We start from the raw sequence: 576716 nt of genomic DNA, 5'->3' as shown, positions 1-576716 counted from the left end.
TCTGGCTCACTGAGATGGCCGTACATGCTCAATTTCATTTTTTAAATGGTTCTTGAGCTGTGATAGGAAGAAAGCTACAGAAGAAAGACATGCCCCGGAGAAAGGACACACCACTTAAGCTGGCATCTTCAGGGGTTTCTATACCATAAAACACATGTTACAAGCTTAATGAGGCCTCCTACCACCAATATAGCAATTCAGTAAAGGCCAGTAATAGTTCTGTCTACTGTGTAATTTGTGTTTCACAATGCTGGGTCAGAAAATATATTTTTATACTATAAAACACATTGCAAACTAGTATTGTGATAATGTACCCTCGCACCACCAATGCAGGAAAGGCCTGTAGTATTTCTGGCTACAATGTGATTTACATTTAATAGACCCTTTTATAAAAATGGCCTTATTGCTGTGAAATGCTTTCACTATATTGCAAGGAGTTTAATACCACAGATAATATGCACTGAAAAAAATGTGCATTTGCAAAAGAAGCAGAATGCTGTTGGGCAGCTGTGCTGGCAATAAGCCTATGTAGGTTTTGGGGAAAAAACTGCTCTCTGTTCAATTGAAAAAATAAATAAATATTTAGTTCTTGCAGGTGGCTAATTTTGTAACTCGGAATTACTAGAATGATGTTCTGCAGGAGCTGTATTATTAAGCATTGTGCCCCAGCCTCTCACTCCCTCAAAACTTTCCCTGATCAAAGTCCCTAGTATTATACACAATTATTTATTTCTATTATTTCCCTAGACTGTCCCTGTTACACTAAAACAGATGCTTGTGCCTCTGTATACTGTGTAAAATCATTTTCGGTCAAAAATCGATTTCGAGCTTAAGGGATCATTCAGGTGACTGTATTCATTTTATTGGGTCCGCAAAAGATTCGGACAGCACACCATTGTTCCATTCCACAGCCCCGAAAAACAAAAAAAAATAGAGCCTGTCCTATTCTTGTCTGCATTCGCGGACAAGAATAGGCAATTCTATCATAGTGCTGGCCATGTGCAGTCCGCAAAATGGGGAATGCACCCGGCCGGTATCCATGTTTTGCAGATCCGCAATTTGTGGACCGCAAAACACTACGGCCGTCTGAATGTGCCCTAACACAAAATGACTTTTGATCTTTCTGCACAGGCATCTCCGTGCCTGCTGCCGCACCGATTGGTTGATGAGGATGTTTTTCAGCCTCTAGTCCAATCAGGGTAATCCTTCCCTCCCCACATCCTTCTCGGTTCATGGGAGCATCCTTCTTCTTTCTCCCTGGTGGTTTTGCCCGCCAACATGGGCAGTAAAATGGTGCTGCACGCCATTTTAATTGATTCATCTAAAATGAACCTGAAAAGCTTCAGGTTTGTTTGGCAGACACATTTTTGTGAAATTCATAATGAACCTGGTTCAATACGAATCAATTCTCTCATCCTTAGTCTACTTATAATTTATTATATTTTGACAAACAGCATACAGTTAGATGGTCACAAAATGTATTCTCAATGTATATTTATATTTATGATCATGAATAATTAGATATTGTTTGCAGGCCACCCTATATTGAGACCACGCACCACCATAGAGCAAGTGCATTACATGTACAATAGTGCTTCTTGTTACAGATAAAGAATACAAAGCGCTCAGGCATTGTCTATGGCTTCATATAATTACAGAGGGTATTTAAGAGCTTTGAATTTCTGCCAATTAGAACAGACAATTGTCTACTTTTATCAACACCAATCTGTCTGCTTATACTTGGTGATATCAGAACTGGGAGGCCAATTACCATCTACAGCACAAAGCCATCTATCAGCCACTTATCAGAACTGTCTCTTTCAAGCGTGTAATATGAATGTTGGCTACAGCCTCTCCAAGCATTGAGAGCTCCCAAGACAAGAGATGTCATAGGTTTCAGTTTCTTCCACACATGAGGAAAGGCACTGAACACAGATCCTAGTTACAGATACTGCATAGTGAAAGGCAACAGAAAAAAAGTTGCCAAAGTTTGTACAAAGCGGTTGTGTAGTTCTGCTGTTTTAGTGGCTGGTGGGAAAACCTTGTATTATTATCCTATATCTTAATAGTACTAAATGTGATCTTGACAGAAAATTATTAGCAGAAGATTATTGAAAACATATCAAATGCCTAGAATCCATTCAGCCTGGAAGGTCAATTATGGGCATTCTTAGCAAATATCAGCAATGTGTCACCGATATTTTTTTATTTATTTAGTAATAAAATACATTGCCTGATTTTTTCATTTTTTTCTTTGTAATTTTCTTTTTTTTCCAGGGAATATGAAAGATTAAATAGAATGTATCATCAGAAAATAACTTTGTTACTTTTTTTTGTTTTTTTTCCATGTCACTGTCTATATTCAAAAAAGTGTATATAATCCTACAATTTTCACACTGGCCACTAGGCCTAATAATAGATCATATTTTCCTGTTCTGTACAGGTAACTTTTCAGTAGCTATTATCATTATCACAACTGAATTACAATAACAAGTAACACCTCTATATAGATAACACAGGATCCACCATTCAGAATAGGTGATATCACAGATTATCTACTCCCTCCTGAACTCTTCACAGGTCACAGAGCATGGCAATAAAACTCTCACATATATGTCCCCTTTTGTCCATTGTGTCTATGGCCCAGGTATCTGCTCTCAAAAGCCAGGAAACCTGAACATATTTTAGGCCTAGTGGCCAGTGTGAAAATAGCAGGATTATATACAAATTTTAAATATAGATAGTAACATGGAAAATAAAACAAAACCCCTCCAATTCTAAAATAAAAAATGTTACCTAAAAATGTGATTAAAGCAATAGGTCATTTTCGGGTGACACTTTCCAGTATTGTCCACAAGATGGCGCTAATAAAAAGTTGTAAATTCATCCTGGCCCCTCTCCCAACTGATGACCAGACCTCTTTTACCCTAGTGCCTAACCAAACTGCAGGATAACAAGTTGCACTGGATAAACTAGATGTTACTTTGGTACTAGGAGGGTGACTAGCGGGTACTAGGCCTTCCATACCCTGTGATGGAGCCTCTTTTTTTGTGTAGTCCCTCACTAGCACCCCTGATTTTGCGATCAGATTGGGGTTTTCCACTTGTATTACATTCAGTCACACCTCTCTCTGTACTGGGCTTAGCACCATCAGCACATTACAGCAGCCAATTTATTCCTTGCACGGAGGTTCTGATCTTCTTGGTTGACTCCAGTGCAGTGATGGCCACAGTTCTGGAGATGACATCATGCTCATCTGGATGACATGCACAGGTCATTCAACTTCAGTGGTCACTAGCACTCTACCAGATGCCTTTGTGGGTGCCCTTCTTCACACACCCGTCCCAACAACAGCATGCAATAATATTATATTCCAATGAAAGGCAGTACTTGTTGTTTACTGCAGCAATAGATTTCTCATCTATTCATCCAGACATAAAAAATTTGGGTAGGAACGTAGGATAGAATCAACTCACCTCCATAAGTGGTGCGGTGCACGAACACAGGGCTGGGTCCCAGGATAAACACGTTGTCTGAAGTGTAGTCTGCTCAGCACTCGCCTGATAAGCATAGAATGTCTTTATTTCATCTTCGGACATAAATGAGATAAAAACATAGCGCCAACAGGTTTCAGGCAGAGGAGCCATTAGTCATGATATCATACATAAAAGATAAAATGAGTTTAAATGCAGAAAAGCAAGGCATGCATGGAGAACAACACTTTGGAAAAATCTGACATGGAACAGGAGTGTGCCTATAGAGAAAGCACTGAAAAACACAAATAGTAACATAATGTGAACCGACAGATCAGTAAAAAATGGTTATAGAGAATAATGACATAATTAATAAAAAAAAAGTTTCATCCGTTTTGAGGTTTAACGGCTGCCCATAGTCAGTATTCAAAAGGCTTCACATCTGAGGAGAACCCTCCTCCAATCGCCTCCTCGTTTGGGTCGGTGCACTTTTTCAGTTGCTTTCAGCTGGAGTGCACTTGTATCTCCTTGGTGCATATTCACAAAGTGTATTGCATCACCGGACAATGCTGTCCAGCTGTGCTTGGAATAATGGAATGTCTTATTCCTGTATAAATAATGCAGTAAAGACTCAGTGAGGGGCCAAGAGAAGATGTATGACTCTCAGGACAGGTGAGTGTATGGCTGACAAGGAGAAGCTTGCCCCTCCCTGCCCTGACATATTTCTGGACTGCTCTCTCTGACATGGTCAGTGTGGCTGGAGCCAATGCCATTAAGTGGTGCTGAACATAGGTAACCTGATCAGAAGGAGCTGAGTGAGAGACGAGGAAAGAGTTCAGTCATTGAATTTCCACCATAGACAATATTCTGAATCTGTTTCATTATTACTACTAGAAATAACAACACAAGTGGGTCTGTATCTGAACAGGACTATAAAGGTCAAATTTTAAAGAGGTGAGTAGATCATATTTCCATGCAACTGTTCCTTTTTATAATGTCAATTTTTATTATATTTGTTAATTAAAGGGTCACTGTCCTTTCAATAAACTTTTGATATGTTATTGAGTGTTGAGACTCCCACCGATCTCTAGAACGAGGGAAGAAAAGTACGAGCTTTGTGCCTTCTCTCCTTTCACTGAAGGACAGGAAGCGAAACAGACTCAATAGAAAGTGTATGGGATCTAGATGGGGTCTAGAGATTGGTGGGGGTCTCAGTGTCCCTACGATCTAAACTTTTGATATGTCCCTCTAACATATCAATGTATGTACAATGCCACTTTAACGTATCAATATCTGATTTGAAATATTTGCTATTTGTAAACTTTCATATAATGGAATATAATATAAACTAAGAAACAATGCAAAAATAAATATCACTGTAACCTGCTGTCTCATAAATAATGTATTTGACCTTTATATAGGATTACCCACCTGGACCTGAATTCTGTTATGCAAATATCAGAATCTACTATGTCCTGCTAGATGTTTCTATCATTCATCGCGAAGAATGAGGAAATATATAGCTTATTGTAAAATTTAATTTTAACATGGTCAAACTGGTAAAAAACATAGTAATTTTTTTTTACCAGATTAACAGACCTGTGATCAGAGATATATATAATTTTCACAACCGGAGAAAGGTCCTCAAGATACATTAACATAGATGAAGCTAGTATGCTCTGATGTTCTAATACACTATAAGTGACCTGCAAAGTTTGTATATTAGAAAATAGTGCCACAATTGTCCATTGGCTGAGTCTGGTATTGCCAGACCGTACATTGAAACATCATCTGTCCTGTCCATGGATGGCACAAACACTTTTTCCCCCTACGTAACCACAGTCCTGAGATCTGTCCACCTTGAAACAGATGGTTCTGTAAATGGTTAGAGCTCTTCTAATGCTTAGTTCATTCAGCTTTATTTGTACAGTCCTGGAGAACTCATTCTGTCACAAATGTGTACAGGTTTTCATTTCCAATATTTATTGGAAGATGTGCATATTTTTCCTGTGTCTTCTGTTTCACATGCCAAGTTAGTGGAAAGTGTAACTTGAGGACTGAGTGTAAATAATGGTTGTAACTCCAGAAACTGCATAGGTTAGGAAAGTTACTTGTCTTTGATACTCAGGTAACAGATCCTTCATGTCATGTTACAGATCCTGTTTCCAAATGTGCGGATTACACTGAAGATGCCCCTTGGTTTGTAATAAGTCAAAGCTCAGAGATATGAACCTGTATGTCACATAGGACTCCTTCTCTTTTCTCCTCTGGTAGTGGTCCCTGGATATGGCTAAACAACTACTCTTTCTGTGGATTATGCTGATGTTCTTACCACTTAAAAGCCAAGGTAATAATTAATCATTTTCAAATGAATTATTATTTAGTGTTGTATTTGAAGTTTGGGAGAAAATACTATTTTTTCAATGCAACAAGAATTCTCAGGAGATAAATTGATCTCTGATCTGAAAATTCATCTTAGCTTCAATGTAACACTGATATCCAATGGAACAGTTACATGGTAAAGAATTGTACTCGTCATTATAATTTCTTTTTTACTAACCCATAATTGGGTTGGATGGAAAAGACAGTGGATTCTCAGTGCTCCAGAATTTTATTGCCCACCTCTCTTCTCTTGATCCCCCACTATGGTGGACCTTGAAAACAAAGCAACAAAGAAAGCCCTAGTAGATGTTACCCTTCATATATCTTTATATATATGTGTACTGTTTTTTTTTAATGAGGAACAAAAACTAGATTATATTACTATTAGTCATTGCTATTGGCTGGGGTAGGGCACTAATAACCTCCCTTTCATGTAGAAGAGAGTGGTGGCCTCCATTAATAATCAATACAGCATCATTTGTTGTCAGTAAGGTCATCTCCTGTAGACACAATTATTTGCAACAAACAAAATTAAAAAGCAAAATAATTTAAGCATTTTGGATAGTTTGATTTTAATTTTGAACGATTAGGTAGAGCCAGTTACAGTACTATTGTGCTCCTCCATGCATAGTAAGTTTGGCTGTGCTCACATTACCTGAAGTTACAATTTTTCTTCTTTAATGGTATGGATTAAAACAGCATGATCCAGGAAAACACTCTCAAATAACACGTTTAAGACTTTTCCGGTCCTAACTGATGATTATAGATAAGTCTGAAATGCGCTATTTGGGAATTATAGCCTGGATCATGTTTACACCATGTTGCTGTTTTTGACATTTAAACACATACCATTAATGAAGAAACATTTAATTATCAAGTGTTCTTTCCACATTCCAACTTTTCACCGGACCTGTGCACTAACTAGAAATGAGCTTGATCTGCTTCTACATTGTTTGCTCACAACATGCCTTACCCTTCAATGACACATTTGTATTATTTCCTGACGTATACCTCCAAAGAACGCCTGACTTATGCCACTGTAAATATACATCACCTATCAACTTCCATGTAGCAAAATCTATGTCATGCGGTACTGTTGCCTTCGACTCCCATTTTCACAAATCGTATATCATGCCGTTTTTGTTGTTTGCCTTCTAGTCTGTATGTAGTCTTGTATGCTATTCTACAAAGCCTGACAAAGGCCAGAAGGGCACATTTTTGCCCTTTGTCAGCTGAATAATGGCCTGTGGATATGTTTCACATACAGATGTGTCCATCTTTACCTTTCTTCTTGGCTCGAGATACTTTGAGATGAGTGGTCTGAGAGGATTAGCTTTGAAAAGGAAAACTTTTGCATTTCATCAGGCGCTTTGTTGTTCAAATACTTTTAACTAACAATCTAACAATAAATAACAACTTTGAAGTGTATCAAGTTACTGTCATGGTACAGCATTGTATATGTACTAACTTTTCAGAATATATTACATTATGCATATTATACATGAAGGATAAACATAATTATCAAGCAGGAGAGGATTATGAAACATAAGACTATACACTTCATTGTGGGGGAGGGAAGAGAGTGGAAGGGATGGGAAAAAGGGGTATGTACTTCCTGTCGCACTGTAGTTTCCCCCCAAAAAAATGAAAGAAAAATAAAATTAGAGAAAAAATAAAAACAAGAAAACAAAGAAATGGTAAGCTAAAGGACTCACGTCTGGACATCAGCCAGAGTCGACCAGTTGCGAAAGGCTTGTGAGCCTTTAAATAGAATCCAGGGGCCCAAGTCTTAAGGTATTTCTCAGTTACTCCCTCATCCTCCGCTGTGAGTCCCTCCATTCTACGGATCAGCTCAAATGAATCTAGCCACTCTCTAAGGTGTGGTGTATCGGGAGACTTCCAATATCTAGGTACAACCAGGCGAGTGGCTTGCAAAAATAATCTCAGTAGGCCCTTTTTCAGGGTAGAGATGGTCCCAGGAGAATTGATAACACAGTCTCTTTAAGGGTCCATTGCAAGGGGCTGCAGCTCATCTGGTTGTATAAATTATTCAAGGCCGTCCAGAAGGGTGCCACCCAAACACATTGCCACCATATGTGGGACATAGTACTCACCTCCCTGCCGCAGCGCCAGCACAGATTTGGACATGAGGGGTAGACTGAGTGTAGAAGTGCAGGAGTCCTGTACCATTAATTATGATTTTGAAGTTCTTCTCCTGGAGTCTACAGCTAATGGATGACTTGTGTGACAAAATGAATGCCTTCTCCCATTGGTCTCAGGAGAAAGATCTCCCCAACTCTCTCTCCCATGCTGCCACATACTGTAAGGCAGGGAAGATGGTGTTCCCCCGTTCCCCTGGAGCAACCCATAGACCAGAGACACCTGATGCATTGGTGGAGTGGATTGAAGGCAGACAGATTCAAAAGGGGTAAGGTCTCTAAAGAGAGTCAAAAGGGGGCCCAGAGAGGAATTAAAGCTTTGAAGTCTGACATATTGATACCATGCCCCACTACTGCTCCCCCCAGGGAATGAGTCAAGGGGACGCAAGGCTAAGTCCTTGAGAAAGTGATGTACCCGAGGACTGTCCTCTTTCATAAGACCCAATATTGCTGATTGCCTCACTCCGAGGAGGGAAGTCTGGGTTATTAAACACAGGGGTCATGGGTCATGGGTCCTGGGCGGGTATTTAGGCCCAAAGACACCGCATATATACCCCTGATTTGCAATATTCCCATTGTTAGCAAGGGGAGGTGTGGGGGTCTGACCAGAGCAGATCCTGAGCTGGCTGTCCCACTTCCTGCCTTTTAAACTGAGTCCATCTTTTAGATGATCCAAAGTGGAACCAATCTTGGACATATGAAAAGATTGCGGCTTTGTGGTAAAGTTGTAAGTCAGGAAGACCCACCCCTCCCCTATGCTTAGCACGGGTTAAGAAACGTATACCTAGTCTAGGCAATGTGCCTGCCCATACAAAATCCAGGAACATTGAGCAGAAGGCCCTAAAGAATTTAGTTGGTAAGGGGATGGGAATAGTTCTAAAGAAATATAATATTCACTGAAGAATATTCATTTTTAGAGTTTGAATCCTGCCAAAGCAAGATAATGGTATTTTCTTCCAAGACTGGAGATCTTTCTTAATGTCCTCAATAAGGGGGGAGAAGTTGGTAGAGTAAAGATCAGCTAATCGCGAGGGGATAGCCATACCCAGGTGAGTGATATGTCCCTTTGCCCACTGTAAGGGGAATTAAGACTACAACATAGATACAGTAATAGAAGGTATACATATGTTAAGTATTTCAAATTTGTGGAGGTTTACTTTAAAGTTGCTCAGGGCTCCGAAGGACGAGAACTCCCTCAAAATATTGGGGAAACCAATATCCGGGTTAGAACAATAGATAAGGAGATCGTCTGTGTAAATAGCTATCTTGGACTCCAGTTCCCCCAGTTGACTCCTTTGATAGATTAATTGGCCCTTAGGGCCCTGGCCAGGAACTCCATGACCATGATATATAACAGTCGGGAGAGTGGGCACCCCTGCCTGGTACCATTATGGATTAGAAAGGGGGAGGACAAAAAGCCATTGACACGAACCTGGGCTCGAGGGTTGTTGTATAGAGCCAGAATGCGGGTTACCATGCAGGGTCCCAAGCCAAAGGATCTCAGGGCTTCCCTCAAGAAGTTCCAGTTCACTCGGTCAAAGGCTTTTTTAACATCGATCAAGATGCATTCCCTAATTTTCTAGGTCTTAAGGTCTGTGGAAAGATCTGCAAATTTCACTTTCAGGTTAAAGAGACTCTCGTAGTAGGATTGGAATTGCTGCAGAATGTCCTTAGTGGCGTGAATGCGGCCTCCCTCTCTACGGTTAAGAGTGGGGATGAAATAGGTAGCTTGTCTGGGCCTCAACATCCTCACCAACAACCTGCCATCCTTGTTCATGTTCATAAAAAAGTCTCTTGAGCTTGTCTCTAGCTCCAAGATATTTTTGATCTATTAGTTTCCTGAGGGCAGTCCTCGTGTCGCACAGCTCCTGGTAGGCCTCAGAAGAGAGGGAGCCTTTATGTCGCCTCTCCAGCATGGATAGCATTTGAAGAAGAGTTTGAATCTCTGCAGACTGCATTTTCTTAAGTATAGAAACGTGCGATATGAGTCTACCCTGTACCACACACTTCAGGGCTTCCCACTGAATTATGGGGCTAGAGGTATCTACTGCGTGCACCTGCACAAATTCCGAGATAGCTTGCAATTTGTATTTCCAATTGTATGGTTGCAATTGTAGTTTGGTGGAACTGTAAATAAACACATAAATATCTAGTTCCGTATACAGTTCTAAACACAATACTAACAATATGAACATTATATAACAGTTTTAAATACCTATATTGGCCTCTTGTTCCCATAAAACTCAGCTCTCAGTGGAGTGAATGTCTCTTCAGCTCCTGTCTCTGGTGAATAATGATTCTAGCAGCAGAAGCTGGGGGAATTCCCAGACAGGCTGTGTGTGAGGCTGGCTGTGATTGGTGAAAACTCTTGCTGTGTGAGAAGCTGGCTGTGATTGGTCTAGACTTCTGCCCAGCAACAACAGATTAACACTATGCTTTCTGTTGTTTTTGCTGTGTCACTGAGCTTACCTTACACTATAAAATGAATCTTAAAGGCATATTATCTTTTCTGCTTCTGTGAACACAAAATATATAACAGTTATATGACATCTAAAACATGATGTCACAGTAAATAACTCTGCTTTTGTCTTTAACACATAAACATAGGAACTGTATTATTAGCAGGTTTAGCTGTATACACATATAAGCTATACTAGTGACCTAAGACATGCCTTACCTGGCCAGCTACAAGCTGTAAAGGCAGAATTGGAGGGAGAGCTGCAGTTCCACACGTCCTACTCCGCCCCCCTATCAGGCGCTTTGAGTAATGCAAACTTTTTTTTCCCCAAAGTTGGTAATCTTTACTAATCTCAGAATATTTTGAGCCAAGAGTAAAGGTAGGGAAGGACACATTTGTATAAGGCGGGAAGTTCCCATAGGAAAAACATATTGTTTAAACACATTGCGACATTTGTTCTAAGCTAATTATTTTAAATTGTTTTAATTATTTTGAAAGTGACGTTTTTATGATACAGAAGACAAGAAGCAGAAAGTCCTATAGCTATAGTGTGGGCTTTTAGATTCACTTCTAGAACTTACATCATGCTTGTCAAAGTGGTCACTGATATGGGAAAAGGTCCAATGACATGCATATAAGGCTGAATTCATGCCATGACTGTGGTGCATATTCAGCTTATACACTGGAAAAAGTCACAACGTATATGGGCGTACGGTTGCATATGTCTGGGTAATATGTATGTACTGTATATCTTTGATATCTACTATTTAGAATGCGGCTAATGTTCAGTACATTTGTCTTTTTAACTAATATAGAGAGCCAAGTATTAGAACGAAGCAATTTGGAAAAGATCCTTTCTATCTGGAGGTTGAAATTGAGGCATCCTCTGTCCATCATGTCTAATGTAAAGACAAAACTAAATGCTACAGATTTACAAACCTTGCTGGATAAAATGGCGCTTAAGTTTGAATCACTGTGGACTGCACCAGACCAAGCTTCATCATTCTTCATTTCTCCAAAAATCAAAGTAAAACAAAATCGCCTGTCTGAATTCTTACACAATATTTCAACCTATTTGCAGAATCAAGAACCTCATGAGCAAGAAGATGAAAGATGGGACAATCTAGTCACACAGTTTCTTCAGGTTCCCAAAGAAAGGTCTTCAGTACTCCCACTTTTCAAGCTTCAGGATTTTCTTGTCTCGCTGAGAGGAAGTCAAAATTGGAGCGTTCTCCTAAGCTTCATACAGAGCATTTTTAGATCCATTAGCAGCAACCAGAATGCTGCTCAGCTTTTAGGACAGAACTGGGAAATGCTCAGCAGGCTGCTGGACACACTCTTTCAAGCTTTCCTAAGCCGTACTATAACTCAGACCAGCACTACACTTCAAGGAGTGTTATGTGCCCTTATGGGTCACCGTAACTGTGGTTTTCCCCCTGAACAGTTTGCAAGGCTCTTGGTGCCATTTGAGGCCAATAACTGGAAGCCAGTAGTAAATGTGCAGTCTGGGAGTTCTGTTCCACCACATGGGAGTTATAGACCTTTTAGCATGCTAGTTCAATCCTTAAAAGACAAAAATTCCACCTCTAGTAGGCCGAGTCCTGGGTCAGCAAAAGAGGAAGTTCAAAATGTCTTAGAAATATTATATCGTTCCAGGGAAAAGGAAAAAGAAACCAAAACTGCTGATTTAGACAGTGCGGCAGAGGATGTTGTTTGGGAAGTATTAGAAGAACTGCGCTACAGTCTCATGAAGAGGATGGAGAGGTCTGTATATGACAACTTGAATAGGAAAGTGTCCCGAATGGCAGGGACACTGATGCATAGAGTGTCTTCAGTAATTGGGATACCACATGCTGATCAGAATGGAAGATGCTCAGTTGGTGAGTAATTTTTACTAAAATATGCTGTGCATCATTATGACTGGTATTGCTGCTTATCATACACTTAACTTACAGGCAAATATTTTCTTCATTTCAGGGAACCTGCAACAGCTACTCTTGTGGTAAGTATAAAAAACAACATTTCAGCAATGCAATAGAAATTATTGGCAATGTACTGTAGATATGGCTCATACAATTACAATGCCGTGTAGCTGTCAGCTCACCTTCCTCTCAGGGTCTACTAAGGAAACAGGGGACCATCCCATCCTCAAAAAAGTTCAATCAAACCTTTATACACAAAGTAAGTCACAAATATTTTTTGTGCTTTTAAAATGAGCAACAAGAAAAAATTTTAAATACTAAAATTACTGTATAAATTACAACACAGGGTCAGTTGCCTTTTATGGTGTAGTTTCTTTTAAAATTGAGGTCTATGGGTGAAAATCACCCTCAACCTGATCTAAAAGCCATGTGTGATTCAGCTGAAGATCTTATCAGCTGTAATCAGGATCATAATCCCTGACAGACAGAGCAGAGAGGAGAACGAGGCAGCTCTTTACCTCAATGATCTGAAGTAACTTGCCCTTCTGTGTGATTAGGACAGGTTTTGTGTGTACTAATAGGACGTCAGCCATTTTATTTCCCAGTGTCATGAAGTACAATGGATAAGTAAAAGTGTTCCAAAGTTATTGACATGTCAAATTTGTAAAAATTGGTCTGGTCCTTAAGGTGAAAAATGGCCGTGTCCTCAAAGGGTATTTTCAGTAATTTTATTTTCTTAATTCCCGGAGAACCCCTTTAAACCTGTTAATCTTATAGGGTGCCTAAGGGTTCAATTTTAAGAATAGTTAATTGAGCATTTTAATCTCAGCAGTTTGTGGATCACCACCAAAAGGGTTGTGGGAAGACAGGGAGAGCCTTCCCACAGCTGGTATATCAGAAAATTGGCTTAGTCGACCCTAGCAACCAATCAGACTGATAATTTCATTTTATAAAGGAGCACTGAAAAATGAACGGTTCCGATTGGTTTCTATGGGCAACTAAGCTAGATTTCCTTTGCACCAGTTTTAGTAAATCTCCCCTATGTGCCTGGTGTATTCTTTGATCACTTCTATTATCTAGATTCCAGCTCATTTTGGCTAAAAGAAGGGAAGGGAAGGGAATAGGGAAAAATAGCACAGGAAATAATATTATGAATTTAATGGGAAACATATGGGTGGAACTTAAAAAAATTATGGATATAAAGGGCTATCTGCACTATACACCTATTTGGAAAAACATAAACCTAAAGCAAATGCAAAGGATTAAATCCTATATAGATTGGGAAAAAAAGGGGGTAAAATATTTAGCTCAAATATTTGAGGAGGATAAACTGAAGGACTTCTCTACCTTGGCAACGGAGTTTGGGATCCATCAAAAGGATAGCTTTCAATATCTCCAGTTAAAAAATGCTGGTAGGATACCAGCTAATCCAAATAAATATAGAAAAGAACAATCAGATAGAATATATAAATTTATTAATGGAGGGGGAAAAAAAAGGAGGGATTATAATATCAGCTAGAGGAAGCTGGGAAAAAGAGCTCCTATCTTTTACGGAAGAAAAATGGAATGATGCCCTCAGAAGTTATACCAGGGTTTCAGAAAGGGCTTCACATAAAATTTCGCAATTCTTTATACTCCATAGATTACATCGATCTCCCTGGGTGCTAAAGAAAATGGGGGTTAGAACCTCGGATAATTGTCCAAAATGTAGGGGTGAGAGGGCGGATCTTATACATTGTTTTTGGAGATGCCCAAAATTGATAAGGTACTGGAAAGAGATTGTAGAGATTATATCATTATTTTTGGGCATTCAAGTCTTGGAAGACCCCGTAGTTTGTATATTGGGGGCTACTGCACACCTTAAGTTAAACAGAAAGCTACAGTTGGTGTTGAATAAAGTATTGTTTCAGGCTAGACTGTTGATACTTCGGAAATGGATAAATAAAGATCCCCCCACAGTAGGACAGTGGCAGGAAGCTGTGCTTAATCTGATTAGATTGGAACAGGTTTCGGAGAGATTGAGTGATAGACAGGGAAAAATTTATAAAATTTGGAAGAAAAGGTTGAACCAGGGCCGAGGTGTTTGAAAAAAAAATGTTGTTTTTTTTTGGCTCCCTCTCTCTCTCTTCAATGGGGTGGGTGGGTATATGGGGTAAAAGGTTAATGCAAATGTTAATTCAAACGGAAAATGTTAATATATGATAGAGTTTTGTAATATGGACCTTTTGGACGGTCCATTAATGTATTTGTCTTTTTGTATTTTGGAAAAGAAAAAGAAAAAAAAGAAGAGTGCGGACCTGTCTGCCTACTGTGCTGCCCAGCATAGTCTGATAACAGATCCGCTTTAATAAAGGAAGGAAATAAGCACCTCTCTTTCTTTCTTGCACAGGGGCATAAAACACAATATTACTTGGAATACGCAGTATCTCGGATTCACATCAACAAGCTTCCCATCAACTCCTCCAATCCTGACATGCAGTAAGCCTGCTGGGACAATTTTGGCTGCAGCACATAACATTACGAAGCGGTCGCAGACTGAGTTTTGGGAAGAGTCACAATCTTATACTGAAGTATTAGAGGCTGTATGCAATGACACAATCCCCGGGCTACCTGGTGTCTCCAACTTCACAGTGTTTCTGTATTGTAATGTCTATAATGCCACAGGATACTCTGTAGACACATCGTATGATCTACAGGCCGCCTGCTCCGATGCTGCCTGGTACCTAACATTCATGGAAGAAGAATCTTTTTGGGTATGGGTGTGCAAGGAATATTTCCCACTTGAATTTAACATCACTGTTTGCAACAACACATCATTTCCTGCACACAACCAAGAATCGACATTAATGACTGACCTATGCACTAAGGTGTACAACAGCTCCGAGATGATCAGGGAACTGAGGAACACCATCCGGTGTTCAGACGTTTGGCAGGGAATGTCCATAAACTCCAAGGCTTTGAAAACATGTCTATTTGAGAATAAAACTATCTTGATGGAGAAACTATGCAGTAATGATTCCTTATCTGGCATGCCGGAAGACAGCAGAGCATGGTTGTCCAGACTTTGTAATAGACAGATGGTAAAAACAAAGACACTCAATATAACTAGCTCTTCTTGCAATTACAAGACATGGGATAGCAACACTTTCAGCAATGGTACTTTGGTGGAAGAATGTAAGGGGATAAATATTCAAGATTTTTCAGATCTTGTGTGTAGAAACGCCTCTCTGTATTTTGCCTTGAAATCAGTTCATCCTTGGGTTGTTGACCATTGTTGGAAAAACATTTCATTAGATGGCAAATGTTTCCTTCAGAAACTTGCAGATGTTCTCCCACTGTCTTCAAGCTTTGATTCCTCACAGTTATGCAGAAATCCTATTTCCTACATCATCGGCCTGGTTTCTCAACTCTCCCAGTGTGACAGTGAATCCTATGGCTGGGCTTCAAATGTACAGTATCTACTTAAGGTGCTGGATTTTCTCTTCTCTCACTCAGGCTCGGATCAGATAGGTAAGGAAACAAGGGATAGACTTGGAGAAGCCATTCTTCTCTCTAGCCTGCTGGATAATAGCTCTTTCTGGACTTCTTTCAAGATGAACTCCTCAGTGAGCATCCTGCATACTGTGGAATTGTACCTAGAGAAAGAGAGCAGTGGATCTGACAAGGAAGATCTCCTTAGCTGCTTTAGTGTGAGTTATCTTTTTCCATTCAGATGACTGTATTTAAAATGTTGCTTTCAAGTGAGTACTTTCTTATGGTAATTTATGTAATAATTGCTTGTGTATAAAATATTCTAATAACTAATATATAACAATAATTTCAGTTACATGAGGAACTTATGTATAAAACTTGCAAAACATTGGAGATGTTGACTATGTGATTTTCACGCTTGCAGTATGACTACTGGAATGTGTTGCCACCACTATTTATTTTCCCTATTTTTACTAAATAGGCCCCATTGTACAGAGTCGACTACAAAAAGAGACCCGTCTCCATAGTATGACAATATGAACGAGCAAGTGGTTTGTTTGTTTTTTTAATTACCCACAAGTCACAGAGGATGTTGAAAGTGGTCCCTTTTCAGGTCTCTGCATGTTGGGCAGGTCGGATTATGTTGGCTGATACGGCTTGTGATGCTGCGAATAGTACGCCGCACGGGATTTGAACGTGTTGAATTTACACTATGTATATCACCTGCTAGAATAATGAGTATCGCAATTTAAAAAACACCGGTGTATACGTCATCCAAGGTAGGATTTCGCTCTACCACATTAGCTGTGATCCACGAGAACCATCCCCATTGGGAGGAAACGGATGCAGCTTTTTTGACATAGCGAACCTTGGATACGACGTTTTCATATTATTGCAAAATTCAGGTCTTGGATATATTTATACTCCCTTTTTTATATATTTTTATATATTTTTATAATCTCTGGTGAATTTTATTTTATTTAATGTATACATGTTTGACGTAGAGATATATATTTTATGACAATAATAAATCCTTTTTACACTATTCCACGTGATCTCCAATTGTTCTGAGTGCCGGTTCAACTTCTTAACTATTTCACATTCAAGAACTAGGGGTGTTTCTTTGAACCTGAGCACCAATTGTGGTTATCCAGAGTGAGCCATCTGTTCACCATTTGCAATGCTGCGGATGGTGTTTGTGATGTTTTCCTTAAATTCATCCAGGGGATGTGGATTGTTAGCGGACACTTTCTGTTTTAAATTTGCCCACAGATAAAAAAAAATTGCATGTCTACAAGTCTGGGGAATGTGGGGGCAATAACCCCTTACTCACAGTTCGCTCCACCATTAACAGTTAACGTCAACCCGGGCATGTTGTCCCATCTTGTTGGAAAAAGCAGGAAATTTTTTCCTCTGCAGCTTAACTGTTGAAGAGCTGCAAGCAGTGTCATCCAACATAATCGGATGTCCCCAAAGATGCATAAATGTGAACAGGGACCATTTACAGCATCTTTTGTGACTTGTGGGTAATAAAAAAACAATCCACTTGCTTGTTCATCTTGTCATACTATCGCTGGAGGTGGGCTACTTTTTCTTGGGCCACCCTGTATTTATATCTTCTGTCTGACAACAGTGTTACTTGATTGGACCAGATTGCTGTCTGGAAAACCCCACCTGAGACGATAAAAATGTTTTGAATTTTTAACTTTTTATCTTAAAGGAGTATTCCAGTTTTAGAAAATTACCCCCTATCCATAGGATAGGGGAAAACTATAATATGGGTTGGAGTTCTACCACTGGGAGCCCCATGATTATGGGAATGAGGATCCCCAAAATAGATGGAATAGCAGGTCAAACATACACCATTATTCTATATGGGATCTGCTCCATTAATCTCTAGGGAAGTCCCAGAAATAGCAGACTGTACTCAGCTATTTCCAGAACTCACATAGAGATGGCTGGAGTGGCAGTGTGTTGTAATAGTTGTCCTCTATTCTGTGGATAGGAGATAACTTTCTACAACCAGAATACCCCTTTAATAAGATTTCAACTATTTTACAAAAGCCATTATCCATTTCATAACAAGCAATTATTAATAAAGTAGAGCTGCATCTTGGAGACAGTTAACCACCTCAGCCCCCAGTGCTTAAACACCCTGAAAGACCAGGCCACTTTTTACACTTCTGACCTACACTACTTTCACCATTTATTGCTCGGTCATGCAACTTACCACCCAAATGAATTTTACCTCCTTTTCTTCTCACTGATAGAGCTTTCATTTGGTGGTATTTCATTGCTGCTGACATTTTTACTTTTTTTGTTATTAATCGAAATTTAACGATTTTTTTTGCAAAAAAATGACATTTTTCACTTTCAGTTGTAAAATTTTGCAAAAAAAACGACATCCATATAGAAATTTTGCTCTAAATTTATAGTTCTACATGTCTTTGATAAAAAAAAAATGTTTGGGTAAAAAAAAAATGGTTTGGGTAAAAGTTATAGCGTTTACAAACTATGGTACAAAAATGTGAATTTCCGCTTTTTGAAGCAGCTCTGACTTTCTGAGCACCTGTCATGTTTCCTGAGGTTCTACAATGCCCAGACAGTACAAACACCCCACAAATGACCCCATTTCTGAAAGTACACACCCTAAGGTATTCGCTGATGGGCATAGTGAGTTCATAGAACTTTTTATTTTTTGTCACAAGTTAGCGGAAAATGATGATTTTTTTTTTTTTTTTTTTTTTTCTTACAAAGTCTCATATTCCACTAACTTGTGACAAAAAATAAAAAGTTCTATGAACTCACTATGCCCATCAGCGAATACCTTGGGGTCTCTTCTTTCCAAAATGGGGTCACTTGTGGGGTAGTTATACTGCCCTGGCATTCTAGGGGCCCAAATGTGTGGTAAAGAGTTTGAAATCAAATTCAGTAAAAAATGACGAGTGAAATCCGAAAGGTGCTCTTTGGAATATGGGCCCCTTTGCCCACCTAGGCTGCAAAAAAGTGTCACACATCTGGTATCCCCGTACTCAGGAGAAGTTGAGGAATGTGTTTTGGGGTGTCTTTTTACATATACCCATGCTGGGTGAGATAAATATCTTGGTCAAATGACAACTTTGTATAAAAAAATGGGAAAAGTTGTCTTTTGCCAAGATATTTCTCTCACCCAGCATGGGTATATATAAAATGACACCCCAAAACACATTCCCCACCTTCTCCTGAGTACGGAGATACCAGATGTGTGACACTTTTTTGCAGCCTAGGTGGGCAAAGGGGCCCATATTCCAAAGAGCACCTTTCGGATTTCACTCATCATTTTTTACAGAATTTGATTTCTAACTCCTTACCACACATTTGGGCCCCTAGAATGCCAGGGCAGTATAACTACCCCACAAGTGACCCCATTTTGGAAAGAAGACACCCCAAGCTATTCCGTGAGGGGCATGGCGAGTTCCTAGAATTTTTTATTTTTTGTCACAAGTTAGTGGAAAATGATGATTTTTTTTTATTTATTTTTTTTTCATACAAAGTCTCATATTCCACTAACTTGTGACAAAAAATAAAAACTTTCATGAACTCACTATGCCCATCAGCGAATACCTTGGGGTCTCTTCTTTCCAAAATGGGGTCACTTGTGGGGTAGTTATACTGCCCTGGCATTCTAGGGGCCCAAATGTGTGGTAAGGAGTTTGAAATCAAATTCTGTAAAAAATGACGAGTGAAATCCGAAAGGTGCTCTTTGGAATATGGGCCCCTTTGCCCACCTAGGCTGCAAAAAAGTGTCACACATCTGGTATCCCCGTACTCAGGAGAAGTTGAGGAATGTGTTTTGGGGTGTCTTTTTACATATACCCATGCTGGGTGAGATAAATATCTTGGTCAAATGACAACTTTGTATAAAAAAATGGGAAAAGTTGTCTTTTGCCAAGATATTTCTCTCACCCAGCATGGGTATATGTAAAATGACACCCCAAAACACATTCCCCACCTTCTCCTGAGTACGGAGATACCAGATGTGTGACACTTTTTTGCAGCCTAGGTGGGCAAAGGGGCCCATATTCCAAAGAGCACCTTTCGGATTTCACTCGTCATTTTTAACAGAATTTGATTTCAAACTCCTTACCACACATTTGGGCCCCTAGAATGCCAGGGCAGTATAACTACCCCACAAGTGACCCCATTTTGGAAAGAAGACACCCCAAGCTATTCCGTGAGGGGCATGGCGAGTTCCTAGAATTTTTTATTTTTTGTCACAAGTTAGTGGAAAATGATGATTTTTTTTTTTTTTTTTTTTTCATACAAAGTCTCATATTCCACTAACTTGTGACAAAAAATAAAAACTTCCATGAACTCACTATGCCCATCAGCGAATACCTTGGGGTCTCTTCTTTCCAAAATGGGGTCACTTGTGGGGTAGTTATACTGCCCTGGCATTCTAGGGGCCCAAATGTGTGGTAAGGAGTTTGAAATCAAATTCAGTAAAAAATGACGAGTGAAATCCGAAAGGTGCTCTTTGGAATATGGGCCCCTTTGCCCACCTAGGCTGCAAAAAAGTGTCACACATGTGGTATTGCCGTACTCAGGAGAAGTTGAGGAATGTGTTTTGGGGTGTCTTTTTACATATACCCATGCTGGGTGAGATAAATATCTTGGTCAAATGACAACTTTGTATAAAAAAATGGGAAAAGTTGTCTTTTGCCAAGATATTTCTCTCACCCAGCATGGGTATATATAAAATGACACCCCAAAACACATTCCCCACCTTCTCCTGAGTACGGAGATACCAGATGTGTGACACTTTTTTGCAGCCTAGGTGGGCAAAGGGGCCCATATTCCAAAGAGCACCTTTTGGATTTCACAGGTCATTTTTTACTGAATTTGATTTCAAACTCCTTACCACACATTTGGGCCCCTAGAATGCCAGGGCAGTATAACTACCCCACAAGTGACCCCATTTTGGAAAGAAGAGACCCCAAGGTATTCGCTGATGGGCATAGTGAGTTCATGGAAATTTTTTTTTTTTTGTCACAAGTTAGTGGAATAGGAGACTTTGTATGAAAAAAAAAATAAAAAAAAAAATCATCATTTTCCACTAACTTGTGACAAAAAATAAAAAATTCTAGGAACTTGCCATGCCCCTCACGGAATACCTTGGGGTGTCTTCTTTCCAAAATGGGGTCACTTGTGGGGCAGTTATACTGCCCTGGCATTTTCCAGGGGCCCTAATGTCTGGTAAGTAGGTAAATGACCTGTGAAATCTGAAAGGTGCTCTTTGGAATGTGGGCCCCTTTGCCCAGCTAGGCTGCAAAAAAGTGTCACACATCTGGTATCTCCGTACTCAGGAGAAGGTAAGGAATGTGTTTTGGGGTGTCATTTTACATATACCCATGCTGGGTGAGAGAAATATCTTGGCAAAAGACAACTTTTCCCATTTTTTTTATACAAAGTTGGCATTTGACCAAGATATTTATCTCACCCAGCATGGGTATATGTAAAATGACACCCCAAAACATATTCCCCAACTTCTGCTGAATACGGAGATACCACATGTGTGACACTTTTTTGCAGCCTAGGTGGGCAAAGGGGCCCAAATTCCTTTTAGGAGGGCATTTTTAGACATTTGGATACCAGACTTCTTCTCACGCTTTGGGGCCCCTAAAATGCCAGGGCAGTATAAATACCCCACATGTGACCCCATTTTGGGAAGAAGACACCCCAAGGTATTCAATGAGGGGCATGGCGAGTTCATTGAAAAAAAAAAATTTTGGCACAAGTTAGCGGAAATTGATTTTTTGGATTTTGTTCTCACAAAGTCTCCCTTTCCGCTAACTTGGGACAAAAATTTCAATCTTTCATGGACTCAATATGCCCCTCAGCAAATACCTTGGGGTGTCTTCTTTCCAAAATGGTGTTATTTGTGGGGTGTTTGTACTGCCCTGGCATTTGAGGGTCTCCGCAATCATTACATGTATGCCCAGCATTAGGAGTTTCTGCTATTCTCCTTATATTGAGCATACGGGTAATGAGATTTTTTTTTTCCGTTCAGCCTCTGGGCTGAAAGAAAAAAATGAACGGCACAGATTTCTTCATTCGCATCGATCAATGTGGATGAAAAAATCTCTGCCAAAAAAAGAAAAAGGAGGGGAAAGGCGTCTGCCAGGACATAGGAGCTCCGCCCAACATCCATACCCACTTCAGCTCGTATGCCCTGGCAAACCAGATTTCTCCATTCACATCAATCGATGTGGATGAATAAATCATTGCCGGGATTTTTTTTTTTATATATACAAAGTGTTTGCCAAAGTATATGAACACCGCCACCTCCTCAGCTCATATGCCTCGGCAAACATATCTTTTACTGCAGAGGAGAAATCTCGTCTTGCAGCGCCGCATACACCGACTTGCGTGTAATCTGACAGCAGCACAATGCTTCTGTCCGAATGCACATCAGTGCTGCAGCTGGTCGATCGGTTGGTCCACCTGGAAGGTAAAAAAAACAAAACAAAAAAGAAAAAACCAGGCCGCAAAGCAATAACTTTATTAACTTTAGAACAGAACATATTAACTTTTTTAAACTTTTTTAACTTTTTTACTTACCGGTAATTTTTTTTTTGTTTAGTTTTTTTTTACCTTTATAGAACAAACCTCTCCTTCCCCATGGGACAATGTGCAAAGCGCAAATCGCCCAAAGATGTGGCGAAGTACGTTATGCACTTTATCCCAGGTGAAAGGAGAGGTTTGCAGCAGCTGAGAGTAAAAGGGCCCTAATAGCCCTGTGTGCCTGTCCTGTGAGATGCAATCCCTATGCTAGGTGTACCTGTGTGTGGTACTTCCGGAAACACTCTCCATAGCATAGGGCAGGGTGGTCAGCACAGTCAGGACAGAAATAGCGGGTGTCACGCCTTATTCCACTCCTGCTACAGACACGACATCTTTTTCGGGGTGACGGTTGGGTTGAGGTACCAGGAACGACACTGGGGAAATGTCGCTCGTGTAGACGGCTAACTACACTGGGGGATGGGGCCACGGAACCTCCTGGGTAAAGGAGGTTCTCGATGATCTCTTCCTGGAATTTGAGGAAAGATCGTGTTCTCCCAGCCTTACTGTAGAGAACAAAACTATTGTACAGCGCCAATTGAATTAAATATACAGACACCTTCTTATACCAGCGTCTGGTTCTGCGGGAAACTAAATACGGAGACAACATCTGGTCATTGAAGTCCACCCCTCCCATGAGCGCATTATAGTCGTGGACACAGAGGGGCTTTTCAATGACACGGGTTGCTCGCTCAATTTGGATTGTCGTGTCTGCGTGAATGGAGGAGAGCATGTAAACGTCACGCTTGTCTCTCCATTTCACCGCGAGCAGTTCTTCGTTACACAAGGCAGCCCTCTGCCCCCTTGCAAGACGGGTGGTTACAAGCCGTTGGGGGAAGCCCACGCGACTAGTTCGCGCGGTGCCACAGGCGCAAATCCGTTCTAGAAACAAATGCCTAAAGAGGGCCACACTTGTGTAAAAATTGTCCACATAAAGATGGTACCCCTTGCCGAATAAGGGTGACACCAAGTCCCAGACTGTCTTCCCACTGCTCCCCAGGTAGTCAGGGCAACCGACCGGCTCCAGGGTCTGATCTTTTCCCTCATAGACACGAAATTTGTGGGTATAGCCTGTGGCCCTTTCACAGAGCTTATACAATTTGACCCCATACCGGGCACGCTTGCTTGGGATGTACTGTTTGAAGCCAAGGCGCCCGGTAAAATGTATTAGGGACTCGTCTACGCAGATGTTTTGCTCGGGGGTATACAAATCTGCAAATTTCTGGTTGAAATGGTCTATGAGGGGCCGAATTTTGTGGAGCCGGTCAAAAGCTGGGTGGCCTCTGGGACGGGAGGTGGTGTTGTCGCTAAAATGCAGGAAACGGAGGATGGCCTCAAATCGTGCCCTGGACATAGCAGCAGAGAACATGGGCATGTGATGAATCGGGTGCGTTGACCAATATGACCGCAATTCATGCTTTTTTGTCAGGCCCATGTTGAGGAGAAGGCCCAAAAAATTTTTAATTTCGGAAACTTGGACTGGTTTCCACCGGAAAGGCTGGGCATAAAAGCTTCCCGGGTTGGCGGATATAAATTGTGTGGCATACTGGTTGGTCTCTGCCACGACTAAGTCCAAGAGCTCCGCAGTCAAGAACAGCTCAAAAAATCCCAGGGCCGAACCGATTTGAGCCGTCTCAACCCGAACTCCAGACTGGGCGGTGAAAGGGGGAACTACAGGTGCGGCTGAAGTTGGTGACTGCCAATCAGGGTTTGCCAGCACCTCAGGGATTCTAGGGGCTCTACGGGCCTGTCTTTGCGGTGGCTGCGACGGGGTAACTAGTGCACGTGCCACCGTACCAGCTTCAACTGCCCTTCTGGTGCTCGCCACGTCACCATGTTGTACGGCAGTGCTGGTACTAGGTCCAGGGAGGGCTGCGCTGCTGGTGTATGCCTCACCACGTGATCCGGCAGCGACAGCCCCACTCTGCTGCTCTTGAAGCGGATCCTGCATAACCTGTGGTCTAGCGACATGGGGCCGGGTACGCCTGGTGCTGCCAGGGACCTCCACCTCCTCGTCCGAACTTTGGGTCAGAGAGCCACTGCTTTCCACAGGTTCATATTCTGACCCGCTAGATTCATCAGATGAGGGTTCCCACTCCTCATCCGACTGGGTCAGAATCCTGTAGGCCTCTTCAGAAGAATACCCCCTGTTTGACATTTTGGACTACTAAATTTAGGGGTATTCCCTGAGACTACCCAAGAAAAAAAGCAAACCTGTCTTACAAAGGGGAGGCTAGCGAAGTACCGGAGGCCGCTGCGGTTGATAAAAAATATCAAAACTGATTTTTTTATCGCCGCAGTGCGTGTAAAATGAATGTGCAGTGATCAAAAAATATATATTTTTTGTCACTGCGGTGGGGCGGGCGTGGGTGAACGCACGTGTGGGCGACCGATCAGGCCTGATCGGGCAAACACTGCGTTTTGGGTGGAGGGCGAACTAAAGTGACACTAATACTATTATAGATCTGACCGTGATCAGTTTTGATCACTTACAGATACTATAAAAGTACAAATGCTGATTAGCGATACGCTATTCAGCGAATAAAAGTGACTGCGGTGCGGTGGGGTGGGCGCTAACTGACGCTAACTACCTAACCAAGGGGCCTAAACTATCCCTAAAACCTAACAGCCAATACTAGTGAAAAAAAAAAAGTGACAGTTTACACTGATCACTTTTTTTCCTTTCACTGGTGATTGACAGGGGCGATCAAAGGGGTGATCAAAGGGTTAATTGGGGTGCAGGGGGGTGATCAGGGGCTACAGTGAAGTGTTGGTGCTACTCACAGTTCAGTCTGCTCCTGTGCTGGATCCAACCGACGAAAAGGACCAGCACAGGAGCAGAGAAGCCATATAACAGATCATATTTACTAATATGATCTGTTATATGGCTTGTGATTGGATTTTTTAAAAATCGCCAGCCTGCCAGCCAATGATCGTTGCTGGCAGGCTGGTGACTAACTTGTTCTTTAACTTTTGCCGGCCCGCGATGCGCATGCGCGGGCCGGCTTGGAGCGAAATCTCGCGTCTCGCGAGATGACGCGTATATGCGTGACTGTGCGCAGCGCTGCCACCTCCGGAACGCGAATCTGCGTTAGGCGGTCCGGAGGTGGTTAAAAGGCAGTGTGTGAAAGTAAAGTATGGTAATATTAATTTCTCTTTGTCTGACAGCCTGTGCTATGGGACCTCATCCAGAAGGAGGAAAATGGCACAGCATTTGAAATTCTCCTCCAGGTATTGTGCCTGTACAGTTGTCTGTTGTTTTCATGGGAAAAGTAGCAAATCATACATTTTTCTTCCTTGAAATATGATGAAATCTTCAACATAGCCTAAGAGTTTAGAGATAAACTCTGCTTTTAATCTCTTAGAAGGTTTCTACATTATAATAAATATCCAAACATATATCAGTACTCAGTAAAAACTAAAAGTGATGGCTACCTAGCTTTTAATGTACATGGAAACTCTATTGCAATAAACTGAGCCCTATGGAGCTATTCAGAGCTCTGGTATTCTTCTCTAGAAGATGGAGAATGTAATTACCTTAAAGGGGTTCTATGTCAATTAAGAAAATGAAAATACTTAAATATTACTTTATTATAACAACATTCCCAAATACCTTTCATTGGTTATAATGGCTTGTTTTGTCTACGGAGCAATTATTAGGAAAAATAAAGTGGCTACCGTCCCATTAGTACACACAAATCCTGTCCTAATTACACAGCAGGACAAGTTACTTCACAACACTGAGCTGAAGAGCTGACTCAGCCTTCTCACCTAGTTGTCAGGGATTAGGAATGGAGTTCATGAGGAGACACGAAGCACAGAGAGAACGGACAGGACAGACTGTAGTAATGTGGGAATGTGGTAATGGATACTGCATACAAGTGCTGCTGCTCATATCCACATCATCACCTCCTCTCTGTACTTCATGTCTCCTCATGAACTCCATTCCTACAGAAATTCAGCTGAAGATCTTATCAGCTGTTTTCAGGATCATAATCTCTGACAAGTAGAGCAGAGAGGAGGATGAGGCAGCTCTTTAGCTCAGTGTTGTGAAGTAACTTGTCCAGCTGTGTGATTAGGACAGGTTTTGTGTGTACTAATAGGACATGGCCATTTTATTTCCCCTGATGACTGCTCCCTAGACAAAACGAAAGGTATTTGAAAGGTATTTGGGAATAGATTTATAATGTAATATTTAAGCTTTTTTTTTTTTTTCCCGGGGAACCACTTTAATGAACTACAGTACTATACTACACACTGCATGTAGAGGATTGAATTCATGCAATGCGAATTGCAGTACATATGATGTATGATACACCAATCCAGAAAAATGATAGGCGAATAACTTCTTAGGAATTGCTAATCCTGATGGCAAGAATTTATCAGGGGCATCAAAACATTTCCTACCCACTCAAGTCAATACAGATTATTTAAAGGTGAAATGTATGGAGAAAGCAAACAAACCTAAACGCAGGGACAATTACTATTAAAGCAGGAACTATATTGGATAACGACAATTGATAGACACCATGCAGAGAGCCTAAACTTAAAGTGTACATGCACTTTCAAAAAGTGTTCATATCTTATAGTGACAAATCAAAGGTTTTAATTGTTGTATTCTGAAGAGTGAGACCCCCACTGATCCCTAGAACAGGGAGAGAGCGGTGCTTACATTGATCGCTTTCTCCTGGCAGCAGGAGATAAAATCGAGACAGGCTCATAGACATTCTATGGAACCCAGAGAGGAAAAAATTGCATTGTGAGCACTTCTCTTTCCTTGCTCTAGAGTTCGGTGGGGGGCTCAGCATTCAGCACCCCATTGATCAAAACATGAGATATGTCAGTATGATGTACCAAAAGTTTTTTCAAAGTACAGGGACACTTTAAAACAGACCTTACATATATTTATTAATATTTATCTCAATTGGATTATGGATAATCTACTGCAAAAAAATCCTTGTCAATATTATGTTATCACAAATATAAAACTGTAATAAGCTAATGTTGCATGTATTGGAATTTTACCATTCAGTCTGCATGTGCACTTGTAGCTCTCTAACTGCTTGAAATGCGTAAGAAGGAGTATGGATTTTAATAGAGCACCGTGTCTATGAATGAATAAACTACTGATTATTTTATTTGAGTGACAGACTACATTCACTTGTTTTAATACTGTACCAATTGTTCGCTTGGCTCACATTTGTTCAAAAAACAACCTGCTTCAGGTTCCAACGTATAGATATTAATGCATGGCCCGTTTTCATGGCAGGAATATCTGCAGATGCCTAGAGAAGGTTTCCAGAAGGTGCTGTTATCAGCAGAAAATGATGCAGTGGAACGTTTTATCTCATTAATGCACCGATCATGGCCAAGAATTCAGGTGAGTGAGAACAATAGTTGATATTTCATTCTTTCTGTAGCACAAACTGATCTTTTATACTGGCTGAGTACACCATATGATGAACCTACTGAAGGCTATGCAGAATGCTTTTGGCAACCTTTTTTGGTTGTTTGGTTAAATTTTGGATATCTTTGAATTATAATTAAAGTACAATAATCTAGCACAAACCCAATGGTATGGAATTCAAGTGGTATAATCATGTGGAATCACCTGATTGTTCTCCTGAACCTTCAAACACCAAATGTCTAAGGAGAACAGAGGTGATGGTGAATAACAGAAACTATTAAAATGATCAGTTTGGCTTTCTTATGTCTTATTGGTGACTACTAGGGAGGTCATAAATTAGTTACAAGTTCTGCAGTTAATTTTTTTATAAAATTACCTAATCGTTCACAATATGCTAGTATGGGGGGGGGGGGGGGGAGATTATGTTAAATTATTGGGAGGTGAAAGCCTTTTAATAATTTTGCCAGGTTTGTGCAAAAGAATCTGAAATCCAGGCATGACTTGCACCAGAAAACTTGCATATGTAATAGTAAATGTGTTGGGCTGCTTAAAGCAGTTATCCAATTTCTCAAACAGCCCCCCATGTGCCGGGCCCCTCACAGGTAATATACTTACCCCACTCCCTGCGCTGCTCCTGGTCCCCGCACCACCGCTGCTGCTTCTCCGTGCACACCGATGAAAACATCGGCTGTCGGGGGGAGCAGCCAATGGCAGGTGGGGACTGGGACGAGCCTCCCTAGCGTCACCTGCGATGCTAGGGAGGCTCGTCCCAGTCTCCGCCCGCCATTGGCTGCTCCCCCCCTCAACACCGGATGTTTTCATCCGTGTACAGGGAGAAACAGCAGCGTTGCGTGGGCCAGGAGCGGCGCAGGGAGCCGGGAGTGGGGTAAGTATATTACCTGTGAGGGGCCCGGCACATGGGGGGGGGCTGTTTGAGAAATTGGATAACCCCTTTAAGCACCAACCCTCCTGCCCTCGCCCCACGTACTTTTTACAAAAATTACAAGCGTGGTTGAAAAGAGCAGAAAGTTGCAAATCGGGGCTTTTGGGGGGCTACCATTCAGGCACAGGGGTCTTGATAAGTCTTCCTCACTACAGGTTGTAAATGTGCAGCACTGTTGGAAGTTTAACAATAGTCATAACAGGTGTTGCAAAGGCTACCTGTAGAGGTCAATCTGTATATTTTCCTACATTTCTTCTATGAAACTCAGTGCTGTAACTTATAATATATGGTCTGGATATATTCTGACAAAATGCTTCTGTATAAAAAAAAAAAAATATTAGTATTTACCGTATAGGAAAAACAACTAAAATATTGTATATTTCTATTTCTCTAGATAACTCCTGATGAGAAGGGTTTGGAGACCTTAACTTCAATGGTGATTCAGAAGTTACCACTCTTAACACCTCGGATTTTCGTAGACCTTTCCCAGTTCATTCCCTTCATGTCCATATCTGACATTGTGAGCTTCCCAATATCTCTTTTAGCCAACCAGAGTGTGTAAGTAAGAGACAATTTTTTGAGCTGTGTAATCATATTTTGAAGTTTCTTAATATTTAGAGGGCCTTTGTATTACTATACAGTAGTATACTGTATATTTATAGCGTAAGAATATTTGCTACATAAAATATGCTATTTTCTAACTAGGCATTCTTAACACTAAGTCCTAGAATTATTGCTGGATTCTTCACACATTTACACATAATAGTTATTTCTTTCTTTTCCTGAGTATGTTGTCTTAAGGCCCTTCACATGAGCCAAGGATTGGAACAATTATCGGAAACAAAAGGCGGACTTGTATATTGTCGTTTGGCTCTCATTGTTGGCTCACCATCATCACATCTATCAGGACCCTTGGGACCATTTTACTTGGGCTGAAGTTTGGCCCAATTATTGCTAATGAACATTTTGCACAAACTCTCATTCCCTGATAACTGACCAGGGTAAAGTTGCCTCTGATCATCCAACAAAAGAGATTTGTTGGATGATAGCAGCTTTCTTGCAGCACTTGCAGGAAATGTATTACCAAAAATGTTATCTGCAAGTTAAAAACAGATAGTAGCACATCTCCTTTTTTTCTAATCTGATTTTATTTTCTGATTAAAGATTTTTTTATTCTATTGCCTGACATGATTATGGGGGCTGCCATCTTGCCTGAGCTGTTCTTAACAGCATTTACAAAGCATAAAAAAAATTGCTTTACGGCAGCCCCGTGGGCCATAGACACAATGTTCAGGACGGGACCGTATTGACTTCTATGGGAGAATTTTCTAGACATGTTCTGTGACCTATGCAGAGGTCATTGTACAAGGGAAGAATAGATAAGCTCTGACAATCACCTATTGTGAGTGGTGGATCCTGTCTTATCTATACACAGAGGTGATATCTCCTTATCATTACAGGCAGATTTAGAATATCTTATAACTGCAATAAAGTGATCTGTACGGACCAAGGAGTGGCGCCTACTATTAGGCCTATTTCCCAGTGCGAAAACTGCAGGAATTTATGATTTTTGTTTAAATATAGTTATTGACATGGAAAATTTTAAATAACAAAAAGTCTTAAAAAAAAGTTAAACATATTTAAACAATAGGTCATTATTTTAGGACACATTCCCTTTAAAATTGGAGTCTGAAGGCAGCACACCACCCTGTGTAATTTTCCATTGCTTGCTATTGGCCTGGCCTTGGCCCATTGTCGGGCGGTAATAATTCAATTAAGAATCTCCATTATACAATAATACGCAGGTATTATAAAAATACTCAGATTTATTGGTTACAAGATTATAAACATGCATAAGTAAATAAACACAATAATACATGCAAATGAATATATTGGGCGTAGATATAAAGCATTACAAGCTTAACAATACATGTGAGTGGAAATAACTTGTCACATTATGACCAAGCTATTATTAAGTTAGGATATCAAAATAGGAACATAAGTCATATATAACACTTCTGTTCAGAGGAAACCTCATGATATCAAAAAATGGGCATTCCTAATCCTAGACATCAATATGAAATGCTAAATACATTCTGCCCCCTCTAACCAACTACACGTCACATGACTTCCTGAATGGGCAAATCCATTCAAGGATATAACTTAGAAGAGATAACTGTATCCTTCCGCTCCATCCTGGACTATTTTCACACATATAACTTTGGTAAGACTATTAAGACAAATAACAGGGATCTAGAATCTTTGCTAGACCATATCTTAAATGGAAAGGACTTGAAACAAGTCTTTCCTGTGGGAATCCATCCCTTAGCTTGGCGAAGAATATTCTATTAATATATATATATATTTTTTTTTTATAAATTTGTTTATTCATTTTCCAATACAAAATACAAAAATAAACCAATTTGACAGTACAATAATCCGGATTCATTAATACACAATCTGCCAGGGCAATCAGTATAATAAGATACAATAAACAAAAACACTACAAAACTAGCAAGTTGTGTACTATGTTGTGGGAGGTTCCCAGGCTCCCAGTTGAGTTTTAATCTATCCGGATTAATTGTCACCCAAGTTACGTGCAACCCCCCCAGCCCCCCCTCCCCTTTGGTGGTCCTCTCGGTGCACACCGTTAGTGATGGTTGCTCTCGTCTCTCCCTCGCCCCCCCGCCCATCACACCCTCCAGGCAACGACTCCACTCATCCGCTACCGGCAATATGTTCCTCAAACCTCTCGATCCGTTCCAGTAAGTTTTTCCACTCCATAATGTATATACTCCATATATATATATAAGCAATAATTTAATGGTTTGCTAGATTATGAGTCTTGATTCTTCTGCAGGTAGAATGAAGTCTCACAATATCCTAAAAGACTACATCTCAATATGAAGATGATCAATTAATTAATTTATTTATTTATTCGCCAATCTAGATGGTATAATTTCACCCACACTATCAAATTAGTCTTAATAAAATAAAATATCATTCTCTGTGTCTCTTACCAAGTCATAGTAAAAATCTCACTTCTGCTCCTAGGAAAGCTGGGTGGTCCATCATAGCGCATCTCACCATGGCTTTCATCTTTATAGACCCCACTAGAGAACTCAACTTGTCTTTCCTTTTTACTTCTACCCTCGATTTTCTCTCATGTGTGCTTTCTTATCCAAAAACGTATCAAATGATCACATCCTTCCAGATTAGGGTTTTCCAATAACATCGGATGGGTGTGCTCATATGGTAATGATCCTATGAGATCATATTTACCCAGAATGAAATATTGCTGTGTATAGTGTCATGATATCCACCTGTCTCCAGATGGAACTGTTGTGTAACATATTAACATCAGAATTATGCTACACTTTAACCTTTGACCTTTGCAACCTACATCAATGAGGAGGGATGCTTCTTTGACACCCTGAAACTACTTCATAGACATAGTGGGACCATCTTGACTTTCCCAGACTCTTGAATTTATGGGTTTGATAAGAAATTCAATGGGCCTTACATTTGCACCATGGGTTTGTATATCTATCTGTCCAAACTATTGAGTAACGACGCCTGGAATAACATTAGCTTTTCTGAGAAACTTCTATTAGTAGAAAACCTTTGTAAATGCTTTCCATATACCCTAAGAATACATTTTCTTTTAGTGGGATACACATGGCATCAAGTATATAAATATATACAGTACAGACCAAAAGTTTGGACACACCTTCTCATTCAAAGAGTTTTCTTTATTTTCATGACTATGAAGGCATCAAAACTATGAATTAACACATGTGGAATTATATACATAACAAACAAGTGTGAAACAACTGAAAATATGTCATATTCTAGGTTCTTCAAAGTAGCCACCTTTTGCTTTGATTACTGCTTTGCACACTCTTGGCATTCTCTTGATGAGCTTCAAGAGGTAGTCCCCTGAAATGGTCTTCCAACAGTCTTGAAGGAGTTCCCAGAGATGCTTAGTACTTGTTGGCCCTTTTGCCTTGACTCTGCGGTCCAGCTCACCCCAAACCATCTCGATTGGGTTCAGGTCCGGTGACTGTGGAGGCCAGGTCATCTGGCACAGCACCCCATCACTCTCCTTCATGGTCAAATAGCCCTTACTTTCAAAGTTTTCCCAATTTTTCGGCTGACTGACTGACCTTCATTTCTTAAAGTAATGATGGCCACTCGTTTTTCTTTACTTAGTATCACGGTCGGCGTGGCTATCACATACGTGACACAGAGGGAGGGAACGAGGAAGGCCCTGCCCAAGTGAGAGGGAAGATGGTGACCCCTGACTCACCTGGCGGCTGGCACCTGGCTGCCCTGACGTCCCTAGACGGGTTCCTCACCCGTACGCCGATCACGTGCCTAAAGCCCTGGCTTTCCCTGAGCTGAGCCCTAGGTAGTGAACAGGGCGATGGGAACACTAGTCCGCACCACTAACTCTAAGGGAAAACACCAAGGGGAGGACAGACAACACAGACTCAACATATATTCCCAGGTGGGCGACAACAGGAGACAACAATAAGCCAAACAGGGATCCGGAGGGTAGCACACAGGAACAACAACCAGGATTAACCACTCCAGTGGGTCAGTATAGATGTCCAGGCAGGAAGCTCTATAACTGGCAACTAGAGAAGTGTGAGGGGAGAATATAAGGAGGTAGGGAGTGGCAGACAAGAAACAGCTGAGGAGGAGAAGCTACGGATCCCTGAGAGAGACAAAAAGGATAGCAAGGCAAACACAGAAAACAATAACTAAGAAACACCGTGATCTTTAGATATAGAGCGCGCAGCCACCCGCTGCGACTTCCTGACCCCGGGTATAACGGAGTCAGACGTGGCTCTTGATACCCTCGTGACAGTTTTCCCCCCTTTCACGAGGGGCCTCCGGACTCTCAGGACCAGGTCTCTCCAGATGAGAGGCATGGAAAGTCTGAATTAACCTGTTGGCGTTTACCTCTGACGCTGGAACCCACATTCTTTCCTCGGGACCGTAACCCCTCCAATGCACCAGATACTGAAGAGAGCGGCGGACCCGACGAGAATCAACAATTCTGGCTATTTGAAACTCCAGATTACCATCCACAATAACAGGAGGAGGTGGCAGCGGCGATGGTTCTAGAGGTGGAACATACTTCTTGAGTAACGATTTATGGAAGAGGTTATGGATCTTAAAAGTCTGAAGTAGCTCCAGGCGAAAAGCCACAGGGTAATGACGGCTACTATTTTATAGGGACCAATGAACCTAGGACCCAGTTTCCAAGAGGGAACCTTCAACTTAATATTCCTAGTAGACAACCACACATAGTCATTCACTCCTAGGTCCGGACCTGGCGACCGTTTCTTATCGGCCATGCATTTATATTTACCACTCATCTTTTTCAAGTTAACTTGCACCTTCTGCCCTACCGATGAAAGAGATGAAGAAAACCTTTCCTCTTCGGGAACCCCAGAAGACCCCCCATCTTTGAAAGTACAAAATTGGGGATGAAAACCGTATGCACCAAGGAATGGTGACTTGCCAGTGGACTCCTGATAATGATTATTTATGGCAAACTCAGCTAATGGTAAATATGATGACCACAACTCTTGGTTTTCAGACACAAAACACCTTAAATATGTTTCTAGGTTTTGGTTGGTACGCTCAGTCTGTCCATTCGACTGAGGATGGAAAGCTGAGGAAAAGGACAAGTGAACCCCCAAACGGGAACAAAAAGCTTTCCAAAACTTAGAAATAAACTGGGTTCCCCGATCCGAAACCACATCGGAAGGGACCCCGTGAAGCTTCACGATTTCACTGATAAACACCTGAGCGAGAGTTTTAGCATTAGGAAGTGCGGGTAGCGCAATAAAGTGTACCATTTTGCTAAACCTGTCTACTACTACCAAGATAACTGTTTTACCCGCCGACAACGGTAAGTCAGTGATGAAATCCATTGACAGATGTGTCCATGGCCTATTGGGGATGAAAAGTGGCAATAAAGACCCTGCTGGACGTGTATGAGAGACTTTCGCGCGTGCACAAGTAGAACAAGTAGACACGAAATCCATTACATCCTGACGCAACCTTGGCCACAAAAAACGACGAGATAAAAGCTCCAAGGATGCTTTACTACCCGGGTGTCCAGCAAGTGCCGAATTATGATGTTCTTTTAATAATTCAAGACGCAGGTTTAACGGTACAAACAATTTCTCTGAGGGGCAAGAGGCCTGGGCGTCCCCCTGAGCCTCTAACACCTTTCCCTCTAGAACAGAGTGTACAGCAGAGACAACCACTCCTCTTTGTAAAATAGGTACCGGATCACAAACATTACCCCCTCCAGGGAAACTACGAGATAATGCGTCTGCCTTGGTATTTTTTGCCCCAGGACGATAGGTGATTACAAAGTTAAATCTGGTAAAGAATAGCGACCACCTAGCTTGTCTAGGGGTGAGACGTTTAGCCGATTCTAGGTACAGAAGGTTCTTGTGATCCGTAATCACCGTGACGGGGTGGATTGCTCCCTCTAAGAAGTGACGCCACTCTTCAAGCGCCAGTTTAATCGCCAACAGTTCCCTATTTCCAATATCATAATTCTTCTCCGCAGAAGATAATTTTTTGGAAAAGAAAGCGCAAGGACGCCATTTGCCAGGAGACGGACCCTGAGACAATACAGCTCCCACTCCCACCTCTGACGCATCTACCTCGACAATAAAAGGCTGGGAGACATCAGGTTGAATTAGAACAGGTGCCGAGGTAAACCTCTCCTTTAGAGAGGAAAATGCATCTTTAGCGGCGTCAGACCATTTGGAAAAATCCGTCCCCTTCCTAGTCATGTCGGTAAGGGGTTTAACGATCACTGAATAATTTTTAATGAACTTTCTATAGAAATTAGCGAAACCCAAAAACCGTTGTAGGGCTTTAAGGTTCTCTGGAAGATCCCAATCTAAAATTGCCTGGACCTTCCCAGGATCCATGCGGAAACCTGAAGCAGATAATAGATACCCCAGGAACTGTAATTCCTGAACAGCGAAGACACATTTTTCAATTTTCGCATATAATTTATTCGTCCGTAGGACCTGCAGTACTTGCCTGACATGCACCTCATGTGTTTTCAGATCAGCCGAATAAATTAAGATATCATCTAGGTATATGACTACAAACCTGCCGATGAGATGACTAAAAATATCATTAACGAAATGTTGGAAGACAGCAGGGGCATTGGTCAGACCGAAAGGCATAACTAGATTTTCATAATGCCCCTCAGGGGTGTTAAAAGCTGTCTTCCACTCATCCCCTTCCCTGATACGAATCAGATTGTAGGCCCCCCTAAGATCAAGTTTGGAGAACCACTTAGCACCCGCAATCTGATTAAAAAGGTCAGGAATGAGAGGAAGAGGGTATGGGTCACGGATGGTTATCTGGTTTAACTCACGGAAATCTAAGCAAGGACGCAGGCCCCCATCTTTCTTTTTAACAAAGAAAAACCCTGCAGCCACGGGTGAAGAAGAGGGTCTGATGTGTCCCTTAGCCAGACTCTCGGAGATATAATCTTTCATGGCTTGTCTCTCGGGACCCGAAAGATTATACAACCTGGACTTGGGTAATTTTGCCCCGGGAATCAGGTTAACCGGGCAATCATAAGGACGATGAGGTGGTAGTTTCTGACAACCCTTTTCAGAAAAAACGTCCTCAAAGTCCGAAATAAATGTAGGTAGGGAAGCTATGGAGGCGATTAAGCAATTGTTATTTAAGCAATTCACTCTGCAATGCTCACTCCACTCCAATATCTCCCTGGCCTGCCAATCCACCACTGGATTGTGCGCTACCAACCAGGGAAGACCCAATACCACCGGAGAGGGAAGGCCCTCCAGAACGTAACATGCAAGACACTCATTACGGTGGTCCCCTACCCGAAGGTGTAAATTACGAACAATGTGGGTGAGGTTTCTCTGAGACAGAGGAGCAGAATCTATAGCGAATACGGGAATAGGTCTCTGCAGCGTACAGAGAGACAAACCCATAGTGCGGGCAAAATGGGCATCAATCAAGTTTACCCCTGCTCCACTGTCTAGAAAAACAGAAATAGACTCCGTCTTAACACCAAAAACAATGACCGCTGGTAACACAAATTGAGATGTTCGTATGGAGGAAACGTATACCCCCCGGCTGACATCCTCCGCACAGCCCGGGGTTAGTAGTTTTCCGACGGTCTTTTGTTTTTGAGAAAGGAGGGACAGACATTAATGAAATGACCCCTCCCCCCACAGAAAAAACAAGCCCCCCCCCTACGGCGAACCTCGGGAGGACGGACCTGACGAGAAGTTCCGCCTAGCTGCATAGGCTCATCTAAGTCAGTACAGGCTGACTGTTGCTTGGGAGAGGTAACCAATTGCTCCGGAATTTTCGATCTCTCCCTAAGACGTCTATCTATTCTGATAGAGAGGGACATAACAGCATCAAGGGAAAGGGGGGTCTCATACAGCGCCAGTGCATCCTTAACCCTTTCAGATAACCCAGAGCAGAACTGACTCCTGAGAGCCGGGTCGTTCCACTGAGTATCCGTAGCCCACCTACGGAACTCTGAGCAATATTCCTCTGCTGACCGATCTCCCTGTAGGAGTCTCCGTAACTTCGACTCAGCCAGGGCGACTCGGTCAGGGTCATCATATATGAGACCCAAAGCCCCAAAAAATCCCTCCACTGACCGAAGAGCCTGAGAACCAGGGGGTAACGAGAACGCCCAGGATTTCGGATTCCCCTGAAGCAGGGAAATGACAATCCCTACCCGCTGTTCTTCATGACCTGAGGAGTAAGGGCGCAACTTAAAATATAATTTGCAGGCCTCACGGAACGTCGCAAATTTGTCCCTTCCCCCAGAAAATCTGTCGGGAAGAGCAACCTTGGGTTCAGTGACAACCTGGTTACCCATAGCAACCGCTGGGGGTGCGGTCTGCTGCATTTGCTGCTGTTGTTGGAGAACAGACGCCTTCAATCCTGCCACCTCCAAAGACAGGCTTTGAAGATGTTCTGCCAAGGCATCAATAGGATCCATATTGGATTCTAAGTAAAGAGAGGAAAAAAAACAACAATTAAAAAAAAAATTATTATTATTTTTTTTTTCAAAAAGTAAGGGCCAGTTATAATATCACGGTCGGCGTGGCTATCACATACGTGACACAGAGGGAGGGAACGAGGAAGGCCCTGCCCAAGTGAGAGGGAAGATGGTGACCCCTGACTCACCTGGCGGCTGGCACCTGGCTGCCCTGACGTCCCTAGACGGGTTCCTCACCCGTACGCCGATCACGTGCCTAAAGCCCTGGCTTTCCCTGAGCTGAGCCCTAGGTAGTGAACAGGGCGATGGGAACACTAGTCCGCACCACTAACTCTAAGGGAAAACACCAAGGGGAGGACAGACAACACAGACTCAACATATATTCCCAGGTGGGCGACAACAGGAGACAACAATAAGCCAAACAGGGATCCGGAGGGTAGCACACAGGAACAACAACCAGGATTAACCACTCCAGTGGGTCAGTATAGATGTCCAGGCAGGAAGCTCTATAACTGGCAACTAGAGAAGTGTGAGGGGAGAATATAAGGAGGTAGGGAGTGGCAGACAAGAAACAGCTGAGGAGGAGAAGCTACGGATCCCTGAGAGAGACAAAAAGGATAGCAAGGCAAACACAGAAAACAATAACTAAGAAACACCGTGATCTTTAGATATAGAGCGCGCAGCCACCCGCTGCGACTTCCTGACCCCGGGTATAACGGAGTCAGACGTGGCTCTTGATACCCTCGTGACACTTAGCTGCTTTTTTCTTGCCATAATACAAATTCTAACAGTCTATTCAGTAGGACCATCAGCTGTGTATCCACCTGACTTCTCCTCAACGCAACTGATGGTTCCAACCCCATTTATAAGGCAAGAAATCCCACTTATTAAACCTGACAGGGCACACCTGTGAAGTGAAAACCATTTCAGGGGACTACCTCTTGAAGCTCATCAAGAGAATGCCAAGAGTGTGCAAAGCAGTAATCAAAGCAAAAGGTGGCTACTTTGAAGAACCTAGAATATGACATATTTTCATTTGTTTCACACTTGTTTGTTATGTATATAATTCCACATGTTCATAATTCATAGTTTTGATGCCTTCAGTGTGAATCTACAATTTTCATAGTCATGAAAATAAAGAAAACTCTTTGAATGAGAAGGTGTGTCCAAACTTTTGGTCTGTACTGTATATATATCTATCAATACCTTGCTATAACATGTGCCAATATAGAATATGATATATGTGATTTATCAATTAGTTTATGCTAAAACTAAATAAATCCACTATAACTAGGATATATGGATAAATGTTTTGTGTTTAACATAATCTGTAAGCAAGCAAGTACTCCCTCAAACTGGTATAATTATAGAGAAAAATATAAAAATACACTATAGGAACGTGTGGCCTTTCAATAAGCTCACACAAAATGGTGGACATATCATAAAATGGCAGATGCCACACTATTTAACATAGCAATTCATGTTTGATTCATTTCAGTCCTACAAGTATTCCGACACCATGTAGCTAGATGTTTCTTTGACCAAGGAAATTTTTATATGGGCCAACAGGGCAGGCAGTGATCAGGAATAAGGAAATTTATTTATGATCATTTTCTGCTCGTTAGTTGCATTTGCACTCAGCAATGATTGCTGCTGTATGGGTATGAACCATCGTTACTTACCGCGATTGTTTACTCCCTCACAGTTTAATTATTTGTCAGCAACACATCATTTTTTAGACAGGGCAATATGCTGCCAACAAACAAGAATTTTTGGTACCAATTGAAAGATGTGATCACCCAACAAACAAGCTTGTTTGTCAGGTAATTGGCTGCACATTTACGAATGTTTGATCCCGATAATTGGCCCCATCCTTGGACCACATAAAATGGCCTTGACTAAAAACTATTTATACTGCCCATTTGCTCCTTGTTTATCTGATCTTCATCTATCTTGCAATCATTCAATGTACTGTAAATTCTGTGCATATCAACATTTACACAAGGAATTGCTGCCTAGCACACAGATTTCTCAAGGGCCATAACTGTGATGCTCCTCTCCCAGCAGGAAAGATTATTCTTACGGAAATGTTCATCAAATCTTTGGCAATGACTTTTCAAAGCACAGATCACCAGATGATTGCTGGTTTAAAAAATATTTCCTTTAGGCCTCATGACCACAACCGTACGTATTTTGCAGTCTACAAATTGCTGATCCGCAAAATACAGGTACTGTATGTGTTGCATCCGCATTTTTTACGGACCTATTGACTTCAATGGGTCCGTGGTTCACATTTTGTGGCCAAGAATAGGACATGTTCTGTCCTTTTGAGGAACAGACATATAAATGTGGAAAGCACATGGATCTATTGAAGTCAATGGGTCTACACAAAAAATGCGGACTGCAAAACAGACAAGGCCTTAGTTGAACTGTCCATTTTAATTCATTATTATCCAGGAAAATATACTCCATTAAAATATGTCCTATCTGGATGGATGTTGTCTTGAAGATTATTCATTTGTTCTAGATTAGATGCAATAAAAATCCACAGTCAAGAAATGAAAGTTGCTCAGAAGCGCGTTTTTGCTAAACATTTCCTGCAAGCTGACATGTTCGGTGATGTCCCATCATGGCCACCACACTTTCTGCTGTCTACTCAACCACTTCTCCCGTACCTGCCATTTTGCCACTTTGTACAGCTCAGCTCTGATCAGGTTTGTGCGTCTTCACTTACAATGCACACATGCAAATGTTACATTATTTTATGGAATAAGTTGGGTCACATACAATTAGTACTGTAGCCATTTGCTTCTGTGTCAGTTGTTCTCTGACTGGATCACTGTAGAAACATGCACACTGCAATCTAATATTTATAGCGATGGGCAAAGTGCCCTATGATTTGTCATGCTGAAGTCAATCTGACTGTGATTATAATGTGAAAGAAGTCATGGCAGCACATTTGACTACTGCATTATACATAGGATTATTGTGTGAGGGAAGTGTACAAATGCAAAATAATAGACGCTAGGTAGGTACTGACAGTTGCACTAATCATTTCTTTTGTGCCTCTCAGATTAAATTGCTGGCAGATGGCTGGAAAGATGTGAACCTGGGGATGATACAAGGCCGTTTTGTGGCACAGAGCCTTATGAACTCAAGCCAAGATATAGACAAAGTACAGAGGTATAGTATCTATGGCTATAAACAATATATTTATTTAGCATTTGTTTACCTAATGCATTTTATTGTATGCACTATATTCTGCAGCGCTTTACAGACATTAGCATCACGCTGTCCCCAATGGTGCTCTAAATCTAAGTTCCCTATCAGTATGTCTTTGAAGTGTGGGAGGAAACCGGAGTAGTCTGAGAAAACCCACGCAAACATGTATTCGAACCTAGGACCCCAGTGCTGCAAGGCACCAGTGCTAACCACTGAGCCACCGTACTGCCATAAATTTGTGTGTGAACGAGGTTGAAAATTATGAAAGATTGGGATTGTCATTGCTATTCTTCAGACAATTCCATAGCGGCCAATAGTTACTGTACTGCTAACTTTAAAGGAGTTTTCAGAGATAATTAAAAATCTTGGACAAAACTCTAAAATTGGCTAAAATAAAACCATGGTCTACCACTGAGGACAGTGATTGGCTGCAGCGGTCAAGAGCCATATAGCAGCACATCAACAAGCAGCGGCAGTAGGACCCGACTAGTGGTACAGGAGAAAAAGGTAAGTATAACATGATTTTTTTTATTTTAGGCAATTTGAGGGCTTGTCCAAGATTTTTAAATATCTTCGACAACCCATTTAAGTACTTGAAAACTGTACAATTTACAAAAGCAACACGTTTACAGGATATGCAGAAGGATGAGAATCTAGGCTTAACTCAGTGAATGAAATAGAGATTTACAATCTCTGATACCAATCCCCCAGGATAATAATAGATTTACTAATGGGTAGTTTCTGGGTGTCTAGATCAGTGATTCCATTAGAACTATTAAAAGGGTTTTCCAGTAGATAGATATTGATGGCCTATCCTTAAGATAGGTCATCAATTTCAGATTGGTGGTGGTGGTGGGGGGTGGGGTGTCTGATACCTGGCACCCTCACCAATCAGCTGTTTTGGGCAGCTTCTGGTACAGGAAACTTTACAGTGGACAGAACTACAAACACAAAGTTCCATCCCCTGCAAGTGGCTGTACCAGGGTACTGTAGCTCAGCTCACATTCAAGTGAATGGGAACAGAGCATCAGCACACCATTGCCAGAAACTACACAGATGATGAAGCTCAGTGGGGGTTCTGGGTGTCGAACCGCCCCCATCAGTCTGATATTGATGACCTATCCTGAGGATAGGTCATCAATCTCTAAGTCGTAGAAAACCTTTTTAATGGATATTCAGTGGAAGTTGAATCTTGAACGGCATCAAAGATAATGTACCAAATGTTTGTTTAAAACTGTAAGGTAGACACACAGTATATGGAACTGTCCATTCTCTAAGGGCTTTTCATTTGACATGAATGCATTGACTTATAGGACAATGGAAGAGATATTTAAGATTCCATGGGAGATAGCGTGCTTATACTAGTATGTTTCTGGCAGCAGACACACTATGTAAAAAAAAATGGATTTCCTCTCCCGCTCTTTGTTTTCAAAGTCTGAGAGATATTTAAAAAATGGTCAACCCACATAAAGGACTTGGACATGGAACTTTTAATTTTTTTAATTAGTAGGATGATGAGATAACTTTGAGCAGTAGTTAGGACGATGTACAAGTTTTAGTCCATGAATACAAGAGGGTGGTGGGGTAGCAGGTAATCATTTTTTATTTTATTTTTCTGTGTTACAAAATATAATAATTTCCACATGCCACGTATATTAATATGCTGGTTTTATGCAGTTTATCATATTAAATGTTTCACAGGCTTGGTCATCTCATTTGTTACCTGACATATGAAGATATGCAACAGTTTCAGCCCTTCCACTACCCATTAGGAACAGTGGAGAAGAAGCTGCTTGAATGTGTTTCACAGGGGAGACTATCCCACCGTGGACGAGTAAGTTTTCATAGTGTAGCATAATTTTTTTTGGAATTATTGTATTTATGACTAGGGTACTATACAGTGGTGCTTGGAAGTTTATGAACCCTTCAGGATTGTCTATATTTCTTCATAAAATTAACCTTAAACTACATTATATTTTCACACAAGTCCTAAAAGTAGATCAAACAAATGAGTTATAAATATTAGACTTGGTTATTTATTTATTGAGGAAAATGATCCAATATCTCGTGTCCGTGAGTGGCAAAAGTATGTGAACCTTTAGGACTAGCAGATACTTTGAAAGTGAAATTAAAGTTGGGTGTTTTCAATTAATGGGATGATGATCAGGTATGAGTGGTCGACCTGTTTTATTTAAAGAACAGAGATCTATCAAAGACTGATCTTCACAGCATGTTTGTGGAATTGTATCATGGCACGAACAAAGAAGATTTCTAAGGACCTCAAAAGCATCTCTAAAGAGTTTGGATTCCATCAAACCACAGTCAGACAGATTGTTTACAAATTCGACGAAATTCAAGACCAGTATTACCCTCCCAGGAGGGGTCAACTAACAAAGATCACTCCAAGAACAGTGACAGCTCTTTGGATCTCATCTTGAGAGTTGACAGCAACAGATTCCAAATGCAAATAGCACACTTGAAATGAACTCTGGACCTTTTATCTGCTCATTGTAATTGGGATAATAGAAACATAGAAACATAGAATGTGTCGGCAGATAAGAACCATTTGGCCCATCTAGTCTGCCCAATATACTGAATACTATGGATAGCCCCCGGCCCTTATCTTATATGAAATGGCCATGGAACAGCTGAGAAGCCAATTGTCCCATTAGTTTTGGTCCCTTAACAAGTGGGAGGCACATATGCAAACTGTTGTAATTCCTACACCGTTCACCTGATTTGGATGTAAATACCCTCAAATTAAAGCTAACAGTCTGCAGTTAAAGGACATCTTGTTCGTTTCATTTAAAATCTATTGTGGTGGTGTATAAAGCCAAAAATGTTAGAATTGTGTCGATGTCCCAATATTTATGGACCTGACTGTAGTTTTAGAATTTATGCAGAAATATGGAAATTCTGAAGTGTTCACAAACTTTCAAGCACCACTGTCCTACTAACCCCCACCTACATTCTCCCGAAATAGGTCACCATTTTTAGACAGATTCTACGTGACAAATCTGAGACAATTTATGATGCTGTAAAACAAATGCCTACTTAGCAAAGGAAAGAACATCATTTAAAGAGGTATTTTGGTTGCTTGAAGTTATCCCCTATGCACAGGATCAAGGATAACTATTAGACCAGTAGGACCCCCATCAATCACGAGAATGGGAGCCTCGTACCTCTGCAGCACCCCTGAAATGAAAGGAGTAGCTGGTCAGGCATGCATGCGGCCACTTTATTAATTTCTATGGGAATTCTGGAGATAGCCAAGTGCTCTACTAGGCTATCTTTGGAACTCTCATAGAAATGAATAGAACAGCAACACGCATGCTGGACCAGCTGCTTCATTCATTTCAGGTGGGTTGCAGGGGTACAATGTCTCTGTTCTCGTGATCGGTGAGGGTCCTAGCAGTAGGACCCCCACTGATCTAATAGTTACCTCCTATCCTGTGCATAGGGCATTATGTCAAACAACAAGAATACCACTTTAAGGCCCCTTTCACACGGGCGAGTATTCCGCGCGGATGCGATGCGTGAGGTGAACGCATTGCACCCGCACTGAATACCGACCCATTCATTTCTATGGGGCTGTTCACATGAGCGGTGATTTTCACGCATCACTTGTGAGTTGCGTGAAAATCGCAGCATGCTCTATATTCTGCGTTTTTCACGCAACGCATGCCCCATAGAAGTGAATGGGGCTGCGTGAAAATCACAAGCATCCGCAAGCAAGTGCGGATGAGGTGCGATTTTCACGCACGGTTGCTAGGAGATGATCGGGATGGAGACCCGATCATTATTATTTTCCCTTATAACATGGTTATAAGGGAAAATAATAGCATTCTGAATACATAATGCATAGTAAAACAGCGCTAGAGGGGTAAAAAATATAATAATAATAATTTAACTCGCCTTAGTCCACTTGATCGGGGCCCGGCATCTCCTTCTGTCTCCTTTGCTGAACAGGACCTGTGGTGAGCATTAATTACAGGTAAAGGACCTTTGGTGACGTCACTCCGGTCATCACATGATCCATCACATGATCTTTTACCATGGTGATGGATCATGTGATGACCGGAGTGACGTCACCAAAGGTCCTTTACCTGTAATTAATGCTCACCACAGGTCCTGTTCAGCAAAGGAGACAGAAGGAGATGCCGGGCTACGCGATCAAGTGGACTAAGGTGAGTTAAATAATTTTTTTTTTTTTTTAACCCCTCCAGCGCTAGTTTACTATGCAGTCTGTATTCAGAATGCTATTATTTTCCCTTATAACTATATTATAAGGGGAAATAATACAATCTACAGAACACCGATCCCAAGCCCGAACTTCTGTGAAGAAGTTCGGGTTTGGGTACCAAACATGCACGATTTTTCTCACGCGAGTGCAAAACGTATTACAATGTTTTGCAAATCGCGGGTGTTCCCGCAACGCACCCGCACATTTTCCCGCAACGCCCGTGTGAAAGAGGCCTAAGGGTTTTATTCCACCATTACATACGTAAATAATAATAAAAATAACAGAGGGCAATACAATTGAATCTAATGCCTTGCAAGAGCTGAAAGACCTGTGACGACATCACAGGTCATGTGATCAGTGCTAAATGCAGTAGCTGAAAAGGACCTGCAATGATGTCACTATCATGTGACCAGTGCAGGAGAGGACAGCTCAGCAGTGAAGAGAAGTCCTGGGAAGAAGCTGTGGTGAGGTCGGCTACATGAGGAGAGGTAAGTGAAGGGGTAGATTACTCAGAGCAATGTTGGGAGTTGTAGTTATTTAATTGGGACTGTATGTTAGGGCTGAAGGGAGGGAAGTTATTTACATGGGACAGTGGGGTGATGTTATTTACATGTGACTGAAAGTTGAGGGGGTGATGTTATTTACATGGGAATGTATGTTGGAGCTGGCTGGGGCAGGGTTATGTTATTTACATGGGACTATATGTTGAAGGCGGCTTTGGAAGGGAGTGATATTATTTACACGGGACTGAATGTTGAGAGGTAATGTTATTTACATGGGACTGCATGTTGGAGGTGGCTGGGGACAGGGTGATTTTAATTTCATGGGACTGAATATTGAGGGGGTGATGTTATTTACATGGGACTGTATGTTGCAGGTGGCTGGGGAGGGGATTATATTCTTTACATGGGACTGTATGTTGAAAGCAGCTGGGGAGGGGGTAATGTTATTTACGTGGGACTGTATGGTGGAGGGGCTGAGGAATTTTAATTTCTGAGGACAGTAAACGGAGGAATATAACTACAGGGGGCACTGCAGGGAGCATTATAAATACTGGGGGTGCTTCAGGGTGAGCATTATAACAGTAGGGGCAATATAAATACTGGGGGCACTTCAGAGTGAGCATTATAACAGTAGGGGGCGATATAAATACTGGGGGCACTGTCGGGGTATTATAACAGTAGGGGACTATATAAATACTGGGGGCACTGTCGGGGCATTTTAAATCCAGGGGACATTAGGCGTTCTTATTACTACTGGGGGCTCTATAGGAGGGACTTATAGATCTGCATTATTTCTACTAAGAGCACTATGGGGGGCCTTATTACTACTGAGGAGTCAGTAGATAGCTTTATTACAACTGGGGGAACAATAGGGGGCTTTACTTCTACGGGGGGCTCTATAAGGGCATTATCAATACTGGAGGGCTCTACTAATGGGGGCACTCTTGGGAAGCATTATCACTGTTGGGGGCACTGTAGGAGGAAGTATTACTAATGAGGGCATTCCAGAAGGGAATTACTATTGGCAGGACTATGATTAGTACTATTACTATGGGGGTCACTCATTTTTCTTCAGGATAGTATTTGGGGGTACAGAAAAGTGAGGAAGCTAAGATGTCTGTGTGTCGCACTCTGCAGAGACTAGGCGCGGCTGAGAGAAGTTGTCTGGACGGAATGGAGAAGATGATGACAGAGAAGATCTACATCAGAGGAGACGTCACCTAGGAGGGACTGGATGTGAGAGGTATGTGCTGCTGTATAGCTTTATAGAAAGTACAGTAAAATGTCTTCAGTGCTAGTGTTTACGGGGGTGGGGGGTTCGGGGTGTTAGGGGGCGGTTGGTCGACTTAGAGAATTGGGCCATATGCATTGGTCTTTTGAGACCCTAGCAATGCCTCTGGTTAAGGGTTATAAACATTCCAAAAGGAAGAAAAATACCAAACTTAAAAAAAAATCTACATTTAGCCAACTAAGGGTACTTTCACACTAGCGTTTTTGTTTTCCGGTATTGAGTTCTGTCACAGGGGCTCAATACCGGGAAGAAACTGATCAGTTTTATTTTAATGCATTCTGAATGGAGAGCATTCCGTTCAGTATGCATCAGGATGCATCAGTTCAGTCCCTCTTACGTTTTTTGGCCGGAGAAAATAGCGTAGGAAGCTGCTGTTTTCTCTCCGGCCAAAAATCCTGAACACTTGCCGGAATGCCGAATTCGGCATTAATTTCCATTGAAATTCATTAATGACGAATCCAGCCCCAAGTCTTCTTGCAAAACGGATCCGGATTTGCGGTCTGCGCATGCGCAGACCTTTAAAATGAGAATTTTTTTTATACCGGATCAGTTTTTACGGATGACAACCGGAAAGACGGATACAGTATTGCAATACATTTGTGTGAAAGTACCCTAAGAGAGGCCATAGGCAGGGTTGCACCTAGCCTTTCTGCTGCCTGATGCAAAAACTGAAACAGCGCCCGCCTCCCCAATGCCAATTTCTTAACCTAACCCCTTTGCCACAATGAAAGCGCTCATTGCCCATGGCCCTTCTGCTGCCCCCTCTTGTCCCTACCTGGTGCTACCTGGGGCGATCGCCTCACCTGGCCTCATTGGTGGTGCACCCCTGGCCATAGGCATAACTAACTGGGGACAAAGTCCTCAAAAATAAAAATACAGCCACAAAATGGGATACTTTTAGGATCCTAAAATCTAATTGTGAGAGGTACATACCTTATGGGAATAAAAGATTAAGGAACCAGAAAAAAACAATGTGGATAAATAAAAATGTAAATAAAGCAATAAATTACAAAAATAAATCATTTAAATCACTAAAACAGGAGGGTAGCGAGGAAGCATTGAAAAACTATAAGGAAAAAAATAGAATATGTAAAAGACAAATAAAAGCTGCCAAACTAGAGACCGAGAGATTAATTGCCAAAGAGAGTAAAATTAACCCTAAAATGTTGCAGAAAGCAGTGAGGAGAAAGGAAAGCTATTAAATTTTTTTTTCTCCACTGTATTCACTGAAGAAAATAAACTGTCAGATGAAATGCAGAATGTAAAAGTAAATTCCCCATTAAAAGTGCCCTGTCTGACCCAGGAAGAAGTACAGAGGCGTCTTAAAAATATTAAAACAGACAAATCGCCGGGACCAGATGGAATACACCCCGTATCCTAAGAGAATTAAGTAATGTCATAGCCAGACCCTTATTTCTGATATTTAAGGACTCTATACTGACAGGGAGTGTTCCACAGGATTGGCGCATAGCAAATGTGGTGCCAATATTCAAAAAGGGTCCAAAAATAGACCCCGGAAACTATAGGCTGCTAAATTTAACATTTGTTGTGGGTAAACAGTTTGAAGGTTTTCTAAGAGATGCTATCTTGGAGTACCTCAATGAAAAAAGGCAAATAATGCCATATCAGCATGGCTTCATGAGGGATCGGTCATGTCAAACTAGTTTAATCAGTTTCTATGAGGAGGTAAGTTCTAGATTTGACTGTGGCAAATCAATGGATGTCATATATCCTGGCTTCTCCAAAGCATTTGACACTGTTACGCATAAAAGGTTAGTATATAATATGATAATGCTTGGACTGGGGGAAAATGTCTGTATGTGAGTAAGAAACTTGCTCAGTGATAGAAAACAGAGGGTGGTTATGTAATGGTACACAGATTGGCTCACTGTCACTAGTGGGGTACCACAGGGGTCAATATTGGGCCCTATTCTCTTTATATTTATTAATGATCTTGTAGAAGGCTTGCACAGTAAAATAAATATACATTTTTTCAGCTGACACTAAACTGTGTAAAGTAATTAACACGGAAGAGGACAGTATACGGCTGCAGAGGGATCTGGATAGATTGGAGGCTTGGGCAGAGAAGTGGCAGATGAGGTTTAACACTAAAAATGTAAGGTTATGCACATGGGAAAGAATAATGCAAGTCACCCGTACATACTAAATGGTAAAACACTGGGTAACACTGACATGGAAAAGGACCTAGGAATTTTAGTGAACCGCAAACTAAGCTGTAGAAACTAGTGTCAGGCAGCTGCTGCCAATATCCAATAAGATAATGGGTTGCATCAAAAGGGGCATAGATCCCCGTGATGAGAACATAATCCTGCCACTTTACAAATCACTAGTCAGACCACATATCGAGTACTGTGTACAGTTCTGGGCTCCTGTGAACAAGGCAGACATAGTAGAGCTGGAGAGGGTTCAGAGGAGGGCAACTAAAGTAATAACTGGAATGGGTGGACTACAGTACCCTGAAAGATTATCAAAATTAGGGTAATTCACTTTAGAAAAATGACGGGGAGATCTAATTACTATGTATAAATATATCAGGGGTCAGTACAGTGTCTTTTTTCAGCCTTATAAATAAAACTGTAATTGAAGGGGAATTCCTCTCCTTATAATACATATGAAAACTATATTGTGTTATTCTCTAGTCCTAATATTTTCTAGCTTTATATAGTTATACCATATTTCTCAATAAAAATGTTGCATATGATTAAACTTGTATTAAAGTTTGCCTTAAGATGCCTTTATTACATGACTTACTTTGTGTTTTAGCTGGCTTACTCCTTAGTGAGTCTACTGAAAAGGGTGAATTTACAGGCACTGGACTTCAATGAGTTGACCAGATGGAGAAGTCTCCTACCTGAAATGGGAGTCACATTCTTCCAGTCTCTTCCAAGGAATAATGTTGCCTCTCTACTTCCTAAACTACAAGCATCTGACCTTTCTACTGCCCAGGTCTGCATGTTTATTTCTTCTAATTTTACTAATTTTAGGTGTAATTTACTAAATAAATTGACTTTATTTATTATTGGACTGCTGCTCTTCCCACAGACACCAGGGCCCATTTATCAATAGTGGTACAGAATAAAACTTATATTAGACTGGCAGATAATCGTGAAGATCATCGCTAACAAGCTAATTACGCAAACGCTTGTTCGAGCAAACGAGCCTGTTCATTGGGCAATTGGAATCTTACAGCAGGCTTAAAAATCATTGTTTGCCGGTGGCATATTTTCTGCAGGCAAACAATGATTCGGTATGGGGAGGAGCGATGACATTAACGATCGCTCCTACCCATACTATAGTTTTTGTATATACTATAGTTTTAAGAACACTGTCAAGTGTATTGGATATTGACCAACACATACAAAAATATTTATTTAGGGTCCATATTAATGTATATTGGTGGAGTATGGACAAAGAACAATTTGATATAGTGCACTATGTACATCATAACCATACCCTTGTTAGTCAATTAGGGAACCTGTACTCGGCTATCTCCGTAACTCCCATAGAACAGAATGGAGTAGCTGCGTGCATACCCAACCAGCTGTTCTTTCACATAGTTTGGGGTTCCCGTTCTCATTAATGGTTGAGGGCCCAGTAGTAGGACCCCTATCGATTTAATAGTTATAGCTTAACAAAACTAGAATACCCCACTGGGGCTGGCTGGGGGCATGGAGCCTAAAGAGGGATTGCTTAACCACCTCAGCTCCCCTAGCTTAAACCCCCTTAATGACCAGACCACTTTTTACTATTCTGCACTACACTACTTTCACGGTTTATTGCTCGGTCATACAACTTACCACCCAAATGAATTTTACCTCCTTTTCTTCTCACTAATAGAGCTTTCATTTGGTGCTATTTCATTGCTGCTGACATTTTTACTTTTTTTGATATTGATCGAAATTGACCGAAATTTTTGCAAAAAAAATGAAATTTTTCACTTTCTGTTGTAACATTTTTCAAATATAACTACATTTCTATATAAATTTTTCTCTAAATTTATTGTTCTACATGTCTTTGATAAAAAAAATGCAATAAGTGTATATTTATTGGTTTGGGTAAAAGTTATAGCGTTTACAAACTATGGTGCAAAAATGTGAATTTACGCACTTTGACTTTCTGAGCACCTGTCATGTTTCCTGAGGTTCTACAATGCCCAGACAGTAGAAACACCCCACAAATGACCCCATTTCAGAAAGTAGACACCCTAAGGTATTCGCTGATGGGCATAGTGAGTTCATGGAAGTTTTTTTTTTGTAACAAGTTAGCGGAAAATTATTATTATTATTTTTTTTTCTTACAAAGTCTCATATTCCACTAACTTGTGACAAAAAATACAATTTTACATGAACTCACCATACCCCTCACAAAATACCTTGGGGTGTCTTCTTTCCAAAATGAGGTCACTTGTGGGGTATTTATACTGCCCTGGCATTTTAGGGGCCCTAAAGCGTGAGAAGTAGTTTGGAATCCAAATGCGTAAAAAATGCCCTGTGAAATCGTAAAGATTCTCATTGGAATTTGGGCCCCTTTGCGCACCTAGGCTGCAAAAAAGTGTCACACATGTGGTATCGCCGTACTCAGGAGAAGTAGGGCAATGTGTTTTGGGGTATATTTTTACATATACCCATACTGTGTGAGATAAATATCTCTGTAAAAGACAACTTTTCCAATTTTTTTATACAAAGTTGTCATTTTACAGAGATATTTCTCTCACCCAGCATGGGTATATGTAAAAATACACCCCAAAACACATCGCCCTACTTCTCCTGAGTACGGCGATACCACATGTGTGACACTTTTTTGCAGCCTAGGTGCGCAAAGGGGCCCAAATTCCAATGAGTATCTTTTAGGAGGGCATTTTTAGGCATTTGGATTCCAGACTTCTTCTCACGCTTTAGGGCACCTAAAATGCCAGGGCAGTATAAATACCCCACATGTGACCCCATTTTGGAAAGAAGACACCCCAAGGTATTCCGTGAGGGGCATGGCGAGTTCATAGAAGGTTTTTTTTTTTGGCACAAGTTAGCGGAAATTGATTTGTTTTTGTTTTTTCTCACAAAGTCTCCCTTTCCGCTAACTTGTGACAAAAAGTTAAATCTTTCATGGACTCAATATGCCGCTAAGCGAATACCTTGTGGTGTCTACTTTCCGAAATGGGGTCATTTGTGGGGTGTGTTTACTGTTCTGGCATTTTGGGCGGGGCTAAATTGTGAGCAACCCTGTAAAGCCTAAAGGTACTCGTTGGACTTTCGGCCCCTTTACGCACCTAGGCTGCAAAAAAGTGTCACACATGTGGTATTGCCGTACTCAGGAGAAGTAGGGCAATGTGTTTTGGGGTGTATTTTTACATATACCCATGCTGGGTGAGAGAAATATCTCTGTAAATTGACAACTTTGTATAAAAAAAAATTAAAAAGTTGTCATTTACAGAGATATTTCTCACACACAGTATGGGTATATGTAAAAATACACCCCAAAACACATTTCCCTACTTCTCCTGAGTACGGCGATACCACATATGTGACACTTTTTTTCAGCCTAGGTGTGCAAAGGGGCCCAAATTTCAATGAGAATCTTTACGATTTCACAGGGCATTTTTTACGCATTTGGATTTTAACTACTTCTCACGCTTTAGGGCCCCCAAAATACCAGGGCAGTATAAATACCCCACAAGTGACCCCATTTTGGAAAGAAGACACCCCAAGGTATTCCGTGTGACACCCCAAGTTAGCGGAAAAAGTTTATTTTTTATTTATTTTTTCTCTTACAAAGTCTCATATTCCACTAACTTGTGACAAAAAATAAAATTTTACATGAACTCACCATGCCCCTCACGAAATACCTTGGGGTGTCTTCTTTCCAAAATGGGGTCACATGTGGGGTATTTATACTGCCCTGGCATTTTAGGGGCCCTAAAGCGTGAGAAGAAGTCAGGAATATAAATGTCTAAAATTTTTTACGCATTTGGATTCCGTGAGGGGTATGGTGAGTTCATGTGAGATTTTATTTTTTGTCACAAGTTACTGGAATATGAGACTTTGTAAGAAAAAAACAAAAAATCTATTTCCGCTAACTTGTGCCAAAAAAAAAAAATCTTCTATGAACTCGCCATGCCCCTCAAAAGTGATCTTTATAGCGTCGCAGCGATTTTACTGTGTTTTTGCAGTGATCAGAAAAAAAAAATTCTGTCACTGCGGTGGGGCGGACTGAACGCAAGTGTGCGCACAAGATCAGGCCTGATCGGGCGAACACTGCGTTTTTTGTAGAGCCTATAGAACGTCCTATTCTTGTCTGCAATTGCGGACAAGAAAAGGCATTTTTCCGCATATAGCAAAATGCGGAAAGCACATTGCCGGTGTCTGTGTTTTGCGGATCCGCGGTGTCCGTGTTTTGCGGATCCGCAAAACACATACGGACGTCTGAATGTAGCCTTACAGGGGGGTGATCAATGACAGGGGGGTGATCAGGGAGTCTATATGGGGTGATCAGGGGTTAATAAGGGATTAATAAGTATCAGGGGGGGTGTAGTGTAGTGTGGTGATTGGTGCTACTTTACAGAGCTGCCTGTGTCCTCTGGTGGTCGATCCAAGCAAAATGGACCACCAGAGGACCAGGTAGCAGGTATATCAGACGCTGTTAACAAAACAGCGTCTGATATACCTTTCAGGGGTTAATAAAATCGCATCTACAGCCTGCCAGGGAATGATCGCCGCTGGCAGGCTGTAGATCAGCTGTTTACCTTCCGATCCTGTGAACGCGCGCTCCTGTGTGCGCGCGTTCACAGGAAATCTCGTGTCTTGCGAGATGACGCACCGATGCGTCTAGGAGGAACAAACCGACCGCCCGCAGGAGGCATCCCTGCGTTAGGTGGTCGGGAGGAGGTTAAGAAGGATTATTACTGTTGGTTCTTAAGTGGAATCTGCACAGTAATTAGTCCTAATAAAATTCCATTGGGTCTTCTGTGCAGACTCCACTTAGGCCCCCTTGCCAAAGGTGCTTCAACTATGTACTGAGTAAAGGGTCTGAATACTTATGTCAATCCAATATTTTAGTTTTTCCTTTTCAATAAGTTAGCAAAGATTTTGAACATTTTGCATTCACTACGGAGTATTGAGTGCGATGGGAAAAAAAACCAATTTTTAACACAAGGCTGCAACATAACATCATGTGAAAAAAGTCAAAATGTCTAAGGACTTTCTGAAGCATCTGTAACTTTTTTTCTGGGTTTTAAATGTTCCTATAATTGGAATAACTGTTGGCTTTCTCATTCCTTCCAGGCATTGTCAATACTCACTAACATTACCTTAAAATCCAATGTAAGTATTGAACGCTGGCATTCTGCCTGGTGAGGATTTATATTTCCTCCATCATTCCTACCTTCCCTGACATGTAACCTCTTCCTTTCACCAACCTACCGTATGTACATTTTGATCACCAACCATTCAATGTAATATTCTTGTTTGTGTCATTTGTGTTGATTTACTATAATAATACAATAACATTTAATTGTAAATTATTATTGGGTAGTCCCCAATAAAATCTTTTGAACTTATTTTTTTAGGGTAGGGAATGCCAAGTAAAGTTTGGCATTGTTCTATAGACACTGCAGTCAGTGGATGGCTACATTTCATCTCCATGCAGAAGTGTTGGTGGCATATCATAATAATGCACCAAAGCACATGAGCAGTGGAGGCTGGCAGGAGTGTTTTTTTTTATCCTGTTGATGTTTTCTCATAATACATAGTAAAAAGTCCTCAGAACTCCAAAATTCATTCTTTTGAATGTTAAGGGAAGTGTCACAATCGGTGTGGGGGGGAAACTCCACACTGAACACAGGAGGGAAGGGGAACAGTAACTGGGCCTGGAAACTAGGGAAGAAACAGATCACCTTCTAGACAACCCTAATCCAGGCGCTGACTACCTATCAATATGAATAGACCTTGAAGGTAGCAATATTCATATGCAAGATACCTAGGCCCTGATTTCCCTATAAGGCCCTGGAATAAGTTTAGGAACAGAGACAACCCATTCCTTCCCAGATGGACGAATGAAAGTCTCTGTCTCAGGCCCAGATACAACAGGGAATATAACAAATACAAACAAACATGACACTTAACTTCTGTAGAGATGCAAGAACGGGAACAACAGAGACGACCTCACACCAGCTCAGCCGAACCCAAATGAAGCTATCTACCTGTCACGGTGAGGAGTGGGGGAAACCCCCCACCGTGCGATGTTAAAGGGATAAGGGAATTGCTAGACCAGGACTACAGGATCAGGGAGCAGGTCACCTCCTAATACGTCCCTAATTCTGACCCTGATTCCTAACCCTATGAGCCAACCCAGATGGTAGGAGGGCTCATACTCCGGAACCTCGGGTCCCTACTAGCCCTCAGGAAATCCCTGGACTAGGAGCAGGGTAAGACGACCTGTTCTTCCACATCACGGACGAACAGGAGTCTCAACTGGCCAAGCTGCAAGGAGGGAAACATATACAGCATATGGCAATTGCAGGTAAGTGAAACCAGTCCCACACCCACCTGCCACAGACACTCTGACTGGAACCCGTGCACAAATGCTGATGTCCACACCAACATAAAAGGACTCAGCACACACCACAAATCACACAGGAAACCAGAATACCATAGCTGCAATAAGGTGAGACATCACAAGAACATAAACTTAGCATCAAGACATTTACTTATGACCACAAGGGTGGCCCTCACTGGACAGTTGGCATAAGAAGACCAGGAGGATGACTCCAGCAAACAGCATGGCTGGAGTACCCCTCAGCTTCAGGCATCCAGAGGAAGCTAAATAGCCCAAGCAGCCACACCCACTCAGACACACTAGGATGGGAGTTAATCCTTCCAACACCAGACAGGGTAGTGAAGCCACTTAAAGGGAAATGCACACACAACTTAAGCCCCGTGCACACCAAACAGGGAAAGTGCACACATACAAAGACAAGTTGCCAGAGGCAACCGCATGCATTGACAGTGAGCGGCCTAGCAACGAGCTCAGGCTGCTACACTGCCAAACAACAACATGTTGCCAGCGGCAACCACACGTGAGGCAACAAACTCACAGCCCTCACCTGCGGTACACAACCAACCTGGCCGCTGGCAACTGCATGTGGCTCTAGGAGTCACGACCATGACCATAGTCATGACACTACCGCATAGTCAGAAGGGTGGGGTCAGACTATAAAGGGTAGAAGTGATGACCACTGAGCAACAGCTGAGAAAAGGGAAGTGGTCATTAACCCTATCAACACTGAATAAAGAGAAATCAAGGAGGCTGTCAGATTCCTCCACACTCAGCCAGTCTCTCTGATCTCCTGACACCAGTCACCTGAGGGACCGTGACAGGAAGATCATAGAGGGACCGTGACAGGAAGATCATATAATATATATATATAGAGAGAGAGAGATAAAAGGCATCCACTGCAAAAAAAATCTGATGGATTCCTTATCAAATTGGAGGCATACATTGGTGCAGTAGGCCTCTGGGTACCATATCAGGTTCTGCACAATTTAGGGCCTTAATAAACTCATGAGGCCTTAGAATTGATTCTTCACTAGGAACTTAAAGTGGCCCTGGAAAAAAACCTTTAAGTGGCCCTTATTTATAGGTGGGTTCAAATTTACAGGCAGTAGGGCAACACAAGTAATTGGGGCCAATACAAGTTGTTAGTGTCGTCAGAGGCGTTGCTAGGTTAAAACATTCTGGGCCTGGGCCCCTGATTTTTTGTCCCACGCCCCGCATTTACTGCCTGCCAGCTTAGGACGGCAATACAATTGAATCTAATGCACTGGAAGATCTCAAGGACCTGTGATGAGATCAGAGGTCCACGTGACCAGTAGTGGTCGAGAAGGACCTGCGATGATGTCACTATCATGTGACCAGTGCAGGTGAGAATGACAGTGAAGAGGAAAAATGTGGGGAAGAAGCTGTGGTGAAGTCTGCTACATGAGGAAAGGTAAGTGAAGGGAAAGGAATGCTGGGAATTGTGGTTATTTAACTGGGACGGTATGTTAGTGTTACAGTCCCTCCCATGACAGAGGTGAGAAGATCTGAGAGACTGGCGGCACGTGAGGTTATCTGACAGTCTCACTGTTTTCACCTTGCAGTCTTGTTGTTTAGTAATGACCACACCTCTTGTCAGGTGCAGCTCCTGGTCATTACTGAGGTTCTATTTAGTCCTGACTCACACTGCTTACCATGCAATTGATATTTCCTGCTTGGTGTTGGTTGAGCTGGTGTGTTGTTCCTTTGGATCTCCTACTCCTCCATTCTTCTTTAAAAATAAGTGCATTGTTTTGCACTTTGTTGTTTGCTTGTGTGTGTTGTTTTCTAGGCCTCAGGGAGATGCTGGTTCCTTTATCTGGGAAGGAACAAGTAGTCTCATTCCCTGCCACCGTTCCTAGGGCTTCCAGGGTCTCCAGGGCTAAGGTTCCGGTGTATGAGTATTTCCACCTTCAGGGTCTATTCATACTGGCAGGAGTCAGGGAGAGGTCTAGGGATTCCTAGGAGGTTACCATCCCTCTTCCTTAGCTTTGAGGCCTAGACTCTGGTCTATTCCCTTCTGTGTGTAGTCTGGTGTTATCCCCCCCCATTACGTGTGACAGTTAGGGCTGAACGGAGGGATGTTATTTATTTATATGGAACTGTGTGTTGGAGGTGGCTAGGGAGCGTATCATGTTATTTACATGGGAATGTGTGTTGATGGCAGCTGTGGGAGGGAGTGATGTTATTTACATGGGACTGTATGTCGGAGAGGTCTGGGGAGGCAGTGATGTTATTTACATGGGACTGTATGTTGATGGCGGCTGTGGGAGGGTGTGATGTTATTTACATGGGACTGAATGTTAAAGGGGTCTGAGGGAGTGAGGTGTTTTATTTACATGGGACTGAATGTTGAAGGGGTGATGTTATTTACATGGGACTGTATATTGAGGGGATGATGCTTACATGGGATTGCATGTTGGAGGTAGCTCGGGAAAAGGTGATGTTATTTACATGGGACTGTATTTTGGAGGGGGCTGTAGATGGAGGGGGCTGTTATTTACATGGGACTGTATATTGGAGGGAGCTGGAGAGATGGTGTGATGTTATTTACATGGGACTAATATGGCGGAGGGAGGACTATAACTACAGGGGGCATTATAAATAATGAGGGCACTTCAGGGTGAGCATTATAACAGTAGGGGTCAGTATAAATACTGGGGACACTGTAGGGGTATTATAAATCCAGGGGACATTATAGGCATTCATTTTACAAGGGGGGGCTCTATAGGAGGGACTTATAGATCCACCTTATTTCTACTAAGAGCACTATAGGGGACCTTATTACTACTGAGGGGTCTGTAGATAGCTTTATTACCACTGGGGGAACAATAGGGGCCCTATTTCTACTGGGGTCTCTGTGTGGGTATTATTAATACTGGATGGCTCTTCTACTAATAGGGGCATTCTTGGGGAGCATTATCACTGTTGGGGGCACTGTAGGGGGCAGTATTACTAATGAGGGCATTCTAGAAGGGAATTACTATTGGAGGTACTATGAGGAGCACTATTAGAATGGGGGGGGCACTAATTTTTCTTCAGAATAGTATTTTGGGGTATTGGGGGGGGGGGGGGGCACAGTGAGCAGCAGGATAACACTGTGGGGACTCCAAGTTAGGAGATGATGATAGAAATGTGAGGAAGCTAAGATGTAAGAGAAGTTGTACGGACCAAATGGAGAAGATGATGACAGAGAAGAACTACATCAGAGGAGACGTCACTTGGAGGCACTGGATGTGACACGTTTGTGCTGCTGTATAGCAAGTACAGCAAAATGCGGTATGTGTGGGGAGGGAGGGGCGACTTAGAGAACTGGGCCATATTTATTGGGGCTTGAGTCCCAGATCTTTTGAGACTCTAGCAACGCCCCTGAGGGTCACCGATGCCTTAGTACAGCACAGAATGCCATACCACAGAACCAAATACCACAGTTCACCAAAAAATACCTCCGCCGAAGCTGTCCCTCTGTGTTGGCCATCAATAGCTGCCACATTCTTTCCTCCTCCAGTTGTCTCTAATACAGATATGGAGCAGGGGGCTTAGGAGGTGAGATGTGAGTGACAACAACAAGCCAGCCCTAACTTCAGCATGCTGCCTGGACTTCCTCTAATAATGACACCTATAGTGTCCACAGTATTATGTATCCGGCCAGCGGCAGTGAGGTGGGCTCGGTGGCCGTATGGGCATCAGGCCACCGGGAAAATTCCCTGTAAGGTCTATGGCCAGTCCGCCACTGATTTTTCATATATTGACAAATGCACCAGGATGGATCTATAAAAGTAGTATCTCTGACATTATGTCTTTTATAATATGTTAGTAATATCTGATGCTCATGAGGACAGGATTACCGGTAATTTCAATTTCTGTGTGTTTTAATACGATGTTTGCACTCATCTAAAAATGTTGTGTATTATTATTTTGTAGGTTGCAGAGCAGGTGATTTGTGAACTGCACTCCCTGCTTCCTGTCCTCAGCCCAGAGCACTTGCGCTCTCTCTCCACCAGTGTATTGGCCAAAGCTTGCCGATGTCTACATACTTCTTTGTCTCTGTTGACGGCTGCTCAGAAAGCTGCCTTAATGCAGTCATTAAGGGTATGATATTTACCACAGGTCATAAATGCTTTTAGGAAACATAGGGGATATGCATGTTTTCTTTTTTCCACTTAAAGGGAACTGGTCACATTGAAAGTGCAGTACAACCTGCTGAAAGCACTGTATAGAGCAGAAGGAGCTAAGCAGACTGAAAGATATTTATATTTCGCTCCCCCCTCCCCAAGCTCTTGAAAGCAATGACAGTAAAAGTAAATCATGTCTGAGTGGCTCCGACTAACATAGCTATGGGTAAAGATTAACATACAGCGTTAACATACAGCGTGTTTAAAAACACACCGCGCTGTCACATGTTTTATGTATTGGTATAGTAATCATGTATATCCTGTTTTAAATAAATTGAATGACCTCAAAAAAGAAATTGAAACCGTGTGGAGATGGAAATAAATGGAAACAAATTGAGGGCTGCCGCCTAATATCACGTTATCATTCACAGAAAATGTTGTGCACTACCTTGTGTATTGGTGTAGTAATGACTTATATGCAGTGTCCCAGGCAGTGGAATGCAAGATTGATTATGACTTTTGAATGTCCATGACCCCCCCCAAGATCGTTTTCATGGCAGACGCTGTAAGACCCATCCACCCCTATTCACAGCCCAGCACAGAATGATGTTCTACTCATTCTGCTAGGGCACCTTCCTGCCTGCTGCTGCATTGATTGACTTATCCAGGCTATCTGTGAGCCAGGGCAAGCCCCCCCACTTCCTCTCAGGGTCATGTGAGCATAAGTCTTCTTCCTCCCTAGTGCTTTTTTGCCATCGACATGTGCAGAAAAATGGTGCTATGCACCATTTGACTGGATTCATCTGAAGCAAACCTAAAAAGGTTTTGGTTTGTCTTTTATCTGAAAAATTGCAAATTTTATAACAAACCCAGTTTGTTACGAACTGGTCCGCTCATCTTTAACTTACAGCTAGGTATTTATACACACACATACAGAAAAGGCTGTCAATAATTGAAAGTACCGCCTACTGGACTCCTAATCATGGAAAGATAAGGGATAAAAATGACTAAAATATAATTATATTGAATCATTTCCCATAAAACTATATATCAATCTGCTCAGTTCCTCCTGTTCTTTAACATGCTGGCTGCATTTTCAATTTGACAGGTTTACTTTAAGTAAGATTTGCAACAAGGTTCATTGACACCTCATTGAGCAGACCACTAATGTCTTGAGTTCCACAATCCAGGTATTGCTTATTTCAAACATTCATGTATAATGTGTATGACTGGCATGGCATCATCATTACTCACTTTTGAACCATTCCTCCCAAGCATAACTATCAGATAGACTTGACCGCTTTTAAAATGCTTCTCATAATGTGCTCCTATAGCAGTAATGGAAAATCAAAGTGTCCACATCGACACTGCCATCACAGTGCTAGTCAGAGTGTTTGCCAGTGCTGCTATAAGAGTGCTAGCCACAATATAATTGCGGGCAGGGTCCTCTCCCAAAGGGTTTCTATCACTTCATATCACATATTTAGGTGTCAGACACTAGCGATCCGCTAGTGTCTGCTCTAACAAACCATCCTAATATGATAGGTTTTGGGGCAGCCGTTTTGCTAAAATAACAACTTATATCTATATACTAATGAGCCTCTAGGTGATATGGGGGCGTCATTAGCACCTAGAGGCTCCGTCTACCTTCCTAAACTGCCGCCGCCCAGCGCGTCCCTCCAGCCCGCCCATCTCCTGCTGAATGCGATCCTCTCCGTGCGCGTCTCTGTTCTGCGCATGCGCAGTGAATGTCTGACCGCTTCCCTGCTCAGACATCTCCACTGCGCCTGTTCCTCGGAGCACTATGATGTCATCGGCGCAGGCGCAGTGGAGATGTCTGAGCAGGGAAGCGGTCAGACATTCACTGCGCATGCGCAGAACAGAGACGCGCACGGAGAGGATCGCATTCAGCAGGAGATGGGCGGGCTGGAGGGACGCGCTGGGCGGCGGCAGTTTAGGAAGGTAGACGGAGCCTCTAGGTGCTAATGACGCCCCCATAGCACCTAGAGGCTCATTAGCATATAGATATAAGTTGTTATTTTAGCAAAACGGCTGGCCCAAAACCTATTATATTAGGATGGTTTGTTAGAGCAGACACTAGCGGATCACTAGTGTCTGACACCTAAATATGTGATACGAAGTGATAGAAACCCTTTAATAGTTTTGTGTATAGTTTTGCATTTTTTATATTATGTATATGTAACGCCCTCTTGATGTACAGCGCCGTGGAATTAATGGTGCTTTCCAATAAATACCAGTAATAATAATAATAATCAAAGTGCCCTGATAGCAGTACCAGATAACCTATCGCCATGCATAATCCAACCAGCTTCCCCATAACAGTGGTAGCCAGCAACAGAACAGCGTGCTAGGTATTCTACAAATTTCTAGTTCTCCTGAACACAATTTGTAAGTGAAAGACACATGGAAGTATGAACATGAAGAAATAAATGGGGCATGTGAAACCATTTCCCAATTCCTATAGTAGCTATTGTTATTACAAGTCTTTTTGTGCATATTACCATTCAGCAGTGACCTATATACAGGTAGTGTGTTTTAATTTGTGTTATGAACTACATGATTTTTGTCTGGGAAAAGAGCTGTGCATGTCTGCTGTCTAATAGTGCATATTCCAACAGGGAAAAATACAGGCACTTCAGTCAGGTCAGGGAAGATGTCCAGCTACTGTATGCTAATGTCCGCCGCTCCCGGCATTATATTTCTACTGCAGTTATAAATTATGCAAACAATCCGAACTGTTATACTGCCAATTACTAAACGGGGTAAGGATGTCACAAGTGGTTAATTCTATTATGTTATGCAGAAATGTTGTTTTATTCTCATTTACATAGAGACATATCCAAGATGTTGAACTCTGGCCTGAGCAGTTCTCCTGTCTTCTTCCCTTTGCGCCATTGAAGCTCTTGCACTTGGACACACAGATACTACTGCGGAACATGAGCCTGTATGGAGAAGTTGCTTGGATGCCACAGCAGGTAGTAACGGAATCTCAAGTTGAAAGATATCCCTGGTAGTATCTGTTCTGTGTAATTTATTGTAGAAAGCCACAGTGCATGCACATCTCTGTATTCCTGATGCAAATCCAAGCACCAATAACACCACTCAGATAGGGTGTTTTATACTGTATCTCTATACATTATGGAGGTATATCTATCGACATAATAAAACACCTGTCACTGGCTCCTGGGTTTGGATTACAGATGGTAATCTGTGTTACCAACCTCAAAGAACAGTAAAATAATGGTCTTGGAGAAAAGCGGTTCATAAAACGTGTTTGTTCAAGTTTCATTTTTACTGATGGGACCTTCAGTGTCTCAAATGGAGTAGTATTGTATTTTACATTTCTTCTATGCGGTAGTGTATATGCCTATGTAGTAGTATATGATGATATATACTCCTCAACATTGAAATTGCAACACCAAGAAGGAAAAGTCGTGGATTTATGGAATTCACAGGATTGATTTATTCAGTACTAAGTATGAGTGCCATGCACAGAATTACATGCACTTACACTCCTTGACATGCTATCAGTGAGGTTATTAATGGTTGTCAGAGGAATAGTCTACCATGCTGAATGCACTTGTGCACGCAAATCATCAAGATCCGCTGCTGGAAGCTTCTAATGACGTCCCAGATATACTCGATGAGAGACAAGTCCGAAGACACTGCAGGCTATGGTAGCACATTTAGGCCACTTAGGCTTCTCATAGTAGAACGTGCAACATGTCACGTGGCGTTGTCCTGTGTAAACTTTGGAGAAATAGCCATCCTACTAGTTCCATGACTAAATCAATGTAACGGCAAGCTGTTAGTGTACCTAACATGAAGATTAGAGAGGTTCAGCTACTTTACATTATGCCACCCCACACCATAATCCCAGGAAAAGAGCTGGTATGACCAGGGGCATAGCTAAGGGCTCATGTGCCCGGGTGCAAGAGTTCAGCTTGGGACCCCCTTCCCTTCAGCCTTCATGCTGCCTAACGGCACCCACCACCCCCATGCCAAATTCTTTACCTAACCCCTTCCTTCCAGCCAGAGGTGCAACTTGACCAGCATATACTTTGTATAATACCAGTGTCTTCTTATGCGGCACAAGGGTCTTTGGGCCCCCTCAGGCTCCTGGGCCCGATAGCGACTGCTACCTCTGCACCCCCTATAGCTACGCCCCTGGGTATGACATTCCCATGTGAAGGCCTCTTTATAGCATTGCCCAGGTGGTCTTCAGACCAATCTCCAGATATCATTGTGTCCAAGACATAAGCAGGACTCATCACTGAAGAGGACAGGCCTCCATTCCAGCCATGAGGTCAATGGAACATCTGTAGTTGGATATCTAGCTTGTAGCCCAATATTATGCAAATGCCTTCTGATGGTTTGTGTAGACAGTGTTTGCTGCCCTACGCTTGGGATGTGACATCCAATTTTACTTGCAGTATAGGATGGACCACTGTGTGATGCTCTTCTACTCAGATTCGTCCATGAAGACGATCGCCTCTGTACAACTCTTGCTGTCATTCCAGTTTGTTGTTTGTTTGTTCTTCCAAACACCGGGACGTGCAATGTTGAACAGTGCTGACATCTTGACCTAAGCCCGTAGTGATCTGCCAGAGTGAGAAACCAAAGTTTCTTAGTTCAAGGATTCTCTTCCTCTCAGTTTGCAATAACTTGCACATTGATGAACAGGAGGCATCACACAATCATCCCACGTAATTTGATCCAATTTTTGAGGTTGCATGTGACTAAAAAACTTTGTTTTCAATCTGGCTTTTATGCCCCTTCCACGTGCCACAGTTCAGACCTAGGAGCCTCAAAATTTGATCATCTGCAGATCTTAGCGACACTACACCCTCAATGTTCATAACCTTACAGCTTGTCCTTCTTGGTGTTGCAATTTCAATATAGGAGGAGTGTATGTTGTTTGCCCCAATATGTAGGCCTGTAAGGATGATGAGCATGAATGGATGCATTCTTTCCACTGCCAGTGAACATTATTATTTGGCATATTAAAATGTAATATATTACTGTACTGTTATCTTTTGGAACAGACTCAGTTCCTTTGGAGGAAGATTCAGGCTGGTGCAAATCTGACCAAGAATACAATCCTGTAAGTTTATGTCTAATGTTTTAAGACCAGCAGGAGGAGCACTGTATGTCACACTGCGCTGCTTTGTAATGCTAGGACTGAAATCATCAATGTAATATCTTTTCTCTGTTATAGCAGCCTTGGAACCCTGGCTAATGGAATTGAATGTGACAATCTGCAGCAACTAAACACCCTGTCAGAAATCAGAGATGTGGTTAAGATTCTTCAAGGGATCCCTAGTGGACTGCGGAAAAGTCTTGTAAGAAATGAAGTTGGATTATAAATTACATTTACATTTAATATTTCTTTCATTAAGGTTTCTCTATTTATCTGTCATAGAGGAAGTGCATCTTAGAGGAAATTCAAAAGCGTCTTGAACTTTCCTGGGAAGACACGGGCTGGATGGGGCCTGAATTTATCACTGATCTTCCGTAAGTGTGAAATATCAATGCAAGCAGTTAGATATCAGAACCAGTTATTTAGTCAATTTAGAGTATACATTAGCATCATTTATTGCAGCACAAACTTTTTAATGCACTAATTTTAAAAATTTGATTCATGGGCAGAGGTCTCCCTGAGAACAAGGAGATGCTCCATGTACACAGCATGGCCATTCCTGTACACAGCACCTCCAGCAGCAATAGTCCCTGAGATTAAAGATTACTGCCATTTCTTACATCATGCACAATTTTTATTTATTGGGGTTCAGGCGCTGAGAACCCCAGCAATCACTAGAAGGAAGGAGGATGAGAGCTCTGCTGGGCACTGTGCTCGCATCTGACAGGTCTCTGAGGCCAGCTACGAAGCCGTGTATGGACTGTAGAAAGTACATAGTATGTTCAGAGCCCGGACTGGTTCCCTGAATAAAGACAATATATGCTGATTTGTAAACCTTTGTTCTCAGGGACGTAAACTAACACTATAGCAGCCATAGCGGCTGCTAAAGAGCCCACAATGTTGGGGGGGGCACCTGGCACATAATCAATAAAAAGTTTTCTTTCTAAGCTAACTGGACCTTGCAGGTCAGACATTGCTATTTTTTTAAAACAGACTTAGGCCTCCTGCATTTTGGTGTGTAATGTTAATAATCAGTGGAGGGAGAGGCCTATTCAAAACTTTGCTATTGTGTCCAGCCTTTCCTAGTTACGCTCCGGGGTTGTCAGCACATGGATAAAGTATCTGACACTTTACAAATCCAACATGCTTTATCCTCATTTCGCCCCGACATCTGCTGTCGGGTGACTGTCAGAAGGTCCCAATGCACTTTACATTGTCAGCGGATCATTTGAGGTGAAGGCAGGTGGTGTGTAGTAAGCACTGGGGCAGGGATTTCTAGGTAATTCACTGTTGTGATATTTTTACTATGGCAGTTTGGAAGGGGCTCATGGGGATAGTGGTCATTGTCTTCTCCGTCAGACATCTTTAATACGCATGATTTTAATACTTTAAGCAAGTTTTAGAAAATGTGTAATCAGAAACTGACCTATTATTTTAATCAAGTTTTTATATTAAACTTTTTTTTAAAATTTAAGTTTTTAATCTTTTATGTCACTATGTATGTTTGACCAAAAAAAACTGGACCTAAAGTCCTGTTTTTGCTCTGGCCACTAAGCCTAATAATATGTCGAGACTTCCTGTTCTGTAAAGATCACTTTTCAGCAGTCATCTCATTATCATCACAGGCAGGATTACAATGAAATATAACATATATATATATATATATATATATATATATATATACATAACACAGGAGCCATCATTCATAATAGTTGTCTACTCCCTCCCTGTACAGTGACCTCTGCACAGGTCACAAAGCATGTCTACCAAACTCTTTCATAGAGGTCATTCAGTCCCCTCCAGTCTGTTGTGCCTATAAACATACAGTATCGCTAAATGCTATTAAAAACAGATCAGTTATGATGGCCTCCTCCATAATTTTACATAGAAAATAGGATACAAAATCTACAAGCAGGAAATAAAAATTCATTAGAAAAAAGATACATGCCACTATATGGTTTTAATTCGCAGAAAAAAGTGGTTGGTGACACATTCCTTATTAATTACATGAGTAAATGCTGAGTAGCACTTTGTAATATAGTAAGTGTTGTTTCTTGAGTTTATGGTACTGTGGACCTATAACAGTGCTAGCACACTTTTATAAAATCTTTTTTCTCATATTTTTCCAGAGTAAAACTGATTGATATACTTTCTAATGAATCAGTAAAACTGTTCCTGGAACATGCTTATAAGTACCCAAAAAGTTTCATGGAGTTACCATCTCATAAGAAGTCTATACTAGCTTTGAGAGCTCTTCATATCTTGGTAAGAGAGCATTACCACCTGCAATTTATAGGTCTATTAGTATGTGAAGAACTAAAAAAAACATTGCAATTATTCTTTTGGTTGTGATGAAGATCTGAAAATTAAAGAGGTTTTCCAGTATTTTTATATTTATGGCCTATCTTCAGGATAGGCCATAAATATCAAATCGTCTGGGTTCTGATACCCTGCACAGTCACCAATCAGCTGTTCAGAAGTGTCTCTAGCCCCGGTACTACACAGCTCATTTTGTAGGAGATGGAACTGGTTACTGCAGCACAACTCCCATTCAGACCTGATCAGAGGAGGTGCAGTATGTTGAACCCTGTCAATCTGATATTGATCAGATAAATCCCAGCAGGCGTACTTGTTTTGAGGTATGCTTTATTCCACAATATAATAGATATAACAGGACGCGTTTCGGCCCATCAGGCCTTCTTCAACTGCACATTAGTAACTGGCAACATATAGCATTTTATAGGTCTAGTCACATGACACCATCAATCAATTCAAACAGGAAATTACATAATTGTAACAACAAAAGATAAACAATGTGATACCCTTGCGTAATTAGTGTCCAAGTACTACAACAGTAATGGATCTTCCACTCACGATCGTGTTGTAGTCTGCAAGAGAATACACCTACCAAAAAGAGGAGGGGATCTGAAGAAGTTATTACTCAAAAGGGAGGCGTTCTGGATACACACCCTCGATACCTTACACCCTAAGGGTCTTAATAGGGATTACGAAGTGATGTGTTTTTGAATTTTGATTATATATATTCTCTTGCAGACTACGACAACACGATCGTGAGTGGAAGATCCATTACTGTTGCAGTACTTGGAAACTAATTACACAAGGGTATCACATTGTTTATCTTTTGTTGTTACAATTATGTAATTTCCTGTTTGAATTGATTGATGATGTCATGTGACTAGACCTATAAAATGCTATATGTTGCCAGTTACTAATGTGCAGTTGAAGAAGGCTGGATGGGCCGAAACGCGTCCTGTTATATCTATTATATTGTGGAATAAAGCATACCTCGAAACAAGTACGCCTGCTTGGATTTATCAGATTTTTGAGCTGCGGATGGCCCCTTCCCATGCAAGCGTTTTCTAAAGAGTGGTGAGCTGTTTATCTCTTGATTGAATCTGATATTGATGGCCTATCCTGAGTACAACAAAAGGTAACAAAGTCAGTGACAGCTGTACATTTAAGGAAAAGAAATGGAGACATTTTTCATGGTAACAAAAAATTGTAGTCTAAATATTTGCTTTATATTTATTGGGGTTCTCCGGGCCAATACCTAAAATGTCTCTTTCAGCTAACCTATGGAGGGGATACACTTTAAGCAGTACTTATTCTTCCATCTTTCAGCTGATTCTGCAGTCAGGGATCATATGATAGCCTGACTGGCTAGAGGCTCTTCCTCTAATGTCGCAACTGGATGTTCTCCTCTTTATTCCTGTTCAGCTACATAATATATATACAGCTCAACCATGGAAGAGCACATCTGGTTAGGAAGTCAGAGGAAGAGCCTGCAGCCAGTCAGGAAATCATGTGATCCCAGTCGGGATTGCAGAATTGAGTGACGGAAGGGTAAGTACTGCTCAAAGTTTCTTCTCTCCACAGGTTAGCTGAAGTATCCCTTTTAGGTACAGGCTTGGAGAACCCCTTTATCGAAGCAACATAATGTAAGATATTTCCCGTATGGTTTATGAATCTGAAAATGTTTCATGATACCATAAAGCAGCTTTATAGGTAAACCAAGAAAAATAATTGGACAATGTTGTAGTTTGGGTTAAAATGACAGAAAATTTCTTTGTTTCTAGCATATCCCAATATATGGAGAGATAACTTCACAAGACCTGGATCTCTTGGGACCTTTAGTTGGGTTTATTGGAGTAGAGGACATTTCCCGAATCAATAGGAAACATTTACTGTTCCACTTGGAAGAGCTGAAGTCATACTGTCTGTCTGAAGAATTCATTGGACTCCTTGGACAGATATTAATTGAAGACGATCTGCTGGGGTATTTACAACTTTTCACAGTTCCTAGGGACATAGCTGGCTTAGGAGGACACTTTGCCTTGACCCAGATAAATAAAGGCAGAGCTATACCTCTGCTAATCCTCACAGTTTGCTAGTGAAAAAATTGCAGAATGGTGCACAATCCTTGTGATATGACTTATTAGTACTAACTTGTCACCACTTACTGTATATTTGCCAAAGAGACCTGGGCTAGATTTACACAAAAACATGCTGGACATAAATTAGACAGGCATCATGATATGTCATGACTGGGATCATTGCTATAACCAGAAATTTACACTGTACTGTAATATTCTACTAGGTCATCATGCTGGAAAAATGTGCCATATATAGCAAAAAAAATCCCTGGTATTTCCCATTATAATGTTTTCTATTCTGTAATCATATTTAATTTGCCAATTAAAACAATAATTATTGCTATAACACGTTTGGTCAGTTTCTGTGTAAACTCAGCCTTAGGCCTCATGCACACGACCGTTGTTGTGGTCCGCATCCGAGCCGCATTTTTTGCGGCTCGGGTGCGGACCCATTCACTTCAATGGGGCCGTAAAAGATGCGGACAGCCCTCCTTGTGCTGTCCGCATCCGTTGCTCCGTTCCGTGGCCCCGCAAAAAAAATGTAGCATGTCCTATTCTTGCCCGTTTTGCGGACAAGAATAGGCATTTCTCCAATGGGCCGCCCATTCCGTTCCGCAGATTTCGGAAGGCACACGGGCGGCTTCAGTCATGTGCATCAAACAATATTATGACATTTTAATAGTTATGTACCTGTATTTCCAGGCGGCATCAACCCATTGAAAACAATATATGGCAGTGCAGCCCTTCTTTCAGTATTAATAATTACACTATTGCCTTTGGTTTTCAGTGTTGTGTGATTAATAATTTGTGATAGTTGTACATGATAGATATATACACCATTTAATGCTATGCCTATTACTGTCCTTCAGGCACCCAACTCATTGGACACAAACACATATACAACAGCTGGGAAGACTGATCTTCTATTTAACACCAGAAAGCATTCATTTTGTGCCCAAGGTAATAGCCTGATATTTTCAAATGGCAATGTCTGTATGTTTGTGCTACTACTGTATCTTTAATAACTATGCATTTGGAAATCTTTTCATGTCTATTCAAATAAAGTTTTATTGGGCATAAAACTGAAAAATGCTTGTTGCTTGATTCTGATTCTGTGTGATGACGTGATGCCCTCTTCTTCTTGCTAACATACATTTGACAGTCAAAAAGTAGGGCACAGATGGAAGACAGAATGATAGCTGGATTAGACTATATAGGGTTTATTTGTAGTCTGTTACCATGGAGCCATGTGGGTCTGCACATAAGCTGTAGACACTATATGGTAAAGTAAGTTCTTTAGATTTTATTAACATATACAGTGCCTTAAAAAAATTGGAATACTCCTTGAACTTTTCCAACATTTTTTTTAAATTACACCCACAAACTTAAATGTACTGTATTTTATTGGGAATTTATGTGATAGACCAACACAAAGTAGCAAGTATGTGTGAAGTAAAAAGAAAATGATGGTTTTCAAAATGTTTAATAAATAAAAATCTGGAAAGTGTGGCGTGCATTTGTATTTATCCCCCCCCCCCCCCCCCCCCCCCCCCCCCGAGTCAATACTTTGTAGGACCATCTTTCATTGCAATTACAGCTGCAAGTCTTTTGGGGTAGGTCGCTACCAGCTTTGCACATCTAGAGGCTGAAATTTTTGGCCATTCTCCTTTACAAAATAGCTCAAGCTCAGTCAGATTGGATGGAAAGTGTCTGTGAACAGCAATTTTAAAGTCCTGCCACAGATTCTCAATGGGATTTAGGTCTGGACCTTGACTGGTCCATTCTAAAACATGGATATGCTTTGATCTAAACCATTCCATTGTAGCTCTGACTGTATGTTTAGAGTAGTTGTCCTGCTGAAAGGTGAACCTCCGCCCCAGTCTCAAGTCTTTTGCAGCCTCTAACAAGTTTTCATCCAGGATTGCCCTGTATTTAGCTTCAACCATTTTCCCATCAACTCTTACCAGCTTCCCTGTCCCTGCTGAAGAAAAGCATCCCCAAAGCATGATGCTGCGACTATCATGTTTCACTGTGGGGATGGTGTATTCATGGTGATGTGCAGTGAACGTTTTCCGCCACACATAGTATTTTGCATTTAGGCCAAAAAGTTGCTCTGTCCCCAACATGGGTTGTGGCAAACTGCAAATGGGACTTATGGCTTGCTTTCAAAAATGTCTTTCTTCTTGCCATCCTTCAAGGCCAGATTTGTGCAGTACACGACTAATAGTTGTCCTGTGGACAGATACTCCCACCTGAACTGTGGATCTGTGCAGCTTCTCCAGAGTGACCATGGCCCTTTTGAATGCTTCTATAATTAGTGCTCTCCTTGCCTGGGTTGTCAGTTTAGGTGGATGGCCATGTCTTTGTAGGTTTGCAGTTGTGACATACTCCTTCCATTTTCTTATGCTGGATTGAACAGTGCTCTGCGAGATGTTCAGAGCTTGGGATATTTTTTTTTTATAACCTAAGCCTGCTTTACACTTCCCCAAAACGTTATCCCTGACCTGTCTAATGTGTTTCTTGGTTTTCATTATGCTGTTTGATCACTAATGTTCTCTAACAAACCTCTGAGGCCTTCACAGAAAAGCTGTAGTTATACTGAGAATAAATTACACACAGGTGGACTCTATTTACTAATTGGTCACACTGGATTTTATTTAGGGGTATCAGAGTACAAGGGGCTGAATACAAATGCACGCCACACTTTTCAGATTTTTATTTACTAAAGATTTTGAAAACCATGTATAATTTTCTTTTTACTTCACACATACAAGTCACTTTGTGTTGGTCTGTCACATAAAATCCCAATAAAATACATTTAAGTTTGTGGGTGTTACATGGAAAAATGTGGAAAAGTTCAAGGGGTATGAATACTTTTTCAAGGCACTGTATTCAATAATCCAGTAACCCTGATATGGTTTTGTGTATGCTCAGGCCATTTATACATTATAACCCTTTCAGATTTTTGTTTACAATATTAATGTTTCTTAATGGTTTAATAGGATGTGTTGGGAAAAGATACTTTGGAATGGCTGCTGGAGAGTCAGAGAGAATGGGAAGACAGTGAGATTGGAAAGATCTGTACCACAAAAAACTCTTATGTTCAGGGGCAAACAAGGAGGAACAAAATATTCTTGGCCTCTTCTCTGACTAAAAGTGGTTTTAGAGGCATTCGAGGTGAGATACTTTTGGATAAATTCAATAAGTGCCAGTAGAGTCCTTATCACCAATAGCAGTAAATGAGTACACACTTACCAGTCTCATAATCCGATGTCTGAATGTAGAGTTAGAACTTACAACCAGATTTTTAGGCTGTTATGTAGAAATAATAATGTTCTTACTGCCAGACGTCAAAAAGCAATTTTACTTGATAGCTGAGAACTATTATATTAGGCCCTGTTCATACCACCATCATTGGTGCCTGCATCAGCAGTTTGAGCAAATTTGACTTGACAAACAGTGCTGTATGCAGAGCTATTCTTCCTGTCAAAAATGACAAAACCACAATGGAACCTGAGAGGTCTGTCGAACGCCAATGCTATCAGTTGTTCGAAGGATCTGGCAGAGCATTGTGGCTTCTGTAATAAATGGAGGCCACAATAGTAGTGTGAACTTAGCCGTAGAGGTTAAAAAAATGTCAACCAACAAGTGCTATCATTCAAGAAACAAGGAAGTAAAACTAAAATTATCCTATCTATTATTTTTAGCATTCTTATTCATGTGAGTACAAGAACAGGATGAGGTTTAAAAATACTAATTTGATTTTACTAAGCGTTATACGGATAACTGTCTATTTATATTTATATTTACGCTTGTATCTGTCTCCATAGAGCCTATTCCCAAATGTGTTGACATAAGGGTAACGTTCCCATCGGCCTGGAGCCCCTCTCAGATTACTGGCATGTCTTTGTCAGAATTTGAAGGCTGTTTGGGCCTTATCACTCAAGATTTGAGTTTTTCAGTTGATCAAGCAAAAGCTGCTCTAGCAAAAGCAAAACAGGTAACATGTCCTCGATTAGTTTTGCCTTAATCTGAAAAGGCCATATTCTAAAATTGAACTGCACAAAAAAAAAAAACACATCAAAAAATAAATATATGAACACCAAAATAAAGATAAACAAGCCTATGATTAAAACAATTAAAATACCAGATATCTTGCCAAGGACCATTAAAAATAATAATGGACTGTCTGCAGCACCACAAAGATCACAGCATACTGTAGATCACAGAAAAATATAACAATACAAAATGCATATAAATGATTAATATGAAAACGCTTGTTCGTAAGTTTCGATATGCATCCTTCACGTGAATTTTACATATTTACATTTATATTTTTCTCTAATCTATGCTGACCCATGTCTTATTATAAGAGGTGTTTTAAGCGGAAAATCATTATTTTGATTAGTTGAGTCTTTATCTTTTTTTTTATAGTTTTTGACATGTAGACACATAGAGTACCTATAATTGCATAACATGAAATTGTAGGGACTGTGTTGCCATGCAGATTCTAGGTGTGCACAGCTTTGATCCAATCTGTGAATGAAGACTTAATTGTTTTACCACACTGTGGTTCTTGTACTTATGAAACCACTAGAACTTACACACGTAGACAAAATTGTTGATACCCTTCCATTAAAGAAAGAAAAACCCACAATGGCCACTGAAATAACTCGAAACTGACAAAAGTAATAATAAAAATTTACCGAAAATCAGCTAATAAAAATCAGACATTGCTTTTGAATTGTGGTTCAATAGAATAATTTTAAAAAACTAACTCACCTGGGCAAAAATTATAGTACCCCTAGAAAATATTGAACATAGTTTGATCATAGGGACATGTTAAACTAATTAGCATGACAGGTGTCTTCAAACACGGTGTGTATCATGGTGTGTAGCACACTGGACATGGACCAAAGAAAGCTAAGGAGAGAGTTGTCTCCGGAAATTAGAAAGAAAATTATAGACAAACACGTGAAAGGAAAAAGGCCATCTCCAAACAGCTGATGTTCCTGTTACTACAGTTTCACATGTTATTCAGAATTTTAGGCCTATGGGACTGTAGCCAACCTCCCTGGACGTAGTCGCAAGAGGAAAAGTGATAAAAAATTGAAGAGACAGATGATATGAATGGTAACCAAAGAGTCCAGAACAACTTCCAAAGAGATTAGGGGTGAACTCCAATGTCAAGGTACATCAGTGACAGTTCGCACTATCCATTGCTGTCTTAGCCAACGTGGACTTAATGAAAGATGAAGGAAACCACTGTTGAAAGCAAATCATAAAAAAGTGAAACTGAAATTTGCCAAAATGCATATTGACAGGTGCAGAAGTCTCATTGAGAGTTAAAGAAATTGCTTGATTGCAGTGATTGCCTCACAAAGCTGTGAAACAAAATATTAGTTAAGGGTACCTTTATTTTTGTCCAGGCCAGTTTCATTAGTTTGTTTTATAAATTATTCTGTTGAATCACAATTCAAAAGCAATGTCTGATTTTCATTAGTTGATTTTCAGTAAATTTTTATTATTACTTTTGTCATTTTCAAGTTTTTTCAGTGACCATTGTGGATTCTTCTTTCTTTAACGGAAGGGTGTCAACAATTTTGCCCATGTGTGTATAACATAGAGTTTTTGTGGTTTCATGACTTTTCTGGTTGATCCAACCCCTATATCACTAATCGTCTAGTCTAGTTTTTTAATCCAATAAATAGTTCTTAGTCGCAAATGATTGGCTTGAAAAGCAGCCCAAAATGCTTTATTTTTTCTCCTGGACCTTTGGGGTCTTATGGTATCAGAGCCTGGGTCCACTGAAGGACCCTTTGGTTACTCTGGTGGGCCAGTCCAATGCTGTGTCTGGGGAACTTTGATAGTGTAATAATAATAATAATAATAATAATAAAAGTTATATAGCTCCACCATATTCCGCAGTGCTTTACTAATTTATAGGGTTCATGTACAAAACAAAAGTAACTGGCTAATATACAACTGAAACACTAGGAGTCAGGGCGCTGCTCGCAAGAGCTTACAATCAATGAAGAATTGGGGGTGACACATAATGTAGTTGATTGTGATAAGTAGGATTCAAGCCATTATTGAACTGAAAGGAGTGGTGCCGGCCGATCTGCTTCGGGTTTGGGACTGTTAGAGGATCGAGTTCAGGCCAGAGGAGTTGGTGGGGGAGAGGTTTACTCGGGGAATAGTCGTTTTAGGTAGCTTGATAAGCCTGCATGAAAAGATGTGTTTTTAAGGCACGTTTGAAGGTGGAGAAGTTGTGAATTGACCTAATATTCGGGGGCAGAGTATTCCAGAGAGTAGGTGAAGCTCGAGAAAAGTCTTGATGATGGGAGTGAGAGGTATGAATTATGGAGGATGTTAATCTTAGGTCACTAACAGAATGGAGAGCACGAGTAGGGTGGTAGATGGAAATGAGGGAGGAGATGTATGGAGGTCCAACACTGTGGAGAGCTTTGTGGGTGAAGGTGAAAAGTTTGAACTGTATATGTGTGGTGGATGGGGCAACCAGTGAAGTGACTGGCACAGGCTAGTTGCATCAGTGTAGCGGTTGTGGATAGATAGATGAGCCTGGCTGCAGCATTTAGGACAGACTGGAGGGGGGAGAGTTTAGTGAGAGGGAAACCGATTAGTAATGCATTGCAGTAGTCAAGACAAGAGTGAATCAAGGCAACAAGAGTTTTTGCTGTTTCCATCGTAAGAAAAGGGAGGATTCTGGCAATATTCTTGAAGTACAGCTGACAAGGGTGTGTAAGTGATTGTATATGGGGAACAAAGGAAAGATCTGAGTCAAACATGGCCCCAAGACCGCGGGCATGTTGCACAGGAGTTATGAAACTGCTGCAGACCAAAATTGAAATATCAAGTTTAGGTGGGTATGTGGATGGGGAAAAGAAAAGAAGTTCCGTTTTTGAGAGGTTCAGTTTTAGATACAGAGAGGCCATGATGTTAGAGACAGCTGCCAGACAATTACTAATGTTTTGAAGTAAAGCGGGGGTGATGTCAGGGGATAAAGTGTATAGCTGGGTGTCGTCAGCATAGAGATGCTACCGAAAGCCAAATCTACTGATAGTTTATCCAATGGGGGCTGTGTAGAAGAGAAGAGTAGAAAACCTAGTACTGAGCCCTGAGGAATGCCAACATCAAGAGGAAGAGGAGAAGAAGAAGAGCCAGCGAATGATACACTAAAGGAGCGACCAGAGAGATAGGAAGAGAACCAAGAGAGAGCAATGTCCTTAAGGCCAATTGAGTGGAGCATGGTGAGGAGGTGTTTGTGGTCTACTGTATCAAACGCTGCAGAGAGATCTAGAAGAATCAGTAGAGAATAATCACCATTTCTTTTTGCTGTCAGAAGATCGTTAGACACTTTAGTAAGGGCAGTTTCTGTAGAGTGAAGAGGGCGAAAGGCAGATTGTAAGGGGTCAGGAAGAGAGTTTGCAGAGAGATAGCTTATTAAGCGAGAGTAGACGTTCAAGGAGTTTATAGATGAAGGGGAGGTTAGAAACAGGCCGGTAGTTAGCAGCACAGGTCGGGTCAAAAGATAGGTTTTTTAGTAGTGGGGTTATAACAAAGTGTTTTAAAAAGAAGGAAAGATACCAGAAGAGAGAGAGGTTAAAAATTGTAGTTAGGTGAGTAATGACAGCCGGGTTGAGGAGGTGTGATGGAATAGGATCACTGATACAGATCATGGGTTGAGAAGAAGAGAGAAGCCTGGAGACTTTTTCATCTCTTATAGGGTCAAAAGAGGAGAGAGAGCATGTGGAGGAATGGGAGGAAGGAGGATTGAAATTATTTGGGGACTGGGAGATTATTTCCTGCCGGATACTGCCAATCTTGTCTCTGAAGTAAGTGGCCATGTCATCAGCGCAGAGGTCAGTGTCAGGTTCTGGAACTTTAGGGCTTAGAAGGGAATTAAAAGTGTCAAAGAGTCGTTTTGGGTTATTTGAGAGTGAGGAGATGAGAGAGGTGAGGTACATTTGTTTGGCAGTGATGAGGGCTGAATTGTATGTCATTTATAATGGAGGAAGTGTCGGAATATTTATTCTGTCTCCAATTAACAATCTATATTATTTATAAATCTGTAATGAAGGAGATTCTAATCTATTATCATAAATACCAAGCTAAAAGGAGCTCGTGATCAGCGCTAAGTTAGACGACAAAAAGGAGGCGGGGGTAAATCAAAATATATATTTATTAAATAACAATAATACGGTGCAAACTAATATACAAGAAAATTGGTGACAATTGAAATTCAATAAATGATATGCAAAATATTAAGAAAGTCAAAATAATCTAGAGTATATATATATTCACTACTATGCCTTATGACAATACCCTTAAATTATATTTTAAATCAATTTGATACCTGATTTCTCTCCGCCGACAAATGTCTAATTAAATCCAAATCTGGTCTATTTCAGATTTCCTCTTTTATTGATATAAATATATATACATAATTAACCATAACGGCCTAGAACTGAATTCAGTTCTTTGGAGATGATACCGTGTTTCCAACAGTACATATAAATCTCCCTGAATTGGATCAAGTTTTAGGATGATGCTGCAGGTACACCCCAATCTTATTCCAAAATAGATACTATACACAAAGTATGGTTAATTGAATATATATAGATATATATTATATTAATTAATTATCCTATAAAATATATGTAAGGTTATACTATGCCAAAATGTCAGCTAGCAGAAATCAGTTTCAGTGGTTCTAAGATGGCTGCCTCCAATGGCTGAAAAGGTGGTCAAGTGGCTGGATTCGATGGATCAAGATGTCTTTAGGTCTCAAGATGTTTCAAGATGTTTTCTTCCAGATGACCATCCCAAGCTGATTCAAGAAGATCATCCCTCTGTCAGCCCATACCATCTTTTTATCCCATCTAAAATGGGACTGGTCTAGTTTAATCAACAACTAGTGACATCACGAATAACTAATAGGACCTCCCCTAGTGATTTTGCAATACATTCCTTAATTTTTATCCTAACACTAGGTGGCACTAAGGCCATTTTGGGAATTAATTCGGATTTTACTTATTAACTGATTTTAAAAACAGGATTTGGAATGTCTAACAGGGAAACAATAGAATGTTGATTCTCACCAAGCAATCATATATACACCTTGTTAACTTCCAGTCTAGTCACACAATCCAAAGTCCTACGCTATTCATACAAACGCCTTTGTATACAATTCCCCCAGACATCCATTCTATTTCTAAATCTAGGATTAAACCTATCTATTTAAGACAAACACTATAAAGTCCCTTTTCTATTCATTGGGATAGACCACTTTCTGGTGATACTTTGGTCTATTGTCTTAAAGGGGTTCTGCACTTTCATTTAACTGATGATCTATCCTCTGGATAGATCATCAGCTTCTGATCGGCCAGGGTCCGACACCCGGGACCCCCGCCGATCAGCTGTTTGAGAAGGCAGCGGCGTTCCAGCAGCGCCGCGGCCTTCTCACTGTTTACCGCCGGCCCACTGACGTCACGACTAGTATCAACTAGCGTGGGCAGGGCTAAGCTCTGTTCACTTGAATGGAGCTTAGCCCCGCCCACGCTAGTTGATACTAGTCATGACGTCAGTGGGCCGGCGGCCCGGCAGTAAACAGTGAGAAGGCCGCGGCGCTGCTGGAACGCCACTGCCTTCTCAAACAGCTGATCGGTGGGGGTCCCGGGTGTTGGACTCCGGCCGATCAGAAGCTGATGATCTATCCAGAGGATAGATCATCAGTTAAATGAAAGTGCAGAACCCCTTTAAATTAAAGGTACTCTATTTGTTCTTGATCTTTCTCTACAATTCTCCTGAAGTAACACCTAAGACTAAAATAATTAAGTCTCCATAGTGACAAAGTAACAAACATTTTCAAACTATTTGATAAATCCAGCTATTTATATAATAGATACCATGAATATACAAATATATAAGGCACTTATATCATTATACTTTACTTCCTATATCTTAACATAATAACATGTAGGATATAACATTTAATGATGTGAATCACTCTCTTTCTATTCACTGAAGATTATTCACTTCAGTGTCTTATTTAAATAAATACTTTTCATTAGACCTTGTGAAACCTCCTTCTCACAAAAACAGACTTGGGTAAACACTTTGGTACAGATTGTTAATCTAAAGTTAGTAATCCTGAGTTCAAAAATCCTGAACTCATCCTGCCCTTTCAAAATAAGACAAATGGTTGTTATACAGCACCTATATCAGGATATCAAAGTCTATATATATATATATATATATATATATATATATACAGTACAGACCAAAAGTTTGGACACACCTTCTCATTCAAAGAGTTTTCTTTATTTTCATGACTATGAAAATTGTAGATTCACTCACACTCAAGGCATCAAAACTATGAATTAACACGTGGAATTATATACATAACAAACAAGTGTGAAACAACTGAAAATATGTCATATTCTAGGTTCTTCAAAGTAGCCACCTTTTGCTTTGATTACTGCTTTGCACACTCTTGGCATTCTCTTGATGAGCTTCAAGATGTAGTCCCCTGAAATGGTTTTCACTTCACAGGTGTGCCCTGTCAGGTTTAATAAGTGGGATTTCTTGCCTTATAAATGGGGTTGGGACCATCAGTTGCGTTGAGGAGAAGTCAGGTGGATACACAGCTGATAGTCCTATTGAATAGACTGTTAGAATTTGTATTATGGCAAGAAAAAAGCAGCTAAGTAAAGAAAAACGAGTGGCCATCATTACTTTAAGAAATAAAGGTCAGTCAGTCAGCCGAAAAATTGGGAAAACTTTGAAAGTAAGGGCTATTTGACCATGAAGGAGAGTGATGGGGTGCTGCGCCAGATGACCTGGCCTCCACAGTCACCGGACCTGAACATGCCTTCATAGTCATGAAAATTAAGAAAAGTCTTTGAATAAGAAGGTGTGTCCAAACTTTTGGTCTGTACTGTATATATATATATATGATGAATTATTTTATATTCAAAAGTTCTGACAGAAGTCTGCTGATATTTGCGATTTTCTCCATAAGCGTTCTGCACATCTGGAGCAGTGCTGTAGAAAACGTGTTTCAGATGTGTGCCAAGGTTGCCTTGTTCTGTGTTGGGAGGGTCGGATTGATACTGAAGCAACTTCACCTAGGTTGGTTTTGAGGGTATGGTTGTAATGATTGGCAGCCAAGTCTGGACAGGAGAGGGAAGAGATTGGGGTAAGAGCTAACTGTAGGGTGTCAATAAGTTGCTGGCAGTTAATGGTGTGTAGGTTTCTATAAGTGTGAGTATAATAGGAAGGGGGCTATAAACAAAAACATACAAAGTCTCTTTAGGTGGCAATAATTGTAAACGATTATAATGTACAGTATGAACATTTTGCCTTACACATTAAATAACTGTTTGACAAACTGTAAGCCATGTCCTCCAAACTACACCATAAGCATGCTTGTCCTTGTCAGCCAAAGGGCAATGTTATTTCTGTGGTGAGAATGTGATAAAAAAAAGTTCCAGCCACCTTTGTCAATGCAAATCTTGGCTAGAACAATAGGACTGGATTGATGAAATCAAACTTGATACCACAATCTTCTGGTTGTAGTTGGATAAACTATGCCTGACGTCATAAAACTCTACCATTTCTATGAAGAGGGAGACTTCTGTCAACACTATAAGTTGAGTTTTTGTAAACATCTTCAAACATAAATATGGAAATATATTTAAAAAAAATGAGGATGCTGTTAAAGAGCCTGCATAGGGTGTAGACACATGGCACTGTCAAGTTCCTTGATCATTCTAATACTTCTGTGTTCAGTTTTCAAGTCGCTCACTGTTATTTAATGTGTCATAGGTGTTGGGTCCAGTTAAGGCTATGAGTTCGGCTCAGATTCTTCAGCTTGGTCACCTTGTCTCTTACATGACTGAGAAAGACCTGAATGAGATCAATATATCAGACTGGGGAGTTGTCTCTTTTATGGGCAGGATGGAAAAGTGGACTTGGAAACAGGTCTGATGTTAAAGCTGGTTTATAGTAGAAAATTATAGTTTTAGACTTTGTTTTGTTTTTCCAATTTTATAATATATTATTATGTGATATAGAAACATAGAATGTCGGCAGATAAGAACCATTTGGCCCATCTAGTCTGCCCAATATACTGAATACTATGAATAGCCCTTGTCCCTATCTTATATGAAGGATTGCCTTATGCCTATCCCATGCATGCTTAAACTCCTTCACTGTATTTGCAGCTACCACTTCTGCAGGAAGGCTATTCCATGCATCCACTACTCTCTCAGTAAAGTAATACTTCCTGATATTACTTTTAAACCTTTGCCCCTCTAATTTAAAACTATGTCCTCTTGTAGCAGTTTTTCTTCTTTTAAATATTCTCTCCTCTTTTACCTTGTTGATTCCCTTTATGTATTTAGAAGTTTCTATCATATCCCCTCTCTCTCGTCTTTCTTCCAAGCTATACATGTTAAGGTCCTTTAATCTTTCCTGGTAAGTTTTATCCTGCAATCCATGTACTAGTTTAGTAGCTCTTCTCTGAACTCTATCCAAAGTATCAATATCCTTCTGGAGATATGGTCTCCAGTACTGCGCACAATACTCCAAATGAGGTCTCACTAGTGCTCTGTAGAGCGGCATGAGCACCTCCCTCTTTCTACTGGTAATGCCTCTCCCTATACACGCAAGCATTCTGCTAGCATTTCCTGCTGCTCTATGACATCATCTGGCTACCTTTAAGTCTTCTGAAATAATGACCCCTAAATCTCTTTCCTCAGATACTGAAGTTAGGACTGTATCACTGATTTTATATTCTGCTCTTGCGTTTTTACGCCCCAGGTGCATTATCTTGCACTTATCAACATTAAATTTTAGTTGCCAGATTTTTGACCATTCCTCTAGTTTTTTCCTAAATCCTTTTCCATTTGGTGTTTCCCTCCCGGAACATCAACGCTGTTACAAATCTTTGTGTCATCAGCAAAAAGACACACCTTATCATCGAGGCCTCCTGCAATTTCGCTGATAAAGGTATTAAACAATATGGGTCCCAGAACAGGTCCCTGAGGTACCCCACTGGTAACAAGACCATGGTCTGAATATACTCCATTGACTACAACCCTCTATTGCCCGTCCCTCAGCCACTGCCTAATCCATTCAACAATATGGGAGTCTAAGCCCAAAGACTGCAATTTATTGATAAGCCTTCTATGTGGGACGGTATCAAAAGCCTTACTAAAGTCTAGATAAGCGATGTCTACTGCACCTCCGCCATCTATTATTTTAGTCACCCAATCAAAAAAAAATAATAAGATTAGTTTGACATGATCTCACTGAAGTAAACCCATGCTGTTTTTCATCTTTCAATCCATGGGATTTTAGATGTTCCTCAATCCTCTCCTTAAGTATGGCTTCCATTAATTTCCCCACTATTGATGTCAGGCTTACTGGCCTATAGTTGCCCGATTCCTCCCTACTACTTTTCTTGTGAATGGGCAGAACATTGGCTAATTTCCAATCTTTTGGGACGACTCCTGTTACCAGTGATTGGTTAAATAAATCTGTTAACGGTTTTGCTAGTTCACTGCTAAGCTCTTTTAATAGCTTTGGGTGTATCCCATCAGGCCCCTGTGACTTATTTGTATTAATTTTAGACAGCTGAATTAGAACCTTTTCCTCTGTAAAGACACATGCATCAAAAGATTCATTAGTCTTCCTTCCTAACTGAAGTCCTTTTCCTTCATTTTCCTTGGTAAAACTGAACAGAAGTATTCATTGAGGCAGTCAGCTAGTTCTTTATCTTCTTCCATATACCTTCCTTCTTTTGTTTTTAATTTGGTAATTCCTTGTTTTAGTTTCCTTTTTTCATTTATGTATCTGAAGAATGTCTTATCGCCTTTTTTCACTGACTGAGCTAATTTCTCTTCTGCCTGTGCTTTAGAAGCTCTTATAACTTGTTTGGCCTCTCTCTGCCTAATCTTATAAATTTGACTGTCATCCTCGTTTTTTTTATTTTTTATAATTACTAAATGCTATCTTTTTGTTTTTAATGATTTTGGCCACTTCTGCTGAGTACCACAGTGGTCTCTTCCTTTTTTTGCTTTTACTAACCAGCCTAATGCAATTATCTGTTGCCTTCAATAGTTTCACTTTTAAGTAGTCCCATTTCTCCTGGACTCCATTGAAACTGTTCCAATCTGATAGGGACTCGTATACCACTAATCTAATTTTAGAAAAGTCAGTTTTTCTAAAATCTAAAACTTTTGTTTTTGTGTGGTGTGACTCAGTCACTGTACTTATAGTAAACCACACTGACTGGTGATCACTAGATCCCAAGCTTTCCCCTACAGTAATATCAGATACAAAATTCCCATTTGTGAATACTAAATCTAAAATGGCCTCCTTCCGGGTTGGCTCCTCAACTGCTTGCTGTAGAGATAATCCCGCACTGAGAATCACATACTTCGCATATCCGCACTGAGAATCACATACTCCTTGATTTCTTACACAGTAAAAATTCTCTGTATAGCTATCATGGTGACAATCTATACAATATGTTAGCACAAAATTATTTTTGTGTTCTTGATGATCATCGTCTGTTTTCTGCAGATGAAAACATTGGCATTTAGTGTTCTTCGTCAGAACAAGAAAAGCTCATCAGACCTGGATCTTATGGAGCTGACAGCTCTTGGACATCTAATCTGCGGCCTTGGAGTAGAGGAGTTAAAGAAAATAAATCCACAAGAGTTCAGGTTGGATAGTTTCTGTGATAACTTATGGATGTGCAATTAGACTGGAATTTTGTTAAGGCTGTAGAAAAATGCTGGAAAAAGAAGTAAATCCCTACGTAGGACAGTATGCCCCCCCCCCCCCCCCCCAAAAGAAGCTGATAGCAATAGCTCAGGTGCTCACCTGAAAAGGCTGTGCACAGGTACAGATCTTTGAACGTCTACAGAAGTTAAAAATTTTGGTACAAGTGCTATTTTACACTAGAATTTGTTACTTTTTACTGTTTTACACGACTCTCACCATTTTTGAAAAGTGTTGTAAAAAGTAGGGATTGTTTAGTATGTTAATTATTTAGTTTCATACTGGATTTATCATTCCGACTGCAAAATCACTCCAGTAGGGTGGGTGGTGTAGGAAAGGTGGAGTGGCATTTTTAGCCAGTTTTGAGCCAAATTTAACAAATATCAGTTGGACTTTTGATAGTACTTTTCACCAAATCAAATTCAAAGCAAAGCTCACTTCAAAAAGTAACTTGACATAATTCACAGACATTAAGAAACACAGTTGGCGCTACAAATGTCCAAAAGTAGGAGGCGCTACCAATGTCCATGTTTAAATTTAATTCCAAAGGTAAAAGGATTTTCAAAAAAACTTCTTTAACATTCCAGTCCTGCAACTCACTGTTTTGGAAGCACTTTCAGCATGGCTGGGTGAGTTAACAAATTTACTTGCTGTCTAAAGCAGTATTTTGCTTCTTGTTTGCAGCCAGGCAGCCGTGTTCATCGGCACCCTAAAACTGAAATGTAATGAGGCTCAGATGGAGACTTTGGCGGAACTCCTAACATACAATTCAGCATTTGGTTTAGTTAGCAGATGGGGTCCTGAGATCTTCACCGAGATTGGTACTCTTGCAGGTAGTATTAAGTATCTCATTTATAAGAATATCCTGAGTGAAATGATTTCATGATTAAAATGTATCAAGTGCATTTTCAAGTGCATGTGTCAAATGTATACATAATGCCTCATTCCCACTACAGAGGCCAACGACGGAGTGTCCTTTTGGCCACCATATATGTTGGTACACCTTTTTTGCTGTAAGGAAAAATGCAGTCTGATGCTTTATTCCATGCAGAGGCATCCAGTAGAAAACACATACTGCATGGTATATATTAACATCTGGAACCTATGAGCGACCGATGGCACTGTGCTATACAATGAAAACTGTTGGAGGTTTTTGCCAGAGGTATGCCTGGAGAATAAAGAAGTATTCCCAAGATATATCTTCAACAGAGCACCCTTACTAATTATGTCTTCTGCTTTTCTTTGATTTTACTTCTTAGTATGTCAACCTGCTTACTTCTTCTTTAGTGGTGGTAGACAGATTTCTGATTATCTGTGGGCTACTCACTCAAAATCGGCTTTTTCTTTACTTGTTGAAAAATAAGTCGTAATGCCCCAGAAACTGAAGATACATGGAAATAGTTACCGTGCTGGGTGTAGTGATGGATCCTCTAAGCCATAGTCTGACTAACACAGGCTAAACCAGGGTGTTGAATATAAGGTATTATGCCTTCTTCACCCTTAACTCCCACAAGATGGTATGGACTTTCCTGCAGTAAATGCCTAGGTTATGCACACCAGGGAATTGTCAGATTGATGGTGGTGATGTAGAACAGGCAGAATCAAGGATAGGTTGGCAACAGGTAGACAACAAGATAAGCAGGGGCGTTGAGAGAGGCGAACTGCAGAATAAGCCAAAGTGAACCACAAGTGAAGGAGAAACATCAGAGGTATATCTTGGTCAGCAACAGAAGTGAAGTCAATATAGCCAAAGTGCAAATAGTAGAAGCTGAAGAGAACCTACCACTTGCTTAGCAACTGCCTTCATTGAGGAAAGGACAAGGAGGAGAGGCATAACAGCACCGGAGCGGGTGACTAACAGGGACTCTTGCACTTAAAGGGGTTGTCCCATGAAAAATATTCAACAGTTTTTAAACCAGCACCTGGATCTGAATACTTTTGTAATTGCATGGAGTTAAAAACTTAGCATAGCCACTGAGTTATTCAATAAAATGTATCTGTACAGCCCCACCCCACCTCTGCTTGTTTTATTCTTATTTCTTTGACCTGCTCACTGAGAAGGCCGCACATGCTCAGTTTCATCCTTCAACTGCCTCCTGAGCTGTGATAGGGAGAGCTGAGACACGCCTCCTGAACTGTGATAGGGAGAGCTGAGACAGGCCCCTTAGCTGTGATAGGAAGAGCTGAGACACGCCTCCTGATCTGTGATAGGGAGAGCTGAGACACGCCTCCTGAGCTGTGATAGGAAGAGCTGAGAGACACCTCCTGATCTGTGATAGGGAGAGCTGAGACACGCCTCCTGAGCTGTGATAGGGAGAGCTGAGACAGGCCCCTTAGCTGCAGCAGAAAAGACACTCCCCTTGTGCTTTCAGTTTGATAGAAATCTAGCAGAGCAATGAATGGGGAGATCTCTGGATCCATGTGAGGTACAGGGCTGGATCTAGCTTTGTTAGAAAGAGGTTGTCATTTATTATATTATATCAGATTTTTTTTTACATTAGTGATGGGATAGCCCCTTTAAGATGACTTAAGGGAACCTGGACTATGTGATAAAAAGCAAGGGGAGACATGTAGTCTAGCAGTGTTCTGGGCAAGTGGAGGTATATGAGAATTGTAGGAAACCTCAGCAGTCATGTACGCCCACCTAACTTGCTGCCCACAAAAGCACTATCTTGACATGGCACATAGGGGAGCAAGTGAAGCAAAAACCAAGTAAAAGGTACATTTCCAAATGTATATGACATTACATTAGAAAATAAATTAATAAGCATTCTGCAACTTTAGGTGGCAAAAGGAGTTGTGACACAACCCCTTTAAGATGCTGTTGACGCTATAGGATGGCCAACTATTTTAGGCCCTTCATGGCTAGTATATGTGAAATGCTGCAGATACTGATGACAGAAACGTTCGTTGATGTCAAAGGACGGTTGGATCACCTTCCTATTAAAATATATAATGCCAGCATGGAAAAGTCACTCACGTAGATCTAGTCTAATCTGAAATAATAACATCAGGTAGCACTTTTTCAGTATGACACCACTATTTTGTGCTTTGGTTTACTGTATATAAATTTGTGTGACTCAGACCTGGGCATACATACCATAAAGGAAGACTAGGCAGCAGCTCTGGGGCCATTGGAGAAAAGATGCTCACTATGGTTCTCCATCCTCTTTACCAGTGGCTTTACCCCCCCCCCCCCCCCCCAAATACTTTAAAAAATTGTGCCCCCTCACAGTAGTTATGCCCTCTCTTTGCCCCTTTCAGAGTTGTAATGCCCTCTTTGTGCCCCTTCACAGTAATAATCCCCATTGTGTACCCTTTATAGTTATAATCCCCATTGTGCCCCCTTTATAGTAATAATGCCCACTGTGCCCCCTTCATAGTAATAATGTCCATTTTGCCCCTTCACAGTAATAATGCCCATTGTGCCCCCTTAATAGTAGTAATGCCCTCTGTGTAAAACATTACATACAGCGCTACAGAACATGCAAGATCATACAGCCCCACATATGTACCTCTTAGATCCATTGACTTCTCTTCTCTGATGTAGATATTCTCTTTCCTCTTCTTCTCCTGTTAGACCAGACCACCATGGTGACTTCTTTCAGCTGCGCCTCGTCTCTGCAGAGTTTAACAAACAGACATCTTACTTTCCTACTTTTCCATCATCCTCCCACCTTTTCAACACCCCATCCTGCCACCCCCAATACTGTGTCCACTGTGCTCCCCATTACTTTCCTGTAGAAACAGCCCCCTGAAAATACTGGTACCGTAAAGATAGTGCGTCAGTACAAAAACAGACCTTTATACTGTGAGCTAGTACAAAAAAATCCCCCTTTCCTTTCAGATCAGACCCCAATATAAAACCCTAAATGAGATCCCCCATCTCAGATCAAACTCCCTTTAGACCTCTATGTCAGACACCATATAAGACCCCAGTTTTAAACCTCAGATCAGACCCCCATTAGACCTCCATGTAAGAGCCCGACCCAATATCAGACCTCAGATAAGACCCCCATATAAGACCCCCATTAGACCTCCAGACCCCCATATCAGACCTCTAGACCCACATATCAGACCTCAGACCAGACCCCCATTAGACCTTCATACTCCCACTAGATCTCCAGACCCCCATTAGACCTCCAGACCCCCAATCAGACCCCCATTAGACTTCCAGACCACCTAATCAGACCTCCAGACCCCCAATCAGACCCCCATTAGACCTCCAGACCTCCCAGTCAGATCTCCAGACCCTCAATCAGACCCCCATTAGACATCCAGACCCCCAGTCAGACCTCCAGACCCCAAATCAGACCCCCATTAGACCTCCAGACCCCCCATTCATACCTCCAGACCCCCCAGTCAGACCTCCAGACCCCCAATCATACCCCCATTAGACCTCCAGACTCCCCAGTCAGACCCCCCAGTCAGACCTCCAGACCCCTAATCAGACCCCCATTAGACCTCCAGACTCCCCAGTCAGACCTCCAGACCCCCAATCAGACCCCCATTAGACCTCCAGACCCCCAATCAGACCCCCATTAGACCTCCAGACCCCCAATCAGACCCCCCGGTCAGACCTCCAGACCCCCAATCAGACCACCATTAGACCTTCAGACCCCCCCAGTCAGACCTCCAGACCCCCCAGTCCGACCTCCAGACCCCCCATTAGACCACTCCAGACCCCCAGTCAGACCTTCAGACCCCCCAGTCAGATCTCCATACCGCCCAGTTAGACCTGCTGAACCACCCAGTCAGAACTCCAGACCCCCCTAGTTTGACCTCCAGACCCCCCAGTCAGACCTGCAGACACCCCATAGACCCCTAAAGACCCCCTTTAGACCTCTCCAGACCCCCCATTAGACCTCCATATCAGACCTCGGATCAGACTGTAAAATAATAAAGTAACTTACCTCTCCTATCGCCACTCTCCCTGTCCTGGCTGTCTTCTCTTCTCAGGGCCCGCGCTGCACTGCAGTCATCTGACCTCCTGCAGCGTCAGGTCAGAGTGCGCTCTGTACGTCCTGATGCTGCAGGCAGCCAGGACACAGCAGCATGGGCCCTGAGGAGAGCAAGCAGGAGGAGGGGTAAGGACTGTACAGCGCTCCTCCTGCAGACTAGTGAGCGCTTCCATTATGGAAGCGCTCACTAGTATTCCATTTATAAGATGCACTCCATCTTATAAAGGGAAAAGCAATGAGCGCTGCCATCTATATTGATGGAAGCGCTCATTGCTTCTGTTCTGGCACTCCCCTTAGAGCCGGCACCCGGCTGTGTGCAGGACTCCCGTCTTCTCTGCCCAAGAATCATAAAAAGTCTTCTGACCTTGGTGGCAAAATCAGGCATTATAATGGGAGACCTGTTTTTATATTTGCTAATGGGCCCCTTCACTTCTACTGTATAATCGTCACTGACTCAGAACCTTTATCTTTTTTTGTGGAAACTTATTAGCTGGCCTCCCGGACATCGTCCTTTCATCTTTAATAAGAGATCAGATTCAAGGAATAACACCTGATGCAATCTCTCTTACTTCAGCACCCAAGTTTGCTGTAAGTATATGTGTTGTGTATCTATGTTACTATCACATTTGGCGTACTCCTGAATTATGTATAATGTGTAATTTCCACATAGCTGTAAGCTTGTTAATGCTACTTTTCAACCCAAAAAGATTTAAGCTTGAGTGCACACGCCGACTTCAACACACACTATTTGTCCTTGGCTGCACCTGTGTCACGCTATTGCCACTACATGTAGACTCCCTCTAAGGGTACGGCCACATGGTCATGTTTCCTGATGCAATTTGTAAGCAAAAACCAGGAGTGAATTCAAAAAAGAGGAGAAGACATATGCCCTTTATACTTTCTCTCCTTTTATAACCCATCCCTAATTTTGGCTTTCAAAACTGCATCAAGAAACATGACCATGTGGCCATATCCTAAGAAAACATTTTACACAAGACACGTGTGTTTGTTGTGGGTTCTTTGCCTTGATAAAGTATTCATACCAACTTTTTCACAGTTTTTTCACATTACACTTAAAGAGGACCTTTCACCTTGAAAAACATTGTATGCTGCCATGGAGAGCGGCGCCCAGGGATCTCACTGCACTTACTATTACCCCTGGGCGCCACTCCGTTCTCCCGTTATGTCCTCCGGTATCTTCACTCACTAAGTTATAGTAGGCGGTCTCTGCCCTTGTTCTGTGGGCGTCTCCTTCTCCTAGGCTGTAGTTTTTTTCTCCCAGGCTGTGAGCTGTGCGCTGCGATTGGCCAGCGCTACAGCCTAGGAGAAGGAGACGCCCACAGAACAAGGGTAGACACCGCCTACTATAACTTAGTGAGTGAAGATACCGGAGGACATAACGGGAGAACGGAGCGGCGCCCAGGGGTAATAGTAAGTGCAGTGAGATCCCTGGGCGCCGCTCTCCATGGCAGCATACTTAGTTCACAATGTTTTTCAAGGTGAAAGGTCCTCTTTAAATGTATTTTATTGGGATGTTATGTGATATAATATATGGTTTTCAAGATGTTTAGCCCCTTCAGGACCCTGCCATTTTTCACCTTAAAGTCCAGGCCATTTTTTGCAAATCTGACATGTGTCACTTTATGTGGTGATAACATTAAAACGCTTTTACTTATCCAGGCCATTCTGAGATTGTTTTCTTGTCACGTATTGTACTTCACGACAGTGGTAAAATAAAAAAATGCCAAATTTACCAAAAATGTGGAAAAATTAGCAAATTTCAATTTCTCTACTTTTATAATAGATAGTAATACCTCAAAAAATAGTTAATGCTTTATATTCCCCATATGTCTACTTCATGTTTGGATCATTTTGTGAATGCAATGTTATCTTTTGGGGACGTTAGAAGGATTAGAAGTTTAGAAGCAAATCTTGAAATTTTTCTGAAAATTTCTAAAACCTACTTTTTCAGGACCAGTTTAGGTCTTAAGTCACTTTGTGAGGCTTACATAATAGAAACCACCCAAAAATGACCCCATTTTACAAACTACACCCCTCAAGGTATTCAAAACTGATTTTACAAACTTTGTTTACCCTTTAGGTGTTCCAAAAGAATTAATGGAAAATAGTTACAAATCAAGGGTTAACAGCCAAACAAAACTCAATATTTATGGCCCTGATTCTGTAGTTTACAGAAAAATCCCATATGTGGTCGTAAACTGCTGTACGGGCACACGGCATTGCGCAGAAGGAAAGGAACGCCATACGGTTTTTGGAAGGCAGATTTTGATGGACTGTTTTTTTGACACCATGTCCCATTTGAACCCCCCCTTGCCACCCCTAGAGAAGAAACTCCGAAAAAGTGACCCCATTATAAAAACTATACCCCTGAAAGTATACAAAACTGATTTTACAAACTTTGTTAACCCTTTAGGTGTTCCACAAGAAATAATGGAAAATAGAGATGAAATTTCTGAATTTCACTTTTTTGGCAGATTTTCCATTTTAATCAATTTTTTCCAGTTACAAAGCAGGGGTTAACAGCCAAACAAAACTCAATATTTATGTCCCTGATTCTGTAGTTTACAGAAACACCCCATATGTGGTCGTAAACTGCTGTACGGGCACACGGCATTGCGCAGAAGGAAAGGAACGCCATTTGGTTTTTGGAAAGCAGATTTCACTGGGATAATTTTAAGCTGCCATGTCACATTTGAAGACCCCCTGATGCACCCCTAGAGTAGAAACTCCAAAAAAGTGATCCCATTTTAGAAACTACACCCCTCAAGGTATACAAAACTGATTTTACAAACTTTGTTAACCCTTTAGGTGTTCCACAAGAATTAATGGAAAATAAAGATGAAGTTTCAGAGTTTCACTTTTTCGGCAGATTTTCCATTTTAATCCATTTTTTCCAGTTACAAAGCAAGGGTTAACAGCCAAACAAAACTCAATATTTATGTCCCTGATTCTGTAGTTTACAGAAACACCCCATATGTGGTCGTAACCGGCTGTACAGGCACACGGCATTGCGCAGAAGGAAAGGAACGCAATACGTTTTTTGGAAGGCAGATTTTGCTGGACTGTTTTTTTTTACACCATGTCCCATTTGAAGCCCCCCTGATGCACCCCTAGAGTAGAAACTCCAAAAAAGTTGTTACCCCATTTTGGAAACTACGGGATAAGGTGGCAGTTTTGTTGGTACTATTTTAGGGTACATATGATTTTTGGTTGCTCTATATTACACTTTTTGTGAGGCAAGGTAACAAGAAATAGCTGTTTTAACACAGTTTTTATTTTTTGTTATTTACAACATTCATCTGACAGGTTATATCATGTGGTATTTTTATAGAGCAGGTTGTTACGGACACGACAATATCAAATATGACAACTTTTTTGGGTTGTTTGTTTTAGTTTTACATAATAAAGCATTTTTGAAAAAAAAAAGATTTTCTTAGTGTTTCCACATTCTGAAAGTCGTAGTTTTATTTATTTTTTGGGCGACTGTCTTGTTGATTGGTACTATTATAGGGTGCATATGACTTTTTGATCTCCTGCTATTTACACCATTTATTTTTTTACGGTATTCACCTAAGGGGTTAGGTCATATGATATTTTTATAGAGCAGGTTATTACGGATGCAGCGATACCTAATATGTCAACTTTTTTTTATTTATGTAAGTTTTACACAATGATTTCATTTTTGAAACAAAAAAAATCATGTTTTAGTGTCTCCATAGTCTGAGAGCCATAGTTTTTTCAGTTTTTGGGCGATTATCTTAGGTAGGGTACCATTTTTGCGGGATGAGATGACGGTTTGATTGGCACTATTTTAGGGTGCATATGACTTTTTGATCGCTTGCTATTACACTTTTTGTGATGTAAGGTGACAAAAAATAGCTTTTTTTACACCGTTTTTATTTTAAAAAATTACGGTGTTCATCTGAGGGATTAGGTCATGTGATATTTTTATAGAGCAGGTTCTTACGGATGCGGAAATACCTAATATGTATACTTTTTTTATTTACTTAAGTTTTACACAATAACAGCATTTTGGGCGATTGTCTTAGGTAGGGGCTCATATTTTGCAGGATGAGGTGATGGTTAGATTGGTACTATTTTGGCGGGCATACGCCATTTTGATCGCTTGGTGTTGTACTTTTAGTGATGTAAGGTAACAAAAAAATGGCTTATTTAGCACAGTTTTGTTTTTACGGTGTTCATCTGAGGGGTTAAGTCATGTGATATGTTTATAGAGTCGGTCGATACGGACGTGGCGATACCTAATATGTCTACTTTTCTTTTTTTACCTATTTTTTACGAAAAATGTTTTACTTTATTTGGGGGAAATGAAGTTTTCATTTTTTTTACTTGAACCTTTTAATTTTTTGGGGGGGGAAACTTTATTTTTTCAACTTTTTTTTCACTTTATTTTTTGTCCCACTTTGGGACTTTAACTTTTGAGGGTCTGATCCCCTTTACAATGCATTCCAATACTTCTGTATTGGAATGCATTGGCTGTATTTGTAATACAGTGTGTATTACTCATACAACTTACTGCCTGTGAGATCCAGGGGGCTGGCTCTCCACCATCGGAAGGCAGCCCAGATGTCTAGGGAAGGCATAGCACTGCCTTCCATGCCATCGGGTCCCCGTCACAGCAGCACGGGGACCCGATGGCAGCTCTGATCCCCGCCCGATATCGCACGTGCCATGGTCAGTGCTGACCGCGGCACATCAAGGGTTAATGCGCCGGAATCTGTGATTTCACCGATGCCGGCGCATGCAGCAGGGGTCCGGCTATCAATGACTTCCGGACCCCTACCGCTGATTGGGCAGGTGCAGCTCCTACACCCGCCCGATCACCATGAAGTACATGTACGTCACGGGTCTTTAAGTCACAGAAAAAAATGACGTATATGAACGTCAAGGGTCCTTAAGGGGTTAATAAATAAAAATCTGAAAAGTATGGTGTGTATTTGTATTCAGCCCCCATAAGTCAATACTTTGTAGGACTACCTTTTGCTGCAATTACAGCTGCAAGTCTTTTGGGGTATGTCTCTACCAGCTTTGCACATCTAAAGTCTGAAACTTTTGCCCATTCTTCTTTGCAAAATAGCTCAAGCTTACTCAGACTGGATGGAGAGCATCTGTGAACAGCAATTTTGAAGTCTTGCCATTGGGATTTAGGTCTGGACTTTGACTGGGTCAGTCTAACACATGGATATGCTTTGATCTAAACCATTCCATTATAGCTCTGGCTGTATGTTTAGGGTCGTTGTCCTGCTGGAAGGTGAACCTCCGCCCCAGTATTTGCAACCTCTACCATGTTTTCCTCCAGAATTTACCCTGTATTTAGCTCCCATCAACTCTGACCAGCTTTCCTGTCCCAGCTGAAAAAATGGTGTGTTCAGGGTGATGTGCATTGTTAGTTTTCTGCCGCACAAAACGTTTTGCATTTAGGCCAAAAAGTTCTACTTTGGTCTCATCTGACCAGAGAACCTTCTTTCACATGTTTGCTGTGTCTCCTACATGGCTTGTGGCAAACTGCAAAAGGAACTTCTTATGACTTGCTTTCAAAAATGGCTTTCTTCTTTGTGCCATACTCCTTCCATTTTTCGATGATGGATTGAACAGTGCTCTGTAAGATGTTCAGAGCCTGGCATATTTTTTTATAACCTTCTTTACACTTCTCCATAACGTTATCCCTGACCTGCTGTGTGTGTTTCTTGGTTTTCATTATGCTGTTTGATCACTGATGTTCTCTGACAAACCTCTGAGGCCTTCACAGAGCAGCTGTAGTTTCACTTCACACATACTTGTTACTTTTTGTTGGTATATCACATAAAATCCAAATAAAATATATTTTAACTTTTTTGGGTGTAACATGAAAATTTTTTGAAAAGTTCAAGTGGTATGAATACTTTTTCAAGGCACTGTACACCTGTGCATGCTAATGTTCTTTCCTAGAAGCAATGGCAATACATTCACAGTGACTGGATATTGTTTATGCCAGGTTGTCTTCAGTCCAGCTCAGCTCTCCTGCTTTACCAGTGACCAGGCCATAGCAGTCACTACTGAACAGTATGAGCATCTCAGCTATCAACAACGGCAGGCCCTCTTTAGTGCTCAGTATGATGGGGACATTCATCAGGATCCGCGAGGTACTATTCTTATTAATACATATTGGACATAACTGAGGGCATTCCACTCTACAAGAGCATTATAAAATCTTTATTTACTGTAAGTTGATTAGGAGAGAACAGTTTATTCACTGATAGCGAAAATTATCAAAAATGTTGAAATCCAACATGCCTGATCCTTAACCCCCCAATTCTTCTGTCTGTAGGATCCGAGTATGTTAACCAAATGTGTAGAAGGTTTGTCATCAAAGCACTGCATGTGGCACTACCACCAAGGGCTCAGGAACTGTCACCCATAACCCACTGTGCTCTGCAATGTTTAATAGGTTCCTATTAAATATATAATCATTTATCAAATACCAGCATTTGCCACACCGGTCATGATATCTGGGGGATGCGCTTAAAAGGAATCTGTCACCAAGATTCTGGACTATTATCTACAGTAAGACATGAGTAGTACTGTAGATAAGGAGTTTAGATCACCATTATTTATTTAATATTGCTCAAAGCTGAGAAGAAATCCAGACTGCTGTGCTTATATTATGGTGAGGACTCTAGTGCACATGCATATTGTACCTGACAATGTATTTCAGTGCACCTTTAAACACTGTCAGCGGGGGAACCGGGGGGAGTAGTGAAAATATAAAGTAGCATTGTGGGCTCCGTCGGTAGTACTACTCATGTATTACAGCAGATAATAGTCCAAGTTCCTGGTTAGAGATGAGTGAATTTTTAAAAAAATCTATTCGGCCGGTTCGCCAATTTTTAAAAAAAAATTTGCTTCGACCTGAATTTATTTGCAGGGAATTACGTAAAAAAACGGCTATTTCCAGTCTTTCTAGTAGTGTACAACACCGTGCCTTGCAGTAACATGCATAGGAAGTCTGCTGTGGTAGTAAAATAATACTGTGAGTCAGTATGACGTGTAGATGATAGGTGTCGCACTTAGAATCACTGCATACTTCACTTATTTGGGCAGTCACGGGGCCAAAATTGACCAAATAACTGAAGTATCAACTCAACCTCACAGGTCGATGTTAGCGTAAAGAGGAAGCCCAGTCCTTTTACGCCCTCGTCAGCTGATTCCACATAGATGTCTACAGACCTGTTCTATTAAACGCTTATACAAGTAGAGCCCCCCTGACAGAGTGGAGAGGGTTTCAGCAGTAAGTTTGTGTTGACGTCACTGATTAATTTGCCCTTTCTCTGATCTGTCAGAACAATAACCCACAAAAAACGGATCCTGTCTGTGGAACGTACGCCTTCACTCGGTCATCCTTTGCTCAATAATCCATCAGTATTGCTAATGCCCAAAAAAACAGGAGTGGCTCTAAAACAGAGATGACACATGAATGGAATATTTGCATGTCTTCTGTGTTTTGTACCCACTCCTGCTTTTGGCTACCAAATCATAAGCCAATTCTGATGGGACTAAACAGGCCTTACAGCTGCTACACAGACAGGATCCGTTGTGCGTCTCATTTTTCCTTCCTTCTGACAGATCAGAAGAAAGGTCAAATAAATGATGATGTCAGCCAGGCCGAAAGCCAAAATAGTGGACCAGTCATGAAGTGGGGAGGGTGGGAACAGCATGAGAAGTCCACAGAGTGGACCTATGATATAGTGGTGAGGTTCAAGCAGCATCAGGAGACCACAGAGTGGCCCAATGAGAGGGTCTGGAGGTGGATGCAGTATGAGGAGGCCACCAAGTGGCACAATGACAGAGTCTGGATTTAGCAGCAGTATGAGGAGGCCACCGAGTGGCACAATGACAGAGTCTGGAGTTGGCAGCAGTATGAGGAGGCACAATGACAGAGTCTGGAGTTGGAAGCATTAGGAGAAGGCCACCGAGTGGCACAATGACAGAGTCAGGAGTTGGCTGCAGTGTGAGGAGGCCACCGAGTGGCACAATGACCTAGTTTGGAGGTGGCATCAGCAGCATCAGGAGAAGGCCACAGAGTGGCACAATGACCGAGTCTGGAGTTGGCAGCAGTATGAGGAGGCCACCAAGTGGCACAATGACCGGGTCTGGAGGTGGCGACAGCACCATCAGGAGAAGGCTACCGAGTGGCACAATGACCGAGCCTGGAGGTGGAGGCAGCAGCATAAAGGGAAAGCCACCGAATGGCACAATGACTGAGTCTGGAGTTGACAGCAGTATGAGGAGGCCAACGAGTGGCACAATGACCTAGTCTTGAGTTGACAGCAGTAGGAGGAGGCCACCGAGTGGCACAATGACCGAGTCTGGAGGTGGCGGCAGCATCAGGAGAAGGCCTTTGAGTGGCACAATGACAGAGTCTGGAGTTGGCAGCAGCAGCACCAGGAGGATACCACAGAGTGGCAAGGTGACATAGTGTGGATATGGCAGCATCAACAGCATCAGGATACCACAGAGTGGCAAGGTGACATAGTGTGGAGATGGCAGCAGCATCAGGATACCACAGAGTGGCAAGGCGACATAGTGTGGATATGGCAGCAGCACCATCAGGAAACCACAAAGTGACCCGGTGACAGAGTGGGGGCGGTGGGTGGCAATACCAGTACCCGCTGACGAAGGTGTGTGAAAGAATGAGCACTTGACATCAGATATGTGGCATAAGGCGGTTGGCAGCATCAGAGTAGTAGCTGAGGCAGGTAGCCAGAAGAAACCAGTCTCTTTTTTCAAGGTTTGGGTGAGGCGGCATGGATGGTCTAATGAGACGCATCAGGAATTGGTGGGTGGAAATCCTGGCTAATCCACGCCTGAATTATCTTGACAAAGGTCAGTCTCTCCACATTTTGGGTGGACAGGCGAGTTCTCCTCGGGGTAACTATGGCCCCCGCCACACTAAACACCAGGTCTGATGCCACACTACTGGCCGGACAGGCCATCTTTTCCAGGGCAAACTCTGCTAGTTGTGGCCACAAATCCAATTTGGCTGCCCAGTAGTACAGCGGATCTTCAATGTGGGTTGGCAGGGTGCTGTCCAAGTATGCCACCACCTGCTGGTTCAGGTCCTGCTCCAAGTCTACCTGCTGCTGGTGAGTAGTTTCTTCACTATGTGGGTGAAGAAAGTTACTCATCAGCGACTGTAGACTCAGGCTGCTGCTGATGGAGCTGGTACTGCTCCTGCCACCCCTCCTCAGCAACCATGGCAGTGGAAAGTGAGCGCAGAGGGCCCCCCTGGTCAGACCTGCGAGAGGATGGACAATGGCACAGATAGGCAGCGGCCAACTGACTACATAGGATGTCTCTATAGTAGTTCAGTTTGTCCTCCCTCTCAGCAGGTGTAAAAAAGGCCCCCATTTTGGACCGATAGCTAGGGTCCAACAAGATGGAGAGCCAGAAGTCATCCCTCTGCCGAATGGTGACAATTCGGCTGTCACTACCCAAGCAAGTGAGCATGCAGTGGGCCATTTGCGCAAGTGACTCGGAGGGACTCCCTGCCTCCATCTCCACTGCAAATAACTGCAACAGTGGAGTGCGTATATATTTTTATTTTTGTACTAAAATAGGCCAGTAATCGCTTTCACCACAAATAACTGCAACAGTGGAGTGCCTATATATTTTTATTTCTGTACAGAAATAGGCCACTAAATGCTTTTAACCAAAATAACTGCAACAGTGGACTGTGTAGATATTTTTCTTTCTGTACTGAAATAGGCCACTAAATGCTTTCAACAAAAATAACTGCAACAGTGAAGTGCATATATATTATTCTTTTTGTACTGAAATACACCACTAATTGCTTTCACCATATATAACTGCAGAAGTGAACTGCGTATATATTTTTCTTTCTGTACTGAAATAGGCCACTAAACGCTTTCAACAAAAATAACTGCAACAGTGAAGTGCGTATATATTATTATTTTTGTACTGAAATACAGCACTAAACGCTTTCACTACATATAACTGCAGAAGTGAACTGCGCATATATTATTCTTTTTGTACTGAAATAGGCCAGTAATCGCTTATACCGCATATAACTGCAGAAGTGAACTGCGTATATATTTTTCTGTTTGTACTGAAATACGCTTCTAAACTTTTTCACCACATATAACTGCAGAAGTGAACTGCGTTTATATTTTTCTGTTTGTACTGAAATACGTCACTAAATGTTTTTACCGCAAATAACTGCAACAGTGATGTGCGTATATATTATTCTTTTTGTACTGAAATAGGCTAGTAATCGCTTTCACCACAAATAACTGCAACAGAGGAGTGCGTATATATATTTTTTTCTGTACTGAAATAGGCCACTAAACGCTTTCAACAAAAATAACTGCAACAGTGAAGTACGTATATATTTTTCTTTTTGTACTGAAATAGGCCAGTAATCGCTTTCACCACAAATAACTGCAACAGTGGAGTGCGTATATATTTTTCTTTTTGTACTGAAATAGGCCAGTAATCGCTTTCACCACAAATAACTGCAACAGTGGAGTGCCTATATATTTTTATTTCTGTACAGAAATAGGCCACTAAACGCTTTTAACAAAAATAACTGCACCAGTGGACTGTGTACAGTCGTGGCCAAAAGTTTTGAGAATGACACAAATATTAGTTTTCACAAAGTTTGCTGCTAAACTGCTTTTAGATCTTTGTTTCAGTTGTTTTTGTGATGTAGGGAAATATAATTACACGCACTTCATACGTTTCAAAGGCTTTTATCGACAATTACATGACATTTATGCAAAGAGTCAGTATTTGCAGTGTTGGCCCTTCTTTTTCAGGACCTCTGCAATTCGACTGGGCATGCTCTCAATCAACTTCTGGGCCAATTCCTGACTGATAGCAACCCATTCTTTCATAATCACTTCTTGGAGTTTGTCAGAATTTGTGGGTTTTTGTTTGTCCACCCGCCTCTTGAGGATTGACCACAAGTTCTCAATGGGATTAAGATCTGGGGAGTTTCCAGGCCATGGACCCAAAATGTCAAAGTTTTGGTCCCCGAGCCACTTAGTTATCACTTTTGCCTTATGGCACGGTGCTCCATCGTGCTGGAAAATGCATTGTTCTTCACCAAACTGTTGTTGGATTGTTGGAAGAAGTTGCTGTTGGAGGGTGTTTTGGTACCATTCTTTATTCATGGCTGTGTTTTTGGGCAAAATTGTGAGTGAGCCCACTCCCTTGGATGAGAAGCAACCCCACACATGAATGGTCTCAGGATGCTTTACTGTTGGCATGACACAGGACTGATGGTAGCGCTCACCTTTTCTTCTCCGGACAAGCCTTTTTCCAGATGCCACAAACAATCGGAAAGAGGCTTCATCGGAGAATATGACTTTGCCCCAGTCCTCAGCAGGCCATTCACCATACTTTCTGCAGAAGATCAATCTGTCCCTGATGGGTTTTTTTGAGCGAAGTGGCTTCTTTGCTGCCCTACTTGAAACCAGGCCATCTTCCAAAAGTCTTCGCCTCACTGTGCGTGCAGATGCGCTCACACCTGCCTGCTGCCATTCCTGAGCAAGCTCTGCACTGGTGGCACTCCGATCCCGCAGCTGAATCCTCTTTAGGAGACGATCCTGGCGCTTGCTGGACTTTCTTGGACGCCCTGAAGCCTTCTTAACAAGAATTGAACCTCTTTCCTTGAAGTTCTTGATGATCCTATAAATTGTTGATTGAGGTACAATCTTAGTAGCCACAATATCCTTGCCTGTGAAGCCATTTTTATGCAACGCAATGATGGCTGCACGCGTTTCTTTGCAGGTCACCATGGTTAACAATGGAAGAATAATGATTTCAAGCATCACCCTCCTTTTAACATGTCAAGTCTGCCATTTTAACCCAATCAGCCTGACATAATGATCTCCAGCCTTGTGCTCGTCAGCATTCTCATCTGAGTTAACAAGACGATTACTGAAATGATCTCAGCAGGTCCTTTAATGACAGCAATGAAATGCAGTGGAAAGGTTTTTTTTGGATTAAGTTAATTTTCATGGCAAAGAAGGACTATGCAATTTATCTGATCACTCTTCATAACATTCTGGAGTATATGCAAATTACTATTATAAAAACTTAAGCAGCAACTTTTCCAATTTCCAATATTTATGTAATTCTCAAAACTTTTGGCCACGACTGTATATATTGACTGTATATAATTTTCTTTCTGTACTGAAATAGGTCACTAAACGCTTTCAACAAAAATAACTGCAAAAGTGAAATGCGTATATATTATTATTTTTGTACTGACATGCGTCACTAAACGCTTTCACCACATATAACTGCAGAAGTGAACTGCATATATATTATTATTTTTGTAATGAAATAGGCCACTAAACGCCTTAACCACATATAACTGCAGAAGTGAACTGCGTATATATTTTTCTTTTTGTACTGAAATAGGCCAGTAATCGCTTACACCGCATATAACTGCAGAAGTAAACTGCGTTTATATTTTTCTGTTTGTACTGAAATACGTCACTAAATGCTTTTACCGCAAATAACTGCAACAGTGATGTGCGGATATATTATTCTTTTTGTACTGAAATTTACCACTAAACGCTTTCACCACATATAACTGCAGAAGTGAACTGCGTATATATTATTCTTTTTGTAACGAAATAGGCCACTAAACGCTTTCATCACATATACCTGCAGAAGTGAACTGCGTATATATTTTTCTGTTTGTACTGAAATAAGCCACTAAACGCTTTCACCGCATATAACTGCAGAAGTGAACTGCGTATATATATTTTTTTAGTACTAAAAATGCATCACTAAATGCTTTTACCGCAAATAACTGCAACAGTGAAGTGCGTATATATTATTCTTTTTGTACTGAAATACGCCACTAAGCTCTTTCACGACATATAACTGCAGAAGTGAACTGCGTATATATTTTTCTGTTTGTACTGAAATACGCCACTAAACTCTTTCAGCGCATATAACTGCAGAAGTGAACTGCATATATATTTTTATTTTTGTACTGAAATACGTCACTAAACACTTTTACTGCAAATAACTGCAACAGTGACGTGCGTATATATTATTCTTTTTGTACTGAAATACGCCGCTAAATGCTTTCACCACATATAACTGCAGAAGTGAACTGCGTATATATTATTCTTTTTGTAATGAAATAGGCCACTAAAGCTTTCACCACATATAGCTGCAGAAGTAAACTGTGTATATATTTTCTGTTTGTACTGAAATACGCCACTAAACACTTTCACAACATATAACTGCAGAAGTGAACTGAGAATATATTTTTCTTTTTCCACAGATATAAGCCACTAAAGGCTTTTCAACATAACACTTGCACCCCAAGAACAACTTGCTGGAATGACAGAGCTGTATAATGGCTATTTGGATCCCCAAATAATCTTTCCCTGCACTTGTAAATCGCGTTTCTAGCACTGTCCCTAGCGCCTTATGAAGTCTCTCCCTGCACTAAGATGCTGTGCAATGATTCCTCCCTATGCTTTTTCTGCACTTATAAATCGTTTTTTCAGGGTTTTCTTGTGACAATCAGATTTTTCCTATTGCTGTCCCTAGCGCCTTCTCACGTCTATCCCTGCACTCAGAACGCTGGAATGTCTGACTCCAAGATGGCGTATTTATAGGGCTGTGACATCACAGGGCTGGTTGGCTGCTGATTGGCTGCATGCATGCATGCATGGCATTATGGGTGATCCCGCGTTACCAGAGTTTCTTTCTCCATGTCCTCACATGTGCAGCAGCCATTTTAGGAAAAATGCAATTCGTTACCACAAAGCACGAGGAAATTTGTTGCGAATCGAATTTTTCCTGAAATTCGGATCGAATTCCACTTCGTAAGCTTCAATTCGCTCATCTCTAATCCTGGTGACAGATTCCCTTTAATTTATGACAAGGTGCACTCCTCATCATAAATTAAGCATATCCTCCTCAAGTCCATGGGCCGATAATGAAATATACTCCAGTTTATAGCTGGCGTAGAATTAATTCATCATATATACCCCAGAAAAATGGCATAATAGATTATAAATCTCTTAGATCTGATGGACCTGCCCACTCCCCACCCTCACTATGTCTCCTTTTCGGAAAGTGGTCATGGCAGCATAGAAATTACAATTGTGATAAAATTTTGTAACAATGGCATTTAAAAAAGTTGCAAACCAATGGTTTGCAAGTTTTTTATGCCAATTTCTGGCATGTGTGCCACTATAAATGACCACAATTGTGTATAATCTTCCTTAAAGGTCTTGTTTCATCTTGCCATTTCTAAGGCGAGATGCAGGGGTGCACCACCAATGAGGCCAGGTGAGGCGATCGCCTCAGGCAGCACCAAGTAGGGGCAAGAGGGAGGGCAGCGGAAGGGCCATGGGCAATGAGCGCTTTCATTGTGGCAAAGGGTTAGGTTAAAAAACTGGCATTGGGGGGGCGCAATTTCAGTTTTCGCCTCAGGCAACAGAAAGACTAGGTGCACCCCTGGCGAGATGGGACTAAGCCCCAACAAGGTGGCCAGAATACGGGAGCAGCCTGGCATTCTAATGTTTCAATGACTCCCATTGCAGTGCATGGGAGCTATGGAAACAGCATTGGATGCTCCTTTGCAAGCTACAGAAAAACAGCACAGCGCTTGCCCGCTCAGCTGTTTCCTAGCCATCTGGTGGTCAGGGCTTAGTCTCATCTCACCTTAGTAACGGTGAGATGAGACAAATCCCTTTAAGTTCCCCTTCATAGGTGTCCACATATCATAAAAATCCCCTCCCCTATTTCTGATGCATATTAGATGTACATGGAGGGGAACAAGATGGTGCATGAGAGAACAGTGAGGTAGTTCAAGCCAGGGAGGGATCTGGCCATAGAACCTACAGGAAAATTTCCTGGTGGGCCGATGCACAGAGGCCCACCCAAGCCCTCCTCACGGTTGCCAATTGGGTAAATAGTGATGTGATACTCTCAGCATTAATTAATGCTAGGACAATATGTCTATAAATGACGTCTTACATTTTCTCTGTTTATAGGAGAGAACAATGTGTGGCCCCTCACCGCCTGGCATCCTGCTCTTTACATCATGGTGCTGGTTTTATTGCTACACTAAACTGGGTTGGCACTTTAGGAAATGTTTTTGTAAAACATTGTTTATACATCCCACATGGATTTTTAATAAAGTTCTACTGGTGATGCAATTGTAAGAATTATTAATGGTTCTTGGATCTCAAATAAATCAGTTCATTAAAATCACATGAGATGCAGGTCTCAGACCTAGCAGGGGGCAGAACAGGGTTTGTATTTCACTTGAAAATATAGAAGCAGCAATTTCTGCAACAAAATCCACAACGTATAAGTGCACCCTTACAGGAGCTCTGCGGTTGGCACTGTTACACAGGCACATTGGCTAGCACCAGTTAAAGGTACCATGGCTGCCTCTGTCAATGAGACACTGCAATCATCTTGTAAATACTGATATGGACCTGTTTTAATTGCTTGCTAGGTGAACCAACTTAAACTCAAGCTTTTTAAAAAGTACCAGAGACCAAAGGGGCTGTACAAAATAAAGAAGAAATAGGTATTTAGGTGCACTGTGATTGGTTGTGTGAGCAAAAGGCCAGTAAGGGCCCCTTATACTTGAATTTGGTTCTGGTGTTATTTTTACCAGTTAAAAAAACACCACAATAATGCCTTATTCACACATGAGTGTTTTGGTCAGTGATTTCCATCAGTGATTGTGAGCCAAAACCAGGTGGGGCTCTAAACACAGAGCAGGAGCAGATCTCTCCCATATACCTTATGTCTGTGGAGGCTCCAATCTTGGTTTTGGCTCACAATCACTGATGGAAATCACTGACCAAAACACTGACGTGTGAATGAGACATAAGTGCGTTCAAGTGTTGTCTCAATCCAGCAAATGGCATTTATCATGTAGAGAAATTTAATACAAGGCAGTTACTAATGTGTTGTGATTGCCCATATTGCCTCCTTTGCTGGCTTAATTCATTTTTCCATCACATTATACACTGCTCATTTCCATGGTTATGACCACCCTGCAATCCAGCAGTGGTGGTCGTGCTTGCACACTTTAGGAAAAAGTGCCGGCCTATAGGCACCCCCAACCACCAGAAAGGCTGAAGCTTTTTCCTATAGTGTGCAAGCACGGCCACCGCTCCTGGATTCCAGGGTGATTGTAACCATGGAAACGAGCAGTGTATAATGTGATGGAAAAATCAATCCAGCCAGCAAAGGAAGCAATATGGACAATAACAATACATTAGTAACTGCCTTGTATTAACTCTCTCTACATGAAAAATGCCACTAACTGAAGTAACACAACCCCTTTAATAAATTCCGCCTGATAAGTCTAACACCTCTGGTGGCAACTTATCTCCTTTGAGAGTAAAGGGATCAGACATGCCCAGTTCTTCCCTTCCCCTGACATCATTTATCAGGGGAGAGTCGGCACACCCCAACACCATTTTATAAATTGCATATGATCTATATAAAAATTAACTTTGCAAATACTATTTTTTGCTTACCACATGCAGTTACAGCCTTTAGTATAGTCTCAAATCTTCAAAGATTACCGTAAATACCCCAGCATTCCTTGCTGAATACATGTCTACACATAAGCATTCAAGTTTTTACACCATGCACTATTTTAAACGGAAAAGCCAACAGGTCCGTAAAAAATAAACAGATATGTGCATGGCCTCATTGAAATTTATGGGTCAGTTTGTTATCTGTTTTACAGATGGCACACTGGAAAAAAAATGTGTCCGCATGAGCCCTTATAAACCTCCTCCATTCCAGTGCCACTGATCCTCCTCACTACGCTTTGCTTTCCTGACAGCAGTAGTGACTAGCCCATACACTGCACATAACCGCTGCAGCCGATTACTTGGCCTTAGTGGTCGCGTGCTGTATATAATGAGGACAGTGATTGGCTACAGAATTCACATGTTATATACGAACCCGTGATTGCAGCCAAACCATGACATCATAGCTGCAGTGGCTGGGAGGATAGGAGCAGCAGCACTGGAATAAAGGGGATCAGGATGGTTAGTTTTTTTTATTATGGTAATATCTTCCCTTTAAAAAAAAAAAAATTTACTCTGACAACTCCTTTTAGTTTTTATAATAGACACTGTAGACTGTAGGAACAACTCCTCTTGGATGCAGTGTAGCACTGATTTGCAGTGCGGTGATTTAGTTGGAGTTAACATACAATCTGTTGGTTCCTGTGTTATGGACTGGCCATAGACCTCACAGGAAAATTTCCCAGTGGTCCGATTGCCCAGGGAGCCGCCAGAGCCCTTCTCATTGCCGCCGGCCAGATACATAACAATCTGATGGTCTCAGCATTAATTAATGCTAGGAGCATCGGGTACTTATGGACCTGGCCACTAGCCTCAGGTGGCCTTATGAATTCAACTGTGTCACCAACCTCAGGATGGTCATACAGTTGAATACTGTGGCGAGGGTGGCAGTACTTTGTGCTGCACTCTGCTATTTGGTTCTGCTGGGACGGTATTTTGTGCTGCACTACACTATTTCTGCCCCCACCTATATCTATTTGTCCTGCCTACTTATGTTGCCTTTCTTCTGTCAGTTTGGACCTGTCTACAACATGGGGCCACATTTAGCCTTTTTTCCAGGGCCACTTTACATTCCCTGTCCGTCCCTGGAAAGCAGAGCATGATAAGTAATGCAATTTATTGAGGTACATGTCCGTTATACAAATTAATAACATTTAAAAATGTTATATTATTGAAAAATAATTTCTAAAAGGGAATTAAAGATGTGTGGGTGTTACCACTTTACATATCTCTCCTCCTCTGTCTATATACAGTAAATTGATATAGAATGCACCTTCAGACATCATACTATTGAATCTCATACCCATGACCAAAATAGCTATAGACACAGTATGGATTTTAATGTAACTGTCTGAATACCATGCTCCATTATAACCTTAATTCAGCTCACGTTCTCATACCAACCATTTCAGTCATTATCACTTTCTCCAAGCTCAGACAACGTATAGATGCCCTGTTGATTCTTTAGGAAACATATGCGTCCCTTATTACCGGTAATCCCACTCTAGCACAGCTTGCTCGTTCTTTCTGGGTCAGAGGAGTCTTTATCCCACAATGACACATTCATTAAGTATATGATGTCCTGTCTTAAGATATTAGTGCCGATGTGAACCACAACTGAGGCTGAAGTGTACATACTCATTATTTTACAACTGCTATTGGAAACTATTCTTTTTGTGCAGGAGTTCCATGCAGGTTCTCAGCAGGTGCCGCCATATGCTCTTATCCATATGATAAATGTAATGATAAAGGAGATGGCTTGTGAGAATGAACTTAACATATACACTCACCTAAAGAATTATTAGGAACACCTGTTCTATTTCTCATTAATGCAATTATCTAGTCAACCAATCACATGGCAGTTGCTTCAATGCATTTAGGGGGGTGCTCCTGGTCAAGACAATCTCCTGAACTCCAAACTGAATGTCAGAATGGGAAAGAAAGGTGATTTAAGCAATTTTGAGCGTGGCATGGTTGTTGGTGCCAGACGGGCCGGTCTGAGTATTTCACAATCTGCTCAGTTACTGGGATTTTCACGCACAACCATTTCTAGGGTTTACAAAGAATGGTGTGAAAAGGGAGAAACATCCAGTATATGCGGCAGTCCTATGGGCAAAAATGCCTTGTGGATGCTAGAGGTCAGAGGAGAATGGGCCGACTGATTCAAGCTGATAGAAGAGCAACGTTGACTGAAATAACCACTCGTTACAACCGAGGTATGCAGCAAAGCATTTGTGAAGCCACAACATGCACAACCTTGAGGCGGATGGGCTACAACAGCAGAAGACCCCATCGGGTACCACTCATCTCCACTACAAATAGGAAAAAGAGGCTACAATTTGCACGAGCTCACCAAAATTAGACTGTTGAAGACTGGAAAAATGTTGCCTGGTCTGATGAGTCTCGATTTCTGTTGAGACATTCAAATGGTAGAGTCTGAATTTGGTGTAAACAGAATGAGAACATGTATCCATCCTCAGATGGCTACTTCCAGAAGGATAATGCACCATGTCACAAAGCTCAAATCATTTCAAATTGGTTTCTTGAACACGACAATGAGTTCACTGTACTAAAATGGCCCCCACAGTCACCAGATCTCAACCCAATAGAGCATCTTTGGGATGTGGTGGAACGGGAGCTTTGTGCCCTGGATGTGCATCCCTAAAATCTCCATCAACTGCAAGATGCTATCCTATCAATATGGGCCAGCATTTCTAAAGAATGCTATCAGCACCTTGTTGAATCAATGCCACATAGAATTAAGGCAGTTCTGAAGGCAAAAGGGGGTCCAACACCGTATTAGTATGGTGTTCCTAATAATTCTTTAGGTGAGTGTATGTACATTTCATTGCATGAGTTACTTGCCTGGTACAGCGTATACCGTATTAGGGGATATCATGCATTATATATGTGAAGCCAATAAGAATCCCAGGTTTGATAGGACAGCAGTGAGCTTTATTTAGCTGGTGACAATATGCTCTTCATAAGCATCAACATTTACAACATGATAGAGCCGCTGTACATGTAGCCTGCATGTTCCGCTGCAGCCAGGCATAGGATTCAGCCAGTTCCCTCAGGTCCTCCATATCCGGGTGTTAAAATTACAGCGGCAGCTGGAGATGAGCACTTCCATTCCATAGTTTAGCTCCTTAGGCTTTTTAATAGTTGGGTGGTATGTGTGTGTAGTGTATATATGGTGTATTTATGTATGTGTACCATGTATATGGTGTATTTATGTGTGTTTCATATATATGGTGTATGTATATGTAAATATATGTCAAGACACCGCGTGTCTGCCGTTGAGTAGGGAACCTGTTGTTAAAAATTTGAATCCCACCCCTGGCTGCAGCAGCACACTGGGAATACAATGTATCAATGCACAATGCATTATTATTATTATTATTATTATTATTATTGGTGCATTCAGATACTGTAGGCCACATTGCTTAGTGTACAAGAGAACTTTGGATTAATGCTTGAACTGAGCCACAGGTGCAGGAATACGAATGTCTTGACCTTTTTCTAGTCTCTTCTCACAGTCAATAAGATAGTTCACTCCATCAATGACCAGTTGCACCAGTTCCACCTGCAAGGATAACACAGGGATTAGTTAATGGCTTCAAACAGTAAGAAGGTTGGGGAGATACTTTTGGCTTCCAAATCAGCTTTCTGAACAAAGCTTAATCTGACCTGAAGGTGACACTGTAAATATATGAACGATTAAAGTGCTGTCAGGCCTTACGTGTCAGGCATTTTGTGGTAAATCTCATTCAACCCATTCTGTAGCAGTCATGTTCTTAGTTATGCGGGTAGTAGAATGCTTTCTTAAAGGATTTCATGTCAGTGTAAATGTATTCTTATTTGGGGTTATTCTGCTATGTAAACAGCTAAATAATCGTTTGCCCTGCCACAAAATATTATACCTCAGATTTTCCTAAACGGTCCAGGTTTGAGATGTCGAATGTGCTACCAACAGCTGCTGTGTCCACTCCTCCTGTTCCTCTTTTTTGTAGACGGAGATTTTCTAAGATCTTAGAGAAGCGTGAATCCTAAAAATGTACAAATACAGAAAATGTACAATACACACATTAAATATTTATTAACATGTGGTACTCATAGGCTTTGTTAACTTTCATTCCTCATCAAATAAGGAGCAATGTTTATAAAGGCTCTTTTATACAGGCCGGGGATCAGGGCAATTATCGGGGATGAGAATTTGTATGAATGCTCCCTTCTGATAATGGCCCCAAGTAAAGTTACTGCCGATCACCCAACGAAAGAGCAAACATTAGTTAGGTGAGCACATATTCAATATGGCATGCAAAATCATTGTTTCTGGGCAGCACATTGTCCTGTGTAAACAGGGATCTGCTGCCGTCAAACAATGGATCTGTATGGGGACGAACGATCACAGTAGCGATCATTAATCCTCTGTAGATTTGATGATTGTTGCATGTAAATGCAGATATCACCTTAGCTCAACTATCCGCTCAGTATCAAGAAACTTACGCTCTTTCCTAATAATTGTCTGGGCATCAGACTATGTAAAACAACCGAGGATTAATGGGTTCCCAACTGCCAGACTCCCTGTGATCTGACAGTCATCAGAAAATTCTCTTACACACTGCAAGAAATGTGAAACCAACTTACCTTGCTCAGTAGAGGTAGATTGATGTGTACACCAGCACGCAGGCCAGTGCCCAGGTTAGATGGACAGGTGAGGATATATCCCAACCTTTCGTTCCACATGAATTCCCAGCCTTTCTCCTGAATTAATTTCTCAACCTGCAGAGGGATCATTTAGAACATTTTAGAACATATCACCACCCAGGAATAAGTTGTGGCACATGTGTTTGGATGTCTAATGTAAATACACAAAAGCACATCATGAAATGTATTCACCCAAGTAATATCCCTATCGACCGTACCAAATTAATAACATCAAGATGTCAATAGATGCATAAACACCAGATAAACTCCATCATTGACACACAGATTATTGGCGTCTAGTGGCCAGTTAAAGAGTGTCAAGTGAAGAGAGTAGGGAAAAAGCAAAGGTTATTAAATACAAATATATAGTATGAACCATGTAACAGATATAAATGTATTTGTCTTCTTTAGAGTGGGGGCACATATAGGTTTTTTGTGACTTGCTTTTTTTTTTTAAACGCTGCATGTTGAAGCAATGGTATTTTTAGGGCTTTTTTCATCTCTCACCTCTATAGGGAATAAAAGCCCTTAAAAAATAAATGTCATTCAAACGTGCTAACTAAAAACACACACTGTATGGCACAAATATCAAGTGGTTGGCGGTAAAAAAAAAACTGAATAAATTTGTGTGTAAAGGAAATCTTAGGGTATGTGCATTCTGCACCCAAAAACTGTGCCAAAAACATTGCAATTCATCTCAGTTAATTTTGTTAATTAACACAGGTCAGTTTTTTTCAGCTCATGGTTTTAAAAATCGTGGAGTGGAAAAAAGAAGTCACATGTTCATTCTTGTGCGTTTCTACATTGCAACTTCCCATTGAAATGAGAAAGATCAAAAAACCCATCAGAAAACGCGTGAAAAACTACACTGGTATAAAAACCACAATAAAAAAAAAATACAAGGAATTCTGAAGCAGATTCCACATCATTTTTTTTAGCACACAAAAAACTCCACGATAACATACCCTAAGGCCCCTTTCACACGGGCGAGTTGAACGCATTGCACCCGCACTGAATACCGACCCATTCATTTCTATGGGGCTGTTCAGATGAGCGGTGATTTTCACGCATCACTTATGTGTTGCGTGAAAATCGCAGCATGCTCTATATTCTGCGTTTTTCACGCAACGCAGGCCCCATAGAAGTGAATGGGGTTGCGTGAAAATCGCAAGCATCTGCAAGCAAGTGCGGTGTGATTTTCACGCACGGTTGCTAGGAGACAATCGGGATGGAGACCCGATCATTATTATTTTCCCTTATAACATGGTTATAAGGGAAAATAATAGCATTCTGAATACAGAATGCATAGTAAAACAGCGCTGGAGGGGTTAAAAAATAAATAAATAATAATTTAACTCACCTTAGTCCACTTGATCGCGGCCCAGCATCTCCTTCTGTCTCCTTTGTTGAATAGGACCTGTGGTGAGCATTCATTCCATGACCTTTGATGATGTCACTCCGGTCATCACATGGTACGTCAGATGATCTTTTACCATGGTGATGGATCATGTGATGACCGGAGTGACGTCATCAAAGGTCCTGGAATGAATGCTCACCACAGGTCCTATTCAACAAAGGAGACAGAAGGAGATGCCGGGCCGCGATCAAGTGGACTAAGGTGAGTTAAATTTTTTATTTTATTTTTTTTAACCCCTCCAGCCCTATTTTACTTTGCATTCTATATTCAGAATGCTATTATTTTCCCTTATAACCATGTTATAAGGGAAAATAATACAATCTACAGAACATTGATCCCAAGCCCGAACTTCTGTGAAGAAGTTCGGGTTTGGGTACCAAACATGCGCGATATTTCTCACGCGCGTGCAAAACGCATTACAATGTTTTGCACTCACGCTGAAAAATCACGGGTGTTCCCGCAACGCACCCGCACATTTTCCCGAAACGCCCGTGTGAAACCAGCCTTAGGGTAATGTTGAGGTGTTTTTATGCAGTATTTTGAGCCAAAATTAGAAGTGGGTTGGAAAGGAATGAGAAATATAAAAGAAGGACTTATACTTCTGCTTCCTGCTGGATCCACCTCTGGGTCAAATAATTGCATCAAAAACTGCCACAAAAAGCTGTGTATGACACCCCCCTCAGGCTTCCATCACACAGTTTTTTGTCTGCTTTTTTTGTGTTGCCCCAAAAAATCCACCAAAAGTAAAGAAATTGCAACAAACAAAAAGGCAAGTTTTGTAGAGAGGTTTATATTTCAGTACTGGCTTTCTGCTAACATCTGGCCCTAATATTCCAATCCCACCGCAAAAAATGCATGGAACAACAAAAAATTCACAGCTTTTTCTAAAAAACACAATATGTGAAACCACACGAATGTGTAAAATTATCGATTTAATGATGAGCAATCTGTTTTCTCAAATGTTTCTTTATTAAATGGGTTTCCAGTACGTTTATACTAGGAGTCCAATACCTGGAAGTCGGCGGTGGAACTTCATAGTTCTGTCCGTTTAAATGGGAGTACAGCTGCAGTAATCAACTCTTTTAACAACACAATGGACAGAGCTATGTAGTTCCAGCATCAACTTTCAGCGCCAGAACTAGTGCAGAACAACTCATTGTTAGGGGTGTGGGGTGTTGGACCACAGACAGTCAGATATTGGCCTAAGGCCTATTCTGAGGACAGACCATACAAAATAAAACTGGAAATGCCTTTCAAGGAGCAGAATTAGGCCTACTGAACCAGATATACCACCTGATGGGGATTAATCCTGCCAATTAAAACAATACCAGTACCAATACCAAGCCCTTTGGTGCACCTCAGCTCCTCGGCTTTCCAGTAATGGCAACAACCTCAGTGCACTGAAGCCCTCATTTACATTAAGAAAAAAGTCTTTTTTTCAGGTATCAATTTAATCCCCAGGATCAACCATAAAAGGCCGGATGCCTGGTTTAAATGGGTTGATTCTTCTAATGGGTGCTCTTTAACATTTTCCTTTACCTCTTTAAGACCCTTGCAGAAACGTTCAAAGACACTTTTCATGTTACCGCCTTTCTCCATAGAGATGACCCTGGTATGATCTTCTTCATTTATCCAAATAAGGAAGGTCTTCTCGTTATTGTGCCTGTAGATATGGTTAGAAATTGTCTTGTTAATTAAAAATGCATTTACTATTTGTGTATAATGTATATCGATAACCCTATAGTAGACCTCCGGTGAAACTCTAGCATGGCTGTTCTGACTGACAAGCGGAGAATTGGCCGGACACAAACCGCAGCATGCAGCCGATTTTCTGCCTGTCTGCCATAATGCGTACGGATCTCAGCTGGACCACATTATACCATGGTTCTCTGCTGGAACAGCCTGCCAGAATTCAAACTGGAGGTGAGAAAGTAGCCTAAGCCTGGTTTGGTAGAACTGCAGGAGGTGCAGATGTTGCACCTACAATACTAGGTCACGCAGGGCCCTGTTACAGCTCTGTAAAACCTTCAGGCTCGGACTGGCCCACAGAGGTACAGGTGAATCCCTCGGTGGGTCCGTGAGCAAGGTGTGCCCCTTGTCTTCCACCCCCTGCACAAGCGTTACATATAACACAGTGGACTTACTGCATTACATATAGAGAGGCAGCGTACAGCACCTCCACCAGCCTAAGTTCATATTAAAAAAATTGGTAGAATATTCTAAAAAACTACCCAGTTTATTATTATAGAAAGGTTCGTGTGGCTGAGATGACTTCTAGGTACAGAGGCAGGACAGCCAGTATCCTCCTTTCCAATGAACCTGCCTTCTCAAATTTGCTGCAGAGACCCCATAAGCAATCATTTTGTAGCATCTTGATGCAGTCTGCTGCTGTGTAAGCAAGTAATATTTGGATGTATTCCTATGGTGGGCCCCAGACAGCCCAGTCCAACACTGATAACCTTCATTTGTATGGAGCCCTAATAGGGCAGATAAAGACTGTTGTGAAACTCTACTGTACCAACATATGCAGATTTCAATGTGGCATGTTCCATTGGATGCCAAATGCGGATATGCGTGGCAACACACTGCAGCTCCATACTCCTGTGTTATGGACTCTGAGCCGACTTACTGCCTCTTATACTAACAAATAGTGCCTAAGGGTTCAGAAGAGGGATACTCATGCCCCTATACTATCTGAGTGTAGAACAGTGACGCATTATAGTCAATTGACCAATTCTGTGTCCACTATTTTGGTCTGATTTTTGTGCAAGATTCACCCATTCCAGCGAATGGATCGCTTAAAAAAATGTACAGCATATGGACCCCATCCATGTGCGATAAAAAAACAAAACATCATCCTTTTTTTGAACATAGACGAGTTTTACATTTGTCATCTGAATCTCGCCAAGTTTGGATCAGTTGGCTTTCTAATCATAGCTGTTCTCCTTCTGCAGAACATATTTACTGTGCGTGGCTGGGGTGTACAGAAGGCTGCAGCTTACTGCAACAATAAGGATGCAATATACATCTTTATCATACAACTGGAGAGAAATTCTCTAAGACATATGGAAAACTAAAGAGGATCTGTAACAAATATACAAGGTTCTCCTAACATACAGTAATGGTGCATACAGCAGCATCTCACCAGATTCCACGGGCATCAGGCCAGTCACGTGCCATCCCTGAAGCCGTTAGTAGTGGTGATACAGGCTTGTCAAAGAGGAAGTGATCCTAGAAAATAAAAATTGGTTCGTTTTTACTCTGTAAAAACTGGTAATTTTGTCATGAAGCAAGAAAGCTGCATTGTGTCGATAGAAGGTGTATTTCAGCATATTACAAAGAAACTAATATTGTATAATAAAAGCTTCCCATGAGGTCCAGAAAAAAATGTAATTTTCTATATTAACAAACATGAAGTGATTTAATTAATTTGTCTGTAGAAAGAAGAGGTACATCATGTCCTTATGTAGTTTACTTTCCTGTGCAAAAAATGTAATTATTTTTAAAACACTACTATTACAGTAGGTCAACAACTTTGGTAATGTATCGATTAGGTTCGTGTTTTCTGCCATAGAAACGTTGCAAATATTGGTGCAAGGGCTGTTTTGTGCCAAAACCAAAAGTTGTGACATTATACATTTTCTGCCACACTTGGCACTTAAACAAAAAGGGCAAGGGTGGGCGCAGCTGGTGGGTCACTTCCCCATATGTGCATTAAAAAACTGACCCACATTACACCTGAAATCTACACATCTCCTTTGCTGGTATAAATTTCTTCTTCTGCCTCAAAGAACTGCAGATCTGCCAGAACTATTACCTGGATTTGTAGGTGTTGTATAGACATATAGTCATCGATGTAAACAATGGCTGCTTTTATTCTATTTATCTCTATATAAAGTGGTACTTGAAAGTTTGTGAACCCTTCAGAATTTTCTATATTCCCGCATAAATTTGACCTAAAACTACATCAGATTTTCACACATACCCTAAAAGTAGATAAAGATAACCAAATCAAAAGTCAAAAATATTATACTTGGTCATTTATTTATTGAGGTATATGATCCAATATCACATATCCTTGAGTGACAAAAGTATGTGAACCTTTAGGATTAGCAGATAATTTGAAGGTGAAATTAGTGTCAGATGTTTTCAATCAATTGGAAGACAATTAGGTATGAGTAGGTGACCTGTTTTATTTAAAGAAGAGGGATCTATATTTATCTGGTCTTCATTGTTTTTGGAACTGTATCATGGTACAAACAAAGGAGACTTGTGAGGCCCTCAGAAAAAGAGTTGTTGATGCTCATTAGACTGGGAAAGGTTACAAAACCATCTCTAAAGAGTTTGGACTCCACCAATGCACAGTCAGACAGATTGTATAGAAATGGAAGAAATTCAAGAACATTATTACCTCACCAGGATTGGACGACGCCAAAAGCAAGGCGTGTAATAGTTTGTGAGGTCACAAGAAAACCCATTGTAAACTCTAAGCAACTAAAGGCGTTTCTCACATTAGCTAATGTTAATGTCCATGAATCCACTGAACAGCAATGGTGTGCATGACAGGAATGCCAGGAGAAAATCACTGCTGTACATCTGCAATTTGCTAAAGAATACCTGCACAAGCCTGAAGTCTACTGGAACAAGTTTTCATAGACCAGTGAGGACAAAATAGAAGCTTTTAGTTTAACTGAGAAGTGTGCTGTATCTAATTCCTTTTGAACCACGTTAATGGTAGGATCATTGTTTAGGTCTGTTTTGCTGCATCTGCGCCAGGATAGCTTGCCATCATTGATGGAACGATGCATTCTGAATTATATCAGAAAATTCTACAGGAAAATATTAGGACATCTGACCATGAGATGAAAATCAAGAGAATGTGGTCTTGCAGCAAGACAACAACACTAAGCACACAAATCATTCTACTAAAGAATGGTTAAATAAGAATAACGTTTTGGAATGGCCAAGTCAAAGTCCTGACCCTAATCCAATCAAAATGTTGTGGAAGGACCTGAAATGCACAGTTCATGGGAGGAAACGCACCGATATAACATAAGTAAAGTTGTTTTATATGGAGGAATGGGATAAAACTCCTTCAAGACAATGTGCAGAACTAATCATTCCTAGAAACATTTAGTTGCAGTTATTGCTACACAAGGGGTCACATGATACTGAAAGCAAAGGTTCACATACTTTTGCCACTCATAGACATGTGATATTGAATCATTTTCCTTAAAAAATAAATTACCAATTAAAATATTTTTATTTGGTTATCTTATTTTTAGGACTTTAACTTTTAGGAATTTATTATTGGTTTTAGGTCAACTTTATGAACCACTGTATATTGTAATTTGTTTTTTTTTATTTTCATTTTTACTAGTAAAAATATCTGAGTACCCTATGTGTACTTGTACTCGTAGTGTAGACTAGCAAAAAAGTATTGTGTAGAGCGTTAACAAATGGAAGATGCACAGCGTATAGGCAGCTCAAATGTAATTTGGTTCTCTGTAAAAAAAAAGAGGCTCTCCATAAAAAATCATCAGAAATGTGCCATCTTACATCTATTAACTGTTGCTGTTCTTTTTCTGTCATGTCACTCAGTCTGTAGTAGCGTCCAGTCAGGTCTCCAGTAAGACCACTGAGGGCATCAGCTGCCACTCGCTCAACTTCCCTCCTCTCTGCTCGGGTACATGCTGGAGGCAGGCTGAGACCTCTGATACTTCTTCCAGTGCGAACCCGAGATGACAGTACATAACGTTCATCAAAGTGACCAGCTTTAACCTGCCAAGAATGAAAAAACAGTCTTAGGCTACTTTCACATTAGCGTTGTTTTAATCCGGCGTTCAATTCAGACACCGGAACTGCCCGCCGGATCCGGAAAAACGTGTGAAAACGGATTACATTTGAATCCTAATCAGGATTTTGATCACAATGAAAAAATGCATTGGAAAAAACAGATCCGCCATTTATGGACTTTAACCTTTTTTTCACATTTTTCGGGTTTAACATGCAAAAGCCGGATCTGGTTTGACTGAACACACAGTGCCGGATCCGGCATTAATGCAAGTCAATGGGAAAAAGACCGGATCCGGCGTTCAGTCAAAGTGTTCAGGATTTTTGGCCGGAGGTAAAAATACAACATGCTACGTTTTTCTGAAAAGCCTGATCAGTCAAAAAGACTGAACTGAAGACATCCTGATGCATCCTGAACGGATTACTCTCCATTCAGAATGCATTAGGATAAAACTGATCAGTTATTTTCCAGATTTGAGCCCCTAGGACGGAACTCAGCGCCGGAAAAGAAAAACACTAGTGTAAAAGTACCATAAGGGTATTGTTAAAAGTTCACCAATATAATGCTTTCCAAAGCGATTTGATGACATGGAGTGAATAAAGCTTAGTCATGTGTGATTACAGTCATACAACATTATGATATACTATGCGGCACATTTATTAAGACCGACGTTTTAGATTCCAGTCTTAATAAGCCCCCATAGCTGGTGGTGAATCCGCCAGAGTTATGTAGAGGTGCCGGCCTCTTCATAACTTAGGCGGATCCTCCGCCAGGCTTAGAAATTGGTAAATGAGATGGGCCAGCTGGCCTGTCCCCTTCCCCGCCCACGCCACGCCATTTTTTTTAGACCTGGTGTAAGCGGGGAGAAGTCGCAATGTGAGCCTGAAATGCGCCTAATATAGGCGTATTTCAGCTTAAGATTTCTGCTTATTATCAGTGAATGGAAACATGGTTGTTCATAAATGTTTCCATTCAACAAAAACAAGCACAGATCTTGAAAGCTGCAGAATTATTAATCTTTACTTTTAACTGGAAAATCCACAAATCTGCATTTTCTAGATCCACTTACTGTATGATGAATGAATCCACTGTGGTAATATTTAAGAAGGATTTAGCTAATAATACCTTGCTGGCATCTAAATCTGTGGGGTGTTTCATGGTTCTTGGATCATACCCGTTGTGTCGCTCCTTTATAACAGGATCAAAAATATCTGCAAACACCTGAAACATCAAGAGCACAACTTTTAGAACAGTCTTGCAGATGCTGGGTTGCTATCTTAGAGCATATCTGAATATATACCGTAGGTCAACATATCTGCATAATAAATGGTATGCTACATCAAGATATGTCAAGTATACAGCATTCCTATGATGTTTGCTTAGTATATATACTTTGCAGCCTGTTTATTATGAGCAGTAGGATATTTTATGTAATGCGTATTACCAGACATTGGTGACACATCACCAATCACTGTGAGGTGTGAGAAAGAAGGCGGACATGAAATCATTCAGCTACTACTAGAGTATATAGTAGCAGACAGTTCTGAAATGTCATCTCAAAGACATTGAAAGTGAGATGATGGAGGATGAAGCACTGGTACAAGCAGAAGCAAAACTGCTGCACTTGTGAGTTGTTCCAGGGCATAAGACATAAGATGGACTTAATGTTAGGTCTGTTAGGCTTGTTTCACATTTGTGGCACAGGCTTTCGGCAGGCTGTTCTGGCATTGAGTGCCAGGAATCAGCCGGACGAAAAACGTTGCGTGCAGCAGTTTTCTTTCCAGCCGAATTCCGCTGGACCCCAGGTAACAGGGCCGGCGGGAGTTTTGTTATCATCTGGCAATGCTGGATCTGTATAACTCCGGCAGGCTGTTCCGGCAGAGAATGCTGTGCCGCAAATGTGAAACTAGCCTTATGGTATACAGATATTGGAAGCAGGTGCTAAAGAGAGGCAGGTTAGACTTTTAAAGATAGACATTGAATAACATATAATCTGAATCAGGGACCAAGTCAGATCTCAGTTTCTCATGGCACCATACAATCCCAGACAATACAATGAATAGGGGCGACCAAAATGTAACAAAGAAAAGTATTCAATGGGGGATTGAATCCGATTGAAAATCTGTGGGGTGATCTGAAGAGGGCTGTGCATAGGAAATGCCCTCGCAATCTGACAGATTTGGAGTGTTTTTGCAAAGAAGAGTGGGCAAATCTTGCCAAGTCAAAATGTGCCATGCTGATAGACTCATACCCCAAAAGACTGAGTGCTGTAACAAAATCAAAAGGTGCTTCAACAAAGTATTAGTTTAAGGGTGTGCACACTTATGCAACCATATAATTTTATTTTTATATTTTTTCTTCCCTCTACCTAAAAGATTTCAGTTTGTTTTTCAATTGAGTTGTACAGTTTATAGGTCACATTAAGGCCTATTGCACACGACCGTATGGCCTTTTCAGTGTTTTGCGATCCGTTTTTCACGGATCCGTTGTTCCGTTTTTTGTTTCCGTTGTGTTTCCGTTTCTGTTCCGTTTTTCCGTTCCGTTTTTCCGTCTGGCATATACAGTATACAGTAATTACATAGATAAAATTGGGCTGGGCATAACATTTTCAATAGATGGTTCAGCAAAAAACGGAACGGAAACGGAAGACATACGGATGCATTTCCGTATGTGTTCCGTTTTTTTTGCGGACCCATTGAATTGAATGGAGCCACGGACTGTGATTTGCGGGCAATAATAGGACATGTTCTATGTTAAATCGGAACGGAAAAACGGAAATACGGAAATAAAATGCATACGGAGTACATTCCGTTTTTTTTGCGGAACCATTGAAATGAATGGTCCCGTATACGGACCGTATACGGAACGCAAAAAACGGTCAGTAAACGGGAAAAAAAACCGGCCGTGTGCAGGAGGCCTAAAGGTGGAAAAAGTTCTGAAATTATTTATTTTTACTTTTTTTACATCACAGAAACCTGATATTTTACCAGGGGTGTGTAGACTTTTTATATCCACTGTAGATCCTCACCCCCATTCCCCGGCTATGTGCCCACAAACAGCTGTGGAATGAACTTCTGCTAAAGTCCTCTCCTTTCTGCGTGTACGCACAAGAGTCCTCTCAATGCACTCTATGGTTGGTTTGTGGGCGCACAGTAGGGGAATAGGGGTGCGTATCGACATACAAATGACTGATCTGCAGTCAGCGGCAGGTGTCTATACATGTATTACTGTACTTATTAGGACTTGCTGGAGGTTACAGATTCCCTTTAACCTAGAACAGGACTATTGTAGAAGCAGTCAAATATGACATGAAAGTCTCATTTCTTATTAAACCTCTTTGTAAGGGCTCAATCACAAGACCGTATGTATTTTGCTTTATGCGCAAAATACTAATAATGTCGGTATTTTTATTTTTTTATTTTTTGCTGACTCATTGCCCCTAGAATCAAACAAGCTCTATCTTTTGCAGAATTGACATACGGATACGGAAAGCACATTGATATCTTCTGTGTACATCTGTATGTTTGTTCCGCAAAAGATAGAACATGTCCTATACTTGTCAGCAAAATGCAGACCACGGACCCACTGAAGACAATGGGTCAGCAGAAAATAAATAAATAACTAGATACAACACGGATGTCACACGGTGTCATCCGTATTTTGCGAATTGCAAAATACATACAGTCGCGTGAATGGCCCCTTAGGCATCATAAACAGCAATTTTATTCTGTGTCCGATATACATTTTTTGCAGATCGTATGCAGACCTATTGATTTCTATGGGTCCGCAGAAAATGTAAACAGCACACTAATTGTGTTCTGCCCGTATCCGTGTGGCAGTTCCACAAATTATAGAACACGACCTATTCTTGTATGTTTTACAGACCAGAATAGCCATTTCTACTGATGGATGTGAGAAAACTGTGGAATACACATGACCAATATCCGTATTTTGCGGATACGCAGTTTGTGGACCGCAAAATGGATACGGTTGTGTGCTTGAGGCCTTAGTGAATCTTCGAAGCTCTTATACAGTATGTACAGTGTATATAAGTGATGGCTTAACAATTTGTTTTTCATTAACAACACTGAATTGATTAAATGTGCTGTAAATGACGGCTAAGAAGGGCCTCCATGACTTCTGCAGTGATAATGAACTAGACTTCTACAGTATATCAAGCTATTAAGATTCAACACCGTCAGAGAAAGGACTGCTAATAATATTACATTACCGTTGCTTTAAAAAGCAAAATCGCATGTTGCTATGGATATTTCCTAAGAAGAAGAAAATTGTCGACTCAGGCAGCCAGTTACTTAAAGGGTTCTTGTGATTATATCAACTTATTTCCTATACACAAGACAGGGGACAAATAATAGATTGGCGTGGGTCTGACCGATGGGACTCCAATTGATAATGAGAATGGAGGTACCATAACCTGAAATTAATGGAGAGGCAGGTCCATAATGTGCACTGATGCTCCATACATCTCTGTGGGACTGCCAGAAATTGCTGTACTCACCTATCTCTGGCAGCAACATAGAGAATGAAAGGAGTGGCACAGCGCAAGCTCAACCTGCCACTCCATTCATTTCAGGATATGGGGCCTCATGATTCTTGGGCATCCCAGCCTCACTGATTGAATACTTATAACCTCTGCAATGTGACAATGGGATAATTTGATATGACCCAATACCCCTTTAAGATACCGTACACATCAGACTTAATTTGATGCTTCAACCAAAAATGAGTTTGTTGGGAGAAATTTAACAACAAGCAATCATTTTAGCTGACTGATGACAGATGATCATCGTCTGAGAAGACTTTGTCCATAATTGGATCTTTAAAAGAGTGTTCCCAGAAAGAGCAGAACAAAGATCGTTTGTCCAATAATGACCCATATGGACTAAAGTGTGTATGGCTGCATTGGTGTAACGATTGTTCACCAGATGCTCATTCATTCAATGGTTGATCAATCGTAAACCTTCTTCTATCTATTGTGTATGGCTACCTTTAAGGTACTTTCACACATGCCAAAACGAGAAGAACAGAGTCTTTAATTTATACGCCCCATTCCTTTATGATCAGGGCGGACTGGCCATAGACACTACAGGGAAATTGATTGGACTGTGGTATTTGGTTCTGCTGAGCCAGTATATTGTCCTGCACTGTGGTACTTGGTTCTGCTGGGGCGGTATTTTGTGCTGCACTGTGGTACTTGGTTCTGCTGGGGCGGTATTTTGTGCTGCACTACTGTATTGCTGACCTCACTTCTGTTGTCCCTGCCTACTTATGCTGACCCTATCTACTTGTGTTGCCCCATCTTCTGTCAATTTAGACCCACCTACAACATGGGGCCACTTTTTAGTTTTTTCCAGGGCCACTTTAAGTTCCAAGTCCGCCCCTATTTATGATCCACTCCTGACACTGCCTTCATACAGCATCGAAATGGCTTGTTTGAAATCAACCGTATACCATGATCATTTGTCTCCATTTGCTTTTACACTGTATTAGCTGTGAGGTTTCAGTAATTCATATCCTGGCACAAATACCATACTCAAAAAGCTAGGCATTGTACATCAGTCAGCGTTACATCACTGCCTTCACCTTACTCTCTTACCTCATAGCATTCTTCATCTCCGGCTACCATGCCCACAGTTTTAATGAAGGGATGTCCAGGGTTATCTACACCAGTCTGAATACACTCATCCAGGGTGTAGCCATTAGGAGTGGACTTGTTGCAGAGCTTAGCGTAGATGGCAGGAGTCAGGTTACTTGCCATACAGTTATTGTGTTTCCGGAGGTCTGGGTACTCTGCACTATTGAAAAAGAAGAACAAGAAAAACTGAATACAATATGATGGTAGTAATAACCCTATCTATAATACTGTGTTGGTAATTTAACACACAATATATTGCAAAATTGTTTTTTTTGTATTGCTGACCACCTTGTCTATGTATAATATTTGTGACCTCCTATAGTTATTCTGTCAGGAAACCCACTTGAGATCCCTCTCTATGAGGCTTTTGGTAGATCCTGCCCATCCATGTATTAGATGGTTGGTCAGGCCGCAATCGCATCTACAGCAAGCTGATCTGGCTGCCTGATCCGACACATTGCCCGCAAAGTTTTTTGTCCAGGCAAAACCTGGCATTTATGCCGAAAAGCAGCCAAATCACTGCCGGACCTTATTACAGTCATCCGCCTGTGAGCTATAGAATCTGGCACTGCTGGATCTAGCAAATCCAGAAGGCTGCCGTCTGCGGGAACAGCCCGCTAGAGATGTGAACGCGGTCTCACTGCAGGCAAAATGTATGCCTGGCTGCGTTTCCACTGATCATAACAGCCAATTGGTTAGGGGTTTCTGGTTAGGGACCTGAAACAATCAGCTTATTTCGTTGATAGGTGGGAGCTGACCCATTACAATGGACTGTTGCGTCTTCTCATTTGCAGGAAGGTTGGTGCTGCTACCAACTTTCCTGTTGACAACATGAGTCAAGGAAGTGTTTTTGTGCCCCTGACAGGTGACGTTGCCACCTTCGTTTTAATGCTGTACGGAGACCAATCTCCGTACAGCTTCAAAACATATTGCCTCGGTGAAGGCAAAATTCATTTCACCCAGTTGTGTGAGACTTCGTGAATGAATTTGTATTCATTTCTACACCTTAAAAAAACATTTAAAATTTGGAACCCGAAATCTGGTTTGGTCCCGGGTGGTGCGTCGGTACCAAACCTGACTTCAGATTCCGAATTTTAAACGTTTTTAAGGATGCAGAAATAAATACTGAATTCATTCACCAAAGTCTCGTGTGACTTCAGCATTAAAACGAAGTGTTAGAACGAATCGACTGCAGATTTATGATCCGAAGCTCGATTCGCTCAACACTAGTGACTTCACTCCTCATTATAATTCACAAATTACACAAGAAAGTTAGTCGTTTCAATGTGATTTTTGCACACTGAATTGGCGTCGATGATGGCTGTAGTTTCTTTCGTTATTGTGATATCCCTGGGTAATAATGTTTTCAGGCTGCTTTCACACATGTTTTTGTTGTCATTTTTCTGCCCTTTTTTTGTGGCATTTTTGCAGTGGTTTATGTTTTGCACTAAAAAACGCCAGCTCCAGATGTTAGCTATAGGTCTGTAAGAAATATGAAACGCACGACAGACAGGTGTTTGTTTTTTTTCATTACGTGGCTTTTTTGGTCTTTCTGGCTTCTTTTCAAAAATGCAGAGGAGCGGACTGAATCTTGTGGATCGCGGACCTAATCAAGTGAATGGGTCCACATCCGTAAAAAGGCAGTCCGCAGCACGGGCACGGGCGCACACGTTCGTGTGCATGAGCCCTAAGGCTTTATTCTGGCATTTTTTTACTAGCAAAAGAAAACAGCAGACAAAATTCATGTGTAATGACCCTTATTGAGACATGTATGCCCCTCCATTACCTGTGGATAGCTAGGTATGTTCTTTCTTTACTTGATGCATTTTCTATTAAAAAATCATGTAGAATATTGGACGACTGTCATTTCTGAAAGCACAAAAGGGCAGAAACAGAATCCTCTGTTCCTAATCTGCTTATTAATACAATGGTCACAGTGACCTCATTCCTTGGTTGGTGATATTGTAAAAACCCTAGTGCACTGCACCAATCAATACCAGGACACGAAGGGAATGAGACCGAGATCTTATGGGCACTATAAAGTGGTTAATATTGATCAGCAGGAAATATAAAACACCTCCCATCACACAGCAAAAACTGCAAGTCGCACTGTGGAGGAGCCATTGCAGATGGGGATCAAGTATCAAGTGATTAACCTTTTATTTGCACTAACACGTTATCCAGCTCAACAGTCCACCTGGATTGCTGATTAGGGATGAGCGAATCGACTTCAGATGAAACATCCAAAGTCAATTCGCATAAAACTCTGTTTAAATACTAAACGGAGCAAGCGCTCCGTACAGTATTAGAATGTATTGGCTCAGATCATCAGCACCCCATGAATGAGATTGGGTGTGCCAATATCTTGGCATGGTAGCCTAAGGCCTAATGAAGGCCCCCAAGCCTGCCCACAGTGTATTCCTAGCAGGCTGCACCTATCCGGTGGATGTCAATGTAGCACTAACAGAATAATACATTGCATAAGCAATGCAATGTATTATAGAACTGATCAAAAGATCACCTATTAAATTCCCTTGTGGGACTAGAAAATAGTTTAAAAAAAAACATTTTCATTAAATAAATAAAAAATCTAAGTTTAAAAATACACCATTTTCCATTGAAAAAAAAGCTTTTCAATGTAAAAAACTAGTAAAATAAAATCTCCACATATTTGATATTGCCGCATTTGGAATGACCCGCACTACACAATTATCATGTCATTTATTCGGTACAGTGAACCCTATGAAAAAATAAATAAATAAAAAATGCCAGAATTGCTTTTTTTAGCTTATTTGCCAAAAAAAGCAAAAAAGCAAATTAAAAAGCAATTAAAAAGGGTTATGTACCCCAAAATGATACCAATGAAAACGACATGTTGTCCCACAAAAATTAAGTCCTCACAGAGCTCCATAGAAAGAAAAATGAAAAAGTTATGGGTCTTTGGATGCGAAAGTAGTAAAATGTAAAAAAAATAAAAATAAATGTGTGTATTTGGTATCACTGCAATTGTACTGACTCAGAGAATAAAGTTATTTATGCTAGAAAATGAATGCCGCAAAATTTATAACATGAAAACTCAGTGGCAGTAAATTATGTGTACTCCAGAATAAGGCCATTAAAAACTACAACTTGTCCCGCAAAAAAAAAAAAAGCCCTCATACTGCTACATCGATAGAAAAGTTATAGCTCTTGGAAGGGGAGAATAAAAAAATGGAAAAAAAACTACTTGGTCACTAACATACAAAATGCATGCAGTGGAAAGGGGTTAAATAACATGCACATATAACTGACCTGATCGTGCATGTTAATGGAGAAACATGTCATTCGGCCAACAGTCATGCGAAGTCTATGACCAATTTTAGGGGGTGGCAAACAGGTCAATTGCCCAGGGCCTATGTTTATTAGGGGTCACCAAAAGGTTATTTGGGCACCATATAGTGGTATTATTTGGATGTTATATGGCAGTATTATCTTAGCACTATACGACAGTATTTTGTAGGCTGAAATTCTAAAAACAGTAAGTAGAAGAAGACGGCCTACTTTACTTGTTGGCTGGAGCCCCTTTTCTATTAATCGTGCCTGCCTATGTCTATGTCCAACCTAATGTCCAGTTATCTACATCAGACTGTAAATAATGCACCGTTCCTGAATGTTCTGGATTTTCTTCCCTTGGTATGTCACAGCAATAACACATTTTTTCATAAAATTTTCCAATTCTCTCTCACAGGTGTTATTATGCTATTTTATACAGCATGCACTGATACCAGGGGGTATAGCTATAGGGGGTGAAGTGGTAGCACCCGAACCTGGGCCTTGGTGCCTGAGTGAACCTAAAGGCCCCTCTGCCACATAAGATACCAGTATCATACATGAAAGGGAACATAGAAACAGAGATTGAGGGCAGAAAAAGACGCCCCGGTCCATCTAGTCTGCCCTTATATTATTAGTTGTCTTAGTATAGACTTGTGTATATCCCATTAATGTTTAATTTCACTTACTGATGATTTCCCAACCACATTTGCTGGGAGTTTGTTCCGAGCTTCAACTACTCTTATATAAAAAAATATATTTCTTGACATTGGTTCTGATCTTCCCCTCAACTAAGTGGAAAGTTCTTTTACAGATTTTGCATTGGGGTCCAAAACCTTCAGGTTACACCTGGACAGATACTAAAGTTGGTTTTCGTGTGGGAGGGATCAGTCAATAATTTCAATGTGTATTGGGGCATCCCCACTGTTAGAAGGATCAGGTATGTTGGATTATAGCATGCCCGATCCGCTTTTCCCCAGGAGATAAATACCGCCAGAGCTTATCCCCCTCTCCTTATGGCAGGAAACATGCACCGTTGACTAATCCACACAAGAATGTTTCTGGGGGAACACTATGGCAAGTACATCATAGGGAAAATATTAATATCAATGGATGCTGATTATTGATTATAGGATGTAATAAAGCACTCCTTTTCATTTTATGATTACCGTCTCACCAGACATCACTATAGAGTCTACCTCACAAGTTAATGTATGGTATGCTTGTTCTCTCAGGGGGCCTCAATACCTTACCATGTGGCAGAAAATAGGATAAGGTGGTGAACTCCATAAGAAGCTTGCTGGCTCAGCGTTATTAAGCTTTGCCTGCTTAAAGCTTTGTATGAATACAGCCACGGTCACAATGACAATTTCAGGCAGCTTATTGTCAGCATATGTAGAATAATGATCTAGAAACACAGTATAAAGAACAAGGCAGGTTGTTTAATAATGGCGATTAACAATCCTATAGGAGGCAGATCAAACAGTACATGAAATCGCTGATGTGTGCAGTATACATGCGCTTCAAGTGTATAGCTATACGTGCAAAACCCAGTATTCTGCAAACCTGGAAGAAATAACAAGGACCATATCTCTCTGTATTTCCAACAAAAATATAAATTGTGCAAATGCTCATTAATGTAAAAAGGGCAAAATTTGCCAATAGTACCTCTTAGGAAAAACATAGAAGACATTTTATTACTGGTTATGGAGTAAAGGGTATGGATTCCCTTTGCCGTGTCCCTGAGATGCAGCAAGATGCAGAACACAAGAGATGGATAGCTCTTATCTGCAGAGGTACCAGACCGTGTGCACGGCTGCTCAGAATTGACTAAGCATTTCCCTAGGGCTATTACCAGCAATGATACATTATTGTATGTCATCTCGGGCTAAAGGAATGTATTGATCAGCAAACACAGACATAAAACTAATTGAAAAAATAAAATAAAACATTGTGCCTGTTACTATAAGGGCTAAAACACTAGAGCTAAAAGGGATTGCTTGTGCCTCATGGTTTTGGTGGGATTCCGTTTTTAAGGTGCTCGAATTTTTGTATTTGATTTTTGTTAATGAATTCAATAGCTCTTGGCATCCCTTCCCCCAGCGTGTATCAATAAAACCCCCATCCCCCCGCGTTCAGTGGGGCCTCTAGCACTGTGACAGCTAAGTAAACTGAATGCACCTTTCAGATGTGTTGGATCCTAAACAAAAAACATTGTAAAAGAAAGAAATATAAAACAATTCCTAAAATTTGAATTCACCTGTAATTCCATCATGAGTTCTTTTTACGACATGCATTTCTACACCTTTGTATATGTGTTCACCATAGATAATACATAGCTATACAATATACATACATGTTTTTCAAGGTACTACGCCCAAACCAACCCTTGCAGTTACCTTGCTGGATAGAGCCTCCTTTTCTTTTCTGAATCGGCACTGATTACTTCTCTACCCATGAGGTACCCAGCGGCTAGTGACCCAGCACCAGCCATTGCCAGAAGTCCAGCTGAGTGCCTGGATAACAAGACTTTTGTGAAGGTGCTGGCCATTTTTGCAGTCTTGGAGCTCTAGGATAGTGATGGAAGAAGGGATCGGACGATCTGCGGAGACACCAAGAACAAGAGATGGAGAGGACGTGAGAGATGACAGAGAAGAGAGCAGTGGCTGTGGGGGTGGACGTGATGTGAATAGAAACTGCTCCACACAAGAGAAGAGATTACAGCAAGACGCAGTGAGAGCAGACCTGCCTTAGACCATAAAGCTGGCCTGCCCCTCCGCTCTCACAGACTCTAATGCAATAGGGAGATTCCACAATGTGGTGGGACATTTAAAGCATGTAACAGCCATTATACACATCGTGTGGAGAACGCTGCAGTATTTCTATAGTGCATTTAATAATTCATTATAAAATTATATTCCCTGCATCATCGCTTTATAGGTGAGGGTGGCTTAATTTTGTCTCGTAAAGGTAATATGTCATCATGCTGTCCTAACCATGGTTGGCATAAAACAATGTCAGGCTCTTTACAATGGACGCTACACACAGTATAAGGCTAGGTCTACACGACGACATTTGTCGCGCGACAATAAGTCGCGCGACAGATAGGGCACAACTACACTGCAACATTTGTAGCGCAACATTTTGTTGCACCAATGTCGCGCAACAATTTTTATAATGGCAGTCTATGGTGTCGCACTGCAACATGCAACATGCTGCGACTGCGACGCAACAGTCGCAGAAAAATCCATCTCGAATGGATTTTCTGCGACTGTTGCGTCGCAGTCGCAGCATGTTGCATGTTGCAGTGCGACACCATAGGCTGCCATTATAAAAATTGTTGCGCGACATTGGTGCAACAAAATGTTGCGCGACAAATGTCGTTGTGTAGACCTAGCCTTAGGCTGCGTTCACATCTCCATTGTGAACCATATCCACCATAGCCTGATAATGCCTTGAACCACGGAATCGTCATTATAAGGACTATATAAGGATCCAACATGCATTTTTGGCCAGACCAGAAGTCGTGCGTGCAGGACTTTTAGTCTGGCCAAACCCTGGCATTTATGCCGGAAAGCAGTCAGATCTCCATCAGATCCCATTACTGTCAATGGGGATCCAGCGGTTCACCGCATTATCTGGCTATGAGCAATATGATAGTTCACAATAGAGATGAAAACGTAGCCTTAACCACTTCCCATCTGGGCCCTTTGCCCCCTTCCTGACCAGGCCAAATTTAGCAAAACTGACATATCTCACTTTATGTGGTAATAACTTTGGAACGCCTTTATTTATCCAAGTCATTCAGAAACTGTTTTCTCGTGACACATTGTACTTCATGATAGTCATAAATTTGAGTCAAAATATTTCACCTTTATTTATGAAAAAATCCCAAATTTACCCAAAAATTTGAAAAATTCGCAATTTTCAAAATTTCAATTTCTCTGCTTTTAAAACAGAAAGTGATACCTCATAAAATATTTATTATTTAACATTCCCCATATGTCTACTTTATGTTGGCATCATTTTGGAAATGTCATTTAATTTTTTTAGGACGTTAGAAGGCTTAGAAGTTTAGAAGCAATTCTTCAAATTTTTAAGAAAATTGCCAAAACCCACTTTATAAGGACCAGTTCAGGTCTGAAGTCACTTTGTGGGGCCTACATAGTGGATACCCCCATAAATGACCCCATTGTAGAAACTACACCCCTCAAGGTATTCAAAACCGATTTTACAAACTTTGTTAACCCTTTAGGCGTTCCACAAGAATTAAAGGAAAATGGAGATCAAATTTTTAAATTTCACTTTTTTGGCAGATTTTCTATTTTAATCAATTTTTTTCTTTAACACATCGATGGTTAACAGCCAAACAAAACTCAATATTTATTACCCAGATTCTGCGGTTTACAGAAACACCCCACATGTGGTCGTAAACTGCTGTATGGGCACACGGCAGGGCGCAGAAGATAAGGAACTCCACATGGTTTTTAGATGCCATGTCCCATTTGAAGCCCCCTTATGCACCCTTACAGTAGAAACTCCCAAGAAGTGACCCCATTTTGGAAACTAGGGGATAAGGTGCCAGTTTTATTAGTACTATTTTTGGGTACATATGATTTTTTGATCATTCATTATAACACTTTATGGGGCAAGGTGACCAAAAAATTGGTTGTTTTAGCACAGTTTCTATTTATTTATTTTTACAGCGTTCACCTGAGGGGTTCAGTCAAGTGACATTTTTATAGAGCAGATTGTTACGGACGTGGCGATACCTAATATGTATACTTTTTCTCATTTATTAAAGTTTTACACAATAATAGCATTTTTGAAACCAAAAAATTATGTTTTAATGTGTCCATGTTCTGAGAGCTATAGTTTTTTTATTTTTTGAGAGATTTTCTTATGTAGGGGCTAATTTTTTGCGGGATGAGGTGACGGTTTTATTGGTACTATTTTGTGGGACATACGCGTTTTTGATCACTTGGTGTTGCACCTTTTGTGATGCAAGGTGACAAAAATTGCTTGTTTTGACACAGTTTTTTTTTTTTACGGTGTTCACCCGAGGGGTTAGGTCATGTGATATTTTTATAGAGCTGGTTTTTACGGACACGGCAATACCTAATATGTATACTTTTTTTTATTTGTTTCACTTTAACACAATAATAGCATTTTTGAAACCAAAAAAATGATGTTTTAGTGTCTCCATGTTCTAAGAGCTATAGTTTTTTTATTTTTTGAGAGATTTTCTTATGTAGGGGCTCATTTTTTGCGGGATGAGGTGACGGTTTTATTGGTACCATTTTGTGGGACATACGCGTTTTTGATCACTTGGTGTTGCACCTTTTGTGATGCAAGGTGACAAAAATTGCTTGTTTTGACACAGTTTTTTTTATTTTTTTTTTACGGTGTTCACCCGAGGGGTTAGGTCATGTGATATTTTTATAGAGCTGGTTTTTACGGACGCGGCAATACTAAATATGTCTATTTTATTTTATTTTTTCTATTTTTAATTTTTTTTTTTATTCCTTACTTGGGATTTTTTTTTTTTTACATGTGAAACTTTTTTTTATTTTATTTTTTCAACCCTTTATTTTATTTTTATTTTATTTTACACTTTTCGTCCCCCATAAGGTCATACAAGACCTCTGGGGGACATTTACTTCACTTTTTTTTTTTTTTTACACTGTTGATTTCTCCTGTAACTGGGGCTGACATAGTAGCCCCAGTTACAGGACAAATGCACCCCTATAGAGGCTGTACAGCAGCAATCCTGCGCTGTACAGCCTCACAGCAGGGCTGATCGAGGTCTCTGAGAGACCTCACACAGCTCCTGCACTCTCCGGTCACGGCGGTCACATGACTCATCAGACGGATCCGCTCCGATAATGCAGGCGTTCGCATCCGTTCAGAACGGATGCGTCTGCATTAAAACTTAGAAAATTTTCTAAGTGTGAAAGTTGTCTGAGCGGATCCGTTCAGACTTTCCATTGAAAGTCAATGGGGAACGGATCCGCTTGAAGATTGAGCCATATTGTGTCATCTTCAAGCGGATCCGTCCCCATTGACTTACATTGTAAGTCTGGACGGATCCGCTCGCCTCCGCACGGCCAGGCGGACACCCAAACGCTGCAAACAGCGTTCAGGTGTCCGCTCACTGAGCGGAGCGGAGGCTGAACGCTGGCAGGCGGATGCATTCTCAGTGGATCCGCCTCCACTGAGAATGCATTGGGGCCAGACGGATGCGTTCGGGGCCGCTCGTGAGCACCTTCAAACGGTGCGCACGAGCGGACACCCGAACGCTAGTGTGAAAGTAGCCTTAAGCGAATGCATTATGCCAAATTACTGAGGAGTATATCAGTAATGCATATGGCAGGGTTACTCAAGTAATTTTTGAAAATGCAGAGTATGTATGGGGTGCCATGAGGAGAACTGCCATGGTCTGTAAAGTGGAAAAGACATCTTGTGTAAGCTGTTGCTACTTAAAGAGACAGTAAAAGTGTTACAACTGACTACCGTGCCCACACACTTTCAATAGCGGTATCTCCCGACTCCCCCATAAACACTCAGCTCAGCCAAGTGTATATGCGCTGTCAGTGGTGAGAAAGGAGAAAACTGTTTGCCAGGTATCTCTGGCAGGAACCTATCTCCTGGGAAATTGGACATAGTTAAATACTTTCACAGATTTATCATGCAACTTTTTTTTAAAAAAAGTTTCAAAAAAGTTTCAAACTTGCTCCAGTAGTTGGGTGGTTTAAAAAATAAATAAAATAACTGGAGTATCATTTCTAGATAAAAGTGTTAGGTTTAAAGAGGCACTTAATTTAATAAATAATGGGGGGGGGGGAATAATCAAAACCAATGTAAAAGGAAACCTTATATGCCCATAGCAATCAGCTCCTGAAATGAAAGATGTAATTTGGTTATTATGGGCAATTAATCCAGTTTTCCTTTACACCAATTTTGATAAATCTGCCCCTCCTTGTGTGCCATTTGATAACTTTGTCTTTTTATTAGTAAATTTATCCAAACAAAGCAGCATATCTTATTTCAAGGATAATGTGTGCATTATTTCTGTACCTCTATATGGCTCTGCTCTTGTAAAAACACAAAATGCAAAAGGATCCAACACATCAAAGCAAAAAATATGGAATATAAATTTTAGGTGATAACATTAGACATATACAAACTTAATAAGTTAATATTTTATCGTGGTGAAGCCAAGATCTACATATCTGAGGCCTTACTTCAAATGTCGCAATACGTCATTATTGTAGTTGTTATCTTTATAGATTCTGACTCACTCTAATCAATACAGTAAAGAGGTCGTATCTACGTGTGCATCAAAATTCTCATGTTTCCATAAATACAGCCTCACTAGTAACATGGGCAAAGATCATCCAGCTTTTAAGGCTTTTAGTGCTCATTACACGACCGTATGTATTTTGCGGTCTGCAAAAAACAGATCTGCAAAAAATACGGATGACGTCCGTTTGCATTCCAAATTTTGCAAAATGGGACAGCTGGCCCCTAATAGAACAGTACTATCCTTGTCCGTAATTCAAACTATAATATGACATGTGTTACGAACCAGCAGGTGTGCACCCACTGTGCCACGTGTCCTACCTCTTCTAAGGGAATGGTCTAAGTGAACCCCTTGATCTTCACAGTACCCCTGATGGTGGGATAGACTTTCCCGAGGGGAGGGAACACCAGGTCGCTACCTCTTGAGGAGGATAGGCACACGAGGCAGCTGGTCCAGGCGGACCAAGAGGTACCTGAGCAAGGTACCAGAAAAACAGGCGTTGTCAGCAGGCTGAGTTGTAACCAGGAGCAACAGTGCAGGACGGAAGTATGAGGCAGAGGCGAAGTCAAACAGGCAACAGGTCAGGGCAGGCGGCACAGGTACCGGTCAAGCAATCCGGGTCGGCAACAGGAGAGTCAAGGCAAGCAGGCAGAGATCAAACAGGTAGCAGAGTCCAGGAATACAAATACGAGTCAGGAACACAAGCAGATATCAGGAACCTTAGCAGGACACAAGGACCTTGACACTGAGGCATCTGGGAAGGGGGCTGAGCCACTTAAATATGTGAAGGAGGGCTAGGATTGGTCAGCGAGGTCACATGATCCAACCCATAAAGCACAGTAAGTTACACGCGCCGGTCTTTAAGGAAATGCTGCAGGAAACAAGCAGCAAGCATGCTGTGGCCAGGGCTGAAAGGAAACACTGGCAGTAGATCACCACTGAACATGGCGCCCGGGACCGCGGCGGTAAGCAGGGGAACAGTGGCGCACATCAGCTGCTGTTATAACATGTTCAAATTTTTTGCACAACGGATATACGGAAACGAAATGCACACGTAGTATCTTCCGTTTTTTTTGTGGACCCATTGAAATGAATGGTTCTGCATACCATACGCAAGAAAAAAAATATGAACGAACACAGAAAGAAAATACGTTCATGTGCATGAACTCTTAGGAAATGGATCCTGTTAAAATATGCACATCATTTCCTAGATAGATAGATAATAGATTTGTGTTTATACACAGCACCTAATCTGAGGAGGCAGAGCTATAATGGGGAGGGGGGGGGGGGGGGCAATGATTAGACAGGAGGTGTGTCTCAAACTACTTCAGACTCCCTGTAGGCACTGTATGTAGGTTGTAGTCACAGATCACAGTACTGCCCTAATTGGGATAAGCTAAAAAATAGCCAAAGAACTGAGAAAAAATTAAATACTGGTAATCATCCCAACATTTTTAAACCCAATACTGAAAACCTGGATTAATGAATAGGGTATTATGCATACATCCATACTACAATTTCATCTTGCATACTTACCAACATTGCAGTTAGTAAATTGAGAACAAGAAGACCCTGCCCCTGGGAATTCCCCCAAACCATGTAGCAGTCCTGTTTATGGGCATGACTTAAAGGGAACCTGTCATGTGGATATTTGATTATAATCTAACTAATTATATACAATCATTAACTACTAAAAAGTAACTTAGATGTATTCACTTACTGGTGTGACAGATGGTTACCTTATAATATACACACAAAGATGCCGCATGCCGCATGCTAATGAGCTGATTGGAGTCCGGCGTGATGTCATTGAGTCCAGCGTATATTTAATTCAGAGCTATAGCCACTCCCCTGCCCACCTGCTGCTGATTCATATGGAAAAAAACTGTCATTCAGCAGCAGGTAGGCGGGGAGAGTCAGGAGCTCATGAATATTCAGGACTCATCATTATCAGCTGGAGCTTTTCAATAAAGGATGTTGGCAGATTGACTGGGTCAATTAAAGAAAGTAACCCAGCATTTTGCTAAGAGAATCAGTCACTTATTTATGTTGCCCTTAGTTAGGACACCATAAAACTGGTGACAGGTTCCCTTTAAATAAGGGACAGTCACTGCAAATTCAGGAGTGTTGGCAGCTATGAACTTGTAAAGAGCCCAAGGGTATTAAAGTGTATATCCAGAACCAGTTGCCAAAGTACTGTATTTTTCATCAGACACACTTTCCCATAAGATGCACAGAAGTTTTAGAGAAGGAAAATAAGAAAAAGAAAATTAATCAGGCCCCCAATGTTAATCAGAACTCAGAACAGACCGCCAATGATCCAATATCATATGTCTATAAATAGCAAAAGTATGTGAATCTTTAGGTGTCTTCAATCAATGGGATGACAATCAGGTGTGAGTGGGTGACCTGTTTTAATTAAAGAAAAGGAATCTATTAGGCCCCTTTCACACGGGCGAGTATTCCGCGCGGATGCGATGCGTGAGTTGAACGCATTGCACCCGCACTGAATACCAACCCATTCATTTCTATGGGGCTGTTCACATGAGCGGTGATTTTCACGCATCACTTGTGCTTTGCGTGAAAATCGCAGCATGCTCTATATTCTGTGTTTTTCACGCAACGCAGGCCCCATAGAAGTGAATGGGGCTGCGTGAAAATCGCGAGCATCCGCAAGCAAGTGCGGATGCGGTGCGATTTTCACGCATGGTTGCTAGGAGACGATCGGGATGGAGACCCGATCATTATTATTTTCCCTTATAACATGGTTATTAGGGAAAATAATAGCAGCGCTGGAGGGGTTAAAAAAAAATAAAAAATAATTTAACTCACCTTAGTCCACTTGATCGCGATGCCAGCATCTCCTTGTGTCTCCTTTGTTGAACAGGACCTGTGGTGAGCATTCATTATAGGTCAAGGACCTTTGGTGACGTCACTCCGGTCATCACATGGTACGTCACATGATCTTTTACCATGGTGATGGATCATGTGATGACCGGAGTGACGTCATCAAAGGTCCTTTACTCAGGTCCTGAAGAAAGAATACAGAAGGAGATGCCGGGCTGCGCTATCAAGTGGACTAAAGTGAGTTAAATTCTTTATTTATTTTTTTTTAACCCCTCCAGCGCTATTTTACTTTGGATTCTGTATTCAGAATGCTATTATTTTCCCTTATAACCATGTTATAAGGGGAAATAATACAATCTACAGAACACCGATCCCAACCCCGAACTTCTGTGAAGAGGTTCGGGTTTGGGTACCAAACATGCGTGATTTTTCTCACGCGAGTGCAAAACGCATTACAATGTTTTGCACTCGCGCGGAAAAATCGCAGGTGTTCCCGCAACGCACCCGCACATTTTCCCGCAACGCCCGTGTGAAAGAGGCCTCAAAGTCTTCACAAGACATGTTTGTGGAAGAGAATCATGGCACGAGTGAAGGACATTTCTGAGGATCTCAGAAGAAGAGTTAGGGCTGTTTCACACGAGCGGATGCCGTGCGTGACATCCGCTCCGTGAATGACAGCCAAGACCCGATGCAGACTGCAGAAGCACGGAGCATTAACATGATTGATAATGCTCCGTGCCTCTCTGTGATCTCTTTACTACGAAATCACAGTGAGATAAAGTTGTCACTGTGATTTCGTAGTAAAGAGATCACAGAGAGGCACGGAGCATTATCAATCATGTTAATGCTCCGTGCTTCTGCAGTCTGCATCGGGTCTTGGCTGTCATTCACGGAGCGGATGTCACGCACGGCATCCGCTCGTGTGAAACAGCCCTTACTAATCAGATAGATTGAAAAGGTTACAGAACCATCTATAAAGAGTTTGGACTCCACCAATTCACAGTCAGATAGATTGTGCACAAGTGGAGGAAATTCAGGACAGATAGTATCCTTTCCAGGTGTGGTTGACCAAACAAAATCATGCAAAAAGCAAGGTGTGTGATAGTCCACAGGGTCACAAAGGAGTGCATCAGAAGGACACTGAACAACAATGGTATGCATGGCGGGATTGCTAAGAGAAAGCCACTGCTCTACAAAAAGAACATTACTGCCTATCTGCAGTTTGCTAAAGATTACCTTGATAAGCCAGAAAGCTATTCAAACAATGTTTTTGGGATGGATGAGACCAATAGAAGTTTATGGTTTAACCCTTAGGATACCAGAGGTTTTTTCGTTTATGCATTTTCATTTCTTCCTTTGAGCCATAACATTTTTATTTTTCTGTTTAAATAGCTGTATGAGGGCTTATTATTTGCAGGACAAGTTGTACTTTCTAATGCCACCATTTAATATGGCATACAATGTAGTGGGAAGCGGGGAAAAAATTCCAAATGGGGTGGAATTGTAAAAAGAAATGCAATTCCACCACCGTTTTATGGGTTTTGTTCCTACGGTGTTCCGTTTGCGGAAAAACTGACCTATGCCCTTCATTCTCTGGGTCAGTATGATTACAACGATACCACATATGTATAGGTTTTTCATGTTTAACTAGTCTAAAAATAAATGTAAACTTTGAATTTTAATTTTTATTTTATATCACCATATTCTGACTCCCATAACTTTTTAGTTATATCTACTGAGCTGTGTGGGGGCTCATTTTTTGCAGGACGATCTGTAGTTTTTATTGACACCATTTTGGAGTGTGTGTGACTTTTTGATCACATTTTATTACATTTTTTTGGGTAAGAGAAAGGATGAAAAAATAGCAAATTTGGCATTTTGACCCTTTTTCCCGTTACGTTATTTGCCATTTTATATTTTAATAGTACGGGCATTTTCGGTCACGGCGATACCCATGATGTTTATATTTTTTGTTATTTATGTATTTATATTTTTATTCTACAGAAAGGGAGGTGATTAAAACTTTTAGATTTTTTTATTTTTTATATATTTTTAAAGGTTTTTTAACTTTTTGTTATGATTTTGAAGCTCGTATTTGAGCCTACAAAATCGAATTTTTTGTTTTTAATTCTGAACATTCATGGATTTTTTACATACATTTAATGGTCAGAATTTCTTATATTGGCCTGCCACCTGCTGGCCAAAATAAGAATTGCATATTAAATGCCCTGGGTCTTTTCAGTGAGACCTAGCACATTTTAATCAATTACCGGCATCATCCTCATTGGATGCAGAGGATGCCAGTAAGAAACCTTTTTTCACACTTTAGATGCTGTGATCTCACCTGATAGAGATGAGCGAATTTCACAAAAAAATTTGCTTCGTGACAAATTACTCCCTGCAATGACAGGGAGCTGGGATAGCGCCGCCCCTGTCATTGTACCCATCAGATGCCGTGTTCATACATGATTGCGGCATCTGAGTGTAAAATTAACAATAAAAAAAGTATTAAATCAAACTTACTGCTTCCATTTGCTCGCAACGGGCCGGCTGCCGCCATCTTGCTTGAAGATCTTGGCCGAAATCCTGTGCGGCGTGAGATTCCGTCATCACAACGGCTGGCCGAGATCTTCAAGCAAGATGGAGGCTGGCAGCTCGTCGTGAGCAAATGGATGAGGTACTGTAGTAAGTTAGAATTTTTTGGGTTTTTATACTATTTCAGGTTAAATCGATTTGCTGACACGAAGCACGAGGAAATTCGGCTTCTAGGCGAATCGTATTTATCCTGAAATTCGGATCAGATTCCACTTTGTGGGATTCGATTCACTCATCTCTAATCTCGTCTCTGCTGTTTGAAACAGCGGAGACCCACCGGCCATGATGCCTGCTGCACGTGCGAGTAGGCGCCATGTTTGCCCATCACTCCAGTACCATGTACGGCGCTGGTACCGAAGGGGTTGCATGAGAGGTGTTATGTTTGGAGAAAAGAAAACACTGCTTTCCAGCATAAAAACTCATCCCATCTGTGAAACACGGTGGTTGTAGTATCATGGTTTGGGCCTGTTTTGATGGAACAATGAATTTTGAATTATACCAGCAAATTTTAAAGAAAGGTGTCAAGACATCTGTATTTGTGCAGCATCTCAAGGGATCGTGGGTCATGCAGCAAGACAATGACCCTAAGCCCACAAGTCATTGTACCAAAGAGTGGTTAAAGGGGTTCTCCGGGAATTAAGAAAATGAAAATACTTAAATATTACTTTATTATAAATATATTCCCAAATACATTTCATTAGTTATAATGGCCCATTTTGGCTTGGGAGCAAAGATTAGGAGAAAAAAAATGGCCTCTGTCCTATTAGTACACACAAAACCTGTTCAGTGGTGTAAAATTACTGGCAGCTCCCATTCACTACTATAGTTACGGAAACAGCATACCACGGTTGCTTGGCTGTTCACATTACTCTGGATGGTGCTTGCATTGATTATTTTGACCTAAGAGCGGCTGAGATAAAAAAAAAAAACTCTTTTAAGGGGGCTTCCGGGAGTTCCATATTGATTGCCTTATCCTCAGGGACTGAGCTACACATAGGTCATGTGACCAATGAATGTGGCCTCAGAGCAGCCTCTTCAAACAGCTGATTTGTGGGGGTGTTGGGAGTCAGACCCCCACTCTTGACACCCCCACAAATTAGCTGTTTAATAAGGCCACTGTGGCCTCTTCCTAGGCCACTGGTGTCACGTTTATTGGGCACCATGATCTACACTGGTAAAAGGGTAACAATGTTTTGAACTTTTGACTTTTAGGCTCCATATCTCACCATCCACTACAGCTTGGAATGTGAGACTAACATAATTTTATAGACAATCATCTTGGCTATCTCATACATAATTTGGCCTTGCAACTAATTAACATATGGTTAGTTATGCAGATTCTTGGTCATGTAACTGCATTGTTACTGTTTTGCTTGTGGTGGTGGAATTAATTTTTTATTTTTTTATTGTATACTACAAATTACAACCTGTTCTCACATTCCCTAATATCTCAGTGTGTTATTAGGTTGATTCCAAAGCGAAAGGTCATTGGTTCGAACGGAGGTGCAGCCATGAATATTTCCCAATAAAAGAGAAACAACATCATCCAGCTCATTGATAGCGGTATCTCGACCAAGAAAATGGCCAAATTGCAGTTTGGTGGAGGAAGCCTGTTGATACGGGGTTGTTTCACAGCCAAATGCGTTGGATATTTAACAAGGATCGATGGTGGTCTCAATGCTGAGCTATATGTGAGTATCCTACAAGACAAGTTACTTCGTACACTCCAGTACTATGGGTATGAAAAAGACTACATAGTGTTCCAGCAGGACAACGACCCGAAGCATATGTCGAGATTGGTGAAGAAATGGTTCAATGAAAAAATGAAGTAGAGGTTCTGGATTGGTCTCCACAGTCCCCAGACCTGAACCCAATCGAACACTTGTGGGTAGAGTTGAAGAAAAAAATTATCTGGCCCTCTGTATTGACGCGGGAAGTGTTTAACATGACTATCTTTATTATATAACCTTGGACACCCAGATATCATATGGCTGCCCATATATATATATACAGTCATGGCCGTAAATGTTGGCACCCCTGACATTTTTCAAGAAAATGAAGTATTTCTCACAGAAAAGTATTGCAGTAACACATGTTTTGCTATACACATGTTTATTCTCTTTGTGTGTATTGGAACAAGACCAAAAAAGGGAGGAAAAAAAGCTAATTGGACATAATGTCACACCAAACTCCAAAAATGGGCTGGACAAAATTATTGGCACCCTTAACTTAATATTTGGTTGCACACCCTTTGGAAAAAATAACTGACATCAGTTGCTTCCTATAACCATCAATAAGCTTCTGACACCTCTCACCCGGAATTTTGGACCACTCTTAATTAGCAAACTGCTCCAGGTCTCTCTTATTGGAAGGGCGCCTTTTCCCAACAGCAATTTTAAGATTTCTCCACAGGTGTTCAATGGGATTTAGATCTGGACTCATTGCTAGCCACTTCAGAACTCTCCAGCGCTTTGTTGCCATCCATTTCTGGGTGCTTTTTGACTTATGTTTGGGGTCATTGTCCTGCTGGAAGACCCAAGATCTCAGACGCAAACCCAGCTTTCTGACACTGGGCTCTACAGTGCGACCCAAAATCCGTTGGTAATCCTCAGATTTCATGATGCCTTGCACACATTCAAGGCACCCAGTGCCAGAGGCAGCAAAACAACCCCAAAACATCAATGAACCTCCACTATATTTCACTGTAGGTACTGTGTTCTTTTCTTTGTAGGCCTCATTCCGTTTTCGGTAAACAGTAGAATGATGTGCTTTACCAAAAAGCTCTATCTTGGTCTCATCTGTCCACAAGACGTTTTCCAAGAAGGATTTTGGCTTGCTTAAGTTCATTATTGCAAAATGTAGTCTTGCTTTCTTATGTCTCTGTGTCAGCAGTGGGGTCCTCCTGGGTCTCCTGCCATAGCGTTTAATTTCATTTAAATGTCGACGGATAGTTCGCGCTGACACTGATGCTCCCTGAGCCTGCAGGACAGTTTAAATATCTTTGGAACTTGTTTGGGGCTGCTTATCCACCATCCGGACTATCCTGCGTTCACACCTTTCATCAATTTTTCTCTTCCGTCCACGCCCAGGGAGATTAGCTACAGTGCAATGGGTTGCAAACTTCTTGATAATGTTGCGCACTGTGGACAAAGGCAAATCTAGATCTCTGGAGATGGACTTGTAACCTTGAGATTGTTGATATTTTTCCACAATTTTGGTTCTCAAGTCCTCACACAGTTCTCTTCTCCTCTTTCTGTTGTCCATGCTTAGTGTGGCGCACACAGACACACAATGCAAAGACTAAGTGAACTTCTCTCCTTTTTTATCTGCCTTCATGTGTGATTTTTATATTGCCCACACCTGTAACTTGCCCCAGGTGATTTTAAAGGAGCATCATATGCTTGAAACAATCTTATTTATCCACAATTTTAAAAGGATTTTTCCAGCCCATTTTTGGGTTTGGTGTGACATTATGTCCAATTTGCTTCCCCCCCCCCCCCCCTTTTTGGTTTTGTTCCAATACACACAAAGGGAATAAACATGTGTATAGCAAAACATGTGTTACTACAATACTTTTCTGTGAGAAATACTTCATTTTCTTGAAAAATTTCAGGGGTGCCAACATTTACAGCCATGACTGTATCTATATTATCCACTTCTATGATGTTAACTGCACTTCTGTTTGTTATATACTTGGATAGTTAGATATGGAGCCTGAAAGTCAAAAGTTCAAAACATTGTTACCCTTTTGCTCGTCAGTGTATATGCAGCTCAGTCCCATTCAAGTTAATAGGCCTGGGATACAATACCAAGCACAGCCACTATACAATGTATGGCACTGTGCTTGGTTGCATCACTCAAGGGAGCACTGCAGCCTCTTTAAATAACTGATTGGCACGATTGCTGGTAGGTGGACCCTCCGATCAGATATTGAAGACCTATGGAAGCGATGTACCTAAGCAAGCAAACAGTGATAAATGTCAATAAAATAAGGCTATTCTCATGGCGCTGTAATAGGCTCTATTCCAAGTCTCTTTCAGCAGATCATTCATATTTGACACGAAGAATAGTGCAACATGCAGCGCTAATCTTCCTGTCAAAAAGACAGACACCACATTAGGACCCATGATGGATGACTATTAGTTTTGAAATTACATTCCGCAGTAGCAAACATACAGGAGAATACAGCACCACATACCTATTACATCCAGTGACATCTCCTCAACTTCTCTTTTTCCTCAACTTCTCCATTCAGGCCAGACCACCATGATGATTTCTTTCAGCTCATCTCTGCAGAGTGTGCCACACAGACATAGGTTTCTACTTTTCCATCCTCCTCCTCACCTTCTTAACAGCCAATCTTCTCACCCCAAATACTGTGCCTGCTATGCTCATCAATGCTACCAAATTCTATACTGCAGAAACCAATAGCCCCAGATAATGCTTCCATCAATAATTACTTGCACACAGTGCCATGAACAATGCTTACACCAAGCAAATAGTGTCCCTGACAGTAAAAGTGTTGCAAACATAGTATTCCCCAAAAATAATTCTGCTAAACTGATACTGTGTAGGGTGCCCCCCACAGTAATAGTCATTACAAAAGTCCCACCAATGGTAATAATTATTTTCCAGAATGCCCTCATTAGTAATAGTGTCTACAGTTATCCAATAGTAATAATATCGGCCATTGTGCTCCAGGAGTATTAATGTCTACATAACGCATATAGTAGTAATACCATTCCCTATAGTCCCCTAGCAGTAATAACGTCCACCATAATGCCCCCAGTAGTAATACTGCCCCAACAGTGAACTCAGAAGTAATATTTCCTGCCTATAGTATCCCCAGTAGTACTAATTCCGCCCTAGTACACCAAGTTGGAATAAAGCCCACCATAGTGCCCTCAGTAGTAATAAACCCCACCACAGTGCCCTCCAGTAGTAATAAAGCCCATCATAATGCCCCCAGTAGTTTTAAAGCCCCTGTAGTGTGCCCCAGTAGTAAATATGCCCCCTTATAGTGTCTCCAGTAGTACTAATGCTCCATATAGTACCTCCAGTAGTAAAAAAAAGGCCGCAATAATACGCCCCAGGAGTAATAATGCCTGCCTATAGTAACCCGAGTAGTACTAATTCCTCCCTATAGTGCCCCCAGAAGTCATAAAGTCCACCATAGTGGCCCTCAATAGTATTAAAGCCTCATAGTGTGCAAGAGTAGTAAAAAAAATGCCCCCTTATAGTGCTCCCAGTAGTATTAATGCCCCCATAGTGCCCCCAGTAATAATAATAACCCCCTTATAGTGGCCCAGTAGTATTCTCCAGTTGCCAAAGTAAAATAACAAAGACAAATACTCACCAACTCACCCTGCGGTGCATACCCCTTGGGGTACACGTACCACAGGTTGAAAAACACTGATCCAGAGGATAGTTTATCAGTATTCTACTCCTATGAAACCCCTTTAATGTTCCTGTTCCAATCCTTATTGCTCTGATTAAAAGTAGAACTATAAAAACAGATCCCAGACAGGAAAGAAGAATGAAAAGAAGCTTTTCAACTATGTTTTTAACATGAGGATTTGTATCCTGCAGTTTTATCCCCATTGTATTCAACAGAGAGAAAGCAATCTCAATGAAAAAGACATCATGGCCTATTTCTGTGTCGCAGGCAGGAGCTCTGACTGCATACCTGTAGTCAGGAGTCATATTCTTTATGCTCTATTAATTATTAACATGGCACACCCAAGTAGTTACCGTGTTTAACTGCACTGAGTCTTAAGGTGCCTATACTCATTAAATTAACAATGAATTTGCCAAGGCCAGCCAACAATGGGGGTGTATGGGAGCATTGAGACTCTTTCCTAATGTCCAAGGAAAGAAGAATCAGGCATGTTTGATTTACAAATGTCCAATCCAAATGTTCTCATAGGAGACGAGCTGCCCCATATGGCTACTGTTACAGCAGCAGCTCGGTGACCTCGCCACTGCTCTGATTTTCTTTTCCAGCAGTCCAGACCCGCTTTCCGCTGTCTTCTTCATGTTGGGTCTAGCTGTCTGTTTTACTCCCTCCATGCAGACTGCGACCTGCCTATCGGCACAGCCTCTATTACTCAGCTTGTAAGGCATGTGCGCTTCCTCCGTTTCTTAAAGGACCAATGTGCACATAACCTAATCTTCACTAGCCTGGCAACTCTAAGGTTCTTCGCTTGTTAGTTTCTGCAAAGGTGTGCTGTATTCTTTTGTCTGCCCATGTTCTGACTTCTCTCTGTTTACTGGATTTTGACCCTTTGCTGCAGGAGGTATCGGGTTGGTGGTTCCCCTGCAACAAAGTCCAAATCCTTTTACAGGGGTTGAAGGGTTAAAACCAGGGGTCTGCCAGAATAGAAACCTTAGTAATGGCCCAATGTCAAATCTGTTGGTTGACACAGTGGTTCCACACCCAATGTCCTAACAGCTACCTGCACACATTGTGAATGATCCATGGTTGCAGATTTTCATGTGGAAAAACCACAGTGTAATACAGTACCAGCAAAGTGAATGAGATTTGTCAAATCTCATGTACACTGCATATTTTTACGTGTGGGAATTGACCTGCTATGCAGATTTTGACATCTGATGCATGCCAATTGCTTACGTGGATTTTTAGTGTAGATTGCAAAGCAAAGGGTGAGATTGGGGTAAAAGCAGATCAAAATCTTCAACAAAATCAACAAATAACACATGCAGATTTTGGTGCAGAAACGCAGACAAATTTGTACGAAAATCTGCATTAAAATTCTGTTTTGAAACTTGCACCCATGTGCAGGTATCTTAAATGTCTGGCAGCAGCTTACTCTTCTCTCTACTGAGAACACATGTATATTCAGCTGTGTGTGCATGTGTATAGGGGGCCAAGAATAATAGATCTTGGCTGAACACTAGTTTGGCTGACAGAACTCTATGGTGTATGTCCACCCCAGAAAGTTTAAAAAATGATTAGTTTATATTATGAAAAATGCTAAATATCTTTATAACCAAGTAATCAATGGTGGTGTCTACTCTCTGGGAGATATTCATACTGACAAGTCTTTACCAATGTAGTTATATAGAACATAGGTGCTGCGACTGACTGCGGAGAGTGGTAACATGTTACTAGAGCCAGCACCACACCTACCCGATCACTAGCACTACCATTGCAGCCCCGCCAAAATAGTACTTTTCTCTGAATTTTCAAACATATTATTGTAGATGTTTTTAACCCTCAGTGATTTTCACTGAATTCAGTAATGCTTGTAAGTTTAGATGAAGCATGTCACTTGTCTCTGACACTAGTGGTAGAGAGGACACTATATGATATTTAACAGACAACAAGCTCCTTAACTAGAAAATAATACACCACTAGAGCCACCAAATAGAATCAAACCACCTCAAAATAAAATTACGTGTGGAAACAATACTTGGAAACTGTAGTCAAGGTCCCTGAGATGACCTATCATAGTATGAATGAATCCATTATGAAAGTAAATTGTTTCGCAATGCTTATTTACTGCCAACATGCAAAGGTTAGGAGAAAGTCAGCACACAAGCTATATAAACTCCTTAATATATCATAAAACAGCAAAGATAAAGGAAAAAGAATACAAGGAGAAATCATCAGCCAATGCAGTATAACAATTCATACTCCTTGAACTCATGTATTAAGAAGCAGTTTTCAGCCCTGTGCCCCCTACCTGGTGACTGCCCTGTGGTCTGGATGGTGCCTTTCTTCTCGACTGTACAGACTGGCACAATCTGTACACTAGGAAGTGCCTTTAGTATGTGGAGACTTTCCTCCGTGAACTACAGGAGCATTGAAACCCCTCCCATGATAAACATTGTCACATCTTATCTCATATACTACTGCCTGAGCTTTGACCCTTGGACCTTCTAATATTAAGTCGTTGAAGATCAGATTTCTTGCTTACCATCGTCTTTTCCCTATATGTCAGTATTTTCCCTAAATTCACAGGAGTGGGGCAGAGAACACATTTCTTCTCTTCCTTCCTTCATTGCATTCCAAAAAATATAAAAATACTTTATTATGAAATCATAATCAACTGGGCAAAAAATTATGGACAACTAATATTTTTTATAAACTGAAAAACCAGAATAAATAATAAAGATTATGTGATGCATGTATACCTGCCAGGACTCTGCCAGGCAATTACTGTGAAATGTTTAAAGGGGTATTCTTATCTCAGCCTTTCATAGCTGTGATGGGTAGTAGATGAGTGGGCTGTGGGCAGAGGTAGGTGGGGTTACAGAAACATATGAGCCGCCTGCACTCCGCTGATTCCATATCTCAAGTAGCAATGAATGGGAGAAATGCAAACAGCATAGCACAAAGGGATGTGCTGTTTCCAGAACTCGGAAGCTATCCTCTCCATTCATTGCTATGGGAGTTACAGACACAGCAGAGAACAGCCGCCTCGGGTGTTTCCATAACTCCAGCCACCCTCGGCCGGCACTAGTAGAAGTAGGGGAAGCAGTGCTACAGGGCCTGAACTCAGAAGGGGCCCACCCAGGAGGAGGACTAAAAGATTTTATTGTCACGACCCCCTCAACAGTATTATACAATTACATTATAAGCAGTGAAAGTATATATGTATTGTGACATGACATACAGTATATACGTGTAGGAAACGGATGGAGCGGCTGCAGGCCATGGTCTGAAAGAGTGATCTTGGCTAGCCATGGGAGTGGGAGTTGCACAGGAGGAGGGGGTTCATTTCTAGTTATGCCACTGGATGGGAATACTCCTTTAATGATAATTACAATCACAATAATTTATACAAAATATAAATAAATTTTTTGCCAACCCACTGAAATGAATGGGTCCACATCCAATTTCCAAAATATCAGATGTGTTCCAATAATACATGTGAATTGGGCCTTAAGTGCATTTGTATAAAATCATATACACATCGGGATACAGTATGGGGCCACAGCCTGTGGTCTGTGAAGCTGGTCATAGATTTTAGATAGCTATCTCCCGACCCATCTCTTCGCACACTTATAGGGTTGGCCGACTATGCCTGTGTTCTGAACGCAGAGAGGGGAGAAAGACACCTCTGACAGCAGCTTATCTCCTTGCGAACAGGGCAATCAGGCATGTTAAAATTCTACTGCTAGATCCTTCTCTCTCCCACATCTGCTATTAGGAAGAATCTGGAAGTCTTCATACACATTATATGGTCGGCCGGTCCCACCAAATTTGGAGAGTTCAGCCGAGATTAGATTAATTTAATAGGAATGCTGTGGATTTCCATATCCACAGCATACCCTAAAATTGTCCAGAACTATTCATATGTATTGGTGTGCTTTAAGTTGTGGTTGCTGAACTTCTGAATCAAAATTCACCACATCATATCTGGGTAAACTATGCAAGAACGATCAGCCAGGTATATACAAAATACTGCTAAATTATCATATTATCTTATAGCATAAAAATACAACTGACTGCCAATGGCAGATCCTACCCCCAATCTCATATCTATAGAGAGTTGTAGCTGTCAGACCCACAAATGAATTGGACAGTTTTTTTCCCCCTGTCTTTCTAGTTTCCCCAAGACATGGAGCTCTGTTTCCCAATATACTGTATACAAAAGGTTATGGGCATTTTATGGGTTATGGGCATTTTAGACCAGGCCTGGCAATGTGCCCCAAGGGCAGAGTTCCAGCACACCACCTTTCAGGTCACAACGTGGGCCAACCAGCCTGTGCCTATTAAGTCCCAGCAGCTATTAAATATTTTTTTATAGGAGTTGCAGTGAGTCTGGGGTTCAGGGCTGCCCACTCCAGTAATGCACACAGTGCCCATTGTGGGATGTGGATGAGATACCATGCAAGGTCCTGAATACTTCCTCTTGCTGTGCTCCCATTTAGTGTCTTTGTGCTGCTCCATACAGGTCCCCAGGCCACGGATGGTGAATTGTACATTAGGCTCTGTTCCACTATATACTTTGAGGAGCTGGGCATGTTTCCACTGTATACTGTGAGGGGCTGTTACACTACTTATAACATCTAACTACCATTCTGATATTGATCCATTCTTTCCTATTATACAACAATATGTACCAGATTGGACCTCAAATTTACCTTGGTCTACCTTCTGTTCTCCAGACATATCCAGTTTCTCCAGGTACATAAGTTTCTTCATATTTTTATGAAACAATAATGTTGGTCTTTGAGATTTCATCCACCATTTGAAAATGCATTTCTTTGCCACTATTAACATTACATGAATAGGTGTCCCCTTCGTAATTAGATAATGTTTCATTATGGTACAGAAGTAACCATGGGTCTTCTCTGATGTTTATTCCCACACCTCTTAATCATTGAATTCAGTCCCATTGCCAAAGCAGTATAAACTCCAGCACCTAGCCATGCAATCTGCCTTTAAAGGGGTTGTCTCACTAAAGAAAATAACATTTATTATGTATTGTGATTGTCCATATAGCTTCCTTTGTTGGCTGGATTAATTTTTCCATCACATGAAGCACTGCTCGTTTTTATGGTTACGACCACCTTGCAATCCATCAACGGTGGCCGTGCTTGCAAACTATAGGAAAAAGCGCTGACCTCTCTGGTGGCCAAGACTGTGGGACCACACATAGGCTAGTGCTTTTTCCTATAGTGTGCAAGCACGACCACCGCTGCTAGATTACAGGGTGGTCATAACCTGGAAACGAACAGTGTATAATTTGATGAGAAAATTAATCCAGCCAGCAAAGGAAGCAATATGGATAATCACAATAGATTAGTAGGTGCCTTGTATTGATTTTTTCTACATGACAAATGCTATTTGCTGAAGTGAGACAACCCCTTTAACATCAGCACAAAAACTTTCTGCTAGGAGCTTTGTAGCATTGGTTTCCATGGCAGAGCAGCTGCATGCAAGCCTTACATCACTATGTACAATGCCAAGTGTTGGATGGAGTGGTGTAAAACATGTCGCCACTGAACTCTGGAGCAGTGGAAACGTGTTCAGTGGAGTGAAGAATCACACTTTTCTATCTAGGAGTCTGGCTTTGGTGAATGCCAGGAGAATGTTACCTGCCTGACTGCACTGTGCCAAATGTAAAGTTTGGTGGAGAAGGAGAAGTTTGGGGTTATTTTTTAGGGGTTGTCTTAGGCCCCTTAGTTCCAGTGAAGGGAAATCCTTTTGCTTCAACATTTTGAACAACTGTATGACTCCAACTTTGTGGGAATAGTTTTGGGGAAGGCCCTTTTCTGTTCCATAAAGACTGTTACCCAGTGCACAAAGCAAGTGAAGTGCCCCAGAGCAGGGGGTGGACATGGTTTGTTGTTAAATGTATTGTATTATTATCTAATGTGTGCCCATGTTGGCTGTGTGTGGATGGCGTGGCCGGGGTTGGCAGTCCTGACTCGGCCCTTGCGTCTTTTCTCATGATTAACCAGCCGTAGGTCCCCCTCTGGTTTCCAACCAATATTTGTCCCCTGTCCTGTGAACAGGGCATAATGTCTTCTGAACAGAATAACCCTTTAAGAAAATAAATTTAATAATGGATCTGCCACTATTCCCACATGTATTTTTGGCATCAGAACTAGACATATGTTATATAGCAGAGAACTTCATTCAACAGCAAAAGCAAATGTAGATAAGATAAAAATGAGATTTACTGTCCCTTTAACTAAATTCTCACTTTTATAGTGCTTGACTAGACATAAAAAGTAGTAGTTCAAAGTCTACGCAAGTGTAAATCAATTATTTATCTTCTCATATCGCAAAACTGATAAAGAAACATACAATTTGATCATATGTTGTATTGCTATGTAAATGCTGTATTTCTAGAATATTTTACTTTTACCACACCTGTTGGTTAGATTTCCTTGTCTTAAACGTATGTTCTTTATTCTTCTGCTTTGAGTACTTCACTGAGTACTTGCAAGGGTATTTATTACTATGGTAAACCTTTTACTCTCTCTCTCTGTCTCTGTAAAAACATGTTTTTAAAAAGCAACAAATGTTTGTGTGTATACAGTCAGGTCCATAAATATTGGGACATCAACACAATTCTAACATTTTTGGCTCTATACATCACCTCAATGGATTTGAAATGAAACGAACAAGATGTGCTTTAACTGCAGACTGTCAGCTTTAATTTGAGGGTATTTACATCCAAATCAGGTGAACGGTGTAGGAAATACAACAGCTTGCATATGTGCCTCCCACTTGTTAAGGAACCAAAAGTAATGGGACATAATAATAATCATAAATCAAACTTTCACTTTTTAATACTTGGTTGCAAATCCTTTGCAGTCAATTACAGCCTGAAGTCTGGAACGCATAGACATCACCAGACGCTGGGTTTCATCCCTGGTGATACTCTGCCAGGCCTCTACTGCAACTGTCTGTAGTTCCTGCTTGTTCTTGGGGCATTTTCCCTTCAGTTTTGTCTTCAGCAAGTGAAATGCATGCTCAATCGGATTCAGGTCAGGTGATTGACTTGGCCATTGCATAACATTCCACTTCTTTCCCTTAAAAAACTCTTTGGTTGCTTTTGCAGTATGCTTGGGTCATTGTCCATCTGCACTGTGAAGCGCCGTCCAATGAGTTCTGAAGCATTTGGCTGAATATGAGCATATAATATTGCCGAAAACACTTCAGAATTCATCCTGCTGCTTTTGTCAGCAGTTACATCATCAATAAATACAAAAGAACCAGTTCCATTGGCAGACATACATGCCCACGCCATGACACTACCACCACCATGCTTCACTGATGAGGTGGTATGCTTAGGATCATGAGCAGTTCCTTTTCTTCTCCATACTCGTCTCTTCCCATCACTCTGGTACAAGTTGATCTTGGTCTCATCTGTCCATAGGATGTTGTTCCAGAACTGTGAAGGCTTTTTTTAGATGTCATTTGGCAAACTCTAATCTGGCCTTCCTGTTTTTGAGGCTCACCAATGGTTTACATCTTGTGGTGAACCTTCTGTATTCACTCTGGTGAAGTCTTCTCTTGATTGTTTACTTTGACCAGTTTTCTTCACCAGGGAAAGAATTCTTCGGTCATCCACCACAGTTTATTTCCGTGGTCTTCCGGGTCTTTTGGTGTTGCTGAGCTCACCGGTGCGTTCGTTCTTTTTAACCCCTTAAGGACCGGGCTCATTTTCACCTTCAGGACCAGGCCATTTTTTGCAAATCGGACCAGTGTCACTTTATGTGGTGATAACTTTAAAACGCTTTGACTTATCCAGGCAATTCTGAGATTGTTTTTTCGTCACATATTGTACTTCATGACACTGGTAAAATGGAGTAAAAAAAATTCATTTTTATTTTTTTTAAAATACCAAATTTGCCAAAATTTGGGAAAAATTTGCAAATTTCCAAGTTTCAATTTCTCTACTTCTATAATACATATTAATACCTACAAAAATAGTTATTACTTTACATTTCCCATATGTCTTCTTCATGTTAGGATCATTTTGGGAATGACATTTTATTTTTGGGGGACGTTACAAGGCTTAGAAGTTTAGAAGTAAATCTTGAAATTTCTCAGAATTTTTCAAAAACCAACTTAACCACCTCAGCCCCCCTAGCTTAAACCCCCTTAATGACCAGACCACTTTTTACAATTCTGCACTACACAACTTTCACGGTTTATCGCTCGGTCATACAACTTACCACCCAAATGAATTTTACCTCCTTTTCTTCTCACAAATACAGCTTTCTTTTGGTGGTATTTGATTGCTGCTAAGATCTTTCGTTTTTCCGATATTAATCAAAATAGGCCGCAATTTTCTCAAAAAAAGTGTATTTTTAACTTTCTCTGGTTAAATTGTTCAAATATAATTACATTTCTATACAAGTTTGTGTCAGAATTTATTGTGCTACATGTCTTTGATAAAAAAAATCCAATAAGTGTACATTTATTGGTTTGTGCAAAAGTTATAGCATTTACAAACTATGGTACAAAAATGTGAATTTCCGCATTTTGAAGCAGCTCTGACTTTCTGAGCACCTGTCATGTTTCTTGAGGTGCTAGAATGCCAGGATAGTATAAATACCCCCAAATGACCCAATTTTAGAAAGAAGACACCCCAAAGTATTCGCGGAGGGGCATGGTGAGTTCATGTATGATTTAATTTTTTTTCACAAGTTAGCGGAAAATGACACTTTCTGAGAAAAAAAAAAAAGTTTCCATTTCTGCTAACTTCTGGCAAAAAAAATTAAAATCTCCCACGGACTCACTATGCCCCTCAGTGAATACCTTGGGGTGTCTACTTTCCGAAATGGGGTCATTTGTGGGGTGTGTTTACTGTTCTGGCATTTTGGGCGGGGCTAAATTGTGAGCAACCCTGTAAAACCTAAAGGTACTCGTTGGACTTTCGGCCCCTTTACGCACCTAGGCTGCAAAAAAGTGTCACACATATGGTATCGCCATACTCAGGAGAAGTAGGGCAATGTGTTTTGGGGTGTATTTTTACATATACCCATTCTGGGTGAGAGAAATATCTCTGTAAATTGACAACTTTGTATAAACAAATTTAAAAAGTTGTCATTTACAGAGATATTTCTCACACACAGTATGGGTATATGTAAAAATACACCCCAAAACACATTGCCCTACTTCTCCTGAGTACGGCGATACCACATGTGTGACACTTTTTTGCAGCCTAGGTGCACAAAGGGGCCCAAATTCCAATGAGTACCTTTAGGATTTCACAGGGCATTTTTTACACATTTGGATTCCAAACTACTTCTCACGCTTTAGGGCCCCTAAAATACCAGGGCAGTATAAATACCCCACAAGTGACCCCATTTTGGAAAGAAGACACCCCAAGGTATTCCGTGAGGGGCATGGCGAGTTCCTAGAATATTTTTTTTTTGGCACAAGTTAGCAGAAAATGATTTATTTTATTTTTTTCTCTTACAAAGTCTCATATTCCACTAACTTGTGACAAAAAATAAAATTTTACATGAACTCGCCATGCCCCTCACGAAATACCTTGGGGTGTCTTCCTTCCAAAATGGGGTCACGTGTGGGGTATTTATACTGCCCTGGTATTTTAGGGGACCTAAAGCGTGAGAAGTAGTTTGGAATCCGAAAGCGTAAAAAATGCCCTGTGAAATCCTAAAAGTACTCATTGGAATTTGGGCCCCTTTGCACACCTAGGCTGCAAAAAAGTGTCACACATGTGGTATCGCCGTACTCAGAAGAAGTAGGGCAATGTGTTTTGGGGTGTATTTTTACATATACCCATGCTGGGTGAGAGAAATATCTCTGTAAGGCCTCATGCACACGACCGTTTTTTTTTGCGGTCTGCAAAACGGATTTCCGTTGTTCCGTGACCGTTTTTTCTTCCGTGGGTCTTCCTTGATTTTTGGAGGATCCACGGACATGAAGGAAAAAGTCATTTTGGTGTCTGCCTGGCTGTGCAGAGCCAAACGGATCCGTCCTGACTTACAATGCAAGTCAATGGGGACGGATCCGTTTGACGTTGACACAATATGGTGCAATTGCAAATGGATCCGTCCCCCATTGACTTTCAATGTAAAGTCAGGAGTCCCTATTTTACCATCGGATCGGAGTTTTCTCCAATCCGATGGTATATTTTAACTTGAAGCATCCCCATCACCATGGGAATGCCTCTATGTTAAAATATACCATCGGATTTGAGTTAGATCGTGAAACTCAGATCCAACAGTATATTCAGTATAACACAGAGGCGTTCCCATAGTAATGGGGACGCTTCAAGTTAGAATATACTGAGAACTGTGTAATAACTGCCCCCTGCTGCCTGGCAGCACCCGATCTCTTACAGGGGGCTGTGATCCGCACAATTAACCCCTCAGTTGCCACACCTGAGTGGTTAATTGTGCGTATCATAGCCCCCTGTAAGAGATCAGGTGCTGCCAGGCAGGAGGGGGCAGACCCCCTCCCTCCCCAGTTTTAAATTCATTAGTGGCCAGTGCGGCCCCCCCTCCCTCCCTCCCCTGTATTTAACTCATTGGTGGCCAGTGCGGCCCCCCTCCCTCCCCAGTATTATATTCATTGTTGGCCAGTGCGACCTCCCCTCTCCCCCCCCTAATTGAAATCACCTTCCCCCATCATTGATGGCCAGTGCGGCCTCCCCTCCCCCCCCTAATTCAAATCACCTTCCCCCATCATTGGTGGCCAGTGCGGCCTCCCCTCTCCGCCCCCAATTAAAATCCCCCCCCCATCATTGGTGGCCAGTGCGGCCTCCCTGTCACGACTGTGACTGATCCAGACAGGTCTGGGAGGAGAAGGTCGCAGCGACTTGCTACTCGCGATAGCTTGTGAGTTTGCTCCGTGGTTCAGGGTATGTCATCTGGGTTTTGCTTTGTGAACCTTTTTGTCCTGACTGGGAGTTTGTAGGCATCCTTCTCAGGTGAGTCCTGTCTGCCACTCCCAGCTACTATATTAGTTTCACTTTCACTTGCAGTCATTGCCAGATATAGTCTTCACTTCCAGTTCTTTGAAGGAGATCGTTTTATGGTGTTGCTGTGAAGCTCTTGTCCGGCGTGGACTGTCGTGATTGGGATCGCCTTCTCTGCTCGTGACTGGATAAGTCTATCTCTTATATAGTTTATTTGTTGCTGTCTTCTCCTGCTGTTCTCCTAGACATGAGTGATGGTGACTAGCGCTCCCATCGGCCGTTCCCCACTCTAGGCTTTTTAGGGTGACGGAGGGTTTAGGCATCCAGCTCGCCGCACGGGTTCACACCCCGTCTAGGGTATCAGGGCAGACAGGTGCCAGCTTAGGGTTAATCAGGGGTGGCCATACTATTCCCATCCGTAGATAAGGGTCCCCCTCCCCCTCTGTCTGGTGCGACACGACTGCTGCTGTGGTAGCGGTCGTGACACTCCCCTCTCCCCCCCCCTAATTAAAATCACCCCCCCCCATCATTGGTGGCCAATGCGGCCTCCCCTCTCCCCCCCCTAATTAAAATCACCCCCCCATCATTGGTGGCCAGTGCGGCCTCCCCTCTCCCCCCCCCTAATTAAAATCACCTTCCCCCATCATTGGTGGCAGCGGAGAGTTCCGATCGGAGTCCCAGTTTAATCGCTGGGGCTCCGATCGGTTACCATGGCAGCCAAGACGCTACTGCAGTCCTGGCTGCCATGGTTACTTAGCAATAGAAGCATTTTACTTACCTGCGAAGTCTGTGACCGGCCGGGCGCTCCTCCTACTGGTAAGTGACAGGTCTGTGCGGTGCATTGCTTATAGCACAGACCTGTCACTTGCCAATAGGAGGCGCGCCCAGCCGGTCACAGACTTCGCAGGAAAGTATAATGCTTCTATTGCTAAGTAACCATGGCAGCCAGGACTGCAGTAGCATCTTGGCTGCCATGGTAACCGTTCCGCGGCCCCGCTAAAAAAGAATATAACATGTCCTATTCTTGTCCGCTTTGCGGACAAGAATAGGCATTTATATTGCCGGCGCCCGTTCCGTTCCGCAAATTTGCGGAAGTCAACACGGGCGCCTTCCGTTTTTTGTGCATCCGCGGTTTGCGGACTGCAAAAAACGGCACGGTCATGTGCATGAGGCCTTATATTGAGCATACGGGTAATGAGATTTATTTTTTCCGTTCAGCCTCTGGGCTGAAAGAAAAAATGAACGACACAGATTTCTTCATTCGCATCGATCAATGTGGATGAAAAAATCTCTGCCAAAAAATGTGCAAAAAAAAAAAGCTGCGATCGGTAATAAAGATCCAAAAGCTCAAAAGTGATCTTTATAGCGCCGCAGCGATTTTACAGTGTTTTTGCAGTGATCAGAAAAAAAAAAATTCTGCGGTGGGGCGAACTGAACGCAAGTGTGCGAACACTGTGTTTTTTGTAGAGCCTAAGGTGACCCTAATGTACTGATATAGATCTGATTGCGATCAGTCTTGATCACTTACAGATACTATATAGTACTAGTGCTGATTAGCGACAGCGATGACGCTAATCAGCGACTAATCAGTGACTGTGGCGCGGTGGGCGCTAACTACCTAACTAGTGGCTAACTAACTGGCGGTGATAATGGACCCTTAGGCCCCATTCACACGTCCGCAATTCTGTTCCGCATTTTGCGGAACGTAATTGCGGACCCATTCATTTCTATGGGGACAGACTTTGTCCCGCTCGGATCCGGAATTGCGGATCTGCACTTCCGGGTCCGCACTTCCGTTCCGCAAAAATATAGAACATGTTACAGGGGGGTGATCAATGACAGGGGGGTGATCAGGGAGTCTATATGGGGTGATCAGTGGTTAATAAGGGGTTAATAAGTGACGGGGGGGTGTAGTGTAGTGTGGTGCTTGGTGCTACTTACAGAGCTGCCTGTGTCCTCTGGTGGTCGATCCAAGCAAAAGGGACCACCAGAGGACCAGGTAGCAGGTATATTAGACGCTGTTAACAAAACAGCGTCTAATATACCCTTTTGGGGTTAAAAAAATCGCATCTACAGCCTGCCAGCGAATGATCGCCGCTGGCAGGCTGTAGATCAACTTGCTTACCTCGCGATCCTGTGAACGTGCGCTCCTGTGAGCGCGCGTTCACAGGAAATCTCGCGTCTCGTGAGATGACGCGTAGATGCGTCGACGAGGAATAACCCGGCCGCCCGCGTTAGGCGGTCGGGAGGTGGTTAAGGACCAGTTCAGGTCTGAAGTCACTTTGTGAAGCTTTCATGATAGAAACCACCCAAAAATGACCCCATTCTAGAAACTACACCCCTCAAGGTATTCAATATTGATTTTACAAATGTTGTTTACCCTTTAGGTGTTCCACAAGAATTAATGGAAAATAGAGATACAATTTCAAAATTTCACTTTTTTGGCAGATTTTCCATTTTAATAATTTTTTTCCAGTTACAAAGCAAGGGTTAACAACCAAACAAAATTCATTATTTATGGTCCTGATTCTGTAGTTTACAGAAACACCCCATATGTGGTCGTAAACTGCTGTACGGGCACATGGCAGGGCGCAGAAGGAAGGGAATGCCATACGGTTTTTGGAAGGCAGGTTTTGCTAGACTGGTTTTTTTGACACCATGTCCCATTTGAAGCCCCCCTGATGCACCCCTAGAGTAGAAACTCCATAAAATTGACCCCATCTAAGAAACTACACCCCTCAAGGTATTCAAAACTGATTTTACAAATGTCATTAACCCTTTAGGTGTTCTACAAGAGTTATTGGCAAATAGAGATGAAATTTCAGAATTTAAATTTTTTTGCTAATTTTCCATTTTAATCCTTTTTTTCCAGTAACAAAGCAAGGGTTAACAGCCAAACAAAACTCAATATTTATGGCCCTGATTCTGTAGTTTACAGAAACACCCCATATGTGGTCGTAAACTACTGTACGGGCACACGGCAGGGCGCAGAAGGAAAGGAATGCCATACGGTTTTTGGAAGGCAGATTTTGCTAGACTGTTTTTTTTGACAGCATGTCCCATTTGAAGCCCCCCTGATGCACCCCTAGAGTAGAAACTCCAAAAAAGTGACCCCCTTTTAGAAACTACAGGATAGGGTGGAAGTTTTATTGGTACTAGTTTAGGGTACATATTTTATATTTTTTTTATTTATTTATTTATTTATTTTTTCAGTGATTGACAGCCTGCCCTCTATGACTGTGTATGTAGAGATAGCTATCAATCACTGACTGAAGACAAGGAGTTGGTCTTATCAGTGACTGACAGCCTTCCTTCTATTTATTTTTTATTTTTTTAACATCTATCTATCATTTTTTTTTTTTATTAATTATCTTTATTAGTATATCAAAACAAATTACAGTGAACAAAAAATTGAGTGAACACTCAGTATATTTAATACCCTCTTTTTTTTCCCCCTTATCCCTATTCCCCCATTATGTTTTAGTGTCTCCATATTCTGAGCCATAGTTCTTTTTATTTTTTGGGCGATTGTCTCAGGTAGGGGCTCATTTTTTGCGGGATGAGGTGACGGTTAGATTGGTAATATTTTGGTGGGCGTACGCCTTTTTGATCGCTTGCTGTTGTACTTTTTGTGATGTAAGGTGACAAAAAAATTGTTTATTTAGCACAGTTTTTATTTTTTATTTTTTACGGTGTTCATCTGAGGGGTTAGGTCATGTGATATTTTTATAGAGCTGGTCGATACGGACGCGACTATACCTAATATGTCTATATGTCTTTTCCCTATTTTATTTTACAAAATTTTTTTACTTTATTTTTGGAAAAGGACGCATTTTTTTTTTACTTGAAACTTTTAATTTTTTTTGTAAAACTTTAATTTTATTAACTTTTTTTTCACCTTATTTTTTGTCCCACTATGGGACAGGGTCTGATCCTTGTTTCATTACAGCACAATACATCTGTATTGTGCTGTATTGAACTGTTAGTGTCTTACACTGTAAGATGCTAAAAGTTGCCTAGGAGACCCAGCCTGGGGGCTGGGCCTCTTAGGCTTCCATACATGACAGGCCCCAAGCCTTGGAATGGCTTGGGGCTGCCATGGCAACCATCGAGTCCCCGCCACAGCAGCGCGGGGACGCGATGTATGAGGTGAGGGAGCGCAAACCTCTCAGAAGCCGCGGTCAGCAGGTCGATAACGCCGATGCCAGTGGATGCAGCAGGAATCCGGTTGTCAGTAACCGCCGTATCTCTGCTTCTGATCGGGGGACCGCACGCGGGGGGAGGAACGACTGCAGGACGAGAACGCTCGTCCTCTAGCGCTAAGTGCCGGCGATTGAGGATGAACATTCTCGTCCTGGGTCGTTAAGGGGTTATGAATGTTCCAAACAGTTGTTTTGGCCACGCATAATGATTTTACTATCTCTCTGATGGGTTTGTTGTGTTTTTTCAGCCTAATGATGGCTTGCTTCACTGATAGTGACAGCTCTTTGGATCTCATCTTGAGAGTTATCAGCAACAGATTCCAAATGCAAATAGCACACTTGAAATGAACTCTGGGCCTTTTATCTGCTCATTGTAATTGGGATAATGAGGGAATAACACACACCTGGCCATGGAACAGCCGAGAAGCCAATTGTCCCATTACTTTGGGTCCCTTTAACAAGTGGGAGGCACATATGCAAACTGTTGTAATTCCGACACCGTTCACCTGATTTGGATGTAAATACCTTCAAATTAAAGCTGACAGTCTGCAGTTAAAGCACATCTTGTTCGTTTCATTTCAAATCCATTGTGGTGGTGTATAGAGCCAAAAATGTTAGAATTGTGTCGATGTCCCAATATTTATGGACCTGACTGTACAGGGAGTGCAGAATTATTAGGCAAGTTGTATTTTTGAGGATTAATTTTATTATTGAACAACAACCATGTTCTCAATGAACCCAAAAAACTCATTAATATCAAAGCTGAATATGTTTGGAAGTAGTTTTTAGTTTGTTTTTAGTTTTAGCTATTTTAGGGGGATATCTGTGTGTGCAGGTGACTATTACTGTGCATAATTATTAGGCAACTTAACAAAAAACAAATATATACCCATTTCAATTATTTATTTTTACCAGTGAAACCAATATAACATCTCAACATTCACAAATATACATTTCTGACATTCAAAAACAAAACAAAAACAAATCAGTGACCAATATAGCCACCTTTCTTTGCAAGGACACTCAAAAGCCTGCCATCCATGGATTCTGTCAGTGTTTTGATCTGTTCACCATCAACATTGCGTGCAGCAGCAACCACAGCCTCCCAGACACTGTTCAGAGAGGTGTACTGTTTTCCCTCCTTGTAAATCTCACATTTGATGATGGACCACAGGTTCTCAATGGGGTTCAGATCAGGTGAACAAGGAGGCCATGTCATTAGATTTTCTTCTTTTATACCCTTTCTTGCCAGCCACGCTGTGGAGTACTTGGACGCGTGTGATGGAGCATTGTCCTGCATGAAAATCATGTTTTTCTTGAAGGATGCAGACTTCTTCCTGTACCACTGCTTGAAGAAGGTGTCTTCCAGAAACTGGCAGTAGGACTGGGAGTTGAGCTTGACTCCATCCTCAACCCGAAAAGGCCCCACAAGCTCATCTTTGATGATACCAGCCCAAACCAGTACTCCACCTCCACCTTGCTGGCGTCTGAGTCGGACAGGAGCTCTCTGCCCTTTACCAATCCAGCCACGGGCCCATCCATCTGGCCCATCAAGACTCACTCTCATTTCATCAGTCCATAAAACCTTAGAAAAATCAGTCTTGAGATATTTCTTGGCCCAGTCTTGACGTTTCAGCTTGTGTGTCTTGTTCAGTGGTGGTCGTCTTTCAGCCTTTCTTACCTTGGCATTGTCTCTGGCCTTGTCTCTGAGTATTGCACACCTTGTGCTTTTGGGCACTCCAGTGATGTTGCAGCTCTGAAATATGGCCAAACTGGTGGCAAGTGGCATCTTGGCAGCTGCACGCTTGACTTTTCTCAGTTCATGGGCAGTTATTTTGCGCCTTGGTTTTTCCACACGCTTCTTGCGACCCTGTTGACTATTTTGAATGAAACGCTTGATTGTTCGATGATCACGCTTCAGAAGCTTTGCAATTCCAAGAGTGCTGCATCCCTCTGCAAGATATCTCACTATTTTTGACTTTTCTGAGCCTGTCAAGTCCTTCTTTTGATCCATTTTGCCAAAGGAAAGGAAGTTGATTAATAATTATGCACACCTAATATAGGGTGTTGATGTCATTAGACCACACCCCTTCTCATTACAGAGATGCACATCACCTAATATGCTTAATTGGTAGTAGGCTTTCGAGCCTATACAGCTTGGAGTAAGACAACATGCATAAAGAGGATGATGTGGTCAAAATACTCATTTGCTTAATAATTCTGCACGCAGTGTATATATACTGTATGGACAAAAGTATTGGCACACCTACACATCACACCAACAATAGATTTTATGACATCCCATCTCAATCTATAGGCATTAATATGGAGTTAGTCCCTGTTCCCCCTTGCAGCTAAAACATATTTTGCAACTTTTTACACGATTTTGGAGCGCTACTGTGGGATTTTTTTTGCTCATTCATCTAGATGAGCATTTGTGAGATCAGACACTCATGTTGCGCACATTTTTCATCAAACGTATGTCGGGCCCATCTACAAAAATGTGCGCAAAGAGCTTCTATTTTTTTCATTTATAGTAGGTATAATACCATTTTAATTTAGTATAATCCCTATTTCCCAGTTTTATTGTTTGTATGTGAAATGTTGGGTTGCCATACCTGTTTTTGTTTGCTTCCTGCATGCTAGCTTTATGGATGTACACCTGCGACTATGAATGTGCTAGTCTAAATTTGCTTGTAGTAATCTGATATTGATGACCTATCCTGAGGATAGGTCATTAATATAAACCCCCTTCATAACCCCTTTAATGCTAAACACATAAAGCTTTACTGATTGCAAAATATATTTACATCTAACATGATTATCGATGATCAATTATCATTGATGGAAAAATAAAATCAGCCAGCAAAGGAGACAAAATGGACAATCACAACACATTAGTAAGTGCCTTATATTAACTTTTTCTACATAATAAATGTGCAATGAGCAGGACCGTGGTACGGTTACACAGACGCCAAATTATGCAGTGGGTCCGGATATGGGTATATAAGTCTATAGTTTTTGTTCGTGACGCCAATTGCAGCGTGCGCAGGGTACTAACACAGGGCCCTTTAAGATGTTGCAACTCACGTACCAGGTGAGGAATGCCAGAGTGGTATAATGTCTCTGTAAACGGTGTCTCCTACCTTGGTACGGCTGGACTCCTGGATCCTGGCTCACTTGAAATAAATGAGTGTGTTGCTAGTAGGAGTAATTGAGGGACTTGGTAGCAATGAATGAGATCCAGACTTGGAATATAATTCAACTTGTCTTTACTGGAGGCAGCATTAATCCATATGAGTTACAGCAATAGTCCTGGGTCCCAGCAGGTATTGGCAATGTATGGCAGGGATCAATTTCTCTTCTGCTTCTATCATGTGCCTGGAGCTCTCTTGCAGGATTAGTCGTCTGCTTATGGCTCTGTAATATGTGGCAGGAATTACTATCTTCTGCTCTGTCTATCTTCTGCTGTGCATGGGACTGACTAGCTGAGGAGGAATTTGGCTTCTCCTGGTCTCTGGATAGTTACTCACAGTTGTGCTCACAGGGAATGGTTCGTCCTGGACTTCTGGAGGTGGCTGCTTGCTTGTAACCAGCCGAGGCTGAAGGCTCAGACTAGGAATGAAGATCTTGGGTCTCAACCGAGACAAGATCCTGGCTTGGGATCCCTATAACTGGGAGCTCCTACCAGCACAGCCTTCCCCTAGCCGGGGTGGCTGGCACACTGACTCTAACTTCCTTCCCTCCCCATGAGACAGGACATGTGCCAGCCCACTCTGCTCATAGAGGGGGAGCTAAACCGGAATGTACTATTCCAGTCTAGATATGCTAAACTGACCTAAGACCTTGCTGACACATTGCTGACACCTGCTGGTGTACATGAAAATTACAGCAAATATATGTAACAGGCTTAGAAAATGCACATTTGTGAGGAATATCAAATAAAATCACATTAGATGACAAGGCACATGTTACCAACAAATAGTAGTGGGGGAAAAGAGTTTAGTAACATATCTCTCGGATGTTACAAATGCCATTTGCTGACATGAGACAACTCCTTTGAAAAATATGTATTTTCATATACCATTAATACCTTATCTTTTAGGAGTTCCCAACTTCCCTTTTCACATCTTAATGCCTACACTCTACAGTTTGACTAGATTTCCACATAAAAAAAACTATAAATATATGATAGAATCTATCATTTCATTCAATAAACAGGTAGACAATAAATGCCAAAATGTTGCCATGCGTGTAGAAAAAAAGATGAGATTGAAATTATCATTTAAAGCTAAGTTGACACGTGCGTTGACTGAGTCAAAGGTTCAAAAATAGTAGACAAATAAGTCCTGCACGTATGACTGTTTTGTCCTGTAAAACAACTCCCTAACAGAATGTTAGATCCGATTATCCCATTTTGTTTACCAAATCTTGTCCTATAAAAAAACAAGAAAACATTATTTGTGGGAGTGAAATTGAAAGAAAAAATGCAATCTCGCAAATGCTTTCTAGGGTTTGTTTTTATGGCGTTCACTGTGCACTGAAAATGATATGACAGTCTTATTCTGTGGGCCAGTATGATTATGTTAATACCAAATTTAAGTTTAGTTTTTTATTATGTTTTACTACTTTTACAAGAATTACACCTTTGGAAAAAAAACTTTTTTTTGCATTTCCTTATTTGGAGACCCATATCTTTTTATATATTTGTTTACAGTGCTGTGTAAGGGCTTGTTATTTGTGGGATGAGATTTTGTTTGTATTGATTTTGGGGTACATAAGACTTTTTGATCACATTTTATATGCGGTCATTTTTCCCCCCAGAAAATGAGTTTTTTTAAATTGTCTTTCTTTTAGACCAGTGTTTCCCAACCAGTGTGCCTCCAGCTGTTGCAAAACTACAACTCCCAGCATGCCCTCCCTCATGCTGGGAGTTGTAGTTTTGCAACAGCTGGAGGCACACTGGTTGGGAAACACTGTTTAAGACAGGCTAGGGGACTTGAACAGTCATTCAATCACCTGTACCATAGACTGCAATAATTTACTATTGCAGTCTATGGGATTTCACAGGCAGGACTTAATAGGCAGTTATCTCTGATCTTGGTCACTGCCAAGCTGAGTCTGCTCCATAGACCACTAATGTATATTTACGTGGAGAAGTCTTGAAAGGGTAAAATAAATTTTATAGTTAGTGAAGTAATATGCATTGGGGCATATTTGCATAAAAAAGTGGTTTAGTCTAAACACTTTATTTATGAAACTTGTCCTCTGAAGTAGAGTTGAGCGAACACCTGGATGTTCGGGTTCGAGAAGTTCGGCCGAACTTCCCGGAAATGTTCGGGTTCGGGATCCGAACCCGATCCGAACTTCGTCCCGAACCCCATTGAAGTCAATGGGGACCCGAACTTTTGGGCACTAAAAAGGCTGTAAAACAGCCCAGGAAAGAGCTAGAGGGCTGCAAAAGGCAGCAACATGTAGGTAAATCCCCTGCAAACAAATGTGGATAGGGAAATGAATTAAAATAAAAATAAAAAAAATAAAAATGAACCAATATCAATTGGACAGAGGTCCCATAGCAGAGAATCTGGCTTCACGTCAGCAGAGAATCAGTCTTTTCATGCCATAGCAAAGAATCTGGCTTCATGTCAGCAGAGAATCAGTCTCTTCATGCCATAGCAGAGAATCTGGCTTCATGTCAGAGCAGAATCAGTCTTCATGTCATAGCAGAGAATCAGGCTTCACGTCACCCACCACTGGAACAGGCCACTGTCACACATTTAGGCCCCGGCACCCAGGCAGAGGAGAGAGGTCCCGTAACAGAGAATCTGGCCTGATTTCAGCACAGAATCTGTCTTCATGTCATAGCAGAGAATCAGGCTTCACGTCACCCACCACTGGAACAGGCCACTGTCACACATTTAGGCCCAGGCACCCAGGCAGAGGAGAGAGGTCCCGTAACAGAGAATCTGGCTTTATGTCAGCGCAGAATCTGTATTCATGTCATAGCAGAGAATCAGGCTTCACGTCACCCACCACTGGAACAGGCCACTGTCACACATTTAGGCCCAGGCACCCAGGCAGAGGAGAGAGGTCCCGTAACAGAGAATCTGGCCTTATGTCAGCGCAGAATATGTCTTCATGTCATAGCAGAGAATCAGGCTTCACGTCACCCACCACTGGAACAGGCCACTGTCACACATTTAGGCCCAGGCACCCAGGCAGAGGAGAGAGGTCCTGTAACAGAGAATCTGGCCTTATGTCAGCGCAGAATCTGTCTTCATGTCATAGCAGAGAATCAGGCTTCACGTCACCCACCACTGGAACAGGCCACTGTCACACATTTAGGCCCAGGCACCCAGGCAGAGGAGAGAGGTCCCGTAACAGAGAATCTGGCCTTATGTCAGCGCAGAATCTGTATTCATGTCATAGCAGAGAATCAGGCTTCACGTCACCCACCACTGGAACAGGCCACTGTCACACATTTAGGCCCCGGCACCCAGACAGAGGAGAGCGGTCCCGTAACAGAGAATCTGGCCTTATGTCAGCACAGAATCTGTCTTCATGTCATAGCAGAGAATCAGGCTTCACGTCACCCACCACTGGAACAGGCCACTGTCACACATTTAGGCCCCGGCACCCAGACAGAGGAGAGGTTCATTCAACTTTGGGTTGCCCTGCAATATAATGGGAAAATGAAATAAAAAATAGTATTGAATGAGGAAGTGCCCTGGAGTAGAATAATATATTGTTAAGGGGAGGTAGTTAATATCTAATCTGCACAAGGGATGGACAGGTCCTGTGGGATCCATGCCTGGTTAATTTTTATGAACGTCAGCTTGTCCACATTGGCAGTAGACAGGCGGATGCGTTTGTCTGTAATGACGCCCCCTGCCGTGCTGAATACACGTTCAGACAAAACGCTGGCCGCCGGGCAGGCCAGCACCTCCAAGGCATAAAAGGCTAGCTCTGGCCACGTGGACAATTTGGAGACCCAGAAGTTGAATGGGGCCGAACCATCAGTCAGTACGTGGAGGGGTGTGCACAGGTACTGTTCCACCATGTTAGTGAAATGTTGCCTCCTGCTAACACGTTCCGTATCAGGTGGTGGTGCAGTTAGCTGTGGAGTGGTGACAAAACTTTTCCACATGTCTGCCATGCTAACCCTGCCCTCAGAGGAGCTGGCCGTGACACAGCTGCGTTGGCGACCTCTTGCTCCTCCTCTGCCTTCGCCTTGGGCTTCCACTGGTTCCCCTGTGACATTTGGGAATGCTCTCAGTAGCGCGTCTACCAACGTGCGCTTGTACTCGCGCATCTTCCTATCACGCTCCAGTGTAGGAAGTAAGGTGGGCACATTGTCTTTGTACCGGGGATCCAGCAGGGTGGCAACCCAGTATTCCGCACACGTTAAAATGTGGGCAACTCTGCTGTCGTTGCGCAGGCACTGCAGCATGTAGTCGCTCATGTGTGCCAGGCTGCCCAGAGGTAAGGACAAGCTGTCCTCTGTGGGAGGCGTATCGTCATCGTCCTGTGTTTCCCCCCAGCCACGCACCAGTGATGGGCCCGAGCTGCTTTGGGTGCCACCCCGCTGTGAACATGCTTCATCCTCATCCTCCTCCACCTCCTCCTCATCCTCGTCCTCCTCGTCCTCCAGTAGTGGGCCCTGTCTGGCCACATTTGTACCTGGCCTCTGGTGTTGCAAAAAACCTCCCTCTGAGTCACTTTGAAGAGACTGGCCTGAAAGTGCTAAAAATGACCCCTCTTCCTCCTCTTCCTCCTGGGCCACCTCCTCTTCCATCATCGCCCTAAGTGTTTTCTCAAGGAGACATAGAAGTGGTATTGTAACGCTGATAACGGCGTCATCGCCACTGGCCATGTTGGTGGAGTACTCGAAACAGCGCAACAGGGCACACAGGTCTCGCATGGAGGCCCAGTCATTGGTGGTGAAGTGTGTCTGATCCGCAGTGCGACTGACCCGTGCGTGCTGCAGCTGAAACTCCACTATGGCCTGCTGCTGCTCGCACAGTCTGTCCAGCATATGCAAAGTGGAGTTCCACCTGGTGGGTACGTCGCATATGAGGCGGTGAGCGGGAAGGCCGAAGTTACGCTGTAGCGCAGACAGGCGAGCAGCGGCAGGATGTGAACGCCGGAAGCGCGAACAGACGGCCCGCACTTTATGCAGCAGCTCTGACATGTCGGGGTAGTTGCGAATGAACTTCTGCACCACCAAATTCAGCACATGCGCCAGGCAAGGGATGTGCGTCAAACCGGCTAGTCCCAGAGCTGCAACGAGATTTCGCCCGTTATCGCACACCACCAGGCCGGGCTTGAGGCTCACCGGCAGCAACCACTCGTCGGTCTGTTGTTCTATACCCCGCCACAACTCCTGTGCGGTGTGGGGCCTGTCCCCCAAACATATGAGTTTCAGAATGGCCTGCTGACGTTTACCCCGTGCTGTGCTGAAGTTGGTGGTGAAGGTGTGTGGCTGACTGGATGAGCAGGTGGAAGAAGAGGAGGAGGAAGCTGAGTAGGAGGAGGAGGAGACAGGAGGCAAAGAATGTTGCCCTGCGATCCTTGGCGGCGGAAGGACGTGCGCCAAACAGCTCTCCGCCTGGGGCCCAGCCGCCACTACATTTACCCAGTGTGCAGTTAGGGAGATATAGCGTCCCTGGCCGTGCTTACTGGTCCACGTATCTGTGGTTAGGTGGACCTTGCCACAGATGGCGTTGCGCAGTGCACACTTGATTTTATCGGACACTTGTTTGTGCAGGGAAGGCACGGCTCTCTTGGAGAAGTAGTGGCGGCTGGGAACAACATACTGTGGGACAGCAAGTGACATGAGCTGTTTGAAGCTGTGTGTGTCCACCAGCCTAAATGACAGCATTTCATAGGCCAGTAGTTTAGAAATGCTGGCATTCAGGGCCAGGGATCGAGGGTGGCTAGGTGGGAATTTACGCTTTCTCTCAAATGTTTGTGAGATGGAGAGCTGAACGCTGCCGTGTGACATGGTTGAGATGCTTGGTGACGCAGGTGGTGGTGTTGGTGGTACATCCCATGTTTGCTGGGCGGCAGGTGCCAACGTTCCTCCAGAGGCGGAGGAAGAGGCCGAGGCGGCGGCAGCAGCAGAAGAGGCCGAGGCAGCAGCAGCAGAAGAGGTAGCAGGGGGAGCCTGAGTGACTTCTTTGTTTTTAAGGTGTTTACTCCACTGCAGTTCATGCTTTGCATGCAGGTGCCTGGTCATGCAGGTTGTGCTAAGGTTCAGAACGTTAATGCCTCGCTTCAGGCTCTGATGGCACAGCGTGCAAACCACTCAGGTCTTGTCGTCAGCACATTGTTTGAAGAAGTGCCATGCCAGGGAACTCCTTGAAGCTGCCTTTGGGGTGCTCGGTCCCAGATGGCGGCGGTCAGTAGCAGGCGGAGTCTCTTGGCGGCGGGTGTTCTGATTTTGCCCACTGCTCCCTCTTTTGCTACGCTGTTGGCTCGGTCTCACCACTGCCTCTTCCTCCGAACTGTGAAAGTCAGTGGCACGACCTTCATTCCATGTGGGGTCTAGGACCTCATCGTCCCCTGCATCGTCTTCCACCCAGTCTTGATCCCTGACCTCCTGTTCAGTCTGCACACTGCAGAAAGACGCGGCAGTTGGCACCTGTGTTTCGTCATCATCAGAGACGTGCTGAGGTGGTATTCCCATGTCCTCATCATCAGGAAAAATAAGTGGTTGTGCGTTAGTGCATTCTATCTCTTCCACCCCTGGGGAAGGGCTAGGTGGATGCCCTTGGGAAACCCTTGCAGCAGAGTCTTCAAACAGCATAAGAGACTGCTGCATAACTTGAAGTTTAGACAGTTTCCCTGATATGCATGGGGGTGATGTGACAGACCGATGGGCTTGGTTTTCATGCGCCATCTGTGCGCTTTCTGCAGAAGACTGGGTGGGAGATAATGTGAACGTGCTGGATCCACTGTCGGCCACCCAATTGACTAATGCCTGCACCTGCTCAGGCCTTACCATCCTTAGAACGGCATTGGGCCCCTCCAAATATCGCTGTAAATTCTGCTGGCTACTGGGACCTGAGGTAGTTGGTTCACTAGGACGTGTGGCTGTGGCAGAACGGCCACGTCCTCTCCCAGCACCAGAGGGTCCACTAACACCACCACGACCATGTCCACGTCCGCGTCCCTTATTAGATGTTTTCCTCATTGTTCCCGTTCACCACAATTTTGAGAATGGCAAATTTGGGAATGCTTTTTCAACCCAGAACAAAAAGTCTGCTTTTACGGTCACTAAAAATAACTTGACCAGCTAAAACAGTAGAGATTTAGTTAATTAGAGATGTGAGGCCTGTTTTTTTTGCGCTGTGTGTCAGGTATAGGTATAATCACAGAATCAGATTTCTATCAGCACGCTAGCGTGTGTCTTAGGTTTTTCTGAATGACACTATCACTAGCTTCAATGTAAGATATTCTTTTTGGGATAGATTTCAAGTAGGCCTCAAATACCAGAAACTAGTTATTTTGAGAATGGCAAATTTGGGAATGGTTTTTCAACCCAGAAAAAAAAGTGTGCTTTTACGGTCACTACAAATAACTTGACCAGCTAAAACAGTAGAGATTTGGTTAAATAGAGATGTGAGGCCTGTTTTTTTTTGCGCTGTGTGACAGGTATAGGTTTAATCACAGAATCAGATTTCTATCAGCACGCTAGCGTGTGTCTTAGGTTTTTCTGAATGACACTATCACTAGCTTCAATGTAAGATATTCTTTTTGGGATAGATTTCAAGTAGGCCTCAAATACCAGAAACTAGTTATTTTGAGAATGGCAAATTTGGGAATGGTTTTTCAACCCAGAAAAAAAAGTGTGCTTTTACGGTCACTACAAATAACTTGACCAGCTAAAACAGTACAGATTTGGTTGAATAGAAATGTCAGGTCTATTTTTTAGGCGCTGGGTGACAGGCTCAACTTGCCCCTGATGTAATATATGGCCAAAAAATAACCACACTGTTGATGGTTAAATGCACTTGGGTGACACAGGCTCAGCCTGCACCAGATGTAGTATATGGCCAAAAAATAATCAGACTGTCGATGGTTAAATGCACTTCGGTGACACAGGCTCAGCCTGCAGCTGATGTAGTATATGGCCAAAAAATAACCAGACTGTTGATGGTTAAATGCACTTCGGTGACACAGGCTCAGCCTGCAGCTGATGTAGGATATAGCACAAAATAACCACACTATCGATGGTTAAATACACTTGGTGATAGCTTGTGCTGGCGCACCACAAGTCACGAAATGGCCGCCGATCACCCCAGAAAAAGAGTGATCTAAAAACGCTCTGGGCAGCCTTAAAAAAGTGAGCAAGTCAATAATAGCACTTCAATGATCCACAGCTGCAGATCGATCACAGAATGAAGTCTTTTGGAGGAGTTAATCTGCCTAATCTCGCCCTAACGTCGCAGCTGCAACCTCTCCCTATACTGATCATAGCAGAGTGACGTGCGGCGCTACGTGACTCCAGCTTAAATAGAGGCTGGGTCACATGCTGCACTGGCCAATCACAGCCATGCCAATAGTAGGCATGGCTGTGATGGCCTCTTGGGGCAAGTAGTATGACGCTTGTTGATTGGCTGCTTTGCAGCCTTTCAAAAAGCGCCAAGAAAGAGCCGAACACCGAACCCGAACCCGGACTTTTACGAAAATGTTCGGGTTCGGGTCCGTGTCACGGACACCCCAAAATTCGGTACGAACCCGAACTATACAGTTCGGGTTCGCTCATCCCTACACTGAAGTCCACCATTATTAATGAATTTGCCCCATTATATATTTATATTCTATATTTATATTATTATATATTTACGGTATATTTACCTAATGTAATGCGGATAGAAGAAAATAAAAATTACAAATAGAACTAACCTCTCCATGAGTTGCTTTATTGAATTTTTTTACTATTTATATGTTTCTTATGCAATTACTGCATATTACATAAAACTATATTCACTGTTACAAGAAAAAATTATAAGTTACTATACAAGTGTTCACCCTTACAATAAGTCATAGTGAAAAAGTATCACCACATCTTGTCACTATAGTAGCAATCACAAATATTGATTTACCTGCTTAAATCAGTATCAAAGGTCAGCACTTTAGTCCTGCTACGTGAGGACTCGCACCTACAGTTCTTAGTGATAAGCAAGTCTACTTCCAAGGAAATCTGGTTGATTAGTGTGACAGGTACACAATAAAGGAAAAGCACAGTCATCATGCAGGAACTATTGCTTAATTTTAGGCCTTATGCACACAACTGTGTCTGCTTTGTGGTCTGCAAAATGTGGACACCTTCTGTGTGCATCTCACACCCAATATGAACAAGAATAGGACATGTTCTATTATTTGGTAAAAGATTTGTCAATTGGAGAATCTTGCTCAGCCATTAGTGTTGCATATAAAGTGGACACTCGTTTAGCTAATTGTGCTCTTCTCACCACCGCCTCCACAGGGCCACATTCCAGCCCCAGTGAACCCTTACCAAATTGAGTAAAACAGGCATGTCTGAGCTGGAAGTATCTATGCAGGCAATGTTGAGGTAAATTAAATTCCTGCTTCAGACTATTAAAAGACCTGAATAGATCCTTGTCATAAAGTTGTGTGAGATACTGCAGAGAGAATAATTCTGGCAAATCTTTATTCCTCTGTATCGACACATACGGTGACCATCTCTCTCCGCCATCCTGAACTGTATGTAAGCTCACCCACTTAACCCAGATCGCCACTGTAGCAGTCATAGTAAGGGTATAATGGCGCGCTGCATAGGCTCCCTTCCTATACACTAGGTTTGTGAGGGCCTCATAAGATCCCACCAGAGAAGCTTTCAACACCACCGCTGGGTTGCTTGCATCAGCTCTGATCCACCATGTTGCATAGCTCAGCTGTACTGCCACATAGCAGAGGGAAAGATTCGGCAGCGCTAAGCTTTCCCGCCCATACAGCGCCTGAAGGGTATGTCTCGCTATTCTGGGACAGAGTTTGCACCACAGAAAGGCGGTAAACATCTTATCCATAAGAACAAAGTGTCTCTTCGGTAGTGCCAGCGGTGCCGCTCCATAGAGGTATAACATTTTAGGCAGGAGGATCATCTTTATAACATTAACACAGCCTATCAAAGTCAGTGGCAGATTCTCCCATGCCTCGATTTTCCCAGCAATATATGCCATGGTGGGAACTACATTTAGCAATACTTTGTAGAGCCACCTTTTGCGGCAATCACAGCTCCAAGTCACTTTGGATAAGTCCCGATGAGCTTGCCACATCTTACCACTGGGATTTTTGCCCATTCCTCCTTGCAAAACTGCTCCAGCTCCTTCAAGTTGGATGGTTTGCGCTTGTGAACAGCAATCTTTAATTCTGACCACAGATGTTCTATTGGATTGAGATCTGGGCTTTCACTAGGCCATTCCAACACATTTACATGTTTCCCCTTAAACCACTCAAGTGTTGCTTTAGCAGTGTGTTTGGGCTCATTGTCCTGCTGGAAGGTGAACCTCCGCCCTAGCCTCAAATCACGCACAGAGTGGTACAGGGTTTGCTTAAGAATATCCCTGTATTTAGCATCATCTATCTTTCCCTCAACTCTGACCAGTTTCCCAGTCCAAGCTGCTGAAAAACATCCCCACAGCATGATGCTGCCACCACCATGTTTCACTGGGGATGGTGTTCTTTGGCTGTTGTGTTGGGTTTGCGCCAGACATAGTGTTTTCTTTGATGGCCAAAAAGTTCAATTTTAGTCTCATCAGTCCAGAGCACCTTCCTCCATACATTTTGGGAGTCTCCCACATGCCTTCTCGCAAACTCACAACGTGCCTTTTTGTTTTTAGCTGAAAGTAATGGCTTTCTTCTGGCCACTCTGCCATAAAGCCTAACTCTATGGAGCGTATGGCTTATTGTCGTCCTATGTACAGATACTCCAGTCTCTGCTATGGAACTTTGCAACTCCTCCAGGGTTACCTTAGGTCTCTGTGCTGCCTCTCTGATTAATGACCTCTTTGCCCGGTCCGTGAGTTTTGGTGGGCAGCCGTCTCTTGGCAGGTTTGCTGTTGTGCCATGTTCTATCCATTTGGTTATGATAGATTTGATGGTGCTCCTGGGGATCATCAAAGATTTGGATATTTTTTTATAACCTAACCCTGACTTGTACTTCTCAACAACATTGTCCCTTACATGTTTGGAGTGTTCCTTGGTCTTCATGGCAGTGTTTGGTTAGTGATGCCTCTTGTTTAGGTGTTGCAGCCTTTGGGGCCTTTCAAAAAAGGTGTGTACAGTATATGTAATGACAGATTATGTGACACTTAGATTGCACACAGGTGGACATTATTTCACCAATTATGTGACTACTGAAGGTAATTGGTTGCACCAGAGCTTTTTATGGGCTTCCTAACAAAGGGGGTGAATACATACGCACATGCCAATTTTCTGTTTCTATTTCTAAACAATAGTTTTATTTATATATTTTTCTCATTTCATTTCACCAACTTAGACTATTGTGTTCTGATCCATCACATAAAATTCAGATAAACAAAACATTGAACTTAAGGCTGTAATGTAACAAAATACAAAAAAAGTCAACGGGAGTGAGTACTTTTGCAAGTCACTGTAGCAGTGGGTTTAGCAGGAACAGTCCCTTAGGTCTGGGGTTCCATTCAGGAGTAAAGCTGGTCACACAGATGTAAGTAGGCCTGGGTGCTCTGGTCACAGTGGCTAGGAGAATAGGCCTCCTCCAAAGTACAGTGTTTGTATGCCAATGTCCCTTATTGGGGAGATGGGTTCCTTGGACCCTCCTTACCTCAGTTCCACACAGCCTCTTTCCTCTTCTGTCGGCACAGAGTAGCGGGGCCAGTTCGCAGCTCCCTGCATCCAAGATGGCGCCCACCACTTGCCTCCACCACGTGCCTCCCCCAGCAATCTCCCTGACCCACATGTATGCTCGGTGTGGCCAAGCATGAATGTGTTGTCAATAGGGGAGCTCCCCATACACATCAAACTGTCGGCTGAACCTACTGTTCTTGTTCACTAAGAGGCCAGGTGAGATGACAATGCAGGAACCTGGCACTGTCAATCAAGGAGAGGAAGGGGATGGCAAAGAATGCAGGAGGAGCAAGGGTGTACAGAGTGGCCTGGATCCGCCCTTGGTGCACTTAAAGGCTATATACACCTTCCATGGCAATTTTTTTTTTATGATTGCATTTTACTCATTTTGGCCTAAAAATCAGTTTTTCAGTTGGTCTTTATTAAAAATATTGAGCTGTTCTGTCACAAAGGGTTAACCGTTTGTCTAGCTGTGTGAATCGTACTTTTTACTTTTACTTTTTGGCGATCATCTAATAACCCTTATCTCCAAGTTACTAAGAGGTTGTCAGTAAGATAAGAACTGAGCTATAATAAGTGTTTATAATGTCAGAGCAGAGATAAGGAGCCCGTCAGGTGAGCTGGCTAACGGAGCAGAGAGAAAATTCTGATCTCTCTATTTAAGCATCTCAGCTCTGTACTGAGTAGGGTAGAGGATAGGAGTGGTGGCCAATAATGGAGATAGTTTTATTGACGATGGCGGTAGTTTTATTCACACCAATGCTTTCTATGGGCTGTGCAGTAATGGGAAGGTCACACATTTTCTTCCCTTCAGGGTACTCACTGGCTTTGAAGTGACTTCCCGTAAATTGACGTATTAGAGAGAAAACAGTCTCAGAATAGCTTAGATAAGTAAAAGCCTTTCAGAGTTATTACCACATAAAGTAACACGTCAGATTTCCAAAATTTGGTGAAAAATTGCTCTGTCTTGAAGGGGTTAATTGAGCTGAGCTGCAATACAGACACAGCCCATTGAAATATGTGGTGCTGTTTTTGGAAGAAACTATGGGGCAAATTTATTAACGCCAGTCTTAATAAAGGCCCATAGCTGGCAGTGGATCTGCCGAAGTTATGGAGAGGCGCAGGCCTCTCCATAACTTCGGTGGATCCTCCGCCAGTTCAAAATGTAAGACAGCTTCCGAGCTCCCTTACAGTTAAACCATTTTCTACACCTAAGGCTACATGCACACGACCGTTGTGTGTTTTGCGGTCTGCAAATTGCGGATCCGCAAAACACGGACAGCCATTAATATAAGTGCCTATTCTTGTCCACAAAAAATGCTGCTCAGATGCGTATCCTAACCACGGTCGTGTGTATGAGGCCTTATCCTGTACAACCCCTTTAAGCACTGAATGTGTGAGACTGGGAAGAGTCTGAGATTATCTACTTTCAGTTTCCATGGAGAGATTTTGCAGACTACAGCAGACTTTATGGAACCGTTGCATGCATTCATAACAATGCTCTTTGCTGAGCATGTACACTGCTCAAAAAAATAAAGGGAACACTTAAACAACACAATGTAACTCCAAGTCAATCACACTTCTGTGAAATCAAACTGTCCACTTAGGAAGCAACACTGAGTGACAATCAATTTCACATGCTGTTGTGCAAATGGGATAGACAACAGGTGGAAATTATAGGAGTGGTTCTGCAGGTGGTGACCACAGACCACTTCTCAGTTCCTATGCTTCCTGGCTGATGTTTTGGTCAATTTTGAATGCTGGCGGTGCTTTCACTCTAGTGGTAGCATGAGACGGAGTCTACAACCCACACAAGTGGCTCAGGTAGTGCAGCTTATCCAGGATGGCACATCAATGCGAGCTGTGGCAAGAAGGTTTGCTGTGTCTGTCAGCGTAGTGTCCAGAGCATGGAGGCGCTACCAGGAGACAGGCCAGTACATCAGGAGACGTGGAGGAGGCCGTAGGAGGGCAACAACCCAGCAGCAGGACCGCTACCTCCGCCTTTGTGCAAGGAGGAACAGGAGGAGCACTGCCAGAGCCCTGCAAAATGACCTCCAGCAGGCCACAAATGTGCATGTGTCTGCTGAAACGGTCAGAAACAGACTCCATGAGGGTGATATGAGGGACCGACGTCCACAGGTGGGGGTTGTGCTTACAGCCCAACACCGTGCAGGACTTTTGGCATTTGCCAGAGAACACCAAGATTGGCGAATTCGCCACTGGCGCCCTGTGCTCTTCACAGATGAAAGCAGGTTCACACTGGGAACAGAGTCTGGAGACGCCATGGAGAACATTCTGCTGCCTGCAACATCCTCCAGCATGACCGGTTTGGCATTGGGTCAGTAATGGTGTGGGGTGGCATTTCTTTGGAGGGCCGCACAGCCCTCCATGTGCTCGCCAGATGTAGCCTGACTGCCATTAGGTACCGAGATGAGATCCTCAGACCCCTTGTGAGACCATATGCTGGTGCGGTTGGCCCTGGGTTCCTCCTAATGCAAGACAATGCTAGACCTCATGTGGCTGGAGTGTGTCAGCAGTTCCTGCAAGACGAAGGCATTGATGCTATGGACTGGCCCGCCCGTTCCCCAGACCTGAATCCAATTGAGCACATCTGGGACATCATGTCTCGCTCTATCCACCAACGTCATGTTGCACCACAGACTGTCCAGGAGTTGGCAGATGCTTTAGTCCAGGTCTGGGAGGAGATCCCTCAGGAGACCGTCCGCCACCTCATCAGGAGCATGCACAGGCGTTGTAGGGAGGTCATACAGGCACGTGGAGGCCACACACACTACTGAGCCTCATTTTGACTTGTTTTAAGGACATTACATCAAAGTTGGATCAGCCTGTAGTGTGTTTTTCCACTTTAATTTTGAGTGTGACTCCAAATCCAGACCTCCATGGGTTGAAAAATTTGATTTCCATTTTTTTATTTTTGTGTGATTTTGTTGTCAGCACATTCAACTATGTAAAGAACAAAGTATTTCAGAAGAATATTTAATTAACTCAGATCTAGGATGTGTTATTTTTGTGTTCCCTTTATTTTTTTGAGCAGTGTATATAAAGCATGTCACAGTACTGCAGTGATGGGCCTGAGATTATCAGCCTAGGATCCAGCTTGTAAATGAATCCTGACGTGTGGCCGTACCCTTAAATGCAGTATTTGCACTGGATTTGTTACAACACCCCCCCCCCCCCCCACCCCATTGCAATCTACAATGAAGATACAATATAAACCATATTATACACTGGCAGAGTATTTGTTTAAATATTATGGAGAACAGGTTTGGAATGCCAAATAGAGTGCACAATAATTCTAAATGAAAAAATTCTATGTTATTTATTAAAGGGGTTATCCAACCCCTATAATGCCCGCCAAAATGCCCGGACCCCTCATACAGGTCATACCTACCCCACTCCCCGACACCAAGGTCCCTTCTGATGCCCGCACGTCATGCTAGGGAGGCTCGTTTCCGTCGCAGCCTGCTATTGGCTGACTCCCCACCCATGGCCGGATGTTTTGATCTGCATGATGGGGAGATATAGATGCAGTGGGCATCAGAATTGATGCGGGTGCCGGGGAGCAGGGTAAGTATGACCAGTATGAGGGGCTGGGCATTTTGGGGGGTGTTATAAGGGTTGAATAACCCCTTTAAGGAAATAAAACCCCCTAAAATCATGCAAAACCATGAGTGATTAGAGATGAGCGAATCGAAGTTGACAAAGTGAAATTCGATCCGAATTTTGGGAAAAATTTGATTCGCACCGAATCCGAATTTTCTCACGCTTGTGGTAACGAATCAAATTTTTTCCTAAAATGGCTGCTGCACATGTGAGGACATGGACCAAGGAACTCTGGGAAGGCGGGATCACCCATAATGCCATGCATGCAGCCAATCAGAAGCCAGCTAGCCCTGTGATGTCACAGCCCTATAAATATACTCAGCCATCTTGGATTCTGCCATTTTCCAGTGTAGTCAGTGCAGGGAGAGACGTCAGCAGGCGCTAGGGACAGTGCTAGAAAAAACTTCATTGTGCTAAAAAAACGATTTACAAGTGCAGGGAAAGATTATTCAAGTTGTAGGGAAAGGATAGGAAGGAATCGTTCTATAGCATTTATGATGAACAGGGTTCAGTAGGGGAGGTTACAGCCTGGGTAATAGGAACAATTCTAGTATACCTTGCTGCACTGACTGGGAATCCAAATTGCCATTATACTGGTCTGTAATTCCAGCAAACCGTTCTTGTTATTGGGGTGCAAGTGCTGTTTGATACAGCCATTAACTAATTTTAGCCATTAACTAAATATTTCTACGTCTTATTTGTCCTTGTGCGGTGCAGTTCTATGTTCTAAAGCATTTTTTGGCTTGTATTAGTGGGAAAAAAAGGGCTTATTAGCCGTTGTGTGGTAAAGTGTGAAAATTACAGCCCTATTTGCCATTCAGTGGTGCAGTTATATGTTCTAAAGGCCTTTTTGCTGTGTATCAGTGGCAAAAGTAAAATATATTTGCCATTCAGCGGTGCAGTTATATGTTTCTAAAGCCTTCTGTGGCGTGTATAAGTGGAAAAAAATAAGGGCCTATTTGCCGTTCATCGGTGCAGTTATATGTTCTAAAGCCCTTTTTGTTCTGTATTAGTGGCAAAAGTTAAATATATTTGCCGTTCAGCGGTGCAGTTATATGTTCTAAATCCCCTTTTTGCTGTGTATTAGTGGCAAAAGAAAAATATATTTGCTGTTCAGCGGTGCAGTTATATGTTCTAAAGCCCATTTTGTCATGTATTAGTGGCAAAATAAAAATATATTTGCCGTTCAGCAGTGCAGTTATATGTTCTAAAGCTCTTTTTGTCATGTATTAGTGGCAAAAGAAAATTATATTTGCTATTCAGCGGTGCAGTTATATGTTATAAAGCACTTTTTGTTGTGTATTAGTGGCACAAAAAAAGTATTTGCCGTTGTGTGGTGAAGTGAGAAAATTACAGCCCTTTTTGGCGTGTATTAGTGTTAAAAAAAAAGGGCTTATTAGCCGTTGTGTGGTGAAGTGAGAAAATTACAGACTTTTTTGGGGTGTTTTAATTTCCTTTTTATTTATTTATCTAATCTAACAATATGTCAGACAGAGAACTGCCAGGCCCAGAACAGGGGAGTTGAAAAGGCCTAAATGTTTCTGGCGCAGGCACAGGTTGCAGCAGAGTAAGGGGGCGTGGCAGCAGGAGTTGCAGCGAGAGGCCTGAGTTCCCGGTGTCATCCACCGGTCGTGTCTTGATCAGCAACCCAGCGGTTCTTGAATGGTTGACTCGGTCATCTCTGTTTTGAATCCTGTTTTTTTTGGCATTAGCAATACTGATGGATTACTGACCAAATGCTGACCGAGTGAAGGCGGATGCTCAACAGACAGGATCCATTTTTTTGGGTTATTGTTCTGACGGATCAGAGGAAGGGCAAAATAATCATGTGGAATCAGCTGACGATGGTGTAAAAGGAGTGTGCTTCTTGGCGCTAACATCGGCCTTTAAGGCTGAGTTGATACTTGAGTTATTTGGTCAGTTTCGGCCCCGTGACTGCCCAAAGAAGTGAAGTGTGCAGTGATTCTAAGAGCGACGTCTATCATCTGCATGTCATACTGACTCACAGTATTATTTCACTACCACAGCAGACTCCCTATGCATGTTACTGCAAGGCACAGTGTTCTACACCACTATAAAGGCTCTCTGCAGCCAGGAAATAGCAGTTTTTACCACGATTCGCCGCAAATAAATTCGGATCAAACCAAATTTCGCTGATCTCTAGATATAATGTGAAAGATAATAGAATTAATACAAATCATGCAAATATAGAATCATGTCCTAACTCTAATCCTATTATTCTCCACTATATGTGCACATGATTATTATCTTTGATGGGCACCTTTTGGTAAGGGTGCATTAACACGACCATATGTATTTTGCGGTTCTCAAAACGCGGATCCGCAAAATATACGGATGACGTCCATGTGTTGTCCATGTTGCATCCTTTTTTTTTTTTCAGACCCATTGTACCAATGCCTATTCTTGTCTGCAAAATGGTCAAGAACAGAACATGTTCTATCTTTTTTGCGGGAATACGGAAAAGACATATGGATGCCGAAAATAATCAGCATTTTTCGCGGCCCCATTGAAATGAAAATTGTGGATTGGATGCGGACCAAAAATATGGTCGTGTGAGTGGGGTTTAAAACAAAAAAAATATGGAAAAGTCCACATACAGGGATGTAAATTATCTAGAAAAACCAGTACAAAAATCCGGTACAAAACACTTACTATGGCATACAAGGCCGTCCCCTACATACCTATACCCTGATCTCCCTATACCTTTACACATTCAATCTCCGATCCTCACAAGACCTCCTTCTGTACTCTGCTCTTATCACACATTCCCACAATCGCCTCCAAGATCTCGTGCAGCCCCCATACTCTGGAACTCTCTGCCGCAACATATGAGAACCTACCTCTACAGAACAAGCCTACAACCTACAGTAACCCTGTTGCCACTATAATGCCATGACCAGCTTTACCCTCACCTACTGTGTCCTTCTTCCATACCTTATAGATTTGTAAACCGTTGTGGGCAGGCTCCTCTCTACTTCTGTACCAGTTTCGTTCATGCTTATTGCAATTGTCTGTATTATGTATGTTACCCCTTTTCATGTACAGTGCCATGGAATGAATGGTGCTTTAACCCCTTCAAGCGACAGCTAGTTTGGACCAATTTTTCAAATCTGACGTGTCAGTTCATCTGGTAATAACTTTGGAACTCTTTCACTTACCTTAGCCATTCTGGGATTGTTTTCTCGTGACACATCATACTTCATGTTAGTGGTGAATTTGAGTTGATACTTTTTACCTTTATGCATAAAAAAATCCAAAATGTGGAAAAAAATTGCTATTTTCAAAATTAGAATTTCTTCCCTTTTAGGACAGATAGTGATACTTCATAAAATAGTTATTACTTTACAGTTCCCATATGTCTAGTTTATGTTGACATCATTTTGTAAATGTAATTTTATTTTTTTTAGAACGTTAAGGGCTTAGAAGTTTATAAGCAAATTTTTAAGAAACACTTTGTGGGACTTACATAGTAGAAACCACCTATAAATTACCCAATTTTAGAAACTACACCCCTCAAGTTATTCAAAACTGATTTTACAAACTTTATTAACCCTTTAGGTGTTCCACAAGAATTAAAGCAAAATGGAGGGGAAATTTTAAAATTTCATTTTTTGTGCAGATTTTCCATTTAAATACAATTTTCCTGTAACACAGTAAGGGTTAACAGCCCAAAATATATATATATATTTATTACCCTTATTCTTAAGTATACAGAAACACCCCATATGTGGTGGGAACTTGCTGTATGGGCACACAGCAGGGTGCAGAGGGAAAGGAGCGCCATATTGTTAATGGAGGGCAGATTTTGCTGGAATGGTTTTCAGGTGCCATGTCACATTTGAAGAGACGCTGAGGTACCCCAGAAAGTAAAACCTCAAAAAGTGACCCCATTTTGGAAACTACCCCCCTCAAGGAATAAATCTAGTGGTGAAGTGAATGCTTTGACCTAACAAGGGTTTCATAGAATTTAGAAACACATGGCTGTGAAAATGAAAAATGTACTTTTATTTCCAATATAAAGATGCTTTAGCCCCAAATTTTTCATTTTCACAAGGGGTAACAGGAGAAAATGTATGTAGTTTTTTAAATTTTACTACTTTTTCAGCATAAAATCACTTTTGTGTTTAAGTAAAATAAATGATATTTTGCATCGCTATATACTGAAGTCCGTAACAATTTTATTTTTTCACCTATGTAGCTGTGTGGGAGCTTTTTTCTTGCGAGACGGGCTGTAGCTTTTATTGGTATAATTTTGGGGTACATAAGACTTTTTTATCACTTGTTATTTTTTTTTTGTGGAGGATTAGTAACATGATACTTTTATAGAACAGTTTGTTACGGATGCGGCGATACCAATTATGTGTAGTTTTTTTTATATTTTTCATTTTTTAATGACATGAATGGATGTGAGAAAAGACACTTTTTTACACTTTTTTTTTATCAAGACCCATCTTGAAGATCCAGTGGGTCTGATGCCTATACAGTGCATTGCAATAGTCATCTATTGCAATGCACTGTATAGTCAGTTTTAAACTTACACTAAGACTGATCAGACCCTCAGGTCTGATCAGACTTACGTACATGGCAGCCCGGACACCTTTGTAAGACGTCTGGTTGCCATGGTAACCTTCGGCAGCAGCCCAAATGAAGAGAGAGGGAGCTCCCTCCCTCTTAACCCCATGGATGCCGCAGGCAGCTACTGACCTACTGGCTACTGCTACTGGCATCTATGGGGTTAAACTGCCCAGATCGGTGCCAGCACTGATCTCGGCCGTAGTAACAGAGTGTCAGCTGTAAGTTACAGCTGGCACTCTCTGCTGATGGCAGCGGCTCCGTTCTTGAGTAGCTGCCATCTTAGACAGCACAGAGAATCAGGCTGCAGGGAGCATCTGGGGGTGATGGGGGACAATGGCAGCATATAAGGGGCACTGAAATTATCAGGGACACTAGCGGCACACAGGGGGTCCTGCCTGATTTCAGTCTGTGATCTCCAGCATGAAGATCACAGCCTGAAACCACCATTTTGTCACTGAAGCACTCCGATTGGTTAGTCTGCAAAGACTAACCAATCTAAGTGCTTGACAGTAAGGGACCACTCTGACTGGTCCTTTGCTGGCTTCTCGGGTGTTTCTTCTCTCAGGGAGAGCGGAGACTCCGGGGTTGTGAGACTTTATAGTGTCACAGCCCTGGTAAGCAGATTTGACGTGACTGTACATCCAAATGCACTAAATTACTTGCAATTTGGAAGTACGGTTACGTCCAAATGCGTGACGGGGTTAATAATTTATATTAATGATAATAACGTATACTGCTGTAGTCCTATATTCATTTTACATATATGATATTATTATATAATTATACATATGTGCTTATTTATTTGTAGTTTATTTTCCCATGCTGCAGTTATAGGATATACTGTATATCCACCAGTTCACACACAGAATCGTATTCACATAACCTTAGTGATAATATACATAAACCAAAGTCCATCCAAACATCTAGTTAATCCAAGATGTGGCTATGAATGACTCAATATCACAAAGGACAGATTATATGAAGGACGTTATGTAACCAGTCCTTTGTTGTATTGAGCCATAGGTAGCCAGATCTTGGTTTAACTAGATATTTGGGTGGACTTTGGTTTATATGCAATATTGCTAAAGTGAATATGTTTCTGTGTCTGAACTGGTGGACATAGGAACAGAAACAGTAAATAAGCACACATGTATAATTTTTTATGGGAGCAAGGGTATGATGATATAATAATATTACATATGTAAACTGACTATAGGCCTGCAGCAGTATATGTTTTTATAGATAATTTACGTCAATGCATGTGATCTTTTCTATGTACTTTTTAATATATTTTTATATTTTATTGTTCTTACCACGAGGGCCCTGTGTTAGATAATTATCTTGTTCACATATACTGAGAATAGGGTAGGATTATGGTTAGGACATAATTCTATATTTGCATCATTTGTATAAATTGTATTATCTTTTACATTATATAAATCATGTTTTTTGCATGATTTTAGGTGGCTTATTTATTTACGGTAAATGTTTTCATGTATAATTATTGTGCACTTTATTAGGTATTCCAGACCCAACCTCCAAAATATTTGAATATGTACTCTGCCAGTGTGTAAGAGTTCCTTTCTGAAGAGATTAGTATGGTTTCAATTGAAAGGGGTTGTTCCATGAAAAATAGTCAAACCAGCACCTGGATTTCAATACTTTTGTAATTGCATGTAATTAAAAATTCTGTATAGCCAGTGAGCTATTCAATAAGGGTCCATTCACACAAATTGCGGATCCGCAAAACACGGACACCGGCAAAGTGCGTTCTGCATTTTGCGGACCGCACATCGCCGGCACTCTCATATAAAAAATGCCTTTTCTTGTCCGCAATTGCAGACAAGAATAGGACATGTTCTATTTTTTTACGGAACGGAAGTGCGGATCCGCAAATGCGGACAGCACATTCTGGCCCCATTGAAAATGAATGGGTCCGCACCTGTTCCGCAAAATTGCGGAACGGATGCGGACCCATTTTGCGGACGTGTGAATGGACCCTAAAATGTATCTGTTTAGCGTCACCTGCTCTTTGTTCTTTTTCTTATTTCTTTGTCCTGCTCACTGAGATGGCCGCACATGCTCAGTTTCATCCTTTAACTACCTCCTGAGCTGTGATAGGGAGAGCACAGACACGCCCCCTGAGCTGTGATGGGGAGAGCACAGACACGCCCCCTGAGCTGTGATGGGGAGAGCTGAGACACGCCTCCTGATCTGTGATAGGGAGAGCTGAGACACGCCCCCTTAGCTGCAGCAGAAAAGACACTCCCCTTGAGCTGTCAGCTTGATATAAATCTAGCAGAGTAATGAATGTGGAGATCTCTGGATCCATGTGAGGTACAGGGCTGGTTCTAGCTTTGTTAGAAAGAGAATGCCATGTACTATATGATGTCAGATTTTCATTTTTTACATTATTAATGGAATATCCCCTTTAATTCTGGTTTCGGACAACTAGAGAGACCTGAGCACTTATATATATATATCCATCAATTAGGTGATTAGGTGAAGCCACCTGTGCTGGTTTTGTAAAATTCAATATAAATTGAAATGCTGCAGATTTTAAAATCCGCACACCGTATCAATTTAAGTGCAATTTTCATAGCATGTAGATGACATTTGTTAAAATCTTATGCACTTTACTGGTACTGTATTAAGCTACAAAGGGATTTAGATACTAACATAACACCCAAACAAAAGTTTAAGTAAATTACAGTATTCCAGTACAGAATATAACAAATAAAACACGGGCGCTCGCCGTCTTTGTGCCACATGAATTTTTTTTGACATGTTTAATCTTCCAACGCACAGAAGCCGTTGGCCAACAAAAAACATGAAATTCTGCAGTTTTCCCACTGGCCACTAATAATAACAATAGGTGCCACTTCTTGGTCAGTACAGATAAAAGATGAGCGAATCAGTTTGCACCAAACCAGGTTCGGTCCAAACTTTGCTATTTTCCGGACGGCGGATGAACCCAAATATTTTTAGGTTCTTTTCGGACGAATCCACTAAAACAGTGCATAGCACATGTCAGAAGGAAAAAAGCACTAGGGAGGAGGAGGAAAGGTTCTCATATTACCCTGAGAGGAAGTGGGGGGGGGGGGGGGGGGAAGGTTTGCTCTGATTGGCTCCCAGGATGACAGATACCTATCAGAAAAAATATATATACCAGACCGCATATAATATAAATTTTATTGACACAATACATAGAAAACAATCCATACAGAGAAAACAGATGCAGGGAAAGGCAGAATCCAAAGGAGGAAGACACAAGGGCAGAGAATCATTATAATATCCACATATAAATAACAACAAAGTGCAAGTGCATAGTGCACTTTGTGTGTATCAGACAATTATAACACGGAATCAGTTACCAATTATGTGCTTCCTCCAGGATGGCGCCAGCCCCGACGCGCGTTTTGGCGAACCTTCGTCTGGGGGCCCATGTGCCTTGTGCTGTCACGTGGCGGGGAATGCAGGCGACTCCTCGTGATTCTCGCTGTCCCGGTGGACACCTGAGCAGCTGCTTCGGGCAGGGACAGTACATGTCTTTCACGGTCCACTGGGTCAATGTTTTTTGCAGCAGTGGAGAAGCAGCACCCCAGCAACATGGCCAGGTCCTTTTGACCTCCTCCCACCATATCATTAGGCTGGCTCCCACAGCAGGCACTTATCTGCCTCCTTCACCTCCTCCATGGACATGGTCTCATCGCCAACAGCAACAGGGAACATCATTGCTTGTACTACCCCTCCTTCCTATCAGATGTGTCAAGTCACGCGTTGCCACGCCATGGCCGAGAGTAGCCACATCAGGGAGCAGTTGCAGCTAAAGTACATCAAGCAGCAAACATCCCTCTTGCTTTCACCCTGCTAACTCCAACTGGGCAACAATGGGCACAACATCCTGGCTGCCCTGAACCTGGGGGAAATAACACATGCTCCCTGCATGGCCTTTTAAAAAAATGCACTGGCTTGCGCAAGGTGCTGGCAATGTCCGGGAGACTGTCCCTCTTTCCAGCCATTCTTACGTGATGAGGAATGCTCTCCTGGACTTGCAGCGTCAGAATGGTATGCAGCTACAGCGCTTAATCTGCCTATGTTCCAACTTGCTAGAATTCAACATTGCACATGTTCGAGCATCTATACGAGCAGCGGAAAACCGTGAACGATTTGGTCATGCATCAGACTGCCTCAGCAGGGAGCATGTGTTTGTTTCCAGGTCGGACAGTGGCAGCTCATGCCATTCATGCTGCAGTTGGCACATCCCCCTCATATGTATTTTTGAAGAGATGCTGACATGTAACAGATGGCCCTGTAGCTGTTGGGGACCCGCAATGACAAAAATCCCATAGGGGAGGAGGAGGAGGTGCTGCCACTTGAGGAGGAGCAAGAGGAGTCTGAGGTGGAGGAGAAAAAGGATGATGACGGTGAGATCAGGCCGTGACACCCAATTGTCTCAGTGTGGGACAAAGGTGGAAAGAACTGGCTCCTCCAGCATGCTGGATAGAATTGCGACCTGTAGACTTGCTTTTTTATGCAATGAAAGGTGGTTCGGTGACAGTCTGATGATTACTGGATAGACAAGCTTTTGGACCCTCACTATCAAGGCAAAATGAGGGAATTTTTCAAATTACGTTATTACCAGGAAACACTGTGTACGCAGCTTGCCGCAGCTTATTGCGAGCAGCAGTCTGCCTCCAGAGGGTCTGAAAGGGAGGTGCCCCACCCCCACCCCGCTGTCACAAACAGCAGAAGCTGTAGCAGCAGAAGCAGCCATTTCAGTCTCCGCAGTGTGATGGAGCAGCTTTTACATGTGCCGTGCCAGGCTGAAGTCAAGCTGACAGCTCCCGCCCAGGTTAAGGCTTACCTAAACTCTGGACAGTCTCTGGCGCATACCCTGTTCCTTGACCCCATGTAAATACAGGCAGGGCAGGCAGACAGTGGCCTAAACTGGCACAGCACTCTCTCTTTCTTTTTACTTGCCCAGCCTCTAGTGTAATCTCGGAGAGGGTGTTCAGGGCCGTCTTTAATATTGATTGGATCCTGGGCAAGAATTTACTTGGGCCCCCTGGATCCCGCCTTTCCACACCCTAGCATGCAATGCGCTGAGGCGCGAAACGGCCGTAGCCACGATCCTTGTTGCCTGCGCTATGCCAAGTCCGCCCCATGTCTGCAACAATAATGTTTGATGTCTACAATAATGATGTCTGAATAAAGAAGCTACTTTTCTGGTGAGTGCCGCCCACATTTGTTTTCTCCTTCGTCACATAAGTTGTGATTTGGAGGCAGAGCACCATCGGTAGTGAGGAAAACCCGGCATCAGAGGTTTTTTGTGTCTTGGGAGAAAGTTTTGGGCAGTGCCACCCTGTTGTGCTCTTTAGAAAATTTGACTTTCTGAATTCAGACATTACTGCCGGCCACACCACAGATCCCCCAATCATCCCCCCCTCCTCGAGGTGAAGCCGGTGTGTGCATACATTGACAAAAAAAAAACTACTTAGCTACCTCTAATTACTTCTTCCGCTCCGTACTTGTGGGCTGCCCAGGCGTGAGTTCGTTGCGCAGTCCCGTTGGCGCGTGCTCCCGCGAGATCCGCAGTGGGAGTTCACCGTTCTTGCGGGATTGCGCAACGAACTGACGCCTGGGCAGTCCGCAAGAACAGAGCGGAAGAAGTAGTTAGAGGTAGTTAAGTAGGTTTGCTGACATTAAGTGCAGCGCAGCCGCACTTAACATATAGGGAGGGCCCGCCGCTGCGCTTAAAAAAAGCACTTGCGGGGCTGTGGACCCTCCCCGCTGCCGGTCGCGCAGTGACCAGCGGGGCTCAAGAGGCAGCTGCCTTGGGCCCCCCAGGAGCCCCATTTTGCTCTGCGTTAAAGACGGCCCTGGCCGTGTGGTGACACCTAAAAGGACCAAGTTGTCCTCCACCAGTGTCCAAAACATCACTTTTGTCAAAATGAACCAAGCTTGGATTGGGGAGGATTTTCACACTCTTCTGGCTGAGGCTGATGAATAGATATGACCTTGCTGGTGGTGCCCCATCTTGCTACTGTAGCTATCTGCCTGCCTGCCTCCATCATGCCATTGCTGCCGTCTGCCAACCATCATCTTCTGTAAGGCTGCTGCTGACTCCATCATGCCACCGCTGCGACCTGCCAATCATCACGTTCTGCATAGCTGCTGCTACTGCCTCCATCGTTCCACTAATGCGACCTGCCTACCATCACGCATCACGCCTCTGCTGCAACTTGCCAACCATCACGTTTTGTATGGCTGCTGCTGCTTTGATCATGCCACTAATTCTACCTGCCAACCATCACGTTCTGTACGGCTGCTGCCTCCATCATGCCATTAATGCGACCTGCCTACCATCATGCATCACGCCTCTGCTGCAACTTGCCAACCATCACGTTTTGTATGGCTGCTGCTGCTTTGATCATGCCACTAATTCTACCTGCCAACCATCATGTTCTGTACGGCTGCTGCTGCCATCTGCATGCTGCCACTGCTGCGAACTGCCTACCATCACGTTCTGTACTGCTGCTGCTGCCATCATGCCACTACTGTGACCTAACTTGCATCACATTCTGTATGGCTGCTGCTGCCGTCTCTATCTTGCCACTGACGCCATCATGTCATTGCTGCGACCTGAAGACCATCATCTTCTGTAAGGCTGCTGCTGCATGCCTCCATCATGCTGCTGCCTTTCTGCCATGTAACATATGGCTGCTGCTGCAGCTGCTGCTGCTCCTCACTGCTAATCCCCTACTGCAACCACCATTAACGCAAAGCATCTACAACCACTATCACTACTGCTACTACTATTGCTACTACTACCCATAGACAGCCTTGTATGTTCCACGCTATGTTGCTCCTGTGAAAAGAGAAGAAACGAAAATAGATAACAAGTTTTTATAAAAATTCTGAGTTATTAGGAGGCTAGATGGGGTTATATACCAACTTTCAGAACAATTGCAGCATCTGCGCTTTGGCCAGAACCAATTCGGGTCTGAACCGAACTTTTTTAGAAATTCGGCGAACCGTACCCGAAACTAATCTTTTTACTGCAATTACCTGCTTATCCATACATACAAGTAATATCATTAGGATGGATTACAATGACAGATCCACCATTGACAATAGGTGATTGTCAAAACGTATCTAGTCTTTCCTTGTAAAATTACCTCTGCACAGGTTACAGAGCATGGCTAGAAAACTTCCCCATAGAAGTCAATGAGGTCCCCTTCTGACCATTGTGTCTATGGCCCATGTGGTTGCCGTAAATTTTCTTCATGCTTTCTAAATGCTGTTAAGAACAGCTCAGGCAAGATGTCAGCCCCCATAATCATGTTCAGGAAATAGAATAAAAAAATCTGTTATCAGAAAATAAAAAGAGATTTGAAGAAAATAATATATGTATTATAAGGATATGTGTTACTATCTGGTTTTAACTGGCAGAAAACCTTTTTGGTGACACGTTTCCTTTAATTCCTGTGGAACACCTAAAGGGTTAACAAAGTTGCTAAAATGAGTTTTAAACAATATGAGGGGTGTAGTTTCTATAATGGTTTCTATTATGTAAACCCCTCAAAGTTATTTAAGTACTGAATGGGTTCCTAAAAAGTGGGTTTTGGAAATTTTCTTGAAAATGTAAAAAATTGCTTCTAAAATCCTGAACCTTCTGAATAAAATGATATTTCTGTCAACATAAAGTAGACATATGGTGAAAATGTATTTTTTTCTATAACATAACGTATAATATGTCACGAGAAAATAGTTTCAAAATGGCTTGGATATGTAAAAGCATTCAAAAATTATTACCACATAAAGTGACCTATGTCAGATTTGCAAAAATAGGCCTGGTTAGGAAGGTGAAAACTGGATGTGTCTTAAAGGGGTTAAACTGTGTTATGCAGGCGGGTGTGAACCCACTATGCCACTGACCGGATATACCCTGAAGGGGCGTGACTAAGTAACTACCTGGTCTTCACTAGAGCCTCTGATGGTGAGGATAGGCTTGGGCCGTTAGGGTAATTACCAGGTACCACTCCAGAGCAGTCCCCTGGTCAGTGGCAGCTGACCTGGGGGTCAGAGATACCTGTACAAAGCACTGAGAGAAAAGACGTGGTCTGGAGTCAGGGCAGGCAGTGATCATGCAAAGTTTGTAATCAAAGTCCAAGATCAGGGGCAGGTGGTAATCAAGTCCAGTCACAGTAAAGCAGAAACTTCCAAACACCTTCACACAAGGAACTAGACTGGCTAGTGACCAAGATTGCTCAGGCGCCTTCCTGGGGCAGGAAGTGCCTTTAAATACATCCTGCAACCCAGCCAAAAGCTGAGGAGATAGAGGGCGTGTACGTGCTGCCTCACAAAAGGAGGAGAGACATGCCCAAGCTCTGGCACGGAGCGCAGATACAACAGTTCAAGCTACCTGCTGCCCTTGTCAGCATGGCAGAAGGAGGGAGTAAGGGAGCCCTGAGCCCGTGCCTGAGTGTAGGGGCAGCAGCACAGGCACGGAGCGCTGGGCTAACAAACTGCAATATTGTTTCTGTTTAGGCTATGCTTCTCCACTTCACCCCTCCCACTAGACGGTTCTAGAATAGTTAGAAACTGTATAAAGGAGAGCAGTCAGCCCCTAGTGTTCTGCAGTCAGGGAACAGTACTTAGAAGAAGAGACTGCCTCTGCCAGACTATTTGAGTAACCAGAAGAAGAAGCTGACATGGGGATACTGAGCCACAGATCTTGGGCCACCAGCCCTTTTGGCCAGGGTACCAGCCTTCTAAGAAAGAGAGGGACAGCTAGCTCCAACATTCCTCAGAAGAACTTTCTGCTACCACAGGGGAGACTGGAGAAGCCAGCTCAGTGCATTGCTTGTATTCTTTTGCACTTGGGTTCCTCCAGTAAAGAAGCACACTGGTTTATTGAAAACCCCAACTCTCTGGACGTATTTCCCATTGGTGTGCACCATTCCTTACCAGCAATATGTGGTGACATCTTGACAGGGTGTCCGGGGGACCCAGTGTAGCGTTGATGGCCACTTCAAATCTGGCCACTGCAGATACAGTACATATACTGAACAGATGTTACGTTGCAGCTTTAAAGGGGTTGTCCGGGTTCAGAGCTGAACCCGGACATATCCCCATTTTCACCAAGGCAGCCCCCATGACTTGAGCATTGGAAAAGTACATGCTCCGATGCTCTCCTTTGCCCTGCGGGCGGGCTTTAGCGCCCGCAGGGCCATCAGAGCTGGTGACGTCACCGGCAGTGTGTTATGATAAACAAAAGAGCCCTTGCCCTGCGCGATCTAGCGCAGGGCAAGGGAACACATCGGAGCATGAGATGCTCTGATGCTAACATCAGGTGGGCTGCCTGGGTGAAAAAAAGGGTATGTCCAACCCCTTTAAGGTTGGGGCTACATGGAGATCTTGGCTGTGACAAATTTGTGTTACCAAAGATTGCTGTGTAGCAGTGCAGCCATTAAACTGAATGGGGTTGCAGTGAGTCACAAGTTGCTACGACCATGGCCCCAGAATTACAGAAAAATCCAACACTGCTGTATGTTTCTTTGATTCTGGGGTCACGGAAGCGGCAACTTGTGAGTTGCTCTGTCACTCCATTTAGTTCAATGGCTGCAGTGCTACAAGGTGATCGCAGCCAACATCACCATGTAGCCCCAGACTAATAGCAACTGTCCCATGATATTGATATATTTGTGATGTGGCAGTCGCTTGCTCAGCATTTTCCTATACGCTGGTAAAGTTAACTATTACATAACAAAACTCTCTGCTTATTCTAAGCATTCGTCAAATAGGAAGTTTAAAAAAGCCAAGAAATATCACATGGGTATGTAAAGAAGAAAAGCAAAAGGAGGAAACAGAAGCAACTGGTCCCTGGTGGTTTTGCAAAATCTACTGCTTTGTCCTTTGTTATGAAATAAAAAATCTGGGGGAGATTTATCAAAACTGGTATAAAGGAAAACTGTTTTAGTTGCCCATAGTGACCAATCCGATTCTACCTTTCATTTTCCAACGGAGCTCTCAAAAATTAAAGGTGGAATCGGATTGGTTGCGATGGGCCACTAAACCAGTTTCCTTTTATACCAGTTTGAGAAATCTTTCCCTCTGTTTCTAAAAGCTGTATGTAGTCATGTCTCTCCATAAAAAAAACCATGTTCATTAATAGGAAAATATTGTAAACCTTGCTGTAAATTAATGAGAAGTTCTCTACCATAATAGTAATTAATATACAATGTGGGGACTGTAATGAAACGGACAGACAAATGCAAAAAGTACAAGCGCCATCTACTGGTTAAAGATTCACCGCTAGCATAGGTTTTAAGTTTAACATACCAGTACTGTGCACTTTTTCTCAGGCAGGTGAACTGTATAGATGTGTCTGTAAAGAAATACATGCTGATTATTTAGATCCTGAATTACTATGGGTGAAACACATTTTTCTAATTGTGTCACCTGTACAGTTAGCAGGTGAAAAAAGCATCGTGAAACTGCGGCAATTAGCTCTAGGATATGCTCAGTTTTGATATACAGCAAAAATATGGTAGAGCAAGTTAATTCAGAAATCTACATCATGTCAATTCTTTCTGGATTTTTTGTGCAGATTTCACCACTACTGCTATCCTGGCTGCAACACGTCATACAACTAGTGTCGCCGTGTAGCTGTACTCTTAGGTTACGGCCACACAGTCAGATTTCTGCATACAGTATTGGAGGCCAAAATCAGCAGCGGATCATAAAAGGAGAAAAAGTTTAAAGGACAGTAAATACATCTCCTGGTTTTGGCTTCCAAAACTACTTCCAGAAACCTGACCGTGTGGTCGTACCCTTACTCCTAAGCTGAACAGGTGAAATTTTTAGTGATGTAACTACTACAGAGTTAACCCCTCCAATCTGCTCTTCAGAAGTAGCTCCAGCGCCGATTTCACAACATTTACCAGGCACATGCGCACTGCATATCTCTGTGTCTCTGCCCACAGTGGGCAGAACACTGCACATGCCCAGGTCGGAAGGTAATTCGCAAAGGGGCTACAGGGAAATATGATGTCACAGAGACACAGAGCTGGCCAGAGATTACTGAGAGGCTGTCACCACCAGTTCTGTGAGAAGGTCTGTTAGACGTTCTTCTCTACCTCTTGCATGACGTTCTTTGTTTTGGTTTCACTTTGTCATCTCCTTTCCTTCTCCCAGCTGTCACCTATTTACACTAATTGTCTCCCTTTATATTCCCTCCCATACTGCCTCACTTTGCGGTTTATACTTCTTCCTGGATTGTGTTCACTGCTGGAGGCTGCTACTGCTGATACCTCAGATAAGTCTTTTTCCTTTATTTGTGTTTCCTTGCTAGCTTGATTCTAGGTGACCCTGACTCCGTCCGTATTAAGTGCAGGGAGCCGGTGGTCGTGTCCCCTTACTATTATAGGGTTTTCAGGTGTCACACAGTCTAGGTCCGTGGGCATGCAATCGTCTACCATAAAGACCTTTGCATGGGTATAGCAGTCAGGGAGAGCTCTAGGGGTTTTATAGGGCTCACCCATATGCTCCTTAGTTTGGGATTAAGCCAGTCGGATGTTTATTTAGAAGTTCCAGCTTTCTGCAACACCATCCGTGACAGAGGCGGAATTAGGTGCGAGTAAGGCTGGGGAACCTGGCACTTTCAGCAAACTCTCCGCCCATGTGCACTTACGATGGATCATTAGCATGTCATAAAAACAACTTTTGGGGCAATTTGGAGCATCTGAAAAACTAAACACAGGTAACATCTGTGTCATGTCTTTGTGCTCCACTGAACTATGAGATCGGTTTAAATCCAGTCTAGTTAGTGACAGACTCCCTTTAATGCTAGAAGAGGTATGGTCAGGGGTGTACCTAGACTTTCTTCTACCTCAGGCGAAAACTGAAACGGCACCCCCCCACCATGCCAATTTCTTATCCTAACCCCTTCCCTTCAGCCCTACTATTAGACATATTTGGAAAACATTACATACAGTGCTACAGAACATACAAGGTAATACACTGCCACATACCTCTTACATCCAGTGATGTCTCCTTTGATGTAGATGTTCTCTTTCCTCATCTTCTCCATTCAGACCAGACCGCCATGATTATCTCTTGTCTCTGCAGAGTTTGACAGCTACTTTTCCATCATCCTCCCACCTTCTGAACACCCAATCCTCCCACCTCTAATACTGTGCCCACTGTGCTTCCCAATACTAGACTGCAGATAATTCCCCATAAAATACTATTACCACACAAATAGTTCCACTTCAATAATTATTGCCACACAGTGCCACAAAAAAATAACTGTGCCCAGCAAACAGTGTCCCTGAAACTTATAGTGCCGTAAACATAGTGACCTCCAAATATAACTGTGCTAAGCTGATACTGTGCCAGGGTGCCTCCCAATGTAACAGTCCTCCCAAAAGTCCCACCAATAGTAATAATTCTCTGCCAGAGTGCACTATGTGGTAACAGCGCACCCAATAGTAATAATGTCCCTCATTTTGCGGCCTGCTATTGGCTGTCCCCCCGGGCATATGGGGGCATTATAGGTCATGGATAACCCCTTTAATACTGCTGGTATGTGCCACAAATTATATTTTGCACTAATTAGAGGGAGATTTTTATACGTTTACTTCTGGCCTCATTCTTCAAACTACATTTCCTCTGCACTGATCCCCAGGGAGCGAAGGCCTGAGGGAGTACACCAAGACACAATACCTCATCAGGGCCACTACCACTCCCATCCTCTGCACTGGCTAGTCAGGGGCTTACTGTACGGCACATAAGTGTCATACTGTGTGTAGAGGCACTAGGGGACATACAGTGGGGCAAAAAAGTATTTAGTCAGGCACCAATTGTGCAAGTTCTCCCACTTAAAAAGATGAGAGAGGCCTGTAATTTTCATCATAGGTATACCTCAACTATGAGAGACAGAATGGGGGAAAGAATACAGGAAATCACATTGTAGGATTTCTAACGAGTTAATTGGTAAATTCCTCGGTAAAGTAAGTATTTGGTCACCTACAAACAAGCAAGATTTCTGGCTCTCACAGACCTGTAACTTCTTCTTTAACCACCTCCGGACCGCCTAACGCAGGATCGCGTTCCGGAGGTGGCAGCGCTGCGCAGAGTCACGCATATACGCGTCATCTCGCGAGACGCGAGATTTCGCTCAAAGCCGGCCCGCGCATGCGCATCACGGGCCGGCAAAAGTTAAAGAAGAAGTTCGTCACCAGCCTGCCAGCAACGATCATTGGCTGGCAGGCTGGCGATTTTTAAAAAATCCAATCACTGGCCATATAACAGATCATATTAGTAAATATGATCTGTTATATGGCTTCTCTGCTTCTCTGCTGGTCCTTTTCGTCGGTTGGATCCAGCAGAGAAGCAGACTGAACTGTGAGTAGCACCAAACACTTCACTGTAGCCCCTGATCACCCCCCTGCACCCCAATTAACCCTTTGATCACCCCTTTGATCGCCCCCTGTCAATCACTTAGTGAAAGACAAAAAGTGATCAGTGTAAACTGTCACTTTTTTTTTTCACTAGTATTTGCTGTTAGGTTTTAGGGATAGTTTAGGCCCCTTGGTTAGGTAGTTAGCGTCAGTTAGCGCCCAGCCCACCGCACCGCAGTCACTTTTATTCGCTGATTAGCGTATCGCTAATCAGCATTTGTACTTTTATAGTATCTGTAAGTGATCAAAACTGATCACGGTCAGATCTATAATAGTATTAGTGTTACCTTAGCTCGCCCTCCACTCAAAACGCAGTGTTTGCCCGATCAGGCCTGATCGGTCGCCCACACGTGCGTTCACCCACGCCCGCCCCACCGCAGTGACAAAAAAATATATTTTTTTGATCACTGCACATTCACTTTACACGCACTGCGGCGATAAAAAAAATCAGTTTTGATATTTTTTATCAACCGCAGCGGCCTCCGGTACTTCGCTAGCCTCCCCTTTGTAAGACAGGTTTGCTTTTTTTCTTGGGTAGTCTCAGGGAATACCCCTAAATTTAGTAGTCCAAAATGTCAAACAGGGGGTATTTTTCTGAAGAGGCCTACAGGATTCTGACCCAGTCGGATGAGGAGTGGGAACCCTCATCTGACGAATCTAGCGGGTCAGAATATGAACCTGTGGAAAGCAGTGGCTCTCTGACCCAAAGTTCGGACGAGGAGGTGGAGGTCCCTGGCAGCACCAGGCGTACCCGGCCCCATGTCGCTAGACCACAGGTTGCGCTGGATCCGCTTCAAGAGCAGCAGAGTGGGGCTGTCGCTGCCGGATCACGCGGTGAGGCATACACCAGCAGCGCAGCCCTTCCTGGACCTAGTACCAGCACTGCCGTACAACATGGTGAAGTAGCGAGCACCAGAAGGGCAGTTGAAGCTGGTACGGTGGCACGTGCAATAGTTACCCCGTCGCAGCCACCGCACAGACAGGCCCGTAGAGCCCCTAGAATCCCTGAGGTGCTGGCAAACCCTGATTGGCAGTCACCAACTTCAGCCGCACCAGTAGTTCCCCCTTTCACCGCCCAGTCTGGAGTTCGGGTTGAGACGGCTCAAATCGGTTCGGCCCTGGGATTTTTTGAGCTGTTCTTGACTGCGGAGCTCTTGGACTTAGTCGTGGCAGAGACAAACCGGTATGCCACACAATTTATAACCGCAAACCCGGGAAGCTATTATGCCCAGCCTTTCCGGTGGAAACCAGTCCAAGTTTCCGAACTTAAAATTTTTCTGGGCCTTCTCCTCAACATGGGCCTGACAAAAAAGCATGAATTGCGGTCATATTGGTCCACGCACCCGATTCATCACATGCCCATGTTCTCTGCTGCTATGTCCAGGACACGATTTGAGACCATCCTGCGTTTTCTGCATTTTAGCGACAACACCACCTCCCGTCCCAGAGGCCACCCTGCTTTTGACCGGCTCCACAAAATTCGGCCCCTCATAGACCATTTCAACCAGAAATTTGCAGATTTGTATACCCCTGAGCAAAACATCTGCGTAGACGAGTCCCTAATACATTTTACCGGGCGCCTTGGCTTCAAACAATACATCCCAAGCAAGCGTGCCCGGTATGGGGTCAAATTGTATAAGCTCTGTGAAAGGGCCACAGGCTATACCCACAAATTTCGGATCTATGAGGGAAAAGATCAGACCCTGGAGCCGGTCGGTTGCCCTGACTACCTGGGGAGCAGTGGGAAGACAGTCTGGGACTCGGTGTCACCCTTATTCGGCAAGGGGTACCATCTTTATGTGGACAATTTCTACACAAGTGTGGCCCTCTTTAGGCATTTGTTTCTAGAACGGATTTGCGCCTGTGGCACCGCGCGAACTAGTCGCGTGGGCTTCCCCCAACGGCTTGTAACCACCCGTCTTGCAAGGGGGGAGAGGGCTGCCTTGTGTAACGAAGAACTGCTCGCGGTGAAATGGAGAGACAAGCGTAACGTTTACATGCTCTCCTCCATTCACGCAGACACGACAATCCAAATTGAGCGAGCAACCCGTGTCATTGAAAAGCCCCTCTGTGTCCACGACTATAATGCGCTCATGGGAGGGGTGGACTTCAATGACCAGATGTTGTCTCCGTATTTAGTTTCCCGCAGAACCAGACGCTGGTATAAGAAGGTGTCTGTATATTTAATTCAATTGGCGCTGTACAATAGTTTTGTTCTCTACAGTAAGGCTGGGAGAACACGATCTTTCCTCAAATTCCAGGAAGAGATCATCGAGAACCTCCTTTACCCAGGAGGTTCCGTGGCCCCATCCACCAGTGTAGTTAGCCGTCTACACGAGCGACATTTCCCCAGTGTCGTTCCTGGTACCTCAACCCAACCGTCACCCCGAAAAAGATGTCGTGTCTGTAGCAGGAGTGGAATAAGGCGTGACACCCGCTATTTCTGTCCTGACTGTGCTGACCACCCTGCCCTATGCTATGGAGAGTGTTTCCGGAAGTACCACACACAGGTACACTTAGCATAGGGATTGCATCTCACAGGACAGGCACACAGGGCTATTAGGGCCCTTTTACTCACAGCTGCTGCAAACCTCTCCTTTCACCTGGGATAAAGTGCATAACGTACTTTGCCACATCTTTGGGCGATTTGCGCTTTGCACATTGTCTCATGGGGAAGGAGAGGTTTGTTCTATAAAGGTAAAAAAAACTAAACAAAAAATAAATTACCGGTAAGTAAAAAAGTTAAAAAAGTTAAAAAAAAGTTAATATGTTCTGTTCTAAAGTTAATAAAGTTATTGCTTTGCGGCCTGGTTTTTTCTTTTTTGTTTTGTTTTTTTTTACCTTCCAGGTGGACCAACCGATCGACTAGCTGCAGCACTGATGTGCATTCGGACAGAAGCATTGCGCTGCTGTCAGATTACACGCAAGTCGGTGTATGCGGCGCTGCAAGACGAGATTTCTCCTCTGCAGTAAAAGATACGTTTGCCGAGGCATATGAGCTGAGGAGGTGGCGGTGTTCATATACTTTGGCAAACACTTTGTATATATATATAAAAAAAAAAAATCCCGGCAATGATTTATTCATCCACATCGATTTATGTGAATGGACAAATCGGGTTTGCCAGGGCATACGAGCTAAGTGGGTATGGATGTTGGGCGGAGCTCCTATGTCCTGGCAGACGCCTTTCCCCTCCTTTTTCTTTTTTTGGCAGAGATTTTTTCATCCACATTGATCGATGCGAATGAAAAAATCTGTGCCGTTCATTTTTTTCTTTCAGCCCAGAGGCTGAACGGAAAAAAAAAATCTCATTACCCGTATGCTCAATATAAGGAGAATAGCAGAAACTCCTAATGCTGGGCATACATGTAATGATTGCGGAGACCCTCAAATGCCAGGGCAGTACAAACACCCCACAAATGACCCCAATTTGGAAAGAAGACACCGCAAGGTATTTGCTGAGGGGCTTATAGAGTCCATGAAAGATTGAAATTTTTGTCCCAAGTTAGCGGAAAGGGAGACTTTGTGAGAAAAAAATAAATAAATCAATTTCCGCTAACTTGTGCCAAATTATTATTTTTTCTATGAACTCGCCATGCCCCTCATTGAATACCTGGGGTGTCTTCTTTCCAAAATGGGGTCACATGTGGGGTATTTATACTGCCCTGGCATTTTAGGGGCCCCAAAGCGTGAGAAGAAGTCTGGTTTCCAAATGTCTAAAAATGCCCTCCTAAAAGGAATTTGGGCACCTTTGCCCACCTAGGCTGCAAAAAAGTGTCACACATGTGGTATCTCCGTATTCAGGAGAAGTTGGTGAATGTGTTTTGGGGTGTCATTTTACATATACCCATGCTGGGTGAGAGAAATATCTTGGTCAAATGCCAACTTTGTATAAAAAAATGGGAAAAGTTGTCTTTTGCCAAGATATTTCTCTCACCCAGCATGAGTATATGTAAAATGACACCCCAAAACACATTCCCCAACGTCTCCTGAATACGGAGATACCACATGTGTGACACTTTTTTGCAGCCTAGGTGGGCAAAGGGGCCCACATTCCAAAGAGCACCTTTCGGATTTCACAGGTCATTTACCTACTTACCACACATTAGGGCCCCTGGAAAATGCCAGGGCAGTATAACTACCCCACAAGTGACCCCATTTTGGAAAGAAGACACCCCAAGGTATTCCGTGAGGGGCATGGCGAGTTCCTAGAATTTTTTATTTTTTGTCACAAGTTAGTGGAAAATGATGATTTTTATTTTTTATTTTTTTTTCTTACAAAGTCTCATATTCCACTAACTTGTGACAAAAAATAAAAACTTCCATGAACTCACTATGCCCATCAGCGAATACCTTGGGGTCTCTTCTTTCCAAAATGGGGTCACTTGTGGGGTAGTTATACTGCCCTGGCATTCTAGGGGCCCAAATGTGTGGTAAGGAGTTTGAAATCAAATTCTGTAAAAAATGACGAGTGAAATCCGAAAGGTGCTCTTTGGAATATGGGCCCCTTTGCCCACCTAGGCTGCAAAAAAGTGTCACACATGTGGTATCTCCGTATTCAGGAGAAGTTGGTGAATGTGTTTTGGGGTGTCATTTTACATATACCCATGCTGGGTGAGAGAAATATCTTGGCAAAAGACAACTTTTCCCATTTTTTTATACAAAGTTGGCATTTGACCAAGATATTTATCTCACCCAGCATGGGTATATGTAAAAAGACACCCCAAAACACATTCCCCAACTTCTACTGAATACGGAGATACCAGATGTGTGACACTTTTTTGTAGCCTAGGTGGGCAAAGGGGCCCATATTCCAAAGAGCACCTTTCGGATTTCACTCGTCATTTTTTACAGAATTTGATTTCAAACTCCTTACCACACATTTGGGCCCCTAGAATGCCAGGGCAGTATAACTACCCCTCAAGTGACCCCATTTTGGAAAGAAGAGACCCCAAGGTATTCGCTTATGGGCATAGTGAGTTCATGGAAGTTTTTAATTTTTGTCACAAGTTAGTGGAATATGAGACTTTGTATGAAAAAAAAAAAAAAAATCATCATTTTCCACTAACTTGTGACAAAAAATAAAAAATTCTAGGAACTCGCCATGCCCCTCACGGAATACCTTGGGGTGTCTTCTTTCCAAAATGGGGTCACTTGTGGGGTAGTTATACTGCCCTGGCATTCTAGGGGCCCAAATGTGTGGTAAGGAGTTTGAAATCAAATTCTGTAAAAAATGACGAGTGAAATCCGAAAGGTGCTCTTTGGAATATGGGCCCCTTTGCCCACCTAGGCTGCAAAAAAGTGTCACACATCTGGTATCTCCGTATTCAGTAGAAGTTGGGGAATGTGTTTTGGGGTGTCATTTTACATATACCCATGCTGGGTGAGAGAAATATCTTGGCAAAAGACAACTTTTCCCATTTTTTTTATACAAAGTTGGCATTTGACCAAGATATTTATCTCACCCAGCATGGGAATATGTAAAAAGACACCCCAAAACACATTCCCCAACTTCTACTGAATACGGAGATACCAGATGTGTGACACTTTTTTGTAGCCTAGGTGGGCAAAGGGGCCCATATTCCAAAGAGCACCTTTCGGATTTCACTCGTCATTTTTTACAGAATTTGATTTCAAACTCCTTACCACACATTTGGGCCCCTAGAATGCCAGGGCAGTATAACTACCCCACAAGTGACCCCATTTTGGAAAGAAGAGACCCCAAGGTATTTCGTGATGGGCATAGTGAGTTCATAGAAGTTTTTATTTTTTGTCACAAGTTAGTGGAATATGAGACTTTGTAAGAAAAAAAAAAATAAAAAATCATCATTTTCCGCTAACTTGTGACAAAAAATAAAAAGTTCTATGAACTCACTATGCCCATCAGCGAATACCTTAGGGTGTCTCCTTTCAGAAATGGGGTCATTTGTGGGGTGTTTGTACTGTCTGGGCATTGTAGAACCTCAGGAAACATGACAGGTGCTCAGAAAGTCAGAGCTGCTTCAAAAAGCGGAAATTCACATTTTTGTACCATAGTTTGTAAACGCTATAACTTTTACCCAAACCATTTTTTTTTTACCCAAACATTTTTTTTTTATCAAAGACATGTAGAACAATAAATTTAGAGCAAAATTTATATATGGATCTCGTTTTTTTTGCAAAATTTTACAACTGAAAGTGAAAAATGTAATTTTTTTGCAAAAAAATCGTTAAATTTCGATTAATAACAAAAAAAGTAAAAATGTCAGCAGCAATGAAATACCACCAAATGAAAGCTCTATTAGTGAGAAGAAAAGGAGGTAAAATTCATTTGGGTGGTAAGTTGCATGACCGAGCAATAAACGGTGAAAGTAGTGTAGGTCAGAAGTGTAAAAAGTGGCCTGGTCTTTCAGGCTGTTTAAGCTAGGGGGGCTGAGGTGGTTAAGAGGCTCCTCTGTCCTCCACTCGTTACCTGTATTAATGGCACCTATTTGAACTTGTTATCAGTATAAAAGACACCTGTCCACAACCTCAAACAGTCACACTCCAAACTCCACTATGACCAAGACCAAAAAGCTGTCGAAGGACACCAGAAACAAAATTGTAGACCTGCACCAGGCTGGGAAGAGTGAATCTGCAATAGGCAAGCAGCTTGGTGTGAATAAATCAACTTTGGGAGCAATAATTAGAAAATGGAAGACCTACAAGACCACTGATAATCTCCCTCGATTTGGGGCTCCACGCAAGATCTCACCCTGTGGGGTCAAAAGGATCACAAGAACGGTGAGCAAAAATCCCAGAACCACACGGAGGGACCTAGTGAATGACCTGCAGAGAGCTGGGACCAAAGTAACAAAGACTACCATAAGTAACAAACTACGCCGCCAGGGACTCAAATCCTGCAGTGCCAGACGTGTCCCCCTGCTTAAGTCAGTACATGTCCGGGCCCGTCTGAACTTTGCTAGAGAGCATTTGGATGATCCAGAAGAGGATTGGGAGAATGTCATATGGTCAGATGAAACCAAAGTAGAACTTTTTGGTAAAAACTCAACTCGTCGTGTTTGGAGGAGAAAGAATGCTGAGTTGCATCCAAAGAACACCATAGATACTGTGAAGCATGGGGGTGGAAACATCATGTTTTGGGACTGTTTTTTGCAAAGGGACCAGGACGACTTATCCGTGTAAAGGAAAGAATGAATGGGGCCATGTATCGTGAGATTTTGAGTGAAAACCTCCTTCCATCAGCAAGGGCATTGAAGATAAAACGTGGCTGGGTCTTTCAGCATGACAATCAGGGCTTTTTTTCTGGCGGAACGCACCGGAACGGCGTTCCGCCACCTTTTGACATCGCAAGCTGCGATGTATCAGCGGGGAGGGACTGGGAGGAGGAGCTGGGGGCCGGTGCGTTCACTGTGCTCCGGCCCCGCAGCTCCAGTAGAGACTTATAAAATGTTTAATTAAATGAATAATGATTCCTGCTGCCCCTCAGTAGTATAACATTCAATGTATTTGTACTCACAGCCGGCTACTGACATCGTAATCCAGGCCGGCCGGGTAGACGAGCGGCAGCGTCACTGACTGACGTCACCTGCCTGGGCCGCCTGCTTCATTCATAAAGTAGGCGGCGCACTCACGTGACGTCAGTCAGTGACGCTGCCGCTCGTCTACCCGGCCGGCCTGGATTACGATGTCAGTAGCCAGCTGTGAGTACAAATACATTGAATGTTATACTACTGAGGGGCAGCAGGAATCATTATTCATTTCATTACACATTGTATAACTGTACTGGAGCGGCAATGGGGGGTCTGTGGATGACACTGTTATGGGGTGGGGGGGGGTATATCAATGGCACTGTTATGGGGTGGGGGGGTCTGTGAATGGCACTGTTATGGGGTGGGGGGGGGGGTCTGTGGATGGCACTGTTATGGGGTAGGGGGGGTCTATGGATGGCACTGTTATGGGGTGGGGGGGGTCTGTGGATGGCACTGTTATGGGGTGGGGGTGTCTGTGGATGGCACTGTTATGGGGTGGGGGGGTTTGTGGATGGCACTGTTATGGGGTGGGGGGGGTCTCTGGATGGCACTGTTATGGGGTGGGGGGGTCTCTGGATGGCACTGTTATGGGGTGGGGGGGTCTGTGGATGGCACTGTTATGGGGTGGGGGGGTTTGTGGATGGCACTGTTATGGGGTGGGGGGGTCTCTGGATGGCACTGTTATGGGGTGGGGGGGTCTGTGGATGGCACTGTTATGGGGTGGGGGGGTTTGTGGATGGCACTGTTATGGGGTGGGGGGGTCTCTGGATGGCACTGTTATGGGGTGGGGGTGTCTGTGGATGGCACTGTTATGGGGTGGGGGGGTCTCTGGATGGCACTGTTATGGGGTGGGGGGGTCTGTGGATGGCACTGTTATGGGGTGGGGGGGTTTGTGGATGGCACTGTTATGGGGTGGGGGGGTTTGTGGATGGCACTGTTATGGGGTGGGGGGGGTCTGTGGATGGCACTGTTATGGGGTGGGGGGGTCTGTGGATGGCACTGTTATAGGATGGGGGGGGTCTGTGGATGGCACTGTTATAGGATGGGGGATCTGTGGATGCCATCCCCAGATCCTCCACCCCATAACAGTGCCATCCCCAGATCCAGTGCCATCCCCATCTGGGGGGTTTCTTTGCTGGGCTGGACTTTTATAGCCCCCCCCCCCCAAATTTTACTTGCGGTCCTAGGGTTGGGTAGAGGGGGCGGTCCTAGGGGGTGGGTAGGGGGCGGTCTTAGGGGCGGGTAGGGAGGGCGGTCCTAGGGTTGGGTAGGGGCGTGGCCAGGGGAGGGGGGGTGAGTTCCACCACCTTTTCTCTGAGAAAAAAAGCCCTGATGACAATGATCCCAAACACACCGCCTGGGCAACAAAGGGGAGGCTTCGTAAGAAGCCTTTCAAGGTCCTGGCCAGATCTCAACCCCATAGAAAACCTTTGGAGGGAGTTGAAAGTCCGTGTTGCCCAGCGACAGCCCCAAAACATCACTGCTCTAGAGGAGATCTGCATGGAGGAATGGGCCAAAATACCAGCAACAGTGTGTGAAAAAACCTTGTGACGACTTACAGAAAACGTTTGACCTCTGTCATTGCCAACACAGGGTATATAACAAAGTATTGAGATGAACTTTTGTTATTGACCAAATACTTATTTGCCACCATAATTTGCAAATAAATTCTTTAAAAATCAGACAATGTAATTTTCGGGATTTTTTTTTCTCATTATGTCTCTCATAGCCTATGATGAAAATTACAGGCCTCGCTCATCTTTTTAAGTGGGAGAACTTGCACAATTGGTGGCTGACTAAATACTTTTTTACCCCACTGTAATACTACTTTGGGGGTACTAGTGGGGTAGGGGCCCTAAGGGGGCTGTGTCAGGGACACATTCTTATGTTATTAGGGTACAAAGGGGGTATCCTTACTGTGCAGGAGGCACTAAGGGGTTATTCTTACTATGTGTGGGGCACTATTACTGTGTGGGAGCACAAAGGGGACTGGTGGGGATTGGGAGTGTATAGATAGGGAATTGGCAGTGTTAGAGGCATTTGTATTAAAGGGGTTTTCTCACTTCCTTTATTTTTTGTTATAAATGACAACACAGTGAGGGTTTGGGAGGCTGTTGAATGGGTTTATCCTTAAAGGGGTTGTCCCTCTTCAGCAAATACCATTTATTATGTAGAGAAAGTTAATACAAGGCACTTACTAATGTATTGTGATTGTCCATATTGCCTCCTTTTCTGGCTTGATTCATTTTCCCATCACATTCCACACTGCTCGTATACAGGGGTTACAGCCACAGGTTATCAAGGTTGGCCGTGCTTGCATACTATAGAAAAAAAACTAACCCTAAACTGTTCTTCAATTATATAAATGGTAAAAGTAAATTTCCCATAAAAGTGCCCTATCTGCCCCAGGAAGAAGTACATGTCACCGCCAGATCTCTGAGAAGTTCTGACAGACGTTCTTCAGTACCTCCTGCATGATGTTCTTTTGTTTTTGATTTCGTTTTGTCATCTCTTCTCCCTCTCCCAGCTGTCATCTATTAGCAGTGATCGCCTCCCTTTATATCCCCTCCCATACTGCTTCACTTTGCGGTTTATACTACTTCCTGGATTGTGCTCACTGCTAGATGCTGCAACTGCTGGTTCCTCAGATAAGTCTATTCCTTTATTTGTGTTTCCTGTTGGCTTGATTCTAGGTGACCCTGACTCCCTCCGTATTGAGTGCAGTGAGCCGGTGGTCGTGTCCCCTCACTATTATAGGGTTTTCAGGTGTCACTCAGTCTAGGTACGGGGACATGCAATTTTCTATCATAGAGATCTTTGCATGGGCTGAGCAGTCGGGGAGAGCTCTAGGGCTTTTATAGGGCTCACCCATATGTTCCTTAGTTTGGGATCAAGTCAGTCGGATCTTTATTTGTGACTTCTAGTTTTCTGCAACACCAGTCCGTGACAGTACAGCAGCGTCTTAAAAAGATTAAAATAGACAAATCGCCAGGACCAGATGGCTAACAACCCCATATCCTAGGAGAATTAAGTAATGTCATAGCCAAACCCTTATTTCAGATATTTAAGGACTCCATACTGACAGGGAGTGTTCCACAGGATTGGCCTATAGCAAATGTTAAGCCAATATTTAAAAAGGGGTCAAAAAAAGAGCACGGAAACTATAGGCCGAGAAGTTTAACATCTGTCGTGGGTAAACAGTTTGAAGCTTTTCTAAGAGATGCTGTCTTGGAGTAACTCAATGAAAATAAGCAAATAACGCCATATCAGCATGGCTTCATGAGGGATCAGTCATGTCAAACTAATTTAATCAGTTTCTATGAGGAGGTAAGTTCTAGACTTGACAGCGGCGAATAAATGGATGTCGTATATCTGGACTTCTCCAAAGCATTTGACACTGTACCGTATAAACGGTTAGTATATAAAATGAGAATGCTTGGACTGGGGGAAAATGTCTGTATGTGGGTAAGTAACTGGCTCAGTGATAGAAAACAGAGGGTGGTTATTAACAGTACACACTCAGATTGGGTCACTGTCACTAGTGGAGTACCTCAGGGGTCAGTATTGGGCCCTATTCTCTTCAATATATTTATTAATGATCTTGTAGAAGGATTGCACAGTAAAATATCAATTTTTGAAGATGACACTAAACTGTGTAAAGTAATTAACACGGAAGAGAACAATATACAGCTACAGAGGGATCTAGATAGATTGGAGGCTTGGGCAGAGAAGTGGCAGATGAGGTTTAACACTGACAAATGTAAGTGTCACAGAGGGGGGTGGGGAAAAACCCCCACCGTACGATGACTGGGGGATAAGGAAAACAACTAGGCCTGAACACAAGGATAAGGGAGCAGGTCCCCTCCTAATGTATCCCTATACCTAGCCCTAACTCCTCTTCGTATGAGCGGACCTGGATGGTACCTGAATACCCGAGGCCCTGAGTCGCCCTGAGAATCCCTCACAAAGGAGCTGAGGAGAGGCGCCCTGTTCTTCCAGGACACGGAAAAACAGGAGTCTCAAAATGCCTAGAAGCAGAAAAAGGAAAAGACCATATGCAGCAAGAGAATCGGCAGGTAAGAAAACAAAACATCACACTTACCTGCTGCTGCCACCACAACTGGAACCCGTGAATACTTACCGGAGCTCTAACACCAAACAGGACACCATACCAGCAACTCACACAGGTATCCAGCACACCAGACTCCGCTAGGACCCCCATGCCGCAAGGTGCATGGCAGCCCCAGGCGGCACTGCATACAGGCTTGAGGTTCAATTAAAACACACCAAATCAAAACCCCACACCAAACATACAACACATGTAAGGGAGGGAAGACATCGCTGGAGACCTCGATGTCCCACTAGGAGGCCCTCAATCTGGGAGATGAAATATGAAGACCAGGAGCATAACTCTAGCACACACCATAGCTGGAGTACCACTGACTCCTGGCCTCTAGCCACAGGTAAGATGAAGCACCTAGTGACCACGCCCAACAAGGTGGTTAACCCCTCCAGCACTAGACAGAGGAGGAAACAACTGACAAGGGAAGTGCACACACCAGCATAAAAAGCTACACGGGTGCGGCAGGCAACAACATGCAAGGTAGCCATGTCACGGCACACCCCACAAAGGCCGTGACACTGACCCCGCATGCCTAAACAGGAACACGTTGCCACAGGCAACAGCAAGCGTGGCATAAGTGTCACAGTGCACACCAAAGGTCGAGACAGTAAGGTTAAAGGGTTTCTGTCACCCCGCAAAACTCTTTTTTTTTTTTTTTGGATAGTTAGATTCCTCATAGTGCGATATAGGAGAATATAATGCTCTTACTTACTTTCATGCGGCCGATTCTTTATAAAACGAACTTTTATAATATGTAAACGAGGGCTCTACCAGCAAGTAGGGCGTCTACTTGCTGGTAGCTGCTGCAGAAATCCGCCCCCTCGCCGTGTTGATTGACAGGGCCAGCCGTGATCTCCTCCTCAGGCCGGCCCTGTCAGTAATTCAAAAATCGCGCGCCTCGCGTCATTCGGCGCAGGCGCTCTGAGATGAGGAGGCTCGTATCCTCAGCACTCCCTCAGTGCGCCTGCGCCGATGACGTCACCGAAAGAGAAGACGTCATCGGCGCAGGCGCACTGAGGGAGTGCTGAGGAGACGAGCCTCCTCATCTCAGAGCGCCTGCGCCGAATGACGCGAGGCGCGCGATTTTTGAATTACTGACAGGGCCGGCCGGAGGAGGAGATCACGGCTGGCCCTGTCAATCAACACGGCGAGGGGGCGGATTTCTGCAGCAGCTACCAGCAAGTAGACGCCCTACTTGCTGGTAGAGCCCTCATTTACATATTATAAAAGTTCGTTTTATAAAGAATCGGCCGCATGAAAGTAAGTAAGAGCATTATATTCTCCTATATCGCACTATGAGGAATCTAACTATCCAAAAAAAAAATAATGAGTTTTGCGGGGTGACAGAAACCCTTTAAGCACATTGGTATGAATAATGCAAATCACAATACATTAGTAAGTGGCTTGTATTAACCGCTTCACGTCCGCCCATAGGATATAAACGTCCTATGGGTGGACGTCTATCTCCTAATGCACGTTTTAAAACGTCTTTTCAAAAACAGCAGCTGCACGCTAATCGTGCAGCTGCTGATCGGGTTGCCCGCTGTCAGTGACAGCAAGGGAACCCTAACACAAGGCAGGGACAGTTCCCAGGTGTCCCTGCCTTCACGATCGCTGCAGACACAGCGCTCACCGAGCGCTGTGTTTGCAGAGCAGGAAGCGCTGTGCGCTTCCTGTTCCGGCCCGGCGGTCATGTGACCGCCGTGACCGAAGTGTGCAGGAGCTGTGTGAGGTCTCTCAGAGACCTCGATCAGCCCTGCTGTGAGGCTGTACAGCGCTGGATTGCTGCTGTACAGCCTCTCTAGGGGTGCATTTGTCCTGTAACTGGGGCTACTATGTCAGCCCCAGTTACAGGAGAAATCAACTGTGAAAAAAAAATGAAAAAGTGAAGCAAATGTCCCCCAAAGGTCTTGTATGACCTTATGGGGGACGAAAAGTGTAAAATAAAATAAAGGGTTGAAAAAATAAAATAAAAAAAAGTTTCACATGTAAAAAAAAAAAAACCCAAGTAAGGAATAAAAAAAAAAATTAAAAATAGAAAAAATAAAATAAAATAGACATATTTAGTATTGCCGCGTCCGTAAAAACCAGCTGTATAAAAATATCACATGACCTAACCCCTCGGGTGAACACCGTAAAAAAAAAAAAAAAAAAACGGTGTCAAAACAAGCAATTTTTGTCACCTTGCATCACAAAAGGTGCAACACCAAGTGATCAAAAATGCGTATGTCTCACAAAATGGTACCAATAAAACCGTCACCTCATCCCGCAAAAAATGAGCCCCTACATAAGAAAATCTCTCAAAAAATAAAAAAACTATAGCTCTCAGAACATGGACACATTAAAACATAATTTTTTGGTTTCAAAAATGCTATTATTGTGTAAAACTTTAATAAATGAGAAAAAGTATACATATTAGGTATCGCCACGTCCGTAACAATCTGCTCTATAAAAATGTCACTTGACTGAACCCCTCAGGTGAACGCTGTAAAAATAAATAAATAGAAACTGTGCTAAAACAACCAATTTTTTGGTCACCTTGCCCCATAAAGTGTTATAATGAATGATCAAAAAATCATATGTACCCAAAAATAGTACTAATAAAACTGGCACCTTATCCCCTAGTTTCCAAAATAGGGTCACTTCTTGGGAGTTTCTACTGTAAGGGTGCATCAGGGGGCTTCAAATGGGACATGGCATCTAAAAACCATGTGGAGTTCCTTTTCTTCTGCGCCCTGCCGTGTGCCCATACAGCAGTTTATGACCACATGTGGGGTGTTTCTGTAAACCACAGAATCTGGGTAATAGATATAGAGTTTTGTTTGGCTGTTAACCATCGATGTGTTAAAGAAAAAAATTGATTAAAATGGAAAATCTGCCAAAAAAGTGAAATTTAAAAATTTGATCTCCATTTTCCTTTAATTCTTGTGGAACGCCTAAAGGGTTAACAAAGTTTGTAAAATCGGTTTTGAATACCTTGAGGGGTGTAGTTTCTACAATGGGGTCATTTATGGGGGTATCCACTATGTAGGCCCCACAAAGTGACTTCATACCTGAACTGGTCCTTAAAAAGTGGGTTTTGGCAATTTTCTTAAAAATTTGAAGAATTGCTTCCAAAATTCTAAGCTTTCTAATGTCCTAAAAAAATAAAATTACATTTCCAAAATGATGCCAACATAAAGTAGACATATGGGGAATGTTAAGTAATAAATATTTTATGAGGTATCACTTTCTGTTTTAAAAGCAGAGAAATTTAAATTTAGAAAATTGCGAATTTTTCAAATTTTTGGGTAAATTTGGGATTTTTTCATAAATAAAGGTGAAATATTTTGACTCAAATTTATGACTATCATGAAGTACAATGTGTCATGAGAAAACAATCTCTGAATGACTTGGATAAATAAAGGCGTTCCAAAGTTATTACCACATAAAGTGAGATATGTCAGTTTTGCAAAATTTGGCCTGGTCAGGAAGGGGGCAAAGGGCCCAGATGGGAAGTGGTTAATTTTATCTACATGATAAATGTCTTTTGCTGACGTGAGACTGCCTTTAAAGGGGTTCTCCGGGAATTAAGAAAATGAAAATACTTAAATATTACTTCATTATAAATATATTCCCAAATACCTTTCATTAGTTAGCTCGTTTTGTCTAGGGAGCAATCATTATTCTTATTATAAGAATTTAGATTATGATAATATACATTTCATTTGTCTCTTTCAGCGGACTTGATTCCTGAATTGTTATCAACTGTTCCATTGTTTCATCAATGTATCCACATTGAATTTTTTTTTTTTTTTTTTTTTTTTTTTTTGGTTTATTGCATCTTTCATTACTTCACCTGTGTCAGCCCTGAGGTGGGTGGAGCTACATAGTATGATGTCATTTTCCTTTTGTTTTGTTACTCCTCCCTCTCTCTGTGTATAAAAGAGATGTGATAGGAGTTTATTGTATAGTCTGAAGAAAGCACGTGTTGTGCTGAAACGCGTCACTATATGTCCTTAATATGTGACTGAATAAACGCAACATTCATCATCATCGCGAGTGCTGGTCCTTCCTTCTTTATTGCAAGTATTGGGACGTCTTCCCACTGACTCGTGCACCGCGTCTATTCCAGCAGTGCCGACCCTTTCCCACATAAGATTGCCTGACTTTTGGGTACGAGCACGCATTACTCCTATAAATGAGCACCTTTGCCTACACAGAGGATGAGGCCCGTGATATTGTATCACAAGTCACAGCTTCAACTGATTTTCTCCAGATTCCCACCAGTGAGCTGAAGAGCAGGAATCTAATGAAGGAAAGCAAACACCTGATTGCGCTTGAACTACATGCTGCTACTCTAGCAGAATATCACCGCACACAGAGAATTCCGCGAGGACTAAGGGTGAAATTGAGACCAACATTTTTTGGTAATAACCTTGAATACTGCACTCGTTTCTCTAACATCCTCAATAAATGCTCATTGGACTTGATTGTTCTAACTGTGGAATACCTCAATATTGCCATTGAAGAGTGTAAAGCGCACATCACCACTGCTAGAGAACAGCTGAGGGATTGCCTCAAACCAGAGGATCTCGCGACATTGTATGAGAAAACCGACAAACAATGCAGAGAACTTCAGGTGAAAATAGAAGCTACCAAACGCTCCAAGTTCCTCCGAGATGTGGAGGATTATTCATCACAGCGTGTATACAGGTGGCAGGACAAGTCCGGGACAGCTATCCCTTTTTCGTTTACAAGAGATCGCAGAACGGGATCTGCATCTTCCAGTACAGGCAGCGACACCTCGGGAGCAACGTCAATTCATTTTTTAGGCAAGCGCCGCGGCAAAAGAAGAGCAACACCAGGAGAGCCGGCCGCCATCATAGGAGAAGCAGACGCACCGAGACTGACGAGATCGCAGGTACTGCCGAGAACTTAGTTGTTAATCTTTCAAGTAAAACTGTGAGTCCTGCGCAATTGAATTTACTAAAGAAGGGACTGTCCTTTAGCCCCACAGGGACGCTGGACACCTTTTCTCTGGACATTGATTTGCAGCGGTTTTTCCGTAATATACGTCTTAAAGTACACTTTACTAAAAATGTTGATGTAGATGACATGGGGGGCGGTCATGCTAGCTCTGAGGAGCCGTCAGGTTCTTTAACATTGCAACAATTTTCATTGAGAGTTAAAAGTCATTTTGCACCTCCGAAAATATACCATCCAGTGGAAACCTTTGCTAATTTAGTTCAACGGGATGTTAATTCTCTATTGCAACAGTGTAAACAAGGTTCTTTACAGATACGTAATAATTTAACAGCTGAAGAGAAACATGCACTGAATGGTATATTAGAGGATAAGTCACTTATATTCAAACCAGCTGACAAGGGGGGTGCCCTTGTGATTCTGGATAGGGAGTATTACATCACAGAGATTTTAGGTCAACTGAGTGATAATGAGACATATAAGATTTTACAATCTGATCCGGTTTTTTCAATTAAAGGTGTATTACAGAGGATAGTGACTGAGGCGAGAGAGGATGGCATCATAGATAATAAATTAAGTGAATTTTTGATAAATCAGCATCCTATTACACCGGTGTTTTACACCCTTCCGAAAATTCACAAGTCCATGACCAGACCACCGGGACGCCCTATTGTGGCCTCCTCTGATTCAATCCTCTCTCCCCCAGCCATTTTTCTGGAGAAAGTGCTCACACCTTTGACCATGTTATCTCCTTCCTACCTACGAGACACAGGACATTTCTTGAGTGAAATACGTCCCCTTCATCTAGATAGAGACTGCATACTGGTCACTTTTGATGTATGCAGCCTCTATACTTCCATTACTCACGAAAAGGGTTTAGAGGCAGCATCCAGACTATTGAATACCAGTCATTATACATCAGCACAGAAGGATTTTTTTCTGACACTTTTAAAACTAGTGTTGGAGGAAAATTACTTCTTATTTCAAGACACCTTTTTTCAACAGCGCCGCGGGACCGCGATGGGATCGAACGTCGCGCCGCCGTACGCAAACAGTTATATGTCATCGTTTGAAAGTGAATTTGTTTATTCCAATTCTTTATATTTAAAGCATTGCATATTTTGGCGTCGATTTATAGATGACGTGTTTTGCGTATGGTGAGGCGACGTTCGATCCCTCATGGAATTTAACAGTCATCTTAACTCCATTTGGAGTGAGCTTCAATTTACCATACACTTTGATTTTCAACAAATATCCTTTCTTGATACATGGGTAAAGCGCAAGGATGATGGTACAGTGTACACTGATTTATATATCAAGGATACAGATCGTAATAGTCTACTTACCTACACTAGTAGCCATCCCCCAGCAATCAAGAAGGCGATTCCTTTTTCACAGTACCAGAGGGTTAAAAGGATCGTGACTGATCCTGACACCTGTGAAATTAGGTTGCAAGAGATGACGAAAAAGTTCCTCAACAGAGGCTATCCCCTACACTTATTACAATCTCAAAAGCAGAAGTTAGATCAACCGCAGGGACAGAAGATTATCAAACCACCACGCATTCCATTAATAGTGAAGTACCATCCTTGGACACAGAGAATAAGGGGTATAATTAATAAGCATTGGCACATCATGTCTAGATCATATCCTCATATGGAGATATTTCAAAATTCTCCAATGATGTGTTTCAAAAAAGCGGACAATATCCGTGACAAAATTATTAGAGCAGACATAGGCACTAACAAACCTATAGTCAGACAAACCACACTGACTACTCCGCGTCAGGGCACATTTCCGTGTTTAAATTGTAACAACTGTTCAAGTGTTATTAGAGGTTCTACACTGACCCACCCTCATTCTGGAGAACAAATTCCCATTAAAGGCATGTTCACATGTGACAGCAAAAATGTCATTTATATTTTGAAATGTCCCTGCGGTTTGGTCTATGTAGGGGAAACCTCAATGCGGATTAAAGATAGATTAAGTAAGCATAAGTCCACTATCCGCACTGAGAATTTGTTGTTACCCCTACCGCATCATTTCCATGAGAAGCGTCATGCGATATCGCAGTTGCGGTTTCAAGTGATTGAGAGCGTATCTTTACCTCGCCGAGGCGGCGATAGGAATAGTTTGCTTTTAAAGCGTGAGGCTTATTGGATCCACCGGTTACAAACTGTGGATCCAAGGGGGCTCAACCGCGAGTATAATATTTCCAGTTTCACCTAGTTCTTGACTATATTATTCTTATTATAAGAATTTAGATTATGATAATATACATTTCATTTGTCTCTTTCAGCGGACTTGATTCCTGAATTGTTATCAACTGTTCCATTGTTTCATCAATGTATCCACATTGAATTTTTTTTTTTTTTTTTTTTTTTTTTTTTTGTTTATTGCATCTTTCATTACTTCACCTGTGTCAGCCCTGAGGTGGGTGGAGCTACATAGTATGATGTCATTTTCCTTTTGTTTTGTTACTCCTCCCTCTCTCTGTGTATAAAAGAGATGTGATAGGAGTTTATTGTATAGTCTGAAGAAAGCACGTGTTGTGCTGAAACGCGTCACTATATGTCCTTAATATGTGACTGAATAAACGCAACATTCATCATCATCGCGAGTGCTGGTCCTTCCTTCTTTATTGCAAGTATTGGGACGTCTTCCCACTGACTCGTGCACCGCGTCTATTCCAGCAGTGCCGACCCTTTCCCACATAAGATTGCCTTTAAAGGGGTTCTCCGGGAATTAAGAAAATGAAAATACTTAAATATTACTTCATTATAAATATATTCCCAAATACCTTTCATTAGTTAGCTCGTTTTGTCTAGGGAGCAATCATTAGGAGAAACAAAATGGCCGCTGTCCTATTAGTACACACAGAACCTGTCCTGATCACACAGGAGGACAAGTTACTTCACAACATTGAGCTAAAGAGCTACATCCTCCTCCTCCCTACTTGTCAGGGATTATGATCCTGAATACAGATAAGAACTTTAGCTGAATCTCTGTTGGAATTGAGTTCATGAGCAGATGTGGCTAATGAGCAGCAGCACTTGTATACAGTGGCGTTGCTAGGGCTGGTGTCACCCGGTGCGGTAGAAAATGGTGTCACCCCCTTTCCCCCCCCCCCACCCCCTCCCCGAAGCAAATTTTTTAGCCATATATGGGGGCTATGGTGGTGCTACTGCCATAGGGGGCATCCGTTAGCTCAGCAGACCCCCCCTAGCAGTCAGAGCCTGGTCTCGGGAGGGGCACTTCCAGATTATTTTCTGTCCGCCACCACAAAACAATGGTGCTTATAGAACAGACTACACAGTGTAGCGGTATACTGTACATTGTGGGGCACAGTGTAGCGGTATACTGTACATTGTGGGGCACAGTGTATAGGTATACTGTATATTGTGTGGCACAGTGTAGCGGTATACTGTATATTGTGGGGCACAGTGTAGAGGTATACTGTATATTGTGTGGCACAGTGTAGAGGTATACTGTATATTGTGGGGCACAGTGTAGAGGTATACTGTATATTGTGTGGCACAGTGTAGAGGTATACTGTATATTGTGTGGCACAGTGTAGCGGTATACTGTATATTGTGTGGCACAGTGTAGAGGTATACTGTATATTGTGGGGCACAGTGTAGCGGTATACTGTATATTGTGGGGCACAGTGTAGAGGTATACTGTATATTGTGCGGCACAGTGTAGAGGTATACTGTATATTGTGTGGCACAGTGTAGAGGTATACTGTATATTGTGGGGCACAGTGTAGAGGTATACTGTATATTGTGCGGCACAGTGTAGAGGTATACTGTATATTGTGTGGCACAGTGTAGAGGTATACTGTATATTGTGGGGCACAATGTAGCGGTATACTGTATATTGTGTGGCACAGTGTAGAGGTATACTGTATATTGTGTGGCACAGTGTAGAGGTATACTGTATATTGTGTGGCACAGTGTAGAGGTATACTGTATATTGTGCGGCACAGTGTAGAGGTATACTGTATATTGTGTGGCACAGTGTAGAGGTATACTGTATATTGTGTGGCACAGCATAGCGGTATACTGTATATTGTGTGGCACAGTGTAGAGGTATACTGTATATTGTGTGGCACAGTGTAGAGGTATACTGTATATTGTGTGGCACAGCATAGCGGTATACTGTATATTGTGTGGCACAGTGTAGAGGTATACTGTATATTGTGTGGCACAGTGTAGGCTATATGTGTATAACAAACATATTTCACATAAAAACTAAGTTACTTGGCTTGGCCCTTGGGGATCTCGGACGCCACTTCAACACTTTGGCCGGGGGCTCGGCGGAGCTGATGTGCTTTATCCTAATGAGAAAGATTTCATAATAAGGATTTGGAGAAGGGGCAGAGGGATAGCAGAGCAGGGAGAGGCTGGTGCTGCTACTAGGGGGTCATACCATGTGGGAGTAATAAAGCCCACCATAATGCCCCCTCCCCCCCCTAGTAGAAATAATTCTCCTTTTAATGTGACAGTGCAAAAAATACCCCCTTGTAATGCCCCCAGTTGAGCTAATGTCCCCATAGTGCCCCCATAATGTCCCAGTATAAAATACCCCTATATAGTGCCCCCAGTGAATTCCCCCATAGTGCTCCTTTCCCCCTTCTTCCTGCTAGTGCCCCCCATAATGTACCAGTATAAAATGCCCCATATATAGTGCCCCTGTAGATGCCCCTCAGTGTCCGGCATCTGATAGGTTGCCGGCCTAGTGTCCCCCATAATGCCCCCCAATAATGTGCCAGTAAGTGTCCCCATAGATGCCCCCCCATCATGTGCCAGTATCAAATGCCTCTCTCCTCCCCCCCACATGTCCCAGTATCATAGTGCCATCTCCCATCCCCCCAATGTGCCAGTATGAAGTGCCTCTCTCCTCCCCCCCACATGTCCCAGTATCATAGTGCCATCTACCCCCCAATGTGCCAGTATGAAGTGCCTCTCTCCTCCCCCCACATGTCCCAGTATCATAGTGCCATGCCATCTCCCCCCCCAAAAGTGCCAGTATCACATGCCTCCCCCCCATGTCCCAGTATCATAGTGCCATTCCATCCCCCCCCAAAAAAGTGCCAGTATAAAGTGCCTCCCCCCCCCCCATGTCCCAGTATCATAGTGCCATGCCATCTCCCCCCCCCCCATGTGCCAGTATCAGGTGCCAACCCCCCTCCCCCCATGTGCCAGTATCAAGTGCCTCCTGCTCCCCCCATGGCAGTAACAGTCGGGTATTAAAAAAAATAAAATAAACACTTCTACTTACCTCCATGTCAGCGATGCAATGCAGCCTCTTCCTGTGTCCAACCCTGTATGTCCATATATGGAGTTAGTGCTTGTGTATTTCAGAAAAACTTCTGCTAGGATTCGAACCCATGACCTTCTGTATCAGAGGCAGAGCATCTAACCACACGGCCATAAGAACAGCCTTGCTACAGACTGAAAATATATGAGACTTGTACTGTTATAGCTGTACATCTATACACATGACAGCTGCCCTAACACACCCAGCATTGCTATATCTCTATAAATGATAGCTGCCCCAGCACACCCAGCTCTGCTACATATGATACACATGACAGCTGCACCAGCACACTCAGCTCTACTATATCTATATATATGACAGCTGCTCCAGCAAACCCAGCTCTACTACATCTATACACATGACAGCTGCCCTAACACCCCCAGCACTGCTATATCTCTATGACACCTGTCCCAGCACACTCAGCTTTGCTATATCTCTATAAATGATAGCTGCCCCAGCACACCCAGCTCTGCTACATATGATACACATGACAGCTGCACCAGCACACTCAACTCTACTATATCTCTATATATGACAGCTGCTCCAGCAAACCCAGCTCTACTACATCTATACACATGACAGCTGCCCAAACACACCCAGCACTGCTACATCTAATACACATGACAGCTGGAGCAGCTGTCATATATAGAGATATAGTAGAGCTGAGTGTGCTGGTGCAGCTGTCATGTGTATCATATGTAGCAGAGCTGGGTGTGCTGGGGCAGCTATCATTTATAGAGATATAGCAGAGCTGAGTGTGCTGGGACAGCTGTCATATAGAGATATAGCAGTGCTGGGTGTGTTAGGGCAGCTGTCATGTGTATAGATGTACAGCTATAACAGTACAAGTCTCATATATTTTCAGTCAGTAGCAAGGCTCTTCTTATGGCCGTGTGGTTAGATGCTTTGCCTCTGATACTAGAAGGTCGTGGGTTCGAATCCCAGCAGAAGCTTTTCTGAAATACACAAGCACTAACTCCATATATGGACATACAGGAAGAGGCTGCATCGCAGTGCTTTGCCTCTGATACAGAAGGTCGTGGGTTCGAATCCCAGACACATCTTTCCCTACAAATGGTTCGTAAATGCCGGCCCTGCTGGTGTCACCCCCATCAATGGTGTCACCCGATGCGGTCTGCACCCCCCTTGCAACGCCACTGCTTGTATACAGTCTCCATTAAACCACAGTCTGTCCTGTCCGTCCTCTCTGTACTTCATGTCTCGTCATGAACTCCATTGCCACAAAGATTCAGCTTACTATCATATTAAACTGTATTCAGGATCATAATCCCTGACAAGCAGAGATGAGGATGAGGCAGCTCTTTACCTCAGTGTTGTGAAGTAACTTGTCCTCCTGTGTGATCAGGACAGGTTTTGTGTGTACTAATAGGACAGCGGCCATTTTGTTTTTCATAATCATTGCTCCCCTGACAAAACGATCCATTATATATAACTAATGAAAGATATTTGAGAATATATTTATAATAAAGTAATAATTACGTATTTTCATTTTCTTCATTCCCGGAGAACCCCTTTAAGGATACAGCTTCTATAGTTATCAATAAATATCAATTTAATGATGCTGTCACCCCTTCCCCGCATCTGTATTTATGTAACTCTTGGGGGGGTGGGGTGTAATGTGCAACACATATTACATAACTCTCCACCAAATTAGTACAGCTCTATTACTGCACCTTTTTTTTTAAAGGTAAAATTGGGCACAACACAGGCTAATACTTATACCATACTGCTACACCTTTTCACTGTTGCCCTGTCTATATAGCCCTTTTTTCTTTAAAAATCTATAAAATTTGCTAATCATTTTCTTGGAAAAAAAATAGCTGCCCAAAAACACTAAACAGAAATAAAAAGAAATAAATAATGGAAGTGGGGCACACTCTAAAAAGTATAGGGATCTTTATTAACAATATATATAATTATAACAATATGACAATATAATAGCAGCAAGCATAAAATAGCAAATAAAATGGTACCGACAATAGGATGGGGAGTGACAAAAATAAAGAATAAAACAATGAATCAGTATAAGTTACAACTATAAAATATATCCAATCGACAATATACTTTATAAAACCATTCAATAAATATGGATCCCAATATTGATTAAGAACATTCAGTTCAGATATTCAATAAAAATATAATTAATCCACTGATTGTGCTTCATGAAATATTCCATGTGGGATTCATGCGGTAATATAGATTGTCCTTTACCGCAGACAGTCCTCTATCACCACTATATTTTCAAACAAAGTCCCAAAGTCTCAAGCATATGCAGCCTAGGTATGTAATGGTAAAACAGTCAGGCTGTTCATACGCACAGCGGCGTCCCGCTGTATTTAAAATGGAAAGCGATTGCTTGCTGGAGATGTACAAGAGCTTACCCGAGGGTCTTTCAGTGCTGGATCACGGGCTCTCGACTCGGTATATTCGGCCTATCTTCGATCTGCCTCCGGTCTCAAGAGCTGGTAGAAAACCTTGAATTTTGGCGCCAGTGAGATTTGTTTGCTCCACGTGGTATGGTTTCCTCCCGTGTAATGGCAATGACTCACTTCGGCACCTCGCTAGTTAAAAAGCAGTATGTCCAGGCTTCCTCGGTCTTGCAGGGGCTCTCCACTCGTTGGGGGGATAGTACCAGACGCGTTTCGGGGATTTAAAGAAATGACCCCTTCCTCAGTGGTTGATTTCTTTAAATCCCCGAAACGCGTCTGGTACTATCCCCCCAACGAGTGGAGAGCCCCTGCAAGACCGAGGAAGCCTGGACATACTGCTTTTTAACTAGCGAGGTGCCGAAGTGAGTCATTGCCATTACACGGGAGGAAACCATACCACGTGGAGCAAACAAATCTCACTGGCGCCAAAATTCAAGGTTTTCTACCAGCTCTTGAGACCGGAGGCAGATCGAAGATAGGCCGAATATACCGAGTCGAGAGCCCGTGATCCAGCACTGAAAGACCCTCGGGTAAGCTCTTGTACATCTCCAGCAAGCAATCGCTTTCCATTTTAAATACAGCGGGACGCCGCTGTGCGTATGAACAGCCTGACTGTTTTACCATTACATACCTAGGCTGCATATGCTTGAGACTTTGGGACTTTGTTTGAAAATATAGTGGTGATAGAGGACTGTCTGCGGTAAAGGACAATCTATATTACCGCATGAATCCCACATGGAATATTTCATGAAGCACAATCAGTGGATTAATTATATTTTTATTGAATATCTGAACTGAATGTTCTTAATCAATATTGGGATCCATATTTATTGAATGGTTTTATAAAGTATATTGTCGATTGGATATATTTTATAGTTGTAACTTATACTGATTCATTGTTTTATTCTTTATTTTTGTCACTCCCCATCCTATTGTCGGTACCATTTTATTTGCTATTTTATGCTTGCTGCTATTATATTGTCATATTGTTATAATTATATATATTGTTAATAAAGATCCCTATACTTTTTAGAGTGTGCCCCACTTCCATTATTTATTTATTATTCACTATTTTCAGACTGGGTGTTGTCTGATTAGTGGGTGCACCTCTTTGTGGTTCTCCACCTCATTTTAGTGCGACATCACACACTTGTTCAGAAATAAAAAGAACTGAGGCGCTTCCACCGTCCTCACTACACATCTGTCACAGTGCGAGACGTCACTACAGTGTGCGCATGCGCACTACTCTATCAGCTACAGGTCGCTAGTGCTAAGCTTGGGTTGCTGAGGGCGCACGGCACAGCCAAACATGCTGGTTTCCTTGTTATGCTTCTTCTTGCTTCTGATTGGTAAATCCTGCTAGAAGGTCATTTTCTATTGGCTGCTGTTTCTTGTCCGTCTCATAGTCTGGTTAGGCTGCGCCAGGCGGAGGAGGCAGGTTAGTGAATAGAGGCAAATTGCCGGTGTAAATGATCATAATAATAGCAACACAAGAGGCGGGAGTGTAACGTGAGTCAGTGGCGGCGGCCGGTGCGGGCTGTGACCCCCCACCGTACCGTGCACTGGGCGTCATGTCATACAAGTTCTCCCATATAAACAAGCTGTATTAGGTGCCTTGTCACAGCAGAAGCCCCCTGCGGGGTGTGCCCCTCCTGCTGGAAGGCCTCTCATTGTCACTGCCCCGACAAGCTGGCAGGGAGGAGCAGTGGTCATTACCTGCATCCTGCCACCTTATCAAGCCTAGTGCTGGCGCCATCTGCATTGTATACTGGTACAGTCCTGCAGCTATCTAACATACTTTGTGTGTCATCATTTTTAAAATCTCTACTTGCTGTCAGTGAAGGTGCCTAGACAAGAATGGTCTTCTTGTTGAATGTTGTGTTCACCAAGCCCACCAGCAGCGGTCTGTAAAGGGGACGTGACCAGGGGACGCAGCCTGGGGTAGTTCTGTAGCTCTGGGGTCAGTCCTTGCCTTGGGACTACTGCATGCGGTGTATTGTACTTCAGTATGACGAGTATTAGTGAATGTGCCTAACCGGTCCTGGTAATGTCCTGGTTGGGCTATGTTCCCATATGTCATGTGACCTGGCTGAGAATCCGGCTGCCAGAGTTCACCGCACCCATAGCCGGATAGGGCCATGCACCAACGGAACCCTATTGACTACAGTGGCATCTGGCCCCTTTGCAGGATAAATGATGGTTTTAAGCCAAGTAAAAAGTCGTGCATCCAGCCAAAAGCCGGCTTCGATGCCGGAAGGTAGCCAGATTCTCATTGGATCCCATTGTAATCAAAGGGGATCTGGCGGTGAGTGGCTCTATCCAGCTATGGGTGTGGTGGACTCCTGCAGCCAGGTCACATCTCATATGGGAACGTTGCCTAACCAGGACATTATGTGCAGATTCAAGCTCCCTGTGTTCACATTGCACATGTAAACTTAGGATGCATTCACATCTGCCTGATCCGGCACAAATGCTGGAATCCAGTACTTATGCCAGAAAGCCGCCGTATTACCTTCGGACCCCATTGTAGTCCATTAGGATCCGGCGGTGAACTGTATTCCTGATGTGAAATTTGCAGCAGAAATCTGAGACCTTCCGGTGTCTGCTGCAGATTTTGCAGTCTGCATAAAGCATCTTTGGCCCCATTCTGAAACTGCTCCAGAAGAGGCTTGTTGATGCAGTTTGGGAATCCACGTGGAAATCATCGGCCGCCATATGGACTACTTGAAAGCAATGGAAGCTGATTTCTGTGGAGAAAATGAAAATCTGTGCTTAAAGGGTTTCTGTCACCAGATTTAACCCTATTAAGCTAGCTGACATTAGCGATGTGCTAATATCAGCTAAACCTAACTAGCCTATTCCTACTTTTATCTATGCCCCCGTTACGCCAGAAACATACCTTTTATTATATGCTAATTAGCCTCTAGTAGCGGGGGGGGGGGGGGGGGGGGGGGGGGGGGGCGTTGTTCCTGCTCCTAGAGGATCCGTTCTCCCACCAAGTCCTGATTGACAGGGCCAGGCATCGCTCGCATCTGTCTGCCAGCCCTGTGCTCTGGTGAAATCTTGCCCCGCTCAGTATTCGGCGCAGGCGCAGTAAGGAAGCTAGCAGCCGGCGATCATCTTTCCCTCACCGCGCCTGCGCCGAATTCTGAACGGTGCGAGATTTCATCAGAGCACAGGGCTGGCAGACAGATGCGAGCGATGCCTGGCCCTGTCAATTAGGACTTGGTGGGAGAACGGAGCCTCTAGGAGCAGGAACAACGCCACCCCCCCCCACTGCTACTAGAGGCTAATTAGCATATAATAAAAGTTAGATTTCTGGCATAACGGGGGCATAGATAAAAGTAGGAATAGGCTAGTTAGGTTTAGCTGACATTAGTGATGTGCTAATGTCAGCTAGCTTAATAGGGTTAAATCCCTTTAAGATCAGCCATGTGAACAAACCCTAACACAGCTAATTGTAGGAGAGCCCTGGAGATGTGCATTAGTCCCAGACATGGACCTGTCGCCTCTCCTGACATATATGTTAGTAACTACCAGTACTTCTATTCCCCGTGTAGTAAAGATTCTGGAGCATTGTCTGCATTGTGCCATTCCTCCTAGAAGGCTGGGTTCACACTTGAGCGTTTTACAGCGCGTTCAAACGCGCTGTAAAACGCTCAACACATGAAAACCAATGCTTCCCTATGGCCCTGGTTCTCACTTGAGCGTTTTACAGCGCGTTTGAACGCGCTGAAAAACGCCCTACGCTCAAACAAGTTCTTGAGCTTCTTTGGGGCGTTTTGCCGCGCGTTTGTGGCCATAGGACACTGCAGTCAATCACACAAACGCGCGTCAAACGCGCGTTTACTATTGCAAAAAACGCGCATAAAAACGCGCGACAAAAACGTGCGTTAAACGCGTATATCAAATACGCTCAGGTCTGAACCCAGCCGAAAACTATGAATAAGTGGACCCCCGGGCATTACCAGGTGGGGGTCCCTACACAGTCTGACACTGTCCAGTCAGTCCTGACACACGGGAAAGGTAACACCCAGATGGTAATTTTATTTATACATACCTAGGAGGATTAACAGAGGAACGGCAGAACTCAGTTCTAAGACGAGATGCTTCAGAATTGTCATCTTTTTGGGCCTTCAGACATCTTTTTCTTTTTTCTTCAGTTGACACGCTATGTGATATCTTGCATTTTTACAGGACAAATTGTATTTTTTTTTATTTCGACTATTTGGCTATATATACTGGGGGGGGGGGCTATTGCAAAAACTGCAGTTCTACCATTTTTAACACCATGCAGTGTAGAGCATTTCATGATGATCCGCCATCACTTTATGATTGTTGGTGATTCGAGCGCTGTGCTCGGCTGTTTCCATCTGTGCCATAGACTTTGAATGGAGTGACATGGTGCACCGCCATGGGTTCCTCTTCCTGGCAAACGGGCATTTGGACGCCACTGATCTAGCATTTACAGCTATTCAGTTGGTGGGTGATAAATGCTTGTGACTGGAGTACCCTTTTAAGCATCATTTACATAAAGCTACCTAATGCCAGTTCATTCGTACACAGTCAGGTGCCATTGACAGTGATGGGCGGTTGGTTGTTTGTCACACAGGGGGTAAGATCTGTTCTGCCCCACTTGCAGTCCGATAATACGCTGCCTGTCAGGTCTAGTTGCCTGCAACATGGTGTCAGTCATTTCACTTGAGAGTTGGTTCCAAGCCACGAGTGGGCTACAGCCGCGTACAGTCGTCAGGACTAGTGTGAGGCGAGCTTGTGGTTTCAAGTTCGACGTACATGGTTCGAATTCGGGTTATCTAAGAATTCCATTATGGATTCCGCTACCGCCGACCATAACATTCTTAGATAACCTGAATCTGAACCTTGTACGCCGAACTTGAAACCACAAGTTCACTCAACACTAGTCAGGAGCCATGTTGTAGCTTAACCCTCTTACATTTAGACAGCTTAGTGCTAGAATAGATCTGCAAAAGTTCTCACAGTGGCTCACGCTGTATGACAAATTTGGCTCAATGTGGTGCGTTACAGCCACAAACCCCTTTCGTGTAAGCTGCACACCTTGTATAGCGTGGCACAGAAATGGTGTGTCCTTTCAGTGAACGTGGCAACTGGGTTTGCATTGCAACTGCTTTTAGGTGAGTTGGAGAATCGCTTCCAGTTATGGCAGCTCTATCTCCCATAGAAAGGAATGTAGTGGCCTGACAGAGTACACTGAAACAGCCCAACGGCACCCCAGCGCTGACTGAACCAGGCTCCCACTGTAATGGCTGGCATTAAAGATTATTATTCTGGTGCCAACCGCTTAACACCCTAGATGCCGTGGTCAGTAGTGACAGCGGCATCTAGGCAGTTACAAGGAAAGGGCTCCCTGTCGCCATTGGCTCCCCACAAACGCAATAGCATGGTGCAGGTGTGGGCAGCTGAGGGCATAACATGGCTGTAAGTTAATAAATAGAGTTAATAAAGTTTATAAACAAAATTAAATAAAACCACTGAAGTTAATAAAGTTTATTTAAAAAAAGTGGTTTTATTTAGTAAAAGTGGTAAAAAAAAACAAGCGCACACACGTTATCACACCCTGCTCGCCTCAATCCACATAATAAATGTATATCTCCTTGTGAACAACATAAAAATGCAAAAAAAGAATAGTTTTTTTCCTGTTCATACCCATCACAAAAAATAAATGTTTATCAGTCCCATGTACCCCCCCCCCCTCTCTTGGAATGTGGCGAAATACAGAGATGTGCTATTATTGTGCGTAAGTAGTAAAAAAACATTAAAGTACATTGGTATTACCGTAATCGTAACTCTGGTTATGCCGCTCTGTGAATGCCGTAAATTTAAAGTGCAAAAAGAAACTTCTTAATTACTTTTTCTATTGTGACCCAAAAAAAGGTAATAAGTTACATGCACTTCAAAATGGTGTCACTAAAATTACAATATGCCCCACAAACAAAAATCTCTCATATTGTAACGTTGACAGGAAAAAAAAAATCATGGCCAGAAAAAAAAAAATGTTGCCGAACCTCTTATTTCATACTTCTCCTTGGCTGAAAATTTTCCTCAGAAATGCTAACAGGGTGGCAATATTTTGACTGGTATCTTCCGTTATTTTTTGTTGCAAATATGCTGAACAAGTAGTTTTTGCTGCAGAGCAAATTACAACACAGTGAGGGTTTGGGGGCTGAGGAATGGGTGCATGCTTAAAGTAGTTGTCCCACTTCAGCAAATGGCATTTATCATGTGGATGCAGTAAATACCAGGCACTTACTAATGTATTGTGATTGTCCATATTGCCTCCTTTGCTGGCTGGATTCATTTTTCCATCACATTATAAACTGCTTGTATCCCGGAGTTATGACTACCCTGCAATCCAGCAGCAGTGGTCGTACTTGGATACTATAGGAAAAGGAACTGGACCGGGTAGTGCAGGGCATAGTGAAGTGCTTACTATGTTTTCTGTGCGCAGCTCCGTTCCCCCGCTGTGCCCCCCGTACTGGTTTCCCGCCTGGTACGTAAATCCATACCATCGGTACAGGGAGGGGGAGATGGTTGTGTTTCTCAATGTTCGTCTCCTTCTCCCTGGCTGTGACGCTCTCCGCTGCCATTGGGCGAGAAGGGAGAAGGAGACGCCCCTTGAGAAACGCGTCCATCTCCTGCTCTCTGTACCGATGATATGGATTTACATACCAGATGGGAAACCAGAACGGGGATACAGTGGGGGAAGATGGTAAGCTCTGTAACATCACTTCACTATGCCCTACACAACCCGCTAGCTATATGATAATGTCCGGACCCGTGAAAAGTTCTATCCTCCAGGATAGGTCATCAATATCAGATCAGGGTCCGACACCCGGCACCCCCGCCGATCAGCTGTATGAGTAGACGGCGCACGCAGTGTGCACGTGCTGTCTCTCTTCCTGCTGTGCTGCTGCTTTGCCATAGACATAGTAGAATATGGCGACGCAAAGAAAATAAAAATTTCCAAAGTTTTTATTTTAGTATTGAAACATCGCTGTAATCATACTGGTCTGTAAAGTGAAGGGAACAGGTTCTGATGGGAATGCCGTGAAAATGGAACCCATAAAACTATGGCGTTTTATTTTTCCAAATCCACTCCATTTGGCATTAATTTACAGCTTTCCACTACATCGTACGCAATATTAAATGGTGTCATTAGAAAGTACAACTTGTCCTGTGACAAGCTCTAATATAACTATGTGAATGGAAAAATAAAAAAGTTATGGCTCTGGGAAAATGCAAAAATGGAAGATCGCCCGGGGTAAAGCGGATGTTTCTGTACACAAGGAAAACTTAAGACTTGTAGTTTGTACCTTGAGACTGAATCCATTTCACATTAGTCGCTTTCTGATTTCCGAGGCGTTCAGCTCCACCTCATTTAGCAATAATGGCCTCTACGACCGGACGCCCTATAAAATAGGAGCAGGAAGGAAGCTTCGCTGGCACTTTTAGCGTGTATGATGGGGCATTGTGGCCTTTTCCATTTTTGTAGACTGTGAAGACGTTCTCCTGGATGATTAATTACACAAGCTAAAATAGATCTGTTCTCGGCTTTGAGGTTAGAATGGGAATAGGAGATGTAATGGTAGATCTGCTGGTAAGGAAGGGGACAGCTGCCGGCTATGGCAGGGACCTAAGCTTTTATTACACTCCGAGGTGGTGCTGAAGGAGTTAAATCCCATTCTGTGCCCATCTCTTCCTCATAAGGTGAAATCACTTCCTGCATTACGCCATTAGAAGGGCACTTGGACAGCATCAAAGACATATTGTCAGCTAGCCATTTATTTTCAGGTACAGCCAGATGAAACCAGAGCAGCCCAGCACCGCACTATGTGCTCCGTGACAGAGGCCGGCCTTTTGTTTGCGTGCTATTTTTCACCTGTGATTTGTTTCTGGCTTCTTTGTGTGTGATGTGAGACATATTGGTGTCAGGAAATACACAAATGGGGCAGAGAAGCTTTGCCTTAACATTGGCGCGGTCTGCAACACTTATGGGGTCATTTATCAAACTGGTGTAAAGTAAAACTGGCTTAGTTGCCCAAAGCAACCAATCAGATTCCACTTTTCATTTTCCAGAGGAGCTGTGAAAAATGAAAGGCGGAATCTGATTGGTTGCTGTGGGCATTGAAGCCAGTTCTACTTTACACCAGTTTGATAAATGACCCTATTAGTATAATATAATGCAGATGACTTTCCAAGACTTACAGCAGTTCATGTAATAAGTGTCCACACTAGACGGATCCGCTGCGTGCAACCAGTCGGCAGCGTTTTACAGTAGCATCAAAGTGGATGAGATTTTAAATTCACCTTTTGTGCGGATTTTAAATCTTCAGCATGTCAGTTTATGCTGCGGAGTTTCACTGCAACGCATAGGGTAAAATCCACGACAAATCTATTGTAAGGGCTCATGCACGCGACCATAGTTTTGGTCCACATCAAATCCACATTTTTTTGCAGATCACATTCAGACCCATTCATTTCAATGGGGCCGCAAAATATGCGGACAGTAAACCCTGTGTTGTCAGCATCCGGGTTGCTGTTCTGCAGCCCTTCGAAAAAATAGAACATGTCTTCTTCTTGTCCGTTTGGCGGACAAGAACAGGCAGTTCTAGTAGAGGGCAGGACGTACCGATCTGCAAAATGCGGAACGCACACGGCAGGTGTCCATGTTTTGCGGATCGGCAATTTGTGGACCGCAAAAATGGCTACAGCTGTGTGCATGAGCCCTAACACTTGTGGATTTTGCTGTAGAAATTCTGCCCCATGTGAATAGAACAACTAAGGGTAGGTCCAAATGGGATCGATAGAATTGCTGCAGATTTCACCTTCCGATTTGTGCAGGTTAAAGGGATTGTCCGGGTTCAGAGCTGAACCCGGACGTACCCATAATTTCACCCATGCAGCCCCCCTGATGTTAGCATCGGAGCATTACATGCTCCAATGCTCTCTCTTGCCCTGCGCTGGATCGTGCAGGGCAAGCGCTTTTATTATTTACAATAACACACTGCCGGGTGGCGGCTACCGCCCAGCAGTGTGTTCGGTGACGTCACCGGCTCTGATGGGTGAGCTTTAGTGCTGTCCTAACCGTTTTACTAGCTAGGGCGGCGCTAAAGCCCGCCCATCAGTGCCGGTGACGTCACCGGGTTCTCTGCTGGGCGGAAGCCTCTGCCTGGCAGCCCCAAGGAGAGCCCAGTACATTACCAGAACTCCAGAAAATGCCTTTGCCCTGCCCAATTCAGCGCAGGGCAAAGGAGGGCGTCGGAGCATGAACTGCTCCGATGCTCAAGGCAGGGGGGCTGCCTGGATGAAAATGGTGATATGTCCGGGTTCAGCTCTGAACCCGGACAACCCCTTTAAATATGCAACAAGTTACAGAAGCAAGGGAATGGGATTTTAAAGTATTATCCACATGCTGCGGAAATTAAAGGGGGTCCAAGCTACTAATATTGATGACCTCTCCTCAGTATGGATCATTAATATGCAATCAGTGGGGGTCTGACACCCCTCACCCCCACCAATCAGCTGTTCACTGCAGCCTCAAACACTGGAACGAGCTCTTGAATATAACAGAAAATACAGCGCCTTTCAAAGTGCAGTGGTCATGCTGGGTTAATGCAGCTCAGCTCCCATTCATGTGAATAGCAGATGAGCTGCAATAACTGCTTCACTTTGAAGTTCCAGGGTTGGAGGCTGCAGGGAACAGCTGATTGGTGGGGGTGTCAGGCCCCCACTGATTGGATACTGATGTATCCTGAGGATAGGTCATCAATATCAGGAGCCTTTCAGTCTTGTGGGATAAAAACTGCCCCAGCATTAGTGTCGTGTGTGTGTGTGGACCATTGTAAAATGTATGAATAATATAATATTAAGGGTCCATTCACACGTCCGTGTGTGTTTTGCGGATCCATGGATCCGGGCATCCGCAAAACACGGACACCGGCAATGTGTGTTCCGCATTTTGCGGACTGCATATCGCCGGCACTAATAGAATATGCCTATTCTTGTCTGCAATTGCGGACAAGAATAGGGCATGTTCTATTTTTTTCGGGAATGGAAATGCGGACCCTGAAGTGCGGGTCCGCATTTCCAGGTCCGTGCGCCCCATAGAAATGAAAGGCTCCGCAATTCCGTTCTGCAAAATGCGGAACAGAATTGCGGACGTGTGAATGGACCCATACAGATTAAAAAATAATAAATGTTACTAAAACACAGAAAATCATTGCTTCTGCTGTGCTCACATCTGTGTTGGAGGCTCCAATGCAGACTGTATGAGGGCTTATTTTTAGCGGGACAAGTTTTACTTTCTAATGCCACCATTTAGGCTACTTTCACACTAGCGTTTTTGCTGGATCCGGTAAACACTTCCGTTACTGATAAAACAACCATCTGCATCCGTTATGAACAGATCTGGTTGTATTATCTGTAACATAGCCAAGACGGATCCGTCATGACGCACAATGCAAGTCAATGTGGGACGGATCCGTTTTCGATTGTGTCCCCATTGACTTGCATTGTGGGTCATGACGGATCCGTTTTGCTCCGCATCCCAGGACGGAAAGCAAACTGTAGCATGCTGCGGTTTGCTCTCCGGTATGAGAACGGAACTGAATGCATTTTGGAGCATTCCCTTCTGTTCAGTTACGTTTTGTCTCCATTGACAATGAATGAGGACAAAACGGAAGCGTTTTTTTCCGGTATTGAGATCCTATGACGGATCTCAATACCGGAAAATATAAACACTAGTGTAAAAGTAGCCTAATATGGCATACAATGTAGTTGAAAGCGGGGACTAAAAACCCAGCAATTCCTCCACTGTTTTACGGGTTTTTTCCCCCTACGGCGTCCCCTTTGTGGCAAAACTGACCCATGCCCTTCATTCTCTGGGTCAGTATGATTACAGCAATACCATTCTTCAATACTTCATTCTCTGGGTCAGTATGATTACAGATGTATAGGTTTTTTATGTCTAAATAGTGTTAAAATAAATGTAAACTTAAATTTTTTTTTTTTTTTTTTTTTACATCCCCATAACTTTTTTATAGTTATGTCTACTGAGCTGTATAGGGGCAAATTTTTTACGGGACAATCTGTAGTTTTTATTGATACCATTTTGGAGAGTTTGACATTTTGATCACATTTTTTGGGGTAAAATCGGCCATTTTGACCCTTTTTTCCGTTACGCCATTTGTCGTATTGGAAAAATATTTTTATATGTTAATAGTATGGGTGTTATTGGACACGGTGATTCCCATGATGTTTATATTTTTTGCTATTTATGTATTTATTTTTTTTACTACAGGGGGTGATTTAAACTTTTATATATTTTTTTATATATTTTTAACAGTTTTTTTGCCTTTATGGTTTTGTAGCTCATGTTTGAGGCTACAAAATGCTGTATTTAAATAAAAAAAAAAAAGTACTATTATGTTTATTATATATCCATATTGGTACAGAATTGCTTATTTCTTATGCTTCTTAGGAATTGCAGCTTCAATACCCCGGGTCCCTTCAGAGAGACCCTGTGTATTGAAATGAATTACCAGCATCCTCATTGGCCACAGAGGATGCCGGTAAGAAGCACGGCAGGCCATGGTGTCTGCTGCAGGCGGGATCGGGTGCCATGTCTGCCCATCGCTCCATGGCGATTGTAGCGAAAGGGTTAAAACATTTTTTTCCCCTAGCAATGCGGGTACATGCACTGAACAAAAATATAAATGGAACATTTTCGGTTTTGCTCCCATTTTTCATGAGCTGAACTCAAAGATCTGAAACATTTTCTACTTGCACAAAAGACCTATTACTCTCAAATATTGTTCACAAATCTGTCTAAATCTGTGTAAGTGAGCACTTCTCCTTTGCCAAGATAATCCATCCCACCTCACAGGTGTGGCATATCAAGGTGCTGATTAGACAGCATAAATATTGCACAGGTGTGCCTTAGACTTCCCACAATAAAAGGCCACTCTAAAATGTGCACAGTTTTGCCTTACTGTGGAGGGGTCAGAAAACCAGTCAGTATCTGGTGTGGCCACCATTTGCCTCACGCAGTGCAACACCTCTTCGTCCCATAGAGTTGTTCATTGTGGCCTGTGGAATGTTGGCCCACTCCTCTTCTGTGCGAAGTTGCAGAATATTGGCAGGAACTGGAACACGCTGTCGTATACACCGATCCAGAGCATCCCAAACATGCTCAATGGATGACATGTCCGGTGAGTATGCTGGCCATGCAAGAACTGGGATGTTTTCAGCTTCCAGGAATTGTGTACAGATCCTTGCAATATGGGGCCGTGCATTATCATGCTGCAACATGATGTGATGGTCGTGGATGAATGGCACCACAATGGACCTCAGGATCTTGTCACGGTATCTCTGTGCATTCAAAATGCCATCAATAAAATGCACCTGTGTTCGTTGTCCATAACATATGCCTGCCCATACCATAACCCCACCATGGGCCACTCGATCCACAATGTTGACGTCAGCAAACCGCTCACCCACATGACGGCACACACGCTGTCTGCTATCTGCCCTGAACAGTGAAAACCGGGACTCATCCGTAAACAGAACGCCTCTCCAACGTGCCAGACACCATAGAATGTGAGCATTTGCCCACTCAAGTTGGTTACGACGACGAACTGCAGTCAGGTCCAGACACCGATGAGGATGACGACGAGCATGCATATGAGCTTCCCTGAGACGGTTTCTGACAGGTTGTACAGAAATTCTTTGGTTATGCAAACTGATTGTTGCTTCAGCTTTCTGGGTGGCTGGTCTCAGACGATCATGGAGGTGAACATGGTGGATGTGGAGGTCCTGGGCTTGTGTGGTTACACGTGGTCTGCAGTTGTGAGGCCGGTTGGATGTACTGCAAAATTCTTTGAAACTCCTTTGGAGACGGCTTATAGTACAGAAATTAACATTAATTTCATGGGCAACAGCTCTGGTTGACATTCCTGCAGTCAACATGCCAATTGCACGCTCCCTCAAAAGTTGTGGTATTGTGCTGTGTGATCAAACTGCACATTTCAGAGTGCCCTTTTATTGTGGGCAGTCTAAGGCACCCCTGTGCAATATTCATGCTGTCTAATCAGCACCTTGATATGCTACACTTGTCAGGTGGGATGGATTATCTTGGCAAAGGAGAAGTGCTCACTAACACAGATTTAGGCCTCATGCACACAACCGTGGTGTGTTTGGCGGTCCGCAAAACACGGAATGGTGTCCGTGCGTGTTCCGCAATTTGCGGAACGGCACGGACAGCCTTCAATATAAATGCCTATTCTTGTTCGTAAAGCGCGGAAAAGAATAGGAAATGTTATTTTTTTTTTTTAGCAGGGCCACGGAACAGAGCAACGGATGCGGACAGCACACGGAGTGCTGTCCGCATCTTTTGCGGCCCCATTGAAGTAAATGGGTCAGCATCCGAGCCGCCAAAACCGCGGTTCGGATGCGGACCCAAACGACGGTGCATGAGCCTTAGGCCTCCTGCACACGACTGTTGTGTGCATCCGTGGCCGTTGTGCCGTTTTCCATTTTTTTTTCGCGGACCCATTAAATGGGTCCGTGGAAAAATCGGAAAATGCACCGTTTTGCAGCCGAGACCGTGATCCGTTTATCCTGTTCGTCAAAAAAATATGACCTGTCCTATTTTTTTGACGGACAACGGTTCACGGACCCATTCAAGTCAATGGGTCCGTGAAAGAACACGGATGCACACAAGATTGGCATCCGTGGCCGTGATCCGTGGCCGTAAATTAGTTTTTATACAGACGGATCCGAAGATCCATCTGCATAAAAGCTTTTTCATAGCTGAGTTTTCACTTTGTGAAAACTCTGAACCGACAGTATATTCTAACACAGAGGCGTTCCCATGGTGATGGGGACGCTTCAGGTTAGAATATACTAAAAGAACTGTGTACATGACTGCCCCCTGCTGCCTGGCAGGTGCTGCCAGGCAGCAGGGGGCAGCCCCCCCCCCCCCGTAGTTAACACATTGGTGGCCAGTGCGGCCGGCCCCCCCCCTCCCTCCCCTGTAGTTAACTCATTGGTGGCCAGTGCGGCCGCCCCCCCCTCCCTCCCCTGTAGTTAACTCATTGGTGGCCAGTGCGGCCGGCCCCCCCTCCCTCCCCTGTAGTTAACTGATTGGTGGCCAGTGCGGCCGCCCCCCCCCCCCTCCCTCCCCTGTAGTTAACTCATTGGTGGCCAGTGGGCCCCCTCCCTCCCCTGTAGTTAACTCATTGGTGGCCAGTGCGGCCGCCCCCCCTCCCCTGTAGTTAACTCATTGGTGGCCAGTGGGCCCCCCTCCCTCCCCTGTAGTTAACTCATTGGTGGCCAGTGGTCCCCCCTCCCTCCCCTGTAGTTAACTCGTTGGTGGCCAGTGAGCCCTCTCCCCTCCCTCCCCCTCCTAATTAAAATCTCCCCCCCTATCATTGGTGGCAGCGGAGTGTACCGATCAGAGTCCCAGTTTAATCGCTGGGGCTCCGATCGGTAACCATGGCAACCAGGACGCTACTGCAGTCCCGGTTGCCATGGTTACTTAGCAATTTGTAGAACCATTATACTTACCTGCGAGCTGCGATGTCTGCGTCCGGCCAGGAGCTCCTCCTACTGGTAAGTGACAGGGGGGAGGTTTTAATTAGGAGGGGGAGGGAGAAGGCCCACTGGCCACCAACGAGTTAACTACAGGGGAGGGAGGGGGGGTCCACTGGCCACCAACGAGTTAACTACAGGGGAGGGAGAGGGGGCCCACTGGCCACCAACGAGTTAACTACAGGGGAGGGAGGGGGGGCCCACTGGCCACCAATGAGTTAACTACAGGGGAGGGAGGGAGGGGGGGGGCCGGCCACACTGGCCACCAATGTGTTAACTACAGGGGGGGGCAGCAGGGGGCAGTCATGTACACAGTTATTTTAGTATATTCTAACCTGAAGCGTCCCCATCACCATGGGAATGCCTCTGTGTTAGAATATACTGTCGGATTTGAGTTTAACGATGTAACTCAAATCCGACGGTATATTCTAACATTGAGGCGTTCCCATGGTGATGGGGACGCTTCAAGTTAAAATATACCATCGGATTGGAGAAAACTCTGATCCGATGGTATATTAACTCCTGACTTTACATTGAAAGTCAATGGGGGACGGATCCGTTTGAAATTGCACCATATTGTGTCAATGTCAAACGGATCCGTCCCCATTGACTTGCATTGTAATTCAGGACGGATCCGTTTGGCTCCGCACGGCCAGGCGGACACCAAAACGACTTTTTTTTCATGTCCGTGGCTCCTCCAAAAATCAAGGAAGACCCACGGACGAAAAAACGGTCACGGATCACGGAAAAACGGAACCCCGTTTTGCGGACCGCAAAAAAATACGGTCGTGTGCATGAGGCCTTAGACAGATTTCTGAACAATATTTGAGAGTAATGGGTCTTTTGTGTATGTAGAAAATGTTTCAGATCTTTGAGTTCAGCTCATGCAAAATGGGAGCAAAACCGAAAGTGTTGCGTTTATATTTTTGTTCAGTGTATGAACATGGGACCAACACAGATGCCTTCAGCTGCCAAGCTCACATGTAACAGGTCAGCCAGTGTCATAGGTACAAATCTGCTGACAGATGCCCTTTAATTTTCTTGTTCTCACAAGCAGTATCACTCTCGTTTGTGGCCCATGGCCCAGCTGGTACATTGGTTCTTTATTATATTGATGACATGATTAGCAGTATAGCATATTTTGCAGTATTTTTCTACCCAATAATAAAAAATGGACACTCAAAAGCAACCAAAACTAGCTTTGACTCCACAGTCCTGGTTAGAAGAAGCCAGTGAGATCTCTTACAGACTGGGGCCGGTGTGAACAGAGCCTTACCATTTTATGTAATAAGGGTGTTGTCCTCATTACCTGCAGATGTAAACGGCAATTTATATCTATAAAACGATTAATTGCAAGTTAAAAACATAATAGCTCGGTTTATGTTGTAAACAGTTACATCAGTATGGAGTGCCTGGTCAATCGCTGCTGTACACACAGTTTTGTCTGCTTGCACTGCGATAACCCACATTCCCCTCTTCAAAGGATGCATGTATTGTCTTAATTCATTCCAGGGCCACTGGTTTATACCCAAGTAACCTATCTGACCCTTTGAAAATCCATCACAGCCCTCCAATGTAAAGGTGCTTTATAAAGTAGACTCTTGGACTCTCTGATATTTTTAGTTACTTTATCCTCCTTTAGTAAGTTCAGATTTCCTTTGTCTTATCTACCGTTCTGTTTTCCCATTGTCTTATAAATTGCTATGGATTATGTATTACTGTGGTATGTGTTGTTGTAGTGGCAGTATTCTGTGCTGCGCTGTGGTATGTGTTGTTGTAGTGGCAGTATTCTGTGCTGCACTGTGGTATGTGTTGTTGTAGTGGCAGTATTCTGTGCTGCGCTGTGGTATGTGTTGTTGTAGAGGCAGTATTCTGTGTTGCACTGTGGTATGTGTTGTTGTAGTGGCAGTATTCTGTGCTGCGCTGTGGTATGTGTTGTTGTAGTGGCAGTATTCTGTGCTGCGCTGTGGTATGTGTTGTTGTAGTGGCAGTATTCTGTGCTGCGCTGTGGTATGTGTTGTTGTAGTGGCAGTATTCTGTGCTGCGCTGTGGTATGTGTTGTTGTAGTGGCAGTATTCTGTGCTGCACTGTGGTATGTGTTGTTGTAGTGGCAGTATTCTGTGCTGCGCTGTGGTATGTGTTGTTGTAGTGGCAGTATTCTGTGCTGCGCTGTGGTATGTGTTGTAGTGGCAGTATTCTGTGCTGCGCTGTGGTATGTGTTGCAGTGGCAGTATTCTGTGCTGCGCTGTGGTATGTGTTGTAGTGGCAGTATTCTGTGCTGCGCTGTGGTATGTGTTGTTGTAGTGGCAGTATTCTGTGCTGCGCTGTGGTATGTGTTGTTGTAGTGGCAGTATTCTGTGCTGCACTGTGGTATGTGTTGTAGTGGCAGTATTCTGTGCTGCGCTGTGGTATGTGTTGCAGTGGCAGTATTCTGTGCTGCGCTGTGGTATGTGTTGTTGTAGTGGCAGTATTCTGTGCTGCGCTGTGGTATGTGTTGTTGTAGTGACAGTATTCTGTGCTGCACTGTGGTATGTGTTGTAGTGGCAGTATTCTGTGCTGCGCTGTGGTATGTGTTGCAGTGGCAGTATTCTGTGCTGCGCTGTGGTATGTGTTGTAGTGGCAGTATTCTGTGCTGCGCTGTGGTATGTGTTGCAGTGGCAGTATTCTGTGCTGCGCTGTGGTATGTGTTGTAGTGGCAGTATTCTGTGCAGCACTGTGGTATGTGTTGTTGTAGTGGCAGTATTCTGTGCTGCGCTGTGGTATGTGTTGTTGTAGAGGCAGTATTCTGTGCTGCGCTGTGGTATGTGTTGTTGTAGTGGCAGTATTCTGTGCTGCGCTGTGGTATGTGTTGTTGTAGTGGCAGTATTCTGTGCTGCGTTGTGGTATGTGTTGTTGTAGTGGCAGTATTCTGTGCTGCGCTGTGGTATGTGTTGTTGTAGTGGCAGTATTCTGTGCTGCACTGTGGTATGTGTTGTTGTAGTGGCAGTATTCTGTACTGCGCTGTGGTATGTGTTGTTGTAGTGGCAGTATTCTGTGCTGTGGTATGTGGTTCTTTTGGGGCAGTATTTTGTGTTTGACTATTGTGTTGCAGACCCCGTCTGCATGTGTCAGCCCTGCTGACTTGTGTTGCCCTGCCTTCTGTCAGTTTGGACCCACCTACAACATTGGGCCACTTTAACTTTTTTTTTTTTCCCCCAGGGCCACTTTAAAGGGGTTGTCAGGAAACATATTCAGCATTTTTGAAACTGACACCTAAGGATACTTTCACACTAGCATTTTTCTTTTCCGGTGTTGTGTTCCGTCACAGGAGCTCAATACCGGAATAAAACTGATCAGTTTTATCCTAATGCATTCTGAATAGAGAGCAATCCGTTCAGTAGGCATCAGGAGGTCTTCAGTTCAGTCACTGTACGTTTTTTGGACGGAGAAAATACCGCAGCATGCTGCAGCTTTCTCTCCGGCCCAAAAAATCCTGAACACTTGCCGGAATGCCGGATCTGGCATTGATTTCCATTGAAATGTATTTGTGCCGGATCCAGCATTAAGTGATCCGGCAAAACGGATCCGGTTTTCCAGTCTGCGCATGCGCAGACCTTTAAAAATGCAAAAAAAAAGAAAAAATACCGGATCCGTTTTTCCGGATGACGCCGGAGAGACAGATGCGATATTTCAATGCATTTGGATCCGTCTGACAAATGCCACCCGTTTGCGTCCGGATTGACGGATACGGCAGGCAGTTTCGGCAACGTAACTGCCTGACGGAATCCTCTGCCACAAGTGTTAAAGTATCCTTAATCTGAGTACTTTTCTAATTGCATGTAATTTAAAAATTTTGCATAGCCACTGAGTTATTCAATAAAATGTATCTGTATAGCGCCACCTGCTGGTTTTTCTTTTTTTTTTTTTTCTTATTTTTGTCTATCTCACTAAGCTGGTCAAACGTGCTCAGTTGACATCTTCAACCGGCACCAGCCATATGTCCTGTCTCAGGATAGGTCATCAGTATCTGATCGGTGGAGGTCCCACACATAGGACCCTCGCTGATCAGCTGTTTGAGAAGGCAGCCAGTGGCGTCACGTTCATGTGTCACGTGACCTAGGAGTAGCTCCGCCCCATTCAAGTGAAAGGGGCTGAGCATGATACCAAGCACAGCCACTATACAATGTACGACGTATGGGGCAGTTTATTCATATTCATGATACATCTTAATAGTGTATAAGCACAGTGCCTGTTCCAGGATCTTCATCTTACCCCTGGCAGGGGCGGACTGGCCATAGAAGCTGGCTCTCAGCTGATTGGCGGGCATCCTGGGTGTCGGACCCCCACCGATCAGATACTGGTGACCTATCCAGAGGACAGATCATTGTAAAAAAAAAATCTCTTAAGTTTTGCTGCTTTGGCCTGTGCCAGTATCTACAGAAATACAATGCGTTCCCAGTTACGACTGATAATTGCCATTCTCTGCAGGATTCGGCATAGACAGCAGGGCTAAAGCAAGTGATCTGATGTAATGTACTGCTGATAAAGTGGAGGATGCCAACACCTGTGCCCGCTCATCATCCTGAGGACATCCCTCCTCCCCACATATACACATTATATGGGGCAGCAGCCCGATATGGTGGTGGCCAGCTGCTAAAGTGAATGCAGTGCAATATCATCGCCTCCTAGGCTGGCAGAGTAGCAGACAACACTGACGTAATCCCTCTTCTCCTCTCAATTGCAAAATCATTGCCAAAACATATCCTTTTCCTTGTCCTTCTTATTGAAATGCTGGTTGCTGTGCACACAGGAGGGCGATGGAGCGAGCTAGAAAAGAATCGGAGCTTTGTGCCGTTCTTTGGATGGGAATCACTTGCCGGAGCTCCCTGTACTAGGTTTGTAATATAAAGAAGGCAGACAACCGAATTCATCACATGTTAAACACAGTGGGTGCTCTCGTTTTTCTGATTTCTATCCAGCTGAAGTAACCTACACTGAATTCAAGGCATTATCTGATTTTGGGCTCCCATGCACACTACAGTATCTATTTTGCGGTCCGTAAATCGCAGATCCGCAAAACATGGATCCTGGCCGTCTGCATGGCATGCCCTTAATTTATATATATATTTTTTTTTTTACCCCTGTAGAAACATCCTATCTTGTCCGCAAAATATCTATATTGTTTGTGGGCTAGCAGAATGGACAAATGGATGGGGACTCATTGAAATGAATCAGTCTGCATCCAGTCAGGAAAAATGTGGATTGGATGTGGACCAAAAATACGTGCATAGGGCCTAATGGAGTAAGTCATAAACTTAAAGGGGGTGTCGGTATAACTCCTCGTTTGAAACTCCCTTCGTTCCAGCGCTGCAGCTCCCAGTAGTCTCCACCAGAAAGTGAGGACATCCCATCCTTGGTCATGAGAAGACTGCACCCAGTCACTGCTCTTGCACATGTGATCACTGAGTCCATTGATTGGCTGCAGCGGTCTCTTGATCACTTCTGGTCTGGTGGGACTTGCTTAAGGCTACTTTCACACTGGCGTTGTTAGAATCCGGCAGGCAGTTCCGTTGTCGGAACTGCCTGCCGGATCTGGCAAACAGTATGCAAACTAATATACTTTTTCCCGGATCTGGTATTTAATTTTTTTTTCCAAGATTTAAAATGAAACCCGCTCCTCCTATATCCCGGCTCATGCGCAGACAGGAAAAACGGATCCGGCAATGCGGCAATTTCCGGAAAGCTTTGTACCGGATCCGGCATTAATACATCTCTATGGAAATTGTTGCCGGATCTGGCAAGTGCGGTATTGTTCTGGGATTTTGTCCGGTCAAATACCGTACAAGGGACGAAACTGAAGACATCCTGATGCATACTGAACAGATTGCTTTCCATTCAGAATGCATTAGGACAAAACTGATGCGTTTTTTTCAGGTATTGAGACCCTTTACCGGATTTCAACACCAGAAAAGAATAACGCTAGTGTGAAAGTACCCTAAAAATCTTTCTTGTACATCGTGTCCCAGATCCCTGCAGTTTCTTCACTGTTTCAGGAGGTGTCTAGCGTACAAGGGCCATTACATGTAGATGAGAGAACAGGCTGTAGCTTGCGTGCATGGCTTTAGTGCTGTGTGTCCCGACACCCTGCTGGTGCTGTGTACACATAGTATGCAGCTGGTTTGGGAAATTCCTGCTCTCTTCCTTCGGTATTGTAATGCAGCCGTTTGACCACAGAATACAGTTATGAGGGTCATTGTCAATCCATACAAAATGTGTGCATAATAACATCCTAGATTATGTTTTGGTCACTGTGCACACACAGGTCATATCATTACTAGATTCTGAGGGTGGCTGTACTCTTCAGATGGTAGACCTCTCATTTGGCTAACAGCTGTTGCTAGTACCCCCCCTTATGTTCTATAGAAGCGGTTCTCAACCTAGGGGTCGCGACCCCTTTGGGGGTCGATTGGCCCTTTCCGGGGGGTCGCCTGAGGCTTCCTATTGTGGGTCGCCCGCACAACGGCAGCGGCCCCTTATCCTCGCGCACAGGAAGTGATGTCCTGCTTGAAGGAGCCTGACGTCTGGACGGGTAAGTCGGGCCGCCTGTCTGCTGAGGTCCGAGTTTTTTCGTTAATGACACCACCGCTGAGCACCACTGCCACCAATGATTTAATTGAGCCTGGCTAATTTTATTTTAATTATTTGGCTGAGCAAGGCTTAATTTATTTGGGGGGACATGAAGCACTTCTGATTTATTTATTTGGGGGACCCTGAGCACTTCTGATTTATTTATTTGGGGGACCCTGAGCACTTCTGATTTATTTATTTATTTGGGGGACCCTGAGCACCATTGATTTATTTATTTGGGGGAAACCTGATGCACCACTGATTTATTTATTTGGGGGTACCCTGAGCACAGCTGATTTATTTATTTGGGGGTACCCTGAGCACAGCTGATTTATTTATTTGGGGGAGACCTGAAGCCCCGCTGATTTATTTATTTGGGGGACCCTGAGCACTTCTGATTTATTTATTTGGGGGGGACTTGAAGCACCACTGATTTATTTATTTGAGGGGTACCCTGAGCACCACTGATTTTTTTTTTTTTTGGGGGGGGGGGTACTGTGAGCACCACTGAGTTATTTATTTGAGGGGTACTGTGCGCACCACTGATTTATTTTTTAGGGGGTATTTGTTGTTTATTATTTATTTTAAAGTTATTTATTTGGTTTACAAATATTTTGTATTTATGCTAAAGTTCTGTGGTTATGAATGAATACTTGTGTATTTGAATTAACATTTGGTGTATTGGTGTCTGTGTGTGTTTTTGGTGGGTCATCATAACAGTAGCAAAATTAGTTATGACGTAGCAAGGAAAAAAATGTAATGGTTGGGGGTCACCACAACATGAGGAACTGTATTAGGGGTCACGGCTTTAGAAAGGTTGAGAACCACTGTTCTACAGTTTTCTGCATGGATGTGGGCAGTACACTGATGAGATCCATGTGCTGCCTGTATTGTCCCCATAGAAATTAATGAGTTTGTGTATATCTCAAATAATACGTCAAGGCACGGACCACATAGATTTCTAGTATAAATTTTATAATAATATATGTCAATGATGAAGATAAATAATAAAAACACAAAATAAAAAATAACAAAAATATTTTGTTTATTACCATATTTTTCGCCCTATAAGACGCACCTGCCCATAAGTAGCACAGAGGAAAATAAGAAACATTTTTTTTCATCAGAGCTCAGCTCAGAGCCCCAATCAGACCTCAGATTAGACCCCCAATTGGCGCCTATTCAGACCTCAGCTCAACACCCCATTGTTAATAAGGCTGATCAGACCCCGAATCAAACCTTAGATCTGATGCCAAATTTTTATAAGACCCCCAATCAGACCTCAGATCAGACCTCCATGTTAGTAGGTCCCCCATGTGAAGCAGACATCAGATCAGAGAAAAATAAAAAATCAACTTACCTCTCCTTCTCTGGCCACTGCCGCCACCTTTCCTGAGACCCGGCGGTTTTCCTGGTCTTACTGCCGTGCTGTGAGCCGACGCAAAACTACTGTACTGTAAAAAAACATTTCCTGAACTCTGCTTCGATTCCAAGTGGTACCTCTAGCAGCCATGTGCAATAAAGGTCAAACTGGGGGGGGGGGGGGTGACAGTTCGACCTTTTATTGCACATTGCTGCACAATCTGACACTATCCAATCAGTGCTGCCAGTGTCAGACTGTGCAGTGACCCCCCCTCCCCCCAACTGGTAACACCCATCATTGCAAATTGCCGGTAATTTATTCATAAATAATAGCAGGACTGCACAGCACGGAGTCATAAGAATAAATGCTGTGGAATGGTTATTACCGGGGGAATGCAAGTAGTTACTAAAACAGACATGTCAGGAGAGGGGACAGGTCCTCTTTAAATTGTAACCCTAAGGTGACTTATGCCCATCTACTACATTAGTCATTTTCGCATGACTTGTGCAAAGCTTTTTTTTCCTTTATGTTTTGTCAAGCAACTTTCCCATGAAAATTGGCTAGACGTGCTATTCTGTTTTTCCCATGGAACAGGTGACAAAAGTTGTGCCACCAAAAAAAAAAAAAAAAAAGGTGCGTCTCCAGGGCCATAGGCCCCTTTCACACGGGCGAGTATTCCACGCGGGTGCAATGCGTGAGTTGAACGCATTGCACCCGCACTGAATCCTGACCCATTCATTTCTATGGGGCTGTGCACACGAGCGGTGATTTTCACGCATCACTTGTGCGTTGCGTGAAAATCGCAGCATGCTCCTCTTTGTGCGTTTTTCACGTAAAGCAGGCCCCATAGAAATGAATGGGGTTGCGTGAAAATCGCAAGCATCCGCAAGCAAGTGCGGATGCAGTGCGATTTTCACGCACGGTTGCTAGGTGACGATCGGGATGGGGACCTGATCATTATTATTTCCCCTTATAACATGGTTATAAGGGAAAATAATAGCATTCTGAATACAGAATGCATAGTACAATAGGGCTGGAGGGAATAAAATAAAAAAAATAAAAAATAAAAAAATATATATTTTTTTAACTCTCCTTAATCCACTTGTTCGCGCAGCCCGCATCTCTTCTGTCTTTATCTGTGAGCAATAGGACCTTTTGATGACGTCACTACGCTCATCACATGATCCATCACCATGGTGATGGATCATGTGATAGACCATGTGATGAACGCAGTGATGTGCTCAAAGGTCCTATTGCTCACAGATGAAGACAGAAGAGATGCGGGCTGCGCGAACAAGTGGATTAAGGTGAGTTAAATTTTTTAAAAAAAATTTTTTTAACCCCTCCAGCCCTATTCTACTATGCATTCTGTATTCAGAATGCTATTATTTTCCCTTATAACCATGTTATAAGGGGAAATAATACAATCTACACTACAACTAACCCAAACCTGAACTTCTGTGAAGAAGTTTGGGTCTGGGTACCACAGTCGGTTTTTTATCACGCGCGTGCAAAACACATTGCACCCACGTGATAAAAACTGAACATCGGAACGCAATCGCAGTCAAAACTGACTGCAATTGCGTACCTACTCGCTCGGGTTTGCCGCAATGCACCGGGACGCATCCGGACCTAATCCGGACACGCTCGTCTGCAAGGGGCCTTAAGGTTTAGGCACATGGTGTGTATTACGTGTGTATTAGGTTCTAGTACAAAAACATGTTATAGAGCTGGCAGCCTCCCTGTTACAAATAGCAGAGCAGCTCCTAACTGTAGGTCCATTTTAGCAGTGCCTTACTGCTAGTCGCCATTCAGTTACATCCATGGGATGGTGTTGGCACAGGCGCCGCTGTGTGCCCATGCCATGCACAGCAGGTGCTGGATGTTACATTCACTTAACATCCCCCTGCAACTGCCAGGATCGGAGATGTCTATGAACCAGGCAGCTATGACACCTTGCAATGTGACCACGGGGTGCCCATGTGTTTTTATGGAAACAAGTGGCCTGGTGAAGTCTACCACATCTTCCATCCGTCCACCTATTCGATCCTGCCAGAGGCTGACATACTGCAGTACAGATAATTATACCAGTGGTTGAGCCCCCTGCTGGTCCAATCTCATCCTGGGACTGAAAGAAAATGGAATAAAAATAAAATAAATTGTCTTCCGTAATAAATAAATAAAAAAATTAGACAGGTTTTCCTCTCCCGTTCTGGATAGGTCATCAGTATCAGTTCGGTGGCGGTCCAACACCTGGCACCCCTGCCGATCAGCTGCTTGAAGAGAAGGCTGTGCTCTATGCCAGCGCTGTCGCCTCTTCTTTGTTTACCTGCTCGCTGTCGCAACAGCATCGGTGAGCAGGTGTAATTACACCCTTCACTTCTATGGGACGGCCCCTTCCTATTGAAGTGTATAGGAACGAGCTGTCCCATTGAAATGAATGGGGCATTTTGTAATTACTCCTGCTCACTGCTGTGGATGAGACAGCGAGCAGGTAAACAATGAAGGGAAGGCACGAGCACGACCTTCTCTTCAAACAGCTGATTGGCGATATGATATTGATGACCTATCCTGACTCCTTTAGGATAGGTCATTAATAAATAAAAAAATAACTTGGACAACCCCATTAAATGAGAGAGGAAGAGGATAGGTCATCAATATTTAAGCCTCTGCACAATCCCTTTAAAAAAAAACAACAAAGAACACCAGATCTACAGTTTTTTTTGGGTCATCTCACCTGCAAAAAATGGGTTAACACTAGGGATGAGTGAACCTCTTCAGTTTGAGGTTCGGGTTTATGCTGAATTGCGTTATGGATTCTGTTACCATGGAACATAATGCAATTCAATGACGGAATGCCTTTAGAGGCATTCCGTCATAATCGAAGTCTCTGGCCAGCATAACGGATCCGTCCAGTTTCCGTTATGCAGGAGATCTGCTGCCGGCAAATAACTAGACATCATAGGGACAAGGGATGGCATAATGATAGCTCTTCCCCATGCTGTGGAGGAGATCGTTGTATGTAATAGCAGCGGTCTTCTCCGCTAGCTAGCAAGCGATTGCCGGGAAGGAACGCTTCTTGCAGACTTGAGCTGCGTCATACAGAGATGGCTGTCAGTCGCTTATGAATGTACACAGGGGTGGTTATAAGTTAGAACAAACAGGGATTTAAATAGATAAATGACAAGCTTTACTGAATCTATATATCAATCTGCTCAGCTCCTCCTGCGCTGTAACACAGCATTTCATGGTGACCGCTCCTCTTTAAAATCTCCAGCCTTCTACATCCATTTACAGACTTCCAGCTGTATTCATTCTTCAGGGAAGGCGGTCACAATTGTCCTTTAATTTCTTTGTCCGGATAGAGGGACACAGTGCGGCTGATAATGTACTGTGACACAGTTGTAAAGATATGAATGTTACATGCACAGACCTAACCTGCAGGCTCAGAGGAACCAAGCGTGCATGTTACTTAGTGAGCCAGGACTGATAGCTGTGCGCTGAAAGACTGCCCATCCAGGAGCTATATCATACTGGGTTGGAGGCACACTCTAAAACCTCTGCCTTGAGCTCCAGGAGAGCTTGTCCCACCCTTACTGCCCCCCATTGTCAATACTCTTAGACACGGCTCTTACATAGAGCCTTGCGTCTTCCTCTGAAGTGCTGAGACAGCTGTCTAGCGGGGTGGAGCGCTTGGCACTGCATACCATAGGTTACTGAGAAGGCAGAACTTTAACTCACCTCTAACTGCGGCTCTCCTTGACTACATGTGCAGCTCGGAGGAGCTGTTTACTATGACCACTTTGGCAAGCTCTTGGCTGCACAGGCTGGTTTTTTGTAAGCCCTGCTTGAAGGACGCATAACAATATTATCTAGTTCTTCACCTCTTGAGGATAAGACAGATTGCTAGAGACATTTGTTCCAGCGTAAGTTAGTCTATGCCTGTGCACGTAAGTACTCTTCCAGTTCCTTGCCTTCTGTATTGTCTACTAATGATTAAATGACTTTATATATTTTTACAAAATGCTAGATTCAGTGACGTGCTGTTTTTGCTTGTTCTAGGTGCAGCCTTCGTGAAGATTGATGTCTGGCAGAGATCACTTATAGGAATCCAAACTTCCTACACCGGTATTCAAGCACGTTGCTTCCAGAAGTAGATGACAATTGCATTTTTAAAAACGGACTGCCTTCTAATGTAATGTACATATCCCGGGACATATAGAGCATGCTAAAACCTGTGCCTTTTCACATAGTTAGAAGCCCGTGGGTATCCCTTTACCACTCATGTATCTTGTCCTTGCTGCTAAACATTGTGCCCTGAAGCTGGATGCCTTAGAACTGACCCCATCGTTTCACAAGATCTGTCCTATTTTTACGTGATGGTTCCAGAGCGTGATGTTAGGCCCACTAATTTGTGATGTCATCTCTGACCCCACCCTGCGAGGGTGACAGCTCGACACCCAGATTTTTTGTCGGTGCCCGAGATGATGAGACAGACTTCCTGGAATCAAACATGAATCCATACGAGGTTGATTTCTATGAAGAAGAGGAAGATGAAGATGAGGAAGAGACGGTAAGGAAAATCCTCCATCAAATCAGTTTGTTTAGTAGTGTATGAAATGTTTTTTCCTTTTTCTTCTACATGTTTAACGTCTTATTTAGTTTTTCATTTGCTTACATTTTATTTCAAGGTGTCATGTTATACACAGTCGAGTCAGGTTATTATGACCACCAACTAATATCCAACACAATCAGGGCTCATTCACACGACCGTGTGAAGCCTGTGCTGTGGACCGCAAATTGCGGTCCGCTAAGCACAGGCACCTGCCGTGTGACAGCCGCATAGGGATCACGGCCCCATTCACTTGACTTGGTCCGCGATCCCTCCATTCCGCATAAAGATAGAGCAAGCTCTATCTTTTTGCGGTGCGGAAGCACGGAACGGAACCTCAGAAAGCACTCCGTAGTGTTCCGTTCCGTGGTTCTGTTCCGCACCGTTCCGCATCTCCGGGTTTGCGGACCCATTAAAATTAATGGGTCCGCATCCGTGATGCGGAATGGCCACGGAACGGGACCCGTGCAAATGCGGTCCGCAATACGGGCACGGCTTCACACGGTCGTGTGAACGAGCCCTCACTCTGTGCAGCTTGGGCAGCAGCTAAACTGGCTGGGAGTGACTCAGTAAGGGCCTGGTAGGTTGTCACAGGTATCTGGAGCCATGATTACTGCAATGTTGCAGGAGAGTGCGTGGGGGAGGTTCCGTAGAGCAAGCATGACGATTGAGATGGTCCCATACATGCTCAGTTGTGTTCAGGTTCGGGGTATTAGGTGGCCAGGGTAATACTTGAAAGTCTTGGTCATACTCTTCCAACCATATCGGATATTTCTAGCCGTGTGACCTGTCACGTTGTCTTGCTGGAAGATTCCATTCTCCCCAGCGAAGGCAATCGGCATGTATGGTTGTATGTGATCTACAGGGGTGGATTCATACCTACGTCGGTTGAGAGTGCCATCCACATGGAGGAGTGGGCCCAGAGAATGCCACGAAAACATTCCTCAGACCATAACACTGCCACCACCAGCTTGTGTACTTCAAGCAACGCTTGCAGGGTGTTTGTTCTCAACTGACATGCCAACCTACATCTGTTCAATGAAGCAGAAAACAAGACTCATTGGAAAAGGCAACTCTTTGCCAGTCAGTAGAGGTCCAATTCTAATACTGCCACAATAATTGACACGTTTTCTGCCAATGCAACTGCAGAGATGCAGTGACCATCTATCTGCTTCGTAGCCCCATATGCAGTCAGGATCACTAAACTGTTGTTTTATACACGTCTGGTAGCTAGTTCGCTTTGTGGAGAGCTGCTTCACTGTAGCGTATCTGTCCACCCTCACGCACCTTCATAGCTGACATTCACCTCTCACATCAGTGGCACGTGGTTCTCCACAGTTTCCACATTGCAAATTCACAATGGTAACCAGCAGCACGTGGACAGATCACAAAGTTCAGTTTCAGAAATGCTGCCACCCTTGGCCCGAAAGTCTTTTACCCATGACAGCAATGAGGCATATGTGTGCAGACAGCCTATCTCACACCTTATAAACCCACCAAGCCAGGTCACATGTGACTTCCTTCATGAGCTACCTGCTGCCAACTCCAGAAGTAGAAAGTGGTCATAATAATGTGACTCAACTGTGTATATGAGTGATAATTTTGTAATACAGTATGCTGGGAAAAGGAGTTTGCTGGGGTTTGATGTATTAATGGTTGCAATGTAATGCATTCTATTGTTTAATGCCTGAATTAATATCTGACATTTACGGTGAGAGGTTCTTTCCTTGCTTGCAAGTACCATTTACATTTCCTTAAAAAAGCAGAAATATGTAAGTGTGTTCTCTGGTAAGCAAAAAATTGGCCAAGGGGGGCAATAACTAAAATAGGTTTTCCAGGACTTTTTACAGTCAGGTCCATAAATATTGGGACATCAACACAATTCTAACATTTTTGGCTCTATACACCACCACAATGGATTTGAAATGAAATGAACAAGATGTGCTTTAACTGCAGACTGTCAGCTTTAATTTGAAGGTATTTACATCCAAATCAGGTGAACGGTGTAGGAATTACAACAGTTTGCATATGTGCCTCCCACTTGTTAAGGGACCAAAAGTAATGGGACAGAATAATAATCATAAATAAAACTTTCACTTTTTAATACTTGGTTGCAAGTCCTTTGCAGTCAATTACAGCCTGAAGTCTGGAACGCATAGACATCACCAGACGCTGGGTTTCATCCCCGGTGATGCTCTGCCAGGCCTCTAATGCAACTGTCTTCAGTTCCTGCTTGTTCTTGGGGCATTTTCCCTTCGGTTTTGTCTTCAGCAAGTGAAATGCATGCTCAATCGGATTCAGGTCAGGTGATTGACTTGGCCATTGCATAACATTCCACTTCTTTCCCTTAAAAAACTCTTTGGTTGCTTTTGCAGTATGCTTTGGGTCATTGTCCATCTGCACTGTGAAGCATCATCTAATGAGTTCTGAAGCATTTGGCTGAATATGAGCAGATAATATTGCCCAAAACACTTCAGAATTCATCCTGCTGCTTTTGTCAGCAGTCACATCATCAATAAATACAAGAGAACCAGTTCCACGCCATGACACTACCACCACCATGCTTCACTGATGAGGTGGTATGCTTAGGATCATGAGCAGTTCCTTTCCTTCTCCATACTCTTCTCTTCCCATCACTCTGGTACAAGTTGATCTTGGTCTCATCTGTCCATAGGATGTTGTTCCAGAACTGTGAAGGCTTTTTTAGATGTAGTTTGGCAAACTCTAATCTGGCCTTCCTGTTTTTGAGGCTCACCAATGGTTTATATCTTGTGGTGAACCCTCTGTATTCACTCTGGTGAAGTCTTCTCTTGATTGTTGACTTTGACACACATACACCTACCTCCTGGAAAGTGTTCTTGATCTGGCCAACTGTTGTGAAGGGTGTTTTCTTCACCAGGGAAAGAATTCTTCGGTCATCCACCACAGTTGTTTTCCGTGGTCTTCCGGGTCTTTTGGTGTTGCTGATCTCAACGGTGCGTTCCTTCTTTTTAAGGCCACTTTCACACTACCGTATGGCTATTTCAGTGTTTTGCGGTCCGTTGTTCCGTTTTTTTGTTTCCGTTGTGTTACCGTTTCCTTTCCGTTTTTCCGTATGGCATATACAGTAATTACATAGAAAAAATTGGGCTGGGCATAACATTTTCAATAGATGGTTCTGCAAAAACGGAACGGATATGGAAGACATACGGATGCATTTCCGCATGTGTTCCGTTTTTTTTGCAGACCCATTGACTTGAATGGAGCCACGGAACGTGATTTGCGGGCAATAATAGGACATGTTCTGTGGCGAAACCAACCTCGCCACTGGGTTTTGGAGAGGCCTGTTTATCAGCCTCTTGCCTCAGGATTATGGCCCATACTAACTTTTAAACCCCTGAACCTATTCAAGTGAATGTTGGATAGGTTTGTCCCCAAGTTATACTGTTTAAATTGATGTAAGTTATGTGTATGGCCAATGTAAACTCACAAAGTTGTAACAATTTATAATAAGTGTAACTTGTCAGCTTGGGAGGAAAATGCTGGGTGTGTTTCTATTGTGCCATTGTCCCATTGTGTGTTTTAAAGGGTGATGTCTGTCCTGTTGTCTGCACATGTGTATTGGTGATTTCTCTTTGTCTTGAGAGATAATTAAATTACGCCTCGGGTGTCTCCAGGGCAGAGAGGAGGAAACCATGATGCATTGTGGGGATGTATTGTCTCTGTATCCTACAGTGCTGCATATCTGTCCTATGTCACAAGTCTTCATTCTGGTCCCCTAGGGGCGTGTACACCAGATGGGCTTGGTTGTTTTATACCTCCCTGTGGGCGGACCTGTAATTGCAACAACTGTAATAAAAAACAGGCTGGGTGTGCCAGCACCTCAGACCACTGCTTGACCCTCAACACGGAGCCTTGTCTCGTTATTGGGGGGATCCGCTGTATGCTGTTAGAGACTGATTGCCAGGAGTGTAAGCTGATTCCTGTTCGTCTGCTAGCAGCTATTCGTGAGGTTCCAGTTTGGAGTGCTATTTTGGATCCAGTTCGGGAGTTGGTGTTCTGCAGTAGCTGTGCCTGTCTCTCAGAAAGGGGCATATCGCCTGAACGGATTTTAACCCCTTGTCTGCTGAAACGGCCCGTTACATGTTCTATCATTCAACAAAACGGAAATACGGAAACGGAATGCATACGGAGTACATTCCGTTTTTTTTGCGGAACCATTGAAATGAATGGTTCGTATACGGAACGCAAAACGGTAAAAAAAAACGGTAGTGTGAAAGAGGCCTAAGACTGTTCCAAACAGTTGTTTTGGCCACGCCTAATGTTTTTGCTATCTCTCTGATGGGTTTGTTGTGTTTTTTCAGCCTAATGATGGCTTGCTTCACTGATAGTGACAGCTCTTTGGATCTCATCTTGAGAGTTATCAGCAACAGATTCCAAATGCAAATAGCACACTTGAAATGAACTCTGGACCTTTTATCTGCTCATTGTAATTGGAATAATGAGGAAATAACACACACCCGGCCATGGAACAGCTGAGAAGCCAATTGTCCCATTACTTTTGGTCAGTTAACAAGTGGGAGGCACATATGCAAACTGTTGTAATTCCGACACCGTTCACCTGATTTGGATGTAAATACCCTCAAATTAAAGCTGACAGTCTGCAGTTAAAACACATCTTGTTCGTTTCATTTTAAATCCATGGTGGTGGTGTATAGAGCCAAAAATGTTAGAATTATGTCGATGTCACAATATTTATGGACCTGACAGTATATTGATGGCCAATCCTTGCTGGAAATAGGCACCAGACCTACACAGCTTCATCCACTCCATTCACTTCAATGCGAGCGGCTCAGCAGTAACCACTACATAGTGGATGGAGCAGTTTAGTTCTGGCACCTGTTTTTGTAGATGGAGCTACTGCAAAATAAGGAGTCGGACGCCTGCTGAACAGATATTGATAGACCATCAAGGTAATATTCTTGGAAAACCCCTTTAAAATAATAACACCCAATACTCACCTGACAAATCCCTCCCCATTCCAGTATCACCACTTTCAGGGACCCTGCCAGGCTTTGTTTTCAGTGCTGCAGCTGTGACATGCAGGTTTGCCTCCTTTTACCCTTAGACTCCAACGCTGTACATGAATGGTGCTGGGAGGGTCTTTAAATATGGAGCCTGTTTGCAAGCGCAGCGGGCACCATAGCCGGCGTGTCTCTGCTGTTTCAAACAGCACAGGCCCGCAGCTAATATCTGTGACCGGCAATAATGCAGAGTGCAGACATTTAACCCTTTAGATACCATGGTCAAGCGTGAACACAGCATCTAAATGCCGAGAAACCTGGAGGAGTGCACTTCCGCCATGCAGCGTTCGGGGAAACCGGTCCTTCATTCTAATGAAGTGACCCAGTGTGCAAGTGGAGCTTATGTTGTAGTTTTTTGGAATATTGAACGGCAGTAGAGGCCTTCTAGAGGAGCAAAAAAAAAAAAAAAAGTAACATTAAAAAAATTAAAATTGTAATCGCCTCCCTTTTCCTAGAATAAAAAAATAAATATAAACATTTTACCCATTCACCATTTTTTCATTGCTTCACTTACCCATCAAAATGGAATACAATGTGATCAAAAAGTCACACACACTCGAAAATGGTATCGCCAAAATCTACAGATCATCGCCTGGGCCCCCTACACAGCTCGGTGGAAATAACTATAAAATTATGGGGGTCCGAATATGGCGACGTAAAAAAAACAACTATACAAATGTGGTATCTTTATAATCATAATGAGATAGAATGAAAGGCACAGGTCAATTTTGTCCGCATAGGGTCAAAACCCGTAAAACTGTGACGGAATTGCATATTTTCATTTTTTCCAATTCATTCCACATTTGTATGCAGTATTAGGCTACTTTCACACTAGCGTTCGGGTGTCCGCTTGTGAGCTCCGTTTGAAGGGGCTCACAAGCGGCCCCCGAACGCATCCGTCCAGCCCTAATGCATTCTGAGTGGACGCGGATCCGCTCAGAATGCATCAGTCTGGCAGCGTTCAGCCTCCGCTCCGCTCAGCAAGCGGACACCCGAACGCTGCTTGCAGCGTTCGGGTGTCCGCCTGGCCGTGCGGAGGCAAACGGATCCGTTCAGACTTACAATGTAAGTCAATGGGGACGGATCCGTTTGAAGATGACACAATATGGCTCAATCTTCAAACGGATCCGTCCCCCATTGACTTTCAATGTAAAGTCTGGACGGATCCGTTCAGGCTACTTTCACACTTAGAATTTTTTTTAAACTATAATGCAGCCGGATCCGTTCTGAACGGATCCAAACGTCTGCATTATAGGAGCGGATCCGTCTGTGCAGACATCAGACGGACCCGCTCTGAACGGTAGTGTGAAAGTAGCCTTAAATGGTGGCATTAGAAAGTGTGAAATGTCCCGCAAAAGACAAGCACTCATACGGCTATATGAACAGAAAAATAAAAAAGTCATGGCTCTGTGAAGACAGGGAAGAAAAGTGAAAATGCCAAAACGAAAGAAACCCCCCCCAAAAAAACTCTGGTATTCAAGGGGTTTTAAATGGTACCTTTATTTTGGTTAGACCTTTTAAAGGGGCAGGGTTCCCTGTCCCACAGAGCTTTCCTGAAATTAACTTAGTGGCTGGTCGAGCATGCGCACGGCTGCTCCATTCATTATGTATGAATACCAGACAGCGATTGGTTATTTTTTGCAGTCCCATCGATGCTTGACCAGCTGCTCCATTCATTTCATTCTTTTCAGGGGGCCCACCTTTCTTGATTGATGTGGGTACCAGCAGTCAGATGCCTACCAATATAATATAGTTATCCCCTATCCTGTGGAAAGCTTGAAATGACTGGGTCACCCCTTTCAGGAGGTCCTCATGCATGTAGCACATGGATATTGTAATGTCAGTGCTATTGAGAACAATTAAACCTGATCCCATTGCTTGCAATATTGAGATCTTCATCATTTCTGATTAAAAGGGATATTTCCAGTTTTTCAGTAAACCTTCTTTCTCGTGCATGGCATTGGGGGACACAGCACCATGGGTATTGTCACGGCTGTATGTGAGCAACAATAGTATACACAGTAAAAGAGCTACTGACCGGACCCAAACTAGGGAGGATAAAGGGTGACCCCTGTCAGACCCTCAAAGCTCTCCCTATGCTGCTAAAGCACATGCCCGGATCCAAATGGCGGAACAAGGCATGCCCACGTACCTAAGACTGATGACCACTGTAACCCCTACAATAGTGGAAGGGGCACGGCCACCGGTGCCCTACTCAGTATATGGAGGGAACCGTGGCCACCTCAGATCCAGTCAGAAAGTAATCAGGTACACAACAATGTCTGTACACTTAGCTGAAGGTGTTGCAGCCGCAGAGAAGACGGATCCAAGGACAGCTGGCAATATCCGGAGTGCTTGCTGCAGCAGAACACAGGTCCAGTGAACTGATAGCTACAAGTGAAGATACTAAAGCAAGAGCTACAACTGAAATGAGAACTATAATCCACGCCCTACAATAGGAGGAGGGGTGATATAAAGAGAGGGAAATCAAACGCATGAGGAACAGCTGGGAGGAAGGAAACCAAAAGTAAACAGAGCAGTGAGAACTCCTCCCAGCTCTAGTAGTGACATCATCACAGGGGTGGAGAAACAGAGCTGTGAGAACATCCCAAAGCTCTGGTAGTGACAGTACCCCCCCCTCTACGGGTGGACTCCGGACACCCAGGACCCACCTTCTCAGGATGAGCCCTATGAAATGCCCTGATGAGGCGAGTGGCTTTAATGTCCGACACCGGAACCCACATCCTCTCCTCAGGACCATAACCCTTCCAATGAACGAGGTACTGAAGAGAACCGCGGACAATGCGAGAGTCCACAATTCTGGAAACCTCAAACTCCAGATTTCCATCAACCAAAATCGGAGGAGGAGGCAAAGAGGAGGGTACCGTGGGCTGGACATATGGTTTTAAGAGAGATCTGTGAAATACATTATGTATCTTCCAAACCCGTGGAAGATCAAGACGGAAGGCAACAGGATTGATGACTGACAATATTTTATAAGGCCCAATAAACTTGGGACCCAATTTCCAGGAGGGAACCTTCAGTTTAATATTTCTTGTAGACAACCACACCAGATCACCCACATTCAGGTCCGGACCAGGCACACGTCTCTTATCAGCCACACGCCTATACCTCTCACTCATTTTTTTAAGATTACTCTGAATCTTTTGCCAAATGGTAGACAAAGACGAGGAAAATCTCTCCTCCTCAGGTAAACCAGAAAGAGCCCCTCCCGAGAATGTCCCAAACTGCGGATGGAACCCATATGCACCAAAGAATGGTGACTTATCAGAAGATTCCTGACGACGGTTGTTCAGAGCAAACTCAGCAAGAGGGAGAAATGAACACCAATCCTCCTGGTTCTCTGCCACAAAACAGCGCAAATATGTCTCCAGATTCTGATTGAGGCGCTCAGTCTGACCATTCGACTGCGGGTGAAAAGCAGAAGAGAAGGACAGCCGAACCCCCAGGCGAGAACAGAAAGCCTTCCAGAACCTGGACACAAACTGCGTGCCTCTATCGGAAACAATATCAGAGGGAATGCCGTGCAATTTAACAATATGGTCGACAAAAGCTTGCGCCAACGTTTTAGCATTGGGTAAACCAGGGAAAGGTACGAAATGAGCCATCTTGCTAAAACGGTCCACCACCACCAGGATCACCGACTTCCCCGAGGAACGAGGAAGATCCGTGATAAAGTCCATGGACAGGTGTGTCCAAGGACGGGAAGGTATGGGTAACGGGAGAAGGGAACCTGAAGGCCGTGAACGAGGGACCTTAGCGCGAGCGCACGTCTCACAAGCAGCCACAAAACCCTCCACCGACTTACGAAGAGCCGGCCACCAAAATCTCCGAGCAATGAGATCTACCGTGGCTCTACTCCCGGGGTGACCAGCAAGAACCGTATCATGATGCTCCTTAAAGAGTTTGTGACGTAGCTCAGGAGGCACAAACAACTTACCAGAAGGACAACGGGCAGGTGCCTCAGTCTGGGCAGCCTGGACCTCGGCCTCCAAATCGGAATATAGAGCAGAAACAACTACCCCCTCCGCCAAAATGGGACCCGGGTCCTCGGAGTTTCCTCCTCCCGGAAAACAGCGAGAGAGAGCATCAGCCTTCACATTTTTTATCCCAGGTCGGAATGTAACAACAAAATTGAATCTGGAGAAGAACAGAGACCATCTGGCCTGTCTCGGATTCATACGCCTGGCCGACTCCAAGTATGCCAGATTCTTATGGTCGGTAAAAACGGTGATAGGGTGCCTGGCCCCCTCCAACCAATGGCGCCATTCCTCGAAAGCCAACTTGATGGCCAACAACTCCCTTTCTCCCACATCATAGTTTCTCTCTGCCGGGGAGAGTTTTTTAGAGAAAAAGGCACAGGGTCGCCATTTGGCAGGAGAAGGGCCCTGGGACAAAACCGCACCCACACCCACCTCGGAAGCATCCACCTCAACAATAAAAGGTAAGGAAACATCGGGATGCACCAAGACGGGAGCAGACTCAAAACTCTCTTTAATCTTAGAAAAGGCTGCAAGCGCCTCCTCCGACCAAGAGGAAAAATCTGCCCCCTTTTTTGTCATGTCAGTAAGGGGTTTGACAACAGAGGAATAATTCAAAATGAACTTTCTGTAATAGTTCGCAAAACCCAGAGAGCGCATCAATGCCTTCTGATTCTCAGGAAGCTCCCACTCAAGTACAGCACGGACCTTCTCCGGATCCATGCGAAAACCAGAAGCAGAGAGGAGAAAACCCAGAAATTGAATCTCCGATACCATAAAAAGACATTTCTCCAGCTTGGCGTACAATTTATTTTCCCGCAGAATCTGCAGAACCTGAAAAAGATTATCCTGATGGGTCTGAACATCAGGGGAAAAAATCAAAATATCATCAAGATACACCAATACAAATTTCCCCATTAAATGGTAGAAAATACTATTAACAAAATGCTGAAAGACGGCCGAAGCATTCATCAGGCCGAAAAGCATAACGAGATTCTCGAAATGCCCGTTAGGGGTATTAAAGGCCGTTTTCCATTTATCCCCCTCTCTGACCCTGACCAGGTTGTACGCGCCTCTCAAATCCAATTTGGAAAACACCTTGGCCCCAACAATTTAGTTGAAGAGGTCCGGGATCAGAGGAAGGGGATAGGGATCGCGAATCGTGATACGGTTCAGCTCCCTAAAATCTAGGCAAGGTCTCAGAGAGCCATCTTTTTTTTTAACAAAAAAAAAACCCGCGGCCACAGGTGACTTTGAGGGACGAATATGCCCCTTCTCGAGACTCTCGGAGATATAGGTTCGCATTGCGATTCTTTCCGGTTGTGAGAGATTGTAGAGGCGTGCTTTTGGCAGCTTGGCGCCGGGAATGAGGTTAATGGGACAGTCAATCTCCCGGTGAGGAGGTAGCTCCTGAACACCGCTCTCGGAAAACACGTCCGAGAAATCAGAGAGAAATGATGGCACAGTTTTAGTAGACACCTCTGCAAAAGTCGCTGTGAGACAATTCTCTCTACAAAAGTCACTCCACTCATTATTTGCCTTCCTTGCCAATCAATAGTGGGGTTATGTCTAGTGAGCCAGGGTAACCCCAAAACTAGAGGAGAAGGCAATCCGTTAAGGACAAAACAAGATATATCCTCCACATGAGTGTCACCTACAGCTAGCCGGATATTGTGAACAATGCCCTTCAGAGATCTCTATGAGAGTGGAGCAGAGTCAATAGCAAAAACAGGTATATCCTTTTCTAATGTGCAAACCTGAAAACCATGCATGGCTACAAATTGAGTGTCAATAAGATTGACGGCCGCTCCACTATCGACAAAAATCTCACAAGAAATGACTTTGCTCTCTAGCGCCACCCTGGCAGACAGGAGAAAACGCGAACTGCATTTCAGAGGAAAAGCATCAATTCCTACATCAACTTTGCCCAAAGTAGCAGATGAAGCAGAATTTGATGATTTACCTTTTGAGGTTTTTCTCTTATTATCGCTCTTAGTACAGTTCAAGAATCTCCTAGACGGACAAACATTTGCCAAATGACCTATGCCCCCACAACAAAAACACACCATACTCGACTAAATCCTCTTTTATCAGGGGCAAGTCGACCTAGCTGCATGGGCTCCTCCTCAGAGGGGAGCGAGACAGGATGAGGCCCCTGCACACTGAATGAGTCCGCACCACTGCCCCTAGACTGACAATGGCTGGACAGAGAGGTCTCGTTTCTTTCTCTTAGACGCCTGTCAAGGCGTACCGCCAATGACATGGCAGACTCTAAGGACGTTGGTCTCTCATGGAAAGCAAACGCATCTTTCAATCTCTCTGAGAGACTATGACAGAACTGACTCCGGAGTGCAGCATCATTCCAACCCGAATCAGCTGCCCATCTCCGAAATTCAGAACAATAAAGCTCCGCAGACAGTTTGTTCTGGCATAAAACACGTAAGTTAGATTCGGCCAGAGCAACACGATCCGGGTCATCGTAAATCTGCCCCAGGGCCACAAAAAATCTTTCCACGGATCGAAGGGAGGGATCCCCTGATGGCAGCGAAAAAGCCCAAGTCTGAGCATTACCCCTGAGCAGGGAGATGACAATCCTCACCCTCTGCTCCTCCTTACCAGAGGAGTGGGGACACAAGCAAAAATGGAGTTTGCATGCCTCTCTGAAGCGAACAAAATTCTCACTGCCCCCGGAGAACGTTTCCGGAAGTGAGACCTTTGGCTCGCAACAAACTCCATGAGCCGGAGCAGAGCCCAATGCTTGAAGCTGAGTCATAGATTGACGGAGATCCGCTACTTCCAAAGAAAGACCCTGCATGCGGTCAACCAGGCCAGAAAGCGGATCCATGTAAAAAAAGGACGGTTTTGGTGGATTGTAATGTCACGGCTGTATGTGAGCAACAGTAGTATACACAGTAAAAGAGTTACTGACCGGACCCAAACTAGGGAGGATAAAGGGTGACCCCTGTCCGACCCTCAAAGCTCTCCCTATGCTGCTAAAGCACATGCCCGGATCCAAATGGCGGAACGAGGCATGCCCACGTACCTAAGACTGATGACCACTGTAACCCCTACAATAGTGGAAGGGGCACGGCCACCGGTGCCCTACTCAGTATATGGAGGGAACCGTGGCCACCTCAGATCCAGTCAGAAAGTAATCAGGTACACAACAATGCTGCAGCAGAACACAGGTCCAGTGAACTGATAGCTACAAGTGAAGATACTAAAGCAAGAGCTACAACTGAAATGAGAACTATAATCCACGCCCTACAATAGGAGGAGGGGTGATATAAAGAGAGGGAAATCAAACGCATGAGGAACAGCTGGGAGGAAGGAAACCAAAAGTAAACAGAGCAGTGAGAACTCCTCCCAGCTCTAGTAGTGACATCATCACAGGGGTGGAGAAACAGAGCTGTGAGAACGTCCCAAAGCTCTGGTAATGACAGGTATATGTCAACTACCACTAGGAGGCGACACTAGACATAAAGAAAAGTGTTGGCTCCTCCCCGTTGGGCTATACCCTCTCCACAGACTCTAGGCAGATCAGTCTTGTTCTAGTGTCCGTAGGGGGCAGACCTGACCTGCTTTTTGTGCAGGTCATCCTGCTACTTTTTAATTTTTTCTTCAATCAGTTCCCCCCTTCCTCCCTTCCCGCATACCTACATCTCTCAGCTGTATCCTGGCCCCAGAAGCCCCCTGGCCTTCCGTTTTTCTCTCTGGGGGTCGCTTCTTCAGTTCTCTCCCCCACCTGGCCACCGTTTGTTGCGGCAGCTCTGGGGCACTTCCGCGATCGCGGCCGTTCGTCCCCGGCCGCGCTCCACTAATTTAGGCCCCGGCTTTTCGGGCCTACTAGGCCGCAACTCCCTGCCCACTTTCTGACCTTCCCGGGCTTACTCCGTCACCTCCCCTCCGTGGGGGGAGCCTGGGAGGGGCCTCTCCTGCCTGCCAATCCAGCCCCAGGTTCCCTGCACCAAACAACCATCTTACTCCCTTCTTAGGTAGAGTTCCTGCACAGTCTCCGATGCTGCAGCCGTTACATCTGTCTGTCTCTCTATGGTGTACTATGCGGCCCTGTTTCCCTCTTTTTAGGTGAAATAGAGGGCCTCCTTCAGTTGCCATTGCACTCGCCTAATTGTGGCGTGCACCTGTCGTTCTTTGTGGTACCGTGCGGCCCTATTTTCCCCTTCCCGAGCGGAATATAGGTACCATTGCTAACGTGGCAGCCGTTGCACTTCTCTGGTCCTAGGGTGCACCATGCGGCCACATCGCTCTAATCTTAAATCTAGTACCTCTTCCATGTCCAGATGCTGTACCCATTGCACCTCTCTGGTCGTATCTCTACACCACACAGCCGTATTTCTACCTTACAGGTTGAGGATCTGCTTCCTCCAAATGCGGTCGCATTCCCGGATGCTGTGGCTTTGTTTCCACCCTCCTTAGAGTGCAACATGCAGCCACTTTACCTCGGTTTTAGGCGTGTATTTTTAGTACCCACGTGCTGGGCCCTATGGTGCAATCTGTGGCCCATACAGTTTCTGTATTTCTGGGTGCTTCCTTCCTGGGTGCTCTAATCTGTGCTGCGGATGTTGGTTACTTCCCTTTTTGGTTCTTCCTACATCTGCCACTCCGTTACTGTCATGCTCCTTGTACTTCTCAAGGCACTGTCCACAACGGCCATCCTGGTTCAGCATGTACACGGTAACCATATCTGGCAGGGGTGGGCCAGCCCAACCCCCAACTCCACCTTGTCGGTCTATTGCTACTTCTGGTGTACCCAGTATATGGCTGATCTGTTCTGATCTGGTGGGTGGTCCACATACAACCACGCTCCCTACACCATGGCCAGGTGGTTGTTGGCTTTTGTGCTAGGGTTGCTATTGCCATCCCTATCAAATACTACTGTCTGCTGCACTCCGAGTTCCCCATATTATAAAGGAGTACCTGCGTTGTTTTCTATTACAGGGCGGACCATACATGGTGGAGTACAGTGATCTCCACTTGCTCTTCTCCGTGTTGGGGTACGTGGCTTAGTGAGCACTGGCCGCTGCAGCAGTTTTTGGCCATCTCTGGATGTCATCCGCCACACGGAATCCTTCTGGGGTCAGCAACATTATCCTTGCTGGACGTCCTCCCTGATGAGTCAGGGACAGAACCACTGAGCGCCACACACCTGCCTGGTAGGTGAATTTTCTGCTGATTGCTCTGGCATCGGACAGGGTTCCGTAGTTCCTTCTGGGTCCGGGTGTTCCCTTATATTCTCTGCTTAGTTGTGCTATCTGACAGAGGGGCAGTCCCCTGGGACCTTGCTATTGTCTGCGCCTGTCTGGTACTCTCTCCCCCTGGGAGTCTTCTGTATGTCGGTTCCAGCTGGTTTCTACATTTCGTGTAGTCACTCCCGTTTCTTTTATAGCGACTTTGCCATTCTGTTGTCTGTTGTTTTAGTGGTACAACCCAAGCCGCTGTACTTGCCCTCCCCGGGACAATGTATGCAGATTGCTAGCTACTATTCTTAGAATGGCTAGTTGTCTATGGCCAATTCCTTCCCATATGGTGGTTCTTTTCATTTTTTCTTGGATATTCTGGTTTTTGTTGTCCTCTGGTGGTTCAGTTCCTGGTTCCTTATGAGCCCATAGCGGGTACTCCTTTCTGGATTCCTTGTCCCCGTTCATTTGACCACACAGATTCTGTATGATCGTTGTTTGGGAGGGGCCTGGGTTGATTGTTCCCCTTGCGGGTTCCAATAGCCTTGTGGTCCTCTTGGGATTCGTGTCTATCTTCCCATCCTCCCAAGTCAAGTACCTGGTGTTGAGTGGTTTAGTGCTATACGGTTTGCATTTCCACCTTATGGTCTCCTTCGGGAGGGACTTCCTCCTGTTTGTAGAACCTTCCTCCTTAGACTGTTGGGAGTACTCTCCTTCTCATCCCATGTCACTCAGTCCAGTGTGTCCCTCCTGAGCTTTCCTGGGCCTGCATCTCCCTGATACTTCATTTGGCCGGAGTTTCTCCGGTCTTGCGCTTCTCAGCGATATTTTGTTTTCAGAGGCTCGTTCCTCGTCTCCTGGTTTTGGGATGCAGGGCTTATCTTATGTTTTCTTTTTTCCTGGCCTTTACTTACAACCCCCTCCCTTTCCAAGGGTTGGTGGTTTCCCTTAGCGCCTTTGGGGTTTTCACCTTTCAATAGGACGCTTAACTTCATCACCTGCTTCGTGGTGGGGGGAGTCCTGCTCCCTTCATATGTGAGCCTTGCTATGGCTTCCCTCACTCCAGTGTGCACCTGCTGAGTTTTCCTGGGCCTGCATCTGGTCCCCTTTTTTCCCTGATACTTCGTTTGGCCAGAGTTTCTCCGGTCTTGCGCTTCTCAGCGATATTTTTTTTTCGGAGGCTCGTTTCTCGTTTCCTGGTTTGGGGATGCAGGTCTTATCTTTTCTCTCTTCCTGGTTTTTACTTACAACCCCCTCCCATTCCAAGGGTTGGTGGTTTCCCTTAGCGCCTTTGGGATTTTTTCCTTTCAATAGGGTGCTTAACTTCTTCACCTGCTTTGCGGTGAGGGGAGACTTGCTCCCTTCACAGTGAGCCTTGCTATGGCTTCCCTCACTCGTTTGGCCTTCAGTGATTCCATGTTCTCTTGCTCCCCTGGCCCGTCAGGGGTTGGCCTCAGGGTGTTTGTGCTTTCGCCTGTGACAATTAGAATGTTGGGTAGCTCCAATACGCGATGCTGTCCTACTTTCTCTCCAGCTTTCGGCTGAGCTGGGTCGTTCTCCCAGGCATTTGTCCTGGGGTGCTGGCAGTCGTCACTGTGGCTTTCTTGGGGTTTCTCCCTTGTTATGAGGCTTCCTGCCTATTCCGTGCCTTTCTCCTGTTGGGTCACATGGTTCTCCCGCACCTGTATGCCCAACAGGTGGCATGGCTGTTCTTTTCCCACCCTCGGGGACTGCTTTGGAACGTTCCATGGTGCTGTGTCCCCCAATACCATGCACGAGAAAATTGGATTTTTTGTACTCACCGTAAAATCCTTTTCTCCTAGTAGGCATTGGGGGACACAGATCCCACCCTATGTTTTTTACTTCCGCTTCTCCGGGCTGGTCTCTTGATCTTTCTCGGTACGGGAGTTGTTGGTTCCTTGCCTTTCTTCTCTCTCCTACTGCTTTTGGTACAAACTGATCTGCCTAGTGTCTGTGGAGAGGGTATAGCCCAACGGGGAGGAGCCAACACTTTTTTTTATGTCTAGTATCGCCTCCTAGTGGTAGTTGGACATATACCCATGGTGCTGTGTCCCCCAATGCCTACTACGAGAAAAGGATTTTACGGTGAGTACAAAAAATCCAATTATGTATCTAAAATGCAAAACCATCCAGCTCTGTAGGATATTTACCATTTAAAATCCTCCATTCTGTCACCCCAGGCTATGTCTGACCCCCAAATTTAATAGTGAGAATCAGGCTTGATGACGTGACATGACCACCGCAACCAGCTACTGCCCACTACTGTCACATATTGGGGGAGGTTTATCAAAATTAGTGTTAAGTAGACCTGGCTTAGTTGCCCATAGCAACCAATCATATTCCACCTTTCAATTTTCAAAGTAGCTCTAAAAAATTTAAGGTGGAATTTGATTGGTTGCTATGGGCAACTAAGCCAGTGTCCCTTTGCACCAGTTTTAATAAATCTTCCCCATCCTCTTCTCCTAGTGTTCATAAATTGAAAATAGAACATTTTTGCTAGAAATTTAATTAGTCTGATTGTTTCTGGCCTGACCACAAGCCTCCCACCAGTCTTGAGGTTGGAGATGTGTTAATAGGGATTCCAGTTCATGGACCTGCACTGCAAGCTCCTCTTGTGTCTGTTACTTCTCTCTCTGGAGAAGGGGAGTCCATAAGCTGCGGTTAGTTTGCCAATTGTTATTTTGAGGTGCAGAGTCTAAACAATCTCCCCTGTGATTGCCAGTCGGATTCCCAGGTCATGGTCCTCAGAATAATGTCTGATTGATGGTGGTTGTCCCGTAGCGAAGAACTTGAAATGAAGTCAGGAACGTGGCTGGAGTTGTCAATTGTTTAGCAGTTAGGATGCAGGCCTAAGGCCTCTTGCACACGACCGTATGGCTTTTTCATTATTTTGCGGTCCGCAAAAAACTGATCCGCAAAAAATATGGATGACGTCCGTGTGCATTCCGTTTTTTGCAGACCCATTGAAATGAATGGTTCCGTATACGGAACGCAAAAAAAGGAGCGTAGACGCAAAAAAAAAATGTTTGTGTGAAAGAGGCTTAAGGGTGAGAAGGAAGCATAGTCAGGAGTTGATACCTGAAGGAGAACCACAGGAACCAGGAAAAAAATTGAAAGAGTGAGACTGGGGCATAGTCCAGAACAATCCTGAGGTGAAGAATCGGGAATAGAATCAATAACATTGGGCACCTTCATCTGCAGGCAAGAAATCCCTGGCAAATCTCCAGGAAATCTCCTTTATAAATGCTGCCAGGCTGGTGGAAGGAAACCAAGGACCATGGCCATCTGTGGAGACATGTCTCTGGAACGGAGTGTGTTTCTATGACATGTCAATACATTTCAGTCTGCCCATAGACGTGGATATTTCCGTCAATAAGATTCTTGTTTGTCCCAGCTTGGTATCATTTCTGACGAATGGTAATTATATTGGCAGGTTGACTTCCCATCATGTTGTATGACGAAGGCATATAATAAATGTAAATTAAAAAGGCACTGTAAATTATTTTCTAGCTTAGATCTGTATAATTTTCTCTGGCATTCTAGATAACAGATTAAGCGGAAGTATTGGACTCTGGCCCCTGGTTTACAACTTTGAAAAACCCTGAGAAGGAGAGTTAGTAAGCCTGCATCCAGACAGCTAGTGGCTGTGCAGAATATCTCAGGGATATAAGTAGGGACGTTCCCAGGAATCTGGGGAGACACCTTATTTATTGGATGAAAGATGTCATGCATCCTTGCTTCCACACTGCATTGTAGACAATCCCTCCAAGCTAAAGACCGTTTATTGCTTCAGGTAATATCTACATGTTTTCCAGCTAGCTGGTGCTGTGCTATGTGTCTGACCAAGTATAGCCACGATCACATTGGTAAATTTGTCTCATTGGTTCTTTGCTATAGTGTCAGGATCTATGATGGATATGATTGGTCTGTCATGCATCTGTTATTAATTTTTTTTTATTTGAAGGGGTTGTCTCACTTCGGTAAATGGCATTTATCATGTAGAGAAAGTTAATACAAGGCAGTTAGGGGGTCATTTATTATACTGAAATGCGCCTAAATTTGGTGTGTTTCAGGCACAGATGGCAGCGCAACGGTTATCTGTGCCGCTGTCTGCGACTTTGCCCTGCTCAGTCACACCGCCTCTTCATAACTTCGCCAGCTATGGGACTTAAGACCGGCGTCTACAATGCCAGTCTTAATAAATTTGCTTCTTAATGTATTGTGATTGTCCATATTGGAAAAAGTCTCCAGCCTCTTTAGTGACCTAGACCGTAGGATCGCTCATAGACACACATGCGCTGCAGCTCCCGTCCCGGCCACTTCATATCTGCTCTGCAGAGGTGGCTGTAACCCCTGGATGTGAGCAGTGTATAATGTGATGGAAAATCTATCAAGTCAGCAAAGAAGGCAATCTGGACAATCGCAATACATTAGTAAGTGCCTTGTATTAACTTTCTGTACATGATTAATGCGGTTTGCTGAAGTGAGACAACCCGTTTAACCCGTAGGATACCAGCGCCAAACATTTACGGTGCTGATATCCGGGTCTGAAATCCGAGCGCCCGATCAGCGGCAGGGGTCCGGCAGTCACTGATAGCCGTACCCGTGCTATATGCGCATTAACCCTTGCATGGCTGCGGGATCCAAAGTGCTCAGTACCCCCCCTAATATATTTTTAAGGGGTGTAGTTTCCAAAATGGGGTCACTTTTTGAGGGTTTACACTGTAGGGGTATGTCAGGGTTTCTTCAAATCCAAAATGGTGCCTAAAAACTATTCTAGCGAAATCAGCCTCCAAAATCCATATGGCGTTCCTTTCCTTCTGACCACTGCCACGTGCCCATAGAGCAGTTTACCGCCTCATATAGGGCATTTCTGTAAACTGCAGAATCAGAGTAATATATATTTTGCTGTTAACCCTTGCTGTGTTGCAAGAAAAAATGAACATAAAAAAACTACCCAAAAAGTGAAATTTTGAAATTTCACCTCTATTACAAAGTTTGTAACATCAGTTTTGAATAATTTGAGGGGTGTAGTTTCTAAAATGGGGTCATTTATGGGTGGTTTCCATTACCTAAGCCCCTCAAAATCACTTAATAACTGAATTGGTGCTGAAAAAAATAGAATTTTGGAAAGTTTGGGAAATTTTGTTGAAAATTTAAAAAAATAAAATGACATTTACAAAAGGATGCCAACATAAAGTAGACATATGGGGAATGTTAAGTAATAAATATTTTGAGGTATCACTTTCTGTTTTAAAAGCAGAGAAATAGAAATTTTGAAAATTGCCAATTTTTCATAATTTTTGGTCAATTTTGGATTATTTTATTTTAAAAAAAGGTGAATGTGACAAACTCCCCTCTTTTGAGTTTGCCACGAGTACTTGGAGAGGACTACTTGCCAGCCTCTTGCCATGTGATTATGGTCCCATGTTGAATGCACCGGTTTTATGCAATAGCTGAATAGTTATATAAGTTCATGTATTTTGCTGTCTTTTGCTACCATGTGGCTAATGGAGTCTTGCCTCTGTCCTTGGGAGATAAGTGGATCACTTCTCAATTGTCTCCAGGACAAAAGACATTGTGTATTGTCCTGCCTGTGATAATTATGTTAACCATTGTGTACCATAATTATATCACAGGCAGAGGGGAGGATGTTATGTGGGTTGTAACCTTTGTGCTATGGGTTAATGTATGTTTATTGTGGGTGTCTCCCTTGCATGGGAGCAGGGGATAAAAGAAATGGTATGTTTGAATGCCTGGGCTGCTTCCAGTAAAGTCTTGTTCCAGCATTCAGCTTTGGCTCATGTATGGACTTATTTGGCGATACTAGCGATAATAGCGATTTTATTGCTCTGTGGATTATTTGGCTGTGCTATTTCATGGGAAGAAGGGAATACTTGACGGTGACACAGATGATACAGTCACAACTGGTGGCAAGCAGCGGGATTTTCCCTTCTTTTTCCCTGCACAGAGGATTCAAGGAAGGCACTAGTGTATGGTGCATGGAGGGCAACGCTGGCACTCGTGCAGCGACCCTGGCTTTGAAGGAGCTCAAGGGACAGCGCTAGCTACCGGGCAGCATTCCTATCTACAGCAACATGGAAGAGTTGTTTCGCTGGAGGTTGCACTTGGCCCAACAGGATGGGCCTGTATCAGAGGAGGGCATACTGGACTTGAGAGATGCCACTCGAAAGGGGCTGTGGTATGAGGCCTTAGAGGAGGTACAGCGGCGGCGGAGAGAGAGCCTTCCCGGTGAGGAACAGAGGTTCCAGGTACTCGTGGCCCTGCGGTCACCCTTCCTAGGAAAGCAACCCTTGGCTGAGTGGGTGACGGAACTGTGGAACCTGATTTGGAAGGAGTTGTGGCTGGACAAAGAGTACCGGGCACTAAAGTGGTATGCCACCCAGCGCAACCCATGGATGACTAACCACTATCTGCTGGAGGGAGAGGATTATGATGGTCCGGGCTTACTGTGGGAAGCCTTTGAGGAGGGCGATGACTTTGGATGCCCCACAGAATGTCGGTTCTGGGACATCCACAACATCAGGGATACCATGCTGGACGTTACCCGAGCGGACGACCTTGGACCAGACCTGATTCATCTAGTCACCATGGAGTGGGAGCTGGAGCAGAGCTACCTTCAACTGTTCAACCTAGCTCAACCACCATCCCTCAGCCCAGAGGATTGCCTGGAAATTATACCCTCTTTTGCCCAACCACCCTCAGAGGTGAGCAACCTCATAGACTTGTCCTGGGAGGACCCACAGATGGCAGGTGGAGATGGGACCGAGGTCTCTCTACCGGCCCTACAGGGATGCTTGGCCGCCTGCCCAGATCTCCAGCGGCAGTGCATATCACAGGGAGAGGAGACAACTGGTCTCTCTCCCCAGTGGCAACCTGAGTTCCAGGGGGAGGAGCTGCTGGGTCCCTCTGGCCTCTCCTCCCCAGGACTCTGGTTGCTGTAGGGAACTGGCCTCACCTTCCAACAGCAGCCGGAGATACAGGGAAAAGGGGAACACAAACCCCACTACACGGGCGCAGATGAGACCGCGGGCTCTGTGCCAGTCCTACAGGGATGCTGGACGGTCGGTCCAGATCCCCAGCCATCTCCGCAGGGATACCAGGAGGAGGAGGTAAGCGAGCCCTCCCCTTCCCAGCTACTTCCCAACCGAGTTCTGGGGGCAGGGGATGAGCCTGCGATACCCACTGATCCCTCCAACCGAGTTCTGGGGGCAGGGGATGAGCCTGCGATACCCACTGATCCCTTCCCAGCGGAAGAGCTGGCATCCGGGCAGAGCACCGCTAGCCTCTGCTCCACCGACCCCCTTGTTACAAGACTGGCTTGCACCCCCCTCGCCCCAGCAGAAGTGCTGGCATCAGTGCAGAACGCCGCTGGCCGCTGTCCCCCAAGTAGCCCCAGCGGTTTTCCTAGCTGCACCAGGGAGACTGAGGATGCTGAACTGTTTCACCACAACCTGGGACCTACAGACCAGTACTGCCCCTTGTGGGTGAGCTACCCTGTTAACTATTTATCGTGGGTGGGCAACTCTGCTACTGTTTCTTTGTGGGTGGGCTTCCCGACTAATCTAGGTACTGACCGACAGGAGGTCAGATACCTGTTTAGTCTTAACCCCAAAGGGAAGATATGTGACAAACTCCCCTCTTTTGAGTTTGCCACGAGTACTTGGAGAGGACTACTTGCCAGCCTCTTACCATGTGATTACGGTCCCATGTTGAATGGAGTATTGCCTCTGTCCTTGGGAAATAAGTGGATCACTTCTAAATTGTCTCCAGGACAAAAGACATTGTGTATTGTCCTGCCTGTGATAATTATGTTAACCATTGTGTACCATAATTATATCACAGGCAGAGGGGAGGATGTTATGTGGGTTGTAACCTTTGTGTTATGGGTTAATATATGTTTATTGTGGGTGTCTCTCTTGCATGGGAGCAGGGGATAAAAGAAATGGTATGTTTGAATGCCTGGGCTGCTTCCAGTAAAGTCTTGTTCCAGCATTCAGCTTTGGCTCATGTATGGACTTATTTGGCGATACTAGCGATAATAGCGATTTATTGCTCTGTGGATTATTTGGCTGTGCTATTTCATGGGAAGAAGGGAATACTCGACGGTGACACAGATGATACCGTCACAGTGAAATATATTGACTCAAATTTACCACTATTGCGAAGTACAATGTGTCACGAGAAAACACTCTCAGAATGGCTTGGATAAGTAAAAGCGTTCCAAAGTTATTACCACGTATAGTGACGCATGTCAGATTTGCAAAAATCGACCTGGGATTTAAGGTGAAAAGTGGCTCGGTACTGAAGGGGTTACTTGGCTGAATTTCACAGGAGACTTCATTATTCTGCAACGTAACCTAAGGGCCCCTCTACATGCTCCCATATTCAGGAATTAGAAACGCTTGTTCCCCATCATTGTGCCATGTAAGCATGCTGCTGATTGCTTGCTTGTCGGGTGATCACAGATTTTATGCAGAACCAAAAATGTTCCTTTGTCTGCTGCACATTGTCCTGCGTAAACAGGTATGTGCCAATGATATTTAAACTAAATGGCGCTGGACTATGATAGTCACGATCATTCATCCCTTCAGTTTGCATCGAGCTGTGTGAAAACAAGCACATACTATATAGTCAATGGAGCTTCATCAAGGCTGCAGTTGCAATGTGTACAAGGGCCCTAGCATCATTGTGAATAGAGACTAAGCCTGGTTTGAGTGGAATTGCAATATTTTCTGTAACGCTTCATAAAAGGAGGGTCATAAACATTGGGGCAGATTTACTAATTTTTCTAAAACTAGGACATTGTAAACTTAGAAATTCCTACACTGTCCCAGATTTATCAGTGGCCGATAATGGATGATAAATCTGGTACACCTATATAATATGTAGCTTACACCACCTATTTGTTGACTTGGTTTTACCCCCAGAATGCATCAGAAGTTTGGAACTGAGCATGTGCCTTCAACTCAGTGAGCTGGACAAAGAGTTTAGAAAAAAAAAAAAACAGCAGGTGGCGCTATACAGATGCATTTCAGTGAATAACTCAGCAGTTATACTAATAGGGTCATTTATCAAGCTGGTGTAAAGTACACCTGGCTTAGTTGCCCAAAGCAACCAATCAGATTCCACCTTTCATTTTCCAAATGGGCTTTAAAAAATGAAAGGTGGATTGGTTGCTATGTAAACAATATAAAAACAATCTCCAATTTTGGTGTACTTATCGGCGCTGCAGATCCACCAAGCGACGTGAGTATAGGTCGCTTCACAGTTAAAATGTCCACAAATTTGTTGATCGCGCTGCCTTCTGAGTGCAAAAGTTCCAATCCCAGACCTTCTTTTTTTCTCCAATGCTCAGGTTGATTTCACTTTGTAGCCACACAAACGGTTACCAGAGGCTAGGTGCACCTGCACCCTAGAGGGAAGTATTAGTACAAATAGTGAAGTTCCACCAGGTATTTAACGCAATCAACAGGTTTTATTCTACTTACAAAAAGGTCTAAAATCTCAGTCATAAAAACAAGTCTTTTCATCACAGACCTACTCGACCCGGGTTTCGCCAGTCCAGCTTCGTCAGGGGCGATCTTTCGCCAGTCCAGCTTTGTCAGGGCAACTAAGCTAGTTCTACTTTACACCAATTGTACACCCATACATTTTAAATTAAATGCAATTGCAAAATTATTTTTTTTCGTGGGACAACCCCTTTAAGCCATACTCCTTCTCCATGAAGCCCCCTTTCCACTAAGTCATGTCCCCTTGTTGGGCAAGGCATACATAGGTTACAAAAATGTATAAGACGTTGATAAATGGGATGCGAAGCATGTGTGCCAAATTTTTGTTGTAAATTGTGCCGTTTTAATAGTCAATCTGCCCCGTTGTGTCTTTGGACAAATGAAAATCCTCTTGATTGATTAGAAGAATAATTCTTGAGTTGGTGCCAGTGCAGTGTTTTGTAATTCAAGTGAATTTATACAAATTTTTGAGGCATACAAATTAATTTACTTTGGAAATAGCATTACAGAGGACGCTTCAGCTCTCCTGACATGTCTGTTTCAGTAAATAATCATATTCCCCACAGTATCACAATTCTGGAGCATCTATAGATCTACATTGTGCTGTTCCTCTGTTATCCCTGCTGGAACTTTTTTTTAATAAATTGACACCTGGGTGTTACCAGTTAGGGGTGTCTCCCTACAGACTCTCACACTGTCTAGTCAGTGTTGAAATTGTCAGACTGCAGAAAGGCACGTTGCTTTAACCCAATTTTTTCTTCAGTATCTATGAGGAATAACAGAGAAAAAACACAATGCAGAGTTATAAGAAAGGATGCTCAATAATTATTTTATGAAGAATACAAAGTATTTTTGAGTGCATAAAGAGTGCATGGTGCTCTTCATTCCCTTCAGTTCAGTTTTGTCCCCATTGACAATGAATAGAGAAAACTGAAACATTTTCCCAGCTATAAAGATCCTATGAGGGATCTCAATAGCGGAAAGGGAAAGCACAGGTGTGAAAGTAGCCTTCCCTGGATGGATTCATTTTTTTCATCACATTAAGCCAGGAATGAAAAAAAAAAACATGGATATACACAGGAAAGAACAGAGAGGTGGAGTAATAAATTGCAAAACACCAACAAACAGAGGAATGGTCTTGGAGAAAGAGTCCTTAATTAGTTTGCAGATAAGCTGTGTGAAAGTTTTGTTAGTCTCTGAGTTTAGAGAGGAGACAACCCCTCTTTCTCCTCAGATGTTGTAGCAGGCCATAAAAGCTCAAGACAAATTCAGTCCTGTGTTGAGTGTGTCAAAGACGGTCTTAAATTTTGTATTCCCGAACTTGTCTATCCCTTTGGGATTTGAAATGACCTGGTAAATATATAATGGAGTTAAGAAAAATTATTAAAAGCCTACCTGCACAATCTACAAAGCTTCTAGATCTGATACCGGGCAATCCCAGAATCTGAATATTCTATATGCTTCCCAAGATACATAAACCTGACAATCCAGGGAGGCCCATCATCTCTGGTGCGGGAACCCTCACCGAAGAAATCTCAAGCTGGGTGGTTGGGATCCTCAAACCACTAGTAAGAAGTACCACCAGCTATCTCCAAGATACTGTACCACTGACCTACTAAAAAAAACTATCAAACATACCCTAATGGTGCCATCCAAGACACTATGGATGTGGAATCATTATATTCTAAAATCCCACATGAGGATGGCCTCACCGTCTGCCAGGTGTATCTTGAGGCTGCAAACATTACTTCGGAGTCGGTGCTAAAACTCACCAAGTTTATCCTAACACATTACTATTTCCGGTTTGGTGAGAAGATATACCTACAGTGCATGGAAACCGCTATGGGCAGTAAAATGGAGCCACAGCATGCTAATCTCTTCATCGCAAAACTAGAAGGTGATTTCCTGGTGTCCTGCTCCACAAAACCCTTGGCCTACTTCCGCTACATTGATGACATACTAATTGTCTGGACCGACTGAGGAACATCTTCTAAGGTTCCACGAGAGTTTCAACAACTTTCATCCCACCATAAACCTGACATTGAATTACTTGGATACAGAAATCAACTTTCTGGACACCACCATAAGTATTCGAGACAACTTGGTACACACATCCCTATATCGAAAACCCATTGATCACCCTACATACCTGAGATGGGATAGCTTCCACCCCAAGCATATTGAAAAATGACTTGTCTACAGTCAGGCCATCAGATATAATCGTATCTGCTCTAGCCTAACAGACAGGGATGAACACTTAGGCCTCCTTGAGAGGACATTTTTAAACCAGGGCTACCATCCTACCACAACTAAGGACCAAATCAACAGAGCCATCAGGATCCCCAGAAACCAACTCCTGCAATATAAACTAAAAGAAGTCAATAACCGTGTACCTCTAGTGGTGACTTACAACCCACAACTAAAGATACTAAGAAAATCCGCAAAGAAACTACACCACACGCTACGCAAAGATGACCGTCTCAGGACAATATTCCAAGACCCTCCCATACTATGCTTCAGACAACCTCCAGGCAATCCCAGAATCTGAATATTCTATATGCTTCCCAAGATACATAAACCTGACAATCCAGGGAGGCCCATCATCTCTGGTGTGGGAACCCTCACCGAACCCTCACACGCTACTCAAAGATGACCGTCTCAGGACAATATTCCAAGACCCTCCCATACTATGCTTCAGACAACCTCCATATTTAAGAAATCTGATGATCAGGAGCTCACTAAACTATTCACATGTTTTACATCCAATGAGGTGTACCTCATTATGTGTACAAAATGTCCCACTCTGGGTCTTTATGTGGGGGAAACAGGGCAGACACTCAGAGCGAAGATAAGGTTTGGCCGTCATACTATAAAGGAGAAAAAGACAACTTTCCCTGTTGCCAAACATTTTTGTGATCCTGGCCATAACATTACAGACCTCCAAGTATTGATATTAAAGGGTCATTTCAAATCGCAAAAAGATAGATGGGATTGGGAATGCAAATTTATGACTGTCTTTGACACACTAGACACAAGACTGAATTTGTCTCAAGGTTTTATGGCCTGCTACATTAAATTACAATATTTTATATTTCCCTTTTGGAGAGCATCAAGACTTCTCACTACTGGCTAACACGGTACCAAACCTTTTTATTTTGTCCATCACATTATATACACTGCTTGTTTTAATGGTTAGAACCACCCTGCAATCCAGTAGTGGTGGTCGTGCTTGCACACTATCAGAAAAAGTCCCAGCCTCTTTGGTGGCTGAGACTGTGGGAGCGCAAATAGGCTGGTGCCTTTCCCTATGTGTGCAAGCACGGCCACCACTGCTGGATTGTGGGGTGGTCATAACCCCTGGAAACGAGCAGTAGATAATCTGATGGAAAATTGAATCAATCCAGCAAAGGAGGCAATATGGACAATCACAATACATTAGTAAGTGCCTTGTATTTAACTTTCTCTACATGATAAATGCCATTTGCTGAAGTGAGACAACCACTTTAAGCCTAATAGACTAATACTGTTTGTACACATCTAGCTCGGGTTGTGTGGCTTTAGGGGGGTGGGGTACTTCTGAGGTCACCATTTCAGGCCAAGAACGCGTCTCTAGTCACGATCTAGCCTATGTTAGGCTGAATATACTGCTCTAACTTCAGCCTATATGCAGGAGTGTGGCGTTGGTCGCGAACGAGCAGGCCATGTGCAGGGAGAGGAGGAGGCTCACAGATGTTCCTTCTGTCCCTCTATAGGTTTAGATTAACCCAGAGAGAGGGGTGACGTGAAATGTTCATGTTAGCAAGTATGCTGATTGATATGGGGATGATATCTGGTTGTCACATATTCTGTTGGAGGGAGAGTTCTTTCGGAAAGGAAATGAAAAGATGAGCACTTACCTAATCGCTCCTTTACATGGAATTAGCTGTTTAATTTCTCAGATGCTGGTGTCAATGCTGACCATGGCACCAAAGTGGTTTTTGACAAAAACAGAACAAAAGTAGCATTACAAATTTCTCCCTTTTACAATGTTCTATTAAAGAAAATCAACAGATACACCATATCTGTAACAGTCTACTATAAACTTAATACATTACTTATTGGTCATGGTAAACATATAGAAGTTTTAGTTTTGCAGGCAGTTAAACATAATATCTATATTATTGTGGCATCATCAAAATACTACTGACCTCCAGAATATCATGCTGCAGTACTCTCAAAAAGTTAGGGATATTTGGCTTGTGGGTGAAATTTCAGGATGAACCTAAAATGCACTCTACCCTTTACAGGTGAACCTAATGTGACCTTCTCTAAACTTTTGAATGCACATGTCCAACTGTTCAATGTTTCATTACTTCCTGTTCTCTAACGAGGAGCTTAACGGCAAAATTCACAACAGGTATTTGATCCATGAATTACTCAATAACATTCCTGGTTCATTTAGAATTGGTATTTAAACAGTCCTCCTCATCATGCTGTTCACATTTTGACATCATGAGACTAAGACGACAGCTAACAATTGATCAACAGTACCTCGCAATTGCGAGGCTTCAAGCAGGATGTTCTCAGATGGAAGTGGCTACTGAGCTTAGAGTGTCACAGAGTGTCATTAGCAGGTTGCAACAGAGATACTGACAGACTGGAAGAGTCACAGAAAGGCATAGAAGTGGACGTTCTTTGGCACATCCCAAACTGATGACCGCTTCATTGTGAACAATGCCCTGTGGAACTGGATGATCAATGCCACACAACTACAGGCACATTTAAGGGAGGTGACAGGCACCAAAGTGTCACTTTAGATCACTCAAAACAGTTTACAGTACATAAGCATAGTCTGCGTGTTAGACAACCTGCAAGGGTACCTGACCACACCACCGGGCACAGGCGTCATTGTCTTGCATGGGCCAGGGAGCATCTACGCTGGACGAGGGACCAGTGGGCCTCAGTGCTGTTCACTGATGACAGTCGATTCACACTGAGCAGAAATGATGGCTGTCAACGATGTTGGAGATGTCAAGGAGGGTGCTATGCATCAGCCACTATTGTCACCCGACAAGCCTTTGGTGGTGGTGTTATAGTGTGGGCAGGTGTGTCTATTCAATACAGAACTGCCCTACACGTTGTGAATGTTAGTGACAAGACCATAATACTTGAATAACATCAGTAATTCAGTCATTGTGCCTCTACATGAACAACACAGGCCTAATTTCAATTTCATGGATGACAATGCGCCACTCATCGAGGTCACATCATTAGGGAACCGCTACTGGAGACTGGGGTACCTCAAATGGAGTGGCCTGCATTTTCTCCAGACCTGAATCCCATTGAAAACCTATGGGATCTGCTGAGTCGCCGTCTATAGGCTCTTAACTCTGTACCCCAGAACCTTAATTACCTGAGGGCCGCCCTTCAAGAAAAGTGGGATGCCAAGTCTCAGCAGACAATAAGTCGACTTGTGAAGAGCATGAGACGTCATTGTCACGCTGTAATTGATGCTCAAGGCCACATGACAAGTTATTAAGGCATTGACATTTTGTGTGGGGGTGTACACACCACTGTTGTTGGCTTTTGTTTCAATAAATTGTTTGAGAAGAGGAAATCACTATTGTATGTATCTAGTTAAATCCCTACTCATGATATAATATCACTGTAGCGTGAACTTTTTATGGTTTCCATAAATTCCACCCAAAAGCCAATATCCCTAACTTTTTATGAGTAGTGTATTTGTACCACAGGGTAATTGCTGTTAAAATAAATCCCAAAAACCAATGTGAAATAGATATAATTTTTTTTTTATTTCCTCCTCCCATCCCCAAAAATGTAATAAAAGTTGGTTATTTAATACATTATATTATTTAATACATTGTGTGTCCCCCAAATTGGCTCCTATAAAAACGAATGCAATGATCTTGAAAGAAAAAAAAAAAGTTATGACTGCTGCAACACAAGAGGAAGTTACTGGCTCTTAAAGGGGGTATCCCTTGATTAATGAAAATCAGACATCATACAGTACATGACAATCCCTTTCTAACAAAGCTACAACCAGCCCTGTACCTCACATACAGTCGTGGCCAAAAGTTTTGAGAATGACACAAATATTAGTTTTCTCAAAGTTTGCTGCTAAACTGCTTTTAGATCTTTGTTTCAGTTGTTTCTGTGATGTAGTGAAATATAATTACACGCACTTTATACGTTTCAAAGGCTTTTATCGACAATTACATGACATTTATGCAAAGAGTCAGTATTTGCAGTGTTGGCCCTTCTTTTTCAGGACCTCTGCAATTCGACTGGGCATGCTCTCAATCAACTTCTGTGCCAATTCCTGACTGATAGCAACCCATTCTTTCATAATCACTTCTTGGAGTTTGTCAGAATTAGTGGGTTTTTGTTTGTCCACCCACCTCTTGAGGATTGACCACAAGTTCTCAATGGGATTAAGATCTGGGGAGTTTCCAGGCCATGGACCCAAAATGTCAACGTTTTGGTCCCCGAGCCACTTAGTTATCACACTTGCCTTATGGCACGGTGCTCCATCGTGCTGGAAAATGCATTGTTCTTCACCAAACTGTTGTTGGATTGTTGGAAGAAGTTGCTGTTGGAGGGTGTTTTGGTACCATTCTTTGTTCATGGCTGTGTTTTTGGGCAAAATTGTGAGTGAGCCCACTCCATTGGATGAGAAGCAACCCCACACATGAATGGTCTCAGGATGCTTTACTGTTGGCATGACACAGGACTGATGGTAGCGCTCACCTTTTCTTCTCCGGACAAGCCTTTTTCCAGATGCCCCAAACAATCGGAAAGAGGCTTCATTGGAGAATATGACTTTGCCCCAGTCCTCAGCAGTCCATTCACCATACTTTCTGCAGAAGATCAATCTGTCCCTGATGGGTTTTTTTTGGAGATAATTGGCTTCTTTGCTGGCCTTCTTGACACCAGGCCATCTTCCAAAAGTCTTCGCCTCACTGTGCATGCAGATGCGCTCACACCTGCCTGCTGCCATTCCTGAGCAAGCTCTGCACTGGTGGCACTCCGATCTCGCAGCTGAATCCTCTTTAGGAGACTATACTGGCCCTTGCTGGACTTTCTTGGACGCCCTGAAGCTTTCTTAAAAATAATTGAACCTCTTTCCTTGAAGTTCTTGATGATCCTATAAATTGTTGATTGAGGTGCAATCTTAGTAGCCACAATATCCTTGCCTGTGAAGCCATTTTTATGCAACGCAATGATGGCTGCACGCGTTTCTTTGCAGGTCACCATGGTTAACAATGGAAGAACAATGATTTCAAGCATCACCCTCCTTTTAACATGTCAAGTCTGCCATTTTAACCCAATCAGCCTGACATAATGATCTCCAGCCTTGTGCTCGTCAGCATTCTCACCTGAGTTAACAAGACGATTACTGAAATTATCTCAGCAGGTCCTTTTAATGACAGCAATGAAATGCAGTGGAAAGTTTTTTTTGGGATTAAGTTCATTTTCATGGCAAAGAAGGACTATGCAATTCATCTGATCACTCTTCATAACATTCTGGAGTATATGCAAATTGCTATTATAAAAACTTAAGCAGCAACTTTTCCAATTTCCAATATTTATCTAATTCTCAAAACTTTTGGCCACGACTGTAGATCCCCATTCATTGCTCTGCAAGATTTATATCAGGTTTGCAACTCAGGGGGTTGTCTCTCTTCTGCTACAACTCATGGGGCGTTTCCTTTCTGCTGCAGTTCTTGCCCTATCACAGGTCAGAAGGCAGTTGAAGGATGAAACTGATAATGTGTATCCACCTCAGCGAAGTTGACAGAGAAATTAGAGGAAAAAAAAACAGCAGGTGGCGCTATGCAGATTCATTTTATTGATTAACTCAGTGGCTGTACTAAATTTTTAATTACATGCAATTACAATAGTATTCGTATCCAGGTGCTGGTTTGAAAACTGAAGAATATTTTTTGTTGGACAAGCCCTTTAAGTCTAAAATTGGGGCTTAAATACATTTGAGGAACCTGAGTTGTCCTCCAGTCACACTTGTATATTTAGACGTAAATCCAAAATGTTTTTTAAAAAAATTGACATTTTCTGGAGATGTATTTTAGTGTGTTTGTTATGCCTTATTCACACAGTGTTCGATCAGTGATTTCCTTTAGTGAATGTAAGCCAAAATCAGGTGCGGCTCTAAACAAAACAAGTGCAGATCTTTCCCTTACATCTTATGTCTGTGGAGGCTCCACATCTGGTTTTGTCTGACGATCGCTGATGGACGTCACTGACCAAAACACTGACGTGTGATTGAGGCTTTAGAGGGGGTTAAACATATTATGGTCTTTTTCATGCAAGAAATAGAAATTTGGCTTTTTTCTCCTTCACATGTTTCTGCTGAGAATATTCTATTTATTAATGTCTATCCTTTAAATGCAGCCTCCAGAGCGTCAGATTGTGGTGGGAATTTGTGCCATGACCAAGAAGTCCAAGTCAAAGCCCATGACGCAAATTTTGGGGCGCCTGTGCAAGTTTGAGTACATCACTGTGGTTATCATGTCTGAAGACATTATCCTAAATGAGCCTGTGGAGAAGTGGCCCATTTGTGACTGCCTTATCTCTTTCCACTCCAAAGGTAATGTCTCCCCTGAGTCAGATCTCCTTTAATAATTAAATACATCTTTCCTGCTAATCGGTTAAATTGGCCAACTGTACATCTAATCGGGGGTATCTAGTAACGGCCTGTGAACTGTGAAGTGCCACTGCGAGCTGTTTTTCATGCTTGTATGCATGCACACATTGCTTTATGTTATTAGGACAGGCTGGCCTGCAGGAACTTCTTATCACCGTTCACTTTCTGTTCTTCTGATCCTTCAGATGAAAAAAAAAAAAACTGATCCGTTATTTTGAGCATCATTTATGATCAGTTAGCATCAACTTGTGTCTTTTCAGTCACAGATCAGTTATTTTTGAATGGAGAAAAAGTCCTGCATGCTGATTTCTGACGGAAGTGACACAAACTGATCATAACTGGTGCTAAAAAAAAAGACGAATCTGGTATTGTAAGTGCTGAAAGTAAGTAACTGAAGCTAACTGAGCACGACCGATGCTTAAAATAAAGGATCCGGGAAAAAAAATGGTGATGTGTACCCGACCTTATAGAGAAACAGCATAAAGTTATTAGAACAGTGAGAAAAGATTGAAAGAGTTTTCCCGAGAATTTTATACGGATGACCTATATCAAAGTCATCAATATCGAATCGGTGGGGGTCTGACATCCGGGACCCTCAACAGTCAGCTGTTTTGAGTGCCACCGCTTTCTCACAGCTTACCAAGCACAGAGCCATGCATTGTATAGCAGCTGTGCTTGGTATCGAGCTCAGCCCCATTCACTTTTATGGGGGTCAGCTGCTCCTAGACCACGTGACACATGAACATGACGTTGGAAAAGGAGAAAGAAGGCTGCGGCGCTACTGCTAGTATTGCTGCCGCCTTCTCAAACAGCTCATCGGTGGATAGGTCATCAGTAAAAAAAAAAAACTCTCGGAAAGCCCCTTTAAGGTCTTTGCCGAATCAGGCTTTGTTAGCTCATTGATCAAAACCCAACAAGCATGTATGGGTTGTATGGGAAAATCTTGATAAGTATCGATCATCATTTGCATTTACATGGAAGAATTATTGTTTGGTTTTGAATGGCAATTACTTTTGTGAAGACAAGCCGTATCTCAGTTTGACCCCTGATCGACAACTATGGACCTGCAGGTTCTGTGCTTGCAGTATTTGCTGCCGTACGACACACCTGTACATAAGGATTATGTCCATAGGAATCTCTGTTCTCATTCCTCATTGATAGATCTGCTTCAGCTCCAGTATAGATTCTGTTGTAGATGTACATACTGTGCTCAGTGGAAACAGTTTACATACATGTAACTAGCAATCCCTTTTCCCCTAGGATTTCCACTGGATAAAGCTTTTGCTTATTCAAAGCTCCGCAATCCATTATTGATCAACGACTTGGACATGCAGTATTTCATTCAGGACCGGTAGGTTATTGTGATCTTTAATTTACAACCACAATTCCTAAAAAGTTGGCTCGCTGTGTAAGGCTTCTTTCACACTCGTGTTTTGGCTTTCCATTTGTGAGATCCGTTCAGGGCTCTCACAAGCGGTCCAAAACGGATAAGTTTGCATTCTAATGCATTCTGAATGGAAAAGGATCTGCTCAGAATGCATCAGTTTGCCTCCGTTCTGCCTCCATTCCGCTTTGGAGACGGACACAAAAATGCTGCTTGCAGTGTTTTTGGTGTCCATCTGATGAAACTGAGCCAAATGGATCCATCCTGGCACACAATGTAACTCAATGGAGACGGATCCGTTTTCTATGACACAATCTGGCACAATATAAAACAGATCCGCCTTACATTGACTTTCATGGGTGTTCAAGACAGATCCGTCTAGCTTGTGTTAAAGATAATACAAATGGATCCGTTCTGAACGGATGCAGACAGTTGTATTATCTGAACGGATCCGTCCATGACTGAGCCGCACAAAACAAGAGTGTGCAAGTAGCCTAAGATGTAAATGAAAACAGGATGCATTTATTTTCAGATGTTGAAAGTTTAACATTTTACCATTTCATGAAAAAAATAAAAAACTTTAAAAAAAAAAAAATTATGGCAGCAACACATCTCAAGAAAGTTGGGACAGGGCCATGTCTACCATTATGTAGCATCCCCTTCTTTTAAAAAGAGTCTGCAAACATCTGGTACCTAAAGAGACTAATTATTATTCAGTGGATTCTTGCCTCCTGAATTTTGGTGCAGATTTGTCCCTTCTTGACACTGTGTCCGGACAAATGCCAATGGAAGCAATGGCGGGTGTCTGCTTGAGCGGGCCCACGGCATTCAGCGTGAAAACACAGAAGCAAAATCTGTCCCTTAGAATGAGTGACATGGGGCTTAAAGGGACTTTCCGAGTATTTTTTACTGATGATCTATCCTTTGGATAGGTCATCAGCATCTGATCGGTGGGGGTCCTCCACCTAGGACCTCAGCCAATCAGCTGTTTGAGAAGGCAGCGTTGCTCGCAGTAGTGAAGTGACCTTCTTCAGCTTTTCCTATACTGTGTGTTGTCACATTGTAGTGAATGGGGCTGAGCCCGATACCAAGCATAGCTATTATACAATGTGTGGCACTGTGCTTGGTGAGCATGGACAAGGCCTCGGGGAATACTGCGAACACCAGTGCCTTCTCAAACAACTGATAGGCAAAGGTCCCGGATGATAGGTCATCAGTACAAAACACTTGGCAAACCCATTTAAAGGGGTTATCCCATGACTAATTTAAAAAAAATGAAAATCAGACAACATATAGTACACTGCAACCTCTTTCTAACACATCTACAACCAGCCCTGTACCTCACATGGATCCAGAGATCTCCCCAGTCATTGCTAGATTTATATCAAGCTGACAGGTCAAGGGGAGTGTCTTTTCTGCTGCAGCTAAGTGGGCATGGCCCGGCTCTCCCTATCAAAGCTCAAAGGGAGTGTCTTTTCGGCCACAGCTTAGGGGGCGTGTCTCGGCTCTCCCTATCACAGCTCAGGAGGCAGTTAAAGGATGAAACTGAGCATGTGCGGCCTTCTCAGTGAGCCGGACCAAGAAATAAGAAAAACAACAAACTGCAGGTGGCGCTATATAGATACTTTTTTATTGAATAACTCACGGACTATACAAAATTTTTTATTACATGCAATTACAAAAGTGTTCAGGTCCAGGTGGTGGTTTGAAAACTAGAATATTTTTTTCATGGGACCACCCCTTTAAATTACTGAGTGTATGATGTATGTTGCATTCACTACATTGCAGCCAATTCAGAAAGTTGAACCCAAGAGTCTTTTTACATTGGAAGTCTTTCTGCCTATCATACACTCTGTTAAATAAAGATTGTTTTCCCATAACAAGTTCTTGCTTTCATTCTTGCTGTCTATGATTGTGATTGTGAGGGGCTGAGCAAGCTATCATTAATGTGATCACTTGTACCCCCCTCCTCTAATGCATTTTACATTATGTCCTGCCGACAATCATTTTTGTGACCTCCTAAAAGATGTCATCCACCAACAAACATGTAAAAGGCCCTTAAACATTGTTTTCCTTATACTTTAAGTACAGACAGAAGGTTGAAGTACTGACCACTGAAGTGAAGCATCCATTCTTTGCAGTCTAATGTCAAACTATTTTTTGTCTCCCTTTCTTCCTTTAGGAGGGAAGTATATCGCATTTTGCAGCAGGAAGGAATAGATCTTCCTCGATATGCTGTACTTAACAGAGATCCTGACAAACCAGATGGTGAGTTTACATTTCACATCATATATATGGCATCTGCTAACATTAGCTAAATGCTAACATTTTTTAAGTGGGAACAATTGCAGAAAAACTACTAGGTTCAAACTCCCACATTGTGTTCATCGATAGGGTATGCTCCCTGTTTATGGTCATAACACATGTGGCACTGGAGAAATAACTTGCACAGATTGGACTGCACGCCAGTATTGATGCCCCTTCCCCCTTGTGTAAAGAAATAAATGTTAACTGGAGGCTTTATTTACAGAATGTAACCTAGTGGAAGGTGAAGACCAGGTAGAAGTGAATGGAGAGATCTTCCCTAAACCCTTTGTAGAGAAGCCAGTTAGTGCTGAAGATCACAATGTATATATCTATTACCCAACATCGGCAGGAGGTGGCAGCCAGAGACTCTTCAGGAAGGTATGGAATTGGAAATGTAAAAGTTGCAGAGACTGTGGTTTCCTAGATGATGTTTTATCGTGTAAAACAATTCACATACTGCAATAAACTGGAACAAATCCAGCTTGTCTACATCTTCTGCATTTGCCTGCACCAGCATTACTTTCCATCCTTGTTATACCTTATTATCATTTATTTTATTAATTCCAGGGCAATGTACATGTTATTCGGGTTTACATGCATAGTATAAAACAAAAACACGTACAAACAGCATTGACTGACTAATGCTGGATTTCCATGGCCCGAATATTTGGTCGATTATCGGGAACGGATGTTCCTACAAAGGCCATCTAAAGGTGCTGCAGATCACCTGATGAACGAGCTCATTCATCGGGTGAAGTGATTAAAGGTGCAGACACCTCAATCATCGTTCCTGGGCAGCAGAACATACAGTCAAAACGGCACTTTGCTGCCCAGCGGCAATAAATTTGTATGGAGACAAGCTATAGCAGTAGCGATTGCTTTTCCTCATACTGTGGAGGTGATCGATGCATGTAAATTCAGCTCTTCACCCCCACTTAACCAGACGCTGACTGTCGGGAAGGAACATTTTGTTCCCAACAATCTGCTGCTCCTCGAGCTATGTAAATGCAGCTTTAGCGACAGGCACAGAGGGTGAGCAAATCCTGCCCCTGAGGGTGTACAAGGAAAGGGGAAGGGAACAGTAGGTGAGGGTAGAAACTGCTCACATGGCTCTGTAGTGGCAGCAGGCTATTGTAGATTGTAGGCTTTCCTGTAGAGGTGATCTTTGAGTTTCAAAGTAAGGAGGATGTACTTGATATAATGTTATAGATAATTGTATGATAAGCAGGAGAACAAAGAAGGAGGTCTTGTGAGGATTGGAGATTATCTGTTAGGTTTTATCTGGAGAGTTGGTCAGTGATGTAAGGAGTGGGCAGTTTGTGGATGGCCTTGCATCTTATTGATAGTATTTTTGGACTGAGTTCACTGGGCAATGGAGAGCCAGTGAAGGAATTGGCAGAGGGGGATTAAATGGACAGCTGAGTTTAGGATGGATTGGAGAGACAGAAGAGTGTTAGATTGGATGTCACAGAGGAGGATGTTGCAGTAGTCTAGGCAGGTGATGATGAGAGCATGTACCGTATTTTTCGCCCCATAAGACGCACTTTTTACCCCAAAAAAGTGGGCGGAAAATGCCCCTGCGTCTTATGGGGCGAATGCTTCTATTTTACATCGTATGAGCGGGGAGAGAGGAGGGGCTGGAGTCCAGGACTTGGGGTGGGCCCCGCTGCTCACTGCAGTATTTCTAAACATTACTCCTTAACCTGTTAATAAGTTTAACTAAAGCTGCGCTTTCTCCTGTATCAGTACTGTACTTACTAACAAGCTTCCATAGCAGGCAGACTGGACGGCAGCAGTAACGTCACTCACTGACGTAGTGCGCCTGCTCCTCCCACTTTGCCGGCGGAGCAGGCGCGCGACGTCAGTGAGTGAGGTTACTGCTGCCGTCTGCTCTGCCTGCTATGGAAGCTTGTTAGTAAGTACAGTACTGATACAGGGGAGAGCGCAGCTTTAGTTAAACTTATTAACAGGTTAAGGATTAATATTTATAAATACTGCGGTGAGCGGAGGGCCGGTTTATTGGTGGACACTGTTATGAGGGGGATCTGTGGATGACACATATATAGCAGTGTCACCCCATAACACCCCCACCCCATAACAGTGCCATCCACAGATCCCCCCACCCCATAGCAGTGCCATCCACAGATGCCCCTTCCCATAACAGTGCCATCCACAGATCCCCCACATGACAGTGCGATCCACAGATCCCCCACATGACAGTGCCATCCACAGATCCCCCACATGACAGTGCCATCCACAGATCCCTTCCATAACGGTGCGTCATCCACAAATCCCCCATAATAGTGTCATGCACAGTCCACCATGAGTTCAAAACCCACCAAAAGCACACCTTTTGGTTAAAAATATTATTTTTCTTATTTTCCTCCTCAAAAACCTAGGTGCGAAAAATACGGTACTAGCATTTTAGGCTACTTTCACACTCTCGTTTTGGCTTTCCGTTTGTGAGATCGTTCTAGGGCTCTCACAAGCGGTCCAGAACGGATCAGTTTTGCCCTAATGCATTCTGAATGGAAAAGGATCCGTTCAGAATGCATCAGTTTGCCTCCGATCAGTCTCCATTACGCTCTGGAGGCGGACACCAAAACGCTACCTGCAGCGTTCTGCTGTCCGCTTGACGAAACTGAGCCAAACAGATCCGTCATGGCACACAATGTAAGTCAATGGGGACGGATCCGTTTTCTCTGACACAATCTGGCACAATAGAAAACGGATCCGTCTCCCGTTGACTTTCAATGGAGTTCATGACGGATCCGTCTTGGCTATGTTACAGATAATACAAACGGATCCGTTCATGACGGATGCATGCGGTTGTATTATTGTAACGGATCCACCCAAAACGCGAGTGTGAAAGTAGCCTTAGTTGACTCATGGTTGAAGAACAAGTAGATACTAGATATATTTTTCAGTTGGAGGTGGCAGAAGATGTTAATGCCTTGGAGTGGTTTGAAGGACAAAGCAGAATCAAATGTCAAATCCCAAGGCGGCAGAATTGTGAGACTGGAGAATGCACGGTGCTATTAACTGTTATTGAAAAGTCTGGGGATAGGGGAAGGGGGGGCTGAATGACATGGGGCAAGGATGATAAAGTCTGTTTTATCCATGTTGAGTTTTAGAAAGTGAGAGGAGGAGGATATAGCTGATAGACACACAGCAGATAATTGCCTGTGTCTAATAGTCTCAAGTCAGGTTGCTACAGCAGTGCCAGACCTCCCTGACTGTTTCCTTAAGGACCTGGCAGAGCGCTTATACAATGAGAAAGCTGTACATCTGCACACTTTTAGTTCAAGGTATCCAGGTAGCAGGGAAATAAATCTCTTATTTAGTGTAGCTAAAGGGCCTATGATGTCACCAGTGGGAGGAGTCAGACCTCTAAGAAGAAGAGAACTACAGTGGGTACTGTACACTGAATTGGGATGTTTATTGTAATGTTGATACTACTATCCTGTGACCACACGCACCATTGCTGTTTTTTTTAATAGTCAAAAGATGACGTCATCTACCCTAGACTATTAAGGTTTGCGACATTGACCCCTCCACTTTATTAAACTGCCAGGGAAGTTTTAAGTATAAGAAAATATTTATTTTCTAATTTCCTATAGTCTAAACCTGGGGGGCATCTTATGGTCAGGTGTGTCTTAGGCCCCCTGCACACGATCAGGATTGCGTGCGGATTTTCCGCGCGGATTTGCGTGCGGAAAATCCGCACCGTAGGTCATGTCCATTGTATTCTATGAGAATTTGAAATTCTCAATGCACACGATGCGGATTTTTTCCGCGCGGATTTTGACCTGCGGTGCGGATTTTAAAATCCGCGACATGTCAATTAATTTTTTTTTTCCTGACCGGATTTTCTTCATTCACTTAGTGAAATCCGCATGCGGAAAATCCGCACCGAATCCGCACCAAATCCGCACGCAAATCCGTATGCAAATCCGCACCAATTAATGCGGATTGACCGCACGGATTTGCCTGCGGATTTCAGTGCGGATTCTCCGCACATGAATCCTGATCGTGTGCATGTAGCCTCATAGTCTGAAAAATATGTTTCAAGTACTCAGTGATGTACAGTGACATGACAGGATTCGGCATCTGTCCTCTGCAGCCAATCGCTGTCCTCAGTCTTGCTGGAGGCTGCTGAGGACAGTGATTGGTTGCAGCGGCCACGTGCCATATCCAGCCACGTCACCCATGCTGTTTGAAAACAAATAGCGGCAAGAGGGCTTGAGGAGTGCTGTATTAAGGGATGAGGATATGATTTACCGTATTTTTCGCCCTATAAGACGCACCGGCCCATAAGACGCACCTAGGTTTTTGAGGAGGAAAATAAGAAATAAAATATTTTGAACCAATAGGTGTGCTTTTGGTGGGTTTTGAACTAATTGTGGTCTGTGGATGGCACACTGTTATGGGGGATCTGTGGATGGCGAACTGTTATGGGGGATCTGTGGGTGACGCACTGTTATGGGGGATCTGTGGGTGACGCACTGTTATGGGGGATCTGTGGGTGACGCACTGTTATGGGGGATCTGTGGGTGACGCACTGTTATGGGGGATCTGTGGGTGACGCACTGTTATGGGGGATCTGTGGGTGACGCACTGTTATGGGGGATCTGTGGGTGACGCACTGTTATGGGGGATCTGTGGGTGACGCACTGTTATGGGGGATCTGTGGGTGACGCACTGTTATGGGGGATCTGTGGGTGACGCACTGTTATGGGGGATCTGTGGGTGACGCACTGTTATGGGGGATCTGTGGGTGACACTTATGGGGGATCTGTGGGTGGCTCTTATTGGGGTCTCTGGATGGCACTGTTATGGGGATCTGTGTATGACACTGTTATGGGGGGGATCTGTGGATGACACATATATAGCATCTTATGCTATGTGTCATCCACAGATCCCCTCCATAACAGTGTCCCTGTAGTGAATGACCCTCAATACAAGGGGTGGGGGTCGCATCTGCTTTTATAATGACAGCGGGGCCCGTGCAGTGACTGTATTCCACTACACGGGCCCCGCTCACTGTATAATTGTATCTGTATTCTGTAATAGTTAATTGTGTATATAATGTAATCGCATAATCAGCGCTCCTTACAACTACAAGCGCTCTGTAGGTAGCAGAGAGGAGGGAGGAGGCAGGCCGGGAGGACGGGCGCTGGCAGCGTGAGTCACTACGTCATGCGCCCACGCCGCCTGCTTCATTCATAAAGTGGGCGGCGCAGGCGCGTGACGTAGTGAGTGAAGCGCCGCCCGCCCGTCCTCCCGGCCTGCCTCCTCCCTCCTCTCTGCTACCTACAGAGCGCTTGTAGTTGTAAGTAGCGCTGATTATGCGATTACATTATATACACAATTAACTATTACAGAATACAGATACGATTATACAGTGAGCGGGGCCGGTGTAGTAGAATACAGTCACTGCACGGGCCCCGCTGTCATTATAAATGCAGATACCGGCCCCCAGCCCCTCCTCCCTCACAGCTGATACACCCGCCGCGTGGCATCGCGGCGGGTGTATCATTGAAAATACGGCAAAATCAGCAGCATTCGCCCCATAAGACGCACTGCTATTTTCCCCCCACTTTTGGGCGAAAAATACGGTATTTATTTTTTAAAATTTAACACATTGTAGGGGTTGTCCGAGATTTTTAATTATCTTTGATGACCCCATTGTTTTCAGGAAAAAACCCTTTACAAATGGAATGGAATCAAACAGAGTTTATTAAAAAAATGACTCTTCATTGTGCAGTGTATTTGCTTTATTTACATAAGACCAGACTTCCCCTTTTTAAAGTTAAAGTAATCATGCAGAGTTGAACCTTGATTTCACTCCCCTCAATACAGATTGCCTGATCTGTTGCATGACTTACAGAAATAGCGCCCAATGGACCCCATCGACTATAATGAGGTCCATCAGATTTCCATTTGTGGGACCTGATCTTTTAACTAATAAAATAGCATAGCATTTTTACCAAAATCTGCAACTCTTGGCAGAGCCTCCAACACCGATGTGTACGAGGTCTGTAATATTTTGTATGGGTTTTACATTGTTGATTTTCATTACAGATTGGCAGTCGCAGCAGTGTTTATTCTCCAGAGAGCAGTGTTAGGAAGACCGGATCTTATATTTATGAAGAATTCATGCCAACTGATGGGACTGATGTTAAGGTATGAAGTGATGCATGTATCTTGCTTATTGTAATGCTGACCGTCAGGAAAAACCTAACCTTGTTAATCTTTACATGTCGTTTAGGTATATACCGTTGGTCCAGATTACGCCCATGCGGAGGCCCGCAAGTCTCCAGCTTTGGATGGAAAAGTGGAGCGTGACAGTGAGGGGAAGGAAATCCGTTATCCGGTCATGTTGACTGCCATGGAAAAACTGGTTGCTCGTAAAGTATGTTTGGCTTTTAAGGTAAGTGCAGTATTTCCAGTTATGTTTTTATGAATTGTTATCACCTAAAGTAGCACTCCCACACAACTTTTTATTCTCTGACCTGTTAGAAGGGTACATGATGTAAACTATAGTGAGTTATCCCCTCCCTTCTTATCTTCACCTGTGTCATTTGATCTGATTTTCTATTGACACAGGACGGAGAATAAAAAGGTCTGAGAATAAAAAATTTGTGCTGCTTTAATGTGGAGAACTACAGAATTGAAAGTTATGTACTTGTGGTGGAGTAACCATAGGCGGTGCACTGGCCTTAATGCCTGAGGGATCCCAAATGCAGCATGTACTAGGGAGATCATGTCAAACTAATCTTATAGATTTTTTTTGATTGGGTGACTAAAATAATAGATGGCGGAGGTGCAGTAGACATCGCATATCTAGACTTTAGTAAGGCTTTTGATACTGTCCCACATAGAAGGCTTATCAATAAATTGCAGTCTTTGGGCTTGGACTCCCATATTGTTGAATGGATTAGGCAGTGGCTGAGGGACAGACAACAGAGGGTTGTAGTCAATGGAGTATATTCAGTCCATGGTCTTGTTACCAGTGGGGTACCTCAGGGATCTGTTCTGGGACCCATATTGTTTAATATCTTTATCAGCTAAATTGCAGAAGGCCTCGATGGTAAGGTGTGTCTTTTTGCTGATGACACAAAGATTTGTAACAGGGTTGATGTTCCTGGAGGGAAAACTAGAGGAATGGTCAAAAATCTGGCAACTAAAATTTAATGTTGATAAGTGCATTGGGTAAAAAACCCAAGAGCAGAATATAAAATCAGTGGTATCTGCCGACACATTCTATATTTGTTGTAGTAGTAGTAGTAGTAGTAGTAATAGTACTTAAAAAGGCAAGCATTTGGATGTAAAAGACCTTGTACAGATTTTGCTTCAGGGTTCAGGAGCTTCAAGCTACTCATCTGGCTCCTAGCTATAAGTGCCAATATACCGTCTATAGATGTAACCCGAACCTTCATTTGGCTGACGGCTATCTCTCCTGACTTTCCCAGATATATACACATTTTGCTTAGGTGGGCATATATGTGTTTTCAATACGGAGAGAGGAGGGAACAAACGGATCATGTATTGAAATGCAACATGCCCATTAATTCCGGGGGCTTCCCATACACATTAGATGATTAGGTTGTTGGCCTGTTGCACTGAAATTGGTGGCTGTGTCTGACAATACCTAATGTGTATGGGGGCCTTAAGTTTTCCTTGATGGGGCAGAGGAGTCGAATTAATGGTGAATAAGGCAGAAGAAACAATAAATGTCTGACATGTGGTTAGCTTACCTGGTATGCCCCATCTTTGTTATATTTTCATTAAAAGATTTTTTTCAAGACTTTATAACTCTCTGGATAGGTCATCATTCTCTGATCGGTGGGGGCCCCTGTTTGAGAAGCCACCATCACTCTTGTGTACAGTGTTTAGGACATGGTCAGATATCATAGTCAAGTATCAGAATAATGCCAGTGTGGCACCTGACTGTGGCACCTGACTGTGGCTTTGATATTTGACTCTAACATCTGAGTTTGACTTATGCTCTTCATAGGTCAGGGTAGAAGTGAGAATGATATATATATATATATACAGTACAGACCAAAAGTTTGGACACACCTTCTCATTCAAAGAGTTTTCTTTATTTTCATGACCTATGAAAATTGTAGATTCACACTGAAGGCATCAAAACTATGAATTAACACATGTGGAATTATATACATAACAAACAAGTGTGAAACAACAGAAAATATGTCATATTCTAGGTTCTTTAAAGTAGCCGCCTTTTGCTTTGATTACTGCTTTGCATTCTCTTGATGAGCTTCAAGAGGTAGTCCCCTGAAATTGTTTTCACTTCACAGGTGTGCCCTGTCAGGTTTAATAAGTGGGATGTCTTGCCTTATAAATGGGGTTGGGACCATCAGTTGCGTTGAGGAGAAGTCAGGTGGATACACAGCTGATAGTCCTACTGAATAGACTGTTAGAATTTGTATTATGGCAAGAAAAAAGCAGCTAAGTAAAGAAAAACGAGTGGCCATCATTACTTTAAGAAATGAAGGTCAGTCAGTCAGCCGAAAAATTGGGAAAACTTTGAAAGTAAGGGCTATTTGACCATGAAGGAGAGTGATGGGGTGCTGCGCCAGATGACCTGGCCTCCACAGTCACCGGACCTGAACCCAATCGAGATGGTTTGGGGTGAGCTGGACCGCAGAGTGAAGGCAAAAGGGCCAACAAGTGCTAAGCATCTCTGGGAACTCCTTCAAGACTGTTGGAAGACCATTTCAGGTGACTACCTCTTGAAGCTCATCAAGAGAATGAAAAAATCACAGAAAAAACTAAGATAAAAACATCCTGCACGGTATGATATACAAATGTGCGGATGTCCCTGGCCATATTATTGAAGAAAACCACAGAAATAAGATAATAATGCACTTAGTAAAGTAGATGCAAGCATTATATATGGACAAAGTCCTCACTCTGATATGATAATATCTGAGACACTTAGTCAATATATTTTGATCAAAACACATCTAAGCCCGCCTACCAAGCGCCAAGGTGGTCTCAGGTCAGACGGGTCCTACGCTAAACCTACCTAAGCCATTGGGCTTCTATGTTCAGGAGCGCAGACGCCGCACATATGGTGTGCTGCTCCTAGTCACCTCCATGTGCATCAAGCAACCAACTCCCAAGATAAAATAGGTGCGCATTCACACTTGAAGGTGCCACTCCCTCAAGCAAATACTACATAGACCAAAAAATCACAGAAAAAACTAAGATAAAAACATCCTGCACGGTATGATATACAAATGTGCGGATGTCCCTGGCCATATTATTGAAGTAAACCTCATCAAGAGAATGCCAATCAGTAATCAAAGCAAAAGGTGGCTACTTTGAAGAACCTAGAATATGACATATTTTTAGTTGTTTCACACTTGTTTGTTATGTATATAATTCCACATGTGTTAATTCATAGTTTTGATGCCTTCATAGTCATGAAAATAAAGAAAACTCTTTGAATGAGAAGGTGTGTCCAAACTTTTGGTCTGTACTGTATAATACTGTGATATGTCAGCTTATAGCATTTCAGACACAAAGCTATTTAGCATAGAAATACACAGTACCGTGTGTATGTGTGTGTGTGTATATACATATATATATATATATATATATATATATACACACACACACACGGTACTGTGTATTTCTATGCTAAATAGCTTTGTCTGAAATGCTATAAGCTGACATATCACAGTATTATATGAGCGCATAGCTTATTGGTTAGGTTGCTGGTTTGTACTCTGGAGTTTTTGGGTTCAGGACCCAATAGAAACCTTAAAATGACAAGTTAATGTTTTTAAACATTAGATAAGAGACAAATTCAAGTGATGTGTGACCCTGATGTCTGACTCTCCTGACTAGTCAGCATTGCAATGACTTTTAGGTTCATTATACTTTTAATATGCTGAATCACATAGATGAAGAAAATCCTTCAGGTTGCTGTTTAAACCTATAGCTCAGTGGTTTAGACGGTTGCCTCACATGCAGTGTTCTTGGGTTCAAAACCTCTATTAGTCTTTACATTTTTTTTTTACATTTTATTGAGCCCTAGAAAAGAGACAAATTGATGAAAGTTATGTGTGACCCTGATGTCTGACTCTCCTGACTAGTTAACGTCGCAATGACTTTTAGGTTTACTGTGTATTTGTCTTCTGAATCACATAGCTAGAGAAAATCACTACCTAACAATAGGTAGACCTGTAGCTAACTGGTGGATTGCCTGACTCTCATGCAGTGTCCTAGGGTTTAAAACCCAATAATGGCCAAGGAAAAAAAAAGAAGCTTGGATTAATTTTATTTTTTTAACATAAAACAGATGACAGAATACTGTAAGTAGACCTTTTTTATTTTATTAAAGGGCTTCTGTCACCCCACTAAAGTCATTATATATTTTTTTGGCTACTTTAAATTCCTTATACTGCGATATATCAATCTATAATGCTCTTGCTCATTTTCGTTCAATAGTTTAATAAAAAAAACTGACTTTTATAATATGTAAATTACCTCTCTACCAGCAAGTAGGGCGGGTACTTGCTGGTAGCAGCCACATCCTCCTCTCATAAAGACGCCCCCTCCTCTGTTGATTGACAGGGCCAGCAAACGCGCTCGTCCTCTGACTGGCCCTGTCTGCAATTCATATCCCGCGCCTGTCTTCATTCGGCGCAGGCGCTCTGAGAGAAGGACGCTAGCCTCCTCAGTGCGCCTGCGCCGATGACGTCTTCTCTTTCGGTGACGTCATCGGCGCAGGCGCACTGAGGGAGTGCTGCGGAGGCGAGCCTCCTTCTTCTCTCAGAGCGCCTGCGCCGAATGAAGACAGGCGCGGGATTTGAATTGCAGACAGGGCCAGTCAGAGGACGAGCGCGTTCGCTGGCCCTGTCAATCAACATGAGGAGGGGGCGTCTTTATGAGAGGAGGATGCGGCTGCTACCAGCAAGTAGCCGCCCTACTTGCTGGTAGAGAGGTAATTTACATATTATAAAAGTCTGTTTTTTGATTAAACTACTGAACAAAAATGAGTAAGAGCATTATAGATTGATATATCGCAGTATAAGGAATTTAAAGGGATTCTGTCATCAGAATTTCGGCCTATAACCTAAACATATGGCGAGGTCCCTACTAATACACAGAATCCTAAAGTGACCCTATCAAATGCGCCTGTGGCTCTATAATCATATAAAACAGGTTTATATAACCTGTCACTCACGTCACAAATGTGTCCAAGGGGACGTCTCACGATGCAGGGTGCCCGGCTGCAGCCATCTCCTTTCGGTGCCCAGCGCCGCCTTCTGAATTGAAATCTCCGCCCTCCCTTCCATTAGAGCCGCCTACCTCAGTTCATCGTTCACTCCTGGCAGCGGCCTCGTTATGCGGAGTGCGCATGCGCCGGCCGGCGCACTTCGCTAGAACCTGCACAACAAGACATAGAACTGACAGATAACTAGACCCTATGAAGACGCTGTTACATAGCGGTCCTAGTGAGAGCTGCACACATGGACTAAAATGTCCTCCCTCTGGAGAACCAAGATGACCAGGCTACAAGACAAGGCAGGCAAAGAACATGTTACACCCTCTTACTGAAGGTAAAACATAAACAGGACAGGATTAGAAGCAGTTAAGCACTGCCAGACTGACGTGAACAAGGATACAGGCAAAACATGGTAAAACAGCAGACCGACATGAAAGCAAGGAAACATCAATACTTTACCAGGCGACACAACTGATGGCAAAACCCCCTCTGGGCCAGCAGCAAAGGTGCTGCACCTAGCAAGGCTCAAGGACACAAACACAGGCAACAGTGAGCAAACAGAGGACCACAGCCCCAAGCAACCAGCATACAGAGGAATCTGCCTGCAGCCAGTACGCGAGAGAGAAGGCAGCCAGCCTACACGGCCACAACTGTCAAAGTGAACCGCACTGTGACATCCCAATATAGAAGAAACGATTCATGAATGTAAATACTGCCTTCATCTCCGCTGACGATCATGCAGTTATCGGAAACATTTGGTTCCTTGAACTTTCTTCTAAATAATCTGCAGAATCATCTGTACCTGTAAATGAACTGTCAATTTGTACAACTCCTTAAGACAACGTTCCTGCGCAGTTTACTAGCTATTTTACCTTGTTAGAGGTCTCCCTACATAACAAAAGCAATACATACCTTCTTCCAGTTCCTTTTTTATTTCATCGTATTTCGATAACACATCTGATTTTCTATCCATGGTTTCAAAGTCTGTTTAAAAATATTACAATAAAAACCATAATGAAGCAACTATAGGACTGTGATTTAACAAACTGCATGTCATTTGTACAACATACAACAATGGTGGTGTTTATTGCATCAGTCAAAAAAAAAAATATATTTTTTTTGTAATTTTTTAAGATAATAGTTTACAATGAATTATTAAATGCAATAAAAATGTCTTGCTTTCTGTGGATTGATGTTGTGCTTTATTATGGTTTCTCGCTGTGTGTTAAATTGGTTCTCCAGGTTCAGGGCTGAACCCAGATATAAGCTTTTTTTTATTCTTTTACTATATACAGTACAGACCAAAAGTTTGGACACACCTTCTCATTCAAAGAGTTTTCTTTATTTTCATGACTATGAAAATTGTAGATTCGCACTGAAGGCATCAAAACTATGGCATCCACACATGTGGAATTATATACATAACAAACAAGTGTGAAACAACTGAAAATATGTCATATTCTAGGTTCTTCAAAGTAGCCACCTTTTGCTTTGATTACTGCTTTGCACACTCTTGGCATTCTCTTGATGAGCTTCAAGAGGTAGTCCCCTGAAATTGTTTTCACTTCACAGGTGTGCCCTGTCAGGTTTAATAAGTGGAATTTCTTGCCTTATAAATGGGGTTGGGACCATCAGTTGCGTTGAGGAGAAGTCAGGTGGATACACAGCTGATAGTCCTACTGAATAGACTGTTAGAATTTGTATTATGGCAAGAAAAAAGCAACTAAGTAAAGAAAAACGAGTGGCCATCATTACTTTAAGAAATGAAGGTCAGTCAGTCAGCCGAAAAATTGGGAAAACTTTAAAAGTAAGGGCTATTTGACCATGAAGGAGAGTGATGGGGTGCTGCGCCAGATTACCTGGCCTCCACAGTCACCGGACCTGAACCCAATCGAGATGGTTTGGGCTGAGCTGGACCGCAGAGTCAAAGAGAAATGCAGTATACAGATGAGAGTGACTGCATATGGGACGCCAACTAACCTGGTGTGCCCTCCTTGTTTAAATACACCTCGGTTCCCGCCGCTGCCGTCAGTAATGGAGGCCAATGAGCGTGCTTGCCCGCCTGCACGTGAGCGCAGCGCATGCGCTCATCACGGAATGGAAACGAGGCCTGCAGCGCAGAAAGAGTGCCAGATACAAAACGCACTCCTGCGCATGCGCGAACTCGCATTAGATGTCGCGAGATCGCGGAGGCTGTACAGAACAGCAAGAAAAATAAGAAGCAATTAAGGTATCGATTGCTTCTTAATATTCAGCGAAGTACAGTCGATCGGACAAACGAGAGTACGGCTGAATATACTGAACCACAAACGGTTCTAATTTAAAGATATTTGTGGCCATTTATCCTATGTTGGATAGGTACAGCTAAAGGATAGAGATACAAACAGTGCACCTCATGACCATATGACTGATCGTGTCATTTTTGGTCTGCAGGCTTGACCGCTTTATCTAGGATTGACTTGCCTGATTTCTCACCATCTCCCCTGATGAACTGCCCCATGTCCTGGCAGCGAAACGTGCATGTAGGGATTTGCCTATGCATATTTAGGGACATATAGTATTCTAGAGCCAGGGACAGGTTCCGGACGGGGTCGTCCTTTTAAGGACGAGTGCCCTGTGGTCAGGTTGCTACCACACTTTTAGTATCAGGGTCTACGGTTAGACAGTTATAGGGATCACCCTAGGGACCCTACAGTGCCGCCGTGCACTTTAATTATCTTGTTATTTGATACCGGGATGACCATGGACCACTGCATATAGTGGTTTATCTTCATGTTCATCCCTGTATACTGTTTTTTGCACACACCATTTAGGATTTTATTAAGCATAAATTATTAAATGTTATGTTTTAGGATTATTCCTTCAGAATATTGCTTATACCTTAGATAATCCAGAGCGCAGATATACCCTGATCTGACCTCTTTACTTCACTTTTTGATTTTTGTAGTTTTATTCCGCCCGCCTCTCGGCATGTTTGCCGTGCTGCCGCCGGAACTCCGGCCCGCCTCTATTGTAGTCAAAGGGGCCGGAGCGGTAGTCCGGGGGTACGCATGCACTAGTGGCAGCACAGATCTGACAGGCTGTTCACCTGCCGGAACAGCCTGCCGGAGTTCCTTGCCGCTAGTATGAAAGTACTCTTATACAGGCTATATGAGTGAATACAGGGGCTCAGAGCTGAACTCGGATCCGTTGCCAAAAGTGATAGAGGGACTTTGGTCAAAAAGAGGGACAGTAGGTAGTAGGAATCGACCGATATAGATTTTTTAGAGCCGATACCAATAACCTGTGAACTTTCAGGCCGATAGCCGATAACTTATACCGATATTCTGTGCATTTTCATTAAAAATAAAAAATGTTTTCTGTTGCGGCATTCACCACATAGGAGATTTTGTTTTTTTATATTTTAATAGTTTGGACTTTTCAGACGTGGCAATATGTGATATGTTTATTTATTGTTTATATATTTTATATGTAAAATTGGGAAAGGGGGTGATTTATACTTAAAATTTTGGTGTGTGTGTTTTTTTTTTTTTTTTTTACTTTTTATTTAATAACTTTTTCCCCCCTTAGGGGCTAGAACCTAGGATCCTTTAATCCCTTGTCCTATTCCCCCTGATAGAGCTCTATTAGGGTGAATAGGACTTTACACTCTCCCTGCTGCCCTGTGCATAGTACACACAGCAGCAGGGAGATTACCATGGCAGCCGAGGCTTCAGTAGCGTCCTGTCTGCCATGGTAACCGATCGGAGCCAATCAGAAGCTGCCACTGCCAACACTGATTTTTAAACTTTGGGCGGGGGGGGCGCAAGGCGCTACCAATGTTTTTAATAATGGGGGGTGGTGTGGAGGGCGCACTGCGCCACCAATGCTAATTAATATTTAATACAGGAGGCGAGTGTGTCGGCGCAGAATCACATAGCCGGCACCCTGCCTCAACAGTTAACCTCTCAGGTGCGGCACCTGAGGGGTTAACTGCCACTGATCGCAGCTTCCTGTCATATAGGCTGGGCACCGCCTCCTGTATTTGTATTAGACCTTAATTATAATTGGTGGCACAGTGCGCCCGCCCCTCCTCCTCCCGTCTCTCCTCATTGGCAGAGCAGCACAGGGGGGAGGGAGAGAATGACTCCTTCTCCCCTGTGCTGCTGAGGGAACATGAGTGCGCTTACATCAGCGCGCTCATGTTCTGTGACCGCACGCTGGACGCATTATCGGCATATCGGTAAGGTTAGATGCCGATACCGATAACTTTAAAAATCATGAATATCGGTAACTCCCTAGTAGGTAGGCATCCTGTATCTCCTAACTGGTAAAAAAGTGGCTTATATGATACCTAAAATGCCTATTATTGCAACTGCACAACAAATAGAAGAAGCTATACAGTAAAAACAGCATGACTAGACAGTTTTCAAAACTACCAGAAAAATAGTGATGCTTGCTAATATGGAACTGCATACAAACTTGAGAGAGGTGAATCAATGTATAAGCCATGTAAGATAGCGGAGGGAGAGCACATTTACAGTAAGATAAATTGGTTTGCAGATCTGTGAGGAGGCATTGAATCTGGCAAATCTCCTACAGCAGTGATGCCCAACCTACGGCCCGCGGGCCAAATGCGGCCCTCTCAGTGATCGGACTTTATCAGTGCAGGGCGCGCTGCGAACGGCACAGGCAGCAAAGCGGTGCTGCCTGTGCCTGCAATCTCCCCGCCCAGCGCCGCCTCCTCCTAGCTAATTTATTCACTGCACTTGTATCTGTGAAATTGAAGAGAAGCGCCGTAATCTCGCACAGGCGCATTGGCAGAGGCATTGAAGTGCGCATGCACCGTCTTCCTGGCCTCTGCCAGAGCGCCTGTGCGAGATTACGGCGCTTCTCTTCAATTTCACAGAGGCAAGGCAAGTGCAATTAATAAATTAAATTAGCTAGGAAGCGACTCTGGGTGGGTGGGGGGGGGGGATATATCTGTGGATGACACTGAGGGGGGGGGGGATATCTGTGGATGACACTGAGGGGGGGGGATATCTGTGGATGACACTGAGGGGGGGGGGATATCTGTGGATGACACTGAGGGGGGGGGATCTGTGGATGACACTGAGGGGGATCTAGGAAGGGGTGTGGGGATGTTGGGGTGGGAGCTCTGGAAGGGGTGGGCGGTCCGATAGGTATGTGGGGGTGGGAGATCCGGGAGGGGGGGGGCCCATACATTTTTTTTGCTATGGGGCCCAGTCATTTCTAGCTACGCCCCTGATTGGTAAGATTGGGCGGGCACTGGAGCGATAGATTGCCCTGCTGTAGGAGAAGACGGCGGGAGATAAAAGGAGGAGGTGCCAGCTCCTGGTGGTGTCGGGCACACTGCGCAAGCATGGCGGTGGAGGATCTGACTGAAGCCTAAAGACCAGACATCAAGGTAGACCTGCAGAAGAAGGTGACAGCGCAGTATGTGATGTACAGGGTGGCCCATTTATATGGATACAACTTAATAAAATGGGAATGGTTGGTGATATTAACTTCCTGTTTGTGGCACATTAGTATATGTGAGGGGGAAAACTTTTCAAGATGGGTGGTGACCATGGTGGCCATTTTGAAGTCAGCCATTTTGAATCCAACTTTTGTTTTTTCAGTAGGAAGAGGGTCATATAACACATAAAAACTTAATGGGAATTTCACAAGAAAAACAATGGTGTGCTTGGTTTTAACGTAACTTTATTCTTTCATGAGTTATTTACAAGTTTCTGACCACTTATAAAATGTGTTCAATGTGCTGCCCATTGTGTTGGATTGTCAATGCAACCCTCTTCTCCCACTCTTCACACACTGATAGCAACACCGCAGGAGAAATTCTAGCACAGTCTTCCAGTATCCGTAGTTTCAGGTGCTGCACATCTCGTATCTTCACAGCATAGACAATTGCCTTCAGATGACCCCAAAGATAAAAGTCTAAGGGGGTCAGATCGGGAGACCTTGGGGGCCAGTCAACTGGCCCACGATGACCAATCCACTTTCCAGGAAACTGTTCATCTAGGAATGCTCGGACCTGACACCCATAATGTGGTGGTGTACCATCTTGCTGGAAAAACTCAGGGAACGTGCCAGCTTCAGTGCATAAAGAGGGAAACACATCATCATGTAGCAATTTCGCATATCCAGTGGCCTTGAGGTTTCCATTGATGAAGAATGGCCCCACTATCTTTGTACCCCATATACCACACCATACCATCAATTTTTTTGTTCCAACAGTCTTGGAGGGATCTATCCAATGTGGGTTAGTGTCAGACCAATAGCGGTGGTTTTGTTTGTTAACTTCACCATTCACATAAAAGTTTGCCTCATCACTGAACAAAATCTTCTGCGTAAACTGAGGGTCCTGTTACAATTTTTGTTTTGCCCATTCTGCAAATTCAGTGCGCCGATCTGGGTCATCCTCGTTGAGATGCTGCAGTAGCTGGAGTTTGTAAGGGTGCCATTTGTGAGTAGCTAATATCCGCCGAAGGGATGTTCGACTAATGCCAGTGACATGCGGCGAGTGCTACGCTGTGGGCTCTTGCTGAATGAAGCTAGGACAGCCACTGATGTTTCTTCTTTAGAGACAGATTTCATGCGTCCACATTTTGGCAAATCCAACACTGAACCAGTTTCACGAAACTTAGCAAGCAGTTTGCTAACTGTAGCATGGGAGATGGGTGGTCTCGTAGGGTGTCTTGCATTGAAATCTGCTGCAATGACCCGGTTACTGCGTTCACCAGACATCAACACAATTTCTATCCGCTCCTCACGTGTTAACCTCGGCGACATGTCAATGGCTGTAAACAAAGAGAAACTTGTAAATAACTCATGAAAGAATAAAGTTACGTTAAAACCAAGCACACCATTGTTTTTTTCGTGTGAAATTCCCAATAAGTTTGATGTGTCACATGACCCTCTTCCTATTGAAAAAACTAAAGTTGGATTCAAAATAGCCGACTTCAAAATGGCCACCATGGTCACCACCCATCTTGAAAAGTTTTCCCCCTCACATATAATAATGTGCCACAAACAGGAAGTTAATATCACCAACCATTCCCATTTTATTAAGGTGTATCCATATAAATGGCCCACCCTGTATACATGTGTGTAATGTATGTAGTGCAGTGTGTGATCATCACATACTGCACTATATACATTACACACATGTATACATCACATGCCCCCTCACAGTAATAATGCCAAGATATGTGCCCTCTTCACAGTAGTAATGCTCACACATGCCCCCTCACAGTAGTTATGCCCAGATATGGGCCCCCTCACAGTAATAATGCCAAGATATGTGCCCTCTTCACAGTAGTAATGCTCACACATGCCCCCTCACAGTAGTTATGCCCAGATATGGGCCCCCTCACAGTAATAATGCCAAGATATGTGCCCTCTTCCCAGTAGTAATGCTCACTCGTGCCCCCTCACAGTAGTTATGCCCTGATATGTGCCCTCCTCACAGTTGTTATGCCCAGATATGTGCCCTCCTCACAGTAGTTATGCCCTGATATGTGCCCTCCTCACAGTAGTTATGCCCTGATATGTGCCCTCCTCACAGTAGTTATGCCCTGATATGTGCCCCCTCACAGTAGTTATGCCCTGATATGTGCCCCCTCACAGTAGTTATGCCCTGATATGTGCCCCATAACAGCATTTGCATTTCTTTCTGGCAAAGCTACCTGGTTCCGGCCCGCGAAATTTATATCAAGTCTAGTGCGGCCCTCAGACGAAAAATGGTTGGGCACCACTGTCCTAAAGTATCAGCTACTCCAGAACTCGCCCACACTTCCTCCTGCTTGTATTTGTTGGGAGAGCTAGAACATGCCTAACCACAGTGGACTAGTGAGACCCCTAGTCAGTGGTCATATCTTTGCAGCTTATGTTTGGGTGGATACCGACAAATAATTTCAATAGTGATTTACAGATATGATAATTAGACCCCTTCCTAAGAAATAAGAATACATTATTGTATTGTACAGTGACTCTTTCAAGACAACAGAAAACAAAATAGCCTTCAGTCACCTGGAAATAGATGAAGATACAGTAAATTAGTGTTCCCCTTACTATAGTGCTGCCCATGTACTCTTTAATAAAATAAAAAAGGACTTCTGTGGTCTTCTCTGTGCTTACCAGGTACAGTGCTTTACATTGTATAGCAGCTATGCTTGGTATCGCAGCTCAGCCCCATTCACTTATATGGGGCTGAGCTACACCTAGGCCACATGACTGATGAACGTGTTATCACTGGGCCTAAAGAAAGAAGTGAGAAAATCAACCTGTCTGTACAGCATTAAAACTGAACCCCGACATATCCCCTTCTTCACCCAGGCAGCGCCTATTTATTTTATTTTTTTTAAATTGAAGTTTAACAAGAGGCATGAGACATAACATTGCAAAGCTGACACATCCCGCGCAGGAGAGTTCCAAGCTTCATTGCATAATATACCATAACATATGAGTGAGAGGGGGGTACATAATACATGAATTTATCAAATCGATAGTTAAAGTGAGGCCTGCTTCAGGGCCTGTTATTCGGAGAGCATCCGGAGCATGAGAGTCCACAATTCGGTAAGATACTACGGTCTGGACTCCACCGACACAGAGTACATATGTAGAGGGTGTAGGGTCTGGGAAGAAGAGCACCATTCCCCCCATACTTTTTGAAACTTCTGCGGACACTTTCTGTGTATGTAAACTACTTTTTCCACGGAAATTGCATGGTTGACCAGTGCCTTCCACTGACTAACTGTAGGTATCATGTCAGCCATCCACCTCAGAGCTACCGGTTTCCTAGCTAGGAACAGGGCCTCCCGCAGAAACACTCTCTGATGGTGTGTCTACTGCTCCTCATCGAACACTCCAAGGATACATATTTTGGGGCACACTGGTATCGGAGCAGGGACCATTACCGATAGGGCATCTACCACACTTCTCCAAAAGGCCTGCAAGTGATCACATTCCCAAATCAGATGCCAGAAGTCCGCCCTGGTTTTGTGACACCTGTGATATCAGCTGTGGGACAATCTTCCCATTTTGTACAATCTGGTGGGAGACAGGTTGCTTCTGTGCAGTATAAACAACTGAGTCAGCCTATTATTAATCGATGGGGAGACCCTAGTAGGAGTCAGCAAGGCCTCCTCCCAGTCCTCCGCTGTAAGTGTAGGTATGGAGGCTTTCCACCTCTCCTCCACCTCAAGGGGCTGGAGTAACATACGGCCTTCCAGTAAATGTGTATACAGCACAGATATGATCCCCCTGGGCCCCTGGGATCTCAGCACGCCTATCAAGGTATACTTGTAGATGCTGCGGCCCGCACCACGGAACTGGGCTCCGAGGGCATGTCTCAATTAGAGATAGCGGTAAAAGAGAGTGTGAGGTATCCCAAACCTCTCCTGGATCTGCTGAAAGGAGCGCAGTACTCCTCCCTCGTAAAGGTCCTCCAGGGAGGTAACCCCGCTCTGCCTCCAGACAGCAGAGCCCTCCAAGTCTGCCAGGTGTGAGAACATGGGATTATCCCAGAGTGGGGCAGCATCAGGCACATCTTTATATGAATTCAATTTGGCAGCTTTCCACACCTGGTTGGCCAGTTTGTGAATAGGGAGTAATCTCCCAGGTACTGAACTTGGAGACTCTAACACCGGCCATAAGGTGGACAAGTAGAGGTACGCTTTTTACCAATACTCCGGTCCCGGTAGGTCCCCCAGTGTTACCCATGAGTTTATATACTTCAACTGACCAGCAATGTAATACAAGAAAAAGTCAGGCAAGGCCTGCATATAGGCCTATTTTTTCTTCCCTGCTCCCCAGAGATACCCCCAAGTAGGACTGATCCTGTCTAATCCTCAAGGCCAGATGTTCTATTGCCACCGTGAATAACAGTGGGGATAGGGGGCAACCTTGCCTGGTGTCCCTGTGTAGCGTAATGGATTCAGATTGCGTTCCGTTAACGAGTATATTAGCTGTAGGTCTTTGATATAAGATTTCAACCCATCTCACAAACTTAGGTCCAAAACCGAAGTCTTCCAAGATCTGCAGCAGGAAGGGCCATTCTACGGAGTCGAAGGCCTTGGCTGTGTCAAGGGACGCCAAGGCCCAGCGTCTCCCCTCCTCCATCCCTATCTGTGCCACAACCTGTGCTCTTTTAACATTATCAGAAGTCGTTCTGCCCGGAATGAATCCTGCCTGGTCCTGGTGTACAATGGAGGTTATAACCTTGTTTAGACGGGTAGCAATGAGCCTAGTTAAAATCTTGTAGTCTAAATTTAATAGTGAAATCGGTCTATAAGAGCCACATTCACTCGGGTCTTTATCCGGTTTCAGAATTACTACAATGGTAGCGTCTTATAAGGTTTCAGGTAGTTTGTGTCTCTGATGGGATGCTGAGTATAGTTTAAGGAGTTGGGGTCCTAGTATCTTTATGTATCTGGAATATACCTCCACGGGGGATCCCGTCAGGGCCCGGCACCTTCCCAGCAGGCAGCTCCTTCACAGCCAACTGGATCTCCTCCAGTTATATCTATATCTAGCAGGTTTCTGTCCTCCGCACTCAGTCGGGGGTGAGAGACCTCAGCTATGTACTCTCGCAGCTCCCGAGCAGTATATTGTGCCGCAGAGCTATACAGAGACTGGTAGAAACACTTAAGCTGTTCAGGATACCGTCCACTGAGTCCACAACCTGGCCCCCGGGACTCTGTACACGCATGACTGGGGGTGACATTTGATTAGTTTTGGCTATATGGGCAAGGAGCCTTCCTGCCCTATCCCCAGACTCAAAGGACTGTTGCTTCATAAAGAACGGCCTACACTCGCTCTTTTCCTTAAGATGCATCATGTATGATCTACCTCTAGTCATCCACTCTGTCCTATTCGCCTCCGAGGGGTCAGAGCAAAACGATGCCTCAGCTTCCCTACATTTTACGTGTAACTCCATCTCCTGGCGCACATAGGAAATAGAGTATTTTAAGCAGCTTCTCAGGTAGGCTTTTAAGGTGTCCCAGAGAAGCAAGTCATCCGTCTCTTCACCCTGCATTTCTAGAAATACTTGGAGCTGATCACGGACTCTGTCATTAGGGGTCATCAGAGAGAGCCAGAGGGGATGGCTTCTCATCTTACCCCCCTAGAGGCGGCTCCCGGCACTCTCAGTCGTGCCAGTACAGGGGCGTGGTCTGAAGGACCCTGCGGTTCATACTGAATATCATCCAGATCAGTGTAGACTGCAGCATTGCCCAGTAAATAATCAATCCTAGATAGCGCGCCTCTAGCGGGTGAAAAGGCTCCCGGCACTCTCAGTCGTGCCAGTATCAGCGCAGTCTCGGGCGCCTAGAGATCCAGTCCTCCGCTTCCTTAGGGTCAGTGACAAAGACTGACCGGTCGCCGTCTATCACGCGAAGGCGCGCTGGGTAGGACATTGAGTACTGCAAATTCAGCTCTCGGAGGCGTCTTTTGGCCGAGATGAAGGTGGCCCTCTTCTTTTGCAATTCCGCTGAAAAGTCAGGGAACAGTGATACATTCGCGTTGTCATGCGTAATCACCCCCTTGTTCCTTGCTTGGCTAAGTATAAGGTCCTGGTCTTTCCAGTTGATTAAGCGGGCTAGTAAAGGCCGCGGCGGGGCTCCCGGGGGAGGTGGTCTGGCAGGGACCCTGTGTGCTCTTTCAACTGCATACGCTGTGGAAAATGCGGCACCAGGGAATTGGGCTTTGAACCACTGCTCCAAGAAGTTGGCAGGGTCCCGGCCCTCTGCTCTTTCAGGGATGCCTAGGATCCTCACGTTGTTGCGCCGGGCCCTGTTCTCCAGGTCATCGCTTTTCTGCCCCACAAACCATCTGACCGCTCGACTTCCTGCAGTCTCGAATCAAGTGGTCTGGTAAGGTCCTCTAGAGCTGAGACACGGTCCTCACTCTCTCCCTCAGCTGCTGTACATCCTGCCGCAGCAGTCCCAGGTCCACCCGCACCGCTATAATTTTACAGGTAAGTGAGGACTGGCAGGAGGAGATCGCTGTCAGGAGCTGTTCTGATACCGCTTTCAGGGTGATTTCAGGCTCTCCAGCACCCTCAGGCTCCACATGCTGTGCGGCTTAACCGCGCGTGACTGCTGCACATGGAGTGGCGGGAGCTGTGGCGCCATGTTGATTCTCCTGCTGGGCATACTATTTAAGTTTGTCAGCCGCGGTTTGCGCCTTGCTGGGGCCCATCTCGTGCTGCCTGGGCTTCCTCCTTCTCCTCTGCACTTGCCACTCGGAGTTTGGAGTAGGCAGCTTGGCAGGATTAGTCAGGATTCTGTACAGGGAACGGAGCAGCTCTTAAGTGCGTGCGCTCATGTCGGCAGTCAGCCACGCCCCCCAGGCAGCGCCTCTTGAGTGGAGCATCGGAGCATTTCATGGTCCGATGCTCTCCCTTGCCCTGTGCCGCATTGTGCTGGACAAGGGCTGTTTTATTTATATTTTTACACTGCTAGGTGGAGGCTTCCGCCTAGCAGTGTTGCCTGTGTCATCACCAGCACTAGTGGGCAGGCTTTAGTGCTGCCCTAACCTGTTTCACAGGCTAGGGCAGTGCTAAAGCCGCACATTAGTGCCGGTCTCTGTACAGCATTAAAACAAAGTTAGGGAACAAATCGACTTCGGATCTTTGATCCGAAGCGCCATTCGCTCCCCCTTAGTTTTAATGTAATGTGATATTACAGATGATGAAAGTGCATTATATCTGTTTGTTTAATACACTAAATGTTCATTCAGTGCACTATGGTATTTACTTAGCCATTCCTTTGCAATGACTTCTACGCAGCGTTAATAGTATAGTCCCACTACAGTAACTCCATAGCACACTCGAGCTTGCACTTGCTTTATTTGTATAGGGCGCTTGTAACTTAAAGAGTTTTTCAGAAATTTTCATATTAATAACCTTTTCTCAGGATAGGCCATCAATATGTGATAAGTGGAGGTCCGTCACCTGGCATCCCCTGCCTATCAGCTGTTGGAGGAAGCTGCGGTTCTCTGTTGAGCGCCACGGCCTCCCCTCAGGTCACCAAGTACAGCGCTATCAATCTGATAGCGGCTATGCTTCTTATCGCAGTTTAGTCCCATTAACTTGTATGGGACTAAGTTGCACCTAGGCCATGTGACTAAAAAATGTGATGTCACATGGCTTAGAAAGAGGCTGTGGCCTGGAGTTGAACCCCCACCAATTACATATGGATGGCCTATCCTGAGGATAGGCTGTCAATAAGAAAATCTGGGAAAACTCCCTTTAATGAGCAAGCAGTAGTGCATAGGATTCTGCATCGTTTGTCAGATTATATTTGCATTTGTTTAATGCATATTGAGTTTCAGGATTAAAGGGAATCTGTTAGCAGATTTGTATCTATGAAACTGGCTGACCTGTTACATGTGCGCTTGGCAGCTGAAGGCTTCTGTGTTGGTTCCATGTTCATATGTGCCCGCATTACTGAGAAAAATAAAGTTTTAATATATGCAAATGAGCCTCGAGGAGCAACAGGGCCTTTGTAGTTACACCTAGAGGCTCTGCTCTCTCTGAAACTGCTGCACCCTCTGCACTGTGTTTGATAGGACCAGGTGTGATGAGGACTGGGCCTGTCAATCCAAGTGAAGAGAGCACAACACCCCCGTTGCTCCTAGAGACTCATTTGCATATATTAAAACATCATTTTTAGGTACAAATCTGCTGACAGATGCCCTATAACAGTCACATTAATATTGGAAAAACCCACCTAAAAATGTCACTTTTTTTTATTGTAGATTTTGAAATTGTCTGAAGTAGATATAGTTGGCACACAGCTCGACGACTGAAGTGCGTTTGAATCCATTAGTGACAACTAATTTTAGTCTTAACATTTTTCCCCCTATGTGCTCCAGCAGTCATAACTTTTAATTTTTTTCTTTCTTTTCTTCAATTTAGCTGTATGAGACTTTGAATTTTGCAGGACGAGTTGTAGTTTTTTTTAGGAACTATCTTTGGGGTATATACAGTGTATTAAAAAAACAACCATTTTAACATTATTTTGTGGGATTTATTTTTATAGTGTTTAATGTGCGGTGAAAATGCTAACTTTATCCGGTCAGTCAATATCATTATGAAGATGACACATTTTTGTATTTTTTTTGTATTTTTTCCTTCCTAGGCTGTGAGCTCCCCCTTCTCCTCCAAGCTGAAGAAAGTAAGACTGCTTTAACTTTTCATATCTTGGGCTGCGTAGCAGCTAGAGATATGGGCCTAAGCTTTAAAACAATACCAGAATATCTGCATTATCTTCTATAGATCAGGAGATGTAGTTAAATTGGGTTGGGAGTGAAAGCGGAAACTGTTTTCAGCTGCTTTCACTCCTGACCTGGTTTCTAACAGCTATAAGGCTATCATGCTATAATTCTGTCTTTAAAGGCTGGATTGCCAGCTTTCAAGCAAGAGGTGGCCCATATCACTAGCAGCTACCAATTCCAATATATGAGGGGTTAAAGTAGCCCTCCCCATCTCACTCTGCTGCCTGAGCTCCGTTTGAGCTAAACTGTTATAGGGGTTGTTCGCTTTTTATGTCGATGATCTATCCTTGGGATAGGTCATCAATATCAGATCGGCCAGATCGGAGGGGGGGGGGGGGGGGGGGGGCGACTCCCAACGCCCAACGCCCCACGCCCCTGCCAATCAGCTGTTTGAAGAGACTGTGAGTGCTGCCTTCTTTTCATTTTTTACCTGCTCATGGTTGCAACTGCAGGTGACCAGGTCTAATTACAACTGCTCCATCCACATTCACTGCAATTGGATGGCTTCTCCCTATTCGCTTAAACAGGAAGGAGCCATCCCATTGAAGTGAATGGAGACAGAGCAGTTGTAATTACACAGTTGTGACCGTGAGCAGGTAAACAATGAAGAGAAGGCAGGGCTTGTATGAGCACTGCAGTCTCTTTAAACAGCTCATTGGCAGGGATGCTGGGAGTCAGCCTACTACCAATCTGATATTGATATAAAAAAACAGACAACCCCTTTAAGTCCTTTTCTCAAAGCCTGAGCAGAGCTTGGGCAATAGTTATCAGAGCATTTGTTTGTGAGAAATTTATCAATAACTGAATATATTTGTATCTTCAGCAAACCGTCTGCGGCTTTGACTTACTAAGAGCCAACGGGCACTCTTTTGTTTGTGATGTCAACGGTTTCAGTTTTGTGAAGAACTCCATGAAATACTATGACGACTGTGCCAAAATACTCGGGTATGTTTCTAGCTTTCTGCTAATATTGGCTGAAATTGAGTATACAACCGTGTTGAAAAAATTTAAAGAGAAAAGGAGATTTTTTGTGAAACTCACCTGTAAAATCTTTTTCTCGTCTTTTCCATTGGGGGACACAGACCATGGGTATAGCTTAGAGGTATTAGTAGGAGGGACACTATGCAAATACAAAAGAGCTCCTCCTCCTCGGGCTATACCCCCCCGACTCCACTAGGAGAAACTCAGGCGTTGCAAAAGCAGTAGGAGAAGGAGACAAGAAAAAATAATGGAAGCCATCGGACCAAAGCCCATGAGGTCCAACCACAAACAGAAAACTTAAGTGAAAACTCCTCCTGCAACAGGCAGAATGGGTGGGAGCTGTGTCCCCCAATGGAAAAGACGAGAAAAAGATTTTACAGGTGTGTTTCACAAAAAATCTCCTTTTCTCGTACTTTTTTCCATTGGGGGACACAGACTATGGGACGTCCTAAAGCAGTCCATGGGGTGGGAAAAAATATCAGCACCGCCAGGAGGAACGTCCAACGGTCAAACAGGAACCACAGCCTGCAAAACCCTGCGGCCAAAGACAGCATCAGCCGAAGCCAGTGAATGCAACTGATAAAACTTCGTAAAGGTATGTAAGGACGACCAGGTGGATGCCTTACACAGCTGAGACGCAGAGGCACGAATGCGCCTTGCCCAGGAGGCCCCCACCGCCCTAGTGGAGTGAGCGGTAATCCGAGCCGGGGGAACCCTACCACGAGCGCGATAAGCCGCGGAAGCAGAGAGTCCAGTACTTATCTGCTCCTGAAGTCTTCTCCCTCTGTCCTGTACCAGCTGGGCTCACCTCTTCAGACATCTGTCTCACCTGAGATCAGTGCTCTGGATGGAGGGCAGCAGCAGGTGACCCAGGGGCTGGTGGGATGCCGGAGCTAACAGGTCGAGCCCGGATCCACTTGCCTTCTTGGGGGACAAATGGAGGCAGCCATGCAGCGTCCACAGACGGCCAGGAAGGCGCCATGCCGACCTGCTTCCCCATCTAGAAGAAAAACAATAAAAAAGGAGTAGAATAAACTAAGTGTCATCCTCCTTCACCACTAAGCAAAGACTGAGTTTCTCCTAGTGGAGTCTGGGGGTATAGCCCGAGGAGGAGGAGCTCTTTTGTATTTGCATAGTGTCCCTCCTACTAATACCTCTAAGCTATACCCATGGTCTGTGTCCCCCAATGGAAAAAAGTACGACAAACCATAATTACTAGCTTCTGTATTGCCCCCAGTGTTTACACCCTTAAAGGGGAACTAAGCCTTGAAAAAACTTAGTGGGAGAGTTATCAAACTGGTGTAAAGTAGAACTGGCTAAGTTGGCCATAACAACGAATCAGATCCCACCTTTTATTTTTCACAGCTCCTTTGGAAAATTAAAGGTGGAAACTGATTGGTTGCTGTGGACAACTAAGCCAGTTCTACTTTACACCAGTTTGTCTCCCATATGTCATCCAAATACACTTAATCAATGATACACACAATGCTATTTCTACAAAATGCTCCCCCGACTTGTATCAAGTGAGAGACCTTGCTAAGGAAGCACTTTATTTATTTCCCCTAGTCCTCCTCATCTTCGGCTACAAAACGACTGAGTTTTACCTAATGCACAGACACTGAACAGGAAGTTCAAGAGAGTGGTGGGTCTTAACCACTATAAAAATGAAATGGTCGGCACTCACAATTTACATGGGTCATGCAGAATATTCGTATTGAATTAAAATTTATTCACATTAATAGCACAAACAAACGTGATAAAATAAGTATTGGCCAATACTACAAAAGTTACAATAAAAATTAATCAATTGCCCAAATCAATGGGACTCACATAAGGAATACCAATTGATAACAATGAACGTGTGTTGGTCTGTTATCCAAGATGGTTACAATGAATCAATTGGTCAGAATATGTATGACAGTTGCTGTCTCAACTTTATATACCCGGGTACAAAATAACTGAATAATTTTCAAGTTCTTACATATATTCGCAATAACACCTTAATAGAGCGATAGTTCATATGGAGAGTGAATTCGATATGCGGGTCAATAGCTGAATGATTTCCCAGCTCTTACATATATTCGCAATCAGACCCTAATACAGCGATAGCTCAGATGGAAAATAAATTCGATGTGACCGCTTAATTAGCGGATGGTTCAGATGGAGAGTAAAATCGATATGCGGGTGCAAGATAACTGAAGGATTTCCAAACTCTTACGTATATTCACAATCAGACCCTAATAGAGCGATAGTTCAGATGGATGGTGAATTCGATATGACCGCTTAATTGAAGCCGGCACTGGTGTCTCACTCTATATTCGATTTGAATATTCTTGCGGGTCGATGTTATAAGGTGAGTATTGTTGAGGTACTCACAGTTTTGCAGTCATAACTCTCAGTCCGTTTGGCACTGAATTCAATCCACCACCTGTTGCTAGCGTGTATCACGCTCCTTTCCCACAAACAGTGGGACCAACACACGTTCATTGTTATCAATTGGTATTCCTTATGTGAGTCCCATTGATTTGGGCAATTGATTCATTTTTATTGTAACTTTTGTAGTATTGGCCAATACTTATTTTATCACGTTTGTTTGTGCTATTAATGTGAATAAATTTTAATTCAATACCAATATTCTGCGTGACCCATGTAAATTGTGAGTGCCGACCATTTCATTTTTATAGTATTTATTTGGTAAACGGGGGTTTACAATTGACCGTGCACCCGGCCAGAATTCTCCACACAGAGTAGAGCCACCCATATCTGAATTTAATTGGGTCTTAACCACACTGACTGAAGTGCCTGCTCTGCTCTAGGAGTCCCTGTCCTTGGTCCCCACAGACACTTTCTCTCCCACTCCCCTGAGATCTATCATCTGCCTCCCTGCCGTGCTCACTCCACTCCAGCCAATTTCATTTCACCCCATTCACCCACAGAGTCAGAGCTCAGCATGCAGAAAAGTGGTGAAGGACCTGAGTAATATGCTGTGTGCTGGTTAGTGTTTCCCTCTATAAATTGTCAAATACTAGGAGTTGTAGCTCTTTCCTTATGCTCACTTCCTGTAATGTCCTCTGATAATAACCTAGGAATGCTGGGAGTTGTAATTCTCTCCTACTATATCCCACTGTTTGTAGTGACCACTAATGTCCCATAATAACAGTTTGGACATCCTGGGAGGAGTTGTTATCTTTTATATCTCTCTCCATATATTGTCCACCGATGCCCCATAATAACAGTCTGGACTTGCTGGGAATTGTACAGGGTGGGCCATTTATATGGATACACCTTAATAAAATGGGAATGGTTGGTGATATTAACTTCCTGTTTGTGGCACATTAGTATATGTGAGGGGGGAAACTTTTCAAGATGGGTGGTGACCATGGCGGCCATTTTGAAGTCGGCCATTTTGAATCCAACTTTTGTTTTTTCAATAGGAAGAGGCTCATGTGACACATCAAACTTATTGGGAATTTTACACGAAAAACAATGGTGTGCTTGGTTTTAACGTAACTTTATTCTTTCATGAGTTATTTACAAGTTTCTCTTTGTTTGCAGCCATTGACATGTCGCCGAGGTTAACACGTGAGGAGCGGATAGAAATTGTGTTGATGTCTGGTGAACGCAGTAATCGGGTCATTGCAGTAGATTTCAATGCAAGACACCCTACGAGACCACCCATCTCCCATGCTACAGTTTTAGCAAACTGCTTGCTAAGTTTCGTGAAACTGGTTCAGTGTTGGATTTGCCAAAATGTGGACGCATGAAATCTGTCTCTAATGAAGAAACATCAGTGGCTATCCTAGCTTCATTCAGCAAGAGCCCACAGCGTAGCACTCGCCGCATGTCACTGGAGAGTGGAATTAGTCGAACATCCCTTCGGCGGATATTAGCTACTCACAAATGGCACCCTTACAAACTCCAGCTACTGCAGCATCTCAACGAGGATGATCCAGATCGGCGCACTGAATTTGCAGAATGGGCAAAACAAAAATTGGAATAGGACCCTCAGTTTACGCAGAAGATTTTGTTCAGTGATGAGGCAAACTTTTATGTGAATGGTGAAGTTAACAAACAAAACCACCGACACTGGTCTGACACTAACCCACATTGGATAGATCCCTCCAAGACTGTTGGAACAAAAAATTGATGGTATGGTGTGGTATATGGGGTACAAAGATAGTGGGGCCATTCTTCATCAATGGAAACCTTAAGGCCACTGGATATGCAAAATTGCTACATGATGATGTGTTTCCCTCTTTATGCACTGAAGCTGGCACGTTCCCTGAGTTTTTCCAGCAAGATGGTGCACCACCACATTATGGGTGTCAGGTCCGAGCATTCCTAGATGAACAGTTTCCTGGAAAGTGGATTGGTTGTCGTGGGCCAGTTGAATGGCCCCCAAGGTCTCCCGATCTGACCCCCTTAGACTTTTATCTTTGGGGTCATCTGAAGGCAATTGTCTATGCTGTGAAAATACGAGATGTGCAGCACCTGAAACTACGGATACTGGAAGCCTGTGCTAGCATTTCTCCTGCGGTGTTGCTATCAGTGTGTGAAGAGTGGGAGAAGAGGGTTGCATTGACAATCCAACACAATGGGCAGCACATTGAACACATTTTATAAGTGGTCAGAAACTTGTAAAAAACTCATGAAAGAATAAAGTTACGTTAAAACCAAGCACACCATTGTTTTTCTTGTGAAATTCCCAATAAGTTTGATGTGTCACATGACCCTCTTCCTATTGAAAAAACAAAAGTTGGATTCAAAATGGCCAATTTCAAAATGGCCGCCATGGTCACCACCCATCTTGAAAAGTTTTCCCCCTCACATATACTAATGTGCCACAAACAGGAAGTTAATATCACCAACCATTCCCATTTTATTATGGTGTATCCATATAAATGGCCCACCCTGTAGTTCTATCTTCATCTATTTATAGTAACCAAATCTAACAAATAAAACTATTAGTAACTAGGAGATTCCTTCCAACAAAATATACACTCTTACTGTTTAGGCTTGTGACACACTAGGGTTTTTACTGGATCCGGCAGGGTTCAGCAAAAAAGCTTCCGTTACTGATAATACAACCATCTGCATCCGTTATGAACAGATCCGGTTGTATCATCTGTAACATTGCCAAGACGGATCCGTCATGAACTCCATTGAAAGTCAATGGAGGACTGATCCGTTTTCTATTGTGGCAGAGAAAACTGATCCGTCCCTATTGACTTGCATTGGGGGTCATGCTGGATCCGTCTTGCTCCGCATCCCAGGACAGAAAGAAAACTACAGCATGTAGCGGTTTGCTCTCCGGTATGGGAACGCAACTAAACGGAACGGAATGCATTTTGGAGCATTCTGTTCTGTTCAGTTCAGTTTTGTCCCCATTGACAATGAATGGGGACAAAACTGAAGCGTTTTTTTTTCAGTATTGAACCCCTATGATGGAACTCAATACCGGAAAACTAAAACGCTAGTGTAAAAGTAGCCTTAGACAATATTTATCCACACTAAACCCCTCCCATACTTCCTGCTTTGCGTTTTCAGTGTCTGCAATTGTGATAAGTGATGAAACAAGAGAAAATAACAAATAAGGAGATTGTTACGTTTTGTTGGTTGTTCTTTTTTGTGTGTTTGGATTCTGACTTTAGTTCCTCTTACCAGTACTATATTTCATATAATTCTGGGTTCGGTCTATATCTTGTACAGGTCATTTGTCATCCAAAGTAAAACATTATTTCTGCACAAAAACATAATGAACATTTTGTTTTACAGTAATAATGCCAGTGTAGGTTCTAATGCAGCTATGGATGGATCTATGTATGTGTGTGTATAATATATATATGTCACACATACATGCTTCATATATATTTATAATCTGTATTTGTAAATTGGTCAAATTTGTTGTGCTTATCATGCTCTTTTTATATGCTTATAGGAATATAATAATGAGGGAACTTGCTCCACAGTTTCACATTCCCTGGTCAATCCCAACAGAGGCAGAGGATATACCCATTGTACCAACTACATCTGGCACAATGTGAGTTTCCTGATACTCGTATTAAGTTCCCTTTGCGTTAGCGTATGAAAGAAAACAAAATATCAGTCCTGTTTATTTGTGTGAGTAAAGCTGGCCACACTTGTTAGATAAATGTTGACCACGGCCACCACTTTAATGTGTTTTGGGAACTCCTGACTGTCCCCCAATGGCAGATGTCGGAGGAGATAAGGATGTGCTATGTTCGATTTCAACTGCCTGGTCCTTTTGTTCACGAGGAGATAATTCACTGCCAAAGGTAGCAGCTTTCTCCCCTATCCATGTTCACAACACACGCATGCTTGTCTGACAGCTATGTAATGGGTATGGCCAGCCTAAATTTTCTATTTGTAAGATCCTGTTTAACCCATAAGTGGCTAGAGAGATAATAGTGTTTTTCCATTATTGGGTGGTACTTGCCTGCCAGCTTCTAGATAATGGTGGACATCAGGGGCTCCATGTACCATGAAGGTGGAAATGTCATGTGGCTAAGGATAGACCATCAGGCCTGGCAAGAACCCATCTTCTTCCACCATGACCTGTCCATTAGAAGGTTTTGAAGGACAGAAGATTGCCAGAAACTATAAACTATTTCAGTCTTTTTTTTATTTTGAGAAATCCTGGAATGGTAGATAATGGCTCCTGGCTGCTGAAATTGTAATTTATATATAATGCAGCTTTAGTTGTTGGTCAGCCATCTTTCCCGTACCATATGTGCTATTGATTACTGTGCATGACGTTAATCTTTGCTTTATGCAATATTTTAGGATGGAGTTGCGATGTGTAATTGCAATAATTCGTCATGGGGATCGGACGCCAAAGCAAAAGATGAAGATGGAGGTTCGGCACTCTAGGTAATGGCAACCATGCTGCTTCTATATAGCTTGCAAATGTCTTTTCTTTCCATATAAATGATTTCTGCTATTAACTCGGGACATTGATACTTGAAGATTGTTTAAGACACTATGTTGGAAGCAGAGTCTTTTTGTGTAGGGAAACACTTATAAGCCTTTATTTCACATAGCTTGTATCTTTGTCTTCAGGTTCTTTGAGTTATTTGAACATCATGATGGGTACAAAACAGGAAAGCTCAAACTTAAGAAACCAGAGCAACTACAGGTACGTTAGTTCGCAGAGTTATAAAAAAAAGAAAATAATAAGTCTGTAGATTTTCAGTCTAATCTTCCCAACACCACTGTTGTAGCTATGGCTGTGTACATACTCATCAGTGGTATTGCTTGTAATAGTAATTCTGTATTAAAGGGGTTTTTCAGTGTCTGGATATTGATGAGCTATCTTCAGGATAGGTCATCATTATCAGCTCAGCAAGGATGCGACTTCCAGCGTCCCCACTAGGGATGAGCAAATCGCATAAAACTTCGTTAGAATACTGTACGCAGTGAGCACTCCGTACATTAGTAGAATGTATTGGCTCAGATGAGTCGAAGTTATTACTTCGCGTAGTCTCGCGAGACTTCGGGTAATAACTTCGGAAATTAATTTCTCCTGTTAACCTTTTACCGAACTCAGTTTCGGTTCCAAGTGGTACCTTGGAGCCGAAACCAAATTCGGTAAAAGGTTTTTTCAATCAAATCGTTTTTATTGTTCAAATAAAGTTGGCATATTACAAGACAGTTTGCATCACAATTTTTCTGATATTTTCTCCCCACCACAACTCCAATACACAGAATTGTATAAAACATTATCATATGTCCATATATTTGATACATCTTCCACAGTCATTGTACATAATGAATATACCAAGATAAAGACAAAACAATTACAGAGTAATTTGACTGTTAAAACCCCAACAACTCCCACCCCCCCTCCCCCAACTGCCCACCCCTCCCCCCCCCCCAAATCAGAGCATGAATTTTCAAGACCTTTTTATATTACAACATGAGTGTGAGACAACCATTCATTCCACAACTTTTCAAACTTCTGAGGACATCCTCTCCTAACAAACACTCCCCTCTCTAAAGTGGTAAAAGGTTTTTAACAGTAGAAATTCATTTCTGAAGTCATTACCCGAAGTCTTGCAAGACTTTGAGAAATAATTTATTGGCTCCTATGAGCCGAAGTTATTACAATACTCTACGGAGCACTCGTTCCATACAGTATTCTAACAAAGTTTCATGCGAATCCTCGGATATTTAATCGAAAGTCGATTCGCTCATCCCTAGTCCCCACCAAACAACTGGTTGAACAGGCCGCGCCGCTCATGCAAGTGATGCGTCCACTTTATTGTTGACCTTCAAGCCATTTAGATTGTAGTAGCCATTCAAGTGAACCGGAAGGCATAATTACACTGTACTGCCACTGCAATCTAGACGGCGTGCAAGTAAACATTACAGAGGATGCAGTGCTCACAAGAGCGCTGTGGCCTCTTCAATCAGCTGATCAGTGGGGTGCTGGGAGTTGGACCCCAGTGATCTGATAGTGATGACCTATCCTGAATAAGTCAGTAAATCAGTATCCTGACACGGCACAACTCCTTTAAGGTCAATCTGTCAGTATGCTTTGCTGCCTTTGGTATAGGTCTGCTCTCCTTTTAGCTGAAACAATATTGACTATTAGGAGCTATCAAAGAATACAGCTGTCTTCTAACTAACTTAATGTGGAATGATGTATGCTAAAGATGTACAGCAGAGACCCTAACTCTGCCATTTTCTCTAGATCCATGTTTCTCAACATTTCTAAGCACCCTTTACTTAAATGGGTGAATATGGTTAGAAGGCAGCTCTCACCTGTGGTATTGCAATCACCCTCTGTGCACGGATGCCGCACCTGGATGCGGTAAAGTCCAGAAATATGTGAAGAAAATATCCAGCCCAGTTCAGGTGAAGTATAGTTGACTTTATTCCAGCGTCTAAAAACCGTACAGCAAGTATATATCTACATGTTTCAGACCTCTCAAATATATGGGTCCTTCCTCATGACAAGCATGCTTGTCATGAGGAAGGACCCATATATTTGAGAGGTCTGAAACATGTAGATATATCATAGTTTATAAAATTTAATTAAATCACAATAATAGAACGCGTATATAATTAATATAAAATCTACAATCAACATATAAAATCTGTAGACATAAAATACTCAATACCACAAATGAAGGTAATTAGTAATAACAATCCCTTAATGTCCAAAATCACTGATGTATAAAAAATCTGAAACACAGGTAACTGCGCTTGAAGTCCGGTGCGCACACTGAAGCTGTTAATGAGTAACAGACTCTTGCGCGCTGTTATTATGCTTCCGAATCCAATGTGCATATAGGTATATCAATGAGATTGTGAGCTCTTGCGCACTAATAATTGGCAGTTGGACCAAGCAACTCCTGCTTATGTACCAACACGTGTCCTTAGGTACAGATTTGTACAATGGATTTATCACGCTTATTCAAATAAATTGCCCGTCACATAAAGATCTCGACCGGAGTCTTCCTACCTTCCCATCGATACGTCTCGCAAATACCTCTGTAGACGTGTAAGGTAGATGAGCGGCGTGGAGCGCTCCCGGCCTCTCGCTTGTGGTTCCTGTAGTTTGTTAGTCCCAAATCTCGCGGTATTTCAAATGTGATCTGTGTCCGGACATCGGAGAGCAGAAATTAGCAAATTCTGTGCTCTGCGTGTTGAATATCCAACTTCATCTGTTAGAATATAGTTTGCATGGCCATGCATAAGGTGCGGAGGTGCTATTTCAACAGGTGTGCGGCCCAGACGCGTTTCGGGAATCCTTTTCCCTTCGTCAGTGGTACAGCATCACCTGTAAGCCTCCGCCTTTTATATCTTAGATGAGCACCAAAGCCTGGATCACTGGATTCACTTGGAACATTAAAAAATCGCATGCGTTTTTATTATGCGTTTTCAGTGCGGTTTTTTTCCGGAACATGCGTTTTTTCGTGATATAGATTCCTTCTTCCATTCTATAAGGCTAGTATGCACCCAATTTGTTATTACTTATTGCCTATATAAGTTATTACCAATTTTCTAAATCTCCAATTTAAAAGCATATAAAATTATCATTTTTCTAAATCTTCAGCATAGAATAAAAGGTGAGTTGTAATCCACCTCTTTCTGTCTATGTCTATATACTTATTTGGTACAATTAATCATTTGTGACTTCATTATTATGTGAAATATCAATACAGATATAAAATATATGATATATAATATATAACATATAATATATAACATCTAAAATAGTGCAAAATATATATAAAATCTCTATTATACATCACCATCAATATGGTGACAATATAGACCTTTATTAATATAAAATAAAATAATATAAAAATAGAATAAAATACAATTCTTAAAAATACTTCAAATTGTAGATAATAATAAAATATGTGAAAATAAGAAAGTTGAGAGACTGATTCACATATCTGTACATCTCCAACAAAACCAGATTGTGCATTTTGAATCAGTCTCTCAACTTTCTTATTTTCACATATTTTATTATTATCTACAATTTGAAGTATTTTTAAGAATTGTATTTTATTCTATTTTTATATTATTTTATTTTATATTAATAAAGGTCTATATTGTCACCATATTGATGGTGATGTATAATAGAGATTTTATATATATTTTGCACTATTTTAGATGTTATATATTATATGTTATATATTATATATCATATATTTTATATCTGTATTGATATTTCACATAATAATGAAGTCACAAATGATTAATTGTACCAAATAAGTATATAGACATAGACAGAAAGAGGTGGATTACAACTCACCTTTTATTCTATGCTGAAGATTTAGAAAAATGATAATATTATATGCTTTTAGATTGGAGATTTAGAAAATTGGTATTAACTTATATAGGCAATAAGTAATAACAAATTGGGTGCATACTAGCCTTATAGAATGGAAGAAGGAATCTATATCACGAAAAAACGCATGTTCCGGAAAAAAACCGCACTGAAAACGCATAATAAAAACGCATGCGATTTTTTAATGTTCCAAGTGAATCCAGTGATCCAGGCTTTGGTGCTCATCTAAGATATAAAAGGCGGAGGCTTACAGGTGATGCTGTACCACTGACGAAGGGAAAAGGATTCCCGAAACGCGTCTGGGCCGCACACCTGTTGAAATAGCACCTCCGCACCTTATGCATGGCCATGCAAACTATATTCTAACAGATGAAGTTGGATATTCAACACGCAGAGCACAGAATTTGCTAATTTCTGCTCTCCGATGTCCGGACACAGATCACATTTGAAATACCGCGAGATTTGGGACTAACAAACTACAGGAACCACAAGCGAGAGGCCGGGAGCGCTCCACGCCGCTCATCTACCTTACACGTCTACAGAGGTATTTGCGAGACGTATCGATGGGAAGGTAGGAAGACTCCGGTCGAGATCTTTATGTGACGGGCAATTTATTTGAATAAGCGTGATAAATCCATTGTACAAATCTGTACCTAAGGACACGTGTTGGTACATAAGCAGGAGTTGCTTGGTCCAACTGCCAATTATTAGTGCGCAAGAGCTCACAATCTCATTGATATACCTATATGCACATTGGATTCGGAAGCATAATAACAGCGCGCAAGAGTCTGTTACTCATTAACAGCTTCAGTGTGCGCACCGGACTTCAAGCGCAGTTACCTGTGTTTCAGATTTTTTTATACATCAGTGATTTTGGACATTAAGGGATTGTTATTACTAATTACCTTCATTTGTGGTATTGAGTATTTTATGTCTACAGATTTTATATGTTGATTGTAGATTTTATATTAATTATATACGCGTTCTATTATTGTGATTTAATTAAATTTTATAAACTATGATATTGTGGTCCAATTGTTGAGTGCTCGCCCTAAACCTTGAATCTTGCTACAATTATTACTAGAGGGTGGGTGTTCCTCTATATTGGGCTAGAAGCACCTATTCCAGAACCCTGCCTGAAGTGAGCCGCCATTTTGAGTCTGTTGATTTTACATGTAGATATATACTTGCTGTACGGTTTTTAGACGCTGGAATAAAGTCAACTATACTTCACCTGAACTGGGCTGGATATTTTCTTCACATATTTCTTTACTTAAATGAGCTACCCCAAAATACATAAAACTGATGCTAAGGGTATGATCATACAATGCAATGTATCTGTTCTAGCTTCTGATCCAAATTAATGAATAGGCACCAACCACCCTGACACCGATCGTCATGCAGTCTGTGTTTACGTTGCTGCAGATATTACATATGCGTACAGACTCATGACCACTGCAGCCAACCAATGGTACAATGGTGAAGTCTTGAATTGGCATCTGCAGTGCAGGATTATAGGATTCTTAGTGAGTACTGAATGTGCCCATTTGTTTATTGGACCATAGGTTTCTCCCACTAGAGTTTTTTAAAAAAAAATTATAATCTAATACTCAAAAACACCTTTGCATGAGGACAGTGCAAGTACTCACTACAGACATGATTTGCAACCCTGTGCATTAAATATCATCATAATAATAACTACATCTATATTATTTATATGAAGACTGAAATCTCATGTTATGTCAAACAGGAAGTGCTCGATATAGCAAGACTCCTGCTAGCAGAACTTGGAGCCCATAATGATAGTGAGATCGAGGAGAGGAAATCTAAACTGGAACAGTTGAAAACTGTGCTGGAAATGTAAGTAAAACACTAACCAAGACCTCTGGATGGCCGTATGGTCTTATATTTGCCCTGCTTGCACATGATGAAGATGGAGAACTGCACAGCTACTGTATAAAAATGAATTTATTGGATGTGGATATATTGGATCTGGTTATGCTTAACTTCTTTAGGACACATGACGTACCAGTACGGCATGTTGTCCCGGTACTTAAGGACACACGACGTACCGGTACGTCATGTGTATTTCCGATCACCGCCGCCTGGCGGTGATCGGAACAAGGTGCCTGCTCAAATCGTTGAGCAGGCACCTTGGCTAAATGCGCGGGGGGGGGGGGGGGTCCTGTGACCCCCCCGTGTCAGCGATCGCCGCAAACCGCAGGTCAATTCAGACCTGCGGTTTGTGGCTTTTACATGTGGTGGCGGCAGGTGCAGGTGCTATCGGGTCCCCATAAGGCTGTAGGGGGGACCCGATGGCATGGAAGGCAGCGCGATGCCTAAGGAAGGCATCGCGCTGCCTTCCGGTGACGAGCCTGTGAGATCCAGCCCAAGTAAAAATAAACAAAAATGTAATTTTCCCCAAATAAAGTAAAAAAAAAATTGGTAAATAATAGGGGGGGGGGGAGAGTAGACATATTAGGTATCGCCGTGTCCGTATTGACTGGCTCTATAAACATATCACATGACCTAACCCCTCAGATGAGCACCGTAAAAAATAAAAACTGTGCTAAATAAACAATTTTTTTTGTCATCGTACAAAAAGTAAAACGGCAAGCGATCAAAAAGGCGTATGCCCACCAAAATAGTACCAATCTAACAGTCACCTCATCCTGCAAAAAATGAGCCCCTACCTAAGACAATCGCCCAAAAAAAAAAAAAAATATGGCTCAGAATATGGAGACACTAAAACATGATTTAAAAAAAAAAAAAAAAAAGCTGTTATTGTGTAAAACTTACAGAAATAAAAAAAAAAGTATACATATTAGGTATTGCCGCGTCCGTATTGACCGGTTCTATGAAAATATCACATGACCTAACCCCTCAGATGAACACCGTAAAAAATTTAAACTGTGCTAAATAAACAATTTCTCACCCATATTCATTGGGGGACACAGAGACCATGGGTAAAGCTATGTCCTCTAGGAGGCGTTGACACTAGTAAAAGCTGTTAGCTCCTCCCCTGGCAGCTATACCCTCTCCAGCCTGGAGAGAGAGCTTCAGTTTTTTCTACTGTCAATAGGAGGCAAGACCTCCCCTTCTTCACCCCTTCGGGAGCGGACGCCGGGTTAACCCTCCTGGCCCTCCCTTACTCTTGGTGGTGATAGTATTCAACAATCAGGGGCATACTTATGCCCTGAAAGCATTTCCAGGACCATCCTGTCTGCCTGAGGCCATCACCAGCTCCCTTCAAGCCATCAGCACTCCTCTTGTCATTCCCTTCACTCCTCTTGTTGTCCAAGAAGGGACATCGGCACATGGGGGGTTAATACGCCATCCGGAGCTCACATGTAGAGAGGGGAGCGCAGGAGGCTTCTGCTCCCCTCCACCCTCTGGAGTCGGATTGATGAGGGCCGGCGCCGTCCACTATTGCGACACCTACCTCATTGCCACCCCCTTCGGGAGCGGACGCCGGTCGCTCTGCTCCGGAGGGGGTTAACTGCATATGTTCGGCCGGCACCGCAATATTCTTTGCCCGGCCCGCACTGGCGTCCGCCCGGCCCGCAGGGTGCAACCCTCGTCCGTTGCCGGGCGGGCGCATTCAACTGCTGCTCTGTTAATGCGCTCTCAGTCAGGTCCCTCTGCGCTCCGCCGTGCGCTAATGCATAGTCCCTACCGCCCCCGCTGCAGACCGGGAACATGCACCGGCGGACACACAGGGAAGGGAGCGAAGGAGGCTCTCCCCTATCTGTGATCCGCTGTTGTCAGGGCTCTTAGGGGGTTAATAACTTCCCTGACAGGAGTGGAGGGGTGCGTTCCTTTTCCTTCTCGGTCACCTCCACACCCCCACCCTTCCTCCCTAGGGTCACGCTCTTTCCCTGGAGAGGTTTGGTCCGAAGGGGGGGGGGGGGGGGAGATCAGTGGTTCGGTCTCTGCCGTGATTCCGGTGCGATCTTCCAAGATGGCGTCCGAGGTATACAGCAGTACTTGTCGTATGCATTACCCCCTTCCTTGGGCGGAGTATTGCACTACTACTGGATGCAGTACTCCCTTGGATATTACCTCCCTCCATTGGGGTCTAACCGCACTAGAACTGTTTCAGTGCCGGCAGTAAGCGTTCCCCTTTTGATAGGTGGCGGAACTGCATTCCCACTGGGGTCAGTACTTACTGTATGCATTAGCGCTATGGCATTATCCCTGGTTCAGTGTTGGTGGTGTATTGATACGGGACTCTCCATATGCCTTGCCCTTTCCGAAAGAGGCGTACTCTCTCTATTTGTATTCGGTTCCTGCTGCATGTATTACTGCATTGCCACCCTTCATGGTGGCGTACTTGCACTACCATTGTGCAGTTCTTGCCGCAAGCATTACCCCCTTTCATTGGTGGGATAATTGCAACATTGCCCTTCCACAAGCGATCCACTACAGTGGGGAATGAGTACACATCTTGGATGTTGCACTTCAACTACGCCATGGCTATAGATGCCTTTGCTTCTTCTACAAGTGGGGCGTAGCGAGTATCGTTACACGCTGGTGCCCTGTACTCTTCTTCTAATGGTATTTCGGTGCCGCCATGGGATACTGTGGCTGTTTCCACGTTGTGTCCTTTTCCTTCGGTGCCGGTTTGGGGCAGAAATATGACAACATCTCTCTTCAGGGGGTTGCCCAGCGTCACTCATGTGTCCTAGCGTCCCTTTATCCATGGTCCTCCACTGTTCCAATATGTTATCCACCATTCCTGATGTGGGAAGTGGTTGTGCTGGCACTCTGGTTTGGCTTTGCAGCGTGTTCTCCGCTGGTGCGTTTTTTACGCTGGTACTAGCGTTCGCAGTCGCTGCAGTGGGGCATCCCCTCAGGTAAGGGTTCCACTGGCTTGGCGGTTGTTCCTGTTCGACGCCCCCTTCCCAGGTGGAGTGTTTAAGGTTAGCTCTCCTTCCCTGAGGCAGTATGGTACCATGGCTTCTATCGGATTCCTCTAGTCTGCCCCCTCAGTTTGTGCTGGCAAGGGCACGCTGTGGCTCCTACGGTACGGGGGTCCTGGAGTAGCCATTACATACTCTGGCTCCTCCTGCACGGCTCCTTCGTCAGGTGACGGATTCTTCTAACGCCGAATTCGGTGGCGTATGCTGCATGGCCTCCTCCTTAGGCGGAGTATGGCGCCGCCACTCTCATCAGGTGGCTACTTCTGTGTAGTGCCAGGCCCCGATGGGGAATGGGCTTCGCCCTGCCCCCTTTTCCTTCCGCTTTTTCCTTCTCTGGCTCAGGGTTCACGGTCACTCCGTAAACCTTGGTAGCTCCTACGTTACTACTTCCCCTCATCTACGTTGATGCAGGGTATTGGTTCTGTGGTTTTTTTCTTCCAGTCTCGTCCCGGACTGACTGTTGGGCTGTGATGTTTTTCCATATTCTCCTTCTACAGATGAATCCTACCCGTTGGTCCTGGGTGTCCTACCCGTATCTACAACTACCTCTCAAGACTTGACTACTGACTGCCACGTCAGTCCGATAGTAGTCATGCCTTTTCACTGCACTTTCCGTGGCTAGACTACAAGACTCACCACGCCAGGCGGAGCGGGGTGCTGTCGCGACTCGCCACCGTTGCTGGAGTTTCGTTCCTGGAACAGAACACCCCTTCTATTCTTCCTTCTCAAGGCAGGAGTTTTTCTCTCTTCTTGGTCTGGTCGAAATTTCAATCGAGCAGCGTTGCTACACCGTCAATACACGGTCGCTGACGGAACTCCTCACCGCCGGTGATTTTCATATCGTCTCTATTTCTACCTATCCAATGTATTGATTCCTTGGCTTGCGGTTGGACACGCCACATTCAGGCGTTTTTTTTTTGGTAGTTTATCAGCCGGCTTCTCAGTCTCCCCACAAGCCACTTCGGTGGACCAATTACCGTTTCCGGAATTCCCCCCATGAACCCTTGCGGAAGATGTCTCTCCGACTGCAGTCCTGGAATGTAGTTTTTTCTTTAGGCTATCACATCCATCAGACGGGTGTCTGGGTTGGGGCGCTCTCTTCATTCCTTCTCCCGATGGTGGTCTCTGATTTCCATTTCAATGAAGAAATTGTCCTTCCATCACAGTGTCCCTCCCCTTCACACCCTAGGGAACGGGAGTTACACCATTTGGACGTTGTCAGGGCTCTGACGATTTATTTGCCAGCCTCCAGTTCCTTCCGGCGTACGGGCTCCTCTTTTTTGTCATCCCGGAGGGTCCTCGCAAGGCATTGGCGGCCTCCAGGGTGGCAATTGCACGTCTGCAATTGCTGAAGCATACTGCACCCGGGGCAGGATTCCGCCCTTTGGTGTCACGGCTCACTCCACCAAAGCGGGGGGCGCTCTGGAGGATTCAAGGTTCGGCCGCGCAGTTATGCAAGGCGGCTACTGACCTCCTTACGCACATTCACAAATATTTGCCAGGTGCATACTTACGCATCGGCGGGCGCTGCCTTGGGCCGCATGGTCTTGCAGGCGGCAGTTCTTAGTTGCCTGCAGAGGCGCTTGCTCCATGTGCCTGTGGTTTTCCCTCCCTGTGGACTGCTCTCTGACGTCCCATGGTCTCTGTGTCCCCCAATGAATATGGGCGAGAAAACAAGATTTTTGTATAACTTACCAGTAAAATCTCTTTCTCTAGAGGACATAGCTATACCCATGGTCTCTGTGTCCCCCATTGAAGAGCGAGAAAGAGATTTTACTGGTAAGTTATACAAAAATCTAGTTTTTTTGTCACCTTACATCACAAAAAATATAATAGCAAGCGATCAAAAAGTCATATGCACCCCAAAATGGTGCCAATCAAACAGTCATCTCATCCCGCAAAAATCATACCCTACCCAAGATAATCGCTCAAAAACTGAAAAAACTTTGGCTCTAAGACATTGGAAACACTAAAACATGATTTTTTTGGTTTCAAAAATGAAATCATTGTGTAAAACTTGCATAAATAAAAAAAGTATACATATTAGCTATCGCTGCGTCCGTAATAACTTGCTCTATAAAAATATCACATGACCTAACCCCTCAGGTGAATACAGTAAAAAAAGCCTTTTTTTGTCACCTTACATCACAAAAAGTGTAATAGCAAGAGATCAAAAAGTCACACGCACCCCAAAATAGTGCCAATCAAACCGTCATCTTATGCCGCAAAAATCGTACCCTACCCAAGATAATCGCCCAAAAACTGAAAAAACTATAGCTCTCAGACTATGGAAACACTAAAACATGATTTTTTTTTGTTTTAAAAATTAAATCATTGTGTAAAACTTACATAAATAAAAAATAAAGTATACATATTAGATATCGCCGCGTCCGTGACAACCTGGTCTATAAAAATACCACATGATCTAACCTGTCAGATGAATGTTGTAAATAACAAAAAATAAAAACGGTGCCAAAACAGCTATTTCTTCTTACCTTGCCTCACAAAAGTGTAATATAGAGCAACCAAAAATCATATGTACCCTAAAATAGTACCAACAAAACTGCCACCCTATCCTGTAGTTTCTAAAATGGGGTCACTTTTTTGGAGTTTCTACTCTAGGGGTGCATCAGGGGGGCTTCAAATGGGACATGGTGTCAAAAACCAGTCCAGCAAAATCTGCCTTCCAAAAACCGTATGGCATTCCTTTCCTTCTGCGCCCTGCCGTGTGCGATTTACGACCACATATGGGGTGTTTCTGTAAACTACAGAATCAGAGCCATAAATATTATTGAGTTTTGTTTGGATGTTAACCCTTGGTTTGTAACTGGAAAAAAAATATTAAAATGGAAAATCTGCCAAAAAAGTGAAATTTGGAAATTGTATCTCTATTTTCCATTAATTCTTGTGGAACACCTAAAGGGTTAACAAAGTTTGTAAAATCAGTTTTGAATACCTTGAGGTGTGTAGTTTCTAGAATGGGGTTTTTGGGTGGTTTCTATTATGTAAGCCTCACAAAGTGACTTCACACCTGAACTGGTCCTTGAAAAGTGGGTTTTTGAAAATTTCTGAAAAATTTCAAGATTTGCTTCTAAACTTCTAAGCCTTGTAACATCCCCAAAAAATAAAATGTCATTCCCAAAATGATCCAAACATAAAGTAGACATATGGGGAATGTAAAGTAATAACTATTTTTGTAGGTATTACTATGTATTACAGAAGTAGAGAAATTGAAACTTGGAAATGTGCAATTTTTTACAAATTTTTGGTAAATTTGGTATTTTTTTATAAAATTAATTTTTTTGACTTCATTTTACCAGTGTCATGAAGTACAATATCTGACGAAAAAACAATCTCAGAATGGCCTGGATAAGTCAAAGCGTTTTAAAGTTATCACCACTTAAAGTGACACTGGTCAGATTTGCAAAAAGAGGCCTGGTCCTTAAGGTGAAAATGAGCCAGTTCCCTAAGGGGTTAAAGGCTATGTACACCTTTGACATCAATTTATTTTTATTTTTATGTGAGGCAAGGTTACCAAAAAATGGCTGTTTTGGCACTGTTTTTATTAAAAAAAAATTACAACATTCATCTAACAGGGTAGATCATGTGCTCTACATGATCTATCCTGTCAGATGAATATTGTAAAAAATTCAAAATAAAAACAGTGCCATTTTTTGGTAACCTTGCCTCACAAAAAAACATAATAAAGAGCAATTAAAAATCATATGTACACCAAAATAGTACCAATAAAACTGGTCACCTTATCTCCAATTTTTCAAAATGGGGTCACTTTTTGGGAGTTTCTACTGTAAGGGTGCATCAGGGGGCTTTAACCACCTCAGCCCCCAGTGCTTAAACACCCTGAAAGACCAGGCCACTTTTTACACTTCTGACCTACACTACTTTCACCGTTTATTGCTCGGTCATGCAACTTACCACCCAAATGAATTTTACCTCCTTTTCTTCTCACTAATAGAGCTTTCATTTGGTGGTATTTCATTGCTGCTGACATTTTTACTTTTTTTGTTATTAATCGAAATTTAACGATTTTTTTGCAAAAAAATGACATTTTTCACTTTCAGTTGTAAAATTTTGCAAAAAAAACGACATCCATATAGAAATTTTGCTCTAAATTTATAGTTCTACATGTCTTTGATAAAAAAAAAATGTTTGGGTAAAAAAAAAATGGTTTGGGTAAAAGTTATAGCGTTTACAAACTATGGTACAAAAATGTGAATTTCCGCTTTTTGAAGCAGCTCTGACTTTCTGAGCACCTGTCATGTTTCCTGAGGTTCTACAATGCCCAGACAGTACAAACACCCCACAAATGACCCCATTTCTGAAAGTACACACCCTAAGGTATTCGCTGATGGGCATAGTGAGTTCATAGAACTTTTTATTTTTTGTCACAAGTTAGCGGAAAATGATGATTTTATTATTTATTTATTTTTTTCTTACAAAGTCTCATATTCCACTAACTTGTGACAAAAAATAAAAAGTTCTATGAACTCACTATGCCCATCAGCGAATACCTTGGGGTCTCTTCTTTCCAAAATGGGGTCACTTGTGGGGTAGTTATACTGCCCTGGCATTCTAGGGGCCCAAATGTGTGGTAAAGAGTTTGAAATCAAATTCAGTAAAAAATGACCTGTGAAATCCGAAAGGTGCTCTTTGGAATATGGGCCCCTTTGCCCACCTAGGCTGCAAAAAAGTGTCACACATCTGGTATCCCCGTACTCAGGAGAAGTTGAGGAATGTGTTTTGGGGTGTCTTTTTACATATACCCATGCTGGGTGAGATAAATATCTTGGTCAAATGACAACTTTGTATAAAAAAATGGGAAAAGTTGTCTTTTGCCAAGATATTTCTCTCACCCAGCATGGGTATATATAAAATGACACCCCAAAACACATTCCCCACCTTCCCCTGAGTACGGAGATACCAGATGTGTGACACTTTTTTGCAGCCTAGGTGGGCAAAGGGGCCCATATTCCAAAGAGCACCTTTCGGATTTCACTCATCATTTTTTACAGAATTTGATTTCTAACTCCTTACCACACATTTGGGCCCCTAGAATGCCAGGGCAGTATAACTACCCCACAAGTGACCCCATTTTGGAAAGAAGACACCCCAAGCTATTCCGTGAGGGGCATGGCGAGTTCCTAGAATTTTTTATTTTTTGTCACAAGTTAGTGGAAAATGATGATTTTTTTTTTTTTTTTTTTTTTTTCATACAAAGTCTCATATTCCACTAACTTGTGACAAAAAATAAAAACTTCCATGAACTCACTATGCCCATCAGCGAATACCTTGGGGTCTCTTCTTTCCAAAATGGGGTCACTTGTGGGGTAGTTATACTGCCCTGGCATTCTAGGGGCCCAAATGTGTGGTAAGGAGTTTGAAATCAAATTCTGTAAAAAATGACGAGTGAAATCCGAAAGGTGCTCTTTGGAATATGGGCCCCTTTGCCCACCTAGGCTGCAAAAAAGTGTCACACATCTGGTATCCCCGTACTCAGGAGAAGTTGAGGAATGTGTTTTGGGGTGTCTTTTTACATATACCCATGCTGGGTGAGATAAATATCTTGGTCAAATGACAACTTTGTATAAAAAAATGGGAAAAGTTGTCTTTTGCCAAGATATTTCTCTCACCCAGCATGGGTATATGTAAAATGACACCCCAAAACACATTCCCCACCTTCTCCTGAGTACGGAGATACCAGATGTGTGACACTTTTTTGCAGCCTAGGTGGGCAAAGGGGCCCATATTCCAAAGAGCACCTTTCGGATTTCACTCGTCATTTTTTACAGAATTTGATTTCAAACTCCTTACCACACATTTGGGCCCCTAGAATGCCAGGGCAGTATAACTACCCCACAAGTGACCCCATTTTGGAAAGAAGACACCCCAAGCTATTCCGTGAGGGGCATGGCGAGTTCCTAGAATTTTTTATTTTTTGTCACAAGTTAGTGGAAAATGATGATTTTTTTTTTTTTTTTTTTTCATACAAAGTCTCATATTCCACTAACTTGTGACAAAAAATAAAAACTTCCATGAACTCACTATGCCCATCAGCGAATACCTTGGGGTCTCTTCTTTCCAAAATGGGGTCACTTGTGGGGTAGTTATACTGCCCTGGCATTCTAGGGGCCCAAATGTGTGGTAAGGAGTTTGAAATCAAATTCTGTAAAAAATGACGAGTGAAATCCGAAAGGTGCTCTTTGGAATATGGGCCCCTTTGCCCACCTAGGCTGCAAAAAAGTGTCACACATGTGGTATTGCCGTACTCAGGAGAAGTTGAGGAATGTGTTTTGGGGTGTCTTTTTACATATACCCATGCTGGGTGAGATAAATATCTTGGTCAAATGACAACTTTGTATAAAAAAATGGGAAAAGTTGTCTTTTGCCAAGATATTTCTCTCACCCAGCATGGGTATATATAAAATGACACCCCAAAACACATTCCCCACCTTCTCCTGAGTACGGAGATACCAGATGTGTGACACTTTTTTGCAGCCTAGGTGGGCAAAGGGGCCCATATTCCAAAGAGCACCTTTCGGATTTCACAGGTCATTTTTTACTGAATTTGATTTCAAACTCCTTACCACACATTTGGGCCCCTAGAATGCCAGGGCAGTATAACTACCCCACAAGTGACCCCATTTTGGAAAGAAGAGACCCCAAGGTATTCGCTGATGGGCATAGTGAGTTCATGGAAATTTTTGTTTTTTGTCACAAGTTAGTGGAATAGGAGACTTTGTATGAAAAAAAAAAAAAAAAAAAAAAATCATCATTGTCCACTAACTTGTGACAAAAAATAAAAAATTCTAGGAACTTGCCATGCCCCTCACGGAATACCTTGGGGTGTCTTCTTTCCAAAATGGGGTCACTTGTGGGGCAGTTATACTGCCCTGGCATTTTCCAGGGGCCCTAATGTCTGGTAAGTAGGTAAATGACCTGTGAAATCTGAAAGGTGCTCTTTGGAATGTGGGCCCCTTTGCCCAGCTAGGCTGCAAAAAAGTGTCACACATCTGGTATCTCCGTACTCAGGAGAAGGTAAGGAATGTGTTTTGGGGTGTCATTTTACATATACCCATGCTGGGTGAGAGAAATATCTTGGCAAAAGACAACTTTTCCCATTTTTTTTATACAAAGTTGGCATTTGACCAAGATATTTATCTCACCCAGCATGGGTATATGTAAAATGACACCCCAAAACATATTCCCCAACTTCTGCTGAATACGGAGATACCACATGTGTGACACTTTTTTGCAGCCTAGGTGGGCAAAGGGGCCCAAATTCCTTTTAGGAGGGCATTTTTAGACATTTGGATACCAGACTTCTTCTCACGCTTTGGGGCCCCTAAAATGCCAGGGCAGTATAAATACCCCACATGTGACCCCATTTTGGAAAGAAGACACCCCAAGGTATTCAATGAGGGGCATGGCGAGTTCATTGAAAAAAAAAAATTTTGGCACAAGTTAGCGGAAATTGATTTTTTGGATTTTGTTCTCACAAAGTCTCCCTTTCCGCTAACTTGGGACAAAAATTTCAATCTTTCATGGACTCAATATGCCCCTCAGCGAATACCTTGGGGTGTCTTCTTTCCAAAATGGTGTTATTTGTGGGGTGTTTGTACTGCCCTGGCATTTGAGGGTCTCCGCAATCATTACATGTATGCCCAGCATTAGGAGTTTCTGCTATTCTCCTTATATTGAGCATACGGGTAATGAGATTTTTTTTTTCCGTTCAGCCTCTGGGCTGAAAGAAAAAAATGAACGGCACAGATTTCTTCATTCGCATCGATCAATGTGGATGAAAAAATCTCTGCCAAAAAAAGAAAAAGGAGGGGAAAGGCGTCTGCCAGGACATAGGAGCTCCGCCCAACATCCATACCCACTTCAGCTCGTATGCCCTGGCAAACCAGATTTCTCCATTCACATCAATCGATGTGGATGAATAAATCATTGCCGGGATTTTTTTTTTTTATATATACAAAGTGTTTGCCAAAGTATATGAACACCGCCACCTCCTCAGCTCATATGCCTCGGCAAACATATCTTTTACTGCAGAGGAGAAATCTCGTCTTGCAGCGCCGCATACACCGACTTGCGTGTAATCTGACAGCAGCACAATGCTTCTGTCCGAATGCACATCAGTGCTGCAGCTGGTCGATCGGTTGGTCCACCTGGAAGGTAAAAAAAACAAAACAAAAAAGAAAAAACCAGGCCGCAAAGCAATAACTTTATTAACTTTAGAACAGAACATATTAACTTTTTTAAACTTTTTTAACTTTTTTACTTACCGGTAATTTTTTTTTTGTTTAGTTTTTTTTACCTTTATAGAACAAACCTCTCCTTCCCCATGGGACAATGTGCAAAGCGCAAATCGCCCAAAGATGTGGCGAATTACGTTATGCACTTTATCCCAGGTGAAAGGAGAGGTTTGCAGCAGCTGAGAGTAAAAGGGCCCTAATAGCCCTGTGTGCCTGTCCTGTGAGATGCAATCCCTATGCTAGGTGTACCTGTGTGTGGTACTTCCGGAAACACTCTCCATAGCATAGGGCAGGGTGGTCAGCACAGTCAGGACAGAAATAGCGGGTGTCACGCCTTATTCCACTCCTGCTACAGACACGACATCTTTTTCGGGGTGACGGTTGGGTTGAGGTACCAGGAACGACACTGGGGAAATGTCGCTCGTGTAGACGGCTAACTACACTGGGGGATGGGGCCACGGAACCTCCTGGGTAAAGGAGGTTCTCGATGATCTCTTCCTGGAATTTGAGGAAAGATCGTGTTCTCCCAGCCTTACTGTAGAGAACAAAACTATTGTACAGCGCCAATTGAATTAAATATACAGACACCTTCTTATACCAGCGTCTGGTTCTGCGGGAAACTAAATACGGAGACAACATCTGGTCATTGAAGTCCACCCCTCCCATGAGCGCATTATAGTCGTGGACACAGAGGGGCTTTTCAATGACACGGGTTGCTCGCTCAATTTGGATTGTCGTGTCTGCGTGAATGGAGGAGAGCATGTAAACGTCACGCTTGTCTCTCCATTTCACCGCGAGCAGTTCTTCGTTACACAAGGCAGCCCTCTCCCCCCTTGCAAGACGGGTGGTTACAAGCCGTTGGGGGAAGCCCACGCGACTAGTTCGCGCGGTGCCACAGGCGCAAATCCGTTCTAGAAACAAATGCCTACACACTTGTGTAAAAATTGTCCACATAAAGATGGTACCCCTTGCCGAATAAGGGTGACACCAAGTCCCAGACTGTCTTCCCACTGCTCCCCAGGTAGTCAGGGCAACCGACCGGCTCCAGGGTCTGATCTTTTCCCTCATAGACACGAAATTTGTGGGTATAGCCTGTGGCCCTTTCACAGAGCTTATACAATTTGACCCCATACCGGGCACGCTTGCTTGGGATGTACTGTTTGAAGCCAAGGCGCCCGGTAAAATGTATTAGGCACTCGTCTACGCAGATGTTTTGCTCGGGGGTATACAAATCTGCAAATTTCTGGTTGAAATGGTCTATGAGGGGCCGAATTTTGTGGAGCCGGTCAAAAGCTGGGTGGCCTCTGGGACGGGAGGTGGTGTTGTCGCTAAAATGCAGGAAACGGAGGATGGCCTCAAATCGTGCCCTGGACATAGCAGCAGAGAACATGGGCATGTGATGAATCGGGTGCGTTGACCAATATGACCGCAATTCATGCTTTTTTGTCAGGCCCATGTTGAGGAGAAGGCCCAAAAAAATTTTAATTTCGGAAACTTGGACTGGTTTCCACCGGAAAGGCTGGGCATAAAAGCTTCCCGGGTTGGCGGATATAAATTGTGTGGCATACTGGTTGGTCTCTGCCACGACTAAGTCCAAGAGCTCCGCAGTCAAGAACAGCTCAAAAAATCCCAGGGCCGAACCGATTTGAGCCGTCTCAACCCGAACTCCAGACTGGGCGGTGAAAGGGGGAACTACAGGTGCGGCTGAAGTTGGTGACTGCCAATCAGTGTTTGCCAGCACCTCAGGGATTCTAGGGGCTCTACGGGCCTGTCTTTGCGGTGGCTGCGACGGGGTAACTAGTGCACGTGCCACCGTACCAGCTTCAACTGCCCTTCTGGTGCTCGCCACGTCACCATGTTGTACGGCAGTGCTGGTACTAGGTCCAGGGAGGGCTGCGCTGCTGGTGTATGCCTCACCACGTGATCCGGCAGCGACAGCCCCACTCTGCTGCTCTTGAAGCGGATCCTGCATAACCTGTGGTCTAGCGACATGGGGCCGGGTACGCCTGGTGCTGCCAGGGACCTCCACCTCCTCGTCCGAACTTTGGGTCAGAGAGCCACTGCTTTCCACAGGTTCATATTCTGACCCGCTAGATTCATCAGATGAGGGTTCCCACTCCTCATCCGACTGGGTCAGAATCCTGTAGGCCTCTTCAGAAGAATACCCCCTGTTTGACATTTTGGACTACTAAATTTAGGGGTATTCCCTGAGACTACCCAAGAAAAAAAGCAAGCCTGTCTTACAAAGGGGAGGCTAGCGAAGTACCGGAGGCCGCTGCGGTTGATAAAAAATATCAAAACAGATTTTTTTATCGCCGCAGTGTGTGTAAAATGAATGTGCAGTGATCAAAAAATATATATTTTTTGTCACTGCGGTGGGGCGGGCGTGGGTGAACGCACGTGTGGGCGACCGATCAGGCCTGATCGGGCAAACACTGCGTTTTGGGTGGAGGGCGAACTAAAGTGACACTAATACTATTATAGATCTGACCGTGATCAGTTTTGATCACTTACAGATACTATAAAAGTACAAATGCTGATTAGCGATACGCTATTCAGCGAATAAAAGTGACTGCGGTGCGGTGGGGTGGGCGCTAACTGACGCTAACTACCTAACCAAGGGGCCTAAACTATCCCTAAAACCTAACAGCCAATACTAGTGAAAAAAAAAAAGTGACAGTTTACACTGATCACTTTTTTTCCTTTCACTGGTGATTGACAGGGGCGATCAAAGGGGTGATCAAAGGGTTAATTGGGGTGCAGGGGGGTGATCTGGGGCTAAGGTGTAGTGTTGGTGCTACTCACAGTTCAGTCTGCTCCTGTGCTGGATCCAACCGACGAAAAGGACCAGCACAGGAGCAGAGAAGCCATATAACAGATCATATTTACTAATATGATCTGTTATATGGCTTGTGATTGGATTTTTTAAAAATCGCCAGCCTGCCAGCCAATGATCGTTGCTGGCAGGCTGGTGACGAACTTGTTCTTTAACTTTTGCCGGCCCGCGATGCGCATGCGCGGGCCGGCTTGGAGCGAAATCTCGCGTCTCGCGAGATGACGCGTATATGCGTGACTGTGCGCAGCGCTGCCACCTCCGGAACGCGAATCTGCGTTAGGCGGTCCGGAGGTGGTTAAATGGGACATGGCATCTAAAAACCAGTTCAGCAAAATCTGCCTTCCAAAAACCATGTGGCGCTCCTTTTCTTCTGCGCCTTGCCGTGTGCCCTTACATCAGTTTACGACCACATGTGGGGTGTTTCTGTAAACCACAGAATCAGGGTAATAAATATTGGGTTTTGTTTGGCTGTTAACCCTCGATGTGTTAAAGAGAAAAATGAATTAAAATGGAAAATATGCCAAAAAAGTGAAATTTAGAAATGTCATCTCATAGAAACATAGAATGTGTTGGCAGATAAGAACCATTTGGCCCATCTGGTCTGCCCAATATACTGAATACTATGAATAGCCCCTGGCCCTATCTTATATGAAGGATGGCCTTATGCCGATCCCATGCATGCTTAAACTCCTTCACTGTATTTGCAGCTACCACTTCTGCAGGAAGGCTATTCCATGCATCCACTACTCTCTTAGTAAAGTAATACTTCCTGATATTACTTTTAAACCTTTGCCCCTCTAATTTTAATCTATGTCCTCTTGTAGCAGTTTTTCTTCTTTTAAATATTCTCTCCTCTTTTACCTTGTTGATTCCCTTTATGTATTTTCACGTTTTTATCATATCCCCTCTGTCTCGTCTTTCTTCCAAGCTATACATGTTAAGGTCCTTTAATCTTTCCTGGTAAGTTTTATCCTGCAATCCATGTACTAGTTTAGTAGCTCTTCTCTGAACTCTCTCCAAAGTATCGATATCCTTCTGGAGATATGGTCTCCAGTACTGCGCACAATACTCCAAATGAGGTCTCACTAGTGCTCTGTAGAGCGGCATGAGCACCTCTCTCTTTCTACTGGTAATGCCTCTCCCTATACACCCAAGCATTCTGCTAGCATTTCCTGCTGCTCTATGACATTGTCTGCCTACCTTTAAGGGTCAATTCACGCATCCATAACGTGTTTTGCGGATCCGTGGATCCGCAAAACACAGACAGCGGCAATTTGCGTTCCGCATTTTGCGGACTGCACATTGCCGGCACTATAGAATATGCCTATTCTTGTCTGAAATTGTGGACAAGAATAGGACATGTTCTTTTTTTTTCGGGAACGGAAGTGCGGGTCCGCAATTCCGTATCCGGGCAGCACTACGTGCTGCCCCATAGAAATTAATGGGTCCGCAATTCTGTTCCGCAAAATGCGGAATGAAATTGCGGACGTGTGAATGGACAATTAGTCTTCTGAAATAATGACCCCTAAATCCCTTTCCTCAGATACTGAGGTTAGGACTGTATCACTGATTGTATATTCTGCTCTTGCGTTTTTACGCCCCAGGTGCATTATCTTGCACTTATCAACATTAAATTTTAGTTGCCAAATTTTTGACCATTCCTCTAGTTTTCCTAAATCTTTTTCCATTTGGTGTATCCCTCCAGGAACATCAACCCTGTTACAAATCTTTGTGTCATCAGCAAAAAGACACACCTTAGCATCGAGGCCTTCTGCAATTTCGCTGATAAAGATATTAAACAATATGGGTCCCAGAACAGATCCCTGAGGTACCCCACTGGTAACAAGACCTTGGTCTGAATATACTCCATTGACTACAACCCTCTGTTGTCTGTCCCTCAGTCACTGCCTAATCCATTCAACAATATGGGAGTCCAAGCCCAAAGACTGCACTTTATTGATAAGCCTTCTAAGTGGGACAGTATCAAAAGCCTTACTAAAATCTAGATATGCGATGTCTACTGCACCTCCACCGTCTATTATTTTATTCACCCAGTCAAAAAAATCAATAAGATTAGTTTGACATGATTTCCCTGAAGTAAACCCATGCTGTTTTTCATCTGTCAATCCATGGGATTTTAGTTGTTCTACAATCCTTTCCTTAAGTATGGTTTCCATTAATTTCCCCACTATTGATGTCAGGCTTACTGGCCTATAGTTGCCCGATTCCTCCCTACTAACTTTCTTGTGAATGGGCACAACATTTGCTAATTTCCAATCTTTTGGGGCGACTCCTGTTACCAGTGATTGGTTAAATAAATCTGTTAATGGTTTTGCTAGTTCACCGCTTAGCTCTTTTAATAGCTTTGGGTGTATCCCATCAGGCCCCCGTGACTTATTTGTATTAATTTTAGACAGCTGACTTAGAACCTCTTCCTCTGTAAAGACACATGCATCAAAAGATTCATTAGTCTTCCTCCCTAACATGCTCCTGTGGGCGCTGCGGCCTTTTCTCAGCTTTTCCTAGTCCGAGTGACGAATCGTTCATGTGTCACATGGCCTCGAAGCAGCTGAGCCCCAAGTGAAAAGGGCTGAGCTAGAAACCAAGCACAGCCGCTATGTAATGTACAATGCTGCGCTTGGTAAGCACGGAGAAGGCCACAGCGCTCACAGGAGCGCTGGTGCCTTCTTAAAACATCCAATCAGCGGGCATCCCAGTTGTCAGACCCCCACCGATTAGTATAAAAATCTCAGAAAATCCTTCTAATTTGTAAGCAGGATGCAACCCAAAGCAGATCAAGAAGACACTGAGATTCTGACAGCTGTGAAGGAGCACCCATCACCTTTCCTGACGCCTCTGCTTTAGTACTACTTTTATAACTCTATATTTTGCCTTTAGTCTACAATAGAGGTTCAGCTGGGTGTTACCAGTTTGGGCTTGTGTCCCTGCACAGTCTGACAATATTCAATCAGTGCTGCAGTGTCAGCCCTCTGCAGGTACACACCCTCATCTGGTAACTCCCATCTGGACTTTTATTGCAGACTGATGGAAATACATTCATGAATTTCTAGTAGGGCTAATATAAGAATGACATGACAGAGAGCCTTAAGAATAGATGCTCCAGAATTGTTATTACTTGGGGGATGCAAATGATTATTAAAACAGACATGTCTGGAGAGGGGACATGTCCTCTTTAGGTCTAATAGTGATCTTTTAAAGAAGATTTCCACTCAAAATATGCAAAAGGCCATGAGTTAGTAAATCGCTGTGTAAGGCTATAGCCAAATGTTAGCTGTCATGTTTTCATACTTAACCACCTCAGCCCCCAGTGCTTAAACACCCTGAAAGACCAGGCCACTTTTTACACTTCTGACCTACACTACTTTCACCGTTTATTGCTCGGTCATGCAACTTACCACCCAAATGAATTTTACCTCCTTTTCTTCTCACTAATAGAGCTTTCATTTGGTGGTATTTCATTGCTGCTGACATTTTTACTTTTTTTTGTTATTAATCGAAATTTAACGATTTTTTTGCAAAAAAATTACATTTTTCACTTTCAGTTGTAAAATTTTGCAAAAAAAACGACATCCATATATAAATTTTGCTCTAAATTTATTGTTCTACATGTCTTTGATAAAAAAAAAATGTTTGGGTAAAAAAAAAATGGTTTGGGTAAAAGTTATAGCGTTTACAAACTATGGTACAAAAATGTGAATTTCCGCTTTTTGAAGCAGCTCTGACTTTCTGAGCACCTGTCATGTTTCCTGAGGTTCTACAATGGCCAGACAGTACAAACACCCCACAAATGACCCCATTTCGGAAAGTACACACCCTAAGGTATTCGCTGATGGGCATAGTGAGTTCATAGAACTTTTTATTTTTTGTCACAAGTTAGCGGAAAATGATGATTTTTTTCTTTTTTTTTTTTTTTCTTACAAAGTCTCGTATTCCACTAACTTGTGACAAAAAATAAAAACTTCCATGAACTCACTATGCCCATCACGAAATACCTTGGGGTCTCTTCTTTCCAAAATGGGGTCACTTGTGGGGTAGTTATACTGCCCTGGCATTCTAGGGGCCCAAATGTGTGGTAAGGAGTTTGAAATCAAATTCTGTGAAAAATGACCTGTGAAATCCGAAAGGTGCTCTTTGGAATATGGGCCCCTTTGCCCACCTAGGCTGCAAAAAAGTGTCACACATCTGGTATCTCCGTACTCAGGAGAAGGTGGGGAATGTGTTTTGGGGTGTCATTTTACATATACCCATGCTGGGTGAGAGAAATATCTTGGCAAAAGACAACTTTTCCCATTTTTTTATACAAAGTTGGCATTTGACCAAGATATTTATCTCACCCAGCATGGGTATATGTAAAAAGACACCCCAAAACACATTCCTCAACTTCTCCTGAATACAGAGATACCAGATGTGTGACACTTTTTTGCAGCCTAGGTGGGCAAAGGGGCCCATATTCCAAACAGCACCTTTCGGATTTCACAGGTCATTTTTTACAGAATTTGATTTCAAACTCCTTACCACACATTTGGGCCCCTAGAATGCCAGGGCAGTATAACTACCCCACAAGTGACCCCATTTTGGAAAGAAGACACCCCAAGGTATTCCGTGAGGGGCATGGCGAGTTCCTAGAATTTTTTATTTTTTGTCGCAAGTTAGTGGAAAATGCTGATTTTTTTTTTTTTTTTTCATACAAAGTCTCATATTCCACTAACTTGTGACAAAAAATAAAAACTTCCATGAACTCACTATGCCCATCAGCGAATACCTTAGGGTCTCTTCTTTCCAAAATGGGGTCACTTGTGGGGTAGTTATACTGCCCTGGCATTCTAGGGGCCCAAATGTGTGGTAAGGAGTTTGAAATCAAATTCTGTAAAAAATGACGAGTGAAATCCGAAAGGTGCTCTTTGGAATGTGGGCCCCTTTGCCCACCTAGGCTGCAAAAAAGTGTCACACATCTGGTATCTCCGTATTCAGTAGAAGTTGGGGAATGTGTTTTGGGGTGTCTTTTTACATATACCCATGCTAGGTGAGATAAATATCTTGGTCAAATGCCAACTTTGTATAAAAAAATGGGAAAAGTTGTCTTTTGCCAAGATATTTCTCTCACCCAGCATGGGTATATGTAAAATGACACCCCAAAACACATTCCCCACCTTCTCCTGAGTACGGAGATACCAGATGTGTGACACTTTTTTGCAGCCTAGGTGGGCAAAGGGGCCCATATTCCAAAGAGCACCTCTCTCGTCATTTTTTACAGAATTTGATTTCAAACTCCTTACCACACATTTGGGCCCCTAGAATGCCAGGGCAGTATAACTACCCCACAAGTGACCCCATTTTGGAAAGAAGAGACCCCAAGGTATTCGCTGATGGGCATAGTGAGTTCATGGAAGTTTTTATTTTTTGTCACAAGTTAGTGGAATATGAGACTTTGTATGAAAAAAAAAAAATAAAAAAAAAAAATCATAATTTTCCACTAACTTGTGACAAAAAATAAAAAATTCTAGGAACTCGCCATGCCCCTCACGGAATACCTTGGGGTGTCTTCTTTCCAAAATGGGGTCACTTGTGGGGTAGTTATACTGCCCTGGCATTTTCCAGGGGCCCTAATGTGTGGTAAGTAGGTAAATGACCAGTGAAATCCGAAAGGTGCTCTTTGGAATGTGGGCCCCTTTGCCCACCTAGGCTGCAAAAAAGTGTCACACATCTGGTATCGCCGTACTAAGGAGAAGTTGGGCAATGTGTTTTGGGGTGTCATTTTACATATACCCATGCTGGGTGAGAGAAATATCTTGGCAAAAGACAACTTTTTCCATTTTTTTATACAAAGTTGGCATTTGACCAAGATATTTATCTCACCCAGCATGGGTATATGTCAAATGACACCCCAAAACACATTGCCCAACTTCTCCTGAGTACGGCGATACCAGATGTGTGACACTTTTTTGCAGCCTAGATGCGCAAAGGGGCCCAAATTCCTTTTAGGAGGGCATTTTTAGACATTTGGATACCAGACTTCTTCTCACGCTTTGGGGCCCCTAGAATGCCAGGGCAGTATAAATACCCCACATGTGACCCCATTTTGGAAAGAAGACACCCCAAGGTATTCAATGAGGGGCATGGCGAGTTCATAGAAATTTTTTTTTTTGGCACAAGTTAGCGGAAATTGATATTTTTTATTTTTTTCTCACAAAGTCTCCCGTTCCGCTAACTTGGGACAAAAATTTCAATCTTTCATGGACTCAATATGCCCCTCACGGAATACCTGGGGGTGTCTTCTTTCCGAAATGGGGTCACATGTGGGGTATTTATACTGCCCTGGCATTCTAGGCGCCCTAAAGCGTGAGAAGAAGTCTGGAATATAAATGTCTAAAAAATTTTACGCATTTGGATTCCGTGAGGGGTATGGTGAGTTCATGTGAGATTTAATTTTTTGTCACAAGTTAGTGGAATATGAGACTTTGTAAGAAAAAAAAAATAATTCCGCTAACTTGGGCCAAAAAAATGACTGAATGCAGCCTTACAGGGGGGGGGGGGATCAATGACAGGGGGGTGATCAGGGAGTCTATATGGGGTGATCACCCAACTGTCATTGATCACCCCCCTGTAAGGCTGCATTCAGACGTCCGTATGATTTTTACGGATCCGATCAGTCTATCAGTGGATCCGTAAAAATCATGCGGACATCTGAATGGAGCTTTACAGGGGGGTGATCAATGACAGGGGGGTGATCAGGGAGTCTATATGGGGTGATCACCACAGTCATTGATCACTCCCCTGTAAGGCTGCATTCAGACGTCCGTATGATTTTTACGGATCCGATCAGTCTATCAGTGGATCCGTAAAAATCATGCGGACATCTGAATGGAGCTTTACAGGGGGGTGATCAATGACAGGGGGGTAATCAATGACAGGGGGGTGATCAGGGAGTCTATATGGGGTGATCAGGGGTGATCAAGGGTGAATAAGGGGTTAATAAGTGACAGGGGGGGGGGGTGTAGTGTAGTGGTGCTTGGTGCAACATATTACTGAGCTGCCTGTGTCCTCTGGTGGTCGATCCAAACAAAGGGGACCACCAGAGGACCAGGTAGCAGGTATATTAGATGCTGTTATCAAAACAGCGTCTAATATACCTGTTAGGGGTTAAAAAAATCACATCTCCAGCCTGCCAGCGAACGATCGCCGCTGGCAGGCTGGAGATCCACTCGCTTACCTTCCGATCCTGTGAACGCGCGCGCCTGTGTGCGCGCGTTCACAGGAAATCTCGCGTCTCGCGAGAGGACGCACCGGCGCGTCCACCCAGAACAACAGGACCGCCGCAAAGACGCAATCCTGCGTACGGCGGTCCTGAGGAGGTTAAAGGGGTTGTCCCACAAAAAATATTCTATCGTTTTCAAACCAGCACCTGGATCTGAATACTTTTGTAATTGCATGTAATTAAAAAAAAATTTTTTTTAGTTATTCAATAATTGTTTTACATTTCTTCATTATTTCTTTGACCTGCTCACTGAGAAGGTCGCACATGCTCAGTTTCATCCTTCAACTGCCTCCTGAGCTGTGATAGGGGGAGATGAGACACGCCCCCTGAGCTGCAGCAGAAAAGACACTCCCCTTGACCTGTCAGCTTGATATAAATCTAGCAGAGCAATGAATGGGGAGATCTCTGGATCCATGTGAGGTACAGGGCTGGTTCTAGCTTTAGAAAGAGGTTGTCATGCACTATATGGTTTTTATCATGCACTATATGGTTTTTATTTTTTACATTAGTCATGGGATAACCCCTTTAAGAGAGACGCTGGCATTTTTCTGTTTTAATCTGGTGGCTATTTTTGCAAAAGCGACAACCGGAAATGTAACCATTTTCATTGTAATGTTTGAATTGGATTTTAAGAAACTGATGTGACAATCACATTTTTATCAGGTTGTTCTGTGAGAAACAGACGGACCATTCTTCGGTCTCTCTCTTGCTAAGAAACTTAAGAGGTACTCTGCCTTTTAGCTGGGGCTTCAAAGATCTTGATCTGCAGGGAACATCCTTAAGGCAGCAGGATGGGGACCAGATATTTCAGGTAGCGGTCTTATCTGCTGGCTGATAATCCTCCTCAGGGACTAGAAAGTAGATCGAAAAGGTCAGAGCAACTTGATGCGCCAACAAAGTTCATGCACAGTCCTCAAATCTGATGTTACGGATGTCTCAGTATAAAACGGAAACACTTGGAGTTCTTCCAACTGGTCCTGCCCAGTTACTTGTATGAATACTGAATTTCTGGCTGAGAGCTAGTAAGTGATAGTCCTACTTTAACCCCTTAAGGACCCTGGGATTTTCCATTTTTGCGTTTTCGTTTTTTCACTCCCCGCCTTCACATAGTCCTAACTTTTTTCTTTTTCCATTCACATAGCCTTATGAGGGCTTATTTTTTGCGGGACAAGTTGTATTTTCTAATGGCACCATTTGCGGTTGCATACCATGTAGTAGGAAGCGGGGGGAAAAAATTCCAAATGGGGTAGAATTTGGAAAAATCGCAATTCTGATAAAGGTTTTTATTTTTTTATTTTTTTACACTGTACACTGTGTGGTAAAATTGACCTCTTATCTTCATTCTCCAGGTCAGTACGGTTACAATGATACCACACTTGTATAATTTTTCTTGCATTTTAATACAGAAATTTTATTTTAAAACCTTTGAGGAAAAATAAATTATTTCTTATAAACATATTCTGACCCCTATAACTTTTTTTATAGTTATGTGTATGGGGCTGTGTGAGGGCTCATTTTTTGGGGGGCAATCTGTTCTTTTCAGTGATATCAATTTGAAGTGTGTGTGACTGATCATTTTTTATAAAAAAATTATTGGGTAGTTGAAGTGACAACAAACTGGCAAATTGTCTGTTTTAATTTTTTCCCCGTTACGCCATTTGCCATATGCCATTAATATTGTTGTTTTTTAATAGTATGGGCATTTTCACATGCAGCGATGCCCATGATGTTTATTTTTTTATTGTTTAAGTATTTTTATTTTAAGGAAAGGTGGGTGATTTGAACTTATATATTTTTTTATTTATTATATTTGCTGAAACTTTCTTTTACTTTTTTATTTTTTATTATTTTTTTTTACTTTTTTTCAGTCACCTTAGGTGACAATAAGGGTCCATTCACACGTCCGTGAATGTGTCCGCACCCGTTCTGAAATTCTGCGGAACGGGTGTGGACCCATTCACTCTCTATGGGGCAGGAATGGATGCAGAGAGCACACTATGGAAAAAAAACAGAACATGTCCTATTCTTGTCCGCAATTGTGGACAAAAATAGGCAGTTCTATGGGGGTGCCGGCCGGGTGTATTGCAATACACCACGGACGTGTGAATGGACCCTAACTAGCAATCATTAGATTGCCTATTGTGTTCATTGATGTCTATATAGACACCATTGAACACTTCATTTGCACTATACCAATACAACGTTGCCACCTAGTGGCCTATATTGGTATAGTCATCTAATAGGCACCGAAGCTTGCTTGAGGCTTCAGCCTATTAGATCAGTGTAACAGATTCCCTGATCTCAGCCGGAGAACGCTGTTACCGGAGTGGAAGTGCGCGACTTCCGCTTCCGGACTGCTCAGATGCCGTTGTCACATTTGACCAAGGCATCTGAAAGGGAAAATGTATGCGATCAGTCTTATGATTGTTCGCATACATGTGTCGCGGGTCTCTGCTATTTAAAATAGCAGAAACCCAACGGCTATGGCGTCCGCTGCACGTGGGGACCGGACTTCCACCGTATATGTATGGCGGAGGTCATTAATTAATGTTAATATAATGGCACCACTTTTCAATCAGAAGCACATTAACAGCTTAAACAGCTAAAAGACAGATATTTACATTTATAAGGATATATTTTTTGAACAATGCATTCAAATTCAGAATATTCAGTAACTTTCTAAATATTGGGGGAGATTTAGAAAAACAGGTGCAGAGGAGAACTGGCTTAGTTGCTGACAGCAACCAATCAGATTGTTCCTTTAGTTTTCCAAAGAAGCTGGAAAAATAAAAGGTGGAATCTGATTGGTTGCTATGGGCAACTAAGCCAGTTTTTCTTTTTATGATAAATTTCTCTTATTGTGCTGTAATTATCCACTGCCTGTTTTCAAGGTTAAAGGGGTTGTCCGTTTTATTCATATTGATGACCTATCCTCAGGATGATAGGTCACTAATATCAGATAGTCGGGGGCCCAACTCCTGGCACCCCCTCTGATCAGCTGTTAGACGAGAAAGCAGCGCTCATACAAGCACTGCCTTCTCTTCACTGTTTACCTGCTCACCATTGCAACTGCAGAGGTGAACAGTGTAATTAAAACTAGGCCATCCCATTCTCTTCTATGGGCCGACTCCTTCCTATAATTAGGATCTGATATTGATGACTAGGGGTGAGTGAATTGACTTTGGATGAAACATCCGAAGTCGATTCGCATAAAACTTTGAATACTGTACGGAGCGAGCTCCGTACAGTATTAGAATGTATTGGCTCTGATGAGCCGAAGTTATTACTCGCGAGACTTCGCATAATAACTTTAGAAATTGATGTATACTGTAAAAAAAAACATTTCCTGAACTCAGGTTCTGTTCCAAGGTACAACTTGGAACCGAAACCGAGTTCGGGAAAATGTTTTTAACAGTAGAAATTAATTTTTGAATCTATTACCCGAAGTCTTGCGAGACTTTGCAAAGTAATAACTTCGGCTCATCTGAGCCAATACATTCTAATACTGTACGGATCTCGCTCCGTACAGTATTCAAAGTTTTATGCGAATCGACTTCGGATGTTTCATCTGAAGTCGATTCGCTCATCCCTAATAATAATATATTGTACTTTTATATCGTAGTGATAGTTCAGGAGCTGTGTCCACGCCATCACTTGCAGGTGCCTGTTGTTACCTCACACACCCCACTCTAATGGCTGTGTTTGGAGATTACTGAAATCCTTGTCGTTTAACCCCTTAGATGCCATAGTCATTGTGAACTGCAGCTTCTAAGTGATTAGAGAGAGGGAGGGGGCTCCCTCTCTCACTCCATCGCCCCACTCAGAGTGTTGAGGGGTTGCCAGAACCCCCACGATCACGAGAATGGGGGGCCTGTACCCCGTAGAGCCCCCTGAAATGGTCGGAGTGGCTGTTCAGCAATGCACACCACCCCTGCATTCATTTTTATGGGAGCAGCGGTAATAGCTATGCTCTTTGGGGGTTCCAGCAATAGGATCCCCCCCCCCTTCCCTGTTCCGATAGTTATCCCCCTATCCTGTGTATAGGGAATAACTTATTATAACCGGCCGACATATTTACTGTAACTGACATGAGGCACTGTCTTGCAGGTTATTGTATGAGTGATAGAGGTTCAAGTCCCTTACTGATTTTATGTTATTATGATTACAATTTACTTACTTAATCTTAATGCAACACAAAGTAGATCAAGGAGTCAATGCGATTGTGAACGCTGTTAAAGAGGACCTGTCACCTCTCCTGACATGTCTGTTTTTACAAGAAGAAGAAGAAGAAACATTATTGTCACTGTAGTGGTAGTCCAGGCCTGAGAGCTCCTTTTTGGAGCCTTGGAGGAAACCCACTCAAACACAGGGAGAACATAGAAACTCCATGCAGATGTTGTCCTTCGTTGGATTCAAACCTATGACTCCAGTGCTGCAAGGCACCAGTACTAACCACTGAGCCACCGAACTGCATGTAAAAAATTCAGCTGAAACTCTGTAGGAGTGGAGTTCATGAAGAGACATGAAGTACAGAGAGGAGGTGAGGATGTGGGTAATAAGCAGCAGCACTTGTATGCAGTCTCCATTACCACAGCCCCACATTACCACAGTCTGTCCTCTCTGTACTTCATGTCTCCTCATGAACTCCATTCCCACAGAGATTCAGCTGAAGATCTTACCCGCTGTAGTCAGGATCCTAATCCCTGAGGAGAGGGTGGTGAGGCAGCTCTTTACCTCTGTGAAGTAACTTGTCCTGCTGTGTGATTAGGACAGGTTTTATGTGTATTAATAGGACAGCGGCCATTTTATTTCCCCCTGATGATTGCTCCCCCATTAGCCATTATAACTAATGAAAGGGATTTGGGAATATATTTATAATAAACTAATATTTAAAGAGGCTCTGTCACCGGGATCAACCCTATTAAACCAGACATACTGGCTGGTAGGGGTCATCATGCTGATTAGAATATTACCTTTCTTATGTTTGTATGCTAAACAGCTGCAGAGATATCAGTGATTTTATATATATGCAAATTAGATATTGGAGCATCAGGAGAAGGGGCTGATTCGCTTGAGCACTGTTTTGTTACACCCCCTGTGCTCTGCACACTCCCCCCTCCCCTTAATTGACAGGGCTAGACATACTGTCTGCTAGCAAGTAAATGTCATATTACTATGTACTATAGCTTCACCACACTGTGATCTTCTCAGAAAGCTAATCTATATATTACTACTTTATTCACAGACACAATGTATGATTATAAAGACACCAGTAATATGTAGCAGCTTATAAGCATGGGAAAACTGATATATCTAGTGGTAATGCTATAGCTTAGGGTACTTTCACACTAGCGTTTTTCTTTTCCGGCATAGAGTTCCGTCCTAGGGGCTCTATACTGGAAAAGAACTGACCAGTTTTATCCCCATGCATTCTGAATGGAGAGCAAAAAATTTGAAAGAAATAAATGCCGGATCCGTTTTTCCGGATGACACCGTTTCAATGCATTTGTAAGACGGATCAGGATCCTGATCAGCCTTACAAATGCCATCAGTTGGCATACGTTTTGACGGATCCGGCAGGCAGTTTTGGTGACCGAACTGCTTGCCGGATCACTCTGCCGCAAGTGTGAAAGTACCCTTAGTGGTATAGTGGTTTACCATGTATGTAGAGATCACGGGTTCAAGTCCTAGGACAAACATAAGTTTTCTTCCTGTTTTTTTTTTCGTTTTAATTTAAAACCATATTATCCTATAATAGAAAATATATAATAAGGACATACTATATTGAGAATAGTGTGGTTTTTTTTTTTGGTTTTTTTCTAAAACCTATTTCTTGTTTATTCACAGTCAAAATATATGATTATAAAGAAACCAGTAATATTTATTAGCTTTCTAAAAAAAAAAAAAAAAAAAGCAATATGATAAGGACACAGACTTTTCTTATTGGATAAATGTGGAAGAAAAAAATATCTGAAGAAAATAAATTTTTTGGAAGTCTCTCCCAACATTCAAACCTGGGATCTCTACATGCAAAACCATTCACTTAACCACCAAGCTATAAGGGTCTATTCACACGTCTGCAATTTCGTTTCGCAAAATGGGACCCATTCATTTCTATGGGGCCGTACGATGTGCGGCCCGTTTCTGGAAATGCGGACCCACACTCCCGGGTCCACATTTCCGTTCCCGAAAAAAATAGAACATGTCCTATTCTTGTCCGCAATTGCGGACAAGAATAGGCATATTCTATTAGTGCCGGCAATGTGCTGTCCGCAAAATGCGGAACGCACATTGCCGCTGTCCGTGTTTTGTGGATCCACAAAACACGTTACGGACGTGTGAATTGAGCCTAACATTACCACATAGAGATTTTATGGTTTTTCTATACTTATAAGCTGATACATATTACTGGCGTCTATAATCATATATTGTTCCTGTGAATAAAGCAGTAATATGTAGATTAGCTTTCTGAGCAGATCTCAGTGTGGTGAAGCTATAGTACATAGTGATATGATATGCTAGCACACAGCTTTTGGATAGGGCTCTGCCCTCAGCATGTCTAGCCCTGTCAATCAATTGGAGGGGGCGTGTGCAGAGCACATGGGGTGTTACATTGCAGCGCTCAGAATATTCAGCCCCGCCTCCTGGTGCTCGAAGTTCTCATTTGCATATGAATAAAAAAGCTGATTTTTCTGAAGCGGTTTATCATACAGACAAAAGAAAGTTATAGTTTTAATCAGCATGATAAGCCCTACCAGGAAGTATGCCTGGTTTAATAGGGTTAATGCTGGTCACAGAGCCTCTTTAAGGATTTTCTTAATTCCCGGTGAACCCCTTTTAAGAGGTATTTTCCCTTTTAGCTGTTCTAGTTGGGGCTTGAAAGATCTTGATCTGCAGGGTACATCCTTGAGACAGCAGAATGGGGACCAGAAATTCCAGAGTAGAGATTATCTCTGCTGGCTCATGATTTTCTTGAAGGTCAGAACAACTTGCTCAACCAGCTGCACCAACAAACTCCGTTGATCTGATGTTCGGGATGTGTCAGAATCAAGGAAAAACACTCGGAGCTTTGCCAGCTGTTAAGGCTACTTTCACACTGGCGTTTCAGGGTCTGCCTGTGAGATCCGTTTCAGGGCTCTCACAAGCGGCCCCAAACGAATCAGTTTAGCCCCAATGCATTCTGAATGGATGCGGATCCATTCAGAATGCATCAGTTTGGCTCCGTTCCGCCTCCATTCCGCTCTGGAGGCGGACACCCAAACGCTGCTAGCAGCCCCCTGCTGCCTGGCAGCACCCGATCTCTTACAGGGGGCTGTGATCCGCACAATTAACCCCTCAGGTGCCGCCAGGCAGCAGGGGCCAGACCCCCCTCCCTCCCCAGTATTAAAAGCATTGGTGGCCAGTGTGGGCCCCCCCCCTCCCTCCCCAGTATTAAAAGCATTGGTGGCCAGTGCAGTCCTGGCCACTGCTGTCCTGGCTGCCATGGTTACTTAGCTTATACTTACATGCACTGTCTGTGGCCGGCCGGCGCTCCTCCTACTGGTAAGTAACAGGTCTGTGCGGCGCATCGCACAGACCTGTCACTTACCAGTAGGAGAAGCGCCGGCCGGCCACAGACAGCACTTGTAAGTATAAGCTAAGTAACCATGGCAGCCAGGACTGCAGTAGCGTCCTGGCTGCCATGGTAACCGATCGGAGCCCCAGCGATTAAACTGGGACTCCGATCGGAAATGCCGCTCCGCTGCCACCAATGCTTTTAATACTGGGGAGGGAGGGGAGGGGGGCCGCACTGGCCACCAATGCTTTTAATACTGGGGAGGGGGGGGACGCACTGGCCACCAATGCTTTTAATACTGGGGAGGGGGGGGCGCACTGGCCACCAATGCTTTTAATACTGGGAGGGAGGGGGGGGGCCGCACTGGCCACCAATACTTTTAATACTGGGGAGGGAGGGGGGTCTGGCCCCTGCTGCCTGGCAGCACCCGATCAGGGGGCTGTGATCCGCACAATTAACCCCTCACGTGCGGCACCTGAGGGGTTAATTGTGCGGATCACAGCCCCCTGTAAGAGATCAGGTGCTGCCAGGCAGCAGGGGGCAGTTATGTACACAGTTCTTAGTATATTCTAACTTGAAGCGTCCCCATCACCATGGGAACGCCTCTGTGTTAGAATATACTGTCGGATCTGAGTTTTCACGATCCTGAAAACTCAGATCTGAAAAAGCTGTTATGCAGACGGATCCGCACTGAATGGATACCATTGTTTGCATTTATAGGTGCGGATCCGTCTGTGCAGATACCAGACGGATCCGCAACTAGCGCAGGTGTGAAAGTAGCCTAATTTTGACCACCAGCTGTAAGTTTACGACGGACAGTCCTGTATATTTACAGTGCAGGTTTATGCCAGCTGCTAAATGTGGTATGTCCTGTTGAGCACCCAAAAGAGAAGACGTCAACGGTTTCTCAATTATTGCTATGTCTAGAACAGAGGCAAGTGCATTGCCTCTATTGGTCCCTATGGTCACATAACTGATCTCATGTTTGCTAGACTCAGCACAGCCCTAGCAGTGACATCTGTCGTTCAGAGGACCAATTTCCACTGTAAATGGAGCTTCAGGTCATAGAAAAAAATATTGCAAACTAATAAACTCTCCCATTTGCCTAGTTTGATCTTTCCGGGAAAGCATGGTTTAAAGGGATTGCGCAAGAATGGAGGGGGGGGGGGGGGGGGGTAGCAATTTGGCTGGACCTGTAAAAGAAAACTTACCTGCTTTCTGGTGCTAGCTCCCCACTCCTTTTCCTCCAGGGCTCAGCTGCTTTTCCTAGGCTCTCTCGCTGAAAACACCTGGTTTGACATTGCCAGAGCCAATTACAGAAATACATCTAAATTAGGCGAATTTGTGGTGCAGATTGTGGCCCAAAGGCTCTTTGCGCTGCAATCTGCGACTTTTCCCTGCTCACGCCAGATCTTCAAAAGTACAAGCCTCTTATTTGTTAAAAACGGCCATCTGTTAAAAAATATAATAGTAAAAAAAAAGCAATATTGGATATGTGAAAAATGCCCCTAAACTCAGGTTGATCTATGCCCAGTTATTGATGGTCTCACTGGTGTGTCCAGTTGTGCTAGGACCTTATACTTGCTGTTTAAGAATTGGCGGTTTGAGGGAGCAAACTGGGTAATTGTCCCGGGCCCGTGTCCTTAGGAGCTATCAATAGAAGGAACCTCAGTAGGAAATTCACATAGTAAGGCCTCATGCACATGGCCGTTGTTTTGGTCCGCATCCGAGACGCAGTTTTTGCGGCTTGGATGCGGACCCATTCACTTCAATGGGGCCGCAAAAGATGCGGACAGCACTCCGTGTGCTGTCCGCATCTGGTGCTCCGTTCCGTGGCCCCGCAAAAAAAAAAAATAACATGTCCTTTTCTTGTCCGTTTTGCGGACAAGAATAGGCATTTCTACAATGGGCCTCCCATTCCGTTCCGCAAATTGGGGAAGGCACATGGGCGGCTTCCGTTTTTTGCTGATCCGCAATTTGCGGACCGCAAAAAACAGAACGGTCGTGTGCATGTAGCCTAAAAGAGCAGAAGCTGTCAACGGACAAAGCACTCATTTATACAGCTGCACAGTCCTCTTTTTCTGCTGTGCATCAACCTATATGATCAGGAACATGAAGAAGTGGTAGCCTAATGGAGTATTCTGATGCAATCATTTTTAATAAAAATGGGGTCAGTGAGGGCAAAATTAACAAACAGCAAATACCTTACAAATCCCACACTGCTGCCCTTCTCTCCACTACCTCTTCTTGGCTCAGCATGCTTAAAACGGCTTTGCCTGCCCACTCAGCCAGTGCGTGGCCGCAGAGGTTACCCGCCTCCACCAGTGATTGGCTGAGCAGGACACACAGCAATATTGGGATGAGTAAGGATAAGCAAAGTGAGTACTCGCCCCATTTTTTATTTAAACTGATCACACCAGAAAACCTGTTAAATGGTTAACATCATTAACTATTGTGTGGGCATTGTATGACATTATTTGGACACCAAATGTGACTACACTCTATGAAGAATACTGAATGTTTGTTATGTCAGCTATATTTAATATATAGGATGACCTTTATTTCATTTTTGTTTTCTAGGTATGGACATTTCTCTGGCATTAATAGGAAGGTTCAGCTGACATACTTGCCACATGGTCATCCAAAGACCTCCAGTGAGGATGAAGGTAAGAGTGTGAAGTATGATTATATGTAGAGATGAGCGAATTTCATATTATGAAATTTGTTTGCGCTTCGTTTGGTAGTAAAAGCAGAATTGCGTTATAGATTCCCTTACCACGGACCATAACGCAATTCTATGACGGAATGCATAACGGAATGCCTTTAGAGGCATTCCGTTATTCATTCCATCATAATAGAAGTCTATGGGCTGCATAACGGATCTGTCCCGTTTCCCTGCATAACGGAAACTGGACGGATCCGTTATGCAAGCCATAGACTGCTATTATGACAGAATGAATAATGTTATGCATTCCGTCACAGAATTGCATATGGTCCGTGGTAACAGAATCCATAACGCAATTCTGCTTTTACCACCAAACGAAATGTCAACGAATTTCATAACCTGATATTCGCTCATCTCTAATTATATGCAATTGTTTAATCTTTTATCCCCGCTTTACCCTCTATTGGTTCCTGTGTATGCCTCGGGATCTCCAGGTATTTTGATCTTCCAGAGTAGAAAAACAGTTTGGGTTCATTTTCTTAATATGAGTGTCTATTAATTTGCTGTAGCCCCTCCAATAATTCACAGGCCTGGTTTAGTACATACTCTGTGCAGTGCTGCATCATTCGTTATCACTGTAAAACCTATAAAAAGAAGTGATAATGACATTGTGGAGATGTAAAGTATTTTTGAGATGGCTGTGAAGATTCTCTAATTTCTCTACACAGATGCCCGCAAGGATTCCCCTTCTCTGTTGCTGGTTTTGAAATGGGGTGGTGAACTTACTCCAGCTGGGCGAGTGCAAGCAGAAGAGCTTGGGCGCGCCTTTCGGTGTATGTACCCCGGGGGGCAAGGTGTGTGCTTTTTTTTTTTTCTTCTCTTTATGCATTTTTCCTGATGGTATTTTGTTTTAAGGGAGCATTCACACGACTGTATAAATGGATCCACATCCGTTCCGCAATTTTGCGGAACGGGTGCGGACCCATTCATTTCTGTGTGCTGTCTGCATCCGTTGTTCCGTTCTGCGGCCCCACAAAAAATATGGAGCATGTCCTATTCTTGTCCGCGCTTACGGACAAGAATAGGCATTCTCTATATAGGATTAAAAACTCAAAGATGGTGGCTCACCTCAGGCGGGGTTCTGGATAAGGTGCTACTAGCCCAAAGTAGAGGAACACCCCTCCTCTAATGGCGTATGTGAAGAAAAATCAAGATTAGGGCGAGCACTCAACACTTGGACCAATAGAATAAGGATAAAACATTTATTAAATCACAATTTTAAACACGTGTACATTTCAATAAAATAAGGAGATAAAATACATAATAACAAATACCACATATAGGGATAAAAAAGAATCGTGACGGTCACTTTTTGGGAAACTTGATGAATGCTATATAAAATCTAACACTTGTAATAGGGCAACTGATAATGGTCAGCCAGATCGATTGGATGCAACCATGGGCATATGTCCCATGCGTAGATGGATTAGTCAATTACTAGTGCTGGCTTATGTTCGCGGCTCCAATAATAGTAACGTAGTGGAGCGGCTGGATCCAACAATTGCTCCTAATGTGTGAACACAAGTAACAATGTCCTTCAATAGCAGTAGTAGGTAGTGCTGGCTTGTGTATGTAGTTCAAACAATTGCTCCTAATGTGTGAACACAAATAACAATGTCCTTCAATCACGGTAGTAGGTAGTGCTAGCTTTTGTATGAGGCTCCAGTAGTAGTGACGCAGTGGAGCAGCTCAATCCAGCAATCGCTACTGATGTATGGACACAAATAACAATGTCCTTCAATAGCGATAATTCAGTATAGTAGCCGTACACATTCAATAGTATGCTGGGTCGCATACAAACTGCAGCGGTAATATTCCTACCTTCCTCTTTAATCAATAGCGAGGCCGTCTCTGTGGACGTGTGCGGTGGATACGCTGCAGGTGGATAGTCCCGGCGTCTGGATGGTAACTGTTAAGGTTCGCTGTCTCCAGATCTCGCGGGATTACGGAAGCAGTAAGTGTCCTGGACAGCCCAAAGCGCTGTTTGGCAGATTCTGTGCTTGGCGTCCTAGAAATCCATATTCTCCGATTTAGATTATATTTGCATGGCCATGCATAGAGTGCGGAGGTCTTTCTGTGACAGGTGTGCGGCCCAGACGCGTTTCGGGAACTCCTTCCCTTCGTCAGTGGTACTGCAACACCTGTCTTACTCCGCCTTTTATATCCACAGCTTGCCTGAAATCCTGGATCATTAGATTGACTACAGCTGAAGTAAATCACCTGCGTTTTTCCTGCGTTTTTAGTGCGGTTTTTTGATGTGAATGGTGCGATATCTCAATGAAAGGCCCCCAGTCCCATACACATCTAGCCAATGAGATACAGCCCAACCACCAATATCTGTACATCTGATATCTACCTGAATGAGCGTTTTTTAAAAATGGGCTTGCAGACCTCTCTCTCAACCTTTTTTTATATATATTTTTATATTTTTACATTTTTAAAGATGTTTTATGTAATGTTTGATAATTGTCTTTCATTGAGATATCGCACCATTCACATTATCCAAAACATAGATTACATATTTTCCTATATTTGGTAACCATATTAGATTTTAAACGTATATATATATATATTTTATATCTGTGGTTGTATTTGTGTTTTGTATTATATAGGACAGTGCACAAGCTAGGTTTTATCAATGGTGTCTATTTATGTTGTTGTTGCAGTAAAATGATACCATTTTGTGCTATTTATACAATATAATGAGTATATCTTTTTCAAGCAGTATGTAACTACAAATTGGACCTCTGTAGGACATGTAGAATATTATGAGCAACGTATAGCAAGAAAAAACGCATATGTGTATAAAAAACCGCACTAAAAACGCAGGAAAAACGCAGGTGATTTACTTCAGCTGTAGTCAATCTAATGATCCAGGATTTCAGGCAAGCTGTGGATATAAAAGGCGGAGTAAGACAGGTGTTGCAGTACCACTGACGAAGGGAAGGAGTTCCCGAAACGCGTCTGGGCCGCACACCTGTCACAGAAAGACCTCCGCACTCTACGCATGGCCATGCAAATATAATCTAAATCGGAGAATATGGATTTCTAGGACGCCAAGCACAGAATCTGCCAAACAGCGCTTTGGGCTGTCCAGGACACTTACTGCTTCCGTAATCCCGCGAGATCTGGAGACAGCGAACCTTAACAGTTACCATCCAGACGCCGGGACTATCCACCTGCAGCGTATCCACCGCACACGTCCACAGAGACGGCTTTGCTATCGATTAAAGAGGAAGGTAGGAATATTACCGCTGCAGTTTGTATGCGACCCAGCATACTATTGAATGTGTACGGCTACTATACTGAATTATCGCTATTGAAGGACATTGTTATTTGTGTCCATACATCAGTAGCGATTGCTGGATTGAGCTGCTCCACTGCGTCACTACTACTGGAGCCTCATACAAAAGCTAGCACTACCTACTACCGTGATTGAAGGACATTGTTATTTGTGTTCACACATTAGGAGCAATTGTTTGAACTACATACACAAGCCAGCACTACCTACTACTGCTATTGAAGGACATTGTTACTTGTGTTCACACATTAGGAGCAATTGTTGGATCCAGCCGCTCCACTACGTTACTATTATTGGAGCCGCGAACATAAGCCAGCACTAGTAATTGACTAATCCATCTACGCATGGGACATATGCCCATGGTTGCATCCAATCGATCTGGCTGACCATTATCAGTTGCCCTATTACAAGTGTTAGATTTTATATAGCATTCATCAAGTTTCCCAAAAAGTGACCGTCACGATTCTTTTTTATCCCTATATGTGGTATTTGTTATTATGTATTTTATCTCCTTATTTTATTGAAATGTACACGTGTTTAAAATTATGATTTAATAAATGTTTTATCCTTATTCTATTGGTCCAAGTGTTAAGTGCTCGCCCTAATCTTGATTCTCTATATAGCACTGGCCATGTGCGGTCCGCAAAATGCGTAACGCACACGGACGATATCCGTGTTTTGCGGATCTGCAATTTGCAGACCGCAGAACACTTACGATCGTATGACTGCACCCTAAAGGGAACTTTTACTTCTTAATAAATGTGGTTCAATTAGTTTGAATTGAAAATTACACTTTATTATATACGTTCTCTCACCATTGCATGTTCCCTTGTTGTTTAAATCTGTCAGGCCATGTGAAGCCCAGCCTGTTTTTACTATGCTCAATCCACGTTTTTTTTTTTATTTAAAGCTAAATTTGGTGACATAACGTAAAAAAAAAAAAAAAAACTTCAGCCACAGTGTCGCAACTGCAACTTTTGCACAGCAGAAAATGGGCGTTCACAGATAAATTCCAGAGGTGGGAGACACACATTTGGACCTTTATGGCATATCCTCTCGATGTGAGAACCCGTTAACTTGGTTCACCTGAATTTCTGGGGATCAATTAATTTCCCTAAGGCATTGGTGCACATGCACACGTCTTTTGGACAGTTTAAGGCTGAGTTCACACGGGCGAGATTTCCGCACGGGTGCAATGTGTGAGGTGAACGCATTGCACCCGCACTGAACACGGACCCATTAATTTCTATGGGGCTGTGAACATGAGCGGTGATTTTCATGCATCACTTATGCGTTGCGTGAAAATCGCAGCATGCTCTATATTGTGCGTTTATGACGCAACGCAGGCCCCATAGAAGTAAATGGGGCTGAGTGAAAATCGCAAGCAAGTGCCGATGCGGTGCGATTTTTACGCATGGTTGCTAAGATGACAGTCTATTCACTGTATTATTTTCCCTTATAACATGGTTATAAGGGAAAATAATAGCATTCTTTAATACAGAATGCTTAGTACAAGGTCAATTGAGGGTTAAAAAAAAAAAAAAATATTAACTCTCCTCCTCCTCTTGATCGCGTAGTTGCCGATCTCTTCTTACTTCCTTAATGATGAGCTGTCGGCTAAAGGACCTGTGGTGACGTCACATCACATGGTCCAATCACTGTGGTGATGGATCATGTGATTGGACCATGTGATGATCTCAGTGACATGACCACAGGTCCTTTGACAGGTCCTGAAGAATGAACAGGAGACCGGCTGCTATGCGATCAATTGGAGGAGGTGAGTTAATTATTTATTTTTTTTAACCCTCAATTGACCTTGTACTAAGCATTCTGTATAAAAGAATGCTATTATTTTCCCTTATAACAGTGTAATAAGGGAAAATAATTACATCTACACAACACCTAACCCAAACCTGAACTTCAGTGAAGAAGTTCGGGTCTGGGTACCACATTCCGTTTTTTATCACGCGCGTGCAAAACGCATTTCCCCCTCGCGATAAAAACTGAACAACTGAACGCAATCGCAGTCAAATCTGACTGCAATTGCATACCTACTCGCGCGGGTTTGCCGCAATGCACCCGGGACGCATCCTGAACAAATTCGTCACGCCCGTGTGAACCCAGCCTAACTTTGCTTACTCTGGAGAAGTGAATACATTGGAAAATGATAATACTGGAAGATTTGCAGTTTTGACAATGGTTGCATTATCTGTGCACAGTTAAAAAAAAACTTTAAAAACCTCTACAGGGAAATACATATTGGGGTTGTGTTCACAATTTTTCTTTTTTTTTTCTTTTGGAGGTATCTATCAGAAAAGATATATTCCTCAACATATACCTCTGACCGAAGCCTTCACTGTATAGAGCCATTGTGTACCACATGATATACATTTCTACACTTTCTCACGCAGTGCATACTGGTCCAGCATATGTTAAAACAACACCCTGTTAGCACACGCTAGGTGCATGGGGGCCCATGGATGCATTAACGAACAAATAGGAACTTGGAAGAGACTCTTATTAAAGCTATATCTATCATTTTCGCCTATATCTATCGATATGTATATTGATTAAGATAGGAAAGCTTAAATGTTTTAACCTTTGCACTGCCGGACATTTGCACTGCTAGCCTAAAAAGTGCTTATGTGTGCAAGCCTTTCTTTCTTTCTCCAATTCTGTCACTATAGGTTTAATAGATTATTCTATAATGTTCCTTTGTATGATGTCTCGCCCATGTGAACTGGTCATATCCTGCTGGTGCCTACGTGCATCCTTTCGTAATTGTTTTTGATTTATGTTCTTTCAACCTATCATTCTAGTAGATGGTAACATCACGGCTTTGGGCTGTAGTTCCCCTATAGAGTTTGGTAAGAACGATGAGTGACCGTGTGATTTGGAAAGCCCTTCCCTTCAACTAAACGGTGTACGGTGTATACTGTGCCATACAATTAATTTCTTTACTAATATTTAACATTCCGCTCTTAACATTATTGTTGTATTTCACAAGTCCAGGGAGTCGTTTTAGAGCATACAACGTGACATATTGGACCAGTATACACCTATACATTTGTGCTAGAAGTATATGTTCTCTGACTGTATGCTAAAGTAATTTAAATGGATACAAACGAAAAAGTCATTTAGGAAAACCTAAATGTGAGGCCCTACCTTAAAAGCAGCTTTGTGCACCTCTTATCTGCTATTTGTTTTCTGCAGTTTTGGCTGCTTTGAGTTCTGCTTTGTTAGTGCTGAGCTTGAGTTAGCGATCACATGGGCCCCTCTGGGTAATGGACAGGCATGGCATCCCACTGCCCAGATTTGCTATAATTAAGTCAGAAAAGGACATAAATGATAACTCAAATCTATGCCGTCTCCTACCTTTCTGCCTCATGAATGGTCAGAGATGCATCTAATGTATTCAAAGGCATGCGTCTCTTAATAAATCAGGCGCATCTCAATCGAGCGTACCGAGGATTAAGGCTGCTCTATGAAGTGCTAGTCTTGATAAATTCCCCCCCTTTGTCTCATGAGAGTCTAAGGTTTTCTACAATTAGTCTCATCAGAGATCAGGCTTCTATCTGTGGCCCAGCAAGTTTTTATACCACATCTCTGCTTGTTCAGATTGGCTGCTGATAATAAGCTCAAGCCCACTGGTTCCATTACAGAAGGAGGGTAACCATTATAATGTACATTAAACTAGACTGCCAGTAAGGCCTCATGCACACGACCGTTGTGTGTTTTGCGGTCTGCAAATCGCGGATCCGCAAAACACGGATGGCGTCCATGTGCGTTCCGCAATTTGCAGAACGGCAAGGACAGCCATTGATATAACTGCCTCTTTTGTCCGCAAACCGGACAAGAATAGGACAGGTTATATTTTTTTTTGCGGACCACGGAACAGAGCAACGGATGCGGACAGCACACGGAGTGCTGTCCGCATCTTTTGCGGCCCCATTGAAGTGAATGGGTCCGCATCCGAGCCGCAAAAACTGCGGTTCGGATGCAGACCAAAACAACGGTCGTGTGCATGAGGCCTAAAACGAAGAAAGTTGTGAGGTAATTTTAATATATGTACAGGGAGAAGCAAATGAATCAAGAGACAAGACCTATTTTTAATAAATCCTTAAATCATAATTACACTTTATATGAGAAAAAAGTGGGCCAGGAATGCTGCATTTTGCTATTAGATTCGATCTATCGCCAGAAATACTGTCAGACTATATTCAGACACCTGTAGGTTATTTTTGTTTGTTAATACATAAAAAATCTTTAGGCTCTGTTCACACTGTCGTCATAGCTTCTGTTGACACTTTCCTCAGTCGATATTAGAACGGATCCAAATGGAGCATAATGGACTCCATTAAATTTGTATTACTGGGACTATTAGAGTTCTGTTGAGATTTCTTTCGTATTCCCATAAAAATTAGTGACTTTTAAACTTCTAAGGTAGCCCAACAGCAGGGGTGAATGGCAGTGTGAACATTGCCCTGCTTTGTGTTTAACTGGAGCTTCTTTAATTTAACTAACTAATCAACTAATTAATTTACCGCATTTTTTTACTACACAAGGTGAATCCAGATTTCAGATAAACCATATTTATTTACAGATTCCTAATAAATTAGGCTTGCACGAAGATTTTCTGGGCACCCCGACAATACAAAATGAATGTGATTCCAACATCACTGCTGGTCTAGGGTGGTACAGGGATTAGTGTACGGTAATTTCTCTGGTGGTCTATGGAAGTCCTATGAGTCCTTCACCTCTCCAGGCTCCTGTGCGGTCCCTGCTGGAAAGTGAACACCATGGGCCAGATTTATCATTAGCTCAGGTCAGAATAATGGAGTGGAAAAGTCCCAAACGCTAAAACTGCGCACAAATTTGCGACTTTTTTCTGCTCTGCACTATGCTCGCCAGTTTTCTGAAAGTGGGCGTGTTTTCTTATGTAAATGAATCTCTAGACAGATTTACTATTGGGACTATTTAAAAAGTCGCAAAAAAGTTGCAATTTCACTCCAGTGAGGACCATGCTTATCTTATGAGACTTTTTAATAGAACATGCGACTTTTTCATAAAAACGTGCAAATTTTTCGTAAAGATGTGCGACTTTTGTAAAGCTGCTTACTGACGGATAAACTGCTACCGTCAAACCACATTTATTACAGTCTTAAAGGGCCGATCATAAATCTGACTTGGCTAAAACTGACTTTAGCCATATGTGAAAGTGGAGTGAGCTGTCAGAGTCATGATAAATCTGGCCCAATGTTTTCATGCAGTATCCACTTTCTGATCAGGGCTGGAAACTGTGGGGCTATGACCAAATACTATTACCAAATATATTAATCCCAAATACATACTGTATATTACCAAACAAAGAGCTTTATGAGCAATAAGCCCGACCACTAAGGGTCTGTCCTGGAGCCTTCACTAATCTCCTTGAGCGGTAGATTGTAAAGTTATGTAGTTATGCAGGTTATTGGGAACAGTGATTGTGACATACAGTATTTCATGTACAGTGATAGTGACATATTTCAATGGAGTACATGTAAACCATTTAATCAAAGAGAGAAAAATAAACTGATTTAATGGAGTTATGCCATGAAAAATATTAATCACCTTTGCATAGGTGATAAATGTGGTAATGATGGGACCTACACAATAAAAACAACTGGAACCCCAAGCCCACATTCTAGAGGACTTTAAATGTAGTGGTGGTAATGCATGCGCCCTGCCGTGCCATTCAATGTGCATAGGCCTTCTGTACTTGGCTATCTCCATCAGTCTCATAGACTTTGAATTTGGAAGCAGTGTGCATGCGTGACCGCTGCCCCAATCAAAAGGGATACACTGGACCCCATTCTCATGGTTGTACCCCAGCAATCCTACATTTGTCACCTATCTTGTGGATTGGTGATAAATGTTTTCCATGCGATAACACTTTTAATGCTATATATCTTTTAGAACAGTAGTGGCACGTATGTGCAGTAAGAGATGGTGGGTCAAGGTGATGGGTGCATGTTATAAATATACATTCAATGAATGGAAGCAGTGCTGCTGTAAGAAGGCACAGCGGATGGAGCTTGGTAGTTTTGTTGCCAGGCTCTTCTGAAAACTGCTGATCAGGGGGGTGTCAAAAGTAAGTACGCCCTGGACAACCAGTTTAATGTAAAGCATTTACCAAGTTATTAAACCATTCAGCTGAAGGTTGGACTTTTTATTATATAGGTATCAATAACGTGAAGCCAGAAAATCTCCTAAAGTGTGAAGCTTATTGTGGTGCTCTTCAATTTCTATTTGTGTACAGCACAGTTTACGTAAAGAGGACCTGTCACCGCTCCTGACATGCCTGTTTTAATAGTTTCATGCATTCCCCATGTAATACCAATTCTGGAACATCTATCCTTTTGGCTCTGTGTCGTGCCATTTCTTTATTATTTCTACTATAAGTTATGAATGAATTGCTAGCAGTCTGCAGTAAGGGTAGAGAGAGGTGGTAACCAGTTGGGGGGTGTACCTGCACAGTCTCACTCTGTCCAATCAATTCTGCTATTTTCAGTCTGTGCAGGTACACACCCCCAACTGGTTACCTCCCCTCTGTACCCTTACTGCAGACTGCTAGCAATTCACTTACAACGTCTAGTAGAAATAATGAAGGACCGGCACAACATAGAGCCATAAGAATAGATGTTCCAGAATTGTTATTACATGGGAAACGCAGGTAGCTATTAAAACAGACCTGTCAGGAGAGGTGAAAGGTCCTCTTTAATGTTATATATTATTTGGCCGTAGTCCTGACTTTTATGATACTTTACAGGAGATTATGCAGGGTTTCCAGGCTGTGGACTACTTCGACTGCACAGTACCTTCCGCCATGACCTCAAGATTTATGCATCTGATGAAGGACGGGTACAGATGACTGCTGCTGCTTTTGCCAAGGTAGAAATTACAAGGGTTGGACAGTGTTTTCACATACATTGAGATGTTTCCAAATTCAATTCTACATTATGGTACAGATATTTCAAGGACATCTGCTCTAAGTAAAATGGACATTGTAAGTATTTATATAAATGACAGGCAGAGTATTTTTTAACTGAAATTTGAGTATGGGACTTGAGTACAGAGTGACTGAAGAGCATGGTTAGGATGTTCACTCCCAGTCTCTTTTCGGGATTTCTTACCTTCCTAAGCCAGGAGTCTGGCTGTGATGGTGATTAAAACCCCACAAGAGTAGTGTTTGGTGTTTGTGGCTCCAAGAAGGAGGACCAGCGTGTCTGAACTTAGACAGAAACGATGAGAGATGTGTGGGGAGAAAAGCCTGTTTGTGACAAGAAACTAAACATAAGAACAAGGGGCACAATCTGAAATGAATTGGGGGAAGATCAGAAAATTTTATTTTTAATGAAGAGATTGCTTGTTGCTTAGTGGATGCTTGGAACAAATGTCCAGCAGATGTGGTTGGAAAACCATCAGTAAGTGAATTTATACATACCTGGGATAAACGTATCCATCTTAAAGGGGTTATCCAAACCTGAAAAATCCACCCACAATGCCTGGGCCCCCCATACAGAGAATACTTACCTGGTCCCTGATGCCAGTGTCCTTATGTATCCCTCCACGGCCATTGCTGCATCTCCTCGGCAAGCAGATCACAACATCCATCGATGGGGGGAAGGTGCAGCCAATAGCAGGCTGCAATGGTGACCTGCCCTTGCATCACGTTTGACGAAAGGGGAGCATGTCAGTAGAGCGGCCTGTTTTTGGCTGCTCCTTAGACACCCCTCCTCGCCTGTCGATGGATGTTGTGATCTGCTTGCCAGGGAGTTGCATCGACTGGGGTGGAGGGATCCAGAAGGGCACGAGTCAGTGACCAGGAGAGTAGCATTGCGGATAAGCATTCCGGATCACTAGTTTTAAATTTTCCTTTTTTTCCCCCATACCCTCACTGTCAGCATTCAAAGCTTTGCTGAAATACACAGACCAGATTGGCAGTCGTGACAGTGTATTTTGAAGCGGATTTGAGTGTTAACAGTTGGGGAACAGGAGGCCGTAGGAAAGAAAAAACTAGTGATCTATACTCCTGCAGTATTATTCATGTAGTGCTGCAGATAATAGTCCAAGATAGTGGTGACAAATTTCCTTCAAACGGGTTTTCCAAACATCTCAGGCAAGTAACCAAGTAGGGTAACAAAAAATGATGTATTCACCTCTTTTCTCTGGCACTGTTCTGTGTGCCACCGATCCAGTCCTGCTGGTTGTTTACAGACTGCAGGTGATGTGCAGGAATACAGGGATGACTGCTAATAAGGACGACTGCTGCACATGTACCGAAGAAGTCTGGGGTTTAAACATGGTGGCCACTCAGAAGCTTAGCAGGCACCATAGCCACCGGATTTCTGCCGTTTTAAACAGCCGACACCCAGAGACAATATCTGAGATTGGCTGCTTCGCTGATAACAGACTTTTATCTCCTGCCATGATCTGTTGCGACTACGGCATCTGAGTGGTGACACCCAGGGAATGCTGCGATCCAGGAGCATGAACGGTTCCCTGGCGCCGAGATCAAGAGAGCCATTCAGTTAATGTGGCATCCTTGGGCCCTCTGAAGGATCCGAGGCCTGCCACAGCAATGTTTCTATAAAGCCCTGCTAAGATCATTAGCATCACTGTGTCCCAAAATACACAAAGTTTTAAAATATAAATGAATTTATCCTGTATGGTGAATGCCGTAATGGAAAGACATCAAAATGGCCGATTCAACTGACCATGAGAATGAAGGTCAGGTCATTTTTACCGCAGAGCACCACAACAGCGAAACCCATAAAACTATGGAGGAATTACAATACAACCCTATTAGATTTTTTTTTTCCAGTTTCCCATTACATTGTATGCAATATAAGATGGTACCATTAGAAAGTACTACTCCACAAACAAAAAAAGCCCTCAAACGTCTATGTGAATGGAAAATTTAAAAAGTTATGGCTCTTTGAAGGCAGAGTCAAAAACAAAAATGGAAAATCACTCAGTTCTTAAAGGGGTATTCCCATCACAGACAATGGGGGCATATCGCTAGGATATGCCCCCATTGTCTGATAGGTGCGGGTCCCACCTCTGGGACCCACGCCTACAATGAGAATGGAGCGGGGAGAGCTGTGGCTGGAGGACCCTGGATTTCCCAGGGTTCGTCCACCACCAAGCGCTGCTCCAATAGAAGTTAATGGGAGCGCACTGCACACGCGCAGCCCCTGCTCCCATTCATTTCTATGTTGCAGACGGAAATAACCGAGCCAGTGCTCGGCTATTTTTGTCAGCCCCATAGAAATGAATGGAGGGCGGCTGCACATGTGCAGTGCGCCCTCCTTTCATTTTCCCGCTCCATTCTCATTGTAGGTGCGGGTCCCAGAGGTGAGAACCGCACCTATCAGACAGTGGGGCATAGCCTAGCGATATGCCCCCATTGTCTGTGATGGAAATACCCTTTAAGGCAGGCATCCTCAAACTGCGGCCCTCCAGCTGTTGCAAAACTACAACTCCCAGCATGCCCGAACAGGTATCAGCCTACAGCAGGGCATTGTGGGAGTTGTAGTTTTACAACAGCTGGAGGGCCGCAGTTTGAGGATGACTGCTTTAAGGGGTTACGGTTGCAGAGTCTTGAAAATCATTTACAGTGTAGTAAGTTATTACTCACTGCCATGTGATCTGTAATGGTTCCCATGATTTATTATTAATTAGGGATTCAATTGCCTCCAAGATATGAAGGACTGAAGTACTAGTGCAATTAGGAAAGTTACATGACACATGACCACCAATTTCCACATTATTACAACCACTGTATGGGTCCTTAGCAAGTAGCTTCTCAAGACAAGTTGTAGCTAAGCATTCAAGAGAAGGCTTTATTATCATCGGCCACAGCTCCGTGTGCAATACTGTGATCCAGTTTCTTGATAAACGTAAAGTCCTTTGTATGAAAGTGCAACCACTGACGTAATAAAATTGTTTTACAGGGTCTTCTGGCTTTAGAAGGCGAGCTTACTCCCATTTTGGTTCAAATGGTGAAAAGCGCAAACATGAACGGTCTCCTGGATAGTGACAGTGATTCCTTAAGCAGCTGCCAACAAAGGGTGAAGGCTCGTCTCCATGAGATCATGCAGAAGGATGCAGAGTTCATAAAGGAGGACCAGGAAAAGGTAGTTTGGGGTCTCTGGGTTAGACCAACCCTGATTTCTGCATATCTATCCGAGATTAGATGGTGCAGAGTATGTTGCCGCTGTATATAGAATGGGAAATAATAAGTTACATTATCATGCCCTTCTGCACAATATGCATTTGCATGGCAGTGATAAGGTAAAGTTGAATACTGAATGGAGTTGTTCTGCTGAGTGAGATCTCATTTCATAGCTTGGTAGCATCCGGATTCCTATCATTTCCACCCCGTAGATACAGATATTGACAGCCACAAGGTAAAATGAAAGAATTCATCTCGTACAACCCTTTCTTTCAGTTCAGCAGATACAAGTGAAGTCATTTTGTCTATAGCTGTAAGTGTGACTAAAGTCTTGGGTTCTTCTATTTATCGGTGTGTAGCTGGCCCCTACAAGCAGCAGTTCTGTCCTTAATTCTATGGAGTCAATAAAGAACCCTGTGAAGACATGCGACAAGGTGTTTGCACTCATTGAGAGTCTCACATGTCAGCTCCATCAACGCTTAGAAGATCCTAAATTTGCAGGTGAGCTGCAGGTTTTTGTCATATTATGAAGCAATGTATAATTAATACCCCAGTTTTATTATCTGTCTCAGTAAGGTGGCCGGGGGTGAGGCGCTACACTGTCGATCTGAGAAACACGGTTTCGTAAAATACAGTAAATATAAGAATACTCCTTTTAAAGGGGTTGTGTCACTTCAGCAAGAGGCATTTATCAGGTAGAGAGAGTTCATACAAGCCACTTACTAATGTATGGCCATGCTTGCCTACTATAGAAACAAGCACTAGCCTATGTGTGCTCCCACGGTCCTGGCCACTAGAGAGGCCAGCACTTTTTCCTATAATGCCAAACACGGCCACCACTGCAAGATTGCAGGGTGGTCGTAACCATGGAAACGAGCAGTGTATAATGTGATGGAAAAATGTTTCCAGCTAGCAAAGGAGGCAATATGGAGAATAACAATACATTCGTAAAGTGCCTGGTATTAACGTTCTCTACATGATAAATGCCACTTGTTGAAGTGAGACAACCCCTTTAAATCTGGGCGTCTTACTTCTAGGCAGGGGCGTAACTACCAAAGCGACAGACCAGGTGACTGCTACGGGGGGCCCCCAGGGCAAGAGGGGGGCCATTCTCAATTGGGATTACCTTCTCTTCTACTGGAGGTGAAAACTTGGTCAGGACTCTACCCTCTAAAGGGACAACTTTTGGCAAATGAGGCAGTGAATAAAATGGCCCAAGGGTCATTGAAAGGGGTTTAGGCAGAAACCTGTCCTATGTGAGGGGCCTGGTTTGATCCTTGCTATGGGGCCCTTACTTCTCTATGTACGCCACTACTTCTAGGAGTGTGTATTTGAGTCTACTAATAATGGTTTTGCCCCTAGATCTTCAGTTATATCATAGTGAGACTTTGGAGCTGATGTTACAACGATGGAGCAAGCTGGAGAGAGATTTTCGCATGAAGAGTGGACGATATGACATCAGCAAGATTCCTGATATTTATGATTGTGTCAAGTATGATGTTCAGCACAACAGCTCCCTTAACCTGGAAGGGACTGATGAACTCTTCAAGCTTTCCAAATCATTAGCAGATGTCATCATTCCTCAGGTAGGTATGGTAATACCACATTTTTAAGTTGTGCTACATTTGCACGATAGAAACCCTTTTTTTTAGATAAATCAAACTTTTTGTCTTACCGCATTCCAGTGGGGGGAAAAAAAGTTTCTTGTGCTTTTATTATTATTTTTTTGAACGTTTTATTTTTTAGTCCCGCTAGGGGCATGATGCACTGCAATACTTCTATAATGCAGTGTCTTATGGCTGTCAGTGTAGTGTTAACAGGCATCACATTAGGGCCAGTCTGATAGAAATACAGAGGTGGCAGACCTGGGAGCGTTCATTAATAGGGTTTTTGGTACTGACATATCGGAGCTCAGTGGAGCTCGAACACCTGGCACCCCCACCCCTCAGCAGAAGCTGCAGGTTCAGAAGAAACCGTGTACAGAGCTGGAACACCACAGCTTTGTATACTGTGTAGTGGCCTTTCTTGAGTTCTTCAGCTCAACTCCCATTGACTTGAACACAAACATTAGCTGCAGTACCAGAGAATGGCCGCTTCACATCAAATGGAGATGTGGTGTTACATCTATGTATACTGTTTACCTCTAAAACATGTGGCCGCCGCTGATAGCTAATCGGTGGGTGTGCCAGACTCCTTCCGCTCTCATATTAATGATCTATCCTCAATATGTTGCTCCGGGAAAACTCCAATTAGGGGTGCCAATAGGGTGACAGAGAGAGACCCCCCTGTCTAATCACGATTGACCACAGTATCTGAGGGGCTAAACAGCTGGTTCTAATCCTGGCAGTTGCTGCAGGATGTTAGCGGTATGTTCAGGGCCGGTTCTAGGTGGAATGGGGCCCTGGGGCGAAAAACAATAAGGGCCCCCCCCCCCACACACACACACACGACACTTGCTGACTTTAACGTCCCCCCCATCACTACAGAAATACAGCGCCCCATACCTCTTACATTCATTGATGTAGATGTTCTCTGTCCTCATCTTCTCCTTTCAGACCTTCAGACCAGACCACCATTTTGTCGCCATTTTCCGTCTCTGCAGTTTGACAACAACAAAAAAAATCTTAGTTTACTACTTTTCCATCATCCTCCCATCTTCTGGACAAATCATCCTACTACCCCCAATACTGTACCACTGTGCTCCCCAATACTTTACTGCAGAAACAGATAATACTAGTACCACACAGAGCCCCCCATATAAAATACCCCTTCTTTGTGGCCTCAGTAGAAGCCCCCATAGTGCCCCATAATAATGTGTCAGTATCAAGTGCCTCTCCATGCCCCCATGTGCAAGTAACAAGTGCCTCTCCACCCCCCCCCCCCATGTGCCAGTAACAAGTGCCTCTCCATGCCCCCCATGTGCCAGTAACAAGTGCCAAACCCCCCCATGTGCCAGTAACAGGTGCCAACCCCCCCATGTCCCGGTATCAAGTGCCAAACCCCCCCATGTGCCAGTACCAAGTGCCAAAACCCCCCATGTACCAGTATCAAGTGCCAAAAACCCCCATTTGCCAGTATCAAGTGCCAACCCCCATGTGCCAGTATCAAGTGCCAAAGCCCCCCCATGTGCCAGTATCAAGTGCCAACCCCCCCCCCCCCACCCCCATGTGCCAGTGTTAAGTGCCTCCCGCTCCCCCCATGTGGCAGTAACAGATAGTCCAGTATAAAAAATAAAAAAAACACTTATACTTACCTCCATCTCACAGCGCCGCCTGCACCGGCCTCTGATAGGCTGTCAGCACAAGGCCCACAGCCTATCAGAGGAACAGGGAGGGGACACACCTCTCCCTCCCCTGCCTCAGCACAGCCATCTGTATCACTGTCCTGAGGACGGCGATATAGATCACTATGGAGATAAGCGCTTCCACAATGGAAGCGTTCATCTCCCTGTGACCGGTCTGTGTTGGGTGGTGGGCTTGGAGTCCCCTAAGGACTTTTCATATGTACAGCGCTATGGAATGAATGGCCCTTTAATAATAAATAATTATATACACACACAAAACACTTCACTTTAACTACAAGATAACAGGACTAAACATTTTATAGGAAAAATTTCATTTTTTACACATGTCCCACACACACAAGCACTGGTATGTGTGTTTTAGTTATATTACGAACATATTTTTAAAAATTCAAGTCATGCTCTGTTCTGTGTTTAGGAATATGGCATTAATAAAGAGGAAAAACTGGAGATCGCCATGGGATTTTGTCTTCCATTAATTAATAAGATCTTGCTGGACTTGCAGAGAACGCACGAGGATGAGTCTGTAAATAAACTGCACCCACTGTGAGTTACGCCATAACATTCTTTCACAGACAATGGCTGTATGCATTGTTAGAGGCACACAAAAAATAGTCAGATTCCCTTTACATGGGACGGTACAGCAGCAGATTGTCAGGAAGGAAGCTTTCCTTCTCGAAAATCTGCTTCTTGCTGGTAGAGGAGACTTCTGCATTTACATGCACCGATCTCCAGAGTATGGGGAGGAGTGATCGCTAATACCATTGCTCTTCCCCATACTGACTAGTTGTTTGCCGGCAGCAGATCATGATTACACAGAAAGATCTGCTGCAGACAAACAGTGATTTTTATGTGTGCTCAAATGATAGGATTACCTGATGAACGACCGATAGTTCATTAGGTAATCGATGGTACATTTACACCACCAGATGATCGTTAACGAGCTTTACTATGAACGCTCGTTAGCGATTAACGTTAAGATTCTCATTGTAAGGGGTCCTTTAAGTGAAATGTCACACCTAGCACTTGATTCTATATCTTTCTCATCCACTATGTTGCCATTTGCTTCAGATTGTTTATAGCTGAGATGGCTAATCTTCAGCACTCCAGCTGTGGTAAAACTACGACTCCCAAGATGTACACTTGCTTGGCTGTTCTCAGAATCTCATCCATATACAGCGGCATTGTTTCTGGGCAGCAGAGTGCAGTTTACACCGCATGATCTGCTGCCAGAAACCATGATTGAGGTGCCTGCATGAACGATTGATCTGATGAACAAGCTTTTCGCTTGTTCACTGGCTGATCTTCGGCATCTTTAAATGGCCAGATTATCAGGAAAGAGCGCTCATAGGAACGTTCCTCCCCAGTAATCTGCTCAACAATAACGGAATTTAGAATCCATAACGGGATACTTCGATAACCTGAACTCGAACTTTAGACGCCGAACTTGAAACACAAGTTCGCTCAACACTAGTTATTGCAGTTCATTTTTCTGAAGAGGTGGGTTATCAGGTTGCCTTTGAAAGTTGGGCTAATGGCTGAAAGGAGTCTTGGATACATATAATGTGTCATAGTCTCTCAGTCAAAATAGACTCCTGCCCCTGACACAGTCTGCCTTGATCAGATCCTCACGTCTCTTATTTTATCTCATTTGTGATGCAAATTACAGTGCTGCACATCTTTGGATGAGTGTTTGGCTGTGTCCGATTTTTCACTTTGTATCTTGTTTTTTAGCTATTCAAGAGGAGTCCTTTCTCCGGGGCGTCATGTGAGAACACGTCTTTACTTCACCAGTGAAAGCCATGTGCACTCTTTGTTGAGCCTTTTTCGTTATGGGGGACTCTTGGATGTGAGTGTGTGGAAGAGAAATTGTTTTAGTTTTTTTTGTGGTAAATGTTACTATTGGTTTATAAAAGTCCAAATTGACCTCCACACCAGCGGGTTGTGCGTCGTATTAATGGATATGACGCACGCTGCTGTTGGATAGAGATTGGCGCACCGTTATTAATATGCATCAAAAATTAGCATTGCATATTGAAAAAAGATGCCTGCATTGTGTGACATTTTGGATAGCAACACCTTTTAAATATGCACGGGGAGAGGTCTGATTGACATCTATAGATGGTGAGACATTTTTGTCTCTGGCACAGCGGGGTCCCTGTCAGCACTTTTTCACACAATAGCGATTAGACTTTCTACCATTCTACAGTATCTCAACATTAATTGCCATCTGTATTCTTATAGTTAAGTATGGCAGATCATAAAGGGTAAAAGCTTTTAAAATACAATACATAACTGGTTTTAATAGCGCAAAATTATTATATATTTTTTTTCTAGGAGTCTAAAGATCAACAGTGGAAAAGGGCAATGGATTATTTAAGTGCCGTCTCAGAGCTAAACTACATGACACAGATTGTGATTATGCTGTATGAAGACAACAACAAGGTAAGTTTGATAAAAAAAAGGATGCAGTTATTTGTCAAACAGCACGGATGGAAAACAAATGGGGGAAAAAATTACCATTTTATGTTGTGTGTGTATGTATGTATGTATATATATATATATATATATATATATATATATATATATATAAAATAAAAAATAGAGCAGCACTCCAGTGTGGTGAATAAATAGCTACTGGGTGAATAAATAGCTTTCTTTTTTCACCACACTGGAGTGCTGCTCCATTTTTTTTTTTTTCTATTATCCAAGGACGCTTTTCCTATTGGAGCTTGCACCCAATTTTCCATTTCAAAAGGTTGGTGCTGCCATTATTACATATACACTCACCTAAAGAATTATTAGGAACACCTGTTCTATTTCTCATTAATGCAATTATCTAGTCAACCAATCAGATGGCAGTTGCTTCAATGCATTTAGGGGGGTGGTCCTGGTCAAGACAATCTCCTGAACTCCAAACTGAATGTCAGAATGGGAAAGAAAGGTGATTTAAGCAATTTTGAGCGTGGCATGGTTGTTGGTGCCAGACGGGCCGGTCTGAGTATTTCACAATCTGCTCAGTTACTGGGATTTTCACGCACAACCATTTCTATGGTTTACAAAGAATGGGGTGAAAAGGGAAAAACATCCAGTATGCGGCAGTCCTGTGGGCAAAAATGCCTTGTGGATGCTAGAGGTCAGAGGAGAATGGGCCGACTGATTCAAGCTGATAGAAGAGCAACGTTGACTGAAATAACCACTCGTTACAACCGAGGTATGCAGCAAAGCATTTGTGAAGCCACAACACGCACAACCTTGAGGCGGATGGGCTACAACAGCAGAAGACCCCACCGGGTACCACTCATCTCCACTACAAATAGGAAAAAGAGGCTACAATTTGCACGAGCTCACCAAAATTGGACTGTTGAAGACTGGAAAAATGTTGCCTGGTCTGATGAGTCTCGATTTCTGTTGAGACATTCAAATGGTAGAGTCCGAATTTGGCGTAAACAGAATGAGAACATGTATCCATCATGCCTTGTTACCACTGTGCAGGCTGGTGGTGGTGGTGTAATGGTGTGGGGCATGTTTTCTGGGCACACTTTAGGCCCCTTAGTGCCAATTGGGCATCGTTTAAATGCCACGGGCTACCTGAGCATTGTTTCTGACCATGTCCATCCCTTCATGACCACCATGTACCCATCCTCTGATGGCTACTTCCAGCAGGATAATGCACCATGTCACAAAGCTCGAATCATTTCAAATTGGTTTCTTGAACATGACAATGAGTTCACTGTACTAAAATGGCCCTCACAGTCACCAGATCTCAACCCAATAGAGCATCTTTAGGATGTGGTGGAACGGGAGCTTCGTGCCCTGGATGTGCATCCCTCAAATCTCCATCAACTGCAAGATGCTATCCTATCAATATGGACCAACATTTCTAAAGAATGCTATCAGCACCTTGTTGAATCAATGCCACGTAGAATTAAGGCAGTTCTGAAGGCAAAAGGGGGTCCAACACCGTATTAGTATGGTGTTCCTAATAATTCTTTAGGTGAGTGTATATATATATTACTGCACTGTACTGTTTAGTTGCTGGTGGTTTTTGGATTGTTGCTTGAAAAAGGTTCCATTGAGAGGACCGAAACGTTGCATCTGGTGTAATAAACACACTAACTATTTTTTGGAAGTGTTGTGGATTTTCTTTTTTATATCTGATTTGGATATTGGATCGCTTCCTCGGCCGCTGGCACTCCATGTTTCTATTTGTCTGCAGTGCTGCCCAATATCTTATTCATATTTTATATATATATATATCTCACTGTACTGTTTAGTTGCTGGTGTTCTGGGACTGGTTTCATTGAATCCATTTTATTTCTTATGAACCCTTCAAGTTATTAGCATCGGATTGGAGAGGGTCTGACATCTGGGACTCCTGCCAATCAGCTGTTTGAGAAGGCAGCAGCGCTCCTGTGGGCACCATGGCCCTCTCGCAGCTTACCAAGCACAGCGTTGTACATTGTATAGCTGCTGTTCTTGTTGGCACGCTCAGCTCCATTCACTTATATAGGGCTGAGCTGCGCCTAGTTCATGTGACCGATGAGTGTGTCATCACTGGCCTAGGAAAAGCTGAGAGAAGACAATGGCGCTCAGTGCTTTCCCAAATAGCTGATCGCCAGGGGTCCTGGGTGTCAGACCCCCACCGATCAGATACTGATGACCTATCCAGAAGATAGGTCATCAGTATAAAAAACTTATCAAGATGGGACAAGTTTTGAAAATTCACAAGAAGATATCCAGGGATGCTAATGATCTTTGATTTTTCTTTCTTATAAAATAGATTATTTCTCAAAAGGAAATTGAGGTGGTGTTAGAGTTAGTAGGTTACAGACTAGTCTTGTACAAAAGATGGCCACACACTGGAAATGTCAGCCGAACGCACATTCAGTTGACAGCTGTTTCTGCCAGCTCCACCCTAACCATGTGAATAGAGGAATACTCTGCTGCCAGCCCTCACCCACATTTGCTTTTCTCTTATGGAAACAAAGGCTTGGACCAGTTGAAATCCTGCTTATCCTCTAACATCATTTGTCGGGGGAAGGTCTGGAGACACCCAATACATATTAGATGATAGGCCAATGCTCCTGAGCATTGTCTAATACATGAAATCAAATGGTATTTAAATGTGTCCCTTTAAAGGGTTGTCCGGGTTCAGAGCTGAACCCGGACATACCCTTATTTTCACCCTGGCAGCCCCCCTGAGACTAGCATCGGAGCATCTCATGCTCCGATGCGCTCCCTTGCCCTGCGCTAAATCGCGGTGCACGGGCTCTTTTGTTTTCAATAACACACTGCCGGGCGGTAACTTCTGCCCGGCAGTGTGTTCGGTGACGTCACCGGCTCTGAGGGGCGGGCTTTAGCTCTGCCCTAGCCGTTTTACTGGCTAGGGCAGAGCTAAATCCCACCCATCAGTGCCGGTGACGTCACCGGGGTTCCTGGCAGCCCCATGGAGAGCCCCGGTACGTCACCGGATCTCCAAAAAATGCCTTTGCCCTGCGTGATTTAGCGCAGGGCAAAGAAGAGCATTGGAGCATGAACTGCTCTGATGCTCATGTCAGGGGTGCTGCCGGGGTGAAAATGGAGGGATGTCCGGGTTCAGCTCTGAACCCGGACAACTCCTTTAATTAAACACTTATTAAGAACGGGCCCTCTAACAATCCTTGCAGTTCGTTAAAAAAATCAGTCTTTTGCAGCGAGAAACTGGACCTGCTGCTCCAGAGGTTCCCCTCTCCATATATTTAAAAAGCCATACATCTCTGGTTTACCCAGAAGTGTGGCAGCACATGCACATTCTGCATCTGCACTTGGCCAGTACGAGGAGGAATGGTGCAGGCGTGAGATTGACGTTGCCAGATGAGATGTCTGGCCCTGTCCGTCAAGGGGGAGTAGCTTGAGCAGTGAGGACCAGACCCTCACTGCTCAAGGAAACTGATTTTTTAAATTAATTTAATTTTATACAAATTGATTTGCTCATCTCTAATAGCAACTAATTACTACACAGCTTTTTCTATTTCAGAAGATGTTTCAAATAAAATTTCTTACACAATGTGTGTTATATTGGTACAGTGGTCCCTCAAGTTACAATATTAATCGGTTCTAGGACTACCATTGTATGATGAAACCATTGTAGGTTGAGTAATTGGTTCCAAAGCTCCAAAATGTCATCCAAGATAAAAGAAAATGAAGATTTAAGAAAAATAAGCAGATAACTAAGACAGATAAAACAAATCCCTACATATAACAGTCAGGTATAGCTGCTAACTAGCAACTAATACAGCAATTTTACCAGAGAAGTCGCCTTAGACAGATAAAACAAATCCCTACATATAACAGTCAGGTATAGCTGCTAACTAGCAACTAATACCGCTGTTTTACCAGAGAAGTGGCCTGGATTGGTTGGATCTGAGTCTGAGACATTGTCTGGTTTCAACTTACGATGGGTCAGAAAAGACAATATTGTATCCTGAGGGATATATGTATGTGAAGGGGAATAGTGCACAGGATACATGGCTGAGCTTCCCATCCCATCACCCTCACCTTTTTCTGTATTTATCCGTTTTCAGGATCCTTCTTCAGAAAACCGATTTCATGTTGAGCTTCATTTCAGTCCAGGCGTCAAGGGCTGTGAGGAGGATGAAAAGGCCCCTCTGGGTTTTGGCTTTCGGCCAGCATCAGCAGAAGTAAGACTGCCTTCTGATTTGAAGAGAGGATTTGCAAAATTTGAGTGTGCAGGAACGCGGCATAATCATGTTTGTCACTTCTCTACAGTATTAATCTGCCCTTCGCCATTATTTGTTCAGTGTTTCCAAAGCGTTCTCTTGATACTATTGTATTTATGTTCTGTATTTTAGTTGAGGACTTAAATCATGGACTGCTTGATCTGAGTTATGATCTGTAATCAGAGGACGTTTCATAACTGCTTTACCGTGCCGCCATAGATTTCCCTGACAGATATATTCTCCAATTACTGTGGTTATTCTGGATCAATGTGGTGAACATTGCATTCACATACCAAATGTCGAATTTATTATGTGTTTTGGATACTTCTTGCTTCTCAGGGTGCGGCCATGCTGTCAAGTTATTTTCTTTTTTTATGGAGTTTTTGAAGCCAAAACCAGAAGTAGATTAAAAAAAGAGACGTCATATCTGTCCTTAATGTGTTGACTCCTTTAATGGTCCACACCTGATTTTGGCTTCAAAAACTCAAATTCATCAGAACAAATGATCGAACAATCAACTCTAAAACTTAAATGGTATATTAAAGCTGAAGTCAGATTAATATCCCCAATGTTAAAAATCACGTGCTGCCACGCCTGACAAGATCAAAGCAAAACGATACACAAGGTAATGTAGTAACTCAGTCCATGAAACTGCAACTCGAATAAGGCTACTTTCACACTAGCGTTTCTATTTTCCGGTATTGAGATCCGTCATAGGATCTCAATACCATAAAAAAATCCTTCCGTTTTGTCCCAATTCATTGTCAATGGGGACAAAACATAACTGAACAGAACGCTCCAAAATGCATTTTGTTCCGTTTGGTTGCGTTATCATACCGGAGAGCAAACCACAGCATGCTGCAGTTTTCTTTCCGTCATGGGATGCGGAGCAAAACGAATCAGACACAATAGAAAACAAATCCGTACCCCATTGACTTTCAATAGAGTTCATAACGGATCCGTCTTGGCTGTGTTAAAGATAATACAGCCAGATCCGTTCATAACGGATGCAGATGGTTGTATTATCAGTAACGGAAGCGTTTTTGCTGAACCCTGCTGGATCCAGCAAAAATGCTAGTGTGAAAGTAGCCTAACCTAGTCACATAAACATTGCGTCATCTCTGTGCCAAGGTGAAAAACGGACCAGTCTTACCGATATCGATGAATCAATTGTTATTCCTGAGTTGAAGATTCCTGTATGCTGATGTACTGTATATGGCTGGGCCAGGGTATGGGATGCTTGCTCTAGAATTCTCTGACGAGCCTATTACACCCTAATGACCTCTTAATACAAGGACGGTCCCCATCCAGAACCTGTCCCTGGACGCCCCTACTCGAGGAAATGCTGTCAATACCCCAGCAAGGAACTATTGATGTGCTTAAGTCCCTATACTTTTCATCTGTAGATAGCGCCCAAAATAGTCAGAGGACAAGGGGTAAGGAGTGCAGCTGTTTAATACACTGGTGGGGTCATTTATTAAACTTGTGTAAGGTAGAATTGCCTTAGTTGCCCGTAGCAAACAATCAGATTCGACCTTTCATTTTGACAGCTCCTTTGGAAGATAAAAGGTGGAATCTGATTGGTTCTAAGCCAGTTCTACTTTACACCAGTTTGATAAATGACTTCATATGTGTCCAGAGCCACTGAGTATGACGGGGGCTCCAAGTATGAAGTGCTGCAGTGATATCTGGCAGTCAGCGCTTAGCCCTGTATGTTATAGGCAGTTACTGCGCATGCCTCCCGACATCATACCTGTTACCCACAATGTAAGAGGTGGGGACATGGTGCGGCAAGGGGATGAAGCAGCATCTTGGTTACTAGGTAACGGACTATGAATGATGTACGTTACAGCGTATGGGTATTCCCACTAACAGATTTATACACAATGTAGCATGTGGTGGACATTTAGTAGCAGAACCGCTACTCACAGGATAATGATAGTCGGCTGACAGTGACCAGAAGTGCCTAGTTCCAGCCAACAAATATGTAGCCTATCACAATTTAGTGATCTGGGCTAAAATAATAAAACGTGAAAGATCTCTCGTTAACCTTACTTTAAAAAGAGGAGAGGTCCGTAAAATATCATGTGCAATTTAAAATGTATGGGGGAGTCCCATCTAGTCTAAAATAAAAACAGAATATGGGATATAGACTGGGGAGAGAAGTATATTGCAGAAAGCATGCAAAATTGAGCTGTTAAGTCTTTTTGGGCTGGGCGTCTTTAATTCAAAGCTCCACCAGGTTTCCCTCTGGAGATTCTTCCTATCCCTATTTCCTCCCCTCAGGGGCCTCCAATCCGCCTCTGTTCCCATTAATTTAATTACTGTTTCCTTGATGTAGGTCTTTAATGGGTCTTGCCACTGCTGTATTCTTTTTATTGAGAATGTCACCTAAATGTTCATCCACCCATCAACGAAATTCATGACAAGCTTTACCAAATGTTATGAAATACATGGGGCCTTGTAACTTACCTGCAGTTTACATAATTATGTATCTGGTATGTACTCTGAACTTGTGAATACCTTGCCTGTTTGGATGTTATTGCAAACTCAACATCGGCTGCATCGAAAACATTGTTTCACCAATCTTTTTAACCAGGTCTTGGAGATTTCTGTAGTAAATTGTGGCTGTGTACCAGGGAGTCCCTTAGGCTCAATTCACACCTGAGCGTTTTACAGCGCGTTCCTACGCGCTGTAAAACGCTCAACAAGGAGAAACCAATGCTTCCCTATGGGAATGGTTCTCACCTGGGCGTTTTACAGCGCGTACGATCGCGCTGTAAAACGCCCGACGCTCACACAAGTACAGGAGCGTTTTTTTGGGCGCTTGTCGCGCGTTCCCGTACATAGACTTTCGGGAACGCGCGACACTGTGTGCACACTTGTCTCTGTATGCGCGCTTGTAAACGTCCGTACAATCGCGCATACAGAGCGCTCCTTTCAGAACGCTCAGGTGTGAATTGAGCCTTAGGCTTCTGCCTCGCCTGTAAGTGATCAGTGGTCTCTTCCCAACTACCTCCCATAGATCTGAGTCCATGAGCAAAATGTCCCAGTGTTGGGAAACAATCATCCTAATCTGCTTAGACGCCACATCATATGTTCCTATTAATCCGATGGTATGTTAGTTAACTTCAGATTTGACCCTTTTTGTCTCCTGGCCTTCTGGAATGCTTTCCTCGGTTACCTATCAGGGTAACCTCGTTCTTGAAAACGTACCCATAAGTCTGCAACTTAACTGAGAAATTCCTGTTCAAGCAGTTATTCCCGCTCAAGCCAATATGCCTCAGTCTGAGGTACTGTCCTGTCGGTATCCCAAGTTTAAGGGGGTAGGATGATCAGTTTCGCACCTAAGCAAGAAGTTGGTCGCGGTGGGTTTGCAGTAAATACTTGCTTGTTTTTTTAACTCTTTAAATATCAAAGAATGGTAAACAATACGCTTGAATCTCCCAGGTAATTTTAAAATTGGATTATCCCACAATGGAATGACATCTGCAAAATCCTTATAGTTTTGGAATTTCGCAGCATTCCAACCCTTATGTGCTAATCTATGTACTTGTAGGGCTTATTTGGGGAATGATTTTATATTTTCCAGTACTGGCAACATTGTATTGAGATGCAGGTGGTATTTTAAATAATATTCTGAGTTTGGTAGCTCAGCCGGTGACACCCAAGTTGTCAAGTACCTCAACTGTCCAGCCAAAAAATATAAGTGAAAGTCATGCAGAGCCGCACCCCCCCTGCTTCCACGTTCTCTGCATCGTGCCCAAAGCTAGTTTCCGCCTTTCCTTTCACCATATAAAGGCCGTTATCAGGGCATGCAAGCGGTCAAAAAAACTACGTGGGATGGGTGTACATGCATGTTCTAATAAATATAAACCTTTGGGCAAAAGGATATAGACAAAACGGCAGATTTAGACCAAAGATTTCTCTACATCATCCATGTACAGTATTAAGTCATCAGCATATAGTCCTATTCTGTCCTCTCTTCCTCCCATCGCTATTCCCTAAAATATTGGGTCCTGATGAATTTTAAGAGCAAGATGTTCTATTGCCACTGCAAATAGGAGGGGTGAGAGGGGGCTGCCCTGCCTTGTTCCCCTGTTCAGTTGAAACGCTGGTGAATGTAATCCATTAACCAATATATTGGCTTTAGGATTCCTGTATATTATATGGATCTATTGAATAAATACCTGACCGAACCCAAAACTTTTTAGTATGTCTACTAGAATCGAACACCTTGGCTGTATCTAATGAGGCTAGAGACCATCGTTTATGTTCTTCCACTCCTATTTGTGCTATAACTTGTGCTCTTCTGATATTGCTAGACGTAGACCTGCCTGGGATAAAACCAGTCTGGTCCTCATGTACTATAGAAGTTATCACTTTATTCAGTCTAGTAGCTAAAATCTTGGTAAGTATTTTGTAATCACTATTGATGCATCAAACAATGAGTCTGGAAAGCGACCATGTTTTAATGATGCTTTATACATTTTGTGTAATTGCGGTCCCATAATGTCTATATATTTAGAGTACACCTCCAGCGGGATGCCGTCTGGACCAGGGGATTTTCCCAAGTTTAACCCTTTTATGGGCAGTTTTACTTCCTCTAGTGTTATCTCTTCGTCTAGAAGTACTCTACCCTGGTCGCTTAGATGCGGACATGTTACTTCCTGAAGATATCTATCTAGTTCAAGGTTAGTGTACTGTATCATGGGAGTTATATAAGTCTTGGTAGAATTCTTTGAATCTATTTATTATGCCTTTAGCCTTCTCCACCAGAGCTCCTTCTGCAGTTTCTATGCGCAGTACCGACGGTGCTGCCGTATTCCTACGTACTACTTGAGCTAGTATTTTGCCTGCTTTATTACTGAGTTTAAAATGTTTGCTGTTTAAAAAAGAACAGTTAACGGTCACTTTTCACTTTAAAATATATCATGTATTTCCTTCCTTTCCTTTCTGCATCCAATCCTTCCTGTTATCCCCTGTGGGGTTAGAAGTATAGCGGCTCTTTGCCTCTTTACATTGGCCACTCAGCTCTTCCTCTTCGCGCTGCATAGCTTTTTTAACATAAGATATAGAAGATTTAAGGCACCCTCACAAATAAGCTTTCAACGTCTCCAGTACCAACAATTCATCTGTCCCATCATCATGTATTTCCAAGAACATATTAAGTTGGGCTTAGATACTATCATTATTTGATATTAAAGTTGACCAAAAGTGATGAATGCGCATCTTATTACTCTGCCTCACTACATCAGGCAACGATAGTTTAGCTATTACTGGTGCATGATCCGACATTCCTTGTGGTCCATACTGGATATCGACCAGGTCTAGATATGTAGTTTTTGTGCCTAGTATATAATCTATCCTTGATAGCGCTCCCCTTGATGGGGTGAAGCATGAGTACTCTTCTTGTTCGGGATATCTCTCCCACCACATATCTACCCATCCCATTTCAACCTTGCTAAGATGGTGTTGGACAACTTCTGGCCATTCCCACAAGTCGGGTTCTGAAATCTGTCCAGCGATCATTCATCACCATGTTGAAATCTCCCAGACATATCATTCTGGCATTAGGATATTGTGCTGTAAACCCTGCTGCTGCTTGTAGAATAGAAATGTTAGCAGGTGGAGGGTTATATATGTTTATCACTATATATGGAATACAATTAATGTGTCCAAAGACTAAAATATATTTCCCATCAGGGTCTATCACCATTTGTTGTACTTCCCATCTAATAGCGCGATGTATTAACAATGACACCCCTCTGGAATATGAGTTCCCATATTAATTTTCAGCCCATTGTACCCGGGGTTTCCTAATCTTCCCTCCTGTATCTACTGTTAAATGTGTCTCTTGTAATCCAAGAATATGGGAGTTATATTTGCGAATATGAGTGAATACTGCTATCCTTTTCCTAGGGCCTCCCAGACCTCTCACATTCCAGGACATTACTTCTAGGACGGCCATGATCGCTTCTTTATGCTAACTGCAGGATAATTATCCCTTAAAGTGCCCAGGCAATTTAATACATATTCCACTTCGTCAGCAAATGTGTTCTGTGTTTCCCATACCTATTATTGTTGTACCATACCTTATCAAAAGAAATCAACATATAACATAACAGAAAAAAACAATACCGTGAGTACTGTATATAAGTTGCAATAACTTCCTTAGTAGCCGTGTGGTCTGGGACCTGTATAGTACAATATGGTGTGATACATATGCAGGTGTCTGACCGATCTCCCATACTAGTGCTAGTGTTTAGAAACTGTAATATTAACTATTGCTATGAACAGTGTCACTTAACTCTTAATTGGGTAAGGTTGCAGACAGATTACTATACCAGCAGACCCATTCGCATATTATGAAGTTCAACATGTATGTCGTTTAACGAGTCCTCTTGGAGAAAAGAGGTGAAGTCAACTCTGAGGCTTTGGTATCCCTCATGAATGGGGTGATCTTCTTGGTCGCTTGGATATCTATTCGTCTGCCTCACGTGGATTGGTGAAGAATAGCGACTTCCCGCCATCCACCACTCTTAGGCGTGCAGGGTACTCCATGGAGTATTGCAAATTAAGTTCCCTCAAGCGTCTTTCTTCTGCAATTCTGCTGAAAAATCTAGGAATAGCAATATGTTTGCATTGCCAAGTGTGATGGTTTGTTTATTTCTCGCATGGGTAAGGATGAGATCTCTGTCCTTCCAATTGAGTATTCGTGCCAGGAGGGGTCTAGGAGGAGCTCCTTGGAGTGGTGGTCGGGTAGGAACACAGTGGGCTATCTCCACCGCATAGGCTATAGAGAAGACCGCATCAGGAAACGTTGACTTAAACCACTGTTCTAGAAACGTGGCTGGGTCTGAGCCTTCCGCTCTTTCCGGCATGCCCAGGATCCGAACATTATTTCATCTGGCCCTGTTTTCCAGGTCGTCGCATTTTTGTCTCCATAAAACCACCGAGCCTTCTGTCTTGAACTCTTGCTGTTTTAGAGGTCTCGTAAAGTCTTCTAGAGCCGAGACCTGTTCCTCATTATGGCGGACCCTCTCTCTCAGTTGCTGGACATCATGATGCAGGAGCCCCAGGTCTACTCTCACCTTTTCTATTTTGCCTGTAAGTGATGTTATAGCAGCCACAAGTTAATAGGCTTCTTTCAATGTAAACTCTTTGTTCTGCTGTGTCCTCTGTCAGAGGCTTCTGTTCTGATTGCCCTCGAGTATGTGATGCACGTGGCGATGCGGCTGCAGCGGCGCCATGTTGGGCCTCTTGCCTGGCGAATTCTTTCAGCCGCTCTTCCGCTGCTTGAGCTTTCCTCGGGCTCATTTATTGTCTCCATGTTTTCCTCCTTCTGGTATACATTGACCAATCTATGGTGGCTGGAGGATTTGTACCAGGGTGACGCAGGATGTTAGTCGGGAGCCGGAGCAGATCTTAGACTTGTCTGGTCATGTTGGCAGTTGGCAACTCTCCCAGTTTTTAGTAATTTTATTTCTTTGTTTATATAATAGGAAATAAAAAAAATCCTAATATACATGTTTTAAAAATTCTACGTGCATACCTTTCTTATATCGGGTGGTTGACCCCTATATGCAGTAGAATGGTAATTCCCATGTATCAGTCCTGTGTAATGTATTCATGACCTAACTGAAATATGGCATCAGTCATGTGACACTCATCATATCATATAATCCCTGACATTCAGTAAGCAGAGGTGTTACATGACATACCTGTGCTGGGTCTGAGCACAGAACACATCCATGTGATAGGTAAATAGGACTAGTGGTAGAATAATTATTTTTATTGTGGTTATTACAGTAACTCCATCACTGTATTTACAATTGCTTGTGCTTAGTACTGATGTCAACGGTGATTCCGGCAGTGACTTGGGGGGTATGCTGCAGTCACTGCCTATAACCTACAGAAATATGTGCTGACTGGCAGATATCATTGCGGTACATGAGAATTGGAGTCGGGCTTAACCAGTGGCTCTGAAGACACAGCGTCTTAACCAGCCTCACTTTTTACCCCTTGTCCACTGACAATTCTGGAGGCCATCTACACATGAAACATGTAGGGACTAAAGCGCATCAATATTTCCTTGCTTGGGAATTGACATAATTTCCCTGAGTAGGGACATCCAGAGCCTGATAACAGGGACAGGTTCCGGACTGTGCGACCCTTGTCAGGGTGATTATTCTGTATTAGGAGGTCATTAAGGTGTATTATTATTCAGGGAATTGTAGGGTAAGCATCCCATACTCTGACCCACCAGAAACGTCTATGGCCATGTGCAAGAGCCCTAAGACTGTTCAGTTTTTCACCTTGCCGCAGAGATGAAGCAATGTTTATCTGACTAGGTTATTCAAGTCAGTTTCATGGACTGAGTTTTCTGTACGTTGCCTTGTATACCGCTTTGTTTTTATCTTGTTGGCACATGATTTTTAACACTGCGGACATTGATCTGACTTAACTTTTAATGGTATAGTAAAAATAAAGTTTTAGCGTTGATTTTTCCACTATCTGCCGAATTTGTTTGTTGGTTTCCTGACATGGTTTACCCTATGGACCAGTTCACACAGAGTTTTTTTTGGTTCTGATTTTGGAGTTTTCTGCTTCAAAATCGTCTCTTAAAAACGGCTCAAAACAGCCTCCCATTCATGTCAATGGGAAGCAGCACTTGTGAAAAAGAAGCATGGAAGAAAGAAGCAGCATGCCCTGTCTTGAGGTTCCTATCTTTAATAGAAGAATGCAAAGCATTGTAGATTTAATTCCCTTAAAATTCCAATATTTAATTATCTCATCATCAATAGGGCAATACTTCAACCATTTTCAAGCCAAGACATGTGCAGACATGTAAGGGCTCTTTCACACCTGCGTTATTGTCTTCCGGCATAGAGTTCCGTCGTCGGGGCTCTATGCCGGAAGAATCCTGATCAGGATTATCCTAATGCATTCTGAATGGAGAGTAATCCGTTCAGGATGCATCAGGATGTCTTCAGTTCCGGTACGGAACGTTTGTTGGCCGGAGAAAATACCGCAGCATGCTGCGCTTTTTTGCTCCGGCCAAAAATCCGGAACACCTTGCCGCAAGGCCGGATCCGGAATTAATGCCCATTGGAAGGCATTGATCCGGATCCGGCCTTAAGCTAAACGTCGTTTCGGCGCATTGCCTGAGCCGACATTTAGCTTTTTCAGAGTGGTTACCATGGCTGCCGGGACGCTAAAGTCCTGACAGCCATGGTAAGTGTAGCGGGGAGCGGGGGAGCAGTGTACTTACCGTCCGTGCGGCTCCCCGGGCGCTCCAGAGTGACGTCAGGGCGACCCAAGCGCATGGATCACGTGATCGCATGGATCACGTCATCCATGCGCATGGGGCGCTCTGACGTCATTCTGGAGCGCCCCGGGAGCCGCACGGACTGTAAGTATACCGCTCCCCGCTCCTACTATGGCAACCAGGACTTTAATAGCGTCTGGCTTGCCATAGTAACACTGAAAGCATTTGGAAGACGGTTCCGTCTTCAAATGCTTTCAGTACACTTGCGTTTTTCCGGATCCGGCAGGCACCTCCAGGCAACGGAAGTGCATGCCGGATCCCAACAACGCAAGTGTGAAAGAGGCCTAACCCGTGTGCTGCACACAGCAGTTATTCAGACCTGGAGTCTGTAGACCACACCTCCATGCAATGGGAGTTGCATATCTTAAAAAATACATCAAGTGTACAAAGGGTCAGGTGTTCCTGAGACCCAATTTTGGCACATAGGAAGCCAAGCAATAGGTGTATAAAGTTGGACAAAATTGATTGGCATGTCTAGCAAGGTGCATCAGATTTATCATACAGCTTGAGCCACTGTGATAAATTTGGCGCTTCTTTGCCTAAGTTTACACCGTCTAAATATTAGACAGGATTAGTAAATCTGTCCTGTGTGTTTCTCTTTCCCATAGAATGAAGACAAAAAGACAGATCAAGGCAGTATGGAAGACTTATCCAAGGTTAAAGGTAAAGATGAGGTGGACAGATCCATATTGATGTCACCACTGCCCTCAGAGACAATCAGCATTCACAGGAAGTCGCCCCTTACAAGAGCTCGGAAAACGGGCTCAATGGAGGTAAACTCATTAACAGGGACTCGTACATTATTTTTTACCTTTGTACTGTGAAAACTGTAAACAGTTTGTGAAAACGCGCTTACAGCATAATGTTGATAATGGAGTCTTTTGCCTCATAATTGACTTTTCTAAATAACCATGCTATCATGGAGAGAAATAATGCAAATCAATGTAGTTGGAATTTTACAGTATGTGTTTTTCCTGTACTTAACCAAGGTGGGCTTGTTATGTTCTAGTGAGGGCAGCTAGTTTTGTACTTGGAAATGCGACCAGTTTTGATTGATTCGCTATGTTTGCTGTTCACATTTCTCAGTTAAATGAGATTTTAAGACCAATCTCAATAATTTGGTTGTTTTTCCCATTTCATTTGCAAGGCAAAACACTTAAAAAATTTGATCACATTCTTCCCTGCAGTACAGTATAAAAGGTGTTTTTCCATAAAAAAAAACTTTATGCCACATTAATATTTCTGATACGTGATAAATGTTTGATCTAACAGCTTGGACCCTCCCCTCAATCCCATGAACAAGGGTCCCCACCCCTTATTTATGGTGGAAAAGTCAATGCACGTGTACAGACACTCTCTTCGTTTATGGAGACAGTCCAGTGATTATGGTCACTTGGATTTGCCATAAAGGTTTTCCATGACAAAACCTGTAAAACCATAAAGGTATTGGTACAATATGCCATAGCATTCTGATTGGTCACCATTGATCATAAGAACGAGGACCAAGGACCCTTTGGCATTTTCCCCTTTACAGCCTCGTTTCTGGCTACCTGCTTTAGAGGGAACTACAGCACAAACCTAATCAAGTGAATGAATGGCAGAGGATGACTGGCACAACTGTTTAGGATAAAATTAAGAGGGGCCACACTGCACCCCATAAATTCTGAGGATCAATGGGGGTCAGACCACCACAGATTAGAAACTGATGGCGTATCCTAGTGATTTGCCATCACTCTCTATGGTGGAAAACCAAATATTGATCTTCAATATAGTTCAGCTACATGTAGAAACAATGGCTTGAGCTATACTGGGTCATATTTCTTCAATATTCATAAACAGAGTAAAGATTATCTTTCTGTCAGTTTTTGGTTCATGTGCATCTGATTAACCTCTGGCACCCCCATAGTCAACTGTTTTCAGCAGGTGCTGGAAATAAAACCGTGCACGGATCTGGGAGCAGAAGGCTGCACCCACTGTGTAGTGGCTGTACCGGTGTACTGCAGTTCAGCTGCCATTCAAGTGATTGGTAGCTGAACCGCCGTACGCTGGCATGGCCTCTGCACAATGGATGGAGCTACTTCTGGCTCCTTTAACTGTGTTGTCTATGGTGCCAGAAGTCAGACACCCACGATCTGATATTGACGACCTGCCCTAAAGGCTAGGTCATCAATATCTATAGAGTGGAAACCCCCTTTAAAAGTGGAAAACTGATTGCATGCACACAGTGAGCCATGTAAATGTTTTTTCATTATTTCATTGCAAATGACTAAATCTTTGTCCTTGCACTTACATATAGACATACAATGCTTTCGGAAAGTCTTCAGACCCTTTCACTTTTTTCACATTTTGTTCAGCTGCGACCTTGTGCTAACATTAAAATAAAATTACATTTTCCTCCTTCAGTTTGATGAAAAAATGAAAACAGAATTTTAGAAATGTTAGCAAATTTATAAAAAAGGAAAAACTAAACTTTTGCATTGACATAAGCATTCAGAACCTTTGTTATGACACTTGACATTTAGTTCTGGGGGCCTTCTATTTCTCTTGATCATCATTGAGATGTTTCTACATCTTGATTGGAGTCCACCTGTGGTAAAGTAAATTCAGTTGATTTGATATGATTTGAAAAAACACACCTCCGTCTATATAAGGTGCCACAGCTGACAATGCATATCGGAGCAAAAAGCAAGACACAAGGAGGAGAACTGCTTGTAGAGCTCAGAGACAGGATTGTGTGGAGGCAGAGATCTGGAGAAGGGTACAAAATTGTTGATAGTCATAATGATATATGGCTTGATTAAAGCATGATGGCAAAAATCAAAACATGGGCGGTTCTGTGAACAAGGACGATTTTATGTTTGCACAAATGCCTGTTGATTTTATACCTTTGTGAGTATAATAAAACCTATTGTTATCTGGTAAATTGGCGGAACTTCACTATGTGCTCCAACCTCTAATATCCACAGAAGGGGTCGTTCTGTGGTGAGAACTATCTTCTGGTGAAAACTTAGGTGTTCGGCTGCATTGGAACAAAACTGCCATATCCTTACCATTACTCAGAAGTCACAGCCTATGTGAGGCAGCGTGACTCCTTTCGAAATAAATGATTGGAAAGTACAGTCCATAAATTGAATCGTCAAGTGGTAAATAAATATTGTGCAAAGACCAACCGGAAAGATGAACCTGTTTAAAAATCGGACCACCGCCACGCCCCCACAAGTGTTTTGTGTTCTCCTTCCTTGGGGATAAAATACAGCAACAATAAGATCAAAACGGAGAATAAGCCAGTATGTTCATAGAGCTCTATTGCAGGAGCAAAACCCCAAAAATGAGAAATACAGCCAAAGAATGATGAACTGAAAAATATAGAATGGGTTCCTAGGGGAGATGTGGCATTAACCATGGAAAGTAGAATTCGAACCAAAAGTGCAACTTGCAAGGCTCTGGGAAATAAAAGCAAATAAATAACTCTAAGGGTACTTCTCACACTAGCGTTTTTTTTTTTTCCGGCGCGGAGTTCCGTCCTAGGGGCTCAAATCGGAAAAGAACTGATCAGTTTATCAATGCATTCTGAATGGAGAGCAATCCTTCAGGATGCATCAGGGATGTCTTCAGTTCAGTCTTTTTGACTGATCAGGCTTTTCAGAAAACCGAGCATGTTGTATTTTTACCTTCGGCCAAAAACCCGGAACACTTTGACTGAACGCCGGATCCGGCCTTTTTCCCATTGACTTGCATTAATGTCGGATCCGGCTTTTGCAATGTTAAACCTGAAAAATGTGATAAAGAAAGTTGAAGTCCATAAATGGCGGATCAGTTTTTTCCAATTGTGATCAAAATCCTGATCAAGATTCAAATGTATCCGTTTTCACACGTTTTTCTGGATCCGCGGGCAGTTCCGGCGACAGAATTGCTCGCCGGATTTAAACAAACGCTAGTGTGAAGGTAGCCTTAGGAGAAAACTGAAATGGTAAGAGGGAAGAAAAAGTTCAAACTTCATCATTTGGCATGGTTAGTAACAGAACATCTATAAAGACGGCAGTCAGCGCTTATGTGCAGGTGGCCTCAGACTTCTTTTGTGGGTTTCAACCGTGGTCCAGGTTGGTGGAATCGGGGCAGGAGTCTTTCAATTCGGCAAGGCTGGAGGATGTAAATCTAGGTGCAGAACTCCTGAGGATCTTCATTGGATCGTAAGACTGTTGATTTCCCATTTTTATGTGCTGTTAAACTGGAGGGAAAGGTACATCTGTAAGGTATTATCTGATAATAAAGCAGTTCCAGCAAAAGTTTTAATGCTCTTCAATTTTGTAGGGTGGATCAATGATAAATCCTGAAAAATGAACACCTGGGGTCCTTGGAAATCAAGGTGACAGGGAAAACGAGCTCTGGCCATTTTTTTTTTTTTCCCCTTCAGCCCAAAGTCATTAATGTAGCATATAATATCCCGTGGGGCACCCCCAAAGTCTTTGGACGTAGGGCCTGGTGAGCTCTATCCATCTTAATGGTTTGATTCGGCGGGTGTTCTAAGATAGTATTGAAGATGTGTTGTAATAAAGCAGGTACATCTTCATCTCCCTGTGATTCAGGGATCCCCTCTCACTCTGATATTATGCCGTCTCCCTCTATTGTCGAGGTCCTCCACGTGTCTTTGTAACTCCCGCACAAAGAGTTCTTGAAAGGAAGTCTGATCTTGGAGATGTCATATAGCTGTTCTGGAGGCATTGTGATCTTCCTCAAGTTGATTAAGACGAAGGCCTACCTACATTATGAACATCTTCTCTAACCACTACCAATTCAGCTTTGAAGGCATCCTTTACTTCTGAAATGAGAGTGCGAAAATCCTTTTTCGTGAGGAGTTGTCGACTATGGCACCACTAGTTAGGAGGGGTTTTACTGAGAGGGTGCAAACATTTAGAGTTCGAAGAAGATGTTGACCGGTGTCTAGAGTGAGAGCGGGAGAGTAATATTTGTGGAAGATCTAAATAGTAAGCAATAGACAGCGTAGAGTCCCTTATAGCTGGGTGGTTAGTAGATTTTAAGGGTCCAGGAGCCTTTGGAGGTAATGGAACCTGCACCCGGCTGGGGTGATTGGTACGGAAGCCATCTGGGGGAGACACAGCTCTGGAGGGAGGAAAAGTGAGCAAGTCGCCTGGAGTGCCTTTTTGTCATACCTGTGGGGCATGGAGGAGACACCATGATCTTTGGCTGTGGCAGTGAGACGTCAACCTGCATCTGCTGGCCAATGTGGAGAGGCGCATTAGATGTGCGGAATGGCGAGGATCCAAGTACACAGCCAAGACCACACAGGAGTGGCTTAGGGACAACTCTATAAATGTCCTTGAGTGGCTCAGCCAGAGCCCTGACTTTAACCCAATCTAACATCTCTGGAGAGACCTGAAAATGACTGCTCACCAATGTACCCCATCCAACCGGACATAGCTTGAGAAAATCTGTACATAAGAATGGCAGAAAACCCCCAAATCCAGGTGTGCAAACCTTATGGCATCATACCCAGGAAGACTGGAGGCTGTAACCGCTGCCAGAGGTGCTTCAGTTAAGTACTGAGTAAAGAGTCTAAATACTTACGTCAATGCAAGATTTTAGTTTTTCGGCCTGAATAAATGAGCAAAGATTTTGAACATTTTGTTCTCACATTGTCATTAGGGGGTTCTGAGTGCAAAATGATGTGGAACATTTTAACCTTTTTATTTTAGCACAAGGCTACAACATAAAATGTGAATCTGAAGATCTATTTAAAAAGTGCTTATTTATGTCAGATTCGCAAAAAATTTAGCATGGCTGTCACTGAGGTAGATGAGTTTGGCCCCCATGCAGTATAACACTCTTCACTATTCAATTTTTTATGTAAAATGGAAGGCCGACAATGTCATTAAACAATAAATGCCACCCATCACTGAATCACAGTCTTAGAACTTTACTGTTCCACAAAACTTTTACATTACCTAAAGCTCCGACTCGGCTATTTTGATCGGCTTCATAGAAATGAATGGGAGCACACTGTGCTTGGGCGCCTCCACCTCCAAACTGTGCTCTAAATCAGGGCAGTACAAATCAGTTGGGCCAGGTAGCAAATTCACCTAGAAACTTGCTAACAAAGCACAGTATTCACACAATATGACTTATCACTTCTGAAAGTGATGTTAACACTACTTCTTATAGTAAATGCTATAACAGTGCTGAAAATGCAACATAGAAACATAGAATGTGTCGGCAGATAAGAACCATTTGGCCCATCTAGTCTGCCCAATATACTGAATACTATGGATAGCCCCTGGCCCTATCTTATATGAAGGATGGCCTTATGCCTATCCCATGCATGCTTAAACTCCTCCACTGTATTTGCAGCTACCACTTCTGCAGGAAGGCTATTCCATGCATCCACTACTCTCTCAGTAAAGTAATACTTCCTGATATTACTTTTAAACCTTTGCCCCTCTAATTTAAAACTATGTCCTCTTGTAGCAGTTTTTCTTCTTTTAAATATTCTCTCCTCTTTTACCTTGTTGATTCCCTTTATGTATTTAAAAGTTTCTATCATATCCCCTCTGTCTCGTCTTTCTTCCAAGCTATACATGTTAAGGTCCTTTAATCTTTCCTGGTAAGTTTTATCCAGCAATCCATGTACCAGTTTAGTAGCTCTTCTCTGAACTCTGTCCAAAGTATCAATATCCTTCTGGAGATATGGTGTCCAGTACTGAGCACAATACTCCAAATGAGGTCTCACTAGTGCTCTGTAGAGCGGCATGAGCACCTCCCTCTTTCTACTGGTAATTCCTCTCCCTATACACCCAAGCATTTTGCTAGCATTTCCTGCTGCTCTATGACATTGTCTGCCTACCTTTAAGTCTTCTGAAATAATGACCCCTAAATCCCTTTCCTCAGATACTGAGGTTAGGACTGTATAACTGATTTTATATTCTGCTCTTGGGTTTTTACGTCCCAGGTGCATTATCTTGCACTTATCAACATTAGATTTTAGTTGCCATATTTTTGACCATTCCTCTAGTTTTCCTAAGTCCTTTTCCATTTGGTGTATCCCTCCAGGAACATCAACCCTGTTACAAATCTTTGTGTCATCAGCAAAAAGACACACCTTACCATCGAGGCCTTCTGCAATTTCGCTGATAAAGATATTAAACAATATGGGTCCCAGAACAGATCCCTGAGGTACCCCACTGGTAACAAGACCTTGGTCTGAATATACTCCATTGACTACAACCCTCTGTTGCCTGTCCCTCAGCCACTGCCTAATCCATTCAACAATATGGGAGTCCAAGCCCAAAGACTGCACTTTATTGATAAGCTTTCTATGTGGGACAGTATCAAAAGCCTTACTAAAGTCTAGATAAGCAATGTCTACTGCACCTCCTCCATCTATTATTTTAGTCACCCAATCGAAAAAATCAATAAGATTAGTTTGACATGATCTCCCTGAAGTAAACCCATGCTGTTTTTCATCTTTCAATCCATGGGATTTTAGATGTTCCACAATCCTCTCCTTAAGTATGGTTTCCATTAATTTCCCCACTATTGATGTCAGGCTTACTGGCCTATAGTTGCCCGATTCCTCCCTACTACCTTTCTTGTGAATGGGCACAACATTTGCTAATTTCCAATCTTCTGGGACGACTCCTGTTGCCAGCGATTGGTTAAATAAATCTGTTAATGGTTTTGCTAGTTCAACGCTGAGCTCTTTTAATAGCTTTGGGTGTATCCCATCAGGCCCCTGTGACTTATTTGTATTAATTTTAGACAGCTGACTTAGAACCTCTTCCTCTGTAAAGACACATGCATCAAAAGATTCATTAGTCTTCTTTCCTAACTGAGGTCCTTCTCCTTCATTTTCCTTTGTAAAAACTGAACAGAAATATTCATTGAGGCAGTCAGCTAGTTCTTTATCTTCTTCTATATACCTTCCTTCTTTTGTTTTTAATTTGGTAATTCCTTGTTTTAGTTTCCTTTTTTCATTTATGTATCTGAAGAATGCCTTCTCGCCTTTTTTTCCTGACTGAGCTAATTTCTCTTCTGCCTGTGCTTTGGAAGCTCTTATAACTTGTTTGGCCTCTCTCTGCCTAATCTTATAAATTTGTCTGTCATCCTCGTTTTGTTTTTTTTTATAATTCCTAAATGCTATCTTTTTGTTTTTAATGATTTTGGCCACTTCTGCTGAGTACCACAGTGGTCTCTTCCTTTTTTTGCTTTTACTGACGTCTGATCCGGTAATGCGCCGAAACGACGTTTAGCTTAAGTCCGGATCCGGATTAATGCCTTTCCATGGGCATTAATTCCGGATCCGGCCTTGCGGCAAGTGTTCAGGATTTTTGACCGGAGGTAAAAGCGCAGCATGCTGCGGTATTTTCTCCGGCCAAAAAACGTTCCGTTCCGGAACTGAAGACATCCTGATGCATCCTGAACGGATTTCTCTCCATTCAGAATGCATTGGGATAATTCTGATCAGGATTCTTCCGGCATAGAGCCCCGAGGACGGAACTCTATGCCGGAACAGAACAACGCAAGTGTGAAAGAGCCCTAAAGTGGAATTATGGATATTATTCTTTTGCATTTTGATCTCTTTGTTGTGCTTGATAAACTTTTGTCATTATTGATTTGACATTTGGTCTCACATGCTCCCATTTAAGGTATAATACCATCCCCTAGCAATATTCATATCTCAAACCTCCCTTTTTACAAGCAAATTTTTGTGAGCCATTTTAAGAGATCCAATCCTCTTTATCAGAGCCCTTATTATAGCTATAGCCTTCAATGTTTATTGTTTTTTTTTATCATTATCTTGGTGGCATTTAACTTTGCACTAGGGCTGCACGATATGGGAATTTTGTGCGATTGCGATTAGGGCCCTAAAAATTGCGATAACGATGTGCGATGCAATATTTTAAGGGAATTGTGCTAGAGGTCTATTTGCTTGGATTTTCCCATATGAGCCGCTGACGCGGCTGGGTATGACATAGTTATGGGGGATCTGTGGATGACGCTGTGTTGTGGGGGATCTGTGGATGACGCTGTGTTGTGGGGGATCTGTGGATGACGCTGTTATGTGGGGGATCTGTGGATGACGCTGTTATGTGGGGGATTTGTGGATGACGCTGTTATATGGGGGATCTGTGGATGACGCTGTTATGTAGGGGATCTGTGGATGACGCTGTTATGTGGGGGATCTGTGGATGACGCTGTTATGTGGGGGATCTGTGGATGACGCTGTTATGTGGGGGATCTGTGGATGATGCTGTTATGTGGGGGATCTGTGGATGATGCTGTTATGTGGGGGATCTGTGGATGACGCTGTTATGTGGGGGATCTGTGGATGATGCTGTTATGTGGGGGATCTGTGGATGATGCTGTTATGTGGGGGATCTGTGGATGATGCTGTTATGTGGGGGATCTGTGGAGGATGCTGTTATGTGGTGGATCTGTGGAGGACGCTGTTATGTGGGGGATCTGTGGGGGATGCTGTTATGTGGTGGATCTGTGGAGGACGCTGTTATGGGGGATCTGTGGAGGACGCTGTTATGGGGGATCTGTGGAGGACGCGGTTATGGGGGATCTGTGGAGGACGCTGTTATTGGGGATCTGTGGAGGGCGATGTTATGGGGGATCTGTGGAGGGCGATGTTATGGGGGATCTGTGGAGGACGCTGTTATGTGGGGGATCTGTGGAGGACACTTATGGGGACCTGTGGATGGCACTGTTATGGGGTGGATCCGTGGAGGACGCTGTTATAGGGGATGTGTGGTCCCCCTCATGGCCCTATGTGTCCCCTCATGTGTCCTAAACTGCGCACATAACTGGCTTTGTGTGTAAAGTATTTTACTAGTGTGTGAAACAATCTCTCTCCTATTGATAACCGGTCCAGCCTCTGTACTCACTGTCACTATGAATGCACTGCAGCGAGCGGGAGCGAGCTGGCCGGCCGGCGCGTGACTGACGTCACTTAGTAACGCTCCTCCCACTTCAGGAAGCAGGAGCGTTACTAAATGACGTCAGTCACTCGCCGGCCGGCCCGCTCGCTGCCGTTCGCTGCAGTGCATTGCATTCATCGTGAAAGTGAGTACAGAGGCGGCCATGTTATCAAAAGGAGAGAGATTGTTTCACACACTAGTAAAATACTTTACACGCAAAGCCAGTTTTGTGCGCGGGGCCCCTTCATATATAATCGCGGCATTTTCGGGTCGGCCAAATCGCCATATCGCATTTGCCGATTATCGCGATTCGATTATTTTTTCGATTTATCGTGCAGTCCTACTTTGCACTTTACAAGAGATCAGAACAATTTTTCCAGAACTCTTGTTAAACCATTTTTCCCCCTTACACAGTACTTGTGGGCTTTAACATCAGGGTTAGTCCTCATGCACACGACTATAAACAGCGTGTCCACAATATAGGGGTACCGGCTTTGTGTGCACCGTATCATGGATGCAGACCCATTCACTTGAATTGCTCCGAAATCCGTAAGATACTCGTGGTGTGGAACGGAGACATAGATCAGAAGCCCATGGAAGCACTACGAAGTGTTTCCATGGGCTTTCTACCCGTACCACCGCACAGCAAAAAAGTAGTGCTTGCATTAGCTTTTTTTGGGTGCGGACCATCAGATGCGGATCGCAGACCCATTTATGGTTGTGTGCATGAGCCCTTAATGTTGTGTTCTGATTTTTTATGTTGTGTTATGTTGTGTTCTCCATTTTTTACCTCATAATGTGTGAAGAGCCATCTCTGTTAGTGCAGAAGTGTCCGTATTGTGTTGCCATTTGTTATAGAGCTAGTGGGTATTTCATTATAATGTTATTAATCTCATAATGTGACCCTACAGTAGTGTGGAAGCTTAAAGGGGTTGTCCGGGCTTTTAATATTGATGCGCAGGTGCCGTCTTCCTTCTCTCTTCCTGCTCTCTGCTGTATGTCTATGGCAAAGCAGTGGTGAGCAGGAAGAGAGAAGGGAGACGGCTTGTGCGCACTGCACACGCCGTCTCCTCATACAGCTTATTGGCGGGGGTGCCGGGTGTCAGACCTCCGCTGATCTGATATTGATGACCTATCCTGAGGATAGGTCATCAATATTAAAAGCCCGGACAACTCCTTTAACCTTTATATTTCTTCAGCCAGTTGTAATTGGCCTGAAACCTTCCTGTCCACGGATTTGATTTCAGGTGATGAATACCAAAAACATAGGGAATTTGGAGTTCATGCCACAAAAAGGGCGTCGGAGGAGAAGATCAGGAAAACCCAATCATTCTCCATGTTCCATCACCCTTCAGTCCAGAGCCATGTCCATCACTAACCTGGCATCATGGCGACAGGTGTTCTTTTTCATTTTTACATTGAGTTCATCAGCCACCTGATTCCCGCTAACTGTATTCCTGAATTTTCCACTTTCACTTAGCTGCTAGATTCTCTCCTTTTGCTTGTTTCAGTTGAATACCTCAGATGTAAAAAGAAGAAAGTAATACTGGCTCTGAGAATCTGTGAGCAGCTTTGAACTGCTGACAGTGCTAGGTAAGGGCAAAACAAATGGATCTTTGATTATAAATAGTGATATGTATATAAACCTTTATTCTGCAGGGCTGTTCTACTATGAGGAAGAGGAGGCTGAGCCCAGCCCAAGCGGCTGAACCGCATCACAGCGCATCCCTTCTGCCCTCAGTAGTGGCTGTAGTGGTCTCCTGGTTGGATACAGTCAGTCAGGAGCAGAGGGGCGGGGCTGTGAAGCAGCTCAAGGCAGAGAGTAATTCACAGTGAAGCTCCACCTCCTGCAAACCTGCAGGAGCAGAATCTGGCAGAATAAAAGTTCATATTAAAACTACTCCTGATAATCAAAGTTCCACAAAAATTATATTTGTACTGCTCTTCTAATCCCCTACCTAGTGCTTTCAGCAGTTTAGTCTGCTGACAGACTCCCTTTATAATATGAACATTGTAAAAATGTACAGTTAACTTTTAGTCTTAAAGAGGTTATCCCATGACTAATGTTAAAAATAGAAATCGGACATCATACAGTACATGACAGTCTCTTTCCAACAAAGCTAGAACCAGCCCTGTACCACACATGGATCAGAGATCCGTGGACCAGAGATCTCCCCATTGCTCTGCTAGATTTATATCAAGCTGGAAGCTCAGGGGTGTCCTTTCTTATGGTGTGTGTCTTTCTTCTGTAGCTCTCTCCTTGTCACTGCTGGAGGTAGTTGAAGGATGAAACTGCATGTTTGGCCTTCTCAGTGAACAGGTCAAAGAAATATGAGAAGACCAAACAGCAGGTGGCGCTATACAGATACATTTTATTGAATTAGGCTACTTTCACACTAGCGTTAATATTTTCCGGTATCGAAATCCGTCATAGGGTCTCAATACCGGAAAAAAACGCTTCCTTTTTGTCCCCATTCATTGTCAAAGGGGACAAAACATAACTGAACAGAACAGAACGCTCCAAAATGCATTCCGTTTCGTTGCGTTCTCATACCGGAGAGCAAACCACAGCATGCTGCGGTTTGCTTTCCGTCCTGGGATGTGGAGCAAGACGTAGCCTAATGAAAGTAGCCTAACTCAGTGACTATGCTAAATTTGTAATTACATGCAATTACAAAAGTATTTAGATTCAGGCACTGCTTTGAAAACTGTAGAATATTTTTCGTGGAACAACTCCTTTAACCAAAAGATAGTTCCCTTAGTGTGCAGCAGTATTTCTAGTAGGCTCACATAATTGCCTAAAAATGAAAAATATATAGATATATATAAAACTCCATGTCAATAAGTGTCTCGTCTAAGTGATCTGAACTAAGTGCTTTATTGCAAGAGGTTCATTGTGCTCTGCTGTAAGGCGCATGCATATGGTTCAAAATGTGGGCGCTTGCTACAGATGGATGCAGATTGATTCTTTCAGCATTAAATAGACTACCTTGCATGTTCTGTATTGATCTGTGTTTTTCATCAGGTTTTCATCTCTCCTATTATGTGTGTGCAGTCAATATTGTTTGACTGTTATTTTGGACTCTCTTTGATATCTCCATGTTCCAAATATCTACTTGAAGAGCAGCTGTGTGTGCAGTAGTAGTATTAATCTGAATGACCAGTTCACTATAGCTACAAGTAATATTTTACTATGTATTAGGCCTGATTCAGGCGGCCATTCTGAATTCCACCAGAAAGGCGTTGACATGTCGACATCTGTATGGCATCTGGGTGAGTTTTATTTTTTTTCCCCTGGACCCATTCACTAGAATGAAAAAGTCTTGGGCAAAAATGGTGCATGTTGCGAGTATCTCAGCACGGACTGTGTTACGCAGGTGCAGTCCCCATAGCACACAAATGACCAACACTGCTGTGTGACTCATGCCCTAGCTAGCGGTAATCTGTTTGGTGCACAGTTTTATTGTATACGTTGTTTAAGCAATGCTTGGCCTAGGCTGATGAATCCTTGAGATAACTTGTAAGAGACCATGAACCACATTTACAGTGTAGTTGGCTGAGATGTAAAAGTTCTACGGTCAACCTCATTTTACTGTGATGGAGTGATGCTTTGTGCATTGCAATAATGTTGGCATCAGTCACTCAGGGAAACATGCCCAAGAGGGAACTTTTTGTATTGTTTTATGGCTTTGGAAACAGAACTGATTTAGTTAGTTAGATGATTCCTTCGCTACCTGTGCCATACTTGTACGGCACTGGTGGGGTCTTTAAACTTGTTGCCTCTGCTCTGCTTATGGCGTGCAGAGGGCGCCATAGCCAACGAGCCTCTGCTGTTTGAAACAGCAGAGGCCTACTACTATTGTCTGCGACCAGTAAAGATGCAGACACTACAGCCTTTAGATGCCGTGTTCAAGTGTGATCACGGCATCTAAAGGGTAAAAAACCCGGAAGTGCGCGCTTCTGGGTTGAGACCGGCATCTCAGTACGGCAATCGGGGATGCCGGTCATTATTTGTAATACGCTGGGTCTCTCTGAAGAGACCCAGCGTATTAGAGCAGCTATGTTGGCCAGTAGGTGGCAGCTAACATAGGTGATCAGCAATTAAGGGCTAACATAGGTGATCAGCAATTAGAGAATTACTATACTCCTTATGGAAGTATAGTAATATTCTCTAAAAAACAAAGTAGTGACAATGTAGCCTCCTAGAGGGGAGTTGAAAAAATTAAAAAATAAAAATTTTAATACATAAATAATAAAAAAAATATAAACATCATGGGCATCACTGGCGTCTGAAAACTATTAAAAAGTAAAAAATATTTTTCCAAACGGTTAATGGCATAACGGAAAAAAGTATCAAAATGGCCAAATAACTCCTTATTTGATTTTAAAAGTGGAAAACCACTTCAAAACCTGGATCCGAACTCGGCTTCAGTTCCGACTGGTACCTCGGAACCGCAGCCAGTGCGGATCCAAGTTTTAAATTGGTTTTTCCACTTAAAAATCAATACCAAAGGTATTCACTGAGGTCTCGCAAGACTTCGCAAATAACTCACTTTGCCTCATCGGAGGCCGTACATTTAATGCTGTTTCGGAGACGGATCTCCGTACAACATTAATTCCGAAGTTTTGAGCAAAGTGACTTCGGATCTAGGAATCCGAAGCTCACTTCGCTCATCACTAATAACAATACATTAGTAAGTGGTTTGTATTAACTTTTTCTAGTACCTATAATACCGCTATTTTGCTGAAGTGAGACAACCCCTTTAACTTATTATTGTACTTATACACTTCCTGTAGTTCAGTTATTATCACCTCCCAGTAGCTGCAAACTTAAACTTAGAAGGGGTTTCACCCTGGCAGCCCCTGATGTGGGCATCGAGGCATCTCATGCTCCAAAGCACTCCCTTGCCCTGCGCTAAATTGCGTAGGCAAGCAATCTTTTATTTACAATAACACACTGCCGGGCGGAAACTTCCCGCCCGGCAGTGTGTTCGGTGACGTGCCCGGCTCTGATGGCAGGCTTTAAGCGCTGCCCTAGCAGTTTTACTGCTAGGGCAGTGCTTAATATCCCGCCCATCAGAGATGGGGACGTCATCTCCAAAAAATGCCTTTGCCCTGGCGCGATTTAGCGCAGGGCAAAGGAAAGCATCGGAGCATGAACTGCTCCGATGCTCCTGTCAGGGGGGCTGCCGGGGTGGGAAATAAAGGTTCTAAATAAAGGCTCTGAACCCGGACAACCCCTTTAAATTTTAATACCCATAAATTATTCCCAAACTGTTCATTTTTTCAGACAAATATATATTGGTATAAGACCACAATGTACAGTGGCATACAAAAGTTAGGCACCCCTGGTCAAGATTACTGTTACTATGAATAGTTAAGCAAGTTGAAGATGAAATGATCTCCAAAAGGCATAAAGGTAAAGGTGAAACACACTTTTCAACATTTTAAGCAATATCAATAGTGAGGCAGTGACAGGCCTCATACTGTATATGAAGGAAGACATGGGTCTCCTAGAATGGTGCACTAAACCTATTAGAGGAGGGTGTTCACCTGGCCTGAAGTGAGGTCAGGTGCGATAATCACTGGGGATAAACAATCCTCAGTGTGAGAGGAGGGAGTTGGGGGCCACAGGGAACAGACCTGGAGAGGGCCTGCGTGGTCCCAGCTAGGAGGGCTGGGCGGCCACAAGGCTGAGGAAGCTTGTGTTTGGGGGGACCCAGTGACGCCTGAAGAAGAGAGATGTTGCATCGGTCAGAGTTGGAGGACTGCTGGACTATATTCCCCCAAGGTATTTCGTGCTTCCACCAGGAAGACTGGTGGTTGCACTGGTCCATAGCTAGGATGCTGTCTGACCGAAGCTGAATACCTCGTGGTGAACACTTACCTTAGAGGTGAGTTAGGGAGAACCTCTGTATAGTGAGTCCCTAGCTAGGCAAGCGCTTGTTGTTTTGTTGTTGAGTAACACATTGTGAGGTGAAGCTGCAACTTCATGGTGCCAAGTGAGGCCAAACTTGGAAGTGTGATGTGCTGTGTGACAAATAAAGCACGGTTTATGCTTGAAAAAACCCTTGGTTTGATGAGGAAGTCTGGTCATTGCCAAACTACTGAGAGAGAGCGATCCCTTACACAATGTGTTATTTTGGTTTTGTACAATTTTAGAGTGAAAAAAGGAAAGGGGTACCTTCAAAAGTATGGGAACCCAAGGAGAGTTGAGCACTTAGATAACTTCAACTGAGGTCTCAGATCTTACATAGACTGTTAGGGTTAAGGCTTGGTGACCATCATCGTTAGTAAAGGCCAGGTGATGCAAATTTTCTAAGTTTTTGAAATACCCAGACTCCTCTAACTTTGTCCCAAAAAAACAGCAGCAAAGAGTTTTCAGGTTGCCATTTCCTCAGTTTGAAATGTAATTAAGAGATGACAGTTAACAGGAACAGTGAAGGTCAAGAGAAAATCTGGAATACCAATAAAAATGTTAGAGACAGCGCTTGTAAGATTTCTATAAAGGCAAATCAGAACCCTGCTTGACTTCAAAAGACCATCAGGCGAATTTAGCCGACTCTGGAGTTGTATTACATTGTTCTGCTGTTTATTGACAATTGCATAAATATGCCCTTTATGGAAGAGTCATCTGAAGAAAACTTCTCTTGTGTCCTCATCGCAAAATTCAGCGTCAGGAGTATACTAAAGAAAATCTAAACAAGCCTGATGGCATTTTGGAAACAAGAGGAAATGAGTGAACTTTTGTTTCAAGTTTGGTGTACATGGTCCGTGGTAGCAGAATCCATAACTGAATTCTTAGATAACCCGAACTTTGTAAGCTCAACAAGTGCGCTCAACACTAGAAACAAGTCCTGTGTACCAAAGAGGTTAAAATGGAACTCTTTGGCCACAATAAGAAAAGGTATGTTTGGAGAAAAAGAATTTCATGAAAAGAACACCTATCCAACCATTAAGCATGGGGTGGATCAATCATGCTTGAAGTTGTGTTGCAGCCAATGGCTTGATATTTCACAGATTAGATGGAAGAATGGATTCAATGAAATTCCAGTAAATTCTAGAAGCAAACATAACACCTGTAAAAAAAAAAAAAAAAAAAAAGCTGGTTGAAAAGAGTATGGCTTCTACAAATGGATAATGATCCTAAACACACCTCAAAATCTACAATAGACTACCTCAAAAGGAACAATCTGGTGGTTTTACCATGGCCATCACAGTCCCCTGATCTGAACATCATTGAAAATCTGTGGATAGATCTCAAAAGAGCAGTGTGTGCAAGACAGCCCAGAAATCTCACAGAACTGGAAGAGTTTTGCAAGGAAGAATGGATAAAAATCCCTCAAACAAGAATTGAAAGACTCTTGCTACAAAAATCATTTACAAGCTGTGATGCTTGCCAAAGAGGGTTCTACTAGGTACTAACTATGCAGAGTGCCCAAACTTTTGCTATGGGCCCTTTTCCTTTTTTGTTATTTTGAAAATGTAAAAGTTGAAGACATTTTTTTTTCTTCTGAAAATACAAAGGAAATGTGTTATCTTTAACTTTATGCTTTTTGGAGATCATTTCATCTTCAACTTGCTTAACTGTGCCCAAATGTTAGCATGCCACTGTATCTTCACAGCCTCTCTGTAAATTATGTCATCGGTTCTCATAGATTGAATCGTGCATAAGTAGAGGAAATCATGAGCCTTGGTGGTGCTATAGTAAGCAGGGCTTTTGAGTGACCATTGTTACCACTGGAAAATGTTTTTTCTCAACTAGATCATTTAAAAATTGAATGGTTTTGCAGACTAGTGCCAATGTAAAGCAGTAATCCGTTTCAACTTTATAGCTTGCTTAGCAGAATCTGATGAGCGATCATAAATGCCTCTTGTATAGTTATTTCATTTTACTGGAATATTATCCTTTACAGCCTCAAATTTTACTTACCTGTAGTGTAGGCCAAGATCTAATAGGGATACTTACAATGTGGCTTCACTTGCCTCCTCTGCCATGCCAATTTTAGTTTGACATTGACCAGGAGTAGATATAATCCCCTAAGATCTTGTGTAAATTCAAAATGATGTAAAAACTGCAAGTTTCATAGTGTCAATTTTACTATCAGTTCATGCTATGGGAGAGCAACTATCAGGTTTGTACCTATGAGGCTTAGCTATCTTTGCAACTGCTGCACCTTCTGCACTTTAACGGGGCCAGACATTATGATGTTTTCACTGCCTGGCCCCGTGCTGGTTTAATAATGTAAAATATTTTTGTTGGACAACCTCTTTAAAACCCTGCACCATGTTTATTGCTTGTTGTGGACCCGTTCTCTTTTACCAGGGTCTTTTTGTAGGACTACTCATGGTCTCTTTGTAGGCTGTAAACATGGAGACCCATAAATCTCCATAGCATCTGTACATACAAAACAGTGGTTGATTTACAGTGAAGACTATTTTCAAAGTATATTAAAGATGCATTGGATCAGTGACTGCATAGTTTTGCAATATTTGCAAAGATGTTCATTTGTATATACCGTTCTCTAATACGTTTTTGGCAGTTTGGACAGATTTATCATAGATTAAAGCTGTGGGTAATTTCAAATAATTTTCATTAACACTACATGTGTAATAATAATAATTAGCATTACTTAATCTCTTCCAAATTGTTCATAGCTGTTTATTGGTATTTTGTAGTTAAAGGACTTATTCAGTTTCTGGGGGAAAAAAACAAAAAAAAACAAAGAGCCATAAATGTGATAAGAAAAAAGCAATACTCGATTTAAGACTAAGGCAGTCCTTGGCGGAGCTTTCCATCTGAATACTGAAACTTCCGATTTTTCTGCTTTAGAATAGATGTATATCGGCCAAAGCTGCCAATTATTTAATGTGTATGGGGCCTGTTGGGTTTTCCTCAGCCACGAGCTATCTAACCAGCTTTGGCCTCGGGTCCGTCCCGCTGCTGTGGTTAGGCTCTCCCACACTTAGCTTATAGCCTGTTTGCCTGCTCGTTCCTCTCATGCCTAATACCACGGCTATCTGTTTTCCCTTCCTAAGGCTACATTCACACGACTGTATGAATTTAGCATCCCCAAAATGCGGATCCACAAAAAATAAGTTTTTTTCTTTTTTTGTTTTTTTTTGCGGAACCATTGTAACAATGCCTATCCTTGTCTGCAAAACGGACAAGAATAGGACATGCTCTATATTTTTTGCATGGCTGCAGAAAGGACATACAGATGCGGACAGCACCCGATGAGCTATCCACATTTTTGGCGGACCCATTGAAATAAATGCATCCTCATCCAATACGCAAAAAAACGGAACGGACACGGAAACAAAATACGCTTGTGTGAATGTATCCTAGTATAAACCTCAGAGAAACATTTGCTGTGGTGTTACCTTGCTTGTTTTCCTGTGTACATATTCCTAACACTGCTGTCTGAGAATGTTTCTCCTTTGTTTCATTGTCATTATCTCTGACCCCCAGGTGCTTTCAGAGACCTCTTCGAAATCTGGTGGTTACCGTCTCTTCACTTCATATGCCAGACAGCCGTCAGACATGAAGCAGAGTGGTTTAGGTATGTTGGATTTCTTTATATTTTTCTTATCACAAACCGGATAAAAAAAAGAAGAAAAAGTGCAATTATTAGACTTTAGTGTAAACAGTGAACATGCACGTATTTTACCACTTAAACCTTCCCCATCTGCCAAGGATGTGTTTTAATGCATCATGATTCTGAATGCTGGCTAGATAGTAGGTCTAGATCTTGGTATTATGTAAAGACTCAGAATCTTAGCTTTCGAAGGATAACAGGCTTAATAGTTGTAATATTCCAGGTGCAGTACTAGTTTGAAGAAGAAAATACTGCTTGATAAACCTGGTTCGGTGTCTGTATAAGGCTACATTCACACCAACAGCCGTAATTAGAGCCAGTAGAGGTCTATAGGGCTATTTACATCGCCATTCTTTTTTTTTATGGAACGTGAATAGCGACAGTTAAGATTTTTTTTTTGGACATGTCTGCTTTTAACTGCCATTTAGACAGGAGTGCATTCATCTAACAGCCACTACAAACGGGGGCATTATTAGTACTGGGAGACACTAATGGGGCTGTGACTGTAGCCTAAGAGAGGGCTGGATAGCTGCAAGGGAAATGAGAAGAAAGAGTCATCATCGCCTGTTACTGCCATTTTCTCTCCCAGTACAGCCTTCCAATGACTCAGGGGATGATGCAGAAACTTTTCTACTTGTTATCACCCCTCTTATTTAGTCAGAGCATATATGTTCTCTTAGGCTAGTTTCACACTACCACTAGAGATCTGGCAGGCTGTCCAGCAGGGAGTCTTTTGGGGTCTTTGTTTCTTACTAAAATGGTAAAAAGAGAAGCAATATTTCTATCATCCAGAGGGAGGCTTACGTTTGGTTCTATGGCATCAAACTTTATTCATGAAACTGCAGGACCACATTTCACCATCTTTCTGTATGATGTGCGCACTGGATCACAGAAGACACTAGACATCGGTGAGCTAGTATTCCCTGTTCCACTATATGCATCTAATCACCATCCTGTGCCTGAATAGGACAACTGTACTCTCATGACTGATTTTTATTGGCACTTGGATTGTGGAGATTTGGTTCTGGAGAATATGTTAAAGGGGTTGTGCAGGGCGATTATATAGCTGATCGCTCAATGCCTGTCGATGTCTGATCGGCTGGGGGTCTAACACTTGGGACCTCTGCCGATCAGCTGGTTGAAGAAGAGACTGCACTCCATGCTTCTTCCTCTTCATTACACTATGCGTTGTCTCCCCTGTAGCGGTGGTGTAGTATAATTTCAAGTACTCACTCCATTCAAGTGAATGGAGCTAGTGTCACTTCAGAGACGACAGGCAGTGTAAGGGCTCATACACCGGCCATAATTTCTGTCCGCATCTCATCCAAGATTTTTACGGATCAGATGCAGACTCATTCATTTCACTAGGGAATGCAAAAGAATGCGGAGAGCATGCCATGTGCTGTCACCATCCACTCGCCCGTTCCAAATTTTTTTTTTTACTTTTCCTATTCTTGTCCATTTTGCGGACAAGGATATAACATTTCTACAGAAGTTAATTAAAGAAATGGTGGCATGCACTCGGTCAGGGTCTGTATTTTCTAGATCGTGTGCATGAGTCCTATAAAGAGGAAGCTGCACTCGCATGGAGCACCGCCCCCTCTTCAAACAGATGGTCGGCGGGGGTGTCGGGTGTCAGACTCTCGCCAATCAGATATTGATCCATCTTGAAGATAGATCATCAATACAATCAGGCTGCACAATTCCTTTAAGATATGTGCATGTTGTCATACTGTATTCATAAGTCACATATGTGAACTCTGCACATCTTGTACTTTTATTTTTTAGGAAGTGTTGTGCATCTCAGGCTCTACTTGGCACAGACTTTGAACCTCAAACATTCATTTTTATGCATTTTTTTTACAAAACGTTATGTTTTAATGTTAAATGTAAAATTTCACGAAGTACCCATGAAAAATGTAAATGCTGGGAAAACAATCATGCTTCAGGTATTAAAAGTGTGAATTACTGTCCCGGCAATTAAAGGGGTTATCCGGGAAATGATAATGATGATCTGTGCTCCGGAAAGGTGGTCATTATCACATCAGCAGGACTCCAAGTGCCAGCACCCCCGCCAATCAGCTGTATTAGGGACCGTACATCTTTATAGTGGTAGTGCTTCGTATTGAAGCTCAGCCACATTGACTTGAATGGGGCGGAGCTGCAACTAGGCCATGTGACCGATGTACAGTGATGTCACTCGCCTACGAAGAGGCTGCGGCGCTCAAGGCCTTTTCTAACTTCTGATCGTCGGGGGGTCCCAGGTGTCGCACCCAGGCATATCTTATGACCTATCCTGAGGATGTCATTATCTTTTCCTGGATAACCCCTTTAACCCCTATGACCAGTGTTGCAATAGTTTGGTAAGCCATATTTTATACAGTATTTCTGGATGTTCTCTAAAGAATTTCTCTTGAGCTGTCTGGAAATATTTTTGTCATCAATGAGATAAATAGTGTATTCTTCCTACCTGAAGATTGAGATTAGCACATGTAGTTTAAAGCAAAGGATATGCAAGAGTTTAATGAAGAATTGATAGTAAGGCCGCCTTCACAAGATCAGTATTTTGCACCATTGTTTATAAGCCAAAACCAGGAATGGACCCTACAGAGAAAAAGTATCATGGAAATATGTGCTGCTTCTGTGTTTTGGACCCAAATAAAGATGCAAAAAACTGACCAAGTATTGACAGTGTGACAGTGGCCTTGAAGAAATTTTATTGTCCTGGATCTATTTTTTCAGTATACTGTATCAGGACTTATTAGAAAAGAAGTGACTGATAGGGAATTGGAGCTTCTAATAGGTAATTGTGTTTTTATACTACATCGTAATTCTGGTAATTTCCTTTTTGTATGATTTTGTACTTGATGTTCTTATATGTTATATGCATTAACATGTATGTTTTCTGCATGTATGATATATAAGAAAAAGCAGCACCATACAACTGATGAAAATGTTATACAGGGTGCCTGCACCAGGGGACTGATGCCCACACAGTAGAGATATTTGGCTTCTCCCTGGCACCTTTCTCAAGCCTTTATGGAGGATAATAGATGGTATTATTTTTGAGTACTTTTTGTGAAGTGCTGTCAGTTTAGCATTTTATTGTATATGTGTCCATTCTGGGTTCTTTACAAATACAAAGAATATATTTTCATGAATATCGGGCAATTGAACATACACTGCCCGTCCAAAAAAAAAGTCGCCACCATAAATATTTTGTTGGCAGCCTTTTAGCTTTGATTACGGCACGCATTCGCTGTGGCATTGTTTCGATAAGCTTCTGCAATGTCACAAGATTTATTTCCATCCAGTGTTGAATAAATTTTTCGCCAAGATCTTGCCTTGATGATGGTAGAGTCTGACTGCTGTGCAAAGCCTTCTCCAGCACATCCCAAAGATTCTCAATCGGGTTAAGGTCTGGACTCTGTGTCCATGTGTGAAAATGATGTCTCATGCTCCCTGAACCTCTCTTTCACAATTTGAACCCGATGAATCCTGACATTGTCATCTTGGAATATGCCCGAGCCATCAGGGAAGAAAAAATCCATTGATGGAATAACCTGGTCATTCAGTATGTTCAGTAGTCAGCTGACCTCATTCTTGGAGTACATACTGTTGCTGAACCTAGACATGACCAACTGCAGCAACCCTAGATCATAGCACTGCCCCCACAGGCTTGTACAGTAGGCACTAGGCATGATGGGTGCATCACTACATCTGCCTCTCTTCTTACCCTGATGCGCCCATCACTCTGGAACAGGGTAAATCTGGACTCATCTGACCACATGATCTTCTTCCATTGCTCCAGAGTCCAATCTTTATGCTCCCTAGCAAATTGAAGCCTTTTTTTCTGGTTTGCCTCATTGATTAGTGGTTTTCTTACTGCTGCACAGCTGTTCAGTCCCAATCCCTTGAGTTCCCTTTGCATTGTGCGTGTGGAAATGCTCTTACTTTCACTATTAAACATAGCCCTGAGTTCTACTGTTGTTTTTCTTCGATTTGATTTCATCAAACATTTAAGTGATCGCCGATCATGATCATTCAGGATTTTTTTCCCGCCACATTTCTTCCTCGAATACGATGGGTCCCCACTATCCTTCCAGTTTTTAATAATGCGTTGGACAGTTCTTAACCCAATTTTAGTAGTTTCTGCAATCTCCTTAGATGTTTTCTCTGCTTGATGCATGCCAATGATTTGACCGTTCTCAAACAGACTAGCATCTTTTCCATGACCACGAGATGTGTCTTTCGACATGGTTGTTTAAGAAATGAGAAGCAACTCATTGCCAGTTGGGGTTAAATAACTTATTGCCAGCTGACAGATAATCGCCCCCATGCAGTAATTATCCAATAGGAGGCTCATAACTATTTGCTTAGTTAAATCCAGGTTGCGACAAGGTTTTTTTGGACAGGCAGTGTAGTTCTCTCTTGAGATATTTTTTGAGGGTAGATACATGTGCCTTACTTTTTAAAGTATTTCCCTTTCAAGATAAATGTAGATTGTAACCCTTGTTTTCCCTAGCTTTTCTTCTGTGAAGTACTGCATTTTCTGCCCTAAAGCATTGCTTCATGTATATGATACATATGTGTATTCCTATACTGAAACAAATGTACCATATCACAACTTATCAAGAACATTAGTATATGCATGACACATTGTAGAAACATCAAATATCGGTACAATTTATTTTATGGCTCCATCTTAATCTGGGCAAACAGTAAAAATACAAAATTTCTCAAAAAAAAGGAAAATGGAGAGGATGCTATTTTAAAAATTGCTTAAACAGCAGTTCTTTATGGGTAGTATCAATGCTGGAATGCTCCCTGTAGCTTTCCTTTTATAAACAAACCTTAACCTGAAGCATTATCAACCCTATTAAACCAGGCATACTGCCTTGTAGGGTTGATCATGCTCCCATATACATGTACATTGCTTAGAATGAGAAGAGGGGAGTATAATAGTGCCAGTCACCTCTTGTGGCTTATTTCCCCTGAGAACAAAAGGATTAGGCATGTAAAGTTCAACATGCCCAATACTGTTTTCACCTGACATCATCTGTCGGGGGAGAGTCTGAATGTAGTCATATACATGAGAAATTCTGCTGGCTTGCCAATATTGGTGGGTTCGGCCGCCTTGATCTGATGTATATGAGCACCTTTTGAAACCATATCTGTTAATCTCTGTTTGCTGCTTTTTGTAATAAAACTAACAAGACAGCTTTCTATCCTGTGTTTGGGCTTGTCCAGCCTATATTACATTCTGGTAGCTTTTTTTTTAATGTATTTGAGTTTAATTTGACAGTATGTAAGTAATGCTACTTTATATATTTTCAGTAATTTAGATTTTCTTTTATATTCATACTCTGACTGTATTATATGTGTGTTGCTTTACTGTATTGTTTTCTCGAATGGGAGTAGCTCTGTCTCATTGTTTGGAAATACTGAGTCAAAATACAGTGCATTGGGAAAGTATTCAGACCCATTCACTTTTTTCACATCTTGTTATGTTGTGGCCTTAAAACAGATTGTTAGAGATTTTTGCTAATTTATAAAAAAAAAAAATTTTGCATGGACAAAAGTATTTAGACCCTTTGCTATGACTCTTGAAGTTTAGCTCCGGCGATCTCCCATTTCTCTTGATTATCTTCGAGATGTTTCTACACTTTGACTGGAGTTCACCTGTGGTAAACTCCAATTGATTTGACATGATTTGGAAAGACCCAGCCCTGTCTATATAAGGTTGACATGTCAGTGCAAAAGCCAAGCCATGAGGAGGAAAGAACTGCCTATAGAGCTCAGAGACAGGATTGTGTGGAGGCACAGAGAAAGGGGACAAACAATTTCTGCTGCACTGAAAGTTCCCAAGAGCACAGTGTAATTAAATAGAAGAAGTTTAGAACAACCAGGACTCTTCTTAGAGCTAGCCACCCCAACAACCTAAGTAATTGGGGGAAAAGTCACTCTGGCTAAGCTCCAAAAAAAAGGCACCTATAGGACTCTTGGACTGAGAAAGAAGATTCTCTGGTCTGATGAAATCAAGATTGAACTTTTTGGCCTAAGTTCTAAGCGTCATGATTGGAGTAAACCAAGCGGTGCTGAATACCATCCTACAGTTAAGCATTGTGGTGGCGGTGGCATCATGCTGGGGGGGGGGGGTTTAGCAGCTGGGGGAGATTGGTCAGATTTTAGTGAAAGCTGAATGGAGCAAAGTACAGAGATGTTTTTAAAGAAAACCTGATCCAGATCACTCTGGACCTACGAGTGGGAAGAAGGTTAATCTTCCAACAAGACAATAACCCTAAGCACACAACCAAGACAACACAGTAATGGCTTAGGTACAACTCTGTGGATGTCTTTTAGTGGCCCAGCCAGAGCCCTGACTTTAACCCTGTCAAATATTTCTGGAGAGACTTTAAAATGGCTGTCTAACCATGGTCCCCATCCAACCTAAAACAGTTTGACAGGATCCTCAGAGAAAAATGGCAGAAAATTCCCAAATCCAGGTGCGCACACCTTGTGGCATCATATCCAAGAAGACTGGCGGCTGTAACCGCTGCCAACGGTGCATCAACTTGGTACTGAGTGAAGGGTCTGAATACTTACAGTGGATATAAAAAGTCTACACCCCCCTGTTAAAATGTCAGGTTTCTGTGATGTAAAAAAAAGAGACAAAGATAAATAATTTCAGAACTTTTTCCACCTTTTAATGTGACCTATAAACTGTACAACTCAATTGAAAAACAAACTAAAATCTTTTAGGTAGAGGGAAGAAAAAATATAAAAATAAAATAAAATGGTCGCATAAGTGTGCACACCCTTAAACTAATACTTTGTTGAAGCACCTTTTGATTTTATTACAGCACTCAGTCTTTTTGGGTATGAGTCTATCAGCATGGCACATTTTGACTTGGCAAGATTTGCCCACTCTTCTTTGAAAAAACACTCCAAATCTGTCAGATTGCGAGGGTATCTCCTGTGCACAACCCTCTTCAGATCACGCCACAGATTTTCAATCTGATTCCGGTCTGGGCTCTGGCTGAGCCATTCCAAAACTATAATCTTCTTCTGGTGAAGCCATTCCTTTGTTGATTTGGATGTATGCTTTGGGTCGTTGTCATGCTGAAAGATGAAGTTCCATTGCAGCATATGAGGGGGTGGGAGTCGACGGATGGCTTGGATACAGCCAGCAAAATCATTCAGTCATTGGTGGGATGTCAAAACCTGAGATCTGCTCTGGAGGAGGGTACTTTTCATGAGAAGGGCAGGGTATACCGAACACTCAATGCTATTCATAATGCATGGTGGAAGGCCAGAGAAAAAATAGGTATTCAAGGTTACTCAGACATCACTCCTATTTGGCCGAATTTTATGTATACTGAAGTAAATAAGATTAGTGGGTTAAAAGTATGGAAGGCTTCGGGACTGAAGTATATGGGCCAATTGTTTGATAATAATATACTTAAGGAATTCTCAAGTCTGCAGCGAGATTTTGGGCTGCAGAAGTCCCAATTCTAACTATATCTGCAACTTAGACATGCGATACGTGCTCAGGACCAGATTGTAGTAGTTAGCCCTGCGAAGAAGAATTCAGTATTAGACCTGGTGAAATCTAGTGGAGGTACAAAAGGAGTGATATCTCTAAATTACTCATGTATTATGGAAGCACAATTTAAGAAGCAACAATTTCAATTGTACGATAAGTGGAAGAGGGATGCCCCTGACTTAACGGAGGAACAATGTGATACTGTCCTGGAGGACTTCACGCAGGTTGCAGTGAGTGAGGCTCAAAGGGTGTCTCAACTCTTGTTCTTACATAGAGTATATAAAACTCCTGTCATGATGAAAAAAATGGGATATAGAAGTGATGATTGTTGCCCGAGGTGTGATGTTGCGAATGCAGATCTCATTCACTTGATGTGGAATTGTCCTAGACTAAGAAGATACTGGGTAGGGGTGGTTGAACTGGTGAAAACTGTTTTTGATGTTGAGCTCAGTATGACCGAGTCTGTATGTATGTTAGGATGTGTGAGTATACCAAATTCAATGTCTGAGAAAAGATTAGCTGTCATTAGGGTTTTATATCAGGCTAGGAAGGTAATAGCTTTCCATTGGCTAAGTAGACAACCGCCATCAGTGGACGAATGGGGAAAAAAAATACACGGGTTGATTAGTCTTGAAAATTATGTATATCAAAAAAGGAACTGTTTAAAAAAGTTCGAAAAGATATGGTCACTATGGATTCAACACTATAATCTGCAATTGTAATGGAATGAGAGAGTGTGTGAGTGAATGAGTGTGGCATAGGAAGGAATTGAAGAGGGGGGCGGAGAGAATAAGATAACTAACTTTAAGGGTTTCGGAAATAGGTGAATATCTTGTATATCTATACATTTCTGATTATCTATGTAGAGCGTACCACATTGCACACAATTGCTCGGTTCTGAGTTAAGTTACTGAGATAATGTAAAACTAAGGCAGTGATTTGTCAGATATTATGATGTAATGTCTTATACTCACTATGGTCCCATGGGGTATGTTGGGAGGAGGGAGGGAGGGGAAAGGGGGGGACAGTGTTTTGTCTTTTGTTAAAATGGAAAATCTTTAATAAAAAGAATCTGATTTAAAAAAAGAAAGATGAAGTTCCTCTTCATGTTCAGATTGCTAGCAGAAGCCTGAAGGTTTTGTGCCAACATTGACTGGTATTTAGAACTGTTCATAATTCCCTCTAGCTTAACGAAGGCCCCAGTTCCAGCTGAAGAAAAACAGCCCCAAAGCATGATGCTGCCACCACCATGCTTCACTGTGGGTATGGTGTTCTTTTGGTGATGTGCAGTGTTGTTTTTGGGCAAAACATATGTTTTGGAATTATGGCCAAAAAGTTCAACCTTGGTTTCATCAGACCATAACACCTTTTCCCACATGCTTTTGGGAGACTTCAGATGTGTTTTTGCAAAATGTAGCCTGGCTTGGATGTTTTTCTTCGTAAGAAAAGGCTTTCGTCTTTCCACTCTACCCCATAGCCCAGACATATAAAGAATACGGGAGATTGTTGTCACATGTACCACACAGCCAGTACTTGCCAGATATTCCTGCAGCTCCTTTAATGTTGCTGTAGGCCTCTTGGTAGCCTCCCAGACCAGTTTTCTTCTCATCTTTTCATCAATTTTGGAGGGATGTCCAGTTCTTGGTAATGTCACTGTTGTGCCATATTTTCTCCACTTGATGATGACTGTCTTCACTGTGTTCCATGGTATATCTAATGCCTTGGAAATTCTTTTGTACTCTTCTCCTGACTGATACCTTTTAACAATGAGATCCCTCTGATGCTTTGGAAGCTCTCTGTGGACCATGGCTTTTGCTGTGGAATGCGACTAAGAAAATTTCAGGAATGACCAACTAGAGCAGCTGAACTTTATTTGGGGTTAATCAGAGGCCCTTTAACCTGTAGAGAACCCGCGCCGTACATGTACGGCGCAGATGTCCGTGACTTGAGGACTAGCGCCGTACATGTACGGCGCTGTGATCAGGCGGGTGCAAGAGATGCGTCCACCAGATCCGCGGCAGGGGTCCGGCAGTCACTGATAGCCGGACCCCTGCTGCAAGTGCCGGCATCGGTGAAATCACCGATAACTGCGCACATGCTATATCCTCGAGGGTATCGTGCTGCTGTGACGGGGACCCGATGGCATAGAAGTCAGCGTGATGCCTTCCTCAGGCCTCGTTGCTGCCTTCTGGGGGAGAGCGATCTCACAGGCAGGAAGCTGTATGTGTAATACACACTGTATTACACATACAGCCAATGCATTCCAATACAGAAGTATTGGAATGCATTGTAAAGGGGATCAGACCCCCAAAAGTCGAAGTCCCAGAGTGGGACAAAAAAATAAGTGAAAAAAATAAAGTTTACAAAAAAAGTAAAGTTTTAAGTAAAAAAATAAATAAAAAAATATCCTTTTGCCAAAATAAATGGAAATTTTTTTTTTTTTAATTGGGGGAAAAAAGAAAAGTACACATATTGGGTATCGACCGGCTCTATAAAACTAACACATGACCTAACCCATCAGGTAAACACCATCAAAAAAATTAAATAAAAACTGTGCTAAAAAAACAATTTTTTGGTCACCTTACATCACTAAAAGTGCAACACCAAGCGATCAAAAAGGCGCATACCACCCAAAATATTACCAATCTAACCATCACCTCATCCCGCAAAAATTTGCCCAAAGACTATTGCCCAAAAAGCAAAATAACTATATGAATATGGAGACACTAAAACATCATTTTTTGGTTTCAAAAATGCTGTTATTGTGTAAAACTTAAGTAAATAAAAAAAGTAAACGTATTAGGTATTGCTGCGTCCGTAACGACCTGCTCTTTAAAAACACCACATGACCTAACCCCTCAGATGACCACCGTAAAAAAAAAAAAAATGGTATAAAAAAAACCACCTTACATCACAAAAAGTGTAATAGCAAGCGATCAAAAAGTCATATGCACCCCAAAATAGTGCCAAACAAACCGTCATCTCATCCCGCTAAAATCATACCCTAACTAAGACAATCGCCCAAAAACTGAAAAAACTATGGCTCTCAGACTATGGAGACACTAAAATATGATTTTTATTGTTTCAAAAATGAAATCCTTGTGTAAAACTTACATAAATAAAAAAAAAGTAGACATATTAGGTATCGCCGCGTTCGTAATAACCTACTGTATAAAAAGATCACATGACCTAACCCCTCAGGTGAATACCGTAAAAAAAAAGAAAAGTGTAAAAAAGCCATTTTATGTCACCTTACATCACAAAAAGTGTAATAGCAAGCGATCAAAAAGTCATATGCACCTTATAATAGTACCACTCAAACCGTCATCTCATCCCGAAAAAAATTAGCCCCTACTCAAGACAGTCGCCCAAAAAATAAATAAAACTAAGACTTTCAGAATGTGGATTTTTTTCCAAAAATGCTTTGTTATGTAAAACTGAAACAACCAAAAAAAGATATTTGGTATTGTCGCGTCCGTAACAACCTGCTCTCTAAAAATACCACATGATGTCAGATGAATGTTGTAAATAACAAAAAATAGAAACGGTGCCAAAACAGCTATTTCTTGTTAGCTTGCCTCACAAAAAGTGTAATATAGAGCAACCAAAAATCATATGTACCCTAATATAGTACCAACACAACTGCCACCTTATCTCGTAGTTTCCAAAATGGGGTCACTTTTTTAAAGTTTCTACTCTAGGGTTGCGTCAGAGGGGCTTCAAACGGACATGGTTTAAAAAAAACAGTCCAGCAAAATCTGCCTTCCAAAAACCGTATGGCATTCCTTTCCTTCTGCGCAATGCCGTGTGCCTGTACAGAAGTTTACGACCACATTTGTGGTGTTTCTGTAAACTACAGAATCGGTGCCATAAATATTGAGTTTTGTTTGGCTGTTAACCCTTGCTTTGTAACTGGAAAAAATGGATTAAAATAGAAAATCTGCCAAAAAAGGGAAATGCTGAAATTTCCTCTCTATTTTCCATCAATTCTTGTGGAACACCTAAAGGGTTAACAAAGTTTGTAAAATCAGTTTTGTATACCTTGAGGGGTGTAGTTTCTAAAATGGGGTCACTTTTTTGGAGTTTCTACTCTAGGGGTGCATCAGGGGGTCTTCAAATGTGACACGGCAGTTTAAAATTATCCCAGTGAAATCTGCTTTCCAAAAACCATATGGCGTTCCTTCCCTTCGTGTGCAGCAGTTTACGACCACATATGGGTTGATTCTGTAAACTACAGAATCAGGGCCATAAATATTGAGTTTTGTTTTGCTGTTAACCTTTGCTTTGTAACTGGAAAAAATGGATTCAAATGGAAAATCTGCCAAAAAAGTGACATTTTGAAATTTTATCTCTAGTTTCTAGTTTCTAAAATGGTGTCATTTTTGGGTGGTTTCTATTATGTAAGCCTCACCAAGTGACTTCAGACCTGAACTGGTCCTTTAAAAAGTGGGTTTTGGAAATTTTATGAAAAATTTCAAGATTTGCTTCTAAACTTCTAAGTCTTTTAACGTCCCCAAAAAATAAAATGACATTCACAAAATTATCCAAACATGAAGTAGACATATGGGGAATGTAAAGTAATAACTATTTTTGGAGATATTACTATCTTTTATAAAAGTAATTGTAAATTTGGCATTTTTTTTATAAATAAAAATAATATTTTTTTTATCTCCATTTTACCACTTTCATGAAGTACAATATGTGACGAAAACAATCTCATAATGGCTTGGATAAGTAAAAGCATTTTAAAGTTATCGCCACATAAAGTGACACATGTCAGATTTGCAAAAAATGGCCTGGTCCTTAAAGGGGTATTCACATCTTAATGATCACTGTAAGGGAGCATTCACACGACCGTGTTTTTCTTCCGTGTCCGTTCTGCGTCCGTTCCGCAATTTTGACGGACAATGCACAGACCCATTCATTTCTATGGGTCCGTGAAAATTGCGGTATGCCTTTTATTCTCATCCGTGTGCTGCCCGTTCCGTGTCCGTTCCGTGTGTCCGTTCCTTTTTTTTTAGAACATGTCCTATACTTGGCTGCAAATCACGGTCCGTGGCCCCATAGAAAGTCATTGGGTCCGTGAAAAACGGATAGCACACGGAAATGCATCCGTGTGTCATCCGTTTTTAACGGACCCCTGGACTGAAAACATTCTAGGAAACCCCATGTCAGTCCCATTTCAGTTTTTTGCGGACCGTGAAAAACGGATGACACACGGAAGCACCACGTCCGTATTATACGGACTTGCGGAACGGAAAAGGAAAGATAACTGAAGACATACGGAACACACGGATCCGTGATTTACGCACTGCAAAACCAACACGGTCGTGTGAATGCTCCCTTAATCTGTTAATGATTTAACAGTGATAATTTTTCTAAATATATTTAATTAACTAATTCCCACCCCTTAGAAGAAAATGAACATATACTTACCTGACTGTTGTCTTCCGTCCCCTCTGGTTACGGCCACCGCTCTTCTCCGGAATCCCGGCCGGCCGCGCGCAGTCCCGAAAGCGCACGCCGACGCCGCGCATGTGCTATGGTGATTTCTTCCTGGCCAGTATAGTATACTTGTCATGAAGAAGTCACCAGGGCGCATGCGCGGCGTCGTGCGCGTTCAGTCCAGCGCCCGGCCGGGAGAAGACTTCAATCAAGATGGAGCCCGCCCCCTGCCGAAACCAGGAAGTGGACAGCGCGCCGGGAGCAGGTAAGTATGAAACAGCGTGATGGGAATAACCCTTTAAGGTGAAAAATGGCAGAGTCCTGAAGGGGTTAAATGATGGCAGGTGTATGCTCACTCCTATTTAACATGTTTTGGAATGTGATTGCTTAATTCTGAACGCAGCTACATCCCCAGTTATAAGCGGGTGTGCACACTTATGCAACCACATTACTTTAGTTTTTGTTTTTTTTTTGTTTTCTTCCCTCCGCCTAAAAGATTTCAGTTTGTTTTTCAATTGAGTGGTACGGTTTATAGGTCACATTAAAGGTGGAAAAAGTTCTGAAATGATTTATCTTTGTCTCTTTTTTTTACAGCAAATTTTAACAGGGGTGTGTAGACTTTTTATATCCACTGTATGTCAATGCAAGATTATAGATTTCTACTATTCTATTTTCACTTTGTCATTATGGGGTATTGACTGCAGAATGATGGGGGGAAAATGTTGAACTTTTTATATTTTAGCACAAGGCTGCAACATAACAAAATGTGAAAAAAGTGAAAGGGTCTGAATACTTTGAAATGCACTGTATACTGCTATCTTCTCAGCACATTTATTATTCAAACCGCCTTGGTTTATTTATTTTTTCTGTGGAATTTGTTTGTATAAAGTCATTTGTACCTTCTGTAGGTTCCATCTTTATCACTTGTTTGCCTTGGGTTCCCCTTTATTTGGACATCCAGTTGCTTTCCGTTCTTTTTGTTCACTTCTGTGAAATGCTAATAAAATCTTTCTTTTTAATTTCTTTTTGATCCCTTTTTTTGATCATTGGATCTATATTCCCAGTATTTATTGTTCCCATGTGTGGTGCATACATTGCCTTCTGCAGGCATCATGGTATAAAGCAAGGGAAGCTGAGTAGATTGATGTATAGCTTCTAATTAAGACGTTTAACCCCTTAACGCATAATCACATACATGCACATGATTCGCGTTAAGAGGTTGTTATGACAGCCTGGGGCCTTGTCATAGTGAGCTGCCTGTGAAAATCCCATAGTATTGTATACTATTGAAGTTTATGGGACAACAGATTAGGAGATCGTATGTACTAAAAAGTACAGTAAAAAAATAAAAATGTTAAATGTAAAAAAAATTATATATATATGAAAAAAAAATATTCAAAACACCCCCAAATTCTGCACATAAAATAAACAATTAAAAAAGCATCATTGGTATCTCCGTGTCCAGAGTTTTCCAATCCACTAAAATATACGGTAACAATATTTATCGTGCTCTTCTGTCGCAGAAAATTTACTGTGTATTAGCGGCAAAAACTGTCATAGGAGATTCTGAGTGTTGTCCAGCAAAAGATGAAATCTTTCCCACAACTGTAATATGCTGTGAATTTTCCACATGCAGTTCTGCTGCAGAAAATCCACAGTGTATTCTCCCCATGTGACCATACCCCTATGATTGATGTGATATTGCTAGGTTATGACATTGATATTTAATTGGTGCAGGTCCTACTACTGCTGAGTCAAGGGGCTACATTGTTGAGCCACAGCCCTTTCAGCTTTTATCACATTTGTCTATGCGCTTTGTCTGGCATTGCAACTCAGTTGAAGCCCAGCCCTAGTTACTTACACAGAGCTTGCATGGAAAGCATTGGTAGGGATTTGGGATGAGTGAATCGACTTCGGATGAAACATCCAAAGTCGATTCGCACAAAACGTTGTTCCAATACTGTACAGAGCAGGAGCTCCGTACAGTATTAGAATGTATTGGCTCCGATGAGCCAAAGTTATTGCTTTGTGAAGTCTCGCGAGACTTTGGGTAATAACTTCATAAATTAATTTGTACTGTAAAAAGCCATTTCCTGAACTCGGGTTTCGAAGGTACCACTTGGAAACGAATCCGAGTTCGGAAAATGTTTTTTTGCTCTGTACAGTATTGGAACGAAGTGTTATGTGAATCGACTTTGGCTAGCGCAGCAGTAAAGCCCGCCCATTAGTGCCGGTGACGTCACCGAGAACACTGCTAGGTGAAAGCCTCTGCCTAGCATTGTAAAAATATTAACAAACAGCCCTTGTCCTGCACGATGCAGCACAGGGCAAGGGATAGCATCGGAGCATGAAATGAAAGATGTTTTGGAGAGAAGCTGGCTGGCAGGTCACGTGACCACAATTCTGAGAGCGCTAACGGGGCAGAATTCAAAATACAAGTAAATTGAAAAGTTGTTTGGGCGGCGACATTAAGGCTATTTAACTAATGTTTTAGGCCTCAGATAAGCCCTTTAAGACTGGTACTGAATCATTAGAACTGTAAAACAGATGTAGCCAAGTTGAAGACGTTCTTTAAGTATTTGGGGCAGGTTTGAAAAACTGTGAAACACATTTAGGGTTTTAAAGGGGCACGGAAACTAGAAGTATGTGATAAAAGTATACAGGCACCCGCTGTGTGCTAGTATGCATTTTCTGCATGTTCCTGAAACAAACATTTAGGAATATTGCCAAGAACATCTCCTGATTAGCAGTTCCTTCTGGCTGGAGGTTGTCTGAGGGTGGAGATTATGGGACGTAAAGAAGTTCTCCAAGATCAGAAAACCCTTTTGATATGTAGATGGTTTGGTGCAAGGGTTAAAAAACAATACAATTACCTGTCACCATTGCTTTAGTGCCGAGCTCCCCCTCCCCTGCTTATGATCCCTGCCAAACCAGTATTGTATTATGCCATCTAAAAACACATCACTTCTGCCAGCTGGAACCATAGGTGAGAGTTTGGTGCTGGTGAGAGGTGAGTGATTTTTTATTTTATTTTTTTAAACCCTTGCACATATCAAAACGGCTTCAAAACATATGAAAAGTTTTTTTGGTCCTCTGCAGAGTGGGGGAGGCTCCCACTCCACCCTGTTGTGTTGAAACACAGGACAGTGAGAAGAAAGAGGAGAGGGTTATGGATGATCTCTTGGTTCACACAGAGAAGAAGTCTTTATATATTTCTCAATGTGAGACAAACCATGATCAAAGGAAGTGAGAAAATTAATGGACGTGCTGGGCTATTTTAACAAAATGTCCTATCTCCTTTTTACCATAGTCTATGTCTGTCCATAGACTGTCTGTCTGGTATTCCAATTCTCCCCATTCACCTGAATAGGGATGAGCTGCCATACCAAGAACAGCCTATAAACACATATGGACCTGTTTCTGTCTCTCATCATGGAAACCTCTTTTAAGAAGTTGAGTTTACAACGCAATGTTAGGTATAAATGTTACTTTCGTGGAGAGCCTTCTTGACACAACTAACAATTGCATGTGCTCCCATTACTTTGATACATATGTGAAATGTACGAAGTAAAAAATATTGCCTTTTAACACTTTTGATTATTAAACTTTTGGAAAATACTATGACTGCCATTCATAGTGCTAGACAAAATGTTGCCTTTTCTTTGACACATTGAAGTCTCTTTGTGTCTCGTCTTGCACAGTTAGATTAGGTTATTGTGTTATTGGTTCTTTATTCTTTGTCCATATGTATCAGAGTCTTGTATTGTATGATTTGGGATTTTCTGTTTGCTGTGTCTCACCAAAGAATGTGTACTAAATTGTGGTATAACAATGGTGTTTCACTATTTTCAGATAAACATCAAATGTACTACATATGGGACGATGACTACCATTAACCAGGGTGATTTCTATTTAATGGCATGTCCTAGATCTGTGTGAATACTAATCCCGAATCCCAACCTTTCCAGGATCACAGTGCACTGGTCTGTTCAGCACCACAGTGCTGGGAGGCTCCTCCAGCGCCCCAAATCTACAGGACTACGCACGCAGCTACCGCAAAAAAATCAGTGCCGCTGCCAGCCTGACTTACAAAGACGGTACGTGTATTCTAAACCAAGGGCCCTCTGTATCCCAACCGTGTGTTTCATTTCTTGGCCCTGGAAAGGGGGAAACATTTGCATGTATCAAATCCTGCTGAATGTCACAATGACGTTATGTGTCCTGGAATAATGGTGGCGAATTACAGATGGTATATCACTGCTAATGTGGATGGGCTGAGTCCATGCAGAATAGAAATCCTTTTGGAACTCTATATTTCTCTTTTTTTCTTCAGAATTATCTGCAGCTAATTATTTCCCAATTTTCAAAATGATTGTGCCTGATCCTTTTGCATGTGCAGGTGCCTGTAGTACATATATTTCAAAAACATGGTATGTATGTGACCTGGGCTTAATGCGTACCTGAGTTTTCAAAAGAAGTTTGCATAATGGCTATGCTTCTTTGTGTAATCATAACTGTGAAGAAATAGGTGTTTTTTTGGGCTTCCCTAATGTCTTTTTCAGACTAATTAGTCCCCTCTTCAGTTGCACAGTTAGATACATTTCTCTCAAGCAGAAGAGGTCTCCCTTCTGTGGACTCTGCCAGCATTGTACTGCTGTGAAGTCCTTTCCCTTACTTCCCACTATGTTTGTTTTCAGCTCTGGAGCTCCCAGAACAGATAAGGAGGTAGAGATCACACTGAGGCTACTTTTACGTCTGTGTTTTCCTTACAGGTTTTGAGATCCAGCAGAGGATCTCAAAACTTGGAGGGAAACGCTTTCATTTTGTCCCCATTCATTGTCAGTGGGGACAGAACTGAACAAACTGGAATGCAGTGCACCAGCATGCATTCCGTTCCATTTTGTTGCGTTCCCAACTACAGTTATCTTGACTATCATGAGTAAGTGAAGCATCAATACATCACCCGATATTGTTGCCCACAGGTTGGGGGATTCCAACAGTCAGCAAGGGGAAGAATCTGGGAACAGCGCAAGGCACATCTGCCGCATCTTCAACGAATCCCAAATTCCCCTTGGAAACCCCCCTGTTTTATGCCATGTATAGTTAGATGAGCCTGTGATCTAGGTGTGTCAGCGCGTGATCATATTTGCTTCATCACGCGCAGGAAAGAAATACTTGCATAATAGCGCATGGATACTTCATATGGCTATACGCAGTTACTTACCTTCTCGCTCAGAACATCTTGTTAACAATGTATCATAAGTCTTGTTCTGTCCGGATCTACGTTGTTTTTCTGAACTCCAATACCCTCTGTATTTTTCTATTAACACATGGCTATACTAGCTAGGGTTTCATGTCTATTTGAGTGTCAATCACCATTATCCCATTCACTCTTATGCATTCGTATCACATTTGTATCACACCACGCTGGACATAAAACTGCTGCAATCAGCATTTTTGTGTGCTTCATTGGATACTGAGCAAGACTGATCTGGCATGAAACACAATGTAAGTAAATAGTGGCAGAGAAATTTTTTTGATATGAAAAAAACAACTGATACAGTATCCATTGACTTAAAATGGTTTCAGTGCCGTATCAGTCTTTGTTCATTTTGGAGATAATACAATCGGATCTATTCTAAACGGATGCAGACAGTTGTATTAATGACCTGATGTGTTTTTGCTAAACCCATGACAGAGCCAGCAAAAACGCGGATGTGAAAGTAGCCTTACAGAAAGGCAGGAGCCTCCTGTGAATTTTGAAGCTGTGTTAAAGCAGTTCATTTTTCAGGCTCAGGATCTCCGCTAGACACCCCACCTTCCTGTGAGCCATCGTCTGTTTCTTTTTTTCGAAGGATGAATTCTGCCTGACAATGTTTTTTTCAGGTGGATGCGTGGATATTTTTTAAATGAAGTGATTTAGAAATTTGCTATTTACACCATTCTTAATTAAATGAATTTGTGTGAAAGCACAGAGACTCTATAAAGAGGTTTCCTAGTTTGCATCAACACTCTTTAAAAATAATCATGTATGCAGGTAGCTGTATTTTTGTAATACATTTCTTTAGCTTTATTGCTCCTATCTTCTGTTCTGGGCTGTGGTCCCATCAACATATCCATGCATCTCATGGGGGGGTCAAAACACCAACAGGGGCAGTGATAGGGATGTGTCTGTGTAACTATCTGGGTGCAAGGACCTATAAACTAGCTGGGTGTTAGGGGCTGTCCTAGGGGAGTGTCTATGTAACTAGCTGGTGCGAGGAGCTATAAACTAGCTGGATGTTGTTCGGGTCAGTGATAGGGGAGTGTCTATGTAAGTAGTGGGGTGGGAGGAGCTATAAACTAGCTGAGTGTTAGGGGCAGTGATAGGGGTATGCCTATGTAACTAGCGGGGTGTGAGGAGCTATAAACTAGCTGGATGTTGTTAGGGGCAGTGATAGGGGAGTGTCTATGTAACTAACTGGGTGGGAGGAGCTATAAACTAGCTGGGTGTTGTTAGGGGCAGTGATAGGGTAGTGTCTATGTAACTAGCGGGGTGGGAGGAGCTATAAACTAGCTGGCCGTTGTTAGGGTCAGTGATAGGGGAGTGTCTATGTAACTAGCGGGGTGCGAGGAGCTATAAACTAGCTGGATGTTGTTAGGGGCAGTGATAGGGGAGTGTCTATGTAACTAGCGGGGTGGGAGGAGCTATAAACTAGCTGGGTGTTACAAACCCATAAGCTACATGCTTGATTTAGATTTATTGTATTTTTTTTTTTTTTGTATTTACTCAGTGCTGCCAGTAATTTACTTCTGATACAGTTTTATCATTATCCATAGATACTTTCCCTTAAAATACATATTTAGATATACATGATACATAGATAAGGCTGAGATAGATAGCTATGTATTGATTTGATATACACAGTATTAAATCATTTATTACTGTGTGCTATTAAATTAAAGCATAGTGCCCGCCTCCAAAAGAGCCTAGGGCAGTGCTATACACTGCCTATCTATGCCAGTGACGTCATCGGGCTCACTGCTAGGCAGAAGCCTCTGCCTAGCATAGTTTTGTAAAGCCCGGTAAGTCACCTGCTCACAACAAACAAGGGCTTGCACTGCGCTGTGCAAAGGGGGACACAAGGAAATGCTCCAATGCTCCTCTCATATATATATATATATATATACTAAGTGAATGCAGAATAGGTGATAACCGGGTTCAACCCCTTTAACTTTGTATTGTGAACACTTGAGGTGCATCCACACATTCAAGGTTTTTTATGCAGTCTTTGAAGCCAAAACCAGAAGTGGATTTTAAAAAAGTGGAAAAGTCATATCTGACCGTTTCTCCCCTTTTGTGGTCCACTCCTAATTTTATCTTCCAAAACTGTATAAAAAAACCTGAATGTGTTGCCATACCCTTAGGGTGCTAATACACATGCGGCTAGAGCTAATTGCGGGGCTGCACCTACACTGCTTGTCTTGTTTCAAGTGGCGGGTCCAAGTGCAGCACAGATATTAGAGGTAACGATAGTACGGTACCGTGGCTTGAGCCTAATAAACGACCTGATAAAACTGGATTAAACAATTATGTGGAATGAAAAATAATATTTCACTTTAAAACCGATATCCGGTTTGGTCTTCAGTGCTGATTTGGCTGCCCCTGTGTCTGCAGATCTATTGAGAATCGAACAAGATGGTCAGCAGTGAACTGCATATCCTTATTAACAAAATTACTGCTACAGGTTTAAAAAATAAATCCATATTTGACTTGCTGTTGATACATGTTATCTTATGATACTTTTTAGTATTGTGCTTATGCCTTTTATTAATTAATTCTCTGTTTGAGAATTACTATTATTGCTCATGTTGAGCCTAGATAGACATTTTTCAAAAAATATATTCTCATCTTTCAGCAGTCTCTGCATACTTCCCTAAAGACACTTTGGGGGAATTTAACAAGCCCTTCACTCCAGAATTCTGCTTTCAAAAAGTTGCACAATAGGGCTTTGTGACTTACAGAGCTTACTTGCGCAGACATTTAGCATTTTCACCCCACTCATTACAGTTTTGAAACGTGGTGTATTTGAAATCAAGCTGATTTAAAGGGGTTGTCTCACTTCAGCAAGTGGCGTTCATCATGTACAGAAAATTAATACCAGGCACTTACTAATATATTGTAATTGTCCATATTGCCTCCTTTGCTGGCTGGATACATTTTTCCATCATATTTTACACTGCTTGTTTCCATGGTTACGACCACCCTGCAATCCAGTGGTGGCTGTGCTTGCATACTACAGGAAAAAGCGCTGGCCTCTCTGGTGGCCAGGACCACGAGAGCGCACATAGGCTAGTGCTTTTTCCTATAGTAGGCAAGCACGACAACCACTAATGAATTGCAGGGTGGTCGTCCAGCCAGCAAAAGGAAGCAATATGGATAATAATAATAATACATTAGTAAGTGGCTTCCTCTACATAATCATTGTTATTTGACGAAGTTAGACAACCCCTAGAAGCCAGATTTATCAACTGCATCTTAATAAAAACACGCAAAAATTGTCACTATCTTACTTCAGTAAAGGGATAGAGTAGCATCTCAAGACGGAAGTGTTAGACGTACAGATGCACCACATTTATCAAACACTAGCAGAATGACCCGGCTTCGCATGGGTATATTGCGTCTATTTCATTTAATGTTTGTGTGTGTGGTTAAAAGATATCCACAGTGTCCCCTAGAAAAAAGTGACCTCCACAACTTCCTGCCCCCTTAAAGTTGACCTCCACAGTGCCTGAACCTCCTAACAGTGACTTCCACAGTGGCCTGACCCATTAAATGTGACCTCCACAGAGGCCCACCCCCTTAACAGAGACCTTCACATCCTCCTGCCCCATTAACAGTGACCTCCAGAGTGCCTCAATCCCTTAATAGTGGCCTTATAACGGGGAAGAACTCATGAAAATGAATTGTTATGGAAACGTGGTGTAACGTGGTATGTCATTTAGGATATAACTGCAGAACCTGCAAGCTTCAATTGGCTAATAGGGGTCATGTGATGGTGCCATATTTGCATTTTTTGGAAATATCTCAAGAACGATTTGTCCTAGAGAACTGAGACCTTTATGAAAACCTTCCCATGCACCCGATGTACCTATCTGCCAAATCTGGTGTCCAGAGGTTCAGGTGTTTGGCCATGCGTATGGAACAGACAACAGACAAATTAATTTTTAGACGTAGAAGAGATTCACATTTGTCACAAATTACAGAAATGCTGATTTTTGCAAAACTGACTTTAAAAGTTCTCCTCGTGATAAATCTTTGTTTCCTGCAGAACTGAATATCATAGGGTTGTATATTTAGATGCATGCTCACAACCTGATGTCTCCCTGAAAAGTAGTAAAACATAATGCATTAGGTGAGAAGGAACAAAAAACTGTAACTCTAAGAGCAAGTTCAGCTTCAAATCAGCTCCAAAACACCTCATAAAACATACTCTTGGGGCAGAATCAGCGCCGAATCTAACATTGAAATTAATAGGAAGCAGAAAAAACTTCCATGAAAGTCCATGTATTTTTTTTTGTGCCTATTCCACACGTTTTTTGGCGCAGATCTTCTTCAAATCTGCTTCCAAAGCCTGTAGCTGAAAATTTAGCTTTGTACTGAAGTGAATGCTTTTTTTCACACTGAAAAAAGGCACGTTTTCTGCGCTGATTTTTTTTAAAGTGTGTATTTCAAAATCAGTTGTGTTAACTTATCTTACAGTTCCTTGTATTTTTGGGTTACGCTTACCATGATCGGCACATTTGACCTGTAAATGACCATGCATTACTATCCAGTTCCCTAACCTTCCTCTTCGATAATCTTATGTGTGCTGCAAGCCATGAACATTATACTGTTATATTGGCATTTATAAAAGGCATGTTTCCTTTTTTTTTTATAAAATCAAATATACCAATGTGATTATTTGGTAGGGGTTATACAGTCCTGATCAAAAGTTTTAGACCACTTGAAAAATGGCAAAAAATCATATTTAGCATGGCTGGATCTTAACAAGGTTCCAAGTAGGGCTTCAACATGCAACAAGAAGAAATGGGAGTGAGACAAAACATTTTTTGAGCATTCAATTTAATGAAAACAACGAATAAACTGAAACAGGCTGTTTTTCAGCTGATCAAAAGTTTAGGACCACATTCCTTCAAAAGGCCAAATCTGTGCAAAGATGTGGATTCATTGTCATTTTCTGTCAGGTAGTCACACGTTGTGATGGCAAAGGTAAAAAAACTCCCTTTTTGAACGTGATCGGGTTGTTGAACTGCATAAGCAGGGTCTCTCACAGCGCGCCATCGCTGCTGAGGTGGGACGCAGTAAGACAGTCATTTGGAATTTCTTAAATGATCCTGAGGGTTATGGAACAAAAAAGTCAAGTGGAAGACCCCAAAAAATTTCATCAGCACTGAGCCGGAGGATCCAATTGGCTGTCCGTCAAGACATTGGACGATCCTCGACCCAAATTACGGCCCTTACTGCTGCTGACTGCAGCCCATAACCATCAGACGGCATCTGAGACTGAAGGGCTTCAAAAGCAAAAAACTTCTTCAAAGACCTCGTCTCCTTGAACGCCACAGAACTGCTCGTTTGGACTTTGCAAGAGAGCACCAAACATGGGACATTCAAAGATGGAAGAAAGTTTTATTCTTTGATGAGAAAAAATTTAACCTTGATGGATCTGATAGTTTCCAATGTTACTGGCATGACAAGCAGATCCCACCTGAGATGTTTTCTACACGCCACAGTGGAGGGGGCGCCATAGTGGTCCTGGGTGCTTTTTCCTTCAGTGGAACAATGGAGCTTCAGGAAGTGCAGGGGCGTCAAAAGGCCGCTGGCTATGTCCAGATGTTGCAGAGAGCATTCCTCATGACTGAGGGCCCTCGTCTGTGTGGTAACAACTGGGTTTTTCAACAGGACAACGCTACAGTACACAATGCCCGCAGGACAAGGGACTTCTTCCAGGAGAATAACATCACTCTTTTGGCCCATCCTGCGTGTTCCCCTGATCTAAATCCAATTGAGAACCTTTGGGGATGGATGGCAAGGGAAGTTTACAAAAATGGACAACCGTTCCAGACAGTAGATGGCCTTCGTGCGGCCGTCTTCACCACTTGGAGAAATGTTCCCACTCACCTCATGGAAACGCTTGCATCAAGCATGCCGAAAAGAATTTTGGAAGTGATAAACAATAACGGCGGAGCTACTCATTACTGAGTTCATGTTTGGAAGTTGGATTTCTGTTTTGGGGGGGGGGGGGGGGGGGGTTTTAGTTTTTTTTGGAGGTGTGGTCCTAAACTTTTGATCAGCTGAAAAACAGCCTGTTTCAGTTTATTCGTTGTTTTCATTAAATTGAATGCTCAAAAAATGTTTTGTCTTACTCCCATTTCTTCTTGTTGCATGTTGAAGCTCTACTTGGAACCTTGTTAAGATCCAGCCATGCTAAATATGATTTTTTTAGCCATTTTTCAAGTGGTCTTAAACTTTTGATCAGGACTGTATTAGGATGATAAAGAGGTGACATGGACATTTTTCGCTATAAGGCTAGGACTACACAGTGTCATTGGTCGTGGTCAGGATTGCAGAGTAGTTGGGATCCCATAGAAGTGTATGCGATCACCGCTGATCTGCAGTCCTGGCCACGGCCAATGTCGCTGTGTAGCCCTAGCCTTAGTAGCACAGCATGTGACCATTTCTCCCACAATGTATATACAGTCACCTATTCAGCTCATATTGTATCCCCTCTTATCTGTCCTAATGTTTCATTGTGTGTGACCCACACACAGAATAGGGCAATGACTTGCTCTTTGTTGTGTGATCATTGACCAACACCACTAGCAGTTTATACTTGGTCTGTATCAGCACAATCGCATTACATTTTTCAGGTGTTCTTTTTTCATTTTCCAGTAGTGTATTTGTGTATTTTGAGGACTTTATTTTTATTGGGTTCATGTTACTTGCATGTAGTTTTAACTAGACTAGTTGTAAATTACATTTTATAGACACACAAAAATACTTACCCAAGGCCTTCTCAGATGTAAAACCGACTGCAACCCCTGAATTGCAAAAAATCTAACACTGCTATTTTTTTTGCGATTCAGCCGGCAATCCTCGCTGCAACCAGTGTCGCCGTGTAGCCCTACCCTTAGCAGTGGATCTGCACCTTTTTTTTCTAGCACGAAATACACTCCAGATTTGAGCTTTATTTGCTGTAACCATTTATGCCATTAATTAAAGCTATTTTAACCATGGATGCCAGTTTGTAAAAGTGGAATGATAAGTGGGCACGTGAAATATATACATTTTATTTTCTATATTAATTTTAAAAAATATATTGAATCCATTATTCATATAATATGCAGTACATTTTGTATTATCATGTGCACTTAAATAGACTATTATCACCGAAGAAGTGAATGTGTAATCTTCTGAGCCCTCTACTTATACCATCATAAGGAAGCAGAGGAAATTCGTCTTGCAAAAATGTTAAAGAAGAACAGTTTAGATGATAAACATGCTGATGGTAGATTTCGATCCTTTTATAATGTGAATAGCATTAATGGAATGTGCTTAAGCCTTAAAATAACCACAAACATAGGGTATCAAGGGGAGGACAATGACCTGGGAAGGGAAGTGATTCCCACTACACCCCACCGAATACTAAAAGCCCCACTAGCAGCCCAGCTCCTTTCTAGCAGGCCCTAAAACCACCTTTACTAATTTATGTTAAGAACTTAGTGCCAAAGATTGAAGTCTAAAGTGTATTGGCTGTATTAGGCCTGGTTCACACCTGAGCGTTTTACAGTGCGTTCCTACGTGCTGTAAAACGCTCAACAGGCAAAAACCCATGTTTCCCTTTGGGCATGGTTCTTACCTGCGCGTTTTGCAGCGCGTACGAACGCGCTGTAAAATGCCCTACGCCCAAAGAAGTACAGGAGCTTCTTTGGGGCGTATTGTTGCGCTTTCGCGCCCATAGACTTCAACGGGAACGCGGCAAAATGTATCCTCGTGTGCACGTAGGTTATCGTACATGGCCCAGAACTGTCCTCTTTGCTGTCGGTTCGCAATCACAGGATGGACCCAGAACCGTCGCCTGCTCAGTCTCCTTCTCCTCAAACACATTATATGCACTGCTGCAACTATTGCTGCAGTTCGTCGTCGTTTGCAGAGATCCATGGTTTAACAGACTGCAACCAACACACTCTCCTCTGTACATAAACACACAGGAAAGGGTGATGGTTCTCCGCAGGAAGTCTCTTTCATTGGACACCTCAGTGTAGACATGGCTGTTTTTCATTGGACGCCTCTGTGGTCAATCACGCCTCTGTGGTCAATCGCTCGCTTCCTATTTCCAAAAACGCGCTGTAATATGCCCCGAAAACGTCCAACAAAAACGCGTGTGTCAAATACGCTCAAGTGTGAACCAGGCCTTATACTTTAATTGTATATAGCCAGGAGAGGAATCTGGATTCACAGTCCCTGAAATTAATCTACAGTACTGTCACAAATGAATTACAATCCTAAATCCGCTATCGTGCCCCAAAACGGTTTGCCTCTTTAGCGGCCTCTAGGGGTAAGGGACACAGAAGGTTCAACCAGTTAATATATGAATAATGGGAAACCTGCACATTTCCAGTTTTCCAATGAAACGGTCTTCAGAAAACATTACATAACTAACTGGAGGAACTGTTTTTTTTGTTCAGGTGTCAGCATGGTAGAGACTGGCATTTAACACCGTTGTTAGGACTGAAGATAGAAATGACAATGTTCAGATCTGAGGATCAGCAAAGTTTGTTTTAGACTTTTTCCAGTGTTTTCCAGGTTTGTTTGCTGTGCTTTATCACAGACATTAGCTTCAGCTTTGAAATGCTTTTATGATTTGTAGATATAAGATTTAATATGTGTGTAACCATAAATTACATAAGAACGTTTGCATATCCGCTTGATTCTAAGGACCTGTCCCGTTAGCACCAGAGCATGTATGTCTTGTGTAGTTTGCATTTTACACATTTACCACAGTTACCCCTTAAAGCTGCCTTACACATTCATTAGCTATCAGCCAAATGTTTGCTAAGCCGACAGTTGTCCCTCCTGACTCCCCCATAGACATCCACATTCGGTTCAACACAACCTGTATGGGTGTTCAATAGGGAGAAAGCAGGTGCTAGATGCCTCTAGCATCGTCTTATCTCCTGGTTTAATAAAAGGATCCAGTGAGTGAACGTATTCAGTTCACTATATACTATCCTTCTCTCCTCCAATATCATCTAACGCAGGGGTGCACAACCTTTTTTGGTCTCGGGGCCGCATTGTCACATTGCTCTATTTCAAGGCCGCAAAAAAAAAAAGTTAATCAGCACTTGTTTGCATCAGCCTATTACACAGGCTGATGCAAAGTAAATGGGGAGGAATGATCACTACCACAGTCACTGCTCCCTCATTCAGTTCTGTTGATTATTGGCAGCAAATTCCTGATTACACGGTGAGATATGCACGGTGACAATAATTGTACGTCTTTCATCCTGATAAAACATGCAAATCAGCCGACAAACGAATGATCGCTTGTTTATCAGCTGATCAGCAGCAGTGGCGTGCCTAGGCTGTTTGGCACCCGGGGCGGGTCCTTTCTTTGGCACACCCCCCCTCCCCCCATACTTTAAGAAAATCGTAACCCCTCACAGAGTAGTATTGCCCTCATTGTTTTGTACAGATGTGTGCCAACATTGTGCCCCCTTTATAGTAGTTATGCCCTCATTGTGCCCCTCTCACAGTAGTTATGCCCTCTCTGTGCCCCTTTCACAGTAGTAATACCCTATCTGTGCCCCTTCACAGTTGTAATGCCCTCTTTGTGCCTCCTTCACAGTAATAATGCCCATTGTCCCCTTTTACAGTAATAATGCCCATTGTGTCCCATCACAGTAATAATGCCCTCTGTGTCCCCTCCATAATAGAAATCCCCATTGTGCCCCCTTAATAGTAGTAATGCCCTCTGTGTTAGTAATGCCAATTGTGCCCCCTTCACAGTAATAATGCCCTCTGTGCCCCCTTCATAGTAGTAATGCCCTCTGTGCACTGTGCCCCCTCCATAGTAGAAATGCCCATTGTGTTCCCTTCACATTAGCAATGCCCATTGTCCACCCTCCAAAGTAAAAATGCCCATTGTGCCGCCTTCACATTAGCAATGACCATTGTGCCCCCTTCACATTAGCAATGACCATTGTGCCCCCTTTAAAAACAAAAAACAAAAAAACATGCAAACACAGTACCTACTCACCTTGTCCCGTTCCAGAAGCTCACATACTTCTCTTCTCTGCCGGCACAGATCGCTCTGCAGCACTGTGTGGGTGGAGCTTATGAAGATTCCCGGGCTGCAGGTTCCGCCCACACATGCTGGCAGCGCGATCCGTGTCTGCAGGCTGAATGGTGGAGCGGGGAGAAGTCTTCCTACTCTACCATTCAGAGCGCCGCCGGCCTGAAGGAGAGGAGGAGCGCAGAGCAGTGAGTGACAGAACTGCAGCTCCCTGTGCTCCAACAATGAGCGCTTCCATCTGTATTGATGGAAGCGCTCATTGCTTCTGGCCCCCACCTGAGAGCGATACCCGGGGCGGACTGCCCCGCACGCCTCTCCCTTAGTATCCCACTGCTGCAGAGCGCTCCTTGAGAAGAAGGCAGAAGTGCTGATAAACTGCGCCTGCCTTCTCCTCGGCTCCCCCACTCTCACCAATAGCCAGGGACCCGTCCTGCTTCAGACTCCTGCTATAGTACAGGGGCAGGAGCGGTCATCCTTCCCTGTGTGGCGCTCCAGGAAGAAACACAGCTGATCGCATGATCAGCTGTGTTTCTGTCCAGCAGGACGGGGGCCGCAAACCTTGGCTCCGTGGGCCGCATGCGGCCCTCGGGCCGCAGGTTGTGCACCCCTGATCTAACGTGTTCATGGGGGCCTTTAATGTCTGTCTTAGATTTGATTCTTAAAATATGCAATCTTGCGCAGTCATACATATTGCTTAGGGTGTACATGAAGGTTGGTGCATGCTTCCCCTGCTCAAAAATTGCTCAGTCCCTTGTCTAGTTTCCAGCATCTGCGGTTGACCAGAACAAGTGCTCAGTCCTGAGAATAGGTCATCAAAATCGAAGTCCCCAAAATCCCTGTTAGCACTATTAGTAGACTCTGAGCCAACCAAATCGAAAAAGAAATAGTCAAGACTAATAGATCAAAACAAGCCAAGATGTGAAACAGACCATTGGTCTGTAGAAAAAGGGGTGGCGTTCAGTAGTCTACAGGCAAAGAACAGACGATCAGAGTCCAACCCTATTGCTTTGCTCCAGTGGGGTGGAGGGTATGGCATAGTATTCCAGCATTGTAATCATAGGATAGGATCAGAAAAGTTTCATAAAACATCAAATAAAAAGTAATGACTTATTACCAGTGACTGGTGAAATGGATGCAGACCACAGACCACACATTCAGGGACATGATTCTTTCTATTGGACATGGAAGAATATGCCATGTAGGTGCCATGCAAATTAGGTGAAACTGGCCGTGGCCTTTCAAGGTTTGTGTGTCATGAGAAACTGTCCTATCCAGTGGTATGGGCCTCTCTATTATACAGAGTGACTAATGACAGATGTGAGAAACACATAACTCCTGAGAACATGAAGGCTATTCAGGTCTAAGCTTACTACAACACGGGAGAGCGGGTTTTGATAGTACCTTGATTTTGGAACCACATGTCACAAACAAAGCTGCTGTTGCTTAGGGTTGTTTCTGACCCCGATATGCTAATTATTAGCTGTGGGATATACTTTGTCTAGCATTTTATACAAAAAAAACTGTAAAGTTCAGCTTAGGCAACAGATGTAGCATGTAAATGTCCTGGAACCTCCCTAGAATGGAGTAAGTTATGTGCTCTCATCTAAAAACCAACTATTATATCTAAAGATAATTATGAAACCCTATCCCTTTTGACCGGTCTAGCTCCTCCTCTTTACTTCTCGGCTGTAATTCCGTGTACTAAGTGCATACTATGCATATGTTGTTCTTGTGTGGCACCTGGCAACTATTCTGAGCATGACGTAGCCACATAAACTTACCCATTGAGTACCTTTGCTTTTCTCATGCATGTGGCTTTTGATAATAATGCCAAAGCAACTGGATGCAGTTTGGCTTTTAACACAAGTTGTGCTTGCAGTATGTTGTCCCGGGATCCTGTTGGTGTTTGTATGTGCCTTGTCTTAGTGCCCAAGATCAGAATGTTAATGCCGATGCTTGTTTTTTTTATTTCCTCAGAACTGTTGTCTATGCCAGCTGTAAAAAGATTTTCTGTGTCGTTTGCAAAGCATCCGACTAATGGTACGTTTGCTTCCTTGATTTGAAGTGTTGCCTCACACTATTAACCCCATTTTTATTTTTCCGTTTTTTCTTTTTCTGTCCGTTTGCCATCCAACAAGTCTTGTTCGTGTTGATATTGTGATGTGGACTCTTCCTCTCCTTTTTACCATCATTTTTCTACAAGTACGTTCATGTCCTTTTATGTCATATTTCCTCATCCTCATCTACCAACTTTATCCATTAGTAAACAACATATACAACAAGCAATATTCTGTAGCCCAGGATAAAGGAAACACCATGCATTAATTTGTTTGCTGGTGTCTGATACGGTACCGTACTAGGCCCACGGTTCCAGAATATTAATTACAATATGAAAGCAAACAAAAAATTTTTTAGGAAGATTTGCCCTGCTTATCTGAAAAATTCATTATATATACCCAACCTTTTCTTGTGAATATAAAGGAGATCTAGCTTTGCCATTGAAAGTTTAATAAACTAGTGTGATTTAAATATTTAACTGTAAAAACTTTAGAAACTTTAAAGGATAACGGTCATGTTTTCATAAAAAAATCTATTTTAACATATGTTACTGCTGCAGCAGCATTATGCATAAAGAGATATTTAGGTTCTTCACATACCACAGTTTTCCTTGAGTTTTCCCCTTAGTTATGGCTGTCTTGAATCCTACAATATGAGGATCTTCTCAAGATGGCTCCTCTGCCAGTTCTCTGAGGCCAAAACTGCCTTCCCTTACTTCTCATACATACTTGCTGTAGCCAGCCAATCAGATTGGATTACTGAGAGACACGCCTCCTCACTCTGAAGCCTAATGCAGGCATGCAGTGTGAAGGACCGCCCCTCTGTCTTCTTAGCCAGAGACAGACAAGCCATAGCAACTGTCTTTTAAGGGAGCAGTGGAAAGGGACAGGAGACATTAATGAAAGCTGTTATTATAAGGTAATTACAGATCTTTTAGCAATCACTGACAGACTAACTCGGGTATACATGCCTAGCTCTAATAAACTAGCAAATAAAAAAAATATGACAGTTATCTTTTAAACTAATTCCGGTACCAGGTAGTGTACTAAAACACTGGTGCAAGCTTGTCTTTCTTAAATGTGATCTGATATGCCAGAGCTCTCAGGTGTCCAGTGCGCAGTCCCAAACCTAGTAAGTGCTCAGTCTCATTAAACCTTGTTCAGTGCCTCTTGCTTGCTTTTAATTGTTCCAGTGATGTCCAGTGCCACACTCTCCTGCGCTGAAATAAAGGGCAAGAGGAAGGCACTTGCCAGTTTTGAGACTGCCTAATTTTATTGCCTTTGGACCTCTGTCCAGGAAAACAAAATTACTGTCTGGTGCTGGAATTAGTTTAAGGGGTTTTCCTGGAGTTTTACACTGACCTATTCTCTGGATAGGTCATCAGTATCTGATCGATGGGGGTCCGACACCCGGGACCCTCTGCAATTAGCTGTTTGAGAAAGCATCGGCGCTCGCAGCAGCACTTTGGCGTTCTCTCAGCAAACCAAGCACAGCACCATACATTGTATAGCGGCTGTGGTTGGTATTCCAGAGCAGCACAATTCACTTCAGTGGGGCTGAGCTGCAACTAGGCCATGTGACTAATGAACGGGACGTCACATGGCCTAGGCAAAGCGGTTAGACGGCTCTGCCACTACTGTGAGCGCGGAGGCCATCTCAAATATCTGATCGGCAAGGTTCCTACTGTAGGTGTCGGACCCGCATCCATCAGATACTAATGAGCTATCCAGAGGATACATCATCAGTGTAAAACTCCTGGAAAACCCCTTTAATAGGCAGAGGAGAGCAGACAGTCTCCCTTTAAATTGTTGCTGTTACCCTGATCAAATATATTTAAGAATCCAATAGACCCTAGGTTATACATGTAGCACGTTTAATACCTACTGCTCTTTGGAAGCTGTTGGGGTCTTTGTTGTGACAGCTTAGTTAGTACAACTTTTGTAAATTAGAGGAAGAACTGTTTATACCGTTTAAAAGGCGATAAATACAACTAAGGATGCCATGCAAAATCAGTTTTATGAAAATAAAATGGCTATCAAGTGATTGTCCAGTCCAAAATATTTATTTTCAAACTTACAGAACATTTGTTTAAGTATTCGTGAAATTATATCTCGTGAAATTATTTAGTTTAAATTTGGACCAGAAATCAGCTGATGTGGCTGAAACCCCAATGGTGACGCTGTAGTGGATGCTGCCTCTTGAGAGAGTTTCTCTGCTTTGGCTAATAGAAGTAGTCTCTCTATTGCGTCAATTAGTTTTTTTTCCTTATTCTAAAGAATAGAAGAGTTAAATCCTTATTCATTTAATTGAAGCATTCATTGAAAATAACTTAACTTTCTAATAATTGTTCTATTTTAATGTAGTAATACACTCATTGACAATAAATAATGCACCAGGAAGGAGTTATTGGAATGAAACTTTCTATATGTGAATTTAATGATGATATATGTAAGTGATTACAATATCAGAGCAAAACAATAAGTTTATTGGGGAAAACTAGTAACCTATTAGGCCGCCTCTAGCCTGGATACAAGATGTAATACGGTTGGCCATGGAGACATACAGTTTCTGTATTCTGGGCATGTCGGCCCTGTGCAGTCATAGGTTGCTTAAGGTGGTGTCCCAGCTAGTCCCATACATGTTTGGTGATAAATCTAGAGAAGTGGCAGGCCAAGTAAGTGCTGCAGTCTAGCAAATACAATCTTGGAAAACCCTTGCAGTTTGTAGGCAAACATTAGCAAGACAAGCGGCCACAGGATGTCCTGTGCATATCGCTGAGCTGTTAGTGTCCCCCATATCACTACTAGGGGTGACCGACTGTCATATGTGATGGCTCCCCATATCATCACACCAGCAGTTGGGGTACTGTGTGGCTCCATAGCAAAGGCAGGTTGAAGGGCTCACCACAAGGCCTCCATACTCAAACGTGACTGCTGTGGGATCCCAAACAGAACTTGGATTTGGTGCTAAAGACAATACAGTTCCAGTGCGTAGCAGTCCATGTTTCTTGTTCATGACACCACTTCAAACTAAAACAATGGTGGTTGGCTGTCAATGGCAGGACTTGTAATGGGCTCTTTGATGTCAAATTTCCCTCTGCTAAGTGCTGGAAATTGTCTGGACAGAGACAGGGGTGTATAAGGAATGTGTCCCCTTTGTCTGGATGGTGGACAATAAAACTGTGGGAGGTGCTTGTCGACAGATCAAATGATCCTCTCTACTGTGACCTGTCTGGGGACGTCTCGGTACGTCCGTGACAGCCCATCCTGCTTCTCTGTCCAATGATGCACCTTCTCTTAAAGTCAGTTGGGCAAAATGTCTTTGAGTGCGTAGTAGATGCATGTCTAGCAGTCAATGACCCCTCATCTAGAGAGAGGTACAGTACTCAAAAGTAGCCTCTGAAAGCCTTTGGGGGAAACACTTTTATGCCCAGTGTCTAATCAGACCACACTTGTAATTGTTTACATATCTGCCTGAGACACAGCTACATGCTGAGCTTTCCAGCAATCAGTTATTTGTATCGGGGTGCGTTATTTTTTTGTCAATGAAAGTATTTTTATAATACTAGTATCCAGATGTAATATAATAGTAGAAAATAAGCCATGTACTTTTCTAAAACAACCTGAACATATTCCTATCTTTTTCTTAGTGAAAAATGACTGTAGTTGCTTTAACTAAAACATCATCCTTCTGCTCTGTTTGTTAAGGTGCTTTTCTTTTCAGGGTTTCTTTTCAGATTTTATTAATTTGAGTCTTTTATTTTCAAATTTTTTTCTTATTTTGTGGCACAATCTTTTTGCTTTGTTCCTGATAGAATTAGGTTGTCAGGTGCAAGTGGACTTACTATAAACCTAAAAGCTGCAGTAAAAAAAACACACTTTTTTTTATATAAAAAATTAGAATTGATTGGCTGAATGTTGTGTAATTTACATTTTTAGAATTTTAAAATGCAACTTATGAAAATGTAGGGCCCGTTCACGCAGTGGAATTTGAGCGTCAAATTCTTCTGCATATACCGCGGCAGTAACCTCTGAGAATATTGGAAGCCAGAGACCACTCATCCGCTGCCGGAATTCCCATGTGTGAATGGGCCCTTAAACTGTTATCTCAGCAGTTTTTGATTTTTTTTTACATTTTGTATAGTTTTTTTTGGCATTAAGTGCAATCCATTTGTTTACTGCAGCTTTTAGTGTTTTTCCCTTTTCTGGGTAATAAAACAATTTTAAGGCTCACTATAAGGAGAAACTTCAGCATATGTAAGGTAATCCATATACTTTCTCTTGTTCACATTGAGTTTTTCCATTAACAAAATTTTACTGTGTTCCAGAAGTGAGCATTTGTATCCTGCACAAACATTGCCATTTTGCATTTAGACGTAGTGTGTATGTACACTAAGCATCTGTATTTTATGATGTACGTTTTATTTTAAAGGGGTTATTCCATGACTAATATACAAAATAATAAATCTGATAGTATATGCCGATCTCTTTCTAACAAAGCTAGAACCAGCCCTGTACCTCACATGGATCCAGAGATCGCCACATTTTTTGCTCTACTAGATTTATATCAAGCTGACAGCTCAAGGGGAGTGCAGTTCAGAGAGCATGTCCATTCTGCTGCAGCTTTCTACCTATCACAGCCCAGGAGGTGGTTGAAGGATGAAACTGAGCATGTGCGGCCTTCTCATTGAGCTGGACAAAGAAATAAGAAAAGAAAAAAACAGCAGGTGGCGCTATACAGATACATTTTAATGAATAAATTTGTGGCTGCGTAAAATTTTTAATTACATGCAGTTACAAAGGTGTTCACTTCCAGGTGCTGGTTTGAAAACTGTAGAATATTGTTCATGGGACAACCCCTTTAACCATCCGTCCAGCCCTAATGCATTCTGAGTGGACGCGGATCCGCTCAGAATGCATCAGTCTGGCAGCGTTCAGCCTCCGCTCCGCTCAGCAAGCGGACACCTGAACGCTGCTTGCAGCGTTCGGGTGTCCGCCTGGCCGTGCGGAGGCAAGCGGATCCGTCCAGACTTACAATGTAAGTCAATGGGGACGGATCCGTTTGAAGATGACACAATATGGCTCAATCTTCAAACGGATCCGTCCCCCATTGACTTTCAATGTAAAGTCTGGACGAATCCGTTCAGGCTACTTTCACACTTCGAATTTTTTTTAAACTATAATGCAGACGGATCCGTTCTGAACGGATCCAAACGTCTGCATTATAGGAGCGGATCCGTCTGTGCAGACATCAGACGGACCCGCTCTGAACGGTAGTGTGAAAGTAGCCTTAACTAGTCAGGTTGAACATGTTGTTTGAGCTGCAGTCAACATATTAACGAGCAGGAGATGAGCAGACTGATGAATACTTTATGGGAAAAGTTTCAGTATAACCTATTTTATTCATTTGTACTCCTGCCGATCCTGGGTTAGTGAAGTCCAGGAGGTGGTCCTATCAGTGACTGACAGCCATCTCTGTATGCAGTCATAGGGAGAAGCCTGTCAATCACTGATAGGACCACCTCCTTGACTTCAAAACCCAGAATGAGCAGGAATTTAACTGCATAAGGCCTCATGCACACGACCGTTGTTGGGTTCCGTGTCCGTTGTTCCGTTTTCCGTGATTTTCTGCGGACCCATTGACTTTCAATGGGTCCGTTGAAAACTCGGAAAATGCACCATTTGTCATCCGCGTCCGTGATCCGTGTTTCCAGTCCGTGAAAAAAATATGACCTGTCCTATTTTTTTCACGGACAACGGTTCGTGGACCCATTCAAGTCAATGGGTCCGTGAAAAAACACGGAGGCACATAAGATTGTCATATGCGTCCGTGATCCGTGTCCGTTTTTTTCCTATCATTTTCAAGGCAAACTTGACTTAGATTTTTTTTTCACTTTTCATGTCTGGTGATCCTCCAAAAATCAAGGAAGACACACGGAAAAAAAAACGGACACGAATCACGAAACAACGGAACCCGGTTTTGCGGACCGTGAAAAAATACTGTCGTGTGCATGAAGCCTAAAATACAGAATATACTAAATCCTTTCCCATAAAACTATATATCAATTATGCTCAGCTCCTCCTGCTCTAGACTGTGACAGCTTACATTGCATTTTCCTGGTGATGGGTTCCCTTAAACATTCCATTTTGAATTGTTTATCCCTTAGTATTGTTTGTCAGCATTTAGCTTCAGCCTCTACGGTAACATTTTTGGTAAAATTGCGACATTGCTATGACTTGGATGTAGGGCTGGGCGATATGGCCTGAAATCTATATCGCGATATAATTTGAAGCATATGCGATATAACAATATATCACAATATATTATTTTCTTCTGTATGTATACAAATTACATGGCCATCATCATCCATGTCCCCCAGCCAGCGCCATCAGCCCCATGCCATTGCCATCATCCATGTCCCCCAGCGCCATCAGCCACATGCCATTGCAGTTTGCCATCATCCATGTCCCCCAGCCAGCGCCATCAGCCTCATGCCATTGCCGTTTGCCATCATCCATGTCCCCCAGCCAGCGTCATCAGCCCCGTGCCATTGCCACCATCATCATGTCCCACATCCAGCGCCATCTGCCCCATGCCATAGCCATCCACCCCCACACCCCCCGGTAGATTCGGGCCCCTGCTAATATACTTACCTTTCCTGCAGGGTGCGCGGCTGGCTTATGGAGTCCGCAGGAGACGGACCGCGTCTTCTTCCCAGCATTTACTGGTAGGGACCTGACGTCACACACAGCGTGCACGCAAGGCTCTGCCCAGTGCAGCGCGGTGCAGAGTCAGGAGGCCACGGAGCGGTGAGTAAGAAGCTTCTTCAATTCACTACCGCTCCGTGGTCATCTATCGCGATATGGCGATATAGCTAAAATCTACAGGGTGGGCCATTTATTTGGATACACCTTAATAAAATGGGAATGGTTGGTGATATTAACTTCCTGTTTGTGGCACATTAGTATATGTGAGGGGGGGAAACTTTTCAAGATGGGTGGTGACCATGGCGGCCATTTTGAAGTCGGCCATTTTGAATCCAACTTTTGTTTTTTCAATAGGAAGAGGGTCATGTGACACATCAAACTTATTGGGAATTTCACAAGAAAAACAATGGTGTGCTTGGTTTTAACGTAACTTTATTCTTTCATGAGTTATTTACAAGTATCTGACCACTTATAAAATGTGTTCAATGTGCTTCCCATTGTGTTGGATTGTCAATGCAACCCTCTTCTCCCACTCTTCACACACTGATAGCAACACCGCAGGAGAAATGCTAGCACAGGCTTCCAGTATCCGTAGTTTCAGGTGCTGCACATCTCGTATCTTCACAGCATAGACAATTGCCTTCAGATGACCCCAAAGATAAAAGTCTAAGGGGGTCAGATCAGGAGACCTTGGGGGCCATTCAACCGGCCCACGATAACCAATCCACTTTCCAGGAAACTGTTCATCTAGGAATGCTCGGACCTGACACCCATAATGTGGTGGTGCACCATCTTGCTGGAAAAACTCAGGGAACGTGCCAGCTTCAGTGCATAAAGAGGGAAACACATCATCATGTAGCAATTTCGCATATCCAGTGACCCCCTTAGACTTTTATCTTTGGGGTCATCTGAAGGCAATTGTCTATGCTGTGAAGATACGAGATGTGCAGCACCTGAAACTACGGATACTGGAAGCCTGTGCTAGCATTTCTCCTGCGGTGTTGCTTTCAGTGTGTGAAGAGTGGGAGAAGAGGGTTGCATTGACAATCCAACACAATGGGCAGCACATTGAACACATTTTATAAGTGGTCAGAAACTTGTAAATAACTCATGAAAGAATAAAGTTACGTTAAAACCAAGCACACCATTGTTTTTCTTGTGCAATTCCCAATAATTTTGATGTCACATGACCCTCTTCCTATTGAAAAAACAAAAGTTGGATTCAAAATGGCCGACTTCAAAATGGCCACCATGGTCATCACCCATCTTGAAAAGTTTCCCCCCCTCACATATACTAATGTGCCACAAACAGGAAGTTAATATCACCAACCATTCCCATTTTATTAAGGTGTATCCATATAAATGGCCCACCCTGTATATCGTTGCCCGAATTTATGGCGAAGAAAGGAAGTGTTTAGGGAAGAAAGTTGTTCGCACTGATTGCAAGTTGTAATTCTTGTGAATCATATACAACTTGTTTTGTGCGAGTTGTGGTAATGCTGCATTTTTACTGCCAGTCACCTCCTTATTAGTTACTGAGTACCCTAGCTACCTTTATTGAAATTCATATTAATCTGTCAGAATTTGACCAAAATACTTAGGCTACTTTTACACTAGCGTTTTTTGCGGATCCGTCATGGATCTGCAAAAAGTTTCCGTTACAATAATACAACTTCATGCATTCGTCATGAACGGATCCGGTTGTATTATGTCTTCTATAGCCATGACGGATCCATCTTGAACACCACAGAAAGTCAATAGGGGATGGATCCGTTTTCTGTGTCAGAGAAAACGGATACATCCCTACTGACTTACATTGTGTGCCAAGACGGATCCGTTTGACTCCGCATCGTCAGGTGGACAGCAAAACGCTGCCTGCAAAGCGGAATGGTGACTGAACGGATGCAAACTGATGCATTCTGAGCGGATCCTTTTCCATTCAGAATGCATTAGGGCAAAACTGATCCGTTTTGGGCCGCTTTTGAGAGCCCTGAACAGATCTCGCAAACGGAAAGCCAAAACGCTAGTGTGAAAGTAGCCTAACAATGGTTGATTCCAGTCTCAGACTGCAGTTTCAGTCTCCCATTTGCGCATGTATAGGCATATACTAGTAATATGTAAAATGAATGAAAAAAATTATTGTGCAGCACTGGCGTCTGGTGGTTTATTCAGCATAAATTCACACTAGGGCTGGCAGTAAATTCTGCCGATTTTTATATTTTATGGCACATTTTGAGATTTTGAAAACTTTGCCTAGTAGTAAAAGAAACTCCATGTGTTTGACTAAAGTATAGGAGAGATTACTTATAGAGGCTCCCCTATTTGTGGTATTCTTTGGGAGATGGAAATGCTTGAGACCCCATAATTTTTTTTGTTTGCTCTTTACTTTTATAGTTGTTAAAGGGGTATTCCTATAATGGTGAGTAGTGGCATATTTCTTTGGTATGCAATCACTTATTAATCGGTGGAGGTCCAACCGATGTGACCCCCTCACAATCCTTAAAATAAAGGAGCAGCAGCACTTACTAAGCACTGTGATGTCTTAAAGGGTATCTCCGGAAATTAAGAAAATAAAAAATACTTAAATATTACTTCATTATAAATATATTGCCAAATACCTTTCATTAGTTATAATGGCTTGTTTTATCTGGGGAGAAATCATTAGGAAAAATGCCCACCATCCTACTAGTACACACAAAACATGTCCTAATTACACAGGAAGACAAGTTAAAGAGATGTGCCCTCTTCCTCTCTTACTTGTCAGTGATTATGATCCTGAATACAGTTTAATATGATCTTTAGATGGATCTCTGTACATGAAGGACGAGAGAAGGGTGGGGCTGTGAATAATGAGCAGCAGCACTTGTATGCAGTCTCCATTACCACAGCCCCACATTACCTGTCCTGTCCGTCCTCTCTGTACTTCATGTCTCCTCATGAACTCCATTCCTACAGAGATTCAGCTGAAGATCTTATAATCTGTATTCAGGATCACAATCCCTGACAAGCAGAGAGGAGGATGAGGCAGCTCTTTTCCTCAGTGTTCTGAAGTAACTCGTCCTGCTGTGTGATTAGGACAGGTTTTGTGTGTACTAATAGGACAGCGGCCATTTTATTTCTCATAATGATTGCTCCCCAGACAAAATGAACCATTATAGCAAATTAAATATATTTGGGCATATACAGTGAGGAACAGAAGTATTTGAACACCCTGCGATTTTGCAAGTTCTCCCACTTAGAAATCATGAAGGGGTCTGAAATTCACATTTTAGGTGCATTCCCACTCTGAGAGACCGAATTAAAATTAATTTATTTGTCTAGCACTGTTGAACATAAGTATTTGAACACCTGAGAACATCAGTGTTAATATTTGGTACAGAAGCCTTTGTTTGCAATTACAGAGGTCAAACGTTTCCTGTAGTTCTTGACCAGGTTTGCACACACTGCAACAGGGATTTTGGCCCACTCCTCCACACAGATCTCCTCTAGATCTGTCAGGTTTTGGGGCTGTCGCTGAGCAACACGGAGTTTCAGCTCCCTCCAAAGATGTTCTATTTAGATCTGGAGACTGGCTAGGCCACTCCACAACCTTGATATGCTTCTTACGGAGCCACTTCTTGGCTGTGTGCTTCAGGTCGTTGTCATGTTGGAAGACCCAACCACGACCGCATCTTCAGTGCTCTGACTGAGGGAAGGAGGCTGTTGCTCAAAATCTCAAAATAAATGGCCCCATTCATCCTCTCCTTAATACAGTGCAGTCGTCTTGTCCCCTTCGCAGAATAGCACCCCCAAAGCATGATGTTACCACCCCCATGCTTCACAGTAGGGATAGTGTTCTTGGGATGCAACTCATCCTTCTTTTTCCTCCAAACACGACGAGTGAAGTTTAGACCACATGACTTTCTCCCATGCCTCCTTTGGATCATCCAGATGGTCATTGGCCAACTTCAGGTGGGCCTGGAAATGTGATGACTTGAGCAGGGGAACCTTCCGTGCAATGCATGATTTGAAACCATGACGGCGTAGCGTTCTACCGATAGTGACCTTTGAAACTGTGGTCCCAGCTCTTCTTATCTCATTGACCAGCTCCTCCCTTGTAGTTCTGGGCTGATTCTTCACCTTTCTTATCATCAGTGATACCCCACAAGGTGAGATCTTGCATGGAGCCCCAGTTCGAGGGAGACTGACAGTCGTCTTTAGCCTCTTCCATTTTCTAACAATTGCTCCAACAGTTGATCTATTTTCACCAAGCTGCTTGGCAATTGCCCCGTAGCCCTTTCCAGACTTGTGGAGGTTCACAATTTTGTCTCTGGTGTCTTTTGACAGCTCTTTGGTCTTGCCCATGGAAGTAGTTGGCGTCTGGCTGACTGTGGGGTGGACAGGAGTCTTTAAAGAGCTCAGACAGGTGCTACTAAGTTAGATTAATGAGTGGAGTAGAGGTGGACTTCTTAAAGGCAGGGGTAACAGGTATTTCAGAGCCAAAATTCTTGCTGTTTCTCAGGTGTTCAAATACATTTGTTTAGCAGTGCAAGACAAATAAATTCTTTAAAAATCATACAATGTGATTTCCTGATTCTTTATTTATTTATTTTTTTATTCTGTCTCTGAGTGGGGGTGCACCTACAATGTAAATTTCAGACCCCTCCATGATTTCTAAGTGGGAGAACTTAATTGCAGGGTGTTCAAATACTTCTGTTCCTCACTGTATTTATACAAAAGTAATATTTAAGTATTTTCATTTTCTTAATTCCCGGAGAACCCCTTTAAGGGTAGATGTGCATTGTGCATACTAGGCATGGATTTTCCATGCGGATATTCATGTGAAAAATCCAAAGTGTAATCTAGTATCAGCTAAATAGATAAAAAAAATGGGGCAGAATTTTTCCACTCAGAAAATGACCTGCAGTGTGAATTTTAAAATCAACAGCATGTCAACTGTTTGTTCAGATTCCCTGGGGAAAATCTGCATCAAAATCCACAACACATGTAGATTTTGGTGTGGAAACGCAGCAAAAAGCGCATGGAACATCCGCATAAAATTAATGAATAAACTACACTCCTGTGTGCGTGTACCCTAACAGTATTTCCATGTACAGAGATGCTCCTGGACATCTGAAAATTGCACCACATCCCAATTATCTTGAATTCAGTTTTGTATACATTTACTGCAAAGCAGCTGATTGGGAGCACCGCTGCGCTTGGTGTGTGCCAGAGGGACCTTGGTTTCCCGATATGTGGGGTTCTACTGATTTGTGAGGGTCCAGTGGTTGGATATCATCTGATCATAATGTTATGGCATATACTATCAGTATACTATAATAGTATACAATGGGAATAGCCTCAATAATGTCTTTGAGACAGTCTGTGAGAAGCAGTAAGGTGGTGCAAGTCTGTATATTGTTTAATGGCAAAGATATTAGCTTCATCACACTCTCTCAGCTCTCATGGTTGTCTCAGGAGAAAATGATTCACCATAATATAGATCTTATATGAACCTGTATAATAGAGGAACAGGCAATATGCTAGCCATGACAACTGAAAGATTGATGCGACGGCGCAGGGGTTTTCTCCTACCTACAGTACTTTTAATAAAATAGACACCTATAACTAAACAGCCCCATAGAATTGAAGGCAGCGCGCAAGCATGTCTGCCTCCCCATTCAAACTGGGCAACACAGGCCACCGTTCTCGTGATCAGTGGTACCCCTGCCAATCAGACACCCCTATCATGTGGACTGGGGATAAGTTGTAATGGGACAACTGCCTTAACCACCTCAGCCCCCCTAGCTTAAACCCCCTTAATGTTTATTGCTCGGTCATACAACTTACCACCCAAATTAATTTTACCTCCTTTTCTTCTCATTAATAGAGCTTTCATTTGGTGGTATTTCATTGCTGCTGCCATTTTTACTTTTTTTTATATTAATCAAAAATGACCGAAATTTTTGCAAAAAAATGACATTTTTCACTTTCTGTTGTAAAATTTTTCAAATAAAACTACATTTCTATATAAATTTTTCTCTAAATTTATTGTTCTACATGTCTTTGATTAAAAAAATGCAATAAGTGTATATTTATTGGTTTGGGTAAAAGTTATAGCGTTTACAAACTATGGTGCAAAAAAATGTATTTACGCACTTTGACTTTCTGAGCACCTGTCATGTTTCCTGAGGTTCTACAATGCCCAGACAGTAGAAACACCCCACAAATGACCCCATTTCGAAAAGTAGACACCCTAAGGTATTCGCTGATGGGCATAGTGAGTTCATGGAAGTTTTTATTTTTTGTCACAAGTTAGCGGAAAGGGAGACTTTGTGAGAAAAAAAATATAAAAATGAATTTCCGCTAACTTGTTCCAAAAAAACCAAACTTCTATGAACTCGCCATGCCCCTCACGGAATACCTTGGGGTGTCTTCTTTCTAAAATTGGGTCACTTGTGGGGTATTTATACTGCCCTGGCATTTTAGGGGCCCTAAAGCGTGAGAAGTAGTTTGGAATCCAAACGCGTTAAAATGCCCTGTGAAATCCTAAAGGTACTCATTGGAATTTGGGCCCCTTTGCGCATCTTGGCTGCAAAAAAGTGTCACTCATGTGGTATCGCCGTACTCAGGAGAAGTAGGGCAATGTGTTTTGGGGTGTATTTTTACATATACCCATACTGTGTGTGAGAAATATCTCTGTAAATGACAACTTTTTAAAAAATTTTATACAAAGTTGTCAATTTACAGAGATTTTACTCTCACCCAGCATGGGGGTATATATAAAAATACACCCCAAACCACATTGCCCTACTTCTCCTGAGTACGGCGATACCACATGTGTGACACTTTTTTGCAGCCTAGGTGCGCAAAGGGGCCCAAATTCCAATGAGTATCTTTTAGGAGGCCATTTTTAGGCATTTGGATTCCAGACTTCTCACGCTTTAGGGCCGTATGCCAGGGCAGTATAAATACCCCACATGTGACCCCATTTTGGAAAGAAGACACCCCAAGGTATTCCGTGAGGGGCATGGCGAGTTCATAGAAGTTTGGTTTTTTTGGAACAAGTTAGCGGAAATTCATTTTTATTTTTTTTCTCACAAAGTCTCCCTTTCCGCTAACTTGTGACAAAAAGTTCAATCTTTCATGGACTCAATATGCCCCTCAGCGAATACCTTTGGGTGTCTTCTTTCCAAAATGGGGTCATTTGTGGGGTGTTTGTACTGCCCTGGCATTTGAGGGTCTCCGCAATCATTACATGTATGGCCAGCATTAGGAGTTTCTGCTATTCTCCTTATATTGAGCATACGGGTAATGAGATTTTTTTTTCCGTTCAGCCTCTGGGCTGAAAGAACAAATGATCGGCACAGATTTCTTCATTCGCATCGATCAATGTGGATGAAAAAATGTGCAAAAAAAAAAAAGAGGGGAAAGGCGTCTGCCAGAACATAGGAGCTCCGCCCAACATCCAAACCCACTCAGCCCATATGCCCTGGCAAACCCGATTTCTCCATTCACATCAATTGATGTGGATGAATAAATCATTGCCGGAATTTTTATATATTTTTTTTTTATATACAAAGTGTTTGCCAAAGCATATGAACACCGCCCCTCAGCTCATAAGCCTCGGCAAACGTATCTTTTTTACTGTAGAGGAGAAATCTCGTCTTGCAGCGCCGCATACACCGACTTTTGTGTAATCTGTTTAAATTCTTTCTTTATTCAAATTTTGCAAGTTCAAAAAGTAATTCTGTGTATTACAATAAAATAATGTAAATCGATATCATAAACGTAAATAAGATTGGCATACATAGCATTAAATGTCATGACATGTATTGCAATGAAATTATACAACAATCAAGTAGTATTGTAAAAATATCTAGTTCTCAAAAGCTATTGAACCTTTAACAATTGACGCTGGGGCGACAGGCAATCGACTAGCAAATTAGGACCGAAGTCTTTATTGACAACATGATATTATGCTTGCCATTTGTTATGCGCCTATACCACTACAGTTTCCTAGTATTTTGGAATTTAGCCAACATCTAAATTACTGAGTGTAACAATCTAGTCGGGTCATCCCAGCTACATCTCAAAAAGAACAGTAACTTGGGGGGAGAACAATTTAACAGGGGATACATGGGGGAGGGGGGAGGGGAATCAGGCTTAATCTAACCTTATGAGTACAGGAAATAAAATAGAAAACTCCAGCAATGTGCGTTTGCATCAAAGAATATTACGTTTATTTTGAAAATGCGGCGTCGTGATGTGACGTTTCGGCCACTTAGGCCTTTATCAAACTACATGAAAAATACAAAGGGAGGGTGATAATTACAATCATGTCAGATGTCCAACATATGGTGTACAAATAAATCTATAATACATGCAGGAGTATAAGGAAGACATAATGTACCACAAGTCAATTCAACATATTGCAATCCGTAACATGTTATTTTGAAAAGTACTGCAAGAAAGGGAGAAAAGCACATTGGAGGGAAAGGGAAAAAGAAAAAATCAGGTCGGTATTTCCAGTGATCAGAGTCTACATAAGTCATAAGTCAAGGAAACCAGGGAGGACGACCCTGATGTAGAACAGTTAAGGACAACTATTGTATATAGAGATACAAATACTATCTGCTTGTTATATCATCAGGGACAGTGGGATGAGGTTGTTGACAGGATACATGAGGCGCAAGGTGATCTGTTATATCAGTACTGTCAGTACTAGTGGAGCTAAGGGCCATGGTGAAAAACTATAAACACATTAACACTACTATAATCAATCGCAATGTGATGAGTATAAAGTACTCTAGTTGTATTGGGAGATGGAGCTTACCTATTGCCGCTGTCGGGAAATACGCCAGTTGTAATTGCGCTGTAAGATATTAATAGTGTGTATCCACACACTGGATGAGGAAGCGCTGCGCTGTCTTTAAAATGCCCGCCTATATGTAGCGTGGGGGGGCGTGTGAGTAACTAGGCGGAAGATCAGAGACTGATTTCCGGTTGGGAGGTGATGCGTTCCACTTACTGCGTGTAACGCATCTCCAGGCTGGGGCGGATGTGACGAGATGCACAACCGGAAGTGTGATGCGTTCCATAGTGCGTACCATTCGTAACCGGAAGCGGTGCGTCTCACCGCTTGCGGTCCAAAGCGGAGCTGCTTAGAATAGTGTTAATGTGAATAATGGTAAAGTAATCAATCTACACTGTGACGTCTACGTGGGGAATGTGTATTGATAATGGCCCAAGAGTTTATATGGTGAATAAACCCGGATGTGTGGGATCACTATGTGGCATGTATTGTATTGTAATATCGGACACAACAGCTATAGGAGGGTGTCTACATTAGTAAAAGGATACCAAACCGTAATCAAAACAGCCACAAAATCATTATACCACCTAGGAGAAAATAGAGAGATATATTATTACCAAAGACTGGTAGTATATGTACATATGACAACAATGTAAATTAAATCCATTATAACTTATCCCTCTTGTATAAGAGAATCATGTAAAGCACTGTATGTCGTAGTCCCTATTAAGCCCCTTTGGTTCCAAGCAGTCCATCTTGTGGATCCAGAAGGCTTCACGTTTTTTTAATTGCGTGATCCGATCGTATCCCCTTCTGTGGGGTAGGATCTGTTCAATAACCTGGTATTTGAGTTGCGCTAAATTGTGGCCGGCTGTTTCAAAGTGGGCAGGTACAGGGAAAAGTAGATTTTTGCGCCTAATTGAGGATTTGTGCTGGCATATGCGATCACAAATTTTTTGGGTTGTTTCTCCTATATAAACCTTGCCGCATGGGCATTTTAACAGGTAGACCACAAATGATGTCTCGCATGTAAAAAAAACCCTTATGGGAAAACTTTTTCCGGATTGGGGATGGTGGAAATGGGTGCCTTTGAGGACATTGCTGCATTGTTGGCAGTGAATGCACGGAAAAGTCCCTGTCTTTTGTGTTGTCAGGAATCTCTGCTTGGGGATATTGTGTAGTGGGCCAATATCCGCTTTGACTAAAAAGTCTCTTAAGTTTTTAGGTCTACAGTTGCATGCTAAGATGGGGTTTTTAAATTCTTGTACCAGGGGAAAGGCTTTTTGTAGAATGGACCAATGGTTTCTAATACTGTTCAATATTTTTTTGGTGGTGGGGTGGTAAGTATGGACAAATGGTATACGGTTAAGGGCAGTTTTATCTCTGATTTGTGGGGTGGGGTCTGCCGTAAGTTTACGATAAATGGTGACATCATGTAGTTGGCGGTAAATTTCAGTCTTATACTGGGCCTTATCCATTAGAACTAATGCTCCCCCTTTATCTGCAGGTTTAATGATGAGGTCTTTTCTTTTAAGTAGGGAAAAGAGTGCTTGCGTTTGGACATTATTGAGATTATTCTGGTATTTATATTTGCCCATATGGAGGTCTTTCCTGAATTGGGTCATGTCTTTTTGAACCAGGGAAATGAATGTCTCTATGGCCGGTTTGTTCTTGGGTGGCATATAGTGACTCTTGTTTCTTAGTCCCAAGTCCCCAATGGCAACTTGTGGGCTAGGATTACAAGAGATAGTCTTGTTGGGTTCCTGTCTTTCAGAAAAATGTGCTTTCAGGCGAATGTTCCTGTAAAGTCTGTTCAAGTCTAAATCCAATTGGAAGGTGTCCACTTGGTTAGACGGACAGAATGACAATCCCATCTCAAGAAGGGATATCTCTGCGGGTCCTAGTGTGTGTGATGAAATGTTAACGACTAAAGACGGTACCTGGGATCTGGTTGTCATGTTGGCTGGTCCACGTGACATTGTTGCAGATCGTCCCCTGCTTCTGCGTCGACCTCTGAAGGAATGTTGGCCATAGGTGTCAGGTTGGGTGTAGGGATCGCCTTCGGAGCCTGAGTGTGATGAATCTCTTGACTGTGAACGGAATCTGTATAGAATGTTCCTGGAGGTGGTAGGATCTGGCCATTTGTAGACCCGGTTGAGTCTGTAGTCCTCTGTATCGCGTAGAAATTTGTTGCGTTTTGTAGATTCGATTTCTTTCTTGTGATCCCACACATCCGGGTTTATTCACCATATAAACTCTTGGGCCATTATCAATACACATTCCCCACGTAGACGTCACAGTGTACATTGATTACTTTACCATTATTCACATTAACACTATTCTAAGCAGCTCCGCTTTGGACCGCAAGCGGTGAGACGCACCGCTTCCGGTTTCGAATGGTACGCACTATGGAACGCATCACACTTCCGGTTGTGCAACTCGTCACATCCGCCCCAGCCTGGAGACGCGTGACACGCAGTAAGTGGAACGCATCACCTCCCAACCGGAAATCAGTCTCTGATCTTCCGCCTAGTTACTCACACGTCCCCCCACGCTACATATAGGCGGGCATTTCAAAGACAGCGCAGCGCTTCCTCATCCAGTGTGTGGATACACACTATTAATATCTTACAGCGCAATTACAACTGGCGTATTTCCCGACAGCGGCAATAGGTAAGCTCCATCTCCCAATACAACTAGAGTACTTTATACTCATCACATTGCGATTGATTATAGTAGTGTTAATGTGTTTATAGTTTTTCACCATGGCCCTTAGCTCCACTAGTACTGACAGTACTGATATAACAGATCACCTTGCGCCTCATGTATCCTGTCAACAACCTCATCCCACTGTCCCTGATGATATAACAAGCAGATAGTATTTGTATCTCTATATACAATAGTTGTCCTTAACTGTTCTACATCAGGGTCGTCCTCCCTGGTTTCCTTGACTTATGACTTATGTAGACTCTGATCACTGGAAATACCGACCTGATTTTTTCTTTTTCCCTTTCCCTCCAATGTGCTTTTCTCCCTTTCTTGCAGTACTTTTCAAAATAACATGTTACGGATTGCATTATGTTGAATTGACTTGTGGTACATTATGTGTTCCTTATACTCCTGCATGTATTATAGATTTATTTGTACACCATATGTTGGACATCTGACATGATTGTAATTATCACCCTCCCTTTGTATTTTTCATGTAGTTTGATAAAGGCCTAAGTGGCCGAAACGTCACATCACGACGCCGCATTTTCAAAATAAACGTAATATTCTTTGATGCAAACGCACATTGCTGGAGTTTTCAATTTTATTTACTACGTGGGGCGGGAACCCGACTCCAAGCAGCAACCCTCCAGAGTGCCAGGAGGTTTACATCTCTTATGAGTACAGGGTCAGGATGTTGAAGCTGAATAGTTAAAGATGTTCAGTTTTTCTAAAGTTTGATCCATGGGTCCCATGTTTGATGGTATCTGAGCTTATTATCGTCTCTAATTAATCTTAGTTTCTCGTAATTGTGTAAGATATGCATCTCTTTCAACCATTCTGAGATGGATGGGGGTTCTATTTCCTTCGATAGTTTAGGGATAAGTAGCTTGGCTACGTTTAACATGTGTAGTGTTAAAGAATGCCTGATAGTAGAAGTTTGTATATCGAATATACTGAATAGAATCAGGTTTGGGGGAATTTTAGCTGTCGTGTTAAAAGTTTTACTGATTATCGTGGCAATGGATTTCCAAAAGGTTTCTAGTTTTTTACAGAGAACCCAGATATGGGATATAGTACTCTTTTCCGCTTCACATCTCCAGCACAACGGGGATATGTCTGGGAGCATGCGATTAAGTATAATAGGGGTTCTGTACCAACGTGAGACTATTTTGACGTGAGTTTCTTGTACACTGCTCAAAAAAATAAAGGGAACACAAAAATAACACATCCTAGATCTGAGTAATATTCTTCTGAAATACTTTGTTCTTTACATAGTTGAATGTGCTGACAACAAAATCACACAAAAATCAAAAACCCATGGAGGTCTGGATTTGGAGTCACACTCAAAATTAAAGTGGAAAAACACACTACAGGCTGATCCAACTTTGATGTAATGTCCTTAAAACAAGTCAAAATGAGGCTCAGTAGTGTGTGCGGCCTCCACGTGCCTGTATGACCTCCCTACAACGCCTGTGCATGCTCCTGATGAGGTGGCGGACGGTCTCCTGAGGGATCTCCTCCCAGACCTGGACTAAAGCATCTGCCAACTCCTGGACAGTCTGTGGTGCAACGTGACGTTGGTGGATAGAGCGAGACATGATGTCCCAGATGTGCTCAATTGGATTCAGGTCTGGGGAACGGGCGGGCCAGTCCATAGCATCAATGCCTTCGTCTTGCAGGAACTGCTGACACACTCCAGCCACATGAGGTCCAGCATTGTCTTGCATTAGGAGGAACCCAGGGCCAACCGCACCAGCATATGGTCTCACAAGGGGTGTGAGGATCTCATCTTGGTACCTAATGGCAGTCAGGCTACCTCTGGCGAGCACATGGAGGGCTGTGCGGCCCTCCAAAGAAATGCCACCCCACACCATTACTGATCTAATGCCAAACCGGTCATGCTGGAGGATGTTGCAGGCAGCAGAACGTTCTCCACGGCGTCTCCAGACTCTGTCACATGTGCTCAGTGTGAACCTGCTTTCATCTGTGAAGAGCGCAGGGCGCCAGTGGCGAATTTGCCAATCTTGGTGTGCAAATGCCAAACGTCCTGCACTGTGTTGGGCTGTAAGCACAACCCCCACCTGTGGACGTCGGGCCCTCATATCACCCTCATGGAGTCTGTTTCTGACCGTTTGAGCAGACACATGCACATTTGTGGCCTGCTGGAGGTCATTTTGCAGGCCTCTGGCAGTGCTCCTCCTGTTCCTCCTTGCACAATGGCGGAGGTAGCGGTCCTGCTGCTGGGTTGTTGCCCTCCTACGGCCTTCTGCACGTCTCCTGATGTACTGGCCTGTCTCCTGGTAGCGCCTCCATGCTCTGGACACTACGCTGACAGACACAGCAAACCTTCTTGCCACAGCTCGCAGTGATGTGCCATCCTGGATAAGCTGCACTACCTGAGCCACTTGTGTGGGTTGTAGACTCCGTCTCATGCTACCACTAGAGTGAAAGCACCGCCAGCATTCAAAAGTGACCAAAACATCAGCCAGGAAGCATAGGAACAGAGAAGTGGTCTGTGGTCACCACCTGTAGAACCACTCCTTTATTGGGGGTGTCTTGCTAATTGCCTATAATTTCCACCTGTTGTCTATCCCATTTGCACAACAGCATGTGAAATTGATTGTCACTCAGTGTTGCTTCCGAAGTCGACAGTTTGATTTCACAGAAGTGTGATTGACTTGAAGTTACATTGTGTTGTTTAAGTGTTCCCTTTATTTTTTTGAGCAGTGTATTTTGGGGCTAATTGATTTAGATCTCGCATTTGCAATGATGTCCTTTATCTCAGAGCTATTGAACTCCCTACCTAGTTCTGCTGTCCATTGGTGGGATTGGGAGGTGGGATTGTTGATTATGTTGTAAATAGAGGAGATAGCTTTTTTTAACCGGGGTATTTGTTCTGATGCATTTTTGTATAGATGTTAAGAGGTTGGCAGAAGAATGATAAATTTCTGACTTTGGTCTTTAAGCAGCGAATATTCCCCGAAGGAACGATCTACAGTAGTTCTAGAAAGTATCTGTTAAGATCTATATATGAGATGAAGACATTATCATGTACTAAATTCCTTATTGGTGCGAGAAATAATTCTTCCGCCTTCATTATCTTATTTTTTAGATCTTTGAGATGGGGAGGTATCATTGTTCCCACCGGGGTCACTGCTATATTAGAAGTCAAAAATTGAGTTTTTTTATTAGTTTTATGCCAGATTTTTAGGACTTTTGTGTAATCTGACAGCAGCGCAATGCTTCTGTCAGAATGCACATCAGTGCTGTAGCTGGTTGATCGCTTGGTCCACCTAGAAGGTAAAAAAAAAAACAGGCAGCAACGCAATTTTTTTTATTAACATTAACTTTATATAACATTTGAAACAGAACATTAACTTTTATAAACTATATTGAACTTTTTGAACATTAACTTTTTTGCTTACCTGTGATTTTTTTATTTTTTTATTTTTTACCTTTATAGGACAAACCTCTCCTTCCCCATGGGACAATGTGCAAAGCGCAAATCGCCCAGAGATGTGGCGAAGTACATTATGCACTTTGTCCCAGGTGAACGGGGCCGGGTACGCCTGGGGGTATCAGGGACCTCAACCTCATCGTCCGAACTTTGGGTCAGACTGCCACTGCTTTCTACAGGTTCGTATTCTGACCCGCTGGATTCATCAGATGAGGGTTCCCATTCCTCATCCGACTGGGTCAGAAGCCTGTAGGCCTCTTCAGAAGAATACCCCTTCCTTGCCATTTGGTCAACTAAATTTAGGGGTATTCCCTGAGACTTCCCCAAAAAAAAAAACAAGCCTGTCTTGCAAATGGGAGGCTAGCAAAGTACAGGAAGCCGCTGCGATTGATAAAAAAATATCAAAACAGATTTTTTTATCGCCGCAGCGCTTGTGTAGTGATTGTGCAGTGATAAAAAATAAATAAAAAATTGTTGTCACTGCGGCGGGGCGGGCGTGGGTGAATGCATGTGTGGGCGACCGATCAGGCCTGATCGGGCAAACACTGCGTTTTGGGTGAAGGGCGAGCTAAGGTGACACTAATACTATTATAGATCTGACTGTGATCATTTCTGATCACTTACAGATACTATAAAGTACCAATGCTGATTAGCGATACGCTAATCAGCGAATCAGTGACTGCGGTGGGCTGGGCGCTAACTGAAGCTAGCTACCTACCAAAGGGGCCTAAACTAACCTAAAACCTAACAGTCAATACTGGTGGGGAAAAAAAGTGACAGTTTACACTGATCGCTTTTTTCCCTTTCACTAGTGATTGACAGGGGTGATCAAGGGGTTAATTGAGGTGATGGGGGGGTGATCTGGGGCTAAATATGTAGTGCTTGGTGTACTCACTGTGATCTGTGCTCTCTGCTGGGACCAACCGACGAAAAGGACCCAGCAGAGGAGCACAGAAGTCATTTAACACATTATATTTATAAATATAATGTGTTATATGGCTGGTGGTTCGTTATTTTAAAAGTCACCAACCTGCCAGCGCTGATCATTGGCTGGCAGGCTGGTGACCAACTCCTTGTGCGCCTTTTGCTGACCCGCACTGCGCATGTGCGGGCCGCATATGCGCGCCATCTCGCGTCTCGCGAGATGACGCATATATGCGTCCAGGAGGAATAACCTGGCCGCCCGCAGGACGCATCCCTGCGTTAGGCGGTCGGGAGGTGGTTAATCATGATCTCCTGTTTAGTTTAAGGAGGTATTCCCATGTCAGAGCTCCAACCCTCTTCCCTGCCAGAAGTAGTCAAGACTATGGAACAGCTGAGCGAGATCTGCTATGCTATTTGTGTAGCTTCAATACAAGTGAATAACAGTGTAGCACATCTGTGGATAAAGTATAAATGTTTGAAATGGGAATAGAATTTAGGGATTGCACCTCTAGCTGCCATATTAGCAAATATTTCTGTAACTAAAGTGACACATTATTAATATAGAATACTTCTTTTTGTGTAAATTATACAGTTTTCCTAAATAGATGTGACACCTACATTGGATGAAAAGTGTATTAAAGTCGGAAACATTGACTGTATTTGAATATAATATGGCTGGCGTGACAAATGTATAATTTTCAGTAAGAATTTACTTTCCAGTAAAACACATAGGTTCATGGTAGGGTTGAGCGAATTTCTTAAAAATCGTGGTTTCTGATGAGGCAAATATTTAAAAAAAAAATTTATCTGGACCCGATTGAGAAGGAGGGACAGACTAGTGTGCTACTCTGGGTTTCTGGGCAATATATATGTGTTGTCTGCGGGCGCTCTTTCTCTTTATGGAGAACACTTAAGGCGTGAGGAATATTGTCGGCCAGGCAACAATATTTGTATCCACAAAGTTTCTGGTGGCAGCCCTGAACTGTTCAATCAGTGCCTTTTCATAATCTTTTTCATAGATTTTTTTTATCTATTGTCATTCTTGTGTCCCCATATAATACTTCAAGCTGGTCTCTTTTCGAAAAGGAAAGTAAAACTGGGTTCTTCACACATGGAACCCAGCACTTTCTAGGTAAGTATCTTTTAATAGAGCAGAGCAAAGAAAATTTGCTTGTCTGCCTAAGAGGCCATAGTTGGGTACTGTTTCTCCCTATGGAAAGCGCCAAACACACATGAGGAGTATTGAACACCAGTCAACATCCTGAGTTTCTGCAAAAAATATATGAAAATTTGTACATCTTATATCTACTGGCATCAGATAGGCTTAGCTAATTTGAACACTAACTTAAATATCTTTCCCAGAAACCCAGAGAAGCGTTGCCTGGCCCTTAATAAACTCTGCACACATACTAGGCTCTCTTTGTAATCTGAAAGAGCACCCACCAGACAACACATATACTGTATATTGACAAGAAACCTAGGGTATCTTACTAGGCTCTCTCACACATAAGAGACCAGAGAGTGTTTATACAGGTGAAACTCAAAAAATTTAAATATCGTGCAAAGTTCATTTATTTCAGTAATGCAACTTAAAAGGTGAAACTAACACATGAGAGACTCATTACATGCAAAGCGAGATATTTCAAGCCTTTTATTTGTTATAATTTGGATGATTATGGCTTACAGCTTATGAAACCCCAAAGTCTCAATTTTAAGGTATCCTTTCGTCAGAGGGTATGGATTAATTAGCTGACTAGAGTGTGACACTTTGAGCCTAAAATATTGAACCTTTTCACAAAGTTCAAATTTTAAGCTGCATTAATGCAATTCCTTTTAATTTGCATTATTGAAATAAATGGACTTTTGCACGATATTTAAATTTTTCGAGTTTCACCTGTATACCAATTTTCACAAAAAATGGCCAATGGCAGACGGGGACAAGCCTCACCCCCGCACAGGGAGAAGCAGCAGCGGTGGTGCGGGGACCTGGAGCGGCATAGGGAGCCAGGTAAGTAGAATCAGTGTGAGGGGCCCGGCATATGGGGGAGCATTTGTTAGTGTTGGAAAAACCCTTTAAACTTAAAGCAGAAGTGCAGAAATCATCCAAGTGCAACTTTTACATCTCCACTTATTCTGATAACTGGCTAAATGTTTTTCCATGATAAAGGTACACATACCCTTTAATGCAGGGTGCACAACTTTTTCTAGTTGGGGGCCACATTGTCAGACTATACCAGTTCTAAAAGATAAAAATAAAACTTAAAGGGTTATTACTAACTGTTTAATACTGTATTTATGGCATATCGAACATACAGTATATACCATAAGAGTCTGGTTACACTTACAGAACTCCTCTCTAATAGGAGAATACATGAAAAATATATGCAAGCAGCCACAAGACATAAAAATACATGTCTGTTACTAGATAGTTGGGGGTTGTTCAGATCGGTATCAAGGGTTGTGCACCTCTGCTTTAGGCCTCATGCACACGACCGTTGTGTGTTTTTGCAGTCCGTAAATTGGGGATTCGCAAAACACGGATGGCGTCCGTGTGCGTTCCGCAATTTGCGGAACGGCATGGACAGCCATTAATATAACTATAGGGGGATTTTTCTTTTTCCAGTACCACCCCATTTGGATTTTTTTCCTGCTTCCCCCTATATCATACGCAACATTTAAATGGCGCCATTAGAAAGTGCAACAAGCCCTCATATGTTTATGTGAGCAGGAGAGAAAAAAAAAAAAAAGCTAAGGCACTAGGAAGACAGGGAGTGAAAAACAAAAACTGAAAATCGCGGTGTCAGGAAGGGGTTAAATATTGTATATAATTGAGATGTATGTGGTAATGGATATTGACACAATTATTAACAATCTTCAGTTGTGTGCCTGTGTTGGGCACCAGCCCTCTGCCTCGGTCAAACCACCGTTTTAACAGCTTTAAAGCAAATATTGTAACATGTTAATGGTTGATACTATTTAATATGCTGTAGAGAAGAACAGATGCGTTTACAGTGTTAACTTTGGTCAACCACACGCAGCTAGGCTCAGACAATAGTGACTTGTGTCATTGTAGGTCACACCGTTGTGTGTGGGAGGGAAGTGTGTTGGATGGGAACTATAGTAACAAGAAAAACAGCAATGGGGGGGTCACTGCGGCACATCCAGTTATGCTGCCTTGTGCTGCTTTTAAATGTGCAAACAAATAAAACAACTTATTCTGAAGCATTAAAGAAATGTTATTTCAAGGTTCTTTTTAGACCATTTACTTCCATAAGTCCAAATGCTGTACATCGTGTATTTTAGGAGAGGAGGAATTATTTGCTAGCTATTTATTGTACAGTAGCTGGTTAGTTTGTATGTTTTGTATTTTAAAAATGTTTTGTGGGGCTGCTACATTGGTGGAACACACTGCCTTCGAGCATAGTGGTGGTGTACTTTACAGCATCTGCAGTAAATGGGAGGTACTGTAATGGTTAGAGAAATGTCAGTAGACTAATACAATCTCCAGGAAAAGACGGAGTATAGCTCCATCCATAGAAAACAGAGTGGGATCAGAGAGATGCTTGCAGAGCCATACAGTGTATGTGGAGTCACATTATTATGACCACCAGTTAAAATCCAGAGTAACCGCCACATGCAGCACAGACAGCAGCTAAATGGGCTGGGAGTCACTTAGTAAGGTCCTGATAGGTTGTCACAGGTATCTGGAGCCATGCTGACTGCAGTGCATCCCACAGCTGCTGGAGGGTGTGTGAGGAAAGATCCATAGAATGAATAGAATAATCAAGGTTGTCCCACAGGTACTCAATTAGGTTCAAGTTTGTGGAATTATGGGGCCAGGGTAGTACTTGGAAGTCTTGGTAATGCTCTTCCAACCAATGTTTGACATTTCTAGCCATGTGTCACATTGTCTTGCTGGAAGATACCATCCCAAGGAAGACAATCAGTATGTATGTGTGTACGTGATCTGCAAGGGTGGATTCATATCCAAATCGGTTAAGAACGTATTCCACGTGGATGAGTGGGCCCAGAGAATAACACTGCCACTACCAGCTAGTTTTCTTCCAGCAATGGTTATGGTGACATCCATCTATTCGATGAAGCAAAAAACGCGAGTCTTCGGAGAAGACAACCTTTTGCCAATCGGCAGAGGTCTGCCGATGCAGTTTCAAAAGCAGAGGTGCTGTGACCATCCATCTGCTTCGGAGCCCCATATGCAGTAGGGTTTGCTGAAGTGTGATACATTTTCCCCACAGCAGCACGTTATCATTTCACTAATTGCACAGCTTCACAAAAGCCAATAATCATCCTATTTTGCAAAAACTATTTTACCTATGACAGGAATGAGGGATATTTGTGCAGTGACAGACACACACTTTATATACCCACCAAGCCAGCTCACAACACGTGACTTCCTTCATAAGCTACACACTGCCAACCCTGAAAGTAGGAAGGGTTCATAATGTTACTGTACATACAGGATCATTATCTTGCAATGTCTAGGCCTCCAGTGGTACGTTTCAGCAGTCATTCCCCATCCCATGACAATGAAATTACTCTGCTCAATCCATCCTAGTCTATTCAGCAAAGCTGACAAGTGAGCATCAGCATATTGTCTTTGCTTCAGTGGCTGTTGTAAAAACTGTAATACTGTGGTTCAAGATTTGTCTTTTTATGTATAGTCACATAAAAAAAAAAAACGCATCGTCTGAACATATTTCCTTAGGTCCAAAGGAGTGTGGACTATCGGGATTTTGTGTTTGATATGGATTCTTGTGATTTAGGAAAGTTACCTGTAAATGGCTACTTGATTCTAATTAAAGATTGCTACTGTTTCTCAGAATTCACCAATATTATGACAATGTATGTGAATGGGGAGTGGGAAGTTATGTCTCAGTTATAGACCTGTGCAGAATAACAAACCCATTGCAGAGTTTAAACTTTATTGCATGTTCAGATTGCCCCAGATTCCACACTGAAGAGCTCAAATGAATCTCTTTGCCTATGGCCCATTTGTACTGTGGGACTATACATAATTTCCCCTGAAGAGGATTGAGTACAATTGTGCAGAGGTCAATCTTTCACTTAGCTTGGGTCATGTAACAGAGGCCCTAATGTCAGTCTGACCCATAGCTAAAGGTAGGAAACGGTTGGCAATTGAGCTTCCGACCTGCAAAGGGAACTCTCTAATGGGTGTAAAGGCTTTTCTGCCTCATGTTTGCCCCCTTTTTTAATGGGTCTTTTAGACCATGCATTGCTAAGGGTACTTTAACACTAGCGTTTTTCTTTTCCGGCATAGAGTTCCGTCACAGGGGCTCTATACCGGAAAAGAACTGATCAAGTTCCGTCACAGGGGCTCTATACCAGAAAAGAACTGATCAGGTATATCCCCATGCATTCTGAATGGAGAGTAATCCATTCAGGATGTCTTCAGTTCAGTCATTTTGACTGATCAGGCAAAAGAAAAAACCGTAGCATGCTACGGTTTTATCTCCGGCGAAAAAAACTGAAGACTTGCCTGAATGCCCGGCATTTTTTCCCATAGGAATGTATTAGTGCCGGATCCAGCATTCAGAATACTGTAATGCCGGATCCGTCCTTCCGGTCTGCGCAAATATTTTTTCTTAAAAAGGTGAAAAAAATAAATGCCGGATCAGTTTTGCCAGATGACACCAGAAAGACTGATCCGGCATTTCAATGCAGTTTTTTGACTGATCGGGCATTTTTAACGCTGATCATGATCCTGATCAGTCTTACTAATGCCATCAGTTGGCATACGTTTTGCCTGATCCAGCAGGCAGCTCCGGCGACGGAACTGCTTGCCGGAATCTCTCTGCCGCAAGTGTGAAAGTAGCCTAGCCTCTAATTTTACATTAACATGTCATTTTTTTTAAGATGACCAAAGCATTATGGTCTCCTTACTAGAGACAAAATACAAATACAGTAGAAATGTGTTAGTAATGTGATGTATCAGCTATCATATGATGCCAGCATTGTCAGCTACGTGTCATCAGCCACTCGTCTTCTATCACATTCCCAATTTTGCTTCTGTTTTACAAATTATCAGTATTATGTACTTAATTAGGTAATCAGAACCATTCATACTGTTTCATTCAGTTTCTGATACAAAATATCAAATTCTAGCCTGGTCCCGGTCACTTCTTCTTCAAGCCTCTTATCACACATTACTCATACCATTCGTCTTTTCTACCCCTTCCACTGTAATTAAACTCCTCTTCTTGAATCATTGCTGAACTCCCTCTCTCGATTTATATGCTCCTCCAGCTGACATCAGCAGAGAGGTAGGAAAGAGCAGCAGTGATTTCATGTCTCCTCTTACCTTAGTATGCAGTGAAAAGAATGAGTTGCAGCTTGCAAGTGAATGCCACTACCAAAGACCGTAGAGCACTCTTTTTTTGGATTGGACAGTCAAATTTTCTAATTTATGTGCTTATCTTAAGAGGTTATAAGTGGCTCACTTGAGGTGCAGTATAGGCATTCAGAGATCTGACAGGCTGCTCCAACACAGAGCAGCCTGCTTGATCTTACAGGATCCGCTGTTGCCAGATCCCTATTTACTCCAATGAGGTCCGGCCGATTTCCGGCATAAATGCCAAGTTTTAGAAAGCATTGCATACTGTTTTTTGTCTGGCCAACAGCTGGTATTTGCACTGGATCAGGCCGCCAGATCTCCTAAATGTGATGTGAACGCAGCCATAAAGAACTTTGGTTGCAAGCTACATCAGTTTACAAAAAAGTTATTTGGCAGTGTAGAAGACACAAGTTGAGTGACCTATCTTCAACATGTTCCAACCCACTATGCCAAAGGAAAATGAAAGATATTGCAGCATCAGTCTACTCTAGAGTATATGAAGAAGTGTAGAGGGATGGCATTGGTTAGATTTGTAACATTCTGTAACTGGTTTGCATCATCCTACAAATAGATTGCCTTATGTACAACATTGTAAACCTAGGACACTCTTAGTAGCAAATTGAATGCTGAAACAGTAGGTCATAAAGGTAACATTAAACTCTGCATTTTAGCTCCATGCTTCATACCATGTACATTTCTGCATTTTACAATTGTCCTTTAATCTTGACTAATTGCTGTGTCCGTAGGAATTGTTAGAATGTTTTTGTGAAAAAATAATGATTTTACATATAGTAGTTAAAGGGGTTGTCCAGCTTCAGGAGAAAACTGGACAATCCTCGGGAACTGCCTGCAGTAAAGAAGTGGTAAGTACTTACCTGACAGATCCTGTACCTCTGCTCCAGTTCTGCTGCCTGGGTTTTATTTACCCAGCTGCAGCGTTGATGTCATGTCAACAACACATGACTACTGCAGCCTAGCGTTGGCCTCAGCGTAGGGTTGGACGATATCAAAAATATTCCCACGATATCACTATTGTGATAAATTTTATAATAATGTTATGTATCGTGATAAATACCCAATTTAGAAGGAAAAATCACTCAAAACGTCCTGGAAATGTGGTGACATATTCCATCCACTGTCCTGTCTGGTCCTCAGACACCCCAGACTTGCTGTCTTATAAAGGCTACAAAAATAAATTATATAGTATGGAGCTTGTACAGTATAATGCCTCCATGTTGCCCCCATACATTATAGTAATACCTCCTTGTAGCCCCTCTGTTCCACACCATGTAATGAGCCCCGGGCCAGGGAGTGAGCGGCTAACAGGGCTTTCACTCTCCAGGATCTACAGCACAATGTATACAGTTATATGGGGTACAGCACAGTGTATACAGGGTGCAGGGTCAGTGTCTACAGTTATATGGGGTACAGCACAGTGTATACAGGGTGCAGGTTCAATGTTTACAGTTATATGGGGTACGCACAGTGTATACAGGCAGGGTAAGTGTATACAGTTATATGGGGCACAGCACAGTGTATACAGGGTGAAGGGTCAGTGTCTACAGTTATATGGGGTACGCACAGTATATACAGGCAGGGTAAGTGTATACAGTTATATGGGGTACAGCACAGTGTATACAGGGTGCAGGTTCAGTGTCTACAGTTATATGGGGTACAGCACAGTGTATACAGGGTGAAGGGTCAGTGTCTACAGTTATATGGGGTACGCACAGTGTATACAGGCAGGGTAAGTGTATACAGTTATATGGGGCACAGCACAGTGTATACAGGGTGCAGGTTCAGTGTCTACAGTTATATGGGGTACAGCACAGTGTATACAGGCAGGGTAAGTGTATACAGTTATATGGGGTACAGCACAGTGTATACAGGGTGCAGGGTCAGTGTCTACAGTTATATGGGGTACAGCACAGTGTATACAGGCAGGGTAAGTGTATACAGTTATATGGGGTACAGCATAGTGTATACAGGGTGCAGGGTAAGTGTATACAGTTATATGGGGCACAGCACAGTGTATACAGGGTGCAGGGTCATTGTCTACAGTTATATGGGGTACAGCACAGTGTATACAGGGTGCAGGGTCAGTGTCTACAGTTATATGGGGCACAGCACAGTGTATACAGGCAGGGTAAGTGTATACAGTTATATGGGGCACAGCACAGTGTATACAGGGTGCAGGGTCAGTGTCTACAGTTATATGGGGTACGCACAGTGTATACAGGCAGGGTAAGTGTATACAGTTATATGGGGTACAGCACAGTGTATACAGGCAGGGTAAGTGTATACAGTTATATGGGGTACAGCACAGTGTATACGGGGTGCAGGTTCAGTGTCTACAGTATATGGGGTACAGCACAGTGTATACAGGCAGGGTAAGTGTATACAGTTATATGGGGTACAGCACAGTGTATACGGGGTGCAGGTTCAGTGTCTACAGTATATGGGGTACGCACAGTGTATACAGGCAGGGTAAGTGTATACAGTTATATGGGGTACAGCACAGTGTATGCAGGGTAAGTGTATACAGTTATATGGGGTACGCACAGTGTATACAGGCAGGGTAAGTGTATACAGTTATATGGGGCACAGCACAGTGTATACGGGGTGCAGGGTCAGTGTATATAGGTATGTGGGGTACAGCACAGTGTATACAGGGTGCAAGGTCAGTGTATACAGTTATATGGGGTACATATTGTGCCCCATATAACTGTATGCATTGACCCTGTGTCCCATTTAACTGTATGCACTGACCTTGCACCCCATTTAGCTATGTACACTGACCCTGTATACATTGTGTATACAGAGTGCAGTGTATGGAGTACAGCACAGCTTACATGGTCATTAAACTCTCCGTTCCTAGGCTCCTTCCCCCTCCTGCCCCACATTTCACTCCCAGCAGCCCCTGCCTCACCGTCCCATCGTTATCGCTCCTCCTGTCCCGCTGTTCTATGGTTGCTGGGTGAAGCCTCCTGAAACTGAACACGAGTCCATGTAAGTGCGCAGCATACTGCTGCTTTAGAAGTGATCAGTGCGTGACTGCCCCTATGACATCCCTAAAATACCGCAGTATATCATGAGTGTTGCACCAGACAAGGGCATGTGACCTCACAGTTACAGTGGGGTAAATGGAGCCATGTCGGGGGAACTGGAGGGCTGCCGTGGGGTCTGTCAGATAAGTACTTACCACTTCTTTATTGCAAGTGTATCCCAATGGTTATCTTGTTTTCACCTTAAACCAGACCGCCCCTGTAAAGGGAATGTCTCATTTGATTTTAGTATTATTAATTAGATGTAAGTCCTTAGAAGCAAAAAGGGGTCTTTTTTTTTTTTTCTTGTTTAAATTTAGCTTTATCATTTAACTAAATCCCCCTGGAGCGGCCATACTGAAAGCACACACTTTAGTCCTATATTGTCTATATGAACTGTGCAGCACGGTGTATGCACTTTATGGCAGCTGAAAAGAAAGGGAGTTGATTGACATAGAAATGCCATAGATTATCACAGTCTCCCTGAAGTAATGTTTCATTACCGATCCCCACTTTCACCCCCCCCCCCCCTTTCTGAAGACCAGGGAGCCACATAGGACATGCATACAGAGCCTTGGGCCAGTTATCAGGAACAAACGTTTATACTAATGCACACTCACTCATATTATTTGGCCCGTGTAAAGGTGTATGAGGAATGAACGGTAGTAATAATAATTGTTCATTCCCCATTTATTTTGCATCCAGTCATGTGACATGCCCTTTAAAGGGAAACTGTCATCAACTTTATGCTTTCCATACTAACGGCAGAATAGAGACAGGTGAGTTGATTTCAGCGGTCGGTCATTTAAAAGTAAGAGGTTGCCGAGAACCAACATCACAATCATTGCAGACTAGGCCTAGAAAAGAGTCCCGGCCACCTGAGAAGAGTCCTGGTTATCCATGAATTCCTGCTCTCCCTGCTGATGACTGACCGTCTTCTACCTAGTTTTCTCCCTTTCTCTCTAGGACAGTGTTTCCCAACCAGTGTGCCTCCAGCTGTTGCAAAACTACAACTCCCAGCATGCCCGGACAGCCTTTGGCTGAGCGGGCATGCTGGGAGTTGTAGTTTTGCAACAGCTGGAGGCACACTGGTTGGGAAACACTGCTCTAGGAGAGAACTGCCAACCATCAGCAGACGGGTGAGAGCAGGAGATTAGGAATAACCAGGACTCTTCTCAGGCAGATCTGACTCTTTTCAAGGCCTGTGTTGCAATGATTATGATGGTGGTTCTCGGCAACCTCTTACTATTAGCTCATGAGTGACACACCGCTGACATCAGCATTTCTGTCACTATTTTATGCTGCCCTCAGTGAGATTAGCATAAAGTTGATGACAGGTTCCCTTTAAACAAGCCCCAGTTGATTTGAGTTGCATTGATCAGGGTTCATTAATGGCCCAACTGGCCCCTTATCTGTGTGCAGTGGCCTTATCTAGGCTTCCATCAGTACAATAGAGTTATCTTACCTACCCCTTATGATTTTGAGAATTCATTGCGAGGTGGCCATACACATTCAATGAAGTCAAGTCAACCAAGTTCTGCACCCTCAGCCAGATAGATGTCGAGGTAAAGAATGAATGGGCATGTTGTCTCTCGGCATGCCCGATCATTTGTTCCTTTGGAAATAACTAGAGGAGTCTCCACCATTGAAAACACCTGCATACACAGCAGAAGTATATGACCACCTTTATTCAGTAAAGCACAGTGGAGCCACAGAAAAAGAAATGTCAGCTCATTGTGACTGCTCTAATGACCAATGTGAAAATTTGAATATTTCAAGATTTGTTTTATATGGATAGACACGTAGAAAGAAAAATAAAATTATGTTCTTATCTGATGCTACATTCCCTTTAAGTAGTTTATAAGTAAATGCAAATGGTTGCCTTTGATGTATGTGTGATGCTTTACATTACATTGTAAATAGTAACAAATTTAGAATGAATATGAAGTCAGGCAGTGATATATATCACCCACATAGCACAGCTTTTAGAGCGGAGGTGAGCTTTGTAAGTAATTGACTGTAAAGTATGTACTAGTATTGCATTCACTAGGGAAGAAACAGCTGAGACTACTGTATATGGTTGCCAGAAAAGGTGATTGTACCTTTGTTAAAAACGAAGACTCAGAAGTGCTGCTCAGAGAGCTCTGCCCTTTTGGCTAAACCGGATTTGCTTGGCCTTTCGAGTGTGTGGAGTATGAACCTTATATCATTTCTTTGGATCAGTATTCTGCACACTTGAGGAGCCAAGTAGATCTGATTTAAAGGGGTTTCCCAGGACCCCTGTCGATCAGCTGTTAAACAAGCTGCTTTCTCCGTGCTTACCACACTGTATATTGTATAGCAGCTGTGCTTGGTATCACATTCAGCCCTATTGAAGTGAATGGGGCTGAACGCAATACCAAGCACCGCCGCTATACAATATACGGCACTGTGGGTGGTAAGCTGTGAGAAAGCTGCGGCGCTCACAGGAACATGCCTTCTCAAACAGCTGATTGGCGGGGGTCCCCCACTGATCATATATTGATGACCTATCCTGAGGGAAAACCCCTTTAATGCAAAATGGGCAGAATTCTCTGCTTTTGCACCTTTTTTTTTCTAGCAAAGGTTCCTTTAAGCATCGATACTGGCTGAGAAAAAAGTGTCCCTGATACAGTCCCTGTGCACTTTGTAGTTAAAGTGTAACTGTCATTTAAATGCTTTGTTTTGTTTTGTTTTTTTTATTTGTACATGTACAAATTGTATCTTTGTATCCTTAGCAGCGCTCTCTAAATAAGCATTATTAAGGAGTATCCCCAGCACACTGAATAACGAGCCGCCGGGAGAGGCGCAGGCAGTCAGCGCTCACTATTGACAGTAACATAGAGACATTATATATACTGTGGGGGACACCTATCAAGTTTGCCACGCCAGTGACGCCATCAGGCTCACTGCTAGGCGGACGTCTCTGTCTCTCATACCCATGTGAAGCCCGGTACGTCACCGCTGCTAAAAAGCCTTTGGCCTGCGAGGTGCAGCCCAGAGCAAGGGAGAGCATCAGAGCAAGGGAGAGCATCAGAGCAAGGGAGAGCATCGGAGCAAGAAATGCTTTGATGCTCCACTTATACATGCTAAATGAGTGAAGATGAGGTTACGTCCGTGTTCAGCTCTGAACCCGGACAACCCCTTTAAAGGGAGTCTGTCACCAGATTTTGACCTTATAGACCGCTTACATAGCGCTCTAGCATAGCAGTCTATGATTCTAATGGTACCTTTGATGTTTTCTTGTGAAGTTCCCCCATTATAAGTCTCCATTATAATGTGCAACTTTTTTAAAAGTTGAAAATAAGTTGTGTCTCACCACAACTCCATGTATATTTTTGCCAAATATATTATTGCCAAATATATTATTACTCTGCATCATTTCATAAATTTGACACAACTTCACAAAGCAAAGAAAGACTTAAAGGGTATCTGACTTTTAGAGCTTCTCACAAATCAAATTGACTTGTGATTTTGCTGGGGACAATGTGAGAATCCATTGCAGCTTCTCCCAGTGCTGTGGTCTGGGGCATAACCTAATATAGGCAGTCTGCCAATTCTGTACTGCTCCAGACTTTGTTTGCCGTACTTCTTGGCCAATCACAAGTTAGCCCTATCTTCATTTTAGACCCTATCCTCAGCACACATGGTAAGAGACTGTTTATGCTCGTAGCACATAAATCGAGGACTCAGAATACACATTATCATAACAGCATAGCGAGAGGAAACAGAAGAAGTTTATGGGGCAGAGGGAGAGTTTGAGAGGAAAGATCCGGAACACAAAGACACATCGATTACAGTACAAATGGGGCGAGGACTGTGTAAACTGATGCAGAGTCAGTCCAGTGAGGGATGCTGACTAATAAACAAGCTGAAACCAACAAATGCAGAGGCTCTCAAGCATTTCATAAATGAATTACACTGACGAGCAAAAGGCTAGCAATGTTTTGAACTTTTGATTTTAAGGCTCCATATCTCTCCATCCACTACAGCTTCGAACTGGAGACTACCATCATTTTATAGACAATCATCTTGGCTATCTCATACATAAACTGGACTTGGAACTATTTAGCATATCATTAGTTATGCAGATTCTCACCATATAACTGCATTGTTACTGTATGGCTCCTGGTGGTGCATTTTTCGGCCAAGAAAATTGCCAAGCTACATCATGTGAGCGCCATGACAGTTGGAAGACTATAAATTAAGTCCATCCATTCCAAAGCCAAAAGGTGGACGTCCAGGCAAAATATCAGAGTCAACAAGTCGGCTCATCACAAGGTCTATCAGTTCTGGCACAACAAACAGCAGTGGAGGTGGCTCATATGCTTGGTAATAGTGAGATCACAGACTTCCATGCAAGAACCGTGTGACGTGCATTACACAAGTCTGGAATGGTGGCCCAAAAAAAGGTGAAGAAGCCTCAACTTCAATATTGTCATAAGAAGCGTCAGCTTGAGTTTTCAAAAAAGTATCAACAGTATAAGATTGGAAACGGCTGATTTGGAGCGATGAGATGAAAGTAAATAGACTGGGCTCTGATAGTTGCAAATGGGACAAGTGGGCTAACGGAGCGAGAAATTTAAGGAACTTTCAAGTTTGGTGGAGGAAGCCTGATGATATAGGGTTGTTTCACAGCCAAAGGCGTTGGATACTTGATCAGGATCAATGGTGGTCTAAATGCTGAGCTATATGTGAGTATCTTACCAGGCGAGTTACTTCGTACACTCAATTACTATGGGTATGAAAAGGACTACATAGTGTTCCAGCAGGACAAAGACCCGAAGCATATGTCGAGATTGGCGAATAAATGGTTCAATGACAATGAAGTGGAGGCCAGACGTCAACCCAATCAAACACTTTATATATTCGTCAATAGAGGCTCATCCGCATATTAGTAATGGGAAGGTGCTCATGTCGTGGTATTGATACACCCAGTCAAATATATCAATTAGAAATTTTAGTCGCTGTACGACAGGCACTCAATATCTTGGGACCATCAAGAAGTTGCGATAGATATGTAGAATTTATTAGAACAATATAAAAAATGTAAAAATATATTAAAATATTTAAAATGCGCAAATTATATCCAAAAATAAATACGATATGTAAGGTATAAAAATATAGTGATATACAATAGCATACAAACAGATTTCAGTTGGGCAGCACTTCACATTAGGCAATAGTTCACATTAAACACAGAAAAAAATCCATCTGTTTAGATGCTAATAATAAATATGTTAAGTATGCAAAAAGGGGATACAACAAAATATGCTCTGTTTTCGGATTAGCACCTCCAACGTCTTATATGTATATTTCTTTGCAGTTTATAATTTGTTCTTCAGAACTCACTTTATAGTAACCTTATTGTCAATCAGGCATGTAAGTGATTAGTGATAGTTGGTGGTCACTTGTTAGTCTCTCCAATATAAGTAATAGTATCAATAGCAATAGAGAGTCAGGAAATCGCTTACATACATCTCCAGTGTTAGTAGTTGGTATAGTAAAAAGTATTCACTCCCCGCCGGTATGTTGTGGCGTCCCACAAGACAGGTCGGGTGCGTATTTGTATTACCTCTCTCTTGTCGCACCCGACCTGTCTTGTGGGACGCCACAACATACCGGCGGGGAGTGACTACTTTTTACTATACCAACTACTAACACTGGAGATGTATGTAAGCGATTTCCTGACTCTCTATTGCTATTGATACTTAGCATATATTTATTCTAAGCATCTAAACAGATGGATTTTTTCTGTGTTTAATGTGAACTATCGCCTAATGTGAAGTGCTGCCCAATTGAAATCTGCTTGTATGCACTATATTTTACTATATTTTACTATATTTTTATACCTTACACACCATATTTATTTTTGGATATAATTTGCGCATTTTAAATATTTTTATATATTTTTAAATTTTTAATATTGTTCTAATAAATTCTACATATTTATCGCAACTTCTTGATGGTCCCAAGATATTGAGTGCCTGTCGTACAGCGACTATAATTTCCAATCAAACACTTGTGGGTATAGTTGAAGAAAAAGCTGTATTCGTAGCCAAGTGAGTCGACCAGTATGCACCAACATTGGGAACGTGTAGAAGAGATCTGGGACCAGATTTCGGCTGAGACATGCTGGAATCTGATCAAGAGCATGCCCAAAAGGATTCAGGCAGTGTTGAAAGCCAAAGGTGGATTTAAAAAATAAATAAAAATTGAGAATTTTAAGAGCAAACAGTAACAATGCAGTTACATGACAAGAATCTGCATAACTAATCATATGCTAGATAGTTGCAAGTCCAATTTATGTATGAGATAGCCAAGATGATTGTCTATAAAATGATGGTAGTCTCATGTTCAAAGCTGTGGATAACCTGAAAGTTTTTAATCAAAGTGATTACAGATTTGTTGTTAGTCTCCATTCAAAACTGACACCAAGACCACTGCAAATGATAAATGTTCCTCCTATATTTATGTATTCAGTACACAGTTCATTGCTGTGCTATGAAGACAGGTTTTTCTTAGCAACACCCATTTAGAGAGCGTCGCTAAAGAGCACTTCAGAGCCAATTTTTTCATACAAATGTACAATTTCCCTTAATAAAGTATATTAGAAAAAACTTTCCATGTCACTTCCCCTACACATTATAAAAAACATTAAATGACAGTTACACTTATATCTATCCCAACTCACCACAGTAATAAATTGTGACACCCATTTACACATTCTGTAAGATTATCTTCATGTATCACAGCACAAAGCGAAACAGAGCCTGACCAACATCTTGTGGGGCACTGTTCTGGGACATTTTTTTTTAGGGGTTTTTTAAACCGCAGAAACCAAATAATACTGGGCAGGGTCTGTTTAGGTAACATTTTGAGCTTACATTTGGCACTTTTGTATCATATGCTCCAGATGTACAGTACATTTTAGGCAGGTTTGGAAAAAATGCAGCAAAGTAAGAATGCTTTCAAAAATAGAAATGTTAATAGTTCTTTTTTTTTTTTATTAATTAATAAAATGCAAAGTGAATAAAAAAAAAGAGAAATCTAAATCAGATCAATATCTGGTGTCACCATCCTTTGCATTCAAAACACCTTCAGTTTTTCTAGGTGGTTCCAAACATCTTGGGTAACTATCCACCTTCTGTGGATGTTGGCTTGCACAAAGCCTTCTGTCTGTTCATGTAATCCCAGATAGTGTAGGTGATGATTAGGACTCTGTGGGAGCTAGATCATCACTTCCAGGACTCCTTGTTCTTCTTTACTCTGGAGATATTTCTTAATGACTTTGGCTGTATGTTTGGGGTTGTTTTGCTTCTGCAGAATAAAACTGGAGCCAGTCGGATGCCTCCCTAATGGTACTGCAAGATGGATAAAAGTATCGCTATATTTCTTAGCATTGATGACACTATTAATCCTTTGCCAAACAAATTGCCTTGTATTGCAGCCATATATTTACTTCCATTCGAAATTGAAAGATGACCAGCAGTGCCATCAGCTCAGAAATGACAGAAACCAGTGAGATCTAGTTACATGCATCTACTGTTCAGAGAGGTCTTCATGGAGGATTTGCTGCCAAAAAGCCATAGCTTTTGATGCGGAAACAAAGCCAAGCAACTCAGCTATGCACAAAAACATAGGAACTGGGGTGCAGAGCAATGGTAGAAGGTGATCTGGAGGACTGATGAGTCAAAATTTTTAATATTTGGTTGTAAATGAAGGGCTAGAGAGTGGTACAAATAATGAACGTCTGCAGGCAACAGTGAAGCATGATGGAGGCTCCTTGCAGGTTTTGGGGCTGTATTTCAGTAATGGATGATGTCATGATTAATGGTGTCCTCTATGCTGAGAAATTCAGACAGATTTACCTATCATTCATACATATATCTGATTGGCTCCAGAATTTATTCTGCAGCAGAGCAACAGCCCCAAACATACAGTCATGTCCTTAAGAACTATCTTCAGTCTGTCTGGGATTACATGAAGAGAAAAAAGTATTTGAGCAAGCCTACATCAACAGAAGATCTGTGGTTAGTTCTCCAAGGTATTTGGACTAACCTCCCTGCTGAATTCCTTCAAAAATTGTGTGCAAGTGAAGAATGCGGTTTTGAAGGCAAATGGTGATCACACCAAATACGAATTTAATTTATATTTCTCTTTTCTTCATTTAACTTTGCATTCTGTTAATAAACATAAACTATTAACGATTCTATTTTTGAATGCAAAATATATATATTTGTACTACGTTGGCCAGTAAATAAAAGATTTAAAAAATATATATTAGTTTCCTCCAAAGTTGATACCCTTTAATGGCTAACTGAAAAGATGACAAAATTGCAAGTTTTCAAGGCTACTTGGGTCAACGACGAGATGCCTGACAAAAGTGGCCCTAGTAGCCTCAAAAGCAATTTTGTCATCATCTTTTCAGTTAGCCATTAAAAGGTATCAACCACTGAGGAATCTCATTCCCTTTTTTTTTTTCTTTCCATTTTTGAAAGCATTTGCTTTTCAATATTTTTTTGCCACATCTCCCTAAAACTTTTGCACTGCATTTGACAGTATGAGTATACAGTTGCAAATGTGCCATTTACTGCCCTATCCCTATTTTGTAACTCATAAACACAACCACAGGCTAGTTGCATATGTGTTGGGGCACCACAATGTGGGAAGCCGCCACCATCCACATCACCCCAAGAATATAAAGTTTTTTGCCATGTTATTTGATGTATAAGTGAGGCCAAGGCACTCTTAAAAGAGCGATGAAAACAAGCAGCAATATTTTTCCAGTTATATTTACATGAGTACACAAATAGTTTTTTTCGATTATCGCATACAATATTTCGATAACATCTTAATGCTATGATATTAATAATTTACTATGCAGCTTTTGTTTTCACGCTATACAAAATGTTTGACATACAGAGACAAGAAAAGGCCAGTTCAATATTCTGAGCAATGTTTAGGTCTCTCTTGCCTTAGTTTGAATGTTTTTATTCTTTTAGCATGGAATGCAAGGATCCTTCATTTAAAGGCTTTACACATTCCCAGATACCTTGTCACATGTTTATTTTGCTTTTCTTTTTGACTGTTTTGCCATCTTGCCATCCTCACGCTTCTCTTTTTCCTTGTCGCTTGTTGTGGGCTACTTTTCTCTAGAATGCCTGGAAGACCACGAGGTCGCCCAGCTGCTGCGTAGCTTTTCCTCTGACTACCCTCAGTCTCGGAACATCTTTCTGGATGGGGCCATGGCCCACCACCTGCACCAATGCAACTACCATCTCCGCCTCTTCAAGAACTGGCTGATATCGGGCCAGGACGATTTGGAGTGCCTCTACGGTACTGCACGCTTGCCTCTGTGCCTTCAGCTATGGGGGCAGAGGCGGTTCCTCTGTCTGCTTTATGGAATGCAAAGTGCACTGAAAAAAATTCAGATGCCCATAAGACAAAGCAAGCATATAAATGTCTGTCTGGTCATTAACCTGCATTTATACCCCAGTGTTTTTCTCCAATGGTTTGCTTCCTGTGCATTTTTGTGTTGCACTGAGTCATATTACTCCTCAAGTTCCAAGTTTGCAATTAAGAGCTTTGCTTGGTTGCTGTGTTTGCAATGAAATATTCAGTCTAGCATTTATTTAACATAAATGTAAAATATGAGTGTAAACTAAAGTACTATGAGCCCCTCGAGTAGAGATTGGAGTGGAATAACCGCCCAAAAGCAACCAGTCATGTTTCAGGCATTTATTAGAACTGATTGGTTGAGGTGGGCAGCTGTTCCTCATTATATTAGGACTGGTAGGTAGGTGAGATGGTGATAATTACATGGCCACCATCATGAAAAAATACATCGACAACTAAGCGTATACTTGGTGGCGTCAGAGATATATAGCTACATAGAACTGTTATTAATGGAATCACATTTTTTCAAAATCTTTCCTATAAATATTAATAAGGTCTTTACAGCGAACAAGTCAGTAGACTTATGCTGCCCGAATACAGGCTCCCAAATTACCAAGACCATCACTACTGAACTGCTGCAGTTTTAAAACAGGCCGGGCACAGGGAATGTTGTTCCTAGGGTGGCTCCTGTCCGGCTTCTTTCTACTTGGCTCGGCTTAGATGACAGGCCTTCCTGTTTTGCATATAGGGAGGGACGTGTCGGTCAAACAGGAAGAATCTGGAGGGGAGCCATCCTGCAGTTTTCCCTGTACCTGGTTTGTTTTAACATCTCTGAAATGCTGCAGCATTTCAGAATAAAATATATATGTTGATGATGGAGCCTGTAGTTATGACCGCATGAAACTACTGATGTATCGCTCCAGAGCTATACATTGGTTTTTGAAATGTGGCAGGCAGTGTTTCATGTTGCTCATGCATAGGGCAGCGTGAATCTACTTGGCAGGTTCCCTTTAGGTGTATGGTTCACATGTGGCCGATTTGCTGCAAACATTGCTGTGACTGTCCCATTCACCTGAAGGGTACTTGCAGACATCCAAAACCATACTGTAGAGACCAAAAAAATCTAACTTAAAGAACTGATTTTCAGTACAAATTTCTGCACAGATTTGTGTGTGAATATGCCCTTATTTTCCACTAGTTTTGCATAACAAATCATATTTTTTCAACCTAGAGCTGAAATTGTGCTGTACAGTCAAATGCTTTTATCTCACATGGGCCTCTTAACAACTGTCCTTTCTGTTTTACTTGTTTTGACCTAAACATGTAATCAATGCAAGAAGTTGCTGATATTTGCTTCATTGTTTTAAAGGGGTTGTCCCCTTAAGACAACTTATTGCCTATCCACAGGATCGGTGATAAGTGTCTGATCAGTGGGGGTTCGACCAATGGGGCTCCCAGCAATCACGAGAACAGGGGCTTGTGCTTCATCGTTTGAATGTAGCGATGGTCATTCATGTGCGTTGTCACTCCATTCAACTTTGTTGGAGATAGCCAAGCACTTGTACTGTGCTATCTCTGGCAAAGTTGAATGGAGCTCAGACACGCATGCATGTGTTCCGCTCCATTCAAAAAGGGGAATATGTGCCCCCATGGTCGGCTGGGGTCCTAGCACATCAGACACTTATCCCCCATCCCTGCATAGGGTAAAAGTTGTCTTAATGGAGTAAACCCTTTAAAGCGTACCTGAGTTTTCAAAGAAAAGTTTGCGTAATGGCTTTGGCATAATGGCTTAGTCGTTTGTAGTCATAACCGTGAAGGAACATAACTGTTTGGGGTTCCCTAAAGTCTCTTGAGCCACATTATTCCTTGTTTCAGCTGCACAGCTAGATGCATTTCTCTCACAAGTGGTGGGTTTCTCCCTTCTGCCAGTACTGTATGCACGGACCTCATTTGCCTTACTTCCCACTATGTCTGTTTTCTTCTAGGGAGCTAAAAAATCTGATAAGGAGGGATAAATCAGACTTAACGAATGGCAGGAGACTCCAGTGATGTTTAGAGGCAGTTCTTTTATCAGGTTCACAATCTCCTCTACCTCTGACACTCCCCCACTTCCTCTCGGACACTCCCCCACTTCCTCTCAGCTTTTACCAGAGACTGATATTGCCTGACAATAGGCAGTTTACAGCAAGTTAGGTGGAAATTAGACCCCCTAGTGGCCATAACTTTACAGCTTTTTTATTTCAGGTGGATGCAGGCAGATTTCTTAAAGGCTATGTACACCTTTGGGGCATTTTTTTATTATTGCATTGTACTCATTTTGAGCTATAAATATTTTTTTAATTCGTTTTTATTAAAAATATAGTGTTCTTTTTTCTGTACAGAGCTGACATACTCTAGAAGCACCCTTTAGATTTTCTGTCAGACCAGGAGCAGATGGACTCCTTATCTTTGCTCTATGGCCTAAACACTCATTTATAGCTCAGTTTTTATCTTACTGATAAGAATGTGGCTTAAATAAGTGTTTATGACCTTGGTAGTTTAGAGATCAGGTTTATTAGATGACAGGCACAAAGTGATAGTACCAGTCACACAGCTAGAAAAACAGTTAACCCTTTGTGACAGAACAGCTCAATATTTTTAATAAAGACCAATTGAAAAAATTATTTTTAGCCAAAAATGAGTAACATACAATCATAAATAAAATTGCCTCCAAAGGTGTGCATAGCCTTTAAAGGAAGTGATTTAAAAATGTGTTATTTACACCATTCTGATGTTAAATTGTTTGAAAGTACATTGACTGAACAATATACTAGCTTAGTAACTCAGTGGACCTTTGCAGCTATTAAAGGTTACATTCAGCCATAGAACTACTATGTAGTACTGCTCTGTCCTACCGGTGGCTCTCAAGGAGTTACAGGTCTACATATTCATTATGTCACCAGAGAAAAACAGTGCTATAATATAATGGGAGCAATACCATCAGGGTGTAATACAGATTAATGGAAGCTGTGATAGAAGGTGTGCTACTCTCACTGTTCTACCTAAATGCCTTGGTTATAAAGCTTACAGTTTCTATTGTAGTAAGGGGGTGCACATATGTCAGCTCATGCCAGAGCTTGGCATAACTGATATATGTGTGCTTAGCATTTGTACACTTTAGTGCAGTCATGCTCAACCTGCGGCCCTCCAGCTGTTGCAAAACTACAACTCCCAGCATGCCCAAACAGCCTACAGCTATAAGCCTACAGCAGGGCATTGTGGGAGTTGCAGTTTTTAGTGCATAGGTCCAATGTCCATAACGTGAAAGCAATGGACAAAAAAATGCTACATGATACGTTTTTTTTTTTTTATATCCAGCATCGAAAGCTATGTGCCAGTTGCTAGGAACTATATACTATGGGATCAGTGCTAGCATTAGTTGCCCAATGCAGGTGTTTCTGTACTACACCAGAGGGAAATTGAGCAGTTAAGTATACTGAGGGCGGAAGGTACAAGGGTGCACAGACTGGCTTGGGCCCGCCTTCCGTGCACTTAACTGCTCATTTGCATATGGATAAAAAGTACTTTTTTCTCTATAATGAAGCAACAAATCACTTAATCATTACGTTTAACTGATTTAGTCCTAACGGGCATGGTGCCTGGTTTAACATCAAAATTCTTAGTGACAAAATTCCTTTAAATCAATCAAAATTAAAAATTGAATATATTTTAATTACAGGCTGCTTAGAGCATAAATACCTAAAGTGCATTTTTCCCCACAAAAGTGTTCTATAATATTTGGATAATATATGTCAGGGTGCAGCTGCTGGAGAAAAACAAGGTGCCAGTTTTCTTTCCTGCCACCTTAAAGACCAGGTTACATTCTGTTAAATGGATTCATTATATTGACTCCAATGGAGCTGAGCCGCAATACCACACGCAATCCATGGACAAGTGTGGTTCCGTTTTGGAAGAAAGCAGCCCTGTTTTTCTAATCCTGGAGAACACTTTTAATTGTTCTATTTGCTACAAGTACTTATTATTTTGATCCTATAATTAATGCAACTAAAATCTTAGCATGGGGTACTCCATAATCATATATAAATGGGTTAACAACAGTGATGGTCTTGGAAAATAAAAGATCTTTCATTTAGCCACAGCATACAACACCTTAGGGGGTTTCTCTACCTAGATCTACATCTAAAATCTGATCCGTATGAAATTGCAAAAAATAAATACTTAGTACTGCCAGGCCTTCTGATCTCTCAACTGCCCTCATCCATACACATGAGATTAAAGTTGGACAAAACGGGGCATTTCAGCCGATCATTTTTTGAAGACACGAATGAGTGGTCACAATGGCCGACTGCAGCCTTTTGTCTCCCAAAAATGTGATCTGCCAGGTTGCCAAATTTCAGCCATTTTTGTCTGAAATTACATGTGTATGGTATGTATAGGTGAATATGGACGACCATTTTCCTTTGTGCTCAAGGACAAGGGAGTTCCATCATGTTATTGATCGTTTCTGTGAACAATCCCACAGATGACAGATTGGCCACAATGCATCAGTGTATGCTGAGCTTCCAGTCTGCCTTAAATGACAATAACTGAAAGGAGAAGTAGTAGCTGTGCACCACTCATGACATGTATTTGCCCACCTCCGTCTGTAGTCTGTAACAATTAAATTCATAACTGTAGATCCCAGTTGTGGCCAGTTATAAAGCTGCGCCACCTGACAAAAATCTATTTTTTTCTTGTTTTAATTTGTTTTCTAGGAAATGTTCCTCAGTCACACAGTGTAGTTTGAACAGTTTTTGCTAAACAATGAATGGGTCATACAGGGAGAAGTTTATAGAGATACACTCCCAGTTTTGAAACCACATTCAAAATCTACACCAAATCCAGATTGTCTTAATGAGGCTTTCATCAGGTCTTGAGAACCATTTTAAGATGATCTGGTAGCAAGTTATATATAGAAACATTAGCTAAATTCTGTGGGTACTTACTGCTCCAGCTAAGGTCATAATCCACAATTTCCACATTTTCCTTGAACATTGGAAATTTTAATTGTGATAATTGTTTGTGGTGTTAGCAAATAATGAATCATCCAAGTGTCTACAGCATTGTGTTGCATGCAGACATGGTTTCTATTTCTCTGAAAGAGATACTATAACGATATTAAGTATGATCATGTTGTATGAACCTCTGTCTGAATGCATCAAAATATGGCTTGGACTTGAGCCAGCAGTTGTGTGTCATGTATATAAAATCGTGGCTGTTATTGGGCATAAGCAGGATTTTCCAGAAATTGTAAAAATGTAATAACTAGAGGACGTATTGTCTGGGAAATGTTTTATGGTTCTCTTTCATTAATGTTGTCATTTAGGAAAGGAATATGTAGAAAAGTTGGAAAGTTATATGAAGAAGTGTTTCAGTGGTCCTGGGTCTGACTCTGGACTAAAGTTTCAGAAGATGGGTAAACTTTGTACCAACCCATCCTTTATTACAGCCCATACATGTTTTTGCAGTGGTCATTAACAGGCTTTAAACCTGCACATAACCTTTTAAGAGACATGCAGGCTTAGTCCAGCATGGATACTGTACGTGCTGCAATAGCCAAGATTGGAGAAACCTTTAGGCTAGGGCTACACGGCAACACTGGTCACGGCCAGGATCACTGAGTAACAATGATCCCATAGAAATGAATGGTATCGCCGCAGCAGTCGCAAGAAATCCAACACGCCTGGATTTCTTGCAACTGTCGCGGATATCCCATTCATTTCTATGGGATCAATGCTGCTCAGGTGTCGCCATGTAGCCCTAGCCTTAATCCTAGCCATTTTACCCCTTAGATGCTGCATGGTACCAACCTCATTACATGGCAGCTTGGTGTCTAATGAAGGCTTACCTTGTATGCCTCCGGCACAGTTTAAGGCCTCTTGCACACAAACTTATTTTCATTCTGTTTCTGTTCCATTTTTTTTTTTGCGGACCGTATACGGAACCATTCATTTCAATGGGTCCGGGGGAAAAAAACCAGAAGGTACTCCATGTGCATTCCGTTTCCATGCCGCAAAAAAAATTGAACATGTCCTATTATTGTCCGCAATAAGGAAAAGGATAGTACTGTACTATTAGGGGCCCGCTGTTCTGTTCCGCAAAATACGGAATGCACATGGATGTCATCCATATTTTCTGTGGATCCGTTTTTTGTGGACCGCAAAATACATACGGTCGTGTGCAAGAGGCCTAACATATTTCTTGTCAGTTAACTACTGACAGTACAATGCATTGTACTAGAAAAGTAGTACAGTATATTATGTAAGCGATCAAAGAATCACATATCAAAGTCTTATAGTGGGACAAATAAGTGGTAGACATAACATTTTATTTAAAAAAAATCCCAATAAAAAAAAAAAAGTTTTAAATGGAACAAAATTTTAAAAATAAAATGCTCTTCACATATTTGGTATCAACGCATCCATAAAGACCTGAACAATACAGTTATCACATTATTTATCCTGCACATTTAACATGAAAAAAATAAAATAAAAACAAAATCAATGCTAAAACTGCTGATTCTTGCTAATTTGCCACGTACAAAAGGAATAAAAAGCAATAAAAATGTCTTATGTACCCCAAAATAGTAAAAATGGAAGCTACACGTCAACCCACAAAAATTAAACCCTAAAATAGCTCTGTCAAATGAAAAAAGTTATACAGTAGGTCTTGAGATATCATGATGCAAAAACATTTTATTTGTAAAAAAAAAAAAGGGGGTTTTGTTAACCATATTTATTTGGTGTTTTTCAAGTGTAAAAAGAACTCCTGCATTCCAAATGTCTTAATCAGGATACAAAGTGGATTTTATTCATATGCGGCTGTGCATGTGATGTTTTGGTCCCAATCAGCCCCATATAAATAAAGTACGCTTTGCATCCTGAATAATGAAACTGGATGAATGGGGTTGTAAACCTAGTGGTACAAGCTATTTATTTATTAATTATTATTTGGTATTAATGTTATCATACTGACCCAAAGTGAGCGTCGAAAAAAATTAAAAAAGACAATGGCCAAAGTATTTTTTTCTATCCCCTCCCTGTGACACAGTGAGGGGAATGGTATGTTCCTCCCAGCGTGTGCCGCTGCGCTGATTTGCAGCCAGGTGGGGTCAAATACTGGACTGGATTTGAATTGCTGGTCCAGGTTTTTGGCAGCACCTGGCTGTTCTTAAATAGGCAGCTGGGCTCAGCAGTAGGTTCTCTGTGTTGGGATCTGAGGCTTGGTGTCAGGTTGGAGGGCTGAGACCCATGGGCCGATGAAACAGGCCCCCTAAAGCCTGCCGTGGACTGCTGGAGGCAGAACTGACATGAAGGTGACTTGTCTTATATGAACTTTCCAATTTGTGTGAAGTAACACCAAGATGTACTTTCCATTGTGTATGAAGTAAACACCAAGACTGCAAAGTAACGCATTGTTTTGTGCATTTGCCTCGTGTGAATAAACACTGAAGGTTTGCGTCTTTTGTCTTTGCCTCTGTACTGCGTCCGCTCACCCTATCTACCAGAGCGAAACCCCACAATTGGTGGAGGATGCGAGCAAGCACAGTGAGGCAGGCGTGATCGCCGAAGTATTGTTGTTTTTCATTTTTGCTCCGGGCACAGTTGTATGTCTTGCATTAGGCCCGCTGAATTTCAACCCGTGACCCTTGACAAAATGGAGGCTATAATGAAGGCTCTTGTGGAGGCTAACCAGCAGCAGCGAGAAACCAACCTGCAACAATGGGAGGCTAACAGGCAGCAGTAAGAAACAAACCAGCTGCTGTTACAACACATGATGGCTATACAGACGGCATGATGTCCGGAAAACGGTCTGTGTGGCGATCCCCAAGATGACACCCTTAGATGACGTCGAAACCTACCTGGCGATGTATGAGAAGGTGGCCACAAGGGAGAAACTACTCCGAGACCAGTGGGCTGCGGTCGTCGCTCCGTTCCTAGCATCCGATTCTCAGCGGGTGTATTTCGACTTGCCGGACGATCAAGTGGCCGACTACTAGAAAGTAAAGGGTGAGATTCTGGCAAGACTGGGGGTGAATGTGTTGGTCCGGGCCCAGTGGGTACATCAGTGGGTGTTTAACCCGGCTGAGCCCGCAAGACCCCAGTATTATGACTTATTTCACCTCTTGCAAAAGTGGCTACAGCCTAATGTGCTCAGTCCCACGGCTATGCTGGATCGACTATTAGCTGATATGTCCTGGAGGGCTTTGCCACCCCCTCTCCAGCACTGGATCGGCCACGTGTCTCCTGGCAATGCTCTGGAGATGGTGGAACGCTATGAGCCTACTAAGAATCTAAAGGGGGGGTTCTTTTGGGAGAGGGGCAGTCAAACCCCGGGAATCTCCACCCCAGGCCCGGAGATTTGAGCCGATGAAACCCACCCGGGATGTACCCACTATGGGCTTGGCTCCGTTAGTCTGCTGGCAGTGTCAGGAGCCTGGTCATGTAAGAGCTGACTGTCCTCATCGGGTCGAGCCCATGGGCACTAATTGTGGCTACCGTCAGTCGATATATGCCAGGAAACTGTGTGCCACTTGTGCCAGGTGGAAGTGGGAGACACTTAAGCGGAGGCGCTGCTGGACTCAGGGAGCCTGTTGACCCTAGTAAGGGCTATCCTAGTGCGGTCCACTGAGTATACTGGCCAGAAAGTCTGGGTGATGTGCATCCATGGAGATTTCAAAGACTACCCCACTGCGCTGGTATCTTTAGCCACGGTAGCTGGCAAGTGGACCCACGAGGTGGCAGTCGCCACAAATCTACACTACGAACTCATAATAGGGAGATACTTTCTGGGCTTCCCGGCCCTATGGCCAGTTGTGAGAGTTACTGATACCCGTGGTCAGGGGTAAACCCAGGAGATTGGCCTTGTTCAGGAGGAAGGCCAGAACCCTGGAAACCTGAGGCCAAAGGGCCAGCAGTAGGGGTGACTGGCACTTCGGTGGAAGAGAGGGAGACAACCCTGCTGAGTATAATGGTGGGAGACGTGGAGAACTTGCCACCGGGTCCTGAGTTGGCAGACCTCAACGTCTCCAGGGAAAATTTTGGTACAGCACAACACCAGGACCCAACCCTATCCCGAACCGCAACAATCTGGGGCCGAGTCGATGTTTCTCCGCTTTATGGTTCATCAGAATATGCTGTATCGGGTAAACCAGCTGCAGTGTGAACATATTGAACAGTTGGTGGTGCCCCAGGCTTATCGCAAACTCGTGTTAGAATTAGCCCACCAACATGTTCTCGGGGTTCATCTGGGAATGCAGAAAACACAGGACTGGATATTACAACGGTTTTACTGGCCCAGTGTGTTTAGAGAGGTGGACAAATTTTTGTGAAACAACTGAATCAAGAGAATGCCAAGAGTGTGCAAAGCAGTAATCAAAGCAAAAGGTGGCTACTTTGAAGAACCTAGAATATGACATATTTTCAGTTGTTTCACACTTGTTTGTTATGTATATAATTCCACATGTGTTAATTCATAGTTTTGATGCCTTCATAGTCATGAAAATAAAGAAAACTCTTTGAATGAGAAGGTGTGTCCAAACTTTTGGTCTGTACTGTACATCGGCCAAACTTATAGCTAAAGAGTTAATTGGAGATGTTTTCCCGAGTGGGGCTACCTAAATAAGTTCTGACTGACCAGGGGACCCCTTTTATGTCCAAGGTCATGAGGGAACTCTGTAAGTTGCTGCACATCAAACAGCTACGGATGTCCATTTATCATCTGCAAACTGATGGCCTGGTAGAAAGGTTTAACCAAACGTTAAAAAGAGTGGTGTCTAAGGATGGGAAGGACTGGGACCTCCTTCTGCCCTATCTTATGTTCGCAGTGCGAGAGTTGACTCTACTGGGCTACGGTGGCCGCGCCATTGACAGGGCTCTTGAAGGGACGCAAGTCAGTGATGGTTCGCTGGGATGATCAGGCGGAAGAGGCTTTTTCTGCTTTGAAGTCGGCCCTGTGAGGGTCCCCGGTTTTGGTGACGCCCGACTTCAAAAAAGGAAATTATTGTACAGATCGATGCCTCCAAAGTAGGCCTCGGTGCTGTACTGTCTCAGGAAGTCAACAGGGAGGAGCATCCTCAGCCGTAAGCTCACCCCAGCCAAGACCAGGTACAGTATAGTGGAGAGAGAGTGCCTGGCTATCAAGTGGGCACTCGAGTCTCTCCGTTATTATTTGTTGGGGAGAAAATTCCGCCTGATAACCGACCACTCCCCTCTCAAGTGGATGAGCCAGGCCAAAGACAGAAATGCCCAGGTCACCAGATGGTTCCTTTCCCTACAGAACTTTAAATTTACAGTCGAACACAGGGCAGGCCGGTTGCAGGGAAACACGGATGCCCTGTCCCGAGTACATTGTCTGGCGAGTGTTCTCCCCCTCAGGGTTAAACAAAGGGGGGGTATGTGACACAGTGAGGGGAATGGTCTAGGAAAACAGGTATTTCCCTCCCAGTATGTGCTGCTGGGCTGATTTGCAGCCAGGTGGGGGCAAATACCGGACTGGATTTTAATTGCCAGTCCTGGTTTTTGGCAGCACCTGGCTGTCATTAAATAGGCAGCTGGGCTCAGCAGCAGGATCTCTGTGTTGGGATCTGAGGCTTGGTGCCAGGTTGGAGGACGGAGACCCATGGGCCGAGGAAACAGGCCCCCCTAAAGCCTGCTGTGGACTGCTGGAGGCAGAACTGACATCAGGGTGACTTGTCTTATATGAACTTTCCAATTTGTGTGAAGTAACACCAAGATGTACTTTCCATTGTGTATGAAGTAAACACCAAGACTGCAAAGTAACGCATTGTTTTGTGCATTTGCCTCAAGTGTGAATTAACACTGAATTTTGAGTTAAGAACTTGTCTTTTGCCTCTGTACTGCGTCTGCTTACCCTATCTACCAGAGCGAAACCCCACAGTACCTATAAAATGGTGCCATTAAAAACTTGTCCCACAAAAAGTTACATTGATGGAGAAATTAAAAAGTTATAGCTCTTGGAATGTGCCAATAAAAAAATTGCTTTGTCACTAGGGTCAAATTTGTTATTATATAAAGATTATTTATCACCTATCCATGGGACAGATAGAGCGCTGTCTGCATCAGCCCGCATCAGTCCCTTAGTCCCCTTTCTGAAAGGTTTGTTCCCCCTGTCTCTCCATCAGGCCCCCATGCTGCAGTGACAGGGGGCGATGGCTGCCATGGCAACCCCAGGACTCGCAAAAGCCTTGGAGGTCTACCATTTATGGAAGCATATGAGACCTACAGTAGGCTTTGTCTTATAGGCACACTGTCACAGTGTAATGCTGACAGTCAATCTAGTACAATACAGCATGTATTGTACTACATTGAAACAGGGATCAGACCCTGAAATGTTGAAATCCGTGGACTGGGACATGTTACTCCTTCCTTTCTGCAACCTGCCATGTGCCCATACAGCAGTTTACGACCACAACTGCAGAATCAGGGTAATAAAAATTTAGTTTTGTTTGGCTGTTAACCCTTTCTGCCTTACAGGAAAATGGACCAAGCACTTTTTTTTAAAATCGCATTCCAAAAATTATTATTTTTTTGTTTTTTCATCAATATACTTGTATAAGGTCTTATTTGATTGATTAAAGCCAGCTGTTTAACTAAAACCCCCTTTGTTTACATCAGTAAAAAGGTGTATTAGTGGTCACTAAGGGGTCAAAATGGAAAATCTGTAAACAAGTGAAATTTTTAACTTTCTGCTCTATTTTCCTTTAATTCTTATGGGGCACCTAAAGGGTTAACACATTTTGTAAACTCATATTTGAATAACTTGAAGTGTGTAGTTTCTAAAATGGGTGGTTTCCATTATGGAAACCCCAAGTGACGTCATAACTGAATTGGTCCTTTAAAAAAGCGGTTTTGGAAATTTTCTTAAAAATTTTCAAAATTGCATCTAAAATTCTAAGACTTCTAACGTTCTAATAAACTAAAATGATGCCAACATAAAATAGACATATGGGAAAAATGCTTCAAAGCAGAGAAATAGAAATTTTGAAAATTGCACATTTTTACAAATCTTTGGTAAATTTCGGATTGTGGGATTGTTTTTTTTGTTTTGTTTTTTAATATAAATAAAGGTGAAATATATTGACTCAAATTTACCACTGTCATGAAGTATGATGTGTTATTATGAGAAAACAATCTCAGAATGGCTTGAATAAGTAAGAGTTCCAAATTATTACCACATAAAGTGGCACGTGTCAGATTTGCAAAAAATGGCCTGGGCAGGAAGGGGAAAACTGGCCTGCGGTAGAAGGGGTTAAACTGTACCTCCCAGTTATAAACACATTTTCAGAAATGAATAGTACAAGTGAATATAAGATGTAATATACTTGTAATATATCTTATTAAAGGGCTTCTGTCACTCCACTAAACTCTTTTTTTTTTTTTGTCTCCTTAAAATCCTTATGCTGCGATTTCTCAATATATAATGCTATTACTCAGTTTGGTTCAGTAGTTATATAAAAAAACTGACTTTTATAATATGCAAATTACCTCTCTAGCAGCCGGTAGGGCGGCTACCTGCTGCTAGCAGCCGCATCCTCCATTCATAATGACGCCCCCTCCTCATGTTGATTGACAGGGCCAGCGAATGCGCTCCTCCTCTGACTGGCCCTGTCTGCGTTTTAAATCTCGCGCCGTTCTTCAGTTGGCGCAGGCGCACTGAGTGGAGGACGCTCGCTCGGCTGCTCCATCCTCAGTGCGCCTGCGCCGATGACGTCACATGTACACCCGGCGCAGGCGCACTGAGGATGGAGCGGCCGAGCGAGCGTCCTCCACTCAGTGCGCCTGCGCCAACTGAAGAACGGCGCGAGATTTAAAACGCAGACAGGGCCAGTCAGAGGAGGAGCGCATTTGCTGGCCCTGTCAATCAACATGAGGAGGGGGCGTCATTATGAATGGAGGATGCGGCTGCTAGCAGCAGGTAGCCGCCCTACCTGCTGCTAGAGAGGTAATTTGCATATTATAAAAGTCAGTTTTTTTATATAACTACTGAACCAAACTGAGTAATAGCCCTATATATTGAGAAATCGCAGCATAAGGATTTTAAGGAGACAAAAAAAAAAAATGAGTTTAGTGGAGTGACAGAAGCCCTTTAAAGAATTGTGCTTCTTCTAGGGCTTCTCAGGGTGCCTTCCTCTCCAGTAACTGTCTGTGGCGAGAGGAGAGATGAGGAGGCAGCTGCCAGCTAGGAAATGCTTTATTACTTCACTCTACAGTGGTAGAGCCTTATCCTACTAGAAATAGTGTCAAAAGTGCTAAGTGTAGCAGAGCTAAGAAACTGCAGTTTAGGTGTGTCCTACATCCAGCAGGAAAGAGCAAAGCAGCGTGATGAAGGTAGATAGAAGCATTTTTTTTCAACAATATATATTACAAAGTTTCTTATATCCACCTGTACTATTCATTTATGGAAAGTTGTTTTATAACTGGAGGTATGCTTTAAGAAAATGAGCTGGAAACTAACAGATAAAGCAAGTCCTTCCAAATAGTAGTCAGAAATAGCGGCTGGAGGCTGTAGATCAGGGTCATGTACAGTACACACAATAAACCTTAAAAATAAAATGGAGGAGCCCTCAAAGGATCGACTTATCCTGGCACAAGTAATAAGCAGTACAGAACATGTACTACCGCACTGCACTTTAGAAAGGCTAGACAGCCAATCAGTGCACTTACTGTAAGGGAAATAGTGCTAGTTGGCTATATTTTCCAGGCCATCACACATGCCAGTGATTGGTGCTGTAGACGGCACTGTTTCAAAGTCCTGGTCCTTAGTACAGAGTATTACTCCGAATGGCTAGGTGAGATATCTTAGAAAGTAGTGGAAGGAAAGCAAGCACATAGGACAAAGAAGGGGTTGTCAAGGTTAAATTAAAACTCCAGGGACAGAATTAAGTGTGTTCAAATAACACAAGAAGTCATACTTACAACCATTTTCACCTGCCTCTACCAGTGTCACAGTCTTGTCCTGCTCCAGTAACCTCATCTTCCTGGTTGCTTCAGTGACATCCTATACACACTAGGTCACCATGCAGCCAATCACTGACTTCAGCACGTGACTGCTGAAGCCTGTGATTGGCTGCAGTGCTGACTGGGTGTGTACTTCACCCAGAAATACAACACAGACAGCGAGGACCAGAGCATGGTGCAGGAAGCGTCTGGGGAGAGAAGGGGGTGAGTTTTACTTTATTTGTTGTTTTAGCATTTATGGGGTCATTTATTAAACTGGTGTAATGTAAAACTGGCTTAGTTGCCCATATCAACCAGATTCCACCTTTTATTTTTCACAGTTCCTTTGGAAAATGTAAGGTGGAATCTGATTGGTTGCTATGAGCAACTAAGCCAGTTCTACCTTACACCAGTTTGACATGGGCAGCACTGTTGCCTTGCAGTGCTGGGGTCCTAGGTTCGAATCCGAGCAAGGGCAACATCTGAATGGAGTTTGTATGTTCTCCCTGTGTTTGTGTGGGTTTCCTCCGGGTACTCCGGTTTCCTCCCACCCTCCGAAGACATACTGATAGGGACCTTAGATTGTGACCCCTATTGGGGACAGTTGGATGATAATGTCTGTAAAGCGCTGCGGAATATAGTAGCGCTATATAAAATGCATAAAATAATAAATAAATACTGTTGATCCCAGAATTCTAATTTGATAACTCCCTTTAGGGCAGCTATAAGGAGTCTAGCTGTATTATTTGCTGTACAGTAGAGAGCAGGAGCCTCATGAATGATTAAAATATGAAAGGGGATGGGCAGAAATTTAGCACCCCTATATGATACTGTCATTGGTTAACCCATTAGTGACCATCAGTATGCCTTTTTACAGCGGTCACTAATGAGTAGTCAATAGTGACCACGCCATCTATTATTTTATTCAGTATGGCAGCCGGGGGCCTAATGAAGGATTGCTAATCAGCATAAGCCATACAGTATATTATAGACGTGATCAGTGGGTCTAATAAATTAAAAAAATATATATACTCTTTTCTTTATTGAAAAAATGCAAATATATAAAATCCCCTACACCTATTTGGTATTGCGACGTCCGTAACGCCACCCACTACACAAGTATCACATAATTTATCCCGCATGGGGAACGTCCTTAAAAATGGAAGAAAAAAAAACAATAAAAACTACAAGTCCCCCTGCAAAAACCAAGCCCTCATACAGCTCTGTAGAAAGAAAAATAAAACAAGTTATGGGCTTTAGGATGCAGTGATGTAAAAACATTTTAAAACTTAAAAAAAAAAAACTATATGTATTTGATATTGCTGTAATCGTGCTGACCCAGAGAGTAAAATTATGTTATTTATGCTGAAAAATTAACGCCTCCACATTTCCAATGTAAAAACTCAGTGGCAGTATTACTGTCCCTCCCCCTACAGAAGGAGTTCATAAAAGTTCATCAGTAAGTTTTGTGTCTCCCAAAAATACTTCCATTAAAACCTACAACTTCTCCCACAATAAGACCTCATACTCCTACATCGACGGAAAAATAAAAAAGTTGCAGGTCTTGGAATACGAAAATGAAAAAAATTGTTTGGGCATGAAGGCCCAAATCGGGCTGATCACTAAAGGGTTTAAAAAACCTTCATAATCACAGTGAAGCGAGAACACTGAAGAGGACATGGCAGTGGATTGGGGTTCCTTGCACTATTCTGCCCAAACCCTGCATACAAAGCCTATGAATTTGTAGTAGGCAGAGGCTTCCTTTTCTGTAGGAAGTCTGTTTACTTGATAATCTGCCATATTAATAAGCAGGCGTATTAATAGTTTGTTTTTATTACAGGATTTGAGGGATGCTCAATGGTTCCTACCATCTACCCACTGGAGACACTTCACAACGCATTATCTCTCAAACAAGTCAGCGAGTTCCTAACAGACATATGTAAAAAGTTTGCCGAGACTCATTCAAGAGGATCAGCAGGTATAGTACATTTACCTTATTATTGGATATTTTTTCAGGAGGGGATGCTCATGGTGTAAAGATTGAATCTGGAGGGGCTGCACTGAATGAAGCAGCTGCGGTGCCGTATTTCACACATGTTCTGCATGGTGCTGCATCGGAGCCCTGGTATAACAAGTCATCACAAGGGCTTCTCAACAAAAACTGAACAAAACATCTAACAAAAGCGACATAATAAGTCTATTACAACCCTGTTGTCAATGCATTTCTTAAGATTGTCTGGAAGCAGCCAGCTTGTTGAAAAGTGGGCAAGTGGTGAGCGAGGTGGATTCGCTGTACATTTGAGTGCAGATTCCATACAGCTCATCTGCAGCAATCCACACAGTACAATACATGTGGATAGGGTTTTCAAAATCTCAATCATACATAGTGGAAAAATTCCACACGGAAATCTAAATAGGTTGCAAAATTTTGGGTGTGTAAAAATTTGACAAACTATTTCTTTTCCTAACTCATTTGGTGGGCTATTCTATCAGAATACATTGGGTAATCTATATCAGATCAGTAGGGTCCAACACCCTGGACCTCGGCTGATCAGCTGTAACCTTGTAGCTCTGGTGCCGGAAGTACACGACTACATGTATTGTATGATGCATGGAGCGTGTATCTGCAGCACTGCAAATTCATTTCAAAATAGACCTAACCAGGCTAAAACTGTGTCTTTATGGCCTCCATCGGGTCTGTATTTTTCAGAATATTTTTTGTGGAGTTAAATAGTGTAGTAGAATATGCCGTTTTTATACAATAGTATACATTTAAAAAGTAGCTTTTTTATTTTACTAGAGACGCATTCCCCCTGTACCCCACTGTAGAGGTATACATCACAGTTTTTTGTTAGAGGCATCTATGTTGGGAAATCCTCCTGATGCCTACTTCCAAAGTAAGCTCCGAGCATGATGCAAACAGCCCAAGATGTTTCATAGGTCATAGTTATTAGTGAAACACTTACTATATACAGAATGGTCAACCTCATATACAAGATTTATGAGATTTCACAATAATATCTACTCAGAGTTTTATTTCTGTAACAGTCGAATAATTGCTACTATTTACTCCTTTATACCAGCAGGATGTGACTCCATGCTGAATCAGTCTGCTGCAGGAGATGTCTATCTGCCACACAGGATTCTCTCGTCATCATCACTTCCTTTACGACACCGCTCAGAGCGTCCTCCTTGGTGTAAGTACTTTTTGTGCATATGTTACTATATCAAAATTAAGTGGACGTGTGAGATGTATAGAATCTGTGTGTAGTATTGCTATGAAACTCTAGATTAAGCTTAAAAGGGTTTTCTGGATTTTTATGCTGAGGATAGGTCATTAGAATCTGATCAGTGGGGGTTTAAAACCCAGGACCCCCCCCCACGATTAGCTGAGAAGGCACTGGCCACCATAGCCTTTTCAGTGCTTACCAAGCACAGAGCTGTACATTGTCCAGTGTCTGTGGTTAATATCATGCTCAGCCCCATTTACCGATGAATGTGTCGTCACTGGCCTAGGAAAAGCTGCAAGAAGGCCGAAGAGCTCAGAGGAGTGCTGGTGTCTTCTCAAATAGACGATCAGATACTGATGACCTGTCCTGAGGATAGGTCACCAATATTAAAATCTCTGAAAACCCCTTTTTTAATTCATTGTTCTCCCTTTTCAGTCTATTGTGGCAATTGGTGGCATGGTAGATATAGATTTTTTTGTATGTTATTGTAGTTTTGTTATGTGACATGTTGTTATGGAGGACCTCTTGGTGGATGCTGTAGTTTTGGAACCTATATTGACTTCAATTATTTATATTTCTTTGTGTAAAACCGTACATCTACTACTTTATACTTTCTGCAATTTAATGTGTGCACATCTTAAGGCCTCCATACACATTCATTAGCTGTTGGACAAACGATTGTTCGGCCAACAACTATATCTCCTAACTCCCTCCCGACTGCCCCATACACATATACACTTTCTGTTTAGGTGAATGTGTATGGTGTTGTCAATGCAGAGAGATAAGAAAGCCCCTACCAGACACTTCTAAAGGCAGCATATCTCCTGGGAGAACAAAAGGATTGGGTATAAAATATTCATTCTGCCTGAAACCTTTTTTTCCCCCTCCACCCCCGACATCATCTGTTGAGGGAGGGTCTAAAGCTCCTTATGCACATTAGACTATTGTCTGAGCCCACTGATTATAATGTGTATGAAGGCCTATAGGGCTCTTTCACATCTGTGACTTTCTGTTCTTCTGATTGATCAGAAGAAGAATAAAAATTGAGAAAAACGAATCAATGTTTAAATAGGTGCTTTAGAGCATCCATTATGCTCAGTTAGTGTTCGCTCCATCATGTATCCGCAATTTTTGGTGGAAAAAGTCCTGTCTGCTTGCCTATTCTTTCCCCCAAAAAATGACAAAAGGACCTTTCCTTTTCCCCCCACATCAAAGTCAATGGATGATGGGTACAAACGGAATATATGTTCCGTTGGCATGCATCATTCGATCTATTTATCAAGTCTGTTTTTTTCCTACTTCTGCTCTTCTCATGGATCAGAAGAATGGAAAGCTCAACGCAGATGTGAAACAGCCCTTACCGTTTACTTTTTACTACTTGTAGAGTACTGTAAGAGTTTCAGTTAATGAAGAATATCAATAAATGGTAACGCATACCTTGTATTGTCTTTAACAGATAGCAGTGGTCCATCCAGCACTGTGTCAAGTGCAGGACCTTCATCTCCCACCAATATAGACCTTTCAGCACGTTTTAACTTTAATGAAAAGACACTTAACGAAGAGCAAGGAAGAAAGGTGAATATTGACAATGAAGATACAGTCAGCAATCATAACACACCTCCAGCCGAAGAACCTCTGAAGAATGACCCCTTGTGTCTGTCACTACTGCCTCTTTGTGACATGCCAACAGCATCACAGCCTTGTGTGGAAGATGAGGCTCCTTCTGAAACAGAACCAGCAGGTGAAGACTCACTTCCAAATGAAGATCCTATAGCTGCTACGACTTCTACAATATGGAACAGGGACTCTGATGATCAAGTACTTCAGCAGACGGCGCTAAATGAGCGACTGTTAACAGAGCTATCCATACACGCAAAGGAAACCTCACTTTAAATCATAGATTAATGGTATCAGTCCCAATGTGGTTCAAACAGTAGAGACAATTTCCCGTCAGTGTTGTAAGAATATAATGATAACTGACTTGAGACATTTAACTATTTCATAGTTCTTCATTGGGTCAATAAATGTAATGGGTGCCTAATACGCCCACAAAGGACATACTGTATGTGCTCGAAGAACCACCTGGATTAGCTTCAGCTGTTTGGTTGTTGAGAATCGACCAATGTAATTTCTAAGCTGCTAGAGAATGATTTTTTTACAGAGTGTAAGATTCTGCTGCTGTCTTTTCAGCCTTCAACCACTGATTTACCATCCTGTGGTCCAATGCCTTGGACTTTAACTGAACATATTAAACGCTGGACTGCTAGCAACACATACAGTTGGATAAAACCTGTTTAGTTACACTCTGCATTACAAATGTTTGCGTTCTTTACGTGAACAGTTTGGAATTTGCTTGGTATTGGCACTAGTAGAAATCTTCTGACCGCAGAGTAACTCGCATGTAGAAATCTGATGATTGTGAACTTGTGTGCTATGCCATACTGAGGAGCCACTGATCTAGATCTTGAGCACCGGCTTATAACATGCTCACATTGAGGAGATGTTTTGCGATGATGACTTCCTGACTACTCTTGTAGTGAATGAAGATCTTTCATTCATTCATTTATTTATTAACCTTTATTTTTGTATTCATCTATTTTCCTTACTTTTCCCTACACACTGACCTATACGTCCTAGCAATGCTGGTAATGATGGTATGTCCATATCATTCAGCATTGCAGAATAAACTGAAGCGAAGTGTAATACAGGATTGTTTGGATTGTCTGCGATTTGATGTTGATGGCCTATCCTCAGGGTAGGTCACCAATATCTGGTCAGCTATTTGAAGAGGCCACGGCACTTTCGTGATCGCTGAGGCTTCATCACAGCTTACCTATCACAGTTTACACTGTATAGCGACGGTGCTTGGTACTCCTGCTCAGACCAATTCAGTTGAACGGGACTGAGCTGTGCCTAGGCCATGTGACTAATAAACGGGATGCCATTGGCTTAGGACGAGGCTTCAGCACTCACTGGAGCTCCATGGCCTCTTCAAATAGCTGATCGTCAGGGGTGCCAATGATGGAGGATAGGCCATCAGTATCAAAATCTCAGACAACACCTTTAATTATGGTTTTGAAACTACTGAATGTTGTTAGTTCTTTCAAAAACGTCACTCTCTGGAGGACTGTGTTAATGGTTTTGTACCATGTTATTAAGTACAGTACTCGGATACTCTTCTTGTGAACACTCACCAGACACCTTCAAATTGAAATTAATTTTCTGGAGTTTGGTGTCAGTACCTTGAAGGATTTATAACTGAAAAATGTCTGCACTGAGCTATTACGTCATACACCATTTGCATTCTACGCTCTTGTGGTATGACTGGTTGTGCCAGAGAGAAGATGGCTAAAAAGTTATTTTTGAATGTGTATGTTAGGGTCTACATCCAATGGCTGACTTGCATTCATTCTGCCTACTTTGGTAGACTGTATGTAGAATACACTGCCGAGAGTCCCTTTTTTTGGACAGACAGAGATTTATACTAAAGCAGCTAGAGCATTTATGGCTTTGTATTTTGTATATTGGTTGGACTTTACAGGGTGCATTTTAGTCCTGATGAATACTTGAAAATAACTACTGGGCAAGAATGTTTTCTTGCATATGGTTCACAGTCCACTTATCGAACAAAAGTTTAGGTGCCAAAAGTTTATAATATTAATAATACTGTCTACTTTCTCAAGTATTGCTAGGAAAGTAAAGAAAACCTGCTGAGGAATGTAATCTGCTAGTACTGTATAATAAAGGAATAACAACCTGCAGCTTTATACGAGACATTGGACAGACTTACTAGAATGCATCCTGTGCTGTTATCCTTGTCCGTAGATTATGGCTACCGGTTTTGATGTACAGTCATTTGGTTTTATAAACATACAGGAATATTTTTAATGCATTTAAAGCATTCTTTAATTTTTTTGTTACCTTGTTAAAATAAATTTTAAAGAATGACTGCTAATTTATTGTAAAAAAAAAAAATCGAAATAAAAGTTAATAATGATAAACTTTAAATAAAACCGGAAGCCCTAATTGTAGATGAGAAATAGTTTATCAGATTAGTTGAAGAGGAAATGCTATTTTTAAACAAATCTATTACAATTTAAATGAATAAATCTATATTATATGTGTGTTTATGTAAAAACAGTTGTCCAGTGTATTTCTCCATACTGTCTGGACCATGTTACCACTGTGCTGAGTACAGGAAGTTTGTGTCTGCTTTAACCCTCTGTGTTTGGGATCCATAGGTGTTATGTATACCTATGCTGGCTGCTCGGGCTTTGTACACATTGTAGATCTATTTTGTGCGTGAGTATGCTGTAATTTGTCACTTTATGTTGTGATTATCTCTATCATTGTTTTGCTGCAGTACGTGTAAGTTATACAGTACATGCGTTTTCTGTGCTGGCGATACACAATAGGCTTCTTTATTTGAAGGGATATACAATTTAGGAAACAAGGGAATACATGTTGTTCTTTCTTTATGTCCTATTTACAGTGGAACATCTGTTGTTTTAGTTAACATACATAGTGTGCAGAAAAAATCCATTTGAAGATATGAGGGAAATTGCGAAAAAATCCAATCTGATTAGAAACAATCCATCCAATGCTTATATTTGGGACTTTGTTCACACATTGTAGGCAAAGTTCCTGCCACTATTCAGGTTTGGGCTTTTTGGGTTAGGCTACTTTCACACTTGTGTTTTTGCCTGATACGGCATGGATCAGCAAAAACGCTTCCGTTACTGATAATACAACCAACTGCATCCTTTATGAACGGATCCGGTTGTATTATCTTTAACATAGCAATGATGGATCCGTCATGAACAGCATTGAAAGTCAATGGGGGACGGATCCCTTTTCTGTTGTGTATGAGAAAACTGATCCGTCCCCATTGACTTGCATAGTGGGTCATGCCAGATCCATTTTGCTCCGCATCCCAGTACAAGCTGCGGTTTGCTCCCTGGTCTGGGAACACAACCAAATGGAACGGAATGCTTTTTGGTGCACTCCGTTCTGTTCAGTTATGTTTTGTCCCCATTGACAATGAATGGGGACAAAACGGAAGCGTTTTTCTCCGGTATTGAGATCCTATGACGGATCTCAATACTGGAAAATGTAAACGCAAGTGTTAAAGTAGCCGAAGAGCTCTAGTTATGATGATGGTCTGACCTGTATAAAAGGAAGGGTAATCGGGACACAGGCACATAATGACGTCCAGAAAATTTGTATTTCAGGTGAAGAAAAATGCTGATTGTTTAAAAGAAAATTCGGCATTTCTTCTTTTTCCATATTTTTACACAATGTACTTGTGAAAATAAATTGGAAATAATTCTTTCAGCCTGGACCATCCATAGAAGAAGGAATGCCAACCACAATTTACTGTAATATAATGTCTTAAGAATGTGTTTTGGTCATATACTTACTGTCACCTAAAAACTGCCGCCAGGAAGTGCCCGCTCTACTTTAGTATACTTGGATATAGCAGTTGGCCTCCTTGTTCAAGTTTCATTTTTTTGGTCGTTATAGGGGAACTTCAAAGGCTATAGACACCTTTTGGGGAGGACTTTTTTTTTTATTGCTCCATACTTAATTTAAATGGGTAGAGAGAGAGAGGCCTACAGATCAAGCAGATAGCTTGTGAATTACACCAGTAGAATCATTATGATGTAATAAAAAAGTTATGCCTAGCCCTTGATATTGATGGCCTAACTTTAGGATGAGATTGGTGAGGTTCCGACTCCCTAGAGCCCTACCGATAAGGTGTATGAAGTGGCTGCAGCTTTTGGCCTCTTCTTTTCCAGACAGTGCGCCATACATTCTGTAGTGGCTGTGCGTGGTGCTACACATAGTTCCATCCCATTAACTTGAATGGGACAGAGCTACAATACCACACACAACCACTACAAAATGTACAGCACCATGGGGAAGATTTATCATCTCCTTGCCCAAAAAAGTGGTGTTAAAAAGCACAGGTGTGTGCGACTTTTTACATGCGACATTTAAAAATTTTGTTGCATGTGGCTTTTTTACACCGTCCTCGCCACATTTCCAGAAGGTGTGGAAGGGGGTGTGGCAGCCACTGAAACAAATTTATCTTCATTTTTGCCAGTTTTCAGCCACAAATGAAGCCAGAAATCTACAGCAGCTCAGAGCTGTCGAAGATTTGTATTTAGGCACAGCCTCCAGCAACTCAGGGAATATCAAGACTAGGAAAGAGCGAATCAAAAGAGCGTACCTTGGAACCAAACCCAAGTTCGGGAAATGTTTTTTTACAGTATAAATCGATTTCTGAAGTTATTATGCAAACTCTCGCGAGACTTCACGAAGTAATAACTTCGGCTCATCGGAGCCAATACATTCTAATACTGTACAGAGTGCTCGCTTGTGCAGTATTGAAACGAAGTTTTATGCGAATCGACTTTGGATGTTTCATCTGAAGTCGATTCGCTAATCCCTAAACCATTGCAGAAAGTGCTAGTCTTGAGAAATCTCCCTTATGTCTTTTAAACAAAGAAGAAGCTGCTGCGTTCGCACAATAGGCAACTAATATTTAAGTCCCAGAAAACCCCATTTAACAGAGGATTCCCTTTGGGTGAAAAGATGCATAGCCTTGCACACCTGACTTACAGACAGTAAGGCCTCATGCACACGACCGTTCCATTTTTTGCGGTCTGCAAACCGCGGATCCGCAAAAAACGGAAGCCGCCCATGTGCCTTCCGCAATTTACGGAATGGGCGGCCCATTATAGAAATGCCTATTCTTGTCCGCAAAATGGACAAGAATAGGACAAGTTATATTTTTTTTGCGGGGCTACGGAACGGAGCAACGGATGCGGACAACACACGGAGTGCTGTCAGCATCTTTTGCGGCACCATTGAAATGAATGGGTCCGCATTCGAACCGCAAAAACTGCGGCTCGGATGCGGACCAAAACAACGGTCGTGTGCATGAGGCCTAAGAATGTGCATTTTCTGAGCTGACCACAAATTTTAGGATTATCTCATATTTTTTAACCTTTTTAACAAAATTTGGTACTTAGTAATATAAAATTATGTCATTGTATCTTGATTGCTTGATCTTTGCATGTTTATTGCCCATAACTGTGTCGGGATGCCCCTGTTCCTATCAAGGGTTTGTCCAGATTTATGTAACAGAAGCTTAATTGTATGTCACAGTTATGCAACTTACTAAGATATTTTGTACTTTATTTCCACACTATGTTCAGGATCTTTGCTTTTAGGAAAAGAAGCATTACTTTTTTACATTCATTAGGCAAAATACCCATCGTGACGCACTACCGTGCACACAGCTGCTGTTGCAGATATTGCAGTGTTTTAGGATAGATGAGAGCTAAAAGATAGCAGAGAGATTTGTGTGGTTGACTTGAGCAGTGATTAAAGGAGTTGTGCAGCCAGTACATATTGATGACCTATCCTCAGGGTCTGACTCCTGGCACCCCCACCGATCAACTGTTTGAAGAGCAGGCGGCGCTCGTACGAGCACTAATTCTCTTTAAGGTTACACTGTGCATCGCCTCGGCTGTCTCTCCGCAGTGTAATTACAAGTGCTTGTTCCATTCACTTGAATATGACAAGTACTTGTAACTACACTGGAAGCGAGACAACGTGCAATGTAATCTTGAAGAGGAAGTAGTGCTCGTAGAAGTGCTGCCTCCTCTTCAAACAGCCGGGAGTCAGACCGCCACCGATCAGATATTAATGACCTATCCTGAGAATAAGTCATCAATATGTACTGGCTGCACGACCCCTTTAAGCTTTATTAACATAATCCAATAAAACTCCATTAAAGGGGTGGTACAGGATTAGAAAAACATGGCTGCTGTCTACACGAAATAGTGCTATGGCTGTTGAAGGTTTTATTTGCTTTTGCTGCTTTGAAGTGAATGGAACTGAGCTGCAACAACGAGGTGCGGCACTGTTTTTGGAAGAAAGTGGTCTGTACGCCCACTTGCAGCTCTCATCATCCTATGTATTAGACCTTGATACCACACCCTTAAATGTTTTTTGCCTATTCAAATTTTATCATGAGAAGATGCAAAATAATGTATTGTTCCTATTTATTGCAAGTCCTATATCTAAAATACAGAGTTTTCTATAATTGTATGTTTTTTCATCGTTTGAATTGTATACTAGGTCTGGGCAGAGTACTGTATACAGAGATTGCCTATGCCACATTAAAGCCATATATTTTAATAAGCTCCTGTATGAAAGCTGACTAAAGTAAAATATACGGTACCTTTTAAAAGACTGAAAGGTTTCTGTTAAAACCACTTGTCTGTTTATTGTATCTCATTTCTCCATGTTGCTTATGGTACAGTATTCTTGCACTCATGTCTTTTAGTAACCGTAGAAAGCTCACAAATGGCTTCTTGTTGAAATGCTGCGATCCTGTGTTAAAGCAATAAAGTTGTGTTAAAACACTTGTGCAATTCTCCTTTCGTGTCATATTTTTCAGGTTGTCTTTGTAGAGTTAGAAAATGGAGATGAATCTCTGCAATTACACATCATTTTAGCACACCGCCTACAGAGCAGATCCAGACCATATATCACTAAAGATGCACCATTTGAGAAACTGAGTTGCCTGAATGTTTTCAGCACAAAATTCCTGCTTCAGTGACGGTAGGCTTCACTACTGATTTGGGCTCACAATAAATGATCAAATAACTGAAGTGTGAACTCCGCCTTACAGCCATATTTTATGTAGGTGACATGTATTGCAGGTTATAGTGTAAAGATCTGGAGTGCAGAGGTTGCTGTCATACCTAAGCCCTGGTGCTTTAAGGGTGCTGCCACACAGTTTTCTTTAGGTTTGTGCATTTAGTGTAAAGAAGCACTCGCTTTAGTGCTGTGGTGTTTTTACCATTTTTTGTGGGTTTTTTTTTAGCAAATATTGTGTTTTTCGCACATGCATTCCTTTTATGGCTTTATTTTTTTTATACATTTTTTTTCAAGCTTTGCATTTTCAGCGGGAAAGTGATGTTACTTCCTCTGTAGATCATGATGAAAAAAAGCCACTGTGAAAAGTGCAATGTAAAAACCCAACACAATGCCTCTTTTTTTTTATTCATTTTTTTTTAAAGCAGGACCAAAAAAATAATTTAAAAAATCTGTGGATGACAAGAACATCAGAAAGAGAGGCAAAAAATGCCACACCCAGAACGTACTTGAGATTACAAAAAATGTCATTAACCCCAAAAAAACGCAAGTGAAGAAAAATGCAACTAAGGTTCTTTCACACTTGCGTTGTCCGGATCCGTCGTGCACTCCATTTGCCGGAATTACACGCCGGATCCGGAAAAACGCAAGTGAACTGAAAGCATTTGAAGACGGATCCGTCTTCAAAATGCGTTCAGTGTTACTATGGCAGCCAGGACGCTATTAAAGTCCTGGCTGCCATAGTAGTAGTGGGGAGCGGGGGAGCAGTATACTTACCGTCCGTGCGGCTCCCGGGGCGCTCCAGAATGACGTCAGAGCGCCCCATGCGCATGGATGACGTGTCCATGTGATCACGTCATCCATGCGCGTGGGGCGCCCTGACGTCACTCTGAAGCGCCCGGGGAGCCGCCCCGACGACGGAACTCTATGCCGGAAGACAAGAACGCAAGTGTGAAAGAGCCCTAACTCTGTTTCAAAGGAAGTTTGAGTGGGAGAGTGGTCAGACAGCTCCATTTAATGTCATTGGGACTGACAGAGAAAGCCAAGTACAGTGCATTTTAAAAGCTGTAACTTTTTTATTTTTCAGTTAACATATAAAATTTGCAGGACAACTTGTAGTTATATATTGGTACCATGTTGGTTACATGCAACTTTTTGATTATTTTTATTCCACTTATTGGGGGTAGGATGAATGAACAGGTATTATATCATTCGTTTTTTTCCTACGATATTCACAATGCAGGATAAGGGCTCATGCACACAACTATGATATGAAATGACTGCATCATAAAATACTATAATACAGTCAGCTCAGGAGAGCCGTGGTTGGCTCAGGAGATTTGGCTGACAAGTGGACAATTTTTTTCCAGGCCAATGGTTGTGTGCATAACTCATAAATAATATGATTAATTTTAATCAAACCAGCCTATTTCAGGACTCCTGTCTTCATAAATGGCAGATCTGGGGGCTTTTCTAGGTCCTTATTGCTCCCACACAGGGGGCAAAAATCTCCTGACATGTTCACTTTAATGGTTCTTTTACACAGACTGACAATCTGGCCATTTGTTGGGGATGAGAATTTTTTGAAATGCTGTTTCCCAATAATTGGCCTGTGTAAAAAGTGCAGCAATTACCCAGTGAATGAGCAACTGCGCATGATCATGTGTTTCGGCTTCTTGTCAGCAGGTTGTGCTGTGTAAACAGGGATCTGCTGCCCATAAACAATGATGCTACATGAGGATAATCATTCACTGTTGCAATCCCTCGTCTTCACACAGAGGTGACTGAGGCATGTAAATGCAGTTTTCAAGTCCCAGTTATTCTGATCATTTTGTTCATTCCTGATAATTGCTTGTTAAATTGGTCTGTGTAAAAGGACCTTTAGGCCCCTTTCACATGGGCAAGTACTCCGCGCGGGTGCAATGAGCGAGTTGAACGCATTGCACCCGCACTGAATCCTGACCCATTCATTTCTATGGGGCTGTGCACACGAGCAGTGATTTTCACGCATCACTTGTGCGTTGCGTGAAAATCGCAGAATGCTCCTCTTTGTGCGTTTTTCACGTAACGCAGGCCCCATATAAATGAATGGGGTTGCATGAAAATCGCAAGCAAGTGCGGATGCGGTGCGATTTTCACGCACGGTTACTAGGTGACTATCGCGATGGGGACCCGATCATTATTATTTCCCCTTATAACATGGTTATAAGGGAAAATAATAGCATTCTGATTACAGAATGCATAGTAAAATAGGGCTGGAGGGGTTAAAAAAAATATAAAAAAATTTAACTCACCTTAATCCACTTGTTCACGCAGCCGGCATCTCTTCTGTCTTCATCTGTGAGCAATCGAACCTTTGATGACGTCACTACGCTCATCACATGATCCATCACCATGGTGATGGATCATGTGATGGACCATGTGATGAACGCAGTGACGTCATTAAAGGTCCTATTGCTGAAGACAGAAGAGATGCCGGCTGCGCAAACAAGTGGATTAAGGTGAGTTACATTTTTTATTTTTTTATTTTTAACCCCTCCAGCCCTATTTTACTAAGCATTCTGTATGTTATAAGGGGAAATAATACAATCTACACTACAACTAACCCAAACCTGAACTTCTGTGAAGAAGTTCGGGTCTGGGTACCACAGTCAGTTTTTTATCACGCGCGTACAAAACACATTGCACCCGCGCGATAAAAACCGAACATCGGAACGCAATCGCAGTCAAAACTGACTGCAATTGCGTACCTACTCGCGCGGGTTTGCTGCAATGCATCCGGACCTAATCCGGACACGCTCGTCTGCAAGGGGCCTTACTCTCCTATGTTCTGTGACTAGAGCTCCTTTCCAATGCACCAATTTAGCAGGCAATTATTGGGAGTGATCGCCAGCACCTTTTACAGAGGGCAGTTATCAGGAACGAGCGTTTCTAAAAACGCCCATCCCTGATTATCGGCCAGATAGTGGGTTCGTGTAAAAGGACCTTTAGACCATGTTAATTCAAATAACAATGAGAAGTATCTTTTCTAAGGTTCTGATCACATTAGTATTAGTTCTGTCAGGTCTTTGTTGCTGTTAGGCAGTGAGCATAGCGTAACATGCTACCCTATTTTATCCAATACAAAAACACTGATGCCTGAATCTATTAAATTGATCATAATGGATCCATTATATGTGATCCCAGTATGAACGGAGCCTACTAATATAAAGATGAGACTGAAAATTACAGATGGAAATAAAAACTTTTGCCTTAAAATCTGTGCTAATATAGTGATTGTTGAGGATGTATTGTATCCTTACAAAAAGTAATGTCCCATTAAGGACCCAATTACGTGTAGGATAGTCAACTTGTAGTTTTGTGCTGCTGGTATGATGTGTATTATAATAATGGTTGCAGAGATACATCAAGCTGGTAAAGCACAGATTCAGGTCGGTCAGCTGGTACATGTCCAGAAATCAAGGGGGGGCGCAGAACACTGGTTGTTGTGGTGAAGGAATTACTTCTTCTTCACGGGTAATTGCCTTATTTCTTCAAGGACTGTTGATGTAAGAATTTCTTTTCTTATCTAAATCACCACTTCTGCTGAGGATCTTTGTTCTTGTTGCTAAGTCACCAGTTGCCATGGAAATGGCTATTTCGCCTGCTATAATAATGGCAGATTAAAATCCATCTTCCCTGTTAAGCAGGGGAGCAGGCATGCCTGTCCTGCCGCACTCCTTATTGGAACGCAGTATTGCACATAAGCTTCACTGGTCCACTAGGGATTGTGAGATGAAAATGCAAATAGAGATGGCTGGGGAGGTTTGCAGGGCTGGCACGATCAGCGCTAGAGGGAGACATTACATCAAACACAATTAGTCAATTTCCCATCATTTACAGAAATGTATTATACAGAAATTCTGCAACACTTCATGTTTAAAGGTCTGGCTCCTTGGTGTTGTCTGGGAACACAAATCAAATTTTCCTGAATTTTATTTCTTGTGATAGAATGTTAGGTTGGTGGTCCATGCCTGCCACACTAATCACCATGCTGCCTGGCCCCGTACTCTGCAGGTTGAGGCCCGCACATTCCCTTGCAGCCTGCCAGTATCTGTGCCCTTCAAAATTCTTCCCCAGCCAGATCCCTGGATATTTGACATCCTCTCTAGTCAGTAAATGTCTGAGCTTTAAGGTTCCCTGATGATGAGCAAAGGCTTTTTTTGTTTGAAGTCTAGCAAGTCTGTCAGTTTTTCCTGTTTCTCCTACCAGCCATGCTACAAGTGTGCTGCCTTAGTGACTGTTCAAACTGCTCCTGTGTTTTGGTGCGTTTTCTGTATCCTGAGCTCCTATTGCTTGCACTGGAGCCCCTGACCTCAGTTGGTCAGCTGCCAACTACACCGGGACTATCCCAGGAGGTAGCAATCTGGTTGCTTACCTGCAGCAAAGGCCAAATCCCTGTAAATGGGTTAAAGGGTGAATACCAGGGGAGCACTGGAATAACAAGCTTATGGTTAGCCCAAAGCCAAACCACTTAGTTGGCACAGTTGGTCCACACTAATCCATAACATAGGATATGTAATTTCATCTCCTTTTTGTTATTCTCTTACCAGAAATGTGTAAGAACTGTCCTATCCCATCTTTGCTTAGATTTAAAGGGGTATTCCAGCTTCAGAATATTGATGGTTTTTCCTCAGGATATTCTATAAGCATCAGATTGGTGCAGTTTACCACTCAGCACTTGAAAAGGAAAAAGGAGTAATTACCCTGCACCGCCACTAATATGTAGACAAAGTGCAGATAAACATGAAAGAGAATTAAATACTAGCCGAAGGTAACATTGACGGCCACCAATTATGTCAATGTTGCTCTGTATAACCAATAACGACCAGAGTTTCATCTCCACTGAGAACAAATTAAAACGGAATCTTCAATAATTAGTCGTAAAAGGCACACTCAAGTGTTTCTCCAAGTAAAGTAAACCAACAAAAACAACCTCAAATCAAACTGAGTAAACTGAAGTAAAATTGCCATTGTACAAAAAGGAACAGTCTTACCACTCCAAATGTCATAGGTGATGGTAGGAAACCATTCCAATGGTGGGAGAGGGCAGTATAGTGTACAGGTGAAACTCGAAAAATTAGAATATTCTGCAAAGTTCATTTATTTTAGTAATTCAACTTAAAAGGTGAAACTAACATATGAGACTCATTACATGCAAAGCGAGATATTTCAAGCCTTTGGTATAATTTGGATGATTATGGCTTACAGCTTATGAAACCCCAAAGTCACAATTTTGAGGTACCCTTTGCTCAGGGGATATGGATTATTTAGCTGACTAGAGTGTGACACTTTGTGCCTAGAATATTGAACCTTTTCACAAAATTCCAATTTTAAGCTGCATTAATGCAATTCCTTTTAATTTGCATTACTGAAACAAATGGACTTTTGCACGATATTCAAATTTTTCGAGTTTCACCTGTACTACCCCAGTATTTCCTAATAGGGGGACCCTAATCTAACCAGCTGGTTAGTGGAGCACAGCCCTGACAAGGCGACCCCGGCAATCATCCCTACAATCTACCTAAGGTCGCCCACAGCGACACAGCGTTTTGATTGAGCTACCAAATCACCTAGATAATGAATGGAGCAGGGCCAATTATATCTATAAAGTTCTGTATCTAAGATGACTTTAGCTAGATTGTTGTATTTGAGTGTGCCTTTTACGACTAATTATTAGAGGTTAAGTTTTAAGTTGTTCTCAGTGGAGATGAAACTCTGGTTGTTATTAAGTTTGGAAGAAGCTACAATGCTCACACAAGTGCAAAAGCCACTTTAAACAGCTGATCGGCATGGGTGCAGAGAGTTAGCCCTCCACCAATCTGCTATTGATAGACTGTCCTGACGGGTCTTTTTATGTAACGATGCTTACATAGCATGAGAGTATATATGGTAGTATCTAGCTGCATAGAAAGCAATATAGAAAGCGCTCTTAACACTGTATGTAGCAACATCTTTTCTATAAAACGTGCACTGTGTGCCTTCCCATTAGGGATGTCGTTATAGGGATTGCAAAGGTGGTACTTGTGGGGATCCAGAGACACCAGTATCTAATGGCACATGGTAGCTGGGCAACCGGATTTTTTCATTTTTCTAGAAAAAAAAATAGAATGAAACACCAGCTTTTAGATTAAGTGCCATTCCCCTTATACAATTTTACTCCGAAAAATAAAATCCCTTCTGATAGCGACTATAAATTTGCTACATCCTGCGGCTCATAGTATTTTCTACCTACTGATAGGTATACAGGACGGTGAATGTACCGTGTTTTCTGATTGATCAGCCTTTACTATGCCTCATTTAGTATGCAAGGACATACAGCAATGCTCATAAGTCTTGCAGGTGTACTTGATTTAATGAGGTAAAAACAAGGAAAAGATCATTACTCTCCTGCCGTGAGCTGGTTCTTATGCAAATAGCGACATTAGATTTGGCATAATCTGGAGACATTAATAAATGACGGTGAATGTGCCGATCCCAACCAGACTCCTCTCATCCATTCATCTTCACTAATGTATCCTAGATGTCTTGTATATATAGCTTTATCGCTCTATAATCATTGCTTCCAATTTAAGGTCAATACAAACCATAGAGTATTTACAGGGATATATAGGAGCAACTGTTGGTTTCTTGAATTGACAGGACCAAACCTATAATAAATAACTCCGTTCATGATAAATCCTCTACAATTTGTTAGACTCATGAGGAAGGAGAATTTCTGAATACAGTTCTCTTTAGAGACAAATTAGTTCAAGCCATTTAGTTTGTTCCACAAGCACTGTGATGATGGCAAGTAAAGTGAACACCATCTGAGGCATACTATTCAAGAAGATATCAGTGAGAGAGAGGTTTACCAGTGGTGGTGAACTTTTAAATTACAGAGGCCTCACATGTGACCTTAAAGGGTACCTGGATGTAAAAAATGTAATTAAAACGTAAAGCAGTAGGTCTTTTTGGGTTTCCCTAATGTCTTTTTCAGACAAATTTTCAGTCCCCTCTTCAACTGCACAACTAGATGCATGTCTCGCAAAAGCAGTGGACGTCTCCCTTGTGTGGACTCTGCCAGCACTGTACTGCTGTGATGTCCTTTTCCTTACTTCCCACCATGTTGGTTTTCAGCTCTAGAGCTCACAGAACAGATAAGGAGGGGAAAACCAGAAGCAGTTCTTTTATCAGGTTCAGGACTATACACATTCCAGCTATCCCTCCTGACTCCCACATACGGTACATGTTTTGTGTATGTGTTGTCAATGGGAAGAGAGGCCAAAGCTGCTGCCAGTTGTCTCTGGTGGAGATGTATCTCCTGGGAGAACAAAAGTAGAGCACTGCGACTGTCACCTGGATCAAATCTGGATGGTGAAAATCCCATGTGACATGAAGGGTCAACTAACTTTTGAACTGCAGAATTAGTCTGGCAATAAAACAAGTTAAATAACTTATTACAGGCAAAGCAAAATCTCATTAGGACAAGGAAGGGGTAAGATTTCTTCCTGCTTCTGTTCTGGAAGCAGATTATTTTATATACGGTAAGTAGATATTGGTAAGTAAAATAACATTTGTTTCAACTGCTTTATATGCATTAATTATTTTAGGATATTAAGATTTCATCAACCTAATGCAGGTCGTGACCATAGCATACACTATAATTAACCAAAGGGACTGCCCTGTGAGGGTCCATAATGACTATGGGTATGTGGCCTCAGATGGAAATCCACAAGCTGCAGTGGGTATAAACTTCACCTTAAATGCATTGTACATATCGTCAACTAATTTCCCATTTTCTGCTTCATGTCCTATTATTCTGCTTAGCCTCAGGTCATATAATAATTATGGAAATAAGGAAAGTCAGACACTGTCCTTATTATTTGGCTAAATGTGTTTATCATGAAGCTTGTATAGTATTGTAGGTGCAATTTGGCATGGACAGATCCCCTTAGCCTTGGGGCTCGCAAAACCATATCCTATATCAGGGAAAGTTACTGTATGTTATGTGCTTTCTCTATACTAAATATACTTCACCACCACCTCTCATCCAGGTAATTTCTTGCATGTATCACTAGCTGTACATATTCACTGCCAATGTCGTAAGTATGTGTAAATATACTCCAGGTTTAATAGAAACTGTTGAAATGTTATCAAAGCTATTTGTTCCCCAATTATTTGTTCAAAGTTTCTACAGTAGCTGTAGCTGAGGCTCTTACTGTATAACAATGTCTTTGTTATTCCATATTTTACATCCAGTTCATCCTGGGCTCTGTCCTCCTTTGATTAGAAAACTTGAGTAGTAGAATTTATCTTCATAAGGGCTCATGCCCAGGAATGTAAGGGCTCCGTGCCCGTGCTGCGGACCGCAAATTGCAGTCCGCAATGCACAGGCACCGGCCGTGGGGCACCCGCAGCGGATCGCGGACCCATTCACTTGAATGGGGTCTGCAATCTACTTCCGACGGTTCTACTTTTTTTGCGGTGCGGAGGCACGTACAGTAAACCCACGGAAGCACTCTGTAGTGCTTCCGTGGGCTTCCAATCCGTGCCTCCGTTCCGCATCTCCCGGATTGCCGACCCATTGAAGTAAATGGGTCCGCTATCTGTGATGCGGGATACACACTGCCGGTGCCCGTGTATTGTGGGCCGCAATACGGCCACGGCCGGCACACGGTCGTGTGCATGAGCTCTTACTCTTAGGCTTCGTTCACACTTCAGTGTTCGATCAGTGATTTCCATCAGTGATTTCTGAGCCAAAACCAGAAGTGAAGCTACACATGCATAAGGTATAAGCAAAAGATCGGTACCTGTTCTGTGGTTTTGACCCACACCTGGTTTTGGCTCACAGATCACTGATGGAAATCACTGACCAAACCTTGAAGTGTGAACGAGGCCTTAATGAACATGTGGATATCAAATAATAATTTCTATTTTAGTGCCTTTGTGAGAAAAAATATTAGACTTTTAGAGTAGCAGGCATGGGACTGACAGAAACATTTTAGGACAAGAAGTGCCTGAAAACTAGACTGAAAACCAATGAAGTGGCCATATATGTGCATATTTGGTTTATGTATAGGCTGTGGTGCCCTATGCAAGAGGTCAGTTTAGAGATGGCCATACGTATTAGTTGAATGTCAGTAGGACAGGGCAACCATCTAATGTGTATGGAGGTGCCCTAAATGTCAAGTAAAAGAAGGGTTGTCATGTTGGATTTGTTTCACAGAAGATAACCTCCTGCCATAAGTGTCTGGCAGTGAGTCTTGAGTCACTTGTGTGAGTAAAGTGCTTTACAAATGATTGTTGTTGAAATTCAGCATGCCCAAAACTTTTTTCCACATCTTCTGGATTTATGAGATTTTAATATTGATGACCTATCTTCAGGATATGTCATCAATATCAGATCGGCCGCACTTGCCATCGCAATTGCGGCGTTGAGCAGGTGTAATTACACCTAAGACGTCCCATTTACTTCTATGGGACGGCTCCTTCCTATTAAAGTGTATATAAATGGGACAGCTTACTTGTAATTACACCTGCTCACCGCTGCAATGTTGACGGCGTGGAGATAAACAATGAAGGGAAGGCTGCGCTGACAGGACGCGTGTCTTCTTTTCATTCAGCTGATCGGTGGGGTTGCCAGGTGTCGGACCCCCGCCGATCTGATATTGATAACCTATCCTGAGCATAGGTCATCAATATTAAAATCTTGAAAAACCCTTTTAATATGTCTGGGGGAGTCAGAAGGGTAGTAGTCAGCATCTGCTAACTTTACTCTTACAGTATCTCACAAAAGTTAGTACACCCCTCACATTTTTGAAAATATTTTATTATATCTTTTCATGGGACAACACTGAAGATATGACACTTTGATACAATGTATGGTAGTCAGTGTACAGCTTGTATAACAGTGTAAATTTGGTGTGTCCTCAAATTAACTCAACACACAGCCATTAAGGTCTAAACCGCTGGCAACAAAAGTGAGTACACCCCTAAGTGAAAATGGCAAAATTGAGCCCAATTAGCCATTTTCCCTCCCTGGTGTCATGTGACTTGTTAGTGTTACAAGGTCTCAGATGTGAATGGAGAGCAAGTCTGTTAAATTTGGTGTTATCGCTCTCACACTCTCATACTGGTGACTGGAAGTTCAACATGGCACCTCATGGCAAAGAACTCTCTGAGGATCTGAAAAAAAAGAATTGTTGCTGTACATAAAAATGGCTTAGGTTATAAGAAGATTGTCAACACCCTGAAACTGATCTGCAGCACGGTGGCCAAGACCATTCAGCGGTTTAACAAGACAGGTTCCACTCAGAACATGCCTCGCCATGGTCAACCAAAGAAGTTGAGTGCACGTCCAGAGGTTGTCTTTTCAAAATAGACATATGAGTGCTGCCAGCATTGCTGCAGAGGTTAAAGGGGTGGGAGGTCAGCCTGTCAGTGCTCAGACCATACGCCGCACACTGCACCAAATTGGTCTGCATGGCTGCCATCCCAGAAGGAAACCTCTTCTAAAGATAATGTACAAGAAAGCCTGCAAACAGTTTACTGAATACAAGCAGACTAAGGACATGGATTACTAGTCTGATAAGACCAAGATAAACTTATTTGGTTCAGATGGTGTCAAGCGTGTGTGGCGACAACCAGGTGAGGAGTACAAAGACAAGTGTGTCTTGCCTATAGTCAAGCTTGGTGGTGAGATTGCCATGGTTTGGGGTTGCATTAGCGCTGCCGGCTTTGGGGAGCTACAGTTCATTGAGGGAACCATGAATGCCAACATGTAATTTGACATACTGAAGCAGAGCATGATCCCCTCCCGTCGGAAACTGGGCCACAGGGCAGTATTCCAACATAATAACCACCCCAAACACACCTCCAAGACAATCACTGCCTTGCTACAGAAACTAAGGGTAGAGGTGCTGGACTGGCCAAGCATGTCTCCAGATCTAAACCTTATTGAGCATCTGTGAGGCATCCTCAAACAGAAGGCGGAGGAGCACAACGTCTCTAACATTAACCAGCTTCGTGATGTCCTCATGAAGGAGTGGAAGAGGATTCCAGTGGCAACCTGTGAAGCTCTAGTGAACTCCATGCTCAAGAGAGTTAAGGCAGTGCTGGAAAATAATTGTGGCCACACAAAATATTGAAATTTTGCCATTTTCACTTAGGGTGTACTCACTTTTGTTGCCAGCGGTTTAGACATTAATGTCTGTGTGTTGAGTTATTTTGAATGGCACACCAAACTTACACTGTTATACAAGCTGTACACTGACTACTTTACATTGTATCACAGTGTCATATTTTCAGTGTTGTCCCATGAAAATATATAATAAAATATTTACAAATGTGAGGGGTGTACTCACTTTTGTGAGATACTGTATGTGAATGGTCACCTTTTCTCCCCACTGAATATAGGGGATTGGGAGGAATAGGTGTCAGCTGAGCTATGTTAGCCAGCATAGTGCACTATATATAACTATGTGACCTACACCTTATAGAAGACTAACTGCAATCAGCATATCCATCATCCTCCCCATCCTAAATGTTAGTTGTGTGAAGAAATGTTCATCAGTATTCTGCATTTGAATCATGCAGGGAACTGGTATTTTGACCTTGTATCAAAAAAGTGTGGCCTGCTTCTGTAGTATGAAGTCTTTTTGATCACTCTTCAGTGTGTTTTTTATTTTAGAGGAAGAATAAGAAGTCAGTAAAAAATATGTTTAGCTACAGTTGTGTTCAAAATAATAGCAGTCAGACATCACTAACCGGATCAATCACTGTTTTTGGTAGAAATGATATTTCTACATGGCAAATAATTTACTAGTAGGTGTAGTAGAGTGTAATAGAAATCCAACAGTCATGACATGCATGCTGCTTATTCTCTGTAATTCAATCACTTATTGAAAGGGGAATGTTCAAAATAATAGCAGTGTGGAGTTCAATTAGTGAGGTAATTCATTCTTTGAAAAACAGGTGGCAATTATTGCCCTTATTTAAGGAAGGAAGGCAGCAAATGTTGTACATGCTGGTTACAGTGCATTTCTCTCTGAAATTCTGAGGAAAATGGGTCGTTCCAGACGTGCCTTGATTAAAAAGTTGATTGGAGAAGGGAAAACATATAAAGAAGTGCAGAAAATGATAGGCTGCTCAGCTAAAATGATCGCAAATGCTTTAAAATGGCAACCAAAACCTGAAAGACATGGAAGAAAGCGAAAAACTACCATTCGAATGGATAGAAGAATGGCCAAAATGGCAAGGACTCAGCCCACAATCAGCTCCAGGAAGATCAAAGAAGGTATAAAGTTACCGGTGAGTACTGTTACAATTAGTAGACGCCTATGTGAAGCCAAGCTATCTGCAAGAAGCCCCCGCAATGTCCCACTGTTGGAAAAAAGACAAGTACTTAAGAGGTTACAATTTGCCAAAGAGCACATTGACTGGCCTAAAGAGATATTTTATGGACTGATGAAAGAAAGATTGTTCTTTTTGGGTCTAGTGGCCGGAGACAGTTTGTCAGACGACCCCCAAACACTGAATTCAAGCCACAGTACACTGTGAAGACAGTGAAGCATGGTGGCGCAAGCATCATGATATGGGGATGTTTCTCATACTACGGTGTTGGGCCTATTTATCACATACCAGGGATCATGGATCAGTTTGAATACATCAGAATACTTGAAGAGGTCATGCTGCCTTATGCTGAAGAGGAAATGCCCTTGAAATGGGTGTTCCAACAAGACAACGACCCCAAACACACCAGTAAACGTGCAACATCTTGGTTCCAGACCAACAAGATTGACGTTATGGAGTGGCCAGCCCAATCCCCGGATCTTAATCCAATAGAAAACTTGTGGGGTGACAACAAAAATGCAGTTTCTGAGGCAAAACCAAGAAATAGAGAAGAACTGTGGAATGTAGTCCAATCATCCTGGGCTGGAATACCTGTTCACAGGTGCCAGAAGGTGGTTGACTCTATGCAACAGAGATGTACAGCAGTTCTCAGAAACAGTGGTTATACAACTAAATATTAGTGATTCAAAGGAAAGCAAAATCTTCAAACATTTTTCAGTTTATATAGTGAATGTTTGAGTTTGTAAAGAAGAATACAAACACTACTATTTTTTTGAACAGTCTAATATTCACTTTTCAATTTTTTTTTAGAGGAACAACACAAATTTGATATATTTTTCTTCATGTTTGATTTGAATAGAATGTGTAGTGTTCCCAATACATTTGTGTGTATGGAAAGAAAAGCTATTAGAAGGATTTTGAGCTTTATTCACTTTTTTTTAACACACTGCTATTATTTTGAACACAAATGTACATGCATTATTTTGATAAATTTTGCTCATTTTGATCTACTCCAGGTTGCCACCTGGCCAGTATGCCACTGGTGTTTTGTTCAGAAGATCAGTGCCAGTATTTTTATTTATTTTTTTTACCAGCAATTATAATTGCTGGTAATATTTTCTTTCAAGGTCTTCGCATGTGTGGCGGCACAGCATCACCCAGGCCCTGAACATTTTCCATAAAGGGAAGGAGCAGCAGAAGAACGGGCCATGAGTTCTTTCTACAATAGGGTAGATTCACCGGTGTATTGACATACAGTGGAAGTCCCCAAAGTCATATCTATGAAAAGTCCAGACCAAGTAGGAATTGGATAAGAACATGCCTCCAAGACCATGCCCTCTTTATATCCGTGGCTGGTATGTTTTGTTGTACAAGGTGGAAACCCTATGACCTCTTATCAACACCAAGTGCTATATAATGTACTATATTCTCTATCACGACTACAAACATAATACCAGATAGAAAAGGTTAACTTTGGTAAGTCTGAGTCTTTTGATTTCAATGTGAGAAGAAATCTACTTTAACGACTCAGTTTGTGTGGTGTTTTCGTGGTCTCCAGGTTGCTGTATGCTGTAATATTCCCACTGTAGGAAACTAAAGGATTAGTATTCTTGGCATACTTTCCTGGTTCTCGCTGCACCTCCCCCAGCTCATTTAATTCCATATCACACGTCTGCTTAGAGCAGCCAGGCAACACACATCCTCCTGCCTGAGTGACTGAGAATTTCGATACAGAGAATTTACCATGTAACCCATCAAGCATCTTTTTCTTTTTCTTGACAATAAAACCGCTGCTGAGATTCACTGCTTTGTGCAAAGTGTACCGCTCTATAACTGACTGGTTACTCACCTATCCCAGCTGAGCTCTGTGCTCTCGCACCTATACTTGTAATAAGCGTGAACTCATTTTCTCATGGCATAATACCATGCGCCTTAGGTGAGAAGTGGGTGTTCATAGAGATATGTCACACTGTTATTATTAACCTTTTCTCTCTCAGGTATATGACTAAATTTGACTGCGCTCAGGTTGGTTCAAGGTGAAACGTCTTGATGAAGTTCTTCAGGGATCTTATTCTGCATTAAAATCATTTTCTATCATCTATGGACATAGAGTTCTACATTTCACCTTGCTGCCCAGTAAATTATTTTTACATGTAAGACCAGACACCTCCAGATGGTAAGAAAAATTCCTTATCCATTAATGTCTAGACAAATGTTCCAGCAGGCTGCCTGCCCTCCTGGATATTTGTATGCAGTCTTTTCTCCAAATGTGATGTATCATCGCCATTGAGATTCCAGATAACCCTGTAATGTATTAGGCCAGTTCTTGGTATGCAGTTTTTATGTTCAATCTCTTTATAATGTGCTATTGTAGGGTGTGCTGTTGTTAGGAGATACCCTGCAAACTGTCCTTGATGACCTGAAAGGCTAGTCCTATAACTTTTCATAGCAATATTGCAAATGTTCTGTGGGCCATGCAATGAAAGGAGGACACACCCTGGTTCTGGGGCCCCTGCCTGATGGTATTTGCGGTGCCTGTGATGTTAAGTGTTTGTATGGGTGCAAAGCAGGGTGTGTGGAGGGTGCAATGGCCAGCATATGTCTGTCTTTACTGAAGTGCAAAAAATTTGTTGTAGTACATCCAATGTTAGCAAAACACAGTTCTCGCACTATACAGGGCAAATCTTCCCAGATGATTTTGTATGGATTTGAGCAAGGATGGAAATTATTGTACTCATTCCTGTCTATCTTTCTCAAGTCTCTTCCTGCAGAATCCATAGTTGGCAATCTGTGTTTTGCAATCGTGCTTGTAATTCGCAACTGAGATGTACAGGTTTTTAGATAAATGACTGGCCAAGTCGTGTCCAGGTGTCTTAACAGTAATTCCCCTCCCTGCAGTCAAGTCTAAATAGCTTAGGTAGCAGGATACTTTACTGACTCCAGCGCTCAGCCATGCAGATTTCTGAACTGTCTTGTCTCTCTCTCTCTTTTTTCCTTTCAGTAGATCACCTAGTGATGATCAGTCTCTGTAGCTTTATTCCAGAGAAATCAAGTACATGGAGTTTCTTCCTTACTCTTCCTCTGCTAGTTAACTCCAGGCTCGAACTCTCTAGACTCAGCAAAGGCGGATCTAGGATCCACACCCAAACTTCCTGTAGGGTTGTGTCAGAGTTGAGTAACTCTCTCCCTGCCATACATTAGTTCACCCAAAATAATGTAACATAGGGAGTTCTGAAACAAATACCAAAGAAAAAACCTCCCTACCCAATAAAACTATAATCTTTATTTCAAGATTTTAAAAAAAATTGAAAGACCCCTACAGTCATCACAAAACTAAGCATATACCAATACGGGTGACAAATACAGGATATCTTAGTATGGGACCAATAGTAGTCCTAGGGCTGGATGTTCCAGACTTATCAATATAAACGACCAATTACCGTATTTATCATCTAACCATGAGTAAGATGGACTGCTAGGTCCCATCCTAAGCTATCCTATATTTGTCACCCATATGGGTATATGTTTAGTTTTGTGATTACTGTAGGGGTCTTTAAAAAAAAAATTAGATTAAAATAAAGATGATAGCTTTATTGGGTAGGGAGGTTTTTTCTTTGGTATTTGTTTCCCTTCCATACATTACCATACTGGGTATACATGACATTAAATAACATGATAACATCATACATCTGGGGTACTGCATGAGCATGGAATTTAGAGATACATTATATTCCTGTGGATAGGGGATTACTTACTTGTTATAAACAGAATACTCCTTTAACCCTAAGCAGTGTCAGTGATCTGTGAATCAATATATTTTGTGCCTGAAAGATATTCACTTTCTCATGTACTGTAGGTGGAAATGGAAGACTTAATTAGGTTCATTGAGCGTGAGTAGGTCAAATCAATTGATGTAGAGGGTCCCAGATGTTTACTTGTACCAGAAATGATGGCAATTGTGATTGTGTTCTGTTCCTATGCCTCTCTTGGTTTGTCCTACTGTGTTGCCAAAGTAACTAGGACTATTAATAAACTTTTATGGTAAACAGCACACACTGCAATACATCAGCACACAGTAGAGCAACAGCAACATATGTCAGCTTCAAACCAGCATCTGAAGTAGGACCTCATGGACCTTATTGCTATCTCATCTAATACTTGTAACAATAAGGATCCCAGTTAAATATGCAGTAGCTTGAACTATAATGAACAGAAGTATGTACTGGACTAATGTATGGGTAGGGTGAGCCTACAAACTGTATGGGCAGGGGGAGGCCATACTTAGTTTTGCTATGAGACCTGTGCATGCCCTGTTTACAATGGCTACAATTGTTAGTCAATACTCCTGTTACATATGTAACAGCCAAAAGGGCAATGACACAGAATTCAATTTTTATGCCAACTCTTTTTTTTTATTAACATCTTCACAGATCCTGATGATATGCCGAATTTAAATTGCTTACCCTATTATAATTCTCCGCCAGCTCTTATCTATTGTTCTGAAAAAATGTTAGTGAGAGAGATTAAAGTGCCATCTGGGAAATTCAACTTAAAGGGATTGCCAAGCTTTTTATAAATTCTCTCCCCTTCACTGCCCAAACTGTGGCATCAAACATTCGTACCTGCTCTCTGCTGCTCAGTTCTGGCTTCTTCAGTCCACTGCTCTCTTCACCGAAACTTCTGGCATGGACAGGGGTCATGTGTACCAATGACAGGCCAGAGCAGCATGTCCACCAAGCATCACGTCATTGGGTCACCTGCTGCTTGAGAGACACATCATCATGACGGCCAGCCATTGACTGCAGCGGCGCATTTGACCCCTGTCTGTGCCGGAAGTTTACGTGTGGGTATTGGAGTGCAGTGAAGACAGCAGTGAGCCAAAAGAGCCACAACTGAGCAGCAGGGAGATAATTATACTTGACTCCACAGATCTGGTGGGGCAAGAGAGAATTTAAAATCTTATAAAAAGCTGGATAACTCCTTTGAGTAGTATACAGCACATGCTAGACTAATGCTAGTCAGAGGTGTGGACCCATTCTTTCTATGCAGCTGACAACAGATTTTTGTTTCCCCCTGACAAGTTAGTGATTCCATAATATGAATTTTTATAAATGTATGTTCCTGACAAGATGAAATTAGGTAATGTACAGTATGTTTGGAGGTATCCCGCTTCTGTATTACAGTACAGTTTTTTTCAAATAAACATTTAAGAAAAGGACAATCGCAAGTATGACCCCACAGTCCTTTTCCAAACCTCGAGCTGACACAGTCCTCCCATCTTTGGATGAGGAATCTAGAAGCCTTAGCAGAGGACTTCTAAGACACATGCTGTAGATTGGCATCTCAACCAAGAAAAGACCCTCAGGTGTTATAAAAATTATTTCAAGAACTCACCCTATTCCTCAAGAAGGAATTTCATTCTGCACATCACAATCTTTAAAAGCACATATCAGTGTTTTACCAACACCAGTCAAGGACTCTTCTATCTCTTTAAATTACAGGCTTATATAGGACATTTATTATCCCCGTACACCCTAATTGTGCATAATTATGTGGCTTTTTGAGATTGGGAGCCCCCTCTCACCACTTTTCCAAAAAGGCTGGTAAAGATCTAAATTTTAGTGCACGGACGTGCACAGATGTGCCACAAATATTAATAACACCAATGGTGGATTGGTTAAGACGGGCTTGTAATATACCGGTGCTCCTATGTCCCTGCTTAATGTAGATATAATGTTATTTTCCAAAACACTGGCCTATAGGATTGCTCCTTTCCTCCCTTCGATCATACATACAGATCAAGTTGTTTTGTGAGGGGACGAGAGGAATGAGACAACAGTAATAAGATTCTTGTAATGGCTACAGCAATAACTTGGTCACTTGTCTCTTTTTCTCCTTTCTGTAGACAAGGAGAAGGCTTTTGACTGTGTATACTTAGGCTTTATAATAGCAGCCCTCAATCCAATAGGTCAAGGACCACTCTTTATTCACAAAATTCATGTACTATATATAGTACATGTCTTACAGCCCATGTTAGAATTAAGGTATAAAGTGTACCCATATCAGTTGAAACGACAGAAGGCACTCTCACCTTTGCTTAGTGATGAAAAATCTCGCAATCACAATCATAAAAAATTACAATATACACAATTTCTATATTGAGATACAGAGATACTTAATATAAGCCCTCACTATATGCGTATGATCTACAGTACATTGTATTTCTCATGCCCATCACTTATGTGAGAATGAAACATACAGTATAGTCAGCTAAGTAATTTTAAAGTCTATTATACCAGCTGGGATAGTGAAGCATGTAAAGTAATTGAAAATGTTCCCCATCCAGTGGCAGTCAAGTGCTAGCAAATATTTGGTTATATCCATTACATGCTCACCAACCATACCAAATGATATGCACTCAGTTATCAAACAATGTCATGGCCTAGAAGGCTAAACTTCCTCAAAATGGATAAGGAAGATGAGTGCGACAAACCTATGACATTTGTAATTGATGTTTTGTGTTTATTATATTTATGCTCAGTGTTTCAATGAGTTAATGGCCAATTTGTAGTGTGTTGGCCCGATGATGACCTTCTGGTTTTGGCCTCACATTCCTTCTCTGAAGCTGGGCAAGGCCAGTGGAGGATTATGAGATCGTTAGGCTCCATCTTGGCTTTGTTGGCAAGAGACTTTAGGTGAGCCTGAAACCTATTTTGCTCCTGTCACTAAATGGATTGGCTATAAGACAGGACGCATCCGTCAACCATCTGATTGAGCCCAGGGGAAGAGTATGTGAGAGTGGGACCATGCTATAACATCAGAATTTGAATCACAACTCCCTGGATAAAGGACAATCTTCACTGGCAGGAATACTTGAACTGCATCCTTTAGGGACATGAGTTTAGTTTTATGTAATCCCCTTTGTATTGTTCCTTTCTGTAACTTGTATGCACTGTTATTAAAGTATATTATGTTAAATAACTGCTATGTTGTCCGGTTGATGGAACCCGGCTATATTTGGTATTGCAATCTACTCTGTGTAAGGCAGTGTATTGGCTCAGCTATAGAACACCTGAGAGTGGTACCTTCTGCAGTTGCTGCGCAGTGGGTGGGAATATTCCTAGCATAGGAGGTAGATTTCCCACCAGATAAGGGTGGGGTCACATAAAATACAGTAGTGTATCCGGCTTTGTATAGCCAAGATGGCCCTCTATATCAACCCACAGGTTAGCGAGCAAAGGACTAGTCAAAGAGTGAATGAAAGGTGGCATCTAGTGTACTGTGACAATAATATACAATAATATAGGCCTAAAGTAGGATTGCAGACTGTGAACCGTTGCTAGGAACGGCAAAAAGCATGCCTCAAAAAGCATACATCTTTGCATAAAAGTTTTTGCTTAGAAGAAGAACAACAAAACTCTGACCAGGTATTATAGATTCCCGACAGAACTCCACAGACTGAAAGCGGCACGGTACTTTGTTTGGTGGGGTTGTGATAAGTGTGAGACGGGACAATTCAGACAGTCTCTTTACCCAGGGTTTATTGGGCATACATGGCAAAACGATACAGGCTTGCTTCAGCAAACATAATAACAGTTCATGAAAATAACAAAAATGCAGTGATATAGGCTTCTTACCAGCTTGTAGGTTTTCACCTGGAGATTCCACTTTGCATAGTTGTCTTTCTCTCAAACCAGCAGACACACCCTGCTCTCTGGCAGCGTGCCTTTTAAAAAATTGTATTCGTTTTCCACCTGGTGGAGGTAGGAACATCCGGGATGGAGTATGGGAGTGACCTTTCCACCCAAACTCTTCAGTCACTCCTAAATCCCAGACCCAAACTCCAGCTACCACAAACTCAGTGATCTAGCATCACAACCTACCTCCTGGACTTATATCACTGAGAGCAGCAGCCTCAGTGATACATACTGGCCATCAATGACCTTACCTATTGAATTCTTACATATCCAACCCCCCCGCCTAAAGCACCCCGCTTAGCACCTTCTGCAGGGCATCTGCATCAATATGCAATTTACCTGGCCTGTGTTCTACCACATAGTCAAAGATCTGTAATGCCAGGAACCACCTTGTTACCCTAGCATTATTTCCCTTGTTTTGACTCATCTACTTCAATGGGGCTTGGTCTGAGGCAAGTCTGAACTTTCTGCCTAGAAGGTAATTCTTTTGCCAGACACTCTCATTCCACAATAGAGCAATTTCTCTCACAGGAGTTCAGTTTTCTACTTAAATACATGACAGGATGCTCTTCTCCATTAATTTCCTGGGGCATAACAGCCCCTAGTCCCCCCTCTGATGCATCTGTCTGCACTACAAATTCTTTGGAGAAATCTGGACCTATAAGCACTGGTTGTCTACACAAAATGGATTTCAGTTCCATAAATGCCATTTCTGCCTCATGGGACCACCCAACCATAACCGACTTTTTCCCTTTTGTGAGGTCAGACAAAGGGGCTGCAACACCGGCAAAGTTGGGCACAAACCGCCAGTAATAACCCACTATACATAAGAAAGCCCTCACTTGCTTATTTTGTAAGAGGCCGTGGTCAATTCTGTATGGCATCTACCTGATTGGCTTGGGGTTTAATCATGCCTCTTCCCACAATGTAGCCCAAGTATTTAATCAACATGTAGATAAAAGAAACAGCGGCACTCACCAATATTCTTTCTGCAGCTTTTATCGATCGATTAAAACACGGTGGATGCGGGTACAGCACAGCAAAAGGCAACAACCGTTTTGCGCTTCCTGCGCTTCCTCAGGCCTCAACGTGATGATGCTGGCGCATACACGTAAAATACCCTTACGCCAGCTACGTCACCATCACTACATAAGACAACTTAAAATAAAACAGTACAAAAACAAAACTATACAAATACTGCTAAATCGTTCTTATCATTTAACCCCAAAGGACCCATTGCATTTTTCTTGATAATCCATGAAGCTTCTCTTTGTAATAGTATACGGTTTCTGTCCCCACCACGATCTGGGACTTGCACTATCTCTATTCCTGCACATGTCAATACATCATTTCTCCCTTCATGTGCTTCATGTACATGTTCTATCAATCTAGATCAGCGGTTCTCAACCTAGGGGTCGCGACCCCTTTGGGGGTCGATCGGCCCTTTCCGGGGGGTCGCCTGAGGCTTCCTATTGTGGGTCGCCTGCACAACGGCAGCGGCCCCTTATCCTCGCGCACAGGAAGTGATGTCCTATCACTGCCTGTGCTTGAAGGAGCCTGACGTCTGGACGGGTAAGCCTGTCTGCTGAGGTCCGAGTTTTTTCGTTAATGACACCACCGCTGAGCACCACTGCCACCAATGATTTAATTGAGCCTTGCTAATTTTATTTTAATTATTTGGCTGAGCAAGGCTTAATTTATTTGGGGGGACATGAAGCACCGCTGATTTATTTATTTGGGGGACCCTGAGCACTTCTGATTTATTTATTTATTTGGGGGACCCTGAGCACCATTGATTTATTTATTTGGGGGAAACCTGATGCACCACTGATTTATTTATTTGGGGGTACCCTGAGCACCGCTGATTTATTTATTTGGGGGAGACCTGAAGCCCCGCTGATTTATTTATTTGGGGGACCCTGAGCACTTCTGATTTATTTATTTGGGGGGGACTTGAAGCACCACTGATTTATTTATTTGAGGGGTACTGTGCGCACCACTGATTTATTTTTTAGGGGGTATTTGTTGTTTATTATTTATTGTAAAGTTATTTATTTGGTTTACAAATATTTTGTATTTATGCTAAAGTACTGTGGTTATGAATGAATACTTGTGTATTTGAATTAACATTTGGTGTATTGGTGTCTGTGCGTGTTTTTGGTGGGTCATCATAACAGTAGCAAAATTAGTTATGATGTAGCAAGGAAAAAAATGTAATGGTTGGGGGTCACCACAACATGAGGAACTGTATTAAGGGGTCACGGCTTTAGAAAGGTTGAGAACCACTGATCTAGATGCTCCTATTCTTGTCTCTATGGACCTCCTATGTTCCCTAAATCTCACATGCAGACATCTTATGGTTTTTCCCATATACAATTTACCACAAGGGCAAAAAATGACATATACCACAAATTGTGTCTTACAGAATATGAAGTGTCTCACCACATGTTCAACCCCTCCTATCTTAAGATACTTACGTCTGCACATAAATCTACACATGGAGCAATGCCCACAACTAAAATTACCTTGTGGGGTATACTTCCCTAGCCAATTCAAGTCCTCTTCTTGGAAGTGACTTCTTACTACAAAACCCTTAATAGTTCTAATCCTCCTAAAACTGATAATGGGATTAAATTGGGTTTTCTCCTTTAAGGACTCATCCTGGGCCAATACATGCCAGTTGTTTAAAATGGCATTTTTAATAAGAGGAGCCATTGTGGTGTAATTAAAAGTAAAAACCGGTCTCTCACTTTTGTTTTTACCTCTAATCTGTCTATGTTTATGTTTAATGAAATCCCCTCGTTCTCGTACAAGGGCTTTCCTATAAGCAGAGTCTATCATATTCTCGGGGTAATCTCTCTGCAAAAAACGTCTTTTTAACTCCTTAGATTGTTCAATGAACTCATCCCTATCAGGTATTATCCTTCTAAGGCGCATGAACTGTCCATACGGGACTGCCAATTTTTACATGGAGCGGGTGGAAGCTACCATAGTGCAAGAGTGAATTTGTGGAAGTGGGTTTCCTATAAGCATTTGTATATGGTTCACTCTGGGCAGTGCCGACCGCCTTTCTACATATTTATGTAGCCCAAGTATTTAGCCTGCTCCATACCTATGGCATACTTCTCCGGGTTGGCTGTAAACCCCGCTTTTCTAAGGGAGTCTAGGACGGCCTGGACTTTATTTGAATGGCTTTCCCAATCCAGGCTATAGATGACAATGTCATCCAAGTAGGCGGCTGCATATTCCCTGTGGGGGACCAAAATGTCATTCATTGCCCTTTGAAACGTAGCAGGGGCTCCTTTCAACCCAAATGGCATTCTAACATAGTGAAAACACCCTTCTGAAGTAGAAAATGATTTTTTCCTCTTTGGCCTCTTTTGACAACGGTAATTGCCAATAACATTTGGTGAGGTCTAATGTGGTTATGTATCTGGCTGGACCCAATCTTTTGGACCTTTCAATTACTCCCAACGTTAACATCCTCTGAACCTTGTCTGAGACCGCCTGTCTATGGGCTTCTGGGATGCGTTAAGGTTTTACCTTAACACTTACCTGGGGCTCAGTAATGATATCATGTTCCACAACATTAATGCAACCTGGTAAGCTGGAGAATATGTTATGTTGCAACAACTCCTTAGTTTCCTGTTTTTGGGAACAAAATAAGGAATTAGTAATTGTCACCTTCTCAGGCTCATAAACAGTAGGAGAGAAGAGCGTAGCCGACAATGACTCCCGTTCTTTCCAAGGCTTTATCAGGTTTACATGATATATCTGCACTTGTTTCCTTTTACCTGGCTGATGGACACTGTAAAATCTTTTCCATCACTTCAAAAAGACCCTGCCATTTAGCCAAGAACTTGCTCTCAACTGTAGGTACCAAAATTAATACCCGATCCCCCGGCTTGAACTCTCTAATTCAGGCAGAGTGGTTGTACACACTTCTCTGAGCTTCTTGGGCTCTCTGGAGATGTTCCTTGACTATGGGCATCACCTTGGCAATTCTTTCCTGCATTTGTACAACATGATCATTTACACTTCTGTTTGCAGTGTCTTCAGTCTCCCATGTCTCCTTAGCTACAGTTGTGTTCAAAATAATAGCAGTCAGACATCACTAACCTGATCAATCACTGTTTTTGGTAGAAATTATATTTCTACATGGCAAATAATATACTAGCAGGTGTAGTAGAGTAATAGTAATCAAACAGACCCAACAGTCATGATATGCATGCTGCTGATTCTGTGTAATTGAATCACTAATTGAAAGGGGCATGTTCAAAATAATAGCGGTGTGGAGTTCAATTAGTGAGGTAATTCATTATTTGAAAAACAGGTGGCAATTATTGCCCTTATTTAAGGAAGGAAAGCAGCAAATGTTGTACATGTTGGTTACAGTGCATTTCTCTCTGAAATTCTGAGAAAAATGGGTTGTTCCAGACATTGTTCAGAAGAACAGCGTACCTTGATTGAAAAGTTGATTTGAGAGGGGAAAACATATATAGAAGTGCAGAAAATGATAGGATGCTCAGCTAAAATGATCACAAATTCTTTAAAATGGCAACCAAAACCTGAAAGACATGGAAGGAAGCGAAAAACTGCAATTCGAATGGATAGAAGAATAGCCAAAATGGCAAGAACTCAGCCAACAATTAGCTCCAGGAAGATCAAAGAAGGTCTAAAGTTACCTGTGAGTACTGTTACAATTAGAAGACGCCTATGTGAAGCCAAGCTATCTGCAAGAAGCCCCCGCAAAGTCCCACTGTTGAAAAAAAGACATCTGCTGAAGAGGTTACAATTTGCCAAAGAGCACATTGACTGGCCTAAAGAGAAATGGCGCAACATTTTGTGGACTGATGAAAGTAAGATTGTTCTTTTTGGGTCTAGTGGCCAGAGACAGTTTGTCACATGACCCCCAAACACTGAATTCAAGCCACAGTACACTGTGAAGACAGTGAAGCATGGTGGCGCAAGCATCATGATATGGGGATGTTTCTCATACTGAGGTGTTGGGCCTATTTATCGCATACCAGAGATCATGGATCAGTTTGAATACATCAGAATACTTGAAGAGGTCATGCTGCCTTAAGCTGAAGAGGAAATGCCCTTGAAATGGGTGTTCCAATAAGACAACGACCCCAAACACACCAGTAAATGTGCAATGTGCATCTTGGTTCCAGACCAACAAGATTGACGTTATGGAGTGGCCAGCCCAATCCCCGGATCTTAATCCAATAGAAAACTTGTAGGGTGACATCAAAAATGCAGTTTCTGAGGCAAAACCAAGAAATAGAGAAGAACTGTGGAAAGTAGTCCAATCATCCTGGGCTGGCCTGGAATACACATATTTGATATATTTTTCTTCATGTTTTGATTTGGAATAGAATGTATAGTGTTCCCAATGCATTTGTGTGTATGGAAATAAAAGCTATTAGAAGGATTTTGAGCTTTATTCACTTTTTTAAACACACTGCTATTATTTTGAACACAACTGTACATCAAGCAAACCCCGGGGGTGTCTTCCATAGAGCAACTCAAAAGGCGAGAACCCTGTAGAGGCTTGAGGAACTTCCCGGACTGAGAACAACAAATATGGCAACAAACAATCCCAATCCATACCATCTTTTTCAATGGCCTTTTTCAGCATTGCCTTCAAGGCTTTATTGAACCTCTCTACAAGGCCATCGGTTTGTGGATGGTATACTGAGGTTTTTAACTGTTTAATCTTCAGTATTTTACATAGCTTGTTCATAACCCTGGACATAAATGGGGTCTCCTGGTCAGTCAAGATTTCTTTGGGGAGTCCCACTCTCTTGCATATATGAAACAATCCTCAGCAATAGACTTAGCGGAGGAGTTTCTTAAAGGCATTGCCTCTGGGTATCGGGTAGCATAATCCAGTACTACTCAAATATACCGGTGTCCCCTAGTCGATTTGTCTAACGGTCCCACTAAGTCCATTTCGCTCTGTTCAAATGGCACCTCAATAATGAAAAGGGGCACTAAAGGACTTTTGAAATGAGACACCAGGGCCTTTAACTGGCATGTAGGGCAGGATTTACAGTAGTCTTCTATTTCCTTATAACACCCTAACCAATAGAACCTCTGAAATATCCGTTCCCGGGTTTTGTCTGTACCTAGGTGACCCCCCAATACATGAGAATGACCCATGTCTAGCACCATTTTTCTATAGGGCCCTGGAACCACTAACTGTTCTAACCTCATCACCAGTGGTTCTCTTTTCTTGCCCCCGCTCTCCCCCAGGTTTAAACTACCTCTTACTGGGCTCAGCATAGACCTTGTGGTTCCATGGAGCTGCCTTTACTTTATCTGCCCCAGCAAGGAGGTTCTCCGCTGTGGTATACCTTTCCACAAGGTTTACCAGCTGGTCAGCATTCCGGGGATCTCCTTGGGAAACCCAGCTCTGTACTGGCACAGTAAGAGAGTGAAGATATCGACCCCACCACCACTTATTCCACCATCTGCTCTGGGGAAGATGACTGTGGTTGCAACCACTTCCGAACCAAGCGGAATAGGTCAAACATCTGTGACCTGGGCGGCTTGTCTTTGCAAAAATTCTATTGTTGTACCCGCTGGGCCTGGAGAGTGGGACTCACCCCAAAGCGAGCAAGTATTTCAGCTTTTAGTTTGCGGTAGTTCTTAGAATCCTGCAAGGTGAGGTCATAGTAAGCCTTCTGTGGCTCTCCAGTCAAATTTGGAGCCAGCACTTCAGCCCACTGATCTTTAGGCAGTTTTTCTCTGTCTGAAATTCACTCAAAGACAGTCAAATAAGCCTCCACATCATCCTCAGTCGTCATTCTTTGTAAGGCAGACTGCACAGTTTTCCGCACAGCCCCTCCAGAACTTTTCCCAGCCACATGCACATATGTTGCCCGGTCACGGTGTCTCTTAGGGCCACAATTTGCTCTGTCATCAGGCGGTTAGTCTCCTGTTGCTGTGCATTAGCCTTCCATTGAGCCTGTAAAACCTCTGCATGAGCCCTTTGATGCTGCTCCAATGCCTGTCGCTGCTGCAGATTGCTCTGCACTATCTCTTTAATGAGATCCTCCATTACAAAAGACTCTTGTTACAATTCTGCTGCTGCTTTAACCCAAGACATTCACCAGCTGGTAATTTTGCAGACTTCACCAATAACAGGTATTCATGCTGTTGCTCCTAACAACCAACTGTGCCCGGATCCTCCACCATATGTGAGACGGGGCCATTCAGACAGTCTCTTTACCCAGGGTTTATTGGGCATACATGGCAAAACGATACAGGCTTGCTTCAGCAAACAAAATAATAGTTCATGAAAATAACAAAAATATGCAGTGATAAAGGCTTGTAGGTTTTCACCTAGTGATTCCACTTTGTATAGTGGTCTTGTCCGTGGGTCTTCCTCTCAGACCAGCAGACACACCCTGCTCTCTGGTAGTGTGCCTTTTTAATTCATTTTCCACTTGGTTGAGGTAGGAACATCCGGGATGGAGTATGGGAGTGACCTTCCCACCCAAACTCTTCAGTCACTCCTAAATCCCGGACCCAAACTCAAGCTACCACAAATTCAGTGATCTAGCATCACTGGTCACAACTCTTTTCTTGTAATTTGGTTGTATGCAGAGAAGATGTTATCCAAAAAAAAGTTTTATCTTTTGTAAGCATTAAATGGGTAAGTTCATTGATGCCCAGTATGTATCACCGAGGCTGCTGCTCTCAGTGATATAAGTCCTGGAGGTAGGTTGTGACTAGGGATGAGCGAATCGACTTCGGATGAAACATCCGAAGGTGATTTGCATAATACTTTGTTTGAATACTGTACGGAGCGAGCGCTTTGTACGGTATTAGAATGTATTGACTCAGATGAGCCGAAGTTATTACTTTACGAAGTCTCGCGAGACTTCGCATAAAAACTTCATAAATTAATTTCTGCTGTAAAAAAATATTTCCCGAACTTGGGTTCAGTTCTAAGTTGTCCCTTGGAACCGAACCCGAGTTCAGAAAATGTTTTTATAAGTTGACAACTCCCAGTGGCAGGTTAACCATAGAACATACTGGGGAAACTTCCTGTTGGACCAATGCGCAGAACCCTCCTCACGGCTGCCGTCCATATATTTAACAATAAAGCTATGAATGTCAGGTCCTTATGTACCTGGCCAGCAGTCAGAAAGGTCTGGATGTTTAGGTTGCCTTCCTTTTCAATTGCTCTCCTCAAGACAGCTATACAGTTTAAAACTACCATGGGGCACAGAAGCCAATGGATCCATGCCCACCCTCACAGGCCACAGACCACTAGGACTGAAACTTATGGGACCACAGAACAATGGTGCAGGCAGCACAATTACATCCTAGGTGCATTATTAGGACTGGGGGCACTATATGTGCATTGTTGTTATTATTATTACTGGGATCATTATATGGGGGCTTTATTTCTACTGGGGGCACTATAAGGTGCATTATTAATACTGGGCGCATTATAGGGGCATTTATTATTAATGGGGCACTTGAGGGGGCATTATTATTACTGGGTGGCACTATATGTGTGGGCACTTATAGGGATTTATGACTATTGGAGGCACTACAGTATGCTTTATTTCTACTGGAGGAGCATATTACTACTAGAGCCCCTACAAGGGGCATCATTACCACTTGGGGTAGCAGCAGGAGGACACTGTTGTGGCAACAGGGTAGGGAGTTTGTATTGAGAAGGTGGAAAAGTGAAGAACCTAAGATGCCTTTATAGCCTATATGGTAAACTCTGTAGAGAGAAGACATGGTTGGAAGAAGTCATCATGGCAGTCTTAGCCCAAATGGAGAGTATAAGGAAAGACAATGTCTACAATCAGAAAAGACGTCACTGGATGTAATGGGTAGGTAGTCCTGTATTCTCCTGTATATATGATAGTATTGAAAGACAAGGCTGCAGAACATGGCAGCAGGTGCTGGCTACCACAGAGGAGCAGCTTCTTGGGAGGCAATTTGTGCCACTAATTGGCACTGCTGGGGCAGTATTTTGTGCTGCACTGTGGTATTTGGTTCTGCTGGGTAGTATTTTGTGCTGCACTATAGTACTTAGTTCTGCCGGAGAGATATTTTGTGCTGCACAGTGGGATTTTTGAACCCCTTCACTTGACCCCGCCTAACTTGTGTTGGCACTGCCTTCTGCCAATTTAGATCCATCTTCAATTTGGGGCTACATTATTATTTTTTCCAGGGCCACTTTAAGTTCCCAGTCCATCCCTGACAACTTCCTTCAAATAGCTTTACAGTTCATACTCCCAGACTTTAATATCTCACAGAAGGATCTCCTGTGATTGTGCCTAACTTCAGCATAATGTGTTGTACTACGCTATTGGCATACAGCTCACTCACCTTCTTTGTCTCAATGACAGTGGGAGATGACAAATTCCTAACGATCTGGTAACCTGGATCATCTTCCAAAGCTCATTCGAGTTTCAGATGCTATTCTTCTGATATGGAACAGCACAACCAGCAGTCTTTGCTCGTTTCACCAAAGAGTCCCAGCCACCATTGAACTACCATTAGATCTACAGATATTCTCCCACATACTTTACCACAACCTCCCCCTATTCCTAATCCCTTCCCGTTTTAGTCTCTATTCTTCTTCCTTTCTTCTCTCTCTTCTTTTGTTTTTACCTTCTCTCACTTTCCTCGTTTTTATTCCTTTTCTTCCCTTTGTCTTGTTTTTTTGTTCCCTACATTACTCTTGTTAGTATATTAACCCCTTAAGGACTTAGGACGTACCGGTACGCCATGTTTGCCGAGTCCTTAAGGACCCAGGGCGTACTGGTACGTCCTAACTTTAAAATTACATTGCGGCGCGGTGGGGGTTAATCGGAACAGGATGTCCGCTGAAATCATTCAGCGGGCATCCTGTCACAACGCCGGGGGGGGTCATGTGATCGCCGCAAACCGCAGGTCAATTCAGACCTGCGGTTTGCGGTTTTACCTCATCCGACGGGCGGCGGTGCCATCGGGTCCCCATGCAGCTGTAGGGGGGACCCGATGGCATGGAACGCAGCCCCCTGGATCTCACAGGCCGGAAGCTGTATGAGTAATACACACAGTATTACTCATACAGCCAATGCATTCCAATACAGAAGTATTGGAATGCATTGTAAAAGGGATTAGACCCCCAAAAGTTGAAGTCCCAAAGTGGGACAAAAAATTAAATAAAAAAAAGTTGGAAAAATAAAGTTTTCCCCCCAAAAAATTAAAAGTTTCAAGTAAAAATAAACAAAAACGTAATTTTCCCTAAATAAAGACATATCCCTAAATAAAGACCGGCTCTATAAACATATCACATGACCTAACCCCTCAGATGAACACCATAAAAAATAAAAACTGTGCTAAATAAACCATTTTTTTGTCACCTTACATAACAAAAAGTACAACAGCAAGCAATCAAAAAAGCGTTTGCCCACCAAAATAGTACCAATCTAACCGTCACCTCATCCCGCAAAAAATGAGCCCCTACCTGAGACAATCGCCCAAAAAAAAAAAAAAATATGGCTCAGAATATGGAGACACTAAAACATAATTTTTTTTGTTTTAAAAAAGCTGTTATTGTGTAAAACTTACATAAATAAAAAAAAAGTATACATATTAGGTATCACCGCGTCCGTATCGACCGACTCTATAAAAATATCATATGACCTAACCCCTCAGATGAACACCATAAAAAATAAAAACTGTGCTAAATAAACCATTTTTTGTCACCTTACATCACAAAAAGTTTTTTTATTTTTTATTTTTTTTTATTTTCAAAAATAAGATTAGTACATACATACATTATTAATCACATTAATACATATAATATAGCAATATATCACATATCCATCACAATCGTGTATATAATATAGAAATCATAAAGATCCTTATAACCCTCCCCCCCCCCCTCCATTGGCTGTCGTTCCCCTCAATACAGTCACATACAGCATACAACAAATATATTAATTATTTCTACGTGGCTCTGCGTGCAACTCTCCGCTTCCTTTCAATATCCTCATATACTTTAATTTGGTGAAAATATAAACCCCACTCCCTTGACAAGGGCTGGGAGACAGAGCCCCAATTCCTGACCAATATAGCTTTTGCTACCATCAATCCTCTCATCCAGATCCGTCTAACCTGGGGGGGAACTTCCATTTCTGAACCATAGTCTCCAAAGATCACTATCAAAATCCCCGGATTGTAGTTCATTGAGGATTCCTTTTGTAGGGCAGAGAAAACCTCATCCCAAAATTTCCTTATTTTGCTGCAGCTCCAAAGCATATGAACATAGTTCGCATTAATATATCCACATTTGGGGCAGCAGCAATCCCTGTCCTTATTTTGAGGAAATTTCCCAAGAATTTTGGGCGTGTAATACAGTCTATGAAGGATCTTGAATTGAATCAATCTATGAGCACTGGAAACTGTCGCCCTTCTCACGTTCCTATAGATAGAGGGCCACTGTAAAGGAGGGCAATTCAACTCTTGCTCCCATTTACTTGGACTTTTAAAAAGTGTGACAGCTGCCAGTGCCGTACGAAGTTTAGCATATAATCTAGATAATTTCACCCTCTCATCCTTCTGAGCATCACAATAATCAAAGAATATATTCTTTCGTGGAAAAATACGGCCCCTATTCCTAGAGGCTTCAAATATATGTTTCAGACGTGCATACATAAATAAATCTAGTGTTGAAGTATCAGTTAATCCAAATTGCAAAAGTGATTTAAAGCGACCTAAATAAAATAAGTGAGACACCCTATTAATGCCGTTATGTGTCCAATAACCAAAATCAGTAATTTTAGAAAATTCCTCCAGCCCCCCATTCCCCCACAGAGGGGTGAAAGCGAACGGGCCGGGGACTTTAAGAAGCTTCTTCAGCCTATTCCACACCCTCTGTATTGAGAAAGGGATCAGTAAGGACTTCCTCATTCCCATAAACCCTGTTTCCAAACATGCAAAAATATTCTCTATTGACTTATTAATAACTTTGTTCAAATAATGTGACAGTAAATTCTCCTTCCAATTACAACATCGCTGAATCTGTGCACAAAGAAAATAACCTTGAAAAAAAGGTAGTGACAGCCCACCATCCTCCTCCGACAACCATAGATATCTCTGCTTTATACGCACCCTCTTCCTGCCCCAAATTAGATCATTAATTATGGTCTCCAATCTATGAAAGAAGATATCATCAATCCAAATGGGGGAAGCACACATCGGGAACAGAACCATAGGCAAAATAATCATCCTAATCAGTGCGATTCGATCTGTCTGTGCCAGTATCAATCTACGCCATGCGCCAACTTTGGTCCCAACTTTATCCAAAACTGGGGCCAGATTCAGCTCATAAAACCTACTTATAGGAACCCCAATCTTGACCCCCAAATAGTCTAAGGTATCGTTAGGAACCAAAACACGGACTCGGCTCCCTACATCTACAGCTTTCCGGTTCAGCGGGAGAAGCAATGACTTTGTCCAGTTAATCATATAGCCTGACAATTTACCGTAATATTCTATTACCTCTATAACATACGGGAGGATTTTCCAACCCTAATCCAGAAACAGAATCACATCGTCTGCGTATAGACTTATTTTATCGCTCACTCCCATCACCCCAAAGCCATCTATACAGTTATCTAAACGGATCCGACAAGCCAGCGGTTCTATAAAAAGGGCGAAGAGGAGGGGAGACAGGGGGCACCCCTGTCTCATCCCTCTCCGCATCATAACAGAAGAAGTACTAACCGTTGATGTTCATATATGCAACCGGCTGTTCATATAACATTTGAGTCATTTCCAGAAAAGATTTCCCAAGGCCAAAATAAGACATTGTCGCCCATAAAAAAGGCCACTCCATCCTGTCAAACGCCTTAGCGGCGTCTAATGACAGGATAGAGTGGTCCACACCGCCCCCAACAGACAAATTCAAATAGACCCTATAAATACTCGTCTGTATTTGGCGGCCCGGAATAAAGCCCGTCTGGTCGAAATGTACCAGACCGGCTATAACCCTCTTCAAGCGACTAGCCAAAATCCTGGCGAAAATCTTATAGTCCGTATTTAGGTGCGAAATAGGTCTATATGACCCCACATCGCATGGGTCCTTATCCTTCTTCAAGACCAAAACAATCACTGCCTCTCTAAATGATGGTGGTAAAGAACCGAGTACGCAGGATTCATTAAAGACCCGAAGAAGGATTGGGAGGAGTGATTTGGCATGGTACCTATAGATTTCAAACGGCAAACCATCTAAACCGGGAGATGAGCTGTACTTTAGAGACGGGAGAATCGCCTGAAGTTCCTCCAAAAGAATGGGGGAATCCAACATCATTCTATCTTGGGTAGATAACTGGGGGAGAGCCAGTTGTTGAAGATATTGGTCCATATCAGTACGACTAACCGTAGACTCAGATTTATAGAGGGTAGAATAATATTTCACGAATTCCTCTCTAATCTCCTCTGCGGATCTCACTCCAGTTCCCTGTGGATTCCTGATTTCTTTTATACTGGTATCCTCTCTCTGGTTCGCCACCAACCGAGCCAAAAACCTGCCCGTTTTACCGGACTCACAGAAACGATTCTGGCCTTGAAATAGAAGCTTATGTTGTGCTTTTTTATATAAAAGTGTCTTAAGCTGAAAATTAGCCTCCTTTAATTGGGTAATAAATTGCTCCTTATGACAGTCAATCAATGCGGCACGCAGACTCCTTATTGAGTCCGTCAGTTGTTTTTCCCTTTGTCGTAGTTCCTTTCTAAATCTATGGATTTTATTAAAGTACAAACCCCTAATATGGGCCTTCAACGCGTCCCACACATAATGGATATGTGTTGAGCCTACGTTGAAGGCCCAAAATTCCTGAATATCCTGATCTACTCGGGATTGCTCCCCTATCACCTCAAACCAGTGTGGATTCAATTTGAACGTTCTTCCTGAGGATAAAGCTTCCGCGAACACAATCAAGACTGGGGAGTGATCCGATATTCCGTGGGGTTCATACTTCATCCTCAGGACGCGACCGCACAGATCCCGATTTGCAAAGGCCAAGTCAATACGGGACATTGACCCATATGACTGGCTAAAGCAAGAAAAGATTTTTTTTATTGCCATGGAGCTGGCGCCAGATATCCACCAGCGCCAGCTCCTGGCACACAGCAGTCAAAGGAGACCCACTGCGACCGCGCCCAGAAAGTGAAGAGAACCGGTCCAACTCGGGGTCCGGTACCGCATTAAAATCCCCTACCACCAATAAAGCACATTGATTTTTGGTAGATATATATTGGGCCAAATGAGAAAAGACCGTTGATTTAAATGGAGGGGGGACATAAATAAATGCCAGTATCACCTCTTGCCCTTTCCAATGCCCATGAAGAAATACATATCGCCCTTCTTTATCAATGGTACTGTCTAGCGGTTGGAACTCCATCCCTCGATGAATATATACACTAACACCTCTTGCATAAGAAGAATAACAGGCGTGGTACTCCAGAGAAGCCCATTTCCTTTTCATTGTATAAATCTTATCTTCTGTTACATGGGTCTCTAGTAGTGCCACAATCGCAGGCAGATGGCGGACCACCAGGTCAAACACCACCGTCCTCTTCACCCTGTCTCCCAACCCTCTCACATTCCAGCACAAAATATTACAAGGCATATCTAATAAATAAGGGTATCCCCAATCTCAGCGGGGAAGCACGCACAGCCACGAAAACAGAGAACGGCAGCCAATCCCTCCCTTAAACCCACCCCCAAAAAAAACCCTACATGGTTGACAGGGCATTTTACAATACCCATCAACCTCTCTCCTTCCTCCAAACCTCCCCCCCGCCACCTCCCCTCATTGACCTCCCTCCCCACCACCCCTTCCTACTATTTCATAAACCTCTAGAATCCAACCATTGCACCGCCTCCGTCTGTGTGGTAAAAAAGCAAACAGAATCATTGTATACCACTCTTAATTTAGCAGGATATAACATTGAGTACTTAATCTTGGCTGAAATCAATCTTTTTTTAACATCAAAAAAGGATCTTCTTTTATTTTGAGTCTCTCGAGAGAAATCAGGAAATATTAATATCAAATTGCTATCAAAGTATATTTCTGACACTTCTCTTTTGCGTCTAAGAACCCAATCCCGGTCCCTTGAACAAAGAAATTTTACTAGAATTGCCCTAGGGGGGGCGCCTGGAGGGTTTTTTTTGAAAGGGATTCTGTGAGCCCTTTCCACACAAAAGGAGGATACATCATAATCTGGCCCCAAACTTTCTACCAACCACTTCTGAATAAATTTCAATGGGTTATCCTGTTCTACCCCTTCTGGGAAACCTACTAAGCGCAGATTATATCTACGAGATCTATCCTCCAACTCTACCACTTTCCTTCTTAACCAAATTCGATCTTCATCTACTTCTTCCAGTCTGTTCTTTAATACCCCGTTCTCTACACTAACAGATTTAACTGCAGTCTCCAATTCCTTAACCTTTAATCTCAGCTTCGTCATTTCGTCTCTTATTATGGTAACGTCCCCTTGTACTACTGCAAGGGAAGAGGCCAACTCTGCAACCGAGGAACTAGTAGCGTTAACCACTCCCAATATATCCTGCAATTTATTATTAATGCTCTCAAAGCCTTCAATATGGGAGGAACTGGTCTTTGGTAAGCCCTGCTCTAACCGGTCTGTATTATCTGAGCCTGTCTCAGCCTGCGGGACAGATCTCTGTACCCCTCCTCTAGTTTTGGGTGGTGGGGACTTCAAAAATGTATCTAATCGAGCCTGTGGGCTCCCCCCTGATCCACCTTTTGGAGAGGTCAGACCACCTGATTTACGATATTTTGGCGGCATTTTTATATAGGTAAATATATTGCGTCTACAGAGTTCCCACACAGAAATATCTCATAGATATAAATACCGAACACCACCCCAATGTTAGCGTGACCCTATATAGAAAGAGGGCAAGTACTAGTTAGAAATAGAGAGATAACGGAGTGAAATACAGTACCCAACAGTTGTATAACAGCCATATACTTATAAATGGAACAAACCCAATTGGACTCTTAGCAGATTGCTGGGTCTCAGATTTAAGATATATGCCCCATAAACAAACAGTATCCCCAGTATGCACACCCACAAAAGTTCAAGCAGCAGACACCTGGGTTTGGCCTTTCAGCCACGCAAGAGCAATATCCAAGGAGTCCTAAAGAGTATAAGACGGAAAGGGACTTTATTGACCTTATATGATCCACAATAATTTGGGCCAAAGTCTTTGTTCACCTTATATGTTCCACTGTACTATTACACCGAAGGGGGAGGGGCAGTTCACCTGAGGTCGCAACCTCAGACTCCAGCGACCACCGCAGGTTCCACAGATGATAGTCCCAAGGCTCACAGCAGGTCACAAAACCAAAACCCAATAATGGCACAGCAGGCTGGGGACACCACCCCACTACCGCCTCTCACCCGCTCCGGAGGTAAGCAGAGTCCAAATCGGGGATGGAACCGTCAATTTATCCGTAAGGCATCCGCAAGACATCTGGCGTCTGGCACCAAACCTCCACTTCACCTACAGGAGTCGGGACCTGATTTATCTGGTGTCTTACCGGCTCCGACACCCAGCACCTCACCGGCAGCCAGAAAGCATACAGCTGATCACAGCAAGGAGCGGGCTAGGAGCGGGCATCGAAGGACGAGACGGATGAGCCAGAGCGAGCAGCAGAGATCAAGCCGCTGGAAACATCGAGCGGCAAGTAACAAGTGGCAGGGTAAGACGAGCACCACGGTATACCGGGAAGCTTACCACTCCAGCACCCAGCGCCCAGCACCTCCACGGCAATGGAACACCATACAGCCGGTCACAGCAGGCGGGCAGCAGCAGGAAGAAGGTAATGGGTCTGCACAGACGGCGTTCAGAGGATCACCACAGGCAGCAGGCAGCAAGGTAGGATAATGCTACTCCCATCTAGGGCGTCTGGGCTCCACTAGCCAGGCCTAGCCAGGCGTTCCTTAGGATCCAAGACCGCATCGAAGAGGTTGGCGAGGCAGGGAGAGAGAGGAGAGGGCAGCCAGAGGAGGAGCGCGGCACACCTACGTCATGCCGCTACGCGTGTTCGCTCAATTCTAGTAGTGAGAACTTTGTCCTCACATCACAAAAAGTTTAATAGCAAGCGATCAAAAAGTCACACGCACCTTAAAATAGTGCCAATAAAACCGTCATCTCATCCAGCAAAAATCATACCCTACCCAAGGTAATCCCCAAAAACTGAAAAAATTATGGCTCTCAGACTATGGAAACACTAAAACATGTTTTATTTGCTTAAAAAATAAAATCATTGTGTAAAACTTACATAAATAAAATAAAAAGTATACATATTAGGTATCTCAGCATCTGTAATAACTTGCTCTATAAAAATATCACATATATCACATGGTTTTTTTGACACCATGTCCCATTTGAAGCCCCCCTGATGCGAGAAACCAAAAATCATATGTACCCTAAACTAGTACCAACAATACTGCCACCCTATCCCGTAGTTTCTAAAATGGGGTCACTTTTTTGGAGTTTCTACTCTAGCCCCTAGAGTAGAAACTCCAAAAAAGTGACCCCATTTTAGAAACTACGGGACAGGGTGGCAGTATTGTTGGTACTAGTTTAGGGTACATATGATTTTTGGTTTCTCGCATCAGGGGGGCTTCAAATGGGACATGGTGTCAAAAAAACCAGTCCAGCAAAATCTGCCTTGCAAAAACCGTATGGCATTCCTTTGCTTCTGCGCCCTGCCGTGTGCCCGTACAGCAGTTTACGACCACATATGGGGTGTTTCTGTAAACTACAGAATCAAAGCCATAAATATTGAGTTTGGTTTGGCTGTTAACCCTTGCTTTGTAACTGGAAAAAAATTATTAAAAAGGAAAATCTGCCCAAAAAGTGAAATTTTGAAATTGTATCTCTATTTTCCATTAATTCTTGTGGAACACCTAAAGGGTTAACGATGTTTGTAAAATCAGTTTTGAATACCTTGAGGGGTGTAGTTTCTTAGATGGGGTCACTTTTATGGAGTTTCTACTCTAGGGGTGCATCAGGGGGGCTTCAAATGGGACATGGTGTCAAAAAAAACAGTCCAGCAAAACCTACCTTCCAAAAACCGTATGGCATTCCTTTCCTTCTGCGCCCTGCCGTGTGCCCGTACAGCGGTTTACGACCACATATGGGGTGTTTCTGTAAACTACAGAATCAGGGCCATAAATATTGAGTTTGGTTTGGCTGTTAACCCTTGATTTGTAACTGGAAAAAAAAAATTTATGGAAAATTTGCCAAAAAAGTGCAATTTTGAAATTGTATCTCTATTTTCCATTAATTCTTGTGGAACACCTAAAGGGTTAACGACGTTTGTAAAATCAGTTTTTAATACCTTGAGGGGTGTAGTTTATTAGATGGGGTCATTTTTTTGGAGTTTCTACTCTAGAGGTGCATCAGGGGGGCTTCAAATGAGACATGGTGTCAAAAAACCAGTCCAGCAAAACCTGCCTTCCAAAAACCGTATGGCATTCCTTTCCTTCTGCGCCCTGCCATGTACCCATACAGCAGTTTACGACCACATATGGGGTGTTTCTGTAAACTACAGAATCAGGGCCATAAATATTGAGTTTGGTTTGGCTGTTAACCCTTGCTTTGTAACTGGAAAAAAAATATTAAAATGGAAAATCTGCCAAAAAAGTTAAATTTTTAAATTGTATCTCTATTTTCCATTAATCCTTGTGGAACACCTAAAGGGTTAACAAAGTTTGTAAAATCAGTTTTGAATACCTTGAGGGGTTAGTTTATAGAATGGGGTCATTTTTGGGTGGTTTCTATTATGTAAGCCTCGCAAAGTGACTTCAGACCTGAACTGGTCCCTAAAAATTGGGTTTTTGAAAATTTCTGAAAAATTTCAAGATTTGCTTCTAAACTTCCAAGCCTTGTAACATCCCAAAAAAAAAAAAATATCATTCCCAAAATGATCCAAACATGAAGTAGACATATGGGGAATGTAAAGTAATAACTATTTTTGGAGGTATTACTATGTATTATAGAAGTAGAGAAATTGAAACTTGGAAATTTGCAGTTTTTTACAAATTTTTGGTAAATTTGGTATTTTTTTATAAATAAAAATGAATTTTTTGGACTTCATTTTACCAGTGTCATGAAATACAATATGTGACGAAAAAACTATCTCAGAATGGCCTGGATAAGTCAAAGCGATTTAAAGTTATCAGCACTTAAAGTGACACTGGTCAGATTTGCAAAAAATTGCCAAATCCTTAAGGTGAAATAGGGCTGAGTCCTTAAGGGGTTAATCTTACCAACCTTCTGGACTCCCCAGGATTTCAGATTGCATGCATACCAACCAGGTGGAGAATAGTATGTGTTTGTACAAGTGATGGTATAATAATTATTCTTACCTACTGAACAAGAGGACCACCTAATACCTGATGACTAATTCCTCTTGATGTATTCTGCTTAGATTGACGCACAAGGGAAGAAGGAGTGGATTTGTTATCTTATCATAACTCTGTTTATACTGTCCTGTGTGACCAGTTGACTTCTGTTCTTTCACTATGCAAACATTAATAAAAGTTGATCAGGTATAAAAGTATCATAAAGTATAGTAGCTGTTTGGATGGGTAGTATTTGAATGTGCAATATATAATTAAATAACCACAAATATACTCCAATATATCTAAAATATATAAACTTTACTAAACAGCCACATAAAAAGTTCTTAAAAACTTACACATTAAAAACACTAAACATGAACAGTATGTACTGCCAAGCTCAAGAATGACAGAAGAGAGAAAAAGTAATACCACCTACACTGTACACACAATCCTCCAATTTGTGTAACCAGTCAATGAACCAAGTCATAGCTGTATACAGACACAATTTCCAGCACCCCAACATACATTTCTCACAAGCTTCTTGAAAAGATTACTTGATGTTCCCATGCTCCACTGACCATGTGATGTCATAAAAGCCATGTTTAGAATGTTCTGAGGTAGAACGTCTATTTTCCTTATCCCAAGAGTGTAGTGTATATACTACCGGGCACGAGAAACACCCTTTTTATGTAACATAATGTACTTTAACACCATATAATACATTTGTGCTATGTACTATGAATTGCATTTGTGTACATTCTACCTCTATGTTTGGGGATACTGGTGTGGGAACATGATGATATGTAATATATCATTAATAATTCTGCAATAGTAGCAGCCTTGTGGCACTCATCCGTCACTCCTCCACTGTGTGGGGAGCAGCCAGTGCCCTCTCTTCCTGTGTCCGAGTGTTTGAGGTTAAGGATGACTCACCTAATGGCGTCAGCATTGTCACCATGGGAAAATCCTCTCTTCGTACATTCATTCGATCTTCCAGTAATTGTTTTGAAGCATGTTTTCTTTTTTAAATACTTCACATAATGGAAGTCCAAACTGTGTAGCTGGGGTGTAATAGACGGTCCTGTAATTTGAGCTACCATGAATTATTTTTTAATTCCTTTCTGCCACAGAACAGGCAATGAAAGGTTTCATCAGAGCAGCTCTGAAACTGATGATGTTAATAAAAGAGACAAACAAGACCCTGTCAACTTCCCGACACTCTTCTCTCTGCCCCCTGCTAACAGGCATCTCTAAAGCCGACCTCCTAAGCCATATTTTATCTGCAGTCCATAGCAATAACCAAGCTGCTAATATGGAAGGGTAGTTAAAGTTATCATGTTCTGATGACCAGAAGGTGATAGTAACAATGAAGCTGGAAAGTGGCCTACAATTTCAACCCTATTGAACTATTCAATCATAGGATATTTGCAAAAATGATTATTGTCATTAGGAGATGGAATTAGTTTCATTCCTAGTTCAGTGAGTTGGAGCCTAGCAGAGAAAGAGCTACATGTGTTCACACTTCACAGAACTAGGCCCGAGGCCTAACTGAGATATTTGCATCAAGAAAGCCATCTCTACAGTACTCCAGAGAGAGAAAAGGAAGAACAAGAGGGTCCAGAATCTGCATGGCAGTGCACTGGAGACAGTCAGTAAGGTATTCACTGTTTAATGCTGATAAAGACTTTACTGCAGTGAGAGGGAAATGGCTAATACACCCTTCCACACTTTGACATGGTCCTAGCCAGCCGTATCTTAATTCTGTACGCCTCAGCCTGGAAATTACAGACATGTTTGGAAGAACCTTATTCCCAACTTTAGAATCTGCCAAGAGAAAGAGAGAGACTTTGAAAAGATAGGAGTACCACAACCCCCATCATCGCCTCTATCCATACATTGCTATCAGGGGAAGATTTAGGCCTCCTGCACACGACCATTGTGTGCACCTGTGGCCATTGTGCCGTTTTCCGTTTTTTTTCGCGGACCCATTGACTTTCAATGGGTCCGTGGAAAAATCGGAAAATGCACCGTTTTGCAGCCGCATCCGTGATCCGTGTTTCCTGTCCGTCAAAAAAATATGACCTGTCCTATTTTTTTGACGGACAACGGTTCACGGACCCATTCAAGTCAATGGGTCCGTGAAAGAACACGGATGCACACAAGATTGGCATCCGCGTTCGTGATCCATGGCCGTAGGTTACTTTCATACAGACGGATCCGAAGATCCGTCTACATAAAAGCTTTTTCAGAGCTGAGTTTTCACTTCGTGAAAACTCAGAACCGACAGTATATTCTAACACAGAGGCGTTCCCATAGTGATGGGGACACTTCTAGTTAGAATATACTACGAACTGTGTACATGACTTCCCCCTGCTGCCTGGCAGCACCCGATCTCTTACAGGGGGCTGTGATCCGCACAATTAACCCCTCAGGTGCTGCACCTGAGGGGTTAATTGTGCATATCATAGCCCCCTATAAGAGATCAAGGGCTGCCAGGCAGGAGGGGGAAGACCCCCCTCCCTCCCCAGTTTTAATTTCATTGGTGGCCAGTGTGCGCCCCCCCCGGCCCCCCTCTATTGTTTTAATATCATAGGTGGCCAGTGTGTGCACCCCCCCTCTATTGTTTTAATATCATTGGTGGCCAGTGTGCGCCCCCCCCGGCCCCCCCTCTATTGTTTTAATATCATTGGTGGCCAGTGTGCGCCCGCCCCCCCTCTATTGTTTTAATATCATTGGTGGCCAGTGTGCGGCCTCCCCTCTCCCCCCCCTTCCCGATCATTGGTGGCAGCGGAGAGTTCCAATCGGAGTCCCAGTTTAATCGCTGGGGCTCCGATTGGTAACCATGGCAACCAGGACACTACTGTAGTCCTGGTTGCCATGGTTACTTAGCAACATTAGAAGCATCATACTTACCTGCTGCGCTGTCTGTGACCGGCCGGGAGCTCCTCCTACTGGTAAGTGACAGATCATTAAGCAATGCGCCGCACAGACCTGTCACTTACCAGTAGGAGGAGCTCCCGGCCGGTCAAAGACAGCGCAGCAGGTAAGTATGATGCTTCTAATATTGCTAAGTAACCATGGCCACCAGGACTACAGGAGTGTCCTGGTTGCCATGGTTACCGATCGGAGCCCCAGCGATTAAACTGGGACTCCGATCGGAACTCTCCGCTGCCACCAATGATCGGGGGGGGGGGGAGAGGGGAGGCCGCACACTGGCCACCAATGATATTAAAACAATAGAGGGGGGGGCGCACACTGGCCACCAATGATATTAAAACAATAGAGGGGGGGCCGGGGGGGGGGCGCACACTGGCCACCAATGATAATACAATAGAGGGAGGGGGGGGCCGCACACTGGCCACCAATGATATTAAAACTGGGGAGGGAGGGGGGTCTGCCCCCTGCTGCCTGGCAGCCCCTGATCTCTTACAGGGGGCTATGATAAGCACAATTACCCCTTCAGGTGCGGCACCTGAGGGGTTAATTGTGCTGATCACAGCCCCCTGTAAGAGATCAGGTGCTGCCAGGCAGCAGGGGGCAGTCATGTACACAGTTCGTAGGATATTCTAACTTGAAGCGTCCCCATCACCATGGGAACGCCTCTGTGTTAGAATATACTGTCGGATATGAGTTTCACGATCTAACTCAAATCCGATGGTATATTCTAACATAGAGGCGTTCCAAAGTTAAAATATACCATCGGATTGGAGAAAACTCTGATCCTATGGTATATTAACTCCTGACTTTACATTGAAAGTCAATGGGGGACGGATCCGTTTGCAATTGCACCATATTGTGTCAACGTCAAACGGATCGGTTCCCATTGACTTGCATTGTAAGTCAGGACGGATCCGTTTGGCTCCGCACGGCCAGGCGGACACCAAAACAACTTATTTTTCATGTCCGTGGATCCTCCAAAAATCAAGGAAGACCCACGGACGAAAAAACAGTCACGGACCAACGGAACCCCGTTTTGCGAACCATGAGGAGGCCTTACAGTGTGAATTGTAGGGAACTACGTTTGATGCCATTGGATGTACTACAACTGCCATTCTGCACTTTAGTAAAGAGCGGCATATGATTTTCTACAATTACGGACTCCAGCACCATTCGCCAGCCACAGCACTTACATCTCCTGCCTTGCATCCGTACCAAATTCATAACACCAAGATTACCACAACTACCATCAGGCAGGAACCCCAACATTGGGGTGTACCTTGAGGGAAGAAAGTACCCTCCTGTCACTGTCTGGGAGCATCAGTGTGAGGACTGTCAGTCTGATTTATGTAAAGAACTGCCAGAGCCACTACCACTCCTATGCTCTTTCCAGGCTGTGGCAACTATAGTTGCCAACAGTCATGATTTTAGCAAATCGGTATTTCCAGATTTCTTGAGGCTTTTGGTAAGTATGAGTAATCACAAATATGTCAGGGCATTTCAAATAGCTATTCAAAGTCGGGTTTGGAACCAAGGAACCAGTCAAATTTGAAATGTTTTTAAAGATGTAGAACTGAATACCAAATTCATTCAGCAAAGTATTGCGCGACTTTGGGTGAAACGAATTTTGCCTCAACGGAGGCAATACTTTTTAATGAAGTGTTAGAACCAATCGACTTTGCATCTATGATCTGAAGCTCGAATCGCTCAACACTACCTACTAAGGTACTATTTAAAATGCTTCAATAAAGGAATTCTAAAGGAAGAATAATACACGTTATTGTGAATAATGACTAAGACATTTCATTGGTAAAAATTACTATGAATTGGAAATGATAGGGGAGCTCTTAACCCCTTACAAACACAGCCAGTTTTCATTTTCTTTTAACCTTGCCTTCCAAGAGCCATAGCTTTATTTTTCTTTCGCCTTAGGCTACTTTTACACTTGCGGCAGAGTGATCCGGCAAGCAGTTCCGTGTGATCTGGCAAAACGTATGCCAACTGATGGCATTTGTAAGATCCTGATCCGTCTTAAAAATGCCTGATCAGTCAGAAAAATGCATTGAAATGCCGGATCCGTCTTTCCGGTGTCATCCGGCAAAACGGGTCCGGCATTTATCTTTTTTACCTTTTTTTCGGTCTGCGAAAGGCCATATCCGGCACTAATACATTCCTATGGAAAAAAAATGCCAGATCCCACATTCAGAGAAGTCTTCAGTTTTTTTGGCCGGAAATAAAACCGTAGCATGCTACGGTTTTATCTTTTGCCTGATCAGTAAAAATGACTGAACTGGCGACATCCTGATAGATCCTGAACGGATAACTCTCCATTCAGAATGCATGGGGATATGCCTGATCAGTTCTTTTCCGGCATTGAGCCCTTTTGACGGAACTCAGTGCCGGAAAAGAAAAACGCTAGTGTGAAAGTACCCTTAGCCATATGAGGGGTTGTTTTTTTGCCGGACGAGTTGTATTTTTTAATGGCACCATTTAATGTACAATATAATATAGAAACATAGAAACATAGAAACATAGAATGTGTCGGCAGATAAGAACCATTTGGCCCATCCAGTCTGCCCAATATACTAAATACTATGGATAGCCCCTGGCCCTATCTTATATGAAGGATGGCCTTATGCCTATCCCATGCATGCTTAAACTCCTCCACTGTATTTGCAGCTACCACTTCTGCAGGAAGGCTATTCCATGCATCCACTACTCTCTCAGTAAAGTAATACTTCCTGATATTACTTTTAAACCTTTGCCCCTCTAATTTAAAACTATGTCCTCTTGTAGCAGTTTTTCTTCTTTTAAATATTCTCTCCTCTTTTACCTTGTTGATTCCCTTTATGTATTTAAAAGTTTCTATCATATCCCCTCTGTCTCGTCTTTCTTCCAAGCTATACATGTTAAGGTCCTTTAATCTTTCCTGGTAATATATGGAGACATCTGCTGTATGTGGATGTCACTAAGGGCATTTGTGCAATATGACTGGGCTATTATAAAGCTGTTTCTATGAAGGAAAGGTACAATGAAGGAATAATATGCCACAAAGAGGATAAATAAATATAGGGGGATACTAAATAAGCAGGACTTTTTAATGAGTAGAAATACTAGAGGCTGTATTGCTGGTGCAGTTGCATAGGGGAACATCAACAGCCACTGCAGTACCCCAGAGCTGGGGGTATCTGCAAATGGTTTGTTATGTAATATACTGTTATGTTATTGTCATGTTATGTAATGCACTCAACATTGTCATGTATGGACGTCATAGCCAGGGTTAACAATCCTGGCTTAGCCCTTGTAGGAGGTTAAGTGTGGACTGGCTCCATCCCCTAGCTCTAGTCAGTTGAGAGTTAGTGGAGAGAGGAAGGTGTGACTTGTGCTCCCTGTTCTTAGGACCAAAAAGCTACAGAGACTCACCGATCTCTGCATGATATACAGAACGAGAGAACAGAGAAAGACAAAGGAGATAATCTGCATGGCTGAGCATTGGAGTCAGTAAAGTAACCGGCTATCCTAAGCTGCCAAGACTTTATTGCTGTGGGGAACACCTTTAAGACATGAGCTGAGAAAAACAATGACGCTAAATAGGGTCTAGGGCAGTGATGGCGAACCTTTTACAGACCGAGTGCCCAAACTTCAACCCAAAATACACTTATTTATCGCAAAGTGCCAACACAGCAATTTAACCTGAATACCAATATAGTATATCTTCCATGTACTTTATCATTTAGCTATAATGGCCTGCCTACATTTAGTGCGCTGCCTGCCCTGTTCATAGTTAGTGATTAGCGGCAGGTGCCATATTCGATTTTGCCGAAATTCGCGAATATTCGATAGAATATTCGTTTTATATTCGTCGAAATCGAATATTCGTCATTATTCTTGTTATCGCGATTAATATGCGATTTAAATAATCGCGTATTGCGATTTTAACTTAAAGGCTACTCTCCTATTGAAATAGCAATGCGATTAATTCAAGTTATAATAATCGAATTTCGATTTTAACTTAGCACTGCTATATTCCATATTAAGCTAATATGGAATATAGCAGTGCTAAATTAAAATCGAAATTCGATTATTATTACTTGAATATATATATTTTTTTTTTATTGTTATATTTTTTTCTTTCCCACTTCCCTAAAGTTGTTCTTACCTGTCCTTTGGATTCCTGGCTTCCTGGCTGCTCCAGTCAGTGCCCGTTGCCGCTTCTGCCGACTTCCGTGCTCATGGAGCGTCCCCATCACCATGGGAACGTCTCCATATGCTAGAATGTACTGTCGGATTTGAGAATTACGTGAAAAATCGCAATTCGATTATTTCAAGTTATAATAATCGAATTTCGATTTTAACTTAGCACTGCTATATTTAATTCTAGCCTAATATGGAATATAGCAGTGCTAAGTTAAAATCGAAATTCGATTATTATAACTTGAATTAATCGAATTGCGATTTCAACTTGGACCTGGTTTACTATGGTTGGCTTGGTAGAATTAGCGAATATGACGAATGTATTCGTCATATTCCACAAAACGAATATAATGAATGTATTCGTCATATTCCACAAAACGAAGATAACGAAGTATTCTGCATCTTCGTTTTAGCTACCTATTCATCAACTTCGCTAATTCTAGCAATCATATAGGAAAGTTTACTATAGAGACAGCTAAGTTTAATTCGCTATGCCATTACATGACTGCTTTTTAAAAAAAAAAAAATAGAATAATTATAATACCTGATAATTATTATAATTATTCTATTTATTAAAAAAAAGCAAAGTAATATAATCGCATAGCGAATTAAACTTAGCTGTCTCTATAGTAAACTTTCCTATATGATTGCTAGAATTAGCGAAGTTGATGAATAGGTAGCTAAAACGAAGATGCAGAATACTTTGTTATCTTCGTTTTGTGGAATATGATGAATACATTCGTTATATTCGTTTTGTGGAATATGACGAATACATTCGTCATATTCGCTAATTCTACCAAGCCAACCATAGTAAACCAGGTCCAAGTTGAAATCGCAATTCGATTAATTCAAGTTATAATAATCGAATTTCGATTTTAACTTAGCACTGCTATATTCCATATTAGGCTAGAATTAAATATAGCAGTGCTAAGTTAAAATCGAAATTCGATTATTATAACTTGAAATAATCGAATTGCGATTTTTCACGTAATTCTCAAATCCGACAGTACATTCTAGTATATAGAGACGTTCCCATGGTGATGGGGACGCTCCATGAGCACGGAAGTCGGCAGAAGCGGCAACGGGCACTGACTGGAGCAACCAGGAAGCCAGGAATCCAAAGGACAGGTAAGAACAACTTTAGGGAAGTGGGAAAGAAAAAACAATAACAAAAAATAAATAAAAAAAGAATATTCGAAATATCGAATTTAGATCACTATATTCGAAATATTCGCGAATTAGCGAAGTGCCGATATTCGCAAAAAAATTCGATATTCGAATATTCGCGCTCAACACTATTCATAGTGCGTCCTGTGCTGATGAATGGCAGGGAAAGTCTAAGGCATATTGGTACACCATACATTATTCCAGGGTGCGGGTGCCCACAGAGAGGGCTCTGAGTGCCGCCTCGGGTACCCGTGCCATAGGTTCGCCACCACTGGTCTAGGGTATATTCAATACAAAGAACCAATAACTGAGGAAACTATAGAAACCCTGTTTGTGACCTATTTACTAAAACATAACTTTTATTAGGTATTAAATGAATAGCCCCATTAACAAATAATATAAAATATTCAATCCCTCTCAGTTGTATTATTTCATTAATTACAATGATAGTATCACACCTGGACCTACATTGTTATTTTGGAAGAATTGCACTGTGTACAGCTGGAACTGTGTTTTCCTATTGTTGGATGTACTGCAACTCCTATTTTGCACCACAGTAAAGAGAGACGTTTATTCTGTTAAATCTGGCCCCTTTAGTGACTCCTACACCATACGCTAGCCATTGAACTCTACATGCTCAGCCTTGCACTTATACAAACACTTAAAGGGAACCTGTCACCACTTTTATGGTGTCCTAACTAAGGGCAACATAAATAAGTGACTGATTCTCTTAGCACAATGCTGGGTCACTTTCTTTAATTGACCCAGTCAATCTGCCAACATCTTGTATTGAAAAGCTCCAGCTCATAATGATGAGTCCTGAATATTCATGAGCTCCTGATTCTCCCCGCCTACCTGCTGCTGATTGACATTTTTTTTCCATATGAATCAGCAGCAGGTGGGCAGGGGAGTGGCTATAGCTCTGAATTAAATATACGCTGGACTCAATGACATCACGCTGGACTCAAATCAGCTCATTAGCATGCACCATGCGGCATCTTTGTGTGTATATTATGAGGTAACCATCTGTCACACCAGTAAGTGAATACATCTAAGGTACTTTTTAGTAGTTAATGATTGTATATAATTAGTTAGATTATAATCAAATATCCACATGACAGGTTTCCTTTAATATCACGGGCACCCCGACTACCATCAGGCAGGACCCTACATCTGGGTGCTCTCTGGGGGAAGAAAGGGTGTGCCCTCACTGCACAGCCCTAGTGGGTGCAACAAAAGATGTGGTACCTGAGGCATGCAAGTACCAACATTTTTTATATTAGTTGTATAGCTATTTTATTTAGAGATTGTATAGCACTGTTATTAGACAGAGTATGGAGTTGTTATCTGATGGTCATAAGTTGAAATTATTTTGTTCTTTGCTGGCATTGTGTGGCACTGAGGTTAAGGTTCTGTACAGTATATTGTCTTTGCCATGTATGGTGGTGGCAGCAGCTATATGCATTGTTGATTAGGCAACTATATAGAAACCAATGTATAGCACAGTTACCATACTGTATGATACTTAATTTTTTTTGTTATGTGTGTAATCAAAATTTTTCTTTTTCTGTTGTTAAGCATAAAGAATTACATTAAAAAAATAGTAGCATTGTCACACATCATAAAGAAATTGCTTTTCACTCAATTTACCATAAGTATAGTAGTAGACTTGTACCGCACAATGAAGCTTGGTAGTGAAATGAATCAGTGCCAGGGATGCATAATGCTAAATGATGCCTGTTTGGCCCAGAAGCTACATATGCCAAACAAAGACAGTATTAGTGCTGCTTAGAGTAAGTTCATATCAAGGGCAAATAATTCCTCCAGACTAGACTGAACTTTTACTGACCCTGGTTTTAAAAGTTTTGATGTAGGAGAGTGTCTAACATATAGCAGACGTTTAATCTATTGTACATGTAATAACCTACAGAAGGAATATGCGTTTCCCCGTATGCACAGCTCCTTGTTTTCCGAAGTGCTCATTGTGATGTTACTAATGATCCTATTACTCCTCTGTATGAGATTATTCATGCTGAATATGACAAAAAAATTGGGTTGTTTTTCTAATTCTCATTAGCCTCATAATATGTTGTAAAGAACGCTTTATCACAGACAGGACTACAATGACACATAACATCTATGTTTTGTAAGGCAGGATCCACCATTGGTAATGTAGTCTCCTTCCTTAACTATTCTCTTGGCTTGAGACATCCCAATATAATTGACTTGAGAAGGCTTACTTTTAAAACAAAAAAACTGTATTATTGTTTTTACTGATGTTGTGACTTGAGTAACACAAAATTAGTTTCCATAGCTGGTTATCTCACGACACTTATCTTGGAATTTCTCAAGCCAAAAGCAAAGTTAAAGGGACTGTGGCATTTATCATGTAGAGAAACTTACTTATGTATTGCAATTGCCCATATTGCCTCCTTTGCTGGCTTGATTTTTCCATCACATTATATACTGCTCATTTCCATGGTTATGACCATCCTGCAATCCAGCAGTGGTGGTTGTGCTTACACAGTATAGTAAAAAGCACCAGCCTCTCTGGTTACCGGGACCGTGGGAGTGTGCACGACAACCACTGCTGGATTGGAGGGTGGTCGTAATGATGGAAACGAGCACTGTGTTATGCAATGGAAAAATCAATCAAGCCAGCAAAAGAGGCAAAATAGACAACCACAATGCATTAGAAAGTAACTTTCTCTACATGATAAATGCCATTTGCTGAAGAGATACATCCCCTTTAATGGGTTTCTGTCACCCCAATTTTTCGCTATTAAACAGGCTGACATTATAGATGTGAAAATATCACCTGAATTTAACTCTGCATTTCTTTTATTTAAGTATGCCTCCGTTTTCGTGTAATTTTAACTTTTATTGTATGCAAATGAGCCTCTAGGAGCGGGGGGGTTGCACTTGCTCCTAGAGGCTCCATTCGCCCACCTCATTTCCACGCCCTTCTGTCTTGATTGACAGGGCCAGGCTTTCTCACTGCGCCGGCGCCGAATACTGAATGGGACGGTGCAGGTGCAAGATTTACATGGCAGACGGGGCCAGCAGGAGACTAAGCTAAATAAAATGCATTTTTTTTGGTCTTAAGCTACAAGTAGTAGCTGCAATTGGAGTGAACTTACTCTAGTTTTTGTTTTTTTGTTCTATGACTCAGTGATCTATGTTTCCTTATTCGAGAAGCGATTTTAGGCTACTTTCACACCTGCGTTCAGGTGTCCGCTCATGAGCTCCGTTTGAAGGGGCTCACGAGCGGTCCTGAACGCAGCCGTCCGGCCCCAATGCATTCTCAGTGGAGGCGGATCCACTGAGAATGCATCCGCCTGCCAGCGCTCAGCCTCCGCTCCGCTCAGTGAGCGGACACCTGAATGCTGCTTGCAGCGTTCGGGTGTCCGCCTGGCCGTGCGGAGGCGAGCGGATCCGTCCAGACTTATAATGGAAGTCAATGGGGACGGATCCGCTTGAAGATGACACCATATGGCTCAATCTTCAAGCGGATCCGTCCCCCATTGACTTTCAATGTAAAGTCTGAACGGATCCGCTCAGGCTACTTTCAGACTTAGAAAATTTTCTAAGTTATAATGCAGACGGATCCGTTCTGAACGGATGCAAACGTCTGCATTATAGGAGCGGATCCGTCTGATGAAACATCAGACGGATCCGCTCCGAACGCTAGTGTGAAAGTAGCCTTAAATGCACAACTTTTGAATTAACAAATGTATGTAAATCGTATATCTCACAATGCACGATAAGTTAGGTTGGAAGACCATTTGCTTCAATATGATATAGGTTATATTTGTGACATGCGATGCAATGCTTTATTGACCAGTTGTACTGGTATGACCTTTTTTCAAAAGTACTAAAGTATTTGTAATTATATGATTTATCTTGTTGATAACATAATAAAAAGAGAATTATAAAAAATAAAAAAAAAGATTTACACGGCAGACGGGGCCAGCAGGAGAACCAATGCTGGCCTGGCCCTGTCAATCAAGACAGAAGGGCGTGGAAATGAGGTGTGCAAACTGAGCCTCTAGGAGCAAGTGCAACGACGCCCCCCCCCCCCGCCCGCACCTAGAGGTTCATTTGCAAATAATAAAAGCTAAAATTACACAAAAACAGGGGCATAATTAAATTTAAAAAATGCAGAGTTAAATTCAGGTGACATTTTCACATCTATAATGTCAGCCTGTTAAATAGCGAAAATTAGGGTGATAGAAACCCTTTAGGCAGACACTACTGTAGGCGATGGACACACCTGATGTACTCCCCGCCATGGACAATAACCTCTGAGCAGGTCACAGAGCATGGCTAGAACATTTTCCCATAGAGGTCAATGTGTCATCTCAAGACTACTGTTTCCTGTGGTCCATCTGGCTGATGTAAATAATATCTCTGTAAGCAGCTCAAGTAAAATGGCTGACCCCATAATCACGTAATAAAAATAGAATAAAAGATATAGTATTGGAAAATAAAATCATATAGAATATGTTATCTAGGTGACACAGTCATTTTAAAATTGCAAAAAGGTAATGTAATTCACTACCTGCTTACATTCTACTCTTCTTTGTTGGCTCTTGGCTTTTTTTTTTTTTTTGTTCATTTCACCACATTACAGGGTCTGTGCCATCTATTATACTGTGTTTGAGCACGTCAACACAAACCCAGCAGTAAATCAGTGCACATTGGTCTGATATCCAGGGTGCCAGCACCCTATTGCATCATCTACAGTAGTGTTAAAAAAATGGCAGTGAGTTTAAAAAATTTCATAAATCGGAAACTCATTATAATAAATTGTATTTCTTTAAATGCAAATGCACTGGAAATAGTACACATTCAATTCCAAATCAAAGCAGTAACAACATTTATTAGTTCAAAAAAAAATAGCAGCATTTTTACTTTACACCAGTTTGATAAATGACCCCATTAATGTATAAACTGAAAAAATGTTTGAGATTTCATTTTGAATTACTGAACTAATATTTATTGGCATTACCATTGTTTCTGAGAACTGCTTGAGATCTGTGTTGCATAGAGTCGACCAACTTCTGGCATCTCTAAACAGGTATTTTGGTCCAGTATGATGGGACTACATTCTACAGTTCTTCTGCATTTTTGGGTTTTGCCTAATAAACAGCATTTTTTATTTCACTTCACAAGTTCTCTATGGGATTGGGGTCAAGGGATTGGCCTGGGACTCCATTACCTCAAACCTTTTTGTTTCTCACCAAGATGTTGTTCTGGTGTGTTTTGGATCATTGTCATATTGAAACATCCATTTCAAGAGCATTACTTCTTCAGAATAGGGTAACATGATCTCCTCAAGTATTTAGATATATTGAAGCTGATGCATGATCCCTTTTATGCGATAACTAGGCCCAACACCATGGTATGAGAAACATCCCCAGATCATGATTTTTGTACCACCATGCTTTACTTTTCTTCACAGAGTACTGTGGCTTGATTTCAGTGCCGGGGGTCATCTGACATACTGTCTGCGGCCACTAGACCCAAAAAGAACTATTTTGCTTTCATCGCTCCACAAATTTTGCACCATTTCTCTTTAGACCAAATAATGTTTCCTTGGCAAATTTTCACCAATTCAGGACATATCTTTTTTTCAACAAGGGGCATTACAGGGAGTTCTTGCTGGTGACTTGGCTTCACTTAGTCATCTTCTGTTTGTAAGTACTCACTGGTAACTTCAGGAGGTTATTGGCTGAGCCTTTGCCATTTTGGCTATTATTCGATCTATTCCAACTGTAGTTCCCCGCTTCTTTCCATGCCTTTCAGGTTTTGTAGCCACTTCAAAACATTTGAGATCATTTTATCTGAGCAGACTATAATTTGCTGCACTTCTCTAGGTCTCTTGTCTATGGCATTGTATGTTGAATGTGGTTTCAAGTTACAATGTTCATAGAAAGTCCATTGTATGTAGACATTATTGTAACCTGAGGGACCATTACATCTGTTCATAATGCTATCCTTCCTAAGAATCTGTTCACATGTATCCGGCCCTTTAGTCTCTGTTTCTTCCAGAGTAATCTGACAATGCCAAAGTGAAACAAATGACAAAACCAATCTCAGCGTTTCCTATGGGGTCAGTTTTTGAGTCTGATGCTGGATGTCTCAGAAGCCAGATAAAGAAACATTGATTGCGACATTTATCTACCCAGCTATGGACACCGGACAGTTGAAAAAGTAGATAAAAACCCATGCAGATGTATTACAATATCACTCTTGTTTGAGGTGTTCACTTAAAATTATGTATGTTTAAGAACACTGTGTTTTGCTATAGAATATGTTATCTAGGTGACACAGTCATTTTAAAATTGCAAAAAGGTAATGTAATTCACTACCTGCGCACATTCTACTCTTCTTTGTTGGCTCTTGGCTTTTTTTTTTTTTTGTTCATTTCACCACATTACAGGGTCTGTGCCATCTATTATACTGTGTTTGAGCACGTCAGCACAAACCCAGCAGTAAATCAGTGCACATTGGTCTGATTGTATTTCTATAAATGCAAATGCACTGGAAATATTACACATTGAATACCAAATCCCTGTGGGCATCTCTATATTTCTGTTCACTGTATTCTTCCGGCTGTGCTCTCTCCAGCTTTTAAAGGACCAGCACGCACACTCTAAACTGTCTCAGGTTATGGCAGATTTTTCTGGAGTATTTAGGGCACCCTCCCCTGTGGGAGGATGCCTAAGCAATAGCTTCTAGATAGCTATCTTCATGCAAAGGTGTATTATTTTCTTGTTTGCCTGCTTGTGTGCCTGTTTTTTTTATTTGACCTTCGCTGCCTGATCTGACCACTGCCTATTGCTTGTTCTGACCCTGTGCTGCATGTTCTGACCTTTGGACTGTTTTCTAGATTGTTCATTTGCTGACTACCTTGTTTCTTGACAACACTTTCGCCAGATCCCTTTTACTTTAACTAAGACCCTCCATGTCCCTTATCAGTTTAGTCGCTCTTCTTTGTACTTTTCCAGCTCCAGGGCATACTTTCTGTGGACTGGTGCCCAGAACTGAACTGCGTATTAAAGATAAGGCTGCATCAAAGCTTTGTAAAGTGGTAATATTACATCCCTACCCCACAGGTCCATACCTCTTTTAATACATGATAATATTCTGATAGCCTTAGAAACAGCCGATTGACATTGTATGCTGTTATTTAATCCTTCTCTACAAGTGACATATGATGCACATAGATTTATTACCACCCAGATGCATAACTTTGCATTGCATTTATCCACATTAAATCTTATTTACCAAGTGTACGCCCAAACACTCAGAGTGTCCAAGTCAGCTTATAGTTAATGAACATCCTCCATAGACTGCACGGTACTACAGTACATATGAAGTACCCCAGTACAGGGTGTATTTGCACGTTATTTAATGTTATGTACTGTAATGTTATTCTATGCAATTGCAGGGATCGGGCCGCAGGGGCAATGTGTGAGTGTGGTGGCCTGATGGGTGTAGTAGTTGGTACTCACATTTCTGCAGCTCCCTGGGCCGACATGCAGTGACTGGAAGGATAGCACCGGATTCCTTCGGGGCACACTCTGGTGTTGAGGGATCTCCTGACAGAGGTTGGTTGAGGTGCCCTTGCTGGTATGGGTTTTAGGTGCAGGGAAGGCTGGGTCCCTGAGATTTGTGACGCCAGCACCCTTTGTTGCAAAAAAGGTGTAGAAGTAAAGGAGTTTGTTTATATAAATAACTGGAATGTTTATTGTGAATCACTTGCCTTGAAGTAGATGTACAGGTTCAGTTATCATGGAGGTATTCACAAATAGTGATGGACGAACATCTGCCGGGACGGTTCGCGAACGTGATCAAATGTTCGCAAACCGCAAGTTCGCGGCGGGTCCCATTCATTTTAATGGCAGGCGAACCTGAAAAACCTTCAGCTCATATTTGCAGCCAAGAAATAATTACTGGAAGTGCACAAATAGTCCCACAACACGGGCAGTGACATACCAGATGTATTATTCGAATTTGCGATCTCCATTCATAATTTTTTTCAATGCGAAATATCGGCAATATAATTTTCGCGTACACGGATGCGCAAATGCACTATACAGTACCCAAATGCACTATAAAGAAAGTATATTGGTATATAACACCCCGCTTCAATTAGTTTTTTTTGGGGGGGGGACTGGTATATGACACCGGTAGAAATTATTTGTTCCAATAACGCTTGTCCCTCTATATACCTGCAGTATCGCAGCAGAACCGCGCACAACTGCCGCACAATACAAATGCACTTTAATATACTTTCTAACATAGAAAGTATATTATAACATTGTACAAGGAAGGCAATTCATTAGAATATACATAAAGATAAAACGCAACCTTTAATAATGTTACTATGAGGGTCTATTCACACATCTGTAAGTGTTTTGCGGATCCGCAAAACACAGACACCGGCAATGTGCATTCCGCAATTTGCGGACCGCACATCGCCGGCACTATAATAGAAAATGCCTACTCTTGTCTGCAATTGCGGACAAGAATAGGACATGTTCTATTTTTCTGCGGAAACGGAAGCACGGATCCGGAAGTGCGGATCAGCAAATACGGATGTGGATCTGCGGATGCGGACAGCAAATTCCAGCCCCATTGAAAATGAATGGGTCTGCACCCATTCCGCAAAATTGCGGAATGGATGCGGACCCATTTTGCGGTGTGAATGGAAAAGATATCCCTCAAAATGAAAATAAATTTAATTATTAAAGTTAAGCAAAAAACATAAATGTGGTAGGCAATAACAAGTGCTCGGCGGCACTAAATCAGGTGCTCGGAGGCACCAAATCAGAAACCATATGTCCTACCACAATCCGGGGGGTTCCAGTGCACATCCATGAATCCCGGAGGGAAAGCAAAAAACATCTATCCCTGGGCTAGATGATGATGTGGTATTGAAGGACAGGTTGGGCAAAGAACTGTCCCTGATATTGCCCTACAGGGGGGTTCTATTCTGGCCCTGATAGCCTAACCACAGACCACCCGCCCTGATAAAAGCGACCCCGTCCGGAACCTTACCCTATATAAAAATGGCCCTAGTAAGCCCCTAGCCCCTAGGCCTCTGACTTCCAGGTGATCACTATATACATCTATGTGTTTTTGACTCATTATAAAAGTATATTATAAGTATATCGCACCCCTCTTTGTATCACACCTATTGATAGCACACCTATACCAATCCTTGAAAATACTTTTGTGGCCCTATTAGCTAGCGTTTGGTGTCCCTAACAGCCTGTCCCTGCTCCACACAGCAACCTCTCCCTACACTGGCAAAACACTGAATGTAAAATGGCGGCCAGATCAGGTTTATTTATAAGGTAGGAGGTATGTCCATGTGCTGAAACGTCTCAATTGGCTCTCCTGTACCACCTGATGGATGTGTCATGGGTCAAAGTTCTTTACAATGTAAAAGAATATGGCGGGTGCGAATATCTCCATATGTGGTGGCAGCAGCATGAGGAGACCACAGAGTGGTGAGGTGGCAGCAGCATGAGGAGACCACAGAGTGGCCCAGTGACAGACTTTTGAGTCTCCTCGGCTGCTCCTGCTCCTCCTCTACTGTCACCTGTGTAGGAAAACCACTCATTTCTCTACACATGGCTTGTGCTCCAATTTCCTCCTCCTCCTCCTCCAGTTCAGCCCCCACGGGGCTCATGTGGTCATGAGATTTAGGCGCCACGTCTCCTGTCCCCTGGCCAGCCAGATTTAGCAGCATCTGTTACAGGACATGCAGCAGTGGAATGACGTTGTAAATCCCATAGTCCTAGCGACTGACAAATAAAGTGACCTCCTCAAAGGCAGGTGTCACGTGTGAGCTGCCACTGGCTGACATCGAAGTTACACAGGGGAGTATCATCAAGAAATCGTTTAAGACTTTCTCTGTTCATATAATCGGTCCAACATATGGAGGGTGTAATACCAACAGGTGGAAACCTTGTATATCAGCCTATGTTGGTGAACACCGTTCTGCATTTGCAGCTCAAGGAGGGTGTGCTTTGCAGTGTAAGAGTGGCTGAAGTGCATGCACAGTTTCCTTAGCAATTTTCAGGATGTTTTGCAGATGGGTAAAAGACTTCAGGAACCGCTTTACAACCAGATTGAACACATGCGCCATGCAGCCCTCCTTGACGCAGCGGTGACACCATGTTCTTCCCGTTGTCAGTGACCATGGTTCCAATTTTGAGTTGGAGAGGAGAAAGCCAGGATTCGATTTCTTGATGAAGGATGCAGAGAAGTTCCTCCCCTGTGTGACTCAGTTCGCCCAGGCAAACTAGGTGCAGAACAGCATGACACCGCCATGCCCTGCACATGTGATATGCTGGAGGAGCACTGTGAGTTGTCCCTGCAGTGGAGGCTGAGAACATGGTGGAGGATGAGGAGGCAGAGGCGGACATTGTCGCAGGACCAATGGCGTGAGAACATGGAGGCGGCAGCGACACCTGGCCAAGTTGCTGGTGTGGCTGGGCAGGAACCACATTTACCCAGTGGGCCGTAAAGAACATATATTGTCCTTGACCATAGTTATAGCTTCACATGTCAGAGCTGCAGTGCACTTTGGCAGACACCGACAGGTTCAAGGACTGGCCCGCTTTCTGTCCAACATAGGTGTGCAGGGCTAGTACTGCCTTTTTCGCAAAGAAATGACGGCTTGGGACTCTCCACCTCGGCTCAGCACAAGCCATCAGTTCTCTGAAAGGTGCAGAGTCCACTACTTGGAAAGGGAGGGACTGCAGCACCATCAACTTGGCCGGAGCACGTTTGCTTCTGCGCCGTTGGATGAGTGAATGCTTACTGTTGTCTCTTGGCAATCGCTTCGGTGATCGATTGCTGACGAAATGAGTGACGAGGAGTAGGAGGACGAGGAGCAGGAACATCAGAACCTGTAGATGATGGGAAGGACAGACAGCTCCCGTCAGCTGAGGTGGTGGAGCCTTGACTGCAGGAAAAGGAGTGCAAGCTACTGGGTGATGCAGCGGTTGCTGGGCAGGCTGTACTACTACATTAGAACCACAGTTTTCCCAGGCCACTTTATGGTGACGTTAAATGTGTTGACGCAGGGCCATGGTGCCAACATTGGCACCCTGGCCATGCTTCACCTTCTGCCCACAGATTTGGTAAATGGCCATGTTCACCTCTTCCGGCGGCTTGACAAAAAACTGCCAGACCGCAGAGTATGGTATTTTCCCCCAATACTCGGCGCTGACTGCCTGCTACCGCTGCCTGCATGAACCCCTGCACCGCTACTTTCCAGGCAGGTAGGCTCCTGCAAAGTGGGCGATCTACCCCAGGCACGTTTTGTTCCCGACCTCCCACTGCTGCCACCCTGCTGACTCACGGCCACACTACCACCTTGCTGGCTCAGCTGCTGCCTCACACACAAGCTGCCACCCTCTTCTCCTGATGATGATGATGAAGCACCTTTGTCATCCGGCTCCCAAGTGCGATCGGCTACATACATCATCATACATTACTGTCTGCACGTCACTAATGTCCCCCTCAAAGGTTTCAGGGCCAGTAGCCTGACTACTTGCAACACCAGCTCCCACAAGACTCACCACTACTTTCCCGCCTACCGGAGGAAGCTGCGGATCTCTCCTCCAGATCTTGGCTGGACAGTAGCTTCTGACTATCCTCTAGAAGCTCATCCTCGCTGAAAAGTGGAGCCGAGCCTACGGCATATAATACTTCTCGCGCTGAGAGAACAGAAAATGACAGAGGCAGGTTGAGGACAGATGAGGGCACATGGCCTGCTCCCGGGCCATGCAAACCAAACGTCCTGTCAGAGGAACCCACCGACTTTTGCGACGAAGTAGAAGACCGAGTCAACCATTTAAGCAGCGCTGGGTTGCTGGTCAAGACATGACCGCTAGAGGACACTGAGAGCTCAGGCCTCTCGCTGCGACTCCTGCTCCTACCCCCCCTTCTTCTGCTGCTACTTGCGCCTGAGCCAGAAACATTTTGCCAACTGGCTGTTCCCTTTGAAGGGCTTGTCACTTGTCTCTCTGACATACTGTAAAATAAAAGAATGAAATTAAATTAAAAGTAAATTAATACACCCCAAAAATGCCTATATAACAATGTCAGTTCACAGCAGAATGGCTACTAAATACGATATACAAAAAGGTTTGGCAGCACTACCTTGAAGGTGATGGTGCACGCAGATGGGGACCCTGGCTGGTGATCCCAACGTCAGAATAAGAATACAAAAAATCTGCAGCACTCGTCAGTGTGATAAATCCAAGGTGGTTTATTCCACATACAGCAAGGTGGTGCGACGTTTCGACCTAACCAGGTCTTTCTCAAGCAACAAAATGAATTTAGTCTGTGTGTGTTTTATACCATACAAAGTGGGTGGAGCCATCACTCCCCCAGGTGAGGTGATTTATCCAAATACGCATACATTCGTCATCATAATAATGAGGATCACTCCCGATCCAATATAGTGAACAATCTTAGTGACATATAGATATATACACTCCTATATAATAATAACATTGTCTCCTACCCTAAGGTGACGTCCCCGGGGTTTTACTCCATATCCGCAATGTTCTTGCAGCGCGCTGAACCCAGCGTCTCAGAAGTTGTACTGCACATGCGTCCCCGCCTGCCGTCAGCCAATAGAAAATTTCTTAGGTATCGCGTCAACTGTTGTCAGCGTCCGCAAGCAGAAGTGCTTCCCGGCACTGCATCAGATGAACAAAATCATGACGTAGGTAGTTACCATGGGGACGCGGCTATCAACACAACGAAATCATGGATCGTCCGCGTTACCCCACGTACTACCCCCTCATTATGTAGGTGGCATAAGGGTAAATGGCGGTGGGTGAAAGGCCAATATCTTCAGTCCTTAGGCAGTAACATTTCAAATTACCCTGTTAAATCACGGGTTCGGATCCCTAAATATTATACGGGGTTCCTCCAGGTCGAGTACCGATTTTCCTCAGTGCTCCCTCCTTCCTGAGGATACCACATACCCATGCATACTTCCCCCTTTGAAAATGTCCATGTCCCCATCCGTTGTATCAGATGAGACATGTATACACTTTTCAGGGTTATTTTCAGTCGCTAAGGGTACCACACGGATCGATCACTATAAAGTGACAACAGTCCAAGTGGTCCACCGAATGCTGTCCACTCGTACATCATTATATGTTCAAAGGCCACGGAACAGAATCGTGCACTTACCCCCACCAGCCAGACCCAAGCACCATAAAGCATCGAAAAATCAGGCTGAGCTAAAACGGGGTCAGCATGGAAAAATTTGCGGATCAGGGAGAGTCCCGGTGAGGTCCATCCTATGGGGCGACAAGAATAAATATATAAAAAGAAGTGTGAAGTGAAACCCATACATAAAATCCTCACAACAATAACCTTTGTTGGGCACAAAACTTAGTTACTAAAAACAAAAAAAGTTTGTTCATCTATACTGTGAGAAAGAACCGTAGGAATCCTTTACAGGAAGACTCCCAAATTGAAGTCCCTGTTGAGTCCCCTCGGTTCCCGTGTATTTAGCCTATAGATCCACTTAAGTTCCAATTGTTTTAGAAGGGTTTCTCGATCTCCCCCCCTCCTAAGTGGTGGTATTCCATCTATTACCTGGAACCTTAATTGTGACACGTTGTGTCCCAATTTGTGGAAATGTTCCGGTACTGGAAGGTCCAAGGCTTCCTTGCGGATTTTGGACTTGTGCTGTGTAATCCTCTTTTTGACCTCCTGTGTGGTCTCCCCCACATAAAGGAGCCCACACGGGCACTGAAGGATATAAACAACATGAGTTGAATTACAGGTATAGAACTGCCTGATCTCATATCTCTTTCCTGTGTGCGGATGTACAAATGTTTTACCCTTTGCCATGTTATTACAGTGGCAACAGCCTAGGCATGGATAACATCCTGTTTGTTTATGCTGTTGTGCATTCAGGGGTTTGTCTGCATGTACCAACTTATCCCTGACATTAGGGCCTCTTCTGTACGAAAACAAGGGAGGATTTTTGAATTCTGGGGTATCTGGAAATGCCTGAGTAAGCAAAGTCCAGTTTTTTCTGATCACCGTGGCAACCTGTCTGCTCACTGCTGTGTATCTAGATACAAAAGGGATTCTAGTTTGTATCTTTGTTTTATTTTCATTTTTCTTGAGCAACATTTCCCTTTCCATCCTACGTGCTCTATCCTGATGTTTGTTCGTCAGTTGTAGGGGATACCCTCTCCTGATAAATTTCTGATTCATTTCTTCTAATCTGACCTCCACCCTTTCTTCATCGCTAACAATTCTGCGGACTCGCAGAAATTGGCTGTATGGGAGCGATTTTATCATTGCCCGTGGGTGGGAGCTGTCGTATTGTAGGATGTTATTTTTGTCAGTATTCTTTATGTGGATATCCGTGCCCAATGCATCCCCCTGTACACACACCAGTGTGTCCAGAAATTGCAATTGGGTCTTAGAACTGACCCTAGTAAATTTCAGTGCTGGGTGGATGTTATTCAAATGCTCATTAAATGCCCCCAATTCAGATTCCGTACCTGTCCATATGAGAAAGATGTCGTCTATGTATCTCATCCAGCCCCTTACTCAGGCATTTCCAGATACCCCAGAATTCAAAAATCCTCCCTTGTTTTCGTACAGAAGAGGCCCTAATGTCAGGGATAAGTTGGTACATGCAGACAAACCCCTGAATGCACAACAGCATAAACAAACAGGATGTTATCCATGCCTAGGCTGTTGCCACTGTAATAACATGGCAAAGGGTAAAACATTTGTACATCCGCACACAGGAAAGAGATATGAGATCAGGCAGTTCTATACCTGTAATTCAACTCATGTTGTTTATATCCTTCAGTGCCCGTGTGGGCTCCTTTATGTGGGGGAGACCACACAGGAGGTCAAAAAGAGGATTACACAGCACAAGTCCAAAATCCGCAAGGAAGCCTTGGACCTTCGAGTACCGGAACAGTTCCACAAATTGGGACACAACGTGTCACAATTAAGGTTCCAGGTAATAGATGGAATACCACCACTTAGGAGGGGGGGAGATCGAGAAACCCTTCTAAAACAATTGGAACTTAAGTGGATCTATAGGCTAAATACTCGGGAACCGAGGGGACTCAACAGGGACTTCAATTTGGGAGTCTTCCTGTAAAGGATTCCTACGGTTCTTTCTCACAGTATAGATGAACAAACTTTTTTTGTTTTTAGTAACTAAGTTTTGTGCCCAACAAAGGTTATTGTTGTGAGGATTTTATGTATGGGTTTCACTTCACACTTCTTTTTATATATTTATTCTTGTCGCCCCATAGGATGGACCTCACCGGGACTCTCCCTGATCCGCAAATTTTTCCATGCTGACCCCGTTTTAGCTCAGCCTGATTTTTCGATGCTTTATGGTGCTTGGGTCTGGCTGGTGGGGGTAAGTGCACGATTCTGGTCCGTGGCCTTTGAACATATAATGATGTACGAGTGGACAGCCGCGGTGGACCACTTGGACTGTTGTCACTTTATAGTGATCGATCCGTGTGGTACCCTTAGCGACTGAAAATAACCCTGAAAAGTGTATACATGTCTCATCTGATACAACGGATGGGGACATGGACATTTTCAAAGGGGGAAGTATGCATGGGTATGTGGTATCCTCAGGAAGGAGGGAGCACTGAGGAAAATCGGTACTCGACCTGGAGGAACCCCGTATAATATTTAGGGATCCGAACCCGTGATTTAACAGGGTAATTTGAAATGTTACTGCCTAAGGACTGAAGATATTGGCCTTTCACCCACCGCCATTTACCCTTATGCCACCTACATAATGAGGGGGTAGTACGTGGGGTAACGCGGACGATCCATGATTTCGTTGTGTTGATAGCCGCGTCCCCATGGTAACTACCTACGTCATGATTTTGTTCATCTGATGCAGTGCCGGGAAGCACTTCTGCTTGCGGACGCTGACAACAGTTGACGCGATACCTAAGAAATTTTCTATTGGCTGACGGCAGGCGGGGACGCATGTGCAGTACAACTTCTGAGACGCTGGGTTCAGCGCGCTGCAAGAACATTGCGGATATGGAGTAAAACCCCGGGGACGTCACCTTAGGGTAGGAGACAATGTTATTATTATATAGGAGTGTATATATCTATATGTCACTAAGATTGTTCACTATATTGGATCGGGAGTGATCCTCATTATTATAATGACGAATGTATGCGTATTTGGATAAATCACCTCACCTGGGGGGAGTGATGGCTCCACCCACTTTGTATGGTATAAAACACACACAGACTAAATTCATTTTGTTGCTTGAGAAAGACCTGGTTAGGTCGAAACGTCGCACCACCTTGCTGTATATGGAATAAACCACCTTGGATTTATCACACTGACGAGTGCTGCGGATTTTTTGTATTCTTATTCTGACGTTGGGATCACCAGCCAGGGTCCCCATCTGCGTGCACCATCACCTTCAAGGTATTTTTTCTAATGGCCTTCCCTTATGTGGGACAGTAGTGCTGCCAAACCTTTTTGTATATCGTATTCTGTGGCCAATTTTTGTGCGTGCACACTGAAGAACGGACAATTCAATTTGTTTTGAGTACTTTTCTACAAATATTTGTTATAATGGCAACAGCGGGAAGTTCAGTCTATACTGATGAAGAAGTGATTAGGATCCTGGGGGAGACCTCTGGAGAGGATTCCTTTCTGAACAAACCCACGTCAGATTTAATTAAGCGGAAATTGGAACAGGAAAGAAAGATATGTGTTTCCCATGAACTCCATTTGTCGACTCTCCGGGAGTACTATAAAGTTGGGAGAATTCCTAGGGGCCTCCGCTCTCACCTGAGACCTATCCTTTTGCCTAATAATAAGGAATTTTGCGCAAAATTTGAAATGGTTTCCAATCGATATTCCATGGACATCATGCTCCTGAACATGGAGTACTTACAGATAGAGCTAGAAGCTAATCAGAAACGTATCGACATGCTAGAGAGCCAGTTAGATACTCTACTATCTGCAGCTGAAATATCAACAATTAAAGCTAAACTGGACACAGATTTGACAAAATACCGAAGTAATATAGAAACCACCAAACGACAAAAATGGCATCGAGATCTGGATGATTACTTGAGAGGAGATGTCTATAGGAAGCAAACCATGGGACGACAGATGAATCAAACCATGCAATTTAAATCAAAACCTCGACGCAAGCCACATAATGAAAGATCAGACCGGGACATGACTGCTACAGAATCATCAGAGGACTGCAGCGATGAACTTCCTTTTTTAGGACAAGGACTCGACCGGAAAAGACAAGACGACAAAGGAGGGGAGGAACAAAACATAGGCGATGGAGGAAGCACCGTAATGACCAGATCCAGGAAACCTCCTGTGGGCCAGACCCGGACGGGACATTTGAACAAAATGAAAGAACAAGCCATGAACAGACCGAAATAGATATGCTTGTGGTAAATATATCTTCGTTCACCTTTACCGAGCCTGAATTGACTTTGCTCAATAAGGGCTTATCCTATTGCCCTACTATGTTCATAGACTGGTTTGAATATGAGGTTGACCTGTATATGTTTTTTAGACGTTTAAGGCTCAAAGGTTTTTTTTCTGAGAAGGATGGCAATATCACTGAGGAGGGGAGGGGTGATAGGGACAACATTATGACCCTTAAAGAGTTCAATCTCTCATTAAAAAGCAGGTTCCAACCCCCGCCAAATATAGATGTTTTTTGAGGCCTACATTGCATTGGTCAAAATAGGTATGCAAAAATTAAGAGAACAATCTCAGATTAAATTTAAATCTAACTTAACCAGGACAGAAAGAGAAACACTTAAAAAACTCAGCAATAGGGATGAAATAACCATCAAGCCCGCAGACAAAGGCGGAGCGATTGTTATTATGGACACGGTAAAGTATGAGCAGGAGATACAGAGACAACTTGATGATACCTCAGTGTATCGCCTCGTCGACCATGACCCGAAATTTGAGATTTCTCGTAAAATTAGGCTCCTGGTCGACGATGCATACGCTGAGGATATCATAGATAATTCATTACATGACTATCTTATTGTAATGCATCCCGTGACACCGGTTCTATATACCCTGCCGAAGATTCATAAGGACAGAGTTGATCCACCAGGGTGCCCGATTGTGTCTGGGATCAACTCTGTCCTTTCACGATCGGCCATTTTCTTGGATGGAGTACTCCAAAAATATGCCATCAATGCAACGTCCTATGTGAAGGATACTACCCATTTCTTACTTAAGTTAAAAGAGTTGACATTCCAGCCAGGGGACACACTGGTCTCATTTGATGTGGTTAGTCTGTATACCAGCATTGACCATGACAAGGGACTTGAAGCAGTTAGGTATGTCTTACGCAACTCAGAGTATACACCTGTCATGGTGAATTTTATTCTGGCGTTGCTAGAGATCATACTAACGTGCAACTATTTTAAATTTAAGGATCAATTCTTTGTGCAAAACAGGGGGACCGCGATGGGGTCTAATGCTGCACCGGTGTATGCTAATATCTACATGTCCTATGTGGAGAGCTCGTCTGTGTATCCATCCAGCTTCTTCAGTTTGGTGAGGGGCTGGATGAGATACATAGACGACATCTTTCTCATATGGACAGGTACGGAATCTGAATTGGGGGCATTTAATGAGCATTTGAATAACATCCACCCAGCACTGAAATTTACTAGGGTCAGTTCTAAGACCCAATTGCAATTTCTGGACACACTGGTGTGTGTACAGGGGGATGCATTGGGCACGGATATCCACATAAAGAATACTGACAAAAATAACATCCTACAATACGACAGCTCCCACCCACGGGCAATGATAAAATCGCTCCCATACAGCCAATTTCTGCGAGTCCGCAGAATTGTTAGCGATGAAGAAAGGGTGGAGGTCAGATTAGAAGAAATGAATCAGAAATTTATCAGGAGAGGGTATCCCCTACAACTGACGAACAAACATCAGGATAGAGCACGTAGGATGGAAAGGGAAATGTTGCTCAAGAAAAATGAAAATAAAACAAAGATACAAACTAGAATCCCTTTTGTATCTAGATACACAGCAGTGAGCAGACAGGTTGCCACGGTGATCAGAAAAAACTGGACTTTGCTTACTCAGGCATTTCCAGATACCCCAGAATTCAAAAATCCTCCCTTGTTTTCGTACAGAAGAGGCCCTAATGTCAGGGATAAGTTGGTACATGCAGACAAACCCCTGAATGCACAACAGCATAAACAAACAGGATGTTATCCATGCCTAGGCTGTTGCCACTGTAATAACATGGCAAAGGGTAAAACATTTGTACATCCGCACACAGGAAAGAGATATGAGATCAGGCAGTTCTATACCTGTAATTCAACTCATGTTGTTTATATCCTTCAGTGCCCGTGTGGGCTCCTTTATGTGGGGGAGACCACACAGGAGGTCAAAAAGAGGATTACACAGCACAAGTCCAAAATCCGCAAGGAAGCCTTGGACCTTCGAGTACCGGAACATTTCCACAAATTGGGACACAACGTGTCACAATTAAGGTTCCAGGTAATAGATGGAATACCACCACTTAGGAGGGGGGGAGATCGAGAAACCCTTCTAAAACAATTGGAACTTAAGTGGATCTATAGGCTAAATACACGGGAACCGAGGGGACTCAACAGGGACTTCAATTTGGGAGTCTTCCTGTAAAGGATTCCTACGGTTCTTTCTCACAGTATAGATGAACAAACTTTTTTTGTTTTTAGTAACTAAGTTTTGTGCCCAACAAAGGTTATTGTTGTGAGGATTTTATGTATGGGTTTCACTTAACACTTCTTTTTATATATTTATTCTTGTCGCCCCATAGGATGGACCTCACCGGGACTCTCCCTGATCCTCAAATTTTTCCATGCTGACCCCGTTTTAGCTCAGCCTGATTTTTCGATGCTTTATGGTGCTTGGGTCTGGCTGGTGGGGGTAAGTGCACGATTCTGGTCCGTGGCCTTTGAACATATAATGATGTACGAGTGGACAGCCGCGGTGGACCACTTGGACTGTTGTCACTTTATAGTGATCGATCCGTGTGGTACCCTTAGCGACTGAAAATAACCCTGAAAAGTGTATACATGTCTCATCTGATACAACGGATGGGGACATGGACATTTTCAAAGGGGGAAGTATGCATGGGTATGTGGTATCCTCAAGAAGGAGGGAGCACTGAGGAAAATCGGTACTCGACCTGGAGGAACCACGTATAATATTTAGGGATCCGAACCCGTGATTTAACAGGGTAATTTGAAATGTTACTGCCTAAGGACTGAAGATATTGGCCTTTCACCCACCGCCATTTACCCTTATGCCACCTACATAATGAGGGGGTAGTACGTAGGGTAACGCGGACGATCCATGATTTCGTTGTGTTGATAGCCGCGTCCCCATGGTAACTACCTACGTCATGATTTTGTTCATCTGATGCAGTGCCGGGAAGCACTTCTGCTTGCGGACGCTGACAACAGTTGACGCGATACCTAAGAAATTTTCTATTGGCTGACGGCAGGCGGGGACGCATGTGCAGTACAACTTCTGAGACGCTGGGTTCAGCGCGCTGCAAGAACATTGCGGATATGGAGTAAAACCCCGGGGACGTCACCTTAGGGTAGGAGACAATGTTATTATTATATAGGAGTGTATATATCTATATGTCACTAAGATTGTTCACTATATTGGATCGGGAGTGATCCTCATTATTATGATGACGAATGTATGCGTATTTGGATAAATCACCTCACCTGGGGGAGTGATGGCTCCACCCACTTTGTATGGTATAAAACACACACAGACTAAATTCATTTTGTTGCTTGAGAAAGACCTGGTTAGGTCGAAATGTCGTACCACCTTGCTGTATGTGGAATAAACCACCTTGGATTTATCACACTGACGAGTGCTGCGGATTTTTTGTATTCTTAGAATGGCTACTAAGACATATTTATTTTCCCAATTACCACTCCCCAACAATCACTATATAACAATGTCAGTTCACCGCAGAACAGATAATAACACGTACTTATTTTTCCTATTAATACACCCCAAAAGTGGCTGTATAGCAATGTAACTTCACCGCAGAACGGCTAATAAGACGTATTTATTTTTCCTATTAATACACCCCAACAATGGCTGTATAACAATGTAAGTTCACCGCAGAACAGCTAATAACACGTACTTATTTCTCCTATTAATACACCCCAAAAATTGCTGTATGACAATGTAAATTCACAGCAGAATGGCTAATAACACGTACTTATTTTTCCTATTAATACACCCCAAAAATGGCTGCATAACAATGTCAGTTCACCGCAGAATGGCTAATAACAAGTACTTATTTTTCCTATTAATACACCCCAAAAATGGCTGTATGACAATGTAGGTTCACCGCAGAACGGCTAATAACACGTACTTATTTTTCCTATTAATACACCCCAAAAATGGCTGTATGACAATGTAGGTTCACCGCAGAATGGCTAATAACACATACTTATTTTTCCTATTAATTTAATACACCCCAAAAATGGCTGTATGACAATGTAAATTCACTTCAGAACGGCTAATAACATGTACTTATTTTTCCTATTAATACACCCTAAAAATGGAAAATGCAAATGCGATCGCACACTACATCCAGCACTCTGCCCTCCATGCTGGATGAGACATTGGTGTACATTTTGGCCAAAGCGTAATAAGCCACTCACCGCGTCAAGGTCGTCTCATTTGAGTGGTCCCTAACTCTTGTTCCTACCTGTTTATGGGCCATGACAGCCACATAAAGTCCAGGGAATGCAGGTCAGCATGCAAGCCAAGTACACTCTGCTTTTAACCCCGTCCGGTGCCATTACAGCTTTCATCGGATCCAGGGATGCAAGTACCAACATGCATGCTGAGCCCACCATATACTTCTCCTGGAGCCAAATGGCTAATGGTAGGTTCTTTATAAGCAGACTCAGTTTTATACTGACTTTAAAACCAGCCTCCAGGACAGATTGACTGGTCAGGTGTGCTTGACTCAAAGGAGATCGCCACGCCTCCAATATATGCTACAAAGAAAAAATGTGGGGGGTTGAGCCCGCACAACCTGCCTGTAGGTGCAGATCACTATGGCGAAATACATATACAAACGGAAAATGCAAATGTGATCGCACACTACATCCAGCACTCTGCCCTCCATGCTGGATGAGACATTGGTGTACATTTTGGCCAAAGCGTAATAAGCCACTCACCGCGTCAAGGTCGTCTCATTTGAGTGGTCCCTAACTCTTGTTCCTACCTGTTTATGGGCCATGACAGCCACATAAAGTCCAGGGAATGCAGGTCAGCATGCAAGCCAAGTACACTCTGCTTTTAACCCCGTCCGGTGCCATTACAGCTTTCATCGGATCCAGGGATGCAAGTACCAACATGCATGCTGAGCCCACCATATACTTCTCCTGGAGCCAAATGGCTAATGGTAGGTTCTTTATAAGCAGACTCAGTTTTATACTGACTTTAAAACCAGCCTCCAGGACAGATTGACTGGTCAGGTGTGCTTGACTCAAAGGAGATCGCCACGCCTCCAATATATGCTACAAAGAAAAAATGTGGGGGGTTGAGCCTGCACAACCTGCCTGTAGGTGCAGATCACTATGGCGAAATACATATACAAACGGAAAATGCAAATGTGATCGCACACTACATCCAGCACTCTGCCCTCCATGCTGGATGAGACATTGGTGTACATTTTGGCCAAAGCGTAATAAGCCACTCACCGCGTCAAGGTCGTCTCATTTGAGTGGTCCCTAACTCTTTTTCCTACCTGTTTATGGGCCATGACAGCCACATAAAGTCCAGGGAATGCAGGTCAGCATGCAAGCCAAGTACACTCTGCTTTTAACCCCGTCCGGTGCCATTACAGCTTTCATCGGATCCAGGGATGCAAGTACCAACATGCATGCTGAGCCCACCATATACTTCTCCTGGAGCCAAATGGCTAATGGTAGGTTCTTTATAAGCAGACTCAGTTTTATACTGACTTTAAAACCAGCCTCCAGGACACCCTAAAAATGGCTGTATAACAATGTAAGTTCACCGCAGAATGGCTAATAACACATACTTATTTTTCCTATTAATACACCCCAAAACAAAAATGGCTGTATAACAATGTAAGTTCATCACAGAATGGCTAGTGATGAGCGGCATAGGCAATATTAGTTTTCGTGATATTTTGCTAATTTTTCGCATAATATTCGCAATAAATTAGCGAATTCTAGAATTCGTGATCTCTAGTCATTATTTTAGCGATTGCGCAAATCAGCACTATTGATGCGCATATTTTTTGCGCAATACATACAACTTCACATTTTATCAGGTCTGAGTAGATATTACTGATTGTGCACTAAGTATTGTTGTGGCATCACAGCCCTACACTGCGTGCAGAATTATTAGGCAAATGAGTATTTTGACCACATCATCCTCTTTATGCATGTTGTCTTACTCCAAG

General features: G+C 42.7%; 3 protein-coding genes and 2 long non-coding RNA genes across 16 annotated transcripts; 4 read left to right on the top strand and 1 right to left on the bottom strand.

Moving 5' to 3' along the window:
- The first annotated feature begins 11367 nt into the window (after positions 1–11367).
- On the top strand, positions 11368–95350 carry STRC (stereocilin). The gene is made up of 25 exons (XM_040415349.1): positions 11368–12352; positions 12450–12474; positions 14784–16083; positions 25634–25696; positions 27735–27845; positions 29210–29373; positions 40389–40575; positions 40935–41044; positions 42785–42917; positions 49905–50087; positions 59634–59801; positions 62677–62820; positions 64891–64949; positions 65064–65187; positions 65268–65359; positions 67115–67250; positions 69083–69282; positions 70249–70339; positions 72382–72556; positions 73210–73379; positions 81230–81385; positions 83993–84135; positions 84878–85026; positions 89645–89742; positions 95171–95350. The coding sequence occupies exons 1-25, from the start codon at positions 11368–11370 to the stop codon at positions 95348–95350; spliced, it is 5346 nt and encodes a 1781-aa protein (XP_040271283.1).
- A 13678-nt stretch (positions 95351–109028) lies between these two features.
- Positions 109029–147222, bottom strand: CKMT1A (creatine kinase, mitochondrial 1A). Its single transcript, XM_040414100.1, has 10 exons — positions 147135–147222; positions 129083–129285; positions 123336–123534; positions 118844–118939; positions 117484–117705; positions 115070–115155; positions 113464–113587; positions 110448–110582; positions 109721–109846; positions 109029–109383 (listed from the first exon to the last, which is right to left on the bottom strand). Exons 2-10 carry the CDS (start codon positions 129232–129234, stop codon positions 109267–109269), a joined length of 1257 nt encoding a protein of 418 aa, XP_040270034.1. The 5' UTR covers positions 129235–129285; positions 147135–147222; the 3' UTR covers positions 109029–109266.
- A 75120-nt stretch (positions 147223–222342) lies between these two features.
- PPIP5K1 (diphosphoinositol pentakisphosphate kinase 1) lies at positions 222343–498650 on the top strand. Of its 12 annotated transcripts, none has more exons than XM_040414088.1 (31): positions 222343–222364; positions 247586–248096; positions 280361–280556; positions 281874–281964; positions 284180–284265; positions 284528–284682; positions 290389–290490; positions 290576–290737; positions 310677–310798; positions 316773–316874; positions 317639–317725; positions 317915–317990; positions 323410–323519; positions 355105–355190; positions 355918–356043; positions 365359–365480; positions 368546–368728; positions 369126–369267; positions 370129–370352; positions 372486–372613; positions 373802–373916; positions 374405–374512; positions 378634–378750; positions 388729–388893; positions 407531–407621; positions 424617–424745; positions 437961–438023; positions 479230–479409; positions 495307–495444; positions 496550–496663; positions 498153–498650. In XM_040414088.1, the coding sequence occupies exons 2-31, from the start codon at positions 247941–247943 to the stop codon at positions 498587–498589; spliced, it is 4113 nt and encodes a 1370-aa protein (XP_040270022.1). In that variant the 5' UTR covers positions 222343–222364; positions 247586–247940; the 3' UTR covers positions 498590–498650. The 12 variants fall into 12 exon arrangements, 11 of the variants coding, with proteins under 11 accessions (XP_040270022.1, XP_040270023.1, XP_040270026.1 ...); XM_040414089.1 differs by lacking the exon at positions 222343–222364 and adding an exon at positions 222375–222697; XM_040414092.1 differs by lacking the exon at positions 222343–222364 and adding an exon at positions 240371–240428.
- On the top strand, positions 393592–406517 carry LOC120985887. The gene is made up of 3 exons (XR_005775597.1): positions 393592–393723; positions 404437–404443; positions 406506–406517. It is a non-coding gene; the product is annotated as an uncharacterized LOC120985887 (long non-coding RNA).
- Positions 498651–503544: 4894 nt separating the features above from the next.
- On the top strand, positions 503545–505040 carry LOC120985886. Its single transcript, XR_005775596.1, has 2 exons — positions 503545–503993; positions 504095–505040. It is a non-coding gene; the product is annotated as an uncharacterized LOC120985886 (long non-coding RNA).
- Positions 505041–576716: the final 71676 nt, after the last annotated feature.

The sequence above is a fragment of the Bufo bufo genome, chromosome 1 (genome assembly GCF_905171765.1).
Source record: "Bufo bufo chromosome 1, aBufBuf1.1, whole genome shotgun sequence".
In the NCBI taxonomy this organism is placed as follows: Eukaryota; Metazoa; Chordata; class Amphibia; order Anura; family Bufonidae; genus Bufo; species Bufo bufo.
Note: the sequence above shows the minus strand (reverse complement) of the source record. Positions and strands in the feature narration are given on the sequence as shown.

Coding starts and splice junctions, on each gene's coding strand:
- STRC (XM_040415349.1), top strand. CDS start 11,368: ATGTCTAATGTAAAGACAAAACTAAATGCTACAGATTTACAAACCTTG. Junction 65,360..67,114: donor GAATTTATCACTGATCTTCC/GTAAGTGTGAAA, acceptor ATATTTTTCCAG/AGTAAAACTGATTGATATAC. Junction 84,136..84,877: donor ATAAATCCACAAGAGTTCAG/GTTGGATAGTTT, acceptor TCTTGTTTGCAG/CCAGGCAGCCGTGTTCATCG.
- CKMT1A (XM_040414100.1), bottom strand. CDS start 129,234: ATGGCCAGCACCTTCACAAAAGTCTTGTTATCCAGGCACTCAGCTGGA. Junction 115,156..117,483: donor AACAGCAACAGTTAATAGAT/GTAAGATGGCAC, acceptor TTTATTTTCTAG/GATCACTTCCTCTTTGACAA. Junction 109,384..109,720: donor ACCGTTTAGGAAAATCTGAG/GTATAATATTTT, acceptor TTATCCTTGCAG/GTGGAACTGGTGCAACTGGT.
- PPIP5K1 (XM_040414088.1), top strand. CDS start 247,941: ATGTCATCTCTGACCCCACCCTGCGAGGGTGACAGCTCGACACCCAGA. Junction 323,520..355,104: donor TTGAAAACTGTGCTGGAAAT/GTAAGTAAAACA, acceptor TTTGTTTTCTAG/GTATGGACATTTCTCTGGCA. Junction 438,024..479,229: donor TGCAAAGCATCCGACTAATG/GTACGTTTGCTT, acceptor ACTTTTCTCTAG/AATGCCTGGAAGACCACGAG.